Source organism: Mustelus asterias, chromosome 21 (genome assembly GCF_964213995.1).
Source record: "Mustelus asterias chromosome 21, sMusAst1.hap1.1, whole genome shotgun sequence".
Taxonomy (NCBI): domain Eukaryota; kingdom Metazoa; phylum Chordata; class Chondrichthyes; order Carcharhiniformes; family Triakidae; genus Mustelus; species Mustelus asterias.
In genome coordinates this window covers 14453584-14965961 of record NC_135821.1, presented here as the reverse complement: position 1 = coordinate 14965961, position 512378 = coordinate 14453584, and the positions used below count along the sequence as shown (strand labels likewise).

Sequence of the window (512378 nt, the reverse complement as noted above, 5' to 3'; positions counted from 1 at the left end):
CCCCTCCACCCAACATCCCCCCTCCCCACCCACCATTCGCCCCCCCCACCCACCATCCCCCTCCCCTCCCAACCCACCAGCCCCTTCTGCACTCTGACCCACTCCCACCCTGACCCCCTACCCTTGACACCTCCCAGCACCCCCACAACAACACCCAACTCCCTACCCCAGACCCCAACACCACCCTGACCCCTCACTCCAGACCCCCACCCCCCAACCCCGACCACCGTCAGTCAACATGGTACCAGTATTCAAGAAGGGATGGAGGAATCAATCAGGAAACACAGGCCAATCGGTCTAACCTCAGTGACGGGGAAGCTACTGGAAGCAATTCTGAAAAACAGAATGAGTCTGCATTTGGAGAGGCAGGGCTTAGTCAAAACCAGTCAGCGTGGGTTTGTTAACGAGCGGTCATGTCTGACCAACCGGAGTGAATTTTTCAAAGAGGTGACCAGGTGTGTCAGTGAGGGCAATGCACTTGATGTTGTCTGCTTGGACTCCAGCAAGGCATTTGACAAGGTCCCCCATGGGAGATTGATAGTGAGGGTAAGAGTCTCTGGGATCCAAGGAAATTTGTCAAATTGGATCCAGAATTGACTGAGTGGCAGGAAGCAGAGGGTGATGGTCAGGGGTGTGATTTTCTGACTGTAAAACCATGTCCAGTCAAGTCCCGCAGGGATCGGCATTGGGGCCCTCGCTGTTTGTGGTTTGTAGACATGATTTAGAATTGTATGTCGGAGGGCTAATCAATAAACTCGCAGATGGTACAAAAATTGATGGGGTGGTAAATAGTGAGGAGGATGGCCTCAGATTACAGGAGGATGTAGAAGAGCTGGTCAGATGGGCTGATCAGTGACAAATGGAATTCAGTCTGGATAATTCAATTCGGGCGTGTAAGTGGAATTCCGAATGAGGTGTTAAGATTTTTAAACCAGTCGACCTTAAGGCACTGACAGAAGAAGCAGCATCCAGTTAAATGGCTTTTTAAATATATTTATGAGCTAACAAGAAGCGATTAACACATATGAGATGCAGTAACTGATTCAAACGAGTGATTATGATTGTAAAACACGTATGCTGATATTTTGAATGTATTATTTTTAAGGACTATTGTTCACTTTAGTCAAAGAGCATTTTACCACAGGGCATCATGGTAAAAGTCATTAGGGCAAAGCCATATTTCGAGAGAATATTTGGGCCTTGGAAATGTGCAAGTTTTATCAGTAAAGTTTCGGGTGGAAGAACATTCAGAACACTTAATCATATTTCATGAATAGGGTTTATTCACCGTGGTATTCACTGTGGTATCATAAGTTAGTCTGGTTAGATAGTGACCTTTAAGGTAACACGTGAGAACGTTTATTTGAACTCCGGACTGAGCGTCTTAGGCTACTAGGCAACCGGGGAATGGAGTCAGGCAAGACAGGAGTCAGCTTCCGGATTTCATGGACTAATATTTCTAATATTTCTAATATCTAAGATTTCTAAGATTTCTAATAAAATACCGTTATGCTGAGGGATGGAATGCGATTGGCTAAAGTATTTTATATGTATTATTGATTTGTGTTTCCTGAAGATGATTGATTTAAAGCTATTGAAAGGCGGGAATGATTGATAAGATACTTGATCTGTTTTTGATCATATATGTTAGATTTATCAGAGAGGTTTAGCTGCTTTATGTCGGAGCTACTTAACCCTTTGATGAACTCCTGGCAGCCGCTGGTTTAAATAAAGTTATGTCTTTAATACAGAGACACTGGCTTCGAGAATCTTGTGTTGTTGAAAGTTTGGGCAGTACCGGTCACCTCGGGCACCCCACCAATAAGTCGGCACAGTGGTTAGAACTGCTGCCTCACAGCGCTAAGGACCCGGGTTTAATTCCGGCCTTGGGTCACTGTCTGTGTGGAGTCTGCACGTTCTTCCCATGTCTGCGTGGGTTTCCTCCGGGTGCTCCAGTTTCCTCCCACAGTCCAAAGATGTGCTGGTGAGGTGGATTGGCCATGCTAAATTGCCCCTTTGTGTCCAAAGATGTGCAGGTTAGGTAAATGTGCAGGGTAGTGTGGAGGTGGGCTTGGGTAAGATATTCTGTCAGAGAGTTGGTGAAGGCTTGATGGGCCGAATGTTCTCCTTCTGCATGTAGGAATCCTATGATCCATGACAAGTGAGAGGTGATGTAGCTGGGAAGATCAAACCAGACAAGGGACCACATGATGAATGATTGAATTTTTTGATTTGATTTGATTTGATTTATTATTGTCACATGTATTAACATACAGTGAAAAGTATTTTTTCTTGTGTGCTATACAGACAGAGCATACCACTCATAGAGAAGGAAATGGAGACAGTGCAGAATGTAGTCATAGCTAGGGTGTAAACCCCTAGTGGGTGAGGAGATGACAAGGTATGAAGGTGAGGGTGGTGCAGTCGATGTAATTTATATAAATTTCAGCAAAGCCTTGGAAAGACTTTGGAGACTTGTAAAGAAGGTAAATTCGCATGGGATACAGGGTAATTTGATAAGGTGGATTAAAAATTGGCTCAGTTGTAGGAGACAGAGGGTGATGACTGGAAGCCAGTGTCCAGGGGCGTACCACAGGGATGCGTGCTGGGTCCCTACTATTCATCATTTATATAAATGACATTGATGACTATGTGGGGGTAGGATTAATAAGTTTGCGGATGACAGAAGGATGTGGACGTTTTAGAGAGGGTACAGAAAAGATTTACCAGGATGTTGCCTGGTATGGAGGGCATTAGTTATGAGGAGAGGTTGAAGAAACTTGGTTTGTTCTCAATGGAATGACGGAGGTTGAGGGGCGACCTGATAGAAGTCAACAAGATTATGAGAGGCATGGACAGAGTGAATAGTCAGAAACTTTTTCCCAGGGTGGAAGAGTCAATTATTAGGGGGCACAGATTTAAAGTGCGAGGGGCAAAGTTTAAAGGAGATATACGAGGCAGATTTTTTACACAGAGGGTGATGGGTGCCTGGAACTCATTGCCGGGGGAGGTAGTGGAAGTGGATACAGTAGTGACTTTTAAGGGGCATCTTGACAAATACATGAATAGGATGGGAATAGAGGGATATGGTCCCCGAAAGGGTAGGCGGTTTTAGTTAAGTCGGACAGCATGGTCGGTGCAGGCTTGGAGGGCCGAAGGGCCTGTTCCTGTGCTGTAATTTTTTTTGTTCTTTGTTCTTTGACAAAAAGATTGGCCGAGTGGTTAACAGTGAGGCAGAGTGCCTTGGGTTACAGGAAGATATAGGCAGAATGGTCAAATGGCCAGATAAGTGGCAGATGGAATTTAACCCTGAAAAGTATGAGGCGATACACTTTGGAAGGAGTAATTTGACAAGGAAGTACTCAATGGATGGTAGGGCATTAGGAAGTTCTTTGGAACAAAGGGACCTTGGCATGTTTGTCCACAGGTCTCTGAAAGCAAAGGGCATGTTAGTAGGATGGTGAAAAAGACATATGGGGCACTTGCCTTTATCATTCGAGGCATAGATTACAAAAGCAGGGAAGTCATGTTGGAGTTGTATAGAACTTTGGTGAGGCCACAACTGGATCTCAATGGTTATGTTGGAGTTGTATAAAGCACTGGTTAGGCCACAGCTAGAGTACTATGTACAATCTGGTCGCTACATTATAGAAAGGATGTGATTGCACTGGAGGGGGTGCAGAGGAGATGCATCAGGATGCTGCCTGGGATGGAACATTTACGTTATGAAGAGAGGTTGGGTAGACTTGGGTTGTTCCCGTTGGAGCAGAGAAGACTGAGGGGCGACCTGATCGAGATGTACAAGATTATGAGAGACACGGACAGAGTGGATAAGGAGCAGCTGTTCCCCTTAGTTGAAGAGTCAGTCACGAGGGGGTATAGGTTCAAGGTGAGGGACAGGAGGTTAAGGGGGGATGTGAGGAAAATATGTTTCACCCCGAGGGTGGTGACGGTCTGGAATACGCTGCCAAGGAGGGTGGTAGAAGCGGGATTCCTCATATCCTTCAAAATGTATCTGGATGAGCATTTGGCATGGCATAACATTCAGGGGTATGGGGCAAGTGCTGGCAGATGGGATTAGGTGGGAGTTCAGGTGTTTGTAATGTGTTGGTGTGGATTCGATGCTGTGCTGTGTGATTCTATGATTCTATAAATGGCATGGGAAGCACTGAGAATCAGAGGGACCTTGGCGTGCATGTACACCAGTCTCTTAAGCTAGCAGCACAGGTGGATAAAGTGGTTAAGAAGGCGTATGGCATACTTGCCTTTTTTTGCCAAGACATAGAGTTTAAGAGCAGGGAGGTTATGATGATGCTGTATAAAACATTGGCTAGGCCACAGCTAGAATATAGCGTGCAGTTCTGAAATCCATTTTATATGAGGGATGTAAAAGCATTTAAAAGTCTACATAGGAGATTTCCTCCCCCAGTCCAAAGGTTAGGTGGATTGGCCATTCTAAATTGTCTCTTTTGTGGGGTAATGGTTAAAGGGCAGAAGGCTGGAGTTGGGCCTGGGTGAGGTGCTCTGTCGGAGAGTTGGTGCAGACCCATTGGGACGAATGGCCTCCTTCTAGGGGATTTTCACAGTAACTTCATTGCAGTGTTAACGTAAGCCTACTTGTGACACTAATAAATAAACTTCAACTTCTGCACTGTAGGGATTCTATGAAAATCATAGATTTGTGCTTCGCTATGTTGGTATCCAGTCAGAAGTTGTAAGTGGTGCAGAGAAACTATGACATGGAGATGCCGGCGTTGGACTGGGGTGGGCACAGTAAGAAGTCTCACAACACCAGGCTAACGTCCAACAGGTTTATTTGGAATCACGAGCTTTCGGACGGCCTCAACCGGGATCTTGGGTTCATGTCACACTACATGTAACCCCCACCATTTGGCCTGGGCTTGCAAAATCATACTAACTGTGCTGGCTTAAGACAAATCACACCTCTTTAACCTGTGATTATCCCTCTCTCCACAGGCACTGTCTGTACCTGTAAAGACTCGCATTCCAACTATTGTCTTGCAATTGTGTCTCTGTCTATATATGCCGTGTTTGTGAACCCAACTCTCCACTCACCTGATGAAGGAGCAGTGCTCCGAAAGCTCATAATACCAAATAAACCTGTTGGACTTTAACCTGGTGTTGTGAGACTTCTTACAGAGAAAGCTTGACAGCAACTGCACTCCGATATTTATAGGGTACAGGCCAGGCACATTTAGGATGGTAACAAAGATGGAAAGTGCTGGAAAAATTCAACAGGTTTTCTTAAAATTAATTAATGTGATGTGGGCGTCACTGGCTGGGCCAGCATTTATTGCCCATCCCTAACTGTACCTTGAACCACATTGCTGTGGTCACATCATAGAAATCATAGAATTCTTACAGTGCAGAAGGAGGCCATTTGGCCCATTGAGTCTGCACTGCCTCTCCAACAGAGCATCTTATCCAGGCCCGTGTCCTGCTCTATGCCCACAACCCTACACATTTACCTCACTAATCCCTCTAACCTACACAACTTGGGATACTATGGGACGATTTAACATGGCCAATCCGCCTAACCTACATAGGTAGGCCAGACCGGCTAAGGATGGCCGATCTCCTTAGCTAAAGATCATGAACGGACCAGGTGGGTCTTTATAACAATCGACAATGGTTTCAGGGTCATCTTTTAATCCCAGATTTTTATTGAATTCAAATTTCACGGCTATCGTTGGTGGGATTCGAACCCGGGTCCTCAGGGCATTACCCTGAGTCACTGGATCCACTGGTCCAGTGACAATGCAACGATGTCACCTCACTGAAGAGGGGAACAGAGTTAAAGTCGCAAGTCCAAAATGCCTCTCCTTTGGAACAATTCCAAGGAAGAGTTAATTCTGCTTCTCTCTCCACAGATGCTGACAGACTTGCTGAGTTTTTCCAACACTACTTGCTTTCAATTCAGATCTTCGGTGTCCATAATAGCTTTCTCTTACATTTAGGACAGTGGTGGGGAGAGCATTTAAGATTGATCCACACCAGAAAGGGTGCAGAGGAGATTTACCAGGACGTCACCTGGGCTGGAGAGCTTTAGTTATGAAGAGAGATTGGATAGACTGGGGTTGTTTTCTTTGGAGCAGAGGAGCTGAGGAGGAACATGATTAGGATGTATACAATTATGAGGGGCATAGATAGAGTAGACAGGAAGGAACTTTTCCCCTTGGTGGAGGGATCAATGACCAGGGGGCATAGATTTAATGAAGGGTCATTCAGACTCAAAACATTGGCTCTATTCCCTCCCCACAGAGGCTGTCAGAACTGCTGAGATTTTCCAGCATTTTCTGTTTTTGTTTCCAGCATCCGCAGTTTTTTGCTTTTATCTTTGATATAGATTTAAGGTCAGGGGCAGGAGGTTTAGAGTGGATTTTTGGGAAAAATCCAAGAGAGGTTGCGTAGACTCGGGTTGTTTTCGTTGGAGCAGAGAAGACTGAGGGGTGACCTGATCGAGGTGTTCAAGATTATGAGAGACATGGACAGAGTGGATAAGGAGCAGCTGTTCCCCGTAGTTGAAGGGTCAGTCACAAGGGGAAATAGGATGAAGGTGAGGGGCAGAAGGTTAAGGTGGGAATGTGAGGAAAAACCTTCTTACCCAGAGACGGGGGTGATGGTCTGGAATGCGCTGCCTGGGAGGGTGGTGGAGGCGGGCTGCCTCACATCCTTTAAAAAGTACCTGGATGAGCACTTGGCACGTCATAACATTCAAGGCTATGGACCAAGTGCTGGTAGATGGGATTAGGTGGGGGTTCAGGTGTTTCTCATGTGTCGGTGCAGACTCGATGGGCCGAAGGCTCTGTATGTTTCTATGATTCAGAGGGTGGCGGGAATCTGGAACTCACTGCCTGAAAGGGTGGTGGAGGCAGAGACCTTCATAACATTGAAGAAGTATTTAGATGTTCACTTGCGGTGCCGAGGCACACAAGGCTATGGACCAAGTGCTGGCAAGTGGGATTAGAACAGTGAGGTGGCTGTTTTTGACCAACCCAGACGTGATGGGCCAAAGGGCCTTTTTCCGTGCTGTAGACTTCCATGACTTTGAACGTGCTCCCATGCAGGATGTTGGAAGAGGAATCCTGGACCCGCGAAACAGTTGGATGCTAAATAGGGAAATAAAGAGTTTACCTTCGACAGTAGAGGTTAGATGGGCTCAATGGCCTCACTTATCTGCACGTATTAGCCAAGAAAGGAGTGGCAGCATCTTGAAGTTCTGGAGACTTTATTTTTTTGAATATAAATTGACAAGAAATGATTTCCAATAGAAAAAGAATCTTTCTGTATGTACAGATTTTTACATAGCAATGTCTCTGTGTATTTTTTTAAAACAACCGCACCATAGTTATATACAGAGGAAAATACTGTGGCAAAAAATGATCTGTCGCTCGCTTCCCATTCTTTTTTCAATTTTGGGCTCTTACTTGGTTTTAGTTATTTTTTCCCCCCCAATTTTTGTTCCCAATAAAACGGCAAAGGTGGAAATTAGAGTTTCAATGGAGCCAAGCCAATAAGGAGGAATGGAAGGCAACCAGGAGGTTCCCCACCCCTGTTTCAATAGTTAAACCAACCCCACCCACCACCCGCCCATCCTCCACCACACCTTATCCAGCTGGAGTTGAACAGCACATCAAATTGGGAGGATTGAAACTCTCGCCAAAAGATGCCCCCATGGCAAATACGGCACTGGTAAAAACCCATAAGGATCATCCCCATATTGGCGCGACTTCCAAAGAGCCCCCTTTTCTGACCCGTTCCCTTTTCTGACCCGTGTAGATGGCAAGTTCCATCCACCCGGATCCCTTCCTTCCAGGGGCGTGATGTTAGCCCCGTTGAGGCAACCACTTCGCCAAAGATGTCGCCCTTTCTTGCAACAGCAGATCGGGGGCAATGTCAAGCCCACGTGAAGCTGAGCGAGTTATGTAAAATCCGGCAGCCGGCCTCCCTTACCCCAGTCCTAATGCGGGTCTCGAAAGGGGACTTCACCTCAGGCTGGTTGGCTTCCCAAATTGGTTCCTCAAATTGCTATTCGCTTGGCTCCTGCTCAACAAGCTGTTGGCGAGTAAGGACCCAAATTACTACGTATTTGTGTAACACATCCACACATCACGTGGCCTATTTAAAACAATAGGGTTCAATGGCTGCAGTGCAGAGTGTGTCACGTGACGTCAAAGTGCCCCTCCCCCCAGCCGCCCTCTTGGGTAGTAGTGCCACTTTGTGCCTGTTACATTATATCGGGGACATTGCTGGTGGGGGTAACCTAACCGCATCCAGGGGAGGGAGGCGGGGGGGGGGGGGGGGGGGGGGAGGATAGCAATTTGTTGCCGTGTGACAGTGCGCCTCTTTCGCACTCAAGCGCACGGTGAGCGCAAGGCCCTGTGGACACAGTTCAACCTGCCCTCCGGACTAGAGGAGGTCTCAATCATAGTCCCAGGGTAGGGATAAATTGACAACCCTTGGGGAGTGATGCTGCTCCATTCCTTCAACGCAATTAATTTGTGATGTTAACCTTTAACGATCTGTGTCACTACATGAAGCCTGACAGCCAAGGCCCGAAGCCTAAGAAGACACTTTAGAGACAGCATACAGTGCAGCACTTTGACATTGTAACGGTGTCAGGCTTCGATAAGTAACGCAGCCAAGTCTCAGATCCTCATGAGAAAAGAAGATTCTTTTGTGGAGGAGTTGCAAGGCAGAAGGAAGCAGAGCAGGGGTCAGGGGGAAGGCCCAGCGACCTTAAGATTAATCGAGGTGGGCGGAAACCATCACCGACGGGAATTGAGTTCAATTTTGTGAGGTGGGTGGGACATGTGTTACAATACGTAGTGAAGGATTCAAAGGAAAGCTTTCACCTAAAAGTTCCAAAAAACGTCTCAACGTAGAAATCACCGGAAATGCAAATAAAAAGCCATCACAATCTCAACGAAGGAAAGGTTATCTCTAAAATGATCTCACATAACACACACAGCATAGTCAATCTCAGTACCTGAATTTAAAACCTTTTTAACCGCTGGAGGAGGGCTGGACTATTCCAAAAATAAACAGGGTCGACTTTTGGGCGCAGGCCCCCTTTGTGCCAGGGCCGGGCTCTCATTAGTTTCGAAACCCCCCCTCCCCCCCCCCCTCCATTAGTTAGCAAATTGGAGCATTAATTTAAAAAAAAGACATTCTCAGCTATCCAAAATCCTGATATATATATATACAAGCAACAAATTAAACACTGTACTACAAAGCTACCGAATACAGATATTAATTTCCCCAAAGAACTACATCTTCTCTTGTTTTAAAAAGTTTGAAAACCAAACAAAACGATACTTTCCTCTCTTGAGCTAAAAATGGCTTCGGTCTCCGTTTCCGAAATGCTGCCGGGTTTTGCTGGGGTTGGTTGTTTTGCTTTTGTGCGTGTGCGTGTGGTGTGTGTGTGTCTGTGTGCGTGTGTGTGGGAAAAGCGATCTGCCTTGTGCTATTTTGTCTGGAACAATGGCGGTAGAAGGCGCACGCGGGAGAGAGAGAGAGAGATGCCCGTCCCGCCGTTAGCAGTCAGGAAACCAAATTTTTTTTAAAAGCACACAGCGGCTTGGCAAAAGCATCTGGCAGAATCGAAGCGACAAGCTCCCAGCGATGATGGGCTTGGCAAAAGCTGAACGTGGAGACGGAGGGAGATGCAAAGATAAAAAGGAAAGATCGAACCGTTCTTGTGGAGCGATTTTTGAAGAAAAGTTTGACCAGCCTGATTTAGTGGATTCCTTTAAGGAGGGCTTGGGGGAGAGTAAGGGCCAGCAAAGGTGGCGTTGAATCTTTAACTCCGCCAGCCACGTAACTTATGCTTAGAAAGACAATTCGAGGGGGGAGAGGAAAATCCATTTTATCAGGCTGATCAGGAGTGATTAATAAAAACTGCACAGCTCAATCTCAACTTGTACAGAATGCTGCGTCCAGTTGTAAGTGTTGTATCAGAGGGCATAACAGGCAGATAGAAGTCTGTGCTGTTTGCTCAAATCTCATGAAGATTTATTAATCTTGGCAGGGACTGTAGGCCAACAGTAGACCATACTGTGGGGAGATAATCAGGAGGGGGAAAAGAATCAGGTAGTCACAGACAAGCAGTGGAATCGTTGCACACATGCGTTCACACTGGCGTGCACACATATATACACAGAGGTATTGACGTGCATAGAACACGCACCCACATATCTGGACATGTCTGCACAAAGACACGCCCGCACATGTAGTCATCACATATCCACAACCATACTCATATATGTACACATACGGACGCAGATACATTTCTGTATATATACACGCACACACGTACCCACATTAGCACGCACACATCCATACATGTCGCACACATGTGAGCAAATCATGCACACCGCCCCCCCCCCTTCCATTGAGCCATTGTTGCCATACCCAAGTGAGACCTGGGGCACTCGACAACATGGCTGGGGTAAAAAAAAGGACACATCCAGAGCTTGTTGGGTCGGGAAAAGGTCAAACGAATAACAGATCGAGAGAACGGAAGGTAAGCAAGGGGGAAGGAGATAGGTAGTGAAGGACAAGAGGGAGAAAATGAATTGCCCGTTTTGGGTTTGTTAAGGCCCAATATGGTTTGCTGTAGCGGAACGCGTGTTAGACAGAAGCGCCTGCAATGGAAATGACTCTGCCAAAAATTGCTCATTGGCTGGAGAGAGCACACCCTGTTGACCCTGTAGAAAATGTTTACATTACATAGTGCACGGTTTGCATCACCAGAACGTAAGGTTCTCCCTCACTGCCACTGGTCAGAACGATCAGCGCCCTAAAAGACACGGAGGCCTCAAAAACTATACAGGAGGAGGATTCCGAGTTGGCGCAACTCAGGAGGGGGCTGCAAGACGACCTCGTGTGTGGGAGTCAATAGGTGAGCTGCAGGTCACCCGGTTCAGGTAGGAGTGAGCCAGCGTGAGGTTTAAATGTACCCATTCTGAATCTAAAAGAAGCCATTACTGCAAATGGGAACCTGTGCCATATTCAAGAGGTTCAGGTTAGCTGTCCAGGGTCCTGAAATCCAAGCTGCTCTACTCTTAGAGACGTTTGTTGTGCCACAACTGCACTCCAAGCAGACCTTCTTCCGACTTGTCTGCGCATGTAAGACTCCAGGGAGACCCAGCATATAAAGTGCATGATTGTTAGGTATTGGCCTATGAGCTATTGACAGCATCAGAATTTTTGCAACTTCTGGACAAAGTACAATCTGGGACAAGCACTGCTGGTGCCAGCAGGCAAGAATGAAGGATGTGAAATGTTGGCACCTGCGGAGAAAGAACGTCCAATTACTGACATTTAAACCTTCTCCAAAACAAAGCTTCACACATTCAGAATACTAGCGGGCAGAGTCCATTATTTGCAGATCTAACTTGAAAACGTTCATTTCTTTTTGACATAGTTTCCACACTCCTCTAAGGTCAAACAGTCAAGTTTTTGTACAGTATGTACTCCAAGTCTGATAGCCCACTCATGTCCCTTTGCAAGCTCTACGCGTTCCTGGGAGGCCTGTTTAATTTCCAACCCCTTTTTACGGACAATAATTTTCAGGCAATAGCGCGGACGCCTCAGCTGCCATGTTGAAGCGTGCGGCGTGTGTGTGTGTGTGTGACTGATGGGCACCACACAACACCAGAAAATTTACCAGGTTCTGTGACAAAACACGAGTAAAATACATTTTTGTCTGAGTGTCACGGCAGATTTCTTTAAAGGAACCATGCATTTTCGAGATGGGAAATCAGATTAATCGGTTAAAGACGACAATGGAAGCTGATGCAGGCACGGTCCAATATGGCAGATCATTGGGGTCCTTCAGTCCACTAAGACATTCTTAAGTAAGGTCTACAGCCTAGCCTTAATCAAACTTTACAATCACGCGATTATACATTGATCAATTCAAGTAAATTTTACAAATGTATTTCAGCGGTCCAGTTAGTCAGCAAAGCTTCTATTCTGTACATATGTCTAGAAATCTCAGATGTTCTTGCAGTTAATGACCAGGGAGGTACGTTTCCCCCCTGCACCCACCCCCCTCCCCCCGTCCCTTGTCTATATTTCAAAAAAGTGTAAACAAATCGTAACATAACACAACAGTTAAAGAGTATTTTCTTTGCGTTACACCCTGTGTTGTTTTAATAAAAGTCTTAATTGAAATCTATTTCTAAGTTGTATCATTTACAAAAAGAGCAAAATTCAAAAAGAAAGGTGTACCAACAAGGTACTTGAGTAAGAGATTGTTGTTACATTCAGGCACCCATCACAAGTCCTATGTACACAACTCGTTAACTATCTGATCGCTCCTGGCATTCTCTCACGCCTTACTTCTTGGCTTCACTACTGGCCTCATCCTCTTGACACCCAAACTTGTCAACTCCCTCTCTGATAGCACCTTCACCGCACGGACTGCAGCAGTTCAAGAAGGTGGCTTACCAATACCTTCTCGAGGGAAAACAGAGATGGGCCGAAAATACCAGCGATGACACTATCTCAGGAATGATGTTTCCTTGCAAAAAAGAAATATGGCATTTGGAAAAATGTGGCTTCAAAGTATGGCATGCCTGATAGACCAAACTAGTTAATGTACCTAATAGAAATCTTAAAAAATGGGTTCAGATTGTTGTTATCCAACGGATCGAAGTTTCGATCCATGTTGGTTCGTGGCTTGATACGAAGTGTTCTCCAGTGTGGACCTCGCGCTACGTTACACACAAACTTTTTTCTTTAACGTGCTTTTCTATGTATACTTTCCAATAGCGGCACACGAAGGGCAAGAGCAGCAATGTCACCGTCTCCTCCGAGCGTCCTTGCATGTCAGCACAACATCCTAACATGGGACCTATGTTGTCATTGCATCGCTGTCTCTTGGTCAATATACTGAACTCTCTACCTACTACCAATAAACCAGCACCGCAAGGATTGCTGTGATTCAAGAGAAAGGACAAGAGAAAGGAGCTTCTCGGGTAACTCGCAATGTGCAGTAAATGCAACCCTTTGCCCATATTCCCAGAACAAATTGTAAAAATAAAATGCTCTCCATATATGGTGGGATATACATCAATCCCTTTCCTAGTTTTCTTCATAAACTTTGTAATAAATATTAATCCTCAATCCATATTCCTTCATAATCTGTATTTACACGCATATATCTATATAAACTCCAATCTAATATCCTCCATATGATGGGGGATGTACATTCATTTGCATTCTAACAACCTCCATGTATAGGTTGCTGTTTTGTCAATCCTAAATACATATAATATCCCTCCCAATTCAAGTATCCTCCATGTGTATACATCAATACCCAATATGTCCTGTCTAACATCCTCAACAGTATCCCCAATCGATGGTCCCATATCTACACTGTAATATGCATCGACCCCAACTGGAATGCTTCACACAGTATGTGACGGACTTACGTTTCTGGTCCGGCTGCTCCCATCAACCATTTACTATACAGTTTCTGATTTAAGAGGTTTGCAGATGCCATGTGTGGCCTGTGATGTGAAATCATTTGGCTAACTGTGCTCTGATACTGTCACCCCTGCTCATCAACCCGTACGGGTGGCACGGTGGCACAGTGGTTAGCACTGCTGCCTCACAGCGTCAGGGACCCAGGTTCAATTCCCGGCTTGGGTCACTGTCTGTGTGGAGTTTGCACGTTCTCCCCGTGACTCCGTGGGTTTCCTCCGGGTGCTCCGGTTTCCTCCCACAGTCTAAAGATGTGGAGGTTAGGTGGGTTGGCCATGGTAAATTGCCCCTTAGTGTCAGGGGGACTAGCTAGGGTAAATGCATGGGGTTATGGGGATAGAGCGTGGGTGAGATTGTTGTTGGTGCAGGCTCGATGGGCCGAATGGCCTCCTTTTGCACTGTAGGGATTCTATGATTCTAACTGCCTTTTTGTTCATTCCTAAGGTTGGAGTTACGAGCCTCAACAGGGCATCTATTTGGGTGTGACACAGTGGGCACCACCCAAGTCTTTGCCAGCTTGGCAGGATGGGCAAGGTTCTCTGCAAGGTAGAAGGTGAGCATTCTCTACCAATCTGGTCATAGAGCTGAGGCGGAGCAGGGGCGGTGAATATTTGAACCGCGGTTAATGCCCGCTTTCCAGGAAAGCAGCACAAATGCGGTTATTCTGTGGTTCCCATGGTGTAGCCGCTGAAATTACATTGGATGGGTTACAGGATGGCACGGTGGCACAGTGGTTAGCACTGCTGCCACACAGCACCAAAGATCCAGGTTCGATTCCAGCCTCAGGTGCAGTTTGCATGTTCTCCCCATGTCTGCATGGGTTTCCTCCGGTTTTCTCAACACTCCAAAGATGTGTAGGTGAGGTGGATTGGCCATGTCAACTTGACCCTTAGTGTCCAAAAATGTGTAGATTAGATGGATTAGCCATGGTAAATTAACCTTTAGTGTTCAGTAATGTGAGGGTTAGGTGGATTGGCCATGGTAAATTCGTGGGGTTACGGGGATAGGACTCTTTCGGAGAGTCGGTGCAGTCTCAATGGGTGAATGGTGTCCTTCTGCACTATAGGGATTCTATAGTTCTCTGGGTGGAAGAACATCCCTAGAAATTTCCTAAACTGAGTGGGCCTCAGAATCATTGATGCCAGCATCATCACTGACACCAAGCTGCCAGGGTTCCTCTTGGTTCAAGACCCAAATAGCCAGTGTCCTCTCACCTTCAGGCCTAAAGCTGGCCCAATATTGGGCCTTTGGCCTAACTCAGGCTTTATGGCTGATGTCCAATGCTTCCACAGGCAGATCACACATTTAAAGAACTCTTACCTGGGTGGGGTTAAGTGGTCAACAGGGAAAACCAGGGGGGGGAGGGTGGTGGGAGAAATGATGACTGTGGGGTTGGGGGGTGCTCTGCTCCTCACGGCTCACAGCAGGAACTATTTTTGTTGTAATTATTTGCACTACAGAACTGTCCCTTCAGATTGTACCTGAAGAACCAGACCAATGTGCCAACGCAATTTAGCACAAAGGATTCAGCAGCATGTCAGTCACAATTCAGGTCTCACGTTGAGAAAGCATTATGAAAGGGAAACAGCCACTTGCTGTCAGTTTCCTCTGACCAAGGGGACAAGCTGGGCTTACGAGGAAATGCTGATGTACAGAGAAACTCCGTGCAGCAATTGATCTCTGACTGTCCACAGCCTGCACCTACTTACAGGAATTGAGACCTTGAGACCTGAAAAAGGACTCAGAGCAGTTACATGCACATCCCTTCCAGCCAAGCAGCGGTGTCTTTGGTGGTAAGGTCTGAAAAGGCAACAAATCCTTTCGTCAGTTATGAGCAATGCCATGGGAGTTCTGCTAATTTACCGTAATATTTCTAAAATGGGATGAACGTAAAGCTTTACACTGGGTTGAGTGACTGCTCCAATTGCCTCAGTCACACGCAAGCAAGTGGGAAAGATGTTGCAAGGTGAATAGATTTTTAAAAATGTAACTTTATTCCACCCCTATCGCCACCCCCCACCCTCCCCTCACCACCACCTTGCGTCCCCTCCCCATGGATCGCTTCTGGCCTGCGCCAGGAAAACAAAGTTCCCAATGGTGCTTCACTGACAGAGCACACTGACAGTCACCTCCTCAGTTTAAGGCCTAGTTTTTAAGGCAGAGTTTTACATACTTAACGTCGGAAAGGTTTTGAGGACTCTAAGCGGTCGAACGGTCATTCGGAACGCACACATTCAGCTGCGCTTCTCAGTAAACATTCGAGCCAGAGCCAGATTTACTGGAACGGGCTTGTTAAGGTTCTAGGCCACTCTTCCAGCCCCTGTTTTATTTTCAGGGAAGCCTTAACGTGAGGTACCTCTGCCTCAAGGCAGAAAAACAGAAGCAGCAAGTACTCATCCACTGACACCACCTCCACCCTGACTAGATCATTTCTCCTGTTATTCATTCCCAAGCTACCCTTCTGCCTCCGTGTCAACCCCTTCGCGTTTACTGCCCATTCTTTAACAGTCCCTCCACGTGATGCCCTGGGCTGCTTCCGAGGGAGCCAAGGGCATCACCATCACAAGATTCTGCCCATCGCGCTTCGAGCCAGGAATCGAAGGAGAGATTATCCTGGCAACTGATTCAGGCTACAGATAATGTCCATAAATCCAAGGTGTGGAGCCAGTGCCCTGGGGTAGGCGGGTATAGAGTGGAGAGCAGGTTGGGGTCAGGAGGTGGAGGGGCTGGAAGTGGAGGGGGTCAGGAGGTGAGGGGTCAGGAGGTGAGGGACCAGGGGGTGGAGGGGGTCAGGAGGTGAGGGGTCAGGAGGTGAGGGGTCAGGAGGTGGGGGGGGTCAGGAGGTGGAGGGTGGGGAGGTGGAGGGTCGGGAAATGGGAGGGGTCAGGAGGTGGAGGGTCAGGAGGTGTGGGGGGGTTCAGGAGGTGGGGGGTCAGAAGGTGGAGGGTCAGGAAGTGGGGTTCAGGAGGTGGAGGGTCAGGAGGTGGAGGGGTCAGGAGGTGGGGGGTCAGAAGGTGGAGGGTTCAGGAGGTGGAGGGTCAGGAGGTGGAGGGGTCAGGAGGTGGAGGGGTCAGGAGGTGGAGGGGCCAGGAGGTGGAGGGGTCAGGAGGTGGAGGGGTCAGGAGGTAGAGGGTCAGGAGGTGGAGGGGTCAGGAGGTAGAGGGGTCAGGAGGTGGAGGGGTCAGGAGGTGGAGGGGTCAGGAGGTAGAGGGTCAGGAGGTGGAGGGGTCAGGAGGTGGAGGGGTCAGGAGGTAGAGGGTCAGGAGGTGGAGGAATCACGAGGTGGAGAGTCAGGAGGTGGAGGGGTCAGGAAGCTATCTGTCGAGAGTTGAGGATCAGTGCCTTCAGTGTCAGCCTGGAGAGGAGAAGGCTCAGAGGAGATTTGATGGAGATATTCCAAATCATGAGGGGTGTGGACAGAGTCGATGGGGATTCTCTGTGTGTTTCTCGGCAATGTGAGGCGGCGCCCCGTTCACTGATGACGACATCCTCCGACCCGCTGCCGTCAATGGGAACTCCCATTGAAGCCACTCCATTCCGTCGGGAAAACCACAGAAAGGGATACTCTGCCGGCGGGACTGGAGAATCCCGCTGGCGGGAACGGCCAGGGAATTCCGGTCAGGGAGAAACTGTTCCCATTGGTGGAAGGATGGAGTAACAGAGGACACAGATTTGAGATAATTGACAGAGGGATCAATGGGAAAGCGAGGGATTGGGGTCTGGATTAGGATCAGCTCCATGTGTGTGTGTAGGCTCCCCCGATTCTGGGTGGAGTTGTAGTTATAGCACTATTCAGTCAGACTGTAGAACAAAGTGATGTAGGACTGACCCAAGTTGAATAGGAGCCATTTACACAGTGCCACCACCTACCCCCTCTCCCCCGCCTCCTTCTCCATGTAGCCCTGAAAATCTTCCTTTTGAGACAACTGTGCAATTCCCTCTTCAATGCCTCATTTGGAAATCTCCACCATCCTCTGACAGTGCATTCCAGACCCGAACCACATGTTTTTCCCTCTGTTTCTTCATCCAGGGAGCTGTCAGCCTGTGGAATTCGTTAGCACAGAAAGTAGGTGAGACCAAAATATTGAATGTTTTCAAGGAGTTAGATGCAGTTCTTGAGATGAAGGGGGTCAAAGGATATGTGGGGTTGGGGGAGACGGGATCAGGCTACTGAATTGGATGATCGGCCGTTATCATAACGAATGGCGGAGCAGGCTTGAAGGGCTCAATGGCCTTCTCCTGCTCCTAATCTCTATGTTCCTAGGTCGTCATTGCTGCTTTTGCCAATTGTCCTTACATCTGTGCCCTCTGACTCTCAGCCCTGCTGCCAATGGGAACGGTGTCTCCCTATCGCTGTCCAGAACTCTCAAATCTCCTCTTAACCTTCTCTGTTCCAATGAAAGCGATCGCCACCTCTTCAATCTCGCTGGCATGGCTGAGGTTCCTCATCGCTGGCATCGCCCATGCGAACCTTTTCTCTCTAATGCCTCCACGTCTTTGCAAAAGTGTGATGCCCAGAACTCGATGCAATGAGGTTTTTTTTTTGTTAACCAATTTATCACGACTTGCTTCTCTTTAGCCTTGGAGTGTAATGAATTTGAGTGACTGAAACGGTTAGTCCATGTGGAATATTCCTGGCTTGCATTGTTCAACATGAATTCAGCTTCCCCGCTCCTGTTAAATGCAGAATACCTGCCAATGAACACAGATCAATGAGCCAGTTTGTGGGCGGGGTGGGGGGGTGGGGAACCCGTGGGTTTCCATTCGGCATGAGGTGACATCATTGGGAATTCCCATTGACAGCAGCGGGACCAGAGAATCCGGCCGCTACCAAACAACCCGCCACCTCCCGCCGGTGGGAAACACGCGGCTGGGAGGCCAGAGGGTCTCTCCCGTTGTCTTTTCTCCACACGTATTCCAGCATCCATGTTGTTATTTCTGATTGCCAGCCCCTCCGCTGACATTTGATCAGGAAAGGTAGAGCCTGGCTTTATTAGCTTGGCCCTTACAAACCCCGAAGGAGGCCATTCAGCCCCTCGGGCCTGTTGCGTTCCCTCAGACAGATCACAGTTGACCATGCACCGTTTACCTGCCTCAGTTCCATAGCCCTTAATACTCTAGCTGACCAAAAATAAATAAATCTATCGCTCTCCGTTTGGAATATTGCCATCGATCCTCCTATCGAGCTTTGGGTTTGAAGTTACAGCCCTTGTTAAAATGAATGGAACTGTCCTTGGTGCAGAGACCCTTCCCCATCATAGGTGCCACCAACGGGGCTGTGAAGAGAAGGAGACCCAAAATGGGGGAAAACAACGCAGAAAGTTTAAAATCTAAATGAGCATTTCTGTGCCAACTGGGCTATGTGATACTAATTGTGAATCCAATCAAAGATCTTTTGCCTAATACTATGATAAAAGGTTAAAGTCCAACAGGCTTATTTGGAATCACGAACTTTCGGAGCGCTGCTCCTTCATCAGGTGAGTGAACTACTCACCTGATGAAGGAGCAGGGCTCCAAAAGCTCGTGATTCCAAATAAATCTGTTGGACTTTAACCTGGTGTTGTGAGACTTCTTACTGTGCCCACCCCAGTCCAACACCACCATCTCTACATTAAATAAAGAGATAGCCCCTTTATCTTACGATAATTACACCTCACTAAATAGGAAAACCATGCAAGCACATTGATGCGTTAGTAACGGACGTCATCCGAAGTGATTTCACACCAGGCGTTGAATCCAAACTTTACAAGAGTGCTCTGAGTCACTTCCTCCCTATTGGCTTTTCCGCCACTTTAATGTTCAAAGGAGGTGGGCATCCAGGGATCAAGGCTTAATCCAACTGCTTCGGTCAACCAGCAAGAACATTACCCTCTTCCAAACACGCTTCAGAAACTGCGAAACCATACCAATGAAGTCTTGACACCTCTCCCTGGCCAGAGCAGCGCTGATAAGGTAGTCTTTAGATTGTTTCTTATTCATTTGTGGGACATGGGCGTCGCTGTCTGGGTCAGCATTTATTGCCCATCCCTAGTTGCCCTTGTTCAGAGGGCAGTTGAGAATCAAACACCTTGCTGTGGCTCTGGAGTAGGCCAGACCGGGTAAGGTCGGCAGATTTCCTTCCCTAAAGGATATTAGTGAACCAGATGGGTTTTTCCGACAATCAACAATGGTTTCATGGTCATCAGTAGATTCTTAATTCCAGATTTTTTTTTTACTGAATTCAAATTCCACCATCTGCTGTGGCGGGATTCGAACCCGGGTCGCAAAACATGAGCTGAGTTTCTGGATTAATAGTCTAGCGATAATACCACTATAGGCCATTGTCTTCCCAGATGCAAACGTCATTCACATTTCTGCCACCCAACACTTATTTCAACGCGGAGGTGTACGTCCCACAAAATAAAACCATCACCACAAACATTTCTCGGCTGTCCAATGTCTTCTTCACACTGAGGTACTTCCAAAAAAAATCACACGATTGACAAAAGCGTAAACATTCCATTAAAAACTTCATAAAAACAGCCAACCACTCTCTCCTTCAAATATCGTACAGGTTTGCCATCTTGCTATATACAAATTCTGAGAGAGAGAAAAGTCCCACTAAAGGTATAAGAATGGGTTGGTGTGCTCGAGTCTGCGAACGCTTGGGACAAAACGTCGCCATGGTGTCTTACAGCAAAGGTCTCTGGGAAGCCGCTCCTGGTACCTGAAGGGCTGAATGGGAACCGTTCCGGGGTTCGAGATTGCGGCCCGGGGTGTGACGCAGGCTGTAATAAACCTCCAATGCAAGGAAAGGCTGGTGCGGCCTTGTCTCGCTCAGTCAATCGAATACATGGTGTCCTGTCAAGAATACACCTATCTCTTTGCTCTTATCCCTCTTCCACCACCCATCCCCCCCAACCCCTTGGTAAAATGATGAGATTTCCTGAGCTCTTTGTGAAGCCTCAACACTTTTGTGTTGAATTGTATCCCCAACCCCTCTCACCCACTCTTTTGTTTCATTCTCCCTTCCCCCCCCCACATCTCTCTTGAAGGAGTTCGTCCCTCACACCGTTCCATAACTTTTCTCTGCTCTACAGAACCAGAAAGCCATTGGTACCCCAGCCATTTAACCAGAGCCACCGTGGTAACAATGCAAGAGCTGGCAGGGTTAGGCCCTTTGTAAATATAAACAGGGGGTTTACTGCCTAAGTTGGGAGCCCCTTTCTAACTGACCTTCCCAGTCCACCTTAAAATTCACCCGTTAACCTCCGCCCCCCCCCCCCCCCCCCACCCCCCCACCCCACCCTCAGCCCCATGAAGCCGGGCCCTCCACTCCTGATGGTCTCATGCTCACAGTTTCGCTGCCCAGGTCTCTGTTTGCCACTTGGGCTGCTGGTCTTTGATGAGATCCAGGAGCAGAATGCGGCCTTTGGGGCCAGGACTGGGTGCTGGCAACTCACTTTCTTTCAGGAGACAACTTAATCTGGCGGAATCCAGGATGTTGTCCCAATTTTGGGGGGGGCCAGGGGCAGAGGAGTTTGGATGTTTGAGCGTTGACAGAGTTGCTTGGCTGATCCTGGGGTTGGTTGGTCACTGCGAACGGTGGGGATTTTCTGGACCCTCTGCGGGTCATGTGGCAATCCAGTCAAAGGTCCGTTGGTTTTCAGCGGGACTGGAAGATCCCTGCAGCCAAACCCTTTCTTGTCCACACCGGACGTCCAAGTGAGCCAACGTTCTAGTGGATACCAATCAGGTGAGGATGTGCCACTGCCCCTTAATACCCACCCCCCATCTCCCACACCCAACACCATCCACCCAACCCCCACCCCTGCCCAAACCCAACACCTTCCAACCCCCCCACCCCATCCTCTCTCCCACACCCAACACCATCCACCCACCCTCTCCGCCCAAACCCAACACCATCCAATCCCCCCACCCCACCACCTCTCCCACACCCAACACCATGGCAGGGAAATGCACTGAACATTGCTCCTGGGACCTCTCTGGATTAGGGCAGACCAGTTCCTCCTGAACCATCAGGTTCCATTGGCCAAACTCTCCTTCCAGATCATATCCCACAGTGGGGCAGCAGCACGCCTCTCGTGGTGACAGGAGGAGGTTGATGGGTGAGAGGTGGGAGCATCACCCATGGTAGGTCTGATGAACGAGCCATGGGCATACCTGAAAACAGAGTTGGCCATGTTGATTGGGTATTCCTGCAGCTCCTCCCCCAATGTTACAAGTGGTCCCACCACAGAACTTATCCCGTTGTAAAGAGTAGAGCACCAGGTTTGGTTTGGTACAGGGCAAGGCCTGGTACTACCAGAGGCCCTCAGGACAACACAACCTGAAAGAACACCCCTCCCAGGTCACGACTGCATATTTACTTCATCTGCTACATTCACCATGCAGCCAATTTGGATGGCACGGTGGCACAGTGGTTAGCACTCACAGCGTCTGGGACCCAGGTTCGATTCCGGCCTTGGGTCACTGTCTGTGTGGAGTTTGCACGTTCTTCCCGTGTCTGCGTGGGTTTCCTCCGGGTGCTCCGGTTTCCTCCCACACTCCAAAGATGTGCGGGTTAGGTGGATTGGCCATGCTAAATTGCCCCTTAGTGTCAGGCAGAGTAAAGGCATGGGGTTATGGGAATAGGGCCTGGGTGGGATTATTGTCGGTGCAGACTCAATGGGCTGAATGGGCCTCATTCTGCACTTTAGGGAATCTTTGATTCTAACTTAACTCCAATTGGGCAGTTTTACATCCAGTGGGTTGGGTTAGAATGATCCCCCCACACCCTCTCCACGCTGGATTTCCAATGTTTCCCCCAACATTAAGGCTCCTTGGAACTCAAGCCTCGTGCAACAGATTGAACAGAGTAGAACCTGGACTTCAAACCAAGCTGCCCGTTCTCCGTGACCCTCCCGCCTGTTTGCGTCGCAGTCCAGCTGTTTATAGAATGATACAGAGCGGTCGGGCGATACAGCAGCAATAGAGGCCACTCAACCCGTCATGCCATGCGCCAGAAAATTCAGGCCCCAACCCCCCCTCCCCCAATACTCCCAACCCCATAAGGCAACTCTGGCTATGAGATCGCCAAACCCAGCACAGACTGGAGATCGGACGCCCACCCCTGCCCCACCCCAGCCCTTCTCATTCTGGAAAGGGCGCAACCCACGCCAACGTTTCGCAGAACCGGAGAATGGGGCATGGCATGAAAGGTGGCCATTCGGCCTGCCGTCTGCACGCTGGTTCTCCGCCAAAGGCCAGTTGGCTAGTCCCACTCCCCTTCGAAGCGGAGTGTATTACCCACTGAGCCACAGCTGACGCTATGCCTCCACGCATGATTGGTTGGTGATACTCCCACCCATAAAACTGAGGCAGTAATTGCGAGGTTAAGGTATACTTTTGGCTAAATACAAGTTGTTTGCGGTCTGGGTGGTTCTGATGCCCATTAGCCAGTAGAGGTTGGGCGGGGGGAGGGGATAAAGGGTCCTCTATAAACTCTGAACAACAAAGGGGTTGTTCACAACCCTTTATGAGTAACAAATAACATCTAGTTGACATCTTTTAGAGTAAAAACATGTGCATTCAACTCTTCAGAGATACTTAACCCCAGGATCTCATTTGACTTCGCATCTGTGCTCGCACTCTAGTATTCTTTAAAATTTATCACAGTGTGGGCAAAGTCACCCATGTACAAAATACAAGATGACAGGAGTTAAATGGTGTTAATGTTACGGCTGGGAGAGAACGATTGCACTATAGCCAAGGGCTCCCTTTTCCTAGACAACTTTAGCAGTCCTTAACCACGGGCCTTTCTCAGCAGGCTCCGATCAAACCAGCTATCACACATCCTGAAGACCCTGCAGTCCGCTTCAGGAGGACGGCAGCTACTGGTCAGTCAGGTCAAGGTTCACCTCTATTAGCATAATTCATTCAATGTTTTAACATCATTCGTTACGCTCGGACATCTGCTACAGCTGGGAGATGACGGCGCGCCTCTTAACTGAGGGGAGAAACACGCATCGATGAAATGCCGTGATGGGATATTATTGGATGCCCGCTCCCGGGTGGGGAAGACTGTCAAATTGGTCTTTCCCACCTGGCAATGGCCATCGCTGAAGTTCCATCCACACAGCAGAAAAGCTCTGCTGATTCCTGATCAGAAGTATCAAATATTACTAGATTGTAGTGCAAAAATCACATTCCATTCCAACTGCAATGAAGTTTCACATCACGAGGCACTGGTGCAGTGATGGTATCATCTGGACCTATGGGATGAAAAGAGATCATCATCATACTAACTGCCAGCTAGCAGTGCTCTTCCGTGGAAAGGCCTGAGTACGTAGCAAGAGATAATTTAATAAAGCGTCGTTACATCCCCTTCCTGTCTGACAGTAATTGTTGGATAGTAATGTTATCACTCACCTCAATGGATACAATTGTTTTTTCCCTGTGTTGCTAAATAGAAACTGCAGCTGGACTGAGGATTTCTTCTGATCCAAAGGACTGACTATCACGGTGGTCATACTTACAGCTGGTATTCAATGCCATGCAACTTAATAGACCATCTTCGACAATATTTGCAAGGACTTCAAGAGCACTGGAAACACGTGATGTCATTGTCGCGGTGATGTAACTGTGCCGTCACTGCCACTGTGACATCACTGTCACTGTGACATCACTGCTGCCATGACATCATGGCTACTGTGACATCATAGCCACTGTGACATCATGGCTACTGTGACATCACAGCCACTGTGACATCACAGCCGCTGTGACATCACTGCCAGTGACATCACTGCCACTGTGATGTCACTGCTGCCATGACATCACTGCCACTGTGACATCACTGCCACTGTGATGTAACTGCCACCATGACATCACTGTTATTGTGCCATCACAATTTGTCACTAATACAAAGACCTGACGATGTCAGTATGCACTGTCCTCGTACAATCACTGCAAGCCCACACGCCCACATCCGTGAATGGACACACACAGTTACTTACACATGAATGCACACTCGCACTCACAACACCGATCGGAGATCACTTTTACTAGAAGCCCTCCCCCCCCCCGTCCATTCCTGCAACAGTGACTGCAACTGCTGGTTACCCAGAACCCTGGAGAGGCATTCAGAATGAAGCCAGATGGAGTCTTCTTCAGTGGTGAGCATGTTAATACAGGTTCAAACTGTACAGCATTGACACTGATATTAATATTTACCATATTAATCATCACCCCCTAACAATAACGCTTCACCTGATGTAACTTGATACAAATGACATGCAGTTAGAATTTTGCCATGTGGTAATGGACCGGACTTAAAGTTCATCACGGAATCCAATTCATTCCCGTAATGACGCATTCGAAAAAACGATTTCGCATGAAGATCAAAAACATAAAAAATAGAAAACAGTGGGTCCATCTGGAACACCAGCATGTCGTGCGTGCCAGGACCTTCTAAACAGCCCCCAAACCAGGAGCCACTCCATCCTCAGACATCTGACTCAATGCTGGAGAGTTTCTCGTATACGTGCCCATTGCTGGACCCGTTGAAAGCCCTGGGAGTCTTGTTATTTGCCACACACACTGTCGGCTGGCTCCCTGTGCACATTTCCTTCTGAAACCTGGCGGGCATGGCGTTGAGCACCGACGAGGTGGCCTTGGCCGAGGGGTGGAAGTCGAAGCGGGTTTTGGAGACAGCCGGGTGCTTGAAGAAGTGCGACTTGCTGCCGTGAAGCAAGCACTGGTCGTCACCGAAGGTGGGGATGAAGGGGTTCTGGGTGACCCGGTCGGGGTAGAGGGATTTGCTCAGCGTGTAGCGGCTGAGGCTGTGACGCTCTGGGGCAGGGGGCTTGCTGACATATATCGGCTCGGCCGGAGTCTCGAACATGTGCGCATAGGGGCTGCCCTCCAGGAAGCGGTCCTTCTCCTTCAGGCTGACGCTCCGCGGGGCAATATTCATGTTGTCTTCCTTCTGCATCTCGACAAACGTGTCATAGGAGTGCTGCCGGCGCAGCTTGTTGCGGTTGCGCCTCTGCAGCTTGGTGGAGTCAGTGGGGCTCTGGTGGTACTTGGTGACCCCGACCCCCGCAGGGAGCGGCTGGTCCACGTCTTGCAACGAGTTGTCCTCGCTGATGTCGTACAGGGTGGCCGTCTTCTTGCAGGCCTCGCACCAGAGGCAAGCAGCCCGGTTGGCGTTCTGGCCCCCGTAGTTGTGGAGCTTGGAGGGGCAATTGTGGCAGTAGTTCTCGGCTTGGTGCTCGCCCCATTCAGTCATGCCCACGCCCTTGTCCCACAGGCCCACGGTGGAGGCGTGCAGGTTGCTCTTGCGCTCGCCTGCCCCGAACTCGCCGACGTGCACGTGGTGCGGCCGGCTCAGGCGCGGGCCGGAGGGGTCGTGCTTGGCGAAGTCGTCGTCGTGGCTTTTGTAGAGGTCCGTCAGGTCCACGTGCTCCCAGTGGGGTGTGTTCTCCTTGCAGCGAAACTGGTCGTGGTAGAAGTCCCGGAGCTTGTCCTTGTTGAAGAAGCGCGCCTTCCGGTCCGAGGTGTGGGCTTTCCGCCGGTAGGCGAGTTCAATCTCGTCAAACTCCTTCCGGGACTTGGCCGAAGCCGGCCTCTTCTTCAGGCTGTCTTTATACTGCTTACGCCGCTTGGTGTTACCAATGTTGCCGTAGGTCACCGTGTGGGTCGATATGTCAGAGACGTCGGATCGGATCAGGTCATCGTGGGCATAGCGGTCATTTTTAAACAAGTACTTGTGGTTCTCGTAGCTGTCACTGAGGTGGCCTTGTGCATGTTTCAGGGGCAAACCAATCTCAAAGGGCTTCCTGGACAGCGGCCTACCTTGAGTACCAAATATGGCGTTGTCGCACTCGTAGGGGATGTCCAGGGAGCTGGTACTGGCGATACTGTGTGGCCGGTGATGGTGATAATGGTCCTGGTAAATGCTGTTGGTGTCCTTGGCATGGAGGTTTCCAAATGTCCTCTCCACCTCGCTGATGTAGTCACTGAAGAGGTTGTCATCGGGCTGGTAGGACTTGCAGTCGGAGTGGGTGAAGCTGCGCCTGTGCTCGGAGACGTCGAAGACGGACGGGTCACGGCCGATGAAGTCGAGGGCGCTCTGCGGGGAGCCGAAGTGCGTGCCGTTGACCCCGGTGAGGTTGGCCATGCTCTTGGCCGTCCTCAGCAGCCGCATGATGTTGGAATGGGTGTCGTTGACGGTGGCGGTGGGGGACTCCATGCAAGACTTGTTATCCTCAATGGGGACACCGTGAATGCAGCTATAAATACCCTGAAACAAAGCACAACAGAAAGTGAGGAGCAGCTCAGTGGGTGTGCGAAACACTAACGTTCAAAGAAGTTAATCTAAAACATTATTGAAATGGCTCTTAGCATTCTTAAACAGCAGGTACCAATTATATAGAATTACACTGAAGATGCAAGACAGAAATAGGCCATTCGCTGATCCATCTGGGCTCCTCCCACAATCTTTTATCATCCCCTTTCACCAAAACCTTCTTTCCCTTCCCCCCACCCCCGCCCCACCCTATCTAACTTGCCCTTAAAGAAATTGATTCTGAAATTTGGCATGTCCGCTACGACACTCGCCAACTTTTACATATGTACCATAGAAAGCATTCTTTCTGGTTGTATCATAGCTTGGTACGGCTCCTGCTCTGCCCAAGACCGGCAAGAAACTACGAAGGGTTGTGAACAAAGCCCAGTCCATCACTCAAACCAGCCTCCCATCCATTGACTCTGTCTACACTTCCCAGTGCCTCGGAAAAACAGCCAGCATAAATAATTAAGGATCCCACACACCCTGGACATTCTCTCTTCCACCTTCCATCGGGGAAAAAGATCAAAAGGTCTGAAATCACGTACCAACCGACTCAAGAACAGCTTCTTTCCTGCTGCCATCAGACTTCTGAATGGTCCTATCATATATGAAGTTGATCTTTCTCTACACCCTTGCTATGACACTACATTCTGCACCCTCTACTTTCCTTCTCCTCTATGTACTCTATGAACAGTATGCTTCATCTGTAGAGCATGCAAAAACAATACTTTTCACTGTATCTCAATACATGTGACAATAGTAAATCAAATCAAATCAAATCAAATGTGCTAGGAACTCAGAGATCTCCCACCACCTTCTTGGCAAAGAAAATTCTCCTGATTCACATTTGGATTTAAACCATATGTCATTGGAGCAGAATTAGGCCATTTGGCCCGTCGAGTCTGCTCTGCTATCCAATGAGATTGTGACTGATCTGATCTGATAATCATCAACTCCACTTTCCCGCATTATCCACGATTTCACAATGGTTAACATTGCTGCCTCACAGCATCAGGGTTCAATTCTGGCTTTGGGTGACTATCTGTGTGGAGTTTGCACGTTCTCCCTGTGTCTGCGTGGGTTACCTCCGGGTGCTCGAGTATCCTCCCACAGTCCAAAGATGCGTGGGTTGGGTGGATTTGGAATATTGTGAGCAGTTTTGGGCTCCATACCTAAGGAAGGATGTGCTGGCCTTGGAAGGGGTCCAGAGGAGGTTCACAAGAATGATCCCAGGAATGAAGGGTTTGTCATATGGGGAGCAGTTGAGGTGTCTGGGTCTATATTCGATGGAGTTGAGAAGGCTGACGGAAGATCTAATTGAAACTTACAGAATATTGAGAGGCCTGGATAGAGTGGACGTGGAGAGGATGTTTCCACTAGTGGGAGAGACTAGAACTCGAGGGCACAACCTCAGAGTGAAGGGACGCTCCTTTAAAACTGAGATGAGGAGGAATTTCTTCAGCCAGAGGGTGGTGAATCTGTGGAACTCATTGCCACAGAGGACTGTGGAGGCCAGGTCATTAAGTGTCTTTAAGACAGAGATAATAAGTTCTTGATCAATAAGGGGATCAAGGGTTACGGGGAGAAGGCAGGAGAATGGGGATGAGAATCATATCAGCCATGATTGAATGGTGGAGCAGACACAATGTGCTGATACTCCTATATCTTATAGTCTTATGATTGGCCATGTTAAATTGCCCCTCAGTGTTCAAAGATGTAGGTTAGGTGGATTGGCCATGCTAAATGTGTGGGGTACGGGGATAGGGTGGAGGAAAGGGCCCGAGTACGATACTATGTCAGAGAAAGTCGGTGCATGCTCGATGGGCCAAATGGCCACTTCCATACTCTAGGAATTCTATAATTCTATGATGATGATTCTATGATCCCCACAACCCTCGATTACCTTACTAATTAAAAATCTATCAATCTCAGCCTTGGACACATTTAAGGACCCAGTCTCGACACCCTCTGCGGTGAAGAATTGCACAGATTTACCATCCTCGGAGAGAAGCACGTTATGGAAGTGTTACTTTCACATATCCGCGGAGTTGAGCTCCGATAGTGGGCTGTGAATGTTACTGCGCATCGAGTTCTCAGTAACAGACACAAAACTAACCCCGCCATGTCAGTTTCATCCAGAGTCAGTCATGGATAGATAGAATCCCTACAGTGCAGAAGGAGGTCATTTGGCCCATCGAGTCTGCACCGACCACATTCCCACCCAGCTCCTATACCCATAACCCCTGATAATCCCCCTGACACTAGGGTCAATTTAGCATGGCCAATCAACCTAACCCGCACATCTCTGGACTGTGAGAGGAAACTGGAGCACCCAGAGGAAACCCACACAGACACGGGGAGAACGTGCAAACTCCAGACAGTGACCTGAAGTCGGAACTGAACCCAGGTCGCTGGCGCTGTGAGGCAGCAGTGCTAACCACTGTGCCACCATGCCGCCCCATTCAGTCCACTCCTACAACTCGAGGACATAATCTACCCGGACACTTTGGTGCAGTATTGAGGGAACGCTGTGCTATTGGAGGTGTCACCTTTTGAATGAGACGCTAAACTCAAAACCCTGTCTGCTCCCATTAGGTGACCGCTGTGGCTCTATTCAGCAAAGAGCAGGAGAGTTCACCCCAGCCTCCGGACCCATATTTATCCCTCAACAAACATCGCTTAACAAGCTTAAACTTTTAAAGTTTATTTATTAGTGTTACAAGTAGGCTTACATGAACACTGTAATGAAGTTACTGTGGAAAATCCCCTAGTCGCCACACTCCGGCGTCTGTTTGGGTATACTGAGGGAGAATTTAGCATGGCCAATGCGTCTAACCAACACGTCTTTCGGACTGTGGGAGGAAACTGGAGCACCCGGAGGAAACCCACGCAGACATGGGGAGAATGTGCAGACTCCGCACAGACAGTCACCCAAGCCGGGAATCGAATCCGAGACCCTGGCGCTGTGAGGCGAACCACTGGGCCACTGTGACACCCTCCTGGATGACTGGAGGCCAGTTGCAGCCTGGCTGAGATCCGTTCATTCAGCACAGACCTGGAATCCAGTCAGAAACCTCCTGAATTCTCAGTGAGGGACTGGGTGACGTGTTTAAACATTGGGCCATTACAGAGAGTCACATTCAATGCCTTCTGGTGCAAGAGCCCAGGCTAAACATCCATTCACCTGACAGAGTAGCGAGGGTCAGTGTAATTGGTTAGAAATGTACCTTGGAGATGTCCTATCGTAAAAAATAAAACACAGAGAAAAGTGGGAAATAGGAACAGGTAAGTCTTATGGGAGTCTCAGTTGTCCATATCTCGCTGGGGTTTTTTTTTGGGGGGGGGTGGGGGGGGGGGGGGGGACGGGGCGGGGGGAGTGAATCACAACCATAAGGAATCCCAATTCCAATCTCATCATATCACAAGGGGCATAGTTTTAAAGGAAGGGGCAGGAGATCCAGAGGGGATTTGAGAAACACCTTTTTCACTCAGAGGGGTTGGAAATCTGAAATGCACTGCCTGGGAAGGTAGTGCAGGCCGAAAACCTTACAACCTTTAAAAGATATTTGGGTGAGCACCTAAAATATCAAAACATTCAAGGATATGGGACAAGTGCAGGAAAATGAGATTAGCGCAACTTTAGTGGTTGTTACTGTCAGTGCCGACTCGATGGGCCAAAGGGCCTTTTCTGCACTGGGTGACTTTGTACACGTGGATTAATCACCCAATCAGCAAACAAGCTGCAGTCAATCATCCAATTGTTGCCATTGATGTGCGTGAGGTGAGTTATCCAATCAGGGACAGTGAGCAGTGATGAGTTACCCAATCAGGGACAGTGAGCAGTGATGGGTATCCAATCAGAGACAGTGAGCAGTGGTGAGTTATCCAATCAGGGACAGTGAGCAGTGATGAGTTATCCAATCAGGGACAGTGAGCAGTGATGGGTTATCCAATCAGAGACAGTGAGCAGTGGTGAGTTATCCAATCAGGGACAGTGAGCAGTGGTGAGTTATCCAATCAGGATTAATGAGCTGCAGTGAATTATCCAATCATCAACAGAGGTGAGTTATCCAATCAGGAACAGTGAGCAGTATTGCTCATCAGCCAATGATTTAAATTCAAGGGTTAAATCAAAGGCCTGAGGGAGTCAATCACTCAGATCCTCAATCTGTCTGTGCAGTGTCATTCATCAGCATCAAACTGGATGTTGGTCTGTTTTTAAATTCTTTCATGAGATGTGGGTGTCGCTGGCTGGGCCAGCATTTGGTGCCCATCCCTAATACCCTTGAACTGAGTGTCTCGCTGGGCCATTTCAGGGGACATTTAAGTGTCAAACCACATTGCTGTGGCTCTGGAGTCACATGTAGGCCAGACCAAGTAAGGACGGCAGATTTCCTTCCCTAAAGGACATTAGTGAACCAGATGGGTTTTTATAATGATAGTTTCATGGTCACCGTTAAGGAGACTAGTTTTCTGTTACAGATTTTTATGCATTGAATTTGAATTCCATCAGCTGCCAGGGTGAGCTTTGAACCGTGTCCCCCCCCCCCCCCAGAGCATCAGCCTGGGGGCTGGTGCTTTGCTAGCCCAGTGACATTCCCACTGCAGCACTATCTGCCCCCCAAGCCCTCCAAAGCCAAGTTGTGAGGAGAAGACGTGCAAGCGGGCAGAGACAGAGAGTTATGGCCTTACCCTGCTGACGGAGAACATCATGCCTGGTTTGCCGGTGCAGACGCCCATGAAGCAATGCCTCAGCTGCCAGTAGAAGAGGTGCTCGCAGATAAAGGTGAGGAGGCTCAGGGTCATTGCTGCACCCAACATGTAGAACACACCCGCCATGTTGTCAACATCCAGCTGGCTACTCATCACCTCGTTCTTCTCATTGTGGCAGATTCCGGTCAGCCAGAGAGCTTCCAACTCCTCCATGTCCCCTGGAAGGAAAGGACAGAGAGAGAGAGAAAGAAAACCCAGTCAGGAGTTACAAAGTCATAGAGATATACAGCATGGAAACAGGCCCTTCGGCCCAACTCATTCATGCTGACCAGGCTTCCTAAACTGAACTTGTCCCACTTGCTTGCATTGGGCCCATATCCCTATAAACCTTTCCCATCCGTGTATCTGTCCAAATATCATTTAAATGTTGTAATTGTGCCCGCCTCTACCACCTCCTCTGGCAGCTCATTCCATACACACACCACCCTCTATGTGAAAAAGTTGCCCCTCAGGTCCCTTTTAAATCTTTCCCCTCTCACCTTAAACCTGTGCCCTCTAGTTTTGGACTCCCCCACCCTGGGGAAAAGACCTTGGCTATTCGCCTTATCTACACCCCTCATGATTTTATAAACCTCTATGAGTTCACCCCTCATCCTCCTACGCTCTAGGGAATCTCCCTTAGTATCAGGGGGATTAGCAGGGTAAATATGTGGGGTTACGGCAACAGGGCCTGGGTGGAATTGTTGTCGGTGCAGGCTCGATGGGCCAAATGGCCTCTTTCTGCAATGTAGGGATTCTATCCAGCCTCTCCTTCTAATTCAAACCTTCCAGTCCCAGTAATATCCTTGTAAATCATTTTTGCACCCTTTCCAGTTTAATAACATCCTTCCTATTGCAGGTTAACCAGAATTGTACGCAGTACTCCAAATGTGACTTTACCAATGTAAGGAGTTATCTAGAATCACAGATCCAGGGCTAGAGATCCAGTGGCTCAGGCAGTAAGTGCTGGAAATATGCAGCGGGTGAGTGGAGAGAAGCAATGGTAGACAAACAATTGACTTAATAATGAAGCCAGAACCAGACAGTAGGTGAGCGGGAGAAGTAGCTCCAGGGGAATCATAGAATCCCCACAATGCAGAAAAGGCCATTCGGCCCATCAGGTCTGCATCGACTCTCCGAAAGTGTACCCTACCTCATAGCCGTAGCCATAATCCCAATCCCTCACCCCATCCCTATAACCCCACACATTGATCATCGCCAATTCACCTAACCTACACATCTGTGGGCACTAATGGGCAATTTAGCACGGCCAATCCACCTAACCCGCACATCTTTGAACTATGGGAGGAAATCACAGCACCCGGAGGAAACCCACGCAGACACGGGAAGAACGTGTAAACTCCATACAGTCAGCAGAGGCCAGAATTGAACCCAGGTCCCTGGCATTATGAGGCAACAGTACTAACCACTGTGTCACCATGCCACCCATCTATCGGTCCACTTCCTATGTACAAACCTTGCTTTCTTTTAATCCCATCCTTTTGCAACAACATCTGACATTCTAAATTCCCACATCTACAATGATAATGGAAGCCATTAGATAAGCTTATCCTGTTGTAACTGAAGCCAGTGAGGGGCGCTGAGATCTCTCCCAGTTTATCACCTTCTATGACGCGCTCAAATTATTTCTATTTTCTGTAATTGCTGTACCTTTTGCTATTTAACCATAAGTGAATATATTACAGCATTCGATAAAAATACAGACAGAAACTGTGTGGATTTAAAATGAGGACGAAAATACATCCCACGTCAAATTATCCCATGGCCTTGAACTCTACTTCATTGGAAAACAGCAGCCTGATTCCCCATGGGCAGAGACACGAGAGATCGATGCTATGTTAATGGTTCTTCCACGGCAGCCCAGAATGGAACGTCATGTGTATGCAGCAAAAGTAACCTGGCTAGTGTCATCGACTGTCTGTGCTAACCTTACGTGTTATGAATGTGTGAGTGTATGTCAGCAGAAATAACAGTAGGAGTCGACCATTCAGCCCTTTGACTATGGCTAATCTTCGGTCTCAACTCCGCTTTCCTGTCCTCTCTCCGAAGAGTCATACAGCGCAGAAAAGGCCCTTCAGCCCATCGAGTTTGCATCGACAATAACTACCACTAAAGTCACACTAATCCCATTTTCCTGCACTTGTCCCATATCCTTGAATGTTTTGATATTTCAAATGCTCATCCAAATAGTTTTTAAAGTTTGTGAGGTTTGTGGCCTCCACTACCTTCCCAGGCAGCGCTTTCCAGATTCCCACCACTCTCTGAGTGAAAAATGTTTTCTCAAATCCCCTCTGGATCTCCTGCCCCTTTCCCTAAAACTATGCTTCCCTCATGATTGACCCCCTCAAACAAGGGGAACAGCTGCTCCCTACTCACCCTGTCCCTAATTATCTTATATGCCTCAATCATGTCCCCCCCCATCCTTAGCCCCTCTGCCCTAAAGAAAACAATCCAAGCCTATCCAGTCTCTCCTTTTGGTTCGCCTTCGGCAACATCCTGGTGAATCTGCTCTGGACCCCCTCCAGTGTACCTTCCTATAGTGAGGTGACTAGAACTGCACACAGTACTCGAGCTGTGCCCTAATCAATGTTCTATGTCCCCTTAATTCACTGAGATTCCCCAAGAATCCCCCTATCTCAGCCTCAATTGTATACTCAATGATGGAGCATCTTGTGTTGAACATTCTAAAGATTCACAACCCTTTGAGTGAAGAAATTTCTCCTCATCTCAATCCTAATGGATCGGTCCCTGATGTTGAGATTGTGTCCCCCTTATTCTGGATTCCCCAGCCAGGGGAATCTCAATACCAGCCTTGTCCAGCCCCTTCAGAATCTTGTATCTTTCATTGAGCTCACCTCTCATTTTACTGAACTCCGGAGAGTCCGGGTCCTTTTTACTCTACCCCTCATAAGATGGACTTCTCATCCCAGGAACCATGCTCACGAACCTTCTCTGCAAGGGCTGCACGGTGGCACAACGGTTAGCACTGCTGCCTCACAGCACCAGAGACCCAGGTTCAATTCCGGCCTCGGGTCACTGTCTGTGCGGAGTTTGCACGTTCTCCCCGTGTCTGCGTGGGTTTCCTCTGGGTGCTCCAGTTTCCTCCCACAGACCAAAGATGTGCAGGTCAGATGGATTGGCTATGGTAAATTGTCCCAAAAGGTGTAGGTTAGATGGATTAGCCATGGGAAATGTGTGGGGTTCCGGAAATAGGATGGGGAGGGAGGTAGGCCTGCATAAGATATTCTGTCAGAGAGTCGGTGCAGACTCAATGGACTCCTTCTGCACTGTAGGGGATTCTATGATTCGATAACCTTCAGATGCAAGCTGACATTTCCCTGTAATTAGTGTCTGCATTACCCTGCAATATCATAAATAAATACACTGCAGATAATTCATCCGAACCTAAATTCAGAACACCCCTGAAACTTTGAGGCAAATTACCGATAGTTTTTAGTTTAATTTCTTTTCTGTATTTTTTCATGGAATATAGGCGTCACTGGCTAGGTCCAGAATTTATTACCCATTCCTAATTGCCCATGGAGAAGGTGGTGGTGAGCCGCCTTCTTGAACCACTGCAGTTGCTGAGGTGTAGGTACACCCACAGTGCTGTTAGGGACCAAGTGCCAGCATAGTGACCCAGTGACAGTGAAGGAACGGGGATATATTTCCAAATTGGGATGGTGGGTGACTTGGAGGGGAGCTTGCATGTGGTAGTGTTCCCACTACCCATCTCATGGTAGGGCGGCACGGTAGCACAGTGGTTAGCACTGCTGCTTCACAGCTCCAGGGTCCCGGGTTCGATTCCCGGCTCGGGTCACTGTCTGTGTGGAGTTTGCACATTCTCCTCGTGTCTGCGTGGGTTTCCTCCGGGTGCTCCGGTTTCCTCCCACAGTCCAAAGATGTGCGGGTTAGGTTGATTGGCCAGGTTAAAAATTGCCCCTTAGAGTCCTGAGATGCATAGGTTAGAGGGATTAGCGGGTAAATATGTGGGGGTAGGGCCTGGGTGGGATTGTGGTTGGTGCAGACTCGATGGGCTGAATGGCCTCCTTCTGCACTGTAGGGTTTCTATGATTCATGCACCTGCTGCCCTTGTCTTTATAGAAAAGGCCATGGGTTTGGAAGATGCTGTCGGAGGAACTCACCTGTAGTGCATCTTATAGAAGGTACAGACTGCTGCCACTGTGCATTGGTGGCGGAGGGAGTGAATGTTTAAAGCGGTGGATGTGGTGCCAATCAAGTGGGCTGCTTTGCCCTGGATGGTGTCAAGCTTCTTGAGTGTTGTTGGACCTGCACTCATCCAGGCAAGTGAGGAATATTCCATCACGCTCCTGACTTGTGCCTTGTAGATGGGAGACAGACTTTGGGGAGTCAGGAGGTGAGTTACTCACCGTAGAATTCCCAACTTCTGACTTGCTCTGGTAGACATGTCTGGTCTAGTTCAGTTTCAGGGATGTGGCAGCCCACAGTATGAGGAGAGTAGGACATTCAGTGATGGTGATGCTATTGAATGTCACAGCATGATGGTTAGATTCTGTCTTATTGATGATGGTCACTGCCTGACACTTGTGTGGCACGAACACAATTTATCAGCTCAAGCCTTAATGTTGTCCAGGTCTTGTTGCATATGGACACGGACTCTTTCATATCTGGGGTGTTCAGGCTGTGCCACTAGTTTACTGAGTCCAATTTAGTGAGGTCCCTTTCATCCCCCAGCCCTGAAAGTCACTCCATGTTTTCTAGAAAACAGAGATAGCGATTCTTTCATCTATAACTCTCCTTAAAACCTCACCTGTTTGGAGGGAGGTTAGCGCTGAGGTTACATAGACGACCCCGCTTTGTTCACCCAGTATTGGCATCAGGCAGGTTCAGTTATAGCCCAATTAAATTCCTCCAACTCTGAACCAACCACAAGGTGCAGCATTATCTCATTAGCTGTGCCACTGTTTCCCAAGTATCCCTCCTGAGGGAGAATGCCAATTTCATAGCCCCCAGGAACTGAATTTTCAGGCTGCCAAGTTCATCTCATGTTGGACTCTCACAGCCAATAAACAGGAAGTTTTGCTCCCACTAATCCCACCTGGATTAGAATTCAGGATCCAGAGGCTGTTATCTAACCTTTACGCAATGTTAAGTTGTACCAGACCACTATTTAAAAAATCAAATATAACTACCATAAATTAGACAATATTTAATATTCTTTACAGTGTGGAATATTGCTAATGAACATGTAGATTCCTTCCAAAGATCACGAGGTAATTATGGATAAAGAACAGGCTTGGGGGGGGCTGAACGGCCCACTTCTGTTCCTAGCTTCCTAGGAGAATGACGATTTGCTTCCTCTGAATTTACAATCAGAGAATTTTTGCGGTGTGGAAGGGAATCCATTCAGCCCATCGTCTTTACCCTGGCTCTCTGAACGGGCATTTCACCCCGTATCACTCCCCTGCCTTCTCCCCGTAACCCAGCACATTCTTCCTTATCAGGCAACAGTTTAATTCCTTTCTGAAGGCTTCAATTAAACCTACCTCCATCACGCTCTCAGGCAGTGAGTGCTTCCAGTCCCTAGCCATTCGCTGTCGCAAATAAATTTTTCCTCACCTCGCTTTTGCTTCTTTTGTCAATTACTCTAAATCAGTGCCCTCTCGTCCTTGATCCTTTCATGAATGAGAAACTTTTCTCCCTATCTGCTCTGTCCAGCCTGCACATGATTTTGAATAGAAGAACATAAGAACATAAAAAATAGGAGCAGGAGTAGGCCATCTAGCCCCTCGAGCTTGCCCCGCCATTCAATAAGATCATGGCTGATCTGAAGTGGATCAGTTCCACTTACCCGTCTGATCCCTAGAACCCCTAATTCCCTTACCGATCAGGAATCCATCTATCCGTGATTTAAACATATTCAACGAGGTAGCCTCCACCACTTCAGTGGGCAGAGAATTCCAGAGATTCACCACCCTCTGAGAGAAGAAGTTCCTCCTCAACTCTGTCCTAAACTGACCCCACTTTATTTTGAGGCTGTGCCCTCTAGTTCTAGCTTTCTTTCTAAGTGGAAAGAATCTCTCCACCTCTACCCTATCCAGCCCCTTCATTATCTTATAGGTCTCTATAAGATCCCTCCTCAGCCTTCTAAATTCCAACGAGTACAAATCCAATCTGCTCTGTCTCTCCTCATAATCAACACCCTTCATCTCTGGTATCAACCTGGTGAACCTTCTCTGCACTCCCTCCAAGGCCAATATATCCTTCCGCAAATAAGGGGACCAATACTGCACACAGTATTCCAGCTGTGGCCTCACCAATGCCCTGTACAGATGCAGCAAGACATCTCTGCTTTTATATTCTATCCCCCTTGCGATATAGGCCAACATCCCATTTGCCTTCTTGATCACTTGTTGCACCTGCAGACTGGGTTTTTGCGTCTCATGCACAAGGACCCCCAGGTCCCTTTGCACAGTAGCATGTTGTAATTTTTTTCCATTTAGATAATAATCCAATTTGCTATTATTTCCTCCAAAGTGAATATCTCTAACAAATCTTCTCTCTGTCTTCGCTTCCCCAAAGAGAGCAGTCTTAACTTCTCCAATCTATCTTCATGACTGAAGGTCCTCATCCTCGGAATCATTCTCGTGAATCTGTTGTGCACCCTCTCCAATGCCTTCATACCATTCTAGACTGTTCCCACAATCCAAAGATGTGCTGGTTAGGTGGATTGGCCATGTTAAGTTGCCACTTAGTGTCCAAAGATGTGTGGGTTAGGGGGGTTGGCCACGGTAAATGCAGGGGGTAACAGGGATAGGGTGGGGGAGAGGGCCTGGGTAAGATGCTCTGTCAGAGAGTTGGTGCAGCCTCGATTGACCCAATGGCTTCCTTCTGCACTGTAAGGATTCTATGATTCTTTGTCCTTTTACACAGCCAACCTAAACCTTATGACACAATGTTCCCTGTCGTCTAAATGCATCCCCCTTTGATACTGAACATAGGTGGCATGGTGGCACAATGGTTGGCACTACTGCCTCAAAGCGCTCTCTCAGAAGGTTGATGCAGTCTCAATGAACCAAATGGCCTCCTTCTGCATTGTAGGGATTCTACGGATTCCTGACCAAGACCGCAAAACACTACAAATGGTTGTGAATGAAGCCCAGTCCATCACGCAAACCAGCCTCCCATCCATTGACTCCATCTACACTTCCCGCTGCCTCGGAAAAGCAGTCAGCATAATCAAGGACCCCACGTACCCCGGAACTCTCTTCGCCTTCTTCCATCAGGAAAAGGTACAGAAGTCTGAAAACATGTACCAACCAACTCAAGAACAGCTTCTTCCCTGCCGCCGTCAGACTTTTGAATGGTCCAATCACACATTAAGCTGTTCTTTCTCTACACCACAATCTGTGACTGTAACACTATATTCTGCACCCTCTCCTTTCCTTCTCCCCTAAGTACTCTATGAACGGTATGTTTTGTCTGTAACAGCTCACAAGAAACAATACTTCTCACTGTATTCCAATACATAGAACATAGAACAGTACAGCACAGAACAGGCCCTTTGGCCCACGATGTTGTGCCGAGATGTGTGACAATGTGACAATCATAATTCAATTCAATTCAATTCGAATTCAAATCACATCCGCAGCTGTAGGAACACCTATCAGTTCCCCGAACTGTCGAATCACCTATTGCTGTTGCTCTGCCAGTCTCTCCAAACCCCCCCACCCCACTCTCCCCCTGTACAGCGATGCCACCCGAGGGTGTAATTCAGTTTCCCTTCCATTACTCTCTCTGGGAATCCTTATCATCCTTCATTTCTCAATGTGTAAGGAATGTCTGAATATCAGAGCTAAAATGATGTTATATTTATTTGAATCTGCTGCAGTACAACAGCTGTTTGGTACAGCATTTCCAATTGTTCCCACTCTCCTACTCTTCCACAACACTGGAAGATTTATATTAGCCTCACCAATGGTAATCTGCATTTTTCTTGTCCACTCAGATAAATGTACAATCTAACTCACGACCGTTGTCTCTCAAGATGTCTACTTTCCAGGCCAAAAAGCTTAACTTTCTCCAACCTTTCTACACAATTGGGTATCCTGACTATGGGCTTCTCGGCACCGTCTCACACACTCGAATGTCTCACTTGTATCTCAGCAAAGAGAGCTTCAAACAGTTGGAGGTGGAAGTGTGCACAACAATATTAACATTCAATACTGATATAACACAGTGTTATCACATTCAATACTGATATATCACAGTGTCAACACATTCAATACTGATATAACACAGTGTGAACACATTAAATACTGATATAACACACTGTAAACACATTCAATACTGATATAACACAGTGTCAACACATTCAATACTGATATAACACAGTGTCAACACATTCACTACTGATATAACACAGTGTTATCACATTCAATACTGATATCACACAGTGTCAACACATTCAATACTGATATCACACAGTGTTATCACATTCAATACTGATATCACACAGTGTATCACATTCAGTACTGATATAACACAGTGTGAACACATTCAATACAGATATAACACAGTGTTATCACATTCAATACTGATATCACACAGTGTGAACATATTCAATACTGATATCACACAGTGACAACACATTCAATACTGATATCACACAGTGTGAACACATTCAATACTGATATCACTCAGTGTCAACACATTCAATACTGAAATCACACAGTGTCAACACATTCAATACTGATATCACACAGTGTGAACACATCCAATACTGATATCACACAGTGTATCACATTCAGTACTGATGTCACACAGTGACAACACATTCAATACTGATATCACACAGTGACAACACATTCAATACTGATATCACACAGTGCGAACACATCCAATACTGATATCACACAGTGTATCACATTCAGTACTGATATCACACAGTGTATCACATTCAGTACTGATATCACAGTGTTATCACATTCAATACTGATATCACACAGTGACAAGACATTCAATACTGATATCACACAGTGACAACACATTCAATACTGATATCACACAGTGTCAACACATTCAATACTGATATCACACAGTGTCAACACATTCAATACTGATATCACACAGTGACAACACATTCAATACTGATATCACACAGTGTCAACACATTCAATACTGATATCACACAGTGTGAATACATTCAATACTGATATCACACAGTGTCAACACATTCAATCCTGATATCACATAGTGTGAATACATCCAATACTGATATCACACAGTGACAACACATTCAATACTGATATCACACAGTGACAACACATTCAATACTGATATCACACAGTGTCAACACATTCAATACTGATATCACACAGTGTGCATACATTCAATACTGATATCACACAGTGACAACACATTCAATACTGATATCACACAGTGACAACACATTCAATACTGATATCACACAGTGACAATACATTCAATACTGATATCACACAGTGTGCATATATTCAATACTGATATCACACAGTGACAACTCATTCAATACTGATATCACACAGTGTACACACATTCAATACTGATATCACACAGTGTGAATACATTCAATACTGGTATCACACAGTGTCAACACATTCAATCCTGATATCACACAGTGTGAATACATTCAATACCGATATCACACAGTGACAACACATTCAACACTGATATCACACAATGACAACACATTCAATACTGATATCACAGTGTGAACACATTCAATACTGATATCACAGTGTGAACACGTTCAATCCTGATATCACACAGTGTGAATACATTCAATACTGGTATCACACAGTGTCAACACATTCAATCCTGATATCACACAGTGTGAATACATTCAATACTGATACCACACAGTGTGAATACATTCAATACTGATATCACACAGTGTCAACACATTCAATACTGATATCACACAGTGTGAACACATTCAATACTGATATCACACAGTGACAACACATTCAACACTGATATGACACAGTGTGAACGCATTCAATACTGATATCACACAGTGTGCTTGCATTCAATACTGGTATCACACAGTGTCAACACATTCAATCCTGATATCACACAGTGTGAATACATTCAATACTGATCTCACACAGTGTGAATACATTCAATAATGATATCACACAGTGACAACACATTCAATACTGATATCACACAGTGTCAACACATTCAATACTGATATCACACAGTGTGTACACATTCAATACTGATATCACACAGTGACAACACATTCAATACTGATATCACAGTGTGTCAACACATTCAATACTGATATCACACAGTGACAACACATTCAACACTAATATCACACAGTGACAACACATTCAATACTGATATCACACAGTGTCAACACATTCAATACTGATATCACACAGTGTCAACACATTCAATACTGATATCACACAGTGACAACACATTCAATACTGATATCACACAGTGACAACACATTCAACACTGATATCACACAGTGTGCATACATTCAATACTGATATCACACAGTGTCAACACATTCAACACTAATATCACACAGTGTGCACACATTCAATACAGATATCACACAGTGTCAACACATTCAATACTGATATCACACAGTGTCAACACATTCAACACTAATATCACACAGTGTGCACACATTCAATACAGATATCACACAGTGTCAACACATTCAATACTGATATCACACAGTGTGCGCACATTCAATACTGATATCACACAGTTTCAACACATTCAATACTGATATCACACAGTATCAACACATTCAATACTGATATCACACAATGTCAACACATCCAATACTGATATCACACAGTGTGAACACATTCAATACTGATATGACAGTGTGAATACATTCAATACTGATATCACACAGTGTCAACACGTCCAATACTGATATCACACAGTGTCAACACATTCAATACTGATATCACACAGTGTGCGCACATTCAATACTGATATCACACAGTTTCAACACATTCAATACTGATATCACACAGTATCAACACATTCAATACTGATATCACACAATGTCAACACATCCAATACTGATATCACACAGTGTGAACACATTCAATACTGATATGACAGTGTGAATACATTCAATACTGATATCACACAGTGTCAACACGTCCAATACTGATATCACACAGTGTGAACACATTCAACACTGATATGACACAGTGTGAATGCATTCAATACTGATATCACACAGTGTGCTTGCATTCAATACTGGTATCACACAGTGTCAACACATTCAATACTGATATCACACAGTGTCAACACATTCAATCCTGATATCACACAGTGTGAATACATTCAATACTGATCTCACACAGTGTGAATACATTCAATAATGATATCACACAGTGACAACACATTCAATACTGATATCACACAGTGTCAACACATTCAATACTGATATCACACAGTGTGCGCACATTCAATACTGATATCACAGTGTGTCAACACATTCAATACTGATATCACACAGTGACAACACATTCAACACTAATATCACACAGTGACAACACATTCAATACTGATATCACACAGTGTCAACACATTCAATACTGATATCACACAGTGTCAACACATTCAATACTGATATCACACAGTGACAACACATTCAATACTGATAACACACAGTGACAACACATTCAACACTGATATCACACAGTGTGCATACATTCAATACTGATATCACACAGTGTCAACACATTCAACACTAATATCACACAGTGTGCACACATTCAATACAGATATCACACAGTGTCAACACATTCAATACTGATATCACACAGTGTGCGCACATTCAATACTGATATCACACAGTTTCAACACATTCAATACTGATATCACACAGTATCAACACATTCAATACTGATATCACACAATGTCAACACATCCAATACTGATATCACACAGTGTGAACACATTCAATACTGATATGACAGTGTGAATACATTCAATACTGATATCACACAGTGTCAACACGTCCAATACTGATATCACACAGTGTGAACACATTCAATACTGATATCACAGTGTGAACACATTCAATACTGATATCACACAGTGTGAACACATTCAATACTGATATCACACAGTGTGCGCACATTCAATACTGATATCACACAGTGTCAACACATCCAATACTGATATCACACAGTGTGAACACATTCAATACTGATATGACAGTGTGAATACATTCAATACTGATATCACAGTGTCAACACATTCAATACTGATATCACACAGTGTGCGCACATTCAATACTGATATCACACAGTGTCAACACATTCAAGACTGATATCACACAGTGTGAATACATTCAAGACTGATATCACACAGTGTGAATACATTCAATACTGATATCACAGTGTCAACACATTCAATACTGATATCACACAGTGTGTGCACATTCAATACTGATATCACACAGTGTCAACACATTCAATACTGATATCACACTGTGAACACATTCAATACTGATATCACACAGTGCGAATACATTCAATGCTGATATCACACAGTGCGAATACATTCAATACTGATATCACAGTGTGAATACATTCAATACTGATATCACACAGTGCGAATACATTCAATGCTGATATCACACAGTGCGAATACATTCAATACTGGTATCACAGTGTGAATACATTCAATACTGATATCACACAGTGTGAATACATTCAATACTGATATCACACAGTGTCAACACATTCAATACTGATATCACACAGTGTGCGCACATTCAATACTGATATCACACAGTGTGAATACATTCAATACTGATATCACACAGTGTCAACACATTCAATACTGATATCACACAGTGTCAACACATTCAATACTGATATAACACAGTGTCAACACATTCAATACTGATATCACACAGTGTCAACTCATTCAATACTGATATCGCACAGTGTGCGCACATTCAATACTGATATCACACAGTGACAACACATTCAATACTGATATCACACAGTGACAACACATTCAACACTGATATCACACAGTGACAACACATTCAATACTGATATCACAGTGTGAACACATTCAATACTGATATCACACAGTGTCAACACATTCAATATTGATATCACACAGTGACAACACATTCAATACTGATATCACACAGTGTGCGCACATTCAATACTGATATCACACTGTGTCAACACATTCAATACTAATATCACACAGTGACAACACATTCAATACTGATATCACAGTGTGAACACATTCAATACTGATATCACACAGTGTGAACACATTCAATACTGATATCACTCAGTGTGCGCACATTCAATACAGATATCACACAGTGTCAACACATCCAATAATGATATCACACAGTGTGCGCACATTCAATACTGATATCACACAGTGTGAACACATTCAATACTGATATCATACAGTGTGAACACATTCAATACTGATATCACACAGTGTGCGCACATTCAATACTGATATCACACAGTGTCAACACATTCAATACTGATATCACACAGTGTGAACACATTCAATACTGATATGACAGTGTGAATACATTCAATACTGATATCACAGTGTCAACACATTCCATACTGATATCACACAGTGTGCGCACATTCAATACTGATATCACACAGTGTCAACACATTCAATACTGATATCACACAGTGTGAATACATTCAATACTGATATCACACAGTGTGAATACATTCAATACTGATATCACACAGTGTCAACACATTCAATACTGATATCACACAGTGTGCACACATTCAATACTGATATCACACAGTGTCAACACATTCAATACTGATATCACACAGTGTGAACACATTCAATACTGATATCACACAGTGCGAATACATTCAATACTGATATCACACAGTGCAAATACATTCAATACTGATATCACAGTGTGAATACATTCAATACTGATATCACACAGTGTGAATACATTCAATACTGATATCACACAGTGTCAACACATTCAATACTGATATCACACAGTGTCAACACATTCAATACTGATATCACACAGTGTCAACACATTCAATACTGATATCACACAGTGACAACACATTCAATACTGATATCACACAGTGACAACACATTCAACACTGATATCACACAGTGTGCATACATTCAATACTGATATCACACAGTGTCAACACATTCAACACTAATATCACACAGTGTGCACACATTCAATACAGATATCACACAGTGTCAACACATTCAATACTGATATCACACAGTGTGCGCACATTCAATACTGATATCACACAGTTTCAACACATTCAATACTGATATCACACAGTATCAACACATTCAATACTGATATCACACAATGTCAACACATCCAATACTGATATCACACAGTGTGAACACATTCAATACTGATATGACAGTGTGAATACATTCAATACTGATATCACACAGTTTCAACACGTCCAATACTGATATCACACAGTGTGAACACATTCAATACTGATATCACAGTGTGAACACATTCAATACTGATATCACACAGTGTGAACACATTCAATACTGATATCACACAGTGTGCGCACATTCAATACTGATATCACACAGTGTCAACACATTCAATACTGATATCACACAGTGTCAACACATTCAATACTGATATCACACAGTGTGCGCACATTCAATATTGATATCACACAGTGTGAACACATTCAATACTGATATCACACAGTGTGAACACATTCAATACTGATATCACACAGTGTGCGCACATTCAATACTGATGTCACACAGTGTCAACACATTCAATACTGATATCACACAGTGTCAACACATCCAATACTGATATCACACAGTGTGAACACATTCAATACTGATATGACAGTGTGAATACATTCAATACTGATATCACAGTGTCAACACATTCAATACTGATATCACACAGTGTGCGCACATTCAATACTGATATCACACAGTGTCAACACATTCAAGACTGATATCACACAGTGTGAATACATTCAAGACTGATATCACACAGTGTGAATACATTCAATACTGATATCACAGTGTCAACACATTCAATACTGATATCACACAGTGTGTGCACATTCAATACTGATATCACACAGTGTCAACACATTCAATACTGATATCACACTGTGAACACATTCAATACTGATATCACACAGTGCGAATACATTCAATGCTGATATCACACAGTGCGAATACATTCAATACTGATATCACAGTGTGAATACATTCAATACTGATATCACACAGTGCGAATACATTCAATGCTGATATCACACAGTGCGAATACATTCAATACTGATATCACAGTGTGAATACATTCAATACTGATATCACACAGTGTGAATACATTCAATACTGATATCACACAGTGTCAACACATTCAATACTGATATCACACAGTGTGCGCACATTCAAGACTGATATCACACAGTGTGAATACATTCAATACTGATATCACACAGTGTCAACACATTCAATACTGATATCACACAGTGTCAACACATTCAATACTGATATAACACAGTGTCAACACATTCAATACTGATATCACACAGTGTCAACTCATTCAATACTGATATCGCACAGTGTGCGCACATTCAATACTGATATCACACAGTGACAACACATTCAATACTGATATCACACAGTGACAACACATTCAACACTGATATCACACAGTGACAACACATTCAATACTGATATCACAGTGTGAACACATTCAATACTGATATCACACAGTGTCAACACATTCAATATTGATATCACACAGTGACAACACATTCAATACTGATATCACACAGTGTGCGCACATTCAATACTGATATCACACTGTGTCAACACATTCAATACTAATATCACACAGTGACAACACATTCAATACTGATATCACAGTGTGAACACATTCAATACTGATATCACACAGTGTGAACACATTCAATACTGATATCACTCAGTGTGCGCACATTCAATACAGATATCACACAGTGTCAACACATCCAATAATGATATCACACAGTGTGCGCACATTCAATACTGATATCACACAGTGTGAACACATTCAATACTGATATCATACAGTGTGAACACATTCAATACTGATATCACACAGTGTGCGCACATTCAATACTGATATCACACAGTGTCAACACATTCAATACTGATATCACACAGTGTGAACACATTCAATACTGATATGACAGTGTGAATACATTCAATACTGATATCACAGTGTCAACACATTCCATACTGATATCACACAGTGTGCGCACATTCAATACTGATATCACACAGTGTCAACACATTCAATACTGATATCACACAGTGTGAATACATTCAATACTGATATCACACAGTGTGAATACATTCAATACTGATATCACACAGTGTCAACACATTCAATACTGATATCACACAGTGTGCTTGCATTCAATACTGATATCACACAGTGTCAACACATTCAATACTGATATCACACAGTGTGAACACATTCAATACTGATATCACACAGTGCGAATACATTCAATACTGATATCACACAGTGCAAATACATTCAATACTGATATCACAGTGTGAATACATTCAATACTGATATCACACAGTGTGAATACATTCAATACTGATATCACACAGTGTCAACACATTCAATACTGATATCACACAGTGTCAACACATTCAATACTGATATCACACAGTGTCAACACATTCAATACTGATATCACACAGTGACAACACATTCAATACTGATATCACACAGTGACAACACATTCAACACTGATATCACACAGTGTGCATACATTCAATACTGATATCACACAGTGTCAACACATTCAACACTAATATCACACAGTGTGCACACATTCAATACAGATATCACACAGTGTCAACACATTCAATACTGATATCACACAGTTTCAACACATTCAATACTGATATCACACAGTATCAACACATTCAATACTGATATCACACAATGTCAACACATCCAATACTGATATCACACAGTGTGAACACATTCAATACTGATATGACAGTGTGAATACATTCAATACTGATATCACACAGTTTCAACACGTCCAATACTGATATCACACAGTGTGAACACATTCAATACTGATATCACAGTGTGAACACATTCAATACTGATATCACACAGTGTGAACACATTCAATACTGATATCACACAGTGTGCGCACATTCAATACTGATATCACACAGTGTCAACACATTCAATACTGATATCACACAGTGTCAACACATTCAATACTGATATCACACAGTGTGCGCACATTCAATATTGATATCACACAGTGTGAACACATTCAATACTGATATCACACAGTGTGAACACATTCAATACTGATATCACACAGTGTGCGCACATTCAATACTGATGTCACACAGTGTCAACACATTCAATACTGATATCACACAGTGTCAACACATCCAATACTGATATCACACAGTGTGAACACATTCAATACTGATATGACAGTGTGAATACATTCAATACTGATATCACAGTGTCAACACATTCAATACTGATATCACACAGTGTGCGCACATTCAATACTGATATCACACAGTGTCAACACATTCAAGACTGATATCACACAGTGTGAATACATTCAAGACTGATATCACACAGTGTGAATACATTCAATACTGATATCACAGTGTCAACACATTCAATACTGATATCACACAGTGTGTGCACATTCAATACTGATATCACACAGTGTCAACACATTCAATACTGATATCACACTGTGAACACATTCAATACTGATATCACACAGTGCGAATACATTCAATGCTGATATCACACAGTGCGAATACATTCAATACTGATATCACAGTGTGAATACATTCAATACTGATATCACACAGTGCGAATACATTCAATGCTGATATCACACAGTGCGAATACATTCAATACTGATATCACAGTGTGAATACACTCAATACTGATATCACACAGTGTGAATACATTCAATACTGATATCACACAGTGTCAACACATTCAATAGTGATATCACACAGTGTGCGCACATTCAATACTGATATCACACAGTGTGAATACATTCAATACTGATATCACACAGTGTCAACACATTCAATACTGATATCACACAGTGTCAACACATTCAATACTGATATAACACAGTGTCAACACATTCAATACTGATATCACACAGTGTCAACTCATTCAATACTGATATCGCACAGTGTGCGCACATTCAATACTGATATCACACAGTGACAACACATTCAATACTGATATCACACAGTGACAACACATTCAACACTGATATCACACAGTGACAACACATTCAATACTGATATCACAGTGTGAACACATTCAATACTGATATCACACAGTGTCAACACATTCAATATTGATATCACACAGTGACAACACATTCAATACTGATATCACACAGTGTGCGCACATTCAATACTGATATCACACTGTGTCAACACATTCAATACTAATATCACACAGTGACAACACATTCAATACTGATATCACAGTGTGAACACATTCAATACTGATATCACACAGTGTGAACACATTCAATACTGATATCACTCAGTGTGCGCACATTCAATACAGATATCACACAGTGTCAACACATCCAATAATGATATCACACAGTGTGCGCACATTCAATACTGATATCACACAGTGTGAACACATTCAATACTGATATCATACAGTGTGAACACATTCAATACTGATATCACACAGTGTGCGCACATTCAATACTGATATCACACAGTGTCAACACATTCAATACTGATATCACACAGTGTGAACACATTCAATACTGATATGACAGTGTGAATACATTCAATACTGATATCACAGTGTCAACACATTCCATACTGATATCACACAGTGTGCGCACATTCAATACTGATATCACACAGTGTCAACACATTCAATACTGATATCACACAGTGTGAATACATTCAATACTGATATCACACAGTGTGAATACATTCAATACTGATATCACACAGTGTCAACACATTCAATACTGATATCACACAGTGTGCACACATTCAATACTGATATCACACAGTGTCAACACATTCAATACTGATATCACACAGTGTGAACACATTCAATACTGATATCACACAGTGCGAATACATTCAATACTGATATCACACAGTGCAAATACATTCAATACTGATATCACAGTGTGAATACATTCAATACTGATATCACACAGTGTGAATACATTCAATACTGATATCACACAGTGTCAACACATTCAATACTGATATCACACAGTGTGCGCACATTCAATACTGATATCACACAGTGTCAACACATTCAATACTGATATCACACAGTGTGCGCACATTCAATACTGATATCACACAGTGTCAACACATTCAATACTGATATCACACAGTGTCAACACATTCAATACTGATATCACACAGTGTGCGCACATTCAATATTGATATCACACAGTGTGAACACATTCAATACTGATATCACACAGTGTGAACACATTCAATACTGATATCACACAGTGTGCGCACATTCAATACTGATGTCACACAGTGTCAACACATTCAATACTGATATCACACAGTGTCAACACATCCAATACTGATATCACACAGTGTGAACACATTCAATACTGATATGACAGTGTGAATACATTCAATACTGATATCACAGTGTCAACACATTCAATACTGATATCACACAGTGTGCGCACATTCAATACTGATATCACACAGTGTCAACACATTCAAGACTGATATCACACAGTGTGAATACATTCAAGACTGATATCACACAGTGTGAATACATTCAATACTGATATCACAGTGTCAACACATTCAATACTGATATCACACAGTGTGTGCACATTCAATACTGATATCACACAGTGTCAACACATTCAATACTGATATCACACTGTGAACACATTCAATACTGATATCACACAGTGCGAATACATTCAATGCTGATATCACACAGTGCGAATACATTCAATACTGATATCACAGTGTGAATACATTCAATACTGATATCACACAGTGTGAATACATTCAATACTGATATCACACAGTGTCAACACATTCAATACTGATATCACACAGTGTGCGCACATTCAATACTGATATCACACAGTGTGAATACATTCAATACTGATATCACACAGTGTCAACACATTCTATACTGATATCACACAGTGTCAACACATTCAATACTGATATAACACAGTGTCAACACATTCAATACTGATATCACACAGTGTCAACTCATTCAATACTGATATCGCTCAGTGTGCGCACATTCAATACTGATATCACACAGTGACAACACATTCAATACTGATATCACACAGTGACAACACATTCAACACTGATATCACACAGTGACAACACATTCAATACTGATATCACAGTGTGAACACATTCAATACTGATATCACACAGTGTCAACACATTCAATATTGATATCACACAGTGACAACACATTCAATACTGATATCACACAGTGTGCGCACATTCAATACTGATATCACACTGTGTCAACACATTCAATACTAATATCACACAGTGACAACACATTCAATACTGATATCACAGTGTGAACACATTCAATACTGATATCACACAGTGTGAAGACATTCAATACTGATATCACTCAGTGTGCGCACATTCAATACAGATATCACACAGTGTCAACACATCCAATAATGATATCACACAGTGTGCGCACATTCAATACTGATATCACACAGTGTGAACACATTCAATACTGATATCATACAGTGTGAACACATTCAATACTGATATCACACAGTGTGCGCACATTCAATACTGATATCACACAGTGTCAACACATTCAATACTGATATCACACAGTGTGAACACATTCAATACTGATATGACAGTGTGAATACATTCAATACTGATATCACAGTGTCAACACATTCCATACTGATATCACACAGTGTGCGCACATTCAATACTGATATCACACAGTGTCAACACATTCAATACTGATATCACACAGTGTGAATACATTCAATACTGATATCACACAGTGTGAATACATTCAATACTGATATCACACAGTGTCAACACATTCAATACTGATATCACACAGTGTGCACACATTCAATACTGATATCACACAGTGTCAACACATTCAATACTGATATCACACAGTGTGAACACATTCAATACTGATATCACACAGTGCGAATACATTCAATACTGATATCACACAGTGCAAATACATTCAATACTGATATCACAGTGTGAATACATTCAATACTGATATCACACAGTGTGAATACATTCAATACTGATATCACACAGTGTCAACACATTCAATACTGATATCACACAGTGTGCGCACATTCAATACTGATATCACACAGTGTCAACACATTCAATACTGATATCACACAGTGTGCGCACATTCAATACTGATATCACACAGTGTCAACACATTCAATACTGATATCACACAGTGTCAACACATTCAATACTGATATCACACAGTGTGCGCACATTCAATATTGATATCACACAGTGTGAACACATTCAATACTGATATCACACAGTGTGAACACATTCAATACTGATATCACACAGTGTGCGCACATTCAATACTGATGTCACACAGTGTCAACACATTCAATACTGATATCACACAGTGTCAACACATCCAATACTGATATCACACAGTGTGAACACATTCAATACTGATATGACAGTGTGAATACATTCAATACTGATATCACAGTGTCAACACATTCAATACTGATATCACACAGTGTGCGCACATTCAATACTGATATCACACAGTGTCAACACATTCAAGACTGATATCACACAGTGTGAATACATTCAAGACTGATATCACACAGTGTGAATACATTCAATACTGATATCACAGTGTCAACACATTCAATACTGATATCACACAGTGTGTGCACATTCAATACTGATATCACACAGTGTCAACACATTCAATACTGATATCACACTGTGAACACATTCAATACTGATATCACACAGTGCGAATACATTCAATGCTGATATCACACAGTGCGAATACATTCAATACTGATATCACAGTGTGAATACATTCAATACTGATATCACACAGTGTGAATACATTCAATACTGATATCACACAGTGTCAACACATTCAATACTGATATCACACAGTGTGCGCACATTCAATACTGATATCACACAGTGTGAATACATTCAATACTGATATCACACAGTGTCAACACATTCTATACTGATATCACACAGTGTCAACACATTCAATACTGATATAACACAGTGTCAACACATTCAATACTGATATCACACAGTGTCAACTCATTCAATACTGATATCGCTCAGTGTGCGCACATTCAATACTGATATCACACAGTGACAACACATTCAATACTGATATCACACAGTGACAACACATTCAACACTGATATCACACAGTGACAACACATTCAATACTGATATCACAGTGTGAACACATTCAATACTGATATCACACAGTGTCAACACATTCAATATTGATATCACACAGTGACAACACATTCAATACTGATATCACACAGTGTGCGCACATTCAATACTGATATCACACTGTGTCAACACATTCAATACTAATATCACACAGTGACAACACATTCAATACTGATATCACAGTGTGAACACATTCAATACTGATATCACACAGTGTGAAGACATTCAATACTGATATCACTCAGTGTGCGCACATTCAATACAGATATCACACAGTGTCAACACATCCAATAATGATATCACACAGTGTGCGCACATTCAATACTGATATCACACAGTGTGAACACATTCAATACTGATATCATACAGTGTGAACACATTCAATACTGATATCACACAGTGTGCGCACATTCAATACTGATATCACACAGTGTCAACACATTCAATACTGATATCACACAGTGTGAACACATTCAATACTGATATGACAGTGTGAATACATTCAATACTGATATCACAGTGTCAACACATTCCATACTGATATCACACAGTGTGCGCACATTCAATACTGATATCACACAGTGTCAACACATTCAATACTGATATCACACAGTGTGAATACATTCAATACTGATATCACACAGTGTGAATACATTCAATACTGATATCACACAGTGTCAACACATTCAATACTGATATCACACAGTGTGCACACATTCAATACTGATATCACACAGTGTCAACACATTCAATACTGATATCACACAGTGTGAACACATTCAATACTGATATCACACAGTGCGAATACATTCAATACTGATATCACACAGTGCAAATACATTCAATACTGATATCACAGTGTGAATACATTCAATACTGATATCACACAGTGTGAATACATTCAATACTGATATCACACAGTGTCAACACATTCAATACTGATATCACACAGTGTGCGCACATTCAATACTGATATCACACAGTGTCAACACATTCAATACTGATATCACACAGTGTGAACACATTCAATACTGATATCACACAGTGCGAATACATTCAATACTGATATAACACAGTGCGAATACATTCAATACTGATATCACACAGTGTCAACATATTCAATACTGATAACACAGTGTCAACACATTCAATACTGATAACACACAGTGTGCGCACATTCAATACTGATATCACAGTGTGAACACATTCAATACTGATATCACACAGTGTCAACACATTCAATACTAATATCACACAGTGTCAACACATTCAATACTGATATCACACAGTGTGAATACATTCAATACTGATATCACACAGTGTCAACACATTCAATACTGATATCACACAGTGTGACCACATTCAATACTGATATAACACAGTGTCAACACATTCAATACTGATATCACACAGTGTCAACACATTCAATACTGATATCACACAGTGTGCGCACATTCAATACTGATTTCACAGTGTCAACACATTCAATACTGATATCACACAGTGTGCGCACATTCAATACTGATATCACACAGTCAACACATTCAATACTGATATCACACAGTGTCAACACATTCAATACTGATATCACACAGTGTGAATACATTCAATACTGATATCACACAGTGTAAACACATTCAATACTGATATCACACAGTGTGAACACATTCAATACTGATATAACACAGTGTCAACACATTCAATACTGATATCACACAGTGTCAACACATTCAATCCTGATATCACACAGTGTGCGCACATTCAATACTGATTTCACACAGTGTCAACACATTCAATACTGATATCACACAGTGCCAACACGTTCAATACTGATATCACACAGTGTGAACACATTCAATACTGATATCACAGTGTGAACACATTCAATACTGATATCACACAGTGTGGGCACATTCAATACTGATATCACACAGTGTCAACACATTCAATACTGATATCACACAGTGTCAACACATTCAATACTGATATCACACAGTGTGCGCACATTCAATACTGATATCACACAGTGTCAACACATTCAATACTGATAACACTCAGTGTGAACACATTCATTACTGATATCACACAGTGCGAATACATTCAATACTGATATCACACAGTGTCAACACATTTAATACTAATATCACACAGTGTCAACACATTCAATACTGATATCACAGTGTGAATACATTCAATACTGATATCACACAGTGTCAACACACTCAATACGGATGTCACACAGTGTGAATACATTCAATCCTGATATCACACAGTTTGAATACATTCAATAATGATATCACACAGTGTCAACACATGCAACACTGATATCACACAGTGTGCGCACATTCAATACTGATATCACACAGTGTCAACACATTCAATACTGATATCACACAGTGTGAATACATTCAATACTGATATCACACAGTGTGCGCACATTCAATACTGATATCACACAGTGTGAATACATTCAATACTGATATCACACAGTGTCAACACATTCAATACTGATATCACACAGTGTGCGCACATTGAATACTGATATCACACAGTCAACACATTCAGTACTGGTATCACAGTGTCAACACATTCAATACTGATATCACACAGTGTGAACACATTCAATACTGATATCACAGTGTCAACACATTCAATACTGATATCACACAGTGTGAACACATTCAATACTGATATCACACAGTGTGCGCACATTCAATACAGATATCACACAGTGTGCGCACATTCAATACTGATATCACACAGTCAACACATTCAGTACTGGTATCACAGTGTCAACACATTCAATACTGATATCACACAGTGTGAACACATTCAATACTGATATCACAGTGTCAACACATTCAATACTGATATCACACAGTGTGAACACATTCAATCCTGATATCACACAGTGTCAACACACTCAATACTGATATCACACAGTGTGCGCACATTCAATACTGATATCACACAGTGTGAATACATTCAATACTGATATCACGCAGTGTCAACACATTCAATACTGATATCACACAGTGTGAACACATTCAATGCTGATATCACAGTGTCAACACATTCAATACTGATATCACACAGTGTGAACACATTCAATACTGATATCACACAGTGTCAACACATTCAATACTGATATCACACAGTGTGAACACATTCAATACTGATATCACAGTGTGAATACATTCAATACTGATATCACAGTGTCAACACATTCAATACTGATATCACACAGTGTCAACACATTCAATACTGATATCACACAGTGACAACACATTCAATACTGATATCACACAGTGTCAACACATTCAATACTGATATCACACAGTGTCAACACATTCAATACTGATATCACAGTGTCAACACATTCAATACTGATCTCACAGTGTGAATACATTCAATACTGATATCACAGTGTCAACACATTCAATACTGATATCACACAGTGTGAACACATTGAACACTGATATCACACAGTGTCAACACATTCAATACTGATATCACACAGTGTCAACACATTCAATACTGATATCACACAGTGTCAACACATTCAATACTGATATCACACAGTGTTATCACATTCAATACTGATATCACAGTGTGAACACATTCAATACTGATATCACACAGTGTGAATACATTTAATACTGATATCACAGTGTGAACACATTCAACACTGATATCACACAGTGTCAACACATTCAATACTGGTATCACACAGTGTCAACACATTCAATACTGATATCACAGTGTCAACACATTCAATCCTGATATCACACAGTGTCAACACATTCAATAGTGATATCACACAGTGTGCGCACATTCAATACTGATATCACACAGTGTGAACACATTCAATACTGATATCACACAGTGCGAATACATTCAATACTGATATCACACAGTGTCAACACATTCAATACTAATATCACACAGTGTCAACACATACCATACTGATATCACAGTGTGAATACATTCAATACTGATATCACACAGTGTCAACACACTCAATACTGATATCACACAGTGTGAATACATTCAATCCTGATATCACACAGTTTGAATACATTCAATACTGATATCACACAGTGTCAACACATTCAATACTGATATCACACAGTGTGAATACATTCAATACTGATATCACACAGTGTGCGCACATTCAATACTGATATCACACAGTGTGAATACATTCAATACTGATATCACACAGTGTCAACACATTCAATACTGATATTACACAGTGTGCGCACATTCAATACTGATATCACACAGTCAACACATTCAGTACTGGTATCACAGTGTCAACACATTCAATACTGATATCACACAGTGTGAACACATTCAATACTGATATCACAGTGTCAACACATTCAATACTGATATCACACAGTGTGAACACATTCAATACTGATATCACACAGTGTGCGCACATTCAATACTGATATCACACAGTGTGTGCACATTCAATACTGATATCACACAGTCAACACATTCAGTACTGGTATCACAGTGTCAACACATTCAATACTGATATCACACAGTGTGAACACATTCAATACTGATATCACAGTGTCAACACATTCAATACTGATATCACACAGTGTGAACACATTCAATCCTGATATCACACAGTGTCAACACACTCAATACTGATATCACACAGTGTGAATACATTCAATCCTGATATCACACAGTGTGCGCACATTCAATACTGATATCACACAGTGTCAACACATTCAATACTGATATCACACAGTGTGAATACATTCAATACTGATATCACACAGTGTGCGCACATTCAATACTGATATCACACAGTGTGAATACATTCAATACTGATATCACACAGTGTCAACACATTCAATACTGATATTACACAGTGTGCGCACATTCAATACTGATATCACACAGTCAACACATTCAGTACTGGTATCACAGTGTCAACACATTCAATACTGATATCACACAGTGTGAACACATTCAATACTGATATCACAGTGTCAACACATTCAATACTGATATCACACAGTGTGAACACATTCAATACTGATATCACACAGTGTGCGCACATTCAATACTGATATCACACAGTGTGTGCACATTCAATACTGATATCACACAGTCAACACATTCAGTACTGGTATCACAGTGTCAACACATTCAATACTGATATCACACAGTGTGAACACATTCAATACTGATATCACAGTGTCAACACATTCAATACTGATATCACACAGTGTGAACACATTCAATCCTGATATCACACAGTGTCAACACACTCAATACTGATATCACACAGTGTGCGCACATTCAATACTGATATCACACAGTGTGAATACATTCAATACTGATATCACGCAGTGTCAACACATTCAATACTGATATCACACAGTGTGAGCACAGTCAATACTGATATCACAGTGTCAACACATTCAATACTGATATCACACAGTGTGAACACATTCAACACTGATATCACACAGTGTCAACACATTCAATACTGATATCACACAGTGTCAACACATTCAATACTGATATCACACAGTGTCAACACATTCAATACTGATATCACACAGTGTTATCACATTCAATACTGATGTCACAGTGTGAACACATTCAATACTGATATCACACAGTGTGAATACATTTAATACTGATATCACAGTGTGAACACATTCAACACTGATATCACACAGTGTCAACACATTCAATACTGGTATCACACAGTGTCAACACATTCAATACTGATATCACAGTGTCAACACATTCAATCCTGATATCACACAGTGTCAACACATTCAATACTGATATCACACAGTGTGCGCACATTCAATACTGATATCACACAGTGTGAATACATTCAATACTGATATCACGCAGTGTCAACACATTCAATACTGATATCACAGTGTCAACACATTCAATACTGATATCACACAGTGTGAACACATTCAATCCTGATATCACACAGTGTCAACACACTCAATACTGATATCACACAGTGTGCGCACATTCAATACTGATATCACACAGTGTGAATACATTCAATACTGATATCACGCAGTGTCAACACATTCAATACTGATATCACACAGTGTGAGCACAGTCAATACTGATATCACAGTGTCAACACATTCAATACTGATATCACACAGTGTGAACACATTCAACACTGATATCACACAGTGTCAACACATTCAATACTGATATCACACAGTGTCAACACATTCAATACTGATATCACACAGTGTTATCACATTCAATACTGATGTCACAGTGTGAACACATTCAATACTGATATCACACAGTGTGAATACATTTAATACTGATATCACAGTGTGAACACATTCAACACTGATATCACACAGTGTCAACACATTCAATACTGGTATCACACAGTGTCAACACATTCAATACTGATATCACAGTGTCAACACATTCAATCCTGATATCACACAGTGTCAACACATTCAATACTGATATCACACAGTGTGCGCACATTCAATACTGATATCACACAGTGTCAACACATTCAATACTGATAACACACAGTGTGAACACATTCAATACTGATATCGCACAGTGCGAATACATTCAATACTGATATCACACAGTGTCAACACATTCAATACTAATATCACACAGTGTCAACACATTCAATACTGATATCACAGTGTGAATACATTCAATACTGATATCACACAGTGTCAACACACTCAATACTGATATCACACAGTGTGAATACATTCAATCCTGATATCACACAGTTTGAATACATTCAATACTGATATCACACAGTGTCAACACATTCAATACTGATATCACACAGTGTGCGCACATTCAATACTGATATCACACAGTGTCAACACATTCAATACTGATATCACACAGTGTGAATACATTCAATACTGATATCACACAGTGTGCGCACATTCAATACTGATATCACACAGTGTGAATACATTCAATACTGATATCACACAGTGTCAACACATTCAATACTGATATCACACAGTGTGCGCACATTGAATACTGATATCACACAGTCAACACATTCAGTACTGGTATCACAGTGTCAACACATTCAATACTGATATCACACAGTGTGAACACATTCAATACTGATATCAGAGTGTCAACACATTCAATACTGATATCACACAGTGTGAACACATTCAATACTGATATCACAGTGTGCGCACATTCAATACTGATATCACACAGTGTGCGCACATTCAATACTGATATCACAGTGTCAACACATTCAATACTGATATCACACAGTGTGAACACATTCAATCCTGATATCACACAGTGTCAATACACTCAATACTGATATCACACAGTGTGCGCACATTCAATACTGATATCACACAGTGTGAATACATTCAATACTGATTTCACGCAGTGTCAACACATTCAATACTGATATCACACAGTGTGAACACATTCAATACTGATATCACAGTGTCAACACATTCAATACTGATATCACACAGTGTGAACACATTCAATACTGATATCACACAGTGTCAACACATTCAATACTGATATCACACAGTGTGAACACATTCAATACTGATATCACAGTGTGAATACATTCAATACTGATATCACAGTGTCAACACATTCAATACTGATATCACACAGTGTCAACACATTCAATACTGATATCACACAGTGACAACACACTCAATACTGATATCACACAGTGTCAACACATTCAATACTGATATCACACAGTGTCAACACATTCAATACTGATATCACAGTGTCAACACATTCAATACTGATATCACAGTGTGAATACATTCAATACTGATATCACACAGTGTCAACACATTCAATACTGATATCACACAGTGTGCGCACATTCAATACTGATATCACACAGTGTCAACACATTCAATACTGATATCACACAGTGTGAACACATTCAATACTGATATCACACAGTGCGAATACATTCAATACTGATATAACACAGTGCGAATACATTCAATACTGATATCACACAGTGTCAACACATTCAATACTGATAACACAGTGTCAACACATTCAATACTGATAACACACAGTGTGCGCACATTCAATACTGATATCACAGTGTGAACACATTCAATACTGATATCACACAGTGTCAACACATTCAATACTAATATCACACAGTGTCAACACATTCAATACTGATATCACACAGTGTGAATACATTCAATACTGATATCACACAGTGTCAACACATTCAATACTGATATCACACAGTGTGACCACATTCAATACTGATATAACACAGTGTCAACACATTCAATACTGATATCACACAGTGTCAACACATTCAATACTGATATCACACAGTGTGCGCACATTCAATACTGATTTCACAGTGTCAACACATTCAATACTGATATCACACAGTGTGCGCACATTCAATACTGATATCACACAGTCAACACATTCAATACTGATATCACACAGTGTCAACACATTCAATACTGATATCACACAGTGTGAATACATTCAATACTGATATCACACAGTGTAAACACATTCAATACTGATATCACACAGTGTGAACACATTCAATACTGATATAACACAGTGTCAACACATTCAATACTGATATCACACAGTGTCAACACATTCAATCCTGATATCACACAGTGTGCGCACATTCAATACTGATTTCACACAGTGTCAAAACATTCAATACTGATATCACACAGTGCCAACACGTTCAATACTGATATCACACAGTGTGAACACATTCAATACTGATATCACAGTGTGAACACATTCAATACTGATATCACACAGTGTGGGCACATTCAATACTGATATCACACAGTGTCAACACATTCAATACTGATATCACACAGTGTCAACACATTCAATACTGATATCACACAGTGTGCGCACATTCAATACTGATATCACACAGTGTCAACACATTCAATACTGATAACACTCAGTGTGAACACATTCAATACTGATATCACACAGTGCGAATACATTCAATACTGATATCACACAGTGTCAACACATTTAATACTAATATCACACAGTGTCAACACATTCAATACTGATATCACAGTGTGAATACATTCAATACTGATATCACACAGTGTCAACACACTCAATACGGATGTCACACAGTGTGAATACATTCAATCCTGATATCACACAGTTTGAATACATTCAATAATGATATCACACAGTGTCAACACATGCAACACTGATATCACACAGTGTGCGCACATTCAATACTGATATCACACAGTGTCAACACATTCAATACTGATATCACACAGTGTGAATACATTCAATACTGATATCACACAGTGTGCGCACATTCAATACTGATATCACACAGTGTGAATACATTCAATACTGATATCACACAGTGTCAACACATTCAATACTGATATCACACAGTGTGCGCACATTGAATACTGATATCACACAGTCAACACATTCAGTACTGGTATCACAGTGTCAACACATTCAATACTGATATCACACAGTGTGAACACATTCAATACTGATATCACAGTGTCAACACATTCAATACTGATATCACACAGTGTGAACACATTCAATACTGATATCACACAGTGTGCGCACATTCAATACAGATATCACACAGTGTGCGCACATTCAATACTGATATCACACAGTCAACACATTCAGTACTGGTATCACAGTGTCAACACATTCAATACTGATATCACACAGTGTGAACACATTCAATACTGATATCACAGTGTCAACACATTAAATACTGATATCACACAGTGTGAACACATTCAATCCTGATATCACACAGTGTCAACACACTCAATACTGATATCACACAGTGTGCGCACATTCAATACTGATATCACACAGTGTGAATACATTCAATACTGATATCACGCAGTGTCAACACATTCAATACTGATATCACACAGTGTGAACACATTCAATGCTGATATCACAGTGTCAACACATTCAATACTGATATCACTGAGTGTGAACACATTCAATACTGATATCACACAGTGTCAACACATTCAATACTGATATCACACAGTGTGAACACATTCAATACTGATATCACAGTGTGAATACATTCAATACTGATATCACAGTGTCAACACATTCAATACTGATATCACACAGTGTCAACACATTCAATACTGATATCACACAGTGACAACACATTCAATACTGATATCACACAGTGTCAACACATTCAATACTGATATCACACAGTGTCAACACATTCAATACTGATATCACAGTGTCAACACATTCAATACTGATATCACAGTGTGAATACATTCAATACTGATATCACAGTGTCAACACATTCAATACTGATATCACACAGTGTGAACACATTCAACACTGATATCACACAGTGTCAACACATTCAATACTGATATCACACAGTGTCAACACATTCAATACTGATATCACACAGTGTCAACACATTCAATACTGATATCACACAGTGTTATCACATTCAATACTGATATCACAGTGTGAACACATTCAATACTGATATCACACAGTGTGAATACATTTAATACTGATATCACAGTGTGAACACATTCAACACTGATATCACACAGTGTCAACACATTCAATACTGGTATCACACAGTGTCAACACATTCAATACTGATATCACAGTGTCAACACATTCAATCCTGATATCACACAGTGTCAACACATTCAATAGTGATATCACACAGTGTGCGCACATTCAATACTGATATCACACAGTGTGAACACATTCAATACTGATATCACACAGTGCGAATACATTCAATACTGATATCACACAGTGTCAACACATTCAATACTAATATCACACAGTGTCAACACATACCATACTGATATCACAGTGTGAATACATTCAATACTGATATCACACAGTGTCAACACACTCAATACTGATATCACACAGTGTGAATACATTCAATCCTGATATCACACAGTTTGAATACATTCAATACTGATATCACACAGTGTCAACACATTCAATACTGATATCACACAGTGTGCGCACATTCAATACTGATATCACACAGTGTCAACACATTCAATACTGATATCACACAGTGTGAATACATTCAATACTGATATCACACAGTGTGCGCACATTCAATACTGATATCACACAGTGTGAATACATTCAATACTGATATCACACAGTGTCAACACATTCAATACTGATATCACACAGTGTGCGCACATTCAATACTGATATCACACAGTCAACACATTCAGTACTGGTATCACAGTGTCAACACATTCAATACTGATATCACACAGTGTGAACACATTCAATACTGATATCACAGTGTCAACACATTCAATACTGATATCACACAGTGTGAACACATTCAATACTGATATCACACAGTGTGCGCACATTCAATATTGATATCACACAGTGTGTGCACATTCAATACTGATATCACACAGTCAACACATTCAGTACTGGTATCACAGTGTCAACACATTCAATACTGATATCACACAGTGTGAACACATTCAATACTGATATCACAGTGTCAACACATTCAATACTGATATCACACAGTGTGAACACATTCAATCCTGATATCACACAGTGTCAACACACTCAATACTGATATCACACAGTGTGCGCACATTCAATACTGATATCACACAGTGTGAATACATTCAATACTGATATCACGCAGTGTCAACACATTCAATACTGATATCACACAGTGTGAGCACATTCAATACTGATATCACAGTGTCAACACATTCAATACTGATATCACACAGTGTGAACACATTCAACACTGATATCACACAGTGTCAACACATTCAATACTGATATCACACATTGTCAACACATTCAATACTGATATCACACAGTGTCAACACATTCAATACTGATATCACACAGTGTTATCACATTCAATACTGATGTCACAGTGTGAACACATTCAATACTGATATCACACAGTGTGAATACATTTAATACTGATATCACAGTGTGAACACATTCAACACTGATATCACACAGTGTCAACACATTCAATACTGGTATCACACAGTGTCAACACATTCAATACTGATATCACAGTGTCAACACATTCAATCCTGATATCACACAGTGTCAACACATTCAATACTGATATCACACAGTGTGCGCACATTCAATACTGATATCACACAGTGTCAACACATTCAATACTGATAACACACAGTGTGAACACATTCAATACTGATATCGCACAGTGCGAATACATTCACTACTGATATCACACAGTGTCAACACATTCAATACTAATATCACACAGTGTCAACACATTCAATACTGATATCACAGTGTGAATACATTCAATACTGATATCACACAGTGTCAACACACTCAATACTGATATCACACAGTGTGAATACATTCAATCCTGATATCACACAGTTTGAATACATTCAAAACTGATATCACACAGTGTCAACACATTCAATACTGATATCACACAGTGTGCGCACATTCAATACTGATATCACACAGTGTCAACACATTCAATACTGATATCACACAGTGTGAATACATTCAATACTGATATCACACAGTGTGCGCACATTCAATACTGATATCACACAGTGTGAATACATTCAATACTGATATCACACAGTGTCAACACATTCAATACTGATATCACACAGTGTGCGCACATTGAATACTGATATCACACAGTCAACACAGTCAGTACTGGTATCACAGTGTCAACACATTCAATACTGATATCACACAGTGTGAACACATTCAATACTGATATCACAGTGTCAACACATTCAATACTGATATCACACAGTGTGAACACATTCAATACTGATATCACACAGTGTGCGCACATTCAATACTGATATCACACAGTGTGCGCACATTCAATACTGATATCACACAGTCAACACATTCAGTACTGGTATCACAGTGTCAACACATTCAATACTGATATCACACAGTGTGAACACATTCAATACTGATATCACAGTGTCAACACATTCAATACTGATATCACACAGTGTGAACACATTCAATCCTGATATCACACAGTGTCAACACACTCAATACTGATATCACACAGTGTGCGCACATTCAATACTGATATCACACAGTGTGAATACATTCAATAGTGATATCACGCAGTGTCAACACATTCAATACTGATATCACACAGTGTGAACACTTTCAATACTGATATCACAGTGTCAACACATTCAATACTGATATCACACAGTGTGAACACATTCAATACTGATATCACACAGTGTCAACACATTCAATACTGATATCACACAGTGTGAACACATTCAATACTGATATCACAGTGTGAATACATTCAATACTGATATCACAGTGTCAACACATTCAATACTGATATCACACAGTGTCAACACATTCAATACTGATATCACACAGTGACAACACACTCAATACTGATATCACACAGTGTCAACACATTCAATACTGATATCACACAGTGTCAACACATTCAATACTGATATCACAGTGTCAACACATTCAATACTGATATCACACAGTGTCAACACATTCAATACTGATAACACACAGTGTGAACACATTCAATACTGATATCACACAGTGCGAATACATTCAATACTGATATCACACAGTGTCAACACATTCAATACTAATATCACACAGTGTCAACACATTCAATACTGATATCACACAGTGTGCGCACATTCAATACTGATATCACACAGTGTCAACACATTCAATACTGATAACACTCAGTGTGAACACATTCAATACTGATATCACACAGTGCGAATACATTCAATACTGATATCACACAGTGTCAACACATTTAATACTAATATCACACAGTGTCAACACATTCAATACTGATATCACAGTGTGAATACATTCAATACTGATATCACACAGTGTCAACACACTCAATACGGATGTCACACAGTGTGAATACATTCAATCCTGATATCACACAGTTTGAATACATTCAATAATGATATCACACAGTGTCAACACATGCAACACTGATATCACACATTGTGCGCACATTCAATACTGATATCACACAGTGTCAACACATTCAATACTGATATCACACAGTGTGAATACATTCAATACTGATATCACAGTGTCAACACATTCAATACTGATATCACACAGTGTGAATACATTCAATACTGATATCACACAGTGTCAACACATTCAATACTGATATCACACAGTGTGCGCATATTGAATACTGATATCACACAGTCAACACATTCAGTACTGGTATCACAGTGTCAACACATTCAATACTGATATCACACAGTGTGAACACATTCAATACTGATATCACAGTGTCAACACATTCAATACTGATATCACACAGTGTGAACACATTCAATACTGATATCACACAGTGTGCGCACATTCAATACAGATATCACACAGTGTGCGCACATTCAATACTGATATCACACAGTCAACACATTCAGTACTGGTATCACAGTGTCAACACATTCAATACTGATATCACACAGTGTGAACACATTCAATACTGATATCACAGTGTCAACACATTCAATACTGATATCACACAGTGTGAACACATTCAATCCTGATATCACACAGTGTCAACACACTCAATACTGATATCACACAGTGTGCGCACATTCAATACTGATATCACACAGTGTGAATACATTCAATACTGATATCACGCAGTGTCAACACATTCAATACTGATATCACACAGTGTGAACACATTCAATGCTGATATCAGTGTCAACACATTCAATACTGATATCACACAGTGTGAACACATTCAATACTGATATCACACAGTGTGAACACATTCAATACTGATATCACACAGTGTGAACACATTCAATACTGATATCACAGTGTGAATACATTCAATACTGATATCACAGTGTCAACACATTCAATACTGATATCACACAGTGTCAACACATTCAATACTGATATCACACAGTGACAACACATTCAATACTGATATCACACAGTGTCAACACATTCAATACTGATATCACACAGTGTCAACACATTCAATACTGATATCACAGTGTCAACACATTCAATACTGATATCACACAGTGTCAACACATTCAATACTGATATCACACAGTGTCAACACATTCAATACTGATATCACACAGTGTCAACACATTCAATACTGATATCACACAGTGTTATCACATTCAATACTGATATCACAGTGTGAACACATTCAATACTGATATCACACAGTGTGAATACATTTAATACTGATATCACAGTGTGAACACATTCAACACTGATATCACACAGTGTCAACACATTCAATACTGGTATCACACAGTGTCAACACATTCAATACTGATATCACAGTGTCAACACATTCAATCCTGATATCACACAGTGTCAACACATTCAATACTGATATCACACAGTGTGCGCACATTCAATACTGATATCACACAGTGTGAACACATTCAATACTGATATCACACAGTGCGAATACATTCAATACTGATATCACACAGTGTCAACACATTCAATACTAATATCACACAGTGTCAACACATACCATACTGATATCACAGTGTGAATACATTCAATACTGATATCACACAGTGTCAACACACTCAATACTGATATCACACAGTGTGAATACATTCAATCCTGATATCACACAGTTTGAATACATTCAATACTGATATCACACAGTGTCAACACATTCAATACTGATATCACACAGTGTGCGCACATTCAATACTGATATCACACAGTGTCAACACATTCAATACTGATATCACACAGTGTGAATACATTCAATACTGATATCACACAGTGTGCGCACATTCAATACTGATATCACACAGTGTGAATACATTCAATACTGATATCACACAGTGTCAACACATTCAATACTGATATCACACAGTGTGCGCACATTCAATACTGATATCACACAGTCAACACATTCAGTACTGGTATCACAGTGTCAACACATTCAATACTGATATCACACAGTGTGAACACATTCAATACTGATATCACAGTGTCAACACATTCAATACTGATATCACACAGTGTGAACACATTCAATACTGATATCACACAGTGTGCGCACATTCAATACTGATATCACACAGTGTGTGCACATTCAATACTGATATCACACAGTCAACACATTCAGTACTGGTATCACAGTGTCAACACATTCAATACTGATATCACACAGTGTGAACACATTCAATACTGATATCACAGTGTCAACACATTCAATACTGATATCACACAGTGTGAACACATTCAATCCTGATATCACACAGTGTCAACACACTCAATACTGATATCACACAGTGTGCGCACATTCAATACTGATATCACACAGTGTGAATACATTCAATACTGATATCACGCAGTGTCAACACATTCAATACTGATATCACACAGTGTGAGCACATTCAATACTGATATCACAGTGTCAACACATTCAATACTGATATCACAGTGTGAACACATTCAACACTGATATCACACAGTGTCAACACATTCAATACTGATATCACACAGTGTCAACACATTCAATACTGATATCACACAGTGTCAACACATTCAATACTGATATCACACAGTGTTATCACATTCAATACTGATGTCACAGTGTGAACACATTCAATACTGATATCACACAGTGTGAATACATTTAATACTGATATCACAGTGTGAACACATTCAACACTGATATCACACAGTGTCAACACATTCAATACTGGTATCACACAGTGTCAACACATTCAATACTGATATCACAGTGTCAACACATTCAATCCTGATATCACACAGTGTCAACACATTCAATACTGATATCACACAGTGTGCGCACATTCAATACTGATATCACACAGTGTCAACACATTCAATACTGATAACACACAGTGTGAACACATTCAATACTGATATCGCACAGTGCGAATACATTCAATACTGATATCACACAGTGTCAACACATTCAATACTAATATCACACAGTGTCAACACATTCAATACTGATATCACAGTGTGAATACATTCAATACTGATATCACACAGTGTCAACACACTCAATACTGATATCACACAGTGTGAATACATTCAATCCTGATATCACACAGTTTGAATACATTCAATACTGATATCACACAGTGTCAACACATTCAATACTGATATCACACAGTGTGCGCACATTCAATACTGATATCACACAGTGTCAGCACATTCAATACTGATATCACACAGTGTGAATACATTCAATACTGATATCACAAAGTGTGCGCACATTCAATACTGATATCACACAGTGTGAATACATTCAATACTGATATCACACAGTGTCAACACATTCAATACTGATATCACACAGTGTGCGCACATTCAATACTGATATCACACAGTCAACACGTTCAGTACTGGTCTCACAGTGTCAACACATTCAATACTGATATCACACAGTGTGAACACATTCAATACTGATATCACAGTGTCAACACATTCAATACTGATATCACACAGTGTGAACACATTCAATACTGATATCACACAGTGTGCGCACATTCAATACTGATATCACACAGTGTGCGCACATTCAATACTGATATCACACAGTCAACACATTCAGTACTGGTATCACAGTGTCAACACATTCAATACTGATAACACACAGTGTGAACACATTCAATACTGATATCACAGTGTCAACACATTCAATACTGATATCACACAGTGTGAACACATTCAATCCTGATATCACACAGTGTCAACACACTCAATACTGATATCACACAGTGTGCGCACATTCAATACTGATATCACACAGTGTGAATACATTCAATACTGATATCACGCAGTGTCAACACATTCAATACTGATATCACACAGTGTGAACACATTCAATACTGATATCACAGTGTCAACACATTCAATACTGATATCACACAGTGTGAACACATTCAATACTGATATCACACAGTGTCAACACATTCAATACTGATATCACACAGTGTGAACACATTCAATACTGATATCACAGTGTGAATACATTCAATACTGATATCACAGTGTCAACACATTCAATACTGATATCACACAGTGTCAACACATTCAATACTGATATCACACAGTGACAACACATTCAATACTGATATCACACAGTGTCAACACATTCAATACTGATATCACACAGTGTCAACACATTCAATACTGATATCACAGTGTCAACACATTCAATACTGATATCACAGTGTGAATACATTCAATTCTGATATCACAGTGTCAACACATTCAATACTGATATCACACAGTGTGAACACATTCAACACTGATATCACACAGTGTCAACACATTCAATACTGATATCACACAGTGTCAACACATTCAATACTGATATCACACAGTGTCAACACATTCAATACTGATAACACACAGTGTGAACACATTCAATACTGATATCACACAGTGCGAATACATTCAATACTGATATCACACAGTGTCAACACATTCAATACTAATATCACACAGTGTCAACACATTCAATACTGATATCACAGTGTGAATACATTCAATACTGATATCACACAGTGTCAACACACTCAATACTGATATCACACAGTGGGAATACATTCAATCCTGATATCACACAGTTTGAATACATTCAATACTGATATCACACAGTGTCAACACATTCAATACTGATATCACACAGTGTGCGCACATTCAATACTGATATCACACAGTGTCAACACATTCAATACTGATATCACACAGTGTGCGCACATTCAATACTGATATCACACAGTGTGAATACATTCAATACTGATATCACACAGTGTGCGCACATTCAATACTGATATCACACAGTGTGTGCACATTCAATACTGATATCACACAGTCAACACATTCAGTACTGGTATCACAGTGTCAACACATTCAATACTGATATCACACAGTGTGAACACATTCAATACTGATATCACAGTGTCAACACATTCCATACTGATATCACACAGTGTGAACACATTCAATCCTGATATCACACAGTGTCAGCACATTCAATACTGATATCACACAGTGTGAATACATTCAATACTGATATCACACAGTGTGCGCACATTCAATACTGATATCACACAGTGTGAATACATTCAATACTGATATCACACAGTGTCAACACATTCAATACTGATATCACACAGTGTGCGCACATTCAATACTGATATCACACAGTCAACACGTTCAGTACTGGTCTCACAGTGTCAACACATTCAATACTGATATCACACAGTGTGAACACATTCAATACTGATATCACAGTGTCAACACATTCAATACTGATATCACACAGTGTGAACACATTCAATACTGATATCACACAGTGTGCGCACATTCAATACTGATATCACACAGTGTGCGCACATTCAATACTGATATCACACAGTCAACACATTCAGTACTGGTATCACAGTGTCAACACATTCAATACTGATATCACACAGTGTGAACACATTCAATACTGATATCACAGTGTCAACACATTCAATACTGATATCACACAGTGTGAACACATTCAATCCTGATATCACACAGTGTCAACACACTCAATACTGATATCACACAGTGTGCGCACATTCAATACTGATATCACACAGTGTGAATACATTCAATACTGATATCACGCAGTGTCAACACATTCAATACTGATATCACACAGTGTGAACACATTCAATACTGATATCACAGTGTCAACACATTCAATACTGATATCACACAGTGTGAACACATTCAATACTGATATCACACAGTGTCAACACATTCAATACTGATATCACACAGTGTGAACACATTCAATACTGATATCACAGTGTGAATACATTCAATACTGATATCACAGTGTCAACACATTCAATACTGATATCACACAGTGTCAACACATTCAATACTGATATCACACAGTGACAACACATTCAATACTGATATCACACAGTGTCAACACATTCAATACTGATATCACACAGTGTCAACACATTCAATACTGATACAACAGTGTCAACACATTCAATACTGATATCACAGTGTGAATACATTCAATTCTGATATCACAGTGTCAACACATTCAATACTGATATCACACAGTGTGAACACATTCAACACTGATATCACACAGTGTCAACACATTCAATACTGATATCACACAGTGTCAACACATTCAATACTGATATCACACAGTGTCAACACATTCAATACTGATAACACACAGTGTGAACACATTCAATACTGATATCACACAGTGCGAATACATTCAATACTGATATCACACAGTGTCAACACATTCAATACTGATATCACACAGTGTCAACACACTCAATACTGATATCACACAGTGTGAATACATTCAATCCTGATATCATACAGTTTGAATACATTCAATACTGATATCACACAGTGTCAACACATTCAATACTGATATCACACAGTGTGCGCACATTCAATACTGATATCACACAGTGTCAACACATTCAATACTGATATCACACAGTGTGAATACATTCAATACTGATATCACACAGTGTGCGCACATTCAATACTGATATCACACAGTGTGAATACATTCAATACTGATATCACACAGTGTGCGCACATTCAATACTGATATCACACAGTGTGTGCACATTCAATACTGATATCACACAGTCAACACATTCAGTACTGGTATCACAGTGTCAACACATTCAATACTGATATCACACAGTGTGAACACATTCAATACTGATATCACAGTGTCAACACATTCCATACTGATATCACACAGTGTGAACACATTCAATCCTGATATCACACAGTGTCAACGCACTCAATACTGATATCACACAGTGTGCGCACATTCAGTACTGATATCACACAGTGTGAATACATTCAATACTGATATCACGCAGTGTCAACACATTCAATACTGATATCACACAGTGTGAACACATTCAATACTGATATCACAGTGTCAACACATTCAATACTGATATCACACAGTGTGAACACATTCAATACTGATATCACACAGTGTCAACACATTCAATACTGATATCACACAGTGTGAACACATTGAATACTGATATCACAGTGTGAATACATTCAATACTGATATCACAGTGTCAACACATTCAATACTGATATCACACAGTGTCAACACATTCAATACTGATATCACACAGTGACAACACATTCAATACTGATATCACACAGTGTCAACACATTCAATACTGATATCACACAGTGTCAACACATTCAATACTGATATCACAGTGTCAACACATTCAATACTGGTATCACAGTGTGAATACATTCAATACTGATATCACAGTGTCAACACATTCAATACTGATATCACACAGTGTGAACACATTCAACACTGATATCACACAGTGTCAACACATTCAATACTGATATCACACAGTGTCAACACATTCAATACTGATATCACACAGTGTCAACACATTCAATACTGATATCACACAGTGTTATCACATTCAATACTGATATCACAGTGTGAACACATTCAATACTGATATCACACAGTGTGAATACATTTAATACTGATATCACAGTGTGAACACATTCAACACTGATATCACACAGTGTCAACACATTCAATACTGGTATCACACAGTGTCAACACATTCAATACTGATATCACAGTGTCAACACATTCAATACTGATATCACAGTGTGAATACATTCAATACTGATATCACACAGTGTCAACACATTCGATACTGATATCACACAGTGTGAACACATTCAATACTGATATCACACAGTGTGCGCACATTCAATACTGATATCACACAGTGTCAACACATTCAATCCTGATATCACACAGTGTCAACACATTCAATACTGATATCACACAGTGTGCGCACATTCAATACTGATATCACACAGTGTCAACACATTCAATACTGATAACACACAGTGTGAACACATCCAATACTGATATCACACAGTGCGAATACATTCAATACTGATATCACACAGTGTCAACACATTCAATACTAATATCACACAGTGTCAACACATTCAATACTGATATCACAGTGTGAATACATTCAATACTGATATCACACAGTGTCAACACACTCAATACTGATATCACACAGTGTGAATACATTCAATCCTGATATCACACAGTTTGAATACATTCAATACTGATATCACACAGTGTCAACACATTCAATACTGATATCACACAGTGTGCGCACATTCAATACTGATATCACACAGTGTCAACACATTCAATACTGATATCACACAGTGTGAATACATTCAATACTGATATCACACAGTGTGCGCACATTCAATACTGATATCACACATGTGCGCACATTCAATACTGATATCACACAGTCAACACATTCAGTACTGGCATCACAGTGTCAACACATTCAATACTGATATCACACAGTGTGAACACATTCAATACTGATATCACAGTGTCAACACATTCAATACTGATATCACACAGTGTGAACACATTCAATACTGATATCACACAGTGTGCGCACATTCAATACTGATATCACACAGTGTGCGCACATTCAATACTGATATCACACAGTCAACACATTCAGTACTGGTATCACAGTGTCAATACATTCAATACTGATATCACACAGTGTGAACACATTCAATACTGATATCACAGTGTCAACACATTCAATACTGATATCACACAGTGTGAACACATTCAATCCTGATATCACACAGTGTCAACACACTCAATACTGATATCACACAGTGTGCGCACATTCAATACTGATATCACACAGTGCGAATACATTCAATACTGATATCACACAGTGTCAACACATTCAATACTAATATCACACAGTGTCAACACATTCAATACTGATATCACAGTGTGAATACATTCAATACTGATATCACACAGTGTCAACACACTCAATACTGATATCACACAGTGTGAATACATTCAATCCTGATATCACACAGTTTGAATACATTCAATACTGATATCACACAGTGTCAACACATTCAATCCTGATATCACACAGTGTGCGCACATTCAATACTGATATCACACAGTGTCAACACATTCAATACTGATATCACACAGTGTGAATACATTCAATACTGATATCACACAGTGTGCGCACATTCAATACTGATATCACACAGTGTGAATACATTCAATACTGATATCACACAGTGTCAACACATTCAATACTGATATCACACAGTGTGCGCACATTCAATACTGATATCACACAGTCAACACATTCAGTACTGGTATCACAGTGTCAACACATTCAATACTGATATCACACAGTGTGAACACATTCAATACTGATATCACAGTGTCAACACATTCAATACTGATATCACACAGTGTGAACACATTCAATACTGATATCACACAGTGTGCGCACATTCAATACTGATATCACACAGTGTGTGCACATTCAATACTGATATCACACAGTCAACACATTCAGTACTGGTATCACAGTGTCAACACATTCAATACTGATATCACACAGTGTGAACACATTCAATACTGATATCACAGTGTCAACACATTCAATACTGATATCACACAGTGTGAACACATTCAATACTGATATCACACAGTGTCAACACACTCAATACTGATATCACACAGTGTGCGCACATTCAATACTGATATCACACAGTGTGAATACATTCAATACTGATATCACGCAGTGTCAACACATTCAATACTGATATCACACAGTGTGAACACATTCAATACTGATATCACAGTGTCAACACATTCAATACTGATATCACACAGTGTGAACACATTCAATACTGATATCACACAGTGTCAACACATTCAATACTGATATCGCACAGTGTGAACACATTGAATACTGATATCACAGTGTGAATACATTCAATACTGATATCACAGTGTCAACACATTCAATACTGATATCACACAGTGACAACACATTCAATACTGATATCACACAGTGTCAACACATTCAATACTGATATCACACAGTGTCAACACATTCAATACTGATATCACAGTGTCAACACATTCAATACTGATATCACAGTGTGAATACATTCAATACTGATATCACAGTGTCAACACATTCAATACTGATATCACAGTGTCAACACATTCAATACTGATATCACACAGTGTGAACACATTCAACACTGATATCACACAGTGTCAACACATTCAATACTGATATCACACAGTGTCAACACATTCAATACTGATATCACACAGTGTCAACACATTCAATACTGATATCACACAGTGTTATCACATTCAATACTGATATCACAGTGTGAACACATTCAATACTGATATCACACAGTGTGAATACATTTAATACTGATATCACAGTGTGAACACATTCAACACTGATATCACACAGTGTCAACACATTCAACACTGGTATCACACAGTGTCAACACATTCAATACTGATATCACAGTGTCAACACAGTCAATACTGATATCACAGTGTGAATACATTCAATACTGATATCACACAGTGTCAACACATTCGATACTGATATCACACAGTGCCAACACATTCAATACTGATATCACACAGTATGAACACATTCAATACTGATATCACAGTGTGAATACATTCAATACTGATATCACACAGTGTGAACACATTCAATACTGATATCACACAGTGTGCACACATTCAATACTGATATCACACAGTGTCAACACATTCAATCCTGATATCACACAGTGTCAACACATTCAATACTGATATCACACAGTGTCAACACATTCAATAGTGATATCACACAGTGTCAACACATTCAATACTGATAACACACAGTGTGAACACATTCAATACTGATATCGCACAGTGCGAATACATTCAATACTGATATCACACAGTGTCAACACATTCAATACTAATATCACACAGTGTCAACACATTCAATACTGATATCACAGTGTGAATACATTCCATACTGATATCACACAGTGTCAACACACTCAATACTGATATCACACAGTGTGAATACATTCAATCCTGATATCACACAGTTTGAATACATTCAATACTGATATCACACAGTGTCAACACATTCAATACTGATATCACACAGTGTGCGCACATTCAATACTGATATCACACAGTGTCAACACATTCAATACTGATATCACACAGTGTGAATACATTCAATACTGATATCACACAGTGTGCGCACATTCAATACTGATATCACACAGTGTGAATACATTCAATACTGATATCACACAGTATCAACACATTCAATACTGATATCACACAGTGTGCGCACATTCAATACTGATATCACACAGTGTCAACACATTCAATACTGATATCACACAGTGTGAATACATTCAATACTGATATCACACAGTGTGCGCACATTCAATACTGATATCACACAGTGTGAATACATTCAATACTGATATCACACAGTGTCAACACATTCAATACTGATATCACACAGTGTGCGCACATTCAATACTGATATCACACAGTCAACACATTCAGTACTGGTATCACAGTGTCAACACATTCAATACTGATATCACACAGTGTGAACACATTCAATACTGATATCACAGTGTCAACACATTCAATACTGATATCACACAGTGTGAACACATTCAATACTGATATCACACAGTGTGCGCACATTCAATACTGATATCACACAGTGTGCGCACATTCAATACTGATATCACACAGTCAACACATTCAGTACTGGTATCACAGTGTCAATACATTCAATACTGATATCACACAGTGTGAACACATTCAATACTGATATCACAGTGTCAACACATTCAATACTGATATCACACAGTGTGAACACATTCAATCCTGATATCACACAGTGTCAACACACTCAATACTGATATCACACAGTGTGCGCACATTCAATACTAATATCACACAGTGTGAATACATTCAATACTGATATCACGCAGTGTCAACACATTCAATACTGATATCACACAGTGTGAACACATTCAATACTGATATCACACAGTGTGAACACATTCAACACTGATATCACACAGTGTGAACACATTCAATACTGATATCACACAGTGTCAACACATTCAATACTGATATCACACAGTGTGAACACATTCAATACTGATATCACAGTGTGAATACATTCAATACTGATATCACAGTGTCAACACATTCAATACTGATATCACACAGTGTCAACACATTCAATACTGATATCACACAGTGACAACACATTCAATACTGATATCACACAGTGTCAACACATTCAATACTGATATCACACAGTGTCAACACATTCAATTCTGATATCACAGTGTCAACACATTCAATACTGATATCACACAGTGTGAACACATTCAACACTGATATCACACAGTGTCAACACATTCAATACTGATATCTCACAGTGTCAACACATTCAATACTGATATCACACAGTGTCAACACATTCAATACTGATATCACAGTGTGAACACATTCAATACTGATATCACACAGTGTGAATACATTTAATACTGATATCACAGTGTGAACACATTCAACACTGATATCACACAGTGTCAACACATTCAATACTGGTATCACACAGTGTCAACACATTCAACACTGATATCACAGTGTCAACACATTCAATACTGATATCACAGTGTGAATACATTCAATACTGATATCACACAGTGTCAACACATTCAATACTGAAATCACAGTGTCAACACATTCAATACTGGTATCACACAGTATCAACACATTCAACACTGATATCACACAGTGTCAACACATTCAATACTGGTATCACACAGTATCAACACATTCAACACTGATATCACACAGTGTTAACACATTCAATACTGATATCACAGTGTGAACACATTCAATTCTGATATCACACAGTCTGAACACATTCAATACTGATATCACAGTGTCAACACATTCAATACTGGTATCACACAGTATCAACACATTCAATACTGATATCACACATTGTCAACACATTCAATACTGATATCACAGTGTCAACACATTCAATACTGATATCACAGTGTGAATACATTCAATACTGATATCACCCAGTGTGAACACATTCAATACTGATATCACACAGTGTCAACACATTCAATACTGGTATCACACAGTGTCAACACATTCAATACTGATATCACACTGTGTGAATACATTCAATACTGATATCACACAGTGTCAACACATTCAATACTGATATCACACAGTGTCAACACATTCAATACTGATATCACATAGTGTGAATATATTCAATACTGATATCACACTGTCAACACATTCAATACTGATATCACACAGTGTTATCACATTTAATACTGATATCACAGTGTGAATACATTCAATACTGATATCACACAGTGTTAACACATTTAATACTGATATCACACAGTGTCAACACATTCAATACTGATATCACATAATGTGAATATATTCAATACTGATATCACACAGTGTCAACACATTCAATACTGATATCACAGAGTGTGAATACATTGAATACTGATATCACACAGTGTGAACACATTCAATACTGATATCACACAGTGTTATCACATTCAATACTGATATCACACAGTGTTATCACATTCAATACTGATATTACGCAGTGACAACACATTCAATGCTGATATCACACAGTGTTAACACATTCAATGCTGATATCACAGTGTCAACACATTCAACTATCACAAGGTATTCACACATTCAATACTGATATCACACAGCGTTAACACATTCAATACTGATATCACAGTGTCAACTCATTCAATACTGATATCACACCGTGACAACACGTTCAATACTGATAACACACAGTGTGAATACATTCAATACTGATATCACAAGGTATTCACACATTCAATGCTGATATCACAGTGTCAACACATTAAATGCTGATATCATAGGTGTTAACACAATTGATCAGGATATCACACAGTGTGAACATATGTTAACACTGTATGATATCAGTATTGAATATTAAGTGATGATATCACACAGGGTTAATACATTCAATACTAACATCCCAAATTGAAAGCAGCTTCAATATCAATAATACACTAACATTTGAAGATTGATATCACAGTGTTAACCCATTCAATAATGATATTGCACGGTGTCAATGCATTAACTATTGATCTCACACTGTACTAATACATTAATGATTGATCTCATATTATGGAAACATATTCATTATTGATCTCATATTCTTAACACATTTATTATTGATCTCATGCAGTTTTGAAATGCTCATTATTGATCTCACAGCATGTTAACATATTCATTATTGATGTCACACAGTGTTAACTCATTCAATACTGTAATCACACACTGTTCACACATCTTGTAATGATATCACACACTGTTAACACATTCAATAATTGTATTAGACAATGTGAACCCCTTCAATACCAATATCACACACCTGTAACACATTGAATACTGATGTCACCCAGCAGAAAACAAGTCAATATTGAAAGCATAAAGTGTAAACTCATTTAATATTACACATGTACTAAGACATGTATTAATCACATCACATAGGGTTAATGCCTCCAAGACCAATAAAACACAGCGGTAACACATCGCAGACTGAGATCACGCAGTCCTAACACATACATCATTGATATCACACCATCAACACATGCATCAATGCTATCACAACGTTAACAGATTCATCATTCACATCATATATTGTTAAAATATTCAACATTGATATCACACTGTTTCTCGCATTCATGAATGCTTCATATTATTAACACATTCTTCATTCATATCACACATTCTTCAGATATTCATCATGGATTTCACAGAATTCATATTCATCACTGATATCACACACCATTAACAGACTGATCACTGATATCACAAACCGTTAACACACTGATCACTGATATCACACACCGTTAACACACTGATCACTGATACCACACACTGTTAAGACACTGATCATTGATATCACACACTGTTAACACACTGATCGCTGATATCACACACCGTTAACACACTGATCACTGATATCACACACCGTTAACACACTGATCACTGATAGCACACACTGTTAAGACACTGATCGCTGATATCACACACTGTAAACACACTGATCATTGATATCACACAGCGTTAACACACTGATCACTGAAATAACACACCGTTAATACACTGATCACTGATATCACACACCATTAACACGCTGAACACTGATATCACACGTCATTAACACATTTCACAAACTGATCACTGATATCACACACTGTTGACACACTGATCACTGATATCACACACACTTTTACCACACTGATCACTGATATCACACACACTGTTAACACACTGATTATTGATATCACACAGTGTTAACACACTGATCACTGATATCACACACTGTTAACACGCTGATTATTGATATCACACAGTGTTAACACACTGATCACTGATATCACACACCGTTAACATGCTGATCACTGATATCACACACTGTTAACACGCTGCTCACTGATATCACACACCGTTAACACGCTGATCACTGATATCACACACTGTTAACACACTGATTATTGATATCACACAGTGTTAACACACTGATCACTGATATCACACACTGTTAACACGCTGATTATTGATATCACACAGTGTTAACACACTGATCACTGATATCACACACTGTTAACACACCGATCATTGATATCACACACTGTTAACACACTGATCACTGATATCACACACTGTTAACACACCGATCATTCATATCACACACTGTTAACACACTGATCACTGATATCACACACTGTTAACACACTGATCACTGATATCACACACTGTTAACACACTGATCACTGATATCACACACCGTTAATACACTGATCACTGATATCACTCACCGTTCACACACTGATCACTGATATCACACCGTTAACACACTGATCATTCATATCACACAGCGTTAACACGGTGATCACTGATATCACACACTGTTAACACACTGATCACTGATATCACACACTGTTAACACACTGATCATTGATATCACACACCGTTAACACACTGATCACTGATATCACACACTGTTAACACACCGGTCACTGATACCGCACACTGTTAACACATTGATCATTGATATCACACACCGTTAACACACTGATCACTGATATCACACACTGTTCACACACTGATCACTGATATCACACACTGTTAACACACTGATCATTGACATCACACACCGTTAACACACTGATCACTGATATCACACACTGTTAATACTCTGATCACTGATATCACACACCGTTAACACGCTGAACACTGATATCACACATCATTAACACACTTCACAAACTGATCACTGATATCACACACTGTTAACCCACTGATCACTGATATCACACACTGTTAACACGCTGATTATTGATATCACACAGTGTTAACACGCTGATCACTGATATCACACAAACACACTGATCATTGGTATCACACACTGTTAACAGACTGATCACTGATATCACACACTGTTAACACACTGATCACTGATATCACACACTGTTAACACACTGATTATTGATATCACACACCGTTAACACTCTGATCACTGATATCACACACTGTGAACACGCTGATCACTGATATCACACACAGTTAACACACTGATCACTGATCTCACACACTGTTAACACACTGATCACTGATATCACACAATGTGAACACACCGATCACTGATATCACACACTGTTAACACACTGATCACTGATATCACACACTGTTAACTCACTGATCACTGATATCACACACTGTTAACACACTGATCACTGATATCACACACTGTTAACACACTGATCACGGATATCACACACTGTTAACACACTGATCACGGATATCACACACTGTTAACACACTGATCACTGATATCACACACTGTTAACACACTGATCATTGATATCACACACTGTTAACACACTGATCATTGATATCACACAGTGTTACATATTCTCCATTCATATAACACACTGCAATCATTGATATCATACACCCTTCACAGATTTGTCATTTAATTCACACACAGTTAACACATCCATCCTTGATGTCACACCCTGTTGACAAAATCATCGATATTACACAGTGTTAACACATTCCCATGATTAATATTACACATTAGAACATAGAACATTACAGCACAGTACAGGCCCTTTGGCCCTCGATGTTGCGCCGACCAGTGAAACCAATCTAAAGCCCCTCTAATCTACACTATTCCAATATCATCCATATGTTTATCCAATAACCATCTGAGTGCTCTTAATGTTGGTGAGTCCACTACTGCTGCAGGCAGGGCATTCCATGCCCTTACTACTCTCTGAGTAAAGAACCTACCTCTGACATCTGTCCTATATCTATCACCCCTCAATTTAAAGCTATGTCCCCTCGTGTTAGCCATCACCATCCGAGGAAAAAGGCTCCCATTATCCACCCTATCTAATCCTCTGATCATCTTGTATGCCTCTATTAAGTCACCTCTTAACCTTCTTCTCTAGCCAATTCCTGATCCAAACCACTAAATCACCCTCAATCCCATGTGTCCATATTTTCTGCAATAGCTTACCATGGGGAACCTTATCAAACGCTTTGCTGAAATCCATATACACCACATCAACCGCTTTACCCTCATCCACCTTTTTGGTCACCTTCTCAAAGAACTCAATAGGGTTTGTGAGGCACGACCTACCCTTCACAAAACCGTGCTGACTATCCCTAATCAAATGATTCCTTTCTAGATGATTATAAATCCTATCTCTTGTAATGCTTTCCAATACTTTGCCCACAACAGAAGTAAGGTTCACCGGTCTACAATTACTCGGGTTGTCCCTACTCCTTGAAGAAGGAGGCAACATTTGCTATCCTCCAGTCTTCTGGCACTGTTCCTGTAGACAATGACGACACAAAGATCAAAGCCAAAGGCTCTGCAATCTCCTCTCTCGCCTCCCAGAGAATCCCAGGATAAATCCCATCCGGCCCAGGGGACTTATCTATTTTTACCCTTTCCAGAATTGCTAACACCTCCTCCTTATGAACATCAATCCCATCCAGTCCAACAGCCTGCATCTCAGTACTCCCCTCGACAACACTGTCCCTTTCCTGTGTGAATACCGACGAAAAATATTCATTTAGTGCCTCTCCTATCTCTTCAGGCTCCACGCACAACTTCCCACTACTGTCCTTGACTGGCCCTAATCTTACCCGAGTCATTCTTTTACTCCTGACATACCTATAGAAAGCTTTAGGGTTTTCCTTGATCCTACCTGCCAAAGACTTCTCATGTCCCCTCCTGGCTCTTCTTAACTCTTTCTTTTGGTCCTTCCTTGCGAACTTGTTACTCTCAAGCGCCCTAACTGAGCCTTCACGTCTCATCTTAACATAAGTCTCCTTCTTCCTCTTCACAAGAGATTCAACCTCTTTCGTAAACCACGGATCCCTCACACGTCTGCTTCCTCCCTGCCTGACAGGCACATATTTATCAAGGACACGCAGTAGCTGTTCCTTGAACAAGGTCCACATTACAATTGTGCCCATCCCCTGCAGTTTCCTTCCCCAACCTATGCCACCTAAATCTCGCCTAATCGCATCATAATTTCCTTTCCCCCAACATTGTTCATACATTAATCATTGATATCACACCGTTAACTTCCATCGTTGACAAATCCATGACTGATATTGAACTGTGATAATGCTTAATTACTGATATCATACAGCTACTGCCATGAGGATTTGAATACTGAATTAATTCCAGCTTGCATTGTTAATGGCTCTCGATCCCACGCTGTTTCCTGCCTCCCAATCTCCACACCGGCATTTCCACCTTGCTAAATCCTACTCTGCTCACCACAATCTGGTTGTTACACCGATGAAAGGATGACAAAGGATTAAATTCTCCCTTACCATCACCGAATAACTGCAGGATGGCCAGGTCCACGGGCCGTTTCCAGCCACTGCTCTTCTGGATGGCGATTCCATAGCCAGTGGTTGCGAATACCTTGCCGCTGCCAATCGTCACAAGCTTGCAGCCTTCGTCTCTCCCAGCCATGTAATTCAGCACAGCTGCATCATAAATGAAAGCATCCAGCTTCCTGCCAGGGTGAAAGACAGGGGTCAGAGTTCAAGCCGCTATTGACCAGAACCACCCGAACAACAGGGAGAAAGAGATCATGATATATTCGTGAGATCTCTCCTCAGAGAGACTCTAAAGCTTTTGAGGAATGAAGTACTTCGGTGGCACTCAGTATGTAAAGGTGAACAATCAGTTTTTGTTCTTCTATTGGTGTTTCTGAAGGGATGAATGTTGGCCAAGGCATTAGGAGAGCTGCGCTACTGCTCACTGTCTGAACCATGGACTCCAATCTGAAGGACCGCAACTCCAAAAATGCAACCTAGTTCAGAGATATTCAAAATGGGGTGTACAAGGATATCCTTAGGGACTTCCTCATTCCATCCATTTACAGCACAGAAAGAGGCCATTTGGCTCATCATGTCCACGCCAGACAACAATCCACTTTCTAGCACTTGGCCCATAGCTCTGGAGGTTACGGCAGTGCAAGTGAATATCTAAACACTTCTTAAAAGTTATGAGAGTTCCTGCCTCCACCACCCTTTCAGCCATTGAGTTCCAGACTCCCAGGACTCTCTGGGTGAAAATATTTCTCCTCAACTCCCCTCTTAGCCTTCTACCTCTCACCTTAAATCTCTGCCCCCTGGTCATTGACCCCTCCACTAATGGAAAAAATGCCTTCCTATTCACCCTATGTCCTATTCATCAATGCCCCTCATAATCTTATCCACCCTTACCAGGTCCCTTCTCAGCCTTCACTGCTCACAGTCCTAAAGTGACTTATGAACACGTTATTTTATAGAATCAGAGAATAGAATTCCGACAGTGCAGAAGGAGGCCATTCGGCCCATCGAGTCTGCACCGACTACAATCCCACTCAGCCCCTTTTCCCGTAACCCCACATATTTACCCTGCTAACCCCCTTGACACTAAGGTGTAATTTAGCATGGCCAATCAACTTAACCCGCACATCTTTGGACCGTGGGAGGAAACCCTCGCAGACATGGGGAAAATGTGCAAACTCCACACAGACAGTCACCTCAGCTTGAATTGAACCAGCATCCCCGGCGCTGTGAGGCAGCAGTACTAACCACTGTGCCACTGTGCCGCCCTTGTTGTCATAGATGAATGGAGCATGTTTACCTCAACCATACCATGGGTTTTTTTTGGCAATGTCTTTGAGGAGGTTCAGATAATCAGAAATAAAAAAAGAAAATGTTGGAAAAACTCAGCAGTTTTGATAGCAGCCATGGAGAGAGAAACGGGGCTCATGCTTCAGGTCCAGTGCCACTCAGAACTGAGTTCCAAAGAAGGGCAGTTTTGGACTTGAAACATTAACTCTGTTTCTCTCAATCATAGAAATCATAGAAACCCTACAGTACAGAAAGAGGCCATTCGGCCCATCGAGTCTGCTCCGACCACAATCCCACCCAGACCCTACTCCCATATCCCTACATATTTTACCCACTAATTCCTCTAACCTACGCATTTCAGGACACTAAGGGGCAATTTAACATGGCCAATCAACCTAACCCACACATCTTTGGACTGTGGGAGGAAACCGGAGCACCCGGAGGAAACCCACGCAGACACGAGGAGAATGTGCAAACTCCACACAGACAGTGACCCAAGCCGGGAATCGAACCCAGGTCCCTGGAGCTGTGAAGCAGCAGTGCCAACCACTGTGCTACCGTGCCGCCCTCTCTCTGCAGATGCGGCCAGACTTGCTGAGTTTATCCAGCATCTTCTGTTGTTATTTCAGATTTCCAGCATCCACAGTTTTCTATTTTTCTTCCAGATAGTTGGAGTCTCCTGGTTCTTGCCAAGAGCTGGAAGTGACCCCTGTGCATGTACAGGGGGTGGGGGGGGGGGGGGGGGGGTGGGGTGGTGGTGTGGTAGTAGGTGGAGGTAGGGGGTGGAGGAGGTGGGGAGGTGGTGGGGGAAGGGGAGGAGGGTGCAGCAGGGGAGGTTGTTTTAAGGAAAAGTTTGAAAACCATCAGCTTAGGCCAGTGGCGGGCAACCTTCCTAGTGAGTGGGCCGCATGAGTGACCCTCCTTCATCGCGGCCACAAGATTGAAATTGGGCTCGTTCACTAACTGTGACCCCATGAATAAGATTAAATACATTTAATACACGCCAAATATTTCATAAGTTATAGAAAATAACGAGTTGCAGAACACCACAGCTTCGCAGGCTGTATTAAGTGCCATCAAAATTTTGATTTACCTCAAATGTCTGGTTTCTCATCTAGCCGAGTTTAACTCCGGTTCTTGCAGCTCTCCCTTTAACTCAGAGCACTTTCTCTGCTTTTGACTTAAATTCTCCTGAACAGGACCTTGTACAAATCCTTGTTCTTTGTTCCTTTAATTTAACTGTCCTCTCGAGACATTCTTTTTGTCCCAACTCACTAGGTTCTGACTTTCTTTTGTTCTTTTGGGAAGTCTGCTCTCTGTAGCTCCCCTGTCCTGCCCTCCTTCTCCTGGGTCCGCCTGAAAAAAATAACTCAAAAGTTCCTTCTGTCCTAGGGTGGTCCCTGGTTGCTAAGCAACAGCCTAGTTTTCCTTTAAGCCCTTTTTGCTTTTATGTCGCAAACTCTCATTACCATACAGACACAAACTGAAGCTGTTCAAATACAGAAACACAAAATTAAACTTGCTAAAAGTGATACCTTATTTCCCATGCCCACAAATGCAAATATAGATTACTTAGTCTGAAAGATGTGCTGGTTAGGTGCATTGACCCGAACAGGCGCCAGGCTGTGGCGACGAGTGGAATTTCATTGCAGTGTTAATGTAATCCTTACTTGTGACTAATAAATAAACTTTAATTTTTAACTTTTAAAACTACCGAGGTTTCCTGACAAAGTTCAGTCAAATAAATCTGTAATTAAAAGCTAATAATCATCAGCTTAGGCCATAAAGCTCTCGTAAAAACACAACGGGTTCAATCATGCCATATAGGACAGAAACCTGCTCGCCTTCCCTGGTCTGTGCTACATACTCTTTGAAATGGGCTAGTAAACCACTTAGTTACCACCACTGTCTCAAGGCTGATTAAATACTGGCCTTGCCAGTGATGTCCAATGAATAAAAAGAAACATAATTTGTAGAAGGTACATATGGTTCTTTACAACTCAACTTCAAATCCATACCTGGGGGGCGTGTAACCATGTTACTCAGCTCAACACATAGGAACTAGAAGTAGGAGTAGGCCATTTGACCCTTCGAGCCTGCTCCACCATTCATTTTGATCATGGCTGATCATCAAATTCAATATCCTGATCCCCCCTTCCCCCCATATCCCTTGATCCCTTTAGCCCCAAGAGTTATATCTAATTCCTTCTTGAAATCACACAACGTTTTGGCCTCAACAACTTTCTGTGGTAGTGAATTCCACACATTCACCACCCTCTGGGTGAAGAAATTTCTCCTCACCTCAGTTCTAAAACATTTATCCCTCATCCTCAAACTATGACCCCTAGTTCTGGACTCCCCCACCATCGGGAACATTTTTTCTGAATCTACCCTGTCTAACCCTGTTAGAATTTCACAGGCCTCAGTTACTTTAATTTTCAGGACTACCCGGGCTTAGAGGGTTATATCATGATGCCCAGTTGCATACACGGATGGGAACACCACCAGCTTCAAGTTCCCCTCCAAGCCACTCGTCACCCTGACTTGGAAATATATCTACTGTTCCTTCACAGTTGCTGGACCAAAATCCTGAAATTCCCTCTCCAATAGCTTTGTGGGTCAACCCACAGCACCTGGACTGCAGCGATTCAAGAAGGCAGCTCACCCCCACCTTCTCAAGGGCAACTAGGGGTAGGCAATAAATACTGGCCAGCCAGCAACGCCCATATCCCCACGATTGAATTTAAAAAATACATGTACCAACATGTAATCTACGGCATGTAATCTACGGGCGGCACGGTAGCACAGTGGTTAGCACTGCTGCTTCACAGCTCCAGGGACCTGGGTTCGATTCCCGGCTTGGGTCACTGTCTGTGTGGAATTTGCACATTCTCCTCGTGCCTGCGTGGGTTTCCTCCGGGTGCTCTGGTTTCCTCCCACAGTCCAAAGATGTGCGGGTTAGGTTGATTGGCCATGCTAAAATTGCCCCTTAGTGTCCTGGGATGCGTAGATTAGAGGGATTAGCGGGTAAAATATGTAGGGATATGGGGGTAGGGCCTGGGTGGGATTGTGGTCGGTGCAGACTCGATGGGCCGAATGGCCTCTTTCTGTACTGTAGAGTTTCTATGATTTCTATGAACTCTTCCCTTGAGTTTGGAAGAGGTATGCGGGAGTATGGTGGTGAGATTAGGGGATGTGCCATGATCATAATGAATGACGGACTAGGCCCAAAGGGCTGAATGGCCTATTCCTGCTCCTATTTTCGGTCGTTCTAAGGGAAAAACAAATCAAGATGTTTCAAATGATAAAGGAGCTCGATAGGGAGAAACTTTCTCCTTGTTGGGGCAAAGGGGGCATAAACTTATAAGTAGAGCTGAACTATTGAGGGCTTTGGACTCAAATCTCTGGAGTAGGGTTTGAACCCATGACCTGCTGACTTGGGGGGCCAGGAGCTCAGACACAAATCAGGGCATTGAGTACAAGAGTCAGGATGTCAGGTTGCAGCTTTATAGAACTTTGGTTAGGCAGTACTTACGTTCAATTCTGGTCACCGCATTATAGGCTTTGGAGAGGGTGCAGAAGAGGTTTACCAGGAAGCTACCTGGATTAGAGGGCATGAGCTATAAGGAGAGGCTGGACAAACTCGGGTTGTTTTCTCTGGAGTGGCGGAGGCTGAAGGGAGACCTGATAGAAGTCTATAAAATTATGAGAGGTGCAGATAGGGTTGACAGTCAGAATCTTTTTCCTAGAATTGAAATGTCGAATATTAGGGGCCACGCACTTAAGGTGAGAGGGGGAAAGTTCAAAGGAGATATGAGGGGCAAGTTTTTTACAGTGTGGTTGGGTGTCTGGAACGCGCTGCCAGGGGTGGTGGTGGAGGCAGATACGATGGGGACATTTAAGGGGCTTTTAGATAAGTACATGAAAAGGTGAGGAATAGAGGGATATGGACCAAGGGCAGGCAGAAGGGATTAGTTTAATTTGGCGTCATGTTCAGCACAACATCATGGGCCGAAAGGCCTGTTCCAATGCTGTACTGTTCTATTTGTCTGTTCTAAACAGAAATTTAAAATCGGGTTAGTTGGGAAAACCTCTTATATTTAGCCAACAAGCTTAGGATTTATCTGTGGGGTAAGAATGACGCACAAAGGAATCAACAGTATTGTGATAATGAAGCTCTTCCTGAAATGGGACGGCACGGTGGCACAATGGTTAGCACTGCTGCCTCACAGCGCCAGGGACCCGGTTCGATTCCTGGCTTGGGCCACTGTCTGTGTGGACTTTGCACGTTCTCCCCGTGTCTGCGTGGGTTTCCTCCCACAGTCCAAATATGTGCAGGTTAGGTGGATTGGCCATGCCAAATTGCCCCTTAGTGTGAGGGTAAGTGCATGGGGTTCTGGGGATAGGGCCTGGGTGGGATTGTGGTCAGTGCAGACTTGGTGGGCTGAATGCCCTCCTTCTCTACTATAGGGATTCTATGATTCTATGAAAGAAAACCTAGAAAATATATGAGCTACTCGGACCCGATCAAAAGTCCCATCAGGAATTCAATTACATGGAATTCTTACCCTGCCTTCAGGCTTATTAATGCATCGAACACCGACTTCTGGTTGTACTTCGTCATGTAGCTGTGCATTTCAAAGTAATTGTTCCGGATGTTTCTCTCCGTGCTTCCATTGGGGACGGTGCCAAACCGGAAAGGAGGGGAGAAATCGTTCGGCCTTTGAAACTGCGGAGAGAAAAGGGCACACTGACGCTGGCCGGGATTGAGGTATATCCACAAAAACGCACCGTAGCTCGTGCACACACACAGGCTACATCTTTTTTTCTTTATTCATTCGTGGGACATGGGCATCGCTGGCTGGGCCAGCATTTATTGCCCATCCCTAGTTGCCCGAGGCCAGTTGAGCGTCAACCACATTGCTGTGTCTCTGGAGTCACATGTAGGCCAGACCGGGTAAGGACAGCAGATTTCCTTCCCTAAAGGACATTCGTGAACCAGATGGGTTTTTCCGACAATCGACAATGGTTTCATGGTCATCAGTAGATTCTTAATTCCAAATATTTTTTTTTATTGAATTCAAATTCCATCATCTGCTGTGGCGGGATTCGAACCCGGGTCCCCAGAATATTAGCTGAGTTTCTGAATTAATATTCTAGCTATAATACCACTGGGCCATTGCAATTTTATGGTCATGCAATTTAATTAGTAACCCAGAGGTGTGGACAATTAATCCACTCGAACAGTTTACAGAAGGAACTGGTGTCTATAAAAGCATCGCCATCATGAAGCTGATAGATTGTCACACAAACCCCATTGGTTTTTTCATGCTTTTGAGCTTCTATCTGTGACTGCTCTATATGTGACTCCAGTCCCACGCTGGCATGGTTGACTCTTAAGTGCTTCCTGCCAGGTGAAAAGCCACTAAATGCGAACAGCAACAATGATATGAAATAAAAAGACAAAGTGCTGGAAAAACTCAACAGGTCTGGCAGCATCTGTGGAGAGACAAACAGAGTTAACCGTTCAAGTCCAATCTAACTTTTCATCTCAATAGCATCTTTAACACAAGATGTTCTGAGGCACTTCACAAGAGCATTATTCAACAAAATTCCACACCAAAATTCTTAGGGCCAAAACTATGGTCAAAGGGTTGGGGTTGAACAAGCCTCTTAACAAATATACTATATATAAAAGATATATCCTATACAGCTGGAATACTGTGAATGGTTTTGGTCCCCTTATCTAAGGAAAGTTATACTGGCATTGGAGGCAATCCGGAGAAGGTTCACTAGGTTGATCCCGGGAGGAGATGAGAGAGATAAAGAGGTGATTTGAAAACAAGGATGGGAATTTTAAAATTGACAAGTGTCTTAACTAGAAACCAGTAGTTCAGAATAACAAAACTGTGACAGTTCACGAAGAAGGCCCACTTGAACTTCTCAGGGGAACAAGGGATGTGCATAGAATGTTGGCTTTGTCAGTAAGTCAGAAGGTCAGCCGAAAGAATAGAATAAACACATGGGAAGAAATCTGAACTTAACCCATCTGTCAAAAGTTAACAGAGAATCACATTGAGCCGATTGCAAAGCTGGTGTTGTCCATAGAATCCCTACAGTGCAGAAGGAGGCCATTCGGCTCATCAAGTCTGCACCGATCACAATCCCACCCAGCCCCTGTTCCCATAACCCCTCATATTTACCCTGCTAATCTCCTTGACACTAGGGTCAATTTAGCATAGCCAATCAACCTAACCTGCACATCTTTGGACTGTGGGAGGAAACTGGAGCACCCGGAGGAAATCCACGCAGAAGAATGTGCAAACCCCACACAGACAGTGACCCAAGCCGGGAATCGAACCCAGGTCCCTGGCGCTGTGAGGCAGCAGTGCTAACCACTGTGCCACCGTGCCACCCTGTGTTGCACCTGATCCCATGGGTTTTCCAACCCTGCGAATTCTGTTACAACTATTCCAATGGTGTCTCTCCTCTATTAACTCGATGGGAGAGATTTTCCACCAGAACCCCCCCTCCCACCCCCCCCCCCACCCCCCCCCCCCCCACCCCCCCCCCCCCCCCACCCCCACCCCCCCCCCCCCCCCCCCCCCACCCCAACCTCCCACCTCAATCCATTGGCCAACAACAGGATCTTCCAGTCCTGTCAATGTCAGCCATGTTTTGTGTTATTTACCGGCTGCAGAAGGTCACCAGCAGCAGGGCCAGCCGCTGGCAGTAGCGGGAAGGGGCCAGAAAATTCAGCCCTGTGATTCATTCACAGAGGCAACATTTCCCCAATCTCTCCTAATTCCTGTTCATGCTCCTTATCACACTTTCTTTATTCTTTCATGGGATATGGGTGGCACAGTAGTTAGCACTGCTGCCTCACCACACCAGGGACCAGGGTTCAGTTCTGATCTGTGTAGAGTTTGCATGTTCTCCCCATGTCTGCCTGGGTTTCCTCTGGGTGCTCCGGTTTCCTCCCACAGTCCGAAGATGTGCAGGTTAGGTGGATTGGCCCATGGTAAATTGTCCCTTAGTGTCCAAAGATGTGCAGATGAGGTGGATTGGCAATGAACAATGCACAGGATTATGGGGCTGGGACAGAGGTAGGGCTTGGGTAGAGTGCTTTTTCAGAGGGTCAGTGCAGGCTTGCCAGGGCATTTAAGAGTGAACCACATTGCAGTGGCTCTGGAGTCACATGTAGGCCAGACCGGGTAAGGACAGCAGATTTTCTTCCCTAAAGGGACATTAGTGAACCAGATGGATTTTTCAGAAAAATCAGTAATGGCCACCATTACAGAAACTAATTTAATTTTAAAACTGATTTTAAATTCCACCAACCACCATCGCAGGTTTTGAACCCAAAGTATTAGGCAGGGCTTTTGGATTGCTAGTCCAGTGACAAGACCGCTACACCACCACGTCCCAGTGGTGAAACTAATTGCACAGAAAGTGTTTCAACTGAACCAAGGCAATGTACCAAAAACGCAATTTAAAAAAACAATGAATGCCACTTGACAATAATTATTTTACACAAATAATAATTTATCAGATAAAATCCTGAAGGAAAATGGGTTTTCTGTTGTAGAATCAGCAATGTTATTTGGAATGTTCACTCAGTCATTTTAGATCATAGAAACTAGAAGCAGGAGTAGGCCATTTAGCCCTTCAAGCCTGCTCCGCCATTCATTTTGATCATGGTTGGAGGTGGCTAGAATCTTACCTTCTTATCACTCAAGCCTGATACTTGGTCCACGTATTCCTCTTGGATCATGAACGCAGCAAGGTTGGCTGTGTAACTGGCCAGGAAGATCACAGCGAAGAAGGCCCACACCGACACCATAATCTTGCTCGTTGTTCCCTTCGGGTTCTGGACCGGCACAGAGTTGTTAAACACAAGGCCCCAGAGCAGCCAGATGGCTTTCCCGATGGTGAAAGAAGGCCCTCCCGGTTCTGCGGCACAAGACACAGGGGAAAGTTCAAGGGCTTGAGGGCTGCAGCAAGAGTTTCTCATCGGCCCAAGCCTCATCCCGCCCAACCAACGGGTCTCGCAAGGGTACTGGCTTTAAGAAATTAGTGTCACAAGTAGGCTTACATTAACACTACAATGAAGTTATTGTGAAAATCCCCTCGTCGTCGCACTCCAGCACCTGTACACTGAGGGAGAATTTAGCATGGCCAATGCACCTAACTAGCATGTTTTTCGGACCGTGGGAGGAAACCAGAGCACCCATAGGAAACCCACGCAGACACCGGGAGAATGTTCAAACTCCACACAGGCAGTGACCCCAGCCAGGAATCGAACCCAGGTCCCGTGAGGCAGCAGTACTAACCACTGTGCCATGAATGCCAGAAGCCATTTGGCTCCTTGCCCAGTAGCATGGTGCACAATTCAATCCAAGCTTGATCAGACCCTCACCCAATATTTACAATAGCAGAGACCAAGAGCATGAGGGAGCTCATCTAAGCTTGAAACCAGCTAGCGAGCCAGGCACCAGATTTTGACTATTGGCTGACCAGCTAAGTGTTCCAAGTACCTCAGTGACTCTTGGTTCAGCAAGGGGACAGGTGCTTGGGCGCGAGTTCCAGGTAACTAAGGAGGCCCAGGGTGGTTCTAAGTGGAGTAACAGATAGCCAGGAGTGAGTTCCTCGTAGGGATTATTCAAGGAGGCATACACAGATCAGTTACAGCCTGAAATATTATCGAGGGGTTCGGGTTGATTATATAAAGAAGAGCGAATATCCAGGATTGAGCTGGAGGCTGGAATGTAATCATGGGTGAATTATGTATAGAATAACAGATACCCAGAAGTGTGTCACAGGCTGGAACGTAATCACAGAGTCATGAGCCTGTAGAGACCTCAAAACAGTTTGAACTTCCAGTTAGCAACTGAAGGGGATGCCAAATTTTATATTTTAAGACTTTCACTGCAACAAATTAAAACATAATACTATAGACCAAATCTCATTTCCTTTTTATAGGTGTCTTATACTTTAAACCACAGAAAGGAATGTTCCCCTTTTATACTTACATAGAAACATAGATACGAGAAGCAGGAGGAGGCCATTCGGCCCTTCAAGCCTGCTCCGCCATTCATTCTGATCATGGCTGATCATCAAATTCAATATCCTGATCCCCCCTTCCTCCCATATCCCTGATCCCTTTAGCCCCAAGAGCTATATCTAATTTCTTCTTGAAATCACACAATGTTTTGGCCCAAATCAGACAACGTTTTGGCCTATCACACATCACACTCTCCACAGAATTACAGTCCTTACAATAGCAGCCTATAGGTTGCTTGCTGCTTCCAGTGGGTTCCTGTATCCATATTCCATTGAGTAGTAACTTTGAGTGACCGTCTCCAAGCACTTTCCTCAGTTTTTGTAGAGTTTCCTAACTCACCACCATCAGTAAAGCCCATTCTAATGTTCCTTCTTCCCCCCGCCATGCCTGGACTAACCTCGCAGGATATGTCTCTTTAACTAGAGACCATCTCCCTCCTGCATTTGGCTGGTCAAACAGTCTTTTCTTTCTGCTGACCACACAGAACTGTTGTTTGTCTGTCATTTTCATTTGATTTGTAGGGAAACCTGTAACCCGATGTCAAAAACAGCTTCCTCTGCCCTCTTCTGCATGGAACACATTAACCTTGTATCCAGGTAAAAACGCTGATTAGCTATACTTGATCCCATTGCCCTTTCATTTTAGAAGTAAATGGCAGTTCACAGCACAACTGTGATACCTTCAACACCTTTCTGGGATTTTGGGAGACTTAGCATCTATCCATTTGTAAACTCAGAGACTGCTGCCATTGTTGTCCAGTGTAAATACCTTGCACCTTCTTCCCAGTAAACAACCTAAGCCTTCCTTTAATCTTTAATAAACAAACCACTGAGACTTACTGTCAGGTAGGCGTAAGAGCAAGTCACATGACACCCTTCATTCACTCTAAATCTAGAGATAATGTCCAAAACATACTAACCATAAAAACCCCTCAACTGAATCAACAGATGCTCCAGATTAATGGCTGGAATGTAACTGGTTTGGGTGGATTATGTGTAGAATAACATAAACCCAGGAGTGAGTTACAGACTGGAGTACAATCTCGGGGTTCAAGTTGTGCTACATAGGAGAAAGCACATACTCGAGTGAGTTATAGGATGGAATTTACTTTAAAGTTTATTTATTAGTGTCACAAGTAGGCTTACATTAACGCTGCAATGAAATTACTGTGAAAATCCCCTACTCACTACACTACACTCCGGCGCCTGTTCGGGCACACTGAGGGAGAATTTAGCATAGCCAATGCACCCAACCAGCACGCCTTTTGGATGTGGGAGGAAACCGGTGCACCCGGAGGAAAGCCACGCAGAGAATGTGCAGACTAAGCTCAGCCAAGCACCTAACGCAGGAATCAAACGCAGGTCTCTGGCGCTGTGGGGCAGCAGTGCTAACCACTGTGCCACCGTGCCGCCCATATCAAAGGGTGGATTATGTATGCTGGGGGATTTTCACAGTAACTTAATTGCAGTGCTAATGTAGGCCTATTTGTGACACTAATAAATAAAACATAGAGCCTAATGATTGATTATTTATAAATTGGAATTAATTTGTAGAGTTCGCTTGACGGAATTTGGATAGTAAGAGATTTCAATCGTTTTACCCATTGCCTCAGGCATGGTCTATAAAAGTGATGCAGCAATTGTTTATTGGCACTTTGCAGTTGGGTTCAGGGTCAAGTCTATGCTTTATATACAGGTTAAATGGATGGGTGAGAGATCATCGACACGAAAGCAGTACTTTACCCCTTCCATCAGCCAGACACCGATTGTATCCCACAGGACTGAAGTACTCAAAGACAAAAACTGCAACAGCCGAGACAATCAGGAGCATGACGAACATCATCACCCAGACATCTGCACTGAAGGGCTCTGCGGCATTGAAAAGCAAAACGTTAGAGTCCATAACCTCAAGACTCCAGACATTAACCCCCTCCCCTCCAAGACAGTGCCATCACAGAAAGTTACACAGTGAGTCTCCTTGAGAAACTGAGTTGAGAGCTACTTTTTTTTAACCATACAAACATGGGCTGCATCTTAAGAGAGAAGGTTGAGACTTTTTTGACGGGATGAGGTACAGTTCGGCCGAGGTGGGAGTACTTTGAGTTTGGGGTATGGAGGTCGCCAGCATTTGTTACATATCTCATTATGGAAAGGAAGCCTTCAGCCAAACTCCCATTACGCAATGGAGTCCCCATAGAATGGAGTCCTTCAACCGAGTCCCCACAGAGTGGAGTCCTTCAATCTAGTCCCCATTACAGAATGGAGTCCTTCAACCTAGTTCCCCATTATAGAGTCATAGAGGTTTACAGCATGGAAACAGGCCCTTCAGCCAACTTGTCCATGCCGCCCTTTTTTTTAAACCCCTAATTAGTTCCAATTGCCACATTTGGCTCATATCCCTCTATACCCATCTTACCCATGTAACTGTCTAAATGCTTTTTAAAAGACAAAATTGTACCCGCCTCTACTACTACCTCTGGCAGCTTGTTCCAGACACTCACCACCCTCTGTATGAAAACATTGCCCCTCTGGACCCTTTTATATCTCTCCCCTCTCACCTTACACATATGCCCTCTAGTTTTAGACTCCCCTACCTTTAGGAAAAGATATTGACTATCTAGCTGATCTATGCCCCTCATTTTTTATAGACCTCTATAAGATCACCCCTCAGCCTCCTACGCTCCAGAGAAAAAAGTCCCAGTCTATCCAGCCTCTCCTTATAACTCAAACCTTTAAGTCCCGGTAGCATCCTAGTAAATCTCTTCTGCACTCTTTCTAGTTTAATAATATCCTTTCTATAATAGGGTGACCAGAACTGTACACAGTATTCCAAGTGTGGCCTTACCAATGTCTTGTACAACTTCAGCAAGACGTCCCAACTCCTGTATTCAATGTTCTGACCAATGAAACCAAGCATGCTGAATGCCTTCTTCACCACTCTATCCACCTGTGACTCCACTTTCAAGGAACTATGAACATGTACCCCTGGATCTCCTTGTTCTGTAACTCTCCCCAACGTCCTACCATTAACTGAGTAAGACCTGCCCTGGTTCAATCTACCAAAATGCATCACCTCGCATTTATCTAAATTAAACTCCATCTGCCATTCGTCAGCCCACTAGCCCAATTGATCAAGATCCCGTTGCAATCCAAGATAACCTTCTTCACTGTCCACTATGCCACCAATCTTGGTGTCATCTGCAAACTTACTAACCATGCCTCCTATATTCTCATCCAAATCATTAATATAAATGACAAATAACAGTGGACCCAGCACCGATCCCTGAGGCATACCACTGGTCACAGGTCTCCAGTTTGAAAAACAACCCTCTACAACCACCCTCTGGCTTCTGTCATCAAGCCAATTTTGTATCCATTTAGCTACCTCACCCTGGATCCCATGAGATTTAACCTTAGGCAACAACCTACCATGCGGTACCTTGTCAAAGGCCTTGCTAAAGTCCACGTAGACAACATCAACTGCACTGCCCTCATCTATCTTCTTGGTTACCCTTTCAAAAAACTCACTCAAATTTGAGAGACATGATTTTCCACTCACAAAGCCTGGAGTCCTTCAACCTGGTCCCCCATTATAGAATGGAGCCCTTCAACCTAGTCCACATTATAGAATGGAGTCCTTCAACCTAGTCCACATTATAGAATGGAGTCCTTCAACCTAGTCCACATTATAGAATGGAGTCCTTCAATCTAGTCCCCCATTATAGAATGGAGTCCTTCAACCTAATCCACATTATAGAATGGAGTCCTTCAACCTAGTCCCTCATTATAGAATGGAGTCCTTCAACCTAGTCCCTCATGATAGAATGGAGTCCTTCAACCTAGTCCACATTATAGAATGGAGTCCTTCAAACCGGCAGTATGAAGTGAACAACCTCATCTCATTATTCTGAAATGGATTTGATGGTGTGTCCCTGATAGGGAAGATTCCTCATCCAATAAATCATGATGCCCAAATTATGATTGGTGCTGGCACTGACCTAGGTCATGCTGAATGGAGCAAGCAAGGAAACGGTATTTGGGGGGAGTTGGGGTGGGGCAGTGATGTGGGGAGGGGGGTAAATGGGGCATGCAAGGTCAAGGATAGAAATTTATTTCGGTGACTGCTGGACAGTAGGGCCACCTACATCAATGTGGCGACAACATTGTCTGGATAACAAATGTAAGCCGGTAAATATAAAGAAGGAAGGACTACATTTAGAAAGCACTTTTCATGATCAGTGGATGCCTCAAAGTGCTTTCCAGCCAATTATACTTTTGAAGTATGGTTACTGCTGCAATGTAAGAAATGTGTCATCCAATTTGCACAGAGCAAGCTCCCACAAATAGCAATGCGATAATGATCAGATAATCCAATCTTGCAATGTTGACTGAAGCATAAATATTGGCAGGGTCACGCTAGGCTCTCCAACTATTCTTCAGAATAGTGCCATGGGATATTTTCATCTCTCCCTAAGAGGGCAAATGGGACCTTATTTTAATATCCCATCCAAAATACAGTACCTCCTACAGAGCAGCACCATTCCCTCAATACTGCATTGATTTGATTTGATTTATTGTCAAGCACTGGGATACAGTGAAAAGTATTGTTCCTTGTGCGCCATACAGACAAAGCATACCATTCATAGAGTACATAGGGGAGAAGGAAAGGCGAGGGTGCAGAATGTAGTGTTACAGTCATAGCTAGGGTGCAGAGAAAGATCAGCTTAATATATGATAGGTCCATTCAAAAGTCTGATGATCTCAGACTTTTGTATCTATGAAACGCCAGCCTTGGATTTTTTCTGTTCAAGTGCTGAAGTGGGACTTAAACCCAGAACCAAGCTGACTCAGAGAGCAATACAGGTGAGTTTTCTGAAGTTTCTGAGGATGGTGATCGGGTAAAGGCGGGCAGTTATCAAGTGAAATGACCATGATTAACTCGTATTAAAGAGAATTGCTCCGCCCATCTACCTGAGGTCACCCAAGTTAGTATGACCTTTAACCACGCAAACAAAATGGAGGTCCACTGAACTTTGACCCACAGACTAAAGCTTATCATCAGTTACCCAGAAACGCAGAGGGTGACACAGTGCCATTGCTCCGTGACACCATAACGCTGATCCCAGTTTCTATGAAGGGCACTGAGAAGTCCACCACCTCCGATCGCTCTTCATTGATGGTCAGCGAGCCCACCGCCATCTGTGCCTGCTTCCGTACCACCTGGCAACAGAAACAGGTATGTTTAGAAAGGTGAATATCAGGAATGTCACTATTACAATCTGCTCCATGTACTTCTTGCCTCTTGGTTCCCAGATGTTGGTAATAATCACACTCTAAGAGGCAATGTGGCATAGTAATTAGCACTGCTGCCTCTCAGCGCCAGGGACACAGGTTCGATCCCGGCCTTGGGCCACTGTCTGTGCGGAGTTTGCACGTTCTTCCCGTGTCTGCATGGGTTTCCTCCGGGTCCGCCGGTTTCCTCCCACAGTCCAACTTGTGCAGGTTAGGTGGATTGGCCATGCTAAATTGCCACTTTAGTGTCCAAAGATCTGCAGGTTAGATGGATTAGCCATGGTAAATGTGTGGAGTTACAGGGATAGGGCAGGAGGGAGGGATAGTCTATCAAAGAGTCAGTGCAGACTCGATGGGCCAAATGGCCTCTTCTGCGCTGTAGGGATTCTATGATTCTATAATTTAAGCTTGGAAGCAACAAAGCCCTTTATCTTTAACTTGCCATGCTGTCTTATACACTAGAAGGACAGGTTTGAACTGGCTCGGTTACACATCAGATCAGCCGTGAAATGTGGTCCCCTGGATCACTTACCATAAAATCACAGAATCCCTACAGTGCAGAATGAGGCCATTTGACCTGCACCGACTCTCCAAAAACATCTCCAACATCTTAACCAGCCCCCTCTCCCCCCCCCCCCCCTCCCCAACCTACCTCTATCCCTGTAACCCCACTCGTTTACCCTGCTAATCCCCATAACCTACACATCTTTGGACACTACGGAATAATTTACCAAGTCAAATCCACCTAACCTGCACATCTTCGGACTGTGGGAGGAAACCAGAGCACCCGGAGGAAACCCGCGCAGACATGGGGAGAACGTGCAAACTCCACACAGACAGTCACCCAAGGCCGGAATTGAATCCAGGTCCCTGGTGCTGTGAGGCAGCAGTACTAACCATATGCCACCGTGCCACTCCCGGATTACATAGAATAAATGACACAGAAACAGGCCATTCGGCCCAAAAGGTCAATGCTGGTGTTTATGCTGCACTTAAGCTTCCTCCCATCTTTTTTCATCTAAATCTATATTAAGGAAACATTTACATTTTTTTTCAACAATCCACCAGTATTGTTGTGGTTATCCTGCCCCGTGCCAACTCAGAAATTAGCAAATTTACTGAATTGGATTTCTGAAATTGCCTTGCTAGGATTTGAACTTACTACCTCTGATTTAGGTGACCCCCTCCCCTTGGGCATGGTTTCTAAATGCTACACAATTTGTTAGACAGCCCTTCAATGAATTTGGATTTGCTCAGCTGCACCTGACCACTACAACTATTATTAAACGTTTTTTTAAATTATGACTTTTTTTTACCTTAATCGTCATCAGGACATTTACAAACCATTACTGGTGTTCTTGTGTGATCCCACCTCACAAATAACCTGTATAACATCAGAACTTACCAAAGGGGAGCTTGAACCTGCATCCATTAAGTTAACAGCCCAAAGCCATGATAACTACACTTCTACACCTGTATTAACTCACAGAGCTTCTCAGGGATTTTGATTTATCACAATAAAAGAATCGCAGGATCCCTACAGTGCAGAAGGAGGCCATCTGGCCCACCAAGTCTGGAATACCTTAACCAGGCCCTTTCCCCGACCCTATTCTCGTAACCCTACACATTTACTATGGCCAATCCATCTAACGTACACACCTTGTGACACTAAGGGGCAAGTTAGCATGGCCAATCCACCTAACCTGCACATCTTTAGACACTAAAAGGCAGTTTAGCATGGCCAATACACCTAGCCTGAATATCTTTGGACACTAATGGACAATTTAGCATGGCCAATCCATCTTACCTGCACATCTTTGGATATTAAGGGGTACTTTAGCATGGCCAATCCACCTAACCCACACATCTTCGGAGTGTGGGAGGAATCCGGGGCACCTGGAGGAAACCCAAGCAGACAGGGGGAGAATGTGCAGACTCCCCAAGGCCAGAATCGAACCAGAATCTCTGGTGCTGTGAGGGAGCAGCGCTAACCACCCATGCCACCATACCACCCATTATGATACATAAATGGGAAGCTGGTGGGTGTATCATTGGACTAGCAGTGGGGAAGTACAGCCTAATGCTCTGGGGACACAGGTTCAAATCCCAACACGGCAGCTGGTGGAATTTAAATTAAGTTAATAACAAGGAAGTCTGGAGTTGAAGCCATCTCAGTAATGGCAACCATGGCTGGGATTTTCCATGGTTTTCCCCAGCCATTGCCGTCGGCATCTTTGGGGGGAGTGGGGTGGACCACGATCTTGATGGGACTGGAAGATCATGCCAGAAGGAAGGGCTGGAAAATCCTGCCCTGAAAACTGTCGTCAAGTGTTGTAAAAACCAATCTGGTTCACTAATGTCCTTGAGGGAAGGAAATCTGCCGTCCTTACCCAGTCTGGCCTACATGTGACTCCAGAGTCACAGCAATGTGTCTCAACTGCCCTCTGAAAGGGCCTAGCAAACCATTCAATTCAAGGGCAATTAGGGATGGGCAACAAATGCTGGCCCAGCCCCTGACACCCACAGCCCGTGATAAAATAAAGGAAAAAATAGGTTCCATTTTGTAACAATCAAAGAGGGTTGACTTACTTCTCCAACCAGGCCATTCCATGTCCCATTGATTTTCTTCCCGTGTTTTCCATTTGTCACCAAGTATAAGTCATATGTAAACTTGACATACTTTGCGATTTTCTTCAAAATGTCAATGCAAAATCCTTTACAGCATCGCTTGATATAGATTCCTCCTTCAGTCTCATTGCTGGCAGCAAGGAGAAAAAAACAAAACAAATGTTTGTATTCATGAAGAACTGTTGAAGGCTCATCCAGAGATGATTGAAATCACTTACACTGTCTCCATACTTCAGAGATTCAGAACACAGGAACATAGGAATTAGGGGCAGAAGTCGGCAAATTCAGCCCTTCGAGCCTGCTCCGCCATTCAATCAGATCATGGCTGATCTCTCCCTGGTCTCACAAATCCACCTCCCCACCTGTTCCCCATCCCATATCCCCTTACCCCTTTTTTAAAATTAGAAATTTATCTATCCCCATCTTCAATCTCCTCTCCACTGAGCCGTTTCCACCTGCCGCATTATTGTGGATTTTACCTCCTAGTTCAACCCTTCTTTCTCCATTTCCTAAGCGTTGTCCGCCCCACTTTGCCCCACCTTTTCAGCAGAGAAAAAAAAATGACATCCTGTACTACTACAACAACAAAGCCAACGGGTTATTTATTTGTCCATCCCAACAACCTTCCCTCAGATATTAAGGATGCGCTCTGCGGCAATCAGATGCTTGAAGCAAGCAACTCCACTCAGCAATCAGCGGAAAAAAGCGCTTGGCATCTTATCTACTTAAGTGTTAGAAATGATTAACATCTTGCTTGCCCACGCACTGAGAAAGATTCTGTTTGCTTCGCAAATAAACCATCGCCACTTCAAGGGCATGACAGATATCGGGTAATCTAGTATAAGATCTTCGGTTCCTTGCTCTCCACTGTCTAATTCAGTGAAGGCAGCCAACAGGGGACTTGGCCAGTCCTTCCCCACAGAGAGAGAAAAAATAATCAGAAATTCGCTTCAGAAAATATTGTCAGATAAGATTCAGATCCTCTTATTATTTTGGAACAGTTTATGTACTGAGCAAGTCAGATATTGTGAGGGGATTGCCTAGGCGTTGCTCTTGCTTCAACAGCAAAGTGTCCCCTCAAGTGAGTAGGAGCATATAAAGGGGGCTTCCATTGAATTCAGAGTGGCATTACAATGGTGGATTGTACAAACTGTGCCTTTAAGAAATGTATTTTAATCGTGTTTCTCTGCAGGATGTTTTGTTGGCTCCAGTGTTGACTGGAGCCAATGTCCTTTATTGTTATTGAGGCAGTATAATTGATATCATGTTGATTTTAATCTGAACTAATGCAGTGTTCTGTGGTTTTAATGGTCCCTTGGGATTGCTGAGTAGAGCCTAATTTGAGGATTATTGACAGGTCACGTCATGTGACTGAGGGACAGCTATTTTTCACAAGCATTTCAGTTTTTAGTTTCATTTTCAGAAATTGCTTGAAGCAATGTTTTCCCCCTCTCTGGAGTTGGAGTTTCTGTTTTCTGGAGTCGGAAGACTGGAAGTCACCAGAGATTAAGTTTACCTCTCTGAAGTTTGGTTGTCTTGAGCATCTACCCCTCTCTGGAAACTGCAGGTTTGGATTTCTGTCTGTAGGTGTTACAAAGCTGAAGGATCCAGCATCACGTGAGCATACTTGTGTCTGTGTCAAGTCTGAAGAACAGGGTGTTCCTGTGGATGGTGTTTAATTTGGAACAACAGAGATAGCTAGCTGTTAGGAGTTATACTGTGTCATGCTTAAGTCTTGTAGTTGGTAAAAGTTTTGCTAATTCTTTTTGTTATATTTTAACTGTGTTCTTAAATAAACTTTATTTGATAAAGGCTTCCCAGTGGGTCACTTGAATCACACCTGGAGTGAAACACCTTATGCTCATCAATGCCAAACTCAAATGTAAAACTTAGGGTCTAGGCTAATTTCACAAAACACTTTGGAGTCTTTGGTGTGAGTCTTAAACAGGATTGGAAGATCCCGCCAGCAGGAAAGGCCGGAAACCTTCGGCAAGAGAGTCCGATTGAAGTTTTGACCAATATTTCAGCAAATGACTTGGCAATTGGTGGAAGGGAGCAGGGAGACGATGGCCTAGTGGTTTTATCGCGAGACTATTAATCCAGAAACTCAGCTAATGTTCTGGGGTCCCGGGTTCGAATCCTACCACAGGCAAATGGTGGAATTTGAATTCAATAAAAAATATCTGGAATTAAGAATCTACTGGTAACCATGAAACCATTGTCAATTGTCAGAAAAACCCATCTGGTCCTTTCTTTAGGGAAGGAAATCTGCCGTCCTTACCTGGTCTGGCCTACATGTGACTCCAGACCAACAGCAATGTGGTTGATTCTCAACTGCCAGCTGAAGTGGCCGAACAAGCCACTCAGTTCACCACCTTCTCAAGGGCAACTAGAGATAGGCAATAAATCATAGAATCCCTACTGTGGAGAAGGAAGCCAGTCGGCCCATCGAGTCTACACCGACCACAATCCCACCCAGGCCCTATTCCTGTAAACCCACATATCTACCCTGCTAATTCCCTGACACTAGGGTCAATTTACCATGGCCAATCAACCTAGCCTGAACATCTTTGGAGTCTGGGAGAAAACCGGAGCACCCAGAGGAAACTCATGCAGACACAAGTAGAGCGTACAAACTCCGCACAGCCAGTGATCCGAGACTGGAATTGAACCCGGGTCCCTGGCACTGTGAGGCAACAGTGCTAACCACTGTGCCACCATGTTGCCCCGTGCCAGCCAACGACGCCCATGTCCAACATATGAGTAAGAAAAAAACATGTTCCTCTCACAGTGACATGACAGAAACAGCTGGTGTTGATTCAATCAAATGAAAATTAGATTAGTGGTAAAATAACATTCTGGAATTTGAGGATTTTGGGATGTGCGGATCAGGGCAGTTTTCCTGGGCAAGAATAGACAATTCAGGGTCTGTGGTGTCAACCCCTCTACAAATGAGGTTTCCCTCGCCCTCATGTCTGAGGGCTAATTAGTAGAGCTTGATTGCTCTGATTCATCAACAACTCCCTTATCATCTGGCCGGCATGTCGGCACAGTGGTTAGCACTGCTGCCTCACAGAAAGAGGATGTGTTGGAAACTTTGAATAGCGTCAAGATAGATAAGTTGCCGGGACCAGATGGGATGTACCCCAGGTTATTGTGGGAGGCGAGGGAAGAGATTGCAGAGCCTCTGGCGATGATCTTTGCGTCGTCGGTGGAGACGGGAGAGGTTCCGGAGGATTGCGGATGTGGTTCCTATATTCAAGAAAGGGAATAGGGATAGCCCAGGAAATTACCGACCGGTGAGTCTAACCTCAGTGGTTGGTAAGTTGATGGAGAAGATCCTGAGGGACAGGATTTATGAACATTTAGAGAAGTTTAGTATGCTCAAAAGTAGTCAGCACGGCTTTGTCAAAGGCAAATCGTGCCTTACGAGCCTGGTGGAGTTCTTTGAAAATGTGACTAGACACATTGACGAAGGAAAAGCGGTAGATGTGGTTTACATGGACTTCAGCAAGGCGTTCGATAAGGTCCCCCATGCAAGACTTCTCGAGAAAGTGAGAGGGCATGGGACCCAAGGGGCTGTGGCTTTGTGGATCCAGAACTGGCTTGCCTGCAGAAGGCAGAGAGTGGTTGTAGATGGGTCTTTTTCTGAATGGAGGTTGGTCACCAGTGGAGTGCCCCAGGGATCTGTTCTGGGACCCTTGCTGTTTGTCATTTTCATAAATGACCTGGATGAGGAAGTGGAGGGATGGGTTGGTAAGTTTGCCGACGACATGAAGGTTGGTGGTGTTGTGGGTAGTTTGGAGGGATGTCAGAAGCTACAGCGTGACATAGATAGGATGCAAGACTGGGCGGAGAAGTGGTCCATTTTGGCAGGTCAAATGGGATGAAGGAGTATAATATCAAGGGTAAGACTCTTAGCAGTGTAGAGGATCAGAAGGACCTTGGGGTCCGGGTCCATAGGACTCTTAAATCGGCCTCGCAGGTAGAGGAGGTGGTTAAGAAGGCGTATGGTGTGCTGGCCTTCATCAATCGAGGGATTGAGTTTAGGAGTCGGGAGATAATGACCCTCGTCAGACCCACTTAGAGTACTGTGCTCAGTTCTGGTCACCTCATTACAGGAAGGATGTAGAAATTATTGAAAGGGTGCAGAGAAGATTTACAAGGATGTTGCCTGGATTGGGTGGCATGCCTTATGAGGATAGGCTGAGGGAGCTCGGTCTTTTCTCCTTGGAGAGACGAAGGATGAGAGGTGACCTGATAGAAGTGTACAAGATGTTGAGAGGTATAGATCGGGTGGATTTTCAGGGGCTTTTTCTCAGGGCTGAAATGGCTGCTACGAGAGGACACAAGTTTAATGTGCTGGGGAGTAGGTACAGAGGAGATGTCAGGGGTAAGTTTTTCACTCGGAGGGTGGTGGGTGAGTGGAATCGGCTGCCGTCAATGGTGGTGGAGGCAAACTCGATAGGGTCTTTTAAGAGACTTCTGGATGAGTACATGGGACTTAATAGGATTGAGGGTTATAGGTGTGGTGAACCATCGTTGGTTCCCACTGGATAGTACTGAGCCAGGGCTGGCCAGTACTACAGGAATGTATATAGGTTACTGTGGGATTGTACTAATGTTGCTGTTGGGTTAGGGTGGGATTGTTACACCTGTGTTTGTTACTGTTATGGCACATTCCAGTCGGGCTCCGCCTCCTGGGAGAGGTATAAGACTCCCTGCTCGGACGGGACCCCTTCAATCTGGGATAGTGTGTTAAAGTTCTGATAGCTCCATTGTTAGTTAATAAAAGCCTTCTTTAACTGAAGCTTCGAGCCTCGTGTCCAATTGATGCGCATCAATTTTATTAACTAAAATTAAACTCTCGACGGAAGAAAAAAAAAGAAAGGAGAGTATGGAGCAAATCCTCAAGCCAGAACGTCTGACGCTAGATCCAAGTGCGGTGGGCGCTTCTAACACCTTCGACCACTGGCTGAAGTGTTTTGAAGATTACCTAGCAGCCTCCGCAGCGGTCACCACAGATGATGACAGACTCCGGGTCCTCCATGCGAGGGTAAGCGACACAGTCTACCTCGCGATCTGTGCGGCCACCACTTACCCTAGGGCCCTCGAGCTTCTAAAGAAGCGCTATACGAAACCTCCTAACGAGATCCACGCTCGTTACCTCCTCGCTACACGACGTCGGCAGTCGGGCGAATCCATGGAGGACTACGCCAATGAGCTCTTACAGCTAGCCAGGGGCTGTGACTGCAAAGCTGTGTCAGCTGAGCAGAGCATGTACGACCTCGCCCGAGATGCGTTTGTGGCCGGGGTCGGGTCTTCATACATCCGTCTCAAACTGCTAGAAAAGGGTAATCTCAATCTTACCCAGGCCATGGAATTAGCTGAAATGCTCGAGTCGGCTTCGAAGAGCTTAGTCCTATATCCAGAGGACCACGTGGAGACAACGTGGCAGGAGCAGTCGCAAATCCCTCCTCGCCCCTCGGGCTTGAAGTGCGGTGTTATGGCGTGCTCCCATGTGGGCCAGACGACGGTTGCAGCCCCATGCGGCCCGCGGTGCTATTTCTGCGGAGGAGCAAAACATACCCGACAAAAGTGTCCCGCTAAAGCGGTAATCTGTACCGCATGCGGTAAAAAGGGGCATTATGCAAAGGTGTGCAGATCGAAGCCCAGGAACGACAGTGCGGCCTGCGACCCTTCGGAACTGGGATCATCACCATCGTCGTCAAAGTCCTCGCGGGGTTCGTCCACGTGCGAGTCCAGGACGACGCCATTACGGTCGACGGAGTCGGAGGAGTATGACCACCAGGGGTCGCTAAGTCTGGCGCCCTCACCCATGTGCGATTCATGGGGGTGGCCATTTTGGTCGACGATGACCACGAGCGACCAGCAGGGGTCCTCAGCGTTGACCTCAGCTGCCTGCAGTGACGTTCATGGACCAACGGTGGCGTCGATCATCCTGGACCAGGCTAAGCCTCACAGGCTTGATCGTTTAATGATGGATATCCAGGTAAACAATCATGTGCTTTATTGTCTGTTTGACAGCGGGAGCACTGAGAGCTTTATCCACCCTGACACTGTGAAGAGGTGTGGACTCCAGATTCAACCTGCCAAACAGACAATCTCTATGGCATCAAGGTCCCGGTCTGTCGCTGTGCTAGGACATTGTGTGGTAACCTTGAAAGTACAAGGCACAATTTACGAGCGTTTCAGGCTCCTTGTGTTGCCGTATCTTTGCGCACCAATTCTCCTCGGACTAAACTTCATTGTCCACATGAAGAGTGTGATCCTACAGTACGGTGGGCCACTCCCTTCGCGGGCAGTGGGAGAACAGCTGCAATCTCCAAATTGCCCAACGCGCCCCGCCTGCAATCTTTCTACGTTAAAGATCACCACACCCTCTTTATTTCAGAATCTGGTACCAGGCTGCAAGCCCATCGCTACTAAAAGTAGGCGTTACAGCACTGAGGATCGGATCTTCATCAGATCTGAGGTTCAGCGACTCCTCAAAGAAGGGATCATACAGCCCAGTGTTAGTCCGTGGAGGGCACAGGTTGTTGTGGTCAAGAGCGGGAACAAACCCCGGATGGTCATTGATTACAGTCAGACCATTAACCGATATACGCAGCTGGATGCGTATCCTCTCCCGCGCATATCTGATATGGTCAATCAGATTGCGCAGTACCGGGTGTTCTCCACCATAGACCTCAAGTCCGCCTACCACCAACTCCCCATTCGCCCAGAGGACCGACAATACACGGCCTTTGAGGCGGATGGTCGTTTGTATCATTTTCTTAGGGTTCCATTTGGTGTCACCAATGGGGTCTCGGTCTTCCAGCGTGCTATGGACCGAATGGTGGACCAGAACAGGCTGCGGGCTACCTTCCCGTACCTGGATAATGTCACCTTCTGCGGCCATGATCAGCAGGACCATGACACAAATCTTCATAACTTCTTACGCACTGCATCTCGCCTGAACTTGACCTACAACAGGGAGAAGTCTGTATTCCGTACGCGCCGGTTAGCCATCCTGGGATACGTGGTGGAAAACGGGGTCATTGGCCCTGATCTAGACCGTATGCGCCCCCTTGCTGAACTTCCCTTGCCAGCTAGCGCAAAAGCACTGAGAAGATGCCTAGGCTTCTTCTCCTATTATGCGCAGTGGGTCCCCAACTACGCGGACAAAGCCCGTCCGCTTATTAAGTCCACGACTTTTTCACTCACGCCAGAGGCCCAATTGGCCTTCAAGGAATTGAAACACGACATCGCGAAAGCCACGATGCACGCGGTAGACGAATCCATCCCTTTTCAGGTGGAAAGCGATGCATCTGATTTCGCCCTGGCCGCCACACTTAACCAGGCGGGCAGGCCCGTCGCGTTTTTTTCCCGCACCCTCCAAGGCCCCGAAATTCGGCATTCAGCGGTGGAGAAGGAGGCCCAGACCATTGTGGAGGCCGTCAGACACTGGCGCCATTACCTGGCGGGAAAGCGGTTCACCCTGATCACGGACCAGCGGTCCGTGGCGTTCATGTTCAACAACTCACAGAGGGGCAAGATCAAGAATGACAAGATCTTGCGGTGGAGAATTGAACTCTCCACCTATAACTACGATATCATGTATCGTCCAGGGAAACTCAATGAGCCCTCGGATGCCCTCTCACGCGGAACATGCGCTAGTATTCAGGAGGATCGCTTGAACGCCCTCCATAATGATCTGTGCCATCCTGGGGTCACTCGGCTCTACCACTTCGTCAAAGCCCGCAACCTGCCTTACTCGGTGGAGGACGTCAGGTCGGTAACAAGGAGCTGTCGGATTTGCGCGGAATGCAAACCGCACTTTTACCGACCTGACCGGGCACATTTGGTCAAGGCCACTCGACCCTTCGAGAGGCTGAGTGTTGATTTTAAGGGCCCCCTTCCCTCAACAGATCGGAACGTGTACTTTCTGAACATAATCGATGAGTACTCCCGGTTCCCGTTTGTTGTCCCCTGCTCGGACACATCAGCTGCCACGGTGATCAAGGCATTCCGTGATCTTTTTACCCTGTTCGGGTACCCCAGCTATATCCATAGTGACAGGGGCTCGTCGTTCATGAGCGATGACTTGAGGCAATTCCTGCTCTCACACGGGATTGCCTCTAGTAGGACCACGAGTTACAACCCTAGGGGTAATGGACAGGTGGAACGAGAGAATGCTACAGTCTGGAAGGCTGTTCTATTGGCGTTGAAATCCAAAGGTCTTCCAGTCTCCCATTGGCAGGAGGTCCTCCCTGATGCGCTTCACTCCATTCGCTCCCTCCTGTGTACGGCAACCAATGCTACTCCCCACGAGAGGATGTTCTCATTCCCTCGGAAGTCTTCCTCGGGGATATCTTTACCGGCCTGGTTGACGTACCCAGGACCCGTCCTCCTGCGGCGACATGTAAGGGCCCGCAAGTCCGACCCCTTGGTTGAACAGGTCCACCTCCTCCACGCCAACCCTCAGTATGCCTATGTGGCATATCCTGACGGGCGAGAGGACACAGTCTCGATCCGAGATCTGGCGCCTGCAGGGGACGTAGCAACTCCTGTCGCTCCCATACCCCCAGTGACGAATCCATTATCTCTTGTTTCTTCCCCGGACATAGCGCGGGCAGCATCGGGACCATTGCTTAACAGTTTTACTCCAATGCACAGCTTGCCTGAGCCCCGAAGATGGTTGCCACCGCAAGATGTGTCAGGATCCCCTGCACTACCGTCTCATCAGGGTCAACCGGCCTGTGAGTCCGTGGGAGAACAGCTGGACGCCGTTTTGGGGAGAACGCCACCACAAGTGCCTACTCCGGTGTCACCGCCGGTATTGAGGAGGTCACAACGACGGTGCGGTCCTCCAGACCGTCTGAACTTATAATCTGCTGACATTTTAGTCTGTTTTCGTACCCCGCCGGCCTTTGTTCTCAAAGGAGGGGTGAATGTGGTGAACCATCGTTGGTTCCCACTGGATAGTACTGAGCCAGGGCTGGCCAGTACTACAGGAATGTATATAGGTTACTGTGGGATTGTACTAATGTTGCTGTTGGGTTAGGGTGGGATTGTTACACCTGTGTTTGTTACAGTTGTGGCACATCAAAGATGTGCGGGTTAGGTTGATTGACCAGGTTAAAAAATTGCTCCTGAGAGTCCTGGGATGTGTAGGTTAGAGGGATTAGCGGGTAAAATATGTGGGAGTAGGGCCTGGGTGGGATTCTGGTCGGTGCAGACTCGATGGGCCGAATGGCCTCCTTCTGCACTGTAGGGTTTCTATGATTTCTATGATCCCAGTCGGGCTCCGCCTCCTGGGAGAGATATAAGACTCCCTGCTCGGACGGGACCCCTTCAGTCTGGGATAGTGTGTTAAAGTTCTGATAGCTCCATTGTTAGTTAATAAAAGCCTTCTTTTACTGAAGCTTCGAGCCTCGTGTCCAATTGATGCGCATCAATAGGTAAGCCTATATATAGGCCTAGGTAGGTAGGGACATGACCGGCGCAACTTGTGGGCCGAAGGGCCTGTTTGTGCTGTAGTTTTTCTATGTTCTATCTATGTTCTACAGCGCCAGGGAGCCGGGTTCAATTCCGGCCTCGGGTGACTGTGTGGAGTTTGCACATTTTCCCCGTGTCTGCGTGGATTTTATCTGGGTGCTCTGATTGGTCCCACAGTCCAAAGGTGTGCAGGTTAGGATGACTGGCCATGCTAAATTTCCCCTTGGTGTCAGGAGGATTAGCAGGGTAAATACGTGGGGTATTGGAGATAGGACCTGGGTGGGATTGTTGTTGGTGCAGGCTGGATGGGCTGAATGGCCTCCTTCTGCACTGTAGGGATTCTATGATTCCATTCTATGATTATCTTGTGAATACCAGGAAGGTAGAAGGCAAACCCGATGGAGGGTGCTCTTTTCCCCCGCCGTTTCTACGGCACTCGTGTTGGGTGAAGCAGTCTCTCAGTTGTACTGGTTTTAACTGGCTGCTGTTGTTAAGTGTTCCTGGGGGCAGAAGCCTCTCCAATCTGTCTGCGTTTCATGGGTGTGATGCAACTATCTGCAGGATTAATAGATTTGAGAAAAAATTTAGCATGACCAGAGGCACAAGGCTCTCATTTGTGCAGATAATCTTCATTGACTGCAGGGTGATAAGGGATTCTAGCAGACACATCATGGAACAGCTAATGAGAAATTTAATTGCATTACAATCTCCTTGATTTAATCTGGATTGTGTAAGTGCCTTCTGTTCTATGATAATGCCATTATATCAGAGCAGAAGAAATGAATAGAGGTAGGAGCGGAGTCGGCCATTCAGCCCTTCAAGTAGGGTTGCCTAATTGTGAGGAAATGTATTCCTGGAGGTTTAATCGTAATGCTTGCCCCCACGCTCCAGCCATTAGTCAGCCAACACGTCCATCCTTGTGACTCACTGCCTTCATAGAACCATTGAATCACACAGTGCAGAAGAGGCCCTTTGGCCCATCGAGTCTGCACCGACACGCGAGAAACACCTGAACTCCCACCTAATCTCACCTACCATCACTTGGCCCGTAGCCTTAAATGTTCCTACGCCAATCAGAAAGCAAAAGGATTCATTACCCAATTGGATGAAGCTTGACTGTCGGCCAAACAGTCTCCGCCCCTCTCCCATTTTTATTCCTGGTTCTTTCTTTTTACTACCCCGATGATTTTTCTTCAGGGTTGCACGCACGGCAGTGTCCTGGGGGATTGATCTGCAGTTGCTGGAGCCTCTGGACTATAATGACCTCAATGGGTCCCATGAGGTGGGCCTCTTGGAGTATGAGCTCCCTGATTGAGGTAATGATTGCCTGCCCAATCGGGGGTCTGTGTATATATTGAGGGTGTCAGGGCTACTGACACTCCGGATTCTGACTTTGTACCTGAAGCACTCTTATGAGTCGAGACAACTAAATAAGGGGAATCTGGTGAAGGGATGTCGACCTCTGAGGAGCTATTTCAACCGGGAGGGTTGGCAACTCTACCTTCAAGCCTATTCTTTCATTCACTAAAACCGTGGAAGATCTTCTACCTCAATGCCACCTCCCAGGACTATCCCCATATTCATCCATACCCAAAAAATCTATCAAATTGGAAGATACATATTTTAAATATTATAATTAGGCTCTCCGCCTCACAGCAGAACCTGGGGCCCTTACAACCAATGGGATAGAAATTTGCCTTGAGCACAAAATGGCCATTCATATCCCACCTGACCGATGCCTTGCCTTACAAGAGACGGATCTTCACCTGGCTGTTTTCTTACCCACTGGCACACGTGAGGCATTGCTCAAAAAGCAAAGAGGGGTGAGTTGGCCCAAACCTACATGGCTCTGACTTGTTTCCTGCACGGCACCGTGTTTCTCATGCACGTTCCACTCAAGGAGTCGACGTCCTCCACGATGACAAAGGGCGCCTCCTCCAGGGTGACGATGCTCAGGTGGTCATCCTCTTCCTCCGACTCTGAGAACAAGTAGTACCGGGGCCAGACGTGGTACTTCATCGTCAGCCTCTTCGCCTCCCATTTCCCAACCTACAGGCAATCAAATCAGAATTAGTCATCTGAGCACAGTGTAGGGCAGCAGGAGTTTTTTTTTTAAACACAGTGGAAGGCACGCGTCCTACTACATTTACAGGTTCCCCTCTATATCACTAATCTTCAAGAGAGCACGGGGCAAATTAATCCTGATCGGGCTCAGAGATCAGTGATGGAAATCCTGCTCCCAAATCCCCCTTAAATATTGCTGTGAGTTTTTTCACTTACATCTGAACAGGTAAACGGAGCCTGGGATGAACATTTCACAGGAAGGACTTCAGGCCAGATTTAGAGTGATTTCAAGAGTTAGATTATGAGGACAATATGCATAAACTCAGCTGACGGTCTTTTGGAGGTTAGAAATTTTGAGGGTGATCTAATCAGGGTGGACAGGAATCCCACACCCTGTTGTCAACTCTCCACAACTGCACTGCTTGTGGAGGCCTTCGCTCAGAACACATTCAACATGCACGGCTATTTAGAAGCCTCACACCAGCTCTTTGTTCATTTGCACTGTCAAATGCACCCATTGAGATGACCATTTCACTGGCTGGCACTGGGGATGTCGTGAAGGGTGCTTGTTAATTAGCCCTGCATCTGCATGGGCAGCAAGGTGGCACAGTGGTTAGCGCTGCAGCCTCACAGTGCCAGGGATCCAAGTTCGATTCCATCTTTGGGTGACTGTGTGGAGTTTACATGTTCTCCCCATGTCTGTTTGGGTTTCCTCCGGGTGCTCCAGTTTCCTCCCACAGTCCAAAGATGTGCTGTTTAGGTGGATTGGCCATGCTAAATTTCCCCTTAGTGTACAAAGATCTGTAGGTTAGGTGGAGTGGCCATGCTAAATACATGGGATTACAGGGATAGGGCGGGGGGGAGGGGGGGGTGTGGTAAAATGCTCTGTCAGAGAGTTGGTGCAGACTTGATGGGCCGAATGGCCTCCTTTTGCACAGTCGTGATTCAATTCTATGACAACCGGTTCACATACACACACCCCCTCTATATTTCAATAAAACATTAAATATTCCTTTCAAGGAATCACAGAAATCCTTACCTTCTCCCAGACTCGCTCTTTGTTCAGTAAGATTATGACTAATTTGGGATGCATCTGGTACCCGTCTTCACTGAAAGAGAGATTCCTCCCCTCAAAGCTTACATTCATAAGGTATCTGCAACAAAAAGAGAAAAAAAGCTGGAGATTAATGTCTCGAATGCGGGGTTATCCGTGCTTATTGCAGTCATCACTGGGTACATAACAAAGCACTACAATTAGATGCTCTCGAGAAACCATTATTCAGCACAGGAACCCGTGGGCCGGCATTTCTTGTGGTTGGGTCCTGCAGTTAGCATTTACTGCCTTACTGCGTGATGCTATTTACAGGCCAGTCGCGTGATGACTGCGCTCAGTAATCTCCCACCCTGCCTGTTCAAATATGCAAGTCTGATTTTGCACCGGACATTACATCGCCTGCCTCTGAGGCTCCAGGTGGCAGAGTGGGTTAGCTGCTGACCCACGACCACACACAACCAACAACTCTTTTTCACACACCGCGCCTAGCAACGCGCCCGAGGTGTGTCGCAGATGAAACAAAATGGACGGCGAACCAAGGAAGGAGATTTTGTTTAATATATTCGTTCTTACGGGATGTGGGCGTCACTGGCTGGGCCCAGCATTTATTGCCCATCCCTAACTACCCTCCAATTCAGAGGGCATTTGAGAGTCAACCACATTTGCCGTGGGTCTGGAGTCACATGTCGGCCAGACCAGGTAAGGACGGCAGATTTCCTAACCTAAATGGACATTAGTGAACCAGATGTGTTTTTATGACAATCGACAATGGGTTTCATGGTCATCATTAGACTTTTAATTCCAGATTTTTATTGAATTCAAATTTCACACTCTGCCATGGCGGGATTTGAACCGGAGTCCCCAGAGCATTACTCTGGTTCTGTGGATTGTTAGTTCAGTGGTAATACCACTACGCTTTGGTCAGAGAAGTAAGTTGTAAATGAAGGCACTAAAAGGAAGAGAAGGAGGTTGAGAGGCAAAGGGATTTACGGAGAGAAGAAAATAGTTGTGTTGCGCGCATACTTGCCCAACGGGAAAATTAGCATTAGCATGCCCTGACCGCCTGAAAGCTCAAAGGCGGAGAACGGAGGCCTGTGACGGATCAGACTGCCCCCCCCCCCCCCCCCCCCAAGTTAATGATGACTAAGCTAACTAGCACACTGACCCAGCAGGAGGTTCAAAGTGCCTCACTGTAATACAGTTTCTCTGGCAGGGTCTCGGGGCTGTAATGGAAACAAGAGCGCACTCTGAGATTGCAGCCGGACATGCGCTTGGAGTAACTGAAGCTACAGTTATTCCCCGACCTGCCATCTATTAACCTGCAGGAAAATCCTAAAGTGTACAGAACCATATTCTGGGGGTGTACAGTACAAATGCTGCCGATGGTGCAGGTCTAAATACGAGCGCCAACAGTCCAGAAGCCAGATAATGAGCCAGGTTGAAAGAACAAGCAACATATCTACAGTGGTTCTACATCATCTCGGCCTCCACCACAAGCTTAATGTTTCAAACCATTCCTACTTCATTGCAGTATTAATGTACACTACTAATAATTAAACTTAAAACTTTTTTAGCTGAAGAACTAGTAACTCCTTTTTTTTCATTCATGGGACATGGGTGTCGCTGGCTGGCCAGCATTTATTGCCCATCCCTGGTTGCTGTTGGAGGATAGTTGAGAATCAATCACATTGCTGTGGCTCTGGAGTCACATGTAGGCCAGACCGGGTAAGGACGGCAGATTTCCTTCCCTAAAGGGCATTCGTGAACCAGATGGGTTTTTCCAACAATTGACAATGGTTTCATGGCCATCACTAGATTCTTATCCTTATTGAATTTAAATTCCATCATCTACCGAGGCAGGATTTGAACCCAGGTCACCGGAACATTAGCTGAGTTTCTTGATTAATAGTCCAGCGCTAATACCACTAGGCCCTCGTTCCCCCCTGAGGTTAATCGACTGCGTAAGCGTTGCCAGCTGATTTGAAGTACTTCAAACTCTAACAAGTGGCAAATGCACCAGGTTGACATTATAGTGCTAGAACATACAAAAATAATCGAGGAGCATCGATTAACATGCTTCTAGAAGAACTCAAACACTATTCCTTTACACAACAAAAGCAGAAAATGCTGGGAAACCTCAGCAGGTCTGACAGTGTCTGTGGAGAGAGAATAGAGCCAATGTTTTGAGTCAGGATAACGCTTCTTCAGAACTATTCCTTTATATCCCTGACCAGATCCCTGCATTTTTCGGATGAGGCGAAATTAGGTGATTCCGGTTTGGAAGGCGTGATGAGGTTGGCCAATTAAACTATTTCCTGCACTGAAAGGTTCAATTTTCAGAGGAAATCAAGGCTGAGGAAGGTTGACAAGGAAAATCAGACAGAATTGTTCTACCCAACAAGTTGTAGCAAGACTCACAAATCAGAATATCACTTTTCACGGACTCTGGAAGTCCCAGAGTGCTTTACAGCCGATGAGGTACCTCGGAAGTGTAGCAAAGTAGGAAATGCATCAGGCCACTTGCACACAGCAAGATCCCTCAGGCAGCAACATTATAATGAGCAGATAATTTGTCTTCGTGACGCTGGTTGAGGGATAAATATTGGTCAGGGACAGAGGGAGAATTCGCCTGCTCTTCTACAAAATAGTGCCATTGGATTGTTGAATTTATTTATTTTTTATTATTGCCACAAAGTAGGCTTACATTAACACTGCAATGAAGTTAGTGTGAAGATCCCCTAGTCGCCACACTCCGGCGTCTGTTCGGGTACACTGAGGGAGAATTTAGCATGGCCAATGCACCTTAACCAGCACGTCTTTTGGACTGTGGGAGGAAACCCATGCAGATACGTACAGAGTCTGCACAGACAGTCATCCAAACCAAGCATCGAACCCGAGTTGCTGGCGCTGTGGGGCAGCAGTGTGGTTAGGATCCACAGTGTTTAAGACCCACCTGAGAAGGCAGAGAGGGCACTGGCTCAGAAACTCTTTCGAAGTGAGTTATTGCCACCTTGAACCCGGCAGCAGTCCCTCAGCTCTGCACTGGGCAGGTCGGCCTGCTCAGTTTTCCGGGTTAGGTTCAAGTCCACAATCTCCCCAGCTCAAGACAAGAGGGCCACCTACTGAGTCACAGCTGACAGCTCTACGTTACACGACGCACTTGACAGAGAAAAGCACTTCCAAAGCACAAAGTGAACGATTAAGCCCAAGCGTGGAAGCTCAGTGAAGCAGTCAGCGCCACTAGGAATCTCCTCAGGGATCCTTCCACTTCACTGACCGAATGAGTGAAGTCTGGGTGGATTGAGCCACCTGACAATGCTCCATTGCAGAGTGAACTCATATGTCTGACATGAACCCATCTCATTCTCCCGGGGTATACTAGGTTACAATCACCATTATTTATTCTGGTCTTATTTTTACGGAAATCGATTTGATACAGTTGTTCATTATATTAAAAATTTGTACGAACTTCTTATTTGCAAATCGTTGTTCACTGTTGCGACGTCAGCTTTTCCCCATAAAAACTTTAATCTAGCTTCTCCCAGTCACGACTGAGGTGGTCTATCCATACAAACCCCAGGGGAATGGTGCAATTAGATTCATTTACAATGGAAAAGGCCTGTGTAAACAATGCAAAACACCGTCTGCCACTGCCTTCAGCATGATAGACCAACTCTCTTGTGCTGCAATCAGCTCTACACTGCACACTCTTGCCTGTATTGCTTTTATGCGTGTAATACTACAACCCCCTCTCCCTCACTGCACTCAACATTACAACCCATAATCCCTGTACAATATTGAGGAGTATTTCTTTAAATTATTTTGATTCATTCATGGGACATGGGTGTCGCTGGCTGGGCCAGCATTTATTGCCCATTCCTAGTTGCCTGAGGGCAGTTGAGAGTCAACCACATTGTGTGGCTCTGGAGTCACATGTAGGCCAGACCAGGTAAGGATGGCAGATTTTCTTCCCTAAAGGACATTAGTGAACCAGATGGGTTTTTCCAGAAATCATCAATGGTTTCATGGTCACCATTATACTTATAATTCCAGATTTTTATTGAATTCAAATTGCACCATCTGTCATGGTGGGATTGGAACCCGGGTCCCCAGAGCATTAACCGGGTCTCTGGATTACTAGTCCAGTGACAATACCACCACATCTATGCCACCACCTCCCCATTGCCTATTCATGACTCTGTCAAAATGACTTTTAAACATTGCTTTTGTCGTCCAAGCTCACTTTACAAAGGAAACATACATGCAATAGAACAGGCTCCCAGAGTCAATTCATATGGTGAACATGATTCAACACAGAGTGACGTGGACACATAAGGGGAGGTGATGGCGTAGTGGTATTGTCGCTAGCCTATTAATCCAGGAAACTCAGCTAACGTTCTGGGGACCCGGGTTCGAATCCTGTCACAGCACCTGGTGAAATTTGAATTCAATTAAAAAAAAAAATTCTGGAATTAAGAATCTACTGATGACCACGAAATGATTGTTGGAAAAACTCATCTGGTTCACTATGTCTTTTAGGGAATGAAATCTACAGTCCTTACCTGGTCTGGCCTACATCAGAGCCACAGCAATGTGATTGACTCTTAACTGCCCTCCAAGGGCAACTAGGGATGGGCAATAAATGATGGGCAGCCAGTGACGCCCATGTCCCATGAATGAATAAAAAAAACATTGTTCAGAATTATGCACTATGCTTGTTGGGTTTAGGATGAACCCAATGTGTATGGAATTGTGAGCAATCGGTCCTTCACTTTAGTCTGCCGATGATACAGCTGCCACTATATTGGCATATCCATCACTCATTAACGACAAAAAAAAGTGGCATGTTCTCAGAGTTTTCATCTGGACTACTTTCATTATGATGAGAGGGCTTTGATTTCATCATCACTGGGCTCTGATGTCCAGCACAATAAACACTTCCTCAATCAGAATCCATAGGCAAGCTTGATGTGCTTTTACAGAGAGGTCATGCTGAGGTTGGCAATGAGGAAAGGTACTGGATTGAGTTTACTGGGCATTTAGGGATGAGGGTGCAGTTCAGATTATATGGGAATGAAGCAGGGAGAAGGGGCTGAGGTTACTGGGATGAGATAGAGAGGAGGGATTGAGGCTGCTGAGGATGGGGTAGGAAGGAGGAGTTGAGGTTATTGGGCACAGTAAGAAGTCCCACAACACCAGGTTAAAGTCCAACTGGTTTATTTGGTAACACGAGCTTTCGGAGCGCTGCTCCTTCATCAGGTGATCTTCATCTGGTGTTTAACTGGTGTTGTGAGACTTCTTACTGTGCCTACCCCAGTCCAACCCCAGCATCTCCACATCGAGGTTTCTGAGGATGAGATAGGGAGGAGGGGTTAAGGCTGCTCGGAGTGAGGTAGGGAGGAGGAGTTGAGTTAATGAGGATAAGGTAGGGAGGAGAGGTTGAGGTTGCTGGGGGTGAGGTAGGGAGGGGTTGAAATGATTGGAGTCGGGGTGGAGATCACCGGGGGGGGAGGGGGGGGGGAGGCGGGGGGGAGGTGCGGGAGGGGAGAGGCGGGGGTAGGGGGGAGTGTTGACAGGAAGGATTGAGGATATTGTGAAAAGATGGCAAAGTGGGGCTGATTCACCAGACGGGATACTAATTGGGTCAAATCAAGTGGTTTGATCCTAAACCATCTTCAGAGATAGTGAGCACTAATTCATTTTTTCAATCATTTTCAGATCTGTGAATCGCAAGTAAGGAGCACAGAAGCTTGAATTTGACAAAGGGACAGTTTTTTCCCTCACGCTAGATAAAGAAATAGTTAGCAATAAAAAAATGATGATTCTAATTACACCATTTTACTCCCTGGCATCAAAGACTCAATTGCTGACTCACACCGCACATATCATGGTGACATGTTTTAGTTGGCCAAATATTTGCCTGTGTGGTTGATCTATGCAGGAACCGTTATTCCCTTGGGAATTCTATGCTGACAGAGATTTATTTCACTACTAGAAGCAAATAATTACTTAAAAGGCAGACTTTACTGAACCTCCAAAACATCAGCCCGGGAAAAACAGGGCTCATTAGCTCCAACTGATCTATTTACTTCAGGCGAGAGATTGTGTTAAGATTTCCTCCATTGAAGTAGCACCTTTAAGCCACAAGGTCAGGTGGAGGTCGCTCTTGACAAATTTGCTTCCAGAGGAGTTCATTGCCAATTTTACCCACAGAGTTATTTTGGCAGAGAAAGTTTAGGCTGACACGCTGGTGCTAAAATAGTAGACGGTGAAAGGTACATCAGATTATTTATTAGTGTCACAAGTCGGCTTACATTCACATTGCAATGAAGTTACTGCGAAAATCCCCTCGTCGCCACACTCCGGCGCCTGATCAGGTACACTGAGGGAGAATTTAGCATGGCCAATGCACCTAACCAGCACGTCTTTTGGACTGTGGGAGGAAACCAGAGCACCTGGAGGAAATCCACGCAAACACAGGGAGAACATGCAGATCACAGACAGTGACCCGAGCTGGGAATCGAACCCGGGTCCCTGACACTGTGAGGCAGCAGTGCTAACCACTGTGCCACCGTGGCGCCCAAATGATATCACCAAAAGCAGGAAACGCTGGTCTCAGGGGTTACAATCCCTGCAATTCCTACATCATAAAACGTAAGTTAGGGTCAATTTAAGTTTTGATTAATAAAATGCATCAGACACTTTAGCAAAGTGGTAAGAACCCAGTGCCCTCTCTCTGTGCAACAGTAGATCTGTTTTTTTATTGAATTTAAATTCCACTACCTGCTGTGTCAGGATTCAAACCCAGGTCCCCAGAATATTAGCTGAGCTTCTAGATTAATAGTCTAGTGATAGTACCATTCCACCATCACCTCCCCACAGACTGCTGCAAGCTCCGATTGCCATTATCTCAGAATGGCAAACTCTGAGGCTGGCATGTCCTCAGATTGGCACACTGTTAGACTGGTTCTCCCTCATTGGTACGCTCTCGGTATGGGACACTCCCTACAGATTGTTACATGCTCAACGCGATGCACTCTCATCATTACTAACTCCCAATAGCGTGCAAAATCTCAAATTTGATCCTCTCATTGGTACGATTTATGTACTTTTGGGCTGGTGTCCTCTCAGACTGATACAATCTCATTGGCACACATCTCAGATTATTTCTCCCTTGCTTTAACACTCTTTATTTAGCTCACTCTTGCCGATGCACATTGATGCACAGGTTTTACATTCACACTGGTGCCTCCCAGGCTGATGCAGACTCCTGGTTTAGTGGCAGTTCAGTTTGATTTCTCATCACTTCACTCTCCGAACGTTACACTCATCGATATAGTCCCAGATGATAACGCTGCCAGAGTCCATTGGTACACTCAGATTATCATCCTCTCATTAGTACACTCTCAAACTTATACCATTTCAGATTGTTAAAATCCGCATCCGTGGTCAGACACGGTCAGATTGATCCATCCACTGATTGTTCAACTCTCTGATTGGATAATTTCACATTGGTTAATTCTCATTAGTACACACACATTGGTCCAAATGCAAATTGTTAAAGTTAGATTGGCTCACCCTCAGATTGGTACACTCTCAGATTGGCACACTCTCAAATTGGTATACCATCAGATTGATATCCTCTTAGGTTGGTACATGCTCAGATTGGTACACATTCAGATTGGCACACTTTCAGATTGGTACACTCTCATATTGTTACACACTCAGATTGGTACACTCTCAAATTGGTACACTCTCAGATTGGTACATGTTCAGATTGATACACTTTCAAATTGGTACACCTTCAGATTGATATACTCTTCGATTGGTACACGCTCAAATTATACACTCTCAGATTGGTAGATTCTCAGATTGGTACACCCTCAAATTGGTACACTCTCAGATTGGTATACTCTCAGATTGGTACATGCTCAGATTGCTACACTTTCACATTGGTACATGCTCAGTTTGATACACTCTCAGATTGGTACACTCTCACATTGGGATATGCTCAGATTGGTACACTCTCAGACTGGCACACACTCAGATTGGTACACTCTCAAATTGGTACACTCTCAGATTGGTACATGCTCAGGTTGGTACACTTTCAAATTGGTACACCTTCAGATTGATATATTCTTAGATTGGTACATGCTCAGATTGGTACACTCTCAGATTGGTACACTCTCAAATTGGTACACACTCTCAGATTGGTACACTCCCAGATTGGTACATTCTCAGCTCGGTACACCCTCAGATTGGTATACTGTCAGATTGGTACATGCTCAGATTGGTACACTCTCAGATTGGTACATGCTCAGTTTGGTATACTCTCAGATTGGTACACTCTCACATTGGGATATGCTCAGATTGGTACACTCTCAGACTGGCACACTCTCAGATTGGTACATGCTCAGATTGGTATACTCTCAGATTGGTATATGCTGAAATTGGCACATTATCAGATTGGTATACTCTCAGAATGGATCACTCTCATTGATATATTCTCAAAATGTTAACTCTTGGATTGGAGCACTCTCAATGATGCATACTAAGATTGGTGCATTCTCATTGGTTCTAAGATTGGTACACTCTCAGATCGTCACTCAAAAACTGATACATTCTCATTTTCTTAAATTGTTACACTGTGATTGGTGCAAATTCATTGGTATATTCTTAGGACTTTGCAGGGCGGCTTGATACACACTCACTGATGTACTCATTGAACCCTGTTAAAATGAAGAACTCTCATTGGACACTGTGAAACTGGTACACATGCAGTATAGTTCTCTCTCAGGTTCAGTACATTCAGATTGGTGCAATCTTAGATTTTCATCACTCTGATTGGTGTACTCTTGGATTTATTCCCTGATTAGTGTACACACTTTGGGGTGTTCTTGGGTTCTCTCCATTCTTACATTGGATAATTCTCATTGGAGCATTTCAGGTTAATGCCTTCTCATTTGTGCACACACAGACTGATGTGCTGTCAGATTGGTTACTCACTTGTACACTCAGAATAGTATACTTGCATTGATACAAACAAAGGTTATTACACTCAGATTGGGCCATTCTGTGACAGGTATACCAGTGAATTCGTGCACTAAACCATGGATACACACAAACTCTGCACACTCACATTGTTACAATGCTCAATTTGTGCAATTTCATTGGTGTAGTCTCAGATTATAAAATTCATTGGCACACTCTCAATCACATGGGTACTCTGCCATCTTGGCGCACTTTCATTGGAACAAATTGGCACAGCACTAGGCCAGCACGGTGGCACAGTGGTTAGCACTGCTGCCTCACAGCAGCCAGGGACCTGGGTTCGATTCCCGGCTTGGGTCACTGTCTGTGCGGAGTCTGCACGTTCTCCCCGTGTCTGCGTGGGTTTCATCCGGGTGCTCCGGTTTCCTCCCACAGTCCGAAAGACGTGCTGGTTAGGTGCTAAATTCTCCCTCAGTGTAACCCGAACAGGCGCCGGAGTGTGGCGGCTAGAGGGATTTTCACAGTAACTTCATTGCAGTGTTGATGTAAGCCTGCTTGTGACTAATAAATAAACGTTTAAAGATCTCAGACACAGAGTGGCACACTCGTAAACTGGTACACACAGATTGTTAAACTCTCAGACTGTTAAACTCCCAGGTTGCTAATCTCTTAGATTGGTACACACTCAGATTGATACACTCTTCAATTGGTAAACTTTCAAATTGGTACACTCTCATCTTAGTATACCCTCAGATTGGTACACTCTCAGATGGATACATTCAGATTGGTGCAATGTTGGAATATCGTGTTCTCAAATGATGGGATCTGATTGGTGCACCCTTAGATTTATTCTCTTTCAGAATGGTACATTCCCAGATCAGTACATCCAGATTGGTGTACTTTCAGATTAGTACACTCTCAGATTGGTACATTCTCAGATTGGTACACTCTCAGATTGGTGCACCCTCAGATTGGTACACTCCCAGATTGGTACAAGCTCAGATTGGTACACTCTCAGGTTGGTATCTCCTCAGACTGGTACACTCTCAGATTGGTACACTCTTAGAATGGGTCACTCTCATTGATACATTCTCAAACTGTTTAGATTTTGGATTGGAGCACTTTCAATGATGCACACTCAGATCGGTGCACTCTCATTGGCGCAAACTAAGATTGGATCACTCTCTGATTGTTACACTGAAAAACTGATACATTCCAATTGGTACATTCTTAAATTGCTACACTATGAGATGTGTGCAATTTCAGTGATATATTCTCAGGATTTTGTGGGACAGATTGGTACACCTTCATACTGGAACACTCTCAAATTCGAACACTTTCAGATTCATAGGGTGGGATTTTCTGGCTGCGCTCGCTCCAAAACGGGAAAATCCCACCCGAGGTCAACAGATCTTTGATGATCCAATTCCCGTGGTGGACAGAACGGGAAAATTCCCCCATAAACTTTCAGATTAGTACATGCTCAGATTGATACACTCTCCAATTGGCACGCTCTAATACTGGTACACTGTGAGATTGGTACACTCTCAAATTGTTACATCTTCAGTTTGATACATTCTGTCTGTATATACATCTCAGATTGGTACACTCAAATTCTTGTACTCTCACATTGATACACTCACATTGGTACACTCTCCTTCACACTAGAATGGTTTCCTCTGATTGGTACAATTGCTGACTGTTACATTCTCATTGTCACATGTTGTAACTGGTGTACCCTCAGTATGACACACTCTCCGATTGGAACACTCTCAGATTGGTACACTCCCAGATTAGTGCACTCTCAGATTGGTACAGTTTTAGATTGGTACACTCTCAGATGTTCACATTAGGATGGTTTACTCTGATTGATATACTCTCACATTGTTAAATTCTCATTGTCACATGTTATAACTGGTGTACGGTCAGTATGGTACACTCTCAGACTGGTACACTCTCAGATCGGTACATTCTCAATATGGTATATTGTCAGTATGGTACACTCTCAGATTGGTACACTCAGATTGATACGCTCAGATTGGTACTCTCCCAAATTGGTACACTCTCAGCTTGATGCACTCAGATTTGGGCACTCTCAGATTGGTACACTCCCAGATTGATACACTCTCAGATTGGTACACTCCCAGATTGATACACTCTCAGATTGTTGTACTTCAGATTGATACACTCTCAGATTCATGCACTCTCAGATTGGTACACTCTCAGCTTGGTACACCCTCTGATTGGTACACTCTCAGATTGATATACCCTCAGACTTGTGTACTCTCAGATTGGTACAACCTCAGATTGGTACACCCTTAGACTGGTACACTCTCAGATTGGTACACTCAAAGGGTGTACACTGGTACAGTCTTAGATTGGTACACTCCCAGATTGGTACACTGTGAATTTGGGTCATTCTCAAATTGACACACTCAAAGCTTGGTGACTGCTTGGCCTTCTCTCAAAGTGTCACACTGTAAAATTAGTGAAGCTTCACTGGCACATTATCAGATCGTTGTCCGACAGATTGGTTCACTCAGATTTGAACACTTTTAGATTGGGAAAATTTGATTAGTATGTTTTCAGTTTGATACATTCTTATTGATACATGTCAGGTTGTTACAGCCATTAGTACACCCTCAGATTGGTGCACTATCAGATTGGTACACTCTCATCCTGATATATTGCAAGACTGGGGTAAGATCATATGTTTGCTTTCTGAATGGTGAACTCATATTAGCTCTGCCTCATTATGACACTCATTATCACACACACAGTTTAATGCACCCTTAAATTGGAATACACTTGGATTGGTACAGTCCTGGACTGGTATAGGCTTTGATTGTATATTCTCATTAGTACACTCATTGAAACACCCTCGATGCTTGAACTGTCAGATGGCTGCCACCTCAATTGTGTACACTCAGAATACTGGGTTCTAATTGATACACCTCCAGATTGTTACATTGTCATATGGTGTATACCCAATGGAACAATTGTATTTGTGCTCTCACGGTCAGATAGAACAATCTCAGATTGTTCCAATTTTACAGGCATACTCTCATATTGCAACACTGCCTGGCTGGCACACCCTTACCCGTACATTCTCAGACTGACACACTATCAGACTGATCAACTCTTGGATTGGCACACTCGCCCTGAGATTGAAGTAAATGCAAATTGATGTCTGCTCAGATTGGTGCATTCCCACTGGCACACTCTCAGAATCTTACAATCACAAATTGCACACTCTCAGTGGTATACTCAGATGCGCGTACTCCTACATTGATCTGTCCCTCAGATTGATACACTCGGAAAGCTATACCCTCATTGGTAAACAAGCAGATTGTTACATCCCAATTTTGCGTACTTTCATTGGTACACTCTCAGGACTTTTGCCATCTCATTGGTACGTTCTCAGGTGGTTCCTATGGTGACAGTCATTGATAGAGTGTCGGATTTGCGCATCCTCCAGTAACACACGCCTGGGCTGGTGCACCCTCAGACTGGTTTACCCTCACTGATAACCCCTCTGGTTTTTACACTTCATGCCACAGTCTGTGTGATATGCAATGCGATTATCGCAAACGCAGAGACACGCTGCGAGATTGTTACACTCCCATTTTGATACACTTTCAGATCGTTACACTAGAAAATGAGTCCACTCTCAGATTGTTGCACTCACATAGACATCTTTCACCCAGCCGGCAAACGGAATAACCTCTACACCACAGAAACACATGGCGCATACACACTGCTACAAATAGATTGGGGCACTCAGAGACTGGTGCATCATGATTGGTCCATGTTAATTGGCAGGCTCCCATTGCTCCACTCTGATTGGCAAACATTCATTAGTGAAAACTTAGATTGTTAGAGTGGTGCAGTCTCATTGGCTCATTCACAGATTGGTCCTCCCTCTGGTGCACACTCATTGGTACACTCTCAGCATGGTACACACGGTGTCCAGATCACCAACAACCTGTCTTGGTCCCCCCATGCCGACACTATATCAAGAAAGCCCACCAACGTTTTACTTTCTCATGAGGCTAAGGAAATTTGGTATGTCTGCTATAACTCTCACCAACTTTTACAGATGCACCATAGACATATTCTTTCTGGTTGTATCACAGCTTGGTATGGCTCCTGCTCTGTCCAAGACCACAAGAAACTGCAAAGGGCTGTGAACGAAGCCCAGTCCACTCAAACCAGCTTCCCACCCATTGACACTGTGTACACACCCCGCTGCCTCAGAAAAGCAGCCAGCACAATTAAGGACCCCGGACACATTCTCTTCCACTTTCTTCCATCGGGAAAAAGATACAAAAGTCTGAATTCACGTACCAACTGACTTAAGAAGAGCTTCTTCACTGCTGCCATCAGAGTTTTGAATGAATTTACCTCACATTAAGTTGATCTTTCTCTACACCCTAGCTATGACTGTAACACTATATTTTTCACTCTTTCTTTTCCTTCCCTATGAATGGTATGCTTTGTCTGTATAGCGTGCAAGAAACAATACTTTTCATTGTATACTATACATGTGACAATAATAAATCAAATCAAATCAGATTGTTAAACTCATTGGCACTCTCAAATTTTTGCCCTGCCAACATATTGCCCTCTTAAATGGTGCACCCTCCAGTTGGTACACGGTCAGGCTGATGCACTCTCGTCATGGTGCATTCTGGCATTACTACACTCTGATTGTCAGCCTGAAAAATTGCTGCATCCTCACTGAAGAGTATACTCACTGCTTATCTCTCAATTGGTTGCAACCTCAAATGGTTACATTGCCAGATTACTGCGCTCAGAAATTGTTTCACTTTTCACTGATCCTCTCAGATTAGTACACTGTCAGATTAGTACACTCTCAGATTAGTACACTGTCAGATTAGTACACTCTCAGATTAGTACACTCTCAGATTAGTACACTCTAATGAGTACACTCTTGGACTGTTGCACTGTCATTGACGCAATCACAAATTGACTCCCATTGGCATATTCCCAGATTGTTACACAGTACACCCGCACACTGGTACACACTGTGAACTAATTGGTATACTTTTAGACTTGTTCATACACAATTGGTATACTCTCATTGGGCCAATCTCAAATCAATCTGCCAGATTGGTGTCTTTATACACTCTCAGATTAGTACGCATGGAATAGCTCACCCTTATTGGTCCACTTTATAATTGGTTCAGTCTCATTGGTACATTCTTAGATCTGTTCACTCTCATTCTGATCTCTGGAATTTGTGCATACTGGTTTGGAGAACTATCACTGGCATACTACACACAGATTGGTGTACCCTGTCTGATACACGTTGATTGGTACATTCGTTGTTTGGTACACTTTCTGATTGGTTCACTCTGATTGGTACATATTCTAATTGGTATGCTTGCTGATTGGTATACTCACTGAATGGTACACTCTCTGACTGGTACACTTTCTGATTACATTCGCTGATTGGTACACTGTTTGGTTCACCGTGACTGATACATGTTCTGATTTGTACACTCACTATTTGTTACACTCGCAGATTGGTACACTCGCTGATTGGTACACTCGCAGATTAGATTGGTACACTCACTGATTGTTTCTCTCACTGATTGGTACACTTGCTGGTACAGTTTCATATTGTCAACTCCCAGACTGGTACACTCTCAGAGTGGTACATTATCGTGGTTACACTCTTATGTTGCATGTGTTGATTGATATAAGATCAGGATACGACACCCTCAGATTAATATTGGGCCTGATTAGTTTCCTCACATTGGTATCATCAGCATGTTACATTGGAACCCTCTTGGACAGTTACTCTGCCACTTTGGTACACACACGGATTAGCTCTAGACTGTTACACTCTTAGATCGAGGTACTTGCGCTAGTACACTTGTTTTGGTGTGAGAATGGTGCACTTCCAAATTGTTACACTGCAAGATCGATGTACCTCATTGTTATATTCTCAGATTGTCACACTCATTGGCACACTTTCAGAAATTTACATTGCTAGATTGGTGGTGTCATATTGGCGCACTCTCAAGATTGGCACACTGTCGGGTTGCTACAATCTCAGATTGTTACACTCACAGTTGTTCACTCTTGCTGTGCAGTGTCATATTGTCACCCTCTATTGGCTACACTGCCACGCTGGTGTTCTCTCAGACCGTTCGCCCATCCGATTGGCATACTTTTATTTATTAGTGTGGTTACTGATAACCTCCCAGATTGTCACATGCTTAGGTGGTTACACTGCGAGATAGGTGGCCTCTCATTGGTGCACTCGTAGACTGTTACATACTTTGGCACACTTTTGGATAGTTAAATCACCACTTTCGCGCATTCTCATTGGTGTACTCTCCCATTGTTACACTCATTGGAATACTGTTACATTGTTGGATTGATTCCCTCTTATTGGGGCACTTTCGTATTGGAGCACAGTGATTGGTGCAATGTTGGAATGGCAGACGCTCAGTTTGTTACACAGTGAGATAGGTGCACCCTCATTTGTCAATTCTCAGATGGTTAAACTCAATGGTACACCCTCAGATTGGTACATTGTCTGATGGGTACGTTCCCATTGTACACTCTCAGTGGAAGGTTGGTGTACTATGAAAGGTCCACTGATACACTCGCAGATTTGTTCACTTTCTAAGATGGGTATATGCTCAAGACTGAAGCTCTCCCATATCGCTGTACACTAATTCTGCACTAAACAACATTGATGTGCAATATCGCAGGTACATTGGATTACTCTCAATTCTACCCTCTGAAATTGATGCTTGCTCAGATTGGAGCACTCAAATTTTAGCACAGTATGTTTGGGTCAAAATGGCACAACCTCAGATTGTTACACCGCAAGACTGGTGTCCTCTCCCGGATGGACTCTCAGGTTGGAGTTCTCACTGGTACACTCTCACTTTGTCCAGTTGTATTGTGTTACTCTAGGTGGTAAACTCTCAGATGGTGACGCTGTCAGTTTGATATTGCCTCACTATAGTACGCCCCCTGATTGCTGCATGCTCAGATCCTTAAGCTCTCAGGTGTAGTCACTCCCATTGTGCGTCCTTGTATTGGTGAACGCGCCCTCAGTATGTCGCAGATTGTCATGGTGCACTCTCATTGGTGCACTCTCAGTTTGTTACATTCATTGCCACAATCCCATTGGCACATTGTCAGATCGATACATTCTCAGCCTGTTACAATCATTGGTACAATGTCAGATTGTGGATTCAGATTCCTGCACTCATTTCTACAATTTCAGATTATTCCACTTAGATTGGAACACTCTTACTGGTACACTCATCAATTGGGGCACCCTTGTTGGTATACTCTCAGACTAGTACACTTATTGATCTTGTTTTGTTACACTCTCAGGTTGGTGCACTCTCAGATATGTGTGCTCTAGGATTTGGGAGCTCTCAGGTTGATGTATTTTCATTGGTATACCCTCCGCTTTGTCACACTCAGATTTGCGCACTCATTGTTACATTCTCATATTCTTGCACTTAGATTTCTACACATTTAAATAGTTTCCCAATGTATTGATTTATCTCAAATGAATACACTGCCAGATTGGTGCACTCTTATTGGTACACTCCGATTGGCACACCCTGAATGTTACGCTGCCAGCTTGGCATAGCCACAATGGTAAACACATAGAATGCATCTTTAAGATTGGTACACTCTCAGTATAGTACACGCTTATTGATGTTCTCAGACTGTTATACTGTGAGATCATTGTAGCCTCGCAGTTGCATCTTCCGATTGGTACACTCTCAGATTTGTGTATTTGCAGAATTGTACAGTCTCAGATTGGTACACTCTTGGATTGGTACACGATCACATTTGGTACACTCTCACATTGGTAAACTCTCAGATTGGTGCACTTCCGGATTTGTATATTTGTGGATTGGTACACCCTCAAATTGGTACACTCTCAGATTGATGCACTCTCTGATTGGTACACCCTCAGATTGGTACACCAGCAGATTGGTACACCCTCAGATTGGTACACCAGCAGATTAGTACACTCCCAAATTGGTACATTCTCAGATTGGTACACCCTCAGATTGGAACATTCTCAGATTGGTACACCAGCAGATTAGTGCACTCTCAAATTGGTACATTCTTAAATTGGTACACCAACAGATTGGTACACCCTCAGATTGGTACATTCTCAAATTGGTACACTCCCAGATTGCTACACTCGCAGATTGGTACATTCTCATGTTGGTACACTCTCAGATTAGCACATTCTCAGATTGGTGCACCCTCAGATTGGTACATTCCCAGATTGGTACATGCGCAAATTTGTACACTCAGATTGGTACATTCTCAGATTGGTACACCAGAAGATTGGTACACTCTCAGACTAGTACACTCTCAGACTGGCACACTCTCAGATTGGTGCACCCTCAGATTGGTACACTCCCAGATCGGTACACATGCAAATTTGTACTCTCAAATTGGTACAATCTCAGATTAGTACACCAGCAGACTGGTACACTCTCAGATTGGTGCACCCTCAGATTGGTACACTCTCCGATTGGTACACTCTCAGATTGGTACTCTCTCAGCTTGGTGCACCCTCAGGTTGGTACATGTGCATATTTATACACTCTCAGATTGATACATTCTCAGATTAGTACACCAGCAGATTGGTACACTCTCAGATTAGTACACCCTCAGATTGGTACATTCTCAGATTGGTACATTCTCAGATTGGTACACTCAGATTGGTACACCAGCAGATTGGTACACTCTCAGATTGGTCCACCCTTAGATTGGTACACTCTCAGATTGGTACACTCTCAGGTTGGCACTCTCTCAGATTGGTTATCCCTGAGATTTGTACACTCCCAGATTGGTACATGCACAGATTTATATACTCTCAGATTGGTACACCAGCAGATTGGTACACCAGCAGATTGGTACACTCTCAGATTAGTACATCCTCATGTTCGAACATTCTCAGATTGGTACACTCTCAGATTGGTACACCCTCAGATTGCTACACTCCCAGATTGGTACACTCTCAGGTGGTACATTCTCAGATTGGTACACTCTTAGATTGGTACACTCTTAGATTGACACATCTCGGGTTTGTGACTTCCATTTGTACACTTTGAAACTGTTACACCCATTGGTACACTTTCAAATTTGTTCATTCTCATTGGTAAACTCATGGCAATGTCAAATTGTCACAGCCTCGGAACATTGCCCTACGAAGGTGATGCACGGACATTGAAACATTCTCAGATTATTACACTCAATACAAGTGCAGAATTATACTCATTCATACATAGTTGTGCATTCACAATTGCTGGAAAATAGTTCAAAAATCAGTTTTATTGTCAACACGTTTTCAGAAAAGTGGGTAAATGACTACTGTAAGCTTCCGGGTGGTGTCAAAGTCTGCGGTGTGATGCTCATAAGAACCAGCAAAGCACAAGCATCTCACAATTCGTTTGACACTCCGATGGGATCTGGGTTTTACCGACATTTGTTGCCCATCTCTATTTGACCTTGAGCTGAGTGTCTTGCTAGGCCATTCCCAAGAGCAATTAAGAGTCAACCACATTGCTGTGGCTCTGGAGTGACATGTAGGCCAGACCGGATAAGGATGACAGTTTCCCTTCCCTAAAGGACATGAATAAACCAACTGGGTTTTTCCGACAATTTATGATAGTTTCATGGTTACCATCACTGAGACTAACTTTACATTCCATATTTAATAATTTAATTTAAAATTTAATTTAAAAGACGGACATATTTTACACAGAGGGTGGTGGGGGCCTGGAATGCACTGCCAGGCAAGGTGGTGGAGGCGGACACACTGGGAACGTTTAAGACTTATCTAGACAGCAATATGAACGGAGTGGGAATGGAGGGATACAAAAGAATGGTCTAGTTTGGACCAGGGAGCGGCGCGGGCTTGGAGGGCCGAAGGGCCTGTTCCTGTGCTGTATTGTTCTTTGTTCTTTGTTCTTAAAACAGACCGCAGCCATACACGGCGTTCCACCGAGCACGGCAATCAATTCCTTTTCACAAAAGTAAAGGATACTCCTGGAAACCGGAAATTTAATAAAGCCAGGGAATGCTGCTAACGCTCGGCCGGCCCCCAGAAGCACCTGTGAAGTGGAAAAACAGAGTTAACGTTCCAGCTTCGTCAGGGCCGCGAGCAGTTCGAGTTTTAACGGTTTGTGATCAAACGCAAGGGGCAGGAAAATGGAGGGGAGGTAAGAGGTGTGATAGGCGGAGGGCAGGAGTGACGGAATTGCAACAAAAAAGGATGACGATCAGAAAACAAAATGAAGCGAGTCGAGGTGGGATTCTTCTCCCTCGCTGCTGCGTGTTTCACAGTGGCAGGAGGCAGCACACCATTCACTGGTGGCTGGATCTTGTGATCCCGTCATTGTCTACAGGGTTTCCCCTCGCGACAGGGAAACCTGCAGTGTGGGGTGGGGGATGGGGGGCTGCACCATTGACAGGACCATAAGATCCTGCCGCCGTAAACATCAGCAAGATTTTGGTGATAGAAACAAAAATGACTTGCCCAGGGGAGGTGTAAATCGCAACAGTAGAAACATTTTATAGAATCCCTACAGTGCAGAAGGTGACTATTTGGCCCATCGAATCCGCACTGACTCTGCAGAATATCTTACCCAGGACCTCCCCTCCACCCTATCCCGTAACATTTACCATGGCCAATCCACCGCACATCTTTGGAGTGTGGGAGGAAACCGGAGCGCCCGGAGGAAACCCAAGCAGACACGGGGAGAATGTGCAGGCTCCACACAGACAGTGACCCAAGCCAGGAATTGAACCTGGGTCCCTGGCTCTATGAGGCAGCAGTGCTAACCACTGTGCCACCCCATCAGGCCCTATCATTTCTGGCAATGACTGCCAGAGAAAATGGGAGTCATGATGTGGAGGTGCCGGCATTGGACTGGGGTAAACACAATTTCGAAAGCTTGTGGCTTTTGCTACCAAATAAACCTGTTGGACTTTAACCTGGTGTTGTTAAACTTCTTACAGAGAAAATGGGAGCAGTGGTTAAGATTGAATCTGACTGAATCCAATGTTCTTTTAATATTTTCTCTTGATGCAAATGGTTGAGGCAAACTCACATTTTGAGGTACAATCATCACCTCTTAAAAGCCCATTAGGGAGGGAAATCTGCCTTCCTTACCCGGTCTGGCCTACAACAGACTCACAGCAATGTGGTTGACTCTTAACTGTCCTTTGAAATGGCCAAGCGAGACACTCAGTTCAATGGCAGTTAGGGATGGGCAGTAACCGATGGCCCAATCAGTGATGGCCATATCTAATGAGTCAAAAAGAGAAGTCCAGCACCATTCTGACTTGGACGAATATTGCCGTTCCTTCACTGGCGTTAGACTGATACACTCTGTGGGAGTAAGGAATACAGCAGCTCAAACAGGCAGACCACCCCCCAGGCATCAGTTCAGCCAAAAGGTGAGTCAATAATTGACCCAATAGAACATGCGGCCAACCATTTCCTGTCTGTTTAGAAATTATGAAAACTCTCCCTGCGTCCAAGGGATGCCGACTTAAATGGATATGACAGCTGGTTCAGTCATTTCCCACCAGATTGGCTGGACCACATGAACTATGCTCTGGATCTGCTAAATCTGCTTATTATTCCAGGATTGAGCCTCCGGCCTATTTACTGCAATCAACCTTCTTAACCTCCTCTCCCGTGTCCTCTCCACCCTCATTTACAACAACATAATTGAGGAGCTCGAAGGCCTCTTTGTCATTAAGCTTGAGACTATCCGGTCTCCCCTCTCCGAGTGGATCCTGTCCATGCGACACACCTCTTGCTCCCTTGATCCTGTTCTCACTAAGCTGTTGACCACCCAACTCCCACTCCTGGGCCCCCTGTTAGCTGCTGTTGTTAATCATCCTCTCTCCTCAGGTGCCTTCTTCAAATCTGTCATCAGCAACCCTCTCCCTAAAAAGCATTTAATATTTCCAAAGACATAGTCTGGGGCATTGGAATTGGCTAAAATTCAATTAAAAATGAAACAGCTTGAACAAGAAAAGGAAATGACACCGCTTGAATTGGAATTAAAAGCAAAGAAACTAGAGAGAGAGAAGCAAAGGGAAGAGAAAGAGTGGCAATGGCAAAGGAAAGGGAAAGAGAGAGTGAAGCTAAAGAAAGAGAGGCAATCGCAGTGGAAAAAGAAAAATTTAGAACACTTGAACATTAGAAATTGGAAATACAAAAAGATAATCAACTCAGAATGGTGGCAGCAAAGGCAGAACTTGAGGAGTGTGAGGAAGACATATTCCAGCTTATTCAGAGGCATAGTGGGTATATGTTTCAATATATTCAAGCTTTGCCAAGGTTTGGTGAGAAGGATGTAGAAGCCTTTTTCATTTCATTTGAAAAAGTAGCGAAACACTTAAAATGTCCACAGGCCATGTGGGTGTTGTTGGTTCGAACAAGGTTGGTTGGTAGAACTAGTGAGGTGTTTGTGTCATTATCAAAGGAGATATCTAAGGATAATGATGAGGTGAGAAAAGCCATCTTAAGTGCTTATGAACTACTGCCAGAAACTTACAGAGAGAAGGTTATAAATCTCAGATAAGAACCAGATAAGACATATATAGAATATGAAAGAATCAAACAAAGTAACTTTGATAGGTGGATAAGAGCATTGAAAATAGACCAAACAAATGGCACTCTTAGGGAAATGGTTACTTTGGAGAAATTTAAAAATTCACTGCCCACAGTAGTGAGTGGCACGGTGGCACAGTGGTTAGCACTGCTGCCTCACAGCGCTAGGGACCGGGTTCGATTCCCAGCTTGGGTTGCTATCAGTGCGGAGTCCGCATGTTCTCCCCGTATCCGCATGGGTTTCCTCCGGGTGCTCCGGTTTCCTCCCACACTCCGAAAGACGTGCTGGTTTGATGCATTGGCCATGCTAAAATCTCCCTCAGTTTGATTTGATTTGATTTGTTATTGTCACATGTATTAATATACAGTGGAAAATATTATTTTGTGCGCACTATACAGACAAAGCATATCGTTTATAGAAAAGGAAAGGAGAGAGTGCAGGATGTAGTGTTACAGTCATAGCTAGAGTGTAGAGAAAGATCAACTTAATGCAAGGTAAATACATTCAAAAGTCTGATGGCAGCAGGGAAGAAGCCTCAGACTTTTTAACCTTTTTCCCAACGGAAGAAGATGGAAGAGAGTATGTCCGGGATGTGAAGGATCCTTGATTATGCTGGCTGCTTTCCCGAAGCAGCAGGAAGAGTAGACAGTGTCAGTGGGTAGGAGGCTGGTTTGAGTGATGGATTGGGCTTTGTTCATGACTCCTTGTAGTTTCTTGCAGTCTTGGGCAGAGCAGGAGCCATATCAAGCTGTGATACAACCAGAAAGAATGCTTTCTATGGCGCATCTGTAAAAGTTGGTGAGAGTCGTAGTGGACATGCCAAATTTCCTTAGTCTCCTGAAAAAGTAGAGGCGTTGGTGGGCTTTCTCAACTATAGTGTCAGCATGGAGGGACCAGGACAGGTGTTGGTGATCTGGACACCTAAAAGCTTGAAGCTCTCGACCCTTTCTACCTTGTCCCCAATGATTTAGAGAGTGCATTTCCTCCACTGCGCTTCCTGATGTCGATGCCTATCTCCTTTGTTTTGTTGACACTGAGGGAGAGATTATTGTTATCACACCAGTTCACCAGATTCTCTATCTCTTTCCTGTACTCTGTCTCGTCATTGTTTGAGATCTGACCCACTAGGGTGGTGTCATCAGCAAGCTTGAAAATCGAGTTGGAGGGGAATTTGGCCTCACAGTCATAGGTGAATAAGGAGTATAGTAGGGGGCTGAGAACACAGCCTTGTGGGGCACCGGTGTTGAGGATGATCGTGGAGGAGGTGTTGTTACCCATCCTTACTGATTGTGATCTGTGAGTTCGGAAGTTCAGGATCCAGTCGCAGAGGGAGGTGCCGAGGCCCAGGCCAGAGTTTGGCGATGAGTTTTGTGGAAATAATAGTGTTGAAGGCTGAACTGTACCCAATAAATAGGAGTCTGGCATAGGTGTCTTTGTTACCTAGGTGTTCCAGGGTTGAGTGCAAGGCCAGGGAGACAGTGTCTGCTGTGGACCTGTTGCGGCGGTAGGTGAACTGTAGTGGATCCAGACAATCTGGGAGGCTGGAATTGATTTGTGCCATGACTAACCTTTCGAAGCACTTAAGAACATAAGAACATAAGAAATAGGAGCAGGAGTAGGCCATCTAGCCCCTCGAGCCTGCCCCGCCATTCAATAAGATCATGGCTGATCTGACGTGGATCAGTACCACTTACCCGCCTGATCCCCATAACCCTTAATTCCCTTACCGATCAGGAATCCATCCATCCGCGCTTTAAACATATTCAGCGAGGTAGCCTCCACCACCTCAGTGGGCAGAGAATTCCAGAGATTCACCACCCTCTGGGAGAAGAAGTTCCTCCTCAACTCTGTCTTAAACCGACCCCCCTTTATTTTGAGGCTGTGTCCTCTAGTTTTAACTTCCTTACTAAGTGGAAAGAATCTCTCCGCCTCCACCCTATCCAGCCCCCGCATTATCTTATAAGTCTCCATAAGATCCCCCCTCATCCTTCTAAACTCCAACGAGTACAAACCCAATCTCCTCAGCCTCTCCTCATAATCCAAACCCCTCATCTCCGGTATCAACCTGGTGAACCTTCTCTGCACTCCCTCCAATGCCAATATATCCTTCCTCATATAAGGGGACCAATACTGCACACAGTATTCCAGCTGCGGCCTCACCAATGCCCTGTACAGGTGCATCAAGACATCCCTGCTTTTATATTCTATCCCCCTCGCGATATAGGCCAACATCCCATTTGCCTTCTTGATCACCTGTTGTACCTGCAGACTGGGCTTTTGCGTCTCATGCACAAGGACCCCCAGGTCCTTGATAGTCATTAAGGCACGCTGCTTGGTTTTTCTTTGGTACCAGGATGATGGTCATCTTCTTGAGGCAGATAGGGACCTCACATTGTTGCAAAGAGAGGTTGAAGACGTCTGCAAATACCCCCACCAGCTGGTCCACATAGGATCTGAATGCTAGTCTGGGTGCCTCATCCGGGTCAGTCAGTGTACCCGAGCAGGTGCCAGAATATGCCAACTAGATGATTTTCACAGTAATTTCATTGCAGTGTTAATATAAGCCTCCTTGTGACACTAATAAATAAACTTTAAAACTTTAAGCTTTTAGTGAGAACTCACGTGGAAGAGCAAAGGGTTAAAACTGCTAGACAAGCAGCAGAAATGGCAGATGATTTTGAATTAGTTCATAAATCAATGTTTGGTTTTCAACATTAATTTCAATCTGTGAGGGATAGAAACTGGGGAAAAAAAGAAAAACTGCAGGAGGTCAAGGCAAAAGAGATCATGTTGGAGATAGTAAGGACCGTTTGCCTCAGGTTAAAATGGAAACGCTTGAGGGTGGAAGAGAGAAAAGAAACCTTAAACGTTTTCATTGTAATAAAGTTGGACACGCAAAGTTGCAGAGTCAGTGGCTTAAAAAAAGTACTGGGAGGACAGACAGGATAAAACAGGATAAGCCAGTGGGGGTTTGTTAAATAAACTGGGAAAGAAAACCATGGTTGAAGCTGAAGAGGTGCAAAACAATGTACAATCTGTTCAAAAGTTGGTTAATGAACAGGTGTCAGATCTTTTTAAAGATTTTGTTTGTGTGGGTAAGTTTTACTCATATGTACAAAAAGTGGAGTTGGTAAAGAAGTTACGATCTTAAGGGATATAGGAGCAAATTAATCTTTAACGGTGGGAGATGAGGAGATATGTAGTTCAGAAGGAGCATTGCCAGAAAAGGTGTTAAAAATGCAATTAGTGGTGAAGGGAATCGTGTTTCATTATGCAAGGTAAGGCTGGAGAGTCCAGTGTAACGTGGTGAAGTGGTAATAGGAGTAATAGAGATATGACATTTTTCAGGGGTACAGTGTATCCTGCATAATGATATAGCTGGATCACAGGTTGCAGCAAAGCCTACTGTGGTTGAAAAGCCAGAGGAAAATCAAACAACTGAGGTGTTGCAGGAAGCATATCCTGGGATTTTTCCCGACTGTGTGTGGCAACATGATCACAAAGCCACAAATTGAGACAGGAAGCAGAAAAATCAAAGAGTAAAGATAAGGAGACTGAGGATCAGTGATCAGAAACAATCTTTGACCAGACGGTTGATAAAAAAACAAGAAAAGGTGGAGGATGAAGCAGATAGTTTTCGATCAGGAAAGTTGGAAGAATTACAATGGAAAGGTGCAGAGATGAAGCAATTGCACCAGAATGCACACACAGCAGGAAAATCTGAGTGTATATCAGAGTGTTATTACATTACAAATAATGTCTTAATGGGGAAGTGGAGACCTTTACATATTCAGGCGGATGAAAAATGGGGAGAGGTTCATCAAGTTGTATTACCAGTGGGTTATAAACACAGCACTGTGCGGAGTTTGCACCTTCTCCTCGTGTCTAGATGGGTTTCTTCCGGGTGCTCCGGTTTCCTCCCACAGTCCAAAGATGTGCAGGTTAGGTGGATTGGCCATGCTAAATTGCCCCTTAGTGTAAGGGGAGACTAGGGAAGGTAAATGCATGGGTTGTGGGGATAGGGTTTGGGTGGCATTGTTGTCGGTGCAGGCTTGATGGGCCAAATGGCCTCTTTCTGCACTGTAGGGATTCTATGATTCAGCCCATCGTGTCTGGACCGGCTCTCCTAACAAGCATCACGACTCAGTGCCCATTCCCCCTGCCTTTTCCCTGTTACCCCTGCACATTGTTTCTAATCAACCAATCATCCAATGCCCCCTTGAATGCCTTGATTGAACCTGCCTCCACCGCACCTCACTATTGTGTGCACTGAGAAAATGTGGGATTGGTGCCGTAGATATGAATAAATCTCACTGACATTTGGCCTGTGGTCTCACGTTGCAATTATCCCAAAAAGCCTCCCATCCATTGACTCTGTCTACACTTCCCGCTGCCTCAGAAAAGCAGCCAGCATAATTAAGGACGCCACGCACCCCGGACATTCTCTCTTTCACCTTCCTCCATCGGGAAAAAGATACAGAAGTCTGAGGTCACGTACCAACTGACTCAAGAACAGCTTCTTCCCTGCTTCCCTTTTGAATGGACTTACCTCGCACTAAGTTGATCTTTCTCTACACCCTAGCTATGGCTGTAACACTACATTCTGCACTCTCTCCTTTCCTTCTCTATGAACAGGATGGTCTGTCGGTATCGCGCGCAAGAAACAATACTTTTCACTGTATCCCACGTGACAATAATAAATCAGATCAAATCAAAAATTTAATTTAAAGGGCTGTTCCCAACGCAGCCCCCCCCCCGCCCCCTGCTGGTAGCAAATGATTGACAGGTCAGGTGATGCCTGAGGGACAGTTTTTTTTCACAGCAAAGTCCAAGGTTTTAGTTTCATTTTAGTTCAGAAGCTGTTTGGACCTGAGACAGAACTCATTGTTTCTTGTTTCTCTCCCTGGTGTTGGAAGTCCTGCTGTCTGTGGGTTGCTAGCTGGAGGCTAGAGGCAGGCAGTGTCTCTCTCTCTCTCTCTCTCAAGGTGTGCTGAAAGTTCCAGGACAGGAAAGCTTCAGAGTTTTAATCCAACATTTCAAAAGACCAATTCACAACAGGTGTTAAAAAGCTGCAAAACCCAGCATCACGTGAGCATACTTGCTTTTTGGACCAAGTCTAGGAAAGGGTGTATGTTTATAGAATGTTATTTGGCTTGGAACATTATAGTTAGCTAGCTGTCAATCATAGAATCCTTACAGTGAAGAAGGAGGCCTTTTGACCCATCGAGTCTGCACCGACCACAATTCCACCCAGGCCCATTCCCCGTAACCCCACATATTTACCTGTTAGTCCTGATGACACTAAGGGTCAATTTATCACGGCCAATCAACCTAATCTGAACATTTTTGGACTGTGGGAGGAAACCGAAGCACCCAAAGAAAACCCATGCAGGCACAGGGAGAACGTGCAAACTCCACACAGACAATGAGGCTGGAATTGAACCCAGGACCCTGGCGCTGTGAGGCTGCAGTGCTAACCGCTGTGTCACCATGCCACCTTTAAGGCTTATACTGTATCATGTTTAAAATTTGTAATTGGTAGAAGTTATACTAAGTTTTATTTATATGTTAAGTGTGTTCTTAAATAAACTTTGTTTGATAGAAGCTTCCTATGGGTCACCTGAATCATACCTGGAGTAAAACATCTTACGTTCGCCTGTGCCAAAATCAATGTGCAAAACCTATGGTCTCGGCTAACTTTGTTAAACACTTTGGAGTAATCGGCCTGGATCAAAGCACTGCCCAATATTGGCTGTATTCTGCCCCAATGTTGACCAGATTCTGCCCAATGTTGACCATATTCTCCCCAACACCATCCACCTTCTTCCCCTAGTCTTATTATTGAGGAGCTTAATCTCCTGGTTCGCTGACTCAAGGTACCTGTTTCGCAATCAAACTTCTTCAACTGTCTCCAACCCCCTTCACTTCACTCCTTCTCAGGCTGGCTCTAACACCCACCACATCATCCGGGGGACCGGGGCACATGGCCCCAGACCTCTGAGCGATGCCTCATTGCCACTTCCCTAACCCCAGGACCCCAACAGGTTGGACTCAGACAGTAAGTCCCACCTCACAGGCCCCACAGCAGGAGAATGACGGCTCGGGTGTGCAGGGCAGGTTAGCGATGTATGCATCATGCAGGGTGATTGGGAGTATGAGATGGAGGGTTGGGTGGACCCCTGGGGGGGGTTTGGGGGCTGGGGGTGTAAGAGGGGCTGGCGATGATCATGGTGAAGTGTTGCATCCACATCAACATCCTCAAGGTGCAACGTTAGGGTCAAGAGTGACAAAAGCCCTTTGTTTGCCGTCCACATCCCACCTCCCCTGGGCATGCAGTCTCTTCTTCGTGCAGCTCCCTTATCCTCCCCTTCTTGTCTCCCTCGCAAATTTCCCCCCTCCCCACTCAGTCAGCCCTTGCTGCTGCCACCATAATCTCAGGTTGCTGTGGACCTGTGGGAAAGAGAAAGAGAATGTTACGATGGTATAGGACGTTCACTTGTCACACAGCAGGCATTTCATCACTGCACCCAAGTACAGACGCAGGCAAACCACCTCAAGCTGCGCCACATGCCAGCTGAGCATCCTCCCATTCGAAATAGTCAGGCACACCCGGCAGCCACAAGCGTAATCTTAAGCAAGCAACCCGAGGGAACATACATGCAGTTCAGACAACCCTCTTCATAGTCCCGACCAATCGGGTTTCCTGGTCAGAAGGCAACACAAGAGGATGTGACACTCACCTTACCCAAGTCTAACTGCTCCTTGTAGCCTGACAGTTCTGGAGCACTGTCCTCCCGGGATGGACTAGGAGGGAAAGAGGGTGGGGGGGTGGTTAAGCTCCTTCAGGAAAGGAACGCCCCTGCCCCCACCTCATATCGCACGGTGAGTCATCTGACCCTGCACAGACATGGAAGAGACAAAGGAAACATCACGTTAGTTGCCGATTACTGTTCGAGAAAACTTCTCATCCGTTCGTCTGCGCTTTCACTGTTGCACAGATTAAAAAGGCGTAAAACTAAGCACTTGAGGAAGACTGTCGCCTGTGGCAACACAGGTTTGCAACTCACTCATCTTTCACATTCAACCGTCCACAAACAACTTGCAGAAAAAAACTAACACACAGGCGACAGTTCTTCAACGGTATATCTGTCCCGATAAACGGTACCCACCTTCTTGGCTCTGGCTTTTTTTCTACACCACTCCGGGGTCTCTGCGGGACCATGGATGCTGCAGTGAATTCTCACTGCGACCGTGACGATTCTGTGTGAGGCCTTAATGCCCTTGGTGGACGCTGAAGTTCCATAATAAACTTCTCGAAAGAGTTCCTGCAGGCCATCTGGCTTTTCCTTCAAGGGTTGTCTGTGAAGAGGTGCATAGGGCAAACACTGTCAACTAACTTCTACTGCCTGGTTGAACAAATAAAGGGTATTAAGACAGTTTTGTTTCATTTCAGCCAGTTCCTGAAGTTAGCCGTAGTGAGACACCTTGATGGTGCCCGGTTTTTGAGCTTTTTATAGTGTACTACACATGGCCCTACTTGGGCCTGATGTTCACAAGACCCTGTTCGCCCTGCCGTACCATTATCAAAACACATTGACGGCAATTCGAGATGCAAAACCAACATAATCTGAGGTAGAAAAATCTGATTGGCAAGGCTCCAGCTATTTTTTGTACATGAATACAAGAATACTGGTACAACACAATACTTGTACTGGTACAATACTACGATGATAGGGTAGGTCACTACAGAACATAGTAAATACAAAATCCTGAGGTTACACTTTGCATACGTTACTACAGTAAGTTAACACCCAAACACTATAGCATATTTCACGATAAACTACTACTGCAATAGGTATGCAGTACTGATGCTATTTGATACACAATGGTGATACATTAGTACCGTAACTAAACATGCAAAGGGTGCATCCTGAATGCCTCAGAGAATATCGGAGAAATTTCTTCACTCAGAGAGTGGTTGGAATGTGCAACCTGCGACCAAGAGAAGAGCTCAGATAGTTTTTTTAATTCATTTGTGGGACATGGATGTCACTGGCGGGACATGGATGTCGCTGGCTGGCCAGCATTTATTGCCCATTCCTAGTTGCCCGAGGGCAGTTGAGAGTCAACCACATTGCTATGGCTCTGGAGTCACATTTAGGCCAGACCGGGTAAGGACATTAGTGAACCAGATGGGTTTTTCTGACAATGGTCATCAGTAGATTCTTAATTCCAGATATTTTTTAAGGAAATCATATTTCACTACCTGCCGTGGCAGGATTTGAACCCGGGTCCTCAGAATATTAGCTGAGTTTCCGGATTAATAGCCGAGCAATAATATCGCTAGGCCGTTGCCTCATCTTTTAGATGAAAGAGATGAGTATGCAATAGAAAGGGGGACAGGACGAAATGCAAATATAAGTGGGGTAAATGGAACGGAAGAAAAGCCCTATGTGAAATGATATACAAGAGCGCAAAGCAGATGGGCTGAATGGTCTATTGCTGTGCTGTACAGTCTATGTAATTTACCTAGGCTACCGTAGGATTGTAGTAATACACTATTGCCGGAAGTAGAGAGAATCCTGAACATACATTGCGACAACAATTAGATACATCGAGGCTGTAGGTTTGCATCATTACAACACATCACTCAGACACATAAACTAACTGAGGTGATAGGCTGTATCATTGCAACACGTTTCCGACAGAAAATAAACACACTTAGGCTGTAGGATGAATCACGGCAACACATTACAATGGTCAGTAAACATACTGAGCCGACAGCGGCATCATGACAACACACTACAGTAACTAAGAGTAATGATGTTAGATGGTGCATCTTTGCGACACCTTATCACAGTAAGTAATCACGCTGAAACTATCAGTTATTGCATTGTTATCCTTTACAGGAGTTAGTAAAATATATTGTGCCTCACATTGGCACCAATAATTACACACAACTGCAGCAATTAAACATATGGAAGTTACTAGATGTATCTTGGCAACACATAATAAGTTGCTAACACTATAGGGTGTTTAATGTACTAACACTATAGGCTGTTTAGACAGCAGATTATCAGAGAAGGTAACCAGACTGAGGCGGTGGGCACAACCTGCCAATGCAGAAAGTGTACGTGCTGAGGTTAAATGGGACATCATAATAAAATATTACTATTGCAAATAAACATGTCGATGCAATAGGGTGCACCGTGACAACACATGGGGCGGAATTTTTCCGCCCATCTTCCGCAGGAATCGTAGTGGGTGGGACAGAAAATTCTGCAGACCATGTGTTGGTCCGTTGACCTCGGGTAGGGATTTCCGGTGTTGGGGCAAGGGCAGCCGTCAAATCCCACCTGTGGCTACAGACTGTGAAAGAGTAAGCCCACATGGAATATTTCCTCGGAGTGCCAATCGCTTTATATCCAAAAGTGTCAGGGTAACACATTACTGAGTAAGCACGCAGAGGCTGTAGGTAGCATCACCAAAATGCCATGGACGGGATTTTATGGCCCTTCCCGTCAGCGGAGTCTTCCCAGTCCCGCCATAGGCGACCCCCTGCGGTGGGATCCCCAGTGGCAGGACGGGCGAGCCTCGCAAAGAAATCAGCGGGACTGGAAAATACCACTGCCGGCCAGTGGCGAACCGCTTCCGTCAGCGGGATGGAAGATTGGGGTCGGCGAGGAGAGCTGTGTGGAGGGAATCGCACCCAATGTCAGAGGGAGTAAAGGCACCAATCGGGGAATAAGGAGAAATCCCTTCGCTCAGTGACTGGTTAGAATGCAGAAGTCACTATTACCACAGGAAGTGGTTGAGGCAATTAGCTAGGATGTTTAGAAGAAGGAATTAGATGAGTACACGAGAATATAGGGAATACAAAGATATGTGGAAAGCTTGAGATGAGGCAGATGGAATGGGAGAAAGAGCTATAAGGAACATGAACCTTAGCACTGAAGTGTTGGGCCAAATGGCCAATTTCAATGCTGTATATTCCATGTAATTCTCTGTACTGAAGTTATAGTATGCATCAAGGCCAAATATTATTGCAGTACATAAATATATTGGGACTATAGAGTGCATCATGACAATACACCACTGCAACAGTGAAACATGACGAGGTTACAGACTACAACACGACACGGCCTTGCTATGGTTACTGTCGATTGCTCCGTGAATCAACATATTGAGGTTGGCTGTCCAAGGCAGCACAAAGCAAACATTTCGAGGTGGTGTTTGCATCCTGGTAACATGCTGTGACAGGAAGTGAACCTGGTGAAGGCACAGAGTTCATCATAGCAACAAATTGCCATAGTAAGTAAACACATTGATGTTCCAGATCAGTGGTGGGTAACCTGCGGCCTGGGGGGGGGGGGTCACATGCAGCCTATCTGGGTTCTGAGTGCGGCCCCCATGAGACATTTTGTTGACCGTTGCCCATGCGCGGGGTTGCCGCATTCCACTGATTTCCGTCTGTGTAGTTTTTTTCCTGCCGGTGTGACTGAAGTGATTCGCACGTAAAGCGAGGGCGAGTGAAGTGAGGTGGGTGCTGATTGCTCACAACATTGACTGTGAGAGCCGTGCGTTCCCTCTGTGTCCAAAGTGTTAATATTTCTTTCGTTTTTACCATTTGAACTTGACAACAGTTCCATTAATATACAAATGATGAAGCATTTTCTTTAACTCGTTACGAAATATTTGGCGTGTATTAAATGTATTGAATCTTATTCATGGGGTCACGGTTAGTGAACAAGCCCGATTTCAATCCTGCGGCCCACTGAGATGAAGGAGGGCCACTCATGCGGCCCACTCACTAGCCCAGGTTGCCCATCACTGCTCCAGATAGCACAATGACAACACCACAAAACGGTAAGCAAACCTCCCGAAGCACCGGGGTTCAACATGGCAATACACCACTACGGTTAAGAGAATGTTGGAACAGGAGGAGGCCATTCAGCACCTCGAGTCTGCTCCATCATCAATAAGATGATGGATGATCTGTGTCTTAACCCCTCCCACATGTTCCTGCTCCAAATTCTTTTCCATCGATGTTTAACACTCAGATTAAAAATCATCAACCGAGCAAACACCTCTTGCCTTTTGTGGATGAGAATTCCACCTTTGAAGAAGCATTTTGCAACGTTTCCCTTGAATGACCTGGTCTCTTTGTCCCTGATCTCCCCCTTAGTGGAGGAGGTTTCCCTCTATCTCCCCTATTAATTCATATCGAGATTCTATAATCCCCAATCAAATCATGGCTTAACCTTCTATAATCCAGAGGACACAAGTCTCCATTATGTAACCTCTCCCTGTAATCTAATCCCTGGCAACACTGCTGTCAATACGCCCTTCACTCCACCAAGGCCGCCATGTCCTTTCTAAGGTGTGTTGTCCACCTGAGGCTATCGGCTGCATTTTCCATCCCTTGCCACTGGTGCAGTCTTCCAGTCCCGCCGCTGGCAACCACTGGTGCAGCAGGTTCCCTGGTGGCGGAGCCAACAAATAATGCTGTAGATAGTGGCAGGACAGGAGAATTCCGCCACTGGCCAATGGTGAGCTGTCCCCCGCTGCTGGAAAACACACCGTGGGGCAGCGGGGCTGAAAATCCCACCCTATAGATTCCATCATGGCAATATGTCACAACAGCAAGCGAAGATACTCAGGCTAAATTACACATGGCAGCAATACATACCGAAGAGATACAGTGCATGCCGAGTAATGTGACAATACATTACCCCAGTCATGGAATAATGTGAGACTTTAGGTTGAATCAAGGCGACATTTACTTGAGTAAGTAAACACACTGAGACTTTAGGAATTAATTCTCCGACCTGAACCTCTGTGGGAAATGTCTAGTGCTTCAAAAAAGGACGTCCTCACTGTGACCTCTCACCACACCCTCCCGAAGCAGGGTAAGCCCCGCAGTGGCTGTGAAGGTGACCACAGCCATGAGCTTTCATGCATCTGGCACCTTTCAGGCGGGAGATGTGCGTGAGATCTTGCGATTTGCTATCACCGACTGTGTGACGGAGGTCACTCAAGCTCTCTGTTCGCCAAGAGCTCTCCACGTGTTCTGCTCTTCTTGCCTGAGAGAAACGGGCAGGGCGAGCATGTGGCTTTATCAGAACCACAGACCACCTCATGGTATAGGGATGGCACTGACTGCAAATTGCTGGCAAGTGCCACCTGTCGAAAGAGATTCCACTCCCTCAATGTCCAACCCGGTGCGTGACCAGTCAATGGTCACTTCCCTGGTTAATGCCTTCGCTTTGTGACAATTCAGTGCAGTTGACCCATCATGAGAAAACCAAAGGTTGATTACCGGGTGACAGGGTTAACCATCGTGAGAAACCAAAGCTTGGTTACCGGGTGACAAGGGTTAACCATCGTGACAGACCAAAGCTTGGCTACCGGGTGACAAGGGTTAACCATCGTGATAAACCAAAGCTTGGTGACCGGGTGACAAGGGTTAACCATCGTGATAAACCAAAGCTTGGTGACCGGGTGACAAGGGTTAACCATCGTGATAAACCAAAGCTTGGTGACCGGGTGACAGGGTTAACCATCGTGAGAAACCAAAGATTGGTTACAGGTGGCAAGGGTTAACCATCGTGACAAACCAAAGCTTGGTTACCAGGTGGCAAGGGTTAACCATCGTGACAAACCAAAGGTTGGTTAGCGGGTGGCAAGGGTTAACCACCGACCACTTGGCTGATAACGCCAGTAGCAATGCCAACAATTAAAGCCTCACGACTCTCTGTGCAATGTGGTCGAGGAGACCATTGGTGGGTTGGATTCCCCTGGAGGAGCTCTGCAATAAATTGGTGTGGCGGATGTCAAGATTCATCGTGGTTCCGGCGCACACACATCCGAGCCATCATCAGGGAACTGGACGTCAGCGAGTGACCTCAGGGGCAGGAGGATGAGGGGGAGGAACAGGATGAAAGGAAGCAACCTCGACAGTTCTTTAGTGGCTGGGTTGTCCATGAAGAACTCACCTGAGTGCAGCAACCAGCAACCCCAACTCGCCATTCACCAACAATTCCACACCTGACCTTCCCTCTGCCACTGTGACCACCACATAATAAATACCCCAAACCGAATTGAACCATTCCATTTGGTATACAAAATTCAACCTATTACGCTTGTGCCTTACCTCAGCATTAACCTTTCAGACGCCTTTGCCTGTGGTTCCAATGCAGTGCAGTTTAAGTGGCTATAAAATGGCTGCTCATTTTCAGCGGAGGACACGGCAGGTGGCCTCGGATGGAGACCTCCAACAGCTTTGGGCCCAGAGGCCCTCGGCACGGACGGCAGCCTGGGCTGGCTCACTGTCAGGCAACAGAGAAGCCACTGCGGGGGAGCAGTGGCAGAGGCATGAACGCGGCCACTCTGAGAGAGGAGCTTCAGCTCCGTGCGGCATGGAAGCACTGACCCTCCACTGGGACAGCACCTCAGCCACGCTGGCAAACTGTCGGAGGACTGATTGCTGGACTGCCATAGCAGTATTCAAAAATATCCCTTTGTACACTGGAAATATTTATTTATTCATTGATGGGATGTGGGCATCGCTGGCTGGGCCAGCATTTACTGCCCGCCCATAACTGCCCTCTATATCAAAGGGCAGTTGAGAGTCAACCGCACTGTTGTGGGTCTAGACCGGGTAAGGACGGCAGATTTCCTTCCCCAAAGGACATTAGTGAACCAGATGGGTTTTTACAACAATTGACAATGGTTTCATGGTCATCAGTAGATTCTTAATTCCAGAATTTTAAAAATTGAATTCAAATTCCACCATCTGCCATGGCGGGATTTGAACCCGAGTCCCCAGATCTTGTCCAAGGTCTCTGGATTGCTAATCCAGTGACAAAACTACCGTGCCACCACCTCACAGCCAGGGCGGCACAGTGGCACAATGGTTAGCACTGCTGCCTCACAACACCAGGGTCCCGGGTCCAATTCCAGCCTCGGGTGACTGTGTGGAGTTTGCATGTTCTCCCCGTGTCTGCGTGGGTTTCCTCCGGGTGCTTCGGTTTCTTCCCACAGTCCAAAGATGTGCAGGTTAGGTGGATTGGCCATGCTAAATTGTCCCTTAGTGTCCAAAGATGTGCAGTTAGGTGGATTGGCCATGCTAAATTTCCCTTCGGTGTCAGGGGGATCAGCAGAGGAAAAATGTGGGGTACGGGGAGAGGGCCTGGGTAGGATTGTTGTAGGCGCAAATGGGCCAAATGGCCTCCTTCTGCACTGTAGGGATGCTGTAATTCTATGATGAGAGGTGTTTAAGCTGGTAGTCCTGAGCATCCACTGTGGCACTTGGCCTTCGAATGCAAGCTGTTCATGTTGCAACGTCAGCCCAGCAGTGCATGGTGATTGGGCCAACAACTGTGCTGATGCATTAGTCCACCCCGACCTCCATGTTGGAGGATGGGCTCCGAGCTCTGTGGGTAACCATCAGCCTCTTTTGTACGCTGCCCACTGCAGCAGGACTCATGTCACCTATCATCCATGGAGGTGGAACCAGCCCTAACTTTGCCCTTTCCCACGGCTGCAGGCCCCTTGTTCCCACGTCTCACCAAATGCATGTCCCATGTCTAATCGATCGTCCGGGATACATGCAGTGCCAGTATCTGAGCTGGTAGCCTGGGAGTATGAAACCAAATGACGGGTGTTTTGACCTTGTTGTAAGTCTCTCTTCTTGCTGTTCCTGGCTAGTTTACATACTTTGGGATATCTGAAATGAGAGGGGCACGAAGGTAGGGTGGAGCGGAGGGGGAAAATGCTCACTTCACCATCTGCATCTTGTAGATCAGAAGGGATGGGGAGGGGGGGAGGGTGGGAGTGGGATGTGTGAAGGGAGTTTGGATATGAGGATACCATCATCATTGCTGGTTTCAGCCCCTTCGCTGGTCACAGCCTAAACAACAGGCTTCCCAATAATGGCCAGCGCGAGTTCTCCATGTCAGGGGTGAAGGTGGCGTGGGGGGCGGGGGAGGTGATGGTGCAGAGGCTCACCTGCCCCTCTCCGGTTAATTCCTGCCGCCTCCGGTTGTGCGTCAAAAAAGAGAGTGGGAATATGTCAGTGAGTATCACACAATCTGCTTGGGTGATGCAGCTGTCATGGTTAAACCGTACAATATGTGACATGTGGGTGCTGGCCTTGCATTTACTTATTTATTCATTTATTTGAGTCACAGGGAGGCTTACATTAACACTGCAATGAAGTTACTGTGAAAATCCCCGAGTCGCCACACTCCAGCGCCTGTTCGGGTACACTGAGGGAGAATTTAGCACGGCCAATGCACCCTAACCAGCACGTCTTTCGGACTGTGAGAGGAAACCGGAGCACCCGGAGGAAACCCACGCAGACACGGGGAGAACGTGCAGACTCCGCACAGACAGTGACCCAAGACAGGAATCGAACTCGGGTCCTGGTGCTGTGATGCAGCAGTGCTAACCATTGTGCCACCGTGCCACCCTGGTGGACACCAGCATGATTGCATGTGGGTGCAATATAGCATATAAACATCAAGTAGGAGTCCTGAATGACGGAGGTAGTTGGTAAGTGATGGGAATGGGTTGAATTGGGCTGCTGATACAGTTGGTAGGACATGAAATTTGAAGATACATCTTCACTTACCTTCACCACTCATCTGAGATCATTGAATGCCTTTTTGTGGCGCTTTATCCACCCAGGGCTTGGCTTCCTGGCATTGACCTCCAAGACTACCTGCCCTTACTGCCTTCAAAGAATGTATCTGGAGGGCTCCTGTGCCCCTCAGCACATCACTGTACATCAACATCCTGGAGTTACTACTGACCAGAAGACGAACTGGGCCAGTATTGATATTGTGGCTACAAGAGCAGGTAAGAGGTTGGGAATTCTGCACCGAGTGACTGACTCCTGGAAGCCTGTTCAACATCTACAAGACACAAGTCAGGAATGAGCCACCTAAGCCACTGGAAAACTGCCACGGTGGGGGTGCAATCCCTTCCATGTCGGAAAGGCCTGGGGAATCATGCTTCCCACTCATGCTTCGGGTGGCTTGCTCCAATCCACTTTGCAACCTTGGGCATTGTGCTTGGAAGGCCTGACAGTAGATCCCACATTTTCAACTCTTCCTACAGGAGTCTCCTTTTCGTCAACGACCTCCCAGTGTCCAGTGTCTACGTTCCGCTGTGCTTGTAGAGAGCTACGTCCTCAGATGTGTGTTCAGCAGAGCTGCCCCTACCCCTGCCTGCCTGCAAAGTGCCAGTTACCAGGTGGAAGCCCAACTGTCTGTCTTACTGGACCTGCCAAATCGCAAGTATCTGAGCTGGTGCCTGGTCCACATAAATCCTGCGTTGGTGCACCTTCAGAAGGAACCAGCTTCCCTGAGGAGTCATCGTCCACGGATTCCAGCTGCATGTCCCTGGCAGAGAGAAAATATATGAATCAGTCCCCTTAAGGCAAGCAAGTTACAGGTTACCATTTTGAACTCCATCAAATTTCACTCACTGTTAAAATCATGTCAACCTCACTGAGTGCCGTATGACATGTGCTATTTACTGTGTTGCCGGGTAGCTGGGAGGCCCTTGTCCCCAATGGGCCGGGACACTGAAACATAACGAGTCTCCAGTATTTCTTCCTCTGGAGATATTAGCTGTGAAATGCGTGGAGGAACACTTGCTGTTCTCATGTTAGTTATCTGTGCTTGCTTCTCCTGAAACAGGGAAAGGACAAAGTGATGAGTGACTGTAATGACACAAGTTCACCCAGTGGCCGCAATGGCCTTTGGTAAGTTCATAGAGTTCATAGAATCTTAAAGTGCAGAAGGAGGCCATTTGGCCCATCGAGTCTGCACCAACCATACTCCCATCCAGGCCCTATCCCCATAACCCCATGCATTTACCCTGGCTAGTCCCCCTGGCACTAAGGGGCAATTTAGCCTAGCCAATCCACCTAACCCGCACATCTTTGGACTGTGGGAGGAAACCGAAGCACCCGGAGGAAACCCACGCAGACACGGGGAGAACGTGCAGACTCCGCACAGACAGTGACCCAAGCCAGGAATCGAACCAGAGTCTCTGGCGCTGTGAGACAGCAGTGCTAACCACTGTGCCACCATGCCATCCCTAGGGTGAGGGTGGCTGTCAAGAAGGGAGAGGCATAAAGTTGAAGAAGGTTGAGTGAGAGTGAGTGTCGATGAGTAAGGATGGGGCGGGGGCAAGATGGGAACTACAAAGGGTTGTAAACAAAGCCCAGTCCATCACACAAACCAGCCTCCCATCCATTGACTCTGTCTACACTTCCCACTGCCTCAAAAAAGCAGCCAGCATAATCAAGGATGCCACACACCCCGGACATTCTCTCTTCCACCTTCTTCTGTCAGGAAAAAGATACGAAAGTCTGAAGACATGTACCAACCGACTCAAGAACACCTTCCTCCCTGCTACCATCATGGACCTATCATATATTAAGTTTATCTTTCTCTGCACCCTAGCTATGATTATAACACTACATTCTGCACCCTCTCCTTTCCTTCTCCCCTATGCACTCTACAAACGGTATGTTTTGTCTGTATCGTGTGGAAAAAACAATACTTTTCACTGTATCCCAATACATGTGACAATAATAAATCAAATCAAATTAAATTAAAAACATTAGGTGGTGCGTAGAAAGAGGTGCACTTGCAAGGCAAGTGCGCATGAGGGATGGATGTGATTGGGTAGGCGTGACAAGGAAGAATGAGAGGATTGAGTGGTCTGTATAGGAGGTTTTTAAAATTCATTTGTGGGATATGGGCGTCGCTGGCTGGCCAGCATTTATTGCCCATCCCTAGTTGCCCTTGAGAAGGTGGTGGTGAGTTGCCTTCTGAAACACTGATACAACTGAGTGGCTTGCCAGACCATTTCAGAGGGCAAGAGTCAATCACATTGATGTGGTTCCAGAGTCACATGTAGGCAAGAATGGCAGATTTCCTTCCCTAAAGGACATTTGTGAATCAGATGGATTTTTCTGAGAATCAACAATGGTTTCATGGTCATCAGTAGATTCTTAATTCCAGATTTTTTTTCATTGAATTCAAATTCCACCATCTGCCATGGCGGGATTTGAACCCAGGTCCCCAGAGTATTAGCTGAATTTCTGGAATAATAGCCTAGTGATAATACCACCAGGCCATCGCCTCGGCGCATGTACAACCGTACTCCTAGCCCTGGTTAGATCACGAAAGTTCTTATGTATTGAATCCAGGAATGTTGCACTGACCTCCTGGACCACCTCTAGCCATGCCTATGTTGCGGTGGCAGTAGGTCTGTCTCCTTCTCCCAGTACTGGGGAAGTGTATCGCCCTCCTCAGCTCTGCACTGCTCCCAGCAATACGTCAAAGGAGGCTTCATAGAGGCACTGTGTGGCCTCTAAGCATTGTATCCTCTTGCTCCCGACTCCAAACTCCTCCAAGGCCCATCTTTAAATCGGATCTTTAAATCCGGGAGCTCTCCATCAGACTCACTGCTGTGCAGTTGATGGTAAACCTGAAAGCAGAGAGATAGTACGCTATCTGCGTTAAAACATGTCAAGACATGATTAACTTTCTTCCAGGTTTCCCATGCATTATTGGTCATCCTCCAATCAGTTCTGGGGAGACGATGGCATGGTGGGAATGGCGCTGGACCAGTGATCCAGAAGCCCAGGCTCATGCCCTGGGGACAGGGTTTCAAGTTCCACCACGGCAGCAGGTGGGATTAAAATTCAATTAATAAATCTGGGATTGTAAACGATAATAGTGACCATGAAACTCTCACTGATTCTCCTAAAAACCCATCCGGTTCACTAATCTCCTTCAGGGAAGGAATTCTGCTGTCCTTACCTGGTCTGGGCTACATGTGACTCCAGACCTACAGTAATGTGGTTGACTCTTAGCTGCCCTCTGAAATGGCCCACTCAGTTCAAGGGCAATTAGGGCCACATCCCAGGAAAGAAAAAATAAATTCCAACATCCCCCTGAATTAATATCATTTGGGCATTTAGAGTACATCATGACCTAGTGAGGTGAGTAGGTGAATCAGGGCAACAAGTTACTTCAGAAAGCACCATTCCGTGTGCTCCGGTTTCCTCCCACACTCCAAAGATGTGCAGATTAGCTGGATTGCCCATGCTAAATTGTCCCTTAGTGTCAGGGGGATTAGCAGGCTAAATACGTGAGGTTACAGGGATAGGGTCTGGGTGGGAACGTGGTTGGTGCAGGCTCAGCACTGTAGGGATTCTATGACTGATGACATGTTGTGCAGTTAAAATCCTGCCTCCCCAACATCATCTCCCAATCCCCCAACCCTCACACTGGGTCCATATGGAGCAACTTTGAAACACATTCCTACAGTAAAGAAACATACATGGCTACAGGCAATACATCATTTCAGTTATAGAAACACATTGCTACAATATTCCTGAGGCTCAAAAGTTCCTTAGCTCAGCACATTATTACAAATAAAGAAGGATGCTCACACTAGGTGAACACTCTAGTATGGTACTGAGGGAGTGCTACACTGTTTTTCAGACGAGACATTAAACCAGGGCCCCTCTGTCTCTCAGGTGAGCACATAAGATCCTGTGGCATTATTTTGTAGGAGAGCAGGAGAGTTCTCTCTGGGGCTCTGGTCAATAGTTATCCCTCAATCGACATTGCAAAAACAGGTTATTTGATCATTATCACTTGGCTGTTTGTGGGATCTTGCTGTGCACAATTTGCTTGTCATGTTTCCTACATAGAAAATAGGAGCAGGGGGAGGCCATTTGGCCCTTCCAACTCAATAGCCTGATCCGACCTGGCCCCCATATCCTTTGATCCCCTCCACCTCAAGAGCTATATCTAACTGCTTCTTTTTTTTATTCATTTGTGGGGCATGGATGTCGCTGGCTGGGCCAGCATTTATTGCCCATCCCTAGTTGCCCAAGAGCAGTTGAGAGTCAACCACATTGCTGTGGCTCTGGAGTCACATGTCAGCCAGACCAGGTAAGGACAGCAGATTTCCTTCCCTATAGGACATGAATGAAGCAGATGGGTTTTTCCATCGACAATAGTTTCATGGTCAACAATAGGCTTCTAATTCCAGATATTTTTCATTTAATTCAAATTCCACCAGCTGCCATGGCGGGATTCGAACCCTGGTCCCCAAAACATCAGGTGAGTTTCTGGATTAGTAGTCTTGCGATAACACCACTAGGCCATTGCCTCCCCATAAGTTTCCTGAAAACTTCCAATGTTTTGGTCTCAACTACTTTCTGTGGTAATGAACTCCACAGGCTCACCACTCTCTGGGTGAAGAAAGTTCTCCTCATCTCTGTCCTAAATGGTCTCCCCTGTATCCTCAAGTCTGTGACCTGTGGTTCTGGGCACCCCCACCATCACAACAGTGACTACACTTCAAAAAGTACTTCATTGGCTGCAAGGCATCCAGTGGTCATAAAGGGTGCTGTGTTAGTACAAATTTTTCCTGCCTTTACTGAGCTAATTGGGTTAATCGTGGCCGCACATTGCCTTGGTTAGTAACCATTTTGAGGATCTTGGGTGCATCACCACATCATAACACTCCAGTGAAGGATTGTACCAAAGCAAAATGGTGCACATTCTTACAATAAGTACCCATAATGAGTCTATAGGGTGCGGGAGAATATTATGAAGTGGTTTAGATGGTCAAACAGAGGTGGCGGAAGGGGACAGGTTGCAGTAGTTGAATTGAATTAATTTATTATTGTCACATATTGGGATACAGTGAAAAGTATTGTTTTTTGCGTGCTATACAGACAAAGCATACCATTCATACAGTACATATGGGGAGAAGGAAAGGAGTGTTGCAGTTACAGAGAGGGTAAGCAGAAAGATGAACTCTATATGTGATAGGGCCAATCAAAAGTCTGATAGCAGCAGAGAAGAAGCTATTCTTGAGTCGGTTGCTACCTGTTTTCAGACTTCTGTATCTTTTCCCTGACGGACGAAGGTGGAAGACAGTATGTCCGGGGGCCTTTGATTATTTTGGCTGCTTTCCCGAGGCAGCGGGAAGTGTAGATGGAGTCAATGGATGCAATACCATTGAACAAAGCCAACACTGTTATTAACCAACTATTCTTTATTCCTTCTTGGAATGTGGGAGTTGTTGCCATGGCGAGTCTGTTGCCCATCCCTAATTGCCCATGAGATGGTGGTGCTGAACTGCATTCTTGAACTATCTTATGTGAGGAAGGGTGTGGTGGTATTGGGGGCAGTTCAGGAGAGGTTCACCAGATTGATTCCGGGGGATGAAAGGGTTGACCAATGAGGAGAGATTGAACAGTTTGGGCTTGCACTCAAGGGAGTTTAGAAGGGTGAGAGGGGATCTGATCGAAGTGTATAAAATTTTAAAAGGGATTGTTAAAGTAAATGTAGACCAAATGTTTCCTCTTGTGGGGCAATCTAGAACAAGAGATCACAGGGTATAGGTTGAGAGGCTGTAGGTTTAAAACTGAGATGAGGAGGAACTACTTCTGGTAGAGGGTGGTGAATTTGTGGAACTCGCTGCCCCATAGCGCGGTGGAATCTGAATCATTGAATGGTTTCAAGAAGGAGATAGATACATTTCTGATAAAGAAAAGGGATAAGGGGATATGGAGAACAGGTGGAGAGGTGGATCTGAGACCAGGGAGAGATCAGCCTTGGTCTGATAAAATGGCGGAGCAGGCTCGAGGATGTGGCCGCTGGACTAACAATCCGTAATTATGGGATATGCATTGACATTTCCATCTAATGGTGAGCTTCAGATAAATGTCTTAAAGAAGTGTAAAAAGATTGTCTAGCTCTGACCTGGATTTGGGGAGCATTTGGCTGATCTCCTGTAAGTTGAAGAGGATATTTTGGTTGTGACTGAGTTATAGATTGTAGACAATCCCACCAGTAAGAGAAATAAGAATGACTGCTGCACCTGAGGATTTATGCACTGCCATCCAGGCATATGTGGAAAAATCTTTTGGTTTGTACCTCCTCTTGAGTAAGCAAATGGAAAAGGTAGAACAACACAAGAAATAGAAGCAAGAGTTGGTCACCAGGCCCTTCAGACCTGCCCCACCATTCAATACGATCATGGCTGATCTATGTTGGCCTCAGCTCCATTTCTGTGCCATTTCTCCATAGCCCTCTATTCCTCAGTCTATCAAATATTTCTCCACCTCCACTTTAAGTATTTCTAATGGTGCAACCTCCACCACTCCTTGGGGCAGAGAATCCCAGAGATTCACCACCTGGGGGCAGCACGATGGCACAGGGACCCGGGTTCGATTCCCGGCTTGGGTCACTGTCTGTGCGGAGTCTGCACGTTCTCCCCGTGTCTGCGTGGGTTTCCTCCGGGTGCTCCAGTTTCCTCCCACAGTCCGAAAGACGTGCTGGTTAGGTGCATTGGCTATGCTAAATTCTCCCTCAGTGTTCCCTCTCCGAACAGATGCCGGAGTGTGGCGACTAGGGGATTTTCACAGTAATTTCATTGCAGTGTTAATGTATGTAAGTCTATTTGTGACAATAATAAATAAACTTAAACTCTGCAAGGAGAAATTTCTATGAAATCACGAGAGGATTTGTTTAAAGCATCAAACATTTATGAAAGGTAAAAGTAAAACAGTCAGTCTTGACACAGACAGCAGTTATTATCAGGAATATAATGGAAATCTCCTGGAGCGTCTGCTGTGGCTCACTCGAGCCTTTAATTCAGGAGGTAATGAGTTTAAGTGCCACTCCAGAGACTTAAGCAAAAACCCCCGTGCGGTACCAAGGGAGTGCTGCACTGTCAGAGTGCCGTCCTTCAGATGAGGCACTAAACCATGGCCTCATCTGCTCTCCCGTTTGACAAGTGTTGTGGACCGGCACATTCCAAGATCCAGGACCACGGACACCAAAGCTTGGGGCAGCTGCCACAGAGGCGCAATGTGGAAATGTCGCTGTCTAGGACCTTTCAGCCACAGTAAACCGAGGATCTGGGAAATCGGTAGAACCTCTCATAGAATCATAAAATCCCGACAGTGCATTGGGCCCATCGAGCCTGCACTGACAACAATCCCACCCAGGCCCTATCCCCATAACACCATATATTTACCCTGTTAATCCCCCTGACACTAAGGGGCAATTTAGCATGGCCGATACACCTAACCTGCACATCTTTGGAGTGTGGGAGGAAACCGGAGCACCCGGAGGAAACTCACGCTGACACGGGGAGAACGTGCAAACTCCACACAGTCACCCAAGGCCAGAATCGAACCCGGGTCCCTGGCGCTGTGAGGCAGCAGTGCTAGCCACTGTGCCACCGTGCCACCCTTTTGGGATGTATGGCTGACATGGAAAGCATATTGTGAATATCAAGAGCATTGAACTTACTGAAGCATCTCAAGAGTGGAACACACTCTTTAGAGAAAAGCTGAATTCTATTGCACTTTGCAATTTTTCAATTTGAAACATTTCGTCCTCAGGCAGCATGGGACACATATTATAAATACACACTGATAGACATTGTACTCAGATACCCCAGAGTGGGATATATGGAGGCAAGTCAAATTTTATTGCCCTTTCTGTAATTTTCAAATTGAAATGTTTTGGAATACATTTTTATAAATTTTATGATCCAAATATAATTTTGGGGGGAAGAAAAGATGGACATAAAATATCGCATGGCACTATTTCATGGACTTTCTTCTGTGCCAGAGTACGTTATCAGAATGCATTATTCCAATTTTTAAAACTTCATTTGTGGGATATGGGCGTCATTGGCTGCCCATCCCGAGTTGCCCGAGGACAGCTGACAGTCAACCACATTGCTGTGGCTTTGGAGTCACATGTCGGCCAGACCAGGTAAAGACGGCAGATTTCCTTCCCTAAAGGAACCAGATGGGTTTTTCTGACAATTGACAATGGGGTTTCATGGTCATCAGTAAATTCTTAATTCCAGATTTTTTTTTTCACTAAATTCAAATTCCACCAGTTGCCATGGCGGGATTCGAACCCGGGTTCCCAGAACATTATCTGAGTTTCTGGATTAATAGTCTAGCAATAGTACCACTTAGCCATCACCTCCCCTTAATTCAGTGAACACACTGAGATGGTCATGATGGTAAGATACAATGGGCCAGAATTTGAGCTCACATTAATGATGAGGCTAACAAATTTTATGATTCAAGTATATTTTTGGGAGAAAAAAGCTGGACATAAAAGATTTGATCTATTTCATGGACGTTCTTTCTTCTATCCCAGAGTACGTTATCAGAATGTATTATTCCATTTTTTAAAATTCATTTATGGGACATAGGTGTCGCTGGCAATGGCCTCGTAGTGTTACCGCTAGACTATTAGTCCAGAAACACAGCTAATATTTGCTGCTATTTATGTATAAACAGCAAATTGAAGCATTTTTGAAAGAATGTCATTCTGTGGTAGCCCGCTCTGTGTTTCACTGCAGGCCATTGGATAGCCTGAAATTGCTGTCGGTACAAAGTAAATTCGCCACTGAAAGTTAGGATTAATTTCTGAAGTGATGGAGCAGCTTGTCTTGACATCCTGTTCAGGTCCCTGCATATGTAATTTGGCCTGGATTCAGCCAGAGGGAGCTTGTGAGCTGTCAGAGATTTTTTTTTTCTGGAGGGATCACCTGTGAGAGGATGTCAATGCTTTCAACATTTATGTCACGTCCACAGCCCGAATGCTTTAATAAGCCCGCGGTCAAAGAGGGGAGGCGGGTGGGGATGCCATTTCTGCCGGACATCATATCGCTCCTGACTTTACGGCGCAGCATGAGGTGTCGGGACAGTGACCAAGAATCAGGCAACACGGCCCGAGGGACAATCAATCATCCCAAAAAGTCACGGGGAAAGAGGCTGTTTTTCCTGATGAGGTTGGAGGAGCCGTGTGTAACCAGGATACACGTTGCGAAAAAGAAAGTTGACGCGTTGAAGGAAAACTTTCAGCCACTTTGGACTCCCACATGAACAAGGGCCCCGCCACGTTTAATGCACATGGGTTATTTCGGGCAGATCCAGGTGACAGGTGCAGTGCCCAAAATTCCAACTTGGTCCTGCACCGAGTTGATCTCAGTCCAAAGATGTGTAGGTTAGGGGATTTGGCCATAGTGTGGGGTCACAGGGAGAGGGCAGGGGAGAGGGCCTTGGTAAGATACTCTGTCGGTGAGTCGTTGCAGACTCAGTGGGCTAAACTGAATCTACAACCCTCTCAATTCCGGAATCAACCTAGTGAATCCCCTCTGCACCCCCTCCAGTGCCAGTATATCCTTTCTCAAGTAAGGAGACAAAAACTGTACACAGTACTCCAGGTGTAGCCTCACCAACACCTTATACAGCTGCAACATAACCTCGCTGTTTTTAAACTCCATCCCTCTAGCAATGAAGAACAAAGTTCCATTTGCCTTCTTAATTACCTGCTGCACCTGCAAACCAACTTTTTGCAATTCATGCACAAGGGCACTCAAGTCCCTCTGCGCAGCAGCATGGTGCAATTTTTTACCATTTAAATAATAGTCCATTTTGCTGTTATTCCGACCAAAATGGATGACTTCTCATTTACTAACATTGTACTCCATCTGCCAGACCCTTGCCCACTCACTTAAACTATCTATATCCTTTGCAGACTTTCAGTACACTTTGCTCTGCCGCTCATCTTAGTGTCATTTGCGAATTTTGACACACTACACTTGGTCCCCAACACCAAATCATCTCTGTAAATTGTAAACAATTAAGGTCCCAACACTGAGCCATGAGGCACACCACTAGTCAATGTTCGCTAACCAGAAAAATACCCATTTACTGCCACCCTTTGCTGTCTGTTAGTTAATCAATCCTCTATCCATGCTAATACATTACCCATAACACCGTGCACCTTTATCTTATGCAGCAGCCTTTTGTGCGGCACTTTGTCAAATGCTTTCTGGAAATCCAGATACACCACATCCACCAGTTCTCCAATGCCTTGGCCATTTCCTCATTTCCCATTATTAAATCCCCCTTCTCATCTTCTAAAGGACCAATGTTTACATCAGCTATTCTTTATTGTTTTATATATTTGTAGAAACCTGCACATCTTTGGAGTGTGAGATGAAACTGGAGCACCTGGAGGAAACCTACTCAGACACAGGGTCAGTAAGCTTGGCGTAAGGATTTGTCCATTTAGGAGTGAGGTAATGAGGAATTATTTCATTCAGAGGGTTGTGACTCTTTGAAATTCTCTATCGCGAAGGGTTGTGGGTCTTCAGTCATTAAGTATACCCATACAAACAAACATCCAAATTAGGAGCAGGAGTAGACCACTCAGCCTTTCAAGCCTGCTCCACCATTCGATAGATTCATTGCTGATCTAGTCATGACCTCAACTTCACCTTCCTGCCTACGCTTAGACTCTGTTGTCACTCAAGAATCTATCATCTTAAAAGAACTTTAAAAGAATCATCCATTGACTCCATCTCCACTTCCCGCTGCCTAGGAACAGCAGCCAGCATAATTAAGGAACCCACGCACCCCGGACATTCTCTCTTCCACCTTCTTCCGTCAAGAAAAATATACAGAAGTCTGAAAATGTACCAACCGACCCAAGAACAGCTTCTTGTCTGCTGCCATTAGGCTTTTGAATGGACCTACCATATATTAAGCTGATCTTTCTCTACACCCAATCTGTGACTGTAACACTACATTCTGCACCCTCTCCTTTCCTTCTCCCCTATCTACTCTATGAACAGTATGCTTTGTCTTGTATAGTGTGCAAGAAACTTTACTTTTCACTGTATCACAATACATGTGACAATAATAAATCAAATCAAATCAGAATCTCAGCCTTAAAAATATCCAATGACCCTGCCTCCACTGCTCTCCAGCGAAGAGGCTTCCAAACACCGACAAACCTCTGAGATTAAAAATAAATTCTCTTCCTCCTTGTCTTAAATGGGATGCCCCTTATTTTGAACCTGTGCTCCCCAGTTCCGGTCTCTCCAACAAGGGGGTACATCCTCTCAGCAGTCACCCTGTCAAGCCCCCTCAGGATCTTTTAAGTTTGAATAAGATCGCCTCTCATTCTGATGTAGACAGGCCCCAACCTGTGTTGCAGACTGAGAGCCGTTTTTAGGCACAAAGGGAATCAAGTGATATGGTGAACAGATGGGAGAGTGGAGATGATGGAAATGTTCTTCCACGCTGTAACTGAAAAAGGCTCGAAGCACCAAATGGCCAACTCCTGCTCCTCTTTGAATGGCTTGTCCAGTTTTATTTTTACTTTAGCAGGTTTCCTTTCCCAAAGAACATTAGCGAATCAGTTGGGTTTTTAACTACAGTCTGATGGTTTCAGCGATAATCCCCAGGGACTTGCATGGGGAATCACTGATTGGCCTCCCTGTAGAATACAAGCTCAGTACGAAGTTTAACAACACCAGGTTAAAGTCCAACAGGTCTATTTGGTAGCAAAAGCCACACAAGGTGTGGCTTTTGCTACCAAATAAACCTGTTGGACTTTAACCTGGTGTTGTTAAACTTCTTACTGTGTTTACCCCAGTCCAACGCCGGCATCTCCACATCATGAATACAAGCTCCCCAGTGATAGGTAATTACCTTACCAGGTGGAGCTCATATACTGGTTCTGTACAAAGCAGGCCCCTGAGTGGGTCCATTATTGTATTGTCCTGGTTGGGACCTGTTTGTGTTCACCACAATTACTTTGCGTTATTTTGTGCAATAAACCACTGTTCCTTTATAGCTGACTCCTGGAGCTATTATAGCTTCATAAACTGTCTGCTTGAAGTATTGGCCCAAGCCCCTGGGCTACTAGTCCCATAACATAACCACGACGCAACAACGTTACAGAAATACACTGAGGTTATTGGACAAGTCATGGCAAGGCATTACTGTGAAGATATCGAGGCTACAGGGTCCAGCTTGTCAAGACATGACTAAAGTAAATAAACGGTGGGGATCCTGGCAGCACCGCTATAGGTAATGACACTAAACATCGCAGTATGGCAACTCTTTGTCACTGGAAAGGAAGATGCTGAGACCATAGGGTCCATCATGGCAACACCTTACTAAAATAAGTAAACATACTGTGGCTACACTGTACCCTATGTCCATGCAACTCTAATAAATATATCTACTGAAAATATAGGGGGTGGGATTTTCCAGCCATTCCAGCCGGCGGGATCTTCTGGTCCCGTCGATGGTGACCCCCCCCCTTCCCCACCAACAACTTCAACAACTGGAAACCCCATTCACAGAGGCAGGACTGGAGGATCCCGCTGCCAACCACTAGCGTGCCATCTCCGCAAAACACACCGCGGGGGAGGGAGTGGGGGAGTTGGGGGGGGGCGGGGAGTTAAATCCCACCCAGGGTGTATTTATTACTGTAAGAAAAGAAGAATACTCCGGTGACAGCACACATGTTCCGGCACTCGTCCTAAAACCAGGAAATCCCGCCCGAGGTCACTGGACCTTTGCATGTCCACCCCACCATCTGCTACGATTCCCGTGGTAGGCGGGATGGGAAAAATTCCCCCCATTGCGGCTTTTAAGAGTGCGTTATGGCAACTTACTAAATATGTTAACTGGAACTAATGAATGACAAAGGTAGAAGAAGGAACTGATGATGTGCATTGCCAATAATACAGGAGCTTACAGAGGCTATACAGTGGATCGTGGCAATATGTTACTCAAATAAGAATAGATACTGAGGCTACAGGGAGCATCAGTGCAACACGCTGTCACAGTAAAATAGTACACTGAAACTACAGAATCCAAACTGGCAACACTTTCCTCCAGAAAATAGACGCTCTGTGGCACAATCAACACTTCACTACAATGATAAGAGGGTGCCGAGTGTATAAGGTGGAACACGTTACTACTGCAGAGGGATATAAACTGGATTACAGCAACGCATTGCTACAATGCAGGAACGTGCTTAGGCTTAAGTGTGCATCACGGTAACCAGTTCCGACAGTAATGAAACGTATCGAGGCTGTCAACGTGCAGCATGGTAACACATGCCACAATTAATTAGCACAGGCTTTAGGGTGCATCAAAGCTGCACATTATTACTGAACGGGAATACGCTGACCCATTAGGATCCATTATGACAACACGTAATGACACTGCATAAAGTTTATCAATGACAAATCATTATGAAGATTATTCTGAGGATGTGGTGTGCATCATTGCAATGCATTGCTGCAGTTAGTAAAAATATCGACTAAGGTATACTGGGCAAAGCAATGAGTAAAATCGTAGTGTATCACAGCAAGACTAACAGTGATGGATTTTTTCAGGTTACAGGTTGCATCAAGGCAGCACATTACTACAATACTATGACAAGGCTTAAGGTGCATGAGGGCAACATATTGACGTTATAGAGTGCATTATATCAGCATCCCAATACTAAAAATGCATATTGATGCTAAAGGGTGTTAGTTATCCGTGTTGTCCCAGGCTGCAACAATCATAAGATCATAGGAATTAGGAGCAGAAGTAGGTAAATTCATTCCTTCGAGCCTGCTCCGCCATTCAATCAGATCATGGCTGATCTCTCCCTGGTCTCAAATCCACCTCCCCACCTGTTCCCCATATCCCTTTTATTAGAAATATATCTATCTCCTTCTTGAAACCATTCAATGATTCAGACTCCACCGCGCTATGGGGCAGCGAGTTCCACAAACTCACCACCCTCTGCGGGAAGTAGTTCCTCCTCATCTCAGTTTTAAATCTACCGCCTCTCAACCTAGTTCGAGATTGCCCCATAAGAGAGAATATTTGGTCTACATTTACTTTATCAATCTCTTGTAAAATTTTATATACCTCAAATAGATCCCCTCTTATCCTTCTAAACTCCAGCGAGTACAAGCCCAAACTGTTTAATCTCTCCTCATACGTCAACCCTTTCATCCCCGGAATCAATCTGGTGAACCTCCTCTGAATTGCCTCCAATGCCGCCCACATCCTTCCTCAAATAAGGAGACCAAAACTGGACACAATACTCCAGATGTGGTCTCATCAACACCCTGTACAATTGCAACAAGACTTCTCTACTTTTATACTCCAGGCCCTTTGCAATAAATGCCAACATCCCATTTGCCTTTTTTACCGCATGCTGCACCTGCATATTCTGCGATTCATGAACATAGACACCCAGATCTCTCTGCCCGGATGCATTTTGAATCTGCTTTCCATTGAGGTAATCATTTGCTTTTTTCTGCCAAAATGGATAACATCACACTTATCCACATTAAACTCCATCTGCCAAATCAGGCGCTGTCTTGCGATGTGGCTTGTGCCTTGCCCCCATCTCTTCCAGATTGGTCACCACAGCCCTACACCATGCTATTTTTGGTTTGCCCCATTTACGCTTCCTGGTTGGTGTCCATTTTAGAGCAACCTTCAGTATTTGCTCTTGAGGCATCCTTAGCATGTCCAAATCATCTTATCTGCTGCTTCTTGATCTCGAGGACAATAGGCTATAGGGTGTAATATGATAAAATTTAACTGCAATAGAGCTACATACCATGGTTGTGAGATGCATCATGGCAACACATCCCTACAATAGGCAAACCCACTAAAGTTATAGCATATATCACGGATTACTACAATAAGTAAAGCTACTGAGAATAAGTCATGCTTAACTAACCTGAAGGAATCCATTAATGAGACAATGAGGAAAGTAGAGAGGGGTACTGCAGCAGGTGTCATTTACTTGGATTTTCAAATTGTCTTCAATTAGGTATCAGCACTGTAGACTCATGACTAAGATGGGGGCATGTGGTATAGTTTAAAGTTTTTAGTTTATTTATTATTGTCACAAGTAGGCTTACATTAACACTGCAATGAAGTTACTGTGAAAATCCCCGAGTTGCCACACTCCGGCGCCTGTTCAGGTACATTAAAGGAGAAATTAGCATGGCCAATGCACCTAACCAATCTTTTGGACTGTGGGAGGAAACCGGAGCACCCGGAGGAAACCCACACAGACACAGGGAGAATGTGCAGACTCCGCACAGACAATGACCCAAACTGGGAATCGAAGCCTGGCTCTGTGAGGCAGCAGTGCTAAAGATTGAGCTGATAGGTAGAAAGTGGTCTTCCATAAAGATCTTAGCTGGCTCCCATGTTGTACATGACTTACATTAATGAATCGGACTAAGAAACAAGTAACTCGATAGCAACATTTACAGATGATACTGAGCTAGGCAGTATAACCAGCACCGAGGGAGAATGCAACCTAATACAAGAAGATCTTGAAAAGCTTGGAGACTGGGCAGTTAAGTGCAAATAGCTTTAACACAGATAAACGTGAGGTAGGAAAAATGGAAAGCTCACTTACAAATTAGAAAAACAGAATTGGGTAGAAGAGTAAAAGGGTCCAGGAATACAGGGTCATTAAAACAGCATTGTATGTCATCGAAATAATTAAAAATTCTAAAAGAGAAAAGCACCGGGATTTATTCCTGGGGGTATGGAATTCAAAAGTAGCAAAGTTATATTAAACTTGTATAAAACCCTGATCAGGTCACACACTATAAAAAGGATATAAAAGTACTGGAGAAGGTGCAGAAAAGATTTATAAGGTTGATATGAGAACCAAGGGATTACAACAATCGAGAAGGCTCAGATATATTGTTGTTTTCCCTTTAGAAAAGCAAAGGCTTAGAGGTGACCCAGTGGAGGTCTTTAAAATTCTGTAAGTGTTGGAAAAGGTGGACCTGGAGAAAATGTTTCTGCCTGCGGGAGAATCTAAATCTAACGGCAACCTAGCAACAAACGAGAGCCACGGAGAAATCTCTTCATTCAGCAAGTGACTGGAACTCACTACCACTTTATGGGGTGAAGGCAATTAGCCCGGAGGCTTTCAAAAGGAAACTAGATGACAGAATAGAGGGATATGCTGAAAGGCTGAGATGAGGTAGATAGAATGGGAGGTTCACTTGAAGCATAACTAACAACCCAGCCTGGCTGGTCCACATGAGCTGTTTGTGTGCTGTACATTCTACATGGTTCCATGTTATTGCTGAGGGTGTATGGTGCATCATGGCAACACGTTACTATTTTTACAATGAGTGAGCATAATGAGGCTATAAGACAGTGGTGGACGACCCATGGCCCAGGGGTCACACGCAGTCTATCTGGGTTCTGAGTGCGGCCCCCATGAGACATTTTGTTGACCGTTGCCCATGCGCGAGGTTGTCACATTCCACCCAATTCCCATCCGTGTAGTTTTTTTCCTGCCGGTGTGACTGAAGTGATTCGCTCGTAAAGCAAGGGCGAGTGAAGTGAGGTGCGTGCTGATTGCTCACAACATTGACTGTGAGAGCCGTGCGCTCCCTCTGTGTCCAAAGCATCAATATTTATTTTGTTTTTATGACAGCTCCATTAATATATAAACGATTCAGCATTTTCTATAACTCGTTATGAAATATTCGGCGTGTATTAAATGTATTTAATCTTATTCCTGGGGTCACGGTTAGTGAACAAACCCGATTTCAATCTTGAGGCCAACTGAGGTGAAGGAGGGCCACTCATGTGGCCCACTCACGAGCCCAGGTTGCCCACCACTGCCAAAAGATGTAAAAATGGACACTTTATTACTCTAAAGGTGCTATAGATGAGTTGTTGCATCATAGCAACACATCTGGATGTTAAGCAAACACACGGAAGAGGTTGGGTGCTACGTACTGCTACAGTTTAGAAACATACCGAGGCCATAGGGTGTTAATCTACAGGATTCACAATTTTGCAACACGATAGGGAAATTCTACTCCAACTGAGAATACAAAAAAATGTTCACTTTCACAGCCTCTTCCAAAAGCAGATTGCTTAGAGACTCCTGTTAAAGCCTGAAAGATTGTAACACACGAGTACAAAGGAGGACCGTCTAGAGGTTGTAGAGTGTCTCATTGCAACATTACAGCATTAAAGGAGCCCACGGAGGCTACTGGGTGGATTGTTGCATTACATTACTATAACATATTAACATACTGAGGCTACCAGGAACACCTTGCCACGTATAGTTACCATACGGAAAGACGCTGTTATATCATGACAACACGCCACTGCAATAAAGGTACATGCCATGTCGATAGGGTGTCCCATGGCAAAACACTCCTCCGGCAAGTAAAACTCAGGTGTAGAATGCATCGTGGCAGTGCATTACCCCTAAGTAAGAATATATTGAGAGCGAAGTGTGAAATCATATTACCGTAGAAACAAAGATACTGACGCTACAGTGTAAATCATGACAAGACATTATTAGAGGAAAGGAACGATATAGTCCATCATGGCAACACACTATTACAAAAGTAAATGTACTGAGGTTATAGTTTGTCTCGTACAAGCACGTTATCAGAAAATGTAAACATACTGAGTCTATAGTGCGCACCTTGAAGATTTTGTAAACAGTGCCAAGCAGGGAAAGATCTTCGAGTCCAGCCAATCTGCCCCACACAATTGCGATATCTTTATTGTGTTTCATGTACCCGCTCTCCACCCCACATTTTTTGACCCTCCTGGGCAAAAAAAACCAGGATGAAAAAGTTCGGGTCAATTTAGGGAAAACACTCAGGGAGATTCCCAACCCTTCCACCACCGACCCCCCTCGATGATGAAAACCAGGCAACAGATCAGTCTACCCCTGAATTCTTCACATTGCCTACCTTTGGTAAGGAGTGATCTCCAAGGCAGCCAGAAAGAATTCCACCTCTTGCCTGAAGGGAAAATCGCATTCCACCACACAAGCTGGCCAGCTTCTGTCAGATGTCCACAATATTCTGTGAAAATATAAAACGCTCCTACAAAAGATAATTGTCTTTCAGATGCAAGCCATTTGCCTACGCAACTGACAATTCTTGAAACGTATGTGGCACAGGATCATCCAATCCAAATGGGAGTTGAGTAATTGTTCATTTTTGCGGATCCTGTTGATTCTTGGAAGATTATGGCAAGATGTTACTACAAGATCTTGTACAACAAATGAGAGGAATACAGGAACATACAGAGGTTATAGAGTGCCTCGTGACAACACTAAAACAGTAAAGGATCATACTCAGGCTACTGGGGTACATCGTTGCAATGAATTACAAAAGTAAACGACTCAAAGATCTGCTATATGTTGCATTGCGACAATGCATTATTACAATAAAGGTAAACACCAAAGTATATGGAGTACTTCACAGCAAATCATTCCTAATTATATCAACACGCTGACAATACGGGTGCATCACGGTAACATATCGTCTCTGAGTAGGAACATATTGAGGCCAGAGGTGCTATCACATTACAAAGCAAGAAAATATAATTCACGCTTTAGCTTGCAACGCCCTACAGAAGGATGCAGAGGTTGTCGGCTGCATCATAGCAACACCACTATAATAAAAAGCAACGTACTGAGGTTATAAAGTGCATCATGACAACTCATTACCAAATATAAATACTGAGACTGTAAGGTGCATAATAGTAATATCATGCACAGTAATGAAATGTTTGGACGTTATAGGGCCCATCACACTGTTACAACTCAGGAACATAGAGATGCTATAGAGTGCTTCACATAAACACATTGCTAGGATAAGATGCTGAGTCTATGGAGCATCACATGAACACGATAGACAGTTTCACACAATTTTAATATCCCATTCAGAATATATACATACTCCCCACACCATCCAAAATGAACGCTGTGATTCTCTTGAGTGAGACAGAAAAAGAAAAACCAGAGTGGGTGAGGGGGGGAGATAAAACAGTTCCATTTGACATTTTGACTCCACTCCCCTCCCACCCTCCCCCCCACCCCCAGTGAGTGAAACCCAGTGAATCCCTCCGAATGAATTGAGATACCTACCTCTGTGCAAGAAGTGGTCTCCAGCTGGAGGCAAGGCCTGGGTCTGGCTGAATGGAGTTCAGTGAATTGGTGCCCACTACACAGCCTCTTCCAGGTGCTCCACCGCCTCCTGGGAGAACTTGAAGCGTTCCTAGAAAGATAATTGTCATTTAGGCTCGGGTCGATTGACAGGTTTTATCACATGCATGTGAAAAGTATGGTCGGGGGCGGGGGGCGGGGGGGAGCCAATCCAAATGGGAATTCAAAAATGGTGCATTTTTCACAGTTAAATATTCGGTCAAAGCTTTAAAGGAGACTGTGACATGTCACAAAACAGGCACCTACTGAGGGCATATATGGGAACACACTGCTGAGTAAGTTAGGGAATGGTGCATTCTGCTGACACACTATACGATGGTGAGGGGATTGGTTAGCTCAGTTGGCTGGACAGCTGCTTTGCGATGCACAGCGACGCCAATAGTGCGGGTTCAATTCCCATACCAGCTGAGGTTATTCATGAAGGCCTCACTTTCTCAACTTAAGGTGTGGTGGTCTTCAGGTTATAGCACCACCAGTTAGCTCTCCCCCCTCAAGGAGGAGAGCAGCCTCTGGCCATCTGGGACTGTGGTGGCTTTACTTACTTACTTACTGTGATGAGCAAACAGACAGAGGCTTTAGGGTGCATCATAGCAACAATGAAGAGCAGGGATATATGCCTGGCCCATCCTCCCTGCCTGGCTCAAATGTAAGACCTATTGTGCTTCACAACATATACACCCAACACCCCATCCAAAATTTTGTATCGTGGGAAAGAAAACAGGTTGAAAAACTCCAGGAAATTCATTTCCAGAAGAAATTAGATAAGGCTCTTGGGACTACAGAAATCAAAGGATACGGGCAGGGGGGATCACGATATTTAATTTGATGATCAGCCATGATCAAAATGAATGGCTGAGCAGGTTCAAAGGGCCGAATGGCCTACCCCTGCTTCGATTTTCGATGTTTCTATCTCCGAGGTGGTCAAAACTGGACTAGGAGATGGGTCTCTGTCCCTGGTTTCTTTGACGGACCTACCTTCTGCAAGAGGTGATCAGTCCAGCCGTCAGAAGCAGATCTCGATCTCGCATGATAGAATTCAGCGAATCGGGTCCACCAGGCGGACCGACAGCCAGTTTCCACTCTTCATCATTTTTCTTTCTGTGAAGATATAAAACTCTCCCGCAAAGATAGTCATCTTTAAGATGCAAGTCGCCTGCCTACATTTCTCGTGACATGTGCCTGACACCAGAATATCCAATTCAGAATGGAGCACAGGGGTTGTCCATCTTCACACACTCCACCAGAATAGCTCCCATAGAATACCCAACATTCAAACTCGTAAGTTTAGGGCAACGCTTTGATCCAAGACAGGAATGTACTGAGGCTATACTCTGCATCATGACAATGCATTTCTCAACCAAACAAAAGATACTCAGACCATAGGATGCATCGTTGCAACATATCACTGCAATATATAAATACACTGAGGCTTGATTATGGATCATACCAATACAAGATTACATTAAATTAACAAACTGAGACCACACAGCATTAATACAATAAGTAAATGTGTTGAAGCAAGAGGATGCATCATATCAACACTCCAGTAGTAGGGGAACATATTAAGTCTGTAGGATGTACATTAGCAACAATATACTAAAATAAGCGTTTCTACTGAGGGTTCGTCATGACAGTACATCAAGGTACACAGATATCAGTTATCAGGTATATCAGGACAAAACTATAACAGCAAAGACATGTACTGAGAGTATAAGATGCACCATGGTAACAGTGCTGCAAAATACTTGGATAGTGCAATAATAGAGTGCACCGTGGCAAAATTCTCATCTGGTTTGCTGAGGTTATAGGGCCACCATTACTACAATAAAGGCATGTAATAAGGCTTTATGGTACATCATTGCAAAACATTAGTGAGTAAGCATGCTGAGGTTATAGATATATCTTGGCATTACACAGTTATGTTAAAGATACTCAGGCTAGTCGGTGAAACACAGACACACATTTCCCTTGAGACGATAAGGCTGCCTAGGAGGTGGTGAATGGAAGGGCAGCCACAAAGGTCCAGTCTTCATGGTGTGGGGCAGAAGTGTTGAACCTGCTGGTATTTTCCTGCCTGTCTATTTTGCATGTTGGCATTACCTCAACGCAGAAGCGCACTGAGGTTATGGGTCCCTCACAGCCACACATTACTGCAATAAAGAAACATGCTGGTAGCATGCGTGACAAAACCATTTCTGTTAACAAACCACCATCACTTTGGCAACATTCTTCAAGTAAGTACGATACAGTTGAGTGTACAGAATGGACATTATAAAGGGACTACATTGGATTATCTCACTTCTACACCATTTGTCCACCACAAGGTATTTCAAGCATAGGCAATCCTTCAGATTGGCAACTCCTAACTCCTTTGAGATGGATTACAACTGAGGATTACACTGGTTATTTATCTTAAAGAATCTACACCAGACTGTTGCTAAAAAAAACCCGGCATGTTGAAGCTTTTCATTTTGCACCCATCAGGACCCATGGAACAAGAATCGACAGTATGAACTATCGTTTGACATTATTCAACCTTAATTGCTCATGATCAGCGTTCATTTCACCCGGCACCCCCTTGCGTTTCAGAGCGACTGGGAAACATTTCTCATAGCCCATTTTAGATCTCTTCTTGTGTTTCCCAGGCAACCAGTCGATACACCTACCCATTGTGGACATAATGGGATGGATTTATTATTAACTCTCAACTCGCCAATGTGGCCAACAATTAATGCAGGAGGCAAACATACTGACACCAGATGATGCAGCATGGCGACAGGTTAGTACAGTGCAGGAACATACTGAGTCTACCGGTTATCTCAGAGAAGCATATTTCGGTAAAACATTACTGCAATAAATTTGCACATCGAAGGTACAGTTATTGCGGCAACCGCATTAATCAGTTTTAGATACCAAGATACTTTATCACGGCAACTCTACTAAAAAAAAGGAACATACTAAAGCTATATGGGTGCATTATGGCAAAATGTCACTACAGTAAGTAGACATACCAAGGCTACACCGCAACAGATGGCTGCAGTAAGTAAGTACATTGAGGCTATAAGCTAGATTATATTGACACATTACTGAAATACAGGAACACATTCAGAATTTCACAGAATCTCTACAGGGCACAAGGAGGCTGTTCAGCCCATTGGGTCTGCACTGGCTCTCTGAAAGAGCATTCCACCTAGTCCCTTATCACCTTATCCTTGCGCATTCTTTTTTTGCAGGTAGCAATCCAATTCCCTTCTGAATATCTCAATCGAACCTGCTCCGGTTTCCTCCCACAGTCCAAAGCCCTCTCAGTAAGTTAATTCCTGACTCCTATCATCCTCTGGGTGAAATAAAAATGTTTCCTTGCATCACTTGTACTCTTCTTGCTCATTATTTTGAATCTGGCTCCTCTAGTTCTTGACGTACTCTTGAGAGGGAACAAGTTTCTCACTTTTATACTGTTGTATATATTGATGCTATTCGACATGTCAGGGCATCATAGTTCTATAGTGAATGAATATACTAATGCTATAAGATACAGTATGGCAACATATCTGATCATACTGGTGCTACAGATGCTTTAGGGTGCATCATAGCAACACATTACCAAAGTAAAGAAACATACTGAGGCTATAGGATACATCATACCATTGTGACTGAGCAGGTCGCATCATGGCAATATATTACTACAATAAGTATCAGGTGAGAGGGCACATCAAACCTGCACAGTGATGATGGAACAGTGGCCTCTTTTTGTACTGTAACCCATTCTATGATCTTATGACAATAACATTACATTGATATGGAACAACAGCATGATGACGATGCATTGTGATGGTCGGTAAATACGCTCAGGCCAATGGGTGCTTCAAGGCAACATATTTACCCCTGAGTCTGTCTGGGATAGGAGGTGGTGGGTTGAGGGGAGAAAGGGCAGCAATAATGCTTGGCAATCATGGTGGAGGAGAGTTGCCGAACCATGAGTATTTTCCTGTCCATCTAATTAGCATGTTGACATTACTGAAATTCAGGAACACAGTACATTACCACAGTCAGGAAACAACTTCATTGAGGCAATATTGTATGTCATGGCAAACTAATTCTGTTTCACCAGCCTCCTTCCCTCTATAGTTCTGGCAACACACAGGAGTGTATGGACCAATAAAGGTGATCGGGTCAAAATGTAACAATTTGGGTTCTTTTACTCTTGACATAGCGGTGCAATAACACCATGCGTAGCCACTGGTTCTCAGAGGTGGCACTAGAAGCATAACAGATCTTTGTGCTGGGAACTCCTTCCAACTCCTTTAAGAGATGATTTTTGATTGAGGATTACAGTGATTGTCGACTTCAAAGACTCCTTACCATGGACTATAATTGTATAATATTCATTAACGGTTGGTGTTTATTCCAGTCAGCATGCCCCTAACCCTTCTCAGAAACTGGGCACAGTTGCACAGTGGTTAGCACTGCTGCTTCACGGCGCCAGGGATCCAGGTTTGATTTGGGCTTGGGTGACTGTCTATGTGGAGTTTGCATGTTCTCGCCATGTCTGCATTAGGTTTCCTCCGGGTGCTCTGGTTTCCTCCCACAGTCCAAAGATATGCAGGCTAGGTGGATTGGCCATGCTAAAATGCCCCTTAATGTCACAAAGGTGTACAGGTTAGGTGGATTGGCCATGCTAAATTGCCCATCAGTGTCCAAAGATGTGCAGCTTAGGTGGATTAGTCATGGTAAATGCACAGGGTTAAGGAGATAGAACGTGGGGGGCTGAGGGGTGCAGTGAACCTTTCGGAAAGTCAGTGCAGACTCAATGGGCTGAATGGCTTCCTTCTGCACTGTAAGGATACTAATGGATTCATGCTCCATATTACATCTCCTGCTTGTGTTTCCCAGGCAACCAGCAGTTACATGGCACTAGTTGTAAATTCTATAGGACGGATTGATTATCAGCCCTCCGCTCTCCAAATGTCCAACAATTACTTCAACAAGTAATTGTGCTGACGCTATAAAGTGCCACAGGGCAACATATTTCTATAGTAATGGGCCATGCTGAGACTGTGACAATGCATTCGAAGAAGTACATGGTGAGGTGAGGGTAAAAGGCTATCATGATAACACATCAATTATCGGGGAGCTGATGGCCTAGTAGTATTATCGCTAGACTATTAATCCAGAAACTCAAATAATGCTCTGGGGACCCGGGTTTGAATCCCACCACGGCAAATGGTGAAATTTGAATTCAATTTAAAAAAAATCTGGAATTAAGAATCCACTGATGGCTATGAAACCATTGTTTATTTCTGGAAAAACCCATCTGGTTCACTAATGTCCCTTTAGGGAAGGAAATCTGCCGACTTACCTGGTCTGGCCTATATGTGACTCCAGAGCCACAGCAGTGTGGTTGACTCTCAGCTGCCCTCGGGAAACTATGGACAATAAATTCTGGCCCAAGCCATGCGAATAAATAAAAAAGAATAGAAATGGAAGCCACAGTATGGCTATACTACAGAGAAATAAGTATATACTGAGAAAACAGGGTCCATCTTGCCAATGACTTACTCCAATAAATAAATATACAGAGGCTATAGGAGGTGTCATGTCGATAAATTAGTGAAATGCTGGAATATGCTGATGCTATGCCAGTGCAGTGCATCATGTCATCACAGTTTAAAGTAAAAGTATACACCAAGGCCATAAAATATATCATATGTTCATTTTACACAGTGATTATACTAATGCTGTAGTGCATCATGGCAAAACTACAGTAACCAAAGAACCTACTGAGGTTCAAATGTGCCTCATGGTAACACACTCCTGTGACAATGGAAGATGTGAGGCTTGACTGTACAAAGGATTACTGCAGTGAAAGAAAATATAGGATGTGTCAGGATGCCCATTACTACGAGCAGTAAAACACACTGAGGGTAGATAAATGTACGTCATGGCAACACAGTAGTTAGATGAGTATTGTTACCCAGGCTTTAGGGTGCATTGTGCTAACACATTCCTACAACATTGAACATAGGGTGAACTATCACTAATTATTATGTCAGGAAACAAATAGGCTTTAAGTAAGAGTATAGAAAATAAATACATTAAGATATGAGTTGCCTCAGGGCAGCACGGTGGCTAGCACTGCTGCCTCACAGCACCAGGGACCCGGGTTCAATTCTGGCCTCGGGTGACTGTCTGTGTGGAGTTTCCACATTCTCCCCGTGGGTTTCTTCCGGGTGCTCCGGTTTCCTCCCACACTCTAAAGATGTGCAGGTTAGGTGGATTAGCCATGCTCAATTACCCCTTAGTGTCAGGGGGATTAGTAGGGTAAATATGTTGGGGACGGGGATAGGATCTGGGTGGGACTGTTGTCAGTGTAGGCTCGATGGGCCGAATAGCCTCTTTCTGCACAGTAGGGATTCGATGATTCTAACACATTACTATAGGAAAGGGACAGTCTGAGGCAACACATTATGACAATACAGGGTGAAACTGAAGTTCTAGGATGCATCAAAAATTATAGGATTTCATTAAGTCAATTTCAACTTGCTGAGGCTATAGGCAACGTTGCAACAATAAAGGAATAGACGGTGACGTATAGCAATACATTTGGTACTGCAATACAGGGTCATATTAATAGCCAATTACTACAATAAATGGATACACTAAGGCTATCACTTCTTTACACAGATAGAAAAAGCATTACATTTATTTTCACAATATCCCAAATTGCTTTGCAGCCAACAGTCACTGTTTCAGTGAAGGAGGTGATGGCCTAGTGGTATTAACGCTAGACTATTAATCCAGAAAGTCAGCTAATATTCTGGGGACCCAGGTTCGAATCCTGCCACGGCAGATCGTGGAATTTGAATTCAATTTTTTTAAATCTGGAATTTTTAATCTACCGATGACCATGAAACCATTGATGGAAAAATCCATCTGGTCCACTCATGTCCTTTAGGGAAGGAAATCTGTTGCCCTTACCTGTTCTGGCCTACACGGTGAGGCGGCATGATGGCACAGTGGTTAGCACTGCTGCTTCACAGTGCCGGGGACCCGGGTCCGATTCCCGGCTCGGGTGACTGTCTGTGTAGAGTTTGCACGTTCTCCCCATGTCTGTGTGAGTTTGCTCCGGGTGCTCCGGTTTCCTCCCGTGGTCCAAAAGACGTGTTGGTTAGGTGCATTGGCCATGCTAAATTCTCCCTCAGTGTACCTGAACAGGTGCCGAAGTGTGGCGATTTTCACAGTAACTTCATTGTAGTGTTAATGTAAGCCTATTTGTGACACTAATAAATAAACTTAACACTTAAATGCGACTCCAGAGCCATAGCAATGTGGTTGACTCTCAACTGCCCTCCAAGGACAACTAGGGATGGGCAATAGATGCTGGCCAGCCAGTGACACCCATGTCCCATGAATGAATTTTTAAAAACGCAGCAGCCAATTGGCACGCAGAACGCTCCCACCCAAAGGACAGGTATGGTCTTAGGTTTAATGTCTCAAAAGACAGCATCCCACAGTCCGGCACTGGGGCATCAGCCTAGAACCTTTGCGCTCACGTCCTGGAACTTGTAACCTACAACCTTGGCAGCAAGAACACTGAGCCACACCACGAGATGCATCGTGGTAACCCGTGGGGGCAGCACGGAGGCACAATGGTTAGCAGTGCTGCCTCACAGTGCCAGGGACCCGGGTTCAATTCCCGGCTTGGGTCATTGTCTGTGTGGAGTTTGCATGTTCTCCCTGTGTCTGCGTGGGTTTCCTCCAGGTGCTCTGGTTTCCTCCCACAGTCCAAAAATGTGCAGGTTAGGTGAATTGACCATGTTAAATTCTCCCTCAGTGTATCCGAACAGGCGCTGGAGTGTGGCGACAAGGGAATTTTCACAGTAACTTCATTGCAGTGTTAATGTAAGCCTACTTGTGATTAATAAATAAACTTTACTTTACTTTACTTTTAACTCCATACCAAAGTAAAGAATGCACTGCCATATGCAACACTGACGTAGCAAACATCATTATTTTAATCTAGTTGCTTTAATTCAAGTTCATGCTGTTGGTTTGGGAACCGGAGAGTTGCCTTTACGAATATATTGAATGAGTCAGCTCCAGCTGACAGCCTATTTTACAACTGTAAGTGAAATGGATGCATTTTTATTTATTTTAAGCTGTTTGCAAATGTTTACCTATTTTATAACTCAAATTGTAGACTGCAAAAGGCGCACTGACCTTTCCCGGACTGAATGAACTGTAAATTTGGTCTGTAATTGTAGCAATGCCATAATCCTATTAAATCAAGTCTTGAATTACAGTATTGTACCAGATCAAATAGGTGCCGTTAATTATGTATGTTATTGTACATCAAAGTGTCAGATTGATTCAGCTTGTAACTCTTTCACTCTTCAGTCCATAGGTGCAGATTGACACTCCATTAGAGCGAGCACATAACCAGGCTGACATTTTCACTGCAGAATGATTTTCATTCAAGGCAGAAGCCAAACCCCAAAATGTCCCATAGCAGGGAGATAATCTAACTGTGCTGATGTGTGCTGTGCCTCCCTTAAAGGGACAATCATCACATTTGCCTTCTGGCCTAGCATAACCGTCTGTCGGAGTCTGTACCTTTTCCCTGTGTCTGCATGGGCTTCCTCCGGGTGCTCCGATTTCCTCCCACAGTCCGAAAGACGTGCTGGTTAGGTGCATTGGCCATGCTAAATTCTCCCTCAGTGTACCTGATCAGGTGTCAGAGTATGGCGACTAGGGGATTTTCACAGTAACTTCATTGCAGTGTTAATGTAAGCCTACTTGTGACACTAATAAATAAACTTAAAACGGTGGTGCAGTGGTTAGCACAGGTGCCTCAAAGTGCCATGGATCTGGGTTCGATCCCGGCCTTGGGTGACTGTGCGGAGTCTACACGTTCTCTTTGTGTCTGTGTGGGTTTCCTCCGGGTGCTCCGGTTTCCACCCACAATCCGAAAGAAGTGCTGGTTAGGTGCATTGGCCGTGCTAAATTCTCCCTCAGTGCACTCGAGTTAGCACCAGAGTGTGGCAACTAGGGGATTTTCACAGTAACTTCACTGCAGTGTTAATGTAAGCCGACTTGTGACACTAATAAATGAACTAAACTAAACATAGTTCAAAGATATGCAGGTTAGGTGGATTGACCATGCTAAATTGTCCCTTAGTGCCCAAAGATTTGCAAGTTAGGTGGATTGGCCATGCCAAATTGCTTCTAAGTATCCCATAGAATCCCTAACGGGCAGAAGGAGGCCATTCAGTCCATCAAGTGTGCACTGACAACAATCCCACTCAGGCTCAATCCCCATAATCCCACGTATTTACCGTGCAAATCCACCTGACACTAAGGGGCAATTTAGCATGGCAGATCCCCCTGACCTACATATCTTTGGACAAGAAGGGGCAATTTAGCAAGGCCAATCCACCGAACCTGCACATTTTTGGACTGCGGCAGGAAACTAGAGTACCTGGAGGAAACCCATGCAGACGTGGGGAGAATGTGCAAACTCCACATAGTCACCCAAGAGCGGAATCAAACCCAGGTTCCTGGTGCTGTGAAGGAGCAGCGCTAACAACTGTGCCACTGTGCCATCCTTACCCAGGCCCACCTCCCCCGCCCCACAACCCCACACATTTACCCCGTTAATCTACCTGACACTAAGGGGCAATTTAGCATGGCCACTTCCCCTAACCCTCACATATTTGGACATTAAGGGGCAATTTAACCCGCACATCTTTGGATTGCAGGAGAAAACCGGAGCACCCAGAGGAAACCCACGCAGACAAGGGGAGAACGTACAAACTCCACACACACAGTCACCCAAGGCTGGAATTGAACCCGGGTCCCTGGTGCTGTGAGGCAGCAGTGCTAACCAATGCGTCACCGTGCTGCCCCTTAAGTTAGAAGAAAAGCAATAAAGCTGTGTGGGGCGGCCCAGTGGCACAGTGGTTAGCACGGCTGCCTCATAGCATCAGGTACTCGGGTCTCAAGATGTGTAGGTTGGGTGGATTGGCCACCCAGTTAAGGTAAGAGGCAGGAGATTTAGAGGGGATTTGAGGAAAAACCTTTTCACCCAGAGGGTGATGGGAATCTGCAACTCACTGCCTGAAATAGAAGTAGAGGCGGGAACCCTCACAACATTTAAGAAGCATTTAGATGAGCATTTGATACACCATAGCGTACAAGGCTACGGGCCAAGTGCTGGAAAATGAGATTAGAACAGATAAACGCTTGATGGCCACACAAGGGCTGAAGGGCCTCTTTTTGGTCTGTAAAACTCTGACCCTCATATAAAAAAGGATTTAGAAGCAGTGGAGAAGGTGCAATGAATGTAACAGAATGCTACCAGAACCGGGAGGTTATAACTATCAGGAAAGATTGAACAGGGTGGAATTATTTTCTTTAGAAAGAGAAGATTGAGGGGTGGTCTGATCGACGTCTTTAAGATTATAGAAGTGTTTGATAAGAGTCAACATTGAGGAGACCCATGCCATAAATGTGGAGTAGTTTCTAATAAATCCAATAGGGAATTTAGGAGAAACTTCTTTACCCAGAGGGTGGTTAGAATGTTGAACTCATTACCTGAAGGAGGAGGTGAATACCACAGATGATTCTAGCATAAGATTAGATAAGTACATAGAGTCAGAGTCATAGAGTCATAGAGGTTTACAGCATGGAAACAGGCCCTTCGGCCCAACTTGTCCATGCCGCCCTTTTTTTTAAACCCCTAAACTAATCCCAATTGCCCGCATTTGGCCCATATCCCGCTATACCCATTTTACCCATGTAACTGTCTAAACACTTTTTAAAAGACAAAATTGTACCCGCCTCTACTACTACCTCTGGCAGCTTGTTCCAGACACTCATCACCCTCCGTGTGAAAAAATTGACCCTCTGGACACTTTTGTATCTCTCCCCTCGCACCTTAAACCTATGCCCTCTAGTTTTAGACTCCCCTACTTTTGGGAAAAGATATTGACTTTCTAGCTGATCTATGCCCCTCATTATTTTATAGACCTCTATAAGATCACCCCTCAGCCTTCTACGCTCCAGAGAAAAAAGTCCCAGTCTATCCAGCCTCTCCTTATAACTCAAACCTTCGAGTCCCGGTAGCATCCTAGTAAATCTTTTCTGCACTCTTTCTAGTTTAATAATATCCTTTCTATAATAGGGTGACCAGACATGTGGGAGAAAGGAATAGAAGGGTACGTTGGTGTAAAGGGTTCCCTGAACGAGGGTGTGAAGAGGCTTAAGTGCAGAATAAACAGCAGCTTTTGTCTATTTCTATAAGTCCGTTTCTGTGCTGTAACTTATATAATCATTGCAACACACTACGAGAGCAAAGGAATATACTGAGGATGCATCACTGCAATACATTACTCCTCCTCCCTCAGATACCATGCCCTAACATGGTGTTGGTGACTTCCATTGGATTGGTCCATGATTACCTTAGCAAAGTACTGCAATGGTTTGCTCTTGCCTTCTGTATTATGCTCAAGAATTAAGAATCTACTGATGACCATGAAACCATTGTCGATTGCCGTAAAAACCCATTTGGTTCACTAATATCCCTTTTGGAAAGGAAATCTGCCGTCCTTACCTGGTCTGGCCTACATATCATAGAAATCATAGAAACCCATCGATTCTGCACTGTCAACAATCCCACCCCAGGCCTTATCCCCACAACCCCACACATTTACCCTACTAATCCCTCTAACCTACATATCCTGGGACATTAAGGGGCAATTTTGCATGGCCAATCAATCTAACCCACATATCTTTGGACTATGGGAGGAAACCAGAGCACCCAGAGAAAACCCCACGCAGACATGGGGAGAGTGTGCAAACTCCACACAGACAGTAACCCAAGCTGGGAATTGAACCCGGATCCCTGGTGCTGTGAGGCAGCAGTTCTATCCACTGTGTCACCGTGGCGCCCAGGAGCCGCCCAGACTCCAGGATTTGATTTGATTTGATTTGATTTGGTTTGATTTATTATTGTCACATGTATTCATGTACGGTGAAAAGTATTGCTTCTTGCGCCCTATACAGACAAAGCGTGCCCTTCATAGAGAGGAATGGAGAGGGTGCAGAACGCAATGTTACAGTCAAAGCTAGAGAAAGATCAACTTAATATGAGGTCAGTCCATTCAAAATTCCTTTGGCAGCAGAGAAGAATTAGAGCATTGTTAGAGAGTTTGTAAGAGTTAGAGTAGAGTTTTAAAAGCTTATAATGAGAGTAAAAGGTAGGATTGGAGACAGCTCGCAAGAAGTCACAACGCTCCGGCGCCATCTTGGATTTTTTGATTTTTAAAATGCCACTCAGTCCAAGGGCAATCAGCAACAAATGCTGGCCTTACCAGCGATGCCCACAACCCACAAAAGAATAAAGAAAAAAAAAGTTGATGCCAACTGCATGGGTCCAAAACCCATACCAGCTGGGGCTATTCACGGTGTGGTGACCCTCAGGTTAAATCTTACCAGTCATCCTTTGAGGGGGAGAGCAGCCTCTGGTCATCTTGGACCATGGCAGCTTTACCTTTAAGACTGATCAGGAAAACCTCCCATTCTTACCCACCTGCTTTGAGGTGTACTGGGAGGATTTACAGGCCGATAATCAACCTGCTTGAACCATGTTAGGAACACACTTCCCACGGCCTTCAAGTCCTGAAGTGGGAACCCAGAGCCTCTGGCCCAAGGGAGGGACGCTAACCCACAGTGCCACAAGGCTAACGCATTACTGTGATAACAAAACAGGCTATAGGTTGCTTCATGGCAACACATTATTACAAAACTGGGTCAACATAAACTTATAAAATGTACCATGTAGCAAAATGTAAATAAACTAACGAAGCTAAGCATAACAAAACTACAACATGCTCTATGGCAACTCATGCAAATATGCAGGGGGCTATTTTGAGGAAAGGTGTAAGTGGGTGCTGTGTTAATAAGATGTACTTGTTTAAAAGTCTGGATTTAGCCTGCAATTTGGAGACTAATTGCTGATTACCATGAGTTGAATGTGCCCAGAGGTGCTAAGACAGAGCCCTGCATGTTATAGCGCACAGGCACTGATTAGAAGCAATTTTACTGGAGCAGTGTATTTACCTTTCCTGTATCAGGATGGTTCAAGAGCTGGAGGGGAGGGGGTCACATGTTCTCAGAGGTGGCATCAGAGGTCCTGCTTGAGGAAGAACAATGGGTGGAATTTTCCCGTCCCGCCCATCACGGGAATCATAGCAGGCGGGACACAAACTCCGGCAGACCATGCAAAAGATCCGTTGACCTCGAGCAGAAATTTCCAGTCTTGGGGCAAGCGCAGCCAGAAAATCCCGCCCAATGTCCTCAATTGAGTGATGGAGACCACTCTGATCACCACAGAGGCAACTGTTGTGTCTAACGTGGGAAGAGATCACCAAGGAGGTTGCAGCCAGGGCTAACCCAAGACATGGCGTGCGTGCTGCACGCAACGTAACGGCCTGATAGGAGCGGTCAAGGTAAGACCCCATCACACAAACACCTCTTCTCACTCACCACCACCAGCATCACAACCTCAACATGCCGCATCCACTAGCTAACTATACACTGACGTTCACACAACCCACACCTATTGCAGACTTCACAGGCTCCATTCGTACCTCGGATACATCTCACAGCTCTACATCCACGTGAAGCATCACCCACACACATAAACACATCTGCCAGTACATTCATTCACAATCCGCACTCTTTCTCTTCCAGATAATGCATAACATCCGGCAACAGAAACTGAACAGGGTAAAGGAAGCCTAATTTCATGTTATTCCTCCCTTTGAGAAGGTGGGGACTGGGAGGAGAGTGACAGGTGTCATGGCCATGGCCAGGAGTTTGTGGCCACTCCAGCTTCCTTAGATAACTGCAGCTGCTCCTCAGCCCTAATCCCCCAAATCTACCTTCACTCACTGGGCGGAATTTTCCAGCCACACTCACCCCAAGACCAGAAAATCCTGCCCGAGGTCAACGAACCTTTGCCTGGTCTGTGTAGACTTGATGGGCCGAATGGCTTCCTTCTGCACTGTAGGGATCTTATGAAGAAAGATCAGGAAAGGATGGTATTGAACAACAAAAGACAATGGCGTCTGTCTTCCCAATATTGGAGAAATTGAAAACAGTGGAGAGTCCAATAGAAGAGGTGATGGGATAGAGATCTATGTTCCAGCCTAATCTCTGAATTAGACATGTTACCCAGTCCCGCCCACTACGATGTTCATGGCAGACGGGATGGAAAACTTCCACCCAATATCTTCATATGGGTTCATCAATAATGCAGCACAATTTGGGCAGGCGGTGGCCAAGTGATATTATTGCTAGACTATTAATCCAGAAATTCAGCTAGTGTCCTGGGGTCCCAGGCTCGAATTCCTGCCAAAGCAGCTGGTAAAATTTGAATTCAATAAAAAATCTCTGGAATTAAGAATCTGCTGATGACCATGAAACCATTGCCGATTGTCGGAAAAGCCCATCTGGTCCACTAATGCCCTTTAGGGAAGGAAATCTGCATCCTTACCTGGTCTAATCTACATGTGACTCCAGAGCCACAGCAATGTGGTTGACTCTCTGCCAAAGGGAACAAGGGATGGGCAATAAATGCTGGCCAGTCAGCAACACCCATGTCCCAAGAATGGATTTTAAAAAAACAGTGGCTACCGGAGCTGCACCCTAATCCTTCTAGTTTTCTCATTGCAGAAACCGAATAGCAAGATCCATCTCACACCCTACCACCCACTGTGAGGTCGCCTTGCCCCAACCTCCCTCTCCCTACAAAGGAAGAGATGTAGGAGGAGGCAAGCAAGAAAGAAGGCATGGGATCAATTGCTACCACTGTCACTGGCAGCAGAGACTGGGTAACATGTCTAATTTAGTGATTAGGCTGGAACATAGATCTCTATCCCATCACCTCTTCTATTGGACTCTCCACTGTTTTCAATTTCTCCAATATTGGGAAGACAGACGCCATTGTCTTTTGTTGTTCAATACCATCCTTTCCTGATCTTTCTTCATAAGATCCCTACAGTGCAGAAGGAAGCCATTCGGCCCATCAAGTCTACACTGACTCTCTTTGACAGAGCATCTTACCCAGGCCTGCCCGCCCCCCAACCTATTCCCATAACCCCACATATTTACCCCACTAATCCTCCCAAACCTACACATCTTTGGACACTAAGGGACAATTTAGCATGGCCAACCCGATGTATTTACCCTGCTAATCCCCCTGTCATCAAGGGACAATGGCCAATCCACCTGACCTGCATATCTTTGGAGTGTGAGAGGAAACTGGAGCACCCAGAGGAAACCCAAGCAGACACGGGGAGAATGTGCAAACTCCACACAGGCAGCCACCCAGGGCCGGAATTGAACCTGGGTCCCTGACGCTGTGAGGCAGCAGTGCGTACCACTGTGCCACCGTGTCACCTGGGGCTTTAGAGTGCATTTTGTATCTAAACATACTGGAGTGATGGCAAAACCTTGCTACAGGAGAGGAACCTATTGAGGCTATTAGGATGCATCATTCCAGCACAGTACTGGAGTAGATAAATGTAGAGAGGAATGGCAGCACATGATCACAGTAAGCAGACAATGTCAGCAAAGGACATCACACTCCTACTTTTGAATCAGAAGGCCATGAATTCATCAGGTCCCACTGTAGAGACTTGAGCACAAAAAACTAGGCTGATAGTGTGGTATGGAAGGAGTGCAACACTGTTAGAGGTGTTGTCTTCTGGGTGAGATGTTAAGTCCACAGGCGAATGCCAAACATCCTGTGGCATTGTTTCACAGTAAGAAGTTTAACAACACCAGGTTAAAGTCCAACAGGTTTATTTGGTAGCAAAAGCCACACAAGCTTTCGGAGCTCCAAGCCCCTTCTTCAGGTGAGTGGGAATTCTGTTCACAAACCTTCTGTTCACAAACTCACCTGAAGAAGGGGCTTGGAGCTCCGAAAGCTTGTGTGGCTTTTGCTACCAAATAAACCTGTTGGACTTTAACCTGGTGTTGTTAAACTTCTTACTGTGTTTACCCCAGTCCAACGCCGGCATCTCCACATCATGACGAGCATTGTTTCACCGCAGACCAGTTGAGTTATCCCTAACATTCCTGACCCATTGGTCACTCAATCAACATCACAATGACAGATCACCTGGCTATGGGCAGCATGGTGGCACAGTAGTTAGCACTGCTGCGTCACAGCGCCAGGGACGTGGGTTCGATTCCCGGCTTGGGTCACTGTCTGTGTGGAGTTTGCACATTCTCCCCTTGTCTGTGTGGGTTTCCTCCGAGTGCTCCGGTTTCCTCCCACAGTCCTAAAGATGTGCGGGTTAGGTGGATTGGCCATGCTAAATTTCCCCTTAGTGTCAGGGGGACTAGCTAGGGTAAATGCATGCGGTTAAGGGGATAGGGCCTGGGTGGGAATGTGGTCAGTGCAGACTCGATGGGCTGAATGGCCTCCTTCTGCACTGTAGGATATATGATTCTAGGATCACATTGCAGGAGCTTGCAATGGTTGAATGACTTGCATTTTTTCCCACCTTGCTGTCGTGAGTACCCATCAATAGCAGTCCACTGGTTGCAAAGCCCTTTGGGAAGTCCTGAGGTCCTGATATAAATATAATACAAGAATCCGACCCTACTTCATTTAATATCACCATATTCCTATGTTCCTTTTCCCTCATGCGTTTAATCTAGCAACCCCTTAAATGCAATTACTTAAGAAAAACCAAGCAGCGTGCTTTAATGACTATCGGCTGGTGACTCTGACATCCATCATTATGAAGTGCTTCGAAAGGCTAGTCATGGCACGAATTAATTCCAGCCTCCCGGACTACCTGGATCCACTACAGTTTGCCGACTGCCGCAACAGGTCCACAGCAGACGCCATCTCTCTGGCCCTGCACTCAACCCTGGAACACCTAGATAACAAGGACAGCTACGTCAGACTCCTATTTATTGACTATAGCTCAGCTTTCAACACTATTATTCCCTCAAAACTCATTTCCAAACTCTGTGGCCTGGGCCTCGGCACCTCCCTCTGCGACTGGATCCTGAACTTCCTAACTCACAGACCACCTCCTCCACAATCATCCTCAACACCGGTGCCCCACAAGGCTGTGTTCTCAGCCCCCTACTATACTCCTTATACACCTATGACTGTGGCCCAAATTCCCCTCCAATTCAATTTTCAAGTTTGCTGACGACACCACCGTAGTGGGTCGGATCTCAAACAATGATGAGCCAGAGTACAGGAATGAGATAGAGAATCTGGTGAACTGGTGCAGCAACAATAATCGCTCTCTCAATGTCAACAAAATGAAGGAGATTGTCATCGACTTCAGGAAGCGTAAAGGAGAACATGCTCCTGTCTACATCAACGGGGACGAAGTAGAAAGTGTCAAGAGCTTCATGTTTTTAGGTATCTAGATCGCCAACAACCTGTCCTGGTCCCCCCATGCCGACACTATAGTTAAAAAAGCCCACCAACTCCTCTACTTTCTCAGAAGACTAAGGAAATTTGGCATGTCAGCTACGGCTCTCACCAGCTTTTACAGATGCACCATAGAAAGCATTCTTTCTGGGTGTATCACAGCTTGGTATGGCTCCTGCTCTGCCCAAGATCGCAAGGAACTACAAAAGTTTGTGAATGTAGCCCAATCCATCACGCAAACCAGCCTCCCATCCATTGACTCTTTCTACACTTCCCACTGCCTCGGCAAAGCAGCCAGCATAATTAAAGACCCCACGCACACCGGACATTCTCTCTTCCACCTTCTTCCGTCGGGAAAAAGATACAAAAATATCTGAGGTCACGTACCAACCAACTCAAGAGTAGCTTCTTCCCTGCTGCTGTCAGACTTTTGAATGGACTTACCTTGCATTAAGTTGATCTTTCTCTACACCCTAGCTATGACTGTAACATTACATTCTGCACTCTCTCGTTTCCTTCTCTATGAATGGTATGTTTTGTCTGTCTAGCGCGCAAGAAACAATACTTTACACTGTATGTTAATACATGTGATAATTATAAATCAAATCAAATCAAATCAATTATACTAGTGGATTTCTTCTGGGTGTTCCTGTTTCCTCCCACAGTCCGAAATATGTGCTGGTTCGGTGCATTGGCCATGCTAAATTCTCCCTCAGTGTACCCGAACAGGTGCCGGAGTGTGGCGACGAGGGGATTTTCACAGTAACTTCATTGCAGTGTTAATGTGAGCCTACTTGTGACACTATATAAATGTAAATCTTTCCTATTTTTCCAAATATTGATACTTTAGGGTTCATCAAATCCTACAGAATTGGAATATACCAAGAATCATAGAATCCCTACAGTGCAGAAGGAATTCGGTCCATCGAGTGTATGGTACTGGGGTCAGACGGGAAAGTGGAGTTAAGGCTACAATCAGATGAGTCACGATCTTATCAAATGGCAGAGCAGGCTTGATGGGAAGTGTGGCCTACAGCTGCTCCTATTTTTAACAATCTTAATTCATTACTGTGATAAGTAAAGATACTGATGCTATCGGGCATATCATGGCAACACGTTACTACAATCCGTGTACATACTGAGGCTAATACTAAAGCAAAGCATGCTGGAAAAGAGTTAACCTTTGAAATTGAGCAATGAGCTGCTTTTTAACAAAAGATCATCGGCCAGGAATATTAACTGCTTGTCTCTCCTCGGATCCTGCTGAGTATTTCCAGCATTTTCTCTTAGTATCACATCCTGAGGATCCAGGATGTATCATGGCGATAGACTACTGCAGTACATAGACGGACTGAGACTGTTCAGTTTGTCATGCCAATACATTACTACCTACAAGGCTATAGAGTTCATAGTTGCAACACACATTCAGAATAATGTCAGTAACATTAAACAATGCTGAGGATATATGAGTGCATCGTGGAAATACATTATTACAGTTTATAAACAGACTGAAGCCAAAGGATTGTGCCGTGGCAACACATGGCTATGGTAAAGTAAATATAATGATGTTATAGGCTGAATCGTGGTGACACATTAGTAAGATGTAAATATACAGGAGAAAGATATGGCTTCACGTTGCTAAGATAACAAAGCACATTGAGGGTATAAGCTTTGTCAGCCCATTATTATCACCAATAGGGGGTCGGTTTAGCTCGGTTGGCTGGACGGCAGGTTTTGACGTGGAGCGACTCCAACAGCGCAGGTTCTAATGCCCGTACAGGCTGGGGGTTATTCATGACCTCCTCAGCCTTGCCCCTTTACCTGAGGTGTGGTGGCCCTCGGGTTAAATCAACACCGGTCAGCTTTCCCTCTCAAAAGGGGGAGAGCAACTTATGGTCATCTGGGACTGTGGCAACTTTACCTTTATAACCAATAGACCCTAAAGTACATCATGGCAACTCGTTACTACAAAACGTCAGCATGCCCCAGCACTGAGGAAACATATTGCTAAATTAAGTCGACACATTGAAGCTTTCGCGTGCATCATATCATCACATCACTAAAGTAAGTAAAATATGCTGAGGCTGTAGGGTACATAACCGCAACACATCACACTGAGGGGAAGGGGTGCATTGTAGCAACATCACAGTTTGGTAAGTAAACATTCTTGCACTATAAGTTGTACCAGGGCAACATATTACCCAACTAAATGAGGCCATTGTGTCTATAATGGGCGAGACTTTGCTGAAATGAATGAATTAAGACATGTTACTATGGCAAAGGAACATTAGAGTTAAGGTTAGGCTGGGCACACAGTAATATAGTGATTGAACATACTAACGTTTTAGGGTAGAATGTGGAAACGGGCCTTTCATCCCAGTTGGTTCGGGCTGGCATTTATGATCCACGTAAGCCTCATACTAATTAGGAGCAGGAGTCGGCCACTCGGCCCCTTGATCCTGCTCAATAAGATCATGGCTGATCTGATTGTAACCTCAACTCTACATTTCCACCTACCCCCTGATAATCTTTCATCTCCCCTTATTACTCAAAAATCCGACCCTACTTCATTTAATATCACCATATTCCTATGTTCCTTTTCCCTCATGCGTTTAATCTAGCATTCCCTTAAATGCAATTATACGAGTGGATTTCCTCCGGGTGCTCCAGTTTCCTCCCACAGTCTGAAAGATGTGCTGATTAGGCGCGTTGGCCATGCTGAAATTCTCCCTCACCGAAAAGGCACTGGAGTGTGGCGACGAGGGGAGTTTCACAGTAACTTCATTGCAGTGTTAATGTGAGCCTACTTGTGACACTAATAAATAAACTTTAAAAACTTTATGAATTCTGTGTTCTAGCCAGTCGCTTTGGAAAGAAACTTGTTCATAATTTTTTGTTCAGATATAGAATCATAGAATCATAGAATCCCTACAGTGCAGAAGGAGGCCATTTGGCTCATCGAGTCTGCACCAACCACAATCCCACCCAGGCCCTATCCCTGTAACCCCACGCATTTACCCTGCTAATTACCTTCACTAAGGGGCAATTTACCATGGCCAATCAACCTAACCCGCACCTGGACTGTGGGAGGAAACCGGAGCACCCGGAGGAAACCCATGCAGACACGGGGAGAACGTGCAAACTCCACACAGTCACTCGAGGCCGGAATTGAACGCGGGTCCCTGGCTCTGTGAAGCAGCAGTGCTAACCACTGTGCCACTGATATACTCATGATTATCTTATGTTTGTGATGTCTCATTTTATTCTCCCTCATAAGTGGAAACTTCTCCCTTACACATCTCCTATTGAACCTTGCCAAAATCTGAAGCACTTGTCAGATCATCTGTCAGCCATTTTCTAGAGAAAAGAGCTCCAACCTGGCTAATATTTCCAGAATGGCAAAGCCTCTCGGCTCTGCTAATATCTTTTGTCAAACATTCGTTCTGCCCCTTCCCAATGCTGCTATCTTCTTTTTGTCATTTGAAGAGTGGAAGGACATTCAAAATGTGCAACAAATGTGCAAGCTTAACATAACTCCAGGAACTTTCCGACTGTTCACTCCGGTGGGATTCTCCGGTCACACTGCGGTGAACGGAGATTTGGCTGAGTGGCAAATTCTCCATCCTCATTTGCAGCCGCAGTGGGACGTGAACGGTTGGACAATTCTGGCCAACTTTCAATTCAATCCAGCTGGAAAGAAACCCAATGCTTTGTTTGCTTTTCTGCTGGCCTTATTAGCATGTCTTGTTACATTTATCGATTTGTGCGCCTGCACCGCTAGATCGTTTTATTCCTCTTCCCCTTTCAGACCCTTATTTTCCAAGGACCATATGACCTCTGCATTCTTCCAACCAAAATGTGCTACCTTGCACTTAACGTTGAAATTAATTTGCAAATTGCACATCAAATTCCCCACATCTATTCGCATCTTCTAGTATTTTGTCACAGTCTCCTTCAGCTATCAACTTCATTCTGCAATTTGGTGCCATCCACAATTTTATTTTTAAATCGCATTGACGATTCTCGAATCCAAATTGTTACGTGAATGGTGAACAAAAGTGGTCCCATTCTGCTACTTGTTCCCTGACTCCAGGCACTCTGATTTTAATCATGAGGCTGGTGTGCGCTACCTTACCAAAAGCCTTTTGAAAATCCAAAAATATATTGCCCTTTTTGTTACTTCAAATGATTCAATAACAATGATCAAGAAGAATTTGTTCTTTTGAAATCCAAGCTTCGCTGTTCTTTTCTTTATATTTTTGGTTTATAGATGTCTCTCCATTTCATCTCTGAGTAAAGGTTCCCACTATTTTAAGCTCGCTATAGTTCCTCAACTTGTTCGGTCTGCTTTTTTAAAAGTGGAAGCGGCATTAACTGTCCTCCTCCGCTGCTCGGACACTGTTGTCCGTTCCAATGAATTTTTATTTTGAAAATGCGTTTGCTATCTCTGCCCTAACTTCCTTCAATAAATGATAAGTCCAGACCAGGGGTTTAATCCTCTCTATGTTAGGTTAGTTTATCAGTTGGGTTGTGGGATCTTAGATGTGATTATTTTTTTGACCTCTTCATCTAAAATCACATCCACCCTGATTGTCTTGTAGTTAACCAGGCAGACTAAGAAGTCATTTTGCTGACATTACCTGTGAGTTTACCTTGTGTATCCCTCAGTTAGGTCATCGAATCAGACAGTGCAGAAGAAGCCCTTCAGCCCATCAAGTCAACATCAATACCTGAGAAACATCTGGCAGTTGCCCTGATATTATATGTTACAGCATTGTGGCAATATATTACCACCGTAAAGGAATACACTTATTCTATAGCGAGCATCACATCAACATCATATCAATATAATTAAACATACTGGAACTATAAAGTGCATCAAGGCAACACATTATTATAAAGGAAAATACTTGAGTTTTGTAGGAGAGTCATAGGGACTCAAAACGTCAACTCTGTTTCTCTCTCCACAGGTGCTGCCAAACCTGCTGCATTTTTCCAGCATTTCCTGCTTTTGTTTCAAGATTCCAGCATCCACAGTATTTTGCTTCTGTGATTGAGAATGCACTGTGCACCATGGCAACCCATTAGTACAGCAAAGGTATGCGCTGAAAATATCAGTGGCAACACATTCATTACAGCAAAGGTACTATACACAAAGGCTGCGGTTCACATCGGGCTGAATCCCTTTGGTGAAATAGGATTGTGTTAATGACACTGGATATCCTTAATGCCAAAATTGGTCGGGACTTTCAGAGATTCGGACTGCATTGAAAATTGCCAACATTTACTGGTTCATTTTACATCACACTTCTGTTTGTTTGATATGAGCGGCATTGCACCCTTAGCCTCCCCACTCCTTTGGCGAGCTTGTTGAATTTGCACATTAGTTGCGCATTAAAGTCACTGCAGGACATCAGGGCTTGAAAATAACAGTGATTATCTTTTTTAATAATGCGATAATTGTTGGTGCAATGCTGTTCAATCAGCTTGGTCCAGGAAGGTAACAATTCAAATGGTTCAATCCCATTCCTGTAAATTGTTATTGTGAGTTTTTAAGGTGTAAAATTTTACATTTTTGATTGCTTTCTCACTTTTCCTTTCTACCTCTTTATTTCTGCCCCTAAATCCAATCTTTCTTTGGATCTCCTTTTGTGTCTCCTTCCTCATTACCCTTTCACATTAATCCTTTAATCTCATTGGTTATGGAGAAAGATGGTCCACCATTCACCAAGGTCTCGTCGCCCTCATGGACGACCAGAGAGGCCTTGGGGTGCATGTCCAAAGGTCCCTGAAGGCAGCAGGACAGGTAGATAAGGTGGTTAAGAAGGCATAAAGGATACTTGCTCTCATTAGTTGAGGCATTAAATACAAGAGCAGGAAGGTTATGATGGAGCTGTATAAAACGCTCATTAGGTCACAGCTAGAGTACTGCGTGCAGTTCTGGTCGCCACACTATAAGAAGGAAGTGATTGCACTGGAGAGGGTGCAGAGGAGATTCACCAGGATGTTGCCTGGGCTGGAGTGTCTCAGCTATGAAAAGAGGTTTGGTAGACTAGCTTGTTTTCCTTGCAAGAAGTCTCACAACACCAGGTTAAAGTCCAACAGGTTTATTTGGTAGCAAAAGCCACTGGTTTTCGGAGCACTGCTCCTTCATCAGGTAAGTGGGATGAAGGAGCAGCGCTCCAAAAGCTAGTGGCTTTTGCTACCAAATAAACCTGTTGGACTTTAACCTGATGTTGTGAGACTTCTTACTGTGTTTACCCCAGTCCAACGCCGGCATCTCCACATCATTGTTTTCCTTAGAGCAGAGAAGGCAGAGGGGAGAAATGACCAAGGTGTACAAAATAATGAGGGACAGAGAGAGGGTAGATAGGAAGAAACCTTTCCCCTTAGTAGAGGGGTCTATAACCAGGGGCATAGGTTTAAGGTGAGGGGCAGGAGATTTAGAAGGGATTTGAGGAAAAACTTATTTCACCCAGAGGGTGGTGGAAATCTGGAACTTGCTGCCTGAGAGGGTGGTAGAGGCGGGAACCCTCACAACATTTAAGAAACATTTTGATGGGCACTTGAAACACCCTAGGGTACAAGGCTACGGTCCAAGTGCTGAAAAATAAGATAAGAATAGATAGGCACTTGATGGCTGGCATTGACATGATGGGCTGAAGGACCTCTTTCTGTGCTGTCTGGCTCTATGACTTTGTCGTCACGGCAAGTTAAGGCACAAATATCTTTCAAGGTGAAGGGTGTATGAAAAGGCCTAGCTCGTGGAGAGTGCCGCAAGATGCTATGAAATCAACCTTTCACTATGGTGAAGGAAATCTCCTGGGGCTATTCGAATTATGGAAAGGTTACAGCATAGAAGGGGGCCATTCGTCCTGACCCATCAGTGCTGGCTGGCTATGAAAGCTAATCAGCTAATCCCACTCCCCTGCCTCTTCCCTGTAACCCTGCAATTTTTTTTTCCTCTCTCAGGTAATTATCCAATTCCCTTGTGAAAGCCACAATTAAATCTGCCTCCCCCACACTCTCAGGCGGAGCATTCCAGAACCTAACCACTCGCTGCGTGAAATTCTTTTCCCCCTCATGTTGCCTCTGGTTCTTTTACCAGTCACCCGCTTCCCAATCTTTAAGTGTGTCAGGCATACGAACATACGATCAAGGAGCAAGAGTAGGCCATTCAGCCCCTCGAGCCTGTTCCGTCATTTAATTAATCATGGTTGATTTGATTTATCCAAAGATGTTGGAGCGGTACTGTGGCACAGTGGTTAGCACTGCTGCCTCACAGTGCCAGGGACCTGGGTTCGATTTGAGCCTTGGGTGACTGTCTGTGTTGAGTTCTACCCGTGTCTGCGTGGGTTTCCTCTGAGTGCTCCAGTTTCCTCCCACACTTCAAAGATGTGCAGGTTAGGTTGATGGCCATGTTAAATTGCCCCTTAGTGTCAGAGGGATTAGCAATGTAAATGTGTGGGGTTATGGGGATAGGGCCTGGGTGTGATTGTTGTTGGTGCAGACTCGATGGGCCAAATGGCCTCTTTCTGCACTGTAGGGATTCTATGAATTTAACCTCAGCCCCACATTCCTGCCTACCCCCAATAACCTTTCACCCCCTTGTTAATCAAGAATTCATCTAGCACTGCCTTAACAATATTCAAAGATACTGCTTCCAAGGCCTTTTGAGGACAAGACATCCAGAGACTCACAACCCTCGGAGAGAAAATGTTTCCCATCCTCTCTGTCTTAAACAGTGACCCCTTAGTTTCTCTGACAAGAGGAAACATCCTCTCCACATCCACCCAAGGGATATGGGGGAAGGCGGAATCAAGATATTGAATTTGATGATCAGCCATGATCAAAATGAATGGCGGAACAAGCTCGAAGGGCCGAACGGCCTACTCCTGCTTCTATTTTCTGTGTTTCTTTCCCCCTCAGGATCTTAAAGGTTTTGATCAAGTCGCCTCTTACTCTTCCAGTGTAAGGAACGTATAGGATGCATCCTGCCATTGCATTATCTATAATAAAGGAACATTCTGATGCGATGTGGTTCATGATCACGGCACATTATTGCATTGAAGGAATCGGTCGGTAATGGTTAAAAGGCAGATTCCAGCATCGAGATTTTTCCCACTCGTTAGGATAGGCAAGGATAGATAAATTTTCGAACAGTAAAAGAATTAAGGGTTATGGTGAGCGGGCGGGTAAGTGGAGCTGAGTCCACAAAAAGATCAGCCATGATCTTATTGAATGGCGGAGCAGGCTCGAGTGGCCAGATGGCCTACTCCTGCTCCTAGTTCTTATGTTCTTATACTGCACACAATGTTCCAGCTGACATAATGGGCAGAATTTTCCCATCCCACCCACCACGGGAATCGTAGTAGGTGGGACACGGACCACACAAAGGTCCGCTGACCTCGGGCAGGATTTTCCGGTCTTGGGGCGAGCGTGGCCGAAAAATCCCACCCAAAATTACATTTTGGAATAGTGCATGTGCTTTATGCCAGTCCTTTGGCAAAAGAGATAAAAATTAACCGAGACAGAATATGTTTCGAAATCAATGCTTTTATTTACATTATGAACGGACAGTTTTGCGAATAACAAAATCTTACAATCATATCCCAGCAATACAACTGAGGAATAGGTCAATCAATGGGTCTGCTGGCAGATCGAGGGTTAATTCTTCTTTGATATCTTTAACTGCGCTCAGAGATTGCTGAAAATGCCTTTTTTTTAATACAATTACATTGCTGTCCGTTCCCTTCTTCCGGGATTGAGAAGACAGCTGCACTTTCCTTATCTCTAAACTTGTCCTTCGAAAGTATGGCAAGTCTCTTGATAATCACAGTTAGTAGCAACACTTTCCTCTGTGAACAGTCGGAGGCAATAATAATACCAATGTGCCCTTCAAACAAAGTCAAGCTTCCCAACATGCCTTTTGATTTCGGTCATGTTTAACAATTCTCTCTCTGCTCCTGCCTCAGTAACTGACCATATTTTTACACGTCCTATTCCTTAAGCTGTCTCACAGGAGGGATTTTTCCCCCGCTCCCGTGTTTCGCGGCGGCGGGAGGCAGCGCGCCGCTCGCTGGTGGTGGGATCTTATGGTTCCACTGTTGTCAACAGGGTGTCCCAATTTCACTCCTATCACAAGGGAATCCAAGCTTGAATTTTGCAATTCCAACTTCTCAGTCTCCCTCAGACAAGTATTAGTGCAGTTAACTCTAGCCTGATTGCTCCTCTATGGAGCATTTGGCAGTAAAAAGAGTTGCGATTAGTGGGGAAATAATATCTGGGGTCTTCTGGCATCCCCCCTCCCTCCATGGTATTTTTTCCGATAGTGGAGGTGACTCATTGTTGACCGCTGCAAGGGGGTCGGGGGAGGGGGGTTGGTGGTGGTAGGGGGGGGGAGGGGGGGGGGGACGTGGGGGGGTCTTCCAGTCCCGCCGAGATCTATGGCATCTCGTATGGCTCACCCACACCGCCACTCGGGCTCATTTTTGCAGGCAGGAAGAGCTGGAAAATCCCAACAGTTCATGGCAGGAGCCCCATTGTGTTTTGGCAAGGTCAGGCCAATCTCAACAGGAAATCCTGCCAGTATAAAGGTCATTTTGGGACTTCTGTTGGATTTTCCACCCCATCTGCCTTGAGGGACAGGAGTAGGAGCCATTCAGCCCCTCGAGCCTGCTCTGCCATTCAATAAGATCATGACAGATCTAACTTCAACTCCACATTCCCCCCACCCCCGATAATCTTTCACCTCCTTGTTCAGCAAGAATCTATCCAGCTCTACCTTAAAAATATTCAGACTCTGCTTCCATTGCCTTTTGAGAAAGAGAATTCCAGAGACTCACCACCTTCTAAGAAAAAAATTTCCTCATCTCTGTCTTAAATTTTATTTTTAAAGTGATCCCTTGTTCCAGATTCTGTCACAAAAGGAAACATCCTCTCCACATCCCATGTCAAGATCCCTCAGGATCTTAAATGTTTTAACCAAGTTTCCCCTTACTCTTCTAAACTCTAGTGGTTACAAGCCTAACCTCTCCAACCTTTCCTCATAAGACAACCCACTCATTCCTGGTATTAGTCTAAGAAACCTTCTTTGAACTGCTTCTAACATATTTACATCTTTCCTTAAATAAGGAGACCAATACTGTACACAATACTCCAAATGTGCTCTCCCTAGTTCCCTATACAACTGAAACATAACCTCCCTACTTTTGCATTCAATTCCCCTCATAATAAACGATAGCATTCCATCAGCTTTCTTAATCACTTGCGGTACCAATATACTAACTTTTGGTGATTCATGCTTTTTTTTAAAGTTTAAGTTTATTTATTATTGTCACAAGTAGGCTTACGTCAATGCTGCAATGAAGTTACTATGAAAATCCCCTATGCACTAGGACATCCAGATCCCTCTGCATCTTAGTGCTCTGTAATCTCTCACCATTTACATAATAAGCTTCTATTTTACCCTTGCTGCCAAATTAGACAATGTCACATTTTCCCACATTACACTCTATTTGCTAGATCTTTGCCCTCTGACCTAACCCACCTATATCCCTTTGTAGCCTGCTTTTGTCCTCTCTATAACTTAAATTCCCTACATATCTCTGTATCATTAGCAAATTTAGCAACCATACCCTCAGTCCCTTAATCCAAGTCATTTGTATAAATTGAAAAATATTGAGGTGCCAGCACTGATCCCTGTGGCATGATATTCATTACATTGTGCCAACCTGAAAAAGACCCATTTATGCCTACTCTCTGCTTCCTGTTGGCCAGCCAACCTTCTGTCCATGCCAATATGTTACCCGTTCTAACATGAGCTTTTATTTTTTGTAATAATCTTTGATGTGGCACTTCATCAAATACTTTCTGAAAATCTAAGTACAGTACCTCCATCGCTTCCCCATTATCCTCAGCACATGTTACAAAAGATTGGTTAAGCATATTTAAATTTGCACACTCTTGTTGCATTTTTAGAATGATATAATGGCATATTACTTAAGCGAGGCAAATGGGAACATTTATGCAAATTTAGAAAGAATCATAGAATCCATAGAATCATAGTATTCCTACAATGTAGAAAGAGGCCACTCAGCCCATCGAGTCTGCATCGCCTCTCCAACAGAGCATCTTACTTAGGCATACCCCCTGCCCTAAACCCATAACCCCATACGTTTGTCCTGGTAATTTCCCTAACCTACACATCTTGGGACACTAGGGGGCAATTTAGCATGGCCAATCTACCTAACCTGCATGTCTTTGGAAACCAGAGTACCCGGAGGAAACCCACGCAGACACTGGGAGAATATGCAAACTTTGGACATAGACAGTCACCCAAAGCTTGAAGGCATCTGCAGCAGAGTTGTGTGTGCTGTGTTTTGCTCATAGGACAAAGTGAAATGGAGCCTGAATCACAAGACACACTTCCCTTCTAGTGATGACATGCTACTATCCCTTAAAGGTATATTACAACATGCAACATTCTTTTTAAAGATACTTCTATTAATATAACTATTTACAATACACGTTTATGTTTAGTTACCATCACATAAGGGTCTGGTGAATGTATGGCTGGGATTTTACACAGCATATCTCCCCTGGCGCATGTGGCATGCCATTTAAATCTTCATTCAGTTTGGTCAACTGTAATCTCCCACCAGGCAGGAGGTGCCATAAAACTCTGGCCAATGAACCTCTAAACATAGAGCTAATTTGCTGGTATGCCCAGATCTTGTGATGGTTACCTTGTCTGGAGGTGTCTTTAATTGCTCATGGTGACCTGTAGGATTGTCATTCTTGGAGATTGTTCCTGGCTGCACTAGGGGGCTTGTCCTAGATGCAATAGGAGTGCACAGTCATTGAGGAACCAGAATGGATCTGATTTGTCCTTGGTTACATCTCGCTGCATCTTTGTTTGTAATGACTTCACGGGACCTCAGTTCTGGACCAATCCTTGTTACTGCGGCTCTTTGCCATATACCGTCTGTGGGATCATCAATGTGAACTTGTTGACTGTAACGATTTTAATCAGGCAATTGAGGTGGGCCTGTTAGAATATGAACTCCCTGATGAAGGGCCAAATTAAGGGTCAAATTAATGGGCCAATCGGGGAGCCTCTTGCTTTGTACTTAACCAGGAGTCAGTTCCTTTGGAACTCCTAGTGTAGACTGCTAACTGAAAGCACTCTGTAGGCTGATGTCCGACTTGTAAATAAAGGAACTTTGGTGAAGGGACTTCTGCCTCCGAGGACTTATTACATTGTCCCAACCATGAACTTGACAATTCAGTACCTGCATCTTTATCATGCGCATTGGTCATTTTCTCTTGCCATTTTCAAAATTGTTCTCTCACGTCTGAGATTGCTTGACTTGCTCACACTTCTTGACAACATCAATGTCATTGTTCATACCCGATCCCTAGGCTGTCTCTCTTGTGAGTCTTCTTGTCCATTCTATTCCCATGTGTGAGTGATGAGGTTTATGACGAAAGTCCTGTCAGAAATTTTCCAGTATGATGACCTCCTTGCTAAATGACACCCTGAGAGAAGTCTGGCATATCCCCATAAGGCCAAAATGATCTCATGTGTTTATAGACATGTTGAATTGAACTAGGTCATCCTTCAATTATGGTTTTCCTTCGTTTCTGTTGTGTAAAATTCCTTGCCATTTCTTCTTGTAGCTGCTGGCATTTGCATTGTATAAGATCCACCCGGTCAATCATCAGACTTGCATTCTCCTGCTCGAGGAATATTGCAGTTCTCCTGAAGCTGCCAATTTTGTTGAAACACTCTGGATATTTCAATGTTTGGTCATGAACTAAGGTGATAGTAGTTTCTGAGGTCGATCTGCCACATGAGGTCTAACTGATTCCATGGATTGTCACTAATGTGAAGTCAAGGCATTCTGGTAGGCCTGCAATCGCTGGACCTTTGGAGTCCACGATGTAGAACACCTGTGACATCCAGGAGGATTGGTTGCACTTGTACCCCAGCACTACTGATCCTGCACATGGAATTAGTGAACCACTGTGCACTGAGAGTTGTACAGTAGTAGGTTTCGCCATGGCCTCCAAGTCTGTGGATATGTGTCTTTGAGAATCGGCAGAGGTAGCATCTTGTGTCAATCCAATAATAAATAGTTACTGATTTGCTTGCAGCAAATAAGTTAAATCTAGGCAAACACTTTGGATAATGTGAGGCACATGTGTTTCCATAGGACTGACAATGTGAAATTGCATTCACCGCTTACAGTGCATATCATCGTCATTTGTTGGTTCACCTCATGTACACGTTTCTGATGGGATACAAGATGGCCATCTGATTGCTTGAAGGTATCCATTGTGTACAGTTTGTTTGGGTCAGTGCATGACTGCTTGTGGTTGCATCGGCCTTTGCTCTGGTGCACTGTTGCAGCCAATGGCCCTTTCTGCCACGTACATCTTGCAGGATTGATGGAAAGCTGGGCGTTTCCTTGGTGCATACGTAACGCCATACTTTTCACACGTTTTGTTTGATTTGGGTGTTTCAATGAGTGTGTCAGCAGTTGGGCATCAACTCAGGAACTGGAAGCTTGTTGACCTCCAAAGAATGCTTTGCACTCACGTGCTCTTCTCCACAATATGATCTGGATTATCCAGTAGATCTTGCCGGAATACTTTCATGGAAATGGATGCGATCAAGAATTCCGTCAGCCAGCTCTGCATTTGAAAAATCACAGCACGTACCTTTTCTCTGCATTGGCTGACAAAGTGGTCAATGGATTCTGCAGGCTGCTATTGAAATGACATGAACTCTGGTCGATAAATATGGAAGCTTAACCTGATACTGAACCGGTCTTCCAGTGTAGTCTGTATCTCTAGGGGATCATAGAAATCATAGAAACCCTACAGTACAGAAAGAGGCCATTCGGCCCATCGAGTCTGCACCGACCACAATCCCACCCAGGCCCTACCCCCATATCCCTATATATTTTACCCACTAACCCCTCTAACCTACGCATCTCAGGACACTAAGGGGCAATTTTAGCATGGCCAATCAACCTAACCCGCACATCTTTGGACTGTGGGAGGAAACCGGAGCACCCGGAGGAAACCCACGCAGACACGAGGAGAATGTGCAAACTCCACACAGACAGTGACCCAAGCCAGGAATCGAACCCAGGTCCCTGGAGCTGTGAAGCAGCATTGCTAACCACTGTGCTACTGTGCTGCCCTCAATCCTTTGGCTCTTCCCTGTTAATCCTGATGTGTTCAGCCTGTGTAGACCTTCATCCTCAGTTGCTAGATGGACGCTTATAGCTTACTTGTCCGGCTCAGACACAGGTGAATCAAGAAACCACAGCTCTGTAAGCATTTTAAACTTGGTTGATGGGTCAGCTACATCCCAATTCAAAGCGGGAAATTTTGTGAACCCTCTGGCAGTATCCCTTTGACCTTCCTTCTCCGATAATACCTTGGATGAGTGTCGCTGTAGTCACTTCCACGTGCTATTCACACCCCCTCCTCCCACCCCACGTTATAATCACAACAGTCTCTGCCTGATTCGACCATGGTTTTGTTTGTTTTTTTGTCTGACTCTCCCTCAATCTCTAGCGATCCAGCCCACTCCCTGGTCATTTGCTTTTTCTCGCTGAGCTAACCCAATGGTGGCCCTCTGGATGCTCTGTGCCACTCGTGGAACTGACAGGTTATGCACTGCAATCTCACCACAAAGGATCCATCTGCTTCCCAGCTCTTTACATGAGCATTATCTCTGCACCGTGTCTTCCCCGCACCAGATTGTGCAGTCACTGTGCTTTGATTGCAATATTCCCCAAAGCTGCAAACTCATTGGCTGGAATTCTCCAGCCGTTCATGCCGGCGGGATTCTCCAGTCCCGCCGGCAGCACACACCCCTCCCATGGGTTTCCCACGGCGTGGGGTGACGTCAATTTCCATTGACAGCGGCGGGACCAGAGAATCCCGCCACTAGCAAACAACGCGCCACCTCCCGCCAGCGGGAAACATGCCGTTGGGAGGCTGGAGAATCTCGCCATTGTGTTTTAACCAAAACATCGATGGCCATCTCATGCCATGTAGCCCGATCTAAGGTTGTTCACCTCACCATGCCTTTACTTAACATTGTGTAGGCTGCTTCACCGCTGTCGATCACAATGTTGTATTTTTAGAAGGATATAAAGGAACGTGATGGCCTAGTGGGATTATCACTAGACTATTAATCCAGAAACTCAGCTAATGTTCTGGGGACCCGGGTTCGAATCCCGCCACAGCAGATAGTGGAATTTGGATTCAATAAAAAATGGAATTTAGCAAGGCCTTTGACAAGGTACCGCATGGTAGGTTGTTGCATAAAGTTAAATCTCACGGGATCCAGGGTGAGGTATCTAAATGGATACAAAATTGGCTTCTTAACAGAAGCCAGAGGGTGGTTGTACAGAGTTGTTTTTCAAACTGGAGGCCTGTGACCAGTGGTGTGCCTCAGGGATCAGTGCTGGGCCCACTGTTATTTGTCATTCATATTAATGATTTGGATGAGAATATAGGAGGCATGGTTAGTAAGTTTGCAGATGACACCAAGATTGGTGGCATAGTGGACAGTGAAGAAAGTTATCTCCAATTGCAACGGGATCTTGATCAACTGGGCCAGTGGGCTGATGAATGGCAGATGGAGTTTAATTTAGACAAATGCGAGGTGATTCATTTTGGTAGATTGAACCAGATCAGGATTTACTCAGTTAATGGTAGGGCATTGGGGAGAGTTACAGAACAAAGAGATCCAGGGGTATATGTTCATAGCTCCTTGAAAGTGGAGTCACAGGTGGACAGAGTGGTGAAGAAGGCATTCGGCATGCTTGGTTTCATCGGTCAGAACATTGAATACAGGAGTTGGGACGTCTTGTTGAAGTTGTACAAGACATTGGTAAGGCCACACTTGGAATACTGTGTGCAATTCTGGTCTTCCTATTATAGAAAGGATATTATTAAACAAGAAAGAGTGCAGAAAAGATTTACTAGGATGCTACCGGGACTTGATGGATTGGGTTATAAGGAGAGGCTGAATAGACTGGGACGTTTTTCTCTGGAGCGTAGGAGGCTGAGGGGTGACCTTATAGAGGTCTATAAAATAATGAGGGGCATAGACAAGGTAGATAGTCAATATCTTTTCCCAAAGGTAGGGGAGTCTAAAACTAGAGGGCATAGGTTTGAGGTGAGAGGGGAGAGATACAAAAGTGTCCAGAGGGGCAATTATTTCACACAGAGGGTGGTGAGTGTCTGAAACAAGCTGCCAGAGGTAGTAGTAGAGGCGGGTACAATTTTATCTTTTAAAAAGCATTTAGATAGTTATATGGGTACGATGGATATAGAGGGATATGGGCCAAATGCGGGCAATTGGGATTAGCTTAGGGGTTATTTTTTAAAAAGGGCAGCATGGACAAGTTGGGCCGAAGGGCCTGTTTCCATGCTGTAAACCTCTATGATTCTATGACTCTATGACTCTATCTGGAATCTACTGATGACCATGAAACCATTGTCGATTGACTGAAAAAACCCCATCTGGTTCTCACGGCCTTTAGGGAAGGAAATCTGCCGTCCATCTGGCCTGCATGTGGCTCCAGAGCCACAGCAATGTGGTTGACACTCAACTGCCCTCTGAAATGGCCTAGCAAGACATTCAGTTGTGTCAATCGCTCAAGAAGGCAGCTCACCACTAACCAGGGCAACTAGGGATGGGCAATAAATGCTGGCCAGCCAGCGATGCCGTGTCACACAAATGAATAAAAAAACCATAAAGGCAATAATTACACATAAGGGATTGTGTAAACACATCATGGGTTCATTTATTTAAACCAGATGCATAGGAGCAGTGATACAAAGTTAGAAAGCTTGAAGGAATCAGCAGCAGAGCTGTGTGTGTTATGTTCTGTTAACAGGCCAAAGTGAAACTGAGGCTGGATCACATGATACACATCCCTTCTATGGCCTGATAGGGTCAGGTTACAATAATTACTACAATAAAGGAATAAATTATGTCTCTAGGGCTCCTCACAGCAGTGTATTACTACTGGAAGAGAGCCTACTGTGGGTACTTCTTTCATTATAACAACACATCAGGAAGTTGTGTCAAACATTCTGTCTCAAAAGGAAATTATGTTAAATCTATATAAAAGCCTAAATCAGTCTCAAATGAGCATTGCATGTAGTCCTGAGCACTGTACATCAGAAAGGAGGTGAAAGAGTGACATGGTGGCACAGTGGTTCGTACAGCTACCTCACAGTGCCAAGGACCCAGGTTCAATTCCCGGCTTGGTCACAGTCTGTGTGGAATCTGCACGTCCTCCCCGTGTCTGCATGGGTTTCCTCCGGGTGTTCTGGTTTCCTCCCACAGTGTGAAAGACGTGCTGGTTAGATGCATTGGCCATGCAAAGTTCTCCCTTAGTGTACCCGAGCAGGCGCCAAAGTGTGGCGACTAGGGGATTTTCACAGTAACTTCATTGCAGTGTTAATGTAAGCCTATTGTGACAATAATAAATAAACTTTAAACTTTAAAGAATTGGAGATGGTACAGAAAAGATTCATGAGAATGGTTCCAAGGGTGAGGAACTTGGGTTATGTCGAATGATTGGCGACCATTCTCCTTGGAGAAGAGAAGGTTGAGAGGAGATTTGATAGAAGTGTACAAAATCACGAGGGGTCTGGACAGAGTAGATCGTGAGAAACTGTTCCCATTGAGAGAAGGATCGAGAACCGAGGGACACAGATTTAAGGTAATTGACAAAGGAAGCAATGGAGACAGGAGGAAGATTTTCTTCCCGCAGCGAATGGTTAGGGTCTGGTGCCTGAGGGTGTGGGCGAGACGGCATCAATTGAAGCTTTCAAAAGGGATTCGGATCATATCTGAAAAGGGAAAGGATTGGGTGACAGTGTTGCTGGGATGAAGTTGAGGGCCGGAGTTTTAGCACCTCGCCCGCCCTGATTCCAGGGTGGGCGAGGCTCGCAGAACGGAATTCTCCATTGGCCTTGGGCAGAATTTTACGAGCCTCGCCCAAGTGTTGCTTTTGGTGCAATGTTGATGCTCACTGTTCTTGGCGTGATATTCGTGATGGCATTTTAATAATGGATATGGATGCTGGATTGATTCGGAGTTAGTGCAATATTGACATGATGTTAGTGTTAATATTGATGTGATGTTCATATTGGTGTATTTCAGATATTAGTGTGTTGCTGTTGATATTCATGCTGGTACGGGTGTGGACCTGATAGTGTTGATGTGACGTTGGCCTTATTGCAGTGTTGAGGTTTATTCGATGTTGGTAGTGTGTGGTGTTGATACTGTGGGAGTTGTTGGTGTGGGTGTGGATGTGATCAGCCTTTGCCGTTTCTTAAGTTCCTTTGAGCTCAAATGGCATTGTCTTTGATAATCCCCCTGACACCAAGGGGCAATTTATCATGGCCAATCCACCTAACCCACACTTCTTTGGAGTGTGGGAGGAAACCGGAGGTAACCCACACAGACACGGAAGAACGTGAAAACTCTACACAGACAGTTACCCGAGGCCGGAATTGAACCCGGGTCCCTGACGCCGTGAGGCAGCAGTGCTAACCACTGTGCCACCGTGCCACCAGTTGGTGAAGGATAGAACTGGAGCCAAACTTTGCACACTTTTATATATATTTACAGAGTTATACATTATAGGCATGCACCTCCTAACTCTACAACCACAGTTTTAGTCTGTGCTATTTCTGTAGGGGCTGAAATGAATCCCCAATTAATGCCCACCATCCCATGCACGGTTCAAGTGACATCCCCTCGAGTTATTGTGTGGCCCATATTGCCAGTATGTAAGTCATTAATCCCAATGTTTAATGTGGTGCCCATTTCTACAGAATGTGATAACGATTCGTTCCTAAGGATCGACATGTGTCCTGCATCTACTGTACGTGGGAGTCAATATCCCCTGGAGTCAGTGTGGTCCCAAACTATCGTATGTGGGAGTCAATATCCTTTAAGGTCAAGGTACTGCCTTGTAGCCACTGCACAGGAAATATATAATTGAAAAGAATTTGGCAAGATATGATAGATGACTGTCAATTAATTTGCATCACAGCAGCCAATAGGTGGCTTTGATCTGCAATTATCTTCCACAGCTATGAGTGAGCAGACACTTTATTGGTTGTACACTGATGTCAATGGCAATCTAAGGAGGTACTAGATGTCAGCTCTGGTTTAATGACTGGTTTCACTAAATGTTATCCATTAATGGGATGCATGTACAGCACAAAAGGCAGGTAATAAAAATTATAGGCTGTAAAAAATGCACTTCACATATAGTCAAGAGTACTTACTCTCCACGTGGAGGGAGAGCGAGAGAGGACAAGGGACGGATTTGCATTTTTATAGCACTTTTTGCCACCTTTACAGCTAATGAAGTACCGTCAAAGTGTAGTCACTGCTGCAATGCTACAAAGAAACACAGCAGTCAATTTACCTAAAGCAAGATCCCACAAAATAGCAGGAAGATAAATGATCAGGTGATCCATTTCAGTGATGTTGACAAGGTTATTGGTCAGGACTTCATAGAATCAAAGAATCATAGAGGAACTGAAAGTCTCAACTGGTTTGCGAGCTGCTCCTTCCTGTTCAACTTCAATATAAGCAAAAACTAGCTTCACAGCACCACTGCTGTCAGTGCAACGGAATCCTGGAGGTTCAAAAGGGGCAACCGATTGGCTTCTGGCCACTTCCGATACAGCCCACATGGCGCGCCATGCTTGTGTTCCATGTTGTTGGAAGAGTACTGGAAAATCGATGGAGTCAGCAAGGGAATGTTTCCGGACTGTTCCAAGGAGATCCGAGGAGTTTGAAGGCCTCTCTGCTTTTAATGATTTGGGGCTACATTTGCAATCTCTCTTAGGCTTAAGTGAGACGGGGTAATGGAACACAGGCTGCAGAAAGGGGAAGCTGTGTGGCGGGGCGGGTGGGGGGGGGGGGGGGGGGGGCGGCAGAGGAGGGCTCTCAATTGACCACGTAGGGTCTTCAAAGAGCAATTGAGCTCAGAGTATTGTCGGAGGCAGCTGCATTTTATTAAGGAGATGCTTGCTGAGCTGTGCCAGCTCCTCCAATCGGACCCTAAGCAACAGACCAGGGCAAGGCTGCCACTGCCAGTGGAGGGCACTGGTAGAATGGCAGCGGCGGTGGAGAAGAGGCACAAATGCTGTCAACCTGAGAGAGGGCAGCTGGGGTTCATGTTCCAAGGAGCCACTGGTGTTCTCACTGGGCAGCACCTCAGCAAGCTGCTGGAGCACAGATTGCTAGACTGTGGAGTGACCCTGCCCCTCCCCACCCGCTTCGAGAACTGTAGTCCACAGCTATGGTGGCCGCTGCCTGGGCCTGCACAGCAACAAGTTAGGGCTACCTTCATAGAATCATAGAATCCCTACAGTGCAGAAGGAGGCCATTCAGCCCATTGAGCCTGCACCGACTCTCTGACAGAGTACCTCACCCAAGCCCTTTCCCCCGCCCTATCCCTGTAAGCCCACTCATTTAGCATGGCCAATCCACCTAACCTGAACATCTTTGGATTGTGGGAGAAAACCGGAGCACCCGGAGGAAACACAGGGAGAATGTGCAAACTCCACACAGACAGTCACCTGAGGCCGGAATTGAACCAGGTTCCTGATGCTGTGAGGCAGCAGTGCTAACTACTGTGCCACCCATGGAGCTCGTGACCTCAGTCTGAGCTTCCTCTGCAACAAGGAGGCACTGAGTGGGATCTGAGACATCAGCCGCCAGATGTTGCATCATGGCTGAACCTGCAAGTCGTGGAGTTTGGCCGTTCACTTCCACATTGAAAAGGGTGAGCTCCCAACTGCGCGCGTGTGTAAAGCCAGAGTCCGACTCCTCCAGGCACATCGGCAGCGACTACAGCCTCTCTGACAGGCCTTCCAATGCATCAAGAATCTCTGCTCCTATGCCCAACAAAGTCCTCATCTGAGTCTTTTACAGTCAAACCCATCTGCGACCTTGCCCTCAAGGGAGCTGGAAAACACACTATCTTTTCCCCTTTATGAACACACAGATTAGGAAGAGACGGTGGCATAGTGGTATTGTCACTGAGCTAGTACCCCAGAGACCTGGGACAATGCTCTGTGGGCCTATCCTCGAATATTAGAATACTAATTCTAGTGATATTACCACTACCTTCCCTTTGTGTTAATAGTATGCTAATTATACTGCAAAGACATACAGTTGAAGGGCAATGTTTAATTTAAGTACCTAGAACACCTATAAAGAGGGAGTGACATGGGGGTAATAGGTAACAAGGAGCAATATTTGATGCTGCATTCTGTAAATAAACCTACTATCAAAAAAAGTACTAGTGCCTAATTTCATACTCCACTAGCCTTGAGATCAAATTCAAACTTCACTCTATGCATGGCTCACTTGATAATCCTTCCTGTTACCTATTGCTCAGGAGAAAGTGCGTTCAAGTCCTCATGATTTAAACTGTCAGTGCTCGGCAAGGCTAGTTGTCACTTGGCTGTTATCTTGGAACCACAGAATCCCTACAGTGCAGGAGGAAGCCGTTCGGCCCATCGAGTCTGCACTGTCTCTCTGAAAAAGCATCTTACCCAGGTCCTCACCTCCGCCCTATCCCCATAACTCCATACATTTAACATGGCTAATCCACCTAACCTGCACATCTTTGGACACTAAGGGGCAATTTAACATGGCCAATCCACCTAACCTGCACATCTTTGGACACTAAGGGGCAATTTAACATGGCCAATCCACCTAACCTGCACATTTTTGGACCATCAAAGTTAATTACAGAGGACCAACTTATAATTATTCAGTTTTCTGACTATTTTGGGCTCTGCTGATTTCAGTCAAAGTTGGCTCAGTGAACTGTTCATATTTGTTAAAGTGCAATTATCTTAGTGATAGGATTCTGGATGTAATGACTAACACATAAGAAAGAGGAGCTGAATGGACTTTGCCTTTTCTTTAAGCTTGCTGGGTGCTTACTCGAGCCTAAAATTCAGAGGCTCTGCCTCACCCTCACACACTTCCCATTGCACCAACATCTTGCCATTTCCATGCAGTGGCAGCTATTCAGCTATGGCAGGCACATCACCCGAAAATATTTGCAACAAGTTCACGGACATTCTTCTTTCTCTCTTCAAGGGTAAGAGTATATATAACATGAGGGAGCAATGAACTGCTGGGGACAGGAAGGCCAGCATCTGTCAGGTACTCTGGAGTAGACACTGCTCTGCATTATAGGGCAGGCAGTGACTGAGGCTGCCGAATCCAGCATTGTCAATGAATGTACACTCCTGCCTTAGACCCCTCCTCAAATCTCACTCCATTCTCATGTTTGGCGTGGAATACAAGCTGCTGATGGTGTGACCGTGGACCTCTTGCTCTTCATCCCACCCACTGCCTTCCATCAACACAATTTACCCCTTCCGCATTTCCATTTCCAAACCTGCCATTTGGCTAAATCTGTGTAACCTGACCATGAACCACAGAACCCCTATAGTGCAGAAGGAGGCCATTCGGCCATCGAGTCTGCACCGACTCTCCGGAAGAGCATTTTATCCAGACCCGCCAAACTCCCCCCCCACTCCCCCCCACTCCCCCACACTGCCCTATCCCCGTAAGCCCGCACATTTATTATGGCTAATCCTCCTAATCTGCACATCTTCGGACACTAAGGGGCAATTTAGCATAGCCAATCTACCTAACCTACTCATTTCTAGACTCGAAGGGGCAATTTAAAATGGCCAATCCACCTAAACTTATTTATTTATCTATTTATTAGTGTCACAAGTAGGCTTACATTAACATTGCAATGAAGTTACTGTGAAAATCCCTTCATCACCACACTCCAGCGTCTGTTCGGGTACACTGAGGGAGAATGTAACATGGCCAATCCACCTAACTTGACATCTTTGGACTGTGGGTGGAAACTGAAGCACCCGGAGGAAACCCCACAGACACGGGGGAAAACGTGCAAACTCTACACACACAGTCACCCGAGGCCAGAATCAAACACAGGTCCCTGGCACTGTGAGGCAACAGTGCTATCTACTGTGCCACCATGCTACCCTGGCAATGTCTCGGGACTGGGGGAGAGAGTGCCCTAAATTGTTTCAAGTCCAACAATTTTGCTGTAAGAATCTTCTGGCTATGTTGCGAACTGTTTATCGGTTGTATCAGCAATCTACAGGCTTGGCATAAATACAGGACAGGATGAAAACAGTTGTGATGTGACTGGAAAATAGCACCTTCTGTGCAACAGATCGCTTATAAATGACACACACATGCACGCATACAAATCTTCATCGCAAAATAACGGCAAGATCACACATATGCTATCACTAATGTTGAAATCCGCCAGCAACTATGAGGAGTTACATAGCGCCATGACATGCTGGTTGATTCATTATCACTCCACTGCATCCCTCCCTTAGCTTCCTCGTTCACCTTTACCAACTTGTTAGATTTGCCCTTTAGATCTGAATGAAACGCATCTTAGAAAATCTGGGCCTTTGGCCCGAATCTTCCGAGGAGCATCAATCGCCGTCGGATTGCCGTTCCTCTCCTACTTTTCCGTGCCAAGCTGGAGATCCATCCTTGTCTTCCGATCCTGGCTTCTTCAGAAATGGGGAGTGGCCTTCCTTTGGACTGCTTCTTCATTGTGCTGAATCATCGAAGGGGGATGGAGGGAGACATGCACCCCTTTTTTTACGGTAGGAGCTGCCATGTTCCTGTCAGTCTTCATTCACTAAGACACTGAGAAGCTCTTTTTTTAATCCATTCATGGGACATGGGCGCCACTGGCTGGCCAGCATTTATTGCCTAGTTGCCCATGGGCAGGTGAGAGTCAACCATATTGCTGTGGCTCTGGAGTCACATGTGGGCCAGACCAGGTAAAGATGGCAGATTTCCTTCCGTAAAGGACATGGGTGAACCAGATTGGTTTTTTTGATAATTGACAATGGTTCTATGGTCATCAGTAGATTCTTAATTCCAGAATTTTTTTATTGAATTCAAATTCCACCATCTGCCATGGTGAGATTTGAACCTGTGCCCCCAGAGCATTACCCTGCGTTTCTGAATTATTAATCCAGTGATAATACCACTATGCCACTGCTTCCCCTCTTTAAACTGTGGGAGGAAACTGGAGCACTTGGAGAAAACCCATGCAGAAATGGGGAAAACGCGCAAACTCCACACAGACAGTCACCCAAGGATGGAATGGAACCCGGGTCCCTGGTGCTGTGAGGCAGCAATGCTAACCACTGTGCCACCGTGCCTCCAGCAACTGAACATCTCACTTTAAGTTTAAGTTTATTTATCATAGAATCATAGAAACCCTACAGTGCAGAAAGAGGCCATTTGGCCCATCGAGTCTGCACCGACCACAATCCCACTCAGGCCCACTCAGGCTCTTATCCCTACATATTTACCCGCTAATCCCTCTAAACTACGCATCTCAGGAGACTAAGGGGCAATTTTAACATGGCCAATCAACCTAACCCGCACATCTTTGGTTTGTGGGAGGAAACCAGAGTACCCGGAGGAAACCCACGCAGACACGAGGAGAATGTGCAAACTCCACACAGACAGTGACCCAAGCCGGGAATCGAACCCAGGGCCCTGGAGCTGTGAAGCAGCAGTGCTAACCACTGCGCTACCGTGCCGCCCATCATGTGTCTGGGTGGCCAGAAGTGGAGCTGTGTTGCAAGGTGCAGTCTGAGAAGGGTACGGTTTATTCACCATTCAGCTTTTACGATTTGCTCCTGAAGTGATGTCATCTGCAAGGTTATGGATGAGGTGCCGGAAAGTGGGATTAAAATGGGCGGCTAGTTTCTTTCATTGGCCAGCGCAGACACGGTGGGGTGAATGGTCTCTTTCTGCACCGTAACTTGTCCGTGGTTTTACGTTCACTGACCTGCTTGTTAAGCACTGAGTCCATCAAGCTGCCTCCACCAATCCATCCTTGGGTAGTACAACACCATGAAGCTCAGCATCAAGCATACCCACCATCTGTGCCTGGTTAATCTTGGAGATGTTTTTGCCTCCTCGACAGCTTCATGCAACAAGTGAATGGAAAAGGTGTAACTGGATTTTATTCTGTTGGAAGAAAGCCTGCATCTGCTTCCTAGCGATGTTATCGTCTTATTCAGTCTAGACCAAACACACCCAGCAGAAAGGATCTGCATTATTAAAATAAAATCCCTCAGTATTGTTCAAATAAAAGTGACAAGTTTAACATCAAGCTTGGCAGAAAGCATGCGGGTAAATTGCCAGTCAGATTTCAGCCTTTAAGGGTGTTGAGGGTTTTCTCTGCTGCGCCGACCCTTCCATCGCTGTCAGAGCTTGTCAGCCCGTTTGTTCCGATATCACAGCACCAAGAACAAGTCTGACCTTTCCAACATGCCTGTGAATTTACTCTTAGAAGCCGTTCCTTGAAAAAAATCGTTGCCTCCTTCCCCACAGCTCCCACCAGAAATTTAATTGGTCTTCCACAATTTCACAACCCTTTCTTGAAACGCAATATCTTCCTTGTGACATTGTGTTACGACTATATTCAGTTTTACATTTTGTTATGCAGCTGATCACTCATTCTCTGTCAACAGCGTGGCTGCTAAATGCCGCAACGCAACTTCACTAAATCCACCAGATGTATATCTTTGCGCATGTGGATGTTTCTGGTAATTATCAAATATGAAAAAAGATTAAATATGCTTTACCCTCCATGAACAATAAACTGCCAGTGTAATGTTGCATTTTAGTCAATTCTGGTTGTTGCACATTGTCAGTGTAAGGGGGGAAAGGGTTAACAGATGGACTATAAGTTCAGGACAGTGTTTGTTATGTGGAAACTGGATGGGTGCGAACCTTGCTATTTATGTGCTTGTTGACTGCGGTGATGCTGCTGAATTGTATAGAACAATTTGAATTGAACAGAACTGTTAATTACAGCAAACTGATTGAAATCACAAGAGGCTGATTGGAACCAAAGAGGTGATCAGAGTCGGACAGGAAGAAGAACTGATACGGCTACGCCAAAGGGAAACAACTTGGGAAAACGCTAACCAATCAACAGTCAATCAGTATCCAATTAACCAATCCACACCACGAAGACAGTTGTGCATGAACTCTTTCACAAACTGTATTCTGTAGATAAGCACCTAAAAGGTCCCACAATGCAGAAGCACTCGAGAAAGAATGGGGCGGCATGGTGGCACAGTGGTTAGCGCTGCTGCCACACAGCACCAGGGACCCGGGTTCAATTCCAGCCTTGGGTGACTGTGTGGAGTTTGGACGTTCTCCCCGTGTCTACATGGGTTTCCTCCGGGTGCTCCGGTTTCCTCCCACAGTCCGAAAGACGTGCTGCTTAAGTGCATTGACCATGCTAAATTCTCCCTCAGTGTACCTGAACAGGCACACGGGTGTGGCGACTTGGGGGTTTTCACAGTAACTGCATTGCAGTGTTAATATAAGCCTAAAAACTAAACTAAACAAAAACCTTTTAAAAAGACAGAAGACACTGATTGACAGGAAGAGTCCCAGTGATCCAGACAGGAAGATCCTAGTTAAAAATTACTCCAACAGTGATCTCAGATTGGCAACCTGGGGTAACTGTATCATTAAATTGAAGCAAAATACTGCAGATGCTGGAGATCTGAAATAAAAATAGAGAACTCTAGAAAAACTCACATTTGGCACAAAAGAAGAATGTTGTGGTTGTTGGAGGTCAATCTTCTCAGTTCCAGGACATCTCTGCAAGAGTATATAGGGTTGTGTCCTAGGCCCAACCATCTTCAGCTGTTTCATCACTGATCTTCCTTCCATCATAAGGTCAGAAGTGGGGATGTTCACTGATGATTGTACAGTGTTCAGCACCATTCACAATTTCTCAGATATTGAAGCAGTGCATGTCCAAATGCAGCAAGACCTGGACAACATCTAGGCTTGGGCTAATAAGTGGCAAATAACATTTGTGCCACACAAGTGACAGGCGATGGTCATTTCCAACAGGAGAGAAGCTAATCATCTCCCCTTGACCTTCAATGGCATTATCATCATTGAATCCCCCACTATCAATACTCTGGGGATTGCCATCGACTAGAAACTAAACTGGACTAGCCATGTAAATACTGTGGATACAAGAGCACGTGAGAGGCTAGGAATACTGCAGTGAGAAACTCACCTCCTGACCCCCCAAAGCCTGTCCACCATCTACAAGGCACAAGTCAGGAGTGTGATGGAATACTCTCCACTTGCGTGGATGAGTGAAGTTGCAACAACACTCAAGAGGTTCAATGCCATCCAGGACAAAGCTGCCTGCTTGATTGGCATCCCTTCCACAAACATTCACTCCCTCCACCACGAACGCCCAGTAGCATAGTGTGTACCATCTACAAGGTGCACTGCAGGAACTCACCAAGGCACCTCAGGCTGACTTTCCAAACCCACGACTGCTACCATCTAGAAGGACAAGGGCAGCAGACATATGGAAACACCACCACCTGGAAGTTCCCCTCCAAGTCACTCACCATTCTGACTTGGAAATATATAACCATTCCTTCACTGTCGCTGGGACGATATGCTGGAACTCTCTCCCTAACAGCGTTAGGGTGTAACTACACCTCATGGACTGCAGCAGTTCAAGAAGGCAGCTCACCACCACCTTCTCAAGGGCAATTAGGGATGGGCAATAAATGCTGGCCTAGCCAGCAACACACACATCCTGTAAATAAATAAATAAAATGTCTGGCAGCATCTGTGGAGAAAGAATTAGATTCAGATTTTGAATCTGCGTGGCCATTCTATGTGATGGGCTTCTGTCTCCACCAATGCTGCCAGACCTGATGAGTTTTTTTCCAGAACTTTCTGCTGTTCTGATTTAATTGAAACCGTTTTGTTTTAAATTCTCAGTAATGGATTTAGAGTGACATCGCATCAATCATAATTCTCGACCTCCGAACTTCAGAAATCCCCTGCACCAGGATAATCAATTAGTGCACACATACTTGCTACACTGAGACAACATTAGTAATCACTTGGAGAAGTGCGGATTAATTAGGGAAAGCCAGCATGGATTTGTTAAAGGCAAATCGTGTTTAACTAACATGATTGAGTTTTTTGATGAGGCAACAGAGAGGATTGATGAGGCTAATGTGGTTAATGGGCTTCCAGAAGATGTTTGATAAAGCAGCACATAGTCTGCCCAGTAAGCTGGAAGACAGTGGAATAAAAGGGGCAACAACAGCATGGATACAAGGTAACCTGAATAACAGGAAACAGCGAGCACTGATGAGTGGCACGGTGGCATAGTGGTTAGCACTGTTGCCTCACAGGGCCAAGGATCCAGGTCCGATTCCAGTCTCAGATGACTATCTGTGTGGAGTTTGCACATTCTCCCCGTATCCGCGTGGGTTTCCTCCGGGCGCTCCGGTTTCCTCGCACACTCCAAATATGTGTAGGTTAGGTAGATTGGCCATGCTAAATTGTCCCTTAGTGTCCAAAGATGTGCAAGTTAGTTGAATTGGCCGTGCTTAATTGTCCCTTAGTGTCCAAAGATGTGCAGGATAGGTGGATTGGCTAGGCTAAATTGACCCTTGGTGTCCCAAGATGTGTAGCGAGATTAGCAGGGTAAATACATGGGGTTACTGGGATAGGGCCTGGGTGGGATTATTGTCGGTGCAGGCTCGATGGGCCAAATGGCCTCTTTCCACCCAGTAGGGATTCGATTCTATGAAATGATCGGCTGGGATTTTCCAGACCATTCCATCAGTGGAATTTTTATTTTATTCATTCATGGGACATGGGCATCGTTGACTGGCCAGCATTTATTGCCCATCCCGAGTTGCCCGAGGGCTATTAAGAGTCAACCACATTGCTGTGGCTCTGGAGTCACATGTAGGCCAGACCGGGTAAGGATGGCAGATTTCCTTCCCTAAAGGACATTAGTGAGCCGGATGGGTTTTTCCAACGCTCGACAATGGTTTCACGTCATCAATGGATTTTTAATTCCAGAGCAGAAAATCCCTCAGTTGGAGATTTCCACCGATAGAGTGTAAGACCCCCTCTGAACCCCATCACCATCCTGACTTGGAGATATATCGGCCTTTCCTTCACTGTCGCCGGGTCAAAATCCTGGAACTTCTTCCCTAACAGCACTGTGGGCATACCTATGCCACAGGGACTGCAGCGTTTCAAGAAGGCAGCTTACCACCACCTTCTCAAGGGGCAACTAGGGATGGGCAATAAATGCTGGGCCCAGCCAGCAATGCCCACATCCCATTAATGTATCCCCTTTTTAAAAATCCCCAGAGTACAATTCATGGACCATCACTTTTCTTGACATTTATTAGTGACGCAGACCTGGGTGTACACGGCACAATTTCAAAATTTGCATTGGGTGTAAAGTCTGGAGGCATTGTGAACTGTGAGGAGGATAATGATAGACTGCAGTGGGACATCGACAGGGTCGTGGAATGGGCAGACAAGTGGCAATTGAAATTAACGCAGAGACGTGTGAAGTGATGCATTTCTGGAAGAGGGATAAGGAGAGGCAATGAGTAATAAAGGGTACAATTCTAAAGGGGAATGCAGGAGCGGGAAGACCTGCAGATACGATTGCCTCTTAGTGTCGCAAGATGTCCAGGTTAAAGGGATTTGTGAGTTAAATTTGTGAGATTTATGGGGGTAGGGCATGGGTAAGATACTCTATTGGGGAGCCAGTGCGAACTCGATGGGCCAAATGGTCTCCTTCTGCACTGGAGGGATTCTATGATTCTATTTTAGAGTAAATTCTTTGGGGTTTCTGTTTTACAGAATCAGAGGAACAGTCAATCAGGCTGTGTAATTTCAATGTTATGCTTAATTTATCCCTGAAATCCAGAGCAGGATTAACAACCCATGTCCAATGCGGCAAGACTCACGTGACCATCAGGCAGTTGAAATCTGCAAAAATGGGTAGCTCTGGAAGTCAGTTCCAATTGGGCAGATTTATGTTGTTAAGCCAGAGGATATCCAACAGTCCAGAGACCAAACTCACCCGACAGAAACTGGGCATCGCTAAAATAAAACAGATTCACATCCTGATTCTTAAACATGGAAAATGTTACCGTTAAATTATCATTCAAAATCGACAAAATCAGTGCTTCAGGGGGTGGGGAAGTGTGGTGGAGGTGCTCTCTCCCACAAGAGGATTCACGATTAAGTCGTCGGAGCATTAAAACAGGCAGTATGACATACGAACATATGAATTAGGAGGCCACTCGGCCCCTCGAGCCTGATTCTGCCATTCAAGAAGACCATGGCTGATCTGCTTGTAACCTCATTCCTGCTGCCCCCGATAACCTTTCACCCACCCCACCCCTCCTTGTAAATCAAGGATCTATCTAGCTCTGCCTTAAAGACTCTGGCCAAATTCTTCCATCACCGTTCGCGGCTGAGGCTGTCTCGTGAAAGTGAACGGAGTTTTGGGCGGGAACGCCAAATTCTCCACTCTCACTGGCAACGGATCCCGTCACGGACAAAACCGGAGAATCCCTCCCTCTGCTTCCTGTGCCTTTTGAGAAAGAGAGTTCCAGAGACCCACCACCCTCTGAGAGAAAATATTTCTCCCCATCCCTGTTTTAAACAAGTGACTCCTTAATTTTAGGGGAGATGATGTGATGGCCTAGTGGTATTATCGCTAGACTATTAATCCAGCAACTCAGCTAATGTTCTGGGGACCCGGGTTCGAATGCCGCCACGGCAGATGGTGGAATTTGAATTCAACACAAAAGAAATCTGGAATTAAGAATCTACTGATGACCATGAAACCATTGTCGATTGTCAGAAAAACCCATCTGGTTCACTAATGTCCCTTTAGAGAAGGAAATCAGCCGTCCTTACCCAGTTTGGCCTACATGTGACTCCAGAGCCACAGCAATGTGGTTGACTCTCAACTGCCCTTAGAAATGGCCTGGCAAGCCACTCAGTTCAAGGGCAACTTGGGATATGCAATGAATGCTGGCCAAGCCGGCGACACCCACATCCCACGAATGGATAAAGGAAAAACAATGACCTTTGCTGCAATCCGGCAAATTTATTCATTAAGGCCTGGTTGTACCCCCCAGGGCTGGACCCGTGTAAAACACTTTGAGCCCTGTGCAACAAGAGCATGTTTGACATGAAATGTAGATTGTAAATTTCACCTGCAATTTGACGTGTGGCGAGGCACTTTGGAATATGCTGCTAAACTGCACTGCACTGGGTAATGTCAAATCACAATTGTTATGTAATGTACTTTTACAAATGTGATGAATGAAGTGCATTTTGAAAAAAAATTAATCTTAATAATTAAAGCCAGCTTGTCGAAGAATTTTTATTTTTACTGTCTTTTCCACCAAACACCGCCCCCCCCCCCCCCCCCCCCCCCGCCACCACCCGCTGAGTAAATGTAATTCTTCTCCCCCATTTGAAAACACTACTTCTTGAAATGCGACATATGCCCGTAACGTTCGAACTGCACTCGGTGCATTTAATGCTTTCTATTGACTGATGTCTCATTCTCTGTCACAGAGCGACTATTCATAGAATCCTACAGTGCAGAAGGAGGCCATTCATAGAGTTAAAGTCATAGAGTCATAGAAGTTTACAGCATGGAAATAGGCCCTTCGGCCCAACTTGTCCATGCCGCTCTTTTTTTTTAACCCCAATTGCCTGCGTTTGGCCCATATCCCTCTATACCCATCTTACCCATGTAACTGTCTAAACGCTTTTTAAAAGACAGAATTGTACCCCCCTCTACTACTACCTCTGGCAGCTTGTACCAGACACCATCCTCTGTGTGAAAAAATTACCCCTCTGGACACTTTTGTATCTCTCCCCTCTCACCTTAAACCTATGCCCTTTAGTTTTAGACTCCCCTACCTTTGGGAAGAGATATTGACTATCTAGCTGATCTATGCCCCTCATTTTTTATAGACCTCTATAAGATCACCCCTAAGCCTCCTACGTTCCAGAAAAAAAAGTCCCAGTCTATCCAGCCTCTCCTTATTACTCAAACCATCAAGTTCCGGTAGCATCCCAGTAAATCTTTTTTGCACTCTTTCTAGTTTAATAATATCCTTTCTATAATAGGGTGACCAGAACTGTACACAGTATTCCAAGTGTGGCCTTACCAATGTCTTGTACAACTTCAACAAGACGTCCCAACTCCTGTATTCAATGTTCTGACCAATGAAACCAAGCAGCCGAATGCCTTCTACACCACTCTGTCCACCTGTGACTCCACTTTCAAGGAGCTATGAACCTGTACCCCTAGATCTCTTTGTTCTGTAACTCTCCCCAACACCCTACCATTAACTGAGTAAGTCCTGCCCTGGTTCGATCTACCAAAATGTATCACCTCGCATTTATCTAAATTAAATTCCATCTGCCATTCGTCAACCCACTGGCCCAATTGATCAAGATCCCGTTGCAATCCTAGATAACCTTCTTCACTGTCCACTATGCCACCAATCTTGGTGTCATCTGCAACTTACTAACCATGCCTACTAAATTCTCATCCAAATCATTATTATAAATGACAAATAACAGTGGAACCAGCACCGATTCCTGAGGCACACCACTGGTCATAGCCTCCAGTTTGGAAAAACAACCCTCTACAACTACCTCCCGGCCCTTGCCCGGTGTAGACCCAGCCCATTGAGTCTGCACCGACCATAATCCCACCTCGGCTCTATCACCAGAGCCCCACATATTTGCCCTACTAAATCCCCTGACACTAATGAGCAATTTAGCATGGTCAATCCACCTAACCTACACATCTTTGGACACCAGGGGCAATTTAACAGGGCCAATCCACCTAATCTACACATCTTTGTGACACTAATGGGCAATTTAGCATGGCCAATCCACCTAACCTGCACAACTTTGGACACCAAGGAGCAATTTAGCATGGCCAATCCACCTAACCTGCACAACTTTGGACACCAAGGAGCAATTTAGCATGGCCAATCCACCTAATCTACACATCTTTGGATGCTAAGGGCAATTTAGCATTGCCAATCCCCCTAACCTACACATCTCTGGACATTCGGGGACAATTTAGCATGGCTAATCTACCTAATCTTTGGACTGTGGGAGTAAACCGGAGCACCCAAAAGAAACCTATGCAGACACGGGGAGAATGTGCAAACCCCACACAGATAGTCACTTAAGGCTGGACTTGAACCTGGGTCCCTGGCGCTGTGAGGCAGCAGTGTCAACCACTGTGCCACCGCGCTGCCCCAAATATTGAATGAAGAAAAATTCATATCCACTTGTGTGCTGTTGTGTCTGCAATGATTATCAAAAGAAAGAATGAAAGTTTCATAAAATATAATTCTAACACATTGGCAGTGCGCTGGTGTATTTTAGTCAATACTACTTGCTGCATGTTTTGTTGTTCTGTGATATAAGTATGCACTGGCTATATGACTTCTTGCGATACACAAAACCCCTTTTCCCTGTGGGTCACCCATAAAATGGATAAGGCATATTCTGGCCCATTGTGCATTCTGGGTAGGGGCATCCGCCATTAGGGCTCAGGATCACTGAACGGATCATCGTCAGATTCAGCCAGGGAGTGTTGCCTTTAGAACAGTGGGGGGTAGGGGTCAACAGATTGGATTAGTCGTGACGACTGACTCCCTGGCTGAGGTTCAAGCCTGTCCCAGGCCCAAGGGCAGTAGAAGGGTCCCGGAACTAACCATGAGTAACAAAATCTCCAAACTTGCCAGTACCAGGGGACCTGGGCCTCCTCCATTATAACCATTTGGCCCAGTTTTGAAATCTACTTTCTGGCTCAGGACCTTGCCCACCGGGGATTCATTTTTCAGAACCTCGTAAGTACCATGTATATGGGAGACAAAGCAAGCAACGCATAAGGGCTACATTATTTTCATGCTTAACATTGAACCCACTTACAATCAATTATAGTATTACAACATTTTACAATTTCCTGCGTGGCTTTAGTCGTCATATTTTCCTTCGGAAATACCTTAAACCAATGCTCCCAAAGGAGGTAGGTTGGATCGAGGCATTAAAGAGGGCATTAGACAATTATTTGAATGGAAACAATGTTCAAGGAGTACAGGGCAATGGCAGGGGAGTGGCACTAAGTTAGGATACTCGTTTGGGGAAATGGTGTAGGCACGATGGGCCGAATGGCCTCCTGCGCCGTAACGATTCTGCAATTCTGTGAATTTATATATCTGCCATTTTGAATTACATCGAGGTCCCATTCGGGCTTCACTTTTAGTGTAACTACTTAGTAGGAGCTGGCACCTTGGGATTTCAATTTTCGCAGAAGATAGGGGCTGAGGGGCAGAATGTTACCGAAAAAGCACCAGAATATTCTGCAATAAAAAAACCGAGGTTAACTTCTCCGATCAGTATAAAATCAATGGCCCACACCGCAGCCCTAATTCCAAGGTGTTGTTTGACCTGTTGTCAATCTTGTAAATATAATGGCCAGGCCTTTGCGGGTTCCCTACATGTAATCATATCACAGAGAAGCTTCAGATAAATTCAAATGAAGGGCAGAAACATTGGCACTACATGGAAAAAACCAGAGGCAGCATTTTCTGGCCACACCAAGACCAGAAATTCCCACCCGAGCTCAACAGATCTTTAAATGGTCAGCTGAATTTTCTGTCCCGCCTGCTACGATTCCCGTGTTGGGTAGAACGGGAAATTTTCAGCCTGTTTCCATCACATTCTACCAGGGTTTGCTATGAGATGTACTGGTTTGGTAATGACCCTATTGAAGGAATTTGAAATTTTGGAATTAACATTTTTATGAGTGTGGGGTGAGATTCTCTGGCCTCTGCTCAGTGTGTTTCTCAGCAGTGGATGGTGGCACTCCATTTGCCAGTGGAAGGGTCTTCTGGTCCCGCTGCTGTCAACGGGATTTCTCATTGATTGCACCCCAAGCCGCCGGGAGACCCATGGCGGGGGTGCGCTGTCAGCAGGACCAGAAGATACCGCCAGCATGAACAGCCAGAGAACTCCGGCCTATCTGTAAGGGAGACCAAACAGTTGAGTTAGAAACTTGGGCTGCTTAGTCAAAACCAAAAAGCAGAATTTGATTAACAAAGCAAAGAGCTCAGAATGGTTAAACGGAAATCGTAAGGCATTCCCCGCCACTGCTAAACTTGACCATAACCGAAAGGTCCATGGGTATCAATCATTATTGTGCTTGAAGAGGCAAAATGTTGCCGCTTTCACAATGTGCCACAGTTTCAAAGGACAAGTTAAGAGGTAAGCAAAGCACAACAAAGACAGATGTGTTCTGAAAACCGATGAGTGTAAGGAAAATTATAAATAGTCTGTTCTGCCAGGTACATAACGGCCATTTTGTAGTCATTCCTCAGAGACAGATCCAAAAAGCAATTCAGAGAAGGCCACAGCAGTGAATTAACCCCTCAGTTACCAGTAAGAGGATTGCCCCTGATTCTGGCTTGTGTTCCTGGATAAGGTTGGAGGCACCCTTACCTGCATGTTTACATGTCAAAAAATGTCAACAAAATCAAGAATCTTGGTTGATTCTTATCTCTTGTACCCTAAAGAGTATGGAAAACATACCTACAATACATAAAAACTTTACAAGATCTCAGAGTAATATGTATAGCATTGGGCTTCACTTCAGAGAGAGTAAAGGATATTCTCACTGGCAAGCTACCTGCTTTAAGAAAATTTAATACAAAAAATAACTTGCAGTTGAATCCTTTTATTTTCATTGGAACAAGGCATGTTATTGGGTAGATATCCTAGGAGTATTTTAAATCATGAAAGGTTGAGATAGAAGAGAACCCTTTTCGTTAGCTCCGAAGACAATATCGACGCTTCACGAATACAACATTAAACATTCCCGTCCCGCCCGCCACAGGAATTGTAGCAGGCAAAGGTCTGTTGACCTCGGGTGGGATTTTCCGGTCCTGGGGCGAGCGCGGCCAGAAAATCCCGCCCAAGAGATTTAGACCGGATGACAGGAGAAACGTCTTTGCACAGAGAGCTGTGGGGGTGTGGGATTCACTTCTGGCTGAGTGGCTCAGGAAGCTTGGGCAGGTGGAAGAAGGAAAGGGGTTGAAGGGACAAAGGTTGGTAGGTTTGTCCATTTTTTGGCTCTCCCCATTTTACATGGGACCACCACGATGCCAGTCAGTCACCCTCCTGTCAATCACCATTTCTTGATTTGAATGGTTGGATTTACAGCTTTAATCCAATAACCCTCTCCATTTAATCCGGGACAGGGAGGTTGGAGGGACAATGGAACAGTGAGCAAGCATGATTGGGACAGTTTTCCCAAATTGGGAATAAATGCTGACAAAGAGTTGGGCCCAGTGTCCAGTTTCCATGCCCAAGCTTAGTTGTATATTTCTCGTGTATCTCCGTTCTCTCATGAGCCTCCCATTTTGCTTCCATTTCCTTATCAAGCTCTGCTTAACCCTGGAAGCACCAATGGTGGGAACCCAGATTGGTGGGGTCAGTTGTAGGTATCGATCCAAGGAATGATATCTGGGTTTCATTGACGAATGACGGTAAGAAAAGGGTTTTGGGCATTTGCGATATTTCTTCAATGACCAGAGGTGATTGCAATGTTAGGTTCTGGCTATGAGGCCCAACCCTGCCTTCCTGCAGTAACTCCAGGCTGAGGAGGTAGTCCCACCATGGCCAGACAAAATAGTACCACGTGCTGGGAGTGGCGCCCAGCCATACTCACCGCTGGCAATCCTGAGATGGGGCCGAATGCCACCTTGTGAGAGTATTACAGCAAGTTAACGAGTGCAAAGAGGCAAATACATTGACATTGTGTGTTTTATGAAGCTTCGCATACGGCATGCCTTGTACATATCATCAATGCATTCCAACAATCGCTTGCAATTCAATGATGGATCTCAACACTTGCCAGTTCTACAGCGGTGACAATCTAAGAAGCTCAGAGTCAGGTCCTACCTGTGCAAGGTGTTTGATTGATGAGCCCTTCTTTCCTGCACACTGTAGCAGCTGGTTTTGGGTTCCATGATTTCCCGGCGTTCAGCCAGCATGGTCGAGGCTGCAGTGGTGATAATGGCCACTCCGTCCCTCACCCTGGCTGGGAGCCCATAATCCCATTCATCGTAGGAGACGGAAATCAATCCCGTCGGGAACTCGGGCAGAATAATATCCGTATTCCCGGTGACGGTACTGGGCACAATCCAGATGTAGCCATAGCCGGTGAGGCCGACGGACTCGGCCACCTCAAAGATGTAGGTGGCCTCATCCTTAGTGCAAAAGAGGAGGATGACGGGGCTCTGAAGCTTTTTTAGTTGGTTCTGGATTTTGGACTCCCCGTCATCCATTGAAACATCCAAAGACATGACCTCCTCCATCTCCCAGCCCACAAAACTGTTTTCAATAGTGCTTCGAATCTTATTGACAAACTCCTGGTACCCAGGGAAGTAGCTTGTTACGATAGAAAAGATATACCAGTCATACTCCTCCATAACATTCAACATCACCGAAGCCTGCTGCTCAATGGATGGCCCAAACTGGAAGAACATTGATGAGTCGTCCTGCAAGACAAAACAGGGCAGAGTTACTGAACCGAGCTGCTTCAGTTCCCTTCAGAACCTTTGAATGGTTCCATTCAACCCTTCTGGCACTCTCAGTTTTATTTTCTAACCCAATCCCCTCTCAATTCTCTAAGCCTCCCTCCAAACATCATTCCCCACCCACCACCCTCCCCCCACCCCATTCATCCCCCCCCCCCCCCTTCTCCAAACACCTTGTCCATTGGCCTCTCCTGGCCACAGATATTCATTCATCCTTTAGTAACCTGAAACATCACTCTGGGCGGGATTTGTGTGGGACAGTGGTTAGCGCTGCTGCCTCACAGCACCAGGGACCCGGGTTCGATTCCCAGCTTGGGTCACTGTCTGTGTGGAGTCTGCACGTTCTCCCCGTGTCTGCATGGGTTTCCTCCCATAGTCCAAGAGATGTGCTGGTTAGGGTGCATTGGCCGTGCTAAATTCTGCCTCAGTGTTACCCGAACAGGTGCCGGAGTGTGGCGACAAGGGGATTTTCACAGTAACTTCATTGCAGTGTTAACGTAAGCCGACTTGTGGTACTAATAAATAAACTTTAAACTTTAAACTAAACGATACTCGCTCCCTGTTTGTGTCTGTTGCTATTTCCCCTCACCTTCTACTCCAACGCCTGTGCATCTGTTTTCAAGTTCTGCTGAAGGATTCAAACCCAAATCTTCAACTGTCTTCTCGCATTTCATTTCACGAAATTATTAGCTTGGAATGTAATCCAATCTTTCACTGTGAGCTTCACAGATAATGTTACCAGAATAGATGTTAACCATTTCCCATCAGTCACTGTCCATTGCTGCTCATTGACGAGCTGAATCAACCAGAACAGGCAAGTTGAACTTTTGATGCCTCGTCTGGCACTGAGTTAGTTATAAATTCATCGAGTTTTACAGCACCGAAAGGGGCCCTTCAGCCCATCATGTCTGTGCCAATCATCAAGCACCTATCTATTCTAATCCCACTTTCCAGCACTTGGTCCGCAGCCTTGTATGCTGTGGCGTTTCAAGTGCACATCTAAATGTTGTGAGGGTTCCTGCCTCTCCCACCCATTCAGGCAATGAGTTCCAGACTCCCACCACCCTCTGGGTGAAAAGGTTTTTCCTCAAATCCCTTCTAAATCTCCTGCCCCTTACCTTACATCAATTCCCCCTGGTTACTGACACCTCTTCTAAGGGGAGAAGTTTCTTGCTATCTACCCCACCTATGTCCCTCATAATTCCTCGTAAAATTGATCATAGCAAAGTGGTAGTGACATGACAGGACCACATGTTGCAACGGTACCTTCAGCCTGGGTTCTTCATGACTGATTCTGGACAGTGAGGTTTCAAATTGTCCTCCACTATCCCACTCCATCTGCCACTGGAGTACCCAGGGATCATGAAATCAGGATGCAGCCTGTCGTGCTTTTTTCTCTATTCATTCACAGGATGTGAGTGTTTCTGGCTGAGCCAGCATTTATTGCCCATCCCTAATTGCCTTGAACTGAGCAGCTTGCGAGGTACACTAGGGTGTTTCAAAAAGAATAATGGTTGCCTGGGCTCTCAGCCAAGTATACATATTGAGTCTTGTCTCCGAACCTAGCCAACCATCACGCTGCATCCCAGAGAAAAATAAATGTTTGGTTGATAGCTCAGGCTCTCTGACCTCTGCAGTCAATTTCGCCATGTTTATTGACACAAGTCTAAGTGGTTTGAAGGGCTTGTGATTTTAGTTACTGATATTTTAAAGGGACTGGATGATGAACACTTTTTATTGCTTTTGAGTGAAGTTACTTTTTGTAACATAGTAGAAAGTCATGAATGAATTACTTTTTTAAAAACGTTTTTTTTTTAAGCACTCTACTATCATGGTGTTCCCTGGTTTTATTCAGTGCAGAGTGGGTTAATGGGCATGGAATAACTTGGCATTGGAGGTTATGAGGGGATATAAGGTGTGAGTGGAAGGGCAGAGCTTGGGGGGTGAGAGGGACCATGGAGAGTGAATGGAGGTGAGGGTGAGGAATTTGGCAAAGGGGGCATAAGGAGGACCTCTTGAAATGATTTTTTAAAGGATCCCTCTATGCAGACGATGGTTCACGACTCCTATGAGGAGTTGTGATCCACGATTGTTTAAAAACCTGGCTAACTCCATGAAAATTAGAGGAGTAGGGTACGCCTATCTGATGAAGTTGACCAAGTCAGGAATGCTGTATGTGAACTTTTGACAGGGACCAGCCTCCACCCCTTTAAAGACTCTCCTGAAAATCAGACAGCCCAGGATTGGGATCAGGAATCCTGGAATCAGGACCAGCCCGCCATTTCTGAAGGGCTCCCAAGTCATCCCAATTATGTAAAAATCCAATCCATCATCACTAAACCCTCCAGCATTGTGATGACTTCAGCCAGGCTAATGAGGTTGGCTTGCTAGAGTATGAACTACCTGAAGAGTCCCTAAATCAGGGAGTCTCATGCTCCCTATTTAAAGCAGGTGTGTCAGACTCCCAACCTACATTCAGCAGGGGAGCAACTGGAGAGCTGGCTGTGTACAGATGTATGGTGTAAATAAAGTAACTTGGTGACGGGACTTTCGCCTCTGTGGAGTTATTACAAGCATCAACATCCTTGGGGGTTGTCGTTGACCAGAAACTTAACTGGACCAGCCATATAAATACTGTGGTTACAGGAACAGGTCAGAGGCTAGGAACCTTATGGTGAGTAACTCACCTCCTGACACCCCAAAGCCTGTCCACCATCTATAAGGTACAACTCTGGAGTGTGATGGAATACTTTCCACTTGCCTGGATGAGTGCAGCCCCGACAACACTCAAAGAGCTCAACATCATCCAGGACAAAACAGCCCGTTCGATTGGCACCCCATCCACCACCTTCAACATTCATTCCCTCCCCCACCGACACACAATGGCAGCTGTCTGTACCATCTACAAAATGCACTGCAGCAACTCACCAAGGCTCCTCCTACAGCACCTTCCAAACCTGCCACCTTTAGCACCTAGAAGAACAAGAGCACCAGATACCTGGAACACCACCACCTGGAGGTTCCCTTCCAGGCCAATCGCCATCCTGACTTGGAAATATATCGTCCGTTCCTTCACTGTCTCTGGGTCAAAATCCTGGAAATCCCTCCCAAACAGCACTATAGGTGTACCTACATCTCAAGGACAGTAGCGGTTCCAGAAGGTAGCTCACCACCACCTTCTCCAGGGCAATTATGGATGGGCAATAAATGCTGGCCTAGCCGTGATGCTCATATCCTAGGAATGATTTGTTAAAAACTGAACTCGCGATCAGGATAAATACCTCATCAGTCTCTCAACAGAGCCACAAGATCCTCAGAGAAGATGACAGCCTTTTCAGAAGACTGGATGGGCGGCATGGTGGCACAGTGGTTAGCACTGCTGCTTCACGGCACCAGGGACCAGGGTTCAATTCCGGCCTTGGGTAACTGTCTGTGTGGAGTTTGCACCTTCTCTTTGTGTTTGTGTGGGTTGCCTCCGAGTGCTCCGGTTTCCTCCCACAGTCCAAAGATCTGCAGGCTTGGTGGATTCGCCGTGCTGAATTGCCCCTTAGTGTCCAGGATGTGTAGGTGAGGGGGATTAGTAGGGTGAATATGTGGGGTTATGGCTAAGAGTCAGGGCAGACTTGATGGGCCAAAGACTTCCTTTTGCACTGTAGGGATTATTTTTTATTCATCTGTGGTATATGGGCGACGCTGGCTGACCAGCATTTATTGTCCATCCCCAGTTGCGCTTGAGAAGGTGGTGGTGAGCTACCTTCTGATTCCAGGGATGGAGGGACTGGTGTATGAGGAGAGATTGATTAGGTTAGGATTGTTTTCGTTGGAGTTCAGACAAATGAGGGGGGGATCACATAGAGACTTATAAAATTCTAACAGGGCTAGACAGGGTAGATGCAGGAAGGATTTTCCCGATGGTGGAAGTGTCCACAACCAGGGTCACAGTCTGACGATTCAGGGTAGACCATGTAGGACAGAGATGAGGAGACATTTCTTCACCCAAAGAGTGAGTCTGTAGAATTCATTACCACAGGAAGTAGTTGATGCCAAAACATTGAATGTATTCAAGAGGCAGCTGGATATAGCACTTGGGGCGAATGGGATCAAAGGTTATGGGGAGAAAGCAGACTTAGGCTATTGAGTTGGATGATCAGCCACGATCGACCAACTCAAAGCCTAATCCTGGGTGGCACGGTGACAAAGTGGATAGCACTGCTGGCTCACAGCTCCAGGGACCTGGGTTTAATTCCCAGCTTGGGTTACTGTCTGTGTGGAGTTTGCATGTTCTCCCCGTGTCTGCGTGAGCTTCCTCCGGGTGCTCTGGTTTCCTCCCACAGTCCAAGATGTGCGGGTTAGGTACATTGGCCATGCTAAATTGTCCCTTAGTGTCCTGATATGCGTAGGTTAGAGGGATTAGCAGGGTAATATGTGGGGTTATGGGGATAAGACCTAGGTGGGATTGTTGTCTGTGCAGACTCGATGGGCTGAATAGCTTCCTTCTGCACTGTGGGATTTCTAGGATTCTATGATTCTTCTATGATCGTGATAAATGGCAGAACAGGCTTGAAGGGCCGAATGGCCTCCTCCTGCTCCTATCTTCTATGTTTTTTGAATCGCTGCAGTCCACATGCTGTGACCCACAATGATGTTGGAGAGGGAATTCCAGGATTTTGACCCAGCGACTGTGAAGGAACGGCTGATATATTTCCAAGTCAATTCTATGATTCTATGAAGTCTTCTTGGATCATGTTGTAGTCAGGAGAGCATGTGGACGTCTTAAAAGCCAGTCCACTCCTATTCTCACCCAATGGCCTCACACATACACAAGAGGCAAAGAATAATTGGAGAGTGATCAGGAGCCTGGTCCATTTTCTGTTGCCAATAAGGGGGTGGGGGGGTTGGGGGGTGGTGTGGGTACTGAGACCAATTGTAGCATTCTGACCTTATAGCGGGATTGAATCATAGAAACATACAGCACAGGAGGAGACCATTCTGCCCATCCTGTTTGCACTTGACGAAGGAGAGATATCCAGCCTAACCCACCGTCCAGCTCCTGGTCAGTGGCCTTGTCCGTTACGGCACTTGGGGTTCACATCCAGAAATGGGATGAGGGTTTCTGCCTGGATCTCCCTTTTGGGCAGTGAGTTGCAGACCCCCACCCCCCGACACCCGCCGGGAGAAAAGAAATACCACTCAATCCCTTCTAATCTTTCTGCCAATCACAGTAAATCTTAGTTGTATCACTAACTCGCATTAAGTTGATCTTTCTCTACACCCTAGCTATGACTGTAACACTACATTCTGCACTTTCTCCTTTCCTTCTCTATGAACGGTATGCTTTGGCTGTATAGCGTGCAAGAAACAATACTTTTCACTGTATGTTAATACATGTGACAATAATAAATCAAATCAAATCAAACCAAATGTAGCTCTCCAAGACATAGGTCCTTCCTACCCACACTAAGCCCCTCATAATTTTATACACTTCCAACTAAATCTCTCCTCAGCAACGAGAAAACATCCCCAGCCTGAATAATTGTTCATCAAAGCCATTCCTGCTGCTCTATACGCTTTAAAGTGTCTGGAGGAGTTAAAAATCTTTTAGCTATTTAGATAAAGTTAATCTAAATATTATCAGTTTAACTTGAGCTCTTTTTATTTGATGTTATGCCCAGAACTGACAGTAATCATAGGAATCATAGAAACCCTACAGTGTAGAAAGAGGCCATTCGGCCCATCGAGTCTACACCGACCACAATCCCACCCAGGCCCTACCCCCATATCCCTACATATTTACCCACTAATCCCTCTAACCTACCCATCTCAAGACACTAAGGGGCAATTTAGCATGGCCAATCAACCTAACCCACGCATCTTTGGATTGTGGGAGGAAACCGGAGCACCCGGAGGAAACCCACGCAGACACGGGGAGAATGTGCAAACTCCACACAGACGGTGACCCAAGCCGGGAATCGAACCCAGGTCCTTGGTGCTGTGAAGCAGCAGTGCTAACCACTGTGCTACCGTGCAATTTGAAGCACGTTACAGGGTTTGTCCTAGTGTGTGGGTGTGCAAATTGCTGTGCCACAATTAAAGCCAAGGATCAAATCTGAGAAAGAAAGGCAACTATCTCTGGGAGTGAGTCATCTGCATTTGATACGGATCGTGGTTCCTGCCACACTGAGTAAACTGTTAGAGAGAACTGAAGGAACCTGGACTTATATACAATCTTCCCTCAGGAGATGCCAAAGCCAGTGAAATACTTCTGAAGTAGTCTCATCATTGTGAAGCAGCCCATGTCCAAATGCAGCACAATATTCAGGCTCGGGCTGATGAGTGGCAAGTAACATTTGCATCACACGAGTGCCAAGCAATGACCATCTCCAACAAGAGAGGATCTAGCCATCGCACCTTGATATTACCATCACTGAATGGCAGGAGGGACAATTCAGGAAATTACAGGCCTGGGAACCTGACATCAGTGGTGGGGAAATTATTGGAGAATATTCTTAGGTACAGGATGCACTCACATCGGGAAGAGAATAGGCTCATTAGCGATAGGCAACATGGTTTTGTGAAGGGGAGGTCGTGTCTCACAAACTTGATTGAGTTCTTTGAGGAAGTGACAAAAAAAATTGACCAGGGCAGGGCAGTGGATGTTGTATACATGGACTTTAGTAAAGCCTTCGATAAGGTTCCTCATGGCAGGCTGATACAGAAGGTGACGTCATATGGGATCTGAGGTGAGCTGGTAAGATGGATACAAGACTGGCTTGGTCATAGAAAGCAGAGAGTAGCAGTGGAAGGGTACTTTTCTAACTGGAGGTCTGTGACAAGCAGTGTTCCACATGGATCAGTGCTGGAGCCTCTGTTGTTTGTAATATATATATAAATGATTTGGAGGAAAATGTAGGTGGTCTGATTCATAAATTTGCAAATGATACAAAAATTGGGGGAGCGGTGGGTAGTCAGAGGATTGTCAGAGGATACAGCAGGATATAAATCGGCTGGAGACCTGTGCCGAAAGATGGCAGGTGGAATTTAATCCGGACAAATGTGAGGTGATGCGATTTGGAAGGTCTACTGCAGAAGGAAATGGTAGAGCCCGTAGAAATATTAGCATACAGAGGGATCTAGGTGTGCAGATCCACAATTCCCTGAAGTGGCAACTCAGGTGGAAAAGGTGATCAAGAAGGCGTATGGCATGCTGGCTTCATCGGTCGGGGCGTTGAGTATAGAAATTGGAAAATCATGTTGTAGCTGCATGGTTAGGCCGCATTTGGAATATTGCGTATAATTCTGGTCGCTGTACTACCGGAAGGATGTTGATGCATTGGAAAGGATGCAGAAGAGATTTACCAGGATGTTGCCTGGTTTGGAGGATATGGACTATGCAGAAAGGCTGAACAAACTTGGATTGTTTTCGTTGGAGCATCGGAAGATGAGGGGGGACCTGATAGAGGTTTACAAGATTATGACAGGCTTGGATAGAGTGGATAGTCAGTCTTTTTCCCAGGGTCGAAGAGTTAATTACTCAGGGGCATAGGTTGAAAGTGAGAGGGGGAAGTTTTAAAGAGATGTAGGAGGTAAGTTTTTCACACAAAGTGTGGTGAATGCCTGGAACACGCTGCCGGAGGAGGTGGTGGAAGCAGATTCTACAACAACATTCAAGGGGCATCTGGATATGGAATAGGGGGATATGGACCACGTAGAGGCAAGAAAATATTGGATTAGAGAGGCATCTGTGTCGGCACAGACTTGGTGGGCTGAAGGGCCTGTTCCTGTGCTACACTGTTCTTCGTTCTTTGAATCCCCCACTAACCACGGTACCAACCGACTCAGGAACAGATTCTTCCCTGCTGCCATCAGACTTTTGAATGGACCAACCTTATATTAAGTTGATCTTTCTCTAAACCCTAGCTGTGACTGTAATATTCTCCTTTCCTTCTCTATGAACAGTATGCTTTGTCTGCATAGTGCACAAAAAAAGTAATACGTTTCACTGCATAATAATACGTGACAAGAATAAATCAAATCAAATCACTATCAACATCCTGAAAATGTTACCACTGACCAGAAGCTGAACTGGACTGGTTGTATAAATACCGTGGCTACAAAGGCAGGTCAGAGGCTAGGAATACTGTGGCGAGTAACTCACCTCCTGACTCCTCAAAGCCTGTCCACAACCCACAAGGCACAAGTCGGGAGTGTGATGGAATACTCTCCACTTGCCTGGATTAGTGCTGCTCCAACAACACTCAAGAAGCTCGACACCATCCAGGACAAAGCAGCCCGTTTGATTGGCACCCCATCCGCAAGCACTCACTCCCTCCACCATTGACATTCAATAGTGTGTACCAGCTACAAGCTGCACTGCAGGAACTCACCAAAGATCTTTTAACAGCACCTTCCAAACCCAGGACCACTTCCATCTAGAAGGACAAGGGCAACAGGTACATGGGAACACCACCACCTGGTGGTTCCCCTCCAGGTCACTCACCATCCTGACTTGGAAATATATCAGCTGTTCTTTCACTGTCGCTGGGCCAAAATCCCTCCCTAACAGCACTGTGAGTGTACCCACACCGCATGAACTGCAGCAGTTCCAGAAAGCAGCGTGGGCTATAAATGCTGGGCAAGTCAGCTACGCCCACATCCCATGAATAAATTTGAAGGATACAGGAAACGTAGTGGCCGATTTATGCACAGCAAGGTCCCACAAAGGGCAAGGTGATAATGACATGATAATCCATTTTCAGTGTTGGGTGAGGGACAAATATTGGACAAGACACAGGGGAGAACTCCCTGTTCGTCTTCAAAATAATGCTGGGATCATTTGCAGCCACTAGGGAGGGCCTTACTATAATGCTTCAGCCAATAGACATTGAACGATAACACATGGGGGCGTGAAACTATATGAAACAGAATATTATCAACAGGAGCTCTCATTGAAACAGAAATGCCTTGAAATCAATTTTCATTGGAATTAATTATCGTTTTGTTGCTGTTACTTAGCAGATTACTAGTCTGAAGACTGATCATTCATATGCTCACAATGAATATTTAATTCCTCAACATTCGATACTGGGAAGGCCCAGACTTGGTTAGCGCTATGAAAGGCAGTGAATAAATCTTCAACTTCACTTGCTGCCACGCTGGGGTTGCTCTGATGAGAGACACCATGGGGAAGCGACTGCGAGTTGGCAAACACCTTACTGGGCTCGCAAAGTCAGCCATTCATCTTCTGGGGAGCTGGGGAGGAGGTGACAGCTTCTCTTCACCCGGCGACGTTGAGTGGACCTGGAGCGAGTCATCGCTTATCGTAGACAGCGAACAGATAATGAGCAGTGAGTGATGTTTAACTTTCCTTAGCAAAGTGGCATGAAAGGAACAGAGACAAGTAAACTGATGAGCAAGAGCAAGTGTTTCTCCAGCGACTCTGCCTCTGATGCCAATTATCAATCAAACGAAAAATGACACGGTATAACAGGCTTGTTTGCTATTGGCCTTTGCGTGCTGATATTTTAATTCTGGCCTCTGAAGCATCCCCCATTTTAATTGCTTCACCATTGGTGGCCGTGCCTTCAGTTGCTTAGGCCCTAAGCTCTGGAATTGCCTCGCTCCACCTTTCCACCTTTCATCGTCACTGTCCTCCTTTAGGTTAAAATTTACCTCTTTGAACCAGCTTTTGGTCATCTGGCCTAGAATCATAGAATCCCAGAAGGTGGCCATTTGGCCCATTGAACCTGCACTGACCACTATTCCACCTAGACCCTACACCTTTAACCCCACGTATTTACCCTGCTAATTCCCCTGACACTGCACATCTTTGGACACTAAGGGGCAATTTAGCATGGCCAATCCACCCAACTTACATGTCATTGGACACTAAGGAGCAATTTAGCATGGCCAACCCACCTAACCTACACAACTGTTGACACTAAGGGACAATTTAGCATGGCCAATCCAGCTAACCTACACACCTTTGGACATTAAAGGGCAATTTAGCATGGCCACCTAACCTGCACATCTTTGGACTGTGGGAGGAAACCGGAGCACCCAGAGGAAACCCATGCAGGCACTGGGAGAATGTACAGTCTCCACACAGACAGTCACCCGAGCCCGGAAGTGGGCTACTGCCTCACAATGCTCCCTGGCACTGTGAGGCAGTAGCACTAACTACTTTGCCACCATGCCACCCCTAATGGATTTTCGCCACTGAGACTGGTACCTTGAGTCAGAAAGTGTCCCAACTGGGTAGACCCACCTCAGTATGTATAAAATGCCCCTCTCCATGCTGTTGTACTCTATGAACAGTATGTTTTGACTGCATAGCTCGCAAGAAACAACACTTTTCACTGTATCCCAATACATGTAACAATAATAAGTCAAATCAGATCATGCCATCTCCATGCCAACTCATGCTCCCACCCATCCAAATGGTCCCTTATTTCCCCCATGCAAAGTCAATGCCCACCAACTTTATTGGCCCTTCATACCCATATCCCCCCCCCTCCCCCATACCAACTCCTGCCTATTCACCCAGTATACACCATGTACAGAACCAATGAAGTCTATAGTAATAATGGCTTGTGTGAAACTGCTTAAAAAAAAACACCATTCATAACATTGTGAAAAAAAACTGGCGTTTCTACAGACAGACATTAAAGTAGCAATAGCAGAAGTTTGGAGCCCTTAAAACCTCTTAACAATGGGCCATTGATGAGAGAGATCACAAAAAACTTATTATAACCTCATAGAGATGTCAATCAAGTCAAGTCAGCACTTCTTTGCTTCTTTGTAAACCAACTAACATAATCCTTTCATAAGAATCTAGGCTCTATGTTTTGCCAATGTCTCAATTTGCATAAAGTTAAGAAGTGTCAAGTACTCAAAGTTTCTGTTATTGGAACCTCAATGGCCTGTTCAATTGATACTTTTATCGGGTTGTAGAAACAACTGTTTTTTTTTCCAAAAAAATATGAATGGGTGCTTTTTTCTAAGCGATTTCACACATGCTATAGGTTTACTATCGGGTTCATTGGTTCTGTACAGAGTATACACTGGGTGAATGGGCACAGAAGGGCCATGAGTTGGCATGGGAGATATGAGGGACCATTGGAGGTGAATGAGGGTCATGAGTCGGCATGAAGAGGGCAGGGCTGGGACCTTTTGAAGTTAGTGGTCGTTGTTTGAAGATACCTATCCCTACAATGGAGTTGTCCAGGTTAAAAATGAGGGCTCGTTACTCGGGCCCTTGTCCCATCACAGTGAACGCTGGGGGTGCCGGGAATAGGGAAGGGGAAATTCCGGAATCCTGGAATTTTAAATAGCTCCGGAAAACTTCCAATTCTGTGAAAATCCGCCCCAATATCTCCCTAGGTGGCTTAGTGTCTCACTGGGATTCATAATACTCCTGAAACACCACGGATCCTTTAATTATGTTAATTTATGTAAATTATGCTGTTCTGGTGGTTGCCAGGAGATTGATTCGTGCAGAATTGTGAGGGGGCTGAACACAAGTTCCAAACTCCCACACAGTCCTGCTATTAGTAGAAAGGACAGGTACGGAATGAAACCTCAGTGTAATACCAGCATATCCGAGGGTCATGAGAGGAAATGAATCTGACCTGATTTCCCTCTCACAGCCTCCCTGACTCACTGCCAGACACTAGCAAGATTTCCATTGAGAAGGACAAAAGAGATGTTCCATTGTATTCCACGTCACTCTTCAGAAAATTAGAATTCCGATTGTATAGTTCCCGTTTAAAGAGTGACATGTGACCCCTGCTCCTCAACAGGTGGCGGACATGCCCCTGTCTATATCAATGGGGATGAAGTGTAAATGGTCGAGAGCCTCAGACTTTTAGGTATCCAGATGGCCAACAACCTGTCCTGGTCCCTCCATGCTGACGCTATAATTAAGAAAGCCTGTCAACGCCTCTACTTTCTCAGAAGACTAAGGAAATTTGGCATTCCGCTACAACTTTTACAGATGCATTATAGAAAGCATCCTTTCTGATTGTATCACAGCTTGATATGGCTCCTGCTCTGCCCAAGACCCCAAGAAACTACAAAGCGTCGTGAACGAAGCCCAGTCCATCAAGCAAACCAGCCTCCCACCCATTGACTCTGTCTATACTTCCTGCTGCCTCGGAAAAGCAGCCAGCATAATCAAGGACTCCAGGCGCCTCAGACATTCTCTCTTCCACCTTCTTCCGTCGGAAAAAAAGATACAAAAGTCTGAGGACACGTACCAACCGACTCAAGAACAGTTTTTTCCCTGCTGCCATCAGACTTTTGAATGGACCTACCTTACATTGAGCTGATCTTTCTCTACACTGTAGCTATGACTGCAACGGGTGGGATACTCCCAAAAAAATTCTAACTGCTGAATTTGGGTAAAAACTGGAATAAATTTCAAAATGAATCTCCCACACTCTGTGCACTGCAGCGTGCACGAGAGAGAACCTCATTAAAAATCTGTGGACGGGGCCAATTCCTGCCCGAGAGGCCGGCAGCATAGCACTGACTGAGCCACTGCACATGCACAGTTGCCCGCACTGCCTGCCTCCTGATCGCTGGCCAGCCCCCGACCCCACATCTTTGGCCTTGCGACCCCCCACCACCCTATTGCTGGACTCCCATCCGTGTCCAGGCCAGCATCGAGTCCCAACCCCCTACTCACCCATCGCCTGCCTTGATCTTCCCCCCTCTCCCCCGGCAATCCCGAACTCCTGATCCCACACCCCCCCCCACCCCCCACCCCAATCGCTGGCCTCTCTCCCTCTGTCACCAGGTCCAAGTGCAGAGTGGCAGCGGGACTTTCACTCCCATCGATCTCCCCACCCAGAGGCCCCACCCCCTCTGGCCACACCCCTTTGGCAGTGCCCGATGCCCAGTGGGCAGTGCCAAGGTGTCCCTGGGCATTGCCACTTTGCACCTTGGGCGGTGCTTGCGGGCCAGGCTGCTACTGCCAAGTTGGCAATGCCCAGGCGGCAATCCCATTACCCCCAACCTTGGAAGGCCTCCAAGGCCCCCCTTCACTCCAGTGTGGTCAAGCAGCCAGCTCCCAGCTGGTGGTTGTAAACCCCACTGGAGTGGAACACTCCTGGCAGCGTGGGAGAGGCTAGCAGGCCTGGAGACGTCAGTCCCGGGCCTGCTAATGATAGGTAAATACTCACCAGCAGGGAGCCCGCAACACAGCCTCCGCTTGAGTCTCCCAGCCCGTGGGAGAATCGCCCCCCTAAATTCTGCAACCTTTCCTTTCCTTCTGCCCTACGTACACTGTGAACAGTATGCTTTGTCTGTATAGTGCGCAAGAAACAATACTTTTCACTTTTTCCCAGTAATATCCCAGACAAAAATAAATCAAATCAAATCAAGACACTTTTGCAAATGCCAGCCTAGAAGCTTCCATGTGAGGGCGCGGGGCACTGAGAGGAGGGCATGTGAACCTATGAATAAGGAGCAGGAGTAGTCCATTCAGCCCCTCGAGCCTGCTCAGCCATTGAATAAGATCATGGCTGATTGATAGTAACTTCAATCTGTACCCCGCCCACCCCCGATAATCCATCACCCCCTTGCTTACCAAGAATCTATCCAACTCTGCCTTGAAAGTGTTCAAAGACTTATTAGGGCGTCCCGGTGGCACAGTGGTTAATACTGCAGCCTCACAGCACCAGGGACTCGGGTTCAATTCTGGCCTTGGGTGACTGTCTGTGGAGTTTGCACATTCTCCCCGTGTCTGCGTGGGTTTCCTCCCACACTCCAAAGATGTGCATGTTAGGTTGATTGGCCATGCTAAATTGCCCCTTATTGACAGGTGAATTAGCAGGGCAAATACATGGGGATACTGGGTGAGATTGTTGTCAGTGCAGGCTCATGGGCCGAATGGCCTCTTCCTGCGCTATAGGGATTCTATGATTCCTGTGTTAGCCTTTTCAAAATGCATTACCTCACACTTCACTGGATTGAATTCTCTTTGCCATTGTTTCACCCACCTGACCAATCCACCAACATCTCCCAGCAATCTGCTTTTGCTTCATTATCAACCACGTGACTGATTTATGTATTATCGGCAGACTTCTTGATCTTACGCCCGCATCATTACCTGGTCTGGCCTACATGTGACTCCAGATGCAATGTGGTTAACTCTTAGCTGCCCCTCTGAAACAGCCTGGCAGTCCATTCAGTTATACCTACACCACATGAACTAGCAGCAGTTTAAGAAGGTACCTCACCTCTACCTTTCAAGGGCAACTAAAGATGGTGATCAAGAAATCCTGACCTTGCATCCAATCAGATCATGGATAATCCACACCTCAACTCAATTTGCTCTGTATGTTCTGTTGCCATTGACTAACATGGAAAGGGGCCTTTCCATTTTGAGTGCCACCATCAGGGTGATTCCTTTTTCTCTTCATTCTTTCATGGGGTGTGGGCATCGCTGGCAAGAACCAACATTTATCGCCTATCCATAATTGCCCTCAAACTGAGTGTCTCGTTCAGCCATGTCAGAGGCCATTTTAAGAGTCAACCACATTGCTGTAGCTCTGAAGTCACATGTAGGCCAGACCAGGTAAGGACGGCAGATTTCCTTCTCTAAAGGACGTTAGTGAACCAGATGGGTTTTTACAACAATCAACAATGGTTTCATTGTCATCAGTCGATTTTAATTCCAGACTTTTATTGAATTCAAATTTCACCATCTGCTGTGACGGAATTCAAACCTGGGCCTGCAGAGCAGGACTCTAAGTCTCTAGATTACTAGTGCAGTGACAATATCAATACAGCACTGTCTCCAACAATAGTAGCTCCAAACCTGACAGCAAATTGACTATTCAGTTAATACTGTGTCTAATTTGATGGGACAGTTGGCTGGCCTGAGTGAACCCTGATGCTTTGATGTTACCACTTTATTTTTTCATGGGATGTGGGCATCGTTGGCAAGGACAACATTTGTTGCTCATCGCTCGGCCGTATCAGAGGGCAGTCAAGAGTCAACCACATTGCCGTGGGAATCTGGAGTCACATGCAGGCCAGATCAAGGCAAGGTCCACAGATTGTATTAAAGGAACAGACGAGTTTTCAACAACAACCAACAATGGTTTCATGGTCATTAATGGTCCAGTGGTATTATCACTAAATTATTAATCCAGAAACTCAGATAATGTTCTGGGGACGAATCCCGCCACGGCAGATGGTGGAATTTGAATTCAATAAAAAGTATCTGGAATTAAGAATCTACTGATGGCCATGAAACCATTGTCGATTGTTGGAAAAATCCATCTGGTTCACTAATGCCCTTTTGGGAAGAAAATTTCCGTCCTTACCCAGTCTGGCCTACATGTGCCTCCAGAGCCACAGCAATGTGGTTGATTCTGAACTGCCCTCAGGCAACTCAGGATGGGCAATAAATGCTGGCCAGCCAGCGACGCCCATGTCCCACGAATGAATTTTTAAAAAATTAAATTTCACCATCTGCTGTGATGGGATTTAAACCCAGTTCCCCAGAGCAGCACTAGTCCAGTGACAATGCCATTACACAACCACCTCCCCTCTGACAAAGTGACTGGACCTTCTGTCAGGCCACTTCTGTCTCAGATCCAGCCTCCCAGGGGTGAAACTCTTGTTTGTTTCCTTACAAGCTGTCACTCCCTCGAAGATCGCGAGGTTGAATGTGCCACCTCCCTCCTCTGCCCGAGGACTGCCTCTGAATCACACCGCCCGTAACTATGATTCATTTGCCACATGCAATTACTTCAAACAGGCACAAGTTCTTTTCACTCTCCTCCCATTAGGCAATCCATAATTTCACCGCTGAATGAATTTGATTTTCGGTAATCATTTATGCTAAAGAGACACATCTCTCACACCCAAGGAGCTGAAGTTCCACTCCTCATGATCTAAAACTGTAATTAGAATGATTTTAATTTAATTTTCTGATGATTATTTTCAGCAGTAATTTTCTTCAGCTGTGACTCCCAGCAAAGTTGTATCTTTTTTCTTTCGCTGCCTGTTTTCTCTATTTATGTCAATGGACCTCTCACCCTCTCTGCCCCATCACTTTCCTCATGTCTTTCTGTCTGCTCTCATGGCTGCAACCATCCTCTTAATTTTTTATTTCTTCCTTGTTTACCTTTTATCTTTCTGATTCTGACTCCCTCTTGCTCTCTCTACTTCTGTGACTGTCTACTTCTCCTTTCCATCTGCTGTCTTTCTCCTTTTCATCTGCTCCCTTTCTCCTTCCTGTCTGCTCCTTTTCACATATCCGTCTGCTCTCTTTTCCCTTTCCTTATGCTCTCTTTCTCCTTTCTGGCTGCTCCCTTTCTCCATTCGGTCTGCTTTCTTTCACCTATCCATCTGATCACTTTCCCCTTTGTCTCTTCTTTTCCCCTTTCCTTATGCTCTCTTTATCTTTTCCTTCTGCTCTCTTTCTCCTTTCCAGCTTCTCTCACTCCCCTTCCTGTCTTCTCTCTTTCTCCTTTCTGTCTGCTCTCTTTCCCCTTTCATCTGCTCATGTCTCCTCTCTTTCCCCTTTTTGTCTGCTCTTTCCCCTTCTCTTATGCTCTCTTTCTCCTCTCTGTCTGCTCCCTTTCTCCTCTCTGTCTGCTCCCTTTCACCCTTTTGTCTGCTCCCTTTCTCCTCTCTCTCTGCTCCCTTTCACCTTTCTGTCTGCTCCCTTTCTCCTCTCTCTCTGCTCCCTTTCGCCTCTCTCTCTGCTCCCTTTCACCTTTCTGTCTGCTCCCTTTCTCCTTTCTGTCTCGTCTCTTTCCGCTTTCTGTCTGCTCTCATTCCTCTTCCTGTCTGCTCTCACCTTTCTGTCAACTCTCTTTCTGTCTGCTGCCTTTCACCTTTCCATCTGCTCTCACCTTCCTGTTTTCTTTCTTTCTCCTTCCCGTCTGCTCCCTCTCTCCTTTCTGTCTGCTCCCTTTCTCCTTTCTGTCTGCTCCCTTTCTCCTTTCAGTCTTGACAGCATGGTTTTATGAAGGGTAAGTCATGCTTGACAAATTTTCTTGAGTTCTTTGAGGACACAACCAGCAAGATGGATAGCGGGGAACCTGTGGATGTGGTATATCTAGACTTCTAGAAGGCATTTGACAAGGTGCCGCATAAAAGACTGATCCAGAAAGTGAGATCGCAGGGGATTGGGGGGTGGAGTACTGGATTGGATTGAGGATTGGCTGACTGACAGAAGGCAGAGGGTTGGGATAAATGGGTCCCTCTCTGGCTGGCAAAATGTAACCAGCGGGGTGCCGCAGGGGTCAGTCTTCAGACCTCAACTGTTTACAATCTATATAAATGATCTGCAAGCAGGGACAGCGTGAAACAGAGCAAAATTTGCAGATGATACTAAAATAGGTGAGGAAGCAGGCAGTGAAGAGGATATAAAGATTTTACAGATGGATATATATAGACTGGGGGTATGGGCCAAAATTTGGCAGATGGAGTTTAATGTGGATTATTATGAGGTTATCCATTTTGGCAGAAAAAAATAGAAAGGCAAATGATTGCCTAAATGGAAAGCAGATTCAAAATGTGTCTGGGCAGAGGGATCTGGGTCTCTGTGTTCATAAATCACAGAAAGTTGGTATGAAGGGGCAGCATGTGATTTTTAAAAAGGCAAATGGGATGTTGGCATTTACTGTAAAGGGACTGGAGTATAAAAATTGAAAAGTGTTGTTGCCATTGTACAGGGTGTTGATGAGACCACATCTGGAGTATTGTGTCCAGTTTTGGTCTCCTTATTTGAGGAAGGATGTGGCGGCATTGGAGGCAGTTCAGAGGAGGTTCACCAGATTGATTCCGGGGATGAAAGGGTTGACGTATGAGGAGAGATTAAACAGTTTGGGCTTGTACTCGCTGGAGTTTAGAAGGATGAGAAGGGGCCTGATCGAGGTATATAAAATACTAAAAGGGATTGATAAAGTAAATGTAGACCAAATGATTCCCCCTGTCGGGCAATCTAGAACAAGAGATCACAGGTATAGGTTGAGAGGCGATAGATTTAAAACTTAGATGAGGAGGAACTGCTTCTCGCAGAGGGTGGTGAATTTGTGGAACTCGCTGCCCCGTAGCGCGGTGGAGTCTGAATCATTGAATGATTCCAAGAAGGAGGCAGATATATTTCTGATTTTAAAAAGGGATAAGGGGATATGGGGAACAGGTGGGGAGGTGGATTTGAGACCAGGGAAAGATCAGCCATGATCTGATTGATTGGGGGAGCAGGCCCGAAGGGCTGAATTTGCCTACTTCTGCTTCTAATTCTGATGTTCTTATGTTCCTATGCCTCTTTTTCCTTTCTGTCTGCTCTCATTCCCCTTCGTATCTGCTTTCTCCTTTCTGTCTGCTGCCTTTCTCCTTTCCACCTGCTCTTTTTCCCCTTCCTGTCTTCTCCGTTTCTCCCTTTTGTCTGCTCTTTTTCCCCTTTCCATCTGCTCTTACTCTTTTCTACTTGCTCTCTTTCTCCTTTCCATCTAACCTCTTTCTCCTTTCTGTCTGCTCCTTTCCTTCTGTTCATCTGCTCTCTTTCATCTTTCCATCTGCTCTCCTCCTCCTTTTCTTCTGCTCTCTTTCTCCTTCCTGCGTTCTCTTTTACTCATTTTTGTCTGGTCTCTTTCTCCTTTCCAACTGCCCTCTTTCTCCTTTCTGTCTGCTCCTTTTCTCCTGTCCGTCTGCTCTCTTTCACCTTTCTGTCTGCTCTCCTCCTCCTTTTCTTCTGCTCTCTTTCTCCTTTCTGTCTGCTCTCTTTCTCCTTCCTGTGTTCTCTCCTTCTCCTTTTTGTCTCCTCTCTTTCTCATTTCCGTCTGTTCTCTTTCTCAGTTTCTGTCTGCTTGTTCTCCTTTCTGTCTGCCCTGCCTCTTTCCAACGTCCTTTTAATTTTTTAACACTCCTTTGTTTTCTTTGATCCTTCTGTGATTCCCTTGCGCTCTCTCCTTCTCCCAATGTTTCCTTTCAAGTTTTTATCTGTTTTTCTTTCTCTCATTTTCTCTTTCTTCCCTGTCTTCTCTTCCCACTTCTCCATCAATTTTCCCATGTGTGTCTCTCCTTTCCCTCCTCCTTGTCGATCAATTAAAGGAGATACGAACATGTTTATTTCTGTCAGTAGATGAGATAACTTCAGATGAGCGCACTGTTTTCCAGCGTAATACTGAACTTTGATTTTGAACTTGGATTCCTCACAGCCACGGGTGGGGCTGTGATAGTGGCGGGGAGGCACTAGTCTATGTAAAATCTTGCCTTTACCCTCAGAAGCCTAGAGGAAGCAGGGTTATATCGAGGGCAGCACTGACATTCATAAATAAGCCTATCTGAGTAAAATTTCATGAGTATTATAAGGAACATAAGAATTAGGAGCAGTAGTGGTCCCCTTATTTGCGGAAGGATATATTGGCCTTGGAGGGAGTGCAGAGAAGGTTCACCAGGTTGATACCAGAGATTAGGGCTGTTGATTATGAGGAGAGACTGAGCAGATTGGGTTTGTATTCGTTGGAATTTAGAAGGCTGAGGGGGGATCTTATAGAGACCTATAAGATAATGAAGGGGCTGGATAGGGTAGAGGTGGAGAGATTCTTTCCACTTAGAAAGGAAACTAGAACTAGAGGGCACAGCTTCAAAATAAAGGGGGGTCAGTTTAGGACAGAGTTGAGGAGGAACTTCTTCTCTCAGAGGGTGGTGAATCTCTGGAATTCTCTGCCCACTGAAGTGGTGGAGGCTACCTCGTTGAATATGTTTAAATCACGGATAGATGGATCCCTGATCGGTAAGGGAATTAGGGGTTATAGGGATCAGGCGGGTAAGTGGAACTGATCCACTTCAGATCAGCCATGATCTTATTGAATGGCGGGGCAGGCTCGAGGGGCTAGATGGCCTACTCCTGCTCCTATTTCTTATGTTCTTATGTTCTTACGAGTAGGCAATTCAGCCCCTCAAACCTGTTCCGCCATTCAGTACAATCATGGCTGATCTTATCTCAGCCTCATCTCCACTTCCCTGCCTGTTCTCTGTAACTCTTCAACCCATCACTAATCAAAAATCTGTCTATCTCCTCTTTAAATTTAATCAATGTCCCGGCACCCACCGCACTCTGGGGTAGTGAATTCCACAGATTCACCACCCTTTGAGAGAAGTCATTTCTCCTCATCTCTGTTTTAAATCTGCTATCCCTTATCCTAAAACTATGACCTCTTGTTCTAGATTGCCCCACAAGAGGAAACACCCTCTCTCCTCATAGAAATCATAGAAACCCTACAGTGCAGAAGGAGGCCATTCGGCCCATCAAGTCTGCACCGACCACAATCCCACCCAGGCCCTACCCCCACATATTCTACCCACTAATCCCTCTAACCTACACATCCCAGGACTTTAAGGGGCAATTTTTTAACCTGGCCAATCAACCTAACCCGCACATCTTTGGACTGTGGGAGGAAACCGGAGCACCCGGAGGAAACCCACGCAGACACGAGGAGAATGTGCAAACTCCACACAGACAGTGACCCGAGCCGGGAATCGAACCCGGGACCCTGGAGCTGTGAAGCAGCAGTGCTAACCACTGTGCTACCGTGCCGCCCGTCCTCTCTACATCTACCCTGTCAATCCCCTTTAGTATCTTCTACAGCTGAATTAGATCTCCCCTCATTTTTTTAAACTCCAGAGAGTATAGGCCTAAACTGCCCAATCTCTCTTCATAAGATAAACCCCTCATCTCTGGAATCAATCTAGTGAACATCCATTGACTGCCTCCAATGCAACCACATCCTTCCTCAAGTAAGGGGACCTAAACTGTGCACAATACTCCAGGTGCCTTGTACAGTTGCAGCAATATTTCCCTACTTTTATACTCTTATTCCTTTCGCAATAAATGCTAAAACTCCATTTGCCTTTATTATTATCTGCTCTACCTGCATACTAGTTTACTGTGATTCATGCATGAAAACACCCAGATCCTTCCGCACCAAAGCACTCCGAAGTTTTTCCCCATTTAGATAATAAGGTGCCTTTCTATCTTTCCGACCTGAATGGATAATTTTACACTTATCCACATAAAATTCCATCTGGCAGATTTTGGCCCATTTGCCTAACCTATCCATATCCATCTGTAAATTGCTTATTTTTTATTGCAACTTACTATCCCACCTATTCCAAAGACGTGCGGGTTAGGTGGATTGGCCACGATAAATTGACCCTAGTGTCAGGGGGATTAGCTGGGTAAATGTGTGGGGTTACGGGAATAGGGCCTGGGTGGAATTGTGGTCGGTACAGACTCGATGGGCCAAATGGCCTCCTTCTGTACTGTAGGGATTCTATGATTCTATTTCAGTGCCATTTGCAAATTTGGCTCTGGTACCTTGTATCCCTGTGTCTAAATCATTAATATAGATTGTAAATAGTTGGAGCCCGAGGACCAAACCCTGTGGCACCCCACTACTTACGTCTTGCCAACCAGAAAAAGATCCATCTGCTCTCCAAGCTAATAAGTTATCCTATGTGATCTTATCTTGTGTATTACCCTTTGGTGTGTTACCTTGTCAAATGCCTACTGGAAGTCCAGATATACAACATCTAAAGGATTCCCATTATCCACTTTGCTTGTTACATCTTTGAAGAACTCTAGCAAATTAGTCAAGCATGATTTACCCTTCATAAAACCATGCCGACTCTGATGGCTCGCATCTTGACTTTTCAAATGTCCTGTTATTAATTGCTTTATAATGGATTCTAACAATTTCCCAACAACAGATATTAAACTAATTGGTCTATAGTGTCCTACTTTCTGCCGTTCTTCTCTTTTTGAATAAGGGCATTACATTAGCATTTTTCCAATCGAAAAGAACCTTTCCCACATGCAGGGAATTTTGGAATATTATAACCGATGGATCCACTATCTCTACTGCCACTTCCCTTAAGACCCTAGGATGTAGGTCATCAGGCTGTGAGGACTTGTCTGTCTTCAATCCCAATAGTTTGCTCAGTACTTTTTCCCTAGTGATGATGATTGCTCTAACTTCCTTCCTTTCTATTACCTCTGCATTACCTGTTACTATTGGGATAATTCTGGTGCCCCCATCGTGAAAACTGAGGCAACATGCTGATTTAGTGCCTCTGCCATTTCTGTGCTCCCCACCATTAACTCCCCAGTCTTATCCTTCAAGAATCCAACATTCACTTTAGCTACTCTCTTCCCTTTTATATACTTGTAGAAGCTTTTGCTATCCTTTTTTATATTTTGCACTCGTTTTCTTCCACAATTTACCTTTGTTCTTTTCATTACTTTTTTAGTAACCTTTTGTTGATCTTTAAAAGTTTCCCAATCTTCCAGCCTGCCCCTGGCCTTTGCAATATGGTATGCTTAGTTTTGTCTTTATGTTATCTTTAACTTCCTTGCTAAGCCATGGATGTTTTCCCCCCTCATACAATTTTTCTTCCTCTCTGGAGTGTATTTTAGTTGGGAGGAATTGACCATCTCCTTAAACTTGAGCCACTGATCATCAAGTGTCCCACCTTTTAGCCTCCCTGCCCAGTCCACTAGGGCCAAATCTGTCCTTATGCCTTTTTAATTACCTGTAACTCCAGAACTCTGGTGTGAAACTCCAGTTTCTCACCCTCAAACGGAACTTGAAATTCTAGCATGCTATGATCCTTTACTATGAGATCATTAATTAATCCCTCCTCATTACACAACACCAAATCCAGAATAGTCTGCTCCCTGGTCGGTTCCACAACACATTGCTGTAAGAAACAATCCCTAATACATTCACTGAACTCTCTCTCGACGCTACCCTTGCCTATTTACCTAATCCAGTCAATGTGCATATTAAACTCACCCATGATTATTGTCGTACCTTTCTTACAATCCCCCAGTATTTCTTGGTTTATATTGTGCTCCACCGTGGAACTACTGTTTGGAGACCTGTAGATTATTCTGACCAGAGACTTCTTTCCCTTGCTATTTCTTATTCCTATCCAGACTGATTCCACATCTTGGATTCCAGTGACAATATCATTTCTCACAACAGCACTGATCCCTTCCTTCACTAACAAAGCCACACCACCTCCTTTTCCTTCCTGCTAGCCTTCTGAAATACTGAGTACCCTTGGATATTCAATTCCCAAACCTGGTTTCCTTGCAACTACGTCTCTGTGATCACCACCAAATCAGACCTATGTGTCTTTATTTATGCTGTTAACCGACTTAGTCTCTCCTCATATGACAGACCTCCCATCCCAGGAATCAGCCTGGTAAACCTTTGCTGCACTTCCTCAATAGTTGTTGGACTGACTACTTTTGCTTCTCACAGTTTAGCAGCGCATGGTAACAGGGATCGAGCAAGCCACGAGTGACTTCATTCAGACCCAAATATCAAACCTTGAGCCAACCAGCAGAGAGAGGAATTCATTGGGTGTGCTAGGGCAAATGGGAGCATTCATTCTGGCAAATGTCCTCAGGGTTCTGTACTGCTGCTAGGCTAGCTGTCTGGCCAACCTTCACGATGATCACGCAGAGTGATTAGCACTGCTGCCTCACAGCGCCAGGGACATGGGTTCAATTCCCAGCTTGGCACTGACTGTGTGGAGTTGCATGTTCTTTCTGTGTCTGTGTGGGTTTCCTCCGAGTGCTCTGGTTTCTTCCCACAATCCGAAGATGTGCAGGTTAGGATGGATTTAATGGGCTGGAGATGGAAGTAACAGCAAAGGTGGCAGCACTCTCCATTATTAAAATCAGGGAGCAATTACCTATGATCGTAGTTAAGCGCTAAAGTTACTGTCCAAGATGCCACTCTCCCACCAAAAGGGGTGAAGTCCATGTACTCATACATCGGAATTAAACTCAACAGAAAGAGTCCGGCCTTATCCATCCCACCTCTTAAATGATGATGTGGTAAGCCCTTCAACAACCACTTCCAAAGCACAACCTCTACCATCTCAAAGGACAAGGGCAGCAAATACATGGGAACACCACCACCTGAAAATACCCCTCCAAGCCACTCACCATCCTGACTTGGAAATATATCGTTGTTCCTTCACTGTCCTGGAACTCCCCCCCTAACAGCTCTGTGGGTATATCTACACCACATGGACTACAGAGGGTGATGCACTATCAATCAAGCAAAGACTAGTTTGTATGCAAGAACAAATAGGCTTTTATTCGCAAAAGACTTACATAAGAACATAAGAAATAGGAGCAGGAGTAGGCCATCTAGCCCCTCGAGCCTGCCCCGCCATTCAATAAGATCATGGCTGATCTGACGTGGATCAGTACCACTTACCCGCCTGATCCCCATAACCCTTAATTCCCTTACCGATCAGGAATCCATCCATCCGCGCTTTAAACATATTCAGCGAGGTAGCCTCCACCACCTCAGTGGGCAGAGAATTCCAGACATTCACCACCCTCTGGGAGAAGAAGTTCCTCCTCAACTCTGTCTTAAACCGACCCCCCTTTATTTTGAGGCTGTGTCCTCTAGTTTTAACTTCCTTACTAAGTGGAAAGAATCTCTCCGCCTCCACCCTATCCAGCCCCCGCATTATCTTATAAGTCTCCATAAGATCCCCCCTCATCCTTCTAAACTCCAACGAGTACAAACCCAATCTCCTCAGCCTCTCCTCATAATCCAAACCCCTCATCTCCGGTATCAACCTGGTGAACCTTCTCTGCACTCCCTCCAATGCCAATATATCCTTCCTCATATAAGGGGACCAATACTGCACACAGTATTCCAGCTGCGGCCTCACCAATGCCCTGTACAGGTGCATCAAGACATCCCTGCTTTTATATTCTATCCCCCTCGCGATATAGGCCAACATCCCATTTGCCTTCTTGATCACCTGTTGTACCTGCAGACTGGGCTTTTGCGTCTCATGCACAAGGACCCCCAGGTCCCTTTGCACGGTAGCATGTTTTAATTTGTTTCCATTGAGATAGTAATCCCATTTGTTATTATTTCCTCCAAAGTGTATAACCTCGCATTTATCAACGTTATACTCCATTTGCCATATCCTCACCCACTCACTCAGCCTGTCCAAATCTCTCTGCAGATCTTCTCCGTCCTCCACACGATTCACTTTTCCACTTATCTTTGTGTCGTCTGCAAACTTCGTTACCCTACACTCCGTCCCCTCCTCCAGATCATCTATATAAATGGTAAATAGTTGCGGCCCGAGTACCGATCCCTGCGGCACGCCACTAGTTACCTTCCTCCAACCGGAAAAACACCCATTTATTCCGACTCTTTGCTTCCTGTCGGATAGCCAGTCCCCAATCCACTTTAACACACTACCCCCAACTCCGTGTGCCCTAATCTTCTTCAGCAGCCTTTTATGAGGCACCTTATCAAACGCCTTTTGGAAATCCAAAAACACCGCATCCACCGGTTCTCCTCCATCAACCGCCCTAGTCACATCTTCATAAAAATCCAACTTGGAGCACATCCATGCTGATGAACTGGTCCAGGGACTGAGGCAGGTGGGGTGGGGAGCAGTCACCTTTATACCTGGACCATGGGGGGAGGAGTCTCAGGCAGGGCCGGCAGGGGCATGCCCAGGCATGTCACACACACACAGGCAATAAGCTTAACAGTGGTTTACCACAGAGGGTTCAAGAAAGCACTCACCACTACCTTCTCAAGGGGTAATTAGGGATGGGTAGTATAGGCTGGCTGAACTAGCAACATCCAAATGCCCACATAAAGTGTCTTAACTGCTGTGAAACAATGCTTGTGGTGCTGAGGAAAATTAACTTTTAAAAGTGTGGAGTATCATTCATCCAGGTTTTAATTATTATTAGAGATTTATAATAGAAAACGGGTGGCAGAGTGATTAGCACTGCTGCCTCACAGCGCCAGGGACATGGGTTCAATTCCCAGCTTGGCACTGACTGTGTGGAGTTGCACGTTCTTTCTGTGTCTGATGGGTTTCCTCCGAGTGCTCTGTTTTCTTCCCACAATCCAAAGATGTGCAGGTTAGGATGGATTGGCCATGTTAAATGTGTGCGTTTACGGGGATAGGGCGGGAAAGATGGCCTGGGTAAGAAACCCTGTCAGAGAGTCAGTGCAGACCTGTTGGGCCAAATGGCCTCTTCTTCACTGTAGGGATTCGATATGATTCTATGATGATTGAAAAGAAAATATATTAAAACTTTTCTTTTTCTCCATTGATCCCATCTGTCAGATCTGTTAGATCGACATTGAGTGCTGGGACGGTCAGACTTTTAGACACACAGTCAGTGCTGGAACAGTCAGATTATTAGACACACACACAGTGCTGGGACAGTCAGATTGTTAGATTCACAGTCGGTGCTGGGACAGTCAGACTGTTAGACACACAGTCGGTGCTGGAACAGTCAGATTATTAGACACACACACGGTGCTGGGACAGTCAGATTGTTAGATTCACAGTCGGAGCTCGGCCAGTCAGACTGCTAGACAGACAGGGGAAAACCAAGGACGACCTATTACGAGAGTGAGGCAATATGGGGCAGCACGGTGGCACAGTGGTTAGCACTGCTGCCTCACAGTGCCAGGAATCCGGATTCAATTCCTGGCTTGGGTCACTCTCTGTGTGGAGTTTGCACGTTCCCCCCGTGTCTGCGTGGGTTTCCTCCGGGTGCTCCAGTTTCCTTCCACAGTCCAAAGATGTGCGGTTTAGGTTGATTGGCCATGCTAAATTGCCCCTTAGTGTCATGGGACTAGCTAGGGTAAATGCATGGGGTTATGGGAATAGGGCCTGGGTGGGATTGTGGTCAGTGCAGACTCAATGGGCCAAATAGCCTCCTTCTGCACTGTAGGCTTCTATGATTCTATGAATGTGATTAATTTCAGCAGAGGCCTGATGGGCTGAGTGGTCTTTGCTGTGCTGTGAATTTCAATGAGCCTGTAGATGAGAAGAATGAGCTGCCTCAAAGGCCCCTACCACTTTGTTAATCAAAGTTGCAGAGGTATGAGTTTAGCAAAGCCCTGAAGCTTCGAAAGATAAATTAAGATGCAAATAATCAGATACTCGGCTGTGAAGGAACGTCACTGTAATTGATCTGCAGTTCTGTTCAATTAGCTGGGGGAATCAGTGCGATAGTTACAGAATGTCGAGCTGGATCACTGCTGAGTGGGGTACAGTGATGGCTGGGGCAAACTGAAGATGTTTGGACATGATGAGCTCCATGGGCTGATTATAATGGTGATCTTCTCCAGGGGTTTAGAAGCAGGCAGGCCTTTGAAAGAAGCTCTGTGGTCTGCCCGAAACCTGTTAGTCTTAAAGAGTTGTTCCCCACTAAGTATTATATTCCAAAGTCCAGAACTATGTGCTGAGGGACATACTCAAGCTCGGGGCAGCTGCTGCGGAGACGCAATGGGGGACGATCGCTGTCTAAAACCTTTCATCGTGAAACTGGAGGCTGGAAACTGTGTAGAATGACCTCAGACTGTCCTGCAGTCACTGTTGGAAATACAGCAGCCAATTTACGAACAGTACGATCCCACAACAGCAATGTGAAATGGCCAGATTATCTGGTTTGGTATTTTTGTTATTCATTGGACATGAGCGTCGCTGGCTGGCCAGTATTTATTGCCCATCCCTAGTTGCCCGGGGGTAGTTGAGAGTCAACCATATTGTTATGGCTCTGGAGTCACATATAGGCCAGACCAGGTAAGGACGGCAGATTTCCTTCCCTAAAGGACATTAGTGATCCAGATGGGTTTCTCCGACAATCAACAATGGTTTCATGGTCATCAGTAGATTCTTAATTCCAGATTTATTTTGGATTGAATTTAAACTCTACCGCGGCAGAATTCGAACCCGGGTCCCCAGAACATTAGCCGGGTTTCTGGATTAAGTCTAGCGATAATACCACAAGGCCATCGCCTCCCCAAGTAATGTTGATTGAAGGATATTTATTGGTCAGAAGATTGGGAAATCTTCACCGCTCTTCTAATCGCATCATGGGAACTATTCCACCCACCAGAGAGGGTTTGATTTAAAGTCTCATCCACAAGGTGGCTCATCTGGCTGTGCGGCAGTCCCTCAGTGTGGCTCTGGGGAATCAGCCATGATGTGTGGAGTGGATCTCTGAACCCGCAGCCCCGCTGACTCAGAGGCCAGAGTGCTGGCGCTCTGCTACAACTAACACGTTACGCATCCTAATGTGCAGGGGATTGTTGCTGCTTCATTGCCTCACTCTGGGCTGGAGTTAAGATGCTCGAAGATCGCTCTAACTCACTGTGCCATCAGTCATCATCACTGACTCAAGTAGCCCATTCAAGGAATCTGTGTGTAATATTGGACATCTTCATCTCAGATACTTATTAACAAGTTCTCTGTTATTGTCTGGACAGCTAAAGAAATGTAATCTTCAGGGATGAATGAACACTACGATAAAATATTTACCAGAGATCTCAGTGCTCCTGCATTAATGATGGCATTTACTATTTTTAAATGTTTAATATGTTAAATGAACATGAGCTCTCTCTCTCTCTCTTTTTCTCTCTCACTCTCTCTTGTTTTCTCTCTCACTGGCTGGAATTTTACCACCCCGCCCACCACGGGAATCGGAGTGGCCGTGGGGCAGACCACGGAAATGTCCATTGACCGAGGATGGAAATTTACGGGACGAGCGAGGCTATAAAATTCTCTCTGTGCTTCTCTCTTTCTCTGTCCCTGTCTCTCTCATTTTCTATCTCTCTCTCTCTTTTTCTCTCTCTCTCCTCTCTCTGTTACTCTCCTACTCTCTCTCTCTCTCACTCTCTCTCTGTCTCTCTCTCGTTCTCTCTGTAATTTTCTCTCCCTCTTTCTCTCTCTCACTGTCTCTCCCATTTTCTCTCTCTCTTTCTCTCTCTTGCTTCCTTTCTCCCTCTGCCTCTCTCCAGCTCTCTCTGTCTCTGCCTCTCTCTCTCCTTTGTCTCTCTCTCTCTTTCTCTTTCTCTCTATTACTCCCTCCCTGACTCTGTCTCTCTCTCTTTCTCTCTGTCTCTCACTCTTGCTCTCTCTCTGTCCCTCTCCCCTTTATCTCTCTCTCTCTGTCTCTTACTCTTCCTCTCTGTCTCTCATTCTCTTTCTCTGTCTCTCACTCTTGCTCTTTCTCAATCTCTCCCTCCACTTTCTTTCATTTTCCACTATATGAAGACACACAGCAAGCCTCCTGGGCCTTCACAGTGACAGCGCATTTACTTAAGGGTCACAGGGCACAGCAGTTTATTGGAGTTTTGGTCTCGTCACAAACGAAGGGGCAAAGGTTCATCGGCTGCAGCTGGACTCCCGAGGCACAGGGAAATTATGTTTCATGTCGAATCCTGCACGGCCGTCTGGCTTTATTTTAGGCCAGGGTTAAATGGCTTCATTCAGTTTCCCTGAAAGCTCAGTTGGTAAAGTTTTAAAGTTTATTTATTAGTGTCACAAGTAGGCTTACATTAACACTGCAATGAAGTTATTGTGAAAATCCCCTAGTCACCACACTCCGGCGCCTGCTCAGGTACACTGAGGGAGAATTTAGCACCTAACTAGCACACCTTTCTGACTGTGGGAGGAAACCCACGCAGACACGGGGAGAACGTGCAGACTCCGCACAGACAGTGACCCATGGCCGGAATTGAACCCGGGCTCCTGGTGCTGTGAGGCAGCAGTGCTAACCACTGTGCCACCATGCCGCCCAACAGGGGAGTCGTACGTTCGAATCATACAGATTAGGAGAGCTCAAATTTGGACCATCCTCGTACGCCCACCCCCAGTCCCAACACCAATCCTTTCCCCTCCCTCTCCCTTGCTAAAATCCCTGAAAGGGGAAACGGACACAGATCCAACAATAACTTCCAAAAAGTAATCACAAATACATTTAAGAAGGAAACGTTTATAGAGCTGTGGAGGCTGAGTGAGGATAGGTGCCAATTAGGTAGTGCTTACCAGGGCTTCACTTTGTATGGCCATGTCCCTGGTAATAGAATCAGAAAAATTGCCCTCAGCACCAGTAGACTAGAGAGGTGAGACAGTAAATCAGTCAGCCACTCCCCAGATCATTATTGTTGGAACGTCTTTGTTGATGCCAGATGTGTTGTCCACAATACTACAGACAATCACTGAGGAACGCATGAACACCACTGGTACTCATGGACACTACAGGCAATCACTGTTACTGGAACACACTGACACTACAACTACTCAGGGACACTACAGGCAATCAATGATACTACAAGGACACACTACATGACAGGTACTCATGGAAACTACAGGGAATCGCTGACAATGCAGGAACACACTGACACAAGAGGTACTCATGGAAACTACAGGCAATCACAGACACTAGAGGAAAACACTGACACTGCAGGTATTCATTAACACTACAGACAATCACTGTTACTGGAACACACTGACACTACAGTTACCCATGGACATTACAGACAATCACTGACACTACAGGTAATCATGGACTTTAGAATTAACCATTGACATTATAGGAACATGCTGACATTACAAGTACTCATGGACACTACAGGCTATTACTAATACTACAGGAAACACACTGACACTACTGGTATTCATGGACATTACAGACAATCACTGATACTACAAATGTTCATGGACATGACAGGCAATCACTATCACGACAGCGATTCAGTGACATGACAAGTAATGATGGATACTGTCAACCACTGACACAACATGCAACCCCGAGACCAAATGTGGGCAATTGGGACTAGCTTAGTCATTAAGAAAAAGGGCAGCATGGACAAGTTGGGCCAAAGGGCCTGTTTCCATGCTGCAAACCTCTATGACTCTAATTAAACAGTTGATGCCACAGGCATTCACTGCAACTACAGGCAATTATTGACACTACAGGAGGACACTAACAATATTGGCATTTATGGTCACTAAAGGCAATCACTGACACTTCAGGAACACACTGAAGCTACAGTTGCTCATGGACACTACAGGCAACCATTGACACAGCAGGAACACACTGACACTACAGGTACTCATGGACGTGACAGGCAATCGCTGTCAACAGATGCTTTATTAAATCGACTGAAGCATTGACACTACATGTGTACATGCCTCCCTGTGTATATATGAACGTGTCAATCTCTCCTGAAGGTTCTTTTCTGCAGCCGACAGAGGCCTGTTCTTCTCTGTGAATATCTGCTAACAAAACTGTATAAGTAGAATCATCGAAACATGCAGGTCAGAAGGGGGCAACTCAGTTTATTGTTCCTGTGCCAGCTTTTTAACAGTTATTAGTCCAATAGCCCCTAGTCTTCCCCAATTATCTATATGTGACACCCCTCCATACACCGGTATACATTCCTCCCTGTGTATATGCATATACCCCCACACCTCCCTGTGTATATGTGCACCTTTGGTGTTAGCGCTGTGCAGACAGTGAAAGGTCGCAGACTCAACGACTAATTGTCCAGCACCCACTGTTCTCAGGCAAACCGATCGGAGAATCAGGCCGCAGCAGTGGCTGACAAGTCAGGCTTTTGTGCAAACTCTCCACAAGCACCTTGACCGAGTTGTTATTTTGGCCAATGTCCATGGTGTGGTGAACCATCATTGGTTCCCACTGTGGGGTTGTTCTAATGTTGTTGTTGGGCTAGGGTGTTCACACTGTGGGATTGTTCTAATGTTGTTGTTGGGCTAGGGTGGGATTAATACACCTGTGGTTGTTACTGTTGTGGCACATCCCAGTCGGGCTCCGCCTCCTGGGAGAGGTATAAGACCCCCTGCTCGGGCGGGACCTCGTCAGTCTGGGATGGTGTACTTACGTTCTAGTAGTTCCATTGTTAGGCAATAAAAGCCTTCAGTTACCGAAGCCTCGTGTCTTGAGTTCAATTGACGTGCATCAATTTTATTGCCTAACACTAAGCTCTCGACGGAAAGGAGAGTATGGAACAAATCTTAAAGCCAGAGCGTCTGACGCTGGATCCACGTGCGGTGGGCGCCTCTAACACCTTCGACCACTGGCTGAAGTGTTTTGAGGACTACCTGGCAGCCTCCGCAGCGGTCATCACAGATGATGACAGACTCCGGGTCCTCCATGCGAGGGTAAGCGACACTGTCTACCTCGCGATCCGTGCGGCCACCACTTACCCGAGGGCCCTCGAGCTTTTAAAAAGGCGCTACACGAAACCTCCCAATGAGATCCACGCTCGTTACCTCCTCGCTACACGACGTCGGCAGTCGGGCGAAACCATGGAGGATTACGCCAATGAGCTCTTGCAGCTTGCCAGGGGCTGCGACTGCAAAGCAGTGTCGGCTGAGCAGTATATGTATGACCTCGCCCGGGATGCGTTTGTGGCAGGGGTAGGATCTTCGTACATCCGTCTCAAGCTGCTAGAAAAGGGGAATCTCAACCTGACCCAAGCTATGGAAATGGCTGAAATGCTTGAGGCGGCTTCGAAGAGCTTGGTCCTGTATCCGGAGGACCACGTGGAGACAACGTGGCAGGAGCAGTCACAAATCCCTCCTCGCCCCACGGGCTCGAAGTGCAGTGTTATGGCGTGCTCCCATGTAGACCCGACGACGGCGGCAGCCCCATGCGGCCCGCGGTGCTACTTCTGCGGAATGGCCAAGCATCCACGACAAAAGTGTCCTGCTAAAGTGGTGGTCTGTAATCAATGCGGTAAAAAGGGGCACTATGCGAAGGTGTGCAGATCAAAGCCCAAGAACGGCAGTGCAGCCTGTGACCCTTCAGAACGGGGATCATCACCATCGACGTCGAAGTACCCACGGGGTTCGTCCACATGCGAGTCCAGGACGACGCCATTGTGGTCGACGGAGTCGGAGGAGGATGACCACCGGGAGTCGCTACGCTTGGCGCCCTCAACCATGTGCGATTCATGGGGGCGGCCATTTTGGTCGACGACGACCAGGAGCGACCAGCAGGGGTCCTCAGCATCGACCTCAGCTGCCTGCAGTGACGTTCAAGGGCCAACGGTGGCGTCGATCACCCTGAACCAGGCTAAGCACCACAGGCTTGACTGTTCAATGATGGACATAGAGGTAAATGGTCGTGCAATTTATTGTCTGTTTGACAGCGGGAGCACTGAGAGCTTTATTCACCCTGACACTGTAAAGAGGCGTGGACTCCAGATTCAACCTGCCAAACAGACAATCTCTATGGCATCACGGTCCCGGTCTGTCCCTGTTCAAGGACGTTGTGTGGTAACTCTGAAAGTGCAGGGCACAATTTACGAGCGATTCAGGCTCCTTGTGTTGCCGCATCTTTGCGCACCAATTCTCCTCGGACTAAACTTTATGGTCCACATGAAGAGTGTGATCCTACAGTACGGTGGGCCACTCCCTTCGCTGACAGTAGGGGAACAGCTGCAGTCTCCAAATTGTCCAAAGCGCCCCGCATGCAATCTTTCTACATTAAAGATCACCACACCCTCTTTATTCAAGAATCTGGTACCAGGCTGCAAGCCCATCGCTACTAAAAGTAGGCGTTACAGTGCTGAAGATCGGATCTTCATCAGATCTGAGGTTCAGCGGCTCCTCAAAGAAGGGATCATACAGCCCAGTGTTAGTCTGTGGAGAGCACCGGTTGTGGTGGTTAAGAGCGGGAACAAACCCCGGATGGTCATTGATTACAGTCAGACCATTAATCGATATACGCAGCTGGATGCGTATCCTCTCCCGCGCATATCTGATATGGTCAATCAGATTGCGCAGTACCGGGTGTTCTCCACCATAGACCTTAAGTCCGCCTACCACCAACTCCCCATCCGCCCAGAGGACCGACACTACACGGCTTTTGAGGCGGATGGTCGTCTGTATCAGTTTCTTAGGGTTCCATTTGGTGTCACCAATGGGGTCTCGGTCTTCCAGCGTGCTATGGACCGAATGGTGGACCAGAACGGGCTGCGGGCTACCTTCCCGTACCTGGATAATGTCACCATCTGCGGCCGTGATCAGCAGGACCATGACACAAATCTCCAGAACTTTTTACGCACTGCATCTCGCCTGAATTTGACCTACAACAGGGAGAAGTGTGTATTCCGTACGCGCCGGTTAGCCATCCTGGGATACGTAGTGGAAAACGGGGTCATTGGCCCTGATCCCGACCGTATGCGCCCCCTTGCTGAACTTCCTTTGCCCGCTAGCGCAAAAGCACTGAGGAGATGCCTAGGCTTCTTCTCCTATTATGTGCAGTGGGTCCCCAACTACGCGGACAAAGCCCGTCCGCTTATTAAGTCCACGACTTTTCCACTCACGCCAGAGGCCCAATTGGCCTTCAAGGCATTGAAACACGACATTGCGAAAGCCACGATGCACGCGGTAGACGAATCCATCCCTTTTCAGGTGGAAAGCGATGCATCTGATTTCGCCCTGGCCGCCACACTAAACCAGGCAGGCAGGCCCGTCGCGTTTTTTTCCCGCACCCTCCAAGGTCCCGAAATTCGGCATTCAGCGGTGGAAAAGGAGGCCCAGGCCATTGTGGAGGCCGTCAGACACTGGCGCCATTACCTGGCGGGGAAGCGGTTCACCCTGATCACGGACCAGCGGTCCGTGGCGTTCATGTTCAATAACAGGCAGAGGGGCAAGATCAAGAATGACAAGATCTTGTGGTGGAGAATTGAGCTCTCCACCTATAACTACGATATTATGTATCGTCCAGGGAAACTCAATGAGCCCTCGGATGCCCTCTCGCGCGGAACATGCGCTACTATGCAGGAGGATCGCTTGAACGCCCTCCATAATGACCTGTGCCATCCTGGGGTCACTCGGCTCTACCACTTTATCAAAGCCCGCAACCTGCCTTACTCGGTGGAGGACGTCAGGTCAGTGACAAGGAGCTGTCGGATTTGCGCAGAATGCAAACCGCACTTTTACCGACCTGACCGGGCACATTTGGTCAAGGCCACTCGCCCCTTTGAGAGGCTGAGTGTGGATTTTAAGGGCCCCCTTCCCTCAACAGATCGGAACGTGTACTTTCTGAACATAATAGACGAGTACTCCCGGTTCCCGTTTGTTGTCCCCTGCGCAGACACGTCGACTGCCACGGTGATCAAGGCCTGTTCGGGTACCCCAGCTATATACATAGCGACAGGGGCTCGTCGTTCATGAGTAATGACTTGAGGCAATTCCTGCTCTCATACGGGATTGCCTCTAGTAGGACCACGAGTTATCACCCTAGGGGCAATGGACAGGTGGAAAGAGAGAATGCTACAGTCTGCAAGGCTGTCCTATTGGCGCTGAAGTCCAAAGGCCTTCCAGTCTCCCATTGGCAGGAGGTCCTCCCAAATGCGCTTCACTCCATTCGCTCCCTCCTGTGTACGGCAACCAATGCTACTCCCCACGAGAGGATGTTCTCATTCCCTCGGAAGTCGTCCTCGGGGATATCTTTACCAGCCTGGTTGACGTACCCAGGACCCGTCCTTCTGCGGCGACATGTAAGGGCCCGCAAGTCCGACCCCTTGGTCGAACAGGTCCACCTCCTCCACGCCAACCCTCAGTATGCCTATGTGGCATATCCTGACGGGCGAGAGGACACAGTCTCGATCCGAGACCTGGCGCCCGCAGGGGACGTAGAACTCCTGTCGCTCCCATACCCCCAGTGACGAATCCCTTATCCCTTATTTCTTCCCCGGACGTGGCGCGGTCAGCACCGGGACCAGTGCTTAACAGTTATACTCCAATGTACAGCTTGCCTGAGACCCGGAGATCGGCGCCATCGCAGAATGTACCGGGATCCCCTGCACTACCGCTTCATCAGGGTCAACCGGCCTGCGAGTCCGCGAGAGGACAGCCGGACACTGTTTTGGAGAGAACGCCACCGCAAGCACCTACTCCGGTGTCACCGCCGATATTGAGGAGGTCACAACGACGGTGCGGTCCTCCAGACCGTCTGGACTTATAATCTGTTGACTTTTTTTTTAAGTCTGTTTTCGCACCCCGCCGGCCTTTGTTCTCAAAGGAGGGGTGAATGTGGTGAACCATCGTTGGTTCCCACTGTGGGATTGTTCTAATGTTGTTGTTGGGCTAGGGTGGGATTAATACACCTGTGGTTGTTACTGTTGTGGCACATCCCAGTCGGGCTCCGCCTCCTGGGAGAGGTATAAGACCCCCTGCTCGGGCGGGGCCTCGTCAGTCTGGGATGGTGTACTTACGTTCTAGTAGTTCCATTGTTAGGCAATAAAAGCCTTCAGTTACCGAAGCCTCCTGTCTTGAGTTCAATTGACGTGCATCACATGGGTCGAATGATGATAGCGTATCCAACTTATTGAGTCACAGGAATGGAAGTGAGTGTGCACACTGTTTAATCTCACTGAGCATCAAGGATCTTCCAGGGGAAATTAAAATAAATTGGCTTTTCAAGCGGCTTTGATCCAGAACTGATTCTTATTATTTTTCTCTAATTCTATGTGCCAATCTCTCCTGAAGGTCTGTTCTTTTCTATGACCTACAGAGGCCTGTTCTTTTCTGCGGCCTACAGAGGCCTGTTCTTTTCTGCAGCCTACAGAGGCCTGTTCTTTTCTGCGGCCGATAGAGACTTGTTCTCTTCTGTCGCTTCCAGAGGCATGTTCTTTTCTGCGGCCGAAAGAGGCCTGTTCTTTTCTGCGGCCTACAGAGGCCTGTTCTTTCCTGCGGCATACAGAGGCCTATTCTTTTCTGCGGCCTACAGAGGCCTGTTCTTTTCTGCGGCCTACAGAGGCCTGTTCATTTCTGCAGCCGACAGAGGCCTGTTCTTTTCTGCGGCCAATAGAGACTTGTTCTCTTCTGTGGCTTCCAGAGGCATGTTCTTTTCTGCGGCCGAAAGAGGCCTGTTCTTTTCTGCGGCCTACAGAAGCCTGTTATTTCCTGTGGCCTCCAGAGGCCTGTTTGTTTCTGTGGCCTACAAGGACCTGTAGTTTTCTGTGGCCTAAAGAGGCCTTTTCTTTTCTATGGCCTACAGAGGCCTTTTTTTTTATTGTGGCCTCCAGAGGCTTGCTATTTTCTGCAGCCAACAAAGGCCTGTTCTTTTCTGCAGCCAACAGAGGCCTAGTTTTTTTTCCTATAGCCTACAGAGGCCTGCTCTTTCCTACACCTATAGAGGTCTGTTCATTTCTGCAGCCTTCAGAGGCCTGCTTTTTTTCTACGGCCTACAGAGGCCTATTCTTTCCTGTGGCCAACAGAGGCCCGTTCTATTTTGCAGCATACAGAAGCCTGTCCGTTCCTGCGGCCTATAGCAGCCTGTTCGTTTCTGTGGCCTTCAGAGGCCTGTTATTTTCTGCGACCGACAGAGGCTTATTCTTTTCTGCAGCCTACAGAGACCTGTTCTTTTCTGCGGCCTTCAGAGGCCATTGAAAGTAGAACCAGAATAGGCCATTCGGCCCTTCAAGCCTGCTCCGCCACTCATCTTGATCATGGTTAATCGTCGAATTAAATATCCCGATCCCCCCTTCCTCCCATATCCCTTGATCCCTTTAGCCCCAAATTGCAACGAAGTTACTGTGAAAATCCCTTAGTTGCGACACTCTGGCACCTGTTCAGGTACACTGAGGGAGAATTTAGCATGGCCAATGCACCTAATTAGCATGTCTTTTGGACTGTGGAAGGAAATCGGAGCACCCAGAGGAAACCCACACAGACAGAGGGAGAACGTGAAGACTCCACACAGACAGTGACCAAGCCGGGAATCAAACCCAGGTCTCTGACGCTGTGAGGCAGCAGTGCTAACCACTGTGCCACTGTGCCATTGTTCTTTTCTGTTTCCCACAGGACTAAATTCCCTCTTTATGAGTATAAATATTCACCAAATCATGAACAGGAGAAGCACAAGGTCAAAATTATGGATTACGTCTTCACCTGAGTCTGTGGGCCTGCCCTCTCCAGCAGAGATAGAACATAGAACATAGAAAAAATACAGCACAAACAGGCCCTTCGGCCCACAAGTTGCGCCGGTCATGTCCCTACCTACCTAGGCTTATATATAGGCTTACATATAACCCTCAATCCTATTAAGTCCCATGTACTCATCCAGAAGTCTCTTAAAAGACCCTATCGAGTTTGCCTCCACCACCACTGACGGCAGCCGATTCCACTCACCCACCACCCTCTGAGTGAAAAACTTACCCCTGACATCTCCTCTGTACCTACTCCCCAGCACCTTAAGCCTGTGTCCTCTCGTAGCAGCCATTTCAGCCCCGGGAACAAGCCTCTGAGAATCCACCCGATCTATACCTCTCAACATCTTGTACACCTCTATCAGGTCACCTCTCATCCTTCGTCTCTCCAAGGAGAAAAGACCGAGCTCCCTCAGCCTATCCTCATAAGGCATGCCAACCAATCCAGGCAACATCCTTGCAAATCTTCTCTGCACCCTTTCAATCATTTCCACATCCCTCCTGTAATGAGGTGACCAGAACTGAGCACAGTACTCCAAGTGGGGTCTGACGAGGGTCTTATAAAGCTGCATCATCATCTCCCGACTCCTAAACTCAATCCCTCGATTGATGAAGGCCAGCACACCATACGCCTTCTTATCCACCTCCTCTACCTGCGAGGCCGATTTAAGAGTCCTATGGACCCGGACCCCAAGGTCCTTCTGATCCTCTACACTGCTAAGAGTCTTACCCTTGATATTATACTCCTTCATCCCATTTGACCTGCCAAAATGGACCACTACACATTTATCCGGGTTGAAGTCCATCTGCCACTTCTCCGCCCAGTCTTGCATCCTATCAATGTCATGCTGCAGCTTCTGACATCCCTCCAACCTATCCACAACACCACCAACCTTTGTGTCATCGGCAAACTTACCAACCCATCCCTCCACTTCCTCATCCAGGTCATTTATGAAAATGACAAACAGCAAGGGTCCCAGAACAGATCCCTGGGGCACTCCACTGGTGACTGACTTCCATTCAGAAAAAGACCCATCTACAACCACTCTCTGCCTTCTGCAGGCAAGCCAGTTCTGGATCCACAAGGCAACAGCCCCTTGGATCCCATGCCCTCTCACTTTCTCGAGAAGTCTTGCGTCGGGGACCTTATCGAACACCTTGCTGAAGTCCACGTAAACCACATCTACCGCTTTTCCTTCGTCAATGTGTTTAGTCACATTTTCAAAGAACTCCACCAGGCTCGTAAGGCACGATTTGCCTTTGACAAAGCCGTGCTGACTACTTTTGAGCATACTAAACTTCTCTAAATGTTCATAAATCCTGTCCCTCAGGCACTTCTCCATCAACTTACCAACCACTGAGGTTAGACTCACCGGTCGGTAATTTCCTGGGCTATCCCTATTCCCTTTCTTGAATATAGGAACCACATCCGCAATCCTCCAATCCTCCAGAATCTCTCCCGTCTCCATCGACGACGCAAAGATCATCGCCAGAGGCTCTGCAATCTCTTCCCTCGCCTCCCACAGTAACCTGGGGTACATCCCATCTGGTCCCGGCGACTTATCTATCTTGATGCTATTCAAAATTTCCAACACATCCTTTTTCTTAATGTCCACATACTCAATCTTTTCAATCCGCCTCAATCCTGTAGTACAACCACCCAGGTCTTTTTCCACCGTGAATACCGAGTTAAAATATTCATTAAGCACCTCTGCTATTTCTTCCGGTTCTGTACAGACTTTCTCACCTTCACATTTTATAGGTCCTATTCTTTCACATCTCATCCTTTTACTCTTCACATATTTATAGAATATTTAGAGCCTTAGGGTTCTCCTTAATCTTCCCTGCCAAGGCCTTCGCGTAACCCCTTCTGGCTCTCCTAATTTCTTTCTTAAGTCTCTTCCTACAAGCCATATACTCATCTAGATCCCTATCATCGCCTAGCTCTCTGAACCTTTTGTACGCTTTCCTTTTCTTTTTGACTAGGTTCAGCGCAGCTTTCGTGCACCACGGTTCCCGTAACCTACCAAAACCTCCCTGTCTCATCGGAACGTTGTCATGCAGAACTCCAGACAAACATTCCTTGAAAATCTGCCACCTTACTTCGGTACTTTTCCTCGAGAATACCTCCTTCCAATTTACACCTCTAATCTCCTCCTGATGGCTTCATATTTCCCCTTACTCCAGATAAACACTTTCCTAGCTCGCCTGATCCTATCTCTTTCCAATGCTGGCGTAAAGGAAATAGAGTTATGATCACTATCCCCAAGATGCTCCCCCACTGAGAGATCCGACACCTGTCCAGGCTCATTAGTCAGTACCAGATCGAGTACAGCCTCTCTTCTTGTAGGCTTATCCACATGCTGTGTCAAGAAACCCTCCTGAACACACCTAACAAACTCCTCCCCATCCAAACCCCTTACCCACGGTCCAAAGATGTGCAGGTTAAGTGGATTGGCCATGTTAAATTGTCCCTTAGTGTCCAAAGATATGTAGGTTAGGTTGATTGGCCATGCTAAATTGCCCCTTAGAGTCAAGGGGATTACCAGGGCAAATAGTTGGGGTTACAGGGATAGGGCTTGGGTGGGATTGTTGTCAGTGCAGGCTTGATGAGCCAAATGGCCTCCTTCTGCACTGTAGAGATTCTATGATTCTATGCCCTGGGAGAGGGTGCAATAATGAAGGGCCTGCCTGGGTAGGCTTAAGCAAATTTGGATCAAAATAGCACAACCGTGACAGGAGCACCACACAGGGATCGCCAGCTAACCGAGGACCTGGATATACAGTGGGGCCCCCAAGGTTAGATTGGGGGGTAGCGAGGGGCCCGAGAGCAGGTAGAGCATAGGCTGAGCCCAGGAGGCCTGTGTCAAAGAAGGGGGGTGGGGGAGGGAATGGGGAGTGGTGTTGAGGGTGCCCACGGCTGGGCGCTCTCAAGCTCAGAGCTTCTGTGAATTGGCTTCAGAAACCTCAGTGAGGAGCGTGGAATTTATGCTCACTTTGTGGGTTGGGGGAGTAACATGGCCAGGATCAGCCAATCAAAACGTCTCTGCCCATTGTTGAGCCAATACAGTTTGGAGCTTCACAAAATATGGGGATGGGTTGAGTGGGTGTCGGGAAAGAGTCGTCACCCTTGCTGTGCTGCATTATAAACTCTTCTGAGAGCTGCCACACACTCATGCTGATTAGACAACCTCTCGATGACCCTTCCCCCCCCCTTTCCCCCACTTTGCTGAGTCAACAGAAGCGCCATGCCAGTGGAGGTGGGCGGCAACCAAGCTGCGGGGGGGGGAATTTTTTTTTTGTGGCCATCATCTGAACTAAGATCGGCGGAAAATTGGAAAGGCAGCAGAAAGGGGACAGCAAATGGGGGAGGTCTCCAGGTGAGTATTGAACAAAGAAAGAATAACAAAGAAAAGTACAGCACAGGAACAGGCCCTTCGGCCCTCCAAGCACGTGCCTATCATAATGCCCTCACTAAACTAGAAGAAAACCTTCTGCCCTTACTCGGACCGTATGCCTCTATTCCGTCCCTATTCATGATGCCTCTTAAATGTTGCTAATGTGCCCGCTTCCACCACCTCCTCTGGCAGCGTGTTTCAGGCACCCACCACTCTCTGCGTGAAAAACTTTCCGAGCACATCTCCCTTAAACTCTCCCCCTCTCACCATGAACCTGTGCCCCCTTGTAATTGACAACTCCACCCTGGGGAAAAAGCCTCTGACTTTTTCACCCATAATTTTGTAGACCTCTATCAGGTCGCCCCTCAGCCTCCACCTTTCCAGTGAAAACAATCCGAGTGTATCCAACCTCTCCTCATAGCCGACGCCCTCGAGACCGGGCAACATCCCGGTGAACCTTCTTTACACTCTCTCCAAAGCTTCCACGTCCTTCTGAATCGACGATTCAATTTTGACCATCGACCCGACGGACCGATGTGCCGGCTGCCTCAACCCCCTTGTGTGAAAGAGTCGATCCCACAGAGGCTTTGATCTGCTTTGAAGTCTTCCCCGCCCAGCCCCTGCCTCTCCCCCCCCCCACCACCCTCACCCCCCAACCCTCCCTGAAGCTGTGAGCTATTGAACGAAGCAGTCTGGCAGGCGAGAGGACGATTCGCAGAAATACCATTTCCAAAGGGAAGGGAGGTGGACGCAACATGTCCGCCTGACGTCCCCCCACCGTGCTCCCCCACCACCACCCCCCCATCCCCCCACCGCAACCGGGATCAATCCCTCAAATGTTTTAGTTTTATTTATTAGTCTCAAGTAATGTAATTAGTCACAAGAATGTAGTTTGTGGGGGGGCACAAAATTCCCCACTTTCTGCAATGAGGCTTATATTCAGGGATCCACCAGGTGTCAGAATGTGTCGTGCCTCTGGTGTTGAGGATATGATTTATGCATTGCGATCTGCATTCGGAGCACACTTGAACTCCGTGGTGCTGGCTGCCTGCCTGAAAATCAGAGAACTGAGACCCAGCAAAGGCAACAAAGGAAACACATGCTAATGAGCAATGGAGAGAAGACTATTCAAAAGCAGCTCCCAGGGGTGAAAGGGCAGGATGTAATACATGAAGATTCACTGGGCTTGAGGGAACTCGGGGGAGTGGGGGGGGGGCCTTCCGAGGCAGGTAGCCAGAGTTGGCGCCCAGGACCCAGCAAGGGCCAGATAGAGGTTTGACCACGGAGGCATTTGTCTCGACTCCATAGCTCTCTAAACGTTTTGTCGTTTTAATGTTTTCACTTAATAGTCGCTCGGCAGCACAGAACCTGAATGTCGCTGGGGAAAAGAGACCCGCTGTCAAAGCTTTTCATCTTGCACCCATCAGGACAGATTTGCCAGAATACCGAATCTCAAAGAGAACAACAATTTACACTGCATGAGAAGAGATTGGTTGGCAAGTGGATTACGAGGAGAGATTACGTCGGTTAGGATTGTTTCATTGGAGTTTAAGAAGAGTGAGAGTGGATCTCGTGGAAATTTATAAAATTCTAACAGGATTAGACAGGGTGGATTCAGAAAGAATCCAGAACGAGGGGTCAAATTTGAGGATAAGGGGTTAACCTTTTCGGACTGAGGTGAAGAAAAATTTCTTTACCCAGAGATTGGCGAATGTGTGGACTTTACCACAGAAAGTGGTTGAGACCAAAAGTGGACTCTGACTGGTAGAGGTGTTTCCATGGTGAATGCAGGAGGGAACAGTGAACTGCCAAGCTTTTGTTTCAAGTTCAAACCAGGCAGATTTGGCCGCTCGAGCCTGCTCTGCCATTCAATAAAGTCATGGTTGATCTTTTTGTGGACTCAGCTCCACTTACCCGCCCGCTCACCATAACCCTTAATTCCTTTACTTTTCAAAAATCCATCTTTGCCTTAAAAACATTCAATGAGGTAGCCTCAACTGCTTCACTGGGCAGGAAATTCCACAGATTCACAACCCTTTGGGTGAAAAAGTTCCTCCTCAACTCAGTCCTAAATATAAGGCCCCGGAAGGGACTTGACAGGGCGGATGCTGAAAGGATGTTCCCCCCTTGTGAGAGAGAGTCGAATGAGGGGATATTTAAATAGACGATTTCGGAGCAGGAATAGGCCGCACATCCCCTGAATCTTCCTTTTCCATTCAGTAAGATGAAGGCTGACCTGATTGTACCCTCAACCCCACATTCCTACCCGCCCCTTTGCTTATCAATAATCTATCCATCTCTGCCTCCACCACCTTTTTGAGGAAGAGAATTCCAAAGTCTCACATCCCTCTGAGCGGAAAGATTTTCCCTCATCGCTGTTTTAAATGGGCGACCCCTTGTTCTTAAGCAGTGTCCCCTAGTTCTAGACTCTCCCCCAAGAGGAAACATCCTCTCCACATCCACCCTGTCAAGATCCCTCAGAATCCTCCTATATGTTTCAATCAAGTCGCCTCTTACTCTTCAGTGGGTACAAGACTAATCTCTCCAACTTTTCCTGATAAGACAACCCCCCATTCCTGGTATTAGGCTGGTAAACATTCTCTGAACTGCTTCTAACATATTTACTTCTTCCCTTGAACAAAGAGACCAATGCTGTACACAATATTCCAGATGTGGCCTCATCAATGCCTTGTATCACTGAAGCATAACCTTCCTATTCTTGTATTTAATTCCCCTTACAATAAATGATAATATTCTATTAGCTTTGCTAATTACTTGCTGAACTTGCCTATTAACCCTTTCTGAGATGGTGATGAGGAATGTTTTCTCTTACTATGGTGGCACAATGGTTAGCACTGCTGCCTCACAGCGCCAGGGACCCGGGCTCAATTCCGGCCTCAGGTGACTGTCTGTGCTGAGTCTGCATGCTCTCCCCGTGTCTGTGTGGGCTTCCTCCGGGAGCTCCGGTTTCCTCCCACATTCAAAAAATGTGTAGGTTAGGTGGATTGGCCATGCTAAATTGCCGCATTGGGCAGGATTTTCCGGCCACGCTCGCTCCAAAACCAGAAAATTCCGCCCAAGGTCAACATGGTCCGCTCCCGCCTGCAACGATTCCTGTGGCGGGCGGCACGGGAAAATTCCCCCCTTAATGTCCAAAGATGTGCAGGTTAGGCGGCTTGGCCATGCTAAATTGTCCCTTAGCATCCAAAGATGTGTAGTTTTGGTGGATTAGCCATGGTAAATGTAAAGAGTTACGACGAAAGGGCAGGGGAATGCCTGGGTAAGATGCTCTTTCGGACAGTCAGTGCAGACTTGATGGGCCAAATGGCCTCCTTCTGCACTGTAGGGATTCTATGGTTCTAGGGTCATAAGTCTGTGGAACTCTCTTCCCTGGAGGCCGGTGGAAGCAGGGTCATTGGATATTTTTAAGGTTGAGTCAGATAGACCCTTGACTGACAAGGGGTCAACGGGTCAGAGCAATAGGTAGAGAAGGTGGAGTTGAGGGTGGAGTTGAGATCATCCATGCTCTTATTGAATTCGGGTTCAAGGGGCCCAATGGTCTATTACTGCTCCTAATTCATTTGCTCATATTCATGTTTGAATCTTGAAGACCAACACTAAAAATACTAACACAATCGCGGGGGTGTGTTGGAAATACTCAAATACCCGTGCGTACTCCAAAATAATGAGATAATTCTTGGGATGTTTCCCACTCGCCTCACAAGAATTGATAAACTTCCAGAAATTCCCAAATATCGGCAATTGCCAGATGTGTCTGATCCTGGGCAAATGTCAAAGGCTTTCCTCAAGAGCCTCTCACAGAGCCTCAAACCTCCCAAAGATCTCCTTAATCCTGCAGACCCTTTGAATTAGAGAATGGTTATAGTGCCGAAGGAGACCATTCAGCCCATTCGATTAGTACTGGCCCTCTGCAAGAGCAGCTGCCTTACTCCCACAGCACCTGGCCCTTTTCCCCCGGCCCTGCATTGTTCGTGTTTTTTTAAATTCAGAATAATCATCCAATTCTTTCTTGGGAATTGCCAATATTTGGGAATTTCTGGAAGCTTGTCAAATCTTGTGAGGCAAGTGGGAAACATCCCAAGAATTATCTCACTATTTTGGAGTACGCACGGGTATTTGAGTATTTCCAACACACCCCACCTGGAGGCAAAAACCACCACTGAACCCGCCTCCACACCACAGATGCAGTGTATGCCACATCCCAAACACTCGCCGTGTGAAAAGGACGTGGGACGGGATTCTCCGATCTCGGAGATTTTGGCATTCCAGCCAAAAATCCATCACTTTCAGCGGCGTCAGAGAATCCCAGCCTCAAGCGATGATAGATATTTTTGGTGATTTAATTTGATTTATTATTGTCACACGTATTGGGATACAGTGAAAAGTATTGTTTCTTGCGTGCTATACAGCCAAAGCATACTGTTCATGGAGTACATAGGGGAAAGGAAAGGAGCGGGTGCAGAATATAGTGTTACAATCATAGCTAGGGTGTAGAGAAAGATCAGCTTAATATATGGTTGGTCCATTCAAAAGTCTAATGGCAGCAGGGAAGGAGCTGTTCTCGAGTCGGTTGGTACGTGATCTCAGACTTTTGTATCTTTTTCCCGACGGAAGAAGAGAGAATGTCCGGGGTGCGTGGTTATACTGGTTATACTGGCTGCTTTTCCGAGGCAGCGGGAAGGGTAGACAGAGTCAATGGATGGGAGGCTGGTTTGCGTGATGGACTGGGCTTCGCAGACACTCATAGTTTCTTGCGGTCTTGGACAGAGCAGGAGTCATGCCAAGCTGTGATACATCCAGTAAGGATGGTGCATCTGTAAAAATTGGTGACAGTCATAGCAGATATGCCGAATTTCCTTAGGTGGTTAATGTCAGTGGCTCCTCGCTCTCTCACTGATGAGCTGCACCTTGGGCCCTCTGTCTTCCGCTGAGTATTTTCTTTACACAATTAAAATCATGCTGAAGGGTGCTTCATTCATGGGTTGAGGGAGAATGTCGTTTCGACTCCGTTTCAACTGTCCCCAGCCTCTCAAGACGAGTTGGTGATGTACTGGAGCTCAGCGCTGCCCTCCTCTGCCCGCTCTTTGTCACTGCTCAGCAATGCAGGTCTGTTGTCAAAGCATTCCCAGCCGGAATGCGTGCGTCCGGATCCGGGTCCCGTTCCCAGCACATGGCCATCGCAGTCGGCGAGATTACTAACGCAGACGTGCTGCCACTTGCCTAGCCCGCCCCATAAAAAAAACATTCTAGGGCTAAGCCCGTGAAATCTGATCGCCTGTTGCTCCGAGGGTGAACTCAGATTAAAATCAAAAATATAAAGGAAGAAAAGACATATCAGCGCTCAGTTCCCACCCACCCCACACGCACTCCCCAGACACTGAGAAGGAGTGGGAGGACTCGTCTGACACAGCAGCTGCCATGCATCGACCCCCTTGCAACAAATTATTCCCACTTACTGATTCACTTAATCACCCACAATCACAAGGATGCAGTTGATTGCAGAGAGGCAGGCTGTGCAGAGTTGCATGGAGCTGGGGTGTGTGGAGGGAGGTGTGTGCGCGTGTGTAAATGTGTGTGTGGAGGAGGGCTGGGTTGTATAGGAGAGGGTGCTGTTTAGATGCGAGCGACACAAACAGGCATATTTCAGACAGGATAAAGGCAAAATACTGCGGATGCAGGAACCCGAAACAAAAACGGAAAATTGCTGGAAAATCTCAGCAGGTCTGACAGCATCTGTGGGGAGAGAATAGAGCCAACGTTTCGAGTCAGGACAAGGGTCATCCAGACTCAAAACAATGACTGTATTCTCTCGCCATGGATGCTGTCAGACCTACTGAGATTTTCCAGCATTTTCTGTTTATATTTCAGACAATTGCAGGCGCTGGTTAGTGAGAGCGACTTTGAGACAAGCAGTGAGAACACTGGGGACTTTTACAGGCGGGTAAAATTGTCCAAAGTGAACCAGTCACCTTTTAGCTGCAGGCCAGGATTTAGCTTGAACACATTCTTTATTTCAATCTATTTTCTATGAAATACCGTTTGAATTATTCACAGTTCCTAATTGCATTGAGGCTTCCATCGCTTCTTTTCACCATTTCTCCATTTTATTCCCCAATCCCCCCCTCTCCCCTCGCCACTGCCGCACACTGTCCACCTCACCCCCCCCCCCCCCCCTCCGCCCAACCTTTGGGTGCTATTTTAGCTGCCAGTCACCTAGTTCTCACCAAAGTAAATGGGCAACCGACAGAAGGGCATCATTGGGCACCTCTTTAATACCAATGGTGCTTTCATCTCACAACACGAGGTTGACTCTTAACTGCCCTCTGAAATGGCCGAGCGAGGCACTCAGTTGAAGGGGTAATTAGGGATGGGTAATATAAATGCTGGCCCGGCCAGCGACGCCAACATCCCACGAATGACTTTTTTGAAAAAGGCAATGATCCACTTGATTCAACTTTCAAGCAAGAATATCCATCACTGCTGCCCGAGCGTGTTGGGAAGGTGCTGGCTACACAATGGTGTACCTTAAAGAAGTCTTTGTAATCTCCGATAGGTTAACTGTAAGTATTTGTGAACTATGAGAAGTATCGACACATGGACAATAAAGGGTGCTGGCTGGGGTCTATCTCCATGTTTCAGTCTTTACACGTGTTAAAGGTTTGGGTCATGTACCAACTGACATCGCTGTGGGGGAGGAGGGAGGAGGGTGGGTGTGGGGGAGGAGGGTGGGTGAGGGGGAGGAGGAGGGGGGAATGCAGTACTGTTCTTATTAACTTTCTATTTGCCAGATATTTAGACTATTAAAGAATCATAGAATGCCTACAGTGCAGAAGGAGACCATTTGGTCCATTGAGTTTGCACCTAAACTCCGACAGAGCATCTTACCCAGGCCATACTCCTGTAAGTCCATATATTCACCCCACTAATCCCCTCCCTACACATATTGGGGCACTAAGGGGCAATTTAGCACGGCCAACCCACCTCACCTGCACATCTTTGGAGTGTGGGAGAAAACCAGAGCACCCGGAGGAAACTCACGCAGACACGGGGAGAATGTGCAGACTCCACACAGTCACCCGACGTCGGAAATGAAACCGGGTCCCTGGTGCTGTGAGGCAGCAGTGCTAACCACCGTGCCACCCTACCACCAGAGTGGGCGTGACTTTCCACCCCCTCCCCCCAACATAACCTATCACGTGCTTTGCGGTGGCGGGAGGTGATCCACCATTGTCGATGGGGTTTCCCATTGTTCATTGTCCGTCTCCCCCCACCGGGAAGCACACGATGTGGGTTCATGGTCAACAGGACCGGAAAATCCTGCTGGCAGGAGCGGCTGGATAATCCCCACCCAGTGTCTTTAAATATGCAGATGGGGGTTGCTGGCTTCCCTAATCACAATGTTGTGATATGAATGGGTGGGGCGCATACCAGGCCCGAGGTGAGGGAGCCTGTACCAGGCGCGAGGTGAGTGAGCTTGTACTGGGCTCTGGGTGCAAATCCCACTCCAGGAGCCACACTCCAGTGCCCTGCTGCACTGTCAGAGATGCCACCTGTTAGAACATAGAACATAGAACATTACAGCGCAGAACAGGCCCTTCGGCCCACGATGTTGCACCGACCAGTTTAAAAAAAAAAACTGTGACCCTCCAACCTAAACCAATTTCTTTTCGTCCATGAACCTATCTACGGATCTCTTAAACGCCCCCAAACTAGGCGCATTTACTACTGATGCTGGCAGGGCATTCCAATCCCTCACCACCTTGTTGGATGAGGTGTTGAGACGAGTTGCTCTTGCAGAGGGCTAACACTAATCTGACAGGCCAAATGGTCTGCCTCCATGCTGCGATGATTCTTTGTTGAAGCGAAGCCCCACCTGCCTGCGCAGGTGTAAAAGATCTGACGGCTCTATTTCAACAAAGAGCAGGGGACTTATTCCCAGTGTCCTGGTCAATATTCATCCCTCAACCAACATGTGACACTGCTTTTTATGGGATCTTGCTATGCCCACATTGGCTGCCACGTTTCCTACCTTACACCAAAAACACTTTGAGGCATCTAGCAGTCACAAAAAACACATCAATTAAAGTCCTTTTATTGGCTCCCTGTCTGATACCCCCAACACCACTTCACTAGGTCCAACCTACCTGCAGAAGCTGGCATTTTGGGGTTATAACTCTGCCCGTAGACGCATTGAAAGGGGAAGGAAAGCGAATACAAAAGGGAGAAGTGAATACTCGACAAATAGTGATTTTTAAAAAATAATAATTTACGGGTGTGGGTGTCGCTGGCTAGCCAGCATTTATTGCTAAGAAGGTGGTGGATGAGCCGCCATCTTGAACTGCTGCAGTCCATGTGCTGTAGGTACACCCACAGTGCTGTTAGGGAGTGAGTTCCAGGATTTTGACCCAGCAACAGTGAAGGAACAGTGATATATTTCCAAGTCAGGATGGTGAGTGGCTTGGAGGAGGACTTCCAGGTGGTGGTGTTCCCTTGTGTCTGCCCCCCTTGTCCTTCTAGATGGTAGCGAGTTTAGAAGATGCTGCCTAAGGAACAGGTGGGAAGAAGCAATGCGGAGCATGAATCTGTTTTGGTTTAATGGCTCATTTAAAATGTTATGTATTCTTCAGCCTTCATAAACCAGTACCTCCCATCGCCCTCTGCAAGCCTATCACCACACTTGTCTGATACCTGAGATGGGGGTGCTTATCTTATGAGGAAAGGTTGGGCCTTCGAGTTCAGAAGAACGAGAGGTGATCTTATGAGATCCTAAGGGGATTTGACAAGGTGTATGTGTTTCCGCTCCCCCATTTAAGTTGGAGATGAGGAGAAATTCTTTCTCCGAGAGAGCCGTTGAGTCTTTGGAACTCTCATCCCCAGAGGGCAGAGGAGATGGTCATTTTTGAGGCCGAGGGAGATCGGTTCTTGGCTAACAAGGGAGTCAAAGGTTATCAGGGGTCAGGCAGGAATGTGGGAGTTGAGGACACAATCAGATCAGTCATGATTTTATTGAATGGCGGAGCAGGCAAGAGGGGCCGAATGGCCCTCTCCTGCTCCTGATTCATATCTTCATCTGACCATATCAGCTGTAAATTCAAGTCAAGGTTGAATCTAAAAATGGTTTGGACGTGTCGACCATTGAGATGAGCAGATTCTGCAGACCACTCACCAACTCAGCTTGACAATGTCCCCCTCCATCTCTTTCCTTGTCCTCTCCAACACTGTCTGTAACTCTAACTATCTTCTCTCTCTCTCCCTCTCTCCATTGCTGTTTGGTTCTCTCCCTCAATCTCTCTATCTCGGCATTATTCTCACATTTGCATTTTTCCTTCATCTCGTGTGTTTGGGTCTGTGTGTTTCTCTCTATCCTGACTTTCTCCACCCTTGGTCTCGCTCTGTCTCCATCTCTATAATGTCCTTCAATCTCTATTGCTCCATCTGTGTCTTTCTCATATCTGCGTTGTCTTCCTCTCTCTCCCTCTCTCTATTTTTATCTCTATCAATATCTCTCAGTCTCTATCTCTTCATCTCTGTCTCTCTCGCTCTCTCAGTCTGTGTGCTTTTCTCTCAACTTTGTCTTTTTCTGCCCTAACTCTATCAATGTCTCTCAGGCTCTTCCTCCATTTTGGTCTTTCTCCCTCATGTCTGTCTTTTTGTCTATCACTCTCTCCTTCACTATCTGTCTCTCTCGCTAACATCTGCCTTTTTCTGTCTCTCTCTCTCACTCCCTCACTCTCTCTCACACTCAGTCTTTCTCTTTCATGTCTGCCTTTCTCCCTCACTCTCTGTCCTTCTCCTTTATTTCTGCTTTTCTCTCTCTCTCCCTTTCTCTCCACTTTCTCCCTCAATCTCAGTCTTTCTACCTTATTTCTGCTTTTTTCTCTGTCTCTCTTTCTCTCCTTCACTCTCTCCCTCACTCTCTGAGTCTTTCTCGTTCATGTCTGCTTTTTGTTTTTCTCTCTCTCTTTCTCTTCTTCACGCTGTCCATCACTCTCTCAGTCTTCCTCCCTTATTTCTGCTTTTATCTCTCTCCCTTTCGCACCTTCACTTTCTACCTCACTCTTTCGCCCTCATTTCTGAATTTCTCTCTCTCGCTCTCATTCTCACCTTCTCTCTCTCCCTCGCTCAGTCTCTCTCGCTCATTTCTGCCGAATTCTCTGTCTCTCACTGTCTCTCTTCCTCTATATGTTACGTTCTCGGTCTCTCTCTCTCTCTCTCTTCTGTCCCCAGCTCCAGTTCATGACAAGTACAATGGAACCTGCTTCAGCAGCCACTCCTCCTGCTGCCTCCCACCTCTGCAGAACCTCGTACCTCAGTTTTATTCCTCCAGGAAGCTGTCCTTCCAGAAAGAGCCCGGTAATTAAAATATCTACTGCCTCCCACTCTGAGACAAGAACCTCAAATTCACAGCATCTGGGGAGAAGCCAATCTTCCCCGTGGTGGCAAAGACCCATAATTACAGTCCCTATGTTGCCTGTTTTCTGGAATGAAGGAGCGAAACAATACGACAGTAAACAGTGAGGCCGCCAGTTCTTTCAGCTCACTAAATATTGTGTGAAAGGCTCCGAAACATCATGGCAACGTCTTTAGAATCTCTCACAGCGGCTACTGGCATAAAATAGCCACTTATAGATCTCATTTAAACCCTCCCAGGGATGTGGGCATCGCTAGCAAGGCCAGCATTTATTGCCCACCTCCAGATGCCCCTGAGAAGGTGGTCATTGGCCTTCTGCATACGGTGGCACAGTGCTTAGCACTGCTGCCTCACAGTGCCAGGGACCCAGGTTCAATTCCGGCCTTGGGTGACTGTCTGCGTGGTGTTTGCACAGACTCCCCATGTCTGTGTGGATTTGAGATCTTCTGGTTATATCCCCACCCTCTCCACCTGCCACCACTGGTGTGTCATAGTCGCAATCATAGAACCATAGAGCCCGTCAGTGCAGAAGGAGGCCATTTGGCCCATCAAGCCTGCACTGACAACAATCCCACCCAGTGGTCCGGTTTCCTCCCACACTTAAAGATGTGCAGGTTAGGTGTATTGGCCATGCTGAATTGCCCCCTAATGTCATGGGAACAAGCAGGGTAAATGCTAGCAGTGTTATTTATGGGAATAGGGTCTGGGTGGGCTTGTTGTCAGTGCAGGGTCGATGGGCCAAATGGCCTCCTTCTGCACTGTAGGGCTCTATGGTTCTATGATTGCAACTATGACACATCAGTGGTGGCAGGTGGAGGTTGGGGATATAACCAGAAGATCTCAAGCACTTTAAAACTGCATGTCTGAGGTGACTTGATAGAGGCATACAAGATGATCAGAGGATTAGATAGGGTGGCTAGTGAGAGCCTTTTCCCTCAGATGGTGATAGCTAGCACGAGGGGACATAGCTTTAAATTGAGGGGTGATAGATATAGGGTGGATGTCAGAGGTAGGTTCTTCACTCAGAGAGTGGTAAGGGCATGGATGCCCTGCCTGCAGCAGTAGTGGACTCACCAGCATTAAGGGCATTTAAATGGTCATTGGATAAACATATGGATGATATTGGAATAGTGTAGGTTAGGTGGGCTTTAGATTGGTTTCACTGGTCGGCGCAACATCGAGGGCCGAAGGGCCTGTACTGCGCTGTAATGTTCTATGTTCTACGTTCTATGTTCTATGAAGTTTGACGGCAAAAGTGAGACAGGTGCAAGAAATATCGATAATGTCACAGGTGCCGTCCTTCAAATCCCTGGTGCCATCCATCCTCCCCCAATGACCAAGAGTGGTACAGCAGTTCATCATTCAGACAAGTCGGGTGGAATCTTCAGGTCCGACCAGCAGTGTGACACTTGGCGGCCTGAGGACACCAAATATAAGCTTCCTGACTGCAGGGTGAACTTTAGGAATTAAGTCCTGGGAAATGTGAAGCTGGGTTAATCGTGGGTGATGCACAATGTCAGGAAGTCTTTTCATTTGGAAGAATGTGCTCTGTATCCTCATAAACTGGCCCCCTCATCGGAATTAAGTTCTCATTCTGAATTAAATTCCTCAAAGGCGAGAACTTTCATTTTCACGACTGCACCTAAATGGCAAGGTAGATTTCCTCCATGATTAACGGTGAGATGTCGCCCCATTGTGCTCTCTGGGAAGTGTGTGGAAATGCCAGCATATTCTTGAGACTGAGTGTGGCAGCGCACCTTGTGTGGAGGGTGAACAAGAGATAGAGAAAGGGTAGCTTGGAGAGGGATAATGAAGGATGTCCGGGGAGGGAAAGTGTCCGGGGAGAGAGAGTGCAGAATGTCCAGGGTGGGATAGTACAGGATGTAGAATAGAATTATAGAATCCCTACAGTGCAAAATGAGGTCATTCAGCCCATCATGTCCACACCAATTATCTGACAGAGCATCTTACCCAGGCCCTACTCCTGTAGCCTAACATATTTACCCACTAATGCCCCTAACCTATACATCTGTGGACACTAAGGGGCAATTCTGCATGGTCAATCCATCTAACCTGCCCATCGTTGGATTATGGGAGGAACCAGAACACCTGGAGGAAACTCACGCAGACACAGGGAGAATGCAAAGGGGAAAAACATTCGGTAGGGGAGGTATACAGACCTCCAAACTGTAGTGGTAATGATGGGAATAGCATTAGACAAGAAATCAGAGATGTGTGTGTCAAACAAACACCTGAGATTATGGGTGACTTTAATCTGCATATAGATTGGGAGAGTCAAATTAGAGGAGGAATTTCTGGAGTGCATACAGGACGGTTTTCTGGACCAATACATTGAGGAACCAACAAGGGGACAGACCATCTTGGATTGGGTATCGTGCAATGAGAAAGGATTAGTTGGAAATCTAGATGTGAGAGAACCCTTGGGGATGAGTGACCATGATATGATAGAATTCTTTGTCAAGGTGGGTAGTGATGTGGTTGATTCTGAGACCAGGGTCCTGAATCTCAGCAAAGGTAACTATGATGGTATGAAACATGAATTGGCTATGATGGACTGGGAAACATTACCAAAAGGAAGGACAGTAGACAGGCAATGGCTGGCGTTCAAGGAATGAATATGTGAACTTCAAAAGTTGTTTATTCCTGTTTAGCGCAAGAGTCATGATGTGGAGATGCCGGCGTTGGACTGGGGTGGGCACAGTAAGAAGTCTCACAACACCAGGCTAAAGTCCGACAGGTTTATTTGGAATCACGGCCTTTCGGAGCGCTGCTACTTCAACAGGTGACCACCTGATGAAGGAGCAGCACTCTGAAAGCCTGTGATTCCAGATATACCTGTTGGACTTTAGCCCGGTGTTCTGAGACTTCTTGCTGGGTGCAAGAGTGGAAAGGGAACTGTGGCCAAACCATGGATTACAGAGGAAATTAGAGATAGTATTAGATTCAAAGAAGAAACACACAAATTGGCAAGAAAAAGCAATAGACCTGAGGATTGGGAGCAGTTTAAAATTCAGCAAAGCAGGACCAAGGGATCCAAAGATGTGTGGGTTAGGTGCATTGGCCATGCTAAATTGCTCCTTAGTGTCTAGGGGACTAGCTGGGGTAAATGCATGGGGTTGTAGGGATAGGACCTGGGTGGGATTGTGGTCGGTGCAGACTCGATGGGCTGAATGGCCTCCTTCTGCACTGTAGAATTCTATGATCTAAGGGATTGATTAAGAAGGGGAAAATAGAGTATGAAAGTAAGCTAGCTAAAGAGAAAAAGATTGACAAAAATGAATGTAAGTCCCTTACAGTCAGAAACAGGAGTATTCATATCAGGGATCAAAGATATGGTTGAGGAATTTAATTTGAACTTTGCTGTTGTCTTCACATAATGTACCTGAAGTTCTGAGAGAAACAAGTTTTAGTGAGGAGCTGAAGGAAATCATTATTAGTAGCGAATTGGTTTTGGGGAAATTGGTGCGATTGAAGGTGGATAAATCTCCAGGGCCTGATAATCATCTTCCTAAATTACTTAAGGAAGTGGCCCTAGAAATAGTGGATGCATTGGTGGTCATTTTCCAATATTCTTTGGACTCTGGACTGGTACCTACAGATTGGAGGGTAGCTAATGTAAGCCCGCTGTTCAAAAAGGAAGGTAGAAAGAAAATAGGAAACTATAGACCAGTGAACCTAACACTGGTACTGGGGAAGTTGCAAGAGTCCATTAACAAGGATTTCATAACTCAGCATTTGGAAGGCAGTGGTATAATCAGACAAAGTCAGCATGGGGAAAGTCAGCAAAGGGGAAATCACGCTTGACAAATCTATTGGAATTCTTTGAGGATATAACTAGGAGAGTTGACCAAGGTGGATGCAGTTTATTTCGACTTTCAGAAGGCTTTCAACAAGGTCTCACAGAGCAGACCACTATGTAAAATTAAAATGCATGGGATTGTGGGTAGTGTCTTGAGATGGATAGAAAGTTGGTCAGCAGGTAGGGAGCAAAGAGTTGGCATAAATGGGTCTTTTTCTGATGGGCAGGCAGTGATTAATGGGGTAACACAGGGATCTGTGCTAGGACCCCAACTGTTCACATTACATATTGATGATTTGGAAGAGGGAACTAAAGGTATTATCTCCAAATTTGCAGATGATACAAAGTGAGGTTGGACGGTGAGCTGTGACGAGGATGCAGAGATGCTTCAGCATGATTGGACAGGCTGAGTGAGTGAGCATCTGTATGGCAGATGCAGTATAATGTGGATAAATATGAGACTATCCACTTGGTAGCAACAATAGGAAGACAGATTATTATTTGAAAGGGTGTAAATTGAGAGAGGTGGATATGCAACGAGACCTTGGTCCTTGTTCATCAGTCATTGAAAGTAAGCGTGCAGGTACAGCAGGCAGTAAAGAAGGCAGATGATATGTTGGCCTTCATAGCGAGAGGATTTGAGTATAGGGATAGGGATGTTTTACTGTAATAGGGCATTGGTGAGGCCACACCTGGAGCATTGTGTGCAAGTTTTGGTGTCCTTATCTGAGGAAGGATGTCCCTGCTATAGAGGGAGTGCAGCAAAGGTTTACCAGGCTGATTCCTGGGATGGCAGGTCTGTCATATAAAGAGAGCCTAAGTCGGTTAGGATTATATTCACTGGAGTTTAGAAGAGTGAGAGGGGATCTCATAGAAACTTATAAAATTCTCACAGGGTTAGAAACATAGAAACATAGAAAAACTACAGCACAAACAGGCCCTTCGGCCCCACAAGTTGTGTCGAACATATCCCTACCTTTTAGGCCTACCTATAACCCTCCATCCTATTAAGTCCCATGTACTCATCCAGGAGTCTCTTAAAAGACCCTATTGAGTTTGCCTCCACCACCACTGACGGCAGCCGATTCCACTCGCCCACCACTCTCTGTGTGAAAAACTTCCCCCTAACATTTCCCCTGTACCTACCCCCCAGCACCTTAAACCTGTGTCCTCTCGTAGCAGCCATTTCCACCCTGAGAAAAAGCCTCTGAGAGTCCACCCGATCTATGCCTCTCAACATCTTGTATACCTCTATTAGGTCTCCTCTCATCCTACGTCTCTCCAAGGAGAAAAGACCGAGCTCCCTCAGCCTATCCTCATAAGGCATGCCACTCAATCCAGGTAACATCCTTGTAAATCGCCTCTGCACCCTTTCAATCATTTCCACATCCTTCCTATAGTGAGGCGACCAGAATTGAGCACAGTTCTGGGTTAGACAGGGTAGATTCAGAAAGAATGTTCCCAATGGTGGGGGAGTCCAGAACTAGGGGCCATAGTTTGAGACTAAGGGGTCTCTAAGGGGAGACCTTGTGGAACTGAGGTGATTTGATTTGATTTGATTTATAATTGACACGTGTTAGTATACAGTGAAAAATATTGGTTTTTGCGCGCTATACAGATAAAGCATACCGTTCATAGAGAAGGAAAAGAGAGAGAAGAAATGTTTTCACCCAGAGGGTGGTAAATGTGTGGGACTCACTACTACAGAAAGTAGTTGAGGCCAAAATGTGTGATTTCAAGAAGGAATTAGATACAGCTTTTGGGGCTAAAGGGAAGAAGGGATATCGGGGGATCTGGATATTGAATTTGATAATCAGTCATGATCAAAATGAATGGCAGAGCAGGCTCAAAGATCCGAATGGCCTACTCCTGCTTCTAGTTTCCACATTTCTATGTAACGTACAACCTCCACACAGGCAATCACCAAAGCCAGAATAGAACCTGAATCCCTGCTGAGGCAGCAGCGCTAATGACTACTCCAGGGATAGTGCAGAATGTCCGTGGAGGGATAGTGACCGGGGGTGATAGTGTCTGGGGAGGGATAGTGTCCGGGAAGGGAGAGTGTCCGGGGAGGGATGGTGCCCGAGGGGGGGATAGTGTCCGGGGATAAATAGTGTCCGGGGATAAATAGTGTCCGGGGATAAATAGTGTCCGGGGAGGGATAGTGTCCGAGGGACAGGGATAGTGTCTGGGGGGGAGGGATAGTGTCCGGGGGGGAGGGATAGTGTATGGGGAGGAGGGATAGTGTCCGGGAGGAGGAATAGTGTCCGGGGAGGGGGCGGGGCGGGGAGAGCATCCGGAGGGGGGGAATAGTGTATGGGGAGGGATAGTGTACGGGGGGGAGGGATAGGGTCCGGGAGGAAGAATAGTGCCTGGGGAGGGGGAGGGGCGGGGATAGCGTCCGGGGGTCGGAGGGGGATAGTGTCCGGGGAGGGATAGTGTCCGGGGGGAGGGATAGTGTCCGGGAGGGGAAAGTATCCGGGGAGGGATAGTATTTGTGGAGGGATAGTATCCGGGGGAAGGACAATGTCCTGAGGGAGGGTTAGTGTCTGGGGGGAGGGATAGTGTCCGGGGGGGGGGGAGGGATAGTGTCCGGGGGGGAGGGATAGTGTCCGGGGGGAGGGATAGTGTCCGGGGGGGGGAGGGATAGTGTCCGGGGGGGAGGGATAGTGTCCGGGGGGGGGAGGGATAGTGTCCGGGGGGGGAGGGATAGTGTCCGGGGGGGGGAGGGATAGTGTCCGGGGGGGGGAGGGATAGTGTCCGGGGGGGGAGGGATAGTGTCCGGGGCGGAGGGATAGTGTCCGGGGGGAGGGATAGTGTCCGGGGGGAGGGATAGTGCCCAGGGGGGGGATAGAGTCTGGGGAGGGATAGTGTCCAGGGTGGAGGGACAGTGTCTGAGGAGGGATAGTGTCCGGGGACGGATAGTGTCCGCGAGGAGAATACTATCCACGGGTAGGGATAGTGTCCGGGGGGGCGATAGTGTCGGGGGAGAAATAATGTCCAGGTGGAGGAATAGTGTCCGGGGGACGCGGGGGCGGGGAGAATAGTGTCCGGGGAGTGATAGTGCCTGGGGGCGGAGGCGGGGGCGGATAGTGGCCAGACGAGGGGATCGTGTCCAGGGGATGATAGTGGCCAAGGGAAGGGATAGTATCCGGGGGGAGCATAGTGTCCGGGGCGCAATCGTGTTCAGAGGGGGATAGTGTTCAGAGGGGGATAGTGTCCGGGGGGTAGGGATAGTATCCGGGGGGGAGGGATAAAGTCCAGGGGGAGGGGTAGTGTCCGGGGAGGGATAGTGTCCGGGGAGGGATAGTGTCCGGGGAGGGATAGTGTCCGGGGAGGGATAGTGTCCGGGGAGGGATAGTGTCCGGGGAGGGATAGTGTCTGGGGGGAGGGATTGTGTCCGTGGGGGGAGGGATAGTATCCGAGGAGGAGGGATAGTGTCCGGAGGGAGAGATAGTGTCCGGGAGGGGTGTAGTGTCCGGTGACGGATAGCGTCCGTGGGGGTGGGATAGTGTCCGGGGTGAGGGATAGTGTCCGGAGGGGTGGGATAGTGTCCGGAGGGGAGGGATAGTGTCCGAGGGGGAGGGTTAGTGTCCGAGGAGAGATAGTTTCCGGGGGGGAGAGTTAGTGTCCGGGGGGGGGGGGGGGGTGAATACTGTCCGGGGGGGGTGCAGGGATAGTTTCCCGGGCGAGGGGTAGTGTCCGGAGGGGAGGGATAGTTTCCGGGGGGGGAGGGATGATGTCCAGGGGTGAGGGATAGTGTCCGGGGAGGGTTGGTGTAAGGGGGGGAAGGATAATGTCCGGGGGGAGGGAGAGTGTCCGGAGGGGAGGGAGAGTGTCCGGAGGGGAGGGATAGTTTCCGGGGAGGGATAGTGTAAGGGGGGGAGGGATAGTTTCCGGGGAGGGATAGTGTAAGGGGGGGAGGGATAGTGTCCGGGGGAACATGGGGGGATAATGTCCGGGGAGGAGGAATAGTGTCCGGGGAGGAGGAATAGTGTCCGCGGAGGAGGGATAGTGTCTAGGGGAAAGGATAGTGTCCGGAGGGGGGGCAGGGGGGGTGGGGGGGGGCGGGGGGGGGGGGAATAGTGTCCAGGGGGAGGGATAGTGTCCGGGGAGGGTTAGTTTCCAGGGGGAGTGGGTTAGTGTCTGGGAGAGGGGGGGGATAGTGTCCAGGGGCAGGAATAGTTTCCGGGGTGAGGGATAGTGTCCGGGGGGATGGATAGTGTCCGGGAGGGGAGGGATAATGTCCAGGGGTGAGGGATAGTGTCCGGGGAGGGTTGGTGTAAGGGGGGGAGGGATAGTGTCCGGGGGGAGGGATAGTGTCCAGGGGGAGGGATAGTGTCCGTGGGGCAGCGGGACGGGGGAGGGGGATGGGAATAGTGTCCGGGGAGGAGGGATAGTTTCGGGGGGGGGGGGAGGGGGGCGGGGGCGGATGGAGGTGGCGGGGGGAGAGATAGTGTCCGGGAGAGGGGGAGGATAGTGTCCGGAGGCAGAAATAGTTTCCGGGGTGAGGGATAGTGTCCGGGGAGGGATTGTGTCCGGGGTGAGGGATAGTGTCCGGGGGGGGATTGTGTCCGGGGTGAGGGATAGTGTCCGGGGGGGATGCTTAGTGTCCGGGGAGGGATAGTGTCCGGGGGGCAAGGATAACGTCTGGGGAGGAGGGATAGTGTCCGGGAATGAGGGATAGTGTCCGTTGGGAGGGATAGTGTCCTGGGGGAGGTATAGTGTCTCCGGGGGAAAGGATAGTGTCCTGAAGGGGATAGAGTCCGGGGAGGAGGGATAGTGTCCGGGGGGAGGGATAGTGTCCGGGGGGAATAGAGTCCGGGGAGGAGGGATAGTGTCCAGGGGGAGGGATAGCGTCCGGGGGAAAGGGTAGTATCCGGAGGCGAATAGTATCCGAGACGAGGGATTGTGTCCGGGGTGGGGGTAGTGTCCGGTGAGGGATAGCGTCCGTGGGGGTGGGGGGGGGAATAGTGTCCGGGGGGAGGGATAGTGTCCAGAGGGGTGGGATAGCGTCCGGAGGGGAAGGATAGTGTCCGAGGGTGAGGGTAAGTGTCCGGGGAGGGATAGTTTCCAGGGGGGAGGGTTAGTGTCCGGGAGAGGAGGGGGATAGTGACCGGGGGGAGGAGGGATAGTGTCCCAGGCGAGGGGTAGTGTCCGGAGGGGTGGGATAGTTTCCGGGGGGGGATATTGTAAGGGGGGGGAGGGATAGTGTCCGGGGGAACGTGGAGGGGATTGTGCCCAGGGGGAGGGATAGTGTAAGGGGGGGAGGGATAGTGTCCGGGGAGGAGGGATAGTGTCCGGGGAGAGATAGTGTCCAGGGGGAAGGGATAATGTCCGGGAAGTGATTGTGTCCGGTGGGAGGGATAGTGTACGGGGGCGGGGGGGGTGGATAGTGTCCAGGGGAGAATTATAGTGTCCGGGGAGGGATAGTGTCCGGGGAGGGATAGTGTCCGGGGGGGGGGGAGCAATATTGTCCGGGCAGGGATAGTGTCTGGGGGGGGGGGGGGGGGGGGTAGGGATAGCGTCCGGGGGAGGGATAGTGTACGGGGGGGTGGGGTAGTGTCCGGGGAGGGGGATAGTGTCCAGTTGGAGACAGAATGTCCGGGGGGAGGGATTGTGTCCATGGGGGGGATAGTATACGGGGAGGTATAGTGCCCGGGAAGGAATAGTGTCCGGAGTGGGATAGTGTCCGGGGAGAGGGAATGTGTCAGGGGAGGGATAGGGGGTTAGTGTCCAGGGGGGGGAGGGATAGTGTCCGGGGGTAGGGATAGTGTCCGGGGGAGGGATAGTGTCCGGGGAGGAGGGATAGTGTCCGGGGAGGGATAGGGGGTTAGTGTCCGGGGGGGGGGGGATAGTGTCGGGGGGGGAGGGATAATATCGAGGAGGGGGATAGTGTCCGGGGGGGGAGGGATATTGTCCAGGGGGAGGGATAGTGTCGGAGGAGGTATAGTGTGCGGGAGGGGATAGTGTCCGAGCAGGGACAGTGTCCGGGAGGGATAGTGTCTGGGGGGGGGGGGGGGGGGGGGGGGGCGGTTACAGTGTCCGGGGGAGGGATAGTGTCCGGGGAGGAGGGATAGTGTCCGGGGAGGGATAGGGGGTTAGTGTCCGGGGGGGGAGGGATAGTGTCGGGGGGGAGGGATAATATCGAGGAGGGGGATAGTGTCCGGGCGGGGAGGGATATTGTCCAAGGGGAGGGATAGTGTCGGAGGAGGTATAGTGTGCGGGAGGGGATAGTGTCCGAGCAGGGACAGTGTCCGGGAGGGATAGTGTCTGGGGGGGGGGGGGGGGGGGCGGTTACAGTGTCCGGGCGGAGGGAGAGTATCTGGGGGGAGGGACAATGAGCAGGGAGTTGGATAGTGTAGAGGAGTGGATAGTGTCCGGGGCGGGGGATAGTGTCCAAGGGGAGGGATAGAGTCCGGTGGGGGGGGGGGGAGGTGGGGGAGGTAGATAGTGTCCGGGGTGAGGGATAGTGTCCGGGGTGAGGGATTGTGTCCGGAGGGGAAGGATAGTGTCCGGGGTGAGGGATAGTGTCTGGGGTGAGGGATAGTGTCCGGGGTGAGGGATTGTGTCCGGAGGGGAAGGATAGTGTCCGGGGGGGATAGTGTCCAGGGGGGAGGGATAGAGTCCGGGGCGAGGGGTAGTGTCGGGAAGGGAGGGATAATGTCCGGGGAGGGATAGTGTCCGAGGCGAGCGGTAGTGTCGGGAGGGGGGGGGGTAATGTCCGGCGGGGAGGGATAGTGTCAGGGGGAAGGGGTCGTGTTTGGGGGATGATGCCTGGTGGGGGGAATAGTGTCCGGGGGGAGGGATAGTGTCCGGGGGGAGGGATAGTGTCAGGGGGAAGGGGTCGTGTTTGGGGGATGATGCCTGGTGGGGGGAATAGTGTCCGGGGGGAGGGATAGTGTCCGGGGGGAGGGTTAGTGTCCGGGGAATGATAGTGTCCGAGGGGGAGGGATAGTGTCCGAGGGGGAGGGATAGTGTCCGGGGGGGAGGGATAGTGTCCGGGGGTGAGGGATAGTGTCCGGGGGGGAGGGATAGTGTCCGGGGGGGAGGGATAGTGTCCGGGGAGGAGGGATAGTGTCCGGGGAGGGATAGGGGGTAGTCTCCGGCGGGGGGAAGAATAGTGTCGGGGGGGAGAGGGATAATGTCCGGGGAGGGGAATAGTGTCCGGGGGGGGGGCCGAGGGATATTGTCCAGGGGGAGGGATACTGTCCGGGGGGGAGGGGTAGAGTCCGGGGGGAGGGATAGTGCCCTGGGGGGAGGGGTAGTATCCGGGGAGGGGGATAGTGTCCGGGGAAGGATAGTGTCCGGGGAGGGGGATAGTGTCCGGGGGGGGGGGGGGGGGGGGGGTTGAGATATTGTCCAGGGGGAGGGATAGTATCCGGGGGGGTTAGTGCCCGGTGGGGGGAGGGATAGAGTCCGGGGGGGAGGGATAGTGTCCGGGGGGGGAGGGATAGTGTCCTGGGGGGAGGGATAGTGTCCGGTGGAGGTATAGTGTGAGGTATAGTGTGCGGGGGGGGGGATAGTGTCCGAGCAGGGATAGTGTCCGGTGGAGGTATAGTGTCCGGGGGGAGGGATAGAGTCTGGGGGGGTGATAGTGTCCGGGGTGAGGGATAGTGTCCGGGGTGAGGGATAGTGTCCGGGGGGGAGGGATAGTGTTCGGGGGGAGGGATTGTGTCTGGGGGGAGGGACAGTGACCAGGGGATGTGGATTGTGTACAGGGGCAGATAGTGTCGGGGGTGGGGAATAGTGTCCAAGGGGAGGGATAGTGTCCAAGGGGAGGGATAGAGTCCGGGGGGAGGGATAGTGTCCGGGGGGAGGGATAGTGTCCGGGGTGTGATAGTGTCCTGTGGGGAGGCTAGTGTCGGGGGGGGAGGGAGAGGGCTAATGTCCGGGAGGAGGGATAGTGTCTGGAGGGGAAGGGATAGTGTCTGGAGGGGAAGGGATAGTGTCCAGGGGAAGGGATAGTGTCCAGGGGAAGGGATAGTGTCCAGGGGAAGGGATAGTGTCCAGGGGAAGGGATAGTGTCCAGGGGAAGGGATAGTGTCCAGGGGAAGGGATAGTGTCCAGGGGAAGGGATAGTGTCCAGGGGAAGGGATAGTGTCCAGGGGAAGGGATAGTGTCCAGGGGAAGGGATAGTGTCCAGGGGAAGGGATAGTGTCCAGGGGGGGGAATAGTGTCCGGGGAGGGATAGTGTCCCGGGGGGGGATAGTATCCGGGGGGAGGGATAGTGTCCGGGAGGGGAGGGATAGTGTCCAGGGGACGGGATAGTGTCCGGGCGGAGCGATAGTGTCAGGGGGTGGGATAGTGTCCGAGGGAAAGGATAGTGTCCGGGGGGTGATAGTGTCCGGGGAAGGGGATAGTGTCCGGTGGGAGGGATAGTGTCCAAGGGGAGGGAGAGATAGTTTCTGGGGTGGAGGGATAGTGTCCAGGGAGGGAAAGTATCCAGGGAGGGATAATGACCGGGCAGGTATAGTGTCCGCTGGAAGGGATAGTGTCCAGGGAGGGGAAAAATGTCTGGAGGGAAGGGATAGTGTCCAGGGAGGGGGATGGTATCCGGGGAGGGATAGTGTCCGGGGAGGGGAAAAGTGTCTGGATGGAAGGGATAGTGTCCAGGGAGGGGGATGGTATCCGGGGAGGGATAGTGTCCGGGGGGAGGCACAGTGTCTGGGTGGAAGGAATAGTGTCCGGCGGGAGGGAAATTGACCGGGGAGGGAGAGTGTCCAGGGGGAGAGATAGTGTCCGGGGAGGGGAATAGTGTCCGAGGAGGGGGATAGTGTCCGGGAGGGATGGGGTCCGGGGGGGAGGGATAGAGTCCAGAGGGAGGAATAGTGTGCGGGTCGGGGGGAGGGATAGAGTCCAGGGGGAGGGATAGTGTGTGGGGGGGGGAGGGATAGTGTGCGGGGGGGGGGGGGGGGGGGGCGGTGATAGTGTGCGGGGGGGGGGGCGGTGATAGTGTGCGGGGGGGGGGGGGGGGGGGGGGGGGGTAGTGTCCGGGGGGGGGGGGGGGGTGGGGGGAGAGATAATTTCCGGGGGGTAGGGTTAGTGTCCAGGGAAGGAAAGTGTCCGGGGAGGGATAATGAACATAGAAAAAATACAGCACAAACAGGCCCTTCGGCCCACAAGTTGCGCCGGTCATGTCCCACAATGACCGGGGGAGGGATAGTGTCCGTGTGGGAGGGATAGTGTCCAGGGGGAGGGATAGTGTCCGGGGGAGGGATAGTGTCCGTGTGGGAGGGATAGTGTCCAGGGGGAGGGATAGTGTCCAGGGGGAGGGATAGTGTCCGTGTGGGAGGGATAGTGTCCGGGGGGAGGTATAGTGTCCAGGGGAAGGGATAGTGTCCGTGTGGGAGGGATAGTGTCCAGGGGGAGGGATAGTATCCGGTGAGGGATAATGCCCGGAGAGGGGGTAGTGTCCGGGGGGGAATAATGTCCGGAGAAGGATAGTGTTCGGGGAGGGATAGTGTCCAGGGGAGGGATAGTGTATGGGGAGGGATAATGCCCGGAGAGGGGGTAGTGTCCGGGGGGGAATAGTGTCCGGAGAAGGATAGTGTTCGGGGAGGGATAGTGTCTGGGGGGGGGATAGTGTCTGGGGGGGAGGAATAATGTCCGGGGGAGGTGGATAGTGTCCGGGGGGGGAGAGATAGCGTCCGGCGAAGGATAGTGTCCGGGGAGGGGGTAGTATCCGGGGGTGGGGGGGGGGGGGGGGGGGCGGATACTGTCAGGGAGGGATAGTGTTCGGGGAGGGATCGTGTCAGGGAGGGATAGTATCCGGTGGGAGGGATCGTGTCCAAGCAGGGATAGTGTCCAGGGGGGGATTAGTGTCTGAGGGGGACACATTGGGACCTCTTCTGGGGCAGGTGGGGCCTGTACAAGAGAGACGGGTTACACCTAAACTACAAGGGGACCAATATACCTGCAGGGAGATTTGCTAGTGTTATTGGGGAGCGTTTAAACTAGATTTGCAGGTGGGTGGGAACCAGAGTGCCAGAGCAGATAGTGGAGCAGGGGTAAAAAGACAGGTTAGTTCAAGCAACATCACAAATGGAAGGGTAGAGTGTGGTGGAAATAATTTTTTGAGGTGTGTCTATTTCAATGCCAGGAGTATTGTGGGGAAGGCAGATGAGCTGAAGGCGTGGATAGACACGTGGAAATATGACATTATAGCCATTAGTGAAACTTGGCTACAGGAGGGGCAGGACTGGCAGCTCAATGTTCCAGGGTTCCAATGTTTCAGGCGGGATAGAGGCAGAGGGATAAAAGGTGGGGGGGTGGCATTGTTGGTCAGGGAAAATGTTACAGCGGTACTCAGGCAGGATAGATTAGGGAGCTTGTCTACAGAGGCCCTATGGGTGGAGCTGAGAAACAGGAAAGGTATGACCACATTAATGGGCTTGTATTATAGACCACCCAATAGTCAGCGAGAACTGGAGGAGCAAATCAGCGGAGAGATAGCTGACAACTGCAAGAAACACAAAGTTGTGATAGTAGGAGATTTTAATTTTCCACATATAGATTGGGACTCGCATACTGTTAAAGGTTTAGACGGGGTAGAGTTTGTAAAATGTGTTCAGGAGAATTTTCTACATCAGTATATAGAGGTGCCAACTAGAGAGGATGCGATATTGGATCTCCTATTGGGAAATGAGTTAGGGCAGGTGATGGATGTGAGTGTGAGGGAACACTTTGGATCCAGTGATCATAATGCCATTAGTTTCAACCTGATCGTGGATAAGGATAGATCTGGTCCTCGGGTTGAAGTTCTGAACTGGAAAAAGGCCAAATTTGATTAAATGAGAAGGGATCTGGGAAGTGTAGATTGGCACAGGCTGTTCTCTGGTAAGGATGTAAATGGAAAATGGGAGGCCTTCAAAGGAGAAATTTTGAGAGTGCAGAGTTTGTATGTTCCTGTCAGGATTAAAGGCAAAGTAAATAGGAATAAGGAACCTTGGTTCTCGAGGGAGATTGTAACACTGATTAAGAGGAAGAGAGAGTTGTATGAAATGTACAGGCAGCAAGGAACAGATCAGGTGCTCGAGGAGTATAAAAAGTGCAAGAAGCTACTTAAGAGGGAAATCAGGAGGGCTAAAGAAGACATGAGGTTGCTTTGGCAGACAGAGTGAAGGAAAATCCAAAGAGCTTCTATAGGTATGTTAGGAGCAAAAGGATAGTGAGGGATAAAATTGGTCCTCTTGAAGACCAGAGTGGTACACTGTGTATGGAACCAAAAGAGATGGGGGAGATACTAAATGGTTTTTTTGCATCTGTATTTACTGAGGAAACGGGCATGGAGTCTACGGAAATAGGGCAAACTGGTAGGGAGGCCATGGAACCTTTACAGATTAAAGGGGAGGAGGTGCTCGCTGTCTTGAGGCAAATCAGAGTGGATAAATCCCCAGGACCGGACAGGGTATTCCCATGGACCTTGAGGGAAGCTAGTGTTGAACTTGCAGGGGCCCTGGCAGACATATTTTAAATGTCAGTATTCACGGGGGAGGTGCCGGATGATTGGAGGGTGGCTCATGTTGTTCCGTTGTTTAAAAAAGGTTCCAAAAGAAATCCGGGAAATTATCGGCCAGTAAGTTTGACGTCGGTGGTGGGCAAGTTATTGGAAGGTGTGATAAGGGATAGGATCTACAAATATTTGGATAGACAGGGACTTATTAGGGAGAGTCAACATGGCTTTGTGCGTGGTAGGTCATGTTTGACCAATCTATTAGAGTTTTTCGAGGAGGTTACCAGGAAAGTGGATGAAGGGAAGGTGGTGGATGTTGTCTACCTGGATTTCAGCAAGGCCTTTGACAAGGTCCCTCATGGGAGGTTAGTTAGGAAGGTTCAGTCGCTGGGTATACATGGGGAGGTAGTAAATTGGATAAGACACTGGCTCAATGGAAGAAGCCAGAGAGTGGTTGTGGAGGATTGCTTCTCTGAGTGGTGTGCCGCAGGGATCGGTGTTGGGTCCATTGTTGTTTGTCATCTATATCAATGATCTGGATGATAATGTGGTCAATTGGATCAGCAAGTTTGCTGATGATACAAAGATTGGAGGTGTAGTGGACAGTGAGGAAGGTTTTCAAAGCTTGCAGAGGGATTTGGACCAACTAGAAAAATGGGCTGAAAAATGGCAAATGGAATTTAACGCAGACAAATGTGAGATATTGCACTTTGGAAGGACAAACCAAAGAAGAACGTACAGGGTAAATGGTAGGACTCTGAAGAGTGCAGTTGAACAGAGGGATCTGGGAATACAGGTACAGAGTTCCCTAAAAGTGATGTCACAGGTGGATAGGGTCGTAAAGAGTGCCTTTGGTACATTGGCCTTTATAAATCGGAGTATCGAGTATAAAAGTTGGAGTGTTATGGTAGGGTTGTATAAGGCATTGGTGAGGCCGAATTTGGAGTATTGTGTACAGTTTTGGTCACCTAGTTACAGGAAGGATGTAAATAAGATTGAAAGAGTGCAGAGAAGGTTCACAAGGATGTTGCCGGGACTTGAGAAGCTGAGTTACAGAGAGAGATTGAATAGGTTGGGACTTTATTCCCTGGAGCGTAGAAGATTGAGGGGAGATTTGATAGAGGTGTATAAGATTTTGATGGGTATAGATAGAGTGAATGCAAGCAGGCTTTTTCCGCTGAGGCTAGGGGAGAAAAAAACCAGAGGGCATGGGTTAAGGATGAAAGGAGAAAAGTTTAAAGGGAATATTAGGAGGGGCTTCTTCACGCAGAGAGTGGTGGGAGTGTGGAATGAGCTGCCGGATAAAGTGGTAAATGCGGGGTCACTTTTAACATTTAAGAAAAACTTGGACGGGTTCATGGATGAGAGGGGTGTGGAGGGATATGGTCCAAGTGCAGGTCAGTGGGACTAGGCATAAAATGGTTCGGCACAGACAAGAAGGGCCAAAAGGCCTGTTTCTGAGCTGTAATTTTCTATGGTTCTATGGTTCTATAGCGTCCAAGGAGGGACAGGGTCTGGGGAGGGATAGTGCCCGGGTAGGGGTGTGGGGGGGTGGGGGGGATAGTGTCCGGGGAGGGGGGGGCGGGGGGAGGGATAGTGTCCGGGGAGGGGGTAGTGTCCGGGGGTGGGGGGGGGGATTGTGTCCGGGGGGGAGGGATAATGCCCGGGGAGAGATAGTGCCCAGGGAGGGGTAGTGTCTGCGGGTGGATAGTATCCGGGGAGGGATCATGTCCGGAGGGGAGGGATTGTGCCCGGGGGGAGGGATAGTGTCCGAGTGGGGGGAGAGATAGTTTCCGGGGGGGAGGCATAGCGTCCAGGGAGGGAAAGTGTCCAGGGAGGGATAATGACTGAGCAGGGATAATGTCCGCGGGAAGGGATAATGTCCGCGGGAAGGGAATAGTGTCCGGAGGGGAGGGATAGTGTCCGGGGGGGGAGGGTTAGTGGCCGGGGGGAGGGATAGTGTGCGGGGGTGGGGGGGGAGAGATAGTGTCCGAGTGGGGGGAGAGATAGTATCCAGGGAGAGAAATTGTCCGGGGAGGGATAATGTCCGCGGGAAGGGGTATTGTCCAGGGAGGGGAATAGTGTCCAGAGGGGAGGGATAGTGTCCGGGGAGGGGGATAGTGTCCGGGGAGGGATAGTGTCGGGGCGGGGGAGGGAATAGAGTCCAGGGGGAGGGATAGTGTCTGGGGGAGGGATAGTGTCTGGGCAGGGATAGTGTCCAGGGGGAGGGATAGTGTCTGGGCAGGGATAGTGTCCAGGGGGAGGGATAGTGTCTGGGGGAGGGATAGTGTCTGGGGGAGGGATAGTGTCTGGGGGAGGGATAGTGTCTGGGGGAGGGATAGTGTCTGGGCAGGGATAGTGTCCGGGGAGGGATAGTGTCCGGGCAGGGATAGTGTCCAGGGGGAGGGATAGTGTCTGGGCAGGGATAGTGTCCAGGGGGAGGGATAGTGTCTGGGCAGGGATAGTGTCCAGGGGGAGGGATAGTGTCTGGGCAGGGATAGTGTCCAGGGGGAGGGATAGTGTCTGGGCAGGGATAGTGTCCAGGGGGAGGGATAGTGTCTGGGGGAGGGATAGTGTCTGGGCAGGGATAGTGTCCAGGGGCAGGGATAGTGTCCAGGGGGAGGGATAGTGTCTGGGCAGGGATAGTGTCCAGGGGGAGGGATAGTGAATGGGGAGGTGGATAGTGTATGGGTGGATAGTGTCCGGGGAGCGGGATAGTGTCCGGCGAGGATAGTGTCCGGGGAGGGATAGAGTCCAGGGAGGGATAGTGTCTGGGGGAGGGATAGAGTCCTGGGGGGGGGGGGGCGATAATGTCCGGGAGGAGGGATAGAGTCCAGGGAGGGATAGTGACTGGGGGAGGGATAGAGTCCTGGGGGGGGGGGGGGGGGGGGGGGGGGCGATAATGTCCGGGAGGAGGGATAGTGTCTGCAGGGGCCGGGGGGGGGGATTGTGTCGGGGGGGAGAGATCGTGTCCGGGCGGGGAGGGTCAGCCTCCGGGGGCGGGGGGGGGGGGGAGGGATAGTGTCCGGGGAGAACAAAGAAAGAACAAAGAACAATACAGCACAGGAACAGGCCCTTCGGCCCTCCAAGCCCGCGCCGCTCCCCGGTCCAGGATTGAATCCTGAATCCAGGATCCCCGCCCAATTTTCCAGCCTATCTACATACCAATATCCTATCCACCGAGCTGTCCCTCACAGCTACGATGCTTTGTTCATCACAACCTATTAACTCACCCCCACCCCCCCATTCCAGACCATGTGATCTCCAGGGAGAGGCGAAAACCCAGAATGAAAACCCCAGGGCCAATATGGGGAAAAAAAATCTGGGAAATTCCTCTCCGACCCCCTGAGGCGATCGAAACGAGTCCAGGAGATCACAATGGCCCTGATCGGAAAATGCTTCCCAACCCTAGTCATTTCCACTTCCACGAACACCATATGAATTCCCTGCCCCCGAGACAGGTTCCCAACTATCCGCAGTCTCGCTCTGTACTGGCACCAGCAAGATGATCATAGAATGAAGCCTTGAAACGAGAAACAAGGAACAATTAGCCCGCGCCGCTCCCTGGTCCAAACTAGACCACTCTTTTGTATCCCTCCATTCCCACTCCGTTCATATAGCTGTCTAGATAAGTCTTAAACGTTCCCAGTGTGTCCGCCTCCACCACCTTGCCCGGCAACACATTCCAGGCCCCCACGACCCTCTGTGTGAAATATGTCCTTCTGATATCTGTGTTAAACCTCCCCCCCTTCACCTTGAACCTATGACCCCTCGTGAACGTCACCACCGACCCGGGGAAAAGCTTCCCACCGTTCACCCTATCTATGCCTTTCATAATTTTATACACCTCTATTAAGTCTCCCCTCATCCTCCGTCTTTCCAAGGAGAACAACCCCAGTTTCCCCAATCTCTCCTCATAACCAAGCCCCTCCATACCAGGCAACATCCTGGTAAACCTCCTCTGTACTCTCTCCAAAGCCTCCACGTCCTTCTGGTAGTGTGGCGACCAGAACTGGACGCAGTATTCCAAATGCGGCCGAACCAACGTTCTATACATCTGCAACATCAGACCCCAACTCTTATACTCTATGCCCCGTCCTATAAAGGCAAGCATGCCATATGCCTTCTTCACCACCTTCTCCACCTGTGACGTCACCTTCAAAGATCTGTGGACTTGCACACCCAGGTCCCTCTGCGTCTCTACACCCTTTATGGTCCTTCCATTTATCGTGTAACTCCTCCCTACATTATTCCTACCAAAATGCATCACTTCGCATTTATCAGGATTGAACTCCATCTGCCATTTCCTTGCCCAAATTTCCAGCCTATCTATATCCTTCTGTAGCCTCTGACAATGTTCCTCACTATCTGGAGGGGTAATGACCGGGCAGGGATTGTGTCCAGGGGGAGGGATAGTGTCCGGGGAGGGGAAAAGTGTCTGGAGGGGAGGTATCGTTATAGTGTCCGGGGAGGAATAGTGCCTGGGGAAGGAGTAGTGTCCGTGGGGGGGTAGTGTCCGGGCAGGGATAGTGTCCGGGGGGGGGAGGAAAATGTCCGGGGAGAGGGATAGTGTCTAGGGGGGGATAGTGTCCGGAGAGGGATAGTGTCCGGGGAGGAATAGTGTCCGGGGAGGAATAGTGTCCGGGGAGGAATAGTGTGCGGGGAGGAATAGTGTGCGGGGAGGGATAGTGCCCGGGAAGGGGGTAGTGTCCGGGGGGGGGATAGTGTCCAGGGAGGAATAGTGTCCAGGGAGGGATAGTGCCTGGGGGGGCGATAGTGTCCTGGGGGGAGGCTAGTGTCTGCGGGGGGGGGGGGGGGGGGGAGGCATAGTGTCCGGGGAAGGATAGTGTTCGGGGAGGGATAGTGTTCGGGGAGGGATAGTATCCTGGGAGGAATAGTGTCCGGGGGGAGGGATAGTGTCCAGGGAGGAGGGATAGTGTCCGGGGAGGGATAGTGTCCGGGAGGAGGGATAGTGTCCGGGGGGAGGGATAATTTGCGGGAGGAGGGATAGTTTCCGGGGGGAGGGTTAGTTTCCAGGGGGGGGAGGAAAAGTGTCCGGGGAGGGATAATGACCGGGCAAGAATAGTGTCCAGAGGGATAGTGTCCGGGGAGGGGAAAAGTGTCTGGGGGGGAGGAATAGTGTCCGGGGGGAGGAGGCATAGTGTCCGGGCGGGAGGGATAGTCTCCGGGGAGGGGAAAAGTGTCCAGGGGAAGGGATAGTGTCCAGGGAGGGGGATAGTGTCCGGGCGGGAGGGATAGTGTCCGGGTGGGGAGGGATAGTGCCCGGGGAGGGGGTAGTTTCCGCGGCGGGATAGTGTCCGGGGAGGAATAGTGTCCTGGGGGAGGAATAGTGTCCTGGGGGAGGAATAGTGTCCGGGAGGGAGGGATAGTGTCCGGGAGGGAGGGATAGTGTCTGCAGGGGCCGGGGGGGGGGATTGTGTCGGGGGGGAGAGATCGTGTCCGGGCGGGGAGGGTCAGCCTCCGGGGGCGGGGGGGGGAGGGATAGTGTCCGGGGAGGGGTAATGACCGGGCAGGGATAGTGTCCAGGGGGAGGGATAGTGTCCGGGGAGGGGAAAAGTGTCTGGAGGGGAGGTATCGTTATAGTGTCCGGGGAGGAATAGTGCCTGGGGAAGGAGTAGTGTCCGTGGGGGGGTAGTGTCCGGGCAGGGATAGTGTCCGGGGGGGGGAGGAAAATGTCCGGGGAGAGGGATAGTGTCTAGGGGGGGATAGTGTCCGGGGAGGAATAGTGTCCGGGGAGGAATAGTGTCCGGGGAGGAATAGTGTCCGGGGAGGAATAGTGTCCGGGGAGGAATAGTGTCCGGGGAGGAATAGTGTGCGGGGAGGAATAGTGTGCGGGGAGGGATAGTGCCCGGGAAGGGGGTAGTGTCCGGGGGGGGGATAGTGTCCAGGGAGGAATAGTGTCCAGGGAGGGATAGTGCCTGGGGGGGCGATAGTGTCCTGGGGGGAGGCTAGTGTCTGCGGGGGGGGGGGGGGGGGGGGAGGCATAGTGTCCGGGGAAGGATAGTGTTCGGGGAGGGATAGTGTTCGGGGAGGGATAGTATCCTGGGAGGAATAGTGTCCGGGGGGAGGGATAGTGTCCAGGGAGGAGGGATAGTGTCCGGGGAGGGATAGTGTCCGGGAGGAGGGATAGTGTCCGGGGGGAGGGATAATTTGCAGGAGGAGGGATAGTTTCCGGGGGGAGGGTTAGTTTCCAGCGGGGGGGAGGAAAAGTGTCCGGGGAGGGATAATGACCGGGCAAGAATAGTGTCCAGAGGGATAGTGTCCGGGGAGGGGAAAAGTGTCTGGGGGGGAGGAATAGTGTCCGGGCGGGAGGGATAGTCTCCGGGGAGGGGAAAAGTGTCCAGGGGAAGGGATAGTGTCCAGGGAGGGGGATAGTGTCCGGGCGGGAGGGATAGTGTCCGGGTGGGGAGGGATAGTGCCCGGGGAGGGGGTAGTTTCCGCGGCGGGATAGTGTCCGGGGAGGAATAGTGTCCTGGAGGAGGAATAGTGTCCTGGGGGAGGAATAGTGTCCGGGAGGGAGGGATAGTGTCCGGGAGGGAGGGATAGTGTCTGGGGGGAGGGGTAGTGCCGGGGAGAGATAGTGTCCAGGGAGGGGGATAGTGTCCGGGCGGGAGGGATAGTGTCCGGGCAGGAGGGATAGTGTCGGGGAGGGAGGGATAGTGTCCAGGGGCAGGGATAGTGTCCGGGGAGAGATAGTGTCCGGGGGGAGGGATAGTGTCCTGGGGGAGGGGTAGTGCCGGGGAGAGATAGTGTCCGGGGAGGGATTGTGTCCTGGGGGAGGGATAGTGTCCGGGTGGGGAGGGATAGTGCCGGAGAGAGATAGTGTCCGGGTAGGGATAGTGCTCGGGGAGGGGGTAGTGTCCGCGGCGGGATAGGGTCCGGGGAGGGATAGTGTCCTGGGGGAGGGATAGTGTCCGGGGAGGGATAGTGTCCGGGAGGGAGGGATAGTGTGCGGGGAGGGATAGTGTCCGGGAGGGAGGGAGGGATAGTGACCAGGAGGGAGGGATAGTGTCCAGGAGGGAGGGATAGTGTCCGGGAGGGAGGGATAGTGTCCGGGGGGAGGGATAGTGTGCGGGGAGGGATAGTGTCCGGGAGGGAGGGATAGTGACCAGGAGGGAGGGATAGTGTCCAGGAGGGAGGGATAGTGTCCAGGGGGAGGGATAGTGTGCGGGGGTGGGGGGGGGGGGGGGAGGGGGGGGGAGGGATGGTGGCTGAGGCGGGGGGGGGATAGTTTCCGGCGGGGAGGGATAGTGTTCAGGGCGGGAAAGTGTCCGGGGAGGGATAATGACCAGGCAGGGATAATGTCCACGGGAAGGGATAATGTCCGGGGAGGGATAGTGTCCTGGGGGAGGGATAGTGTCTGGGAGGGAGGGATAGTGTCCGGGGGGAGCGATAGTGTCCGGGAGGGAGGGATAGTGTCCGGGGGGAGGGATAGTGCGCAAGGGGGGAGGGATGGTGTCCGAGGGTGGGGGGAGAGATAGTTTCCGGGAGGGAGGGATAGTGTCCAGGGAGGGAAAGTGTCCGGGGAGGGATAATGACCTGGCAGGGATAGTGTCCAGGGGGAGGGATAGTGTCCGCGGGAAGGGATCGTGTCCATGGAGGGGAATAGCGTCTGGAGGGTAGGGATAGTGTCCGCGGAGGGGGATAGTGTCCGGGGAGGGATAGTGTCCGGGGGGAGGCTAGTGTCTGCGGGGGGTGAGGAGTGATAGGGTCCAGGAGGAGGGATAGTGTCTGGGGAGAGGGATTGTGTCAGGGGGGGGGAGAGATAGTGTCCGGGCGGGGAGGGTCAGTTTCCGGGTGGGGGGGGTGGAGGGATAGTGTCCGGGGGGAGGGAAAGTGTCCGGGGAGGGATAATGACCGGACAGGGATCGTGTCCAGGGGGAGGGATAGTGTCCGGGGAGGGGAAAAGTGTCCGGAGGGGAGGCATAGTGTCCGGGGAGAGATAGTGTCCGGGGAGAGATAGTGTCCAGGGGGAGGGATAGTGTCCGGGGAGTGATAGTGTCCAGGGGGAGGGATAGTGTCTGGGGGAGGGATAGTGTCCAGGGGGAGGGACAGTGTCCAGGGGGAGGGATAGTGTCTGGGGGAGGGATAGTGTCCAGGGGGAGGGATAGTGTCCGCGGGGGGATAGTGTCCGGGGAGTGATAGTGTCCAGGGGGAGGGATAGTGTCCGGGGAGTGATAGTGTCCAGGGGGAGGGATAGTGTCTGGGGGAGGGATAGTGTCCAGGGGGAGGGATAGTGTCCGGGCAGGGATAGTGTCCAGGGGGAGGGATAGTAACTGGGGAGGTGGATAGTGTATGGGGGGGCTAGTGTCCGGGGAGAGGGATCGTGTCCGGCGGGGATTGTTTCCGGGGAGGAATAGAGTCCGGGGAGGGAGGGATAATGTCCGGGAGGAGGGATAGTGTTTGGGGGGGAGGGATTGTGTCGGGAGGGGGAGAGATAGTGTCCGGGCGGGGAGGGTCAGTTTGCGGGGGGGGGGGATCATGTCCAGGGAGGGAAAGTGTCCTGGGAGGGATAATGACGGGGCAGGGATAGTATCCAGGGGGAGGGATAGTGTCTGGGGAGGGAAAAAGTGTCCGGGGAGGGCGATAGTGTCCGGGGGGGAGGGATAGTGTCCGGGGGGGAGGGATAGTGTCCGGGGAGGGATAGTGTCCGTGGGGCGGGCGATAGTGTCCGGGGAGGGATAGTGTCCGTGGGGCGGGCGATAGTGTCCGGGGGGAGGGATAGTGTCCGGGGGGCGGGAGGGGTAGTGTACGGGGGAGGTATAGTGTCCAGGGGAAGGGATAGTGACCTGGGAGGGATAGCGTCAGGAGGGGAGGAATAGTGTCCGGGGATGGTGCATAATGTCCAGGGAGAGATAGTGTCCGGGGAGGGCTAGTGTCCGTGGGGTGGGGGGGGAGGGTGGGGGGGACAGGGGGGGATAGTGTCCGGGGAAGGAATTGTCCGGGGGGGGGAGGGAAGTGTCTGGGGAGGGGGATCGTGTCCAGGGAGATAGTGTCCGGGGGGGGGGGGGGGGGGGGGGGGGGACCAGGGGGAGGGATAGTGTCGAGGGAGGGATCCTGTCCGGGGAGGGATCCTGTCCGGGGAGGGATCCTGTCCGGGGAGGGACAGTGTCCGGGGGGGAGGGATAGTGTCCGGGGGGGTGCGATAGTGTCCGGGGGGGAGGGATAGTGTCCGGGGGGGAGGGATAGTGTCTGGGGGGGAGGGATAGTGTCCGAGGGAGGGAAAGTGTCTGGGTTGGGATAATGACCGGGCAGGGAGAGTGTCCGCGGGAAGGGGGAGTGTCCAGGGAGGGGAATAGTGTCTGGAGGGTAGGGATAGTGTCCGGGGAGGGATAGTGTCCGGGGGGGAGGGAAGTGTCCAGGGAGGGGGATAGTGTCCAGGGGCGGATAGTGTCCGGGGAGGGATAGTGTCCGGGGAGAGGCACAGTGTCCGGTTGGAAGGGATAGTGCCTGGGGAGGAGGGAAGTGTCCAGGGGCGGATCGTGTCCGGGGAGGGATAGTGTCCGTCGTGGGGAATAGTTTCCGGGGATGGGGATGGTGTCCGGGGAGGGATATTGTCCGGGTAGAGGCACAGTGTCCGGGGTGGGGAATAGTGTCCAGGGAGGGATAGTGTCCAGGGGGAGGGATAGTGTCCAGGGGGATAGATAGCGTCCAGGGAGGGATCCTGTCCGGGGAGGGACAGAGTCCAGGGGGAGGGATAGCGTCCAGGGAGGGTTAGTGTGGGGACAGGGGTGAATAGTGCCCAGGGGGAGGGATAGTGTCCGGGGAGGGGGTAGTGTCCGGTGGGGGGATAGTGTCTGGGGAGGGATAGTGTCCGTTGGGGGAGAAAAGATAGTGTCTGGGGAGGGATTGTGTCCGGGGAGGGGGATAGTGTACGGGCGAGGTATAGTGTCCAGGGGAAGGGATAGTGACCTGGGGAAGGGATAGTGACCTGGGACGGATAGCGTCAGGAGGGGAGGAATAGTGTCCGGGGATGGTGCATATCTCTCCGGGGGGAGAGATAGTGTCCAGGGAGGGCTTGTGTCTGTGGGGGGGGTGGGGGATAGTGTCCAGGGAGGGATAATGTCTGGGGAGGGATAGAGTCCAGGGGGAGGGATAGAGTCCAGGGGGAAGGGATTGTGTCCAGCGAGAGGGATAGTGTCCAGGGAGGGATAGTGTCCGGGGTGAGGCACAGTATCCGGGTGGGAGGGAGAGTGTCCGGGGAGGGGGATAATGTCCAGGGAGGAATAGTGTCCGGGGGGGGATAGTGTCCGGGGAGGGATAGTGTCCGGGGAGGGATAGTGTCTGGGAGAGGGATAGTGTCCTGGGGGGAGGGTAGTGTCTGGGGGGGGGGGGGGGGGGGGGGGGAGGCATAGTTTCCGGGAGGAGGGATAGTGTCCAGGAGGAGGGATAGTGTCCAGGGGCGGGGGGGGGGGGGGGGTTAGTGTCCGGGGGGGAGGGATAGTGTCCGAAGGAGGATAGTGTCCAGGGAGGGATAGTGTCTGGGAGGAGGGATAGTGGCCAGGGGGCGGGATCGTGTCCGGGGTGGGATAGTGTCCGGGGAGGGATAGTGTCCGGGGGGGAGGGATAGAGTCCAGGGGGGGAGGGATAATGTCCAGGGGGAGGGTGGGATAGTGTCCGGGGGGCGGGATCGTGTCCGGGGTGGGATAGTGTCCGGGGAGGGATAGTGTCCGGGGGGGAGGGATAGAGTCCAGGGGGGGAGGGATAATGTCCAGGGGGAGGGTGGGATAGTGTCCGGGGGGGCGGTTTGTGTCCGGGGGGAGGGATGGTGTCCGGGGAGGGATAATGTCCAGGGAGGGATAGAGTCCAGTGAGGGATAGTGTCCGGGGGAAGGGATAGTGTCCGGGGGTGAGGGATAATGTCCGGGGAGGGATAGTGTCCGGAGGGAGGCATAGTGTCTGTGTGGGAGGGATAGTGTCCGGGGAAGGAGGGAGAGTGCCCAGGGAGGGATAATGTCCTGAGAGGGATAGTGTCCCGGGGGAGGGATAGTGTCCGGGAAGGGATAGTGTCCGGGGAGGGATAGTCTCCGGGTGGGAGGGATCGTGTTCGGGGAAGGAGGGAGAGTGTCCGGGGAAGGAAGGAGAGTGTCCGGGGAGGGGGATAATGTCCAGAGGGGTATAATGTCCGGGGAGGAATAGTGTCCGGGAGGGGATAGTGTCCGGGGGGAGGGATAGTGTCTGGGGAGTGATAGTGTCTGGGGAGGGATAGTGTCCGGGGGGGGTGGGATAGTGTCCGGGGGGTGGGATAGTGTCCGGGGAGTGATAGTGTCCAGGGAGGGATAGTGTCCGGGAGGAGGGATAGTGGCCAGGGGGAGGGATACTGTCCGGAGGGGGGTGTGATAGTGTCCGGGGGGGAGGGATAGTGTCCCGCGGGGAGGGATAGTGTCCGGGGAGGGATAGTGTCCGGTGGGGAGGGATAGTGTCGGGGGGAGGGTGGGATAGTGTGCGGGGGGGCGGTTTGTGTCCAGGGGGTGGGATGGTGTCCGGGGAGGGATAGTGTCCGGGGAGGGATAGTGTCCGGGGAGGGATAGTGTCCGGGGGAAGGGATAGTGTCCGGGGGAAGGGATAGTGTCCGGGGGAAGGGATAGTGTCCGGGGGAAGGGATAGTGTCCGGGGGAAGGGATAGTGTCCGGGGGAAGGGATAGTGTCCGGGGGAAGGGATAGTGTCCGGGGGAAGGGATAGTGTCCGGGGGAAGGGATAGTGTCCGGGGGAAGGGATAGTGTCCGGGGGAAGGGATAGTGTCCGGGGGAAGGGATAGTGTCCGGGGGAAGGGATAGTGTCCGGGGGAAGGGATAGTGTCCGGGGGAAGGGATAGTGTCCGGGGGAAGGGATAGTGTCCGGGGGAAGGGATAGTGTCCGGGGGAAGGGATAGTGTCCGGGGGAAGGGATAGTGTCCGGGGGAAGGGATAGTGTCCGGGGGAAGGGATAGTGTCCGGGGGAAGGGATAGTGTCCGGGGGAAGGGATAGTGTCCGGGGGAAGGGATAGTGTCCGGGGGAAGGGATAGTGACCCGGGGAAGGGATAGTGTCCGGGGGAAGGGATAGTGACCCGGGGGAAGGGATAGTGACCCGGGGGAAGGGATAGTGACCCGGGGGAAGGGATAGTGACCCGGGGGAAGGGATAGTGACCCGGCGGAAGGGATAGTGACCCGGGGGAAGGGATAGTGTCCGGGGGAAGGGATAGTGTCCGGGGGAAGGGATAGTGTCCGGGGGAAGGGATAGTGTCCGGGGGAAGGGATAGTGTCCGGGGGAAGGGATAGTGTCCGGGGGAAGGGATAGTGTCCGGGGGAAGGGATAGTGACCCGGGGAAGGGATAATGTCCGGGGAGGGATAGTGTCCAGGGGCGGATAGTGTCCGGGGAGGGATAGTGTCCGGGGAGAGGCACAGTGTCCGGTTGGAAGGGATAGTGCCTGGGGAGGAGGGAAGTGTCCAGGGGCGGATCGTGTCCGGGGAGGGATAGTGTCCGTCGTGGGGAATAGTTTCCGGGGATGGGGATGGTGTCCGGGGAGGGATATTGTCCGGGTAGAGGCACAGTGTCCGGGGTGGGGAATAGTGTCCAGGGAGGGATAGTGTCCAGGGGGAGGGATAGTGTCCAGGGGGATAGATAGCGTCCAGGGAGGGATCCTGTCCGGGGAGGGACAGAGTCCAGGGGGAGGGATAGCGTCCAGGGAGGGTTAGTGTGGGGACAGGGGTGAATAGTGCCCAGGGGGAGGGATAGTGTCCGGGGAGGGGGTAGTGTCCGGTGGGGGGATAGTGTCTGGGGAGGGATAGTGTCCGTTGGGGGAGAAAAGATAGTGTCTGGGGAGGGATTGTGTCCGGGGAGGGGGATAGTGTACGGGCGAGGTATAGTGTCCAGGGGAAGGGATAGTGACCTGGGGAAGGGATAGTGACCTGGGACGGATAGCGTCAGGAGGGGAGGAATAGTGTCCGGGGATGGTGCATATCTCTCCGGGGGGAGAGATAGTGTCCAGGGAGGGCTTGTGTCTGTGGGGGGGGTGGGGGATAGTGTCCAGGGAGGGATAATGTCTGGGGAGGGATAGAGTCCAGGGGGAGGGATAGAGTCCAGGGGGAAGGGATTGTGTCCAGCGAGAGGGATAGTGTCCAGGGAGGGATAGTGTCCGGGGTGAGGCACAGTATCCGGGTGGGAGGGAGAGTGTCCGGGGAGGGGGATAATGTCCAGGGAGGAATAGTGTCCGGGGGGGGATAGTGTCCGGGGAGGGATAGTGTCCGGGGAGGGATAGTGTCTGGGAGAGGGATAGTGTCCTGGGGGGAGGGTAGTGTCTGGGGGGGGGGGGGGGGGGGGGGAGGCATAGTTTCCGGGAGGAGGGATAGTGTCCAGGAGGAGGGATAGTGTCCAGGGGCGGGGGGGGGGGGGGGGGTTAGTGTCCGGGGGGGAGGGATAGTGTCCGAAGGAGGATAGTGTCCAGGGAGGGATAGTGTCTGGGAGGAGGGATAGTGGCCAGGGGGCGGGATCGTGTCCGGGGTGGGATAGTGTCCGGGGAGGGATAGTGTCCGGGGGGGAGGGATAGAGTCCAGGGGGGGAGGGATAATGTCCAGGGGGAGGGTGGGATAGTGTCCGGGGGGCGGGATCGTGTCCGGGGTGGGATAGTGTCCGGGGAGGGATAGTGTCCGGGGGGAGGGATAGAGTCCAGGGGGGGAGGGATAATGTCCAGGGGGAGGGTGGGATAGTGTCCGGGGGGGCGGTTTGTGTCCGGGGGGAGGGATGGTGTCCGGGGAGGGATAATGTCCAGGGAGGGATAGAGTCCAGTGAGGGATAGTGTCCGGGGGAAGGGATAGTGTCCGGGGGTGAGGGATAATGTCCGGGGAGGGATAGTGTCCGGAGGGAGGCATAGTGTCTGTGTGGGAGGGATAGTGTCCGGGGAAGGAGGGAGAGTGCCCAGGGAGGGATAATGTCCTGAGAGGGATAGTGTCCCGGGGGAGGGATAGTGTCCGGGAAGGGATAGTGTCCGGGGAGGGATAGTCTCCGGGTGGGAGGGATCGTGTTCGGGGAAGGAGGGAGAGTGTCCGGGGAAGGAAGGAGAGTGTCCGGGGAGGGGGATAATGTCCAGAGGGGTATAATGTCCGGGGAGGAATAGTGTCCGGGAGGGGATAGTGTCCGGGGGGAGGGATAGTGTCTGGGGAGTGATAGTGTCTGGGGAGGGATAGTGTCCGGGGGGGGTGGGATAGTGTCCGGGGGGTGGGATAGTGTCCGGGGAGTGATAGTGTCCAGGGAGGGATAGTGTCCGGGAGGAGGGATAGTGGCCAGGGGGAGGGATACTGTCCGGAGGGGGGTGTGATAGTGTCCGGGGGGGAGGGATAGTGTCCCGCGGGGAGGGATAGTGTCCGGGGAGGGATAGTGTCCGGTGGGGAGGGATAGTGTCGGGGGGAGGGTGGGATAGTGTGCGGGGGGGCGGTTTGTGTCCAGGGGGTGGGATGGTGTCCGGGGAGGGATAGTGTCCGGGGAGGGATAGTGTCCGGGGAGGGATAGTGTCCGGGGGAAGGGATAGTGTCCGGGGGAAGGGATAGTGTCCGGGGGAAGGGATAGTGTCCGGGGGAAGGGATAGTGTCCGGGGGAAGGGATAGTGTCCGGGGGAAGGGATAGTGTCCGGGGGAAGGGATAGTGTCCGGGGGAAGGGATAGTGTCCGGGGGAAGGGATAGTGTCCGGGGGAAGGGATAGTGTCCGGGGGAAGGGATAGTGTCCGGGGGAAGGGATAGTGTCCGGGGGAAGGGATAGTGTCCGGGGGAAGGGATAGTGTCCGGGGGAAGGGATAGTGTCCGGGGGAAGGGATAGTGTCCGGGGGAAGGGATAGTGTCCGGGGGAAGGGATAGTGTCCGGGGGAAGGGATAGTGTCCGGGGGAAGGGATAGTGTCCGGGGGAAGGGATAGTGTCCGGGGGAAGGGATAGTGTCCGGGGGAAGGGATAGTGTCCGGGGGAAGGGATAGTGTCCGGGGGAAGGGATAGTGACCCGGGGAAGGGATAGTGTCCGGGGGAAGGGATAGTGACCCGGGGGAAGGGATAGTGACCCGGGGGAAGGGATAGTGACCCGGGGGAAGGGATAGTGACCCGGGGGAAGGGATAGTGACCCGGCGGAAGGGATAGTGACCCGGGGGAAGGGATAGTGTCCGGGGGAAGGGATAGTGTCCGGGGGAAGGGATAGTGTCCGGGGGAAGGGATAGTGTCCGGGGGAAGGGATAGTGTCCGGGGGAAGGGATAGTGTCCGGGGGAAGGGATAGTGTCCGGGGGAAGGGATAGTGACCCGGGGAAGGGATAATGTCCGGGGAGGGATAGTGTCCAGGGGAGGGATAGTGTCCGGGGGAAGGAAAGTGTCCGGCAGCGATAGTGGCCAGGGGGGGTCATAGTGTCCGGAGGGGAGGGATAGTGTTCGGGTGGGAGGGGGTTGTGTCCAGGGAGTAAAGATAGTGTCCGGGGAGGGGGTAGTGTCCGGGGAGTAGAGATAGTGTCCGGGGAGGGGGTAGTGTCCGGGGATGGACAGTGGAGGAATAGTGTTGGGGTGGGGGGTTAGTGACCGGGGAGGGATAGTGTCCGGGGGGAGGGATAATGATCGGGGGGGGAGGGATCGTGTCCAGCAGGCATAGTGTCCAGGGGCGGCATAGCGTCCGGGGGGAGGTATAGTGTCCAGCGAAAGGGATAGTATTCAGGGAGGGATAGTGTCCGGGGAGGGGGATGCTGTCCGGGGAGGGATCACATCCAGGGAGGAATAGTGTCCGGTGGGGGATAGTGTCCGGGGGGAGGGATAGTGTCCGGGGGGAGGGAATATTTTCGGGGGGGAGGGATAGTGACCGGGGAGGGATAGTATCCAGGGGGGACGGATCATGTCCAGGCAGGGACAGTGTCCAGGGGGGGTTAGTGTCCTGGGGGGAGGGATAGTGTCCGGGTGGAGGGATAGTGGCCCGGGGGATGGATAGTGTCCAGGGGGAATGATACTGTCCGGGGGAGAGGGTGTGATAGTGTCCGGGGGGAGGGATAGTGTATTTTCGGGGGGGAGGGATAGTGACCGGAGAGGGATAGTGTCCAGGGGAGACGGTTCACGTCCGGGGGGAGGGATAGTGTCCGGGGGGAGGGATAGTGTCCAGGGGGAGAGATACGGTCCAGGGGGGAGGGTGTGATAGTGTCCAGGGGGAAGGGATAGTGTCCCGCGGGGAGGGATAGTGTCCGGGGAGGGATAGTGTCCGGGGGGAGGGATAGTGTCCGAGGAGGGGGATAGTGTCCGGGGGGTGGGATAATGTCCGGGGAGGGACAGTGTTGGGGGGGCGGGGCGGGGGGGGGGGGGGGGGGGGTGGGGGGATGAGGATAGTGCCCGGGGGGAAGGGATAGTGTCGGGGGGTGGGGGGGCGGATTGTGTCCGTGGAGGGATAATGTCCGAGGAGGGATAGTGCCCGGGGGGAGGGATAGTGTAGAGGGGGGGAGATAGCGTTCGGGGAGGGATAGTGTCGGGGGGGGAGGTATAGAGTCTGGGGGGAGGGACATTGTCCCTGGGGGGGTATAGTGTCCGGGGAGGGATAGTGTCGGGGGTGAGGGATAGTTTCCGGGGAGGGATAGTGTCCGGGGAGGTATAGTGTCCGGGGGCGAGGGATAATGACCGCGGCGATGAGATAGTGTCCGGGGGGAGGGATAGTGTCCAGCGAAAGGGATAGTATTCAGGGAGGGGGATAGTATCCAGGGAGGAATAGTGTCCGGGGGGTGATAGTGTCCGGGGGGAGGGATAGTGACCGGGGAGGGATAGCGTCCGGGGGGGGCGGATCACGTCCGGGCAGGGACAGTGTCCGGGGGGGGTTAGTGTCCTGGGGGGAAGGATAGTGTCCGGGTGGAGGGATTGTGTCAAAGGGAGGATAGTGTCCAGGGAGGGATAGTGTCTGGGGGGGGGGGGGGGGGGGAGGGGGGGGATAGTGGCCAGGGGGAGGGATAGTGTCCAATGGGGAGGGATACTGTCCATGGGGGAAGGGTGTGATAGTGTCCGGGGAGGAGGGATAGTGTCACGTGGGGAGGGATAGTGTCCGGGGAGGGATAGTGTCCGGGGAGGGGGATAGTGTCCGGGGAGGGATAGTGTCCGGGGAGGGGGATAGTGTCCGGGTCGGACGGATAGTGTCCGGGGACGAGGGATAGTGTTCGGGGAGGGATAGTGTCCGGGGAGGGGGATAGTGTACGGGGGAGGTATAGTGTCTGAGGGGAGGCATAGTGATTGGGTGGGAGGGATAGTGTCCGGGGGCGAGGGATAGTGTCCGGGGAAGGATAGTGTCCGGGGAGGGGGATAGTGTCCGGGGAAGGATAGTGTCCAGGGAGGGGGATAGTGTCCGAGGGGGATAGTGTACGGGGGAGGTATAGTGTCCAGGGGAAGGGATAGTGTCCGGGGAGGGGGATAGTGTCCGGGGAGGGATAGTGTCCGGGTGGGAGGGATAGTGTACGGGGGGAAGGGATAATGTACAGGGAGGGATAGTGTCAGGGGGCGGGGGGGAGGGGGGGGAGGGGGAGGTAGGCAGGGGGGTGGTCGGGGCTAGTGTCCAGGGAGGTGGATAGTGTCCATGAGGGATAGTGTCCAGGGTGGGGGATAGTGTCCGTGGGGAAGGGATAGTGTCTGGGGAGGGATAGTGTCCGGGGAGGGATAGTGTGCGTGTGGAGGGATAGTATCCGGGGGGAGGCATAGTGCCCGGGGTGGGGAATAGTGTCCAATGGGGAGGGATACTGTCCAGTGGGAGGGATGGTGTCCAGGGAGAGATAGTGGCCGGGGAGGGATAGTGTCCAGGAGGAGGGATTGTGTCCGGGGAGAGATAGTGTCGGGGGGAGAGATGGTGCAGGATGTCAGGGTGACCTTTAAACATGGCACATGGATCTAACCCCCCAATGAGGAAATGGAGGGACAGTGACTTCCTGCCTGGCCTCATCATGGGAAGCCACAAATTTCTACGGATGTATGTTTAATGAACATAACATCGTGTGAACACGAGATCAGGTGTCCTTTCCCTCTGCCCCGGCAGAAATCACTCCCTCATCCTCTCTCCCCAACCAAACTGTGACTCCAGAACAGAAGTTTCCAGTGGTAGATCCTGGTTGAGTGCTCATTGAAACAGTTCCTGGACTGATCAGGAATCTGGACTGAATCTGGATTCTTCGCCCAGTAACAATTATGATGTGGAGATGCCGGCATTGGACTGGGGTGGGTACAGTAAGAAATCTCACAACATCAGGTTAAAGTCCAACAGGTTGATTTGGAATCACGAGCTTTCGGAGCACTGCTCCTTCAGCTGGACACTCACCTGATGAAGGAGCAGCGCTCCAAAAGCTCGTGATTCCAAACAAACCTGTTGGACTTTAACCTGGTGTTGTGAGACTTCTTACAGTAACAATTAGACCAATTACAGTAGTCCTTTCCCAGCTCAGAACGAGATCTGGATCTGATCTCTGTGACTCACACACGCCAAGTGAGGGTCATATTCACTCGGGATTCTGAGGAACTCTGAGGGTTTTATTGCTCGTGGAAAGACTCTAGGTTTATACACTTATTAAGGTAACAGCCCAGCTCCCACCCTGGCTGTACCTGTTCTATACCATCCCAGCCCTCAACGTCCAGCAAAAGGTTCCTTTAAAGAGGTCACATGTTAATATTTTTAACTGTTCAATTAAGTATTTAAACCCTCCACTGGAGATTGCAGGGTACCTGCATTCATTTCACAAATTACGGGCTAATAGGTAATGACAAATTGATTAAAGTTTTTCTCTATCACCTTAATGCTTGTGGCAGGAGACAATGTGTGCGTTACCGCACTGATATGTACACTGACCACTCACAGTAACACACATACACGTCCCACATTTACATTATTCCCCTGCACACACACGTGTGCACGCACACACGTACACACACATTCACATACACGTGTGCGCGTGTGCACACATACATACAGGCATCCACTTGCAGGTGCACACATGCACACGCATGCACACACAAATGCGCACGTGTTTGCTCACACATTCGCACATGCACACACCTGCACACACACACACACACTACGCTCAGTGCTATTTTCTGCACTCACTGAATTTTCATTAAGAAACCTGAACTCAATTGGTCAAATTGCAGGACTGAGCAGCACTGGAATGAACATCATTGTTTTTCTTTCGAGTGATTTAATGCATACTGTTTCGAAAGACAAAGAAGCTGAATGATAAAAATAAATATCTGTCGGGTGGGGGCTCATTTCAATGCTCCCACTGTATCCAGGATAGGCACCGTCATATATAGTAACCTCAATGAGCAGGAGGCCGGAGGTGGGGGCGGGACACATCTGGCCACAAATAGCCCAGGTTCAATCGCCGGTCGGTCGGTGGGGGTTCAGTTGTGGGAAGGCAGCAGCTGAGCTGTGACTTTTGGCCTCAGAATTTCTGCACGGGACGGGATCATGCCCGGGGATCAGCGGGAGCGATGCGGTTGGGGGGGTGGTGGGGTAGATTCTAGCGCATGGGGCCCTCTCCTGCCATATTTCGATTCCCGGGCAGTTAAGAGATGAAGCCAGAGAGAGAGAGAAAATTGTTCTCTTCGTACACACGGACGAGGAGCCGGAGGTGTTTCTATGGAAACAGCGAACAAGTGAGAGACTTCCAGGAGTTGCCATGGAAACATTATGTAGAAATTGAAGTACAAAGCATTGTAAAATTTGCTTTCACAATGGGTTAACGTAGGTGCTACACGATGTGTGTCCAAGTCAGGATGGTGGGTGAGTGGGTGGGGAAGCTGGAGATGCCCCCACTGCCATTGTTCTCACAGGTTTGGAATAGGCTTGGCAAATGGTTGCCGTGCATCCTGTACATTCATTTTCACTGTTTTTCAACTCCACCCTTGAGGAGAACCTGCTCATTCGCTCATCCCCGTCCAGCGGAAGGCTCCTTTAAGGAGGCCACGAGTTAATGTCTTCAACAGTTAAGCAAAGTGCTTAAACCCTCCACTGGGGATCAAAGAATGTCAGCCTTAATTCCGCAAATTACTGGCTAATTTGGAGTAGGTGACTTCGAACTGATGAAAGCTTTTATCCATCACCTTAACGGTTATGCAGGAGACAATGTGTGCGTTACTCGCAGATCATACAAAAAACTCACATAAGAAGCCAGACACACACAGTAACCTCACTACTGTCCATCACACAATGAGTATTGAAAAGTGCGAGTCCAACTAACTGGTCAAATGCTGAACTGACCAGTCCTTAAAGAACACCCATTATTTCTTTCAAGTGATTTAGTGCAATGAAGGACCCAGTGACCCGGAAATAAATATGTCATGTTTCAGAGGTGTTGTTTGAATGGCCTGAACATCCTCCCTCTATATCCATGATAAAGTTCATAGCCACTTATTCGACATCCCACCTTCAATATTCACTCCCTCCACCACCGACTCACAGTGCCAGCAGTGTGTACCATCTACAAGATGCACTGCAGCAGCTCACCAAGGCTCCGGAGACAGAACCTTCCAAACCTGGAACCTCTACTGCCTAGAGGGCAGCAGACGCATAGGAACACCACCACCCGGAGATCAAGGGTTTGGAATAGGCTTGGCAAATGGTTGCCGTGCACCTTGTACATTCATTTTCACTGTGGGCTAACTCCATCCTTGAGCAGCACCTGCTCATTCACTCATCTCCGTCCAGCGGAAGGTGCCTTTAAGGAGGCCACGAGTCAATGTCTTCAACAGTTAAGCAAAGTGCTTAAACCCTCCACTGGGGGATCAGAGAATGTCAGCCTTAATTCCTCAAATTACTGGCTAATTTGGAGTAGGTGACTTAGAACTGATGAAAGCTTTTCATCCATCACCTTAACAGTTACGCAGGGGGCAAGCTCCCCCGCAAACCACACACCATCCTAACTTGGAAATATATTGGCCGCTCCTTCACTGTCACTGGAACTCCCTCCCTAACAGCACAGTGGGTGCACCTACACCACAGGGACTGCAGCGGTTCAAGAAGGCGGCTCACCACCACCTTCCCAAAGGGCAACCAGGGATGGGCAACAAATACTGACCTTGCCAGCGGTGCTCAGTACAAATAAAAAACCCACAGCAACGCCAATGAAAGGGAGACTTGGTGGGGTACCAGGCCCACGAAGGGCCCAGGTTCAATCGCTGGCTGGTGAGTTGGTCTCTGCTGAGAGACCGGGGGGAGGGGGGGGGGGGGGGGGGGGGAGATGGGGTGTGTAGCGGGGTAGGAGCAGCTGAGCTGTGACTATTGGCCTCAGTGCCTCGATGGCTATTCTAGAGGTCCCGCACGGGAACGGGATCATACCTGGGAATCGGGCGTTGGGTGGGAGCGATGGGGTGGGTGGGGAAGATTCTGCAGCCAGGTGGCCCGTGTTTCTGGGAGCTGAAGGGATGAAGCTGGGGAGAGAGAGAAAACTGTTCTTTTCGTACACCCAAACAAGGAGCCGGAGGTGTTTCTATGGAAACAGCGAACAAGTGAGAGAAGGCGTTGCCGTGGAAACATTATGTAGAAACCCATGTACAACACATGGTAAAATTAGTTTCACAGCATTACGGGTTAATGAAATATCTGTGGTGCCACAGGCATTTTTTTTCCTTTCCCTCCACTGTGTAATGTTCCAGCGGGCGTTCTGAGAGCTGAGGAACAAATCCTGAGCTTCAACTAGTAATTTCAGCCCTTCAGCTGCAGGCAGGAGAGGGAGACAGGTATAATTATACTGTGCTGGAGGAACAAAGAGACAGCACTTTGAGCGGCGCTTTGAACCGTCCCCTCCGCTACCACGCTCCACAGCAGCCCCAGCGATGGGAAGGGCTGCTCGTTCTGCAATGAAACCTTTTAACCCCTGCTGAACCAGGCCCTGGCGTGCCCAAACATTTCTGACAGGCAATCTCACCAGCACGCAATATATTAAAGGCGGCACGGTGGCAAGCACTGCTGCTTCACAGCGCCAGGGACCCAGGTTCGATTCCAGCCTCAGGTGACTGTGCGGAGTCTGCACATTCTCCCAGTGTCTGTGCCTTCTCCCAATGTCTGCGTGGGTTCCTTCCAGGTTCTCCAGTTTCCTCCCACAGTCCAAAGATGTGCAGGTTAGGTGAATTGGCCATGCTAAATTGCCCCTTAGTGTCCAAAAATGTGTGGGTTAAATGGATTGGCCACGCTAAATTATCCCTTATTCAGGGGGATTAGCAGGGTAAATAGATGGAGTTACGGGAATAGGACCTGGGTGGGATTGTTGTCAGTGCAGGCTCGCTGGGCCAAATGGCCTCCTTCTGCATTGTAGGGATTGTATGATTCTATGATATTCATGGACAATGGAGATTATTCATTCCCCAGATCTATTCCCCCCTCCTCACCCCCATTCAATCCCCCATTTCCTTCACTGCCACGGGTTCTGAGTGATGCCAATACATGTACCTCCATTACTCTCTCTGGTAATCCATCCCAAGTTTTGACCACTCTGATATTGGAAGGAGCATTCCTTAATATCCGTCCTTCATTTTACTCTTTATTGCGGGGGGTGCTGTGTCACCTTGTTTCGATATAAAGAACTTTTCCGACTGGAAAGGAACATCGTTTATTTGCAGAATGCCAAGTAAATCACAACTGTAGAACCATCACGGTGGCACAGTGGTTAGCACTGCTGCCTCACAGCGTCAGGGACCTGGGTTCGATTCCAGCCTTGGATGATCTCTGTGTGGAGTCTGCACATTCTTCCCGTGTACATGGATTTCCTCCCACGCTCCAAAGATGTACGGGTTGATTGGCCATGCTAAATTGCCCTTAGTATCGGGAGTTTGGCTGGGTATATACGTGGGGTTACAGGAATAGGGCCTGTGCAGGCTCGATATGCAGGATGGTCTCCTTCAGCACTGTAGGGATTCTATGGGCGGAATTTTCCCGTCCCACCCACCATGGGAATCGTAGCGGGCGGGACAGAAAATTCGGCAAACCATGCAAAGGCCTGTTGACCTCGGGTGGGAATTTCCAGTCTTGGGGCGAGCGTGGCCACGAAATCCCGTCCTATGATTCTATAGATGGCACCGGTCGTGGGTTTGGGAGGTGCTGTCCAAGGAGACTTGATGAGTTGCTGCAGTGCATCTTGTAGATGGCCTCCCTCTGCACCATAATGTCTCTCGAACTCATCATGTGGCCAGATGTCAAAATCTGACTGGCGACGTTCATGTGAAGCAATGTTTGTGCTGTGCTGAAGGTGCCGGAGAGATGCAAGTTGGTTGTTGGAAATGGGAGTTGCTTGGTCTATAGGCTTTAATTATTCCATATGCTCAGCGTTTATTAACACCATGGAAGAACGAACCTAGGAGGATGGTGGTTGAGCACCTGCTGGAGCACCATTCCCAAGCACACAGATGAATTGATATACCACGGAGACTTCATCAAGGCTAATGATGAGCGAAATCAAAGTTGATGCAACTGCCAGTTGATTTGCCTCAGGCTGACGAGCAGCAGGAACAGCTCCTGAGCCTCCAGATGGTGCGATCTTCTCTCTAGCCGATTAAGTGGATGGAGAATTGTGTGGCACAGCAGTCCTCGAAATCGACAAAAAAGCCTGATTTCCTTCGCAACCTTATTCACGGTCGTCTAGAGATCAGAAGGATGAGAGGGGATCCAATCGAGGTATATAAAATTTTAAAAGGGATCGATAAAGTAAATGTGGACCAAATGTTTCCTCTTATGGGGCTACCTCGAACAAGTGGTCACAGGTATAGGTTGAGAAGCGGTAGATTTAAAACTGAGATGAGGAGGAACTACTCCTCGCAGAGGGTGGTGAATTTGTGGAACTCGCTGCCCCATAGCACGGTGGAATCTCAATCGTTGAATGGTTTCAAGAAGGAGGTAGTTATATTTCTAATAAAAAAGGGATAAGGGGATATGGGGAAAAGGTGGGGAGGTGGATTTGAGACCAGGGAAAGATCAGCCATGATCTGATTAAATGGCGGAGCAGGCTCGAAGGGCTGAATTTGCCTACTTCTGCTGCTAATTCCTCTGTTCCAATGTTCCTACGTCAATCTCCATAGCAAGACCTGCATCTCGTTTTGCACCTTTTGTTTGCATCCCAAAGCACTTTACATCCAACCAGACACCTCTGCAGTCTGGCCCCTGTTGTAATGTAGGAAACGCAGCCGCCAATTTGCACACAACAAGATCCCGCAGACCGCTCCTCTCCGGATAAAGGCACGGAACCTTTCGCATCCGTGAGACGGAGCCTCGGCTTAACATCTCACCTAAACGACAGCAGCACTGACCGTGCAACACTCCCTCAGTAGGACACTGGAACGTCAGCTCTGGATTTCTGTGCTCAACGCGGCGGAGCCTCCGGTAGCAGGTGGCAATAGTGCGGAAGAGCACCCAGCAGAACCTCCCTGCAAGGGGGCTGTCCTGGGGTGGGATTCAAACCCGGAGCTCTGGCTCAGAGGCAGGGACGCTAACCCACTACACCACAAGGTCTAAAGTGATGGTAGAGGCTCTAATTTCTTTCCATCACATGGCTGACCGGGAATCTCGCCTGCTCTGCTGTTGACGTGTGTTGGAAGGGTTTACAAGTTGACACTCAACCTGTTTGGCCCCGTTATGAATGCACCTTCCCTGACCATGGAGTGGGACTTGAACCCAGAGCTTCAGGCACCCCATTGTGCCACAATAATTCCTTAATGGCTGAACTACTGGATTGGTGATCCAGAGAATGAGTTCCAATTCTAGCATGGCATTTGGCTTAACGGATCTGGAAATAAAGAACTGGCATCAGTTAAAGTCACCGTGAAGCTACTGGGTTATCATTAATCAATGTCTTTTATAGGAGGAAACCCGATGTCCTTACCAGCTCTGGCCAGCATGTGACTCCTGCCCCAACATTAACTCTGAAATACCGAGCAACCACTCACTTAGAACCATAGAAACCCTATAGGGCAAAAAGAGGCCATTTGGCCCATCGAGCCTGCACCGACAACAATCCCACCCAAGTCCTATTCCCATAACCCCACGTATTTACCCTGCTATCTGCCTGACCCGAAGGGGCAATTTATATGGCCAATCCACCTAACCTGCACATCTTTGGAGCACCTGGAGGAAACCCACACAGACACAGGGAGAATGTGCAAACTCCACACAGTCACCAAGGCTGGAATTGAACACGAGTCCCTGAGGTAGCAGTGCTAACCTTGTATCAAATCACTGCCCAGTGGATCAGAAAGGCCGACTACACCACCTTCCCCAGACAACCAGTGATGGGCAGTAAATACCAAAGACGCCCGCATCCAAGGATAAATATTTGGCGATATTGGTGATGCCTCAGAACTAACCGCATCCCCCATCATTAATTTGCAGTTGACTTTAATCTTGATGAAAGAATGAATGACTTATATTTTATACAGGGTCTTCCACAACCTCGGGCTTTCCAACGGGCTTTCCAACCAAGGAAGTACTTTTTGGGGCGGAATCTTTGTTGGAATGTAGGAAAATGGTAGCTATTTTGCATCAAACGAGGTCCCATCAATGACAATGTGATAATGATGTGGAGATGCCGGCGTTGGACTGGGGTAAACACAGTAAGAAGTCTCACAACACCAGGTTAAAGTCCAACAGGTTTATTTGGTAGCAAAAGCCACTAGCTTTCAGAGCGCTTGCTGCCCCTTCGTCAGGTGAGCTGACCAAGCGCTCCGAAAGCTAGTGGCTTTTGCTACCAAATAAACCTGTTGGACTTTAACCTGGTGTTGTGAGACTTCTTACAATGTGATAATGACCAGATTAATAACGTCGTCTATTCCCTTACAATAGCGCATGGGATCTGTTACCTCCATCTGAGAGAAAGACAGGGCTTCTGTTTGGGAATTTATCCGATACTGTACCTCCAAAAATGTAGCGCTCCACCAGCCTAGATTTTTATCACACAGACTCTTGAACTCACGACCTTCAGATGGAGATGGAGGGGGGCGGGGGGGAGCAAGGGCTACCAACTGAGCCACAGCTGACACCTAACACATGGGCTTATCCTTCCCTCGGGTGCTGTGAAGTTGTGCTTCGGTGAGAGCCTCCCCCTTTTCAGCTGAAGTCTCGCTAATGCTTCAATGATTAGCGAACAGAGCTGGCGCGGCTCCAGCTGTTATTGGCCGGGCGCCAGGGTTCCCTGGATCCCGATGCCTGTTCCACTCCTGAATCACCAGTAAATATATCCTGCACGGTACAAGCCTTCTGCAGCTCTCTCTCTCTCTCTCTCCTCCGTCAGTTACGGTTCAGCAGCTACGACTGAGGGGTACAGAATCAAGATCATAAATCAGCCCCACTCTGCCGTTCTGCTGCGCGCACCTTTGGGAATTTTTATTTTTTTCCTCTTCTCTCCGAAATCGTGTAATAAAATCAAATTACACGGCTGCTTCACAATAACCCCAGCTCAGTGCGGGGGGAGGCAGCAATAGACTTTGCAGCGGGACTTTGCAGTAATCAATTTGCCATGTTGCCAAGTCGCTCCTCTCTGTGGCTGGTGTTCGATACCTACCCAAGGTGAAGTCCATCAACAGAACTAAGTATTGACACAAGTATAAACAGCCTTGATACTATACCAATAACCCTAAGGGTCCGAGCACCAGCAGTAAAGTGGAATCAATGTCACCTGTTCTTCTATTTTTGTGTTTCTATTTTTTTTTCTATCCACCCCTGCTGCTGCTTTTCTTTCCTTCTCTTTCTTTTCCTCGCTTTCAGCTTTATTTTATTTAATTTTATTTCTCTTCCCCCCCCCTCCCCCCGTGTCTGTTTTTTTATGTTTCTCTCTTGCTTTTTGTTTCCTCAACCCTCCAACTCGTCCAAACCTCCAACTCGTCCAAACCCCGTTTGCCTACCCCTACCCCCACCCCTGTCTTCGCTGACCCATACTGGCTCCAGGTCACAGAATGCACTCTCAAACCCCCCACCCTCCCCATCCCAAGCCGCTCGAGGCGGCAGAGTTTGCTCATACAATCATTGTGGGTGGCACAGTGGTTAGCACTGCTGCCTTCCCAGCACCAGGGACCTGGGTTCAGTTCGGCCTTGGGTGACTGTCTGTGTGGAGTTTGCACGTTCCCTCCGTGTGTGCGTGGGTTTCCTCCAGCTGCTCCAGTTTCCGAAAGATGTACGGGTTAGGTGGATTGGCCGTGCTGAATTGTCCCTTAGTGTCAGGGGATTAAGCAGGGTAAATATGTGGGGGTTACGGGGATAGGGCCTTGGGTGGGATTATTGCCGTTACGGGCTCGATGGGCCAAATGGCCTCCTTCTGCGCTGTAGGGAATCAATGATTCTAAAAGAAACAGTTTTTCTAAAAAAATCACATTTCTCGAACCATCTGTGATTTCATTTAATTGGCACCATCACTATAGTAACAGGTTTGAATACTGCATTTTGCCTATTCACACACCGACCTCCCACCCCACCCAATGTGTTGAGGGGTGAACCCCCTTCAGCTGAAATAACACATGGTTTTGGCTAAAATTAGCAGCAAGAAGAATATTAGTTCAAGATCACCAAGTCGGCAAAGGTGCTGTTACATAATATCCGCCTATTCATTTCGTACAAACATGTCCGTGTACATTTGGTGCTATTTTCTTCCCTCTTACAAAGAACAATACAGGAACAGGCCCTTCGGCCCACCAAGCCTGCACCAATACATAATAGCCAGGTCCAAATTGCCCATGTAAACATGTCACGCAATCATGGCGCCTCCTTTTCCTGAGCATCACCGCTACTGGCAAAAATATGCAAGTACAGCAGGGCAGGTTTACATGGAAAATTTTCCTCATAAGTACGGATTAGGTCACCATACTCTGTCGCAATTATCCCCCACCATCTAACCCAATTTCACCTGAAGACTACGCGGGTCTTAACTCTGTACATGCAAGAGCAATCAGGAAATTCACTAACAGAGTTAGACAGATGATGGGGGATTCCAGAACTCGTGGTCATAGTTTGAGGATAAGGGGTAAGTAATCCTTTTCGAACTGAGGTGAGGAGAAATTTCTTCACCCAGAAGGTGGTGAATGTTTGGAATTCACTACCACAGAAAGTAGTTAAGGCCAAAACGTTGTGTGATTTCAAGAAATTAGATATAGCTCTTGGGGCTAAAGGATCAAGGGATTATGGGAGGGAAGGCGGGATCAAAATATTGACTTTGATGATCAATCATGATCATAATGAATGGGGGAGCAGGTTAGAAGGGCCAAATGGCCTAGTCCTGCTTCTATTTTCTATGTTTCCAAGACTAGTTATCTACAATATACATCTTGATCATTTCAGATGGATGGACATGATAGACACGGATAGGTAAAGACTTGTGGAAGAAACTGTTCCCCAGTTAATTACCTCCACGCTCAAAATAATTCAGAGAATAAATAATGTGGAGATGGCTCATTGACACGATGTGTAATTTAGTACCACGAATTCTATACTGTAGAATTTGTTGGCATGGAAAGAATCCAGGGGGCTTGTGCCAGATTTGAAAGAACTATTAGCCTCATCAACCCCCAAGCCAGCTCTTTCTCCATTGCCCTGTACTTTATTTTACTTTTTACTATCTGCTCAATTTGCCTGTGGGGAGATGAAATGTGACCTGAGGCCAATCGAAGATCAATTGCTGTTCTTTGAGGAAACTTTGGCCGGGATTCTCCAACCCTGCCCACCGCAGGGATCTTCCAGACCCGTCGAGAGTTAATGAATGGACATATGGCTGGACCACAGCATTCCCCCACGGTGGGTCCCACCACAGCTGGGCTTGAAAACCCTGGACTTTGATACAAAGGAATTTGAACTTTCATTTAGCATGCTGCCTATTTATTGATGGGTCTCTTTGTCCATTCAGTTGTCTGTGGTTTTATTCGACTGCAAGTCAAGTCATATGCCTTTTGCACATGTGACATCTCAAAGTCTGACATTTTGACATACCAGCACATGCCTGGCGCAACATCACCACATTGATGGATTCCATGTAAGGAAACGACATGATGGGGGTGGTTTGAACTCTTGCCTTCAGAAGGTTTGGGTTTAGGTCCCGTGCCAGATACCTGGGCCAGTACTCCCAAACCTCGCCCACGGTTGGAGAGTACCGCTGCAGTAAATGGGGATTTAGCTGAGCGCCAAATTCTTCGTTCTCGCCGGCAGCGGTTGGCAGGGCAGGCAAGGGCACAAATTCACGCCGCTGCAGAGATACTGAATGTGATCTTACCACCCCGTTCAGGCCACGGTCCCGCTGCAGCGAAGGCGGAGAATTTGGCAGCAAGCCAAATCTCCGCTCAATGCAGCGGGATGGGAAACTCCCGCTGGCGTGAATAGTCAGAAAATTCTGGCCACTATCTTTCAGGTGAGACATTAAACCGAGACTCTGGATAGATGTGGAACATCAGGTGGCATGATGGCACAGTGGTTAGCACTGCTGCCTCACAGTGCCAGAGACCCGGGTTCAATTCCGGCTTCGGATGACTGTCTCTGTGGAGTTTGCACATTCTTCCCGTGCCTGCATGGGTTTCCTCTGGGTGCTCTGGTCTCCTCCCATATTCCAAAGATGTATAGGTTAGGTGGATTAGCAATGCTAAATTGCCCCTTAGTGTCCAAAGATGTGTAGATTAGGTGGATTGGCCATGTTAAATTGCCCCTTAATGTCCAAAGATGAACAGGTTCAGTGGACTGGCCATGCTAAGTTGCCCCTTTGTGTCCCAAGATGTGTTGGTGGATTGGTCATGGTAAATGTGTGGGGTTTTGGGGAAAGGGCCTTATAAGAACATAATAACTAAGAGCAGGAGTAGGCCATCTGGCCCATCGAGCCTGCTCTGCCATTTAATAAGATCATGGCTGATCTTTTTGTGGACTCAGCTCCACTGACCCACCCGCTCACCATAACCCTTAATTCCTTTACTGTTCAAAAATCTATCTATCTTTGCCTTCAAAACATTCAGTGAGGTAGCCTCAGCTGCTTCACTGGGCAGGGGATTCCACAGATTCACAACCCTTTGGGTGAAGAAGTTCCTCCTCAACTCAGTCCTAAATCTGCTCCCCCTTATTCTGAGGCTATGCCCCCTAGTTCTAGTTTCACCTTCCAGTGGAAACAACCTCCCTGCTTCTATCTTATCTATTCCCTTCATAATTTTATATGTTTCTATAAGATTTCCCCTCATTCTTCTGAATTCCAATGAGTATAGTTCCTGTCTACTCAGTCTCTCCTCATAAGCCAACCCTCTCAACTCTGGAATCAACCTAGTGAATCTCCTCTGCACCCCCTCCATTGCCAGTATATCCTTTCTCAAGTCAGGAAACTAAATTGTACACAGTACTCCAGGTGTGGCCTCACCAGCACCTTATACAGCTGCAACATAATCTCCCTGTTTTTAAACTCCATCCCTCTAGCAATGAAGGACAAAATTCTATTTGCCTTCTTAATTACCTGCTGCACCAGCAAACCAACTTTTTGCAATTCATGCACATGGACACCCAGGTCCCTCTGCACAGCAGCATGCTGCAATTGTTTACTATTTAAATAATAGTCCATTTTGCTGTTATTCCTACCAAAATGGATGACTTCACATTTACCAACATTGTACTCCATCTGCCAGACCCTCACCCACTCACTTAGACTATCTATATCCCTTTGCAGACTTTCAGCAGCTTCTGCACACTTTGTTCTGCCACTCATCTTAGTGTCATCTGCAAATTTGGATACACTTGGTCCCCAACTCCAAATCATCTATGTAAATTATAAACATTTGCAGTCCCAATACTGATCCATGAAGCACACCACTAGTTACTGACTGCCAACCAGAAGTACACCCATTTACTCCCACTCTTTGCTTTCTGTTAATTAACCAATCCTCTATCCATGCTAATGCATTACCCGTAACGCCGTGCACCTTTATCTTATGCAGCAGCCTTTTGTGCGGCACCTTGTCGAATGCCTTGTGGAAATCCAGATACACCACATCCACCAGTTCCCCGTTGTCCACCACATTCGTAGTGTCCTCAAATAATTCCAGTAAATTATTTAAACATGACCTGCCTTTCATAATTAAACCCATGCTGCGTCTGCCCAGTGGGACAATTTCTATCCAGATGTCTCGCTATTTCCTCCTTGAATAGATTCAAGCATTTTCCATATTACAGAAGTTAAGCTAACTGGCCTATAGTTACCCGCCTTTTGTCTGCCTCCTTTTTTAAACAGTGGCGTCACATTTGCTGCTTTCCAATCTGCCAGAACTGCCCAGAGTCCAGCGAATTTTGGTAAATTACCACGAGCGCATTTGCTATTTCCCCCGCCATCTCTTTCGGTATCCTGTGATACATTCCATCAGGGCCAGGAGGCTTGTCTAACTTTAGCCCCATTAGCTTGCCCAACACAACCTCTTTAGTGATAATGATTGTTTCTAGGTCCTCACCTGCCATAGCCTCCTTGTCATCAATTTTTGACATGTTATTTGTGTCTTCCACTGTGAAGACTGACACAAAATACCTGTTCAATGCCTCGGTCATTTCCTCCAGCCAAGGCTCTATTAAATTGAGGTCACCTCTACATTGGGGAGACTAAACACAGACTGGGCGACCACTTTGCGGAACAAATTCGCTCAGCCCGCAAGCATGACTCCAGCCTTCCAGTCGTTTGCCATTTCAACTCAGCATCTTGCTCTCATGTCTGTCCTTGTCCTACTGCAATGCCCCAGTAGATTCTTAATTCCAGATATTTTTTGTTGAATTCAAATTCCACCCACTGGCATGGCAGGATTCAAACCTGGGTCCCCAGAACATTAGTTGAGTTTCTGGATTAATAGTCTAGCGATAATACCAATAGGCCATCACCTCCTCATACATATCCCATACACTTATTGTCTCGATGTTCCTATCCACCCAAAAAATCCTCCCAACCCACCCCACACCGTGCCATCCGTCTCTTGTTCTCAAAGCTGCTACACCTTGTTACAATCCCTCCTCGCAATAGAAAAATATCCAAAACATTTTCCCTCTCGTTCTGAAGAGTCAAATGGACTTGAAACCTTAACTGTTTTCTCCCCCCATAGATGCTGCCAGACCTGCTGAGTGTTTCCAGCATTCTTTGTTTTTGTTGCGTTACGGTGAGGTTTCACGGCTGCTCGTGGGGGCAAGGCGGCACAGTATTCCACAGGGACGGCTGTCCTTTCCTATGACCCTTGCTTCACGCAGCGTACGCTTTCAGATCAGAACGTGACCCTTTGAATGTTTCACAACATTTCAGAGACAGCTGGCTGTATGCTGCAGAGGCTGTGAAGCCTTTCAGCTCCATCTCACCCCCTGTCGATAACAGGACCACAGGTCCTTAGCTCCCATTGATTCACAGTTTGATAATAGACAAAGCGACCTTTTCATTTAGTGTTGGATAGACTGCCGATTGGAAAGGCGGCTGCTGGATTTTCAATTCCTTGCCGTCACACTGGATTGAGTGATTTGCACTGGGTCAGCTTGCTTGCCAAGATAAACCTTTAGTACCTTTCACTCTAATATGATTGAGCAATTTGACTCATCAAATCTGACTTGCTTTCCTTTAAAAGTGTAATTAATTCCTGTATTTAGAAAAATAATGGGGAGGTATTAATAGAAAGAGCTGATTGAAAAAATGTGTGAGTTCACAGATGGACAGGCATAGTTCAGATAGATAAAGAGCGCCAGAGATGTAATATAGATGGAGACAGAAACAGAATGGAAAAATGGACAGGTAGTGGGGAACATGTCGGCTAGATTAGGAGAATCTATTTTCACAAGTTGGCACAGTTTATAAATTAGAGCCAGGCTTTTCAGGGGTGAAATTGGGAAACAAAAAGGGGGTAGAAATGTGGAACTCTCTTCTCCAAATGGGGTGAGATTTTCCAGCCACGCTTGCCCCAAAACCAGAAAATCACACCGAGGTCAACGGACATTTTCCTGGTCCGTGTCCCACCCGCTTTGATTCCCATGGTGGACAGGAAAATTCCACCCATGGAACCTAATGGCAGATTGATTATTAATTTTACAATTGAGATTTTTTTTTATTTATCAGAAGGTATTAAGGGATATAGGAGGTCTTGTGGTGCAGTGGGGAGGGTCCCTGCCTCTGAGCCAGAAGCTCCAGTTCAAGACCCACCCCAGGACTTGATGGCCAGGGAAGGTGCATTCATAACGCGATCAAACTGGTTGAGTGTCAACCTGCAAATCCTTCCAAACACGCCAATGGCTGGTGGTAAGAGTGGGAGAGACTCCTGGTCAGCCACGCTTGATGTGGAGTGGACCCCTCAAGCTATAAGCCTCTGGCAACAGACTTGTGACCTGTTCCAGGAATTACTAGCTATGGAAATAGATGAAATTCTGCCTTAATGCACCGCTGGGTGTGGGAAGAGAATTGGAATTGGGATATGGGGCAAAGGTGGGTATATGGATCAAGTCACAGATAAGCCATATCTCAGAGAATGGCTGCACAGGTTTAAAGGGCCCTTTCATGAGGATATGAGCATCACTGGCTAGATCAGCTCAACCCTAATCGACCTTGAGAAGGTGGTAGTGAGCCACCTTGAACCACCACAGTCCAAGTGGTGTAGGAACGCCCACAGTGACTTCAGGGAGGGAGCTCTAGGATATTGACCCAGCGACAGTGAAGGAACAGTGATATATTTCCATTCAAGATGGTGTGTGGCTTGGAGGGGAACTTGCAGGTGGTGGTGTTCCTATGCATCTGCTGCTCTTGTCCTTTTAGGGTTTGGAAGGCACTGCCAGAGGAGTCTTGGTGAGTCAGCTGAATGGTCTTATCCTATTCCTATATTCTAAGGCAGATAAAGTGCATTAATGATAGTTAGATACCTTAGAGAAGAAACTAAACTGAGTTAGATAGAGAAATAACTAGATCAACAGAAATAGGTTTTTATATTTCTCTGTTTAAATTTTCTCTCAACCTTTGGTTTCTTTCACTTTATAAATTACTTAGCCCAATCCATGAACTGAGAGTATGATCCACCCCCTGTGGTCCTCCCTTAATAAAACCATATGTTCTAGCTACTGCTGATGCCAATGATGGAATAGATGGTTACAGCCCAGAATAGGTGTGCAAGCTTCTCGCCTTATATTTATCTGACCAGATACTACTCGCTCATTTGCGTTGTTTAATATCGCACCTATTTTTAAAAAAAACTTTCCAATTATTTTGTGGTGAAGCATAGATTATTGATCAATTATTAGATGGCTAAAAAGAAAGCTTAATGATTCGGACAGGTTTCCTGAGTGGAAATGCTGGTGTACCTTTCGCGGTGCTGTGCACAGAGGTACACAGAACAAGCAGCTGAAGATGTCCAAGAGGGCGCTACTTGGATAGTGCTACTTTGGGGCATAGGTTTAAGGTGCGAGGGGCAAAGTTTAAAGGAAATGTACGAGGCAAGTTTTTTACACAGAGGGTGCCTGGAACGTGCTGCCAGGGGAGGTAATGGAAGCAGATACGAAGCAGTTACTTTTAAGGGGCGTTTTGACAAATACATGAGTAGGATGGGAATAGAGCTATACGGTTCCCGGAATGGTAGGGGGTTTTAGTTCAGTCGGGCAGCATGGTCGGTGCAGGCTTGGAGGGCCGAAGGGCCTGTTCCTGTGCTGTAATTTTCTTTGTTCTTTGTTCTTTGCATGATTTCAAGAGTGAAGGGGAGGCAATGGCATAGTGGTATTATCACTGGACTGGTAATCCACAGACCCAGGTCAATGCTCTGGGGACCTGGGTTCGAATCCCACCACGACAGATGTCGAAATTGGAATCCAATGAAAATCTGGAATTCAAAGTCCATGACCCTTCATTGTCAATTGTTGGAAAAACCCATCTGGTTCACTAATGTCCTTCAGGAAAAGAAATCTGCTGTCCTTACCTGGTCTGGTCTACATGTGACTTCAAGCCCACAGCAACACGGTTGACTCTTAACTGCCCCTCTGAAATGGGCCTAGCAAGTCACTCAGTTCAAGGGTAATAAGGGATGGGCAACAAATGCTGGCCCAGCCAGCGATGCCCACATCGCATTAATGAATTTTCAAAAAACTTGGCACAGGGAGGAACACAGATGACGAAAGTGACCTTGCCAGCTTAGAGTTGGCAGTAGTGTTGGCTGTGGCTTTGTTGGTAGCACTCTTGACTTTGAGTCAGAAGGTTGTGGGTTCAAGATTCATCCCAGGATTTGAGCATAAAAGACCAGCACTCAAGTGCAGTACCGAGGAGGAGCAACACTGCCAAAGGTGCCACCTTTTGGATGAGATATTAAACCGAGGTCCTGTCTGCCAGCTTGGGCAGATATAAAGGACCCTTGCCACTATTTTAAAGAAAAGATGTATTGTGGCAATATCACTGGACTAGACACCCAGAGGCCAGGCGGGGGGACAAGTTCAAATCCCACCACGGTAATTGATAGAATTTAAATTCAATTTTTAAAAATCTAGATTTGAATTCTCATCTCAGTCGCAGTGATCATGAAACTCTCCATCAATTGTCGATTGTCATTAAAAGAAAAACTGATTCTTTAATGTCTTTCAGGGAAGAAAATCTGCCACCTTTACCCGGTCTGGCCTATATGTGACTCCAGACCTACAGCAACGGGGTTGACTCTTAACTGCCCTCTGAAATGGGTCTAGCGAGCCACTCAAGGGCAATTAGGGATGGGCAACAAATGCTGGCCCAACCAGCGACGCCCACATCCATGGAAGAATATACGCTTATGCCATGGTACACTGACCAAAATTCATCAACGTCACAAAAATGGACCATCTAGTCATGCTGTGAAGGCGTACTCCCAGAGGCTTCTTAAGTTGAACAAATGAACTTTATTTACAAGGTTGCTTCATTAGCTGCATGTTTCGAGCCAGCCCATAGCACAGGTAAATCCCATTTTTGCGTAGTACCATGTTACCAGAAATGTTGGTTTTACAGAATGAGAGTGATTGGGTTATAAACTGACAGTTAAGAATGCTGCGGTGTTGGATGTTCTCCAAAATCACTTGAACACACACGTTCAATAATCACCATATTTATTTCCTGTGGCCTTCAATGTTACTAATATCTTTGAGCATTTTACTGCAATTCTAAGGGTGGACTACGCAATACCGGCTTTAAGGAAAATCCTTTTTACGGAATGAACTCGGCCCCGAGCCATTTCCTAAAAACGGGATTTACCTGTACACTCTTTCCAACTTGGAAAACTCCTCCTCTTAGAGAGAGTTGTTCAGACCATGTGAACTTTACTCAGTAAGGCTGGTCTTTTTTTAAAATTTCTTTGTGGGATGCGGGCGTTGCTGGCTGGGCCAGCATTTATTGCCCATCCCTAAGGGCATTTAAGAGTCACGTGTAGGCCAGACTAGTAAGGATGGCAGATTTCCCTCCCTAAAGGACATTAGTGAACCAGATGGATTTTTACAACAATCCACATGGTTTCACGGTCATTATCAGACTTTTAATTCCAGATTTTTATTGAATTCAAATTTCACCTTCTGCCATGGTGGGATTCGAACCCGGATCCACAAAGCTTTACTCTGGATCTCTGGATTACTAGAGCAGCGACAATACCACCACACCACCGCCTCCCCTCTTAAAGTGACAATCACCACATCCCTCCCCCTTTAACTTTTTTTTTTACAGTGCTTTATTTTTACAATAAAGTAGCAATTGTAAACTACTTTATGCAGGTGAATAGAAAAGACTATCAAAATCTGAGAAATAATTATATTTGTTCTTAGTCCTCAATTCTAATCACATACTATATACATAGGTTCAATCATTCTAAATCAAGTCTTTGAGGAGGTTTTCTGTTTCTGGTAGAACAGTGTAATTCTGTGGTCTGAGATGCTTCCACAGGATCACCGTCAGCAGGAACTGTAGTAACAGGTACCTCTTCTGGCACAGACCGTACATTACTATTGGCTTCAATGGAAACATCAGTTATGTCAATGACAAGTCCAGCAGGTACTTCGGTGCGTATGGGTTCAAAAACATTTCTTGATGGCAACACCGATCACTGGAGCACCTCTCTCTACTCCTCAAGTGGTCCACATGTTTACAAACGATTTGTCCCTCCATGTCTACTTGGTATGAAAGGAGTCCGGTCTCAGAGACAATAATTCCTGGGATCCGACTTGGTACACAACCAAAGTTTTCACATGTATGGTTTCAACTATTTCCATGCTCTACTATGCAAATTTCTTCACGTCAAACACGGCCCACAAGGCTTGGTCCTCCACCCGTCAGTATTATTACCGGGAGCTGGACAGACTTCTGCCCATAGCTCACAGGTACTATTGAGGTGTATTTTGATTGCTTCTCCAGTGTATGTCTTCAACTTGGCAAAGGTACCCTTCTAGTTCAATGGTCGGTCACCTTCTCTCAGGTACTGAAATGTGTGCTCACCCATCACAGTGGCTGATGCCCCCGTATCCACTTCCATTGTTAGAGGCTTCCCAGTTACGCGGAGTGTCACAGTTAAAGCTTGGTCACTTTAAGATTAGAAATTTGGCCACTTGAAGTATAAAAGATACTGAATGGTCTTGGACAGCATGGCGTCACAGTGGTTAACACTGCTGCCTCACAGCGCCAGGGACCCAGGATTGATTCCGGCCTTGGGTGACTTGCTGTGTGGAGTTTGCATGTTCTCCCCATGTCTGCGTGGGTTTCTTCCGGGTGCTCCAGTTTCCTCCTGCACTCCAAAGATGTGCAGGTTAGGTGGATTGGCCATCCTAAATTATCCCTCAGTGTCCAAAGATGCGTAGGTTAGGTGGATTGGCCATATTAAATTGCCCCTTCGTGTCCAAAGATATGTAGGTTAGGTGAATTGACCATGTCAAATGCATGGGGTTACGGGGATAGGATGGGGAAATGTGGTCGGCCTGGGTAAATGTTCTTTTGGAAGTCAGTGCAGACTCGATGGACCAAATGGCCTTCTTCTGCAGTGTAGGGATTCTATAATTCTATGGACAAAGTGGACGTGGAAAAGATATTTCCTCTTGTGGGGGAGTCCAGAATTAGGGGGCACCATTTAAGACAGAGATGAGGAGAATTCTTTTCTCTGAGGGTTGTGCGACTTTGGGACTCTGCCTCAGAAGGCAGTGGAGGCGAGGTCACTGAATATTTTTGAAGGTGGGGGTAGATAGATTCTTGTTAGGCAAGGATCAATGGTTATCAGGGGTAGATGGGAATGTGGAACTCAATACAAACAGATCAGCCAAGATCTTATTGAATGGCGGAGCAGGCTCAAGGGGCCGAATGGCCTACTTCTGCTCCCATTTCACCTGTTTGTATGTTGATTCACTATTGCCATGAACATCTAAATGTAACATCTCCAAATTAGCAGATGACACAAAGCTGGGTGGGAAGGTGAACTGTGAGGAGGATGCAGAGATGCTTCAGTGTGATTTGGACAAGCAGAGTGAGTGGGCAGATGCATGACAGATGTAGTATAATGTGTATAAATGTGATAGCAAAAACAAGATGACAGATTATTATCTGAATGGCTATAGATTGAGAGAGGGGAATGTGCAATGAGACTTGAGTGTCCTTGTGCGCCAGTCACTGAAAATAAGAATGCAGATGCAGCAGGCGGTGAAGAAGGCAAATGTTGGCCTTCATAGGGAGACGATTTGAGTACAGGAGCAAGGATATCTTGCTGCAATCATAGAGGGCCTTGGTGAGGCCACACCTGGAATATTGTGTGCAGTTTTAGTCATCTTATTTGAGGAAGAATGTTCTTGCTATTAAGGGAGTGCAGTGAAGGGTTACCAGGCTGATTCCTCGGGTGACAGGAGTGACATATGAGGAGAGATTGAGTCTGTTAGCATTGTATTCACTGCAGTTTAGAAAAATAATGGGGGAATCTCAGAAACCTATAAAATTCTAACAAGACTAGACAGGAAGGATGTTCCCAATGGTGGGGGAGTCCAGAACTAGGAGTTACATTCTGAGGACACGGGGTAGACCATTTAGAACTGAAATGAGAAGAAATTTCGATACCCAGAGAGTGGTCAGCCTGTGGAATTCGCTACCAAAGAAAGCAGTTGAGGCCAAAACATTGTGGCCAGAATTCTCTGACTTCGCCCACAGTTGGGATTCTCCAGTCCCGCTGCAGTGAATGGAGATTTGGCTGAGCGCCAAATTCTCCATTCTCCCTGGCAGTGGGGCATGCAAGACCGGAGAATTCCAGCCTGTATGTTTTCAAGAAGAAATTAGATATAGCTCTTGGGGCTAAATAGCTCAAAGGATATGGGGGGGGTAATGGAAACAGTTTACTGAAATTGATGATCAGCCATGATCATAATGAATTGTGGAGCAGGCTCGAAGGGCCGAATGGCCTACTCTTGCTCCTATTTTCTATGTTCTCTGTTTCTAACCTTACTAAAGTTCCTCTGTAAACTGTGAAGTTCATTGGAGCTGGAAAATCTTTTATGACTCCCGTTTTCAGTAGATCTACCTTTATTCCTGAAACACTCACTATGTGACCAAGAAACCTGATTGATGGATGTGAAAACTCGCACTTACTGTTGAGTGTCAATCCTGCCTCTTGTTGTCTTCTCAGCACTACTCACACTCTCCTGTCAGGCTAAGCTTGAGTGGACCCATGCATCAACACGTCATTCATCTGACAAACAATTTCTTGCAACGCTCGAGAAGTTCGGACAGCGTTCTTTGAAAGGTTTCTGGTGCTGGTGTTAGTCCTGTTGAAACAGAATCTTCCAAATGGTGTTATGAAAGTTGTGAGCAGCTAGGACTCCTCTTCCAATGATGTTTGCCAGAATCCACCATTAGCGTCAAATTTCGAGAATATTGAGTTCTTCCCTAGTTTTTGCCAAACTTTGATACCATTGGACAGACTTCTGTTTTCATCGAGTTGTACGAGATCAATTCTTAGTGAACTGTTTAGTTTCGGAACCAGCGCCATTCCTGAGCACTAACCTAGTAGCTCTTTTACAGATGAAATTACACCTTATCTTACCACTGAGTCGATCTCTTTCTTTACCATTGGAAGTAATGGGTGTGGAACATTTCTGGGTGCATATAAACTTTGCCTCTGGGTGTAGTGTCATACAATTTGCTGTGTTTAGCTCTCCCAATCCTGGAAAAACCTCGGAAGTTCTGCTCTGAAGTCTCCCAATTGACCTTCACCATTCTTTAATCAAAGGGTAGCGGGGGTGGATGGGGCATGTGGAACTCAGCAGGCATGACCTTATTGATAGGCGGAGCAGCCTCAAGGGGCTGAATGGCCTGCTTCTACTCCTATCTCATATGTTCATTTGTTTAGTTCTTCTATTTTGCGGGTTGATTCAACTCCATATATGCCTTTCTAATTAAAAGTGGCCAACTTTGATCTTGAATTATGTATAGTATTTCAGCAATTACTTTCTCTCTGTGCTTTAAGGTAGCTATTAATTCTTCCAGAACCTTCAGTTCTGGTCCATGTAGCTGTTTGTAGAATGGTTGAAAAACCGAAACTGCTGCGTCAATGTCTAATTTGAAGTGTGCCCTGTGAGATTCTACCACTGTCCAGCAGTCCAATAATTTCCAATTACTTATTTAATCTCTTCAAGGAAGGGTATCTTAATGGCTTGCGAATCTTCAAATGCATGGACACTGTTCCCTTTTAAAACTTTTTATTTCGAGTGAACGGCCCAGTTTTTTGACATGTTGCCTGAAAATACCCAATCTTTTTGCACCAATGGTATTGTGTGTCTTTAGCAGGATAATTCTGCCCATTTTCTGCACCAGCAACAGCTAGTCTGGGCTGCCGCCATTAGTTGCTTTTCATGCTGGATCTGTCTTCTATTCCTCTATTTTCCCTTTTTTTTACATCTGATGAATTCAATCATTCTGGGATTTGGACTGTGTCTCTCTACTGAACACCAGTCAGTTCTGCCTCCTGACTGCGGCTTGCCTACTTAATTGAATGACCTTCACCAGTGCCAAGTCTTCTCAAGACTGCAAACTATCTGATAATACATCATTCCTTACTCCAACAACTATTCTGCTGAAAATTATCTCCTCTTTCAGCTAACCGACCCTCAGTTTGCTGCTAAGCGGTACAAATCATGAATAAATGCATCAATACTTTCCCCATGTCTTTGGGTACATTTATTGAGCTTTGCGTATTCCATGATGGTGTGGTCTTGCTGAGACTGAAACATGTCTCCCGTGCATCAATGACTTGGATATTTGTGACTTTACCCTCATCAATCCCCAGGGTAACAAAAGTGTCATCCTCACTGTAGCCCATTGTGTACAGAAGTATACTGACCTGCTCACAGTTTGCCTTCACTATGAGAACCTAATACGGTGTGAAATTGATCAAATCTTTTGTACCACTTTGTACGCATTTCAGCCTGGTTTAGGCCTGCAGATTTGTTCAGTCTGGTCTACCTATAAGTCGATCTAATTTCTGTGTCTGCTGCGAGACTGAAACCTATAAGGCTCCATTCCCACACGACACGGTTGGTGCCACCAGGGTAAGTAGAGTTGGGCAACATGTACCAGCTATTTGCCCATATTCCAAACATCTTAGAAAACCATAGAATCCCGACAGTGCAGAAGAGACCATTTGGCCCATCGAGTCTGCACCAACACTCTGACAGAGTATCTTACCCAGGCTCTCTCCCCCGCCCTATCCCTGTAATCTTGCACACTCACCATGGCTAATCCATCCAATCAACACATCTTTGGATACTAAGGGTCAATTTAGCTTGGCCAATCCACCTAACTTTGGAGTGTGGGGAGAAACCGGAGCACCCAGAGGAAACCCTCGCTGACACAGGGTGAAAGTGCAAACTCCACACAGACAAAGACCCAAGGCCGGAATTGAACCTGGGTCCCTGGCGCTATAAGACAGCAGTGCTAACCACTGTGCCACCGTGACGCCCCAACTAAATGTCAACTTCAATGTCTCAAAGTTGCTAACAAGAGGGTCACAGCTTTGTGATGTACTTTGAGGCATAGTAACTCATGTTAGTTGTACCGTTCCTGGCTACACACGGCTGGAGTAGTTACACTGTGCTGATCCAGCTGTTCATGACATGACGGCACCATGATATGCTAAGTGGTTGCTTTGGGTTCCCAGATGGATCTTGGCCAGATTGTTTTTTCTGATACGGAATCAAACCCTTCCAACTTCCATTAACTTCTAATCAATTATATTTCCACAATACATCCCAGTCTGCTGCATCCTGGACATGAACGAGCAAAGTCTGCCAATGTGCCAAACTTGCCAGTTCACTATTCTCTGTAATGTCTGTGCCAGTGAGAAGGATGAAAGAAGGAAAAAATTTGGATTCATATCTTGTATCTAATTGATGGAACTATCCAATTAGTTTCGTTCTCCATTGTGGTACCAATGTCTCCTTTCCAATTATATATCCAATCCCATAGAACCATAGAAAATTACAGCTCGGAAACAGGCCTTTTGGCCCTTCTTGTCTGTGCCGAACCATTTTATGCCTAGTCCCACTGACCTGCACTTGGACCATATCCCTCCACACCCCTCTCATCCATGAACCCGTCCAAGTTTTTCTTAAATGTTAAAAGTGACCCCGCATTTACCACTTTATCCGGCAGCTCATTCCACACTCCCACCACTCTCTGCGTGAAGAAGCCCCCCCTAATATTCCCTTTAAACTTTTCTCCTTTCACCCTTAACCCATGCCCTCTGGTTTTTTTCTCCCCTAGCCTCAGCGGAAAAAGCCTGCTTGCATTCACTCTATCTATACCCATCAAAATCTTATACACCTCTATCAAATCTCCCCTCAATCTTCTACGCTCCAGGGAATAAAGTCCCAACCTATTCAATCTCTCTCTGTAACTCAGCTTCTCAAGTCCCGGCAACATCCTTGTGAACCTTCTCTGCACTCTTTCAATCTTATTTACAATCCCCTTTTGAAAGTTACTACTAAATTTGCTACATTTGTTCAATGTTTAGAGTATCACCTCTGGCTGAGTGAGTAGCACCCTTGTGTCTGAGACAGGAGGTTCTAGATTCCAGTGCCACGCCAGGATTTACGCTCAATAGGGTTTTACCGCACAGACAGAGGCCCTTCAGCCCATCATGTCTGTGCCAGCCATCAAGCACCTATCTATTCTAATCCCATTTTCCAGCGCTGGGTCTGTATCCTTATGTGCTATGGTGTTTCAAGTGCTCAACTAAATGTTTCTCAAATGTTGTGAGGATTCCTGCCTCTACCACCCACTTCAGGCAGTGAGTTCCAGATTCCCACCACCCTGTGGATGAAAAGGTTTTCCTCAAATCACCTCTGAATCTCCTGCCCCTTACCTTAAATCTATACCTCCTGTCGTTGAAGCCTCTACTAAGGGGAAAAGTTTCTTCCTATCTACCCTCTCTCTACCCTCTCTCTGTCCCTCATTATTTCGTACACCTCGGTCAGGTCCCCCACCCACTCCCCGCACCCCCCCCTCCCCTCCCCCCCAGCCTTCTCTGCTCTAAGGAAAACAACTCCAGCCTAACCAGCCTCCCTTCATTGCCGAGCCAACATCCTGGTGAAGCTCCTCTGCAGCCTCTCCAGTGCAATCATATCCTTCCTATAGTGTGGCGACCAGAACTGCACACAGTACTCTAGCTGTGGCCTAACGAGCGTTTTATGCAGTCCCATCATAACCTCCCTGCTCCTACATTCAATGCCTCAGCTAATAAAAGCAAGTATCCCATATGCTTTCTTAACCACCTTATCTACCTATCCTTCTGCCTTCGGGGTCTTTGGACATGCACCCCAAGGTCCATCTAGTCCTCTGTACTTCCTAGCATTCTACTGTTCATTGTGTATCCCCGTGCCTTGCTAGTCCTCTCAAAATGTATCACCTCATAGTTTTCAGGGTTAATTCATGGTTAGCGCTCCAGTACAGCACTGAGGGAGTGCTGCGTTGTTCCAAGAGTTACCTTTCCAAAGAGCTGTTAAGAACTAATTCGAAGCAAGAGTAGGGGAGGTTTCTCTGGTGTCCCTCAATTTCCCCCTCAATTAACATCACAGTCTGGTCCTTCGCACATGGCAGTTTGAGGGAGTTTTCTTGCGTGCAAATGGGCTGCACAATTTCTACATTAAAATAGTGGCCACACTTCAAAGCACCTCATGGATGTAAAATGCTTTAGAATGTTCTGTGATCATGGAAGGTACTATGTAAATGCGAGTCATTCTTTATACTCTCCAGATTTTGTCAGACCTACACATCATGGGCTGCAGGGGTTCAAGAAGGCAGCTCACCACCACATTCTCAAGGGGCATTTAGGGATGGGCAATAAATGCTGGCCAAGCTAGTGACGCCCACATCCCTTGAAAAAAATTTTTTAAATTCACTCTTGATAAATATTTCTCATCTCCTCCCTGGCTCGTTTGCCAATTATCTTAACTCTGTGTGCTTTCAGCAACAATTGTTGGAACAATTTCTCCTCAGTTACGCTATTAAAATCACCCAGGATTTTGAACACCTGGATTAAATCTCCCTTTGACTATCTCTGGTCTAAGGAGAACAATCCCAGCTTCTCCCAGTCCCTGCACAGAATTGGAGTCCCACATTCTTGACTCTAGTAAATCTCCTCTGTACCGTCCTGATTGTCAGGGCTTAGTCGCAGAAGCAGCTTCGAAGGTGCAGGAATGTTTAAGGTTCTGTGACGTCCCCTTTCGGAAATTGTAGGGCACGGCATTCCCCATGGGCTTTTGAACCTCACCGTCAGGCTCAAATGGGGGTGTGGTGAACCATAGATGGTTACCACTATGGGTACTGAACCATAGATGGTTATCACTATGGGTACTTGTACATATGTTACTCTTGTTACTGTTGGGGTTAGGGTTGGGGTGTTCCACCTGTTGGTATTGTTCTGTGGTACACTCCGGTTGGCTCCGCCTTCCTATAGGAGTATAAAGGTCACTGCACTTCCTAGTGACCCTTTAGTCTGGGATTGTATTGTTAAGCAGTATGCTCCATTCTTATTGCTAATAAAAGCCTTTACTTCCCAGGTACGATCCAGCCTCCCGAGTGAATTAATCGCGCATCAATTTTATTAGCAATAATTTTGTTTGAAAAAAAAAACCATGGAGCAAATGTTAAAACCCGATCGGCTTACCTTAGATCTGCGTGCCGCTGGAGCGTCGAACACTTTCGACCATTGGTTGAAGTGTTTCCAGGATTATATCGACGCCTCAACAGCAATCCAAAATGATGCCGACAGATTGCGGGTCCTCCACGCAAGGGTAAGCGACACTGTGTATGCAACAATCCGTGATTCCCAAGACTACAAAGGGGCCATCGAACTACTTAAGAAGCTGTACAATAAACCGCCAAACGAGATTCATGCTCGGCACCTACTAGCCACTCGACGGCGGCAGCCCGGCGAAACGACGGGACAGTACCTGCGCAAACTTCAGCAGCTCGCCAGAGCCTGCAATTGCAAGCCAGTGTCGGCTACTCAATATACTAACGACCTGATCCGAGATGCGTTCGTGGCGGGAATCGGCTCATCCTATATTCGCCTGCGGCTGCTAGAGCAAGGTAACTTGGACCTAGCTAAGACGGTGGAATTGGCTGATGCGATGGAAACGGCCTCCAGAAGTCTTGAAACTTACCCCACCGACCACGTGGGAACATCGTGGCAAGTACAGCCACCGACTCAACTCTACCCAGCGGCTCCTAGGAACTGCGTGATCGTGCTTTCAACCTCGGACCTGACGGCGGCGGCAGCTCCAGGTGGCCCGCGGTGCTATTTCTGTGGATTGGCGAAGCACCCTCGTCAGCGATGTCTGGCCAGAACGGTATTTTGCTCCGCGTGTGGGAAGAAAGGGCACTATGCTAAAGTGTGCCGAGCGAAACCACCTTCGAAGCCAAGCAGTGCTGCGTGTGACTCTCCAGGATCTGTCTCCTCATCTCCGGCTTCATCGAGGTCTTCAACCACGTGCGATTCACGAGCGCCGCCATTCCTGAGGACGACGATGCAAGACACGTGCGATCTGCGAGTGCCGCCACTTTCAACGCCATCGACCATGTGCGATCCATGGGCGCAGCCATTTTGGTCGACACCGACCGCAGACGACCAGCAGGGGTCATCATCATCGACCATCTCAGCTGCCTGCAGTTGCACTCAAGATTCAACGGTGGCGTCAATCATCCTGGACCAAGCCAAGCCTCACAGACTCGACAAGTCCATGATGGACATAGAGGTAAACGGATGCCTCATACATTGTCTGTTTGACAGCGGGAGCGTGGAGAGTTTCATTCATCCAGACACTGTGAAACGGTGCGGTCTCCGAGTACAGACTGTCAGACAGACAATTTCTATGGCGTCGAGGTCCCGATCTGTTACCGTTCTTGGGAGCTGCGTGGTAAACCTAACGGTGTGGGGCACAGTTTATGAGAACTTCAGGCTCCTCGTGTTACCACACCTTTGCGCTCCGGTACTCCTGGGACTCGACTTTATGGTCCACCTGAGGAGTGTGACCCTGCAGTACGATGGGCCACTCCCTCCACTTTCAGTGGAAGAACAGCAGCGTCCAAATTGCCCAGCGCGCTCCACGTGCAGTCTCTCGACACTCAGAATCACCCCGCCGTCTTTATTTGAAAATCTCGTGCCAGGCTGCAAGCCCATCGCAACTAAGAGCAGGCATTACAGCGCTAAGGATCGGATCTTTATTCGATCTGAGGTTCAGTGGCTCCTCAGGGAAGGGATCATTCAACCTAGCACTAGCCCATGGAGAGCACAAGTCGTGGTGGTTAAAACTGGAGACAAGCCCCTGATGGTCATAGACTATAGTCAGACCATTAATAGGTACACGCAGCTGGACGCGTACCCTCTCCCGCGCATATCTGACATGGTCAATCAGATTGCGCAGTACCGGGTGTTCTCCACCATCGACTTGAAGTCAGCCTATCACCAGCTCCCCATTCGCCCAGACGACCGAAAATATACGGCCTTTGAGGCGGATGGTCGTCTCTACCACTTCTTAAGGGTCCCCTTTGGCGTCACTAATGGGGTCTCAGTCTTCCAGCGTGCAATGGACCGAATGGTGGACCAAAACGGGCTACGGGCTACGGGCTACCTTCCCGTACCTGGACAACGTCACTATCTGTGGCCATGATCAGCAGGACCACGATGCCAACCTCCTAAAGTTTTTGCGCACTGCGTCTCGCCTGAATCTGACCTATAACAGGGAGAAGTGTGTATTCAGCAAGCGCCGCCTAGCAATTCTCGGATACGTGGTGGAAAACGGGGTCCTCGGCCCTGATCCAGACCGTATGCGTCCCCTCCTTGAACTTCCCCTACCCACTAGCGTCAAAGCACTGAGAAGATGCTTAGGCTTCTTTTCGTATTACGCACAGTGGGTTCCCAATTATGCGGACAAAGCCCGTCCGCTCATAAAATCTACCTCTTTTCCCCTAGCACCAGAGGCTCGCTTAGCCTTTGAAGGGATAAAAGCTGACATCGCGAAAGCCACGATGCACGCTGTCGATGAGTCCATCCCCTTCCAGGTGGAGAGTGATGCATCTGATTTCGCCCTGGCTGCCACACTTAACCAGGCGGGCAGGCCCATCGCCTTTTTCTCTCGCACCCTCCACGGCCCTGAAATTCGGCACTCCGCGGTGGAAAAAGAGGCTCAGGCCATTGTGGAGGCCGTCCGGCATTGGCGCCATTATTTGGCTGGAAAACGATTTACCCTGCTCACGGACCAGCAGTCCGTGGCATTCATGTTCAACAACACGTTAAGGGGTAAGATCAAAAATGATAAAATCTTGAGGTGGAGAATCGAACTCTCCACCTACAACTATGATATCATGTACCGTCCGGGGAAGCTCAATGAGCCCTCAGATGCCCTGTCACGTGGAACATGTGCCAGTGTGCAGGAGGACCGGCTACAGGCCCTCCACACTGATCTCTGCCATCCGGGGATCACTCGGCTCTTCCATTTTGTAAAGGCTCGGAATCTGCCCTACTCCGTAGAGGATGTCAGGTCGATAACTCAAAGCTGCCAGGTATGTGCTGAATGCAAGCCGCACTTCTACCAACCTGACAGGGCACACCTCATTAAGGCCACTCGCCCTTTTGAACGACTGAGTGTTGATTTCAAGGGCCCCCTTCCTTCGACAGATCGGAATGTGTACTTCCTCAACGTGGTTGACGAGTACTCCCGATTCCCTTTTGCCATTCCCTGTTCAGACATGACCGCTGCCACGGTTATCAAAGCCTTGCGGGATCTTTTCACCCTGTTTGGTTACCCCAGTTATATCCACAGTGATAGGGGTTCGTCGTTTATGAGCGACGACTTGAGGCAATACCTGCTCTCTAAAGGGATTGCCTCAAGTAGGACTACGAGTTACAACCCCTTGGGTAACGGGCAGGTCGAAAGAGAAAACGCTACAGTCTGGAAGGCTGTCTTACTGGCGTTGAGGTCTAAGGGTCTTCCAGTCTCCCGTTGGCAAGAGGTACTTTCTGATGCGCTCCATTCAATCCGGTCCCTCCTGTGTACAGCAACCAACGCTACCCCACATGAGCGGATGTTTACCTTCCCTAGGAAGTCTTCCTCTGGGACCTCACTGCCGTCTTGGTTGACGTACTCAGGACCTGTCCTCCTGCGGCGGCATGTTAGGACCCGCAAGTCCGACCCTTTGGTTGAACAGGTCCATCTCCTCCACGCCAACCCTCAATATGCCTATGTAGCATATCCTGACGGGCGAGAGGACACGGTCTCTATCCGAGATCTGGCACCTGCAGGGGACCTGGAAACCCCCGTCGCTCCCGCACCCCTGGTTAGGGACCCCTTGCCCTTTATCTCCCCTCCTGACATGGCGCGGGCAGTATCGGGACCACCACTTAATCCTCTTACTCCCGTGTACAGCTTGCCTGAGTCCAGGAGATTGTCGCCACCTCGGGGCTTGCCTGAGTCCAGGAGATTGTCGTCACCTCGAGGTCCACTCGTCCGTGAGGAACTGGAGGAGTCACTGGACACCGCCTTGGACAGAGGGTCATCATGGTCACCAGAACCGGCGCTACCGCTAGTGTTGAGGAGGTCGCAGAGACGGTGCGGCCCTCCGATACGACTGAACTTGTGAATATATGGACAGTTCGTACTGTTTTTTTGCCCCACCGGCCTTTGTTTTTAAAGGAGGGGTGAATGTGGTGAACCATAGATGGTTACCACTATGGGTACTGAACCACAGATGGTTATCACTATGAGTACTTGTACATATGTTACTCTTGTTACTGTTGGGGTTAGGGTTGGGGTGTTCCACCTGTTGGTATTGTTCTGTGGTGCACTCCGGTTGGCTCCGCCTTCCTATAGGAGTATAAAGGTCACTGCACTTCCCAGTGACCCTTTAGTCTGGGATTGTATTGTTAAGCAGTATGCTCCATTCTTATTGCTAATAAAAGCCTTTATTTCCCGGGTACGATCCAGCCTCCCGAGTGAATTAATCGCGCATCAGGGGGTGAGAAGCCCACACTGTGTGGAGAGCAGTGACTCACCTGTGATTTTCCCCAGGGTAACCAATTCATAAGAACTAGGAGCAGAAGTAGGCCACTCAGCCCCTCGAGCCCATTCCGCCATTCAATATGATCATGGCTAACCTCATCTCCGTCTGATCTCCGCCTTCCTGCTCGCTCTCCATAAGTCTTCATCCCGCTAATTAAAAACTACCTATCTCCTCCTCAAATTTGTTTCGTATTCTGGTGACCACTGCACTATGAGGTAGAGGATTCCACTGATTCATCACCCTTTGATTGAAGTAATTCCTCCTCATTTCTGTTTTAAATCTGCCACCTCTTAGCCTGAAGGTATTGCCTTTCATTCTAGAATGTTCAACAAGGGAAAACATCCCCTCTACGTCTACCCTGTCAATCCCCTTTAGCATCTTATATACCTCAATTAGCTCTCTTCTCATGGTGGCACAGTGGCTCGCACTTTCTGCCTCACAGTGCCAGGGACCCAGGTTCCATTCTGGCCTCAGGTGACTGTGTGGGGTCTGCACATTCTCCCCGTGTCTGCGTAGGTTTCCTCCAGGTGCTCCTGGTCCAGGTCCAAAGGTGTGTAGGTTAGACGGATTGGCCATGCTAAATTGCCACTTAGCATCCAAAGATGTGCAGCTTAGGTGGATTGGCCGTGCTAAATTGTCCCTTAGTGTCCAAAGATGTGCAGGTTAGGTGGATTCGCCATGCTAAATTGCCACTTAACATCCAAGGATGTGCAGCTTAGGTGGATTGGCCACGCTAAATTGCCACTTAGTGTCCAAAGATGTGCAGGTTAGGGGGATTAGCAGGGTAAATATGCGGGATTACAGAGATACAGCGGGGGAGTGGGGATGGGTAAAATGCTCTGTAAGAGAGTCGGTGCAGACTCGATGGGCCAAATGGCCTCCTTCTGCACTGCAGGGATTCCATGATTCTATGATTCATTCTTCTAAACTACCACAATAATAGGCCTAAACTGCTCCATCCCTTTTCATTAGACAAATCTTTCATCCATGAAATCAATTCATGGCGGGAGGGCAGCTCTGCCCTCCAGTTAAAGATGACTGACAGTCTCTCGAAGCTGGAGGACCAATCAGAGGCCTTCCATTTGAATGGAGCAACAGACCGTGAAGGCAGTCAAGTGAGGGAGTGGATGCTTCAAAATGGAGGTGCCCTCCTCTTCTCTAACCATCTTTAGGAATGGCTTTTGCCACCAGGTCACCACTTTGGGAGGTGGGGTAGTCCTTCTACAGGGTGGCCTGTGGCTGCTACTGCACCCAAGTGGGCAGAGAGAGCCTCTCAGCTTGCCCGGAATGCTGCCGTCCAGCTCTGCCACCAGAGGGACACCTCCAAGCACTTATTCAGCCCTTCCGGCAGTGTGAGAAGCCGGAGAAATCTGAATCCCAGATGGCCTCCGTTAGCAGGCCTTAATATGCTGTTAGTTACTTTAATCGGTTACCCTCCTGACCACGTGCAGACATGTTGCCTTGCTACACTGCTTCGCAAGGTTAGTCATGGAACAAATCAATTCCTGCTTACCAGACTGCCTGGATCAACTACAGTTCGCCTATTGCCACAACAGGTCCATAGTAGATGCCATCTCCCTGGCCCTACGCTCAACCCTGGAACACCTAGATAACAAAGACGCCCATGTCAGACTCCTATTTATTGACTACAGCTCAGGCTTTAACACCATTATTCCTACGAGACTCATTTCCGAAATTCAAGGCCTAGGGCTCGGCTCCGCCCTCTGTGACTGGATCCTGAACTTCCTAACCTACAGACCGCGGTCAGTAAGGATAGGAAACAACACCTCCTTCCCGATCATCCTCAACACCAGTGCTCCGCAAGACTGTGTCCTCAGCCCCTTACTATACTCCTCATACATCTCTGACTATATGGCCAAATTCCCCTCCAACTTGATTTTCAAGTTTGCTGCTCACATCACTGGTGTGGGTCGGATCTCAAACAATGACGAGACATAGTATAGGAAAGAGATAGAGAATGTGGTGAACGGGTGCGACGACAATAATCTCTCCCTCAATGTCAACAATAAGAAGGAGATAGTCATCAGCTTCAGGAGGCATAGTGGAGGGCATGCCCCTATCTACATCAATGGGGACGGAGGAGAAATGGTCGAGAGCTTCAAGTATTTAGGTGTCCAGATCACCAACAACCTGTCCTAATCCCTCCATGCGGATGCTATAGGTAAGAAAGCCCACCAACACCTCTACTTTCTCAGGAGACTAAGGAAATGTGACATGTCCATTACAACGCTCACCAATTTCGATAGATACACCACAGAAAGCATTCTTTCTCCAAAAGAGAAAGAGCTGGAAAATCTCAGCAGGTCTGGCAGCATCTGTTAGAAGAGGAAAGAGCAGATGTTTCGAGTCCAGATCACCCTTTGTCAAAGCTAAAAGGCATAGAAAATGGGAGATATTTATACTGCAAGGTAAGGGAATGAAAGATGAGTCGTAGCCACAGAAACCAGGGGAAAAGACTGCTAATGGCAGCCCATAGGGAGAATAAAGGGTGTGAATGGCCAAACGGCAGAGAAGCTAAAATGAAGATGTTGCCGGGGGGGCGGGGGGGGGGGGGGAGGGGGGGCGGAATGGGACTGAGGTAAAATTTAGAAAAGGGGAAGCAAAGGGGAGAAAAGTTAAGGAAGGGGGATAAAGTAGGGGGAAAGAGTGGGAGAGAAGAAGAAAAATGAAGAAAGACAATAAAGAAATAAAAGGTAGAGAACAGTTAAAAATATTAAATAAATTAGAATGAAAACAAAGGGGTCGAGGTGGGGTCGAGCAAATCATCTGAAGTTGTTGAATTCGATGTTGAGACCAGAAGGTTGTAAAGTGCTAGCCAGAAGCTGAGATGCTGTTCCTCCAGTTTACGTTGAGCTTCACTAGACCATTGCAGCAGGCCAAGGGCAGACATGTGGGCATGGGAGCAGGATCGTGTGTTAAAATGGCAAGCAACCGGAAGGTCAGGGTCCTGGCTGCGCACAGACCGAAGATGCTCAGCAAAGCAATCACCCAGTTCTTTCTGGTTGTATCACAGCTTGGTATGGCTCCTGCTCTGCCCAAGACTGCAAGAAACTACAAACAATCGTGAATGAAGCCCAGTCCATCACTCAAACCAACCTTTTGCCCACTAACACAGTCTACACTTCCCGATGCCTCGGAAAGGCAGCCAGCATAATCAATGACCCCACTCACTCTGGTCATACTCTCTTCCACCTCCTTCCGTCGGGAAAAAGACACCAAAGTCTGAGGTCACGTATCAACCGACTCAAGAACAGCTTCTTCCCTGCTGCCGTCAGACTTTTGAATGGACCTACCTCGCACTAAGTTGATCTTTCTCTACACCCTAGCTATGACTGTAACACTACATTCTGCACTCTCTCCTTTCCTTTTCTACGTATGGTATGCTTTGTCCATGTAGCGCGCAAGAAACAATACTTTTCACTGTATATTAATACATGTGACAATAATAAATCAAATCAAATCACCCCACCATCCCAACTCCGAGAAACTTCTCCAAGGGCAGGGTAGACCTGGGAACCAGCATTCAGGCCAGTGGGACTATTTTTATTAGTGTCCGCTCATCTCCATTTCTCACCTCAGTCAGTCCTGCAACGTAGGCCCAAGGCCTCTGAAAGATTTTATCCATTTCCAGGTATGAGCGAATGGCCTTGTGCACCGTGACAAGAGGGTGCAGGCTGAGTCTCTCCAATGGAAGTGGTCACACCTGACAATTGCCCCTCTGGCTGCCTTGTTCCTCGAAAAGCTACCATTACAACGGGGTGGCCAGACAGATGTCCACTTTACCAGCACACCATGATATATCCCTGGACAATGAGTCAGCTGTAGCTAAATCGAAACAGAGCTATGGCAAGTAATTAGAGTTGAGATAGAGATCAGCTGAGATCTAACTGAACAATGAAGCAGGCTCAAGGGGCTGAATGGCCGTTCCTGTGTGACATGCTTGAGGGGCTGAATGGTCTCCTCTTGTATCTCTGTAACAGTCAAGAGGCTCTGTATGGCCTACTCCTGTTCCCTTGTGACACGCCTGAGGGGCTGAATTGCCTCTTATATCTTTGTAATAATTCCAAGGCTCTGAATGGCATACTCCTGTTCCTGTGTGACATGCATGATGGGCTGAATTCGCTATTCTTGTCCCTGTGTGACATGTATGATGGGCTGAATGGCCTATGCCTATTACTGTGTGGCACGCTTGAGGGGCTGAATGGCCTTCTCCTGTTTCTGTTTGACATGCTTGAGGGATTGAATGGCCTCTTGTATCTCTATAATAGTCCAGAGGCTCTGAAGGGCCTACTCGTGTTCCTGTGTGACACGCTTGAGGAGCTGAATAGCTTACTGCTGTTCCTATGAATCTACCCTCTCCAGCTTTAACACGCTGGTGAAATAGTTCCAGTCTTTGAGGCTTCCTCTTGGTGTCAAAGAGTTGGAGGGTGAAGGAGGTCTGATGTGTTTAATTTATCTCGTTCTCAATCAGTTTTGGTGATACCTCATTAAAGCTTTGTACTTTCAGATACAATAAGGTTTTAACCTATCTTACTGAAAAGTGATAAAAACAAATTAAGCTCGCACTGACCTGAAGTTGCCTTAATTTGTATTGATGGAAATGTTACAGTGCACAAAATTCATTAGAAGTACATTAATCATGACACAAAAATAATTTGATTTACTGAATAGTCAACATGTGAGGAATAACAAGATAAAATATCACTGATTTTGCTCTTTGTCTTTCAGTACAGAAACCAGTCAATCAATCCAGATTGTCTATGTTGTTACTTATGCTCCATACAAACATCCTTCCACCCTACGTCTTCTCACAACAACAGCATGGGCAAGATTCTCCAGCCTCCCGTGTTTCCCGCCGGCAGGAGGTGGCGCGTTGTTTGTTAGCGGCGGGATTCTCTGGTCCCGCCGCTGTCAATGGGGATTCCCATTGATGCCACCCCACACCGACGGGAAACCCACGGGCAGGGGTGTGCTGCCGGCGGAACCAGAGAATCCTGCCGGCGTCAACAGCTGGAGAATTCCGGCCCATATCTTTCTATTCCTTTCTCCTTCACGTACTTATCTAGATTTCTCTTGCCATGTTATTCATCTCAAATACCCGCTGCCAAAGCAATTCATAGAATCATTGACACTTGGAATAATTTTAGCACAGCGGAAGGCTATTTAGGGAGGTAGTGCAGTCGTAGTATTGTCACTGGACTAGTAATCCAGTGATCCAGGGTAATGCTCTGGGGACCTGGGTTTGAATCCCACCACGGCAGATGGTGAAATTTGAAAAATAAATCTTGAATTAAAAGTCTGATGATGACATTGTCGATTGTTGTAAAGACCCATCTAGTTCACTAATGTCCTTTAGGGAAGGAAATCTGCCGTCCATACCCAGTCTAGCCTGCACGTGACTCCAGACCCACAGCAATTCGATTGACTCTTAACTGCCCTCAGGGATGGGCAATAAATGCTGGCCCATGCCTACGTCCCATGAACGAATTAATAAAAACCCTCAGGGGGAAGAACATGGCCTAAAACTAACTAGTAATCCAGAGCCTAGTGTTCTGGGGGGGACACAGGTTCAAATCACACCACAGCAGGGAATTTAAATTCAATTAATTACATCTGGAATTGAAAGCTAATCTCATGATCACTCTCATCAATTGTTGTAAAAACCCACCTGGTTCACTTAAGGGAAGGAAATCTGCTGTCCTTATCCGGTCTGGCCTACATGTGACTCCAGACCCACAGCAATGTGATTGACTCTTAACTGCCCTCAGAAACAGTCTCGCAAGCCACTCAGTTCAAGGGCAATGAGGGATGAGCAATAAATGCTGACATTGCCAATGACACCCACATCCCATGAAAGTATAAGAAAAATTGCTGTATGTGCCAACATTTCACAAAAGCTCATCTGGCTACTCCACCTTGTGCCCGTAACCCTGCATTTTTTTCTCATCAGGTAATTGTCCAATTCTCTTTTCAAAACCACAGTTAAATTTGCCAATCTTTGGAACAAGAGGTTTCTCCAGAATTCCCGACTGGAATTGTTTGTCATAGAATCATAGAATCTCTACAGTGCAGAAGGTGGCCATTTGGCCCATCGAGCCTGCACCGACAACAATCCCACCCCGGCCCTATCCCCATAACCCCATGTATTTACCCTGCTGGTATCCCTGACACTTAGGTGCAATTTACCATGACCAATCAACCCTAACCTGCACACATCTTTGGAGCATGGGAGGAAACCGGAGCACCCCGGAGGAAACTCATGCAGACACGGGGAGAACGTGCAAACTTCACACAGGCAGTCAACCAAGGCCGGCATCAAACCCGGGTCCCTGACGCTGGGAGGCAGCAGTGTTAACCACTGTGCCACCATGTCGCCCAAATGCAGGGCCAATTAGCAGATAGCGAAGAAAGACAGCATGTGACCCCGTGCCGAAACACGGGTCTCTCATATTTGTAGCCTCTGGTTCTGGTCTTCCAAACAAAGGAAATATCTCTACATCTGTCATGTCAAAACCCTTCACAATTTAAAAGACTACCATTGGCTCCCTGTTCAGCCTTCTACTTTCTAGAGAAAAGAGCCCCAGTCTGTTCAATCTTCCCTGAAAGTTACATCCACCCAGTTCTGGTATCATTTGAGTAAATCTTTCTCTTTTTGCACCTTTTCCTTCTATCCTTTTTATAACTGCTCAGAGGTGCTGCAAGGGTGTTCTAAAGAGGGTTCTCCGATCACATCCATGGCCGCATCATTGTCAGTGAGAACGGAGAATTTGACGTTCCAGCCAAAGCTCTGTTCCCACTCAGCGACACTGGAGAATCCCAGCCACAGACAAGGACGGACATCTCTTCTTCACAAATCTATCCCTCTCGAAATGAACCCTTATGTTTAATTCTTTAAAAACCTTACTGATATGCTACTTTTAATGATCTGTAACCTCTAGAACCCTCTGTTCATCCACCCCATTTTAGACTCTTGGTTTCCTTTCCAGGAGTATCTGGCCTCCTTATCCTTTCAAAGTACACCAGCTCAGACTTGTTTAAGTTGCTAGTAATCTGCATATATAAGATATAGCTCAAATAAACCTGGATTTAATGTAGATTTCATCAGACAGTTACAACTATTTTTTTAATTAATTAGATGGACTTCATTAGGTGACAAGCATTTATTGCCCATCCCTTCAATTTAAGAGTCAACCACATTGCTGTGGCTCTGGAGTCACCTGTAGGCCAGGTCAGGTAAGGACACCAGATTTCCTTCCCTAAAGGACATTCGTGAACCAGTTGGGTTTTTATAACAATCAGCAATGGTCATTTTTATTAAATTCAAATTGCGCCACCATCTGCTTTGATGGGATTTGAACCCAGGTCCCCAGAACATTACCCTGGGTTTCTGGATTATTAGTCCAATGACAATACCACCATGCCATCGCCTCACTCTAATGGTAAAGGTTTGATTACTAGTGCTATAGTGCATTGGTGCATCAGTATCATGGAACCATGTGGCAGATTTCAACACCCAGAAGCCCGACACTACTGTCACAACAGTGTGGCAATTAGGTAATGCCAAGTAATGACTTGCTGCTCCTCCAAAGAGTTGTAGAGTCATTACAACACATGTGAAGGCCATTTGGCCCGTCAACTCCATGCCAGCTCACCGTGGAGCAAACCAGTCGATCCCACTTCCCTGCTCAATCTCCATAACTCTGCAAGTTTATTTCCCTCAATTGCCCGTCCAATTTCATTATGAAATCATTCACCAACTCCATTTCTGTCACCTTTGTTGTCAGTGAATTCCAAAACAAATTGCGTAAAAAGGTTCTTCCACCCTTTCGCCCCTACATTTCTTGCCCAAAATTAATCCTTGTAGCATTAGCTTTTCTTTGTCGACCTTCTCCAAACCTGTCAGAATCTTGTATGCCTCTTACCAAATCTCCCCCCAATCTCCTTTGGTCAGATAAAGCTCGGCACAACATCGTGGGCCGAAGGGCCTGTTCTGTGCTGTACTGTTCTATGAAGAGAACAACCCCAAGCTTCTCCAATCCTGACATTGTGGCTAGAATGCCTCATCCCTCGAACCATTCCGGCAAATCTCCCCTGCACCCTTCCCAAAGCCCTTGCATCCTTCAGAGGAGAAAATTTGGCCGGGACTTTCTGCCCCAACACCCATCCCCCACCCAACCCCGGCAGTGCGTTTTGTGGTGGCGTAGGCGGCCTGCCATTGGCCAGTCGTGGGATCATCAACTCCTGCCTTTGTCAATGGGCTTTCCCTTTGTTTGCATCCTGGGAATCTGTGGCCTGGGGGGAGTGGGGAGGGTAGGGAGCGGGATGGGGAGGGGGGCGGGGCTCACCATCAGCAGGACTGGGAAATCCCACCAGCGGGAACGGCTGGAAAATCCCACCCATGAAGTCAGAGGAAGGTATTATCAGGGTGCTCTTGCACCCAATTTAAGCTGCCATGAAGAGCTGGATTTTAATTCTCTTGGCAAGAAGCTCGAATGGATAAATTTCCTGCTCGCCATACATACCTCGTGGAAGAGGGGGGAGGGGGGAAAAAGGGCTTTGAATGCCAGGGTCTACATTCTGGGCAGGTATGGGGAAGAGCTGGACCCTCCACCCTCAATGCTGAGGGGATGCTGAGTGCCAAATTAGGCCATTTAAAAGGCCAAGCTTGGTTGACTGGGACTCCACTCCAATTGTTTTCTTAAGCATTAGGCCTTCCAGCCTCATCCCCACCAGCTGCCTCCACACCAATTCCCCATGTCCATATGTGCCAACCCATGCCCCCACTCACCCCAAACCGCCTCTCATCTCCTCCATGACAACTCATGACCATCCTCACTCATCCCCAGCCCCGATGACAATTTCATACCAACTCATGATGCCCCCCCCACCCTTTCCCCTTACACCCTCCATGCTAACTCACCCAGTATCCACCATGAGCAGACCTCAGTAGCCATGCTGAGATAAAATAAATTAAAATTTGAAATATGTAATTCAGACTTCACTATTTAAAAAAATCCCCTGTTTATGAAAGCCCATTTGATACATTTAAATCCTCTCAAGTACTTATTAAAACAAACATTTGTATTCATAACCACACATCAAAGACAGTTAAATCTTTAATAACCCCTTTGGGCCATCAATCAAACTATGAACTTATAACCCCCTGCCCATTATGATAATAATAGCAAATATGTCAGCAAACAACCATTGAAACAGTTAGGACAGTTTTTTTTTCAACTCTCACAGACACAGGCAGTTTTTTTCAATTATTAACAGGGGCTGGTCATTTAGGTAACTTGACAGCTTGACAGTACCACTGATCAGTTTACCAAGAGCATTTACAACTTCTCTAAAGATTTGCAACTCCCATATTGAAGGAAAGGACAGGGAAAAATGAGTTCAAATGAGTTCAATCTGGATTCCCACAGGTGGGAGTCACATTTTGGCTCCTCTCAACCCCCTTGGTGAAAATATGAACTGTTGGAAATGGGAGCAGGGTTTCTGGATCCAGGTCATGCCCGCCATTATGGGCTCTGTGAAAATCCAGGGCAAAGTGTCTGGAAGAACATTAGCACTCACAACCCTGGGTACAACCACTGAATGTTTTTCCTCAGGGACACTCACATGGTGAGGGAGAGACTCTCACCATGCAACAACAAAGAGAATCAATGGGGGTGGCTTTGCTCCCATGTGATGACTTTGTGCGACAACAGAGGGCTTATTAAGGGCTGCTGGGGGTGTGGGGGTGTTGAGGCTATGCCAGGCATGTTTTGGGGGGCGAGTAATCAGCCCGTGGGTTGGGGGGCTGAGAGGGTCAGGTTCCCGGGCTGGCCAGAGATTGAGCTGGACAGCAATCGAGAGGCCAGCAGACAGGGGCCACTGCGCATGCGCTGATCTTGGCGCTGACAGATCGGCGCATGCACAGTGGCCTGGTTAGCACTTTGCTGCTGGCCTCCTGGGTGGGAATAGGCCCCATCCACAGATTTTGAGCTTGTTTCACGATAGTGCACTCTGCAATGCACAGAGTGTGGAAGATTCTTCTCTGAACTCCCACTGAAAAAAACAGCAGGTTTTACTCCAGTTTTCACACAAATTCAACACTTAGAATTTTTTGGGAGAATCAACCCCCCGTCGCTAATCTCCATCAAACTAAGGGGCAATTTAGCATGGCCAATCCACCTAACCTGCATATCTTTACAGCATCACCCAAAGGAAACCCACACAGACACAGGGAGAACATGCAAACTCCATGTAGACTGTCACCCACGGCCGGAATTGAACCCAGGTCCCTGGCACTGTGAGGCAGCAGTGAGGCCATTCATCCCGTTTTGCTAATGCTTGCTCTTTGACATAGGTGTCCAATTAATCAAACTACCCTACTCTTTCACCATGGCCCTGGAAATGTTAGCTTTTCAAGTGTATAGCCAATTCCTTTCTAAAAGTTACTACTGAGTTCTACTAACCTTTCAGTTTGTGTATTCCAGCAGAAAACTGGGAGGCTGGTGAAGGAAGTGGAAACAGTTGACTTAGGTCAAAAGAGCAATCTCCTATACCTGGTAACTGAGGTAGGGACACAGTGATGATGAGAAAAGAGAGTTTGTGACTTGATCTAACACCTACTCATTGTTAAAATGGGATGTCAATCGTGGAAAGAGGTGACCTCTTGCAGCACGCAGCCACTCAACAGGGGGAAAACCAGTTCCTACCTTGTCAGCCATTATCATCGAGGAACCGCCATGTATTCCAAGAATTGGGATCATAGTCTGAGCTGAAATAAAATCCAAAATCTCCGCAATGGACTCATGATCCGTGTCATCACCAAAAACCACACCGTGCATTTTCATCCCAGACATGAGGTCGCAAACACGCGTAATGATGCTCTTGGGGTCGGTCTCGTTGACAGTCACCTGCACCACGTTGGGGTCGATGGGCAAATGTTGGAAATCATCTTTGTTCAAAACGTCTTTGATGTCCATCTCGCAGGACGTGCCGCCCAGGATCACGGCAATGTTCAGGGTAGGGTTGCTTTTCAAGATTCCTTTCGCCCAATCCACATGAGACGCGAGTATTAATAAAATCTTCAGGATTTGCAAGCCCATGTGCCTCATCTTCATTGAGTTTAATCCCTGCAATAAATAATTAGAATCTTAGATCAAAGTATGAGCCAGATCCAATCGCACAGCAATAACATGCAATGACTTGTGTATTGGTAATTACTCCTGCCACCCTGTTGGATATTCCCTGGTAAGATCTGCACCGCTACCTGATACTTAAGGCGTGATCTTATCGGCCCTTCAGTTGATCTAATTTGATTTTCATTTGATTTGATTTGATTTACTATTGTCACATGTATTAGTATACAGTAAGAAGTATTGTTTCTTGCGCACCATACAGACAAAACTCATCATACATAAAGTACATAGGGGAGAAGGAAAGGAGAGGGCACAGAACGTAGTGTTACAGTCACTGTTAGAGAGTTTATAAGAGTGAGAGTAGAGTTTTTAAAACACAGAATGAGAATAAAAGATAGAAAAAGAGGGTATGCTGGGCAAAGCTCACAAGAGGTCGCCACGCTCCGGTGCCAACTTGTTTTTTTTTGTTCACGCCATGCTCCCGCTGCATCGAAGTTGGAGAATTTGGTGCTCAGCCAAATCTCCGTTCACTGCAGCGGGATGGGAAAATCCCACCGGCGTGAACAGTGGTAACATTCCGGCCCTAGTATCTTTCCAATAAACACTCTGCCCAAGGTCTTATTGACTCAGGCTGTCCTGGTGAATCTGATATATAGAACATAAAACATAGAATATTACGGCGCAGTACAGGCCCTTCGGCCCTCGATGTTGCGCCGACCAGTGAAACCAATCTAAAGCCCATCTAACCTTCACTATTCCAATATCATCCATATGTTTATCCAATGACCCTTTAAATGCCCTTAATGTTGGCAAGTCCACTACTGCTGCAGGCAGGGCATTCCACGCCCTTACCACTCTCTGAGTAAAGAACCTACCTCTGACATCTGTCCTATATTTATCACCCCTCAATTTAAAGCTATGTCCCATCGTGCTCGCTATCACTATCCGAAGAAAAAGGCTCTCACTATCCACCCTATCTAATCCTCTGATCACCTTGTATGCCTCTATTAAGTCATCTCTTAACCTTCTTCTCTCTAACGAAAACAACCTCAAGTCCCTCAGCCTTTCCTCATAAGACCTTCCCACCATACCAGGCAACATCCTAGTAAATCTCCTCTGCACCCTTTCCAATGCTTCCACATCCTTCCTATAATGCGGTGACCAGAACTGTACACAATACTCCAAGCCCATCTAACCTTCACTATTCCAATATCATCCATATGTTTATCCAAGTACCATTTAAATGCCCTTAATGTTGGCAAGTCCACTACTGCTGCAGGCAGGGCATTCCACGCCCTTACTACTCTCTGAGCCGCACCAAAGTTTTGTACAGCTGCAACATTTCCTCCTGGCTCCAAAACTCAATCCCTCTACCAATAAAAGCTAACACTCCGTACACCTTCTTAACAACCCCATCAACCTGGGTGCCAGCTTTCAGGGATCTATGTACATGGACACCGAGATCTCTCTGTTCATCCACACTACCAAGTATCTTTCCATTAGCCCAGTACTAACTTTCCAGTAGCCCTGTAATCCTGTTACTCCTTCCAAAGTGTATCACCTCACACTTTTCCGCATTGAACTCCATTTGCCACCTCTCAGCCCAGCACTGCAGCTTATCTATGTTCCTCTGTAACCTGCAACAACCTTCCGCACTGTCCACAACTCCACTGACTTTAGTGTCATCCGCAAATTTACTAACCCATCCCTCTACGCCCTCATCCAGGTCATTTATAAAAATGAGAAACAACAGTGACGCCAAAACAGATCCTTGCAGTACACCACTAGTAACTGAACTCCAGGATGAACATTTCCCATCAACCACCACCCTCTGTCTTCTTACAGCTAGCCAATTCCTGATCCAAACCGCTAAATCACCCTCAATCCCATGCCTCCGTATCTTCTGCAATAGCTTACCGTGGGGAACCTTATCAAACGCTTTACTGAAATCTATATACACCACATCAACTGCTTTACCCTCATCCACCTCTTTGGTCACCTTCTCAAAGAACTCAATAAGGTTTGTGAGGCACGACCTACCCTTCACAAAACCGTGTTGACTATCCCTAATCAAATTATTCCTTTCTAGATGATTATAAATCCTATCTCTTATAATCCTTTCCAAAACTTTGCCCACAACAGAAGTAAGGCTCACTGGTCTATAATTACCAGGCTTGTTTCTACTCCCCTTCTTGAACAAGGGGACAACATTTGCTATCCTCCAGTCTTCTGGCACTATTCCTGTAGACAATGACGACATAAAGATCAAAGCCAAAGGCTCTGCAATCTCCTCCCTAGCCTCCCAGAGAATCCTGGGATAAATCCCATCCGGCCCAGGGGACTTATCTATTTTCACACTTTCCAGAATTGCTAACACCTCCTCCTTATTAACCTCAATCCTGTCTAGTCCAGTAGCCTGTATCTCAGTATTCTCCTCGACAACATTGTCTTTTTCCTGCGTGAATACTGATGAAAAATATTCATTTAGTGCCTCTCCTATCTCTTCAGGCTCCACGCATAACTTCCCACTCCTGTCCTTGACTGGCCCTAATCTTACCCTCGTCATTCTTTTATTCCTGACATACCTATAGAAAGATTTAGGGTTTTCCTTGATCCTACCTGCCAAAGACTTCTCATGTCCCCTCCTGGCTCTTCTTAATTCTCTCTTTAGGTCCTTCCTGGCTAACTTGTAACTCTCAAGCGCCCTAACTGAGCCTTCACGTCTCATCTTTACATAAGTCTCCTTCTTCCTCTTCACAAGAGATTCAACCTCTTTAGTAAACCACGGTTCCCTCACTCAACCACTTCCTCCCTGCCTGACAGGTACATACTTATCAAGGACACCCAGTAGCTGTTCCTTGAACAAGCTCCACATTTCAATTGTGCCATCCCCTGCAGTTTCCTTCCCCAACCTATGCATCCTAAATCTCGCGTAATCGCATCATAATTTCCTTTCCCCCAGCTATAACTCTTGCCCTTCGGTATATACCTATTCCTTTCCATCGCTAAAGTAAAAGTAACCGAATTGTGGTCACTATCACCAAAGTGCTCCCCTACCTCCAAATCTAACACCTGGTCTGGTTCATTACCCAGTACCAAATCCAATGTGGCCTCGCCTCTTGTTGGCCTATCTACATACTGTGTCAGGAAACCCTCCTGCACACATTGGACAAAAACTGACCCATCTAAAGTACTCGAATTATAGCTTTTCCAGTCAATATTTGCAAAGTTAAAGTCCCCCATAACAACTACCCTGTTACTTTCGCTCCTATCCAGAATCATCTTTGCAATCCTTTCCTCTACATCTCTGGAACTTTTCGGAAGCCTATAGAAAACTCCCAACAGGGTGACCTCTCCTTTCCTGTTTCTAACCTCAGCCCATACTACCTCAGTAGACGAGGATTGAGGAAACGAGTGTTCTCATTGAACTACACACTCAAAACCTTGAGTCTGGGTTATTGAGAATTTATCGAGGAAAGGATTGGGAAGTGGTTTCTTTCCTTTGGAAGTCAGGAATTATTACAAAATAAAAACAGAGAATGCTGAATAAACTCAGCAGGTTTGGCAGCATTGGTGGAGAGAGAAACAGAGTTAATGAGCAAGATTTTCCAACCTCTTGGCGGGGGGAGGCAGCATGCTGTTTGTTGACGGCGGATCCTCTGGTCCCACCGTTGTTGATGGGATTTCCCGTTGAAGCCATCCCACACCGCTAGTAATCCCGCGGGCGTGGGTGCGCTGCCGGTGGAACCAGAGAATCCCGCCGCGAGGGAACAGCTGGAGAATGCCGTCCAGCCTTTCGTGTCCGTGTGGTTCTTCTGAAAGGTCTGTATAAGAGTCACACGGACACAAATCATTGACTCTGTTTCTCTCTCCACAGATGCTGCCAGACGTGCTGAGTTCATCTAGAAATATCTGTTTCTGTTTTCAGATTTCCAGCAACCGTGGTATTTTGCTTTTATTTAAGGATTATGGCATGTCTGAGGCAATTCTATCCCTTTACTGGATGGCCTCTCCACTTTTAGATAGGTAGAATCATAAAATCATAGAATCCTACAGAGCAGATGGAGGCCATTCAGCCCATCAAGTCTGCACCGACCACAATCCCACCCAGGCCCTATCCCCATATCCCCCTGACGCTGAGGGGCAATTTAGCATGACCAATCCACCTAAACCGCACACCTTTGGACTGTGGGAGGAAACCGGAGCACCCGGAGGAAACCCACGCAGACACAGGGAGAATGTGCAAACTCCACACAGACAGTGACCCAAGCTGAGAATTGAACCCGGGTCCCTGGCGCTGCGAGGCAGCAGTGCTAACCACTGTGCCACCGTGCACATGTTAGCTCCCTAAAGGATCATAGTTGCATTGATAGCTGGTAACATTTCCAAGAGTGAGCCTAAGTAAGTGCCAGTTTGGTTCAGCTGGTAGCACTCTCATCTCAGTCAGAAAGTTGCATGTCCAAGGTCTGCTGCTGAGACCCGAGTGTATAATGTAAGCTGACATTGAGAAATTAAACTGCGACTCTATCTGCCCTCTCAAGTGGATGGAATAGGTCCCATAGCAGTGTTCAGAGAAAAGAAAGAGAGCTCTCCTGCTGTCTTGGTTAATCTCAATACAGAAGTACCAGAATTGCCTTGACATTTATCCCACTGTTGCCTGTGGTATCTTCTTGTTTGTAGTGTTTGCCATTTGCCAACATAGAACAGCGCCCCAAAGTTATTCATTGGGTGATGCATGCTTCTGGATATTCTGAGGATGTGGGTGGTGCTATATAAATGCAAGTCCTTTCTTTCATAGCTAGCTGCGGGTAACAAACCAAATGATTGGTCCTACATTAGGCTCCCTGCAGGGTTCGTGTGGCACAGTGGGTAGCATCCCTGCATCTAAGCCAGAAGCTGTGAGTTCAAGTCCCCATCAAGACTTGATGGCCAAGGAAGGTGCGTTCAAAACGTGGCCAAACAGGTTGAGTGTCAACCTGTAAAATCCTTCCAAACACGCCAATGGCTGGCGGTAAGAACAGGAGAGATTCCTGGTCAGCCATGTTTGATGTGAGATCCACCCCTCAAACTATAAGCCCCAGGCAACAGACTAGCGCCCAGACAGCTGACAGTCTGCCTTAGCGCGCCACTAAGTAAAAGTAAAAGTAAAGTTTATTTATTAGTCACAAGTAAGCTTACATTCACACTGCAATGAAATTACTGTGAAAATCCCCTCGTCGCCACACTCCGGCACCTGTTTGGGTACACTGAAGGAGAATTTAGCATGGCCAATGCACCTAACCAGCACATTGTTGGACTGTGGGAGGAAACCGGAGCACCCGGAGGAAACCCACGCAGACACGAGGAGAATGTGCAAACTCCACACAGTCACCCAAGTCAGGAATCGAACCCGGGTCCCTGGCGCTGTGAGGCAGCAGTGCTAACCACTGTGCTACCATGCTGCGGAAAGAGAATTGGAATTGGAGGACATTAGCCACGATTTCCACAGAACCTATCCCACATTCCTGAAATATGGTCAATGCTCAGAACCTCTGGCCTGGTTTCATTCATGAATCAGGAAAGCAAATCTTTGAGCACGGATGGGTCAGAAAACATATAACAGTAATTTAATTCATACAGGCTAAATGTACAAACAAACAATAAATGGTTACAATCACCGTGCTAAGCTATTACTTTAGAATTGACATTTATACATTCAGTTACTGTCTGGTACTTTCCAAATGTCGGAGTTAATTGGTTTAACTTATCTTCCTGAAAATTCCAAGCAAATTACGTAAAATTTACAGCACAGAGACAGGCGGACCATTCGGCCCAACCAGTCCCTTTTTTTAAATTCCTGGTACATGGACGCCACTGGTAGCCAACATTTATTGCCCATTCCTATTTGGCCAAGTGCAGTTAAGAGTCAACCACATTAGTGTGGCTCTGGAGTCATATGTTGGCCAGACCGGGTAAGGACGGCAGATTTCTTTCCCTAAGGGACATTAGTTGAACCAGATGGGTTTTTCCGACAATCATTTCATGGTCATCAGTGGATTCTTAATTCCAGATATTTTTTATTGAATTCAAATTCCACCGTCTGCCGTGGTGGGATTCGAACCCGGGGTCCCCAGAACATTAGCTGAGTTGCTGGATTAATGGTCTAGCGATAATGCCACTAGGCCCCCGCCTTCCGGTCAATGTTCATGCTCCACTTGAGCCTTCTCCCATCCTCCTCATCCAGCCCGAGCAGCATAACATATGAACATACATACAAATTAGAAGCACAAAGAGGCCCTTCAGCCCTTTCGTCATTTGATAAGCTCAGGGCTGATGTGATAACCCTCCATTCCCTTCTCCCTCATATGCTTTCTAGCTTCTCCTTGAACCTAACTACACCCTATGCCTTAACCATTCCCTGTGGGAGTGAGTTCCACATTCTCACCCACTCTCTGATTTCTCCTGAATCCCCCCATTTGATTTCTTAAATTGACACAACAGTAACTTCATGGGGCTTTCAATGGCAAGTTGGGGAGTTTTGTGTTTCTGGTTGGGTCTGCATTTGCTGTTATGGGGAGATTCCTAACACGCATCTGGAGTCGCACCTGCAAAGCGGAACCCTGACCTCCCAAGAGCCAATTGTTGATTTCCTCAGAAACCTCAAATAATGGCAGCACCTGAGAGAGATATAATATTCGGTAATGATAAAGGATCAAATATCAGTGACCAAAGATAACAGTCAGAGTTAACTGGCACAGTGGCACCTGCTGCCTCACAGCATTAGGGACCGGGTTCAATTCCGAGCTCGGGTGACTGTCGTTGTGGAGCTTGCACATTCTCCCCATGTCTGCCTTCGGTTTCTTCCAGGCGCTCCAGTTTCATCCCACCATGTAGGTTAGGTTGATTGGCCATTCTAAATTGCCCCTCAGTGTCAGGGGGATTAGCAACGAAAATATATGGGGCTATGGGGATAGGGCCTGGGTGAAACTGTTGTTAGTGCCAGCTCAATGGTCCGAATGGCCTCCTTCTGCACTGTAGGGATGATTGTATATGAACTGACGGGCGTACACTGATGGAGGTACACTGATGGGAATTACTCCGATTGTGGGGGGGGGGGTAGTGGGGGAACACCAATTGGGATGCATCAATGGAGGCACACTGAAGGAGGTACATTGATGTGGGTCCACTGATAGAGTTAAGTGGATGGGAATACACATGGGGTTTACCAATGATGGTACACTGATGGGGTGGTGCACTGATGGGAGGAAACATTGATGTGGGGACACTGATAGTGTGACAATACTGTGCCATTAAAAAATGTATTTGTGTCATGATTCTCGTGAAGGAATTTTTTTAGGAGTCCCTTCTATTTATCAGTGCCACTTTTGTCTATAGTCGGCATCCCCTGTTGTTACTGCAGCAGCATAATTGATCTTAATTGCTGGAATGTTTGTTTTAATCTGGACTAATGCAGAGTTATGTTAGTGTTTTCCTCTGGGGTTTTTCAGAGTGGGGTTTGATTAAGATTTTGACAGGAAAAGTCATGTGACTGGGTGGGCTTAGTCTCACAGAACGAAACCCAGTTCAGTTGCTGCTTGGGAGATGTACAGAGAGAAGTAGCTCTTTCTTTCTCTGAAGATTGGAGACTGTGATCTGCCAGTAAATAGGTCTTTTTCTCTGAAGTATTGCTGTTTGGAAGATAGATCTGTCTCCGGACACTGGATGTGAGTCAGACAATGGGTGGTTGTCTGGATCTCTGTCCAGCGATGTTCAAAGGCTGGAAATCTAGTATCCACACGAGCCGATGTGTTGTTTTTATGCTAACTTGTTCTGAAGAGGTATTTATGCTACTGAAGATATTGCTTACATTGGAGCTATGGAGGATATTGCTTACATTAGAACTATATAAAGTTGGAATCTAGGTTAACTTCATAATGTATTTTGGAGTTTCTGATCTGGTCCCTAGTAATAGGATGATGTTACGATGTGTTACTGATTGGGTTACACTGGGGCAGTCACTGATGGGGGCCACTGATTGGAGGAACACTGGTGCAATAATGAGGGCACACCAATGGGGTTATTTAATGGTGAGCCTGATGTGGAGAAACTGATGGTGAGTCAGTTGTTGGGTTGCACAGATAGGGAGGTCGGTCTTTGAGAAGCATTGACAAAGGACATTGATGCAGTTTATTGCGGTGGAGTATAATGATGGGAGGTAAACAGATTACAATATTAATACTAGTACACTGACCATGGGTATATTGATTCGGAAATAAGGGGAGACAGGTTGGGTTTTACTAATGGAGAGCAGAGATGGGGAAACATTAGATGAAGTGTACATTGATAAGGTTTAAACTAATTGAAGGTACACTAATGGGCGGCTTGGTGGTATCGTGGTTAGGACTGCTGCCTCACAGCACCAGGGAGCCGGGATCGATTCCAGCCTCGGGTCACTGTCTGTATGGAGTTTGCACATTCTCCCCGTGTCTGCGTGGGTTTCCTCCGGGTGCTCCGATTTCCTCCCACACTTCAAAGATGTGCAGGTTATGTTGATTGGCCAGATTAAATTGCCCCTTAATGTCAGGGGGATTAACAGGATAAATATGGCGATGACAGCGATAGAGCCTGGGAGGGATTGTTGTCAGTGCAGGTTTGATGGGCCGAATGGCTTATTTCTGTACTGTAGGGATACTATGATACTACTATGATACTAAGCTAATGGAGATATATAGATGGCGGGTCAAAAGATAGGAGATGCACAGAGGAGTTACACTGATGGCTGGTAAACCAATAGGCTTTAAGGGATAGATAACACTTACTTTATTTATTTCTTCACGGGATGTGTTGTCGCTGGCTAGGCCAGCATTTATTGCCCATCCCTAATTGTCCATGAGAAGGTGGTGGTGAGCTGGTTCACAACCACTTTCTCAAGCACAATTAAGAAAGGGCAAATAAATGTTGCTGAGCCAGTGATGACCAACTCCATGGTAGAATGAATAAAATAAAAACAGTTTTAAATACAGCACCATGTGCCTTTAAATACACAGCCCCGCAGAGGTTTAAATACCTCACCCCTATACAGCATTGTATGCACACTCAATGCAGTTTTAAATACAGCCCCATATGGATTTAAAAATGTATTCCTGCTCAATTTTAGGTTCACAGGCTTTGATTACAGCTCCCTCAAACATTAAACCCATCATTCTTAAAAACAGTCTCCAACAGCTGTGAATACACAATCCCATACAGCCTTAAACACTACTAAAGCTTTAAATATACAATCTCATACAGTGTTAAACCCACTATAGCTGTAAATACACAATCCAATAGAGCATTAAACACTACTAAAGCTGTAAATACACAATCCCATACAGCGTTAAACCCACTAAAGCTGTAAATACACAATCCCATACAGCAGTAAACTCACTCAAAGCTGTAAATACACAATCCCATACAGCAGTAAACTCACTCAAAGCTGTAAATACACAATCCCATACAGCGTTAAACCCCTAAAGCTATAACTACACAATCCCATACAGCGCTAAACCGCTAAACCTTTAAATACAGACTTATTCTACTTTAAATGGTCACTTTAAAGAACATAGGTTCATATAGCTGAAAAACACAGCCCTATACACACAGCCCATACACACCGACACATACACACTGACCTATACACACTGACCCTTACACACTGACCCATACACACTGATCCTTACACACAGCCCATACACAGAACCCCATACACGGAGCCCCATACACACCAACGCATACTCACCGACCCATGCCCCATGAATTTTGAATACAATGAATTTGCACTCTGTGTGTGGTTTTATAATGTTTTAGTCATGTTAGATCAGACTATGTGCAGTCTAGAGAACAATGAAAGTGAGACAGTGAATATGATCTTTGTATAGGTAAACACACAAATACATAAACACAGGAAGGTATTTCATTCTGGTGAGGTGGTGTCACCTGCTGGGCATTCCGTGCCCTATCGAGTGACCTGGCATCAGGAAGCAGTGAAGCCCACAGAGAGCCCATGCTCTAACCATCTTTTCTACCCCCACCCCAACTCCCATGAACCCGACCACTACCCTGCCCCCCCAACAAGCCCTCACTGATCCTGGGCCTTTGATGGATGCATTACCAGCAGTTACCACCACTCCCCTGGTCTCACCTGCTGGGCAGCCAGTGACAGCATCAACTCACCTCCCCTGGGGCAGAAGAATCTCACTGAACGCCAGTCAGGCACTTAAGTAAGTGGTCAACGGCTTGGCCTTGCCCAGATTCACCCATCCCAGGGGAAGCAACACACCTCCACGCCACCCTCCATCCCACACGAGTTGCTGACCAATCAAAGACAAGCAAGTGTTCATTGCATGCAGCACCACAAGGGGATTGGTGGTAACTGCCAGTAATGCATCCATCAAAAGCCCAGGATCAGTGTGGGCTTGTTTGGGGGGCAGGGTAGTGGTCGGAAGACGGTTAGAGTGGTTGGCAGCAAGGGCTTGCAGTGGGCATCCCTGCGTCCTGACGCCAGGTCACTCGATCGGGCACTGAATGCCTGAGAACGAGCAGGCCCTGCCTGGGTGCCCCACAAAGCAAAGACGCCAGGGTTTGTTTTTCAGATTCCCCATATGACAACTGCCCTGCCCGCCATTGCTCAACTACCAGTGGTGGCAGGTTGAGACCTTTAAGTATTTTTAAAAATTCATTCATGGGACATGGGCATCGCTGGCTGGCCAGCATTTATTGCCCATCCCTCGTTACCCTTGGACAGCAGTTGAGAGTCAACCACATTGCTGTGACTCTGGGGTCACGTGTAGGCCAGGCCAGGTAAGGACGACAGATTTCCTTCCCTAAAGGACATTAGTAAACCTGATGGGTTTTTCTGACAATCGACAATGGTTTCATGGTCATCAGTAGATTCTTAATCCCAGATATACACCATCTGCTGTGGAGGGTTCGAACCTGGGTCCCCAGAACGTTAGCTGAGTTTCTGGATTAATAGTCTAGCGTTAATACAATTAGGCCATCACCTCCCCATGTGGGCAGGAGGAGGCCCTTAAGTGGCGGCATGAGGCCCACTTAAGAGTTTCAATGGATGGCCTGGCTGGGAGGCCAGCACACAAGACTTCCCACCCAGATTTAATTGCAGGGGGCAGGGGGGAACTGAGGACAGTCCGTAGAACAGAGTGCAACACTGTAAATCATGCAGTGTCCTCACTGAACCTGTCAGGTCGGAAGCTAGAAAATGTCAAGCCGCACACTCACTTTGCTCAAGCTGAAATAACTAATCAAATTTAATTATAATTAATCAGCTGCAATAGACAAACATTATCCATCACAGGAAAGCGATATGGAAGGTGTACATTCCGTTAAAGACAGCCTCATAAGCTGTACATCAGTAATCATTTTCAATTCCAAGGGGTCTACATTTGAGAAAACAGCATAATGTATGCTTTCATTATAGAGTTCCTTTCTTTCTGACATTTTCAGAATGAGAAACAGCAATGATGTATGAGTGCCACAGAATAATTTTTAACAATGTTTAATGTAATGTCATTTGGTTCAGTGGTGGCGCCCGTGCATCAGAAGGTTCTGGGTACATAGAATTAACTGCACCAAAACAGGCCTTTCAACCCAACTGATCCATGCCAATGTTTGAACTCCACAAATAACCTCTTCCCACCATGCTTCATTGAACGCCATCAACGTGACCTTCCTCCCCTTTCTCCCTCACATACTTATCTAGCTCCCATTATAAAGAATCATAGAACCCCAATCCACCTAACCTACACATCTTTGGACACTAAGGGACAATTTAGCATGACTAGTCCACCTAACCTGTACATCTTTGGACACTAAGGAACCACTTAGCATGGCCAATCCATCTAACCTGCACATCTTTGAACACGAAGGGGCAATTTAGAATGGCCAATTCACCTAACCCACACATCTTTGGAAGCCACGATGTGGAGTTGCTGGCATTGGACTGGGGTAGGTACAGTAAGTAGTCTCACAACACCAGGTTAAAGTTCAACAGGTTTATTTGGTAGCATGAGCTTTCGGAGCGCTGCTCCTTCATCAGGTGATGAAGGAGCGGCGCTTCAAAAGGTCGTGCTACCAAATAAACCTATTGGACTTTAACCTGGTGTTGTGAGACTAGTTACTACACATCTTTGGACACTAGAGGGCAATTCAGCATGGCCAATTCACCTAACTTACACATCTTTGGACACTAAGAGGCAATTTAGCATGGCCAATCCACCTAACCTGCACATCTTTGGACACTAAGGGCAATTTAGTATGGCCAATTCAACTAACCCACACATTTGGGACACTAGGGGACAATTTAGCATGGCCAATCCACCTAACCTACACATCTTTGGATACTAATGAGCAATTTAGCATGACCAATCCATTTAACTTGTACATCTTTGGACACGAAGGGGTAATTTAGCATGGCCAATCCACCTAACCTACACATCTTTGGACACTAAGGGGCAATTTAGCATGGCCAGTCCACCTAACCTGCTCATCTTTGGACATTAAGAGACAATTTAGCATGGCCAATCCACCAAAGTGGATTGTGAACCAGATGGGTTTTTCTGACAATTGACAACAGTTTCATGTTAATCAGTGGATTCTTAGTCCAGACATTTTTTAATGAATTCAAATCCCACCATCTACTGTGGGAGGATTTCAGCCTGGGTCCCCAGAACATTAGCTGAGTTTCTGGATTAATAGTCTAGCGATATTACCGCTAGGCCATCACCTCCCATGCTGGAGACTGAGTGATGCTTATGTTTACTAATGTGAGTGATGACAGTGCTGTGATTTGAAAGGTAAGTGACCATTGAATAATGTGGTTCCTATGTTGTTACATCGGACAACTGGCTAACTTTCAAGTGAAGGAACAAAATTATGCAAGTGGAAAAGTCTTCAGATGCATCAGAACAGATTATCCACTGGATAAAGTGCTATTCCACATTGTAAAATATTGAAAGAGTCCGCTTCGGAGTTCATTGTTTCCATTCTCCCCATTACTTACAGTCATTCTTTCAGGAACACCTCAGCCATCTGTTGGGCTTTGTGAAAGCTTTTACAGATGTCTGAGCTTTCATTTATTCTTTACAGATCAACTCAGCCGTCTATTTGACTGTGTGAAAGCTTATGTAAAAGCAGATATGTGACCTTTTGGCTATCTTCAAAGGCACTAATGGATTTTGGACTGCAGGGTTTGTTTACATAGTTGTCCAGAGGAATGTGAGATTGCTTATTTTGACGAATCTCGGAGCTGCTGTAGAGGATAATGTTTTATTAAGACCTTTACAAATTATGTTTGTTTATTTTGACAGACTTATGAGATTTTCAAAGGCTTCCAAATTTTATTACAAGGCGCATTAATTCTATTTATATTGGATACTGAGTGAGTAATTTGGGGTTAGGTGTGGTGAGAGTGTAAGAAGGAACAGGACTTTGGTGGTTAAAGGGAGTGGAGGTGAAGGGAGAGTGAGGAGATGAAATGGGGTGAAGGGGTAAGGAGTATGGGGGAGTGGAGGGGATGTGAAGGGCACAGGGAGGAAGGAGTTGAAAGACGGCTAGGTGGTGAGGGTTGGGGCCATTATATTGATCTGCAGAATCAGGCCAACATTTCTACGAACTGAGGTGGTCCTTTTAACCTCCGGTCCACCTCCGTCTGCACTTCAGGCTTTCCACCGGAGCTGTCCCAACTCCCTCCGACCAGCATTGCCAGAGTGCAGGTGGGATCACAGCATTGGGAAAATTCTCAACCCAAATTCCCGCTTCCATGACTAAAATTCAGCCCCAATTTCCAAAGTCCAAATAATTTATGCAAGTAATGAGCAAGGGATCCCAATACTGATCACTATGGAATGGCACTCCCTACCATCTGCCAGTCATTCTTGATTTCCTGTTTCTTGTTTTATTCCCAATTTGCTTTTGTCATGCTGCATTTGTCTCTGATTCTGCACACTTTGATGTTATCCATGAATCTATTATGCAGTACAACATGAAAAACCTTTGAAAACCCAATTATATTGCATCTACTATGTTTCCTTTATCTACCTTTTCTGTTAGTTTTGCAAAGAATTCAATAATATTGCCCCCTCCCCCTCCCCCCCCCCCCCCCCCCCCGCCCCGGCATTTATTACATCGATCTTTGTTACGTTGTGGTTACTATTGCCTAGATGCTCCCCCATTTTTACTTCTCTTATCTTCTCTTATCCCCATTCCTAGATCCAACTGTGATTCCTCTCTGGTTGGTCTTCTCATATACTGGGTGAGGGAAAGCAGTCCTGTAAAAATTCCCTTTTCCTCTTACACTACTTGCCAGTATATTTGGAGAGGGGTAAAATCTCCCACGATTATTGTCTTCGGTCTTTCCTCACTTCATAGATTTGTTTACATATTTCTTCCTTTGCTTTCCTTCCACTATTGGGTGGCCTCTTCTTATCCTGTGTTTCAAATCATATGACTTTTGTTTCTGTCTTAATGTTAACTTTGGGTGCGATTTTACAGCCTTGCTCGACCCAAGACCGGAAGATCCCGCCCGAGGTCAACAGACCTTCCCATTGGTATGGGAAGCTTGGTATGACTCCTGCTCTGTCCAAGACCGCAATAAACCACAAAGGGTCATGAACAAAGCCCATGCAAACCAGCCTCCCATCCATTGACTCTGTCTCCATGTCCCGCTGCCTCGGAAAAACAGCCAGCACAATCAAGGACTCCACGCACCCCGGACATTCTCTCTTCCACCTTCTTCCATCAGGAAAAAGGTACAAAAGTCTGAGGACACGTACCAACCGACTCGAACAGCTTCTTCCCTGCTGCTGTCAGACTTTTGAATGGACCTACCTTATACTAAGTTGATCTTTTTCTACACCCTAGCTATGACTGTAACACTACACTCCGCACCCTCTCCTTTCCTTCTCTATGAACGGTATGCTTTGTCTATATAGCGCACAAGAAACAATACTTTTCACTGTCTATTAATACATGTGACAATAATAAATCAAATCAAAATAACATCTTCAATTGGCCTGACGACTGGCAGTCTGCCTGACCATAAGACCATGAAATATAGGAGCAGAATTAGGCCACTCGGCCCATCGAGTCTGCTCCGCCATTCAATCATGGCTGATATTTTTCTCATCCCCATTCTCCTGCCTTTTCCCGATAACCCCTGACCATGAGAGACGCAGGCAAATTGACCCGGGGAAAGGACCCCGCGGAGGTTTCCAGGCCCTCCTGCCTGCAAAGCCATTTACCAGGGAATGCAAAATTCTGCCCTCAATTTCAATTCCCCCCTACCACATCTGGCACCTCGCTACAAATCATTGCTTCCAGTTGCCTGGTTTTGTTTCAGATGCTGTGCATATTTAGTTTAATTGGCTTTATGAATCATTCCTCTCACTTTATTTTTAACAATCACTTTATGCTCGCCTTCTGTAAATGAATGTCTTCACTGACCATTTATCTAAGCTTTGTTTCTTAGCTTGGAGTTGCCTCTATCCCCCCACCTCCTTTTTTAAAATCTAGGTTTACGTTATTTCATCCAGATCCTTCTTATTTTTATCTAGTCTCATTTCAAGTCCCACACCAGAGACTTCAGCACAGAATCCTGGCTTGACACAGTGCAGTCCTAAAAGAGTATACTTGTCAGAGACGATCATAATATATAATATCATAGCATGCTAAGAGGGTTGTGAATCTTTGGAATTCTCTATCCCAGAGGGCTGAGGAAGTTCAATCATTGAGCAGGCTCGAGGGGCTGAATTGCCTAGTCCTGCTCCTAGTTCTTATGTTCTTATGATCAGGATAGAAATCTATAGATTTCTAGACATCAATGGCATCAGGGGATAATGGGATCGTAGGAAAACATTGCTTAGCAGTTGATGATCAACCATGATCCATTTGAACATCGGAGCAGGCTCGATGAGGACACGGTGGCACAGTGGTTAGCACTGCTGCCTCTCAGCGCCAGGGACCCAGGTTCAATCCCAGCCTTGGGCGACTGTGTGGAGTTTGCACGTTCTCCCCGTGTCTGCGTGGGTTTCCTCCCACAGTCCAAAGATGTGCAGGTTAGGTGGATTGGTGATGCTAAATTGCCCCTTGGTGTCCCAAGGTGCGTAGGCTAGATGGATTCGCCATGGTAAATGTGTGGGGTTACAGGAATAGGGCCTGGGTAAGATATGCTGTCAGAGAGTCAGTGCAGACCCGATGACTGAATGGCCTCCTTCTACGCTGATTCTATTCTATGAGGGGCCGAATGGGCTACTTCTGCCCCAATGTTCCTACTGTTAAATCGTAAGAAATAGGAATCGAAGTAGGCCATTCAGCCCAGCAAGCCTGCTCCATCATTCAGTAAGATCTTGGCTGATCTGATTGTGACCTTAACTCCACTTTCCTGCCTGCACCACCACCACGCCCCCCCCCCCACCCCACCCCCCCATAATCCTCAACTACCTTGCCAATCAAAAGCCCACCTAAGTCACCTTGAATATATTCATTGACCCAACCTCCTCTTCTCTCTGTGGAATAAAACTCCAAAGACTACTGACCCTCTGAGAGAAGAAATTCCTCCTCATCTACATCTTAAATGGCAAACCGTTATTTTTTAAACTATGTCCCTAGTTCTAGGTTGCCCCACAAGAGAAAACATCCTCTCAGCTTCCACCCTGTCAAGCCCCCTTTAGAATTTCATATGTTTCATAGAAATCATAGAAAATCATAGAAACCCTACAGTACAGAAAGAGGCCATTCGGCCCATCAGTAAGATCACCTCTCATTCTTCTAAACTCTGGTGTGTATAGATGCAACCTTTCCTCAGAAAACATTCCCTCCATCCCAGGAATCAGTTTAATGAACCTTCTCTGAATTTCTTCCAATGCAAGTAAGGAGACCAAAGTGTACACACTGCGCAGTCTCACCAATGCCCTGTATCGTTATAATGTGAAGATGCCGGCGTTGGACTGGGGTAAACACAGTAAGAAGTTTAACAACACCACTCGCTATGAAGGCCAACATACTATTTGCCTTCTTTACTGCCTGCTGTACCTGTGCGCTTACTTTCAGCGACTGTTGCACGAGGACTCCAAGGTCTCGTTGAGTATCCACCTCTCTCAACTTACACCAACATTTCATTTGCCTTCCTAATTACTTACTGCACCTGCATCTTAACTTTCTTTTTGTAATTCATGTGTAAGAACATCCAAATCCCTCTGTACTGCAGCATTCTGCATTCTCTCTCCTTCTAAATAATATTTTGCTTTTCCATTTTCCCTGCCATCGTGGACAACCCACATTTTCCCACATTAAACTCCAGCAACCAAATTCTTTTCCCAAACACTTAACCTATCTAAGACTCTTTGCAGATTCTTTACATCCTCCATGCAACTTGCTTTCCTACCTAGTCTTGTAGAATCAGCAAATTTGACTACAATAGAGTCGATTCAGTCATCCACGTCATTAATATAGAGCAGAAATAGTTGAAGCCGCAGCACTGATCGCTGTGGCAGGCGACTCATTACAATTTGCAAACCCGAAAATGATTCATTTATCCTGACTCTCTGCTCCCTGTTAGTTATCCAAGCCTCTATCCAGACTAATATATCACCCCAACACCATGAGCTCTTAGTTTGTTCAGTAACCTTTTATGTGGCACCGTATTGAATGCTGTTTGGAAGTTTAAGTATACTGTATTTACTGGTTGCCCTTTATCCACCCTGCTTTGTTACAAGTTCAAAGAACTCAAATAACTTGATTAAGTTAAATTTCCCTTTCACAAAACTTTGTCTGATTCTATTCTGATTTCCTGAATGTTCTGCTACTAGTTTTTCAATAATGGATTCCAGCACTTCCCCAATGGTGGATGTTAGGCTAACTCACCTATAGTTTCCTGCTCTCTGTCACCCTCCTTTCTTGACTGGTGGTGTTAAATTTACAGTCTTTCCGTTCACTGGGACCTTTTCAGAATCTTGGGAATTGCAGAAGATTACAACCAATGCATCCACTATCCCTGTAGCCACTTGCTTTAAGGCCCTAGGATGCAGGCCATTAAGACCAGGGGACTTGTCAACCTTTAGTCCCATTAGCTTTCCTAGTACCATGGCTCTAGTGATTGTTTTAAGTTCCTCCAAAACTTTCGCTCCCCGCTTTCTACTAATCTTGCGATGCTTTTTGTGTTGTCTATTGTGATGACAGACACAAAATACTGTTCAAAGTCCCTGTCATTGCCTCAGTTACCATTATTAATTCCCCAGTCCCAATCGCTAAGGGACCAACACTCACTGCCACTACTCTTTTCTTTATTTTTTATCTTATTTGTTCTTGAAATGTGGGCATCGTTGGCTGGGCCAGCATTTAATGCCCATCTTTGAGGGCATTTGAGAGCCACCCACATTGCTGTGGCTCTGGAGTCACAAGTAGGCCAGACCAGGTAAGGACAACAGATTTCCTTCCCTAAAGGACATTAGTGAAACCAATGGTTTCACGGTCTTCATTAGACTTTTAATTCCAGATTTTTATTGAATTCAAACTGAAATCAAATTTCACCATCTGCCATGGTGGGATCCAAACCCGAGTCCACAGCGCATTACCCTGGATCCCTAGATTAGTAGTCCAGTGACAATTCCACGATGCCACTGCCTCCCTTATATATTATTATAGACTTGTACAGCTTTTACCGGATGTTTCTTGCTAGTTCTCTCTCATAATCCAATTTCTGCCTCTTTTTTAAATCATTCTTTCCTGGTTTCTAAAATCTTTCCAATCTTCTGGCCCACCACTAATCTTTGAAGCATTATACATTTATTTTTTCAATTTCATACCATCCTTAACTTCCTCAGTTAGCCGCAGATGAAACATTCTTCTCATAGCATTTTTCCTTCTCAATAAAATACATCTTTGTTGAGAGTTATGAAATATCTCCTCAATTGTCTGTCTTTGCTTATCTACCCTCATATCACTTAATCTATTTTCCCATTTCACTTTAGCCAGCTCTGTCTTTGTATCCTCATAATTGCCCCTATTCAAGTTTAAGTCACTAGTTTCAGACTCAGATTTCTCAGCCTCAAACTGAATGTGAAATTCTATCAAGTTATGATCACTCTTTCCTGGAGGATCCTTTATTATGAAATGATTAATGCGGTCTCATTACACTTTACCAAGTCTTAAATAGCTTGGTCCCTAGTTGGTTTCAGAACACTGTGTTCTAAAAGCTGTCTGAAATGCATTCACCACTCATCCTCCAGGCCACCGTTACCAAGCTGATTTATCCAATCTACATGAAGATTTAAAACTCCCACAATTATTTCAGTACCTTTCATATAAGCCTCCATTATTTCTTGATTTATATTCTGTCCTACAGTGTAGCTACTGTCTACTCTAAACCACTTCCAATAGTAGCTTATTTCCTTTGCGGTCTTTCAAATTCGATGTTAAACTGAGGGGCTTGCCTGCACTGTCATGTGGATCTAAAAGATCCCATAACATTATTTTTAAAAGAACAGGAAAACTCTCCAGCTAATATTTATCCCTCAACCGGCACCTAAAACAGATTAAAGCAAACACAGAAAACGCAGGGAGGCTAGGCCAGGCCTAGGGTGAGGAAGTTGCAATCAGTCATGCTTGGGACAGCCGGAGTGTGAGACAGAACGGCAAGGAACCCAACTCCTCGTCCTCCTCCTCCGCAATATTAATTTCCAACACACACAAAAACAGAAAATGTTAGAAAATCTCAGCAGGTCAGACAGCATTTGTGGAGAGAGAACAGAGCCAACGTTTCGAGTCTGGATGACCCTTCGTCAGAGCTGAAGAGAACTGGAAATGGGCTGAGATTTATATTGTTGTGGGGAGGTGAGGGCAGGCGCGGGAGCTGATAATCAGGTCATCATCTTATTGTTGTTTGTGCATTAACAGAAGAATTCCTTATCCCTGTCAACACTGTGTGAAAAGAAGGAGAGGGGCCTAGTTAATGTCACTCTCCTGCTCCATCTCCCAAAGCCCTACAATTTTTCTCATTTTTCTTTTCACGTGTATATCCAATTTTCTTTTAAAACTTTACTAATTGAATCTGCTTCCACCATCCTTTCAGGCAGTGCATTCCAAATCATCATAACTTGCTGCATAAAATAAAATTCTCTTCATCGCCCCTCCAGTTCTGTTGCCAATTATTCTCAAATTATTGCCACACAAATAATGGCCAGTTGGGTGAGACCCTGCAAAGGACGCTAATGAAAGTGCCTTCAGTCGATGAGGGATGCGAATTGTGTGTAAATTTGCTCCTATGTTTTCCACATTAAAACACAGCTGGCACTTCAGTGCACCTTACAAAGCTGTGACTTCTATCACCTAGAAGGACAAGGGCAGCAGACCCATGGGAACACCACCACCTGCGAGTTCCCCTCCAAGCCACACACCATCCTGACTAGGAACTATATCGGCCGTTCCATCAGTGTCACTGTGTCAAAATCCTGTAAGTCTCTTCGTAACAGCACTGTGGGTGTACTTGCACCAGGTGGACTGCAGCAGTTCAAGAAGGTTTGCTCACCACCACCTTCTCAAGGGAAATTAGGGATGGGCAATAAATGCTGGCCTAACCAGCGACGCCCACATCCCATGTATGAACACATTTTTAAAAATGTTATTAACTTGAACCCCCTGAGGTCATGAAAGGTGCTGTATAAAAGTCCTTCAATTTCCTGAGTGCTAGAGTCAAACCATGCAGACACAAAGGAGGGTGTTCATAGAATCTTCATAGAATCCTTACAGTGCAGAAGGAGGCTATTCGGCCCATTGAGTCTGCACTGACTCTCTGACAGAGCATCTTACCCAGGCCCTATCTCCGTAACCCCATGTATTTACCCCGCTAATCCCCCTAACCTACATATCTCTGGACACTAAGGGACAATTTAGCATGGCCAATCCACCTAACCTACACATCTTTGGAGTGTGGGAGGAAACCGGAGCTCGCAGAGGAAACCCACGCAGACACGGGGGGAACGTGTAAACTCCACACAGACAGTCACCCAAGGCTGGAATCGAACCTGGATCCCTGACGCTGTGAGGCAGCAGTGCTAACCACTGTGCCGCCCCCCCCCCCCCCCTCCCTTGTACAAACAAATCATAGGATGATTTATATCCCATTAGCAGCAATGCTTGAGTTTAAGAATTGCTTCTTTCCTCTGAGATGGGCATTTGCAGGGCATAGCTTCCACCAGTCTCCCGAGTGTGGTTTCTCACAAGCACAAACATTCTTCACTCAGTGAAACACATCCATTTCCTGTTGACAACCGACTGGCTGCTGAGCTCAGCTTCCCTCTCACATCCCTCACTAACACAACGAAAGGATTCTTTTTCAATCTGCATCCCTCATCGACTGAAGGCACTTTCATGAGCGTCCCTTGCAGGGTCTCACCCAACTGGCCATTATTTGTGTGGCAATAATTTGAGAATGATTGAGGGCGGCACGGTAGCACAGTGGTTAGCACTGCTGCTTCACAGCTCCAGGGTCCCGGGTTCGATTCCCGGCTCGGGTCACTGTCTGTGTGGAGTTTGCACATTCTCCTCGTGTCTGCATGGGTTTCCTCCGGGTGCTCCGGTTTCCTCCCACAGTCCAAAGATGTGCGGGTTAGGTTGATTGGCCATGCTAAAATTGCCCCTTAGTGTCCTGAGATGTGTAGGTTAGAGGGATTAGCGGGTAAAATATGTAGGGATATGGGGGTAGGGCCTGGGTGGGATTGTGGTCGGTGCAGACTCGATGGGCCGAATGGCCTCTTCCTGCACTGTAGGGTTTCTATGATTGGTAACAGAACTGGAGGGGCGATGAAGAGAATTTTATTTTATGCAGCAAGTTATGATGATTTGGAATGCGCTGCCTGAAAGGATGGTGGAAGCAGATTCAATTAGTAAAGTTTTAAAAGAAAATTGGATATGTACATGAAAAGAAAAATGAGAAAAATTGTAGGGCTTTGGGAGAAGGAGCAGGAGAGTGACATTAACTTGGCCCCTCTCCTTTTCACAGTGTTGACAGAGATAAGGAATTCTTTTTTAATAATGCATTTACACAATTTGAATGTCGCTGGCAATTCCATTTGTTGCCCATCCCTAATTGCCCTTGAACTGAGTGGCTCGCTCGGCCATTTCAGGGGACAGTTAAGAGTCAACCATATTGCCTTGAGTCTGGAGTCACATTGAGGTAAGGTTGGCTGATTTTCTTCCCTAAAGGGATATTAGTGAAACAGATGGGTTTTTACAACATTTGATGATTGTTTCACAGTTGCCATCACTGAGGCTAGTTTCCAAATCCAGATTTTATTAAAGTTAAATTCCACCAACTGCCGTGGTGGGATTTGAACCTGTGTCCTCAGAACATTAGCCTGGGTCTCTGTGTTACTAGTCTCGGGAACCAGGTGAGTTTTTAATCACAATTGCATGGTCAATGTGACTGACACTAATTTGCGATTCCTGATTTATAAATTGACCAAATTTCAATTCCCGAACTGCCATGGCATGACTTGGACTCAAACAAGCCAAACTTCATATTGCACCCCTATGCCAAGCCTCAGATTCCCCCGTCATATCTTACAGCCAGTCGACCAGCCAAATAATGCATGCAACTTAAAAGAAGCCAAAGATGAGAGCCCAAAGATGGTACAGCTAAAAAGGCCATTTGTAATGAACAATTTTCAGAAATTGGCCACATTTTGGTTCCCAACATTCCACAGAACCTTGAAATTGGACCTTCATCAACAGTTTGCAGAGGTCAATGCATCTATCCAGTTGAATGATTTGTCCCATAGAATGCCAACAGTGCAGAAGGAGGCCATTCAGCCCATCAAGTCTGCACCGATTCTGCAACAGAGCATCTTACCCAGCCACGCCCCACCGGCCCTAGCCCTGTAAGCCCATATATTTATCCTGCTAATCCCCCTAACCTACACATCTTGGGACACTAAGGGCAATTTAGCATGGCCAAATGACCGAACCCGCACATCTTTGGACTGTGGGAGGAAACCAGAGCACCCGAATGAAACCCACGTAGATACGGGGAGAACGTGCAGACTCCATACAGACAGTGACCCAAGCCAGGAATCAAACCTGGGTCCCTGGTGCCGTGAGCCAGCAGTGCTAACCACCGTGCCACCATGCCACCGTAGAACTGTAAATACTAGGGGATTTTCACAGTAACTTCATTGCAGTGTTAATGTAAGCCGACTTGTATCACTAATAAATAAACTTTTAAAAACTTACAGGGTAACGAGTTATATGGAGCCACAGTATTCGAATGTACACCCACGTTCCTCAGAAAAGCTAATCGGAAAGAACTATTTCATTGGAGTGAAACCTGATGAGGTGATAACCAGAGTTTCCCTATCGAAGCACCTTCATAGGTTAATGGACTGTTCAGGAACCCAGGAAATGATGAGATTGTTGCAATATGTAAGAAGATTTGGAGGAGGGCATCTCAGCAATCATTATCACAGGTGCAATTTCTGGTAGTTTTAAGTAAGGTGCCTCGAGCAGTAATAAGAGTAGCAGAAGCAGCCACAAAGTTTGGAGCTTCTCCGCAAATGAATGGATTGGCTGATCTAAAATGGGGTGAAATAAGCTAAAGAAATCTAAAAGGAAAAGCAGCAATTTTTCAAGGTTGAACAGTGTGAGTGAAACTCAGAGGTTATGGGGAAAATGTTTGCAAATGCACTGCTGATTCAACACAAGGGGGGGATAAGGTGCTTATGTTTATAAGTCTATCGATGTTACGACAAAAAGGAGAGTGGTGAACCTTAACTATTGCCCATTTGGACTGGTTCAAGGCCGAACCATAGGGTTAAGAGTATAAGAGGGGAGCTGCAGGTTCACCTACCTACACATTAGTCATGATTAGTGATAAGAAAGGCATTGGGTGAATGGTTTTAGCTGCTGTGCAGTTGAGGCAGGGCAGAGTCTGATAATGCTATAGAAGTGGAATTGGCGCTCTTAGTAATGATGCTAATGCCACCAATGATCTCCCAAGGCAGATGGGCAAAAGCGTAAGCACTTGTGAACATTAGAGCAGCGATGGGCAACCTGGACTAGTGAGTGGGCGGCATGAGTGGCCCGCCTTCATCTCAGTGGGCCACAAGACTGAAATTGGGCTTGTTCACTAACTGTGACCCCATGAATAAGATTAAATACATTTAATACACGCCAAATATTTCATAACGAGTTATAGAAAATGCTGAATCGTTTATATATTAATAGAACTGTCATCAATTTCAAATGTTAAGACAAAAGAAATATTGATGCTTTGGACACAGAGGGAGCGCACGGCTCTCACAGTCAATGTTGTGAGCAATCAGCACCCACCTCACTTCACTCGCCCTTGCTTTACGTGCGAATCACTTCAGTCACACCGGCAGGAAAAAAACTACACGGACAAGAATCAGCGGAATATGGTAACCCTGCATATGGGCAACGGTCAACAAAATGTCTCGTGGGGGCTGCACTCAGAACCCAGGTGGGCCACATGTGACCCCCCCCCCCCCCCCCCAGGCCACAGGTTACCCAGTGCTGGGTTTGAAAGTGAGGGTAACTCAAACCCCATTCATCATTTTTATAGAATACTTTAATTTAATATTATTTAGAGCTAAATACCAAAACTTACAGTAAGTCGCAAAGCCGGGGAGTAGAATTGGTTGAAGCATAGACGTTTCCCTGTTGAACAGGCAGTACAGAGGATGTGCTGCACCGTCGGAAGTGGTGTTTTTCAGGTGAGACGTCCGTCCTAGGCCCCGTCTGTCCTCTCAGCTGCACGCATCAGATCCCATGGCACTATTTCGGAGAAGAGTAGGGGGAGGTGGTCATTATCTCATTGCTGTTTGTAGGATTTTGCTGTGCGCAAGTTATCCGTCCCGTCTCGTACATTACAACAGTTGACAACACTCAGGAGAACTCCTTTTGCTGCAAAGTGCTTTCAGATGTCTCGATGTTGTGAGAGGCTGTACGCTTCCTTCTGTTTCTTTACATCGCAAATAATTTATCTTTGTTCAAATTTATCTATCTTATTGTGTGCAGTTTTGGTGTCCTTAATCTGAGGAAGGATGTCCGTGCTATAGAGGGAGTGCAGCGGAGGTTTACCAGACTGATTCCTGGGATCACAGGACTGTCATATGAAGAGATGCTAAATCGGTTAGGATTACACTCGCTGGGGTTTAGAAGAGTGAGAGGGGGTCCCATCGAAACTTATAAAATTCTAACAGGATTAGACAGGGTGGACTCAGAAAGAATGTTCCCGATGATGGGGGAGTCCATAGAACATAGAACATAGAACATTACAGCGCAGAACAGGCCCTTCGGCCCACGATGTTGCACCGACCAGTTAAAAAAAAAAACTGTGACCCTCCAACCTAAACCAATTTCTTTTCGTCCATGAACCTATCTACGGATCTCTTAAACGCCCCCAAACTAGGCGCATTTACTACTGATGCTGGCAGGGCATTCCAATCCCTCACCACCCTCTGGGTAAAGAACCTACCCCTGACATCGGTTCTATAACTACCCCCCCTCAATTTAAAGCCATGCCCCCTCGTGCTGGATTTCTCCATCAGAGGAAAAAGGCTATCACTATCCACCCTATCTAAACCTCTAATCATCTTATATGTTTCAATAAGATCCCCTCTTAGCCGCCGCCTTTCCAGCGAAAACAATCCCAAATCCCTCAGCCTCTCCTCATAGGATCTCCCCTCCATACCAGGCAACATCCTGGTAAACCTCCTCTGCACCCTCTCCAAAGCCTCCACATCCTTCCTGTAATGTGGGGACCAGAACTGCACACAGTACTCCAAGTGCGGCCGCACCAGAGTTGTGTACAGTTGCAACATAACGCTACGACTCCTAAATTCAATCCCCCTACCAATAAACGCCAAGACACCATATGCCTTCTTAACAACCTTATCTACTTGATTCCCAACTTTCAGGGATCTATGCACACATACACCTAGATCCCTCTGCTCCTCCACACTATTCAAAGTCCTCCCGTTAGCCCTATACTCAACACATCTGTTATTCCTACCAAAGTGAATTACCTCACACTTCTCCGCATTAAACTCCATCCGCCACCTCTCGGCCCAACTTTGCAACCTGTCTAAGTCTTCCTGCAAACTACGACACCCTTCCTCACTGTCTACCACACCAGAACTAGGGATCATAGTTTGAGGATAAGGGGTAAACCTTTCAGGACTGAGGTGGTGAGAAATTTCTTGACCCATAAAGTGGTGAGCCTGTGGAATTCACTACCACAGAAAGTGGTTGAGGCCAAAACATTGCGTGACCTCAAAAAGGAATCAGACATAGCTCTTGGGACTAAAGGAATCAAGAGATTTCGGGGGAAGGCGGGATCAGGATATTGAATTTGATGATCAGCCATGATCAATATGAATGGTGGAGTAGGCTCGAAGGGCTGAATGGCCTACTCCTGCTTCTATTTTCTATGTTTCAATGTAAAATTCGGTTCTGCTCCTTTCCTTCTCACCTTTAGTAGCAGCAATCTTCCCCATCAGCTGCAGGAGTTAATTCCACAAGAGTTACTTCATCTACCTGTGCAATAATGTAACCCAGGATGATGACGTTAGCCTCCCTCTGTTACTTAGACCAGATATTCATGTCTTTCACACACTTACACATCTTCGATCTCTCTGGGGACAGTCAGGCCGAGAGAACACTTGATGAGGCAGGGTTCAATACAAAGAATGAACCTGTAACAGTTCTGATCAGATTCACTCAATTCAATCATTCTTAAAATAAGAATTGTGATTCAAAATGATTAAGCTGCCACACTTGATATCCTTCAGGATCTTATATACTTCAATCATGTCACCCCCTCACGCTTTCAAACTCAAGTGGAAACAAGTCCAGCCTCTCCAACTTATCCTCAGAAGACAGCCCACTCATTCCGGGTATCAGGTTGTTGAGTGTCTTGCTTGCTGCCTGAACAGTCTTGACAAGATGGACATGGAAAGGATGTTTCCACTTGTAGGTGAGCACAGAACTAGGAGGCACTGTTTTAAAATTATGCTTCACCCATTTAGGACAGAGATGAGGAGAATTATTTTTCCGTCAGACTTTGGAACTCTCGGCCTCAGAAGGCAGGGAAGACTGCCTGAATATTTTTAAGGCGAAGGTGGATCAATTCTTGTTGGGCAAAGGGAGACGGTGGCATAGTGGTATTATCACTGGAGTAATAATCCAGAGATTTAGTAATCCAGGTAATAGTCTGGGCACTCAGGTTCGAATCCCACCAAGGCAGATGGTGAAATTTGAATTCAATAAAAAAATCTGGAATTAAAAGTCTAATGATGAGCATGAAACCATTGTCGATTGTTGGAAAAACCCACCTGGTTCACTAATGTCCTTCAGGGGAAGAAAATCTGCCGTCCTTACCGAGTCTGGCCTACATGTGACTCCAGAACCACAGCAATGTGGTTGACTCTCAAGTGCCCCCCGAAATGGGCTGAGCAAGCCACCCAATTCAAGGGCAATTAGTGATGGGCAATTAATGCAGGCCCAGCCAGCGATGCCCACACCCCACGAACGAATAAAGAAAAAAAAGTCAAAAGCTATGGGGTGCGGGGGGAGGGGGGGGGGAAGGGGGGGGGAGGGGGGGAGGGGGGGGGCGGTGGGGAGATGGGGGTGTGGAACTCAACAAATACAGATCAGCCATCATCTTATTGAATGGCGGAGCAGGCTCGAGGGGCTGAAGGGCCTACTTCTGCTCCCATTTTGTATGTCTGATTGCAAAATCATATTTCCTGATACCAACCACAATTAGGCAGTCATAGAATCATAGAATCCCGACATTGCAGAAGGAGGCCATTCAGCCCTTTGAGTCTGCACTGACTCGCTCACAGAGCATCTTTCAAAGACCTACCCCCCACCCTATCCTCACGTATTTACCCTGTAAATCCCCTTTAACCTACACATCTTTGGACACTAAGGAGCAATTTAGCATGGCCAATCAACCTAACCAGCACGTCTTTGGGCTGTGGGAGGAAACCGGAGGACCCAGAGGAAACCCACGCAGACATGGGGGGGAATGTGCAAACTCCACACAATCAGTCACCCATGGCTGGAATCGAACCCGGTTCCCTGGCACTGTGGAACAGCAGTGCTAACCACCGTGCCACTGTGCCGCCCATTCACGCACCTTCGGAGGGTTTGGGAGAGCAGAAAAAGAACCTCAGCCAGCGAAAGCAGTCCCTCCCTTGAAGCGGGCTGCAATCCTCTTTATCGTATGCTCCCCCGCCCCCTCCTCCAGTTCCTGAATTCTACCCAGCTCAGTGAATAAAACCATGGAATCAGTACCCACTCTGCCAACCGATGGCCTTAGACCAGGGTGTTTTCAGATTCGGGTTTTCATGGGGCCCCGACAGCTTCAGGAACCCTCGGGGTTTCTGAAACCCTCATCTCCACAGATGCTGTCAGAATCGCTGAGATTTTCCAGCATTTTCAGTTTTTATTTCAGATTCCAGCATCCACAGTATTTTGCTTTTATCTTCAGCTATCCCTATCTGTCCCTTGTCCTGACTCTCAGCCCTGTTCCTAACTAGCTCTTTAAAGACGTCAACTGACATCCGCTAACTGCTTCCTCACCACTCTGCAGCTCCACGACGCTGTGAGATACAATTCCTTCCAGTCCTATCATCCTTCAAGCGTGTTCATTTAATATTAGTGATGTCTGGCTCAGCACTCGCTGCCTGAATTAAATGACCCGCTTCTCTCTAACTTGCCATTGCCTTCAGCTGCCTGTCAGCTGGAGCCAATGATTGTGGCTGCCAGGGAGATCTGCTTTGCGATCTCAGCCACATTATTAGATAGAGTCTCTCCTGAGAGCCGGAATGATCCACTGGTGGCACAGTGTTGACATGGCAATGGGCGCTGTGATATGTTTGGGATGATGAAGGACAATGCAGTGGGTTTGGCTAAGAGCTGGCACAGTGGGTTTGGAATGGTACAGCGGCACAATAGTTAGCACTGCTGCCTCACAATGGCAGGGAGCCGGGTTCAATTCCAGTTTAAGATGATGTCAAAATAGGCTGTGTTCCAGTAAAGGCCCTCACCATCCTGAATCTGAAGAAGCATCTTCACGTAACTGTCGATACGCTGGCGAAGAGAGGGGACGAGGTGGGTCATGTGTATCTGTGTGGAGTCTGCACGTTCTCCCTTTTTCTGCGTGTGTTTCCTTCGGATTCTCCGGTTTGTTCCCACAGTTCAAGGATGTTCAGATTAGGTGGATTGGCCATGCTAAATTGTCCCTCAGTGTCCCAAGATGTACAGGTTAGGGGGATTAGTGGAACAAATGTGTGGGGTTATGGGGATAGGGCAGGAAGTGTGCCTGGGTAAGATGCTCTGTTGGAGATGCGGTGCAGACTTGATGGGCTGAATGACCTCCTTCTGCACTGTAGAGATTCTATAAATAAGTTTGGGGGAATTGCAATGTAGGAAATGAGATTGAACAGACTGGTGTTGTTTGCCTTGGAGCAGAGGAGACTGGCTCGATTGAGATTGAGATTGAGATGTGTAAAATTTTGAGGCACATTGATAGACAGGAAGAGACTTTTCCCCTTCGTGGAGGGATCAATGATCAGGGGATTTAAGGTAAGGGACAGGAAATTTAGAGGGGATTTGAGGAAAAATATTTTCACCCAGAGGGTGGTGGAGGCAGAGACCCTCGTAACATTGAAGTATTTAGATGAGCACTTGTGATGCCAAGGTATACAAGGCTTTGGGCCATGTGCTGAAAAATGGGATTAGAATAGTTAGGTGGTTGTTTTTGACTGGCACAGACATGATGGGCCAAAGGACCTTTTCTGGGCTGTAGATCTCTATGACTCTATGAAATAGGAGCAGAAACGGGCCACTTGGCCCTTCAAACCGGCTCTGCCATCAACCACAAGATGGCTGATTTACTTCAATGCCATCTTCCAACACTGTCCAAATATCCCTCAATGCTTTTAATATTTAAAATTCTGTCAATCTCAATACTCATACTCAATAGCTGTGACACCGCAGCCCTCTTGGGTAGAGAATTCCAAAGATTCACCACCCTCTGAGTGAAGAAATTCCTCCCCATCTCAGTCCTGAATGGCTTGCCCCTTATTCCGAGACTGTGGAAGGAATTTCCCCATCCTGCCCACCACGGGAATCGTAGCGGGCAGGGGGGTGGGGAACATGCAAAGGTCCGTTGACCTCGGGTAGGATTTTCCAGTTTTGGGGTGAGTACGACTGGAAAATCCCACTCTGTGTCCCCTGGTTCTAAACTCCCCCAATCAGGGGAAACATTCTTCTTGCATCTACCCTGTCGAACCCTGTAAGAATTTTGTACGCTTGAATGAGATCATCTCTCATTCTTCTAAACCATAGAGTCTCCTAAATCTTTATTCATAGAGCAAGGTGATGTTTGGAGGATGATGCAGTGGGGTTGAGGGATGAGTTTATTTAAAAACTAACAGATACTGAGAGCGGGTTACAGGCTGGAATATTTTTAATTCATTGGATGTGGGCATCAGGCAGGATTTGTTGCCCATCCCTAATTGCCTTTGAACCGCATGGCTTGTTAGGCCACTTTAGGAGGCAGTTAATACCGTACTGTGCATCTGGAGTCTCGTGTAGGCCAGATCAGGTAAGGACGGCAGATTTCCTTCCCATTAGTGGACCAAATGGATTTTATGATAATTGACAATATTTTTTTACTGAATTTGAATTTTACTATCTGCCAAGGTGGGATTCAAAACCAGGTCCCCAGAGCATTACTCTGGATTTCTGGATTACTAGTCCACTGACAATACCACCACGCCACCACCTTCTGTGGAATACATGAGTGATGGAGATGATTAATCTATAGACTGGTAAATACCTGAGAGTTAGGGGCTGAAATCCAATTAGGAAAAGATGACCCCTGCACTGTCTCTGATTCGTCATGTTGATCATTCTATATCCAATATTGGAGGAGAATAATTTCCCACCAATTAAATACCAGAAAGACTGACTACATGGGCCCAAATTTCCATCCCTGGATCAGGTTCGCTATTATTCTTGCATGGAATGGTGGCGGCTCTGGGAAGACCAACATTTGTTGCCAATTCCAAATTGCCCTTGAACTGAGTGGCTTTTCCGAGGGCAGTTAACCCCATCGTTGAGAGTCTGGAGTCACATGTAGGCTAGACCAGGTAGGACAACAGATTTCCTTCCCTAAATTACATCGTGGGCCGAAGGGCCTGTTCTGTGCTGTACTGTTCTATGTTCTAAAGGCACATGATTGGGTTTTTACAACAATCAATGATAGTTTCATGGACACCATTGCTGTGACTAGCTTTCAATTCCAGATTTTATGAATTTAATTTAAATTCCACCAGCTGCCATGGTGGGATTTGAACCAATGTCTCCAATGCAATAGCCTGGGCCTCTGGGTTACTAGTCCAGTGACATTCCCACCTACACAACCATGTTTAAAGTTTATTTATTAGTGTCACAAGGCGGCTTATATTAACACTGCAAAGAAGTTACTTTGAAAATCCCCTGGTCGCCACACTCCGGCGCCTGTTCAGGTGTTCTGAGGGAGAATTTAGCATGGCCAATGCACCTAGCCAGCACGTCTTTCGGACTGTGAGAGGAAACTGGAACACCCGGATGAAACCCATGCAAACACGGGGAGAACGTGCAGACTCTGCACAGGCAGTGACCCAAACCGGGAATCGAACCCGCGTCCCTAGCGCTGTGAAGCAGCAGTGCTAACCACTGTGTCACTGTGTTGCCCAAATGCGGGGCCAATTAGAGGGTAGTGAAGAAAGCCAGCATGTGACCATGTTCATGTTTAATTACAATTACATAATTATATGGAACAGATGAATCTCTAAATCGTGAAGGTAATCTGCTGGTATGCCCATATTTTGTAAAAGTAATCTTGTCCAGAGGAATCTTTAATTGCTTACAGTGATCGATGGGATTGTCACTCTTGGATGTTGATCCTGGCTGCCTTAGAGTTTTTGTCCAAGATGCAATAGGACTATATGGTGTTTGAGAGAAGTAATGTAGTGCCACACCTGTGGGTTCAAGTCAAACACGGTGCAGGTTTATTTCAGAGATGTTGTTTGTTCCAGGTCCAAGATGGAAGAGCCTCAAAAGCCCGCGAATCCCTCTGCTTATGTCACTACAGGTCACGTGACATTATACCAGCAGAGATGCAATCACTTTAAATACATAACATCCTTCCCTCTTTACATCTTTCGTCCCCGAACAACAACTTTCCCTAATGTTTCAACAACAGATCCAATTAAACAGCAGATACATTATTTTGCATCATTATTTACCACACAGATATTTAATAAGACAGTCTCTCAGGTGGAAATCTATTCCATTTGGGTTTTACTCGACACTCTGGAGTTTGACTGCTCGAGACCTTTGAAGTGTCCTCTTTTCCTTCTGTTGGTAATTCTTCATGTGAAACTATTCCGGTGTCAGTTTCCGTTGGGGTTGAAGGTTCTTCAGAAACAGAATCTGAATTTGTCTCTATGGTTAGCCTCTGTTCAGAGGTATCACTATTTATCATTTCTGATGTAAGTACTTCTTGTGACGTTTCAGTGATTGCACTTTATGAGGCTAGTATCTGGTCGGTGTGACATTGCCAAGCTCTCTCATCATCCGTCTGCACGGTGCGAAATATTGGACCTGTTTTTGCCAGCATAATAGCAGGTACCTATTTTCCATTGATAGGGGAGCTTCTTGCTGATACTTGTTCTCCCTAAATAAATATTCTATTTTTAAAGTTCTGTTCCCTCCTAGCAATCTGTGCTTTTTATTGTCATTTGACAATCTCTGAAGTACCAAGTGCTATCAAAAGGTCAAATGCTGTTCTTAGCTTTCTTTTCAAAAGCAGCATCACTGGTGAACTCTGGGTCATTGTGTGTGCAGTGTTCCTGGATGATATCAGGAAGTTATTTACTTGTCTTGACAATGTACCTTGATCCTTTGATGCATTGATTGAATGTTTTAGTAATTTTATGAATCGTTTGGTCAATCGATTTGTCAATGGATGGTATGAAGCCGACTTGATGTGTTGTATACCATTTCCTTTCAAGTAGTCTTCGAAATTCTTTGAAGCGAACTGTGTCCATTATCACTTATTATTTGGTCAGGTCTACCAAATCTAACAAACATTTCGTCCAGCTTCTCAATTGTCTGTTCTGTTGCCATGGATTTCATGATCGCTACTTCTGGCCATTTAGAATGTGCATCAACAATTACTGGGAACATGTGTCCCTCGATTGGACCAGCATAATCTATGTGTACTCTCTGCCGTGGCTGTTTCCGCCATTCCTGCAGATGTAGCGGTGGTGTGTTTCTTAATTTTGACAAGACTGACATTGTCCCACTTTCACTTTGACTTGTGCATCTAACCCTCACCACCAAAAATAATTATGCGCCAGTTCCCTTCTTCTCACCACACCTTGATGTACCTTGTGTATCTGTTCAAGGACTCTTCCACGCAAGCACGGAGTTCTAATCACTCGGATTCCCCATAATAAATCTCTACTCTGGACTGTCAACTCAAGTCTTCTTGTGATGTAAGTTTTGAGATCTGGGTATTTATGATGTGCTTCTGTCATTGTTCCTTTTAGGACCATATCCATCACTGGATCGGTTCCTGTTTGTCTCTGAACTTGGGATGAAGTCACCGGTACACTATCCACTTGTGAGAAACATAGGATGTTGACAAGATTTTCTTCAGGTTCTTGCTTGATTTGTAACGGCAATCTTGACGAAGCATCAGCATTCACATGTTTCTCCGATTGACGATATCTAATATGGTAGGTGTGTGCCGAAAATATCAAAGATCTCTTTAACCTACTAGCTGCTAAAGAAGAAATACCTTTATATGGCCCGAAGCTTGTCATCAAGGGTCAGTAATCCATCAAAGGTGTAACATGACACCCATGAAGGTCGTGTTGAAATCTTACTCCGAATATAATACTCAAAGCTTCTTTTTCCAGCAAATATAACTTGTTTATTTGTTTCTGCACTTCTCCCTAGGGCATTATGTGCTAGATGACTGCATGTACCCCATAGGGTGATGCAAGTTGTAACTTCAGCTTGGGATTGAAATGGACCAATAGCTCTGACATCTTTAAGGATTCTTTTGCCTCTTCATTAGCTCTTTTGCATTCCTTTGCCCAGTGCCATTGCTTGTTTGATGTGGAGATGCCGGCGTTGGACTGGGGTAAGCACAGTAAGAAGTCTCACAACACCAGGTTAAAGTCCAACAGGTTTATTTGGTAGCAAATACCATAAGCTTTCGGAGCACAGCTCCTTCGTCAGATGGAGTGGATATCTCACACAGAGCAAAGTATGTAATGGCTTCAATAATGTTGCTAAATTAGGAACAAACTTACCGCAATAGTGAATCAATCCTAAAATGATCTCAGTTACGTCACGTTTTGAGGATGTGGTGCTTCTAAAATTGCCATCAGCTTTCTTGGGTCCTCATGCAAGCTATCTTTATCAATGATGTGACCCAAGTAGTTTCTGAATGTATTAAAAAAGTTGACTTTTCGACCTGGAGATTATGTTTTTATGATGTTTCAATATAGTTTCCAGTTTCTTCAAGTGCTCTTGTTCACTGGAACCTGTGATCCATCTAGTGAACACTACAACATTTAGCCCTCTCAGGATTTCATCCATGGGGCAGCACAGTTGCACAGTGGTTAGCACTGCTGCCTCACAGAGCCAAGGTCCCGGGTTCAATTCCGGCCTTGGGTCACTGACAGTGTTGAGTTTGCACATTCTCCCCGTGTCTGCGGGTTACGGGAATAGGGCCTGGGTGGGATTGTGGTCGGTGCAGACTCGATGGGCTGAATTGCCTCCTTCTGCACTGTAAGTATTCCAGGACTCTATGATTTCTGGAATAGAGCATGTGTGGATGTTATCCCAAAAGCAAGTCCTCTGTATCAAAACAAACCTTTGTGTGTCACGATAGTGAGTAATGGTTGTGGACTTGCAGCCACATTCATTTGTAACTACGTCTGTGACAGACCTATTTTACTGAATTTCTGGCTTACAGATAGTCTAGCAAACAAGTCATCATTCAGCAGCAATGGAGATTGATCAGCGCACAATACTGGGTTAATCATCATCTTGAAATTTCCACATATTCTTACTGAGCCATTAGATTTTAGTACAGGCACGACTGATGTAGCCCAATCACTTGTAGTAACTGGTTCAAAGACTCCTGTTTGGACTAGTCTTTCTAGTTCTTCTGTGACTATTGGTCTGATGGCAGATGGCACTGTTCTGGCTTTTAGACATTCTGGCATTCTGTTTGGCTTAATTTTAAGTTGGACTTCAACTCCAGTTGTAGACCTCCTTTTGCACCGTAACAATTCTGTGGTTCTGCGAATCTATGATCTACTGCCCTTGTCCTTCTAGTTGATGGTGGTTTCAGGTTTTGAAGGTGATGACGAAGGAGCCTTGGTGAGTTGCTGCAGTGCATCTTGTAGATGGTACACACACTGCTGCAACTGTGCATCGGTGGGGTGGAGGGAGTGAACGTTTAAGCTGGTGAATGAGATGCCAATCAAGCCGGCTGCTTTCTGATTCTGTGAACCTGTGCGGCACTCTCCCCGAGGACAATATGCTTCCTGAGATGTGGTGCCCAGGAAGTGAATGTAGATGCGGTCTGACCTGAGCATTATGCAATGCCAACGTAACTTGCAGATCCCTTGAGAAATTATTGGGTTTCTTCGGAGCCGATGGTAACAGGCTATGACATGAACAAATACAAAGACAGATCTGGCAGCAAGGATGCAGAGGCACTAGTTACTAGCACTTAAGATCTGAGGTTTCTGAGCAGGAAAACAATTGCAGCTGGCTGGACGAAACATGGCTCAGAGGCAATCCAATGACTTGACCATTGTGTTAGATACAAGAACCATGGGGCATTTAAAACAGTCTTCAAAATATATCACTGGAAGGGAATCAATCTTTATCATGGTTTCAGGTTCCAGAGCTCTACAATTTACTTGACTCCACCAAAGCAAAAGCCATTGTCATCCTGAGGAACTCAAACCAGTCAGAATATTTCTGCCCCAGGTCCTCACAGATCAGGAGCTGCATGTGACCTTGGCACAAGCAAGACTTTGTACATATTTTCTGTCCCACCAATCTGAGAGAAATCCAACATAGGTTTGGGGTTGGATTCGCTACTCAACATAGAGTTGCGTTGGGTGGCGATGCCAAATAGAAACCCTCGGATCTAGCCGTGCCCAACAGGATGAGGCCGTGCCCAACAGGGTGAGTTTCTCCAAATGGTGGCATGGTGGCACAGTGGTTAGCACTGCTGTCTCACAGCGCCAGGAACCCAGGTTCAATTCCAGCTTCGGATGACTGTCTGTGTGGAGTTTGCATGTTCTCCGTCTGTGTGGTTTCCTCTGGGTGCTCCGGTTTCCTCTCACACTCCAAAGATCATGGAATCATAGAATCCCTACAGTGCAGAAGGAGGCCATTCGGCCCATCAAATCTGCAACGACTCTCTGACAGAGCATCTTACCCCCCCTGTCCCGCCACCCCATTCCCTTAACGCCACGCATCCCCAGACATCTTGGGGCATAAGGGGAAGTTCAGCATGGCCAATCCACCTAATCTGCACAGTATTAAAGAGTATTAGAAACAGAAAGCAGAGAATTCTGTACAGAACCTTGTTAGGCGGAACCGAACAGGACTGGAACCTTGCCGCACCATAAAACCTTTTGGTCTCTATATTATTAAAAGGATGCAGAGGCACAGAGGAAGATGCAAAGAAAAAAGGAGAGATTTGCTATCATGATAGCAGAGCTGAAGGTTATGCCCATCAGAAAACAGACCAGAACTCTCACAAGTAGGAGACTGAGGGGTAACCAAGGAAGATGTCTGCACCACTCTGAAAGGGCAGACGGTGAGAAAAGAGCTGCATTTACAAGGGAGATCAGAGCCAAGGGCCATAGTGGCACAATGGCACAGTGGTTAACACTGCTGTTAGGCCCCCGGGTTCGATTCCCGGCTTGGGTCACTGTCTGCGCAGAGTCTGCACGTTCTCCCCATGTCTGCGTGGGTTTCCTCCGGGTGCTCCGGTTTCCTCCCACAGTCCGAAAGACGTGCTGGTTAGGGCGCATTGGCCGTGCTAAATTCTCCCTCAGTGTACCCGAACAGGCGCTGGAGTGTGGCGACTGGGGGACTTTCACAGTAACTTCATTGCAGTGTTAATGTAAGCCTACTTGTGACACTAATAAACTAAAGATAGTCACTCATAAAATACAGCAAGGAATTCAGAAGGAACGTCTTTGGCCAGTGAGTGGAAGGGATAGCTGAGGCAACGAGCATCGGCATGTCTAAGGGGAAGCTGGATACAGATACAAAGGAGACAGGAATGTTGATGGGGATGAAATCAACAAGGGTGGGAGTAGGTTCGTGTGGAGCATACACACCAGCGACTTGTTGGGCCGAATGGCCTGTTTCTGTGGCGTAAATACCATGTAGCACATGTCAGGTAGAAATCTGAGTGACAAAAATAATCTGATTGTCCCATAATGGTGTCATAGTGAAACCAGAGGGTCACCTTCCCCAATGGCCCATTCACTGTGCACCAGCTGGAATTCTCCCCGCTAGCTCAGTTGATTCGAGCTATGTACGGACTGAAGCCAGGATATTCACTGGGGTTGGATTTTACTAAAACCTACACCACTCACCAGTAATCCAGTTGCCACGCAGTGATAATGCACTAGAAGGCAGCCTTAACAGGCTGAGAGGGAGACTTCCATTCTCACTGGGGGAGGAGGTCATGCTCTGGAGAGCTGCCAGCCAATCAGGTTGGTCCCAGCAGCACCGGAAGAGAGTAGTGGTCACTAATGGGACTAACCGGAGTCCCAGAAAGAAGATCTGATGGAGACCGGGCTGGGGATTTCGGTGGGGGGGTGGGGGCAGGGGGAGGGAAGGGTGGAATACGACTGGATGACCCCAACGATGAGAGGGTGGGGTTGAGTGAAAGAAGTAGTGGGGGAGGGACAAAGGGGCATTATCACTTTGGGGGTGGGGGGGTAACCCGATGGGCACAAGGAATCCCCCTTCCCGCCCAACTTTAGCCTCTGCAGTGAAAGCTCCTGGCCCACCTTGAGGCCCTGCAGTGGAAGCCTCCCCCTTCCTAACCACCTGTAGCCCCTGCAATGAAAGCCAGAAAAACAGCTGCGGAAACGGATTGAGGCCCTTTAATGGCAATTAATAATCACTTTATTAAGGCATTCCTGATGCCTTAACACCTCCTGTAATATGGGGGATGGGTGGAAAGGAAGTGGGTTGATAGCCCACCTAATTTTATGTACCCCATCACCTTCAAATACACCAGCGGGGTGAGTGGAGGGGATGGGAGGGGGTGGTGTATGATTCGCCCCCTGGTTTAACTCCCAGTCTCTCGTCGGATAGCCAGTCGCAATGAAGATGGCAGTGGGTTGTTGCAAGCGGCCTTTATGCCTGGGCGAGGGAGCAACACACCTGCTTATTTTGTTCACAATGCAGCAAGATATTCATGGGTGCTCCTGGTTGCGAGTGTGTGTTGACCATGGGGGAGGGGATGGGCGGGGAGGGAGCTGTCGGGGAGTGTAAAATGGTGAGGCAATCCCTAACCCTTCTCAGACAATGACGGCAAGAGCGGATCTGGGTGCGAAGCTCCCATTGTTGAACAGTCCTTCGACGTTCACGTATGAAGAACAGGCAGGCGCCCCCAGAACCATACATTGGAGAGTTGGGGGTGTGGGGGGCGAGTCAATGCCTTCAGGTCAGTGAGGAGGGAGCACAATTCCTCGAGGAGAATCTCACGACCGAGCGGCGTCCCTGCAGCAACCTCCAGCGCAGAATCAAACCTCCCCATTTAAATTCTCTATGAGAAATTCTATTTTTAATCACATTGCAACAAACCCCATCACTATTTTAATCAACGTATCCTCTTTGCTTCCAGGCCATATTGCTGAGAGTGATTACTGCATCAATTATTTAACGTGTATTTATGACTGATTTTCATTTAAATATAAAACATTGAACGCTCCTTCCACAAGATAAGTTCTGCTTTGTGCTTTGCACAATGTAAGCAATGTAGCTGCAGGTTTTCAGTTAACCTCAGCACTAAATGGAGTGCATGAGTGGAATAGTAATCTGGGGGGATTTGGTAGCATGGTGGTTACGTTACCTGACTAGTAATCCTGAGGCCTGGACTAATGATCTCAGAGACATGAGTTCAAATCCCACCACGCCAGCCAGGCACTTTAAACTCAGTTAATTAAATAAAGTGTGGAATCAAAAGCTCGAAGCGGTAATGGTGACTGTCAAACTACAGAATTGTCGTTAGATAAACCCAGCTGGTTCACTTAATGCCTTTCAGGGAAGGGAATTTGCCACCCTTACCCGGTCTGGCCCACACCTAACTCCAGAGCCACAACAATGTTGGTTGACTCATAACCGCCCTTCTGAAATAGCCCAGCGAGCCACTCGCTTGCATTCAAGGCAATGGCTTGCCATTATCATCTCGAAGGCAATTAGGGATGGGCAATAAATGTTAGATTTGCCAGTGATGCCCACATCCCATGAGCGAAATATATTTTCTGATGAAAAGTCTATATTTGTCATAGAATTGTTGTCGGATATGATTCTTACTTGAATCTTACTGAGATACACTGCAGAAGACAACCGAGATAACACTCATGCAGACATACTGACAGCTCTTGTAATATATTTACTGGAATCATGGAATCCCTACAGTTCAGAAGGAGGCCATTCGGCCCATCGAGCCTGCACCGACTCTCCAACAACATTTTACCCAGGCCCTATCCCCGTAACCCCACGTATTTACCTCACTAATTCCCCTGACACTAAGAGGAAATTTACCATGGGCAATCCACCTAACCGACACATCTTTGGACTGTGGGAGGAAACCCACGCAGACACGGGAAGAACAGTCCACAGAGACAGTCACCCGAGGCCGGAATTGAACCCGGGTCCCTTGCACTGTGAGGCAGCTGTGCTAACCACTGTGCCACCTGCCGTGGAACTTGAAGAGCAGGCAGGATTTTGGCATTAGTGGGCATTTGAAGTCAGCCTTTGAGCTGGTCTAAAGAAAGCAAAGACTTGCATTTATATAGCGTCTATCATGACCACAGGATATCATGAAGTGCTTGACAACCAATGAATGATTTTGGAGTGTGCTCATCATTGTGGAAAACATTTGCACACAGCAAGGTCTCGGAGTACGATAATAGCCAATGTACTTGTGAAGTTAGTTGAGGGATAATTATGGATCCGCACCTCAGGGGAAGAACAGCTCTACCATGGGATCTTTTATATCAACCTAAAACTCAGAGTCTTGGCTTAATGTCTCATTCTGAAAAACAGCACCTGTACTGCACTGGAATCAGTTCAGAGAAGGCTTAGCAGAATAATACTTGGAATAGATGGGCAGTCCTGTGAGGAAAGGTTGGCCAGGCTAGAGCCATAGAATCATAAAACCATTGAATCCCCAGAGTGCAGAAGGAGACCCTTTGGCCCATTAAGTGTGCACCGATTCTCCAATAGAGCATCACACTAAGGCCCTCTCCTTCTGCCCTATCCCCGTAACCCCGCACATTTACCATGGCTCATCCACCTAACCTGCACATCTTTGGACACAAAGGCGCAATTTGATTGAAAGATATAAGATCCTGAGCGGTCTTGATAGGGTGGACATGGGGAGGATGTTTCCTCTTGTGGGAGAATGTAGAACTTCGGGATCTCTGTTTAAAAATAAGAGATCATAGAGTCACAGAGTCATAGAGGTTTACAGCATGGAAACAGGCCCTTCGGCCCAACTTGTCCATGCTGCCATTTTTTTTAAACCCCTAAGCTAATCCCAATTGCCCACATTTGGCCCATATCCCTCGATACCCATCTTACCCATGTAACTGTCTAAATGCTTTTTAAAAGACAAAATTGTACCCGCCTCTACTACTACCTCTGGCAGCTTGTTCCAGACACTCACCACCCTCTGTGTGAAAAAATGCCCCTCTGGACACTTTTGTATCTCTCCCCTCTCACCTTAAACCTATGCCCTCTAGTTTTAGACTCCCCTACCTTTGGGAAAAAATATTGACTCTCTAGCCCCTCATTATTTTATAGACCTCTGTAAGATCACCCCTCAGCCTTCTACGCTCCAGAGAAAAAAGTCCCAGTCTATCCAGCCTCTCCTTATAACTCAAACCATCAAGTCCTGGTAGCATCCTAGTAAATCTTTTCTGCACTCTTTCTCGTTTAATAATATCCTTTCTATAATAGGGTGACCAGAACTGTACACAGTACTCCAAGCGTGGCCTTACCAATGTCTTGTACAACTTCAACAAGACGTCCCAACTCCTGTATTCAATGTTCTGACCAATGAAACCAAGCATGCTGAATGCCTTCTTCACCACTCTGTCCACCTGTGACTCCACTTTCAAGGAGCTATGAACATGTACCCCTAGATCTCTTTGTTCTATAACTCTCCCCAACGTCCTACCATTAACTGAGTAAGTCCTGCCCTGATTCAATCTACAAAAATGCATCACCTCGCATTTATCTCAGTTAAACTCCATCTGCCATTTGTCAGCACACTGGCCCAATTGATCAAGATCCCGTTGCAATCGGAGAAGACATTTTTCACTATCCACTATGCCACTAATCTTGATGTCATCTGCAATCTTACTAACCATGCCTCCTACATTCTCATCCAAATCATTAATATAAATGTCAAATAACAGTGGACCCAGCACTGATCCCTGAGGCACACCGCTGGTCACAGGCCTCTAGTTTGAAAAACAACCCTCTACAACCACCCTCTGGTTTATGTCAAGAAGCCAATTTTGTATCCATTTAGATACCTCACCCTGGATCCCGTGAGATTTAACCTTATGCAACAACCTATCACACGGTACCTTATTAAAGGCCTTGCTGAAGTCCATGTAGACAACATCAACTGCACTGCCCTCATCTACCTTCGCCCATTTAAAACAGAGATGAGGGGAAACATTTTCTCTCAGAGAGTCCAGAATTTTTAGAATTCTCTTCAAAAGGTGGTGGAAGCAAAAGCTTTGAATATTTTTAAGGCAGCGGTGAATAGATTCTTGGTAATCAAAGAAGTGATAGGTTATCAGGAATGCAAATTTGAGGTTATTACTGGATCAGCCATGATCTGGGGAGACGGTGGTACAGTGGTGTTTTCACTGGATTAGTAATTTAGCAGATCCAAGATAATGCTCTGGGAACTTGGGTTCAAATCCCACCCTTGGCAGATGGTGAAAAATGAATTCAATTTTTAAAAATTTGGAATTAAAAGTCCAATGATGACCATGAAACCATTGCTGATTGTTGTAAAATCCCATCAGGTTCACTAATGTCCTTTAGGGAAGGAAATCTGCTGACCTTACCTAGTCTGGCCTGCATGAGATCCAGACCCACAGCAATGTGGTTCACTCTTAGATGCCCTCTGAAGTGGCCTAGCAAGCCATTCAGTTCAAGGGCAATTAGGGATGGGCAATAATTATTGGCCCAGCCAGCGATGCCCACATCATAGGGGGCATAGTTTTTGGAGATTCAGAGGGGATTTGAGAAAACCAATTTCACTCAGAGGGTGGTGGGAATCTGGAATGCGCTGCCTTGGAAGGTCAGAAACCTTACAACCTTTAAAAAGTATTTGAACGAGCACTTGAAATATCATAACATTCGACGATATGGGACAAGTGCTGGAAAATGGGATTAGCACGCCTTTAGTGGTAGTTGCTGTTGGTGCAGACTCGATGGGCCGAAGGGCCTTTTCTGTGCTGTACGACTCTGACTGTTGATATGTACTCCAGTACTACAGTGGGTTTATACAAGAGTGGCACAGTGGCACAGTGGTTAGCACTGCTGTCTCACAGTGCCAGGGACCCGGGTTCAATTCCGGCCTTGGGTGACTGTCTGTGTGGAGTTTGCACGTTCTCCCCGTGTCTGCGTGGGTTTCCTCCGGGTGCTCCGGTTTCCTCCCACAGTCCAAAGATGTGCAGGTTCGGTTGATTGGTCATGCTAAATTACTCCTTAGTGTCAGGGGGATTAGCAGGGTAAATGTGTGGGGCACGGGGATAGAGCCTGGGTGGGATTGTTGTCAGTGTGGGTTCGATGAGCCGAATGGCCTCCTTCTGCACTGAAGGATTTCTATGATACACAGCGAGATCCCACAAATTAGCAATGAGGTAAGAGACTTCATTGACCTGTTGTAACCACTACTTACAATTGGCTGCCTGAATGTCACTATTTCATTTGTGGAATATTTTATGCAGCCTAATTATGTAAACACTTTTTTTTGACAAACGATAGAGGGAAAAAAAACATCATTATGGGATGACTCAGAGGCTTTTTGGAAAATGAAATGAAAGGTGGAATAATGTTGAGGCATCATACATTGTAATAAGTGTAGCAGATTCAGGATTTTACCTAGAATATCAGACAGAGCAGGGCAAGAGAAGGCCAATTAGCCTATTTAGCCCACGTCCCACAGCCTACCCACCCGTTTAATATCCTTCCACAGCCCACGTACACTCTATCTTATCATGGACTCTATCCGTCCATTTGATCTCCTCCCACATGAAGGGGTCCAATAAAAAATTAGCTTTTGCCAACCCTCAATCAGGTGGGGAGATGTTTCAAGTTTCTACACAAGAGGTGGTGGCATAGTGGTACTGTCACTGGACAATCCAGAGACTGTTTTGGGAACCCTGGGTTAGAATCTCACCACAGATGAACTCTGAATTCAATTAAAAAAAAGCAATCTGGGATTAAAAAATCGAATGATGATAATGGAGGTAGCACTGAGTATCATAAAAACCCATCTGGTTCACTAATGCCCTGAAAACTGGTTACACGTGACTCCAGATGGCTGAGCAAGCCACTCAGTTCAAGGGCAATTAGGGGTGGGCAATAAATGCTGTTCCAGTCAGCGATGCCCACATCCCATGAATCAATAAAAAAATGTTTGACACATAATCACTCCAGAATAGAATCATAGAATCCTTCAGTACAGAAGGAGGCCATCGAGTTGTCACCAACTCTCTATCAGAGTATCTTACCCAGGCCCTCTCCCCATTATCCCACGTATTTACCTCACTAATCCCCCTAACCGATACATCTTGGGACACTAAGGGGTAATTTAGCATGGCCAATCTACCTAACCTGCACATCTTTGGATACGAAGGGGCAATTTAGCATGGCCAATCTACCTAACCTGCACACAGGGAGGAAACAGGATCACCCAGAGAAAACCCCTGCACTCATGAGAAGGACATGCAAACTCCACACAGACAGTGACCCAAGACCTAGAATCGAACCCAGGTTCCTGGCGCTGAGAGGCGGCAGTGCTATCCTCTGTGTCACCATGCCACCTGCAGTTAGAGAGCAGTTAGTGACATAGTTCAAAAGAAGGACAAGTGCGAGACACAAGTGAATGTGCCACGCAGTGTGTGAGATCAGCGAGGGGCCGCCAGTGTCTCACAGTTAGCCATAGAGATGCTACAACAGGGTTAAGAGCATGAGCAAACCAGCTTAAGTTGTTGCTCCTGTGTACCCTCTGGGTAGCCTGTGTTTTGCGGCACCCCGTCAGAACAAGCTGATATCCCATTCCCCTTCACTGTCTAAACTCATTCAGACAGAATGGACCACATGAATGAGGAAGACACCCAGTCCCATCCCCCTGCCCCCGAGCGATTCACCAACCTTCAGGGGGAAAAGGAATGAGAAGGGGAAAAAAAACAATTAACAAAATATCTGTTCTGATCACTTCCCATCTGAGAACCTCCCTGTAGCTTTGCTTGCTTACCTCACGATGGTTCTATTAAGGACTCTCTGGGTCTCTGAATGCCGAGAGAATCACGACAATAGGACATCCAATAAATAAAAGCTCACAAAGCACCTCGTTTACATAACCAAAAGCAAAGCTTGCTTACTGGGGATATAAAGCTGTCAAATAATTGGTGATGCTTTTCAGCCCTGCACTCAACTCACTCCATTTTGTGTAGACAGCCCAGTCCAATAATAACATGCACTTGAATCAAAAGCCACCTCGTAACATTAACGATATTCATGGTTAAAGTCCCTCTTATTATGAGCTCCACAAGAGGCCTCAATCACCAAGCAGGAACTGATTCAGGACTCTGTAGAGAATGCCATGGCTTTTCTGACTTGTCGTTTGACATGCAGAGCTACCCAAAGGCCCCAAAACCTATCATCCGGGACCCCTCCCTCTTCCTGCCTCTCAGACAGCAAAGCTTCCTTTTTTCCCTCTGTGGGGGAGACCAGAACTACGGGGGTTGCTGTTTAAAAATAAGGGGGCTACCGCTTAAGATGGAGATGAGGAGAGTTTTTTCTCTTGCAGGGCCGTGAATTGGTGGAACTCTCTTCCCCAGAGACAGGATCATTGAATATTTTTAAGACGGAGGGAGATAGAGTCTTGACTAACAAGGGAGCCAAAAAGGCATGGAAGTCGGGGGGGGAAGGGGGTTGCCGTAGGTGGGAATGTGGTGTTAATGCCACAATCGGATCAGCCATGCTCTTAGAATCATAGAATCCCCTACAGTGTGGAAGGAGGTCATTCGGCCCATCAAGTTGGCACCGACTCTCCAACAGAGCATCTTACAGAATTCTTATCATAGAATCATAGAAACATAGAATCCCTACAGTGCAGAATAAGGTCATTCGGCCCATCGAGTCTGCACCGACCACAATCCCACCCAGGCCCTATTCCCGGAACCCCACTTATTTACCCTGCTAATCCCCTGACACTAGGGTCAATTGAGCATGGCCAATCAACCTAACCCGCACATCTTTGGACTGCAGGAGGAAACTGGAGCACCCAGAGGAAACCCACGCAGACACAGGGAGAATGTGCAAACTCCGCACAGACAGTGACCCGAGGCCGGAATTGAACCTGGGTCCCTGGTACTGTGAGGCAGCAGTGCTAACCACTGTGCTGCTGTTGCAATGCAGAGGAAGGCATTTTGGCCCATCATGTCTGCACCGGCTCTCCAAATGAAGATCATGACTTAGTGCCATTCCCTGCCTTTTCCCCAGGTCCTGTCCCCCTAACCCAATGTATATACCTGTTAATCCCCCCTGACTAATACATCTTGGGAACGAAGGGGCAATTTAGCATGGCCAATCCCCCTAACCTACACATCTTAGAGCACTAAGGTGCAATTTAGCACGGCCAATCCACCTAACCCACACATCTTAGGGCACTAAGGTGCAATTTAGCATGGCCAATCCACCTAACCCACACATCTTTGGACTGTAGAAAGAAACTGGAGCACCCAGAGGAAACCCACGCAGACACGGGGAGAACATGCAAACTCCACACAATCACCCAAGGCAGGAATTGAACCCAGATCCCCGGTGTCGTGAGACAGCAATGCTAACCACTGTGTCACCCTGCCACCTTATTGAATGGCAGAGCAGGCTCGAGGGGCCGAATGGCCTACTCCTGTTCCTAATATGTTCCTTTGTTTCCTGGCACTCTGAAAGTCTTGGACAAATGTTCTGTCACCAACTCTTTCTGCTAATCTTTCTCAGAACTCTCCTCCAAGTACCGTACACATCTTCCCAGAAAGCTGCAGTCACCCGTAGCGTTTCATTTCTTGCCACTGGCCAAATAACATCCTTGCTAGACATCATCAGTAACTCTGGGAATCCTTAGAGAACAATCCTCCTTCATCATCAACCCAGCACCAAAGATACTTGATCCTCACTGACTTATATTAAGCCCAATGATGGATATGTTGATCTCTCTCTCTCCTTTAAGCACTAATCTTCCTCACTTAGGCATGCAGCGCAGCATCAGAAGATGCAGACTGGACAGCCCAATACATTGAGACTTCTGACTTCAGCTCTAACTTTCAAAGGAACTTCAAACCCTAGATAAGTCAACACCTTCAGGCAATGAGGGAGCCAAGTGAGCTTTTGCCTCAGTGGTGGCACTCCCACCTCTTGGCTTTGAATCCAGCTCTGGATGGTGCTGGAAAGAGGATACTGTGAACCCTATCCTGACATCCAGTGGGCTACTGTTGTCTGAAGGTTGTGGGTTGTAGGTGCCAAAAACCTCCCTCATGGTCTGGGGAATAACTACATCCATGAAAGCTGCATTCGCATTACAGTCTATCAGAGTGATGATCATAGGAACATGGTGTTATAGAAGTGGCTGCAGATTGCTGTAAGAGCTGATTTTGTACTCTGTACAGGCAAGACCTTCCAGAATAAATCAGTTGTTGTTAGTTTGAATCTACGCGTGCAAACCACATCTCTTTTTGTTTAAAACGCATAACCCCTAACATAGTTAAGACATTACAAAAAGAAGACTGGCAATGAGGATGGGAACAGGAGTAGGCCATTCAGCCCATCAATCCTGCTCTGCCATTTAATATGATCATAGCTGATTGGACACTTCAATGCATTTTACACACACTATCCCCATAACCCTTTACCTTACTGTTCATCAGGAATCTATCAATCTCTACTTTAAACATACTCAATAACTGATCTTCCATAGCCTTCTGGGATAGAGAATTCCAAAGATTCACAACCCTCTGTGTAAAGGGATTTCTCCTCATCTCAGGCTTAAGTGGCTTCCCCACTAAGTTTGAAATAGTGCCCCCTTGTTCTAGACTCCCCAACCAAGGGAAACATCTTACCTGCATCTACCCTGTCTATTCCTTTAAGTATTTTGTAGCTTTCAATGAGATCACCTCTCATTCTTCGAAATTCCAGAGAATACAGGCCCATCTTGCCCAATCTCTCTTCATAAGACAGTCCCACCATCCCCAGACTAAGTCTGGTGAACCTTCGTCGCACTCCCTCTTTGTCAATACTATCCTTTCTGACATAAGGGGACCAAAATGGCACATAGTACTCTAGGTGCGGTCTAACTAAGCTTCTATACAATCAATTATTATTATATTCACTACTCCTGTACTCAAATCAGCCCATATATCCTTCCAGGACTATGGGTGGAATTCTCCCATCTGGGTCTAAGTCCTGTGGCAGGACAGGGATGGGGGGTATTTCCCGCTGCGGAGGTCGATGGTGAACCACTTCATATCTTCCATCCTTAGCACAATTAAATATGTATCTGGGGGTTTTGTACTGTCTTCCATGGCCGGGTGGGACTGATGGCACACCTCCCGCCATGATATCCAGCTGCCATATTGAAAAGGTGCCCAACGTCACTGACCCACCGTTGGGGAAAGAAGATGGACCTCCTGAAGTATGAAGATGGATCTCCAGGAACACTCTGAGACTGGAAGATGGACTTCCTGGAAGACACTGAATGTGGAAGATACACCTGAAAGATACTCCCCCCTCCACCCACTGCCATGGTGTTCCAGTGTCCATGGTCACTGGAGGCCTCGATCCGAACTCTGGAGGCAGTCCCAAGCCTTCCTCAGGTAAATCCCGATTACTGCATACCACATTGGTCCAGATGTGTTCTGCGTCGGCGCGTTTTCCTGCTGGTGAATCGAGTGCAGTGGGGGCGAGATTCCAACCGGGCCTTCATCTGCATCCTATTAGTGGGGTGCAAATTGGTTTCACGCTGGAGTCCAGATTCATGGCGGGCAGCATCGTAAAATCCCACTGTAATTTCACGCAGGCATTAAATCGATTTTTGGAACAGTCGTTGAATCCCCCCTGCTCCCCGCCCCATGAGCAGGGACACAGGAGAATTCCACCCTGTGAAAAACAGCAAGGACAACCAATTCGTCTCAAGAGATCCTGGTACAAACTGCTCAGTCAGTACTGGTTAACTATTGTAACGTCAGCAGTACCAGTGTATAAAGGGGGAACATCGCAATGATACAATTGGAGGCACACTACCAAGGTTCCTCTCATTCATGTTTGGACACACTGGCAAGGCCACATTTATTGCCAATCTGTGGTTGTCAATGGGACTTGTCCTTTAACCACATGGCCCTTGTTCTGATAGTCCTTGCAACCTAGTATTAGGTAGGAAATTCCAGAAGTTAGCTCTAGTAATGGACACATGCAGATACACATCCAAATTAGGATTGCTTGTTTTGTGCTGTTAGCGAAGACCAGTTTTACCTCCAGAGAGTGGAATGGGAATCCAGGGTGAGACATCAATCTAACACTCGTTACATCAAGAGTGTTATTAGAGTCATAGAGGTTTACAGCATGGAAACAGGCCCTTTGGCCCAACTTGTCCATGCCGCCCGTTTTTCTTAAGACCCCTAAGCTAATCCCAATTGCCCGTAGAGGGACTGGATGGGAGATCCAGTCCCTCTATTATTGACCCGCAATCAACATTTAGACATTTTTCTCAGTCAAATTGATTTGAGTTCTTCAGCAAAGCACAATTCCTCTTCAACAATCATCTTCCCAATCCTACAAGCGCATCGCTAATTGAACATACAAACATACGGACATATATATGAATTAGGAATAGGAGTAGACCATTTGCCCCCATTTGGCTCCACCGGCAGTCAATAAATTCACGGCGGATTTGTTTGAGTTTCAAATTCCCCATCCCCTTCTATCCTTGATAACCTTTTATTCCCTTCCCTAACAAGAATCTATCTACCTCCGCCTTGAAAAATATTCAATGGTCAAAAATAGTCAATCTTTTTGGGTGGTCATTACGATGGAGACAGAGGGTAGAATTCACTCCCCCCCCCGCCCGCCTTCCCCCACCACCTCTTCTCTGGTGTGCATTGAGGAGTTGGACTGTCAATGGCAGTGGCAGGATCTTCCATCCAGTCCCACCACTGTCAATGCGATTTCCCATTGTTCGCATCCTCCACAATTGGGGAACCTGCCCTGGGGGGGGTGTCGCCGTCAGCGGAACTGGAAGATCCCGCCAATGTGAAGGGCTGGAAAGTCCCGCCCAGTGATGTGTATATTGTAAAACTGCACAGATGAGTATCCCTTATAATCTTTAGGGAGAGGACATCATCTCTATTTTCGTTGGAGTCTTTCCGTCAGAAGGTTATTTGACCTCTGTGCCCTCCTGACCTAAAGTTTGTGGAGGTTGGCTATCTTCCCTTCCCACCCCCTCAACCCAACCTGGGCAGCAGTCAGGTACGGTTAAAGTCTAACCTGAGAATTTCTACCATCCTGCTGGAGGCTTTGCTTGGCTGCTCCGCCTTGGCATGGCTTAGATTAGGAATTCAAATTCCAAACAGCATCCACATTTTTGATGCTTCCCACTAATGCCCCGGGTCTCTCAATGATCTATTTCTGCACCATTGTGCACAGCCCTGCACTCCCCCCCAATGGTATTGACTGCATTTGAGATGGGACTCAGTGGTGTCACGTCAGCTCCCAGTGAGTGTATTTAATTCAGCACAAATAGCCTCCAGATTTGGCACTAATTATCAATTTCACACCAACAAACCTTAGAGATAGGTGGTGTGAGAAGTGGATAGTGGAACATTTCCCACCAGTGCAGTTGAGGAAGTCGAGTCACGAAAGTTTTGTATTGTAGTTGGCTTGCTCATAATCAAAGACAATGAGAAGAAAAGTGTCCCTCTTCCTCAGTACCGATGTCTTCCCTTTGGCTAGCATGAAGATCAAACCAAATCTACTTCATGGATGCAGTTCCTGTTCCAACTTTTCATAGAATCATAGAATCATAGAAACCCTACAGTGCAGAAGGAGGCCATTCGGCCCATCGAGTCTGCACCGACCACAATCCCACCCAGGCTCTACCCCCACATATTTTACCCGCTAATCCCTCTAACCTACGCATCACAGGGAACCTGGCCAATCAACCTAATTAGCCATTTTGAGTGGAAATTCCAAATGTATGCAGTTGCCTGCAGTGATCTGATAGCAACAAAAACCGCAACTTGCATTTATACTTGTCCTTAACACAATAAAATGTTCCAAGACCGCTTCACAAGAATGTTTTTAGAGAAATTAGACATCAATATTAGGAAATATTAGTGTTAAGGATATGAGTGCATCCCTGTGTACATCACTACAAGGGAACTGATGCATGTATTGTGTGCCCCAGTTTTAGTTTCACTTTTATAGAATCATCATAGAATCCCTACATTGCAGAAGGAGGCCATTCAGCCCATCAAGTCTGCACCGACTCTTTGACAGAGCATCTTACCCAGGCCCTATCCCTGTATCTCCACATATTTATCCCGCTAATCCCACTAATCTACAAGTTCCCTCTAACCTTGGGATGCTAAAGAGTAATTAAGCACGGCCAATCCACCTAACCTGCACATCTTTGTACACTAAGGGGCAATTTAGCATGATCAATCCCCCTAATCTACACATCTTGGGACACTAAGGGGAAATTTAGCACGGCCAATCTGCCTAACCTGCACATCTTTGGACACTAAGGGGCAATTTAGCATGGCCAAGCTACCTAACCTGCACCTTGCGTGGTTAAGCGATGTTGCTTTAAGCAACGAAGCAGACACAGCTGCTCGTGCTCCGAGCTTTACAACAATGTAAGGTTTTCCTCATGTGCTGGGTCTTAATAAATGAACCCACAAAGTATTAATTTAATTTAATGAATGATTGGTGCCTTGTGTCTTATACAGTAAATAAACTCAAGGACTTACATCATTATATGAACAGAACAATTAGGACAGGTGATCAAAAGCTTGATCAAAGAGGTAGGTCCTGAAGAGCATCTTTGAGCAGGAACAATAGACCAGTATGATACTGGGATTTTAAGTGTTAGATTATGAGGACAGGTTTCATCAATGTAGCTTGTACTCGCTGCAGTTTAGAAGATTGAAGGGAGACCTAGGAACATAGGAGCAGGAGTAGGCCATTCAGCCCCTCAAGCCTGCTCCATCATTTGATAAGACCATGATTGATCATCAACCTCAACGCCATCTTCCCGACTATCCCTTATTCCCCTGATGTCATTGGTATCTAGAAATCCATCAACTTCTGTTTTGAACATACTCAATGACTGAGGCCCCACAATGTAGGGGTAGGGATTTCTAAAGATTCACCAGCATCTGACTGAAGAAATTCCTCCTCATCTCGGTCCCAAATGGCCTGCCTCTCATTCTGAGGCCCTGGTTCTAGACCCCCCCTCAAACCAGGGGAAACATCCTTTCTGCAACTATCCCATTGAGCCCTGTTTATGAATTTTGTACACTTCAATTAAATCACCGCTCATTCTTTGAAGCTCTAAACTATGCAAGCCCAACCTCCTCAATCTTTCCACATAGGGCAATCCAGCCAGGGTTTAGTCTGGTGAACCTTCATTGTAAGGTTCTATGTCGAATGTATCCTTCCTTAGGTAAGGAGACCAAAACTGCACATAATGTTGTGTTCTCACCAAGGCTCTACACAACAGCAGCAAGGCCGCCTTGATTGTTTTTTCGAAGTCCCAACTTGGATTTCGTTCAAATAATTTGGAATACAAGATATCACACGGCTGCCGTCCTCAAGGTCAATAGATGTTAAAGCATTAAGACTACCGGTCATTTGAAGGTTAACATAATTACTGCCTAATTGCTTGTTGCACCTGCATGTTAGCTTTCAATGACTTATGAACAAAAATACCCCAGGTCTCACCGGACAACACTTCCTAATCGCAACATCCACATGAGATGTTTTAAAAGATTAAGGGATACAATACGATAGATGCAGACAAATTATTTCCTCTGGTGTGGGAATCCAGACCAAGAGGGCGCAGTCTTAAAGTTAGAATGAAGCCATTTTAGGTGCAAAATCAGGAAGCACTCTTTCAGAAAAAGGGCAGCCTGGACCTCTCTGGTTGCTCACTCATCTCTTAATCACCAGGTTCGAGCTTCAAGCTCCACTCCAGGGCTTGAGCAAAAAAATTGTGGTCGCTTGCAGTCTGCCGCCACCATATATGTTGAGGGCCTTGATGTGGAGCCCAGGGGATCTATCTCTAATATTAAGCATGATATTGAGATTGATGAGAGTTCTGGATGAACACAATGACATGAAATACATTACAATTATATACAGCACTGCACAGCCCTTGATCTATCCTGGGTCATAATTGGTTAGGATAAATGCCCGACTCATAAGATATACTTAAGGTCTTACTGATACAGAGTCACAGATAATAGTGAACATCTGCAATAGAGGGTCACAGGTAAAAGTGAACATCTGCCGTAGGGATCACAGGTAATATTGAACATCTGCAGTAGGGATCACAAGTAATAGTGAACATCTGCAGTAGGGATCACAGGCAGTAGTGAACATATAACATGGAGGCTGTACCTTTTCTCCTGCAGCCATACACATGGTGATACCAGAATGATGTGACTATGCATCGTCTTAAAGGCACATGCCATTCTTTACATTGACGCACATATAAAATCACAAGAGAAATCAAAGCTGAGCGTGGGGTTGAGGGAGCATTGCAGTGTCAGAGGTTAGGCCAAGGACCCATTTGCCTGCTCGGGTGGATGTCAAAAGTCCCACGACACTATTTTGAAGGTGAGCAGGAGAGTTATGCCCGGCACCTTGGCCAATATTTATCCCTAAATCAACATCATAAAAGACAGGTAATTTGATCATCATCATATTACTGTTGGTGGGACTTTCCAGACACAGGTTGACTGCCACATTTCCTACATCACAACAGTGACTACTCTTCAAAGCACTTTGCGATTAGTTGTGAAAAGCACAATACAAATGCAACTCTTTTTCACGAAAGGCTGTTTACACTGGGCCTGGGCAATTTCCAGCATGCTTTCCCACAGTGGAGTTGGCTTGCCGTTGGACACTGGTGGGATCTTCCGGTCCCGCTGAAGTCTACGGTGTTTTGTGTTGCTCATCAGCACTGCTGCCGGGGAACCCACGTGGGGGTTGTGGGGGGGTTGATGGTGTCGCCCTTGCCAAGGCTGGAAAATCCCGCTCCAGGGGAGGCAATGGTGTTGTCACTGGATTAGTAATCCAGAGACCCAGGATAATTCTCTGGGGACCCAGGTTCAAATCTCACCATGGTGATATTTGAATTCAGTAAAAATCTAGAATTAAAAGCGACCATGAAACTGTTGTCCATTGTCGCCAAAACCAATCTGGTCCACTAATGTCCTTTCGGAAATGAAATCTGCTGCCCTTACCCGGTCTGGCCTTCATGTGACTCCAGACCCACAGCAATATGGTTGACTCTTAAATGTCCTCAGGGATCATAGAATCCCTACAGTGCTGAAGAAGGCCCATTCGGCCCATCGAGTCTGCACCAACAACAATCCCACCCAGGCCTTATCGCCTTAACCCTATGTATTTACCCTGCTAACCCCCCTGACACTGAGGGGCAATTTAGCATGGCCAATCAACCTAACCTGCACATCTTTGGACTGTGGGAGGGAACTCGGAGCACCCGGAGGAAACCCACACAGACACGGGGAGAATGTGCAAACTCCACGCAGACACTGACCTGAGGCAGGAATTGAACCCGGGTCCTGGCGCCATGAGACAGCAGTGCTAACCACTGTGCCACCGTGCCGGATGGGCAATAAATGCTGGCCCAGCCAGCCACTCCCACATCCCATGAACAGATGAAAAAAAAATTTTTTATTGATACTTTCGGCAGTGAGTTGATTGCGATTGGGCAGCATGGGATATGGAGCAGATTCGGGTAAATGGGATCGAGGTACAGTTCAGACATCATTTCACTGCATATCACAAACAAGCTCGACAGGCTGAATTGCCTACCCCTGTCACTAGAGACGCAGGGTTAGTGGACATTAGGAGCAGAATAAAAACCTTTGTATATACAGAGCATGAGAGACTAACTTCCTTTTCTTTAGAGCCAGCCATATTGGCACAGGTAGTGCTACCACAGTTGAGAGATGTAACATATAGGATACAGCTGGAGCTTCTGCCCCTCTCTGAGAAATACAAGTTAGCAATGTAGAATCATAGAATCCTACAATGCAGAAGGAGGCCATTCGGCCCATCAAGCCTGCACCAACAACAATCCCACCCAGGCCCTATCCCCTTAACCCCATGTATTTACCCTGCTAACCCCCCTGACACTAAGGGGCAATTTAGCAAGGCCAATCCACCTTACCCGCACATCTTTGGAGTGTGGGAAGAAACCGGAGCACTCGGAGGACAAGGGGAAAATGTGCAAACTCCACACAGACAGTCCCCCCAGGCCGGAATCGAACCTGGGTCCCTGGCGCTGTGAGGCAGCAGTGCTAACAACTGTGCCACTGCGCCGCCCTCATATAAAATAATATATAAAATGTGGTGACAAACTCAATATTGCACTGCATGTACAAACAAACCTGCTAGCCACAAAGTAATAAGCTGCTATTTTTTCTATAAAATACAATCACATTTCATGCTTTTTGACACAGCTAACAAAAAACGTTTATTAAAATCAAATAATAAGAAGCAATTTATTGCTGCCGCTGAAACATGCCCTTTGTGGAATTTATTAGTCACCGCCCTCAAGAAGAGGATGGGCCGCCCTCTAATTCCTGACGGATGTGAGATTATGCTTCCGGCTTGCAGGTTTCTATTGGAAGGATCCGTGCCACAGGATATTGGGGATGCTGCCAGTTTTTCACTTTCCCCTTGTGTTCCACAGGCCAGCGTCATCAGCAGATGGGTTGAGTGGAAGGCATCCAATTCTAATGATGGACGTTGCCAGTGGAGAGGTGGCCCGACGCGTTGGGCCGGCAGGAGGTTGATGACTGAGCTCAGCGTCCCGCAGTCTCCTGCACAAAGCCATTCATTGACAGCTGGTCAGTGCCTCGCAGGGAGCTCGGTAATAAAATTATATCGAGTGATCAAACCGATTAGAGCAGATAAAGGAGGCTTGTCACTTCATTACTCTGCCGCTGCCTTCGCACAGGAAGGGCGCCGAGGCGCACAAATCTCGCTCCTGTCAGGCGACGCACCCTCAGCCAAAAGCCACCCAGGTCACTGAGGAATTCATTCAGTCATCCCACTTATTAACACACCAGTAACTTCACAACTGACTGAAGGGTTTGGATTCTGTTGTTTAATCCACACCCACAACTGAGCCATGTTTATTCTGACCATTAGCGTTTGATCATAGATTAAAGAATCCCGACAGTGCAGAAGGAGGCCATTCGGCCCATCGGGTCTGCGCCAACTACAATCCCACCCAGGCCCTATTCCCATAACCCCACATATTAACCATGCTAATCCCCCTCACACAAAGGGGCAAGTTAACATGACCTGCACGTCTTTGGATTGTGGAAGGAAACCCACATAGACATGGAGAGAACGTGCAAACTCCACACAGACAGTGACCCAAGGCCGTAATTGAACCAGGACCCTGGCGCTGTAAGGGCAGCAGTGCTAACCACTGTGTCACTGTGCCACCTGTTTGTTTCTGCTGCTCTCAATAACTCCAACTGCGCTACTGTTCAATTTCTGGATCCATAGCTAACTTTGGGGGCCGCAGTGTGCCTATAAGCCCCACGGCCTTTGACCTCTCCCCTTGATTCAGGAATTCTCCTCAGTGCTAGAGTAAAGAGGTCAAATTCTGCTTTTTAAAATTCATTCATGGGACATGGGCGTCGATGGCCAGGCCAGCATTTATTGCCCATTCCTGGTTGCCCTTGAGAAGGTAGTGGTAAGCTGCCTTCTTGTCTATTGTTTTAAAACAACCCACCAGGTGTCTCCTTTACTCTTCCAGCGGCTTCTGGAGAAGTAATCTCAGCGCATGTCAGAATCCACTGCATGCTAAACACATATTCAAGCAGCGACTAATATAAATCCCTTCCCCGAAGCCAGTTGTGAAGGTTCATTGTTGGTCCATGGCATTGTTCAAAGAGCAGCAAAGAGTCATAGAAACAAAGAAACAAACAGTGCAGAAGTAGGCCATTTGGCCCATCAAGTCTGCACGGACAACAATCCCACCCAGGCCCTATCCCCGTAATCCCACATATTTACCCACTAATCCCTCTAACCTACGCATCCTGGGACACTAAGGGGCAACTTAGCATGGCCAATGCACCTAACCAGCATATCTTTGGACTGAGAGAGGAAACGGGAACACCTGGAGGAAACCCACGCAGACACAGGGTGAACGTGCAAACTCCACACAGGCAGTGACTCAAGCCGGGAATCGAACCCAGGTCCCTGGAGCTGTGAGGCAGCAGTGCTAACCACTGTATCACCGTGCCACCCGTCATAATGTCTTGGCCAACATTCCTCCCTCAAACAACACCATCTGTTATTGGTCGTCTTTTTCACATGTGGGATCTATCCATGCACGAATCAATGTTTGTGCTTTCCTCCGAACAAAGGTATGCAGGAGAAGTTAGAGAAGCTAAGATTGTCCATTTAATTTTATTCTTCCACGGAATCTGGACATCGCTGGGATTATTGCCCAGCGCCAATTACACTTGAGGGTGATGATATGAAGGTCTTCTGCACAATCTATAGTTCATAGGGTGTAGTGAAGGAGTTCCAGGATTTTGACCCAGCGACAGTGAAGGAACGGCGATATAGTTCCAAGTCAGAATAGCGTTTGGCTTGGAGGGGAACTCGCAGGAGGTGGTGTTCCCATGCATCTGCTGCTCCCCTTGTCCTTCTAGGTGGTAGAGACCATGAGTTTGGAAGGTAGCTGTCAAAGGAGCCTTGATGATTGGCTGCAGGGCATCTTATAGATGGTACACACTGCTGTCAGAGTATGCCTCAGATGGAGGAAGTGAATGTTGAATGTGGTGCATGGGGTACCAATCAAGCACGCTGCTTTATCCTGGATGATGTCGCGCTCACAAGTGTTGTTGGAGCTGCACTCATTCAGACAAGTGAAGAGTATTCCATCACACTTCTGACTTGTGGTCTCCTTAGAGCAGAGAGGATCAAGGGTAATTTGATAGAAGTAATGAAGTGTTTTGATACAGCAAATACAGAGTAAGTTGGTAAATGGCTGGTTCACTAATGCCCCTTCAGGGAAAAGAAATCCATCAACCTTACCCGGTCTGCCTCTCTGTGACTTCAGACCCCCAGCAATGTGAACAAAGAACAACAAAGAACAAAGAAAATTACAGCACAGGAACAGGCCCTTCGGCCCTCCAAGCCTGCAACGACCATGCTGCCCGACTTAACTAAAACCCCCTACCCTTCCGGGGACCATATCCCTCTATTCCCATCCTATTCATGTACTTGTCAAGACGCCCCTTAAAAGTCACTACGGTATCCGCTTCCACTACCTCCCCCTGGCAACGAATTCCAGGCACCCACCACTCTCTGTGTAAAAAATCTGCCTCGTACATCTATTTTAAACCTTGCCCCTCGCACTTTAAACCTATGCCCCCTAGTAATTGACTCTTCCACCCTGGGAAAAAGCTTCTGACTATCCACTCTGTCCATGCCTCTCATAATCTTGTAGCCTTCTATCACGTCGCCCCTCAACCTTCGTCGCTCCAGTGAGAACAAACCAAGTTTCTCCAACCTCTCCTCAGAGCTAATGCCCTCCATAACAGGCAACATCCTGGTAAATCTTCTCTGTACCCTCTCCAAAGCCTCCACATCTTTCTGGTACTGTGGCGACCAGAATTGAACACTATATTCCAAGTGCGGCCTCACTAAGGTTCTATTAAGCCTCAACATGACTTGCCAATTTTTAAACTCAATACCCCGGCCAATGAAGGCAAGCATGCCGTATGCCTTTTTGATTACCTTCTCCACTTGCATTGCCACTTTCAGTGACCTGTGTACCTGTACACCCAGATCCCTTTGCCTATCAATACTCTTAAGGGTTTTGCCATTTACTGTATATTTCCTATCTGTATTAGACCTTCCAAAATGCATTACCTCACATTTGTCCGGATTAAACTCCATCTGCCATCTCTCCGCCCAAGTCTCCAACTGATCTATATCCTGCTGTATCCTCTGATGGTCCTCATCGCTATCCGCAAATCTACCAACCTTTGTGTCGTCCGCAAACTTACTAATCAATCCAGTTATATTTTCCTCCAAATCATTTATATATATTACAAACAGCAAAGGTCCCAGCACTGATCCCTGAGGAACACCACTTGTCACAGCCCTCCATTCAGAAATGCACCCTTCCACTGCTACCCTTTGTCTTCTTTGACCGAGCCAGTTTTGTGTCCACCTTGCCAGCTCACCTCTGATCCCATGCGACTTCACCTTCTGCACCAGTCTGCCATGAGGGACCTTGTCAAAGGCCTTACTGAAGTCCATGTAGACAACATCCACTGCCCTACCCTCATCAATCATCTTCGTCATTTCCTCGAAAAACTCGATCAAGTTCGTGAGACACAACCTCCCCTTCACAAAACCCTGTTGCCTCTCACTAATATGTCCATTTATTTCCAAGTGGGAAAAAATCCTGTCTCGAAGAATCCTCTCCAATAATTTCCCTACCACTGATGTAAGGCTCACCGGCCTGTAATTACCTGGATTATTCTTGCTACCCTTCTTAAACAAAGGAACAACATTGGCTATTCTCCAATCCTCTGGGATCTCCCCTGTAGCCAGTGAGAATACAAAGATTTCTCTCTAGGCCCCAGCAATTTCGTCCCTTGCCTGTCTCAGTATTCTGGGGTATATTCCATCAGGCCCTGGGGACTTGTCTACATTAATGTTTTGCAAGAACCCCAGTACCTCCTCCTTTTTGATCTCTACATGACTCAAACTATCTACACATCCTTTCACAGACTCATCATCCACCAAGTCCTTCTCTTTGGTGAATACTGATGCAATGTACTCATTTAGTACCTCCCCCATTTCCTCTGGCTCCACGCATAGATTCTCTCCCTTGTCCTTGTGTGGGCCAACCCTCTCCCTGGCTACCCTCTTGCTCTTTATATATGTATAAAAAGCCTTGGGATTTTCCTTAATCCTGCTGGCCAATGCTTTTTCATGACCCCTTTTAGCCCTTCTTACTCCTTGCTTAAGTTTCTTTCTACTTTCCTTGTATTCCACACTTGCTTCATGTGTTCCCAGCCTCCTAGCTTTGACAAATGCTTTCTTTTTCTCTTTAACTAGGCTCACAATATCTCTTGTTTCAGACTGTGGGAGGAAACCGGAGCACCCGGAGGATCCCACGCAGACACGGGGAGAAAGCGCAAACTCCACACAGACAGTGACCCAAGCCAGGAATCGAACCCGGGTCCCTGGAGCTGTGAAGCAGCAGTGCTAAACTTGCCATACTTATCCTTCACCCTTCCAGGAATGTGCCGGTCCTGAATCCCTGTCAACTTACACTTGAAAGCCTCCCACATGCCAGATGTTGAATTTGCCCTCAAACATCTGCCCCCAATCTACATTCTTCAGTTCCTGCCTAATATTGTTGTAATTAGCCTTCCCCCAATTTAGCACCTTAACTTGAGGACTGCACTTATCTTTATCCATCAGTACCTTAAAACTTACTGAATTGTGGTCACTGTTCCCGAAATGCTCCCCTACTGAAACATCAACCACCTGGCCGGGGTCATTCCCCAATACCAGGTCCAGTATGGCCCTTCCCCAGTTGGACTATCTTCATATTGTTTCAGGAAGCCCTCCTGGATGCTCCTTACAAACTCTGCCCCATCCACACCACTAAGTGAGTCCCAGTCAATATAGGGGAAATTAAAATCTCCCACCACAACAATGCTGTTACTTTTACACCTTGCCAAAATCTGCCTACATATCTGTTCCTCAATCTCCCGCTGGCAGTTGGGTGGCCTATGGTAAACCCCCAACATTGTGACTACACCCTTCCTATTCCTGAACTCTACCCATATTGCCTCGCTGTATGGGCCCTCCGAGGTGTCCTCCCGGAGTACAGCTGTGATATTCTCCTTAACCAATAGCGCAAGTTCCCCACCCCTTTTACATCCCCCTCCATCACGCCTGAAACATCTGTATCCTGGAATGTTAAGCTGCCAATCCTGTCCTTCCCTTAACCAAATTGGATGTGGTTGACTCTTAAGTGTCTCAGGGATGGGCAATTAATGCTGACCCAGCCAGCGACATTCATATCCCATGAACGAATAAGAAAAACAGAAGTGCCAAATTTAAGATAAGTGGCAAAAGTATTGGGAGGAGATGAGGAGAACGTTTTTTAAGGAGCAAGTTATGATGATATGGGATGTGCTGCGAGACAGAGTGATAGGAGATTCAACATAACTTTTAAAAGGGAATTGGATAAATACTCAAAAGAAAATGTTTGTGGGGCCATGGTTAAAGAAACAGATGGATTGGGATTAATTAGAGAGTTCTTTCAAAGAGCTGGCAGTTGCAATGGGCCAAATGGCCTCATCCTGTGCCTTCTGATTCTATGATTCAGTGACTGGATTTCCTTATCTATGAGGAAGGGGAAGGTGTTATATCAATGCAAGTTTTTTTATTTCAAATTTAGGTTATCTTGGCTCTTGAGCTATCCCCACTGCGCAAGTAGTTAGGAAGGCTATTTTATCAAGACGTGTACAGTTCTGGGCACCACACTTTGGGAAGGATGCAAACACATTGGAGGGAGTGTGTGGTGGACCTCAGTTGTGCCTTTGTCCTATATGGACCACCGTTGTGTGTGTTTGTCATACCTGGACACATCCCCTTCCAGTTTGGTTCCTCCCCTCAGCACCTAGTATAAAGGTGGCTGTCTCCTCCCCCTTGTTCAGTCCAGGTCGGCTATTTGTTGGGATCTGCTCCTGATTCTGTTGTGAATAAAAGCCTACACTTATATTGGCATATCGGTAGTCTTTCGCCTTATTGATAGCGCATCAGAGTGCAGGTTCCAAGGATGAGAAACTGCAGTTACGAGGAGAGAGTGGAGAGGCTGGGACTGTTCTCCTTGGAGAGAAGGTGAAATGGAGATTTGATAGAGATGTTTAAAATGGGGCAACACGGTGGCACAGTGATTAGCACTGCTGCTTCACAGCTCCAGGGACCCGGGTTCGATTCCTGGCTTGGGTCACTGTCTGTGTGGAGTTTGCGCTTTCTCCCCGTGTCTGCGTGGGTTTCCTCCGGGTGCTCCGGTTTCCTCCCACAGTCTGAAAGCCGTGCTGGTTAGGTGTATTGACTCGAACAGGCAGCGGAGCGTGGCGACTCAGGGAATTTCACAGTAACTTCATTGCAATGTTAATGTAAGCCTTACTTGTGACTAATAAATATACTTCTAAAAAATCATGCAGGAGCTGGTATGGGGTAAAGGCAGGAGAATGGTACAAAGTCATGGTGCTCATTCGAAGACCTGGCGTGGACATGATGGGCCAAATGACCTTCTTCTGCACTGTTACAATTCTGTGATTCTACGAAGTCTAAATGAACGGCCAGGATACAATAGACTCCACTTGGGCTGAAATGAGAAGAAAACACTTTGCTCATTTTTGTTTCGAAGCGTTATAAGATTTTACTTTTTTCTCTCACCGTAACAACGGGTCTCTTGTTTGGACACTCGTTCAGCACTTGGAGTTTTATTGGTAAGATCCCCCCAAATTGCTTCTTTTTTTTTTCCAACCTACACATTGTAGAAGGGGAGACGGAGAGAGGAGAGAAGCTCCACATTTTGAGCTAGAATGAGTTATAGTGGGAGAGCACATAATCGTTCTTCCGAGTCTGACGATGGGGCGGTTGGAGGCTCCGAGATGAAGAGGTAGAGTGCAGCGACAAAGCAACGAATATTTCGGTACAGAGTGAGAAAGTGAGTAAATGGTGCTTAAAGGAAGTGGGCGAGAGAACCCAGGGAGAGAGAGAAATAGAGAATGAAGCTGGGAAGACAGACATAGTAATTATGCCGGCGGCAGGAATAACGGAAAGTGCTCAGCAGCTGTGACTGTGGGAGTGGAAATCAGTAGGTCTCATAGAAGAGGAAGCAAATTCGTGGAGCTAATGCCGGGCTCCTCCTCAAAAACATGTTCCTGGAGCCCAGAGCACAGGACATCAAATATTAAGCAATAAAGCTGAAATAGTTTGCAATTTATATGCTGAATAATACTTACATGGAAATAACCATCACACAATGAGATTTGCTATGATCACTGAGATAATGGCAGGCAATAACAATGTAAATTCACCAGATTTCAAAGGGACGAGTTAAAGACTGCGTATTGGGAAATATATTGCAAGTGAAAATCACCATGGTAACCAGACTGCCTTCGAGAGTAAGATGGAAGGGCTACATACATTTGGGAATAGGAAGGTTCAAGACAGAAGCATTATTGGCTGAACAGAGTTGAAAGCAAGTCGAAGGGACTGATGAGGAACTTTAGAATGCTTTGAAGATTAATGAAGGACTGAGATTTGAAAAAAGAATAATGATGCTATTGGAATATTTGGGCACAATAGGGAAACAACAACTTGATTGGGAAAAATTTCTTTGGATTTTTTTTACCAGAACTGGAATCTTAATCAATGAGCGAGGAAGATATTGAGCAGTTAAGCAATGAGGAGGAGATAGGCGAGAAAGAAATGGAAGAGCCTTCGATCAAACCCTGCAGAGCTAGGCTCACAATGTCAGGGATACATCAATGCAGTGACCAGAACAATGCTTTGAATGTCAAGTTACCGCCTTGGCCTAAGCCAAGATGGAGGGTGTCTGACGACGCCCAAACATAGCTGCATCTGTTGAGGATTTGCTGAAACCATTCGAAAATGGGTAGCACCACAATTTGAGATCCCAGCATCCGAGAGAAAGCAAAATCTCACACAACTGTGAGTCATTCAGCTTCACGTCTACTTGGGTTTTGAAATGCAACTGTATACTACATATCCCAACTGGCTTTCTGTAGTTATGTGGCTATGGCATAAGGCTGCCATCTTAAGATCAGTTCAATAAAGACTTACAATAAGAAAGCACTGAGCAAGCACTGCTGTCCTTAAAGATGGGACTTGGTGTCAGAAACTGATGCTAAAATAGAGATTTGAAATCCTGCAAATGCTGCTGAGAACATAGGCACACAGAAAGGTTAAAATCTGTTACAAAAAAGGATAAGTAGACATGGCACAAGGCTTTCCAAGACCTTCCACTTCCAACTCCTGTCAAACTGAAAGGTGATATGTGGCAGAACTGGCAATTTTTCCGCTTGCAGTCGTAAAACTACGAGATAGCAACAAGATTAATTAACAAGCTGGAACCGATAAGAGTAGCCACATGTCTAACACTGCTGTGGAGGGACTGCAAAATGTGTATACCACTCTAAATCTAACCAACAAACAAACAAAAAAACAAACAGATTTTGAAAGCATTGAACCCACGCCTTGAAGCCTGAGTGAATGTTGCATATGAATGCTATGTATTCACTACCAGAGCCCAAGGTGCAAAGGTAACACAGCTTGCAGTGCCATGTGAATTTGGGCAACTAAAAGATGATCTGATTAAAGATAGATCAGTCTTAGGCGTATGAGGCCCCTCAGTGAGTAGACAAGTCTACTGAAACAGGTGACATTTATGCTCAAGAAAGCGATAGACATGTGTAAAAATGCAGAAGCTGTAAAACATGAGCTAGAGCACATGTATGGCAGAGCAGGCCAGGAGATGCATGATGCTGAGAGATGTTACAGGGCGAAAGAGCAGAGCAATCGCAGACAGAGGGCAGAATGCAAATGCTGCTGAGGACATCATCCAAAGGAAAAGGAGTGCCCAGTGTGGGGAAAGCAACGTTTTAACTGCAAGAAGCCACACCATTCCTGTGCTGTACTTTTTTTTGCTCTTTATACGATCCAAGGGCAAAAGTTTTTTTAGTTTAGCTAGGGCATTATGATCAGCACGGGCTTGGAGGGCTGAAGGGCCTGTTCCTATGCTGTACTTTTCTTTGTTCTTTGTTCTTATTTCACACACAGCTATGTGCCTACAAAGAAGCAGATGGCCACTGGAGAGATATCAGCAGAAGAGTCTGATGAAGCGCAATACACCATACAACAGGCTGGTTCCATCAAGTCAAGAGACGCCAAATGGTTTGTGAAGGTCACAATGATGACTGCAGAAGGAGAGTATCAAGCGAACTAGAAGTGTCAGATAGACAGTGGTACACCATGCAACATCATGACCTCCGCAAACCTGAGCAAAGTGGTTCAACATGGTGACCTGGCAACGAAGCCATCGAAAATAAGGTTAAGGCTCTATGATGGCACAGTACTCATATCGAGAGGACAAATTAGGCTGAGAGCCCAGTGCAATGACAAGAAAGAAGATTCAAAGTTCCAGGCTATAGATGGGACACATTGGTCACTCATTCCAGACTCAGTTTTCAAAGAAAATTGAGGGACTGCTGTGTACTGTGGAGACATGGCTCACTCCTGCTTCACCGGACTGTGCCCTACAACCAGAGGGCTTCTCAATCCAAGAATGGACCGTACAGTAGCCACAGGCAAGGCTAGGGGAGGTGGGGTCTACCTCCTAATCAACACCTCATGGTGCCTAGACATAGCAACACTGACGAGTTTCTGCTCTCCGGACCTAGAATACCTAACGCTAAAATGCCACCCCTACTACCTTCCGTGGGTGTTCACCTTTGTTATCCTAACAGCAGTTTACATCCCACCTCATGCGGATGTGAAGACCGCGCTGGACGAAATATACACCATTACAAATAGCCTTGAGATGAAACATCGAAAGGCCTTGTTCATCGTGGCCGGGACTTCAATCAGGCCAAGCTCAAGAGTGTACTACCAAGATACCACCAACTTGTCTCTTGTTCCACCAGAGGCCCAAACATCCTAGACCACTGCTACGCAAATATCAAACATTCCTACTGCTCTATCGCCTGCCCACACTTTGGCAGATCAGACCACAAGGCTGTTCTCCTGCTTCCGGCTTACAAATAAAAACTGAAATGGGAGAATCCATCAAAGAAAGTTGTGCAATGTTGGTCTGAGGGACCGGATGATCTCCTATGGGACTGTTTGGAGTCAGTAGACTGGTCAGCATTTAAAAACTCTGTGACCAACCTGAACGAGAATACCATTACAGTAACTGACTTTATTAAGTAAGTGTGTAGAAGACTGTGTGCCAAAGAAGCAAATCCGTGTGTTCCCCAACCAGAAACCATGGATGAACAGGGATACCCACTGCTTGCTGAAGTCCAGCTCTGAGGCATTCAAGTCAGGCGATCCTGACCTATAGAAGAAAACCAGATATGATCTGAGGAGATCCATCAAAGGTGCCAAAAGACAGTACTGGACCAAGCTAGAGTCCCAGGCTAGCCACATGGACCAACTATGCAGGTCCGCAAGACATAACAGGCTACAAGATGAATCGCCGGCTCCAACACACCCCTCCCTGATGCTCAGTGCATTCTATGCCCGTTTTGAGCAAGAAGTCAGCGAGAGCATGCCCACCACCCTGGAAGCCTCAGACGAACCTGTATCTGAGCTCACCATTGCAGATGTCAGTGCAACTTTCTCGAAGGTCAACCCACGGAAAGCGACTGGCCCGGATGGGGTACCCGGACGAGCACTCAGATCCTGCACAGACCAGCAGGCGAGGGTATTCACAGACATCCTTAATCTCTCATTACACCAATCTGAGGTCCCAATCTGCTTCAAGAAGACGACCATCATCCCGGTACCAAAGAAAAGCCAGGCAGCCGCGCCTTAATGACTATCACCGACTATGGCGAGGTTTACAAGACATAACAGGCTACAAGATGAAGGCAGGTAAAATCGCCGGCGTCAATGCACCCCTCCCTAATGAGCTCAATGCATTCTACGCCCGATTTGAGCAAGAGGTCAACGAGAGCATGCCCTCCACCCCGGAAGCCTCAGCCAAACCCGTATCCGAGGTCACCATCAGAGACAACAGATCAGCTTCTAGAAGGTCAACCCACATAAAGCGACTGGCCCAGATGGGGTACCCGGACGAGCACTCAGATCCTGCACAGACCAGTTGGCAGGGGTATTCACAGACATCTTTAATCTCTCTTTACAGCAATCTGAGGTCCCTATCTGCTTCAAGAAGATGACCATCATCCCAGTACCAAAGAAAGGTCAGGCAGCCGTGCCTTAATGACTATCGTCCGGTGGCTCTGACATCCATTATGAAGTGTTTAGAAAGGTTAGTCATGGCACAAATCAATTCCGGCCTCCCAGATTGCCTAGATCCACTACAGTTCACCTACCGCTGCAACAGGTCCACAGCAGATACCACCTCCCTGACCTTCGGCTCCTCCCTCTGTGACTGGATCCTGAACTTCCTAACCCACAAACCGCAATCAGTAAGGATAGGCAACAACACCTCCTCTACGATCGATGCCCCACAAGGCTGTGTTCTCAGCCCCCTACTATACTTCTTATACACCTGTGACTGTGTGGCCAAATTCCTCTCCAATTCGATTTTCAAGTTTGCTGATGACATCACCGTAGTGGGCCAGATCTCAAACAATGATGAAACAGAGTACAGGAATGAGATAGAGAATCTGGTGAACTGGTGCGGCATCAATTATCTCTCCCTCAATGTCAACAAAACAAAGGAGATAGTCATCGACTTCAGAAAGCGTAGTGGAGGACATGCCCCTGTCTACATCAAAGGGACAAAATAGAAATGGTCGAGAGCTTCAAGTTTTTAGGTGTCCAGATCACCAACAACCTGTCCTCCATGGTCCCGCCATGCCAACACTATAGTTAAAAGAGCCCACCAACGCCTCTACTTTCTCAGAAGACTAAGGAAATTTGGCATGTCGACTACTACTCTCACTAACTTTTACAGATGCACCATAGAAAGCATTCTTTTTGGTTGTATCACAGTTGGTATGGCTCCTGCTCTGTCCAAGACTGCAAGAAACTACAAAGGATCATGAACGAAGCCCAGTCCATCACTCAAACCAGCCTCCCACCCATTGACTCCATCTACATTTCCCGTTGCCTTGGAAAAGCAGCCAGCATAATTAAGGACCCCATGCAACCCGGACATACTCTCTTCCACCTTAGTCCATTGGGAAAAAGATACAAAAGTCTGAGGACACGGACCAACGGGCTCAAGAACAGCTTCTTCCCTGCAGAAATCAGACTTTTGAATGGATCTACTTGCATTAAGTTGATCTTTCTCTACACCCTAGCTTTGACTGTAACACTACATTCTGCACTCTCTCCTTTCCTTCCCTATGTATGGCATGCTTTGTCTGTATAGCGCGCAAGAAACAATACTTTTCACTGTAAATACATGTGACAATAATAAATCAAATCGAAAGCAAGTCTAAAGCTCGGCTGGTAACCCAGAACTGCATTTTTTTTTTCTGCAATTGTATAGGGCATTGGTGAGGCCACACCTGGAGTATTGTGTGCGGTTTTGGTGTCCTTATCTGAGGAAGGATGTCCTTGCTTTGGAGGGAGTGCAGCGAAGGTTTACCAGGCTGATTCCTGGGATGGTAAGTCTGTCATATGAGGAGAGACTAAGTCAGTTAGGATTATATTTACTGAAGTTAAGAAGAGTGAGGGGTATCTCATAGAAATTTATAAAATTCCAACAGGATTAGGCAGGATTGATTCAGAAAGAATGTTCCCGATGGTGGGAGAATCCAGAACCAGAGGTCATCATTTGAAGATAAGGAATAAACATTTTTGGACTGAGGTGAGGAGAAATTTCTTCATCCAGAGAGTGGTGAATGTGTGGAATTTACGACCACAGAAAGTAGTTGAAACATTGTGTGATTTCAAGAAGAAATTAGATATAGCTCTTGGGGCTAAAGGGATCAAGGGATATGGGAGGAAGGGGGGAATCAGGATATTGAATTTGATCAAAATGAACAGCGAAGCAGGCTCGAAGGGCTGAATGGCCTATTCCTGCTCTATTTTCCTATTTTTCCATGGAACGTACCAACAGAGATTTACAATGTGTCCCAGCACTCAAAACCACTGATGGCAGAACAGACACTGGAGGAGTACAAAGATGCATTTACAAGGTTGGGATGTCTACCAGCAGGCTATCACTAGAAAGTAGATGAGAGTGTGAGACCAATTTCAGCATCTGCTGAGCGGAGTTCCAGCTGCCCTCAAGTCAAGCCTGAAATACAAGATAGAAGAGCTGGAAAGAAGGGAGTAATCAATAAGTGAGAACTCCTCCAGACTGGATTAACATCATGAAATGACCTGGAAAGCTGTGAGTATGCTTAGACCCAAAGGGTCTAAATAAAGTGCTGAAGAGATTGCACTACCCCATGCCAACCATCGAAGGAGTTTTGTCACAACTTGCCAACTTTATTACCCTAGATGTGAAGGATGGTTACTGGCAAGTGAAGCTGGATGAAATAGCAGCGTTCTAATGACATTCTGGACACCGTTCAGGAGATACAGATGGTCGAACATGCTGTTTAGCATCTTGACAGCTCCAGAAGAGTATCAATGCAGAAAGCATGAGATTATCTGTGGCCTTCCTGGCATGGAAGCCATAGTGAACGATTTGTTAGTCTATGGATGTGGAGACACAATGGAAGAAGTCATTGTGGACCATGATCTGAATTTAATATGACTACAAGGGAGAGCTCGCCAAATGAACCTGAAACTAAGCAAGAATTTATTTTTATTCATTCGTGGGACAGCTGGTCAGCTTTTATTGCCCATCCCTAGTTATGCAGGGAGGGCAGCTGAGAATCAAGCACATTGCTGTGGGTCTGGAGTCACATGTAGACCAGACCAGGTAAGGGCGGCAGATTTCCTTCCCTAGAGAACATTAGTGAACTAGATGGGTTTTTCCGACAATCGATAATGTTTTCACGGTCATCAGTCCCAGATATTTTTTATTGAATTCAAATTCCCCTCCCCCTGCCTTGGTGGGATGCAAACCCTATCTATGAGGAAGGGAAAGGTGTTATATCAATGCAAGTTTTTAAAATTTAGGTTATCTTGGCTCCTGAGCTATCCTCACTGCACAACTAGTTAGGAAGGCTATTTTATCGAAAAGTGTTTTTGGGAAGGATGCGAATGCATTGGAGGGAGTGCAGAGGAAGTTTACAAGAATGGTTCCAAGGATGAAAAACCGCAGTTACGAGGAGAAAGTGGAGAGGCTGGGACTGTTCTCCCTGGAGAGAAGGCGAAATGGAGTTTTGATAGAGATGTTTAAAATCATGCGGGGCTGGACATAGTAGATAGGGAGAAACTGTTCCCACTCATAAAAGGATCGAGAATGAGAGGACAAAGATTAAAGTGATTTGCAAAAGAAGCAAATGAAATGTGAAAAAAGCATTTTCTCACAGAGAATGGTTGGGGTCTGGAATTCGCTCCCTGGAAGTGTGGTGGAGACAGGTCCAATCGGGGCATTCAAGAGAACATTAGATGATTATTTGAATAGAAACAACGTGCAGGGGTACGGGGAAAAGGCAGGAGAATGGCACCAAGTTGTGATGCTCATTCAAAGAGCTGGTGTGGACATGATGGGCTAAATGACCTAGGACTGAAGACCCCTGAAGTCAAGTATTCAGGTCATGTATTGACAGCAAATGGTCTTTGCCCAGATCCTGACAAGGTAAGAGTTGTAGCAGTGATGCAGCGACCAACAGATGTGAAAGCAATGCAATGATTTGTTGGATGCGTGAACTATTTAGCGAAGTATTTTGCTTAATTTGCCATCAGTGTGTGAACCATTGCACAAGTTCACCGCCAAGGAGGTGCAGTGACATTGGGGAACAAACCAAGAAGCAGTGTTCACTAAAATCAAACACATATTGACAACGACGCCAATATTGACGCACTATGATGTCAATGAGGAAGTCACCTTAAAATGTGACATTAGCAAGACAAGTCTGGGAGCAACCCGAGTGCTACAGGGTGAATGTGGAAAGGATGTTATCACTTGTGGGAGAATCTAGAACTAGGGGTCACTAATTAAAAATAAAGGGTCAACTATACCTCTCAGAGGGTCGTGAGTCTTTGGAACTATCTTCCTGAGAAGGTGGTGGAAGCAGAGTCTTTGAATATTTTTAAGGCAGAAGTGGGAAGGTTCTTGGTAAGCAAGGGGGTGATATTGAGTTAGGCAGGATACAGATTTGTGGTTACTATCAGCCATGATTTAATTGAATGGCGGAGCAGGCTTATCATCCCTAAGGAGATGAGAGCAGAGATGCTGGAGTATCCATACAAGCTATCAAGGAATTGAATCGACAATGAGGAAGGCAAGAGAAGTGCTCTACTGGTCAAACATGAGCAATGAAATTAGAGAATGCATTGGCCAGTACAGTGTGTATAACAAGTACCAAGCTAAACAAAATGTGATGATGCATGACATCCCAAACAGATGAAGATGGGAGTAGACCTTTTCACTTTGGCAGCAGATTATCTTGTCACCTTGAAGTACTATACTGACCACTGGGAGTTGGAATAGCTGGCATCAATGACGACAAGTGAAATAGTAGAAAGTCTGAAAGCACACTTCAGTCAGTAATTAGTGAGGCGGCACGGTGGCATAGTGGTTAGCACTGCTACCTCACAGCGCCAGGGACCCGGGTTCGATTCCCGGCTTGGGTCCCTGTCTGTGTGGAGTCTGTACATTCTCCCTGTGTCTGCGTGGGTTTCCTCCGGGTGTTCTGGTTTCCTCTCACAGTCCATTGGCCATGCTAAATTCTCCCTCAGTGTACCCGAACAAGTGCCGGAGTGTGGCGATAAAGAGATTATCACAGTAACTTCATTGCAGTGTTTATGCATGCCTATTTCTGACTAATAATAAACTTTAACGTTTTACTCCTTTCCAGACATCATGATGGGTGGCAATGGCTGTCAGTTCACAAGTGAAGAATTCAGTGCACTCTCAAAGGACTGGGAAATGCAGCACCGCTCATCCTCTCCATACTATTCCCAGTCAAATGGAAAGACTGAGGCAGCAGTGAAAACCACCAAAGAAATTGTCAAGAAATCACGCAAACCCAAATGTATACAAAGCGATTCTTGAGTGGAGAAACACACCAACCGAACACATGGAACGTAGGCCAGTTAAAGACGAAAGTCATGCCGTATGCAAACAACTCTTCCAACAGCAAAAAAGCTACTGAACTGGAAGTAGTCACAGGAGTGAATGAAAAAAATTAAGGTGAAACGGCAAGAAAGCCGGATTTCAGTTTGACAAGGCCATTGTCAGAGCTGAACAATGGAGAACCAGTCAGGATACTAACATTTAACACCCTCAACAGGGGTCAGCCCACATGGAAACTTGGGACGTGTACAGGTCTCCAGATCACCAACAACCTGTCCTGGTTCCTCCACACCAACGCTATAATTAAAAAAGTCCACCAATGCCTCTACTTTCTCAGGAGGCTAAGGAAATTTGGCATGTCCGCTACGACTCTCATCAATTTTTACGGATGCACCATAGAGAGCAACCTTTCTGGATATACCACAGATTTGTATGGCTCCTGCTCTGACCGCAAGGAACTATAAAAGGTTGTGAATGAAGCCCAGTGCATCATGCAAACCAGCCCCATCTCCCATCCATTGACTCCGTCTACACTTCCCACTGCCTCGGAAAAGCAGCCAGCAAAATCAAGGACCCACGTATGCTGGACATACTCACTTCCACCTTCTTCCATCGGGAAAAAGGTACAAAAGTCTGAGGTCACGTACCAACCAACTCAAGAATAGCTTCTTCCCTGCTGCCATCAGACTTTTGAATGGACCTACCTCATATTAAGGTAATCTTTCTCAACACCCTAGCTATGACTGTAACACTACACTCTGCACCCTCTCATTCTCTATGACCGGTATGCTTTGTCTGTATAGCGCGCAAGAAACAATACTTTTCAGTGTATACTAATACATGTGACAATAATAAATCAAAACAAATCAAAAAGAAATTGTCACCTCAATCGTATGTGGTGGTGGCAAAATACCAAATATAGCAGCGCAACCACAGGCATAACTGTACATCTGGAGAAGCTGTTCCTTCACAGCGATCAGCAGGTCAGGACGCAGGGATCCCACCTGCTGTACTGAGTGTAAAACTGCCATCAATCCCAGAAGTCCACATGCACACCCAACAAACGCAATGGAACAGCAACAGTTACCAAGGCCACGTAAACGACACTCTCTGGACGGGGAACATCACCCAGGCAACAGCCAATGACAACATGCATGCATTCTACTAAGAGACCTGCACGATTTAAAGACAATGGCCGGAATTTTCTGACCAATCATGCCAGCAGAATTCTCCCATCCTACTGTAGTGAACGGAGATTTGGCTTCGCTGCAGCAGGAGCGTGGCGTGAATTGGCGATAAGATCGCGCCCAATGTGTGCAATGCATGTGCAGACTGGTGGAAGAAGCAGTTGTTAAGGCATGAGAACAGTGGCTATATAGCGGTAACTTGGGTAACTCACAGTTACACATGATCGTGCATGCAAATATGTCTTCTGTTCATTAGGAAAAGGGGGGTGTTTGGGTTTTGAAATGCAACAGTACTATATGTCCCATCTGGCTTGTCATTTTCATGTGACTGTGCCATGAGGCAGTATTCCTAGAGACGGCCATCTTAAAAATTGGTTCAATAAAGACTTACAATGAGAAAGCATTGAGGAAGCACAGCTGTCGTTAAACTTGAAATATAATCCATGGAAAAATGTAAAAGGCCTATAGAATCTATTGTAATGAAAGCAAATATGAAGAATGAAGACAGACAACATATTGGTCATGTACTGTGTGGCACAGTGGCACTGCTGCCTCACAGCACCAGGGACCCGGGTTCAATTCCAGCCTTAGGTGACTATCCATGTGGAGTTTGCACATTCTCCCCATGTCTGCGTGGGCTTCCTCCGGGTGTTCCAGTTTCCTCCCACAGTCCAAAGATGCGCAGATTCAGTTGATTGGCCATGCTAAATTGCCTCTTGGTGTCAGGGGGATTAGTAGGGTAAATACATGGGGTTACAGGATAGGGCCTGGGTGGGATTGTTGTCAGTGCACATTCGATGGACTGAATGGCCTCCTTCTGCACTGTAGGAAATTCTATGATTCAAACAATAAGATACTGAGCTCCCAATTTTTATGGACAGTTGATTTCACCCAAATAGCACTGCCAATGACTTCAATGATCCTGGACCTGGAAAGGATCCTGGACCAGGAAAGAGCAACAGTCAGCTCGGGTTTCCAGTCCTGACCACTTTCAGGATTCCCTCCAGCTTGTGTCAACATTTTGGGAGAATATGATTGTTCCTGGTTTTAACAGCCCTCCGTGGTTGAACGAGCGACAAAGCTCCATTATCCAGGGTTAATAATATAAAAAGAAAAGACTTGCATTTATGTAGCGCCTTTCATAATCTCAGAATATTCTAATTTGCTTTGCAGCCAATTGAGTACTTTTGAAATGTTCGGATTTCTAACATCCCCAGTACTTTGCTTCTACTTTCGAAGTGTAGTTCCTGTTGTAATGTAGAAAATGCTGCAGCCAGTTTGCATGTGGTGGGATCCCATAAACCACAGCAGGGTTATAACCGGATCACCTGGTTTTTTTTATTCATTCGTCGGACGTGGGCATCACTGGCTGGGCAGCATTTATTGCCCATCCCTACTTGCCCTTAAACTAAGTGGCTTGCTTGGCCATTTCAGAGGGCAGCTGAGAGTCAACCACATTGCTGTGGCTCTGGAGTCACATGTAGGCCAAACCAGGTAAGGACGGTGGATTTCCTTCCCTAGACGACATTAGTGAACCAGATGGGTTTTGCCAACAGTCGACAATTGTTATCAGTAGATTCTTAATTCCAGATTTTTTTTATTGAATTCAATTTCCACCATCTGCTGTGGTGGAATTCGAACCCGGGTGTCCAGAACATTATCTGAGTTTCTGGATTAATAGTCTAGCGATAATACCACAAGGCCATCACCTCCCCTTTGTGACGTTGGTTGAGGGACAAATATTGACCTGGATGCTGGGGAGAACTCCTTTGTTCTCCTTTTGAACAGGTCGCTACACACACACTCATGATTTACGGATAGCAATGAAGAATGATCGCTCGACTTGAGGTAATGGAGGGCTATCAACGCTCCGAGATTCAGCATTACCTTTGGGAGTGCTGAATTTAATGAGTTAAACCATAAAGCAAGGATACAGACTGAAAGCTTAACATGGGTTAAGGAAGAAGATGTTAAAGTCAACACATGTCCTGAAATAAAATCGAGAACATGAAGGAATGACAATAACATGGTGGGTTGTATATCTTGACTTCCAGAAGGCATTTTGCTAAGTCTCTCACCAAAGTAAAAACTCAAGGGACCAAGGGAGAAGTTGCAACTTCGATAGAAAATTGGCTTGACAATAGAAAAGAGAGAGGAGTTATAAGTGGTAATTACTGGCGCTGGGCAGTGGTGACTATTGAATCTGTAGGGATCAGTCCAACGGCTTCTGCTATTCACAATGTTTATTAATGACCTTGAGAACTGAATTTTAAGCAGAATGATGATAATAATGAATTGACGGAAAGATAAGAGTTGAACAACCTTCAAATGTATTTTTAAATTAGTGTCTGTGCAAATTAGTGGCATATGGCATTCAGCTCTGGTAAATGGGAGATTATGCGTATGAATATTAATAACAATGATTACATAAGGAGTGGGTATAATTTTTGTAGAACACAGAGGAAGAGAAGAACGTCTAAAATGATAGTTGACTTGTCCTTAACAGCGACCCAGTTGTCCTTAACGACTAGCATGGTGAACAGGACATCGGGGTATGTCCAGCAATATGTATACAGATTGTTGGATTCACAGTGTATGAGACCACAGGAATAATATCGACTCTCCGTGATCTTTTATTGACTCCGCATGAGATAATTAAACCTTCAAAAAGATGCAGGGTTATTACAAAAGACAGAATGAAGAGCAACAGGGAAAAGGGCAAATGTTCGTGATTTCACTGCATAAATATTTACACTAATTAATTATTCCGATATTGTAATATTCAAGAGCTCACGTTGAACACCTAATTGCCCGTGACCTCTACCTTGATCTCTGCGACTAATTTAATATGGGACACTTCGGTGTTTGATGAACTTGGGTGTTCATTATGACAATTTCTGTTTGTCTCGATCTGTGTTATTCCATTGTAAAGGTCAAAACTGCAAGGTAAGCAAGTTAAAATATAATAGCAGAGTAAATGAGGTGGCAGACTGGGAATCGGTAAAATGAACCAAAGGGCATGTTTAGGAGGTGAAGTTTGTGACTAAAGTCTCCTGAATTCAGGTCAAATTCCTCCACATTTCAAGCTGTCAACAAATTGGAATGAGTTTCTCTCAGCTTCCCACCTAATAGGCAATCTGTCCCTCACCTCCGGTCTCCAGACGTGCTCTGCACCATCACAACTTTGTCATTTTATTCACGCGGTCATGGTTGGAGATCTTCCGGCTTTTTGTCTTTCCACACGCTCTTCCTCCTCAGTGCATCCTTGCTGTGCTGGAGGCCCACACGATGAAATGCCAGGATCTTAAAACTACAGAGCTCTTTCTGTCTTTCAGATTTCAGAGGAGGCTGGGATCAGTCATGGCTATGTTATCCCCCCCCCCCCCCCCCCCCGTGGTTGAACAGCCTCTTTGTTTTCCAAATCAATACTTCCCAAGGGGAAAGCCAGAGAAGAAGCACAATCATACCAATAGCCCCACTAAGGCTATGGTGACAATGAACAAACGAACTTCCCAATTTCCCTTCCCTTCATTTCCTGCAAATATCGTCAAACCCCTGGAGTGCAGAAGGAGGCCATTCGCCCCACCAAGCCTGCACCATCAACAGTCCCACCCAGGCCCTATCTACCTAACCCCATGCATTTACCGTGCTAGCCCCCCTGATCGAGGGGCAAGTTAGCATGGCCAATCAAACCAATCCGCATCTTTGGACTGTGGAAGGAAACCGGAAACCCTCACAGACACAGGGGAGAATGACATGGTGATGCTCTGCACTGTCATCCTGGACCCCACACTTTGTAACTGCTGTTATCTCTTGCACTATTACCTTTAACCCTCCACTTTAGTCTTTTCACATTGAAAAGGTAGTTAATGCAGAGCTTCATAAATCAGTGAGCCATTTCTGGTTAGGAACAGAGTAAAGGAGTACCTGGCTGGAATTTCATCAAGTCAGCATTTTATATACTCCCAGATTGGGGAGGCGGTAATGATAACGTCACTGGACTAGTAACCTAGAGACCTGGATTAATGATTGACGGGCATGGGTCTAACCTGATGCTGCAAGGACAAGGGGGGGACACAGATTTAAGAATTTGGGCAAGATATGCAGGGTTGGAAGGGATGTGAGGAAAAACATTTTTTGCCCAGCAAAGACAGTTCACACAGACAGTCACCCGAGGCCGGAATCGAACCCTGGGGCTGTGAGGCAGCAGTGCTAAACACTGTGCCACCGTGCCGCTCATGAGATGATGAATGATTTTAAAGGGAAATTGGATAGGGACTCACAGGGCTGCATGGAAAGAGCGAGGGACTGGGGCTGACTGGATTGCTTCACAGAGAACCGGAAGGGACTCAACAGGCTGCACTGCTTCCTTCTGTGCCGTCGTGACTCCGTGACTCTAAGTTGTGATGACCTGGAATGTTCCATGGGGTCAACGGCGACATTCAAAAGGTAACTGGGGACATAGTTGCAAAGGGAATTGAGTTATAGGGCTTTGGGGTGGGAGCAGGCTAGCAGAACTAATTGATCAGCTCCTTCATAATCTCTGCAACAAGCCGATGGGCCAAATGGCACTTAAAGTTTCTACCTCCAGTGCTGTTTTTAAAACCAGCTGCTCAGCACAGCTGCCACAAAGTCAGTCTGCACAGTGTATTGGGCGGCACAGAAGCACAGTGGTTAGCACTGCTGCCTCACAGCGCCAGGTACCTGGATTCAATTCCTGGCTTGGGTCACTGTCAGTGTGAAGTTTGCACATTCTTCCCATGTCTGCGTGGGTTTCCTCCGGGTGCTCTGGTTTCCTCCCACAGTGCAAAGATGTGAGGGTTAGGTGAATTGGGGGGCCATGCTAAATTGCCCCGTAGTGTCAGGAGGACTAGCTAGGGTAAATGGATGGGGTTATGGGGATAGAGGGCCTGGGTGGGATTGTGAACAGTGCAGACTCAATGGACCAAATGGCCTCCTTCTGCACTGTAGGATTCTATGATTCTGTGTCGTCGCTGAGTCAGAGGCTTAAATTGTCCGAGATTTTGCACGGTGGATTGAGAAGTGGACACACAGCACAGATCCTTACAGAGGGCAAATTCACCCAATCTCACGGTCCGCTGGAAATCTAACTTTAGGTCGAGTTAGCGTGAAGTGAGATTCAAGACAGGGCCACTCTGCTTTAACCGCCTGACCCTCGGATGATACTGCTTTTCATTTGTAAATCTTCTTTCCTCCAGAGGCTTGCAAGTCTCAAAGCGATCAACAAAATGTGATAATCCCTATATAACAATCAGAACTAATGGGCTTAAATTGTTCCCATTCAAGCATCCTTTCGGGTCCCTGGATGATGAAAGTAAATCCTTATCCTCAATTACCAACTGCAAATGTTCTCAATTGTCACAAGAAGTTGATCCTGTGCTAACATGTCTGTATCCCAATGTGTAAAGCATTCAGCAATTGGCTTTGGAGCCGTTCCTACGCTCTCCCCTCGTTCTCCCGAAGCTTTTGATTCAGATTTGGGATGGGTCATCAGGACTTCCTTCCTTCTTCTCCCCCCTCCCCACCCAACCCCCCACCCCACCACCACCACCATCTCCCCCCCACTCCCCTCTCTAACTGGCCATTTCCCTTGTGCGAGAGTTCAGGCAGTAGAATGTGGGCAGGCTGTTCAACTAATGATGGAATCACAACCAACCTTTCTTTATCCAAGATTCGCAGACATTGTCGAGCAGGTATTCCCACTGCTTAGTGGTATAGCTTTGTGCCTTGGGGGAGAGGTAGTGGGGCCAATAATGGCGCCAAGGAATTTTCAGCAGTAATGGTGGAAGTGCTAGGGACGAGTGTTGCTTCTTTAATATTTAATGAAGGAAGATCCTTCAAGGAAGAGGATATGTGTTTATCCACATGTGAATATACAAAATAGGAGAGAATAGGCCTTTCGGCCCCTCGAGCCTGCCTTGCCAATCGATAAAATTGTGGCTAATCTATTTGTATTTCGAGTTCGACATTCTCATCCACCCCCGATAACCTTTGATTCCCTTGTCCAACAAGAACCTATCTACCTCCACCTTAACAATATTCAGTGACTCCACCTCCACTGCCTGTTGAGGCAGAGAGTTCCAAAGTCATGCAACCCTCTGAGAGAAAATATTTTCCTCGTCTGTATCGTATAAGTTGTTTCAGTTCTTGCACCTAATAGTACACAAGGCAGACATTCTGTTTCCATAGCTGGACTTTCCTGGAACAGGTCACTAGTCTGTTGCAGAGGCTTGTAACTTGAGGGGCATCAAACAAGGTTGATCAGCAGTCTCTCCCACTCTTGCCACCTGCCATGTGTTGGAAGGATTTTGAAGGTTGATACTCGCGTTATGAATGTACCTTCCTTGGTCATCAAGTTGTGGGGTGGGCCTCGAACCCGGAGCTTCTGACTCAGAGGCAGAGATGCTAACCTGTTGCGTGAAAAGATCCCCTCTGTTCGATAAGGGTGCTCCCTAATTTTAAAACAGTGCCCCCTAGTTCAGACTCACCCACAAGAGGAAACATTCTTTCCACATCCACCTTGTCAAGACCATTCATGATCTTACAGACTTCAATCTAGTCACCCCGTCATTCTTCTAAACTCCAGTGGAAACAAACTCAGTCTGTCCAACCTTTCCTCATAAGACAACCCACTCATTCCAGGTATCAACTAGTAACCTCCTCTGAACAGCCTCCAATGCATTTACAACCTTCCTTAAATAAGGAGAGCAAAACTACATACACTATTCAAGATGTGGTCTCACCAAATCCCTGAGTAACTGAAGCATAATATCCTTACTTTTATGTTCAATTCCTCTTGCAATGAAGTTTAGCATTCTATTAGCCTTCTTGGTTACTTATTGTACCTACATGTTCTCCATTAAGCACACATGAGAAAGGCAACCTGAAACCACCTTGTGTCTTTGTTTCCTTTGCTCAATAAAATTAAGAATGGGAGGCTCCTACAAGCAACTGAAAGATGTCTCTGACCACAGAAGGAGCCTCCAAATCCTTCCAATAAACGCTGTGGAACAAAGGAGTAGCATGAAGGTACAGAAAGAATCCCATTTTCCAACAGGGGTTACGGAATAATATTCAGGAGCAGAAATCCTGGTCAATTCCATTTCCCACTCCTTAAGCCTTCTAGGTCAGGGATTGCATGTGATTGGCAGAGGAACTTCAGGATGGTGGTGTGCGCCTGCCGAACTTGTTCTGCGGGATGGCGTAGGTCACGGATTTGGAAGACACCAATAATGCTCCAATTTCCATCTCAATGGTTATAAGGTCTGCTAACTTAGACCAGGCCAGTGTGGACCAGGGGTTAAACAGGCATTGTGTGCTCGGTGGGGGCTCAGCGCCATGTAAGTTCTATGAGATATGTCACCCATTAGGGCCTCAAAGAAGCATCAGCTTCATTATAGTCCAGTCACCATGCCAGCGAAAAGACCCGAATAGCATCAGTCAAATATTAAATTGTCATTGGGCAAGAAACATACTTTTCACTGTATATTAATACATGTGATAATAATAAATCAAATCAAATCAAGTCAAAGAACTTATGCTTGCTGAAAAAAGGGACATGCTGCCTATGATATATGCATATATAGATATTTTATGTTAGGGTTTGGGATGTGGACTGCCCCTTTAAGAGTGCAAGTCAGGTGACCCCCTGGGCAATTAGCTCCTCCCAGTGCGAGACCCTGTTGGGCAGTCTTAGACCTGACTGAATCAGTGCACTCCTTAAATAAAGTGCTCCCAGTCTTCAAGCCTACCTCGTGATTCTTTGTGCACCCTTAGTACGTAATACTGTTGAATGTCAGGACAGATTTTCAAGAATATCAAATCTGAAATGGGACAACAATTTATGCTGCATGAGAAGATAGTGTTGATGGTTGGCAAGTGGATTCTGATTATTAGAGGTGTTCCCATGGAGAATGCATCAGGGAACAGTTAATTGCCAAGCTTATATGAAATATACATTTCAGAGAGAATGGTGACAATAATAGTTGTATCAAGTGGAGGGGTTTATTTTCTTGCTTTTCAAGATGAGCACTGGGGAATAGGTCTATCATCAAGAAACTCTTTTACCCTAACTGCCTAGCCCAAATTTGAACCCTGATCCTAGGCTAATGCCTGATCCACTGCTCCAGCTAATAAGAGGGAGGACTTCTGTCTCATTAATTTTGGCTGGATTTGAAGCAGCAGTGGCTCTGCCTCAGATTGATTATTTATGTTGTCTAAGTGGCAACAGTTTGCCAATTAAAATTAGCCATGCAACATTTGCATTTCCACACCCATCCCTGGAGTGAGAGAGAGAGTGCCAATTCGCACTAAATTACAAACAGTTTTGTACGCTGGACTCGTACCCACTGAACTCTATGCATCTGAAAAATACACATTAGGCACTCGTTGTAAAATCACTAGACATTAAAGTCTCACCTCAATTCAAGGAAGCAAAGTTAAACAGCCCCAAGCACATTGCAAATAGAATCCAGCAGAGAGAGACATTTACCACAGTAGTCCAGCCTGAATTAAAGACACATATCCCAGAGGTGAAAGAACAGCATCTAATAAACTGCCCAGTCAGAGACGAGACCTTCATCTAGCCTCTGGGGCAAGATTTGAATCCCAGATGGTGAAAGGACAGTGCCCCAGCAAAATCTTCTTGATTGCAAAAGGGTGACACAAATGGCGTGTGTGGGGGACAGAGTGCGTGAGAGTTAGAGTGTAAGTACGTGTGTGTGTGACAGAGTTAATATGAGAGTGTAAGTGCATGTGAGAGAGAGAGAGAGAGAGTGAGAGAGAAAGTGTGTGTGACAGAGTGTGTGAGACAGTGAGTGCGTGAGAGTGAGAATGTAAGTGTGTGTGTGTGAAGGAGAGAGTGGGTATGAGAGCACGGTGGCACAGTGGTTATCACGGGTTTAATCCTGGCCTTGGGTGACTGTCTGTGTGGAGTTTGCATATTCTCCCTGCTTCTCCAGGTGCTCCGGTTTCCTCCCACAGTCCAAAGACGTGCCGGTTAGGTGGATTGGCCATGCTAAATTGACCCTTAGTGTCAGGGAGATTAGAAAGGTAAATATGTGGGGTTATGGGATAGGGCCTGGGTGGGATTGTTGTTGGTGCAGGCTTGATGGGCTGAATGGGCTTCTTCCGTACTGTGATGATTTTCTGTGATCTATGACAGTGTAAGTGCAAGTGAGAGAGAAAGTGAGTGTGTGAGAGAGTGGGGGAGACTTTGAGAGTGAGAGTGTAAGTGTGTGTGAAGGACAGAGTGAGTGTGTGAGAGACTGGGTGGGATTTTCCAGCCAAGCTTGCCCAAGGCCAGAAAATCCCGCCTGAGGTCAACGGACTTTTGCATGGTCCAACCCCGCCCGCTTCGATACCCGTGGTGGGCGGGACGGGAAAATTCTGCTCAGAGTCTGTGAGAGATAGGGAGAGTGTGAGAGAATGTGTGTGAGAGAGTGTGAGAAAGAGTGAGTGTCTGAGAGACAGAGTGTACATGTGTGTGTGTTAGTGTGTGAGAAAGAAAGTGAGTGCGTGAGAGAGAAAGAGAGTGTGTATGAGAGAGAGTGAGAGAGAATATGTGAGTGTATGTGTCTGGCTCATTCCCAGTCTCAAAAATCACACTCACCCTCATCCTCACACACCAACAGATACTCACCCTACTCACAGTGGGTGAGGATGAATAAGTGCTGAAGGTTTGGGGATGGGAGGAGGAATTCCGAACATTGAAACGATCATTGATTGTTGCAAAAACACACCTGGTTCACAAACGTCCTTTACAGGAGGAACTATTACCCGGTCTGGCCTACATGGGACTCCAGGCTCACAGTGAAGTGGTTGACCCTTAACTGCCCTCTGAACTGGCCGAGCAAGCCACCCAGTTCAATGGCAATTAGGGATGGGCAACAAACGCTGGCCCAGCCAGTGATGCCCAATCCCATGAAATAATCAAGGAAAACAAACACCAGAAGGGGCCAGTTGGGCTGAAGGGCCTGTTTCTATGCTGTGCTTCTATGCAATATCTCAGGGTCATGCATGGCTTGCTGGATACATTAAGCTTTACCAGCTTTCTTGAAGCTGCTGGTCAGCTTTTGTAAGTTTCCGAGGTTGGCTTGTATCTTCCTACTGTTTTTTTGTGTGGAAATACCATGAACAAGGCAGGGGATTGTGGGCAGCATGCTGACTATTGTAATACTGACACTGCTGGAAGAAAATTAATCGAAAAAGCTCAATGAGCCAGCATTCTACATCATTGCAGTGCACTGACACCCTGCCACTGAGGACTGCCACGATTGATACAGAACACTTTGAGTGTTTATATGGAAGAATTTTAATAATATGTAAATTTCTGAATCCCATGGTTTTCTTTGCAATTTCTTTGTTTGGCATTTTAACCCCTCTTATCCTCTCATCTAAATGACAATACCCACACTTCCACCTCCGCTCTTCCCACCTCCACCTCCACCACCCCCCCTTCCTCCCCCCCTCCCCCAAGCCTCCCCTCCCCCCCACTCCACCCCTCCCCCCCCCCCCCCCCCCCACCCCCACCCCATAGGTTTTCACTCACAATATCACAATTTATCTGGGTGCATGCAAGAACATGGGAGCAAACTGACCTTCCCCCCGCAATTCCTGTTCTCCAACCCCGCACCCCATCCACCATACGTTCCCTCCTCCCCTCGCCCCAAGTTAACTCTGATAATTTGATATGTAGCAAACTCTGAAGTAAAACATCACAGATTCACAGAATTGTTACGACACAGTAGGAGGCCATTCGGCCCATCGTGTCTGCATCTGCTCTCCATACGGACATCATGACTCAGTGCCCATTCCGCTGCTTTTTTCCCGTACCTCTGCACATTTTTTCGACTCAAATAATCACCTAATGCCCTCTTGAATGCCTCCATTGAAACTGCCTCCACCACACTTCCAGGCAGCGCATTCCAGACCCCAACCACCCGCTACGTGGAAATGTTTCTGTTCACATCGCATTTGCTTCTTTTGCAAATCACCTTGAACCTCTGCCCTCTTTCTCCTGACCCTTTTACAAGCGGGAACAGTTTCTCCCTATGTACTCTGTTCAGGCATCTCATGATTTTGAACATCTCTATCAAATCTCCTCTTAGCTTTCTTCTCTCCAAGGAGAACAGTCCCAACCTTTCCAATCTATCCCCGTAACTGAGGTTTCTATCCCTGGAACCATTCTTGTAAATATCAGGTGCAACTGGCTGGAACACCAAATCAGCCTGTCAGAATTTAGCATGTTATCTCTTTATTTGACTGTGTCGGACTTCATTGCGATCCAATAAGTCATCGCCTCAGTCTGGGTGTATTCTTGCAGCTAATCAATATGTGTGCGTTTCTATGCCTTTAACTCACCGAAACTCCATACAGAAACCTTTACTGCCAGCCTCTGAAACATAGAAACTAGAAGCAGGAGTAGGCCATTCGGCCCTTCAAGCCTGCTCCGCAATTCATTTTGATCGTGGCTGATTATCGAATTCAATATCCTGATCCCACCTTCCCCCCATATCCCTTGATCTCTTTAGCCCCAAGAGCTGTATCTAATTTCCTCTTGAAATCACCCAACATTTTGACCTCAACTGCATTCTGTGGTAGTGAATTCCACACATTCGCCACCCTCTGGGTGAAGAAATTTCTCCTCACCTCATTTCTAAAATGTTTACCCCTTATCCTCAAACTATAACCTCTAGTTTTGGACTCCCCCACCATTGGGAACATTCTTTCTGAATCTACCCTGTCTAACCCTCTTAGAATTTTATAAGTTTCCATGAGATCCCCTCTCACCCTTCTAAACTCCAATGAATATAGTCCTAACTGATGTCAGACCTGCCATCCCAGGAATCAGCCTGGTAAACTTTTGCTGTACTCCCTCTATAGCAAGGACATCCTTCCTCAGAGAAGGACACCAAAACTGCACACAATATTCCAGGTGTGGCCTTGCCAGCGCCTTAACAATTGCAGCAAAACATCCCTATCCCTATACTCAAACCCTCTCGCTATGAAGGCCAACATACCATTTGCCTTCTTTACTGCCAGCTGTACCTGCGCGCTTACTTTTCAGCGACTGATGCACGAGGACCCCAAGGTCTTGTTGAGTATCCACCTCTCTTAATTTACACCCATTCAAGTAATAATCTGTCTCCCTAATATTGCTACCAAAGTGGATAATCTGACATTTATCCTCATTATACTGCATCTGCCATGCAGATGCCCACACACTCAGCCTGTCCAAATCACGCTGAAGCATCTCTACATTCTCCTCACAGCTCACCCTCCCACCCAACTTTGTATCATCTGCAAATTTGGAGATAATACATTCAGTTCCCTCTTGCAAATCATTAAGTCGGTGACCCACCATCAATAAGGTCAGGGCAGCTTGGCACCTCTGCAAAGCAGATAGACAAAGATCAGAAAGGTCAGCCTGCCTACCTTGAGTGCATCCATCTGGAAAACTCCACAGCTTTCCCCATCCCCATTAGAATTCTTATTCACTCACCCAGTACAACCATCACTGACATGGCCAGCATCCTCATTGCCCTTGAGAAGGTGGGCCACTTGTCGAGTTTCTGCAGACTGAGCGGTGAAGGTGTGTACTCCCACGGTGTTGCTCGCTTGGGAGTTTCAGGATTTTGACAGGGCGACGCTGAAGGAATAGTGATGTATTTCTAGGCCAGGATTGCATGTGATTGATAGAGGAACTTCAGGATGATGGTGTGCACCTGCCCAACTTGTTCTGCGGGATGGCATGGGTCATGGATTTGAAAGGGGCTGTGAAGAAAGCTTGGTGATTTGTTGTAGTGCATCTTCTAGATGGAAAAATACTGCAGTCACAGAGATGGAGGAGCAAATGTTTAAGCTAGTTTAAGAACTGTCAATCAAGTGGACAGTGTAGTCCTAAATGGTGTTGAGCTTCTTGAGTGTTGTTGGAGTTGCCCTCATGAGCTTTTTTTATTCATTTACAAGATGTGGGCATCGCTGGCTAGGCCAGAATTTATTGCCCATTCCCAGTTGCCCTTGAGAAGGTAATGGTGAGCTGCCTTCTTGAACCGCTGCAGTTCTTGAGGTCTAAATACAATCAGAGTGCTGTTCAGAAGAGAATTCCAAAATTTTCCCAGGTACCAGCTGTCATTGTCCTTCTGGATGGTAGTGGTTGTGGGTTTGGAAAGTGCTGTCTAAGGAACCTTGGCAAGTTCCTGCAGTGCATCTTGTAGATGGTACACCCTGCTGTCACTGTTCGTCAGTGGTGGAGGGAGTGAATGTCGATGGAAGGGATAGCAATCAAGTGAGCTGTTTTGTCGCAGATGGTGTCAAGCTTCTTGAGTGTTGTTGGAGTTGCAGTCACCCAGGAATATTCCATCACACTCCTGACGTGTGCCCTGCAGATAGCGGACAGGGTTTTGGAAGTCGGGAGGTGAGTTACTCACCACAGGAATCCTAACCTTTGACCTGCTCTGGTAGTCACAGTATTTATGTAGCTGATCCAAATCGGTTTCTGGTCCATGGTAACACCCAGGATGTTGATAGTGGGGAATTCAGTGATGGTAATACCATTGAATGTCAAGGGCTGATGGTTGGATCTTCTCTTGTAGGAGATGGCCATTGCCTGACATTTGCGTGTTTTGATCGTTACTCACCACTTATCAGCCCTACGCTGAATGTTGTCCAGATCTTGCTGTGTACAAGCACAGAATCCTTCATTACCTGAGGAGTCACAAATGGTCATGAACACTGTACAGTCATCAGCAAATTCCCCCACTTCTGGCATTATTGAGGAAAAGTCATTGGATGAAGCATCTGAAAATGGTTGGGCATATGACAGAACTCCTGTGACATCTTGGGGCTGAGATAATTTTCATTACAACAAAACCAACCCTCTTCCTTTATGTTAGATATGACTACAGCCATTATAGAACTTTCCTCTGAATCCCATTGACTTCAATTGAACCGGGAGGGCTCCTTGATGCCACATTCGGTCAAATGCTGCCTTGATGTTAAGGGCAATAAATCTCACCGCATCTCTGAAATTCAACTCTTTTGCCCATGTGTGGACCAAAGCCATAACGAGATCTGGGCCCAAGTGACCCCAAATTGAGCATTGGTGAGCAGTTCATTGGTCTTGATGCACTGTTGATGACTTTGCAACAATATAGATTAGGCAGATATTGGTAATTGGCTGGATTGGATTTGTCCTGCTTTTTGTGGACAGGAGATAGCTGGACAATTTGCCACATCGTGCCAATGTTGTAACTTTACTGCAACAGCTTGGCAAGAGGCACAACTAATTCTAGAGCACAGGTCTTCAATTCTACAGTCAGAATGTTGGCCAAACTCATAGTCTTTACTTCATCCAATGCACTCCACCCAGTTCTGCAAATGACAAGTAGATTGGCTGAAGACTGTCATTTATAATGGCAGAGTCCTCCGGAGGAGGTTGAGAGGGATCGTCTATTTGGCATTTTTAGCTGAAGACAGTTGCGGACCCTTCATCCTTGCCTTTCGCACTCGTGCTGGGCACTGCTGCCATTGTGGAGGCTTTATGTTCATGGCATCTCCTCCTCCTGTGAATTGCCACCCTTATTCACCCCTATGGATGTGGTAGGACTGTGGAGTGTTGATCTGATCCATTGATTGCAGGATTTCTTAGCCATGTGGATCACATGCTGCTTCTGCAGCTTTGCATCCAAAAAGCCTCTCAACAGATTCTAAGATTTCTGCTTCCGTTATCCCACCTCGTTCACAAAGTGCTGCTTGCTCTGGGCAAAGACCTTGTTGAGCTCAGTTTCTGTGTTTCCCTGACACCAGAGACTGCCTGAGACTGCCAAAGTTTCCTTGAAATGACGTTCCAGATTTCTACAGTTTACCATCTTATATCCATGGGATGTGAGTGTTGCTGACAAGGCCAGCCTCTGTTGGGCCATTTCAGAGGGCACTGCATTGTGGGTCGAGTCACATGTAGACCAGACCAGGTAAGGATGGCAGATCTTTGTCCTTAAAGGAGACATTAGTCAGCGTTTAACTTCAATCCTTCACAGAATCATTGAATGATGTAGTGTGAAGGAGACCATCCCGCCCATCCTGCTTTTGATAGCTCTTCGAAAGAAAGTCCCACTTTGCTGCTCTTTCCCCATAAAGCTGTAAATCTTTTCTTTACGAGTGTCACCTATTTCTCTTTTGAATGTTTCTATTTAATCTGCTTCCACCACCCTTTCAGGCAGCGCTCTCCAGCTCACAATAACTTGCTGTGTATTGGAGTTTCATGCTAAAAATCATCAAGATAACAAGTAAAATATATTAACAACATGTATGTGTATAGCACCATTAACGTAAAAAGCCAGTCCACCATCTACAAGGCACAAGTCAGGAGTGTGATGGAATAACACCCCACTTGCCTGGATGGGTGCAATTCCAACAACACTCAAGAAACTCAACAACATCCAGGACAAAGCAGCCCATTTAATGGGTACCACATCCACAAATGTCCACTCCTTCCACCACCGACACTCAGTAGCAATCGTGTGTACCTTCTACAAGGTGCAATGCAGCAACTCACCAAGGCTCCTTCAACAGCACCTTCCAAATCCATGACCTCCACCACGCAGAAGGACAAGGTCAGCAGACACATGGGAACACCACTATTTGGAGATTTTCCTCCAAGTCACTTACCATCTAACATGGAAATATATCGGCCGTTCTTTCACCGTCACTGGGTCAAAAATCCTGGAACTCCCTCCCTAACAACACTGAGGGTGTACCTACACCTGATGGACTGCAACGGTTTAAGAAGGTGGCTCACCACCTCCTTCTCAAGGGCAATTAGGGATGGACAATAAATGAACTCACATCCCATGGAGGAACAATAAAGCCCCTTGAGGTTCACTTATGAGCTACATGTGGATATATTAGGGCAGATAGTCGAAAGCTAGGTCAAAGGAATAGGTTTTAAGGAGCATCTTAAAGGTGAAAGAAAGGCAGAGTACAGTTGAGGTTTAGGGAGGGAATTCCAGAGCTTAGGGCCTGGGCAGCAAAATCACAATCAACATATTCAATGAATCTTGACATGTCAGAAGGCATTCTTAAACTGCCACGTTGATTGAAAAACCTACCTATTAAAAGCTACTTCTCTGGCGATGCCATCATCAACAATTTTGGATTTCAAGATGCAACTTACATTAAATATTTATTATTCAGTGTCTTTTGTAAACAGTTGTTGTAAGAGGAGTTTTCCCTTATTAAAATAGAACCACCTTTCTAAAACCACTGAATCCTTGCATGGATCTCCTCAAAAACTGTGGGACAGGTAGTCAATCAATTTCCATTCTCTTAACCAAGGCCAAACAGTTTTCCCCTTTATCAATATGTAACATGAAATTTAAACAGCTCAAGGCAACCAATGTGTTCAGGATCAGGTCGGCATTAGTCCAAAGCTCATACTACGCATAAAGCACTGTATCTGTAGATGCACTCCATCTGATCCACTGACGGGCAAAAGGGAGAGCCTGTCTCCAGTGTGATGCATGGCTAGGGTCATTAATCCAGATCCCTCCACAGTACTTTGAGAATTTGAGTTTGGTTTAAATAAAACATTGGTATCGGTAAAGGTGACCAACTAGTTAGCTATTAGATTGTCATAAAAGCGTAACTGGTACAGGAAAGGAAGGATCTCGGTGTATATGTACACAATTCATTGAAGATGGCAGGACATGTTGAGAGAGCAGTTAATAAATCATATACAAACATACAAGTGAATGTACAGAAAGGGAGCAGAAGTAGGCCATTCAGCCCCTCGAGGCTGCTCCGCCATTCAATAAGATCATGGCTGATCTGTTTGTAAATAAAAGCAAATTATTGTGGATTCTAGAATCTAAAACAAAAACAGAAAATCTCAGCAAGTCTGACAGCATCTGTGGAGAGAGAATAGAGCTAACGTTTCGAGTCTGTACGGCCCTTCGTCAGAGCTCAGATTGTCCAGCTCTGATGAAGGGTCATCCAGACTCGAAACGCTAACTCTGATCTGTTAGTACTGAGTTCCACATTTCCATCTACCCCCAATAACCTTTGATCCCCTTGCCAAACAAGATCTATCTACCTCCATCTTAAAAAATATTCAGTGACCTCCACCTCCGCCACCTTCTGAAGCCGAGAGTTCCAAAATCGTATAACCCTCTGAGAGAAAAAAAAATCTCCTCATCTCTGTCCTGTGAGGGTGACCCCTTTTGTTAAAACAGTGCCCCCTAGTTCTGGACTGACCCACAAGAGAAAACATCATTTCTGCATCAGCCTATTAATTGGGGCATTGAGTACAAGAACAAAGAGGTCATGTGGAACTTGTATAAGATGCTAGTGATGCCACATCTGTAGAACTGTCATACTTGAGGAAGGATGTGAAGGTATTGGAAAGAGTATAGAGGAGATTCACAAGAAGGATTCCCAGGGTAAAGAACTATAGCTATGAGGATAGAAAGTAGAGGTTGGGACTGTTTTCCTTGCAAAAAAGAAGGCAAATATGAGATTTGATCGAGATATTCAAGATCCTGAGGCATATAGGCAGATTAAGTAGTGAGAAACTATTCAAGAGAGCATCAAAGATTAGAGGGCACAGATTCAAAATAATTGGCAAAAAGCAGAGAAGTGATGTGAAGAAAATATTTTCACCCAGAGGGTGGTTGGAGTCTGGAACAAACTTCCTGAGAGGGTGATGGAGGCAGGTTCAATCATGGTATTGAAAAAGAAATTAGATTGCTGTCTGAAAAGAGAGAATGTACAAGATTATGGGAATAAGGCAGGGGATTGGTACTAGGTAAAATGCTCTTTCAGGGAGCTAGTGCAACTCAAAAACCTGGCACAATGGTTAGCACTGCAGCTTCACAGCACCAGGGACTCAAATTCAATTCTGCCTTTGTGTGACTGTGTGGAGTTTGCACGTTCTCCCCATGTCTGCATGGGTGTCCTCCAGGTGCTCTGGTTTCCTTCCACAGTCCATAAAACCATAAGACACAGGAGGAGAATTAGGTCATTCGGCCCATCGAGTCTGCTCCGCCATTCAATCATGGCTGATATTTTTCTCATCCCCGTTCTCCTGCCTTTTCCCCATAACCGTTGATCCCCTTATTAATAAAGAACGTGGCTATCTCTGTCTTAAAGACACTCAATGACCTGGCCTCCACAGCCTTCTGCGGCAAAGAGTTCCACAGATTCACCACTCTCTGGCTGAAGAAATTCCTCCTCATCTCAGTTTTAAAGGATCGTCCCTTTAGCCTGGGGTTGTACCCTCGGGTTTCTAGTCCAAAGATGTGCAGATTAAGTGAATTGGCCATGCTAAATTGCTCTTTAGTGTCCCACGATGTGTAGGTTAGATGGATTAGCCATGATAAATGTGTGGGGTTACAGGGATAGGGTAGGGAAAAGGGACTGGGTAAGATGCACTGTCAGAGAGTTGAAGCAGACTTGATGGGCTGAACTGCCTCCTTCTGTATTGTAAGGACTCTGTGATGGACCGAAGGGCCTTTTCTGCACTATATGCTTCTATAACTACCTAATAATTTTGACTCCTGCGGTCTGCGATTTGGAATAGCAAGGAATATTAATGCAAATGACACCCCAGCTCTTTGCCTCCCTCCAGGTGCTGCCTTTACCTGCCTGCATTCAGAGCCCTTACTGCGGCTGCGCGCTGCTCGCTTCTCTGATCGGTAGGGCGTATTCCGGTGCGCGAGGTGTTCTGGGTAGCGACGGTGGCCATTGCCCGCCCGGAATAGAGGCGGCTCTCCTCCCCGCAGAGGCTCGGGGCCGGCGGCAATCACGTCTGCGGCACCAAGTGTGGGGCGGGGCCCCGAACAAATAACCCCCAAACCCCAGGAACTGGGGTTTCGGCAGCGTGGACAAGAGGAGTGAAAAGTAAAAGTGCGAAGTGCACTTCCCCCGAGTGGCTAGCCGTAGCTCCAGGAGATCAATCCTGGAGACTCCAGTTGGATTCAATGTCTCATCATAAATCCAGGCCAGACAGTTAGGAACGGGGGGGGGGGGGGGGGCGGGGTGGGAGGAGAGTCTACGTGAAACAACCGAGCACAGTCTCAGTGCAGATACGACTGTGTGTGTGTGTGTGTGCCCACATGCGAAAGCTGTCACCTCTAATTACCAATGAAGTGCTCAGTTAGGCACAGTTTATTCCATTGCAGACACTGCCACCGGGAACTGCATTGAACCCACTGAGATTTGCTTCATGATGGGAGGGGAGGAGGCCCTTGGCGCGAACGTGGAGGCTGAGGTTCTTTGAGACACCTCGGGAAAGAGTCCCTCAGCAGCAGGATCACAAGCATACTTTTTATTTTAAAATGATTTTTTTCTTTTACACCTATTCCATGGAGGAAATGTTCCCCCAGCGAGACAGAATTAAATGAGCCTTACAGTGAAGTTCACTGCCTGCGATTGCTGGAGGCTGATGCTGGGTGAGACAATGAGAAAGCATGTCTAATTCCCAATTTGTGTAAATAAGGGCCTTGAAGTGCTCATTGCAACTCCCGGTAAACCGTCACTTTAGAGTCTGAGCTTCAAGCTAGTGATCTTTGACCAGGTAATGGTGTCCACTACATTGGTGCCACTTTTGCTATGTCATCACTTCACCTTCCAACACATTTTGCTGTCAACTATCTGTCACTTCCCATTACCTGCACATCAGAAGACAGCTACAGACACCTGGTTCGCTGTTGTCCTTACCAAACGATTAGACCTGGCCATTTTTTGGGAAATATCAAATTATATTACTTGCTTCAAAACCAATGGGACTTGGATCAAAACTTTACATGCAAGTGAAGGATGACAATCAGACAAGCATTAAGGGCCAGTTATTTCACAGTGCACATCACCGCTTACTTTGACAGGTTTTCCTTTTTACAGCTGAACACTTTCACCAACATTTCCCATAACAGAAGCTAGAAGCAGAGCAGCCTTCAACTGTCAAGAATCAGTATCAGTGAGTGTAATTGCGATGCCCTGTACTGAACTATAACAGCTTTACTAGCCAGAGATGTAACTCCACCAACAACAATGCTTAAAGAAATAACTTGCATTTATATAGCACCTTAAGATGCCCCTGGAGAAGTTTATAGTCAATAGAATACTTTTGGAAGTCAGTCACAGGTGTAATGTAAAAAAGCAGCAGGCAACTTGCACACAGCAGGCCCGATTTTACCATTTTCATTCTAAGTGCTGAATCTGGGCGTAATGCAGATCCGACTTAGAAATCTGCTTTCAGGTGCCCCCATACACACTCAGCCTGAAAAAAACATCGCGGGTCCCATTCGCGCTGTGGGCGGGGCTTAGTGCGGCCGAAATGATCAGAACTCTGAACTGCGCATGCGCAGTTAGAAAAAAATTTGAAAAAGCGCGCCCGTGTCAGATCGCTCCCGAGCCGGAGAAAGCGGAGAAAGCGGCCCGGGAGCGAAAAGCGGGAGCAAGGGTGCACACACACATCACTGTCCCCCTTATTCACCCCCCCAACTACCCAGACCGATCACCACCCCTGCCCCCCCTCTCCCCCCACCAATCGCCCGCAGAATGGCAGCAGACCACCCTGCCCCCCCACCAGAGATCCATCTGACCCCACCCCCCCAGAGATCCATCTGCCCCCACCCCCCTACCACCAGTGAGCGATCGAGCCTCCCCCCCTCCCCCCCCCCCCCCCACCAGTGAACGATCGGGCCTCCCCCCCCACCACCAGAGATACATCTTACCCGCCTCCCTCCCCCCCTCCCCGCCTCCCCCCCTCCCCCCCCCTCCCCCCAGAGATACATCTGACCCGCCTCCTCCTCCTCCCCCCCCCCCAACCAGACAATGATCTGGCCTCACTCCCCTCCGCCCCCCCCTTCAACCAGAGAATGATCTGACCCGCCTCCCTCCTCCCCCCCCCACAACTGATCTGAGTCAGAGAGCTGTTGGAAGCTCTGAACGCGCTCTTCAGAAGCTGGAGCACCCGATTCAGACTTTTGTTTTAGCAGGTCCATTACGACGCAGTTCCGGATTGGCGAATGCGGTGGTAAAGGGGGAAATGCTGATAAAGTTGGGTGGGCGGTTCATTAATTCAATTTAAATGCATGCAAATACATTTAAATTGCCGTTGCGCCTATTTTGGGGCGAATCGAATCGCCGCCATTCCCGGGTTTCGGTAAAGTGGCAATCTGCATGGACACGGGCGCGGATTGCGTTAATGGCCTCACACCTGACTTTACCACGTTTTCGCGCCCAAATCGGGCCCAGCAAGTTCCCCCAAACAGTAATGAGTAGATAATCTATTTTTGGTTGAGGAATAAATATTAGACAGGACAACTAGAGGAGAACTTCCCTGCTTTTCTTCAAAATAGTGTCATGGGATTGTTTATGTCCATCTGAAATACGAAATGAGGCCTCAATTTAACAGTTTGTCTGAAAGACGGTATATCTGATGATCAATATTCACTCGGTGGTGAACTGTCATCCTAGATTAAGTTCCCATTGCTCGGAGTTAAGCTTAAAACCCTGATACAGAGGCGAGAGTGCTACCACTCAGGGGGAAAGGGTTGTCGGGAAATGGTAGCATAGTGGTAATGTCACTGGACTAGTAATCCAGAGGCCCAGGCTAATGCTCTGGGAACCTGAATTCAAATCCCACCATGGTAGCTGGTGGAATTTGAATTCAATTAATCAAAGCTGGAATATGAAGCTAGCATATCAGGAATGGTGATAGTAAAACTACCATCGATTGCCATAAAATCCATCTGGTTCACTAATGTCCCTTTGGGGGAGGAAATCTGCCATCCTTACCCAGTCTGGCCTACTTGCAACTCCAGTTAAGAGTCAACCAGCCATGTGGTCTGAAGCCCCTCACATCAAAGACAAAATTAGGGACGGATAATAAATGCCTTGCCGGTGACACCCACAGCCCATGAAAGAATCTTTAAAAAAGACCAAAGACACTGGGTCTTCATCAAGTGCAAAGCCATACATGACTTCAATCCCATTCCCATATTAGAGAAGGTCTATAAAAAAATCTCACTTCTTGAATATGTAAATGCCTTTCAATTGATATTAATCCATCACTCCTTTCAGCACTCCAAACCCTTCGCTCCTGAACACAGGTTATCAAGAATATTTAAGATTGAGATTGATAGATTTTTGGCACTAAGGGATCAGGTGGGGAAAGTGGAGTTTTGCAAGAAGATCTGCCATGATCTTACCGGATGGCTGAGAAGTCTTGAGGGGCTGAATAGCCGACTATTTCTTATATTCTGCACAGTGCTCTCTATATCCTCTCAGTCTTCATATCAAGATTAATTTCAAATGATTTACATATGGCTCCTTTCCCAACCACAGAATGTCCTAAAGTGCTTTACAGGCAACAAAGTACTTTGAAGTTTCATCACTGTTTTGGGGAAATGAGGCAGCTAATTTGAGCACAGCAAGATTCCACTGGAGTGTCAGTCCACGTTTTTATACTCAAATCTTACTTTAGGACTTGACCTCACAACCTCCTGACTCAGAGAGGGCTAGAATGCGGCTGAGTCATGGTTTGGAATTGGTCAGTGGTAGGATGATGAAAGAAGGCAAAAGTGAATTGGCAGCATGATTTACACCACACTCAATGTGTGTAAGCTGTAGGAAGGGGTGTATAATTAGGCATTAGGCTACTTCTTAGCATTATCTGGGGGCCTCTTGGGGCATTCAAGCGACATCAAGGGGGGATGTCGGGCACTTTTTCAAAATTGCACTCAGATATGCCTGCCTCAGCACGGAAAATGGAGCAAAACAACCAAGTGCATAATTAATGAGGCCAGAGGATATGGCATGCTTTCCCAACAGCCTCCTCAGTGGACAAAACTCCACATTCCTGCCCCCACCATGGGTCTTAGTCCCAGATGGGAAAATTGCATCCTGCGGGTCTGGAGTCACAAGTAGGTCAGACCAGGTAAGGATGGCAGATTTGAAGGACATTAGTGAAGTAGATGGGTTTTTCCAAAAATTATAATCAAGGGGTATGGAGAGCAGGTGAGGAAATGGCGTTGGGGCAGATGATCAGCCATGATTGTACTGAATGGCAGATGAGGTCCAAGGAACCCTATGTGGTTGACACACTGGCACAGTGGTTAGCACTGCTGCCTCACAGCGCCAGGGACCCAGGTTTGATTCCAGTGTTGGGTGACTGTGTGGAGTTTGCACATTCTCCCCTTGTCTGTGTGGGTTTCCTCTGGGTGCTCCAGTTTGCTCTCGCAGCCTAAAGATGTGCAGGTTAGGTGGATTAGCCATGGTAAAATGTGTGGGGGGTTACAGGGATAGGGCCTGGGTTAGATCTCTTTCGGAGAGTTGGTGCAGACTCAATGGGCCGAATGGCTTCCTTCTGCACTTTAGGGGATTTTATGGTTCCATGGATCTATGGTCTACTCCTGCTCCTACTTTTACATTCAAGAAGACACTGCTGAAAAATAATCAGAGCAACTGGGAATTACTAATAAATGTAGACCATGCTCACATCCAGGGAATTAATAAAAATAAATTGTAATTAACCTATTGTGCATTTCAAATATTTAATGCTTTTAAAAATCTTAAAATGCACAAGACATGAAATTGCAGTCAACTGTGACAATGCAAATTTGTAATATGTTCAGTTATATAAAAGACTTGTTAACCCATTTAACCAAGTTGTTCCTTGCTGACTAAGGACTGTCGTGGGGATTGTTGGGCAAGAAAAGACCAAGGTCCATCCAGTTTAACATCTTGGTATTGCATAATACAATTATATTGGAGTGGTGGAGTAATGGCAATTAAACTCCATCAATTAGTCTACAACAGAACTGGACATGGGGCGAGAAAACCCCAAGGAAAATCTCATCATGACCCTTGGCCCGACCGGACATGCCATCAACAGGCTTAGGCAGTGGACGATCAAGGGGGCCGTCCGCCCTCTACCACGGCTATACTCACAGCCAGGTGGCTCTGGAGAAGGAGCATGCGGTGTCTGGCGGCACCGTCAAGGCCCTCCGTGCCCGCTGGGCACCGCAGGGACTGGGTGTTTTATCAACCCCATTCATCACATTTTGGTTTGATGTTTCGAGTTTCCATTGCGATTTGTTTTCTTGTTTGATGCAGTGCCTCATTAAGGGGCTGCTCTTGTGACTTGTCCCTCAGCTTGGTTAATTTAGTTTAACTGGTTTAGCTAAAATGGATGAGGAGTTTAGGGGACCACAGTCACCAGACTTCCCCAGGCAAACAAACATGTCTCAAATTGCATCATATCCCATAATGTTATTGTCCGAAAGGAATTTATCTAATTTACAGTTGAATGAATTAAAACTAACTGCTTTCACTGTCTCCCTCAGGAGCCTTTTCCATAGATTGGCCACTCGCTCTTGGGTTAGTTTTGAATTTAGCTCCCATCAAGCTCAGGCTGCGACCTCGGATTCTCCTGTTCTAGACCAGGCACAACAGTCTTTCAATGTCCACATTATCTGGTCCCTTTAGAATCCTTAAAAACTGCAATCAGAGCAGCTCTAAATCTCGTCATTTTCAGCAAGAACATGCCCTATTTACATAATTGCTCCTCGTAATCCAGTCAACCTGACCCCTCAATCATTCTGGTCGTTTCGCTTCTGTACCATCGAAATAGCTGCAATATCTGTTTTGTATGGAGCCATCAGAAGACTATTCTAAATGCATTCACACCAATGATTTATTAAGTGGCAGGATTAGATCACTGTTCTGGCTCAATGTAGGCCCTTTGATAAACCCCAATATGTGATTTTCTTGACTCACTGCCACCAAAATAGTGTGATAACTGCAACTTACTGTCAATCAGGACAATCCCCACCCCATCAGGCCTCTTTCACTTCCTATCAACATTTCAATATTTTGAGTAGTTACTGACTACAAGCACCGACTGTAAATACCGTCTGTGATCACCGACTCGAAATCACCGACTGTGATCACTGACTGTGATCAATGACTGTGATCACCGACTGTGATCACTGACTCCAATCACCGACTGTGATCACTGACTGTGATCAACGACTGTGATCACCGACTCCAATCACCGACTGTGTTCAGCGACTGTGATCACTGACTGTGATCACCGACTGTGATCACCGACTGTGATCACCGACGGTGATCAGTGACTCCAATCACCGACTGCAATCACTGACTGTGGTCACCAACTGCAATCACCGACTGAAATCACCGACGGTGCTCACCGACTGTGATCACCGACTGTGATCACCGACTCCGATCACCAACTGTGATCACCGACTGTGATCGCCGACTGTGATCACCGACTGTGATCACCGACTCCGATCACCGACTCCAATCACCAACTGCGATCACCGACTGTGATCACCGACTGTAATCACTGACTCCGATCACCAATTCCAATCACCGACTGTGATCACCAACTCCGATCACCGACTCCAATCACCGACTGTAATCACCGACTCCAATCACCGACTGTGATCACCGACTGTGATCACCGACTGCGATCACCGACTGTGACCTCCGACTCCAATCACCGACTGTGATCACTGACTGTGATCACCAACTGCGATCACCGACTCCATTCACCGACTCCAATCACTGACTGTGATCACCGACTATGATCACCGACTATGATCACCGACTGTGATCACCGACTGTGATCACCAAGTCCGATCACCGACTCCAATCACCGACTGTGATCACCAACTCCGATCACCAACTCCGATCACCGGCTCCGATCACCGACTCCAATCACCGACTCCGATCACCGACTCCGATCACCGACTCCGATCACCGACTCTGATCACCGACTCTGATCACCGACTCTGATCACCGACTCTGATCACCGACTCCGATGACTGACTCCGATCACGAACTGTGATCACCAACTGCGATCACCGACAGTGATCATCGACTGTGATCATCGACTGTGATCACTGACTCCAATCACCGACTGTGATCACCGACTGTGATCACCGACTGTGATCACCGACTGTGATCACTGACTGTGATCACCGACTGTGATCACTGACTCCGATCACCGACTCCAATCACCGACTGTGATCACCGACGGTGATCATCAATTGTGATCACCGACTGCGATCACCGACTGCGATCACTGACTCCAATCACTGACTCCGATCACCGACTCCAATCACCGACTCCAATCACCGAGTCCAATCACCGACTCCAATCACCGACTGCGATCACCGACTGCGATCACCGACTGTGATTACCGACTCCGATCACCGACTGTGATCACCGACTCCAATCACCGACTGTGATCACCGACTGTGATCATCGACTGTGATCACCGACTGTGATCACCGACTGTGATCACCGACTGTGATCACCGACTGTGATCGCCGACTGCGATCACCGACTGTGATCACCGACTGTGATCACCGACTGTGATCACCGACTGTGATCACCGACTGTGATCACCGACTGCGATCACCGACTGCGATCACCAACTGTGAACACCGACTGTGATCACTGACTGTGATCACCGACTGTGATCACCGACTCCAATCACCAACTGTGATCACCGACTGTGATATCCGACTGCGATCACCGACTGCGATCACCGACTGTGATCACCGACTCCAATCACCGACTCCAATCACCGACTGCGATCACCGACTGTGATCACCGACTGTGATCACCGACTGTGATCACCGACTGTGATCACCGATTGTGATCACCGACTGCGATCACCGACTCCGATCACCGACTGTGATCACCGACTGTGATCTCCGACTGCGATCACCGACTGTGATCACCAACTGCGATCACCGACTGTGATGACCGACTCCGATCGCCGACTACAATCACCGACTCCAATCACCGACTGTGATCACCGACTACGATCACCGACTGTGATCACTGACTGTGATCACCGACTGTGATCACCGACTGTGATCACCGACTGCGATCACCGAATGTGATCACTGATTGTGACCACCGACTCCGATCACCGACTGTGATCACCAACTGTGATCACTGACTGTGAACATCGACTGTGATCACCGACTGTGATCACCGACTGTGATCACCGACTCCGATCAGCAACTGTGATCACCGACTCCAATCCCCGACTGTGATCACTGACTGTGATCACCGACTCCGATCACCGACTGTGATCACCGACTGTGATCACCGACTGTGATCACCAACTGTGATCACCGACTGTGATCACCGACTGTGATCACTGACTGCGATCACCGACTGTGATCACTGACTGTGATCACCGACTGTGATCACCGACTCCGATCACCGGCTCCCATCACCGACTCCGATCACCGACTGCGATCATCGACTGTGATCACCGACTGCGATCACCGACTGTGATCACCGACTGTGATCACCGGCTCCGATCACCGACTGTGATCACCGACTGCGATCACCGACTGTGATCACCGACTGTGATCACCGACTGCGATCACCGACTCCGATCACCGACTGTGATCACCAACTGCGATCACCGACTGTGATCACTGACTGTGATCACCGACTCCGATCACCGACTCTGATCACCGACTCTGATCACCAACTCTGATCACCGACTCCGATCACCGACTCTGATCACCGACTCTGATCACCGACTCCGATGACTGACTCCAATCACCAACTGCGATCACCGACTGTGATCACCGACTGTGATCACTGACTCCGATCACCAATTCCAATCACCGACTGTGATCACCAACTCCGATCACCGACTCCAATCACCGACTGTAATCACCGACTCCAATCACCGACTGTGATCACCGACTGTGATCACCGACTGCGATCACCGACTGTGATCTCCGACTCCAATCACCGACTGTGATCACTGACTGTGATCACCAACTGCGATCACCGACTCCATTCACCGACTCCAATCACTGACTGTGATCACCGACTGTGATCACCGACTGTGATCACCGACTGTGATCACTGACTGTGATCACCGACTGTGATCACTGACTCCGATCACCGACTCCAATCACCGACTGTGATCACCGACGGTGATCATCGATTGTGATCACCGACTGCGATCACCGACTGCGATCACTGACTCCAATCACTGACTCCGATCACCGACTCCAATCACCGACTCCAATCACCGAGTCCAATCACCGACTCCAATCACCGACTGCGATCACCGACTGCGATCACCGACTGTGATTACCGACTCCGATCACCGACTGTGATCACCGACTCCAATCACCGACTGTGATCACCGACTGTGATCACCGACTGTGATCACTGACTCCAATCACCGACTCCGATCACCGATTGTGATCATCGACTGTGATCTCCGACTGTGATCACCGACTGTGATCACCGACTGAGATCACCGACTGTGATCGCCGACTGCGATCACCGACTGTGATCACCGACTGTGATCACCGACTGTGATCACCGACTGTGATCACCGACTGTGATCACCGACTGCGATCACCGACTGCGATCACCAACTGTGAACACCGACTGTGATCACTGACTGTGATCACCGACTCCAATCACCAACTGTGATCACCGACTGTGATATCCGACTGCGATCACCGACTGCGATCACCGACTGTGATCACCGACTCCAATCACCGACTCCAATCACCGACTGCGATCACCGACTGTGATCACCGACTGTGATCACCGACTGTGATCACCGACTGTGATCACCGATTGTGATCACCGACTGCGATCACCGACTCCGATCACCGACTGTGATCACCGACTGTGATCTCCGACTGCGATCACCGACTGTGATCACCAACTGCGATCACCGACTGTGATGACCGACTCCGATCGCCGACTACAATCACCGACTCCAATCACCGACTGTGATCACCGACTACGATCACCGACTGTGATCACTGACTGTGATCACCGACTGTGATCACCGACTGTGATCACCGACTGCGATCACCGAATGTGATCACTGATTGTGACCACCGACTCCGATCACCGACTGTGATCACCAACTGTGATCACTGACTGTGAACATCGACTGTGATCACCGACTGTGATCACCGACTGTGATCACCGACTCCGATCAGCAACTGTGATCACCGACTCCAATCCCCGACTGTGATCACTGACTGTGATCACCGACTCCGATCACCGACTGTGATCACCGACTGTGATCACCGACTGTGATCACCAACTGTGATCACCGACTGTGATCACCGACTGTGATCACTGACTGCGATCACCGACTGTGATCACTGACTGTGATCACCGACTGTGATCACCGACTCCGATCACCGGCTCCCATCACCGACTCCGATCACCGACTGCGATCATCGACTGTGATCACCGACTGCGATCACCGACTGTGATCACCGACTGTGATCACCGGCTCCGATCACCGACTGTGATCACCGACTGCGATCACCGACTGTGATCACCGACTGTGATCACCGACTGCGATCACCGACTCCGATCACCGACTGTGATCACCAACTGCGATCACCGACTGTGATCACTGACTGTGATCACCGACTCCGATCACCGACTCTGATCACCGACTCTGATCACCAACTCTGATCACCGACTCCAATCACCGACTGTGATTACCGACTACGATCACCGACTGTGATCACTGACTGTGATCACCGACTGTGATCACCGACTGTGATCACCGACTGCGATCACCGAATGTGATCACTGATTGTGACCACCGACTCCGATCACCGACTGTGATCACCAACTGTGATCACTGACTGTGAACATCGACTGTGATCACCGACTGTGATCACCGACTGTGATCACCGACTCCGATCAGCAACTGTGATCACCGACTCCAATCCCCGACTGTGATCACTGACTGTGATCACCGACTCCGATCACCGACTGTGATCACCGACTGTGATCACCGACTGTGATCACCAACTGTGATCACCGACTGTGATCACCGACTGTGATCACTGACTGCGATCACCGACTGTGATCACTGACTGTGATCACCGACTGTGATCACCGACTCCGATCACCGGCTCCCATCACCGACTCCGATCACCGACTGCGATCATCGACTGTGATCACCGACTGCGATCACCGACTGTGATCACCGACTGTGATCACCGGCTCCGATCACCGACTGTGATCACCGACTGCGATCACCGACTGTGATCACCGACTGTGATCACCGACTGCGATCACCGACTCCGATCACCGACTGTGATCACCAACTGCGATCACCGACTGTGATCACTGACTGTGATCACCGACTCCGATCACCGACTCTGATCACCGACTCTGATCACCAACTCTGATCACCGACTCCGATCACCGACTCTGATCACCGACTCTGATCACCGACTCCGATGACTGACTCCAATCACCAACTGCGATCACCGACTGTGATCACCGACTGTGATCACTGACTCCGATCACCAATTCCAATCACCGACTGTGATCACCAACTCCGATCACCGACTCCAATCACCGACTGTAATCACCGACTCCAATCACCGACTGTGATCACCGACTGCGATCACCGACTCCGATCACCGACTGTGATCACCGACTGTGATCTCCGACTGCGATCACCGACTGTGATCACCAACTGCGATCACCGACTGTGATGACCGACTCCGATCGCCGACTACAATCACCGACTCCAATCACCGACTGTGATCACCGACTACGATCACCGACTGTGATCACTGACTGTGATCACCGACTGTGATCACCGACTGTGATCACCGACTGCGATCACCGAATGTGATCACTGATTGTGACCACCGACTCCGATCACCGACTGTGATCACCAACTGTGATCACTGACTGTGAACATCGACTGTGATCACCGACTGTGATCACCGACTGTGATCACCGACTCCGATCAGCAACTGTGATCACCGACTCCAATCCCCGACTGTGATCACTGACTGTGATCACCGACTCCGATCACCGACTGTGATCACCGACTGTGATCACCGACTGTGATCACCAACTGTGATCACCGACTGTGATCACCGACTGTGATCACTGACTGCGATCACCGACTGTGATCACTGACTGTGATCACCGACTGTGATCACCGACTCCGATCACCGGCTCCCATCACCGACTCCGATCACCGACTGCGATCATCGACTGTGATCACCGACTGCGATCACCGACTGTGATCACCGACTGTGATCACCGGCTCCGATCACCGACTGTGATCACCGACTGCGATCACCGACTGTGATCACCGACTGTGATCACCGACTGCGATCACCGACTCCGATCACCGACTGTGATCACCAACTGCGATCACCGACTGTGATCACTGACTGTGATCACCGACTCCGATCACCGACTCTGATCACCGACTCTGATCACCAACTCTGATCACCGACTCCGATCACCGACTCTGATCACCGACTCTGATCACCGACTCCGATGACTGACTCCAATCACCAACTGCGATCACCGACTGTGATCACCGACTGTGATCACTGACTCCGATCACCAATTCCAATCACCGACTGTGATCACCAACTCCGATCACCGACTCCAATCACCGACTGTAATCACCGACTCCAATCACCGACTGTGATCACCGACTGTGATCACCGACTGCGATCACCGACTGTGATCTCCGACTCCAATCACCGACTGTGATCACTGACTGTGATCACCAACTGCGATCACCGACTCCATTCACCGACTCCAATCACTGACTGTGATCACCGACTGTGATCACCGACTGTGATCACCGACTGTGATCACTGACTGTGATCACCGACTGTGATCACTGACTCCGATCACCGACTCCAATCACCGACTGTGATCACCGACGGTGATCATCGATTGTGATCACCGACTGCGATCACCGACTGCGATCACTGACTCCAATCACTGACTCCGATCACCGACTCCAATCACCGACTCCAATCACCGAGTCCAATCACCGACTCCAATCACCGACTGCGATCACCGACTGCGATCACCGACTGTGATTACCGACTCCGATCACCGACTGTGATCACCGACTCCAATCACCGACTGTGATCACCGACTGTGATCACCGACTGTGATCACTGACTCCAATCACCGACTCCGATCACCGATTGTGATCATCGACTGTGATCTCCGACTGTGATCACCGACTGTGATCACCGACTGAGATCACCGACTGTGATCGCCGACTGCGATCACCGACTGTGATCACCGACTGTGATCACCGACTGTGATCACCGACTGTGATCACCGACTGTGATCACCGACTGCGATCACCGACTGCGATCACCAACTGTGAACACCGACTGTGATCACTGACTGTGATCACCGACTCCAATCACCAACTGTGATCACCGACTGTGATATCCGACTGCGATCACCGACTGCGATCACCGACTGTGATCACCGACTCCAATCACCGACTCCAATCACCGACTGCGATCACCGACTGTGATCACCGACTGTGATCACCGACTGTGATCACCGACTGTGATCACCGATTGTGATCACCGACTGCGATCACCGACTCCGATCACCGACTGTGATCACCGACTGTGATCTCCGACTGCGATCACCGACTGTGATCACCAACTGCGATCACCGACTGTGATGACCGACTCCGATCGCCGACTACAATCACCGACTCCAATCACCGACTGTGATCACCGACTACGATCACCGACTGTGATCACTGACTGTGATCACCGACTGTGATCACCGACTGTGATCACCGACTGCGATCACCGAATGTGATCACTGATTGTGACCACCGACTCCGATCACCGACTGTGATCACCAACTGTGATCACTGACTGTGAACATCGACTGTGATCACCGACTGTGATCACCGACTGTGATCACCGACTCCGATCAGCAACTGTGATCACCGACTCCAATCCCCGACTGTGATCACTGACTGTGATCACCGACTCCGATCACCGACTGTGATCACCGACTGTGATCACCGACTGTGATCACCAACTGTGATCACCGACTGTGATCACCGACTGTGATCACTGACTGCGATCACCGACTGTGATCACTGACTGTGATCACCGACTGTGATCACCGACTCCGATCACCGGCTCCCATCACCGACTCCGATCACCGACTGCGATCATCGACTGTGATCACCGACTGCGATCACCGACTGTGATCACCGACTGTGATCACCGGCTCCGATCACCGACTGTGATCACCGACTGCGATCACCGACTGTGATCACCGACTGTGATCACCGACTGCGATCACCGACTCCGATCACCGACTGTGATCACCAACTGCGATCACCGACTGTGATCACTGACTGTGATCACCGACTCCGATCACCGACTCTGATCACCGACTCTGATCACCAACTCTGATCACCGACTCCAATCACCGACTGTGATTACCGACTACGATCACCGACTGTGATCACTGACTGTGATCACCGACTGTGATCACCGACTGTGATCACCGACTGCGATCACCGAATGTGATCACTGATTGTGACCACCGACTCCGATCACCGACTGTGATCACCAACTGTGATCACTGACTGTGAACATCGACTGTGATCACCGACTGTGATCACCGACTGTGATCACCGACTCCGATCAGCAACTGTGATCACCGACTCCAATCCCCGACTGTGATCACTGACTGTGATCACCGACTCCGATCACCGACTGTGATCACCGACTGTGATCACCGACTGTGATCACCAACTGTGATCACCGACTGTGATCACCGACTGTGATCACTGACTGCGATCACCGACTGTGATCACTGACTGTGATCACCGACTGTGATCACCGACTCCGATCACCGGCTCCCATCACCGACTCCGATCACCGACTGCGATCATCGACTGTGATCACCGACTGCGATCACCGACTGTGATCACCGACTGTGATCACCGGCTCCGATCACCGACTGTGATCACCGACTGCGATCACCGACTGTGATCACCGACTGTGATCACCGACTGCGATCACCGACTCCGATCACCGACTGTGATCACCAACTGCGATCACCGACTGTGATCACTGACTGTGATCACCGACTCCGATCACCGACTCTGATCACCGACTCTGATCACCAACTCTGATCACCGACTCCGATCACCGACTCTGATCACCGACTCTGATCACCGACTCCGATGACTGACTCCAATCACCAACTGCGATCACCGACTGTGATCACCGACTGTGATCACTGACTCCGATCACCAATTCCAATCACCGACTGTGATCACCAACTCCGATCACCGACTCCAATCACCGACTGTAATCACCGACTCCAATCACCGACTGTGATCACCGACTGTGATCACCGACTGCGATCACCGACTGTGATCTCCGACTCCAATCACCGACTGTGATCACTGACTGTGATCACCAACTGCGATCACCGACTCCATTCACCGACTCCAATCACTGACTGTGATCACCGACTATGATCACCGACTATGATCACCGACTGTGATCACCGACTGTGATCACCGACTCCGATCACCGACTGTGATCACCGACTGTGACCACCAACTCCGATCACCGACTCCAATCACCGACTGTGATCACCAACTCCGATCACCAACTCCAATCACCGGCTCCGATCACTGACTCCAATCACCGACTCCGATCACCGACTCCGATCACCGACTCCGATCACCGACTCTGATCACCGACTCTGATCACCGACTCTGATCACCGACTCTGATCACCGACTCCGATGACTGACTCCGATCACGAACTGTGATCACCAACTGCGATCACCGACAGTGATCATCGACTGTGATCATCGACTGTGATCACTGACTCCAATCACCGACTGTGATCACCGACTGTGATCACCGACTGTGATCACCGACTGTGATCACTGACTGTGATCACCGACTGTGATCACTGACTCCGATCACCGACTCCAATCACCGACTGTGATCACCGACGGTGATCATCGATTGTGATCACCGACTGCGATCACCGACTGCGATCACTGACTCCAATCACTGACTCCGATCACCGACTCCAATCACCGACTCCAATCACCGAGTCCAATCACCGACTCCAATCACCGACTGCGATCACCGACTGCGATCACCGACTGTGATTACCGACTCCGATCACCGACTGTGATCACCGACTCCAATCACCGACTGTGATCACCGACTGTGATCACCGACTGTGATCACTGACTCCAATCACCGACTCCGATCACCGACTGTGATCATCGACTGTGATCTCCGACTGTGATCACCGACTGTGATCACCGACTGTGATCACCGACTGTGATCGCCGACTGCGATCACCGACTGTGATCACCGACTGTGATCACCGACTGTGATCACCGACTGTGATCACCGACTGTGATCACCGACTCCAATCACCGACTCCAATCACCGACTGCGATCACCGACTCCGATCACCGACTCCGATCACCGACTGTGATCACCGACTGTGATCACCGACTGTGATCACCGACTGCGATCACCGACTCTAATCACCGACTCCAATCACCGACTGTGATTACCGACTGCGATCACCGACTGTGATCACCGACTGCGATCACCGACTGCGATCACCGACTGCGATCACCGACTGCGATCACCGACTGCGATCACCGACTGTGATCATCGACTATGATCACCGACTGCGATCACCGACTGTGATCACCGACTGCGGTCACCGACTGCGATCACCGACTGTGATCACCGACTGCGATCACCGACTGCGATCACCGACAGTGATCACCGACTGCGATCACCGACTGTGATCACCGACTGCGATCACCGACAGTGATCACCGACTGTGTTCACCGACTGTGATCACCGACTGTGATCACTGACTCCAATCACCGACTCCAATCACCGACTCCAATCACCGACTCCAATCACCGACTCCAATCACCGACTCCATTCACCGACTGCGATCACCGACTGCGATCAGCGACTGTGATCACCGACTGCGATCACCGACTGCGATCACCGACTGCGATCACCGACAGCGATCACCGACTGTGATCACCGACTGCGACCACCGACTATGATCACCGACTGCGATCACCGACTGCGATCACCGACAGTGATCACCGACTACGATCACCGACTATGATCACCGACTGCGATCACCGACTGCGATCACCGACTGTGATCACCGACTGCGATCACCGACTGTGATCACCGACTCCGATCACCGACTGTGATCACCGACTGTGATCAGCGACTGCGATCACCGACTATGATCACTGACTGTGATCACCGACTGTGATCACCGACTCCAATCACCGACTCCAATCACCGACTCCAATCACCGACTCCATTCACCGACTGCGATCACCGACTGCGATCACCGACTGTGATCACCGACAGCGATCACCGACTGTGATCACCGACTGTGATCTCCGACTGTGATCACCGACTGTGATCACCGACTGCGATCACCGACTATGATCACTGACTGTGATCACCGACTGTGATCACCGACTCCAATCACCGACTCCAATCACCGACTCCATTCACCGACTGCGATCACCGACTGCGATCACCGACTGTGATCACCGACAGCAATCACCGACTGTGATCACCGACTGTGATCTCCGACTGTGATCACCGACTGTGATCTCCGACTGTGATCACCGACTGTGATCTCCGACTGCAATCACCGACTGTGATCACCAACTGCGATCACCGACTGTGATCATCGACTGCGATCATCGACTGCGATCACCAACTGTGATCACCGACTGTGATCACCGACTGCGATCACCGACTGCGATCACCGACTGCGATCACCGACAGCGATCACCGACTGTGATCACCGACTGCGACCACCGACTATGATCACCGACTGCGATCACCGACTGCGATCACCGACAGTGATCACCGACTACGATCACCGACTATGATCACCGACTGCGATCACCGACTGCGATCACCGACTGTGATCACCGACTGCGATCACCGACTGTGATCACCGACTCCGATCACCGACTGTGATCACCGACTGTGATCAGCGACTGCGATCACCGACTATGATCACTGACTGTGATCACCGACTGTGATCACCGACTCCAATCACCGACTCCAATCACCGACTCCATTCACCGACTGCGATCACCGACTGCGATCACCGACTGTGATCACCGACAGCGATCACCGACTGTGATCACCGACTGTGATCTCCGACTGTGATCACCGACTGTGATCACCGACTGCGATCACCGACTATGATCACTGACTGTGATCACCGACTGTGATCACCGACTCCAATCACCGACTCCAATCACCGACTCCATTCACCGACTGCGATCACCGACTGCGATCACCGACTGTGATCACCGACAGCAATCACCGACTGTGATCACCGACTGTGATCTCCGACTGTGATCACCGACTGTGATCTCCGACTGTGATCACCGACTGTGATCTCCGACTGCAATCACCGACTGTGATCACCAACTGCGATCACCGACTGTGATCATCGACTGCGATCATCGACTGCGATCACCAACTGTGATCACCGACTGTGATCATCGACTGCGATCATCGACTGCAATCACCGACTGCGATCACCGACTGTGATCTCCGACTGTGATCACCGACTGCGATCACCGACTGTGATCACCGACTGTGATCACCGACTCCGATCACCGACTGTGATTACCGACTGTGATCACCGACTGCGATCACCGACTGTGATCACCGACTGTGATCACCGACTCCGATCACCGACTGTGATCACCGACTGTGATCACCGACTGCGATCACCGACTATGATCACTGACTGTGATCACCGACTGTGATCACCGACTGTGATCACTGACTGTGATCACTGACTCCGATCACCGACTGTGATCACCGACTGTTGTCTCCGACTGTGATCATCGACTGTGATCACCGACTGTGATCTCCGACTGTGATCACTGACTGTTATCACTGACTGTGATCTCCGACTGTGATCACCGACTGTGATCACCGACTGTGATCACCGACTGTGATCACCGACTGTGATCACCGACTCCGATCACCGACTGTGATCACCGTCTGGGATCTCCGACTGCGATCATCGACTGTGATCACCGACTGTGATCTCCGACTGTGATCACTGACTGTGATCTGCCACTGCGATCATCGACTGTGATGACCGACTGTGATGACCGACTGTGATCACCGACTGTGATCACCGACTCCGATCACCGACTGTGATCACCGACTCCGATCACCAACTCCAATCACCGGCTCCAGTCACCGACTCCAATCACCGACTCCAATCACCGACTCCAATCACCGACTCCAATCACCGACTCCGATCACCGACTGTGATCACCGACTGTGATCATCGACTGTGATCACCGACTGTGATCACCGACTCCGATCACCGACTGCGATCACCGACTGTGACCATCGACTGTGATCACTGATTGTGATCACCGATTGCGATCACCGACTGCGATCACCGACTCCAATCACCGACTCCAATCACCGACTCCAATCACCGACTCCAATCACCGACTCCGATCACCGACTCCGATCACCGACTGTGATCACCGACTGTGATCACCGACTGTGATCACCGACTGCGATCACCGACTCTAATCACCGACTCCAATCACCGACTCCAATCACCGACTGTGATTACCGACTGCGGTCACCGACTGTGATCACCGACTGCGATCACCGACTGCGATCACCGACTGTGATCACCGACTGCGATCACCGACTGCGATCACCGACAGTGATCACCGACTGCGATCACCGACTGTGATCACCGACTGCGATCACCGACAGTGATCACCGACTGCGATCACTGACTGTGATCATCGACTGTGATCACTGACTGTGATCACCAACTGTGATCTCCGACTGTGATCACCGACTGCGATCACCGACTGTGATCACCGACTGTGATCACCGACTCCGATCACCGACTGTGATCACCGACTGTGATCACCGACTGCGATCACCGACTGTGATCACCGACTGTGATCACCGACTCCGATCACCGACTGTGATCACCGACTGTGATCACCGACTGCGATCACCGACTATGATCACTGACTGTGATCACCGACTGTGATCACCGACTGTGATCACCGACTGTAATCACTGACTCCGATCACCGACTGTGATCACCAACTGTTGTCTCCGACTGTGATCATCGACTGTGATCACCGACTGTGATCTCCGACTGTGATCACCGACTGTGATCACCGACTCCGATCACCGACTGCGATCACCGTCTGGGATCTCCGACTGCGATCATCGACTGTGATCACCGACTGTGATCTCCGACTGTGATCACTGATTGTGATCACCGACTGTGATCACCGACTGTGATCACCGACTGTGATCTGCCACTGCGATCATCGACTGTGATCACCGACTGTGATGACCGACTGTGATCGCCGACTCCGATCACCGACTCCAATCACCGACTCCAGTCACCGACTCCAATCACCGACTCCAATCACCGACTCCAATCACCGACTCCAATCACCGACTCCAATCACCGACTCCAATCACTGACTCCGATCACCGACTGTGATCACCGACTGTGATCATCGACTGTGATCACCGACTGTGATCACTGACTCCGATCACCGACTGCGATCACCGACTGTGATCATCGACTGTGATCACTGATTGTGATCACCGATTGCGATCACCGACTGCGATCACCGACTCCAATCACCGACTCCAATCACCGACTCCAATCACCGACTCCGATCACCGACTCCGATCACCGACTGTGATCACCGACTGTGATCACCGACTGTGATCACCGACTGCGATCACCGACTCTAATCACCGACTCCAATCACCGACTCCAATCACCGACTGTGATTACCGACTGCGATCACCGACTGTGATCACCGACTGCGATCACCGACTCCGATCACCGACTGCGATCACCGACTGTGATCATCGACGATGATCACCGACTGCGATCACCGACTGTGATCACCGACTGCGGTCACCGACTGCGATCACCGACTGCGATCACCGACTGCGATCACCGACTGTGATCACCGACTGCGATCACCGACTGCGATCACCGACTGCGATCACCGACAGTGATCACCGACTGCGATCACCGACAGTGATCACCGACTGCGATCACCGACAGTGATCACCGACTGCGATCACTGACTGTGATCATCGACTGTGATCACTGACTGTGATCACCAACTGTGATCACCGACTCCAATCACCGACTCCAATCACCGACTCCAATCACCGGCTCCATTCACCGACTGCGATCACCGACTGCGATCACCGACTGTGATCACCGACAGTGATCACCGACTGCGATCAGCGACTGTGATCATCGACTGTGATCACCGACTGCGATCACCGACTGTGATCACCGACTGCGATCACCGACTGCGATCACCGACTGCGATCACGGACTGCGATCACCGACTCCGATCACCGACTGTGATCACCGACTCCAATCACGACTGCGATTACCGACTGCGATCACCGACTGCGATCACCGACTCCGATCACCGACTGTGATCACCGACTGTGATCACCGACTGTGATCTCCGACTGCGATCACCGACTGTGATCTCCGACTGTGATCATCGACTGTGATCATCGACTGTGTTCACCGACTGTGATCACCGACTGTGATCTCCGACTGTGATCACCGACTGTGATCTCCGACTGCAAAAAGCCGACTGTGATCACCGACTGCGATCACCGACTGTGATCATCGACTGTGATCATCGACTGTGATCATCGACTGTGATCATCGACTGTGATCTCCGACTGCGATCACCGACTGTGATCTCCGACTGTGATCACCGACTGTGATCTCCGACTGTGATCACCGACTGTGATCTCCGACTGCAATCACCGACTGTGATCACCAACTGCGATCACCGACTGTGATCATCGACTGCGATCATCGACTGCGATCACCGACTGCGATCACCGACTGTGATCATCGACTGCGATCATCGACTGCGATCACCGACTGCGATCACCGACTGTGATCTCCAACTGTGATCACCGACTGCGATCACCGACTGTGATCACCGACTGTGATCACCGACTCCGATCACCGACTGTGATCACCGACTGTGATCACCGACTGTGATCACCGACTCCAATCACCGACTCCAATCACCGACTCCAATCACCGACTGCGATCACTGACTGTGATCATCGACTGTGATCACTGACTGTGATCACCGACTGTGATCACCGACTCCAATCACCGACTCCAATCACCGACTCCAATCACCGACTGCGATCACCGACTGTGATCAGCGACAGCGATCACCGACTGTGATCACCGACTGTGATCTCCGACTGTGATCACCGACTGTGATCTCCGACTGTGATCACCGACTGTGATCTCCGACTGCAATCACCGACTGTGATCACCAACTGCGATCACCGACTGTGATCATCGACTGCGATCATCGACTGCGATCACCGACTGTGATCACCGACTGTGATCATCGACTGCGATCATCGACTGCGATCACCGACTGCGATCACCGACTGTGATCTCCGACTGTGATCACCGACTGCGATCACCGACTGTGATCACCGACTGTGATCACCGACTCCGATCACCGACTGTGATCACCGACTGTGATCACCGACTGCGATCACCGACTGTCATCACCGACTGTGATCACCGACTCCGATCACCGACTGTGATCACCGACTGTGATCACCGACTGCGATCACCGACTATGATCACTGACTGTGATCACCGACTGTGATCACCGACTGTGATCACCGACTGTGATCACCGACTCCAATCACGACTGCGATTACCGACTGCGATCACCGACTGTGATCTCCGACTCCAATCACCGACTGTGATCACCGACTGTGATCACCGACTGTGATCACCGACTGTGATCACCGACTCCAATCACGACTGCGATTACCGACTGCGATCACCGACTGCGATCACCGACTCCGATCACCGACTGTGATCTCCGACTCCAATCACCGACTGTGATCACCGACTGTGATCACCGACTGTGATCTCCGACTGCGATCACCGACTGTGATCTCCGACTGTGATCATCGACTGTGATCATCGACTGTGTTCACCGACTGTGATCTCCGACTGTGATCACCGACTGTGATCTCCGACTGTGATCACCGACTGTGATCTCCGACTGCAAAAAACCGACTGTGATCACCGACTGTGATCATCGACTGTGATCATCGACTGTGATCTCCAACTGCAATCACCGACTGTGATCTCCGACTGTGATCACCGACTGTGATCTCCGACTGTGATCACCGACTGTGATCTCCGACTGCAATCACCGACTGTGATCACCAACTGCGATCACCGACTGTGATCATCGACTGTGATCTCCGAGTGTGATCACTGACTGTGATCTCCGACTGCGATCATCGACTGTGATCATCAACTGCGATCACCGACTGTGATCACCGACTGTGATCATCGACTGTGATCATCGACTGCGATCACCGACTGTGATCACCGACTGCGATCACCGACTGCGATCACCGACTGTGATCACCGACTGTGATCACCGACTGTGTTCAGCAACTGTGATCACCGACTGCGATCACCAACTGCGATCACCGACTGCGATCATCGACTGTGATCTCCGACTGCGATCACTGGCTGTGATCACCGACTGTGATCATCGACTGTGATCACCGACTGTGATCTCCGACTGCGATCACCGACTGTGATCACCGACTGCGATCACTGACTCCGTTCACCGACTCCAATCACCGACTCTGATCACTGACTGTGATTTACCCTATCATGTGAAAAAAAAGCTTATTTCCTGTCACTGGAAATAAATATGATTTTATGCATAGCATTCATTAATAGAAACAGTGGAAGTGTAAATGTAATTTTCAGTGACAGGCCAGAGGAGTTGAAGATTGTGCTCTCTGGCATCCTTGCCTGGATGTCTCCAGTCTGAGTTGTATACGCTACTTCACTCTCCCCAATTATTACTGTCACTCCATGGGCTCGGATGTCTCCAGGAGGGATGGTGCAGACTCCCCCGCTCTTGGTTGCTGAGTGCTAACAAAGGCAAACATCCACCCCAAGTGCGCACACAGGCTGTAAACAGCCATATGGAACGTAAGCAGACCGTGACTCACACATGACGCAGAACTAAACTGTAGGAAAATCCAAGATATGGGGTTATCTCGGTGCTGAATGCGGGAGTGTGGTGACCTCAAACTGGCTGCCCCACTTCAACAATGCCTTCACTTCAAAATTACCCCACTGGCCATAAAGCACTTTGGTAGAGCCCAAGATGGTGCAAGGTGCTACATAAATGCACGTTCTTGCTTTAGTCCATAATTAGTGTCACCGTACATTTAATGAGAACTTTTAAATTAAATTGGGCAGGATTCCATCACTCAGCACTTCGAGAAAAAGCCCCAAGAGTCCAAAATCAGTGAGGGCTAGAAAAACATGACTAATTAAAGATCAGGGAATGTGAATTCGGAGCATACATTTACCTCAGTTTTGCATTTCTCAGTGGTATCTGCCGTCCCAGTGACTTCCTCCTTTCTGCACATCACTGGGACGTTGGTTCTGTGCAATTAGTTATTTCACCAATTCAGTAGAATCACAGAACAGAATCATAGAATCCCTACAGCGCAGAAGGAGGGCATTTGGCCCATTGAACCTGCACCAACAACAATCCCACCCAGGCTCTATCCCCGTAACCTCACATATCTACCCTGCTAATCGTCCTGTTCACTAAGGGGCAATTTAGCATGGCCAATCAATCCAACCCACACATCTTTGGACTATTGGAGGAAACCAGAGGAAACCCATGCAGACATGGGGAGAATGTGCAAACTCCGCATAGACAGTCACCCCAGGCTGGAATCGAACCCAGATCCCTGGCATTGTGAGGGAGCAGTGCTAACCACTGTGCCACCGTGCCACAGTCTGACCTACATGTGACTCCAGACCAACAGCAATGCGGTTGACTCTTAACTGCCCTGTGAAATAGTTTAAAGGCAATTAGGGAAGGGCAACAAAAGCTGGCATTGCCAGCGACATCCATGAGGGAATAGAGGGGGAAGAAATTCAATATATCAATGCCTGTGAAGCACTTGGGCACATACAAGGTGCAACATAAATGCAAGTTGTTGTTGTATATGGGCCAGTCTTGGAATGTGGAAGTTTAAAGTTTATTTATTAGTGTCACAAGTAGGCTTACATTAACACTGCAATGCAGTTACTGTGAAAATCCCCTAATTGCTGCACTCTGGCGCCTGTTCAGGTACACTGAGGGAGAATTTAGCATGGCCAATGCACCCTAACCAGCACATGTTTCGGACTGTGGGAGGAAACCGGAGCACCCGGAGGAAACCCTCGCAGACACGGAGAGAATGTGCAGACTCTGCACAGACAGTGACCCAAGCAGGGAATTGAACCCGGGTCCCTGGCGCTGTGAGGCAGCAGTGCTAACCACTGTGCCACCATGCCGCCCATTGGGAGATGCTACTAAATTCTTTGTTCCACGTGAGGTTTACTCACATGGATGCCTGAGGGTGCCGAGAAATGAACTGTTTTGTTTTTGAAACTGCTGTGTTAAAACCCCTTCTCCCTTAGTAGGCATCACCCGGGATTACATGTCACTTGCGGCCAGTGGGCGTGGAGTTGATTGCCATGCAATGGCGCACGGGGAATGGAGCCTGGAACCGTCACCACTGCCCCCACTCTAGAGTTGCTGGCCTGCCCCGGCAGTGCGGAAGCTGAAATGACGAAGGATCAAGGCCTCCGGCCCCCATTGGAAGCCGTCACCACAGAATGTGGCACCTCCAAACACGCAATGAAGCTTCCCACCAGTCAACCCAAGAAACAGCCACAGAAAAAGACGCCAGCGCAGCCACAGCCAGTCAAATGAGTGCAAACATTCAACGCTACCAACAGCCCGACGCTGGAATCACAAGATATTATTCAATTGACCAGTTTCCAAATTGCCATCTAATTTCTGTAAAATAGCACCACATTTTCATATTTCACAATGCAGGCAGGCAGGTTTCCATAGTAACATAGGCTTATTTTAAGAATATAGCGTTATACCAAAGTGGATAACTAGACACTGTGCTGAGCTGCCTGACCCAACTCATAAAGTTGGTCGTAGCTTCTCTCTGAGATTGCCATTGGAGCATGTGGTTGCTATTTGGAAATCATGGTTAAAAGTGCATCCGTGTGAGTGGACGATGCATATAGCACCAGCTGTTACTGTGGTCAAGTATACCCAGCCTGTTTTGGCTCACACACACATATACAGATGCACACACACACACAAACACATACACACAAACATACAGACACACATACAGACACATATACATACACACACACACGCACATATACACATACACACACAGGGACATACTCACACACTCATACAGACACACACATATATATGCACATACACACGCACACACAAGCACATACACACTTACACACACGCATACACACACACAAGTGCGCGCGCACATACACATGCACATACAGACACACAAACACACACACACACACATACATATGCACATACACATTCATACACACACACACACACACATACATACACACATACACACTCATATACACACACACGTACACACTTACACACATTGTTGTTCGTCCATCGTCGTCGATGAAGACCTCGACACCATTTGACATTTTGAGGCTGGGTGCGGTGTGTCCGAAGATGACTGATCAGGCCAATTTGGGCACGGAATGTCCTGGCACATATTGGGCAGGCTTGTGTCGGCGCTGTAGTTGTTGCGCTGGTGGCCCTGGACTTGCGCAGCTCGCGCTTAAGTTGTGTTTCAGCATTGCACCTTGCTTCGTAAGCTTGACAGCCCTTGTGGATGAGGCAGCACCAGGTAGGGCGGTTTTGTGCCAGCGTTTCCCAGGTGGTCGTGTCTATGTCAAGCGACTTCAGGGAGGCCTTGAGTGTGTCTTTGTAACGTTTCTTCTGCCCTCCATGCGAGCGTCTTCCAGCAGAGAGTTCCCCAAAAAGGAGCTGCTTGGGTATGAGCTCGTCCGGCATACGGATGACATGACCTGCCCACCGGGTCTGTGCTCTCATCAGCAGTGTGTGAACTGATGGTAGACTTGCTCTAGAGAGAACTTCAGTGTCTGGTACTTTGTCTTGCCATCTGATGCGTAATATTCTGCGAAAACAAGTCATGTGGAAATGATTGAGCTGTCTTGCATGCCTTCGATACACAGTCCACGTTTCACAGGCATACAGGCGGGTAGTGAGTACCACGGCGCTGTAGACCTTCAGTTTTGTTGCTGGGCTGATTCCTTGACGTTCCCATACAGTGGAACGCAGTCTACCGAAAGCAGAATTTGCCTTTGCTATTCTGCAGTTAACTTCTGTATCAATAGTCACTGCTCGGGAGAGGGTGCTGCCAAGATAAGTGAACTGGTCCACTGCCTGTAGTTTCTGCCCTTTGATTGTGATTATAGGCTCTGTGTACGATGCATGAGGAGCAGGCTGGTGCATGACTTTGGTCTTTTTAATGTTGATGGTGAGTCCAAAGTTGTCACAAGCCATGGAAAATTTGTCCATACCGACTTGCATCTCTGGCTCTAAGCCAGTATACAGGGCGTAGTCATCGGCAAAGAGGAAGTCTCTCAGAACAGTTTCCTTCACTTCGGTAATAGCTTGAAGTCTCCTCAGGTTGAAGAGCTTCCCATCCACTCTGTACTTAAGGCTGATTCCAGCAACACTGTCCTGGAAGACATCATTCAGCATGGCAGTAAACATCATGCTGAACAGTGTGGGTGCGAGCGCACAGCCCTGTTTGACACCATTGGTGACTGGGAATGCCTCAGAGTATTCTCCGCCGTCCAGTAGTCTGGCCATCATGCCATCATGGAACTGGCGTACCATCTAAATAAATTTGGGGGGGCAGCCGAACTTTGACATGATCCTCCACAGGCCTTGTCGGCTGACAGTGTCGAAGGCTTTCGCGAGATCAACAAAGATTGTGTAGAGCTCGCGATTCTGCTCCTGACACTTCTCCTGAAGTTGGCACGCGGCAAAAATCATGTCAATAGTCCTGCGACCTTTGCGGAAGCCACACTGTGATTCTGGAAGCAGGCCCAGCTCCAGATGAGTGACCAGGCAATTTAGCAGGACTCTTGCGAGGGCTTTTCCTGCGATGGAGAGCAGCGAGATTCCTCGGTGGTTGTCACATACTTGCCAATTGCCCTTCCTCTTGTAGAGGTGTACGATGGAAGCAGCTTTGAGTTCCTGAGGAATGGATCCTTGCTTCCAAAAGGACTGGAACAACTCTGTGAGCTTCTCAATAAGTACAGGACCAGCAGCTTTGTAGATCTCTGTGGGTATGGCGTCTGCCCCTGGGGCTTTGCCACTAGATAGCTGGCTGACAGCTTTCATGACTTCGGCTACTACCGGTACGTCATTCATGGCGCTGTTGATATCGACCTGGGGAATCCTGTCTATCGCTTCATCATTAATAGATGACGGTCGGTTGAGGACGGCTTCATGCACACACGCACACACTCATGCACACACGCACACACTCAAGCGCATACACACTTACACACACGCATACACACACATACACAAGTGCACGCACACATACACACGCACATACAGACACATACACAAACACACAGACACACACATACACACATAAACACACACACATACACACACATACACATACACACTCATATACACACACACGCGTACACACACACTTACACACATACACACTCACGCACATACACACACACCCATATACACACACATGCACACTCACACATACACAAGTGTGCGCAACAGACAAACACACATGCAGACACACACATACAGACACACGCACACAGACACACACACATATAGACACACACACCAACACAGACACACACACACACACATGTACACAGCCACATACACACAGACATACACGCACACACACTCACACATACATTTACACATATACACACGTGCACACATACATGTATGCGCACACACATGCACTTACACACACATATACATGTACACAGGCACACAAACACAACACATACATGCACACATGCGCACACATGCACGCACACATACACACACATATGTGCACACACAAGCACCCAGACACACACATGCACATGTACATACGTATAGACACACATGTGCATACCCATGCACAGATATCCGTACACATACACTTGAGGTAACTGTCAGGCATAATTGATCCCACATCAGCACATTCAGATGATGAGGGAACAAGATTTGGAAATAGAAAATTTCTGAGCCATGCAGTTTATAGAATCATTGAAACCTGTAACATAGAAGGGGACCATTCAGCCCTGCTGCCTCTTTGAAAGAACCACCGTACTTCCCACAATGAGCTTTTTGCCCCTAACCCTGTATGTTCCTCATCCTCAAGAACCCAACCCCATCCGACCGCTTCGAAAATTATTGATAGAAATCAACTTACACCACATTTTCAGGCTGAACATTCCAGATCCGACAACTCTGCGAGTGAAAAAAAATCCTCATCTCCCTTTTAGATCTTTTGCCAATGATTTTAAATCTCTGATCTTTGGTTATTGATCCACTCTCCAGAGAGAAGAGCTTTACTGTCAATATCTCCCATCACCTTGAACACTTCTGTCGAATCACCTCTTAACCATCTCTGTTCCAAAGAGAATAATCCAAACATTTCCAGTCTCTCCTTACAACTGGAGTTGCTCATACCTGATGATATCCCCGTCGGTTGCTGAAAATATGATGGGAGGGATTTGTGCCTTTCAGTGATCTCTGGATATCCCAATGAGCTTCACAGACAGTGAAGCACTTTTGAAGTGTAGTCAGGACGGCACGGTGGCACACTGCTGCCTCACAGTGCCAGGGACCTGGGTTCAATTCTGGCTTTGGGTCACTGTCTGTGTGGAGTTCACACGTCCTCCCCATGACTGCATGGATTTCCTCCGGGTGCTCCGGTTTCCTCCCACAGTCCAAAGGATTTGCAGATTAGGTGGATTGTATCCCCCTGAGCCTCAGCCAGATTTGTAAGTACTAAATCTCATTGATTAGTTCCAAAATAAAACAACCTGATCCAAGACGTCTGAACACAAAGCAGGAGAATTTCCATCGCATTCACCTGATTGCTCCCTGAGGAAACTTTATCCTCATCCACTTTTTAGTTCAAGTATTTTTACCGTACACACAAACTTAATACAGACAAGCGGCAAGATTTTCCGGCTGTGCTCAGCAAGGCCGCAAAATCCCACCCGAGGTCAATGGGCCTTTGCATGGTCTGTGTCCCACCCGGACGGGATGGGAAAATTCCTCCCTAGGAATGTAGTTCTGCCCATCGAATGCTATCTGTTCAGTGAGTTCTCTCAGACAACACCTTCAAATTTTCCAACCTCGCTGCAGCAGGAACGTGGCATGGATCGCGCCCCATGATTCTATGTTGTGTTCTGAGGTGGCTCGATAGTCGAGCGTCCAAGCCCCACTCGAGAGGTGTGAGTCCACGACCTAGCCTGCCACTTCCAGTGCAGTGCCCAGGGAGAGCCTCACTGCCAGGAGTGCCTGTTTTCCGAATGAGATGAGAAAATCAAGGCCCCCAATTTCCCTCTCCAGTGTAAGCAAAAGACACATGGGTCTATTTTTGACGGTGAGCACAGGAGCTCTCCCCAGAGTCCTGGCAAATGTACCTTGTTTCAGGCAGTCTACAAACAAATCAGGTGGCTGTTCATCCCATTTCGTCGCCTGCAGGAATCACACCACGCGCAAACCTGCCTGCCGTGTTTGCCTATATATCGCAGAGCTGGCTGCACCTTGAAGATATTTCAGCAGCTGTGAAAGCACTTGGGGAGGATCTGGAGGATGTGAGAAAGGGAACCGTATCAATGCATATTTTCTTCCCATCCCCCTCACCCCCACACCTCACTCAGTCACCCCCCGCACGCCCCCCCCCCCCCCCCCCCACCTCCACCGACGTGTGAAAATTCACAAATTCTCCACTCTTCATTGCTTGCCAGCCCAGTGCAGATCCCAAATAAGTTAGCAACATTACAGGAATCCCTCTCAGATTTGCACAGCATTCAATGCGCGTTTTTCAATTTGCGAAAAGATGAAACAGAGATATTTGTGCATCATGGAATTAATCAAGGTTACCAAGAGAGAGAATGTGAGAGAGTGAGAGAGAATGAGAGAGAGCGTGAGAGTGAGGCAGTAAAGAAGGCAAATGGTATGTTGGCCTTCATAGCAAGAGGTTTTGAGTATAGGGATAGGGATGTTTTACTGCAATTGTATAGGGCTTTGGTGAGGCCACACCTGGAGTATTGTGTGCAGTTTCGGTGTCCTTATCTGAAAAAGGATGTCCTTGCTATAGAGGCAATACAGTGAAGGTTTACCAGGCTGATTCCTGGGATGGCAGGTCTGTCATATGAGGAGACTAAGTCGGTTAGGTTATATTCACTGGAGTTTAGAAGAGTGAGAGGGGATCTCATAGAAACGTATAAAGTTCATACAGGGTTAGACAGGGTCGATTAGAGAATGTCCCGATTGGTGGGGGAGTCCAGAACTAGAGGTCATAGTTTGAGGATAAGGGGGTAAACCTTTTAGAACTGAGGTGAGGAGAAATTTCTTCACCCAGAGGGTGGTGAATGTGTGGAATTCACTACCACAGAAAGTAGTTCAGGCCAAAACATTGTGTGATTTCAAGAAGAAATTAGATATAGCTCTTAGGGCTAAAGGGATCAAGGGATACGGGAGGAAGGGGGGATCAGGATATTGAATTCAATGATCAGCCATGTTCAAGATGAATGGCGGAGCAGACTGGAAGGGCCAAATGGCCTACTCCTGCTTCTAGTTTCTATGTTTCTATGAGTAAGAGAGAGAGGGTGAGAGAGAGAGAGTGAGAGAGTGAGAGAGAGAGCTGATGAAACATATTTAGCTCTGATCACATCGAGATAATTCCTCTCCGATCTCATTCTTTCTGTTGCCGGATTCCCTCCAGATATTTGTTGTTTAAATTCAGACCGTGGGTTATTGTTGCGTTGCTAAAATTCAGCCAGCAGACAGTCAGGAATGACTGTTAGTGGCTGTTGCAATTTCCCTTGTGCAGGATTCAGTATTCTGATTATAACCGTGAGGCTTATTTGAAATGGGTTACCAGTCTCCTCACCTTGACTTCCACCTGTTGAAAAATGTAAAGCCGCCCACCTTGAGTAAAACCTTTTTGAAAATCAGCTGTCTTCCTCCGATAAATTGGTACCTTCTTAAAATTTGCTTGACGGTGCATAGGAACATACAAACATACGGAATAGGGGCAGAAGTAGGCCATTCGGCCCCTCAAGCTTGCTCTGCCATTCTACAAGATCGTGGCTGATCTGTTTGTCTTTCAAGTTCCACATTCCCCATCTGACCCCGATAACCTTTCATTCTCTTGCCTAACAAGAATCTATCTACCTCTGGTAGTGCTGAACCTCACAAGGACATGACTTTCTCGCATAGATTGGTGCACCTTGATGCCCTCTTGATCTTAGTTTTCACTACTTCTGAGCCTCATGAGAAAGAAAAAGGGAATGAGGAGGCCATTCAGTCCCTTCAATTCAGTCCTTTCTTTTCATTCTGTCATAGAATGTAGGCACCATTGGCAAAGTCGCATTTGTTGCCCATCCCTAATTGCCCTTGGCCTGAGGGGCTTGCTAGACCATTTCAGGGCAGTGGATCTGGAATCAATCACGTCCAGGCCTGAATCATGTCTGGCCTACATGACTCAGGCATTTAGATCATGTAGGCCAGTCTGGGTAAGGACAGCAGATTTCCTTCTTTAAGGAACATTAATGAAACAGCTGGGTCTTTACAACAATATCTTTGTCCTCACCATTACTGTCTTTCAGTGGCAGATTTTGTTCATTAATACCAGCTGTCATAGTGGGATTTGAACCCGTGTCCCCAGAACATTGGCCTGAGCCGTTGGAGCATTATGCCACTGTTGCCTTCCCTTGATTGACCTCCCCTTAGCAAACCCTAAGAGGGATTCTTTCTCTAAAGTTAAAAAGTGTTCTTTGCTTTTCCCCATCCGCCCAGTCCAACATTTGGCCCAGCTAAATCCCATGAGGTAACAACCTCCCAACACAGCAGATGACGACCAGTAGCCTCAGTGGGTGGGATTTTAACTCACTCAAAACCTATTCACTTGCACATAGACCAGACCAGGCCCATTTATATGTGCAAACCAGGACACTGAAGGGTAAATGAGTTTCCATCGCACCGTACTCAATATCAGCTGCTGATGCTCCAGCAACATTACTCACTCCAGAGGTGCAGGATGCATCGGGAACAAAACACCAGATGGTAATAGCTGGTAAAGAGCTGCTGACTAATCTTTGCTTTCCAGGCAACTTTCCTGTATGTGGATATTAACACTAGCATGGAGATAGGAAGGGCTCCAGGATGGGAAATGAGGGATACGGCAGGAATAGGACAGATGTTGTTGTTTCTTCTAACGTGATCTGTCCTCGTCTGGACTTGATAGCACGTGTCTGAACAGGATCAAGTCTCACCAGCTGTTATTGGGGTAGACACTTCATTTCCGCTAAGGTCTGGGATCCAATCTGGATTCTAGCTCTTTGTCTACTTCACACAGAATGTCAGTTGATTAGTTGACTACAAGTCTTGACATGGGATACAGAGAGATTACCACAGACCTAGGGTACAGAGAGTAATAAACATGCCCAGGGTACAGAGAACAATCACAGGCCCAAGCTCCAGAGAATAACCACAGGCCCAGGGTGAATTACCACAGGCCTAGGATACAGAGAGTAACCACAGGCCCAGGGTACAGAGAAAACCCACAGGCCCTGGGATACAGAGAGTAACCACAGGTCCAGGATACAGAGAGTAGCCTCAGGTCCTGGGTACAGAGAATACCCACAGGCCCAGGATACAGAGTGTAACCACAGGCCCAGGATACAAAGAATACCCACAGGCCCAGGATATAGAGAGTAACCATATGCCTAGGATACAGAATAACCACAGGCCCAGGATACAGAGAATACCCACAGACCCAGGCCCAGGATATAGAGAGTAACCATAGGCCGAGGATCCAGAGTAACCACAGGCCCAGGATACAGAGAATACCCACAGGCCCAGGATATAGAGAGTAACCATAGGCCCAGGATCCAAAGTAACTTCAGGCCCAGGATACAGAGAATACCCACAGGCCAGGATATAGAGAGTAACCATAGGCCCAGGATCCAGAGTAACCACAGGCCCAGGATACAGAGAATACCCACAGGCCCAGGATACAGAGAATACCCACAGGCCCAGGATGCAGAGTAACCACAGGCCCAGGATGCAGAGAATACCCACAGGCCCAGGGTACAGAGAGTAATCACAGGCCCAAGGTACAGAGAATAATCACAGGCCCTGGGTACAGAGAGTAACCACAGTAAGAAGTTTAACAACACCAGGTTAAAGTCCAACAGGTTTATTTGGTAGCAAAAGCCACACAAGCTTTCGAGGCTCTGAGCCCCTTCTTCAGGTGAGTGGGAATTCTGTTCACAAACAGAACTTATAAAGACACAGACTCAATTTACATGAATAATGGTTGGAATGCGAATACTTACAACTAATCCAGTCTTTAAGAAACAAAACAATGGGAGTGGAGAGAGCATCAAGACAGGCTAAAAAGATGTGTATTGTCTCCAGACAAGACAGCCAGTGAAACTCTGCAGGTCCACGCAACTGTGGGAGTTACAAATAGTGTGACATAAACCCAATATCCCGGTTGAGGCCGTCCTTGTGTGTGCGGAACTTGGCTATCAGTTTCTGCTCAGCGACTCTGCTCTGTCGTGTGTCGCGAAGGCCGCCTTGGAGAACGCTTACTCGAATATCAGAGGCCGAATGCCCGTGACTGCTGAAGTGCTCCCCAACAGGAAGAGAACAGTCTTGCCTGGTGATTGTCGAGCGGTGTTCATTCATCCGTTGTCGCAGTGTCTGCATAGTTTCCCCAATGTACCATGCCTCGGGACATCCTTTCTTGCAGCGTATCAGGTAGACAACGTTGGCCGAGTTGCAAGAGTATGTACCGTGTACCTGGTGGATGGTGTTCTCACGTGAGAACACAGATGCCATCATCTCACGTGAGAACACCATCCACCAGGTACACGGTACATACTCTTGCAACTCGGCCAACGTTGTCTACCTGATACGCTGCAAGAAAGGATGTCCCGAGGCATGGTACATTGGGGAAACTATGCAGACACTGCGACAACGGATGAATGAACACCGCTCGACAATCACCAGGCAAGACTGTTCTCTTCCTGTTGGGGAGCACTTCAGCAGTCACGGGCATTCGGCCTCTGATATTCGGGTAAGCGTTCTCCAAGGCGGCCTTCGCGACACACGACAGCGCAGAGTCGCTGAGCAGAAACTGATAGCCAAGTTCCGCACACACAAGGACGGCCTCAACCGGGATATTGGGTTTATGTCACACTATTTGTAACTCCCACAGTTGCGTGGACCTGCAGAGTTTCACTGGCTGTCTTGTCTGGAGACAATACACATCTTTTTAGCCTGTCTTGATGCTCTCTCCACTCCCATTGTTTTGTTTCTTAAAGACTGGATTAGTTGTAAGTATTCGCATTCCAACCATTATTCATGTAAATTGAGTCTGTGTCTTTATAAGTTCTGTTTGTGAACAGAATTCCCACTCACCTGAAGAAGGGGCTCAGAGCCTCGAAAGCTTGTGTGGCTTTTGCTACCAAATAAACCTGTTGGACTTTAACCTGGTGTTGTTAAACTTCTTACTGTGTTTACCCCAGTCCAACGCCGGCATCTCCACATCATGACTACAGAGAGTAACCACAGGCCGAGGATACAGAGAGTGACCACAGGTCCAGGAAAACAGACAGTAATCGCAGATCCAGTGTGAATAACCAGAGGCCGGCATGAATAACTATAGGACCAAGGTGAGTAATCACTAGGCCCAAAGTTCAAAGTAACCACGGGCTCAGGGTTCAAAGAGCAACCAGGGGCCAAAATAGAAGCTCAGGTTATCCACTGGATTAATAATACTAATTTTTCCACACTGTTCTTTTGAAACCAATGAACCTTTCAAGCCTTCAGAGTGGACATGCCCGAAGCCTACCCCATAGTTATTTCTGCAGCCCACTTCTGTCAGACCATACATATGAATGACAACTGAACATGACTGACTGAAGAAGCAGCATCTCAGATTGACTTATGTCTCACATGTATAAATATTCTCAGCCTGACCCTAAGGCAGGCCGGTAAATCTCACAAACCTCGGGCTAATGTGGGTTGATCCACACCTCAAATTGAGAAATATTACAATGAACATCTCAAATTTAAAAACATTACAGACTGAACATCTCAAATCGAGAAATATAACCGGTTGATTTACACCTTAAATCTAAAAATCTCACAGACTCATGAATACCTATAAATGTCTGTGGCTGAAATGTGGTTAGGAGAAGGATTTGCAAATTGGATCTGGAATGTAATCACACCAGAATGGGATGTAGGTATTTGTTTAATCTCATCACAAACAGGACTATTTATAAAAATCATCAGTGGGCCTATCGAGGAACAAAAGCTTTCAGATCTTATCACAAATGTTAGGACTCCTGTACCTCAGTCTTCTCTGGAAGTGTGCTGATATCTGAGAATAGTAATGCTGCCAACAGATTTGATCAAATAAAATGTCACTTTTAAAATCTTTCTGGCGTGCCCTTTCATCTTCATGGAACTTGTATCGCTGGTCAGTTTCCCAACAAAACAGGCTCACTAAATTGTTTGAGGGTTCGCGACAACATGCCATGATTGTTGACTATCCTGCAGTTTAATACATCACCTCCCAGATCAGGAAGATCCCAGGATTAATTCTGATTCGCGCTAATCACTGCACAGTGGGGAGGCAGTGGCGCAGTCGTATTGTCACTGGACTAGTAATCCAGAGAGCCAGGGTAATGCTCTGGGACCTGATTCGAATCCGAAAGCGGCAGGTGGTGAAACATGAATTCGATACAAAATTGGAATTAAAAGTTTAAAGATGACCACGAAACTGTTATTGTAAAACCCATCTAACCAAGTGATCCTTCTTTGCGTTTGAGAATCCATGGTGGGTGTTGGCAGAAGTTTAGAGCCCCAATACTTTCCAAACCCACAACCACTACCATCAAAAAGGTCAAGGGCAGTAGATACATGGGAACACTACCAACTGAAAGTTCCCCTCCAAGGCACTCACCATCCTGACTTGGAAATATATCAGCTGTTCCTTCACTGTCACTGGAAAATCCTGGAACTCTCTCCCTAACAGCACTGTGGGTGTACCTACACAGGGACTGCAGCAATTCAAGATGGTGGCTCATCACCACCTTCTCAAAGGGCAATTAGGGATGGACAATTAAAGGCTGGCCTAGCCAGCAATGCCTACAGCCCTTGATTTAATTTTTTAAGAATCACAAACTCATGCTCCATTCATTTCACGGTAAGAGTTGGGAAACAACAGTCAGGACTAGCAATAAAATAAAAAATTGTTGGCCTGAGAGCAAAAAGTGTTCAACTTTGCAAGAAGATTTTAATTAAATAAATAATGCTGTTTGCACTGGGGTTGGATCGGTAGCCAAAGAACACAGCTTTAAGAAAATTGGTGGAAGAACCAAAGGATGGTCTTGAGACGCATTGGGTAGCATCCTTCCCCAAATGGTGGGGGTGTGAAGAAGGCATCTTGCCGGTGGGTTGAGGAGGTCATTGAATAAGAGCAGGCTTGGGCTGGAGGCGAGCTTCTCCAGTAACTTGTCTGTTGCAATTACCCAGTGAATGTGGTGGTGGGGGAGTGTGGCGAGGAGCACAGGAGCAATGTTGCTCAGGACCAGCAGCCAGGGGAGGCAAACTGGCCAATGAGTATTTGTGATGAGTACCTGTGATTGTTGAGCTCAGTTGCCCAGTAATCAGTTAGGTGAAGGCAAATTGGTACCATATTGAGGTGCAATATTCCATAGCTCACTAAGTGAAGGAAAGAGCAGAGGTCCTAAGGTCTTGAGGCCTGTGATCCCTGTGAGATACCGGCCAGTTTACTGAAGAGATTTTTGAAGGTTTTTGATCTTTCTGAAAACTGGATGAGGTGCTGTCTGTACATGAGGACGCTGCCAAAGGTGGTGGCCAGATGAACAGGGTGAGAAGCATGCTTCAGTCTCCGGCCAGCTAGGGTGGTGTTCAGTTCCCTTTTAGCATTGGCATGGTGAAACTGCATTGTGCTAGGGGCTGTTTTACTTCATGGAACTTGGTTGTATTGGATTGGAAAACTACCCATCCAAGTAGGCAGATGAGGCCCTGGTTCAACATCTCACCTGAAAGACAACGGGCTGGATTTTCTGGCTAAGACCAGAAAATCCTGCCTGAGGTCAACAGACCTTTACATGGTCCATGTCCCACCCACTACAATTCCCGTGGCGGGCGGGATGGTAAAATTCAGCCCAGCACCTCTGACAGTGCAGCAATCCCTCAGTTTGGAGCCTTGCAACTCAGAGGCGGCACTGCTACCAACTGAACCATAACCGACACACCTACTCCGGGGAGAAAGAACCAAAGGATGAGACAGTTTGGAGACAGAGACGGAGAGAGAGAGAGAGAGAGAGAGAGAGAGAGAGAAAAGAGAGACAGCGAAAGAGAGCGAGAGAGAGCGAGAGAGAGAGATAGAGTGAGAGAGAAAGAGAGAGAGAGAGACTGAGAGAAAGAGAGAGAGAAAGAGAGAGAGAGAAAGAGAGCGACAGAGCGAGAGATAGAGAGAGAGAGAGATAGAGAGAAAAAGAGAGAGGGAGCGAGAAAGAGAGAGAGTGAAAGAGAAAGAGAGAGCGAGGCAGAAAGAAAAATAGAGACAGAGGGACAGCGAAAGAGAGAGAGAGTGAAGGAGAGCGAGAGAGTAAGGCATTTGTAGCGTTTTTAAAAGCAATCCAATAAAATTGGCACAGCTGGAAGTTTAATCGGACAAGATGCCAACCTGGCAGAAAACACAAACCGGCAATAAGGGAAATGCAAAGATCATGCAGCTGTCTCCATGTGCAGTGAAAATGACAAGTCAGAAATGTTTAATCTATTATACAGTTGATAAATAGTGTTGTTGCTACTGGGTAGCTTGAAGTTGAAAGCATGCTTTTGACAGTCATCCGCTAACTTGGCCTGCTCCTTTAAGAAGCGCTTCCCTAAGTGGGCACATCCCGGTCCGTGCAACTGCTTATGAATGACCAATCTTAATTAGAAATCAATGTGATAGTATTGCACCACACTTACAGCACAGACATCAGCCCAACAGGTCCATACCAGGCTTGTGCTCCACACAAGCCTCACCCCATACTTCTTAATCCCATCAACATATCATCCTATCCCCTTTCTCCTTCATGTGTTTAGTGATAGGGTAGGAAACGGTTAACTATCAAGGAGTGTTTAAGTCAGTTATTGTAGGTTAATTGGCTAAGCACCTCACTGAATGTACATAAAGGGGAAACATGTCCCACCTAACGTTTTTCTCATTATTACCTACTAGCCATTGGAGTTTAATAGTTATCTAGCTTCTCTTTAAGTTGTCTATTCTAGTCACCCTCAACCATTCCATGTTATAGTGAGTTCCACATTCTTGCCAACCTCTGGGTAGACAAATCTGTCATTAATTCATTATTGGATTTACTAGTGATGACATTATATCTAATGCCCTCCACTCCCCTCCACCAACCATTCTGGTCTTTCGCTCAAGTGGAAACATCTTCTCTGCATTAACCCTTTCATAATTTCAAAATTCTCTATTAGGTCATCTCTCAAGTCTTATCTTTTACAGGGAAAAGAATCCCAGCCCGTGCAATCTCTCCGAATTGGTATTATCTCTCAGTTCTGGTATCATCCGAATAATCTTCTTTGCAATTTCTCCTGTGTCTCCATGTCCTTTTGTGCCATGGAGACCAAGGGTGGGATTTTCCATCATTGTTTTAATTCATTTACAGGATGTGGGCATCGTTGGCTAGGCCAACATTTATTGCCCGTCTCCAATGAGAAGGTGATGGTGAGCCGCCATCTTGAACCGCTGCAGTCACTGTGATGTAGGTACACCCACAATGCTGTTACGGAGGGTGTTCCAGGATTTTGACCCAGCGACAATGAATGAACGGCGATATGTTTCCAAGTCAGGATGGTGAGCGACTTGGAGGGGAACTTGCAAGTGGTATATTCCCATGTATCTGCTGCCCTTGTTCTTCGAGATGATAGCAATTAAGTGGCTGCCTAAGGAGCCTTGGTGAGTTGCTGCAGAGTTTTTTTGTAGATGGTACACATGGCTGCTACCGTGCATCAGTGGTGGAGGGAGTAAATGTTTGTGGATGAGGTGCCAATCAAGCAGGCTACTTCGTCCTTGATGATATCACGCTTCTTGAGTGCTGTTGGTGCTGCACTCATCCAGGCTCTGCTTTTCAATTCAATCCATCTACAAATGAATCCCAGTGCTTCTTTACTCTAACCCTGTGGTGCTACTTATAGTGCTTTGTGTACTTCCATTTTCCAAGGAATCCGTGACCTCCTTATTCTTCCAACCACAAATATAGCACCTCATTATTTATACTGAAGTTCATTTGCCAATTACACTATTCTGTAAGTCTATTAATACAGATGACACAAACCTTGGAACTATAGTGAACTAAGAGCTGGGCAAACTGTGAAGATAATAAGGATCAACTTCAAGAGGACAATAGACAAGGTGGAGCAATGGGTTAGAGCAAGTGACAGGTTAAATCTAATGCTAAAAAGTGTGAAGTGATTCATGTTAACAACTTAGAAGTTACCATTGACCGGAAACTGAACTGGACCTGCTATATAAGTAGTGTGACTACAAGAGAAGGTCAGAGGCTTGGAATTCTATACAGAGTGATTCAAGGAAACATAGAAACTAGAAGCAGGAGTAGGTCCCTCGAGCCTGCTCCATTATTCATTATGATCATGGCTGATCAACTTCAATATCCTGATCCTCCCTTCCCCCATATCCCTTGATCCCTTTAGCCCCAAGAGCTCTGTCTAATTTCTCCTTGAAATCACACAACATTTTGGCCTCAACTACTTTCTGTGGTAGTGAATTCCACAGATTCACCACTCTCTGAGTGAAGACATTTCTCCTCACCTCCTGACTCCCCAAAGCCTGTCCATCATCTGTCGTGGGTCAATGACTAGTGGCATAAGGACATTAATGAGAAAGGTGTCTGGCCTCTGCATCAGTATGGGTGGAAATTGGAAATAGCAAGAAAACATAGGTGGGAGTACTTTATAGGCCTCTTAACAGTCATTGTACTGTCGGACGGAGCATTGAACAAGAAAATATTGGAGCCTATAACAAAGGCAATGTAATAATTGTGGGGGACTTTACTCTTATTAGACTGGGACAATCAAATTGGCAAGAATGATCTAGAAGGCGAGTTTGTACAATGTTTTCATGACAGTTTCTTGGAACAGTACATAGTGAAATGGATTGAATGAAGCTATCTTAGATCTAGTATTGTATAATGAAGCAGGGTTAATTGGTAATGTCATAGTCAAAGATCCACTGGGAAATAGTGATCATAGCGCCGTTCAGTTCCATGTTGAATCTGAAAATGACTAGTTTTCTCTCTCTTTTAAAACAGGTGTATTTACATTTATAATTGTGACATTCTAACACATGTATGATAGCAATGCACTAGTACAATAGATATAACAATCAAGATAATCCTTACAACTCGGTTCTTGCAAGGAAGACAAAACATATATTTGTATAGCATTTTTCATGGCCTTAGGATGTCCCAAAGCACTTTACAACCAATGATGTATTTTTGAAGTGTACTCTTTGAAGTGTAATATTTCCTATATTACTATTGTAATATAGGAAATGTATTAGCCAATTTGTGCACAAACAGTAATGAACAGATATTCAGCTTTTTTGACAATAATGAACAGATATTCAGCTTTTTTGAAGTGATGTTGATTGAAGAATAAATATTGGCCAGGGACTGAGTGGAGAAACTGCGGCGTTCTTCAGAATAGTGCCATGGGATCTTTTGCATCAATTTGAGAGGGAAGACAGGGTCTCAGTTTAACTCCTTATCCAAAAGGTGGCACTTGTGACAGTCCAGTAGTCCCTCAGCACCACATTGCAGTGTCAGCTTCGATTTTCTATGCTCAAGTTTCTGGGCAGGGACCTGAACTCACAACCTGCCAACCAAGACTCGAGAGTGCTACTCATTGAGCTGACATTAAACAAGGAGTAAACCCTCCCAAGTAACCACAAAATAGAAAGTGAGAACAAAAGAGATAATGGTGTATTGGTAACGTCACTGGACTAGTCATCCAGAGGTCCAGCCTAATGTCAATGTCCTATTAATTACACAGTAAAGGTTTAATGGCAATTATGTTGTTAAGGTAATTGCATTGTTTAACAGGTGATGGGTACTGGTCCACCTAAGTGGGGATATTCGCTCGTCACGCTTAGAGGTGTATAAATGAGGACAGACTTTTGTATGCTTTTTGTGATTTTGCCTTTTTTTGTTGCAGTTCCCCTTTAAGAGGATGCCCGTTTAATTTGTTAATTTGATCTTTTGTTAATTTATCTCCCTTTCTATTTTAGTTAATTTAAAGGAGCATTAATGGGTACAGCTGGGACACTGGAGGGACGAGGAACTGGGTGAATCTGTACTTTGCTGTCTTGGAAATAAACCTATTTGAGGTACAGGCTAGCTTTGGATACATTCTTCCTCAACATTTAATTATTAGTATTAATAGCTAATCATAGAATCCCTACAGTGCAGAAGGAGGCCATTTGACCCACTGAGTCTGCACCGACAACAATCCCACCCAGGCCCTATCCCTGTAACCCCTCATATTTACCCTGCTAATCCTCCTGACACTAGGGTCAATTTAGCATGGCCAATCAACCTAACCCACACATCTTTGGAAACCGGAGCACCCAGAGGAAACTCACGCAGACACGGGGAGAATGTGCAAACTCCACACAGACAGTGATTTAGGTCGGAATTTAACCCGGGTCTCTGGCGCTGTGAGACAGCAGTGCTAACTACTGTGCCACCATGCCACCCTAATGAGCCAGGGACATGGGTTCAAATCCCATCTCTGCAGCTCGGCAGTTTATAAGACATAAGAACTAGGAGGCAGGAGTAGGCAATTCAGCTCCTTCAGCTGCTCTGCCATTCAATACAATCATGGCTCATCGTGTCTTGGCTTCACCTCCACTTTCCTGCTTGTTCTCCATAACCTTTCAACCCATTACTAATTAAAACTGTTTATTTCTTCCTTAAATTTACTCAATGAGCCGGCATCCACCGCGCTCTGGGGTAGTGAATTCCACAGATTCACCACCCTTTGAGAGAAGTAGTTTCTCATCATCTCCGTTTTAAATCTGCTACCCTTTATCCTAAAACTATGACCTCTTGTTCTAGATTACCCCAAAAGAGAAAGCATCTGCTCTATGTCTACTTTGTCAATATATTTCATCATCTTATATACCTCAATCAGATCTTCTTCATTCTTCTAAACTCTAGAGAGTATAGTAAGAAGTCTCACAACACCAGGTTAAAGTCCAATGGGTTTATTTGGAATCAGGAGCTTTCGGAGCACTGCTCCTTCATCACCGGATTGTGATTCCAAATAACCTGTTGGCCTTTAACCTGATGTTGTGAGACTTCTTACTGTGCCCACCCCAGTCTGGCATCTCCACATCATGGCTAGAGAGTATAGGATTAAACTGCCCAGTCTCTCTTCATAAACAAACCCCTCATCTCTGGAATCAATCTAGTGAACCTCCTCTGAACTGCCTCTAATGTTGCTACAACCTTCCTCAAATAAGGGGACCAAAAATGTACACAATACTCCAGGTGAGTTCTCACCAATGTATTGTATAGTTGCAGCAACACTTCCTTACTTTTATACTCTGTACCTTTAGCTATAAATGCCAAAATTCCATTTTCTTTCCTTATTGCCTGCTGTACCTGAACATCAGTTTTCTGTGACTCATGCATGAGGACATCCCTCTGCACCGAAGCACGACAAAGTCTTTCTCCATTTAGATAATAAGTTGCCTTTCCATTTTTCCTACCAAAATGGAAAACCACACACTTAAGAAGAAGGTGTACGGTTGAGAAAAGGAAGCCAGAGGTTATATCTGCTTTCCAGGAAGATCCGCTGAAGATTCATCAGTTTTAGCAGATCAAAATGCAACCTGATGCTTGATGAGGTCCAGCTGATCTGGCAATGAATAGTTCAACCAATTCTCCACCATATCCTCTCAAGTTTGCTTTCCCCGGGCTAGAGGAGAGGAGATGAATGCCACAGAGGTAGGAGTCAAAACAAAGTGTGATTTGATGATCGGTGCCATGCAGACACCATGACAATCTTGATGGGGCAAGTGGTAGAACGTCTAACCAGCTGGGCAGGCTTCAGTAAGGGCGAAGGTGTTATCAGTCCTCAGTCAGGTTTCTGTTATGATCATCATGTCAATGCAATCGTCAGTTTCATACCTGGTGCTGGCCTTGTTCACAAGTGAAAGGAGGGAGGTACAGAAAGGGGCAGAGAGGGATCAGCAGCAGGATGGATGAGTTGCATATGGTGGAGATTGGTACATTGGAGCAGATGATTGGCAAGACCAGCAGAGGTGTTGTGGTGGAAAGTTCACCAAGAGAGCAGCATGGGGGCTGTTGCAGTTACCATCCACACCAACTTATGGATGGTAACCGCAACTGAATGCCTCAGTGAGCTTTGCGGAGGACACCAAGAGAGGGAAGCAACATCTAAGAGGGGGGCTTAAGCATTACATAGAGGCAGAAGAGAAGGAAGGTTAAGATAAGCCATGACCCTATTGAATAGCAAAGCAGGCTCAAAGGACCGAGTGGCCTACTCCTGCTCCTAATCTGTATGTTCATATGGAGGAATGTTGTAGAGTTGGGGTCGGGATTTGGAAGAGCAGAGTTCCCTACTGGGGGAAAAGCAACAGGAGAAACAGATCAAGAGGAAAGAAGTTTTTTTTTTGAAGTGGATAGGAAACAAGTGGGAATGGAAATGATGGGCCCTGATTCAGTATTGAAAATGCTTCCGACTCTTCACTGGTCTTGGATCAATCAGTACAATCCACCACAGGTCCAATGTGCTCCATGTATGAAAACCGGCCCCCCTGACACCAAGCCCAGGATTGCCACTCCTCCAGGATTATTCTGCGACCTCCACAGAATCGTAACTTAAACTCCTGAACATGGGCTGGAGATTTTTTTAAAAATACAGGGTAATTTAAAAAGTGTTTCTTTTTAAGTTTTCTCTGAAAATTTCTGTTTGTTAGGTATAAAAATACTGGAGATGAGGTAGGAAGGGCTGCTTGACAGGAGGCAATGGGCGGTGGCAGGTCCCGTGATGAAACCTCCAGGAATACAGCTCATCAGAGTTGACAACCCTTTTTTTAAATTCATTTGTGGAACATGGGCATCACTGGCTGACCAGCATTTATTGCCCACCCTTAGTTGCCCTTGGAGGGCAGTTGAGAGTCAACCACATTGCTGGGGTCACATGTAGGCCAAACCAGGTAAGGATGGCAGATTTCCTCCCCTAAAGAGCATTAAGTTTAAGTTTATTTATTAGTGTCTCAAGTAGGTGTACATTAACACTGCAATTAAGTTACTGTGAAAATTCCCTAGTCGCCACACTCCGGCGTCTGTTCGGGTACGCTGAGGGACAATTTAGCATGGCCAATGCACCTAACCAGCACGTCTATCGGACTGTGGGAGGAAACCAGAGCATCCAGAGGAAACCCACACAAACATGGAGAGAATGTGCAGACTCCGTACAGACAATGACCCAAACCGGGAATCGAACCCGGATCCCTAACACTGTGAGACGGCAGTGCTAAGCACTGTGCCACAATGCCGCCCCTAGTGAACCAGATGGGTTTTTCTGACAATCAACAATGGTTTGATGGTCATCAGTAGATTCTTAGTTCCAGATTTTTTTTATTGAAGTCAAATTCCACCATCTGCCAAGGCAGGATTTGAACCCAGGTCCCCAGAGCATTAGTTGAGTCTAGCGATAATACCACGAGGCCAAACCATTTACAGGCCGTTTAATATTTGAACAATCAACAAATGGCAATCCCTCTAGGGCCACAGAGCAACCCAGAGGCTCCTGAACAGGTGAGACCTCTTTAAGTTACCACACATGGCGCAAAATAAATTTAAAGGGCCCAGAATAGGCCGCAATGAACACAATAATTGAGAGGCAACCTGGCCCACAACCGTAACTCAATATTTTTTCATCTGTATCTGGAGACCCAGATGATTCCGAGGTCAGAGAAGTCAACCTGGAAGAGTTACTAAATTTAACGACCAAACCATGTGATTAAATGTATTCCTGAAGGTTCCATCACATGAATTACCCCCCACCATCCCCATGCTCCAGCCATCAGTTAGCCTACGATTCCATCCCTGTGACGCACTGTCTTCCTATGCCAATTGGAAAGCAAAAAGGCTCATTACCCAATTGGATGACAGTTGCCAACTTGACTGTCAGCCAAACATCCTTTTTGTCCCATTTGCAATGTTTTGATATCTGGTAAAGAGAAACGTTAGAAGAAAATGGCAAGAAATAAAACCGCAATCATTTTAACGTCCCCATCGTATCTCTGCAGGGTTGCACACACACAGCAGTGTCCTGGAGTTTGGTCTTCAATTCCTGGAGACTCCATGCCAACCCTGGAGGGGTTGGCGACCCCACCAAACCAGAGGATGGTCATGTCAGTGGGTCACATCTTTCCCGCTGCTGCCTCAACTGTCAGTCTGAGCAGCCCCTCCCAGCCACTTGCCAATGGGGTACTGCCTTTAAACAAATAAAAAAATACTCTTAAAAATTCTGACAGAAATAGGCAAAGAAGAAAAGAGAGACACAAAGGAGGTGGTAATGTTAATTATAATACTCCGCAGCTGGTTTGATTTTTAAAAGGAGTCCTGAGGGGAAGCCTTTAGTCTTTAGCCGAGGTCTTGGTGGGGAGCATTGCACTTTAATTGTGTCAGTAACACACAGCTCCCTCCTATCTCTCCATAGGGATGGGGCAAGTGCACATTAATCACTAGGTCCTGGAGTGTAATGCATTCACACAGCTGCCGAGATCGAGTTAATGCTGCAGGTTATATTTAAACAAGGTTCATTGTCTTGATTTATCCACAACGTCCTGCCCCCTCACAGAGTGTGCGTATATTGGAAGGGGGTATTCACCCACAGTAGGCATCGCACTGTCCTCAACTGGCATCTACATGTCCGCCAACATTTTCTTGTGATCGCCCCCTGGTTGGCTTCCTTCCTCCTCTCCCCAGCATGTTTTGACAAGACCAGCTAGTTGTACTCCAAGGTCTGTGGTCTGAACTGGGAGTGTCTGTGCCTGTGAGGTTCAGCACTTACCCACAATGTCATTGTGGAACTTCAAGTGCCTGATTAAAATACTTGCTTTTAGTCCCTTGCTGTGAGGCCCTGATGAAGGGCCAAATTGGAAAAAGATGCGGAGAGTCAAGAGGTCGTGAGACTTGACGTTTTCAAAAACCAATGAAATGTAGATGGATGAGAAGATGGAAGAACGTAGCTGATCAGTGACCTGTTATTCACCTGCCTAACTTCTTTTACAACCCCAGAAACACACAATCCCCGAAACACATAACCCCTGGAACACACACAACCCCTGGAAAACACACAACCACTGAAACACACCACTCTGTAAACACACAACTTCTGAAACACACAACCCCTGGGAAACACACAACCACTGAAACACACCACTCTGTAAACACACAACTTCTGAAACACACAAACCCTGGGAAATATACAAACCCTGGAAAACACACAACCACCGAAACACACCACTCTGTCAACACACAACTTCTGAAACACACAAACCCTGGGAAATATACAAACCCTGGAAAACACACAACCACCGAAACACACCACTCTGTAAACACACAACTTCTGAAACACACAACCCCTGAGAAACACACAACCTCTGGGAATCAAACAACCCTTTGGAAATACAGAACCACCAAAACACACAACCCCTGGGAAACACACAACCACTGAAACACACAACCCCCGGGAAACACACAACCCTTGGAAATACAGAACCACCAAAACACACCACCCTGGAAACACACAACTCCTGGGAAACACACAACCCCAGGGAAACACACAGCCCCTGGCAAATACACAACCACTGAAACACACAACCCCCAGAAAGACACAACCCCCAAAAGCGCACAACCCCATTAAAACACAGAACCATCAAAACACAAAACCCTGGGAAACACACAACCCCTGGAAACACACAATCCCCAAAACACAAAACCCCCGGAAAGCACACAACCCCTTGGAAACACAGAACCACCAAAACACACAACCCCTGGGAAATGCACAACCACCAAAACATGCCACCCTGGAAGCACACGACCCCCAGAAACACACAAGCCACAGAAACACACAAGCCCCAGAACTCACAACCCCCGGCAACACACAGCACAAGGAACACACAACATATGAAAAACCACAATATGCATAAACATTTGTAAACTACAAACATGCAGAAACACACAACACAGAAAAACACACAACATTTAGAAACATCAAAAACACCAATGTGGAAACAAGTAACCTGCAACACACAGAAACACACAACTCACAATGAACCTTTAGCGTCACAGAACAAACGAGCAGCAATACACTAAGATAAAAGCAAAATACTGCGGATGCTGGAATCTGAAACAAAAACAGATTTGACAGCATCTGTGGGGAGGGAATAGAGCCACCGTTTCGAGTTTAGATGACCCTTTATCGGAGCTAAGAGTGCTCTATTCTCTCCCCACAGATGCTGTCAGACCTGCTGAGATTTTCCAGCATTTTCTGCTTTCGAAACAGCAATACACAATGTCCACTCTGCAATAAGGAACATACACCGAGAAATTTGCAGTGCCAGAAACACCACAGGCATACACAATCCCCATGCTGAACATTCAACCCCAGACATACACAATGCCTAAAAATATATAATTGGCACCCAGAAGTGCACAAACAACCAGACACATAAAAAAACACCGAGAGGCAACCATATAGTGAAATACTACTGATGCATTACTGATGAAAATATTTTAGCAATTTTTAAAATATATTTTTAACAATAAGTGTATGTATGTTAGCGTTGAAGTCACTGGGGGTACAGTTAACTCTCAGCGATGGTGTAAAATGGCTGAGATTGAATAAGCTGCTCCTATGCACCATGCCCACTTTCCTGTCCATTGACATTAAAGTTTATGAACAAAACCATGTTACACCAGCATTCAAATTGCCTCCACTCTCTGTGCCATTAGTGTCTAAGTGCCAAATAAAATCAATAACAAGTTCTTGCATTTACATAGCATCCCAAGTCACTCGTCAGTGACGCCATTGAACAAAAATTGGATAGTAAGCAAGAGACGAAGAAATTGGCATTGAAACATAGGAACTAGAATCAGGAGTAGGCGATTCAGCCCTTCGAGCCTGCTCCACCATTCATTTTCATCATGGTTGATCATCAAATTCAATATTCTGATCCCACCTTCCCCCCCATATCCCTTGATCTGGGTGAAGACATTTCTCCTCACCTCAGTTCTAAAAGGTTTACCCCTTATCCTCAAACTATGGCCCCCAGTACTGGACTTCCCCACCATTGGGAACATTCTTTCTGAATCTATCCTGTCCAACCCTCGTAAAATTTTATAAGTTTCTATGAAATTTCCTCTCACCCTTCTAAACTCCAATGAATATAATCCTAACTGACTTAATCTTTCCTCATATGACAGACCTGCTATCCCAGGAATCAACCTGGTAAACCTTCGCTGTACTCCCTCTATAACAGGGACATTCTTTTTCAGATAAGGACACCAAAACTGCACACAATACTCTAGGTGTGGCCTCACCAATGCCCTATTGCAGTAAAACATCCCTATCCCTGTACTCAAATCCTCTCACTATGAAGGCCAACATATCATTTGTCTTCTTTACTGCCTGCTGTACCTGCGTGCTTATTTTCAGCGATTGATGCACAAGGACTCCAAGGTCTCATTGAGCATCCACCTCTCTCAATTTACACCCATTCAAGTAATAATCTGTCTTCCTATTATTGCTACCAAAGTGGATATTTATCCACATTATATTGCATCTGCCATGCAGATGCCCACATACTGTCCAAATCACACTGAAGCATCTCTGTATCCTTCCCATAGCTCACCCTCCCACCCAACTGTGTATCATCTGCAAATTTGGAGAGAATACATTCAGTTCCCTCTTCCAAATCATTAATATATAATGTGAACAGTTGGGGTCCTAGCAGAGATCCCTGCAGAACCCCACTAGTCACTGACTGCCAATTAGAAAAAGACCCATTTATGCCAACTCTTTGCTTCCTATCTGCTAACCAGCTTTCTATCCATCTCAAGACATTATGCTTTAACTTTACACAGTAGTCTGTTATGTGAGACATGGGTGACCAAAAGCTGGATCAAAGAGGTGGATTTTAAGGAGAGTCTTAGAAGGGGAGATGGAGACACACACTATCTTGTCTCCTGTTTTATATGGACATGTTAAAGCTCCGTACATCAAATCGGCTATTTTCTTATGATTATGTCACATTGATATGTTAGTTTCCCAAACTGCTGCAGGGCACATTGGCTTCCAGGGTACAAATGCAATTCATTCGTGTTACACTCAGCCCCTGTTGGGATTATATTAAGGGGCAGCCAGTCAGTCCCTCTCCTTTACATTGAACGCATCTGCTCCTTGTCGATTCTTGCATGCTCTAAATCTATGCAGCCGACCCTCTGCAGTGTGTCACTATTCATTGCAATGCCACGTCAAGCCCTGTAAGCTGGTCTGCATTATTGCACTTAATCATCAACTATTTCTTTGCAACATGCTCAAGACGTTCTGTCCAAGCAGGAAAATATTTTATCGATATTAATAATCCTTTTAACTGAAAAGATTCAGGTACGAATAATGATTCATGAACATCTCAAAAGGCAGACTGATATATGATTCAGCGGGAGTGAGTTACAGATATAAGATTTACATAGTAGCAAAGATTGATGTATACGTATATTTAGAGACAGGTGATTGATTCACAATGTCTAACATATAGAGCGCGACATAAACACCCATATTTCTGCTAAATATCTCTCTATCTGACTCCTAACCCGTTCACAATTAGTCATTGAACTAATTCTTCCTGCAATGAGTCAAATGCTTTAAATAATTAAAGCACTTTGTAGATGATATTCGGCTCAAATGGGTCATTTCATCCACCTCACATGATGTAGATTAGGATCTAAATGTCCCTATATGTAGAATGGTCAATACACCCAATTGTAAACATATAGTATAAACTGTACACTCAATTATAAACAAATATCATACATCGTGCACCCTATTATAAACAAATGTTATACACTTTACACCCAATTATAAATGAATATTATATACCATACACCGTATACTCTCGCCGGAATTCTACCGCCCCGCCCACCACAAAATCGGAGCGGGTGAGAGGTGGACAACGGAAATGTCCATTGACTTCAGGCGAGAATTTCTGGTCTTGCTCATTACAAACAAATATTATGTACCATATACCCTACTACAAACAAACATTACATACCATACACCCTATTATAAACAAACATTCTATACCATACACCCTATTTCAAACAAATATGATATACTGTACACCCATTTATAAATAATTATTCTATACCAGGCATTAAGTCCAATTTACAGGTGTCACCTCCATTATATACTGAAGTATTTATGATATGCACAGGTGGCCCTTTCTGGTCACAGCCTCAGGCTGAACCAGTCTGATCACAACCTCACCATTCTGTTGAATCAGCAGCTTCCCACCATAAAGACTATTGGCATCCATCTCTGTCATATTGCTCCTGCTTCAGCTCATGTGCTGCTGAAACATTATTTATTTACTTACCTCCAGACACAACCAGCTCAATTTCATTGGCCTTCCGCCCTCCATGAACTTGAGTTCATCCAAAACCCTGCCGCCTGTATCCTAACTCACGCTATATTCTGTTCACCCATTACCTCTGTGCTTGCCGACTAGGCTGGTTCCCAGCCCACCAATGCCTCAAAATTAAAACGGTACCCTTGTGTTCAAATTCATCCATGACCTCAGTCCTGCTAATCTTTAAAACCTCCTTAAACCTCACAACCCTCACCGTCTTCCTCCATTTTTGGCCACTTGCCGATCTCCTATCACGGTGTCAGCCTACCCTTGGTGGCCATTTTGATCCCAAGCTCTGAAACTCTCTTTCCTCAAACTTCTTTGCCTCTCCTCCTTGAAGGCACTGCTTAAAGCCCACCTCTTTGACCAAGGGTTATGTGTCCTAACGTCTGCTTCTGTGACTTGGTGTTAATTTCTGTGCTCAACACTCCTGCAAAGTGTTTTAATCGAGACATTCTATTTCATTAAAGATGTTTTATAGATGTAAAGTCATTGTTGGGCTCTATTTTAAATTGTACGATATACACTAATATGCAGAGCGACTTTTATCATACACTGTACAATAGGTCCCATTTATATATAAAGTTATCCTTATTATACATTCTATAATATGGCCATACCCCTATTATGTACTGTACAATATGCTCCTACAATCTTGACATTACTATTGCACTGTTAGCAGACAATAACAGCACAATGTTATAATATTCCATTGTCTGCTATTGTGAAACAAGCTTAAATAAATGGGTAATTCTCTTTAGCCAGAGTAGCAGACAGGAATGTCATAGGAATGCATTAACCATTTGTCCGCTATTGGCAGCAACAGTAATCTGTAGCCTTCCACATCCAGTTACATGTCTATTATGTCTATTATGTACAATACTGGCGAACCTCCGATGGCATTGTTGATCTGGGTTGAAATGCACCTAAGTCTAATCTAATAGGGACTAAGAACAACTCCTTAAGGCTCCAATGCATTTGATTATGGTGTAAACTCACACAAAGGTAGAACATAGTATCTCTGCAACATTACTTAATGTTATCCAAACATATTGCTTAAATAGCTATGTTTCAGAACTGACTTCCTATCTACAAAAACTTGCATTTGTTCAATGTCCTAATGTAGTAACATGTCCCAAGGTGCTACACAAGAGTATCATCAAACAATGCTATTGGGATTTTGCGCCGCCTGTCCCCAGAGTGTATTTTCCGGCGATGCAGGTAACTCGCCATTGGGTGAAGGCGGGATCTTCCAATATCTATGGGGTTTTGCGTGCCCTGCAGGCAACACCGCCAGGGAGCACGCCTCTGGTGGTGTGGGGGGTGAGCGGGGAGTGCTGGAATCACCATAGGCAGAACACAAGATCCCACTGGCGATAAGAGCCAGAAAATTTCAGCCGATGTTTTACGGAGCTATTGACCGGAATTTTCCCATCCCACCCGCCATGGGAATCGGAGTAGGCGAGGGGTGGACTATGGAAAGGTCAATTGACCTCAGGTGGGATTTTACGGTTTTAGGGCAAGCGAGGCCGCAAAATCCCGCCCATCAAGTCAGATGACGAAAAGCTCAGTAAAAGACGTAGGTTTTAGGGAGCATGTTAAAGGAGGAAAGTGAGGCGAAAAGGTGCAGGGAAGGAATTCCAGTTCTTAGAGTCTTGAAGGCACAGCCTTCAAGTGGTCAGAATTGGAAGAGCGCAAATATCTCAGAGGCTGGAGATTATTGAGATTGAGGCAGGGCAAAGTGGCTTGAAATTTGAAAGCAAGGGTAAAATCAAGGCATTGCTTAACCAGAAACCAACGTGGGTCAATGAGTAGAGGGCTGGTGGGTGAGCACCAGCAAATCCAGTCCTGGGAGTTAAACAAGCAGTCAGGCGATTTGGGGACAGTGGATGGGTTGAGAAAGGTAATGATTAGATAGAACTGGAGGTCAACAGCATAAACTAATGCAGAGCTTTTGGATGATGTTACTGGGCGGGTGTGGGGGTGGGGCGCAATATATAGATGGGACATAGGATTGGGCCAAGGATAGATCACTCTCATGGCTAAGAGAGATGTCTCTGATAACCACTATGAATCTCTTAACTGAGATTGATGAGTCTTCTCTACAAGGTACTTAAGTACTCTTAGGTACTTTCAACACAGAAGAGGCGCACTAGCCTAAGAAAGCTTAATAAATTCTCATCCGGTGAGAGAATCAGAGTTTAATTGTTAGATGAGAGGACTGTACAAGGTGAGACCAATCAGAGTGTAATTATTTGATGAGAACTGGAGAAGATGATTGGCAAAAGAAGCAATGGCAACATGAGGGAAAACATTTTTACACAGCAAGTGGTTATGATCTGGAGTGCAGAATCTGGTGGTGTGCTGGAGACAGATTCAATCAAAGGAATTGGACAATTGTCTGAGGAAAATATGTTGCAAGGCTTCAGGGAAAAGGCAGGGGACTAGGACTAAGCACCTTTCTCGTAGAGAGTCAGCATGAACACAGTAAGCCAAATGGCCTCCTTCTGTGCTGTAACCATTCTATGATTTTATGATAGGTGAGGCCAATCAGAGTTCAACTGTTTGATGGGGGAAATGATGCAAGGTGAAGTCAATCAGAGTTTAGTTGTTTGGTCGGAGAAGTGTGCAAGGTGTGGTCAGAGTCATGAGAGAACGGTGCAAGGTGAGGTGAATCAGAGTTTAATTGTTTGATGGCAGAACGATGCAAGGTGTAACCAACCAGAGTTTAATTGCTCTTCACGCTGCAAGTCAGAATCCAGGATTCTTTTTAAAATACTTTTGATTACTAAGGTTATATTCTTATACCAGAAGCTAAAAGTTTCAATGCATATAAAATATTTTCTCTTGTGACAAAGTTTCTCATTGCATATCAAGCGTAAGGAATTAAATATGCATATGAACCAATCAGCTAAGAAGTGTTTGCTTAGCCAAGATTTGCCAATAATGAATAATATTGCACAAAAAACAGGAAATGTGTGGGATTGACAGAAAATAGGTGCTCATATACTACTTATTATTATGGATATATATATATGTTGTTGCCCGCATCAAAGCCTCTCCATTCTATAATTTGTCCCTATACATCCATCTATAATGTCTTTCTGTGCCCAGTATAACCTCTTCATAATATATAATTCCAGTGTGACCTCCCAATTCTATATTATAACTCCTTATCTGTTCAGTGTAACCTTTTTGTTACAAACCTCTCCTCTATTTCTGCTATAATCTTTCCATTGTATATAATAGAATCATAGAACACAGAAGAGGCCATTCAGTCCATCACATTCATGCCGATTCTCAATAAGAGTTACTGCTATTCCCAGCCCCACCCCACCCCCGTCTCTTTCCTGGATCCCTTCAAATGTCTTTTGTCCTTATTTATTCTGTGTAGCCTCTATCACAACGGGGTAACCTGCGACCCAGGAGTCACATGCAGCCTATCTGGGTTCTGAGTGCAGCCCCCACGAGACATTTTGTTGACCGTTGCCCATGCGCGGGGTTGCCGCATTCCACTGATTTCCGTCTGTGTAGCTTTTTTCCTACCGGTGTGACTGAAGTGATTCGCACGTAAAGCAAGGGCGAGTGAAGTGAGGTGGGTGCTGATTGCTCACAACATTGACTGTGAGAGCCGTGCGCTCCTTCTGTGTCCTAAGTGCAAATATTTCTTTTGTTTTTACCATTTGAATTTGATGACAGTCTATTAATTTATAAATGATGAAACATTTTCTATAACTCGTTATGAAATATTTGGCGTGTATTAAATGTATTTAATCTTACTCATGGGGGTCACAGTTAGTGAACAAGCCCGATTTCAACCTTGAGGCCCACTGAGATGAAAGACGGCCACTCATGCAGCCCACTAACTAGCCTAGGTTGCCCACCACTGCTCTATCATATACAACATGTCATAGGAACATTAGAATGAGGCCATTCAGCCCCTTGAAGTCTGCTCTGCTATTCAAATAGACCATGACTAGTCTGCATCTCGACTCCACTTAACACCATTTTTATCATTACTTTAGCTCGGTCTACTGTCTCTGAAATAAATTTCTTAAATTCAACCTCAAAATTTCAATTGACCAACATCCATGGCCTTTTGAGGGATTCAATTTTATTAACTCTCTGGGTGGAGAAGTGCTTCCTGATTTCATTGCTGGACAGGTCAACTCCAATTTCAAGATCACACGTCCCTTTGTTCTTTGATTTTCACCCCCTCCCTGACCCCCAGAAGTCTCTCCCTATCTACCCGATCAAATCTCCAGAACATTTCAAGCACCTTGCTCAGATCACCCCTAAACCTTCTCTGCTCGAGAGAATTCAAGCCGGGTTTATGCAACCCAGTCGTCCCTTTAAGCCCCAACATCGTTTCACCCACCCCCTCACCCAAGGCCAATGCAGTGTGCTGAGTTACTCCAGAATGAGTCTGGATTAAGTCTCTATATAATCTGTCTGTAATAAATACCCACTATTACCATGGTTAAGTACTCTTATGCTCCACATATACCTTCCTTCACTATATACACAGCGTCTTTTAAATTACCGCAAAATAACCATTTACATTGGCATTCAATCTCGGCACCTGCTGCTGCCTTGACATCTGTTGAAGTCTACTCCCTCGCTGGTCACAGAAAGGCCAGCCTGTCCCTTTGTAATTACCTGTCAAACCCTGCACTCCCTCAACATCATGGCAGAAAGGGTCGCCCTTCCTTCCAGCGTAGCCTGGAGCCATTGCCAGCCACAGTAAAATACCACGTTAACCTCATCACCCCTGCTGCCAACGATGCCCGGCCACTTCCCAAAAGCAGCATCTGATGCCAGTGGCTTTGAATATCTGATCAACTTTTGGCATCAAACAAATTGCTGGCTGGCTAAGTTGGCCCTTTCTCCCACATACCACGTTAATTTAAATCTCATCACCACCTCCCCCCCCCCCCCCCCCCGCCCCCCCACATCCCTCCCAACCCCAACCCCAGCCAGCCCTTACCTTTCTGGCTACCAGCGGATCTTGGGTTTGTTAGAGAGCTGGACATGGTGAAAGGAGCCTCAGACCTTTTCCTCCTGGCATTGCCACCAGCAGCGTTGGATCTCTCTCATGGAGAAGAGAGAGAGATAGAAAAGGGGGTGGCGGGCGGGGGGGGGGTCTTGCTATCTGTCTCTCTCCCCCTCCTCCCTCTCCAGCTCAGCGTAGGTCAGGTTCTTCTGGAGGCTGTCCGAGATTGAGAACATCAGCACTCGCTCCCTTTTGTTCAGAGAGTGAGGAGGGGGGGGGGAGATAACGAGGGGGGGAGGAAGGTAGGTGGTCGTCACTTTGGGTGGGTGCAGGGTGGGGTGGTGGAGGAAGAGGAGGAGAGGGTGAAAGAAAACGGATAGGTAGTGGGGTGGAGGGAGGGAAAGGGTGGGGGGGGGGGGGGAGTGGGGAATGGGTAAAAGGGAAAAATCCAAATCTGTCTCCTGTGTAACGTTTCGGCTCCTTCACCGCACACACTCCTTCAATCTCACATTCTTAATCCCCACATACTCGCAGCCCACGGATTCCTCTCTGTAGAAAAGAAGGGAAAAGGTATTTATTGGAATCATGTCACATGTAGAATATGAAATACCACACGAACTTCAGAGGGGGGGTGGGGGTGGTGGCATTTTTTTCCATCATTTTCATTCCCCCCTTATGTGAACTGACTCTGTAATTAAGGCTACCTAAGATGCAACAGAGAGAGGGGGGGAAAAAACCTCACCACAGACGAAAAAGCAACCTCTGCAAACCAGAGGATTCCCATCCCCGGTACCACCACCACCTTCTAGCGAGGTTACACATGTTGCAATTGCAATAGACTCCCTCTCGCCACTGAAAATAAAGAAAACGATATGCCATTTCCAGGGTGGCGGGGTGGGGGGGGGTGCAGTTTCTTTCTTAACAAGAAATGTCAAGTGAGACATTCAGCAATGTTGCCCTCTCGTCAGAGAGTTCCTTAAAATACATTCCGAGACACTCGTGTCAGATTCACGTTCGGACAAGGCACAGAGCTCAACGCCACCGTGGAAAGGGGGGGACAAAAGGCAATTTTAAAATTAAGAATAAAAATCAATCGTACATATACTCACACAAGAAGAAATGATATCCCCCCTTGCCCTCGTCTCTTCTGCTGGAGCACTGTGCTTGCTAAGGGAACGCTAGTCCAATTTTTCTGGAGCCAAATAAATTCCTCCTTATTAATTCACCCACACACCAAAAATAGATGCTCGGAAATATTCCTTTTGGGAAACAAAAATCACACAGAAAATGCCAAAACAATGAGGGGGGAAGAAAAGCAGGAGAGTCATTTAGAAAATAAATCCCTCACACATTAGAGCAACCTTGTATCCCAGATGTGAGGGTGGCATTAAAAATGGCACAGAAAAAAAAGTGTGAAAAATTGCCACCTCAGTCTCCAGTTGCCTCCCTTAGATACATCAAGCACACATAAGGATGTGGGAAGAAAGATTTGGAATTTCTCTCCTGCTGTATTGCTAGGAGACAAGCGGAGGCTGCACGTCATGTGCCTGAAGGGTTTGATTTTTCTGGGAGAGATGGGCTGCTAGCACCCCCTGATGCCCGCCTGCTGCTCCTGCGCCAGCCCACATCAAAGGCTGCAGCCTCCAACTTGACAATCAAAAAAAAGCTCTCGCAGTCTGCCTGCCCACCCCACCACCGCTGGCTGGACCACCCACGGTTCAGCCCCTGCTATTCGACCTTTATTGTGGTCTGTGGACAACCCAGCCAAAGGCTGTACAAGGCAAGTTATGGATGGGTTGGGGGAGGGGAGGCAATGATGGGGCTGTGTAGGGTGAAGGGGGTGGTTTTGGTTTGGGTTGGGGGGGTGCAGGTTGCAACCAAAGCCTCATGGGGCTGTCCTAACTCCACAGGGCCCACTCTGTGCCCCCCATTGCTCTTACTGTGCTATTCTGCCAGATACCTACAGAAAGATGGGCTAACTGACTGGTTGGGCGTCCTGAGATGACAGTCCCCTTTTGGCTAGGCATAGTGGCATTCAATAGGAAAACAGCCAGACACTCCGCTCAATCCTTTTGCCCTGCGCTGTGTTAGCTTCTCGTGAAGAAATGGCAATAGTAACGTCAATGTTACCATTGGCCTCAGTCTTCTGAGTTCGGGAAGGGACAGGAGTAACCCATCAGTGAAACATTCCCACTCGATGGTTTTCTTGCAATAGGAACACCTGTGGAGGTTGAAGACAGGGTTGGGTGCAACACTCGCTCTGTTGTCTAATTGTCAGTGGGTCCCTGCTGTAGGTGAGTGGTGACATGAATAATGGCTACGTGGTTGAGGCATCATTAAGAGGCAGCCAATGTCAAGTGAACCAATGGCTTGACTCTTCCAATTGGCATTTACCATAGAACCCCTACAGTACAGGAAGAAGCCATCTGGCCCATCGAGTCTGCACCGACTCTCCAATAGAGCATCCCACCCAGGCCCTCCCTCGTAACTCCATGCATTTACCATGGCTAATTCCCTTACCATACACATTTTTGGACACTAAGGGGCAATTTAGCATGGCCAATCCACCTAACCTGCACATCTTTGAACACTAAGGGGCAAATTTAGCTTGGCTAATCTATCTAACCTGCACGGTAGCACAGTGGTTAGCACTGCTGCTTCACAGCTCCAGGGTCCCGGGTTCAATTCCCGGCTCGGGTCACTGTCTGTGTGGAGTTTGCACATTCTCCTCGTGTTTGCGTGGGTTTCCTCCGGGTGCTCCGGTTTCCTCCCACAGTCCAAAGATGTGCGGGTTAGGTTGATTGGCCAGGTTAAAAATTGCCCCTTAGAGTCCTGAGATGCGTAGGTTAGAGGGATTAGCGGGTAAATATGTGGGGGTAGGGCCTGGGTGGGATTGTGGTCGGTGCAGACTCGATGGGCCGAATGGCCTCCTTCTGCACTGTAGGGTTTCTATGAATCTATGATTTCTATGAATTCTATCTTTGGACACTAAGGGGCAATTTACCATGGTCAATCCACCTAACCTGTACATCTTTGAACAATAAGGGGCAATTTGGCATGGCCAATTCGCCTAACCTGCAAATTTTTGGACTGTAGGAGGAATTGGAGCACATGGAGGAAACCCATGCAGCCACGGGAAGAACGTGCAATCTCCCACACAGTCACCCAAGGACGGAATCAAACCCAAGACCTTGGCGCTGTGAGGCAGCAGTGCTAATCACTGTGCCACCCGGGGCAGGTTACTACTGACATGGACTAGATGTCTCCGAAGGGGGGGGTTGGACGGAGGGAGGAAGGAAATTCCAAGTTCATGCCAGTGTTGTAGGATCCCATGTCACTGGTACACAGAGCAGTGAATCACAGGCCAAGAGCTGCAACGTTGCAATGTACACTGGTAACAGGTAACACTCAGACACACGGAATTCCAATTTTAACCAGTGGGTGAGCGGCAGCTGTTAGGCTCCAAATGGCTCACCAAAGTGAGGCCTGAACCATTTTGGTTCAAGTAAGTTTGGCCTAACAACTGACAAACCATCAACAATCAACCAGGCGACCGCAGGAACAGGGAGCTGACCTCAAGGTCCCCACAGGACGGCACGGTAGCACAGTGGTTAGCACTGCTGCTTCACAGCTCCAGGGACCCGGGTTCGATTCCCGGCTTGGGTCACTGTCTGTGTGGAGGTGGCACATTCTCCTCGTGTCTGCATGGGTTTCCTCCGGGTGCTCCGATTTTCTCCCACAGTCCAAAGATGTGCAGGTTAGGTTGATTGGCCATGCTAAAATTGCCCCTTAGTGTCCTGAGATGCTAAGGTTATAGGGATTAGCGGGTAAATGTGTAGAGATTTGGGGGTAGGGCCTGGGTGGGATTGTGGTCGGTGCAGACTAGATGGGCCAGATGGCCTCTTTCTGCACTGTAGGGATTCTATGATTCTATGATTATAATTACAACCCCTTCCCTTCTCCCCTCCCTCGCACATGTCCTTCCAGCCTGCCCTTCTTCTTTCCTCCTTTGTTTGCACCCTCCCTCACTTCCTCCTTTCCATCCTACTTTCCTCCTATCTTCCTTCCATCCTCTCTTCCTTCATTTCATCTCTGGTTGAGTGTGTTTTTTGTTGTGATTGTTAGTCTGTCTTCCACTGCTTGTCAGTTTACTGTCATCTTGTGAAGCTTTTTGGGATGTGTTGTGATATTAATGCTCTCAATAAGTGTGAGCTACCATTATTGATCATTTGATGGGTTGTATGACTGAAGAGCTCCAGATAAACCAAGGGTCTAATTCTAAAGAGGATGCAAATCATTGAAGGTGGCAGGGCAGGTTGAGAAAGCAAGTTAGTTCAGGTGAAACTTTGTTAAACACTGTTTTGGCCTCAACTGGAGTACTGTGACCAATTCTGGGACCACACAATTTGAAGGCTTATGAGATCAAGGTTGCCAACCCTCCAGGATAGTCTCCAGGCATTGAAGATAAAATCTCCAGGACACTGCAATGTGCAACTCTGGAGAAAAATCATCGGGGCATTAAAAAAGATCACTTGTTTTCACCCTTTGATCTGAACATTTCTTTTTACCAGATATGAAAAATATTGAAAATGTGTTTAAAAGAAAAAGACTGTTTGGCTGACAGTCAAGCATCATCCAATTGGGTATTGAGTCTTTTTGCTTTCCAGTTGGCGTAGGGAGGCAGTGCGTCACAAGGATGGATGTGTTGGCCCAACTAATGGCTGGAGTGTAGGGGAAGCTCCTGGAATGCATTTAATCACAGTTGGCCTCTTAGTGAGGATGCAGTAAAGGTTCTCGGGAATAATTTCTGGGATGAGAAACTTCAGTTACGCGGAGAGATTGTAGAAGCGGGGACTGTTGTCCTTGGAGAAGAGAAGGTTGAGAGAAGATTTGATAGAGATATTCAAAATCATGAAGAGGTGGCTGGGCAGAGAAACTGGCCAGATGAATCCAGCATTAGAGGACACCAATTTAAGGTGATTAACGAAAGAAGCAATGGTGACATGAGGAAATGTTTTAATGCAACTAGTGGTTAGGGTTTAGGTTGCGCTGCCCAAGAATGTTACGGAGGCAGATACAATCTGAGCCTTCAAAAGAGAATTCGATGATTATCTGCAGAGAAAGACTTTGCAAGGTTTCAAGGAAAAGTGGAATGAGGGACCAAAAGAGAAAATGCTGGAAAAGCTGGAGCTTTGACAAAGGGTCATCTGGACTCGAAACGTCAGCTCTTTTCTCTCCTTACAGATGCTGCCAGACTTGCTGAGATTTTCCAGCATTTTCTCTTTTGGTTTCAGATTCCAGCATCCGCAGTAATTTGCTTTTATCCAGTGGAATGAGGGAGTTGCTCTTGAAGAGACCTGGCACTGACATGAGAGGCTGAATGGCCTCCTTCTGTCCTGTAATGATATTTCATGCATAAATATATCCCCCCTCTAGACACTATTTCTTCCAAATTCACTTAGGTGACAAGGCTGGGCACAGAATGATTGAAAATATGTTCTACTCTTCAGGCAAAAGGGATAGAATCTGCATTCATGTAGCACTTTTCGCAACATTTCAAACCCTTTCACAGCCAAGAGCATAGTTTTTAAAATGTTGTTGAGAATGCAGCAGCCAAATGATGCACAGTAAGCTCTGACTAACGGCATCGGATAAATAATCTGATTTTTAAAAAATCAATGTTGTTTGAGAGCTGCACATTAACCAAGACAGCTGCTTTCCTTTCAATAACGCCAAAGGATCCTTTGCATCCAACTTGAGAAGGCCTCGCTTTACCGTCTCACATGCAAGATGGCACTTCCAGGCAGTCATGATGTGGAGATGCCGACGTTGGACTGGGGTGAACACAGTAAGAGTTTTAACAACACCAGGTTAAAGTCCAACAGGTTTATTT

The 512378-nt window shown here is 46.4% G+C and overlaps 1 protein-coding gene across 1 annotated transcript; it reads right to left on the bottom strand.

Moving 5' to 3' along the window:
- Window positions 1-24997: 24997 nt before the first annotated feature.
- Window positions 24998-384311, bottom strand: LOC144509514 (glutamate receptor ionotropic, NMDA 2B-like). Its single transcript, XM_078238420.1, has 13 exons — window positions 384246-384311; window positions 356949-357368; window positions 229201-229799; window positions 118129-118243; window positions 116869-117074; window positions 105486-105654; window positions 102671-102824; window positions 99348-99473; window positions 96265-96494; window positions 93110-93270; window positions 87243-87430; window positions 31538-31776; window positions 24998-26797 (listed from the first exon to the last, which is right to left on the bottom strand). Exons 1-13 carry the CDS (start codon window positions 384309-384311, stop codon window positions 24998-25000), a joined length of 4473 nt encoding a protein of 1490 aa, XP_078094546.1.
- Between the last annotated feature and the right edge of the window lie 128067 nt (window positions 384312-512378).

Excerpts from the sequence above, each read along its gene's own strand:
- LOC144509514 (XM_078238420.1), bottom strand. The coding sequence starts at position 384,311 with ATGAGTGGGCTGTCTTCTGAGGATAAGTTGGAGAGGCTGGACTTGTTT. Across the intron at positions 31,777-87,242 it reads CCTGCAGTTATTCGGTGATG|GGGACATGGAGGAGTTGGAA; the intron begins GTAAGGGAGAAT and ends CTTTCCTTCCAG. Across the intron at positions 26,798-31,537 it reads TGATGTTCTCCGTCAGCAGG|GGTATTTATAGCTGCATTCA; the intron begins GTAAGGCCATAA and ends GCTTTGTTTCAG.